This window comes from Argiope bruennichi, chromosome X2, assembly GCF_947563725.1.
Source record: "Argiope bruennichi chromosome X2, qqArgBrue1.1, whole genome shotgun sequence".
NCBI lineage: Eukaryota > Metazoa > Arthropoda > Arachnida > Araneae > Araneidae > Argiope > Argiope bruennichi.
In genome coordinates this window covers 21,647,106-22,169,401 of record NC_079163.1, presented here as the reverse complement: position 1 = coordinate 22,169,401, position 522,296 = coordinate 21,647,106, and the positions used below count along the sequence as shown (strand labels likewise).

The 522,296-nt window shown below is 28.8% G+C and overlaps 4 protein-coding genes across 10 annotated transcripts; 1 reads left to right on the top strand and 3 right to left on the bottom strand.

The window, feature by feature from the left end:
- Positions 1–3,972: 3,972 nt before the first annotated feature.
- LOC129959656 (homeobox protein koza-like) lies at positions 3,973–13,338 on the bottom strand. Its single transcript, XM_056072544.1, has 2 exons — positions 12,936–13,338; positions 3,973–4,391 (listed from the first exon to the last, which is right to left on the bottom strand). Exons 1-2 carry the CDS (start codon positions 13,336–13,338, stop codon positions 3,973–3,975), a joined length of 822 nt encoding a protein of 273 aa, XP_055928519.1.
- Positions 13,339–64,726: 51,388 nt separating this feature from the next.
- Positions 64,727–118,363, bottom strand: LOC129960287 (cytoplasmic FMR1-interacting protein-like). The gene is made up of 24 exons (XM_056073591.1): positions 118,199–118,363; positions 103,944–104,028; positions 100,472–100,687; positions 99,704–99,883; positions 97,789–97,970; positions 97,103–97,433; positions 96,811–97,014; positions 96,491–96,607; positions 94,926–95,003; positions 93,522–93,569; positions 92,208–92,374; positions 90,755–90,902; positions 89,377–89,530; positions 89,083–89,165; positions 83,146–83,219; positions 81,165–81,567; positions 80,813–81,012; positions 80,412–80,646; positions 77,725–77,815; positions 77,331–77,461; positions 76,933–77,100; positions 74,617–74,855; positions 70,526–70,673; positions 64,727–66,928 (listed from the first exon to the last, which is right to left on the bottom strand). The coding sequence occupies exons 2-24, from the start codon at positions 103,947–103,949 to the stop codon at positions 66,710–66,712; spliced, it is 3,822 nt and encodes a 1,273-aa protein (XP_055929566.1). The 5' UTR covers positions 103,950–104,028; positions 118,199–118,363; the 3' UTR covers positions 64,727–66,709.
- Positions 118,364–119,293: 930 nt separating this feature from the next.
- On the top strand, positions 119,294–212,816 carry LOC129960567 (MFS-type transporter SLC18B1-like). 3 transcript variants are annotated; one of them, XM_056074059.1, is made up of 14 exons: positions 119,294–119,446; positions 170,584–170,830; positions 185,238–185,333; positions 191,732–191,805; positions 197,211–197,358; positions 198,353–198,421; positions 199,001–199,088; positions 202,617–202,756; positions 204,350–204,448; positions 208,106–208,197; positions 208,910–209,005; positions 210,213–210,287; positions 210,930–211,023; positions 212,061–212,816. In XM_056074059.1, exons 2-14 carry the CDS (start codon positions 170,612–170,614, stop codon positions 212,187–212,189), a joined length of 1,419 nt encoding a protein of 472 aa, XP_055930034.1. In that variant the 5' UTR covers positions 119,294–119,446; positions 170,584–170,611; the 3' UTR covers positions 212,190–212,816. The 3 variants fall into 3 exon arrangements, with proteins under 3 accessions (XP_055930034.1, XP_055930033.1, XP_055930035.1); XM_056074058.1 differs by lacking the exon at positions 119,294–119,446 and adding an exon at positions 139,627–139,889 and having other exon boundaries at positions 212,061–212,815; XM_056074060.1 differs by lacking the exon at positions 119,294–119,446 and adding an exon at positions 148,957–149,049.
- Positions 212,817–217,594: 4,778 nt separating this feature from the next.
- On the bottom strand, positions 217,595–512,074 carry LOC129960246 (Kv channel-interacting protein 1-like). 5 transcript variants are annotated; one of them, XM_056073513.1, is made up of 9 exons: positions 511,892–512,074; positions 436,222–436,323; positions 426,781–426,861; positions 424,732–424,809; positions 255,804–255,928; positions 236,342–236,485; positions 230,778–230,990; positions 229,723–229,785; positions 217,595–223,515 (listed from the first exon to the last, which is right to left on the bottom strand). In XM_056073513.1, exons 1-9 carry the CDS (start codon positions 511,983–511,985, stop codon positions 223,468–223,470), a joined length of 948 nt encoding a protein of 315 aa, XP_055929488.1. In that variant the 5' UTR covers positions 511,986–512,074; the 3' UTR covers positions 217,595–223,467. The 5 variants fall into 5 exon arrangements, with proteins under 5 accessions (XP_055929488.1, XP_055929489.1, XP_055929490.1 ...); XM_056073514.1 differs by lacking the exon at positions 424,732–424,809 and having other exon boundaries at positions 511,892–512,073; XM_056073515.1 differs by lacking the exon at positions 436,222–436,323 and having other exon boundaries at positions 511,892–512,072.
- Between the last annotated feature and the right edge of the window lie 10,222 nt (positions 512,075–522,296).

Sequence of the window (522,296 nt, the reverse complement as noted above, 5' to 3'; positions counted from 1 at the left end):
TCCGAGCCCCATATTCTACAGTTATGTTTATTCACTTTTTCTGACACATGAAAAGTGGATTCATCACTGAAGAACCATTTCCGAAGGTAATTTTCATCATCCTCAATTCGAGTCAAAATTTGTTCAGCGAATTTACGAATACATAATCGCCTTCAGCTGAATGCCTACAAAGTGCAAATTGTGCAAGCTTTACACTTTAATATCATTAATAAAATTCTTTGAGTTGTAATTTAAGAATACGTAATCGGTTTTTGCATAATATTTTTTATTCGAAAGTTATGGGGTACGGAAACCCCGACAATAATTAATGAACACCCTATATTTTTGTTTATTCAAAGGTGGATTTAGACTCTCTTCGGCTCTTAATAATGCTCACAATATGAAGCCTTTGGCTTAATAAAAGTGGACAATTTCATTTCATTTCTCTTATCTTCTTTCTTCTCTTTCATTTCTTAATCAATATTTTAATGAATTGTTTTAGGTTTTTTTTTTTTGTAACTTTGTGAGAATGTATATCTTTCTATTTATTTATTTATCATGAACTATGACTATCGGCTTTCGCGTTTGTGCACAATTTTATTTAAGTACTGGAATAATGTAATAATAAGAATTACAGTACTTGTTTACCGTAATGAACGAACGTAACGAAACACATTAAAATCTGACAGAATATACTTGGCAAAGATTTATTACTATCCAAATGCTTTTTTAATTTGTAGAGTTTTGATCATTTGTAAATTTATTTATTTCATGAATAGGTTAATAACATAGTTTTATTTGATTTGTTCTCCTCAGCTCTCAAGTCAGAAGAAATTTTAATAAATGTCTTGGTCATATACATTTTCTACAGACATTTTCCTTTTCAAAAACCGTGAGCTTACAAATCAAAATTTTACCAAATAGCTTTCATTTCAATAATCCTTAATCCGAATATACAATGCAAGAACATTAAAGTTCACATCAAAATCTAAATACCGTGTTAATGATACTGTTCACCAGTTCACCTGAAAGAGTTTTTACAATGAAATATTTTGTGTAAAATAAAAAAAATGCAATGAAAGATTTTGTGCTAAAAAAATATTTAGCAATGAAAGGTTTTGTATTAAAAAAAAGGATATTTTATAATGAGAAAAGGAGTGAAAATTCTTTGTACAGAAACATGACGGACTCACCGTACAAGAATGCCTTCAATATAATAAAAAGAAAATTACAGATTTACTGTTGGTTAAAAACTAATCCCATTTTGAAAAACGAATGACTTGATAATGTGATCGTTTAAATAATATTCAATATTCAATTTATAGTTATTGTTTAAGTATCTAGTTATAAAATATTGCAGAACTACCAGAAAAATGTGAAGAAAAACCTTGCTATTTACTATTGTTTATATTTGGGGGATGACAGAATACGTTTGAATGTAAAATGTATTATCATTTTATTTCCATATAAGCACTTCATCTAGGTATTATATAATAAATTACTGTACAGTTGCAAAAAAAAGGAAACAAAGCTTTCTGCGGCATGTTAAAATGATTTTCTAACTATTTTTCAAAAATTACATGTGTGTTCTAATCTATATACTTCTGTTTATTAGTTTATGTAAAATGCTCTTGGAGTCTGTAATTTCTTGATTAATTTGATATGAGTAGCATTTTTTTCTTGGAGGTGAACCTTCATTCTTGCACTGTATGTGTATGCATAATCAGAATAAATGTTGACGTCATTTGCGTTAAACATTACAGTTTTCTTTCAGATATAGAAATTAGGTTGTTAGTTGAAATACTTTGGTTTGTATTCAAAAAAAGAGTCTGGTCGTATAAATTTAAATTTTATTTATCAATAGTTTTTTTGGACACTTAAATTATAAATAAATTAAAGCATAATATTAAAATCACAAACAAAACTGCTTTTTTTCTGAAGATTAAAAACAATCATTTTGAAATATGTAGCCAAACGTTCTACTTTTTTAGAATTTTATCTGAAATAAAAAGGAAACTTCGTCTAAATTTAGAAAAATATTTATTTCTAAAGCTGTAAACTCTAAATTTGAATTATTTTGAACTATTTTTTATGACTTGTTGAAATATTCATGAATAAAAAAATATATGCATCTGGAAATGATGGAATGTTCAAATAATAAATTATCGGCACATTTTTCACTTTAATTCCAGAATGTTTATTTAAAATAATTGGCGAGGCAAATATCTCTCGTAAAAAAAACTACAGAATACTTTAGAGCGCATGATAGGAAAAAAAAGTCTGTGATTCCATAATTCACAAGTATCGAAATTCAATTATAAAAAAGAACAGTTTTTATATTGTATAAACAATTTTGATGTTTTCAATAATTTCTCTCTCGGTTACGAACTGACTCCCAACATTTTTGAAAATGAAGCTGAATTATTTTTTCAGATAATGCTTCAAATTATTTTTGGGAAGTGTCTTAGTTTTATTCATTTTCAGCTTTCATCAAAATGTTCACCATATCTCTGTACACTTCTACAATCTTAAGTTTCGTACGGTTGATAAATTTTTACCCTGGTAACTATTTTCACTCACAATTGTAGATAAATTTTCATATCTGTTTATTTTTGATCAACTGGAATTAATCAAATAATACAGATCTATCATCAAAAACTTTGTGAAATCTAAGTAGATCAGTATTACTAATTCGTGAATGCTGAACAAGAATTTAATTTGACAAAATTGTTATTTGACTCCAGTTTTCAAAATTTCAAAAATAAATGTTCTGTGTGTAAATATAATCCTATGATTTTATTTCACTTTCTATTTACATATTTATTCTGTACTGTATGGCACTTAATTTTCTTTTCCTGCTCCAGTTCATAAGTCATTATGTCAGTCAAGAAATTCAACCACCAGTCTCTTAAAGTTTGAGCATAAGCCGTCAGAATTAAAAAACGATCAAAGACTGCATGATTTTTGCATTTGTCGTGTCAGTTCGTTTTGAGAAATCCGACTTTACAGACGTGTGAAATGTTGACTAGTATTGCTCTCTCAAGTTCATCAGTAAGTGAGTATATATAGGGCATAATTGAATAATTATACTCTGATTGTATGTTTTCGAATCGGGATAAAGCATAAATCTCAGACATAGGTTGCAACCAATGTACAACAACATTTAGTAAGTAGCTGAAAAAAAGAAGCGCTTCCACCAGGACATTTCATTATAGAGAGACGCAAACAAGGAGCATGAAGTCAGACAATGTTAACATGCTAATGCTGGAATATCGTGCGTCATACACATGTCAATTATTAATAAAAAAAAGATTACAGTAAAGAAAAATTGTACAAGCAATTAATGCTCAGATTACATAGTGCAATTATGTTTTTAATAGGTACATTGTATCTTTCGTGATGAGACGAATGTCTTGGAAGTTCCTACTGTGTAAGTAGGAAGAAGTAGAAACACCATTATATATGTTTGAAGTTTTTTTAATGCTAGAAAATATATTTGATGGACTTGAGAAAATCCTCAGTTTTCCTTGTTATTATTTAAATGCAGAAAGCTAAAATTAGTACAAATTGGCATATTTCTTTTCTGATCCAAAACATAGGCCAGTGTAATCAATATTTTAGAACTTCATATACGTTGTAATATATAGGAAAACATTAAAAGCAAAAAATATCACTTTCACATAAGATTTTCTAAAACTATTTAATTCCATAAGATAATAAATTTTTATAATGCTTTCTTAAAAAATTGTCAATCATTTGAGAGCTAATTCAAGAATGCGTTTCTCCTGAACAAAAATTACCAAACATTGCAGAAAATATATGTATCTAATTTAATATGGGACTTGTGCAGGACCATCCATCTGTCATGTATAGTCTACAATTTTTAAAACTGCAAAATGAATATCTTTTTCAATAATTTGTTAATAATGCCATAAATAAATCAATTGGATCATTTGATAAAAATCGCCAGCAAGATTTTCTTGCTCTGCCATATTATATTGATATTTGCGTATTTCTCTCATCAAAGTGGTTTTCCTCTGAATGGGGTTCTTCCTCATCATGTTCTGCTTGGTACGTAAAACTACTCTGATCTTCGGAATGATTTGAGCTGCTAGCTGTCCAGTCATTGTTCATTGTCGAAGTAACTGAGTTTCGTGGCTTGCAGGTGCGCAAGCATTGGCAATTGGTGGAATTTCCTTGCTTTTTGTGTTTAACTCGGCGGTTTTGAAACCATATCTTCACTTGCTTCTCTGATAATCTGAGGTAATTCGAGATTTCGATTCTTCTGAGCCGGGAGAGATACATATTAGAGGCGAATTCTCTTTCTAGTTGTAGAAGCTGAGTACTGGTGAAAGCTGTTCTAACTCGTTTGTTGGTTTTAGAAACATCAATACTGAGGTGGTCTTCCGAATCTGGAAAAAAAAATAATATAAGATCAGCTCTTCGTAAAAACGTAAGTTTAACAGAAAATTCTATCAAATAATTTTAAAATAAGTTTTTTTCAAATTTCACTGAAATAAAATAATTTCTCAAAAGTTTTTAAGGTCAAATTTTGTGATTTATTTGATTAACTACAAAAATATAGCTACAGACTAGAAAAATTTGATAATTCAATTTTTTTCTAAGCTAATTTTTGACTGTTTTTTGATTTTCAAAGGGTAATTTTATGTAAATAGTTGAGGCAATATATCAACTTTACTTGACTTATAGTTTTCGAAATCTTCTTATTCAAATAACATTTTGGTGAATAAAATTAACATCAAAGAGCATTTACTTCATGGTAATAAGTGAAATTACTTCAATAAACAATTAGTGAACCATAAACGGAATTCTTAAAAGCAAAATTCTGAAAAGTATTGAAGCTGAAGCATAAGATCACTCAAAAACTATAAACTGGCATTTATGTTACAATTATGCTTCTACATACATGTAGCCCCTAATACTATACATCTGTACAATGCCGGGTTAAGAAATTATAAATATTGAATATAGTAAGATTTCATTTTAGCAAATTTTCCGATGAGTGAAGATATTATAACGGGACGCAATCGTACGGGAAAATCTGAGGCCGGCGATAAGATTAAAAGCAAAGAAACAATTTACTTTAGATCATTACCTTCACTAAACTATCTCTTTCTACCTCCTTCCATTCAGTGAACTAATGTCTATGACCAGAGAGCGTTATCAATTTCAGAATGAGCAAACGTCGCCTGTTGAGCATGAAATAAACATGCAATTTTCTGAAAGAATATGATCATTTCCCCAGGTTAAGGCAGTAGTGGGCTGCGGATATGTTGAAAATGTTCAAGTATTTCCTAATTAATTTCTAAACTATAGAAGTGATGCTGAATCCATGGTCCGTAAGAATAACAATGTGATGAGTAAACGAAAGCGATGTGGTAAGTCAACCAACTGACTCTCCGACCCGCTACGAAGGCACATGGATTTAAACCATAAGGTTGAATGACCGGAAATCCGCAACAGCAACACTGGCGGGAACTGTGGTTGAGTCCTAAGGGCCATCACCGGCCACAGTACAACCCTCCCCGAAGGAAGTACGTCCCGTCATGGATGGGAGGAGTCAGATCTCCCACCTATTTGTTACTCTCCAGGGTGGCGAGATCCAACTACCATGCCGGAAGCATCTCATCCTCATTTCGAGGTGCCCCCCCCCGGGGTTTAAGCGATGTGGTAAAGATGGGGTCGACGAATACGCATTGAAGGAGCGATTTCTCAAAAGACAGAAATGTGAGTGGACCTGGTTTCGTCAGAAGACCGAACACTTTAAATCATTCCAATAGCATGTTGAATGTTTTGAAGACCAATGTCCATCGGTTTATACAGCGAATACTTGATAACAACAACAAAAATATCTTAATCTCGATAACTTTTTAAAAGAAAGCTAAAAAAAAATTAAATATTTATGAGATATTTTTTTCAATTTTGCGCATTGTATCGATTTTTTAAAATTAAAATGAATGAATAATACGAATGACATCGTATTATTCATGGTCTGTTTTCTCTGACATCATTATATTCTTTCAAAACTGAAATATTTAAAAGGCATTTCGATTGTATTAATCATTCGGATGTAGTGATCACTATAAGAGGTGTCCATTGTACCATCATTAGGTCACCGCAGCCTTTTCATCAAAGAAGTATCTCTAAAACAAGGCTGAAAGCATTTATAGAGAACAAAGAAAAATATTTATTAAATGGTATCAAAAATATGTTAGTTTAAATAATTAATTATCGAGGCTATTTCCAGACAATAATATTCAGTTCAGAACGCAAAAAATACACTAACAAAGAAAAGCGACAGATTTGCTTAGAAAAATTTATAATGAAAATGATGATACAGAATCGGCAACATTAATAATAAATCAATTCGAACCATATTTTAATTAAAACAGACTGTTATGAATATATTTCATTTTCACAGTTCTAAATCCATTGCGGATCAAAATATTGCAAACTTTAACAATTTATTTTATTGAAAGTAATATTCAAAAATTTTTATCAATAATATTAATACTGAAAATGGGCATAGAATTTTTTCCCATGCATCTCGTTAAGACAATGTTATTTACAAAAATTTTGAGCACAAATTAGCAGACTGAAATAAAAGCCATAGATCCAGGTAGATAAATGTATTTATCGATCTAAATCTAGTACAGTTGAGATCAAATTAGCAGTTAAATTATAAACCTACTACTTAACAACAACGTTAGCTGTTTTTATAAGCAATGAAATAATTTTTATAAAGTTCACTCTGCAAATTATGCAAAAAAAGTGCATGACTTTATTTATTGTTGCAATTCGAAAAAATTATGTAAATCGCTAAATTGGTTAATATAAACTATAAAAGTAATTTTTAATGATTTCAAATGAAAAAGGAAACGATATCTTTTTCTCCTACCTTGCATTTTAAAAAACATATTAGTATTGATGCTTCCAGGATGCCAAACCAGTTTAAATATTTTTGCATCACTGGTCGACATTTTGAAATATGGGAAAATATGTTAACATATATTTAACTTGTAAAATCGGTAGCAATGAAAGGATTTCCACATCAGCAAAATCAAAATTTTTTAACCATTCAATTCTTCTTTTCTACTACCTGATGATTTCTTTTACATGTAATCATAATGAAAATGAAAGAAATCTTATAATTTTACTTAATGATTCCTATTTATTGAAATTTTCGATGTTCGAACAGAACTATAACAAGTAGTAACTGTTTCGCCTTTGGGTAAAACATTTTCCACAACCGTGCAATAACGCTTTGGGCAATTCCAATTTATAAGCAAATCTATTGAAGCAAATTATAATCTATTGAAGCAATTTATAAGCAAATCTATTGAAATAAATTTATAAGCAAATCTATTGAAAGGCCCTTTTTTGATTTAATCGCAATGTTTCCACAAATAAAATTGTTCACATATGTCCTTTGATTCATATAATTTGCTAAATCAAGGAAGATACATGCATAGTGTCCATTGCGTACCACATTGCCCAGTTTTATGCATTATCCTCTAGTAAGATTTAGATGCCTGTCACATAGTTCATTATACTGGCATATTCAGAACCAATTATTAAACCTGTTATCCATACCCGGTAACAATGTCAGTTTCCTTTGAGTAGTCATATTTTTTTCAAATTTTCACTCAAAATTCTCCTTTTAGGATGTTCAAATAATTTATTAGTGTTTATGTAGACATTGTCTTAAGAGAATATAAATTTGCTTTTACTTAGAAACCTGATTTTCCAAATTAACTTTAAAAAAAATATCAATGTGTTCATTGCAGTAGCCGGATAAAGGGAAAAATAATTTTAAAAAAATCACAATGCATATTTTATATATTTATTTCGAAAAAAAAAGCAGGTGTCAATTCTTCAAGCAAAACACACCCTTGCTAAAATTAATTATATTATAGTAAAAATAAGATACTCACCTACCACAAAATTATTTTTATTTTTCGGAAAATGGAATTCGTCAAAGATTTATTCCGCTGAACTTTTTCTAAAAATGTATCACCCGTTCAGTACGGCGGGAAAACAAAATGTCATATCATTTGAAAAATTTTGACAGCTGACATTTATTTTTTTTAACTTTTGTTCAAAAGAACACAGCGCAGTGGTAACATACATTCAGCCAAATATTAAAAACAAACCAACTGTAAGTTACAATTCGATACAAAATTTGAAACTTAGGGCATTTAAAGATTAAGATAAAAAAATCCATTATTCAATCATAAATGGATACAAAACATATAATTCTGATTAAAATGAAAAAAACAATAATAGCACAACCATTTAATTTAATTTATTCTTTTGTTATAGATCATTGAAGTATCGGTATCACATAAGCTTAATTTTGTCATAAACGGGAAATGAAACTAATTATTGAATATATAAAATTATTAGAAGTTGTTTAATTAGTTAAATTTTTAAAAATAAAAGTCGTTCAGCATATATTCACCTTAATGTTGATCGCATTAAATATATTTCGAAAAGTTTAATTAATCAAAACAAGTTTGAAAGTATTGGTAACCATATAAATTTTTAAAAATATAGCACTTGATAGACATCAAATTCCAAAGACTGATATAAATACAAAAATCTGCGACAGGGGGAGATAAATTATTTTTCGTTAGTTATTTTTGATATTCTTTAAACCTATATCGTATAAAAACTAATAAAGAACATTTTTTTTTTGTGAATGAATGAGGCTTAGCAATAACCAAAAAAATTCTTAATGTTGTATTACGCATTTCATTAATAAAACAAATTAAATATCCACCATAAAATCAATGAGGTAATTTAAAAAAAATAAAAATAAAAACATGATTACAAAATGAAAAGCATTGCGGATTTATTTTTTTTAGCGACAAGTATAGATTAATTCCACCATATAAAGAGCTTTATAAATATTTGACATTTAATTTAATTACTAAGACCGATATCTAATTTTGCTGTATATCATATTTTTTGAATTAATAATAAGACCAAGTACACATTGTACAATAATCTTAATAGTTAAATATGGATGATAATTTTTTATATAAATATTGGTAAAAAGACTTAAAATAAATTTATTGCAATTCAAAACTGTAATGTAAAATCTCTAACAGTGAAACTTTTAGCGTAACATTTAATTGTTTTCATGAAAAATTCAGAAAACTATTTTACTAAGCTTAAAAGATATAACAAATATAGAAATATTTTCCAAGAACTTAAATGAAAATTTTTATTTAAAATGTGTATTAAGCATCTAACTATCTAATAATATAGCATACATATTTAAAAACTTGCGAATAAAACCCGAATGAGTTTTAAAGTAACACAAAAATTACCGGTGTAAAAGGAGAGAGAATTCTATAATTAACAAAATGGATTCTATCTAATAAAAAAATTAAAAATTCGAGGAATGTTCATTGCTGCCAAATAAGAGAGATTCAAATATGCAGATTACTTAGATGAGACATAATAATGTGTGATGTCTTTATTCTCTCTCCTCAAGGTTAAATTTTTTCCATCCTTTCTAATAAAATGGGTGAAAAGATTTATAAGAAGGAAAGTGAATGGGTCATTTTAAAGAGCAGTAAAATTTTCTTCAAATTTCACAATTTCTTTTCGGCATCGAACTCCCTCTCGTGCATTTGAAATGATGCATTGTTATTTAAAGAAATCAGAAAATTCATTTCATTCTAGACGAAAATGCCACATGACTCTATCTTACGTATTCCATCCTTTTGAATACGAAACAAAATCATTATTTATTAAACTATATAATCTTTTCAGTGATTTAAGTAAGTAATGAGTTTGCAAAAATGCAATTCTTCGATTTTCCCCAAGTAAGGTAATTTATTCTTATATATGAAATAAAATCCGAGGGGAAAATTCACAAATCTACATTTTATTTATTTTACGGGAAATATTATTTTTGTTCATGATTTCAATTGTTGATAAAAAATTACTAAATTTTGATTCGAGTTAAAAAGTTTATTCGGATTACGAAGATTGCGTTCTGTGTTCTTTTCAGTTTTAAACTTCGACCATTGAATTTTCCACATCGAGTAATTACCTAATGCATTCTGTTTTAGGATTATGAGATGTTTCAGGATTCGACTTAATTTTTGTTTTGAATAATAACAATATCAATGATTTAATTTTAGTTTAAAATTTTTAAAAAGATATATACACAAATCTTGCCTCCTCAAAATCTGACAAAGAGTTAAGATTAAAAGCAGCGGCGATGCAAAAACAACGTGCGATATTTAGATGTTTTCTGTTTAGGTATCCACGTTTTTTCTTCTTTCCATTTGATATAATTGCATGCATAATAAGCTTACATTTTCTTTCCCCAGTTATTTATACTTTTACAGCTGTTTTCTTTATGTTCGAATGCAATGCAGCTGCAATCATTTGCTTGTTCACGGAAATATTATTCTAACGGGACGAAAACACCGTTACATGACATTTGTAGGGGGTTGATTAACGATTTCCGTCAATCAAAAGTTACGTTTTATGAGCTGCGAAAAAAGTTGTTTTAAGATACAAGATTTAAATCTTCTTTCAAATCTCCATGAAGAATAAGCCATGACATAATACAAATTTAACAGAAGAATGTGCTGAGATTTCTCAAACACGTTAAGAGATGCCAGCTGATTTAAGACAGCGGTAAAAATCGTTTTAAATGTCAATTTCAGAGCAAATACATGTTAAAATAATAGAAAATTTAATCTACCTACTCAGCTTACAATATTTACCGAAGTTATAAAACATATATGATTATCACTTTCATCATTTGTTATTTTTTAAATAACTAAAAAAATTGGTTAAATTGGAATATCTGTTTATACAAATATTTGTACGCCACTATGTTTTCAAACTCTTAGGTCTCGGCGACAAAAGTTTGACAAACAATGGACAATGTCAGAACATTCTGTACTGAGTAAATAGGCTGTTTGAATATTAAGAAAGCGAAATTATGATATTTTTCCACAAACAATAGAATTTGTGCTGCCAGAATAAAGGTCGCAAACAAAGTTTCAAAAGGTGAGAGTACATTTTCTGAAATATTCTCAATTCTTCAGTTAAAAAAAAAGTATGACGAATTGTCACCTTTTTTACTTTATTATGGGATTTGAACAAAATATTAAATACGTTAGATCCATTTATGACATAAATAGGAATCCTTTAAAAACCATTTTTCTTCTCTGGAAAAAAGGATAACGCATCCTTCGATATAAGTGAATCATACGCTACTTTAAAAAATAGATTTTCTAAAATAATTTTCATATTACTTGAAGTGAAATGTAAATCTGAACGAAAATCACCAAATTTATAGAAAAGGTGAAATAAAAAATTAAATACATGTTACAGAGATGTCAAAAAATGCATTGGAAAATTAATAAATAATAAATTAGAAAAATCGAATATTAACTGAGAATTCTTCTGAGCTCTGAGATGATTTGCGAATTGTGTGATGTATTATTCTGCATTAAGTTTCGCGGAAAAAGAATTCTGGCTCATATAATGAAAATAATAGTAAAATGTAGTATAAAAATTAAGTTAAATAAAATTAATATTTAAATAATACATTATTTTTATTAATATTTGATAATTCACATAAACATTCTTGCCGAAGTAGCGAAAGGATATATATATCTTTAATTTCTAACTAAAATTAGACAATCATACATAAACGAGAGAATACATCTTTTAAAAGCAGTTGTAATACTTATAACAAAAAAAATCAGTTTAATGCTTTGTGAATCGAAAATAAATGTATAGAAACCCTCGACTATACTTCAGTTCCGGCTCATTCAATTCTACAGACTAGTTAGTATTATTAAAGTAAGAATTTGTTAAAAAGCTAGTTGAAATTTCTAATTAAAGCCACCATGATGTGAAATCTGTCACTAGAACATAAAATTAATCTCATTGTGTAGTTAAAAAGTTCTTTTTTCTTGCGCAAACACATCAAGCGATAATGGCAAGATATTTGTAAAAGCAAAATTGTAAGCCATTTAATCAATGAAATACAGTTATAAGGTCTGTGCAATAATAGATATTTTGCTATATATGAAGTTAAGCCGTGTTGGAACACTAAAAGCATAAAGACAGTAATATATCAAAATAAAAACTTCTACTTTGCATATTTACCCAGTTAACTGCGGAATTCATTTTTTAAAGTCCCTCAAGAACCCTTTTTTTTAAGTCAAATGATAATGCATATGCATGTTGAATATAATACAAATGATAATGAGTAAATTTTGCAAAAAATTTTAATAAAGAAAATAAAATTTCCTGTTTATCAGATAAAAAATTACACATTGACCAAAATGAAGATTTGACTAATTACTTAACTATTCTTAACTACTGTATACCAAATCTTTTCAGATACATATCTATTAAATATAGCGTATGGTTAAAAAGGAAAATTGTGGCAGAAACTATGAAAAAACTCCGAACAAAGCGTTGACACTTTCTAGTTTAATACAATAATCTCCCATTTCAGAAAACAATAAATGCAGTTTATTAAATAAAGTGAATTTATGAGATATATTAAACTATATTTTTGCCTCTAAATTACTTTGACTTGAATATTTTCTTTTGAGTTCAACTGAATGTTACATTAGAATACAAGATCTTATTTAATTTCAACCTTTTGGATCATTTTTATTTCCCAAGAGGCAATCTGCAATGTAACTAGATTCGACACCATTCTTCCGAAAATAATAAAGGACATAACGCTTGCTGATTAAAAATATTGCAATATAGTAGACAATTTAAAAGATAATTTAATTTACATTATGATGCCTTATTTAAATACATGAGTCATTACAAACACAGAGCGGGGCTCTTTCAGACTATAATAAGGGGTGGGGTAGTGTGGAATTGAAAGTATTCGTTATTTGCCTATTTTCTTACAAAAAAGATTTACTTACCAACATCGGTCACTTCAGAAGAAGCAGACCTTTTCAACAATTTTTCTTCTGTCACATTTTCCCTTTTGTCTTTGTCTTTCGATGGGATTTTGCTTGCCAAGGGACTTGTATTCAACAAAGTTTTCAATGATGCTGGTCTCATATTTCTTATTTCCTCGTAATTCGGTGCACGTCCAAGTTCAATGGAGGCATATGAGAAAAGACTTCTCTGAACATACTTCGAAAGTTCTAGTTGATTTCTGTATAAAACGTGCGGTGGCAAATAAAGTTTAGATGATAAACTTACATTGCTTGGGTCAGTCCAAAAGTTTTTATTACCATCTGAGTAATTCCCAGTTGTAGAGCATACAGCAGAACTAATATCCTTGGTTAAAAGTGCATCTACAAGAAATGATTTTGACATGGCTAGAAATTCACTTTTTTTGCATTAAGAACACGGAGCTTCGGATGAAACAGACTTTAAAATCTTCTCAACAAATGCTTGACTTCCTTTAAAATAATCTGCGGAAAACAGTGAACTCCTATAAAGCCAACATATGATATGAATAAGAGCAGTGGAAACCAGGGTTCTTATTTGGGCACGGAATAGAGAGGAAAGGGGGAAAATCATCTCTTTGTGGGACGAGGGTCCCAAAGTTTGCTGAGGGGGTCGACTGACGAATGGATGATAAGGGAGGCGGGACTTTTTCAATAGAAGGCGGAACCCCGCTGTTTACCACGCGCCTAACTAACTTCTGAAATACTCCCTGAATGAAAACATGTATGTAGTCTTCTAACATACATATAAAATTTTGGTTTAGGTCAAATAGGGAAAATATGGAGTTAAATATTGAAAAACTTGTGCTTATTATAATATTTCAATGCTTTATTAAATTTCTTATTATGTATTATGCTTTGAAAAATGCTTTGACTTTGGATAGTTAGCAAAAAGTGCATCAAATGAACATAGATAGCATTGAGCAGCTCAAGTAAAATATAAATATGTTCACTACATTTATGTAACAGCAAGAGTTTCTCAGGTCTAAAGATTCGTCTAAAAAAACACTCCCATTTTGTGAAATAAAGATTCAACAAAAGCATTTCCCCATACTTACACTCTTGTGAATCCGAACTTTTCTTACTAACGACATATTATTCGAATGTGGTTTCCTACAATCATTATCATGTACCCTCTCTGGGAACAGAAAATCTGAAGATCATATCTTATTTATTTGGCCAAGATGAGAAGATCTTACAGTACAACTTCATGTAAAACTGGAAATTTATTCTATGAACTTAGATCAATCAAAGAAATCAAACACAAAAATTATGCTTCCATCCAAATTATCCATTGAATTATATTCAATATTCGTCATGTTATAATCAATGCTTTTCAATAAGTATTTCTGAAACTTAAAATCTTTGAAAACTAGAAATATTTCATTTTTTTCAACTGAAGACAAAGTGGTTGATTAGCGAAAATACGTTTCAAAACCCTCAGAAACTTTCTTTCCATGGCTCTTCTCTATAACTATCTACAACAGTAAGGTTTAATTTGATTATTTTCACTTTTAATTTTAAAGCCACATGAAGGTGGTTTGGGACGAACCTAATAATATTGAACTACCATCAGATGGCGAAGAAGGCACCTGAGTCGGCACAGATTTCTTCAAACTTCCTAGACACACCAGAGTCAGGACGTTCATTCTTCGATGCCAGATTAAATGTGAATATAGGGTGAAATTTTTGGGCATGAATGAGGGTTTTGAGCCAGTTACTATCTGGTACTGGAACTGAAAACTTACTCCCGGCCACCACAGCCACAATAACAGAACGAAAAAACGGTAAGAAAGCAAATGTATAAAAATGAAGCCGTATCTTTCTTAACAGATATGAAAATGAGACTCACCATGCTTATATTTATTTAATAAAATACCAATTACCATTAAAATTAGGAATAGTGACTTTCGTTTAGCCAATTATTAATTAGATTTTATTGTTTTGATTTTATTTTTAATAGAATTTTGAGTTTAATTTATAAATAAATAATCCAGACTTTAAGCCAGTATGTATTTTATTCAAATCATAATAAGTTAATTCAAATTTCGTTTCTAAACAAGATTTAGTTTTAATAGTCTTTCGTTCTAATATTTATTTATTTATTATTTCGGAAAAAAAAAATACGTTTCTAACACGTTCATTGCTACTTTGAAATTCAAAGAGGTGTCTAAATTTCAAATTTTAGGATTAAATATTGGTAGATAACTTTTATAAATACTGAAGAGTAATTCTAAATTTTATAATTGTTTTTTAAAAAATTTTTTACCTTTTTTATTTCTCCAAGTTTAAATGCTTCGGCAGATATTTTTATTTACAAACACTTGGGTGGATATATATTTGTATATGGGTTATTTAAATATAAAAAGGGCATTTATTTATGACAGCATTTGAGAAGAAATATTTGAATTTTTACAGTTAAAAAATTTAACTGTTCTTTTTCTGTTCATATTTCCTTGCAAATGCATAAGTAATAAAATATAGTCTAATTTTTTTTAAGGTAAATATTATATGACCAAAAATCAGTGATATTCAGTCTAAAAATAAAATAAGTCATTGAAATAAAGCAAAAATAATACCAAATTTCTTATAAATTTTAAAACAGGCTTTTGTCGCTTCGTTTCTATCTCTGTATATTATCTTATTAATTGTTTGAATACAGCAAAAATCATAATATTGTGAATTTGTTTTAGAAAATTGTTTTTTTAACCATTTAACAAACTCTGTTGTCTGTATGAGAAGAGGCTTACTGTTTCAAAATTGAATTTCCAATCACTATTTAAATGCAGCACTCACAATGTCCCAGATATTTTCGTAGCAGAACGAATTAAGATTTATGTTCAAATCTATAACAGTAGTACAATTTAACACAATAATAGCGTGCATTAGAAAGAGCATAGTGAAAAATGGTAGGATAAATTTCCTATCTGGTTCAATTACAGGTTAAACTGATAGAGGGTTGAGGCATGTTTAAATAAATAAAGATACATATTTTCCTGGCTGAAAAACCATTTATAGAGTTTTTTTTAAGAAATAATTACACATAATAATAATTTATGTGCAATTATTTCTTAAAATTTGTCTTAATAATTTAAGTAACATGCTATTTCCTACAACGGATGCGGAATCAAGACGTCCACAATGAATTGTATTCAAATACTTAGCTACGAATTTGAAAACTTGACAGCATTGTAAAAACACAATTTAAAATGTTATCTCCAATATATTATTATATTGAATTATATGCTGCGATTAACCTATGGAAATGACTCGATTTTTTTTTTTTTTTAATAATTGAAAAGTTTATGACAATAATTTTCACTTTAATGCTATGCAGGGTGAGTATACACTTTTAACTGAAATAACATTTCAGTTGTTGCAGAATGTAATATTAACTGTTTTTTTTTATTTATTTATTTAAATGAGCACAGAAAAAAATTAAAAATGATTATTTTAAAGTGAAAACTTTCAAAGGTGGCACAATAGATAAAATAAATCCTTCATTGAAATCCTCTAAAATTTCACCAAAACTTTCACTTTATTTTATCACATCTTTTGCCATCGCTTTAACAGGTTAGGTCAGGTTTTCAAGGTAAGAAACAATTTGTGTAGGAATAGTGCTGCATTTTTAGCACACAAATATCAATTTTTAATAATAAAAGTGTAATCTTCTGTTATATATGACAGCTTGGAGAACTTATTAAGAAAAGCTATCCTGATCAACTAACCATGATTTAAAATTATGAAGTTCCAAAATAAACATTTCGATTCAAAACAAGATGCTAATTTGAATAAACAAACACACACGCACACACACACAAAAAAAAATCCGAACTAATCTTCCTCTTAAATTTGAATTTAATTTTTATTTAATTTTGTTTATTTTCTTAACCTCTAATAATAATGTATTAACGTATTAACCTCTAATAATAATAATGAAATAACCTCTAATAATAATGTATTAACGTATTAACCTCTAATAATAATAATAATGAAATAACCTCTAATAATAATGTATTAACGTATTAACCTCTAATAATAAAAATGAAATAACCTCTAATAATAATGTATTAATTTAATTAGATGCCATCTTCTCTTTATAAAATGTATATTGTTCGTTTCAAATACTAATTCAATAATTACCAATGAAACAGTTCTGAATAATAACAACAAAAAAGAGATCTTGTAGGAATTCACACTGAAACTAAACCTTTGCTCTAATAGTTTAATAAGGAAATTTAAATTTGTGATGTCACGACCGTTCTCAGCGACTGTTTTGCAGGAGGGGCACTCGTGTGCCATCAATTTACGCACTCAGAACACATTGCATTGGTTCATTTCAGAGTTCATGAAAGACTTGAAACGTTTAAGATTTTCAAACAATTTTAATATAAAACTATAATATCTATTAATGACATCATTTTTACTTTTAAGTTTACAATTAAAAATATAATTTCAGGCACGTACGACGCATCGAATGACGATTAAGGTATAAAACATAATGGCTGAAATTTTAATTTTTTTTTCTAGTAAGATTCTATTATTTACTTCAAATTCATTATTCTGTTAGCTCCCTATTTCTGTTTCAATGTGCAGAACCAATAATGAAATAAATACGTAGGATTTAGAAACTATAAAACCAAAGGAGAAGGGTAAAAAATGCCTTCTTTAACAATTATAATAAATATTCTTAAAATAAAATGGTTAAGAAGAATCTATTTTTTTAATAACTTTTCTATGTTTCCGCTTTAGCTTTATTGTTTCTTTATCCTAGCACTTATTTCATTGTTGCTTTTGCTCACTGATAAGATCAGGAAAATTTATATGTAATGATTTCTAAAGAAATCTTTCATTAATTCTATGATATCAAATTCTATGATTAATTCTATTTCGTTAATGCTGTTTTAAAATGAGACCCATTTTAATTATTATTGTTCACTGAAAAGATCAGAAAAATTCTTTCTTAATGATTTCTAAAGAAATTTTTCGTTAATTCTATATTTCAAATGATAAGTAATAAAAAAAAATTATTTTGGCTGTTTTAAAATGAGACCTACTTTATATATTATTTCTCACTGAAAAGATCAGGAAAATTCACTTGTAATAATTTCTAAAGAAATCTTTCTTTAATTCTGTATTTCAAATGATAAGTAATAAAAAAAAGTTATTTTGGTTGTTTTAAAATGGGACCCATTTTATATATTACTGCTTACTGAAAGGATCAGGAAAATTCAGATGTAATGATTTCTACAGAAATCTTTCATTAATTCTATATTTGAAATGTTAAGTGACAAAAAAAAAGTTGTTTTGGTTGTTTTAAAATGAGATTCTTTTGCTAATTCTGTGTTTCCAATGACAAGTTACTAAGAAAAGTTAATTTGGCAGTTTGAAAATGAGATCATTTTGATCTATTATTACTAACTGAAAAGATCAGAAAACTTCATATGTAATAATTTCTAAAGAAATCTTTCATTAATTCTATATTTCAAATAATAAGTAATAAAAAAAGTTAATTTTGCGGTTTTAAAATGGGACCCATTTTATCTATTATTGCTCACTGAAAAGATCAGGAAAATTCATATATGTATAATGATTTCTAAAGAGATCTTTCATTAATTCTGTATTTCAAATAAGTAATAAAAAAATAATTTGACTGTTTTAAAATGAGGCACATTTTATCTCTTATTTCTCATTGAAAAGGTCAGGGAAATACAAATATAATGATTCCTAAAGAAGTCTTTCGTTAATTCTATATTTCAAATGATAAATAATGAAAGAAAATTATTTTAGCAGTCTTAAAATAATACCAATTTTATATATTTAGTTTGTCACAATGTTAAACTTCAATAACAACTCAGTCTGTTTTGAGTATCACGTTTGAGCATTTCTCATGGGGCTGCATTTCATAAAAGCAATTTTTTAAAACGTTATCCTTTTACGTGAGTCATAAAATTCATTTTAAATGGCCAAGAATAGCCCATTTTTAAGAGCGTGTAAAATAAGAAACGTTTATATATTATGTCCTTTGAGCCAGGAAGTTATTCTCTCCAAGACACGTTTTAAACATGATTAATACAACATTTACAATTCATTGAAATATACATTTCACTATAAGGCTTCCGAGAAATATCACATTGCATGTTGTACCCTGTCATAAACTTGCTCAACAAATGCTTCACAATGGTAATAAAATAGAGGATATCTATTAAATCTAAAAGCAGTTTTAGATTTAAAATTCACGATACACGCGTTAGGAAGTTGGTAAAGACTGTACGACATGCATTTTTCTTATTTTATTTTAAAACTCTCTTCTTTTCTTTTCTCCTTCTTCTTTTTTCTCCCCCCCCTCTTCTTTTTTTAACTTAAGAATTAAACAGGTTAAAATCAATAAATACAAAGTGAAAATGTAATAAATATGCATTTTTAATCTTACAAATTCATTTAATTATTATTTTTTAAAATACAGCGAAAAGTTTATGACGGCTTTCATTGGTAGAACATAGCTTCATAAAGAAAGTTAAAATAAAGGGTGATTCAAATGTCCAGAACAACTTTAAAAATCAGTAATTTGCAATATGCTTGAAGACAGAAATATGCAATTTCGATAGTCACGCACTGACTCTCTGACCCGCCCGAAAGAATACCGATAAACCTGAATGACCGGACTGTGGCGACAGCATCACTGGCGGGAACTGTGGTTGAGTCGTAAGGGCCATTACCGGCCATGGCACAACCCTTCCCTAAGGAAGTACGTCCCGTCATCGATATTAGGAACCAAACCCCCACCTTTTCGTGTACCCACAGGGGTGCCGAGAACCAATCACCATGCCGAAAGCTTTTCCTCCCCAATTACGAGGTGTCCCTCAGTGGGATTGCAATTTCCGTAAAAAGGACAAAAATGAAGCTGAGTTTTTGTTTATGTAAGGTTTTATGAAAGGTTTATGTAAGGTTGTGTAAGTTAAGTTTATGTAAGTTATGTAAGTTAAGTTTATGTAAGGTTATGTAAGTTAAGTTTATGTATGGTTATGTAAGTTAAGTTTATGTAAGGTTTTATGTTTTGTTTATGTAAGATGCTAAACCATCAGATGTTTCAGCAATTGCTGGAGCTATACATTAAATAGGATATTACACTGACTGGAGCAATGACTTACAAATGTTTCAATGTTGCAATGTGTCATCTTGCCTTCAAAAGTCTAACCTATGAATCACGGGCTATTTCACTGTCAATAATGGAGTTGGATACTTCATACATTGTGTTTCTCGTCTGACAGCTGACTTCATGCTAGAAGACAGCACTTAGAACCTTTAAAAGTCGTTACTCCTATAAATATCTTACGTAAAGCTGTAGAATAATCTGCAAATTTAAATTTTTTATGAACAAATTCTGGTTTTGTGACGAAAACAGTTTTTTTTTAATTTGATAAACAGTTAACAGAAATGTTTAAATTTGAAAATAAAAAACTTGATTTAATCCAATTATGTATCACAATGAATATTCATGGTGACAAGAAACGCATTAAGTACTCCGCTCCAATTTTATGTCTAAATACATCGGATATCTGGAAGGATAAGCAAGCCAAGGTATTTATTAACATATTCAGTGGCATTTGCCATGTGACTGCAACGTTACGTGAATTGACATCATTATGAAAATAAAAAGCATTTCATTTGAAGCTTCATTTCTTTAACCACAATTTATCGTTACATATCAATCAATTTTTTCTGGATAGGTTGTGCATGTTTTGTATGATTAAACCTGATCATTATAGGTGTGCCATATCGTCGCTATTATGTCAAAATGCTGTATGTAAGAAGTTATTCACATATTAAATTTTGATGCAATAGTTTGTAACTACTAACTACAGCTAACATTTTGTGCCAACATGAAAAAAATTAAATAAATAAATAAAAATAAAAATAAATCAATTTACATACAACAGTTTAAGAGCAGATATAGTTCACCTGGAGAGATATTTTGTATCAATAAAATGTTTTGGCAAATTCGGCATGCGATATTTTGATATAACAGCGAAAATATTATCTATTAAACAGAATTTGTTATATAAATTATGGTATTGTCCATTGAAATATACGCAATACGCATTTTGGATTAAATATTCACAAGGAACTTCTGATTATCTTTTGATAATATAAGACAACATCTTATTCTTAATTATCTGAATATTTTGCCTTATCTGATTTGTCTTATTCATCTGAAATAAATATTTAATACCCGGAATTAAAAAAAATAAACTGAAAAATACTTTAAAATTTTAACATTTTATCGTTAAAAAATTTCTGCTTGCAACTATTTTGAAATAATTATATTTTGGCAGTTACTTCCAAATAAAAACACATGGGTAATTCCAGATGATTTTGGATTGCTTGACTAGAAACCTTCTATTTTTTAGCACATTACAATATTTTGCAAGTTTTTATAAAAATAACTTTTTTGGGAGAGGATGATTTTTTTAACCTAACTTTACGATTAAAAAGGTTAAATAAATAAACTTTTGTTTCCGCTTCAACTTCCGCTTTTGTTTCCGCTTATAACTTCACTGGAACAATTTTTAAGATTTTATGCGCTTGATTTCACCGCTCTTTACTATAATGATTTCTAATTTTTTTCTTTCTATTTTTCCTGATCAATTAAAAATTCAGCTTGAAAAGGTTATTTAAAGCAATTTAATCAAATCTTTTATATTCAGAAGGTTTTCTTAACTATTTTTGCTTATAAATATTTAAGAGTCTGGGAACTGAATCAGCACAAAAGTTTTCGTAGTTGAACTAACATCATACCTGGAGTCTCAAGCAACAATTTAAGAGGCTCCGTAGAACATGAATTTGTTGTCATTAGGTTAACGTTACATTCCGAAAGCGCTAGACTTCACAAGCAATGGACACAATTTTGAAGCGTTGTAAAAGACAGAGTTTCCATTTCCAGTGACAAAAAGAAACACTTGAAATAGAAACTTCTCTCCCCGTTTCCACACCACACCAGTGAAAGAAAGTTCGCGTCTGATAGTTTTACCCGAAACCAGGCCATATATTCCTCGTTACGTGCTGAATTGGAACTGGAGACTACGCGCTTCCAGTTCCAACGAACAGCCTGCAAGGGTTCTGTAGATCATAAATTACCTAAAATAAATAAATAAACAAAATTCTTTTAAGGTAAATGGCTACGTTGAAAAGTCGATTTTTTAGGAAAATATGATATTTTTTTTATTTAATATTCTTCACGTTTGAACATTCTTTATAAAACCGTTTAAATTTTGTATTCTAAGTTCTTTTTTTTTTCTTTTTTTTTTTTTTTTTTGGAGGCTACGCTGACTTTTAAATTTGCATTAATATATGTTTTAATGCTATTTTTACATTTTAAAATCCCGTTTTCACAAATTCTAATCTTTGTTAGAATTTTCTTACAAAATCCTCATAAATTAAAATCTAATGTGTATTTTTTGTTCAAATTTGGTATAATAATTTCTCAATATATTCTGGAGTTCCTGGACTAAAGAATAAGTAATCTATTCATTTAGAAATATTCTATAGTTGTTTTAATGCTTCACGATGTGAAAAAAAATGAAAATTTCATGTTATTTATTTTTCGAAACCTAGTACTGAAATAGAGGATAGAAATATAGTTTATTTCTTAATTCAGGAATTAGGTAATAAATTTCTTAAGTTATCAGCAAAATGTTAAGAAAATCATTTGATAAACTTCTAATCTAATGGATTTTTACCTTGTGCCACTTTTTAGCCAAAAAAGACACTTTTTCTAATTTAAAAAGTACATTTGCCATTTAACTGGTATATTTTAGTTTCATGGATGTTTTTTCTTTCAATTTTTTTTAAAGCAAAAATTCAAAAATATAACTATTTTAGGGCGTTTTTCAAAAACTTATCCCGAATATAATCACGCATCGTAAGCACTTAGTAGAGGATCGTGGAACTAAGAATATCCTAATATAGAAGATTTGAAGCTATAAAAGACAGCAAAATAATAGTAATAATAATTTTCTTTTGACCCTTTTTAAGCATATTTAGTTAATTCACCTTTTTCATATTTGCAAAGGAGGTAGTTGTTTGGGTTTTCATTCACCTCCTGATATGTAAGAGGTTGAAATTTTTTACTCTTGTATATACTTAAAGGTAATACAATATTTTAGATTCTTATTTTAGATTTTTAGAACTTAACTTTAGAATCCCAGGATCGCTATATGGTACTGAATTCGAGTAACAGTAGATCTTAAGTTATATATAATAAGTTTTTTAAAAATTCTCCCTTTCACTACATTAATAAAAAGGTTTTTAAAAGCTGTTTTTAATTAAATTTACTTGAACAATAAATGCCCAATCCCAATATGTTAGGATTTTCTGTAATGGCATCATATTTTGCTATCTACTTAATCTATTAGTTTGCTTTACAAGAAATTGCGATATATATTTATATTTACTATTTATAAGTGCTGAAATTATTCCTAATTTACTGAAATCCAAATTTACTATTCCAAATTTCCGACTGAAATTATCCCTAGTTTTTTTTTACAAACACTCATTTTTGAAAGTTTAGTTTCTAAAAAGACCCAGTCCAAAAGATTTATTATCTTACCACATTTGAGAAAGTAAATCTTTTAACAAGAAGAAAGAGTAAATGGATTATATATTTAAAGTTGCTTAACATGTAAAAACATTTGAAGGTTATAACATCTAATGATTTTTTTATTTAGTTAAAGTTTCTGTATTAATAAATTTTATTGATTTTTCTAATTATGGATATGGTGATACGATAATGCATGCCTTGATTACAGATATACAGATTTATCTTCATGATTGAAAAAATATCCTGCAACTTATTTGTATAATAGCCTTTCGTTATAAATGATATATGCTACAATAAATGAGATTAATCCGGTGATTATGTTAATTATCGGTGATTATTCATCATCACCGCTAATCTTATTAGTGATTATGAATAATCACCGGTAATTAACATAATCACCAGTGATTATTCATCAACACCACTAATCTTATGAGTGGTTATGAATAATCACCGGGAAATTATGGATTATTACCAATTTATATAAAGAAATAATTTGCTATTAAACAGTTTTAACGATTTTGAATTTAAGTCATGTCGTCTTAGAAATATTTCATCACAACCGAAAAGTAAAATTTTCTGTTAAACCAGTCTCATATGTAAACATTTTAAAAGAATATTTTTGTTATAAATTGCTCTAACCTAGTTTAAATTATTGGTTGTTTATAGTGAAAACGGATATTTAACTACTTTTAAAGAAGAGAAAAGGAAATGAAATGCATTATTAAACATACTAACCTACATCGTTATTTGATTAGTTTTGTAAATCGATTTCTCATTTTTGTAATCTAAAAACACCATGAATATATGAAATATATAATAAATCATTATACCGAAGAGATCGACATATTAAAATGAGAATATGACTGTAATACTACATTCAATATTTTAGTGATAAGCACCGAAAAATATTTAGACAAAACTTTAAAAAAAAAGTTAACTTTTAAGAGGATATAAATTAAGTCATCATGTTATTTTGCTATATTATTTAGTATTCTAAAAACGAACTTTTTCTGAAAGCAAAATAAAAAAACGTCAGCAAAAATAACTATAAAAGTGCCTATGGATAATTTCTTGATCTCTTTAAAACAAGTTTTCAAGCATAACTTGGTTTACAGTTATAAAATAATATGACTATTGTTACATTGTATGTAAAGTTTCAAAAGTTAATTTTTGTTACAAATATTTATTTTATTAATTAAAATAGAGCTATGGAATCTAGTAATTCTTTCATCCTTCACGACGGTAAGGAAACAATAAACACATTTTGAGTTTTTCATTTTTTTTTTATTTTTTTTTTTTTTTTTTGTCTCTTAATACTTGACTTTCATTTTTTCACCCAAGTTGTAACGTTCTAAAGATGTTCGCCAGTCACCCACATCCCTCTTACCTCTCCCTTCCATTGCTACGCCACTGATTCTAAACCCTAAATATTCCCATCCGAAGTTTTTTTCTCGTTTAGGATGCAACAATTGCTTTCACAAGAAGACAATTGCTTTACAGGGATGCTCATTGAAAAACCCTCTGTTCGAAAAAAACTTCTGATCTGTGTCTTTTTATAACCAAACGATTGTCAGATGCAATGAGGATAACTTTAATGTTCGAAATGACGATATTGAATGCGCTGAAAGGTAACCCCCAATGAAATCCATATGCTTTATGAATTCTATTGGTACAGCAATCCGCAGGATTATTATCGTTTGATGGAAAGGATGATCTGCGACTCAGTCGGTCCCACGTTAAGGGAACAACTTAATCCGCTCGGTAACAACGAAAAGACAGACCGTTGTGAGGAACAGCACAAAAGATTGAATAGGACGAAAGACGAGCGTAGAAAAGGAAATTTTTTGACAAGTACTTTTTATATATCGAGCTTCATCATCATCATAAATGTTTTGTTGGTAAGCTTCTTCAAAAGAGCAACCATTCCCCCTCCCTGTGTACGAGTAACTGATCCGCAAGCCAATATTTCATGCTTCGCTCGGTTTCTATTGTGACGATGGTTCTTTTGAGCAGTGCCAGTGTTGTCTGTGGATATGTCATTGCCATTTAATTTTGAAGTGATAGCAGGAAACGGAAGTTAAAAAACTAATTTTCGAAAGCAGAAGGAATAAAGAAATCGGTAAGGAGTAAATAAATATCTTATCTACATATAAAAGGTAGATGATCTGATAACTTTCATAATATATCTTTTCTATGTATAAAAGTTAGATCTGATAACTTTCATAATATATTTTTTCTATATATAAAAGTTAGATCTGATAACTTTCATAATATAATCTGGAATATCTTCTGCCGTACAATTCAGATCACCTGCTTAAGGAGCTTCTTTATTGTACGTGTGACAAATAAGGATTCAATCAGTTTGCCGACGTCTTTGTATTCTTTTTAAGCGAAAGGTGAACTTTCAAACTGATAAAAATCAATCAAGAAAGGAAATTTCCATGTTAAGATTTTTTTTCTACAATGCATATACTTCTGTGTGAACAAAATAGTATTGAATTATGTATTGAAAAAAGAAACGAATAGTTTATGTGTTAAAAAAAAAGTAAGTATTTTTCAAATGCTTTTTCTCAAATCGATGTTTTTTCATTTCATTTGTTTCATATTTTCATCTGCTTGAAATGCGTTTTAATTTTCGAGGAAATTGATTTAAATTTTTAATTACTATAATAATTTCTACAACTCTTCCCGTTATACACTGATACAAACCTATATGTAATTTTGGGCTTCGATTTCGTTCAGACAATCAAAAGATTATTTTTTTTGGTTACCAAAATATAAAATATTAATACAAATTCAATAGAAATTAATAAGAATATTTTCTGCAATTTAACTTTTAAATGAAATATTTAAAAAATAAGGTCCATCGTCACATTTTAATCACATCCAGGTTTATTCAAAAATAATTTTAAGCAATAATAATGAAGTGAAAAAATTAGAATGCATGAAAAATTAAAAAAAAAATATTGAAATTTATATAATATTTTTACTTTATTTAATCTAAAATATCTCTTAAAGATTTCATTTAGTTATATTTCAGCCTACATTCATAATGGATTTCATTACTTTTAGTCAATATTTTACGCATAAAAAACTTGACAGAATCTCATTTTAACATCATTCGCGATGTTAAAATGAGCCTATACGCATCTCTAAAAATTAAGTTTCCAAAACTAATGATAAGATAATATCATTATAACATATGGAAGAATAGAAAATTATGAAAAGAACATTTAGGTTCTAGCTTAAGTAATAATTCATGGACTTTTGTCAATTTTTTGAACTTTCAAATTTATTCTTATATCATTTTTTCGATTCGGTGGCCTTAATACTTCGATTAAATTTGCAAATGAGTCGAAAAGCTTAAGTTTTATTCACTTGAAATTTCATTTTGATGATCTGAAATAAAAATCGATTAAGAATTTTTTTATCAAATTGCATTATTATGTAGAGCAATACATTCGCTTCAAAATAATTAAAAACATTTTTGCTAATGCTTTTTATTTCATAATCAATTATTAAATTAAAAAAAAAAACTCATGAGTTATAACACATCCTAATATATTTATAAAGATGATACAAAATAATAGTTTCGAGTTATTTCATGCTTAAATAATGGATAATATTGCTAATAATTGTAATTTATTACATTTTTCATGTTGGTCTGTAATATAAGGTATAAATCAAAGTGTAAATTTTATTCAGTATTTGAAAAAGATTCCTTAAAATAGATTTTTAAACTTTTTCCTTTCGCGATCTCATTTTCATATGAAAACTAGAAAATAAATAAGAAAATGGAATAGCCAATAATTCATTTAAGCGAAAATAACTTATTTTATGCAAATTTTTTAGCAAATTCTGGTTAAATAATTTAAGCCCATTCAACTGCTTTTATTTTGCATACTTTGGAAAATCTGAAAGGAAAAATCAATGGGTAAGTTTTCACTTGGGACCTAGAAAAACCTTGCCTTAACCATTCTCTTGTATATAAAGAATATATAATAATAATATATGTATAAAAGCTTCTGATTGTTTGTAATTTTAATTTAAGCTGTGGAACTGTAAGAATTCTATCATAAATAAAATTGGCAAAATTTTAACTTTGAAAAATAATGTCAGATAATTAATTCAGAAATTCCGCATGATTTCATGCTTATGCATTTCCTTTCAATATGGTGCAATCAAAACACTTACTGAGCGATGCATGAAATCAAATGCATTGTTAACAAAAATTAGAGGTTATTTCAAAATGAATATGTAAAAATAATATATATATATATATATATATATATATATATATATATATATATATATATATATATTTTATAAAACAAGAAAATTATGGTTGCATTTTGTCATTTGTTTACGCATTGTTTTTTTTTAATAAAAGAAAAATCAAGTCCCTTTTTTATGCTTTATACTTATTTTGTAATACCCCCGAATTTTTGTGACCAGTATGATTAACTGGTATCTCAAATACGGAGTTTTCATATAAATAAATAAATTTTAGAAATAATTTTCATTAGTTTATTTAAGTGTTTTTATGATTGCATGAAGTATATATACTGTTTATGAAACATAAAATGAATGCATTTCAAAGTTACAAAATAAGATAAATTTTCATTATATGTATTTTTCCTCAGTAAGAGGAAGTGACAAATTACCAATATTAATTTATTTTATATTGTTAGTATTACTATTAGCTTAACATAGTGATATTTTCTGATTCTGGTACAGTTTATATTTGCGAGAAAAAAATTTCAAAAAAGTCTGATATTACTTTTTGTTTCTGAATTTAGGAAGGATCATAAAACATGGGACTTGGCATGTAAAATTACATCATTATTAATATTCATCATATTTAATTGAATGATAACACATGTTTGAATATCTTCTGGTCCAGAATTAATAATATTTGGATTCACAGAGAAAAATGACAATTTAATTCAGAATAAGAAAAGCCACTTACATTTGATAAATTATTTATCTTTCTGAATTTAGGAAGGGTTGTAAAAAATGTGACTTGGCATGTAAAATGATATCATTATTAATTTTCCCGATATTTCATTGAATGATTATGCATATATCAGTATCTTCTGTTACAGAATTAATAATATTGTGCACACGCAGAAAAAACAATAAATTAATTCAGAATTTTAAAAAAAAAAACACTTTCTTGCATTTGTATTTATTCGTATTTACACAGAAAAAGCAACAAATTAATTCAGAATTTAAAAACAAAACACTTTCTCACAATTGACAAATTATTTATCTTTCAGAATTTAGGAAGGATTATAAAACATGTGACATGGCATGCAAAATCACATCATTATTAATTTCCATCACATTTAATTGAAGGATTACACATATTTCAGTATCTTCTGGTCCAGAATAAATAATATTCATACTCACACAGAACAAAAGATAAATTAATTCAGAATAAAAAATAGCCTATTTCTTACATTTCACAAATTATTTATTTTTCTGAATTCAGGAAGGATTGTAAAACTCGAGACTTGGCATATATAATTACATCATTATTAATTTTCATCATATTTAATTGAATAATTATACATATTTCAGTATCTTCTGGTTTAGAATTAATTATATTCATAACCCCACAGAAAAGACGATAAATTAATTCAAAATTAAAGAAAAACACTTTCTTACATTTGATAAATTATTTATCCTTCTGAATTTAGGAAGGGTTGTAAAATATATGACTTGGCCTGTAAAGTTACATCATTATTAATTTTCATCATATTTAATTAAATGATTACACATATTTCAGTATCTTCTGATCCAGAATTAATAATATTTGCACTCGCACAGAAAAAACTACAATTTAATTCAGGATTTTAAAAAAAGCCATTTTCTTACATTTGAATGAAAATTGTGTAAAATGAGGTATAAGATTTTGATTCAATTGCTTCTGCTTCTTTAATGAAATATACAAAAAGCATTTGTACCAGAATTTTTGCAAGTAACCTGTCGTTTCAATTATTCCATACTATGTATGTTTACCAAATGTTTTCCATTTAACACTATTAAAAAAAAAGAAAAAAAAAACCTTTATTTTAGTTTTATGTTTTAAAAATCAGCCTAGTGGTTGTGACTCGAATCAGACGATTCTTGTTTAGATTTGGTAACAGTGTCCCAAAAATCCTTCGCATGTTTGATCTAGTCAAGCATTTCGGAGCAAACGCATGAGAATACATATAAAATACATGAAAAAAGAACTAATCTCGTTGAAAGTACTTTTCTGGAACTAATACACATCAGTGGACGTTTCATTTCCCGTCGGCGTAGCAAAAATTGAGTAACTCAGAAACAATAGGCTATAAAATTTTACACCCCTCCGAAAAAAAATGATTTGAATAAAAGTGACTCCATCTGTTATCATGGCCACATTACAGTCATTTATTTAAAGATTTAGGGCCTCTCACATACCACGAATGAAAGTCTTAAGACTTGTATCTTGATGTGAAAGGGAAGGAAACGAATAAATTTTTTATTATAACAATTTTTATTTTATTTTCTAGGTATGAAATTTTCTAGATATAATTTTTTTTATTTTCTAGGTATACGTAAAAATAAAAATCATTTGCAAAACTTTTTTTAAAAAAAAATCTTAAAATTATCTACATAATTGAGTTGTTCAAAATTGCAAACTTTGAATAACTCGGACATTTTTGAAAACGGTTGCGATTTTCGTTAAATTTATCAAATGCGATCTCGTCGCGATTTTCCTTAAATTTATCAAATGTGATCTATGCGTGAAAGTATAACTATCATTTCCATAGCTTTAAAGAATCACAAAGACATCCATACAACGTTTTTTTTATTATAATAAATTTTTTATTTTCTTGGTCTGAAATTTTCTAGATATAATTTTTGATTTTTATTTTCTAGGTATACGTAAGGATAGAAATCATTTGTGAAACTTTTTTGAAAAAAAAAAAAAAACCCTAAAATTATCTACATAATTGAGTTGTTCATAATTGCAAAGTTCTGAATAACTCGGAGATTTTTTCTAAATGTCACGATTTTCGTTAAATTTATCAAATGCGATCTATATGTGAAAGTAGCTATCACTTGTAAAGCTTTAAAGGATCACGAAGACATCTATGCAGCTGTGTTGTTTTATTATAATAATTTATTTTATATTTTTTAATAGAAATAATAAATAGAAATTATTTCTATTTTTAAATATATTTAAAAATAGAAATAATTTTGAAACTTAAAGAAAAACCCTAAATTTATTCACATAACTGAGTTGAATAGTTTGAATAATTTGGCGATTTTTCTAAACGTCGCGGTTTTCGTTAAATTTATCAAATGTGATCTATATGTGAAAGTAACTATCATTTGCAAAGATTTAAAGAATCACGAAGACATCTATGCAGTTGCGTTTTTTATTAAGATATTTTTTTATTTTCTAGGTATGACATTTTCTAGATATAATTTTTTATTTTATAGGTAGAAGTAAAAATAGAAACCATTTGTAAAACTTTTTTTAAAAAAAATCCTAAAATTATCCGCATAATTGGGTTGTTCGAAATTCCAAAGTTCTGAATAACTCGGAGATTTTTTCTAAATGTCACGATTTTCGTTAAATTTATCAAATGCGATCTATATGTGAAAGTAGCTATCACTTGTAAAGCTTTAAAGGATCACGAAGACATCTATGCAGCTGTGTTGTTTTATTATAATAATTTATTTTATATTTTTTAATAGAAATAATAAATAGAAATTATTTCTATTTTTAAATATATTTAAAAATAGAAATAATTTTGAAACTTAAAGAAAAACCCTAAATTTATTCACATAACTGAGTTGAATAGTTTGAATAACTCGGCGATTTTTCTAAACGTCGCGGTTTTCGTTAAATTTATCAAATGTGATCTATATGTGAAAGTAACTATCATTTGCAAAGATTTAAAGAATCACGAAGACATCTATGCAGTTGCGTTTTTTATTATGATATTTTTTTTATTTTCTAGGTATGACATTTTCTAGATATAATTTTTTATTTTATAGGTAGAAGTAAAAATAGAAACCATTTGTAAAACTTTTTTTTAAAAAAATCCTAAAATTATCCGCATAATTGGGTTGTTCGAAATTCCAAAGTTCTGAATAACTCGGAGATTTTTTCTAAATGTCACGATTTTCGTTAAATTTATCAAATGCGATCTATATGTGAAAGTAGCTATCACTTGTAAAGCTTTAAAGGATCACGAAGACATCTATGCAGCTGTGTTGTTTTATTATAATAATTTATTTTATATTTTTTAATAGAAATAATAAATAGAAATTATTTCTATTTTTAAATATATTTAAAAATAGAAATAATTTTGAAACTTAAAGAAAAACCCTAAATTTATTCACATAACTGAGTTGAATAGTTTGAATAACTCGGCGATTTTTCTAAACGTCGCGGTTTTCGTTAAATTTATCAAATGTGATCTATATGTGAAAGTAACTATCATTTGCAAAGATTTAAAGAATCACGAAGACATCTATGCAGTTGCGTTTTTTATTATGATATTTTTTTTATTTTCTAGGTATGACATTTTCTAGATATAATTTTTTATTTTATAGGTAGAAGTAAAAATAGAAACCATTTTTAAAACTTTTTTTAAAAAAAATCCTAAAATTATCCGCATAATTGGGTTGTTCGAAATTCCAAAGTTTTGAATAACTCGGAGATTTTTTCTAAATGTCACGATTTTCGTTAAATTTATCAAATGCGATCTATATGTGAAAGTAGCTATCACTTGTAAAGCTTTAAAGGATCACGAAGACATCTATGCAGCTGTGTTGTTTTATTATAATAATTTATTTTATATTTTTTAATAGAAATAATAAATAGAAATTATTTCTATTTTTAAATATATTTAAAAATAGAAATAATTTTGAAACTTAAAGAAAAACCCTAAATTTATTCACATAACTGAGTTGAATAGTTTGAATAACTCGGAGATTTTTCTAAACGTCGCGGTTTTCGTTAAATTATCAAATGTCATATATATATGAAAGTAACTATCATTTGCAAAGATTTAAAGAATCACGAAAACATCAATGCAGTTGCGTTTTTTATTATGATTTTTTTTTTATTTTCTAGGTATGACATTTTCTAGATATAATTTTTTATTTTCTAGGTAGAAGTAAAAATAGAAACCATTTGCAAAACTTTTATTTAAAAAAATCCTAAAATTATCCGCATAATTGGGTTGTTCGAAATTCCAAAGTTCTGCATAACTCGGAGATTTTTTCTAAATTTCGCGATTTTCGTTAAATTTATCAAATGCGATCTATATGTGAAAGTAGCTATCACTTGTAAAGCTTTAAAGAATCACGAAGACATCTATGCAGCTGTGTTTTTTTATTATAATAATTTATTTTATATTTTTTTAGGTATACGTAAAAATAGAAATAATTTTGAAACTTAAAGAAAAATCCTAAAATTATTCACATAACTGAGTAGAATAGTTTGAAAAACTCGGCGATTTTTCTAAACGTCGCGGTTTTCGTTAAATTTATCAAATGTGATCTATATGTGAAAGTAACTATCCTTTGCAAAGTTGCAAAGAATCACGGAGGCATATGTGCAATTGGGTTGGTAAAAATATTGTTGAAGTTTTGGAAATTCGCACATGTCAATAACAGCTTTTTTTTTCCTTTTATTTCATTTAATGCGGTTTATCGTCTTAAGAGTTAAGTTCTAAATTTTAATTTCCTTCTGAGTCTAGATATAAGCCTAAAAATAGCCTGCATTAACTTTTTAAATACTCATAATTTGCAATTATTTTTGCTTTTAAACTTATATTTCTGTAAAAAACATTCTGTCACTGTTATGCATTGAAACTTGTGTATATACTTTATTACACTGATTGGATAAAATATGTTTCTAAATTTCTTTCAGTTTGCATAATACAAATTAAATTCTTTAGTTTTATATTTTCTCTGTTTGAAGACATTCTATGCTCTTATATGTTCATTATTTCAAATTTTATGCCACTTACTGGCAATATTGTTGAGAAGAACATGAAAACAGATATAGTGCATAGATTATATATATATAGAAAAGGTTTAACATTTTCGTCTCATTTCATCTGCCGTAAATGTGGCACTATACTATAAGTTGATTTCAAACCAGATACATCATTTTCAATTTTCAGACACGTATTACCACTGCGAATATTAAAAATGTCTCTACTAAGAGCAAAAAATGTTTCAATGAGCTGCAAACTCGTTAAGATATTAACTTTGAAAATGAAACCGATGAATAACTTTGATGACTCCAAAATACAATGTTTATCAATATATTATAAAGTAAATAAAATTTTATTTTAGAGAGCTTTGCAAAATTTTTAGAAAATTTAAATCATGATGTTTATAACTGGCATATTTTTCGCAATAATAAATATATTTCAGCTTGGAAATACAAGATTAAAAAGAGCCAAAAAATACAACATTTGTCATATTTAGAAAAATAAATCAATAAATCGACTTCTAAGAATTTACTTCTTAAAAGCGCGACTTCAAAAATGGGCGAAATATAGGTGTCGAATGAATTTCTGTAAAGCTGAATCAGCCCTACAAAGTGAAGAATTATTGACTTTCTACAATAAGGCTCTTTATAAAAGAATCATTCTGATAAAACCGGATATCGCTCTATTAAGGTGAGAAATGGCTGTCACGTGACATTATAGAAGGTTATAGGTGGGTGGTGGTCATTCAATGAGGGGGAGGATACAATATCCACACCCTGCTCTGTCCAGCTGCACTTTATAACTGTATTCATCGGAAGAAAGCGCGTTGAAAGTTATTGATTGCACACAGATTGGAACGATACTTGTTTGTAAACAAATTGCTCATTCTGGCAAACTGAATATGAATGAATACTCTTAGCATCATCCATCATCGAGCTGTCAATGATAATCATCGGCCCACGCGTCAGTTCCGTCATTGCTCAAAGGGACGAATAAAGAATTGTATATGTATTTTTAATTCCCTATTTATACCTACTCATTAGGGAATTTTGCTAGCAGCTTTGCAATCATTGAACCCTAAGCTAATTGATTTTTCAGGAGCTCTGATTATTGGGATGATTTCGGATATTTTTAATTGATTATTGGGATAATTTCATTTGGATAAATGAAACGTTTGAAAATAAAATGAAAATGAAAATCAATATAAAATAATTTATTTATCAATATAAAATATTTGATTAAAAATCAAAGTAAGATATATAACAGTTTACTAAGTGTAAGAAAGACATCCAATGTAAATTTAATTTGTTTTAATTTCACCAATGTTAATTTAATTCATTGCAAGTTAGTTTCGATGAATAAAATTAATTTTCACTTAATAAAATTAACTTGTTTTGCCATTGAAAACTTAACTACGAAAACTAACTTGAAAACTTAAACTTTGCCTTTGAAAACAATACAATAAGACATTTTTTAAGTCAAATATTAAGCTAATTGTTAAAGGAATGCAGTAAAAAGTTTACAAATTTATTTTTGACCTTAATTTTAATTAAAAGGTGATTAATTAAAAAGTTAATACTTTAATTCAATTTTTTATTGAAAAAGCTTCCTTCGACTCAAAATTATAAAAATTAAATGATTTTATTAATAATTTATTTAATTATTCAAACTTAATAGAAAATAAAATAAAATATGGTAGCGGTATTAATATAAATCACAACTGAGTATAAAGCCAAAGCAACTTATCGATGTTAAAAACCAAATTGAATTTTCTCTTAAATTAGATTTTTTAAATTATTTTCAGTTACAACAAAACAATAATCAATTCTTGGAAAATATCATTCATTTCTTGGAATCATCAACTCAATCATCAATTCTTGGAAAAATCATAAAAACGAAGTTAATGCTTATTTAATTTCAAAACAAAAGATAAAAAAGAAAACTCAATAATTATAACCTATAAAAAAATTTATTCACATTTTATTTCGAATATCAGAATTTTAGATGACTTAAAACTGCAAATTTTTCTAAGAGGGAGCCATAATTATGTATTTATTTTTATTTATTAATTTGTTTGTTTATTGAAAACATATCATTGTTATGGAAATATATCATTCATACATGGCTTTAAGTTTTTGATAATATTTCTGAGTGGGAGTCATAGATTGTCTTGCTGAGTGAATGAATCACTGTTCTGTTTTTGCATCATCTATTTTTGATTTTTTAAATAAATGTTTAAAAGTTTCTACTAGAAAAATAAAGAATAATGTTTGAAAGATATATTAAACTGAAAAAAATATATCCTTATGCACAATTAATTGACAAATTTATTTATCGAAATATTTTTATTTTTATTTTTTAAAGCTTTCTTTATGAAATATGAATAATATTTATGTATGAAAAATATTGCCTTCACGGCGTGCCCCTCACTCCCTAAGATTAGCATCCCGGCTATATGTATCCTCTCTTGTCCTCCCCTGAGTAAACATAAATAACTCTCGTTACAGACAATTTTCAAAATAAGAAAATTAAAATTTTTCATAATGTAGAAATAAGGATATTTCACATAAAATTTCCCTTCTGTATCCTCTTAAACTATATTCACTTCTAGAAACAAATTTCTGAAGGCATAGATTTCCAATGTCTTTAAATGACGAACTTCAAAAGTTATTCTGTAGTTGATACAAATGCAGTTTTTATTACCCGAAGAACAGAGGAAAACTTTAGGATGCTAATATCAAAATCTATCAGTAAGGCTACTCCCTCTTTAACATGAATATAAAAAAAAAATCGATGAGTAGGTTGTTGATACGTGTGACTGAGGGTACCGCTAGCAAAATGAATCTCTTCCATAATCACCGTGAAGAATCCCAGTTTTATTTGCAACCATCTGCTCCTGACTGAACGGATGGAAGCGTACGACACAATGAAAAGAGACAATTTTTTCTTCTATTCACTAGCAATTCGCTCAGTAGAATGCGTAACTAAATGGATTCGACATGAATTGTCATCCAGTCTTAATCTAAATCACTAGGACTTTTCTTATTGGATTTAAGCCCTACTTGCAATGAATAATACGTATTAAAATACGAGCTCAGGGGAAGTGCATAGCTAGCAATATGTTAGACAACAAAGAGTATTAAAAGAAGATTGCTGGCGGAAATTTCGATTAGTAAAGTTACTCATTTTTAGTGTAACAATTGAATTCTGGTTTTTCTTACAGGATCTTCTTATGGATTCTGATCCATATTATAATAAAGCTAGAAAAATCGAATGCAAAATCTGAAATTAAATGTATATTCATTTTTCTCACAGATTTTTTTCTACGTGAATCATAATAAAAATATTTACAAGATTTATCAGAAGAAAGCGAAGCAAATACTGGTGTCATTTTCATTCCATTGAATAAATTCGCATGATGCCATAGTCGCGTGACAAAAATAATGAGCTAATTAGTTGGGATCTAACTACACGTTGCCGTATTTTGTAGAGTGGCATTACATCCTTTTACTCTTATGAAGGTGTAAGAAATTCTAAATTTAAAATGGTGTTGTTCATTTAACATGTACATGAATTAGCATCAAAGACTTAATAGAATGCAGTACTTTTATTCTTAACTAGTTATTTCTGTGTCGTGATATACAGAAATATTAGATAACATATAAACATTATCCATTCATAAAAATTCTCGAATGTCGTCAAATAACATATCTGCTTAAAAACCCTTCATGTGAAGCAGAATCTTTTATATTTAAATAGCTTAAAACATCGATTGATTATTGCAGTGAACCACATTAGGCATCGCTAAAAATTTATCATAAGCGGAAATGCAAAGTCAAATAAATTATAGCCATACTTCTAATTTTTTAAATTCCAATTTTACTGACAAATCTCTCTGTCCTCTTAAAGTGGAGAAGAAATCAGGATTGCCCAAATATCTAGATTCGTCATCCGATATGGTGTATAAAGTTGAATAGGAATGCCGGTTCAAATAACATCATCTGGCCACGGTTTAAAATTATAAGGTTAGACCCTAAATATTTTTGAAAACGGAATGTTTATCTAATGGTTCGGTACGTCAAGGGCATAATATGAATCTAATTAGAAATTTATAAAAACTGTCTGATCTGCTTTATTTACTAATCACGGCAATACTGAAAGAAGGATAAGCAGTAGCATTGTTCTTGCTCCTGAGTTCTGTTAATTGTTGCATTTTTCTTGTCTTATTACGAACCAAATTGCCATTCAAATGATATGAACAAGGAACTTCTTTGTTTCATTCTATTTAAATCTTGAGGTGGCATAATTTTAGTAGGATGAAAAATACAAAGAGCCATAAAAAATAATATATAACTATTTTTTTTAAAAAAAACTAATTATTGGAACTAAAATTAGAAAACATGCGTGCAGTTTATACTCTAATAAAATAAAACCAAAAAAAAAACATAAAAGTAACTCATTATCTAGCATCAAGTGTCCTGGCTGAAAATTCTTCTAAGTTTTTGCTTATTATTTCATGAAGAAAACAGCTTATTCATTTTCATGAAAATGAATGGTAAATGAAAGCAAAAAATTACTGACGTTAATTTTGAAGGTGAGATTATAATAATTTTTTGTTTTAATTTAATTTTATATAAATCGCTTTTATCCAGCATACTTGAGGAAGAAAATGGTTATAAAGAAGTGATTATAATGTTTATTAAGAAATTATTTAGAAATATTATAAATTTAAGAAGAATATTAAATAAAATAAAATTTCAGATCCATGTTTGCATATAAATTACTATTTTTTCATAAATTCTCCATATTTCTAAGCACTATATTTCAGCAAGATATTTATTAGAGTCATATTTAAAAAATAATGCATACCCCTGAATCATCTTATATAAATTAAATTTTCCTTTATATTTTATATATAATTTGTAATTTGACGTTTTCTTACTCACCTGCAAATTTTTGTCACGAAAGTTTCTGAAGAACGCCAGCATAGTGAATATTCGAGATACAGTTATAATCTAAATAAAAACGACAACATTTTGTTGGCTAGCTTTAAGAGATTTCGGATGAGAGAACGATTGAAAATTTTCTTTATATATGAATCAAATAATCTTTTAATAAAAAATAGCCAAAAATCGTATCTTTTAAAAATTCGAATTTTATCATCATCAAAGAGATTTTATGTAATGGAAACCAGTTCTAAAAAAGTGAAAAGATGTCAAAACGAATATATATATATTTATTAAGCAGATATTTCGAATTTCATACAATTTTCTGGAGTTGTAATACCATTATTTAAAATTTCTGAAAAGACTTTTAATAAATTCCTAAGTCCGTGATTTACTGGAAGGTAATTGTATCGTAAGTACAAAAGTGTCCGCACTAGGATAAAATGAAAAAAAAAAAAAAAAAAAAAAACATTTTTAAAAGATATAGAATTTAAATACGACTCAAAAATTTCGTCTTTACATGCTAACTGACGAAAAAGTATTAAAAAAAATTGTATCTCTAATTTTTAAGATGCTGTTAGGTCAAAAGCCATAGTTTAGATATTTTTAAGGTAAAATTAATTTTTTTCATTTTTTTAAATCTTATGTTTTTTGTGCGAAATAAAGATTTAAAGCATAATTTTAATCAGTATTTTCCAGCTGAAATTTTGAGCCGTGCCGTTAGAATTCGTTACTCTACAAAATCGGGGGGGGGGTCCCCTTTTCGTATTCCACCCTATGGCACACCCGTGAGTCTCTTACTGGTGAACATGATATCCAGTCAGTTCTGCATCAAATATATTGTATCTGTTACATCGCATCAGTTCTATTTTACTTTGAAAACAAAAGCATTTTCTACCTCTCTTTTTTGCGAAACGTATTTTTTGTAACGTATCCTGTACAGACGGGCGAGGCACGTGGCTGGAAGGGACAGCTCATGATCTTAGCGGAGACCCTTTGTACCCACCGGTGGGGACATACAAAAAAATCATCCATTTGTTTAAAATGCGTTTTGACAATATAATACAATATTTTTTATATATATACTGAAACCGTCTCGGTACAATTCATCTTGAAATTAAAGGAAATGCTATCTATTCTCTTCACTTCCTGGCGGATATTGCCATCATACTTCCAATTTTATATTTGATTTCGTCATTTAATGTAGAGAATTTTGCGTGTATCCTGTAACAGTAACAGTTTAAAACAACAATTTTGGTTAAAAAATTGATATAAATGGCAGTTTTGCTATGTTTGGTCGCCCATATATCTAATGTTTCTAAATAATCGTGCTCATATTTTGCACATGGGCGGGTGCAAAGACAAACTTCACTTTGATAGATATCGCCTGAAATTTTGTAAGCACATTATATTGCAGTATTCACCATTATGTATTCGCAGAAAATAGGAGATGTATGTCATTATGCATTTGACAGCATTCACAGGGAAAAATTTAATAAAAAAAACTTCAGATAATTTAAAAAAAATGGCTCAAAAAATTACCCGTTATTGGAAGATGTGCACAATCAGTGTTTACGTATGCGACTGATTATCCCAGTGTTCCATGCATCGAATTTTCATTTTTTATTTGATACACACAATATTCATTTCTTTTCATATTCCTTTTTGTAATACACAAAGCTTTTATCTTTCTTTCTTGGATTTTAGGTATCTATTTTTTCTGCTTTCTCTAAATTGTTTTTCAGGCTTCATTTTTTAAAGTCTTTATTATTATTATAACCATATCGTCTTACTCTATCTTGTTTCTATATTATATTACATATATGCGATATCTTGTTTAATTATTATATTGCTTTAATATTATTTGTGTTCTTTAATGTTTATTATATTCTTTTCTATTATTTATTCTTTATATTATTATTTACTATTATTTTTTCTTTACTGTGCATTGTTATTTCTTGTATGCATAATATTTTCTTTGCTTCATTTTTGTTTTTCTTATATTTTCTTCATTATATATATATATATATATATATATATATATATATATATATATATATATATATATATATATATATACATATATCGTTATTGCTTTATTTCTGGTATTTTCTGCCCACCAATTCGCGCTATCTTTAAACCCTTTGCCTAAGTTAGGTAGGTGTGGGAATTAGGGAGAAAAGAAAAAGAAAAAAGAAGAAGAACAGTAGAACATCAGTTATCCAAGCTCATTGAAACAGTAACCACTTCGGACAAATGAAAACCTTGTTTATAGACTCAATTTAAAATCCTGATTCCTCTTCTTTCGAGAAGATTTTACAAGATTTTTTATTTAAAATTATAAAAAGTCCACAAGTATTACGACATATTAATATTTTAATATACTCTTCTATTAGTTATCAAACTTTTTACATGTATTTCCTGAAACATTAATAACTTTTGATTAGAGAATTGAACTGATTGACTGAATTACTGATTTCTGCTGTTCCTTTTGCATTTCCTTAGTGATTATTCAAAGAAACAAAAGAATAATTTTCCCCGATCAGAAAAGCTAAACTTTTCGACATGTTCACAGTGCCATTTTTTTTTTCATAAAAATACACGGAAATTGCTTAAGAATGGAACTATATTTTCATTCCTACTCCCTCCCTTAATAATTTCTTGAATTATGAAAGCTCAATTCATACACCTTCTATAAGATTCCGCACTGAAAGATTGGTGCGAATTTTTCAAGCCTCCGCATCATGAAAATTGACTCCAATGTCAACTTTGATTACCTTTTGTGAAAAATTCGTTGTTTTACTTAAAAAAATTCAAAACAGGGCTCAGTTTTTAGGTACCGACTCCATTAACTGAAATCTTTGTCAATTGGAATTCGGATAGTCAACTATATTTACAATTTTGGTGCGAAAGTCGATTACCAAATTTCATTAATCTAAATTGTCTCGTTTTCGCAGAGAGACTCAGAGAAAGAGAAAGAGAGTAGAAAATGGTTCCAAAAATGGTCTTTTGAACTTAAGGTAGCCTAAAATGGAGATTCAACATAATCTCAAGGTCGAATTTTGGGTGATATTCTTTCAATATAATTCAAATGAGAAAGTAAAGAAGAGGTAAATAAAAATCGTCTGAAAGAGTACAGTCAAGCCTGTTTTTGTACGATCCTTTTTTATGCGAATTTGTTTTTGTGCGATTTTTTTTAATGTGGTATATGAATTTTACATTTAAAAAATCGGCTTTTTTATTTAATCGGTTGTAAAAAATTATTTGCTATTTATAAAGCTTCGGAATATTTTTTTTGTGCGATTTCTTTTATGCGGTCCCTGTCAACAGCACAAAAGCAGGTTTGACTGAGTTACCTTAAAATTCTTCATGCCGTGAATCTGTTAAAATTAAAATTCTTTTTTACCTGAAAAAAATTCATCAGACGAGAATACAATTACTTCAATTAAATTATTTCACACTCTCTTTTAAAGATTTTAGCGAAAAATGTTAAATGACAAAAACAAATTCATAGCTATATCCTAAAAGTTTCGATTTATTAATGCTGCAATAATATCTGATGCGCTTGAACAGTTACTCCATAAACAGATGCTTTATTCTGTGTAACTAAAAGATTTGCATTTAATACATGGATGTTTCATAGCGGGGATGTGTTTACTTTAGAGATCTCAGCGCCTCAAGGTCTTTTCAACGGTCTGTATCTCCGCGATATGGAAGAAAACCATAAGAATAGAAAAGAGGTTGGTAATGTCTGGGTAGGGTTTATTAAAAAATGGGACAGCTTATTGAAATCAATTTGACTTCGAAGGCCGATAGAAACAGAACCGTCAGGTGATCAAATAGTCCAGGTATTTATAAGGGTTTTATAATTTCATTACGATATTATTTACCTGTTGTACATTTATTATTTAAAATTTAAATATATCTTTCCATTAAAACGAAAATGCGAAATAATAAAACAAAAAAAATACGTATTGAAGAATATTAATGAAAAAAATTGAACAAAAGCTATTTTACATTCTTGCTAATGTACTAAAAAATACGTAGTTTTATTTCAATTATTTTCAACTTTTTGCCTTTACTTTATAATTTATTCTAATAATTATTATGAAATCTTCAAATAAATTTCAGTGCCAAATGGAACCATTCATATTAAATCAAAATTTAATCAAAACTGTTTGAGTCACTGATTATTAATTCTAAAAATATTAAAATAGTGAATATCAATAAAAAAAACATAAATGTGAAAATTTAATTGCTGGTACATTAGGAAATAAAGGTAAAATCGATTACAAAATTCCGTCTTAATAAGCATGATAAATTAAATAAAAATGCAATATCCATCGGTAAAGCACTGACTGAGAACACAATTTTTTTCCCGCTGCAGTGTTATTGAATTATTCTTATAATTTTATCAAAAAATTTGCTTGGTAATAAAGTATTAACTCTTTTGAAGAGCACTGTTTATAATATTCTATAAAAATTTTAAAGAAAAAGGCATTATAAAAGTTTTTTTATTATTATTATCTTGTTTTCTATTTTTAAACAAAATTACTGCAATCCTTTTCTTTCCTTTTCTTCTTATTCTATGTTGTTTTATTCATTTTTTTTGCTAACATTTTAATAAGATTTTTCAGTATCGGATAATGTTTATCATGACTGGCATTTGAATTTCAAAAGAAAAATTGTATTAAACTTATATAGTGTACTTCCTTCTTTTATATATACAACGAGGTGTAGGGATGTTTATTTTTCTGACTTCTGGAACCATCTGCAGCAAAATTTAAATAATCGTTATTGAGTAAACATACAATGAAAGGCATTACAATTTTGCAGCACTGAATAATGCATTTGCACTTTTTTAATCATCATCATTTGTATTTAACAGCAAAAAAAAAAAAAAAACAGTCAGTAGAAAATAATTAGGCAATGAAAAAGTATGAATATAGTGCTGCTTTGGGAATGCGCTTTCACTTGGAAAGGCTTTCATATTTATCAGAAATACTTACTTTTAGATATTAATATATAATGACTAGAAAAAGATATTACTATATTGTAAAATTTTTTACACGTATTTTTAGTAAATCTAATTAAATGCAAAACTTCTTGGTTAAGAAGAAAACTCAATAGAATAAAAGGTACTAAAGGCATACCAGAGTATTATGAGAGGTATAAACCGGATGTGGTTGTAAAGTCATTACTACAGGCATATGTATGTCTTGCAATTATGTGATACATGATTATGTATCGTTTTGCTTTTTTTCATAAGAATTTGGCTTTAATGCATTTTTTTTTCAGCTGGTGAATTGTCTAATTTCATAACAAACTATTCGAATTCATCTGCAGCGAAGTAAATTTATCTTTGTATCATCTCTATAATGTCTAAATGTAAGAAAAATTTTCCAAAGCATTTTAGTGATATAAAACATGCATATAAATTAGTTGCATGTGCTGATTGTTTTATGTGATATATGATTGTTATATGTTGTTATAAAATGTAGTATGCTGTTAGTGGCTCCAGTTGTTACATTAAAAGTTCATTTATTTTGTAATATGTGGTTTTTAATATTCGACATTTTGATGCAGCAGAGATGAAATATAAATGTGCAATTTAATTTTATTATGCAAAAGAATAAGTTATAAAATAAATAATTCCTAAATATATGAAAAATTAAATTCGGAATTAATCCACCTAACAATTAAAAAAAATGCACGAACAGATTTTTTTTCCGAAACTAAAATGTATGAACAGAATTTCTGTTCTTTTTTTTTTTTTCCAAAACTATTGTTCCTCTTATTGTTATTATTCTGTTTGCCCGTCCTTACTTATTTGACCTTCCATTCTAACTGACAAAAGAAACAAACAATGGAAAGTAAATACATATTAATAATCTGAACTTAAGTTTGTCTTCATACATACTATCATCTCTTCAAAGCATTTTAAATTTGCAGGGAGTATTTTGATACCTGGATCTCAGAAAAATTAAGACAAAAACGCCTTTACTGAATATAAAAAGTTTTGCTTCAAAAATTTTAACAACAACAATTCTAACTCAAAAAAGAAAAAAAAAATGAAATTATATATTTGATTTCTAGTTAAAAGATTTGGAAGTTAGAGAAATGATTTACAGCAATGAAATTTAGTAATTATTTTACAATATAAAATATCATTACATAGAATTTAGATTAAAATCGCCCATAATATTAGGAATCGTCCATATTAATGAAGAAAAATATCTTAGATTGGTTTTGAACAGAATTTATTTTGCCTTTTTATGAATCAAGATATTCATTTCCAGTAAACGTTTAAGGAAAATTTATTAAGCAAATCAAAGTTTACTTTGGTAAAATATTTCCCTCTCAGAACCGTGACAAAGATCTAAACACAATTTTCTTAGTGATATTGAAAAATGGTGAATAAAGAGAAAAAATTAATTACTGAAACAAATCAGAGTAATAATTCGAATTTGTAAACCAAAGCAGGTATAAGATATATCCTCTATGCATAACATATGTTTAGTTATAATTAAAAAGTGCACTTTCGTTTACTTTTATCAAAAAGGTTAAAATATAACATACGCCGCTAAATGCTAAAATTATGCAAATTCATCTTTATTTCTTTTTGATAAATAATCCCTGAACTCTCTGTTTATGATATACATCTACTGCAAGTCATCAAGAGCAATCAGTCTGACTTTATCCATATATTCTTTGTAAGTGAGCTTTTTAAATCTGTCATCAAAGAGTTTAAAGAGTCCAATTTGAAAAAGTGTTTGCCCCCTTCTATTCATTCACTCTCCCTAACTGTCAGTTTAATGTAGTTTTATGAGCACGGATGTTGCCAAACATTGATATTGAAAAGATTTGCTCAGCCGTCGATTTTCAGTCAAATACAGCCGACTCTTTTAAGCGGCTTAGCTCATTTTTACCCTTCCACTGCCCTGTCTGGCGAGTCAATAAGGGCCAAGAGAATAACCCTATCGACCTCCGATTCTTCCTTAATCCTCGGGTAACCGTTGCTCACTTCCTGCAATCGTAAGTGCTTTGTGGCTTTCCGCCAACCCTTTCACACCCTTTTCTTTATTTCGTCTGTTGCAGATGGAAAGTCGAGTCAAATCCTTCCAATTAATTGCTTGTCAGCAAGCGTGAATGCGTGGAATTGTAACGAGAACGCAACGACCTTTAGCTGTTCCTTATTCTTACAGAGAGAAAAGTTCTCAGGATTTTAAAGTAAAAAAGTGCTCCAGTTTTTTTTTTTTTTTTTTTTTGATAGAATGCTCCGTTTAAAGTTTTTTTTTTTCCTTCTATTCTTATATACTTGAGAAAGAATATATATATATATATATATATATATATATATATATATATATATATATATATATATATATATATATATATATATATATATATATAGTAACCAATCTAAAGTAAGAAATAATTTGAAAACGACACTAAAATGAAAACGAAACAAAACAGTTTCGAAATCGCAACAACATTTATTACCTATTCAAACTAGAACCAAAAAAGAACTTCATAGTATTTTTTTAATCTTTTTGGTTTAATTTTTTTTTTTTTTTTTTTTTTTGATTTTCCTATTAACTTGATTTTAATACTTTTGTATATATATATATATATATATATATATATAGAGAGAGAGAGAGAGAGAGAGAGAGAGAGAGCTTGCTGAATTGCGTTCACTTATTCTTGATTTATCGTGTTGTAATTATATAACTATTAAGAATTTTTTTTCATTATTTTCTAATTCTATCAATAATATTATAGCCTCTAATTAATTAGCTAAAAAACAAAACAAAAAAAATTGTTTTTTATAAGTCACGCAAATAAGGTGAAAATTTTCTGTTCACAAGTGCATCGAAACTCTTTGTCTACATATTTTATTCTAAATTGAATTGGATTTCCGAAATTTTAAATAGTTTCAACAAATATACAATAGAATTAAAAAAAATTGGGAATAAGGAAGTAATTATATTAGTGTTATGAAATTATAAAGTTAGTATATAAATTATCATCCACCAGAACTCAACAACTCTACTGTTTTAATCAAGGTGAGATACACCATTTTTTATAATTAAAGTTTGGTAATAAGTGAAAAATGTTTGCAGTAACAAAGAAAATAATCTTTATGTTTCGGTTTCTCTAAATGTTTTTTGAAACAATATTAACACTTTCAACGCTACTGACGAGAAATCTCGTCTTTCAGATACTACCAATTACAGGTTTCTGTGAGCTAAAATTTGTCTATTATGCCAGTTTGAGAAAAGTAAAGGTTTTCTTCAGATATGTATTTGAAAGTTCAATCTATCTAAACTGGCATAAGAGACAAATTTTAGCCCACAGAAACCTGTAATTCGAAGTATCTGAAAGACGAGATATCTCGTCGGTAGCGTTGAAAGTGTTAAAATATGTGCTTATAATATTATTCGTTAGATTACTTATTAATTTAAACACAACATTATATTTGAAGCGATAATTTCAAGAAGTTGTTATAGTTAGTTACAAATTAGTATTCCAATTTTTTTTAAATGTATGTTATCGTTGATTGCATGTAATATGATAATCCCTTTTCTTAACTGAGTTTTAATGCTTTTTTAGATTTCCATGAGCATCAAGAATTTTTTTTTTGAGTTTTTTTTTAACGAACAAAACTTTTAAAATTGTACACAACGAGGTTTTATTATTTAGTTCTAATACTTCTTCATTTTCTACCAATCCCGCCAATCCATCTTCTGCTCCAGCTTCACACTATTCATATATGAATAAAATCTTGAATCTATGAATAAAAGCTGTAAAATTAATTTAAGCTTTTATTCATATATAAGTAAAAGCTTGAATCAAAGCTTGAAAGTGGGCTAAGTATCAATTTTACAATTTGCTTCAGTGCGATATACCTTCAAAATCAAACTTGCTATTTCATACTGAAATAGCTAAATTCATACAGAAAAATACATTTGCTCCTCAGATGTGATCGAACCATTAATGAAAAGTTTCTTTCCATGACTTATATCAACTTCAACATTTGTAAAATAGTTAAGAATGACAAGTTCAGTAAGATTTTTTTTGTGTGTGTAAAAAAAAAAAAAAAAACCATTTCTTCTATAAATATTCAAAACCATTTGGTTACAGAGAAATTTCAATCTGAAAACAACTCTCAAACTTTTAATTTAGCTTTTCTCCATGACAATTTAGTTATCTCTACTACTTAATTAGTTGACATTTTGACCTAGCATAAAATCTTTAAGAAGAGACGGTTCGGCATTGCTTTGTACTCATCGTTTCGCTGCTAACAGTGAAATTTCGTTCTCGAGAACATTCTCAACGTTTTTAAGCTTGTTTTACTCTATTATCTAATAAGTTCCTATTCAGTGTAGGGGATGAAAGTGTTATCGTTTGTATTCAACGAAGAATCCGCAGTATTGTTGAAACATTTATGGCTTGCATACAATTTCTATATCGATTTAAAAAAGGTAAAATAAGGTAATTCGAGTAAAATTTAAGTGCAGCAATTCTAAATTTGTATTACTAAAAAGCAACTGTTTTGAGTTCTAAAGTGGTGTAATATAGTTCAAAGTTATTATAGAAAAACATTAATTTTAATTATTTAAAAACCAAATTAAAATTTGAAAATTCTGCAACCCAAGAAATAACTATGTACGAAATTTGATCATTTTAGATCCAAAAATTCGTGCCACAAAGCATTTGAACGACTTTTGTGTGACGCTTTATACAATTTGCAGAAACTATACTAGCCTATAAGCAATATCATGTTAAAACATCTTTATGTATTATATTTTCCTTTTTGCTTCTGAATATTCTGGAAACCTCCTTAATTCATCTTTTGATTTAGTCAAATAGTCATTATAAAAAAGTCATTATGAAAAGATGGTAGTCATTACAAAAAAAAAAAAAAAAAAAAAAAAAATGTCATTATGAAAGGAGAAATAAAAAATTAAACCTAATTTTGAAACATTGAGTGAAATGATATTTACAACTTAATTCAAAGTATCCATAAGTAGATAGAAAGAATGAAATTCATAAAAAAGCTTATTTTAATTGATAAAGAAAGAACTTAAAGATTCTACTTATTTAAAAATGTGTAAATATTTTAATAATCTCCATAATTTAGAAATATTTCAAAAACTATATTTATTCAATATATTTTGACATGTGTTTTTCAAAATTCTGTTTTATAATTGAAATGAATGAATATTTTTTTCAGTTTTTATGATTAGAAATAAATCTAACTCACATTTTTGTTTTTGAAAGCAACAAATTGTTCTTTATATATACTTTTATTTGCGCAAAAAAAGAACCTTGTAATAATAGATGTATTTAAATTAAGAAATGTTTAAACAACCAGAATTAAATAGATAAAACACAAGATGAAATTGAATGTAACGATTAAAATTTGAACTAATTTTTCATATGAAGCACTTTACAAGAAACATTTACAGATGATTTTTATTTACTTTCTGTCTGATTAATGTTAGTGTAGCTACTTTTCGATGATACAAATTTTATTTCAATGAATTTTTTCTTTAATTTTAATATATTTTTCAAAAGAGAGAGAGAGAGAGAGATTAAGCGCAATTTGTAGCAATGATTTTTATTGTTGGAATAAAATTCGAACTAATTTTATTGTTTCAACATTTTTTTTTTTTTTTACTCTCGCGCTTTTGCTAGTTTTAAAGTTATGGTTTAAAAAAAAATCTTTATTTGGGCATGAATTTCAAAACAAAATTTCCCTATCATCTTTATTAAAATAATAATATTTTCAGGTTGCCTTTCTTTCTGAAATAGCATGATAAAAAAAATCATTACGCATACAATGCTACAACTAATGCAATCAAGTCAGATAAAGGTACAACAGGCGAATGAAGCCTGCAATTTTTTCATGCTACGAAATTTCGGTCTTGATTATCCAATTTCTTTCGCTCCTTTATTACTTTTTCCTGTTTCTATCGTTTCTTATTTTTCCTCTTGTCTAATAATTCTTGATATTTTCTAATTCCCCAACTTCTTCTTTCAGTATCATTCACCCTCTATTTAGTGACAGCAGATAAAATTATAATATGACAAGTTCACCCACTAAATATACTATTATTTGGAGGAGCTGACGTGGGAACCTATAAAAACGAACGATATTCACACTCTAATAGGTACGATATGGTAATGAATTTTTTAAACTGAAAGGATAATAGAATATATAGAAGTATTTTGACCAATTGAGAACCCTTTGGGGCATAGAATTTGAAGGCCATCGATTTCACTTTTCCTTCATGCTGAATGAGCAACTTGGGAAATTCTGTTTTATTCCAATCGAACTAATAGTTGTCCGCTTTCAAATGTTCTATGAATGGCTCTCCCCTCACACCCATTTTTTGAAAAGCCAGTGAGCAGGAAGACTGATTTGAAAAGCGTCACGTTTTCCCTTGTCATAGCATCACCAATAAAGCTTGAAGGTCAAGGCCATTGCATATGAATGAACTTTCGACTAAATAAAACGCATTCAAAACAGTGGTGTTAGTGTGCATTGGAAAATTGTCAAGAATGGCACCGTTCGCAGTTTAACTAAAAGGGTAAATAGAAGTATTATTCAATTATTTTAAAGTATTTTTATATTTTAGAATTCCCGATTTATACTTTTGATCTTTTATATTGCAGAAATATCACAATGTATCAAGTAAGGATATTTAAAAAATATTACTTTTTAATTCTTTTTAGGCTCTGAATCTGGATCATATAAGTGAGACTCTGCATAAGTCTTATGTCACCTTAATTCAATAAAATGGCAAACTAATCAATCTATTGTCTTATCATTTTGATGGAAAAATTAATGTTTGATATAGCATGTATTTCAAGAGGTATTAAGTGACGTAAAAAGAATGTATGACATCTGAGGATAGTATCTTTAACTCTTCTCATTCAAATTTAACGTCTTCAACGAAGAAATACTTTTTTGAGTTTTTCCACTGTTATTTCACAAAAGAGATATTTATATCCTCTTACAATTTAAAAAAAAAATTATTTTTTTAATCATACCACTTTTGTAATGGCACAAGTTTTTTTTAATTTTAATAAATAAAAAAATGTTTTTTAAATATGATTTATAACAATTTTTTTATTGTTGAAATCACTGTTTCGGGAACATAAAAAATTTTCATTGTTAATTTTAATTTACTGACTGCAGTTCACTATTTGCAATCCATTATTAATTTTAATTTACTGTTCGCAATTCATTATTTGCAATCCAGTGTTAATTTTAATTCACTGCTTGCAATTAATTGTCATTTTAATTTACTGTTCGCAATCCAGTATTAATTTTAATTTACTGTTCGAAATTCACTGATAATTAAAATTCATAAAAATTGCTTAATCTTCATCACTATCAAGATCTTTAAGAATTGCAAACTGCAATTTTTTTCCTGAGATTTACAACCTCTTAATCTAATTTAAATGTACATGAAGAGTGATTTTTTAAAAAAGTATTTGTTTGATCAAGTTAAATCATTAATTTTTTTTCTTCTGTCAGGCAGTTTAATTAGACTTTTTTTTTGTTTTACTTGCTTTAAAAAAAATGCTGCATGCTACGATATATATTGACATCGTGAGATGGGCAAATAAATTTGAATTTGTTCAAATAAAATAGACTTAAAATTGGGTTTTAGAACTTACACTTCTGAAGATAGAATTTTAAATCAACATTAAAAAACTTTTGGAAATAAATGGTCCTATAATATGTAAACAAAATATCACTGACAAGGCAGCCAGTATACTTCAAAGAAAGTATAATTTCACCTGCTTTCTTTTTTAATTAAAAGTCCTTTTTCAATAATCTTTTTGAACATCAAGTATTTGCTTTCTTTTATAATTAAAAGTCATCATCAAATACCTGCTTTCTTTTTTTTAATTAAAATTCATCTTTCAGTAATCTTTTTGAACGTCAAATTCTATGTTACATATTTTCCCGTATGGAATCCTCTAATCGTTTAATATATAACACTAGTTTCTTTTTCAACTAAACAGAAGGTGCAATATACTTCCGCATTTGCACTCGTTTCCTAAAAGTTCGGCAAGTCGATCATTAATCATTCAAACCGATCCATGAAAATCCATAACTGAAGTGCGGATGTCTCAATGAAAGCATTATGCGTTACTGATATATCTGTAAGAGAGTATTCAACATGTGAATACTCGAGTCCTCCCTCCCTTTTGGCGTTCAACAAACTGGAATGGAGCACATTCTGATTTCGCCAAAAGGGCAAAGACAGCGCCAAGAGATCCTAAAAAACCAGGAGGGCGAAGAATGAAAGCATATTCAGAAACTGCCAGGTGTTGAAGATGTCGCAGTCGGGATGTGTCGAAAGATGATGGATTACAACCACATGGGTGGAGATAGTGTTTTGCAAAAGAGATGAGGCGGACGTCTAATTTGACAACTCCGTGAGGCATTTTATTTGATCACGGGGATTTTTTATCACCAGCTGAGTTTTTGTGTTTGCTGTTTGCCCTCATCTCCTAGTTATTTATAAGCTTTTTTAAAGTGGCCTCTTGAGAATTTGAATACAGCAGCAACTAGAAAATTGAAATCGATCACTTTCATTTTTTTTTTTTTTTATTTACTTTTATATGATTCTTTAGAAATAGGTTCAATCGAATGGAGGTTGAAACATTGTCTCCTATATTCAGTGTTAATATATAGAATTTAAACCCTGTTTTATACCTATTTTCTTCTTTTGAGATAAAAAGAAAAGTAAACAGAGTTCCAAAAATTTTTGACTTCTCACAAAAGTTTTGAGCTGATGAAGTGGAAACAAACAAACAAAAAAATGCGACAGGGGGCAAAAAAAAAAAAAAAAAAAAAATGCGAGAGTCATTCAAAATTTAGGACTTATCCAAATATGAACATTATTCAAACTTTATTATTTATTTATTTTTTCTTTTTACCATTGGTTTACCTTAAATTTAAATATGGAATACCTATCAGTAACAAATATTTCAAATTAAAACATAAATATTTCTAAATTTTTTTAATTAAAATTGTATTAATTATTCATTTTTTAGCAATATATAAATTAATTTGTTTCAGACAATTTTAATTATAATTGTCTATTTTTTGTAATTGAAATAACTTTCTGAGCGGGTTAGAAAATAAATTAAATAGAATTCGAATAGAATAGAATGAAATAGAATATTTGAGATGAATTTAATTTAATTATAAGGTTTAGCTTCAAATTATAATATTGTTAACTTTAACATTTATTTCTTTTACTGAGATATTTCTGAGATCAGAACGAGAAACCAAGACAGTACCTATTGATTAATCGAATATATTGAAATAAATTACAGCTCCAAATTAAATGCAGAGTCAAATAAATACATTATTACATTTTTTCTAAATCAAATAGACAAAGACGACAAATTGATTCAGAATTATAATTCATTTTATTCTTAACGAAATGATCTAAATGCTTGTCAAAGACTTAATAGAAAAATGTTCAATGTCTTACCGATATGGCGAGATAATGTTTACAACTAACCCTCATCCTATTTTTTTTTTTTTTTTTTTTTTTTTTTTTATAGATAGAACGAACAAATAAAATAACATAATTTTTCTTTTTCAATCTATACATTTTTATCAAATGCAACTTAGACATTTTTATGCCCTTTTAACAGATTTTAGTTTTGTACTATAAATTTTTAACCCTTTCTCTTTGAAAATATTAAATAATCTTTGCAAATAAGAGTTATAAGCGAATAAGAGTTAATATTTAAATACGGAATGAGATTAATTTTTCTTGTAATTAGGGACCCGGTAGATAATAATGATTTTAATTTCTTAGCTATAACAAAGTCTATTTTATAATAGCTTATTTAACGCGCAAATACAAATGTTTACCAATTCTACTTATAAATTATGCTTATTTATTCATCACATTTATAAGTGTGATTAATATATTTGTGTTATATTAAGTTGATGAGTCTATTTAGAATAAGATTAAGCAAACATGCTCAATTTCACATAAAATAATTCAATTCAAAAATATCACCAGAGGTAATTGGGAAAAAATACGAAATATAAGCGTGTTGTAATATAGGCTTGTTATCATGCATCAAAATATATGATAATACATTGATGAGAGAAATAAGCACATCGCTGCTTTGTTCGTATAGGATTTTACATCTACTTTAATCAAAAATAATGAATGGCTTTTTTCATATTTAAATTCTTCAAATATTAAAAAATGTTATATATATTATAAAATTATAAGAAATTATATATATATATATATATATATATATATATATATATATATATAATTTCAAAAAATAAGAAAAAATAATTCGCAAATAAATAAAAAGGAATTTTTTATTTAATATAAAAATAAATGTATTTACAAATACAAACTCATCTTCAGAAATAGTTAAAAATCAAACCTAAGTATTGAAATTCTTTTTAACACGACAACGCTTCATTTGACATGCAAAGCTTTAGACACATTTTAGTATGGTAACAGTTTAGGAACACTACGCAAATAAACATTTTCTTATTAGAATCTGTTTAGTTGCTCAGCAATTTTTTTTTTGGAAATGAAGAAACAGATATAAAAATCGCTGCAACAGGTAGAAAGTTGAAATCTACGTGATAAGTATGACAAATATATTGGCAACATTAAAATAACAGCACTCTTGAGGCTAAAAATAAAAACGCGAATATTTAGGTGAATAAAGTTTTAAAAAAATGTATTGCGTTAATGAAGAGAAAATGCAAGCTTAGATAGAAATACATGTTTCTGTTCCGTAACACTCTCTTTAGATAAAGACGCAATAATGAACATATTATGAGTAAGAAATGATCAAGAGGAAGAGAGAGAAAAATGAAGATGAAGACTAAACGCAGATAAAAAAAAAAAAAGTTACGTGGAAGAAAGTAGACGAAGGGTCATAGATTCTCATGAAATTTGCCGAGCAATGTTTATCAATGTTAGAGCAAAATGCCTGAATCAGTTGCGAATTCAGATTTGTATTGAAGACAATTTAGTTTTTTTTATTATTACTATGCATTCAAAAATGGATGAGTACTTTTTCTTACTTATTACTCCTCAATGTTATGGGAACTGATATGAAACCTAGTATCCGATAAAAATACTTGAAATTATTCATATGGTTTTGTTATAGAATAAATCTTACATACACCTTTAAATCCAAGCATTTTCATTACTAGTTAGATTGCAAAATTTACGCGTGAAAGACCGGAAAATTATTGAAATATAATGAAGGACCGGTGAAGTCTGGGATAAAGAAACAATACGTAAAATCATAACAACCTAGTAAGATCAATGCTTTTGAATTTACAATCTTAATAGGTCTCAAGCGAATGCAATGTATCATACATTTGTTTTAATAAGTTAGATTTAGAATGGAAAGGCATCCACATTTTAACACAGACAATAATTTTCCTCAGCACCTTATTTTTGGAAGAAAAAAAAGTCTATTCATATATTACCAGAATTAAATGAACTTATAAAGATACCAATCATAATATAACTTGCTAATTTACAAAAACTTCCAATATGATTCCTAAGTAGTATAACATGTTACAATACATAATAGCTGTAGAATTAAAATATATTATTACTTTTGTAACTTATTATTTATCTTGACAGAACATTTTAACTATCCATTCCTCCTCCAAAAGCTCCAAAAGTTTGTCACCCCATACACAACTTTATATTACCTTATGTAATGATATTTTAAACTCTTAATTTCAATTTAATTAATTTTCCAGATTTTATCTTAATTTAGCCCATAGTAACTTCATTCTAAAATATTCTCTTATTTCGTGATCCAATTCCACTGTCTCTACTTAATTTATTCAAGAGAAGCTTTGTTAAATTGCTGAATCAGCTAAAAATCTAACTTTCCCACACTCCGCGTGAAGAGGCAAAATAACGCTGATGAGGCAAATTCTTTTTTAAAATCTCCCTGTGTTTCCCTGCCTTCTCCGCGCGTGTAACGAAAATCCCTATCGAAATCTCGTAATATATTAGCACTGTAAAGAAATATTTTCCCTATCAAAATCATAGGTTATATAAGACCAGGGATAAAATGTCCAAGAGCCTTTTCCTCATTCCTTTTCTGTGTCGTTATATGTGCTCATCCCTTGTACATATGCCTGCTTCTTCAAAATGAAATAAAACGACGTCACGAAATCAAAAGTATCTTCACTGTCTTCACACTGCATTCTGTTTCACATAAAATAATTATCTTATATATATATATATTCACCTTAAAAACGAGCTGTATCCTTCAAATGAGAATAGAGCATTTTATAATTAACTTGATAAAATAATTATATCAATAATTTATACACAAATTAACCAATGCTTAAAAGCAGAAAATACATGTTTCTATTCAACTTTCGAAGTTAATGATTTTTTAAGATATTTAATTAAATACCAAAACTTAAATCAAAATTCGGTGTTACTCAGTTTTTTATAAATCACATCAGAAATAATTATTGCTCCAAACTATTAATGCCCCATATTAAACAGCAAATATCCTTCAAATGATATCAATTTAAGAATCGATTTAATGATATCAATTTTCGATATTTGTTTGAATTTTTCACAGTTTTTTTTAAATGATCCCAAGAGCATGCAAAGACATCGACAGCAACAGTGTTTCGTTTGTTTCCCATGAAGAAAAAACTCGGTAGAGAAGTAGAGAGGCCTTTGAGAAAAGGGGAACTTGAACTCTGTGGCACCTATCTTCCGCATCTAGCTAAAGATGAATGGTTTATTTCATAACAATAATTTGTGTCCCATCCCGTGCCTTTTACTTCATAGGATGAAGAGATAAGAAAGTAGAAAAACGCATAACCTGATACTTTCAAACAACCTCATCCTTTCCCTTTTATCTCATAGGATGAAGGGATAAAAAAGGAAAAACACAAAACTTGATAGTTTCAATTTTTGAATTTGTCTCCTATTTGAATTAAATGCCCAGGACTATCCTGTTCGTTTTTCTTTCTTAATGATACCTTGCTTATTTCGTAAGCTAATTTCACCGCAAAATGAAATTCAGTGTTAATTATTTTTGTAATATGGCAAGAAACAAAACTGAAACATTTTAGTTAGTTAGTTATATTAACGTCCCGTTCTAAGCAACACTAGGGCTATTTTAGGACGGATCTCGTAATTTTGAACCGAGGTCAGATGACGAGGACGACACCTGAGCTGGCATCCCCCTCTCCACACCACGCCACACCTGCGGGAGGACGTTTGGCCTTGACGGATTTAACGTGCAACAGACTCCTTTACACGACGGTTCTTCGGTGGCATCGGGTCTCGAATCTGAAACCTTACGGCTCAAGAGCCGAGGCCTTACCACCAGACCACCGCGGCCCTGAAACATTTTAGAAATAGCAGGAGTAACGATGTGCAACCAAACAAACTGATATATTTAAAAATGAATTTTTTTTTTTCTATTTTTAAATCATTCGATTTGAAAGCATTTTATTGGACAGCGTTATCGTAATTTTTAAAAATATTAATTGAATAGTTGCAACTTATATAGTGAGTAAATCAACTAGACGCTGAAGACAGCTATTCTTAAATAAAAATCGCCATTATAGTGAATTTAAATAGCGACGTATTTTTTATTTGTGTTTGCTGCTCTTTTCTGTGTATATCCTGCTAAGTAATAGTCTAAGGGAGAATTTTCATCTTGGAGTTCCTATTTTCAAATTTTAATTGTTTGGAAACTGTCTAATTACAGCGTTTTCGCGTCCACTTTTTACTTTCTGGTATATGAAGTATAAAGAAAGTATTATAATCATCAAAAATTTGAACTTGAGATAGATTTTGACGAATCTACACGTTTCAGACTTCCCTCAGTTCAAAAAACATATTTTTGGCACTAAATCTGTCTGCGAATAAGCACAATAACTCAAAAACGCTTTGAGCTAGACTAACAAAATTTGATATATAGACTTTCAATCAAATTTCTAGATGTCTGTCAAATTTTAAACGAAATCCATTCAAAGGAAGTCTGTCTGGCTGTTCGATTTGAACCTGATTACTTTAAAACTCAAAGAACAAGGCAGATAGAATTTGATCATTTTATCTGCCAAGATAAATTTGAAAAATCAGATCTCGCATCTAAAATATAGATTGTCATCAAAATTTGAACCAAATTTATCAAAGAGTTGATCATGTGTAATTTTGTATCATGTAAACTGAATAACACATAAACGGAATGACTTAAATCAAAGAAATTCGATATCTTATCTTGTGATTAGAACTGTAGCTCCATGCCAAATTTTTGTTTCATTTGGTCCCAAAGGCGCCCAAAATATTTAGATATTCGCACGACAATTTCAGTAAAAATGTTAGATTCATGAAAAAGATCTATATTTCATAACTATCGTTCGCTAATGCCATGAAAGGCATTTGCGGCCTAACCCTAGGTTCAACATTTTACGCATAGGAAGCAGTATAAGAACTTAATTGGAAAGTATGCGGGAAATTTTCGGAGAGACCACTCCCGCTGATTCATCAATAACTTCCAAAAGGATTGCGGCTCAAAGATGATTTTTACACCATTTCAAAGTGCAAAAATTTATCTATCCAGTTATTAGTCTAAGTCAGGGATGGCGAACCAATGGCAGGCGACACAATATTTTGGGCACGCCACCGATCAAAATGTTTTGCTTGTGGCTTTATTTGATAAACTGAACTTTTCCCAATTCAATTGGTTGGAAATGGAATAATTTGAAATGCAACTGATTGATTTCTAGTCTAGTTCAATATGGAATCAAAAATTTGTTGAAACAAGGAAAAAGTTGGTATTGATTGAGAGAGAAGGATTAACAAACAAAATAAGTAAAAATGCCAGGAACGAAATTTTGGAAACATGGAATTCGATTCTAGACATATTTAACAGTTTCAAGAAGCTTGCTCATGCTATTTTAACCATATTTTCCTCTACCTATGCCTGCGAGTCATTATTTTTAGAGATAAATAACATTAAAGACCCGCTTAGAAACCGTTTGGCAGATGACTTCAATTCAGTATACATTCTGATAAAAGTAACATCTTACAATCCTAATACAGGTTATTTGTCTTCTAATCTATAACAACAGAAGTCACACTTATGTTACTTTAATTTGAATTACGCGTATAACTAAAACATCTACTACTATACGGAGTAAAATTTATTTTTTCTTAGTAAATAAAGAGATTAGAGTTGTTGGTATTTAGTTTTATTATCTTTTCAATAATCACAAGTCACAATTTTTGGACGGCACGTTTATACCTCATTAAACATTTCTTTAGACAAAATGGCACGTTGATCCATAAAGATTCGCCACCCCTGATCTAAGTATTGTAGGATGTTTAGTCTAATTTTTAAATTATTATGATCTGCAGTCAAGGTTGTTCAGTGAAAAAAGAAAGGGGAAAAGAAACCCTAAAGAATATAGAAATAGGATATAGATCGTTGGGAATTGGGCAAGGGAAATTTACAGATTCAATAGTGGGAAATCCGCCCCAACTTGAAAAGTTTTTAATGAAATATGCTAAGCAAAATATTGTAAATGCAATGACTTAAATCAATAAAATTCGGTATGTGATCTTCTGGCTACATCTGCAGTTCTGTGTCAAATTTTGGTTTCATTGGATCGATCGAAAAAAGACATCTAAAGTACGCATTCGCTAGATACATAAGAAAAAATGCTAGATTCATGTCAAAGATCTATATTTCGAAACTATCGATCTCTAATGCTATTCGAGGCCTTACCCAAAGTCTACAATTTTATGCGGGGTGGGGAATAAGACTTATTGGAGAGCATGCAAGAAAAGTTTAGAGTAACGTCTCTCTCTAATTATCTATATTTTGAATAGAATGAATTCCTGCTTTGTTTAGATTTTCAATCGATCATTTTTGAAATGAAGCGGTCTTTCTTCAAATCCTTTCCGATTTTAATTGAAACGTTGATACCCACTAAACCAATTATTTTACATTGGAAGTACAGCTGTGGCGAATTTGCGATGAGCGAGGATAGAACCTGTGACCTTATGGTTTGTAGCCCAGTAACATGACCACGATACAAAAGCAATTGCTTGGGTAGCGTAGCTATTAACTGGCTTATAAGCTCGTCTCACCCCCGACTCACTGGAGGGAGAGTCTGTGGTGAAAGCTTATAAGCCAGTTAACAGCTACGCTAGCCGAGCAATTGCTTTTGTATCACGGTCTTGTTACTCGTCTGCGAACCACAAGGTCCTAGGTTCTATCCTCGCGCATCGCAATCCGCCACACAGCATTCTCATTTCTGATGGTTTAGATATTCCTCACTACATCCATTCTTTGTCAATTTTATTTTTGAAGGAAGCAGAGTATCGAAGTATTGACACTCAGATTACAAATGCAAAAATAGTTCCATTTAAAATTTATTACGTTAGCTAATAAATTATTCAGAAAATTAAGAAATGTTCCAAAAAAGTTTTTAAATCTTTTCCATCTTTTCTTTGTGATCATTCCAGAAATAACTCTATATGTTAGAGGGCTCAGTAATAACCTCATATTGTTTTAATTGTTATTTCTTAATGATTTTTGAATTTCAATGCAATTAAATTTATGCCACAACCTTAGTAAAATAAAAGATGGGAAGGACATTTCACATTTTTCTCTATTTCCTTTATCCAAACATCTTTTGTAAGAAATTTATGATGTGAAGTCGTTTCACAAAACATCTGCTACCCCAATGAACATGAAGTCTTTCTATTTCTTGGAAATCAAGGAAGTACTGTACACTCATATTTTAAAACATGCGTTAACAGTTACTTCCCTGATTCTCCTCAGCAAAAATTTATCAGATGAATGAATTTATCTTTCAAAAGAAATTATCAAAACACTAGTTACTAATAGATCCAAAATAACAGATTTAATTGTTAAACTGCAAACTGTTTTTTTTTTTTTTTTTTTTTTTAGAAAAATTATTAAAATTTTAGATAATTTTCATATTCTACTGAATTTTAAGGTAGTTTTGTATTCAGAATAATTTAATAGTTCAAATGTATCAAAAATAACAGCAACGGATACATTTCCGATCAAGGTCACTTGGAAAATTATTAGAATTCCACAAATTATGCTTTTATCAGAATCTTCTACGATGGTAAGCAAAACTTATTGGAAAAAGAATTGTAAATATTGGTATAACTTCAAATTAATTTCTTAAAAAGATTTTTTCTGTGCCATTTCGTGCATATGGCTTATACAGGGTGTTGCCGAATTCGACCGACAAATTCAAAGGGGTGATAGTAAGCATCCGGAGGATAAAGAATCACCATACAACATGGGATCATAAACGATGTTTAATTGGTAAAGATCGCAAAAATATAGAGAGTCGGAGAAATGTAGCAAACTGTAAAAAATTAATTAAAAAAAATAACAAATGGTGTTTCAACTACGAATTTTTTTTAAGTGAAAGCACATTCTTAAAAGTTATTTTTTCATGCTGGTAACATACGGATTTGATGATCTAGGGGGTTGTAAATTACTGAAAACGAAAAAGTAGTTTAGAACCAATATTTTCAAAAATATTAAAACTTGAAGAAAAATAAAAGCTTGAAAATGTAAGAAATTTCATATTCTATAATTTGATATGTGTAGTGTGAGAACTGGGGAGTTTTAAAGATATTCAAGAAAAACTAAAATGGGAATCAGAAAACATCGCAGCAACATCAGTACCGATGTTCGCAGAAAGCATTGTCAAATTCGAAAGACAAATTAAGAGCAAGGATAATAGGTATTAAGTAGATGAAAAATTACCAGGAAACATAGTTCCCACGCTGGATGCTTGATACCACACAGGAAGATACACACTTTTCTGCTAGAGTTTTACTCTCAGATGAAGCCTGCTTTAGAAGAGAAGGTGTCTTCAAAACGCACAATGCGCATATATATAGAAAATTTCCGCATCACTATCTCGTCGAACATACAACACAAGTTTGATATTAACATTTGGGCAGGACCATCTATTGGGACCGTTATCTCTGGCCGAGCACCTCAATGGCGCGAAGTACATTGTTTATTTCCAGCGCGTTGTTCCGGATTTACTGAAGGAAGCATTAACAATTGTAAGCCAGAAAATTTGATTAATGGCACTAGCACATTTTAATTGCATTCGTGAAATCTGACTTGTTGGTTGCGAATGAAGTTTAACGCCCATCAATTCTACAATGCTCATTAATGAATACTTGTTCGCTGCTTCTATTTTTCTCTAACGCATGAAAAATTTACTTATGAGAAGGCTTCTTCTTGATTACCTTGTTCCTAATCCTCGCATTCACAGGGCCATCCTCTTCACCAGACTCATTGTCTTTACGACGTCTGTTTTTGCAATTTTCACTGAATAAACGTTACCTGCGACCCAATGTTTTCTGGTAATTTTTCACCTACATAATGCCTATTATCTTTGCTCTGAATTTGTCTTTCGAATTTGACAAAGCTTTCTGCGAACATCGATACTGATGTTGCAGCGATGTTTTCTGGTTCCCATTTTAGTTTTTCTTGAATATCTATAAAACTCCCCAGTTCTCACACTACCCTCTTATATCAATTTATAGACTATAAAATTCCCTACATTTTCAAGCTTTTATTTTTCTTCAGGTTTTAATATTTTTGCAAATATGGGTTCTAAACTACTTTTTCGTTTTAGTAGTTTACGACCCTCTAGATCATCAAACCCGCATGTTACCAGCATGAAAAAACTTTTAAGAATGTGCTTTCACTTAAAAAAAATTCGTAGTTGAAACACCATTTGCTATTTTTTTAATTAATTTTTTAGTTTTCCGACGCTCTATATTTTTGCGATTTTCACCAATTAAACGTCGTTTGGGACCCCATGTTGTATGGTGAATCTTTTATCCTCCTGATGCCTACTATCACCTCTGAATTTGTCGGTCGAAGTCGGCAACACTAAGGAGGAGACAGAACGTTCGAAAATGGCCATTACAATAACGGTTTTGGGGTTTAATTATCCTAATGGGGGCTTTTCTTTCATAATCAATTCAAATGCGCCTTAAGGAAACAAGAAGAAATAAAGGATTCCAGAAAGAAAAAAAGAAAAAAAATAGCTGACGTATTTTCAAAGTAATAAAAATTAAGTAATAATTTCATGTAATGAAAACGATTTTAAGGCTAAATACTGTAAAAAAAAAATCCTTATCAATGCAGCGCTATAAATGATAGACACAGGCACTGATCAATTTTGATCTCAAAGTCCAGACATTCTTTCCAGTTTAAAAGTTCTTGTATAAAAGATAAAAATTATTCCATTATCATTATGGTTTATTCATATGACAATATTCTCTGGAAAAAAAGAGAATTATTATTGAGGTAACTAATTTTTATCCTTGTCGTCTGTTTGAGTATTACACAGGCTGTTTGAATTTTTGATTTAGAGTAATAAATATTGCTTTCAAATAGCATTGGAGAAAATGAGTCTTCAAAACTTGAAGCGATTTCTTTTTCACAACGATTAAGATTTATCATATAAATACCGATTTTCTTATTACAATGATATGCCGACACCTTGATTTACTATTCGACACCTTTCATTTAGTTTTTCCTTTTTTCACATATTACATCTTAAATAGGGAATTGGTTAAATATCAATGTGTTACAGAAGAATGAAAAAATTATCAGTTTTTAACAGAAGAACTACATTATTTAAATTTCAGCTATATTAGTTTTTATTAGACTCCATAAATAATGGATTATATTTGTTAATATTTATAAATATTAATAAATGTCTGTGCTGCATAGAAATCCTTTTTAAAGATATATTAATTTTGTTACTGAATGTTTTAAAAAAACACTTTATTTTCTCATAAAATGTTTTAAATATCTTTTTTGGTGTCACATTGAAATAAAAACAGCGATAATTATTAAAAATGTATTAATTTTTTGCGAAATGTTTTTCGAATAGTGATATTTAAATGAATTTCATTCTACAGACTTTTCCTGTTTCAATCAGATATAAAGATTTAAAAACATATTATCTATTAACATGCACAAAGATATATAATGCATTAACTATATTTTGGAAGCTAAAAAATGGCGTGAAAAAAAAAAAGAATAATACGAATTGAGATATATACATGAGCTTTTCCCCCCAATGGTTTAAATAGAAACCATCCTGTCGATATTGCTTAACACAAATCTAAATTAATTTATTCACATCAATGTCATTTATCACAGCTTAATTTACAGAAAATAACTACTTTAAATTTAATACAACAAAAAGGGGAAAAAAATAAAAAGTATTCACATCAAAGGAATGGCTTTTATTAATAAGATTACTGATTAGCACGCTTTCCATTAATAAAATTATCTGAACCAAATCTATTGTGATATATTTCATCAGCAATCTAAAAAGTATAAATTAGATTTAACTGATGATTAATAAAATGAATAGGAAACAAAAAGCTAACATTACTGCAATGGCTCCGATTCTGGATTCTCTAACATATTTTGTAGTTCCTCAACTGTAATATGTAAGAATGCTTAAAATTCTACAAATATGACTATTATACTCATAACTACAGAAACCCAAAAACTTCCATTAGAATTAATGCGGAAATCCTGTAAAAAATTTTTAAGTATTGTTCAGGTTTATAGATTTGGATTACACAAATAGGAGAATATCTATTCAATTTGACAATTAAACAAGGCCTAAGTTAAATATAAATCAAAGAAACGACATTAAAAAAATAAGTTTTCTTTTTAGACTTCACCATGACGCTGGGGAAGAAAAGACATTTTCAGGTTTTACATCATTTTCAGAAAAAAAAAAAAAAACAAAGTTAATACACTGCATTACTTAATTCTTTTGCTGCCTTCAATAAAGCTGAATAATTTAAGCAGTTATCTCCAAAACTATTGTATAAATGTGAAAATGACTATATGTTTCCTGTTTGAAATATATCGAATAAATGCTTCAACAAAAACACACACAAAATAAAATAATAAAACGTGTTGAACTAGCTACACATTTCGAATTATAAGTATTTGTTATGTGTAAAACTTACACGGATGTTGAAATAGTAAAAACGAAGAATCAACAATATTAGATGAAATGTCTCTTTTATTACATCTGATAAGGAAAACATGAATTTATTAAAAATTATTGCTTGCATAGGCATTCAATATTAAAATGGTATTAAATACTACATAAAAGGAGAAATCTAGAAACTTATAAAAGGTATGGCCATAGCAATCTAAGAAGCATATACATAAAAGAACTGAATCTAAAACCAATTTTTAAATAAAAAATATCATAATACATGATAAATAAATTGCATATTCTGATAATTAACCGATTACTTAAAATTTCCATTCACAGTAATTGAAGTTTATTTATAGGAATCTTTTATTTATAGATTTTTTTTAATAAACTGAGGTTAATTTGAACAACAACTAACACAATATATACATAGGTATTCACATTTTCATGCAATAGCATATACATGAACACATATCAATCAAAGTTTCTTTAGTTCCACATATTCCATATAAAAGAAATCTGGGAAGAAGAAAAAAAAGGGGAACCCATAATGATAACAATGTTATCACACCTAAACTATGAATTATGCAAACCGAAAACGATTTGCTATTTGAATATACAAAAAATTATGCAAAATTAAAATCACAAATAAATATCAAAATTAATTTACAAAAAAAAAAAAAAAAAAAAAAAAGCGACATAAACAGTTGAATACAAGGAACATTTAAGTAGCAGTACATTTTCTAAGCAATAAGAACACATTAGTGATGTCTCAACTTGTTTACTATACAAAAATGTTTTAAAAAAAGCTTTCACAATATTTAACTACATTAAAATTCAAGCAAAAAGTTTATAATCATTAGTCAATGAAGGAAAATGTATGGAGTTAAGAGATTCTGCAATCCAGTGATAACATTTTCAATTCCTGAAATCACAATGACTAAAAAAAAAAGAAAAAAAAAGAAAGAAAGAAAGAAAGAAATCCCAGATTTTAGCATTCATTGTACCATTTATTTATTCCATGTCATATTTCAATAATTAAAATAAAATTTCTGCTTTACTTCAAACTATATATTAGGTCTCAAGGCTTATAGATGTACTTATCATGTAAGATCTATATCTATTTAAATGATAAATGCACATGAAAATGATAAATGCTGAAAAATATTGGTCCAAAAAACAGCACAGATTGTTGAGTTAAGAGTTAATACTCTTTTGTCACATAATAAAACATAAAGAGGGAAAACATTAAAAAGGAGGAGAAAAAAAGATTCCTTCAAGAAGAAGGATTACATCAAAAACTGTATAAAAATATAATAAATGCTTAAATTATCGTTGTATCAAAAAGCTTCTGAGCAGAAAAAGACTAGTAAAAAATAAAGAAATACAGTTCTCAATGGAATTTTTTAATGAACAATATAAATAAATAAATGTCCATCTTAATAAATAATTATTTTTGTGCAAGGAACAATTATCATCCAAGTATAAAAACCTGAAACATTTCAAAATAACTTCAAACACAATTAATTAGCACCGCATATTTGATCGGCACAATCATGTTATTTTGAAATATTCTTTTAATTTATTATATTAACATAGCAAATAAACATAACAGATTCATCTTATTTGAAAATGTACATAAAATTTAGCATAAAAGACAGTGAAAAATATGTCAACAAAACCAGAAAATAGATAAAAACTCTACAATTACTAATTTATATAGAAGTATTTTCTTATAATATGTGATAAAACAGAACAGTTGAAACTATCCATTGAGATGTGACAGTAATATGAATCATGATACTTGGCATTCCCTACAATTAATAAGAGGAAAAAAATATTTCCAGCATTTTTCATACAAACGTCCCGCATGAAACACTCACAACTTCAGTCAGTAATATAGGGTGGAAGTAGAAAATTCGTTTGTTATTGCAAAATATACATACTTTTCACTACCATTTATTATGAAACATCTAAATCACTTCATATATAAAAACTATACAGGCTGTGGAATACAATTTAAATATAAAAATCTGAAAGAGAAAATTAAAGATAATATGTCTTTGGCAGACTGGAGACACGAAGACTTGTTGAAACCACACAGAATACTACTTTGATATTCCATCTGGTTTCATGTAAATTGTTGTTAAATTTTGTGGACCAGAGACAGCAGCTATTGATTGATGAACAGGAGGTTGAAAACATCGAACATGCTCAACAGGTAAATTATCAGTATCACTAGATTTCAAGTATTTATTTAAAATGGCGAAAATTTGACTGTTCAAGACTTGAAATCGTCTAATTCGATCAACCATTCTTTTCAGAGGCTAAAAAAAAAAAGTAATAAATATTTTAGAAAATATTCATATAAAGAAAGCAAAACTATGGAGGCACTAAATCAATGGGAGGTTACAAAAATTGTGAAATACAATGTATTCATATACTTGTATAAATATTTTCTGTTCGGCTATCATTAACTCTGAATTTCAATCGGAAATGTAATGATAAGTTTCTAATTACCTGCTTTCCTTACAGAATGCCTTTTGACAGTAGCATTCTCCTTTAATATTTACCACAAAAGCAATCCTGCATTATTATTTCAAACATATTTATATAAACTGCTTCAATGCTGTCATTGTTATATTAAATGCATTCAAGCATTAATAATAATAAAATATTTAAAAAAAATATTAATATGCATGAAACCGTATTTCTTATAAACTAGAGATTCCAATACCGGTATTCACAAGTTTAAATACCGTTTTTTCGGTATTTAATAGAAATTTTTTAAATTGTCTCCACTATATATTCAGGGATCGCCAACATAGTAAAAAAGTATACATTTTTGTTTTTATGTTTCCTAAATGGACGAAATTAATTATCTAATTAATGGCTTAATTAATTACTTAAATCTAAATTAGCGAAACATGGATTATCCCTGAAAGAAGATATTGTATCCATAACGACTGATGGAGCAACAGTTATGAAAAAAGTTGGAAAGTTGACTGGTGCAAATCAGAAATTGTGCTATGCTCATGGAATTCAATTAGGAGTAATAGATGTATTATACCAAAAAAATAAAGAACAGATAAATCCAAATACTGTGGATATAGAAACTTCGGATTCCCACTTTGAAGACAGTAAGAGTGAGAGTGATATTGACAATAAAGATAATGACAATGTAATTGTTGAAGAAGATATTGCCAATGAGAATGAAATATTAACCATAAAGAATTGCTTCCTATAATTTATAAACTTCGAAAAATTGTTAAGATATTTAAACGTTCCCCTATAAAAAATGACATATTACTAAAATATATACTAACTGAAAATAAAAGAGAATATATGTTAATATTAGATTCTAAAACACGTTGGAACAATTTACTCCTCATGATGGACAGATTTTTGAAACTGAGAAATCCAATACAAAAAGCAATAATCGACTTAAACCTGCAAATTAATTTTTCAGATAGTGAATTCGACTTAATATCCAGAATTGTATCAGCTCTACTTCCAATAAAACTGACTATTGAGGCATTATGTCGGACAGATTCTAATTTATTAACAGCTAATTCAACAATAAATTTCATGTTGCAGTCACTGAAAGAACAGCACACATCACTATCTGAAGAATTATATATTACATTGAAAAATCGCACAGAAGAATGGCATATCAAAATAGAAAATGTCTTATGGTATTTACATAATTATAATGATTTTAAAAATGAAAATGAAAAAGAAGAAAAGAAAATAACCAATTCAAATCTAATCAAGTTTATAGTAAATTTTCTTACAATTTTTTACCCACAAACCTGTCCACATTCAGAATTCGGTTCAGTTATCGAAGATTATGACGACACTAATGTCGACAGTGAAAAGGAATTGTCTCTTGAACAAAAATTAGAATTAGCGATAAATAAGAAAATTTCAACGAACCAAAATACATTACAGAAATCAGCTTTACCCAAAACCATCCGACCAGAAATCGATTTATTTGAAGATGCGGGATTTAGAGGTAAATACTTGGAAAAAGTATATCGCGCATTGCTAACAGTACCACCAACTAGCGTAGATGCCGAAAGAGCGTTTTCGACAGCTGATAGTTTTTGCACAAAATTACTTTTCAGGCTTAATGACAGTACAATTGATGCATTATGTTTTTTAAGATCGCATTTTAAAAATTTGTAATAGTACCACAGACTGAATAGTGATATTTACACTTTTTTGTGATTCTTTATATACTGTTATAATTTATGTTACAAATTATTTTTTGTGATATTTACACTCTCTAATAAAACTGGCAAATAAAACAAACAAACAACAACAACAACAAAAAAAAACCACCTGTGTTTTATTTCTTTTTCTAAAATTTCTAATACCGTTATCCCGGTATTAAAATCTAAAAAAAAAACTGAATATCGGTATTGAAATTTTGGCCCGATATTGCAATCCCTATTATGAACCAAATCGTTCATCACATTCTGAAATCATGTTTATAAATAGAGATGAAAGGTGAAATGATATGAAATTTGAAAAGTCCAGTGTATTTTAACAAAACAATTAATTTTTAGAAAATGATTCATTCACATAGACAATAGCTCAACTTTTGTCTAATCCAAAGTCTAAGCAATTGCTCAAAATTCACGTCCTTTAAGAAAAATCATATTTTTCTCAAGTCTGCATTTCAAATGCCAATATTAGAAATAGTCATTCAAGGCATTAAATTTGAAATGGATAATTAATACCAATAAAATAAGTATTATAACTGTTCCAGTGATCGTCTATTTCCCATATCTGGGGCTTCACCTCAAGCTATCTATAACTTTGTTAAAGTTGAAATTTGATGTCAAAGACAAAACCATACTGACATTTTCAAACTTTCTCTATGTTGAGCTTCTCAGGAACCAATATTTAATTACTTCAATTCAAGAAACTCAATGGAGGAAGTATTTGTAAGCTCTTTTGGTGTCTGTAATTATGGGTATTCTCAATATTAAGTGAAATTTAATTTTAGTTCAAATAAAAGAGAAAATAATAAATACAAAGGATATTACTATTCAAAAACTGCATATAACTGTGAGAATTGGTAATTCATATATAAAAGAATTAACCTTATATAAAATTAAAATTCATATATAAAAGAATTAACCTTATCTACAACACAGATTTAAATTTTGAACTCAAAATATTTTGCAACATTAAGTTTCATCATAATTGGGCAATTTTCTTCGAAGGCGCTCTACACTCTCAAATTTCATATTAAAAATAATAAATAAAATTATTTATGTGCATGAAACCTCACTTCTTGTAAATCAAACTATTCCTCAAATTCGAAAATTATGTCTATAAATACATAATACATTTATGAATAATATATATACTCAATTCATTTTATGTAATCGACTACAATTAATGTAGCAAAATTTTTCAAAGGATTTTCCAGATATTCATGTCAAGAGAAAATTAATTACCCTTTTACAAATTTACTAAAATATTTTGGATATGAAAGTGTTTTCTCTCTCCATGCCAAGCATTTTATGACATTAAGAAAATGTATTGTAAAATCAAAATAAAATTATATTAAAACAATTAGCTTCCAATTTTCAAAAACATAAAAAAATAAAGAAAGAAATGCTATTTGAAAGGTAAAAAAAAAAAAAAAAAAAGATTTTGCTAAAATACAGCATATGTATTCATTGCAAAACTACCATTAAAAATTAAAGAAACTACAAAGAATTTCGTTATACAAATTTTAAAAATCTCAAATTTTTTTCCATGAAAACCAACTTGTGTGAAATTACAAATAAAATCAATTAACTTTGTTGTATTCAAAAAATCCGAGAACAAAATATAATCAAAACAGATTTTATACAAAACATAACATATACAAAAGAACAAACTTACAAAACAGAAAAACAACTTACTATTCCTTTAACAATTTCATCTTTACCATCAATTCTCTGAACCCTCAATATATGATAGCAAAAGTCCAAAGCTTCAAATCTCCTTTGTTGCCCAAGCAAAACGATCATTGTACAACCAGCCCAATTCAATCCTTCTCCAAATAACTGTCTATTTAAAGGGTACAAAAATAAATTTCATCATTCACAAACATTTATTCATTCATGAAAAGTGCAAAATAAGAGTTCATGAATTGTAAAATGATGAATATAAAGTATATACGAAAATTTCAATACAAATTAGACAGATTAATACAAATAGTCAATCAACAACTGCTAAATCAGAAATGCATGAAATATGGTTTCAGAAAAATAACCTAATAAGTAATATTATACAGGGTGTCTCAAAAACCTTGACCGCGACTTTTATTCCTTAAATACTGATTATAGACATATACTGTAAATTACATAGTTGCATAAAAAAAAGGTGTAAAATGTTATGAAATCGATTAAAATTTTCAGGGGATTAAACTTCAAAAAATACAAAATTTAAATTTTTATACGAACACCGCACAAGAAAAATCCAAGTGAGTAAAATGTGCCCCATCCTCTAATAAGGTCATGTACAAAATTTCAGCAATTTATCATAAAAAGTCTCAAAGATATGAAACTACATAAATGCTGACTTAAACCACTTTTCGATGCCTGGATATGAGTTCGCAAAGAGGAAAAATCATGTCAGATGTCCGTGTTTTAGGGGTCATACACATATTTACAAAGAAAGTAATGATTGAATAAATAATAACTTAAAGGAAAGATTACATAAGTTTTTTTACATGTTCATTGACTCTGCTATTTTTAACTTATATTCTGTAATTCATGATATAAAAATTTTTAAGTATTTTTCAGAAAGCATAGATTTTAAAATTTGTATTTAAAACTAAAGATATGAAGCATATTTTATTTCCTTATGATGCATTCCTGCGTCGCGTCATCTGTACTGAAGCTGTAAGCATTTGCTTTTTAATTTGTGATTGAACCTTCACCAACTTCGTTTTAACATATCTTTGAGAGTTTTCATGATAAAATTCTGTTCATGACCTTATTTAAGTATGGGGCACATTTTATACATTGGGGATTTTTTTGTATGGGGTCTGTATAAAAATTTAATTTTTTGTATTTTTTAAAGTTTAATCCCATGAAAATTTTAATCGATTTCATGCCATCTTGCACTTTTATTAACACAACTTTGTAATTTACAGTATATGTCTATGATCAATATTTAAGGAATAAAAGCTGCGGTCAAGGTTTTTGAGACACCCTGTATAAATAAATAATAATAATAAAAAAATGAAGCAACTATTTATAAATTAAGCATCAAATTATAAGAGCCTTTCATAAGATTTTGATTAAAAATACATGCAACAGAGAATCGTGTCAATTAAACGTCATCATATTAGTAAATAATTAAATAATAATTGCTAAACAATAAAAAAGTATTTGCTAAGAACAGAAGATGTTACATTTCTAAAAAAGAAGTACCATTATTTTTTGTTGTAAAAATTTCATAAATAGTATAATTATATTGAAAACTTATTTTACCAACAGTAGTAAAAAAAAAAAAAAAATCACTTACAAAACATTAAATTATTAGTTATTTTGATAAGAAAAATATTTTAATATAGATAAAAAGTATACATTATTTGTAATTTAGAAAGAAAGTAATAAAAAAAATCAAAATTTAAAAACACTTTTAACGACTGATGTGCTTATTATAAAACTTTCTGAAAGCTTTCGAAAAACTGAATAAATTTTGGCAAGCTTAATCAAATGAAAACATATTTTCACTTAAGATTTCACATTTATGTTTCAAACCGACTTGTTAACCAATCACTAAAGAAACAGCAACAATCATAACTGTAATAACATCTTTAAACAAACAGTAAAAGTAGATCACTCAATGGCATAAATCCAATAACAATTTATTTAAAAAGCCAGCCATTACATTGTAATAGAATGCCTTTTTCTGATGTACAAATTAAACTCAAGTGATTTTCTTTCTTTCTTTTTTTTACTTTCAAATTTTTGATATCTCAAAAAATTTACAAGTATAGACAATACAAATTTTATTATTTTTTCAGATAAAAAAAGAGCACATAAAGTCCATTTTCTTTCCGGAAGTACTTGATTCAGTATTTAAATAAAATTTGTTACATATGTTCAGAAGAAATGTAATTACAAAGATAGCAAAATGATGATAATTGAGAAGGTGCTTTTTTTTTAAAATCAAAAGTTTAAAAGTGAACATATTTTACAAAATTTTTCACAAAACACCCACAAAAAAAATTAATTTTTTTTTACTCTTTGTTAATTTGAACAACTAACCGAATTCAACTATGTATGATACCAAAGGAAAAAAAGTTTTTTTGAGAGTATTCTACCAAGAAGCTTACAAATTACAAGCTATGTTTAGCTTTGATATGAAACATTGGATAACAAATATCCAATAAAGGTTTTGTGGTAAAACCAAACAAACAAACTTGCAAATTTTATTTTTAAAATTCCAATGAAAATGTCTTTTCAATTTAAATGTGGAATACCGCCTTTTGAAGAATCCTCTATAACAACCTGGAACCATTTCAGTTGACATGTTGTGTACTTTTTGTCAAAATGGATTTAAGTACCTCACATCCTCGTCTTTTCTTTAGTTATCAAAAGAAAATGTAGACATATATTATACCAACTAACAGCTATTCAATAATTTATTTTAGAATCGAATCTGTAAGCAAGAAAATACAATTTCGGTACGACTTCAGTACTTCTTCCTAAAAATCATCTCACTGTAATATATATAGGGAAATTAGTTATACACAACTGAAAGCTTTTTAAAAAAGCAAATATTCTTTTTCTCTTAGCAACGAACAGTTCAGAAGTCTTCATAAATACAGTTGCATTTATCAGCGCTTATGATAGTGTAACTCAGTGTTTTTCCTGCATTATCACTTCTCTCACTTCCTATAACAAACGAACAAACATTTTTTTAAAAACTGGCAGCATTTTTTATTTCACTTTCTCAAATCTTCATTGAAATCGATCCTTGGGGGCCTATCAAAGTACTAAGTTAGGCAGTATGTACGCCAAAATATGCTGCATAAGTACAGTATTTTGGTTTATTTTTATGATTTAAGATATTATGATTTTTATGATTGATCAAAGATGGCGAGGCTTTATAAATTTTTGAGATTTTGTACGCATAATTCAGATTTAATCACTGAAAACTTCAAAGTTGGTTTTGATTCACAATACTTTGAGAGTTTTTTTGTTCCAATCGTTGAGAGGAGTTTCTTCTTTCTCGAGCCACGGTATGAATCTTTAATGTACTGAATGGTACATTTTTTAAAAAATCGATATACAAAAAATATCAGATTTTAATACCGATAAAATCATTACTTATATATAGCAAGTTAGTATAGTCAATGAATGAGGATCGAGAGTCGGATCGATGGGAATTTAATTTATAACTTCCATAAAGGTTTTATAAAATTCTGAATGACGAACAACACTTTTCCCAAATGCACCAGGCAAGAGAATGCTGCAGGGCAAAAGCAGAAACGTCTTTTATCACCATCTGAAACCATATTGAAAACTGAAGATGAAAGGCGAAATAAAACGAGATACTTAGTTTTGAAATCGCTTGTAGACTATGTGGTTATGTTGATCTTTATTCTATGTATAAAATAATGATTTTTTATAAGTAAATATTTTCGGCTTTTAAAAAACTAAGAATTTTAGAGAAAAAAGTCCGACAAAATGAGACCGCACCCTGGTCGGTTAGAACAGTCGGGTAATAAAATTGCAAATTTTTTTTTAAAAAAATGGATATGTTCACTTTTAATAAATGTAATAATTTTAATAAAAATTAACTTTCCCAGAATTCAAAATATAGATTTGACTCCTTAAATACCTAATGTTTCTGACCTAGAAATTTCATTTTTATCATTGAAAAAAATACATTACATTTCTAGCATTATAAAGTGATATTACTTTCATAAAAAATAGTTAAGGAAAAATATAAATTTCTGAAATGTAACAAGAAATAACGAAATGCCACATACTCCACAGTGAATTCATTTTCCCCAACTGGGATGCAGTATACAAATTGCAGAGCACTCCACAGGCGATGAAATTCTGTGCATTCATCAACATTCATGCAACCATTCATTGGTGGAGTACCACTCCAGACAGGTTCATTAAGATATGATTTGATTCTAGTTAGAATAACCTCAAATGTCGATAATCCACAACAGAGACGCTCTTTAGTTAACAGATCGCCTTCACGTGCAATAGCTGCTTGCTAAAAATTATTTAAATTCACTCATTAATTAAATGATTTAATACATAATAGTGCATAAATAATTTAAATGAAACAGAATGAATGTAATTTGTAATATATTTAAATTATGATGTCAATATATAGGGTGTTCATTAATTATTGTCGGGGTTTCCGTACCTCATAACTTTCGAATAAAGAATATTACGCAAAAACCGATTACATATTCGTAAATTACAAAAAGAATTTTATTAATGATATTAAAATGTAAAGCTTGCACAATTTGCACTTTGTAGGCATTCAGTTGAAGGCGGTTATGGAGAACGTTCCATATCGTCGTATGTGCTCGGTCTTCCCGCTCCCTTTCGGTGTAGAACGCTACCAGTTTCCTGAAATTGTGTTAACCAGCGTCTGATAGAATTATCCGAAGGATGATCTTTCTTGTACGTGGTCCTGAAGCGACGTTGAGTAGTTATGACTGATTTAGTTTCAAAAAACCACAATGCACACATTGCTTTTTCTTGCACGGTTGCCATTTTTATTTATGACGTCGTAATTACCCAGACTGCAAATGCACTAAGATCGCATTGTTGCCACGTAAAATTCTTTGAGTTGTAATTTACAAATACGTAATCGGTTTTTGTGTAATATTTTTTATTTGAACGTTATGAGGTACGGAAACCCCGACAATAATTAATAAACACCCTATATATCACTATTCAGCAACACATTATAAACACAAAAATTAATTAGAAAACAAACGAGAAATAACACAGACTAATGTTTCTATGATTTTGAGCATACAATCTAAACAATTCTTTAAAAAATGCAAGAATTATAATTGCTAGTAAAAATGAAAATCGATAGCACAGTTTTAATGATACAGTTATAGAAAAAAGTTATATTCCAAATGATTGATAACTGTTAATGAAGTACAACAATCTTATTTATTACTTTTTCCATTAATCAAAGTAGACAGTAGATAAATTCCATCACAACATGCTCAGGAGATTGTTAAAATAGTGAAAACATTATAATTGCTTATAAAAGTAATGAGCCAGAATATTTTACAATCATTTGACAATTTCTTAATCAAAAAATTTATTTTGCACCACTGTATTACGCTATGTTTTTTTTAAAGGCAAAACTAATGATATATATATTGAATGAATTTAGTTAGAAAGAGATGAAAAAAACTGAGAATGTATATTTTAAAACTAATATAATTACGAATTATGCATAAGGAAAAAAATAAGTCCATAAAATGTTCACAAATAAAATGTTCACAATTACATAAAATGTTCACAATACTACATATTGAAACTGAGCAGTTCAAAGAAAAGAATAAAAGTATTTCCAATTTATTTCAATAAAATGTACATCGGCATATCTGACACATAAGTACCTCTTGACAACTGTACTATAATTTATGACAATTTTATCTCATTTTAAATCCAATAATTGCAGTCATTAATTATACATCCTTTTGGTAAGATAAGTTAATTATCAAAATTCTGTTTTACTGACATACTTACTTTACTGGAACCACTGTACTTCCATATATATATAAAATGATGCTATGTAATCAATAAATAAAGCTTTTACCAATTTGCTGATTGTACAACCATATTATAAATACTAATCAAACAAATTTTACACATAATATTTTTCAGTTAGCAGAATGTTTTTTTTAAAAGTCAAAAAATCTAAATTAAAGCCTGTTTAAGTTTCATTTATAGGTAGTAGGATTTAACAAAAACTTTAACCCAAGGCTAAATAATGCAAAGCATTTACTTGGTATAATTCAGCATTAGACAGCTTATTATACCAGCTTAGTATATTAATATACCATTTCAAAATAAAACCTTATGGCAAGCCTAAAATATCATTATTATATAAAGAAATATTCCAAGGTAACCATCTTGCTGGATTAATAAAAAAACTTTTGGTTACATTATTTAACAAAAACCAGCATGTTTTAAAACTAGATATTAAAACTATACCTGTCTGCAGTAAACAGAAATAGATACCATAATCTACATAGAAAACAAACATATTTCATTTTAAACAAACAGAATTAACAATAAAAGGAATAACAAACCTTTGTTGTTCCCATTCGTTCAACATTTTGGACCACTTGTAAAGGTGCATATTTTGCTTCAAGTCTTTTCAATTTAGTTTCAGGTTTCTCACCATCTTTGCAGTATGGTCGAGGTAAAATATTCTGAAATGGAGCTGCATGAAGCAGATCGCATACTTCTTCTTGCGACTGGAAAATAAAGACAATAAATTTTATTAAAATTCAATTGATAGCAAACAAAATTTAATAGAATTACAACGTATAGAAACCTATGATAATCATGACGAAGGAAGCGGGTAAAAGATACTCAAATAGTGCAATTCACAGTTAGAAAAGTACTTCTGTATAGTTAACTTATGCATAGAAAGATAATAAATGGATGCATATAATTTACAAACCAATAAAATGTTGACACTTACCAAACTTTGCTCAATTAGCAAACAAAAGAGAATAGCATTGCCAACTTCACGGAAACCTTCTAACATTTCAGTTTTCACATCTGAATACTGCACAATGTCATTGAGCTGTGCTTGATAATAATGCAATACACCTATGAATACAACATAAATAAATTTTAAAAAATTCAATGCATTCTACACAGCTTTTCTGAAAGAGAATAATTTCGGATGTAACTATTAGAAAAGAAAATAAATTACTATCTTTGGCACTGAGAAAAAAAATTATGACAAAACTATTGTATAAAATAGATAACACAATTAGAACACAAATATCCATGCAAAGAATAAATAAAAAATATTGTGCTAAAACATCCTATTTCCATCTAATTGCAAGAAAATAAATAAATTTGTTCACCTGGACTGCCATACTCGTATAATGGCAATTTGCACACCTTTGGCATTACATTCATTAGAGTATTAGTATACTGCAACAAGGTACCTTGAATCTGTAAAATGTAAATAAATAATCTTATAGGTTCAATTACCAATTTCATTAAGCAATAGTGAAAGCGCTAAAACATTTACAAATTTATAAAGTTCATTTTTTTTTTTAAATTTTCAAAGGATTTTGAATATATTTAGGCATATCTAACCACATGTATAAAAACAGATCTAAAACAGTTCATGCTATTGTGTATTATCCAAAACTGATCTTCAGTTTACATTACTGTGAAATTAAAATTTTAATTTTTTTCTGCCAATATTAATTTCTTATATGAATCATATTTTGGCTAACTCCATAAAACAAACAGCATCAATATTACGTGAAACAAATTTAAAATTTGTAATGAATTTCATCTTACTTAAAACTACATAATTTTGCTAGTTTTATATTCTTATAAAAGTAACACTTTTCCAATTTCGGACAATTTTTGAGTATGGAGTCCAAGTAGAAATATTCCATTTCACATAGTTTGCTAACCATATATATTTATTGACCCAATGGTTATAAATATTTAAAATACAAAATCCTTTTATTTAACTATGCAATGAACATTTTCTGACATTAAAAACTTCAAAAATATTAAATTTAACGAGAGAGGAAAAATTACAGTACATATATCCACATAAAAGTAGCAGTGACGGTGTTTATATGAAACGGACTTGATTATCTGTTGCTTAAAATGCACTCAAAATAACCACAAGATTATTTTTAAAATAAGTTACTTACTTATTTGCAAAATTTGAATTACTTATTTGCAAAATCTCATGAAAAATCTTCCAAATCAGTTTCATTCCAATTAATTTTTATGGCCTGAATAAAATCAGCAATTTCCTTAGAATTTTCCTAATAAACAGAAGAAACAACTTTTCTCTACTTCCCTAATAAGGGAAAAAATCTTTATTTTCTTGAAGAGAATCAGGGTTGCCACTGAAAATTGAAAAAAAAAAAAAAAAAAAAAAAAAAAAAAAAACATTCCTTGCGTTTTTCTTGTACGAACATTCAAGATACTAGGAAATTCAAAAATAGCACTCATGAGCTAGTTATAATGGAATATGATTTTAAGGAATGGAAAAAGCAAGCAAAGAAAGCAACTATTTAACATTATTCAAAATAATAGTATATCATAATAATTTTGATATTTGCATTAAAAAAACTAATTTTTATTTGTTATCAAGAATTTAGCAAGACACAACTCATATATTAAGGGGGGGGGGATGTATTACCTCTCATGCTCTTTGATTGTAAGTCACATAAAACTAAAGAATCGGGAAAAATAAAACACAAAACCTTTTTGTTAACGTGATACAAATCATTTAACGATTACTAAACAAACAAACAAAAAACGTTACTTTTTTTTTATTTATTCATTTTTGCAAATTCATGTATCTCGGCATCAATTTCTGCAGATTTTTCAACTATCAGTTTCCGAGAGCTAATCTTTAACAAATAATGTACAATTTTGTACGACCTAATGTACATTTTTTAGCTATTTCACTTTCAGTGAGCATATGTGAAATATTTCCGCTATCTCATTGAATGCATTAAAGGACGAATGTGACGCAACAAATTTTAATGCCCATAAAAATTCAGCGTTACAAAATACTAAACTACAACTTGTTCTTAAACTAAAAAGTTCGAAATCGGTATATTTTTGGACATTAAATTTGACGTTTCCGGATATGACATATCACTTTCTTCGTTCCTTTTAAATACAAAATCTAATATTAATTATGATTTTTTTGAGCAGGCACGTCATTTTGTTTCCCTTTTTTGGCGTTACTAATAAGTGCCTGTTTTCCCATATAATATTCGGCTTATTATATTCTTACAAAGCGAGCAGTCCCGCAACAAATGGATTTTGCGGGACTTTTCGAACCCATTCATCAAAATCAGAAGTCCAATTCGTATTAAATACGGATTTTGAGAAGCTCATTGTTTTAAAAAATTCACTAATTTACTCTGAATAATTTCTCAAATATTACACCAAACGTGCAGTAAACCAATGCGCTGCTTCCGCAGACTGAATACTACTATTATCGACAGAAAAATGCATTCTAACCTTTCACACAGTTACAGAAGTCCCGCACATGCTCATTAGCTGTAATTCGGAAATCTCATAGAAAAATAATAAATGTCTCATAAACCGAAACTGGACTGATATATACAGAAAAAAAGTAAGAGAGAATAAAATAGATACGAGTCTCCGTATTACATATTCGCAAATGGTATTGTTTTGTTTTTGTAAGCGCTAACTACGATATTTTATTATTGCAATCGGCATGTTTAAATGGGGGGGGGGCTATGAAACTTGAAATTCTCTGTATTTTCACGGTTTTTATGAAAATTTTCAATTTTTCCGATTTTTTTTACACGATTTTTAAATTTCCCGCGTTTTCCAGGTTCTTTCAGTGGCGTGACAACCCTACTGATGAATGACGAGATATTAGCAAATACTTTTATCCTATAAATCAAAATTTGATTTCAAAATATACACCTTTAGAAAACCGTTGTTTATCACTTCAATTACTTACATTTTTAAATGAAAGACGTTATTATCACTATATAACTATTATATACCAAGTTTAATTACTACATACCAAGCTTTTCACAATCTTCAACAATTCTTCCATAACCACAGCAATTCCTTCATACCCTAGCAAGCGGCAAATTGATCTAAAATGCTGTGGTCCCACAAAACCACTATACATTCCATATATTGTGCTGTTTGCAACATTTAGTGCCTTTGTTCCAAAAAAATATTGAGGTTGAGCTGCTGGAGGCTTATCACGTGCCACAGGTGATGTGAAGGTTATATCTTTAACCTTCACAAACCTTTGAAAATAAAGTAATTCATGACACTTTAACTCATGGAATAATAAAGCAAACGATTTAATCAAAGCACAACATGGCAACCTTATAAAAATTTCAACATGACACAATAAAGTTTTTTATTTTCCCAAATTAAAATTAATCAGCACATAATATCTAAAAGATGTACCTGTTAGTAGCAGCATTATAACAGTAATTTGGCAAAAAGTCAAAATTTAACTCCCAGAAGACATGAAGACAGATGCGTCCATATGGAGCAAAAACATTATGGTTTGCTTCATGCAACATTGCATCAAAATCATCTAAAGTGATATACTTTCCAAGCAGTTTATGAGCTAATTTTGTCACATTGATAAGTCCTTCAAGCTCCTGAAATAATAATACAATATGGTAAAATAAAGTTTCTGAATTTCAATCAAAATTTAAAAGTTGCATTAACAATAAAACATTATATTACATATTAACATTTTCATACACTAATAATAAGGTTTCAAAAATTTTCAATAAAGTGCATCACTTACTGCAATTCCAGTGATGTCTCCAGCCTCAAAGCGACTAATAGCTAAATCCAAAGATTTTTGTAGGGCAGCATTCACTCGTTGGGCTATCAGTCTATTTAAATCGATTGATCTACCAAGTAGCTGAACATGTCTTTGCTTTAAAAGGGTTTCATAACGATTTGCAGGAGGATAGTGAAAACATGTTCCATAACTAGCACATTCTGCACGGAAGCGTTTATCCAAAAGGATACTACCAGCTAAATGTTTATAATAAGCAAATATTTGTTCACTTAATTTATATACGAACTGATCAAAACAGAGATTGACTTCAGCTTCCACTTCATCATAAAGGAATTGCTTTTTAAACTTCGTCAATGCATAATAAGCACTGTCATTATACAGGTCTAGAGGATAAAGGACACATCTGGAAAAAATATGTTAAGCATAGCATAAGAAGTTAATAAGATTGATTACATAAACATAAGAAAACATAACATTGCTTGACCTAGTAATTTCTTTTAAGGCTCAGAAACATTACAACTTGATTATCAATTGTTATAAGCTTGAAAAATTTAACTTTTTTTATGACTTAAAAAAGATAGCATATGTCAAGCTCTGTACTATTAGGTACTCTAATAGTTGATACTCACTAATAGCTTTCTTAATGGTTAGATATGTATATTTTATCCTGTTCTGATTGCAAAACTCACTAAAAGAAGGTATTATGATCAGCTTAGCTGCATTTCAATAAACATGGTAAAGAATTAATTTAGGATTAATATGATAAAATGGATTATATAAAGAGAGGTAACCTTACCATGAATCTATGGAATTTAATCAAAATAGCTGCAATAGAGTACTTTAAAACAACTAAGATTTGAAATTAATATGAAACAGTAACTGCATATTTCTACATATTAATCATTAACATTATCTTAAAGGCTTATTTGCCAGCACATTTTTTGCACTATTATTACTGTGCAATATTTCAACTTTACCTGAAACAAAATTTAATTTAAAGCATACTAGCCTTTAAAATATTGAAGATCACAGAATTATTTGAAACAGTGCTTTTTAAACTCCGGAACTTTTAAACTTCCTTGAATTCTTTATTTAGCATGAAAATCTAATAGAAAATTTCTATCTTTATTATTTTTAAACTAACCACAAATTCTAAGCTGCATGCAAGTTTTTGCTTTTAATAGTAGCTAATATATGAAGATTAGCATGGGTTTTGAGTTTAAAAATAAATGACATGCTTTGTAAAAAAAAATATTATAATACATTTGTAACACAATAAAGACAGTAGTGTTCTACTTCAAAAAAAATCAAAAATTCGTTAATATTGAAAAAAAAAAAACATTATAAATACAGATACTCCACTTACTCAGTGGGTATTAATTTGAATTAAAATTGGCCCCTGCAAACAAAAATTCTACTGTTATATAGTACTGAAAGTGCTTACTTAACAACTTGAGTATAGATTTATTTGAAAAATTCTAGTGCTTGAAAAGGATTCAATTTGCTAATATGCAGAATAAAGACAATACATTTTGTGTATGAATTCATTTATTTGAGCGAAATGATAAAACACATCAATTAGAAGTGTACAGAAACATCCTCTAATAACTGATACCAGGCACTCTTGCCATAAACAAGAACATACATGTTTGATTTTGTAAAGTTTGAATTACGAATTAAGATTTGTAATTCATAACTTAAATTATGAATATGACTCGTCATGCAAAACAAGTGCATGATGAGTCTCAGTCATCAAATGTACCAAAGGGTTCACACGCACTATATCTTCTACCTAAGTGAACAGTGCAGTTTCAATCCTTTTTCATCATGATAAATACTGCAGTAACTGAATTTTCAAAATGCTGAGAAAGTTACATGCATAAATAAACAAAATAATAATAAGAATAAAATTTGTTAAGGGTATGTTTTAAACAATGAAAAATAAATTAAAGCAAAGTCAATACGTTTAAACAGTACTTACTCCATCATGGATGATGCTTTTGTTTTTAAAATATGATCAGTTAGAATCCATGGCAATGACATTTCAATTGGGAACTACAAATATTTATATACAATTCAGCATTTAATATAAAATAAATGAAATTTAATGTAATAATAATTAATCCCTTCTCCCAACATTGCACAAAATGAATGTAAAATCTGTATCCTAATATTTTCAAAAATATGAAAAGAAAAGGCATTGCATAGAAAATTTTCATGCGATTAAGATGGCAGATGTCAAAATGTCTACAAACAAAATTACATCAAACATTTCGTTAATTCACCGAATGATGGAATTTAACTCTCACTAAGCTAAATGAATTATCTAATTCTTCTTTATTATCTTATGAATATAAATTATTTTTTTCCCACAAACTTTTTAAACTGACAATTTTCTAATAATACCCCAAATAGTTATACAAACAAAATTGAAAGACAGCAAAAGCAATATCATTAAAACGTGAAAGACATGTTCCAGAAAGGAAATGAACAGAATAAAAAAAATCAAAACGAGTCTTAATATTTTATATATTACTTCTTAAAAAAATATGTTTGAAATTACGAAATGACTCTCACACGTCCTTCTCTTTGTTATATTTACTATACAAAATAGACAATATAAATAGTCATTATCTGCAAAGCACATAACTGAGAAGTTGCTTTCAATAATCATATATGGTTTTCAATTTTATTTAGCAGACCTTTATTCAAAAGAAAATTCTTTAAAGATGGCTTTCCCAAATCTGGTCCATTAAAGCCAAAAGACAAATATTTAATTACTGAATGATAAATAACGTGAATAGATAAATAAAAGAGTTCAATAACAGTATACTTTTACGGTTTGATGACAGTACCTTTTTTCGTTTTTAATTTTGACTAAAGTATATTAATAACCAATGTTGAAAGAAATTTTAAATTTAATAAATATTAGTATTTTGACAGTCAGTCAAGTTTCTTTGGGCATTCTGGGGGGTAACAATATTTGCTGCTATATATCCAATATTATTTACATTCAAGTTCAATCTCCTATTACAATTTTTTTTTTTTAAAAAAGTATTTTCATTGTAGCTGTCAAAAAAAGAAAGAAAAAAAAAAAAAAAAAGGGACGGAGAGGGGGGGGGGGAGAAACACCTCTATAACTTTATTCTCATCTTCACACAATATTGGTGTCGATGGAATTGACTCGAAAAGGCAAGTTTATTTCAATCAACAAACTGAATTAATCAACTATCTTTAAATTTTTCAATTAAAACTATAGTTTTTTTTCTTTCTTTTCTGAATCGATCTTTCATAAACCTCTTAATAAAATTTTATGATATTTTCGAGAGTTATAATGTTTTGAAAAATGACTTATAAAGTCTCATGAATAATATTTTTGTTATTATTTTTTTAAAAAAAATTCTATGAAGCTTAATACATCTACCTGATTAACAGTCGTTTACACCTGAATATAAAATCCATGAAACTTAATAAATCTCCTGATTAACAATCGTTCCCGCATGAATGTAAAATCCCGTCCTTATAATAAACATCGATAATTTCATATGCTTAAAATGTCTTTACTGTATAGGTATCTCACCTATCAGCAAGTTAAAAAAATAAAAAAATTAATGAAGCTATTCCATTCGCCATAAAGATTAAGATGTCAGGTAATTCCTTAAGTGGGATCAATTATAAAGGCTGAATGGTAAAGTGATTTTAAAGGAAATGCCTCAATATTTATAGTCAAAACAATAATAAATATTGAAATTTTGAAGATCATACTCATATTAAAGATAAATCTGAATAATATTGTTTCCTCTACCGAAATTCCCGTACACAAAAATGAGAAGGGGGAAAAAAAAAAGTTTTGCTTAATATACGTCCCTGGTGGGTTGGATCTTTTTGGGCGGAGTTTTCAGCAAACAAAATTAGAACTACCGCGAATTTCAGAACGAAATTTGAAAGACATACATGAAAAGAACTATTGGATTGAATTATTGACAAATCCCGATTTCCACAATGTAAAACATTCAAGACTTTAGTTAATTAGCTACATTGAAGAACCAAAACATTATGACTATCCGGATTATTATCAGAATTTTTAATGAACTCGTCTGGATGATAAGGAGGGCACGTAATTAAGTGGGAATGGCATTTAACTGCTGCTGGAAAAGGTAAGGAATCAATCAGCACATATTCTGCCTCCAGCAATGGATGGAGGGAGACGTTCTGAGAGTTCACTCTCAAGCCGGCGACCAACCGGCAGCTCTTTATTTTATCTAGCAAAGTTATGGAAAATATCATACAAAGATGTAGGAATCTTAAGCAATTTAATAGAAATAAGTGACTCTGAGACAGCTTTAAAAACGAGGAGTTGGAACCGAGGCACTTTCAGAGATTATGAAAAATGGATAAAGGAATATCAATGGAGAGCAGAATATAGCAATAATAAAAAGAAGGAACTAAGCTCCCTGCATTTTACCAAACTGCCAACTACCATAGATACAACAGTCAGGACATCTGTAGCTATCTGCAACAACGACAACACTTTCCATATTAGAGAGAAATTATAGCTCCATTTAATGGTGCCATACAACAAATGCAAATAAATAACCAGGAAAACACAACCCAAAATTATGACGAATTAAACAAGGTAAAAGATATGCAGATAAAGGTCGCAAAAGAAGAAATTATGGTTCTTGGCCAATGCCCAATTTAAAACTATCCCAAACATTCCATGCAAGTTGCAGATAATCAAATAGAAATAGAATAACTCTCAGAAAATCCTGACAAAAAGCGTATACTTAACAGAGAGGAGAGGGGGAAAGGAAGTCCAACACAACTAAGTGAAAACATCAGCTATGAAGAAAACGATTGAAAGAAAGACTGGACTATGAATAAGTGGAAGAAAATTGCCTGGTAAGATGAATGATGATTTCTCATTCACTGCATCGATGATCATGTCAGAGTACCATCTTCCAGACAAACAGTTGCTCTCAGCGTGTACAGCTGGTCATACACAGGCCGATGGCGCCAGTACTATGCTTTTGGGGACGTTCTCATACACGGCTGCGGGAACCGTAGTTCTGATAGAACAGACCATGAAAGCTATGGACTATCTGAACCTAATTATGAATCAGTTGCACCCTTACATGGCGTCTGTCTTCTTAACTGGAAATGAAATCTTCCAGTAGAAGAACGCTCCATATTCCAACGCTCGGACACTGTCGAAGTGATTCGAGAAGCATAACGATGAATTCCAATTAATGTCCTGGTCACTCAACTCGCGGGATCCTAATCCGATAGAGCACATTTGGGATTTCATGGAAAAGCAGCACAGAGAACAAATACCATATCGGAATATCTCGAATTTGCATGACCGCTATTTAGACATATGGTACAACCTGTTTCCAGTCATCTGCCAAGGGCTTGAGGTATCCATGCCAAGGCGAGTTACAGCTATTTTTCGGGCCAAAAGTAGTGAAACGCGTTACTGAGTAGGTGGTCATAATGTGTGGCTCTTCAGTGTATATCAATTTAATCGGTTAACTAATTTGCCTACCTACACAAACTTGTCCTTTTAAGGGGACAGTGGACTTTGAAATCAGCAAAAATCCACAGAAACGTGAAATTTTATTTTTATCGTTTCCTCACAAAAATATATGCTTATATTCAATTAAAATAGTGTTATAAGATATATTGTTCTATAAAGTGAATATTTCAAAGGCCAAAATTAAAAGAGTATATTTTAATTACTTTCCACAAAATGATATTGTAATTAGATTTAAATATCTTTGGAATGTTGCAGGTGTCTTAATTTATTGAAGCAATTAAATAGAGTTGAATAATAAAGATTTCTGTGAAACATTAAAAAAATAAAGTATGCATTTTATATTTCAAGAGGTTTTTTTAGATAGTTAAAAGTCAATTTTAGTTCTGAAAAATATAAAATTCTTATGAAAATTCAGTAAGCGTGGATAAAAATATTTCTAAAAAATAAGCATTTAATTAGTAAAATAAAATTAGAAAAATAAAAAACTAAGTCATCTGGAATATTTTAAAATTAAAAAAAAACTATACATCTTTTAATTTTTAAAAAATAATATTTTGTTACAATTTTTAAAAAAAAGAAATTTAACTTATTTATAATTTAATACATATACCTAAAAAATTTCATAACTCTAAGTGAAAAATTCACAAAAATGCCTAAAAGAGTCCACTGCCCCCTTAAGCCATTCCTATTGACATTAATTGTGTGAAGAGGCGATATTAAACAACAAAATTACAGAGGCGTTAATTTTTTTTTACAACTATACGACAGATAACAGTGAAATAAAAGGTTTAGTCCCCCCCGCCCCCCAAAAAACTCTCCAATTTCTGAGAAGTTCATAAATAAAATTTTCAGTAATATTCCTAGCTTTAGCATAAACAAGTCAATATTCTGTAAAAATATTGCAAAGGCAATTAGCTTGCATAAGCTCACAAATATTTGACAAAAATTTAAGATTCCTCACACTATTAAAGTTGCCATATATTCGAAAACGATTGACTTATGTTAATACATAAGTTTGTTTCAGCACGCCATATAGTTATGATGTAATAAAAAAGCATTCAAGAGAGTATTGTCTAATCTATCGCACAATGTTAAGGATTCTTACATGAATACTATGTGCAAAACAAGAGAAGTTCTAGTCGATAAATTTTATGGGGGGGGGCAGCAATGAATAATAAAATTAAAAAAGGGTATTTTTATATGTTATTTTAATTTTTCGCTTTTATTTCAGCAAATTAATTAAAATATAAATAATAAAATATAAAACAGCCAATTGCTATGAATATAAGATTACAGCACAGCTTTCAGTTCATTAGGTTTTATCACACTTACAATATATGCATATGGTTATAATTAAACTTCCCCTATAAACAGCATTCTACAACGCAAACAGGTGAACGGATTGCAACGAAAGTTGGTATATAGTCTAAACACGAAGCGCGCTTATGGAATTAAATTTTTTAGTTCCAAAATGTCCACCAGAGGGCGCCTTTTCTGGAAAAAACATTAACACATTAAACGACCAAAACGGAATACAGAAACAATATTAATATTTATCGACTAGTTTCTGATCACCTTGCCATCGAACCACATTAAATATAGATAAGGAAAAAATAACAGTACGCTGTTTGAGGGGGGGGGGGACGCAGTTCAGTTTGCAGAAACAAGAACAGATTAGAACGAAATTACACAAGAGAAGCAGTTGTTAATTATCTCCAGGACGATGTACGGAAAGGTGCTCCATGTGACTACCCTCATTCGCCTGCAAAATTTGTGCGACAACAACTGTCTTGAAGGCATCAACATGTACCGGTGGGACAGGTTTACGGCCTCTTCCAGGTTGAATTCCTATTGTCCCCGTCGTTTCACATCTCTTAATCATGACCCGGATAACTTTAGTAGACATTGGTCGACTAAACTAAAGATACCGTCACGATTAAAGCCGGAAGCATCGACATAAAACATGACAACGTCTGCAAACGTTTCATAACCCTAACCCGTTTTGCATAAAGCTTCCTCTTCGCAAGCCTGCAAATCTCGACTCCCCCCCCCCACCTAGAACTGACAGCTGTTCTTGGTTTTACATTTTATTACTAATAATTCTTGTTCTGGATAGTTAATATTGTTTCTATATTTCGTATTTTTCGTTTATTGTGTTAAATTTAATGCTTTTCCGGAAAAGGCACCCTCTGAGGACATTTTCGAACAAAAAAAAAAAAAAAATCGAAATTCCTTGAGCACATCTTATTGTTAGCATATATCAAATTTCGTAGCAATCCGTTCACCCGTTTGCGTTGTAGGATGCTATTTATAGGGAAGTTTAATTATAACCACCCTCTATACTAGCAAAGTTATACAAGAGAGAGAAAAAGTAAATTTTACCTGTATTCTTTTGCCCATGGTAATTTCTAAATAAAATTCTCGATACCATAATTGTGATAGATCACAGCATTCCTGCAAGGTTTCTGAAAAACATTTTTACACTTCTATTTTCGAAAATAATTCCATGATTTGTAAAAATAGCTTCTTTCACAAGTTGTGGATAATTTAAAATATATAATCCATATAAAAAGACAACTGTAAGAATATTTTACAAAATAAAGGAAATGGTAATTACATATTCAATATTAATAAAGATCAAGATCACATCTAATATCAAGGAAACAAAATACTCACGGCTAAAATTTAGTAAATAATTCCAATAGAAAGAGCTTTTATGAAAATTATCTATAGCTATAAGATATGGACCATCAATATCTTTCCTAAGAGTTCTTTTACCACCACTTTTATCAGCAATCAGAGACTCCAACATTGTTCTCACCATATATAACTGAAAATATATACAAATTTACTTTTAATATTTATAAAGATATTACAAATCAGACACACATACAAATCAAGGTATAAAATTTTTGTTCTTATTTATCGCCCAAAGAATTATTATCAGCATTTCAAGTCATAAATTGCTACAATATGCATCAGTCATGGAAAGTACATTATAACGACATTAATACAGATATGGATCAATTATATTGTTAAGAAATTTGGTTCAGATACAATTACTCACAAATCATAAAATGTTAACAGAAATGAATTTTTAAAAAAACACACCTGAATACATGTTCACAAACTTAAAAAAATATGCACACATAATTACAAGAAAAACCAATTATAATCCATTTCTTACATTGTCTTAAAAGTTCAATACATGAAAAACTGAATTTCTGACATGCTGTTAAATTAAGAATCAACAGTGTTTTTTTTTTTTTTTTTTTTTTTTAAAGATAGCAATAAATCAAAAGTTAAAAGCTTAAAACTAAAAGCAATGACGAAATGGAAGGATTTTTTTCAAAGTAATGTAACATTCATTTAACAACTATGATGTTAATTAGGTATCCACTAGTTATAAATAAAATTGAATCTAAAATTTAAAAAAAAAAAAAAACATTTATAGAATAATCTATTAAAATATATTTTTGTTTAAAGTCAAACCATTCGGAATATTTTGTTTGATAATAATTGTACAATTTTGCAACATATTCACTCAAACTAAATCACCATTTTTTCAATACGGTAGGTAGAGAATTTTCCAAGAAAAAATTTAAAATATTATTTTCTGTTAGTTATTTAAAAAGTAGTCAAGCAAGTCAAAAGTAGACGTTTTCAAGATAAAGATGAGATTAATAAAATAATGATACAAAGGTTTATGAGAAAGAAAAAAGACGTTTTTCTCAATCACTAGTTTTCTCTCAGAAATGCTTAACTGGATACCATTTCCGGAGAGAAATGCCAGTCATCAAAGATTTAAAATATAAGTACAGTTCATGTTTAAAAACACATAATTAGTGAGTCCTTCAATACTATAAAAGGCAATATTGTTAAATTTGAAACATGGAAATTTTCAGAGAAACAAACAATGAACATTTAAAAACTGATTAAAAAAACATTGTAAGTCTCAAATAATATGCAATGAATTACATGTGCATATTAAGTAATCATGAATAATTGTAATAATGCTAACAGTTCATCTTATGAATATATGTAATTAAATTACTTGAGTGCTTGAAGGTCCCACATTACGTCTTGGCACTTTAATTTCAAAACCATTCTCGGGGTCCTTTTTCCCTTTCAAAGCAGGATCCTCATCAGGCTCAGTACCTCTTAACCAGTCAGCACAGGTTTCACGGACCGACAAAATTATGCTAGAAAAGCCAAACATAATATGATTTGAAAAATTATGCTGGAGATGGGAAAGAAATAGAACCTGGAGATTGTCAGAAAACTGGAATGTCTGGATTTTTATCATAATAAGCATTTCCCCCACAAGTCCCATTTGCATTTCAGAATTTAAAAAATGTTTTCAGCCCGATTTAATTTCTTCATTACAACAACAGAAGACAAAACACATGAAACACCTACTTTTAACATTAAAATAATTTCGTAAATAAAATAATTTTCAACTTCTATGAGCAAATGATGCTGGTAAACAACACAATAACATACAAAAAAGTGAATAGTAAAGAAAGTCACAGAATAATCATTAAAAATTTTCCTTCTTCTATGATTTATTATTAAAATCAATTCAAAAATAGCATATTTCTCACTAATATTGATTCGTTATTTTTTCTCATTTGGTTATGATCTCATTTTAGATCATAATTTATAAAATTAAAATGATTATCTAAGAGGCATAAACATTAAGATGTAATTTTTTTTTTAAAGGAAAGTTAGTTTAGCAAATATGACTGGCATTATTGCATGCAAATTGACTAGCTTTTACTAACAAATGTCAGTTGTGATCTTTACACTAGGATTTTTGCATTGCCTACTTGAGAATTATATTCTCTAGTACAAGTTAACAAATACAAAGCAAAAAACTCTTTCAATTAACATCACAAAGCATGATTATTTGAATATAAAACTATTATAAGGCATTTAATAATTTTTCCACATGAAAAGGAAAGAATATACCCTTTAAAAGGATTTGGGGTGCAATTCAATCGTCAAATCTCTTACTTGAAGTGTTCATATATGCAGTTAACATGATATGTCAGCTAAAAAACACTAAAAAATGACTATCCTATTTTTAAAGAAAAAATTATTATTTTGCTTTTACATATTCCTTTTAATGATGTCTTAAATTATTCACTATGACAGGCCAATATTATTAGATTGCTGGTTAATGTATTTACTTTTTATCTTAAAACAGAGAAAGTGAAAAAATATGTTTCAATGCCTGGCATAGGGTGTTATATGTATATGTAAAAGCGCGCTTTCTCTCTCTTTTTTCCCCCATTACAGGAAAATTTAATTTCTCTGACATTAACAATTCCCATTTTTCTAATAGCAAAGACTGCAGTATAGCATTTACTGACATAGGATGCAAGATGAAATAGTAAGACTCAATCAATTAGACAAAAATGAATTATAAATATACATAATAAACAAGACACAAATATATATAAAGTAGAAGCAAATATAAATAAAAATATGGAAAATTAAAATACCTTCTAATTAAATCTTTCTTGTTTTTTACAGCTTTTCTTAGCGGTTCTCGTAGAGTTACTTGAACAAATTCTTGAAGCTCAGCATATACATGTCTTCTTATGGAATCTGTAAAAACTGTTTCCATGCGAGACATGAGAAGCTGAAGTCCTTTTATCATGGCTATTACCTAAAAAATTTATTTTTAGTAATTAACAAAATAAAGACATGGAAGAAGCAATTTTATAGAAAAGTATACTTCTTAAAGGCAACAAGAAGAAATCTTCATTTTATTTTCAAACTCTTAAATATTTAAACTTTCATTTTAAAAAAAGAAATTTCAAAAAGAATAAATATTAAATTCGGAATCGACAAAAGAAAATTTGTTGTAGTTTTCTTTCATCCCCGCTTCACACAATATTTTCTAACATTAAAAATTTCTTATATTTTCTCCCAATTTATATGCTATGGATTATTTTAAAGTTTGTAGTCAATGATACATTGAATATATCAAAATATAACCAACTAAAATACTTTCATGTGAATATTAATTCCTTTGTTATCCCAGTTAATTTTGATTAGCAGCAACTGATATTTCAAGAAAATACTTCCAAAGTATTTCTGTTATTTTAACTAAATTAAATTATGCAAATATTAGCCACTTTCTTATTGATAAATAAATAATACATTGGACAGTAAAAAAATGAGCTTATTAGATCAGTTGTTGCTAAGAAAAGAATATAAGAGTATATTTTAAGGCTATGCCCTTTTTATAATTTTCACACATTGAATCAGCTGCATTAAAAATGCTCGCACATTTTAAGTTCAAAATTGTTGCAAATTCTCACAGACAGCAAATTTTTAAATATTTCTAATTAACATCACTATCTAATTGTTGCCTAGTTATCCAATTATTACTTGAAAGAAAAGAGAATTTCTAGAGAATTGCTTGAGAAGTGGGTATTATTGATACTTATCCTAGTATAATTATACAACACAAAGCAGTCAAGCATATATTTAAAGTGAATTCGTTAAATTTATCAGTGTGCATTACTGGCAAAATAAAGAACAAAATGCAGGCTTAATGATGTACTGTTAGGATAAACCATATGATAACAAATACAAATATTTTCTTTTTTCACAAGACAGAAGAAAATGTTAAACAATATAGCTGATTTACAGTGATTTTTTTAACGTCTAAATAATGATTTTCAGGTATTACCAATATCTAGCAAATCTGATTATTCCTAGGAAAGTAATAAGTTTTGAAATTTAAATAACTCCAACAAAAATATTTCACTTATAAGAAAGACAAGAAACCAATTTGAGTTTTTTACCTCAATAAGACCAAACTTTTCTTCATCACTATAGTTGTATCTAGTGGCCTAGAAGAAAGGATGATCAATTAACAATTGGAAGTAATTACTTCCTTTTTAAATAGAAACCTAAACTAAACAGAAAATTTTGTAAATATAAGAGAAACAGTTTTCGATGAAAAACATATCTGATATGTTTGATGAAGATGTTTTTTATTGCATTGGAAAATAAATATTTCAGGCATAATCCAAATTATTGGGTGCATATATTTGAAAGGTCAGATTTAATGTTAATTAATTAAAAGCTGGCTTAATTTTTTTTTACCAAGATTATAGCTATACATATTATTTATCCTTTTTCATGAATAGTCAGATAATCAGGGACGTGATTGACCAAAAGGCAAAATAGAGGAAATCTAAAAAGCAACACCTAACAATGCATGAATAAAAAAAATATGCAAAAAGTATACAGTAACTAGTTAATATACAGAAAAAAATTTAGTCTAATTGCTATTTATAGCATTCCAAAATATTTATAAAAGTAAGAAAATAATAATATATATATTTCCTTAACACTTTAAGAAAAATATTGTCCAGCACAAATTAAACTATATATAGAACAAATATGAGGGGAAAGACAGTATTTTATTGTAAGCATACCTCATTGGCAAATTTTAGCTAGCATTTCTTTAACGACCAATGAACCTTTATGGCAAATTTTGAACACATTACAGCTTTTCTTTAAACAGGTCATTCAATGACATGACTCGATAGGCCTTTCATAGTGCTTTTTGGAATCAGTCACATTGATATAAGCAGCTTCATTTTGAGTAGAAAATTCATATCTGGAAGAAATTCTTAAGACATATGCCTCACGTTTTTTTTTTTTTTAAGATGAATAATTCTCTACAATTTGGCAGCTCCGCTAGACATTTTCTTTGCAGCTTTCTTTGATATGATCGTTTGATATAAACACTCTTCTTTTGATAAGAACCTCTGCTATGAAGTTCATTGCAACTGAATTCCTTTTACAAAAATTTGTCTGTTTTATCTTTAATGTTAGTTCTTTTTATACAAATGAAATGCACATTTCTTAAAAATTAAAAAAAAGATGAGAAATCAAAAAAAAAAGTGGAAAACCGAGATTCTGCGAAATAATCAAATCCCTGAATAATACAACTAATTTCAAAAGGTTGAATATTTTGGTTTGATTGTTCTTCATATTTCTTTTCTGTTAGCATAACAATCACTATCAATATATTGAATATATATAATAGTTATTTATGGGCCTGTTTAAAATTGTCGACAGTTTAAAACATTTGATCACAAAAATGGAAGGCAAGGTAATTTAGAAACGTGCAATTGTATTTAAAAATGATCTTATGCTCTAAAATAAGGTTCTATTAATACTCTTAATGAACATACTCTTTCATATTCTTCAGCTTCCTGAGGACACTCTTTATTTTGGTGATGGTCAGTAGGATGCATGAGCTTCCAAGAATACTATTTGCAAAGATAAAATGGATTACACAAAACAAACTAAAGTGGTTACTTAGAAAGAATCAATTGAAAATTATACAACAAAAATGATTCTCATAAAAACATGGACTTTGAATTTAATAAATACTGATCATAGATATATATTAAACTACAAAGTTGCTTAAAAAATGTACAGAGTATTTAGGAGACTGACTAAAAATTGCTGAAGAGTAAATTTTAAAAAAAATGCAAAATTCCAATTTTTATATGGTTACACCAAATAAAAATAGTCCTATGTTGGATTAAATTGATTAACTACATTTACCATTGGGTAATCATATTTCCGTACATTTACAAGGAAACTAATTATAAAGAAAGTACTTCCACCCTGCCTATATATCCGTAATGTCAATTAGGTACAGTAGAAAATTTCAAGAAAAATACCTCTGATAAATGCGAAAAAAAAAAAAATATCTAATATATACTCTTACTGATGTCTGCATCAAGAGTAAAATTCATATCAGTTCATTATTAAATTCAATTCATATAACATTTCAGAGATCACAGATCAAATGAATCGGTCATTTTGGAAAGAGGTCATCTACACTTTTACAAAAGCAAAAGACAAATTTTATCTATAATGTTTCCAAAAATCTTAAATCAGTATTTATCTGTCATTACCGGAGGAATTACAAATGATATAAAAATGCTGTTGCAGCTGTTGGTTACTCATTTATTATTGCACTATAGAAATCTTTACAACCGACTGCTATGTAAGGGTAGAGATTCCTTATGTCTTATATGTTTTTTAATATTGATAGATAATTTCTTTCGAAAGCCAAGTTATTTGGGAAGAATAAAGAATTAACTTCGTCTGGTTGCTTCACTAATAGCTATCTTTCAAGATGCCGTCAGTAAAGGGATTATCTATCACATATTTATCTTCACATTAGCCATTTCTCAGAAAACTAAACAACCATCAACATAATTCCCATAAAATTTATTAAATCATATCGGCAATAGAAGTGCTAGAAGTAAGAAAAAAGAAGTACATTAAGCTTAAAAAATAGCATTCTGAAGTTATAAAATTGAGTAATGGAACTCACTTGAATAATGCTCTATATAATATGAAAACATTTATATGCATGAGATTTGGACTAACCATTATAAAATTACAAGGTAATGAAATTCTACCAAATTTTTTTAAAATTTCCCATTCAAATAAATATTCCCCCTTATGCAAATAATCATAAACAAATGAGAATATTAACTTTTTTTATTTTACAATATCATCAAAAGCATTCTTGAATAATCAAGATTAACAAGTGAAAATTAATGCCAAATTATAACTTTTAAAGTTCCCAATTAAGTAACACAGCAAAAAAGAAAAAAGATGGTGCATGCATTGAAGTTTCAAATCAAAGCAGATATTTATGTACATTTTCATAAAGGCATCAATATATACACTGTACTAAAAAGTGCAATAAATTTTGATGGGAATAAAAGCATACTAATTCAGTAACATGAGTACTCCAGTCGCAAAGTAATTGTAAACCCCTAAGACATAATTCTGTTAGCTCCTTATTTTCTACATCAGTGCGTGGTGTCTCTTTAACTGTTGTTGTAACCTGAAAGAAAGCATATTTAAATTAAATAAAAATGTTAATTAATCATTTTATAGGATTGTTTTTAAAAGTAACTTATATTTGTATCAATCATTGTAGTTACAGTGACTTTTCTTTTTAAATAACCATCAACACATATAAAAAGATAATCTAAAATTAATACAATAAAATGAAAACAGAATACATAAATAAAACACTTTAAATACCTCATTATTGTGTCTTGCTAATTCACTGATGTATCTTACATATTCATCCCGAATGGTAGGGAGGTACTGAAGCAAATCTGATTGTGGACTTGGAGAGCTTGAACTAGCCAAAGGCCAACGAGACTGGTCATAATGTGGACTCCGTTTTATGTAATTAAAGGGGGCAATCTGCATGTCTCCAAATAGTGGGACCATTTCCAATTGCTAAGGGAGAGAGGGTAGAAGTACAGAAAATTTAATCCATTATAATATAATTCAATCACAAAAGGCATGAAAAAAGAAAAATACAAACCTTGAAAATTTTATCGATTTTTGCAATATTTACTCGCTTTTTTTGGTCCATTTTATTAATGTTGGATATCTCCCCATCAATCAAAAAAAGCCCAAATCCCATTACTTTCACCAGCATATGTTTTTCACTTGGAAGTAAATACATCTTATATTCAAACATCTGAACAGCTATATTTATCACATCAGCCAGCAACTCTTCATAACCAGGAATTTTTTCAAGATTTTCTTTTAGTGTGTCACGAATTTTATTTTGTGTAGCCAAAAACATTGAAAGATTCTGGGATTCTTGTAAAGCTTGTGAATCTGACATAACTTTTAGAAATTGAGCAGCTCTGAAAGAGTACAATCATAAAATAGTCAATAACTAACACATCAAAAACATATTATTGTACAAGACAAAAGAAATCGATAAAAATTTCTCATAAAACTAAAAGAAATTTCATTAAATAACAAAATAAAAGATATATAAATGTACAGCCAGTTTAAAGATTTAAAACCCGCACAATCTTACAAAATTAATAATCAAAAACATGAGAAAAATTCAAACTTTAACACATGAAATAATAAATCAATAGCATAATTCTTCTTGAATTACCAACAATATAAAATGCTATAAAAGGCTACATTAATGCACACAAAAACATACAGAATAAAATTAATGAATCAAAGTAAATATAAATAAATTACCTTCGGTATGTAGCATAATCATTTTTTAAACTGGATTTTATGGACTTCAACTCATCTAACACAGCAAACATATTTATGAATTTCCCAAGGGTCAGAAGATATGCTTCAGAAACAAAGTCCTTCCTTTTTTCAGCATGGCACAGCCTTTTCACTTCAGTACTGAATCTTTCTATAGCCCTTCTCTAAATTAAAAAAAGCATCATAATTATCTTCAAAATACATAGAATTTTAAAAAATATATACTTAAGGTTACAAAGTAGCTTTATCAAAAAAGATCAGAGCAATATTAAAAGCAATTATCTATTTATTAATGTTTCTGTAAATCATATTATTAAATTGATTCTGACCAAAAAAAGTCAGTTAACAAATACCATTATTTTAAAAACGAAGTTGTTGAAGTTTCTTAAAACTCTTATAATTCATGGATTACTGGGAAACAAAAATTAGCATGGAACTGAAAATCTGATTTTTTGCTAAATTTTAATAATTATTTTTGGCAGTTAAAACTGAAAACAATGACAATTCATAAATATTGGCTTTTGATAATTTTTTCAAAAACCTAAAATTCACAAACCTAAATCCATATTAATTCTTATAGTAGGTACATACGAAATTCAACAAAAATGTCAAGCCTCTATCTTAAACAGCCTTAGGGAATGGAAAAATTTGGATCAATAAAAATAAAACTAATCATGTTAGAAGAGTTCTAATTTTTAATATGTTACTTCCAATTTAAAAAATAAGCAGGAACACTCTTTTAACTCAATACCATTGAATATATATTTCATCTAATTCAAAATATTATGCTTTTGCAAAATGTCAATAACACTCGTTGTAACAATGACAGATTATTAAGCTTAAGCTATACTTAATACTTTCATAGAAGTTTTAAGCACAATACACTTATAAATAATAATAATAACAAAAAGGGCAATTAAAAATTAAAGCTTTATACAGAACAACATCTAATTTCTTCACAGTTTTAAAAGCAGTGCAATTTAGAAAGCTCGATATTTTTCATTGATTTTCTTGCTATCCAGAATAAGGTTTAATTCAAGAGAGTTATCTTCAATTTTATCCACAATACCTGCATTCAAAACACTTGCATTCTGAAGTCTCGTATTAACATCTGCATAAGACTGATTTCCAGAATTACTGTTCCCATTAATCTGCCATTTCTTCAAAATATTATGTGTCTTACTAATTTGAGACCGTTTAGTTCTTACTATTTTCTCAGTAGGAAAACAAATAAGAATCAATAAAATATAATTAAATCGCTTATAAGAATTTCATAAAATTATTACAAAGCTTCAAAGCAAAGAAAACTTTTCGTAAAAACTAATATTGATCTAAAAAAAGTTCTTTTTGTGGACATCCGACAGGTATTAGTGGAAATTCAAAAAAGATAAGGATATAAATGATTTAAATAATGAAAAATAACAACTATTGCACTTAAGGAAACGATTTATCAAAAATATCCTTAAGTAATTAAGAATGGAAAAATGCTTTAAAATGATAACTAACCATGTTTCCTCAACTGTTAAATTATGGGACCGACAATACTGAAAACTAAACAGATACCTTTAGAACTATCCAGATATAAAATTTGGAATCAAGTTTTCCAAACATATAGGCCATAAAAAAACACGTAAAATAAATGTTACTTTTGTCAAAATTAGTGTGCTGTATAGTCTTAAAAAACAAAAGAAAACATGGAGGAGCATCTAATTTAATCTCTATGATATGAAACAGGTATGAACAAATAATATACTGATGATATATTATTATATACAAATAATATATGATAACATTTAATAACTCCCAGTTCATCATAGTGTTTAAATGCTAAAATAAATATGCATTACACATGACAAATACTTTGAAACATTACATTCCACCACAAAAAAGTACTAACTTGAAAATACATGAAGTTAAGAAGCTTATTAACTTCAGGAGCTAGAACCTCCACAGTTTTTTCATAAATCTCCACCCGATTTGGTTGCTCATTAGACTTTGGCTGCGGAATTGCCCGAGAGCAGCATCGCCATGTGTACAGCATGATTGCATACTCTTCGCCTTCTTCCAACATTTCATTCTGTGCAAACAGAAAACACAAAAAATGTTATCATGACTTTTGCCCTTTTCTGACATAATTATTTATACTTTTAATTATAATTAAATGACAACCACCTAAAATGCAGTAAAAGGTATATAGCTGGCAATATAAAGAAATGAAATTTAAATTTGATTCCACTTGTATAGTAGGTATGACTTAATATAAATTCCATCAAATCACAGACAATCTGATATTTATTAACAGATAATAAAATGTTAAAATTAATTTATTTAAGAAATCTATTAAAAAACTCAAACTATTGAAATCCTTGCTTGCCAATATATATATAATCTCCAGGTAGTTGACAGAATAAGTTTTAAGCAATCAAGAAATGAATTTATCATCACATTTTAAACAGCTAATTCAAAGCAAATATCTAAATATAAAAATCAGCATTTTTGGATTTTATCTATTAATATCAATATAAATTAAAGCACAAACAAAAATCCTTCAATCATATCATACAGAAATATATTTTTAGAATAAATACAGAGAACTGAAATTATAGTTTAATAATTTTAAATGACATATTTAATCAAAAGAACCCCTGCTTTCAAATCAAATTACCAATTCAGAATGTACAGTAGCTTCTTCGATGTACTTTGCAACGCCAGTAACAAAGGCATTTCTATCCTCAAAATTTGTGTCAAAATTTGCATGGTATACAATACTACAAGGTTCAGCTTCTATGCAAGGTTGTTGATCAGGCAATGGAAGCTCATCTAATACATCAACATTAGAAAGGGCATCTGACAATGTCACTTTCTCAGCAGCCATGCTTTCCTATTAAAAAAAAGAAAATAAATATTAGCATTCGTATATAAACAAAGTTCTGCACATGACTTTCTTTTAAACATTCATATATTGTGTAAAAGTTTTTCTGAAACCAATATCTCAATTTATTAATAAAATCGGAAGGTTCTAGAAATGAACCTTCTGTTTTTACTAAAAGTTCTGAAATGAGGTATATTATATTATATACATATATATTACCGTAATTGCCACTCAAAGGGACTGAAATTTTATACACCTTTTTTAAACCCAAATTATACACCTATTACAGTGGAACATCACTTAACAAGCATAATTCATTCCAAAATTTTCCTTGTAATGCAGAATACTCATTAAGTCATCCTGTCTTTGTAAAACAGGACAATGTATTCCATTATGAAAAAAATACTCAAACATTTATAATAATGTAATTTATTATTTACTAGCCGCCTTTGGCGACAAGCCGGTTCGCCAATCTTAATGTCCATTAAAATTTTAATAATTAAATATTTTATGCAATTCCTACTTTAATAACTTCATCAAAATATTTTAAAACTTCAAATTTTGATAGTCATATAATTTACTCATAATATTATTAAGACTTCAGTCATAACGTAATATGTATCTCTCTAATTTTCTGTTAGCTCTCGTAGAATTTATGCTTTAAATTAAAGTGGAAAGGATTAATCTGCAATGTTTAATTTTAAATGCATCAAACACTAAGAAAATAAACAGAATCGTTTAAAATAATCGGTCGAAAACAGGTAAAAGAACTAGCATATACAAAAAATATGTAACTAACATAAACACAATTTAATTACAAAAGCATGCAACAAACCTAAAAATAATTTAAATCAAGTCCGAATCCGTTGATAATAGTTGTCAACAATCAGAACACAATGCGCATGCGCGAATTTTCAACACCAGTTATGGTAATGCAAATGCGTGAATTTTTCTACGCCAGTTGAGGTAACGCTATGCAGATTACAAATTTTTAATTTCCTTTATTCTGTTTTATTTTAATTCAAAAGTACTTCAGAATGAATGATTAATTAACAATGTTTAATTTAAATGCATAAAACATTAAGAAAATAAACAGAATCGTCTGAAATAATCGGCCGAAAAATGTTAATCCTAGCCTCAGTAGCGTGGGGGAAAAACTGAAGCCTTACTGATTAGATGGTGGGGAAAATGATTTTTTTGGCGGGAAACTTAGTTTTTAATTAATAATTAAAATTCTAATTAAAAATTCAAAGAAAGGGACCCAAGGTGCACATGTACCAAATTTGGTAGCTGTAGGTCAAACGGTCTGGCTTGTAGAGGGCCACACACACACACACACACACACACACACACACACACACACACACACACACACACACACACACACACACACACACACACACACACACACACACATATATATAAGTATAGATAATGCGCGCCTTTTTTAGAAGAAAATTATCTAAAGACATTCGTTTTGGCTACACTTTAAAATTTGGCGAAAATTAGACAAAGCATTACCATTAAATAAGTTTGTAGCAAACATAGCTACTGCTTTATCACAGTGATGCTTCTCAATACAAGCTGCAATAATTTCCCATGCTTTTAATACCTCCCTTATTTCACTGGAATATTGCTGATTTGTTACATCTATTACTTCTTCCTGTCCTGATCAAATGTCCTTCATAGCTTTTTACTGAGACAAAGAATGAAGCCCGTAAATTCTTCAATCAGTTTGGCTATATTCTTTCACCAGCTCATTGATGCTGTTGCTATCCACCTCTGGCCCTAAAACGTTAGCCAAGGATAAAATCTTGTCAATTAAGATTCCAAAGCAGTTGTTCAAACCCCTCAAAGTTGCATCTGACACCCCTATCTGGCTAAAAAATTTTCATACAGATTTAAAGGTTCTCTTGAAACAAGTGAACACAGATTGATACAGGTCAATCTAGCAAGTGACAGCATGGCATCTTCTTGTAACTTGTTCTACGGAACATAGCCCATCAAGCGAGTTACTTTTTTATGTTTTATTTCGCTCGCTATGTGAGGTTTGACTGCACAACCAACGATGAATCTATTTCTACAAGTGATTTTTTATTTTAATAAAATGATACACATTTTTAAAAGCTAGAAATTTCAATTTTAACTTCAAGAGCAACAAAATAGTCTTATATCATTGTCATAAAGTCTATCACTATTCCTTAAAATAATATTTTATACATTCCAACAATTTTAACCTGGGAAAAGACAATTTTTCAAAGTAAATAAACATTGTTTTATCAGGAAGGGAAAGGGAAAATATTCAGGCATTTCTTATACTACAGATTCATAGTGCAACTAATATTCTAATTTAACCATAATTGTATTTACATCTGAATGACACAGCAAACAATGCACATGTCTTTAAATATTATTTATATGCCCATTCAATGAAGCTACAGAGCCCATCTGAGTTGACAGCATATCACTAACAAATTCTTTTCTCTTTTGTTAAATGGGAATTGATAGAATAACCCTGGTTCTTACTTTGTTCATTAGAGACGCTCACCCAGATGGATTTGAGGGATACGGAGGTTTTCTCAGAAAACTCAAAAGATGCTCCAGCGTATATTTGCTTAACAGTCATCAGCTAAGTAGAAACCTCTTTTGCATAATATCCCCTTAGTACCTCCATAATACCCCCTTAAGCTGTCATTTCAATTTTTGAAAGGGGTGGGAAATTTTCTTTACCTTTGAAAGAGAAACTCAGGTATTCCAGTATTCTGAGGTACCTAATTTAAAATGAGCTGAGGAATGAAAGGGTTAAACATGTACAAATAAACTGCACATCAAAATTTCTGAAGGTGGGTCATTCTATGAATTTTACCTTATACACCTAAATAAAATTTCACTGTAACTGTAATTGTGATGCATCATTTTTTTTTTCAATGGAATTTCTAGTTTCTAGATTTGGTAATTGAATTTCAACAAAACAACCTTTAAAATGCACTGTTCATTTTGAATTTAATAAAAAGGTTTTTCTCTCATCCTTCCAGCAACATACTTTGATTTGGAAAAGCATACAATTTTGATCAGCAAAATAAAATACAATTTCACCTCTCTCAGATTATTTTTAACAAAAAAGTATTGTATTTACCAAAATAAGAATAACATTCTTAAAAAAAAAAAAATGTTCATAATAAATATAGAGCACTCAAGTGCACAGGAAAAATATAAGCTTTAATGATAATATGTTAAAAATTAAAGATAACAAATTATAAATTACCTTCATTTCGCAAAAATTTCAGTAACACAATGTGAGGTTTAACATCATTTCAGGTGCAAAACATTCCAAAAGGAATGAGGAAGGTCTAAAAATGAGTAAAAATAATATTTTAATTATAATTTAATAACAAATATACATCAAAAATTTAAAAATGCAACAGAAAACACATTAAAGAAAACCACCAAGCTGCGATTCCATAAGTAAGGGGAGCAACGAGATTATTTAACAGAATAAATAACTATGTGAAGAACATACAATTATAAATCTTTTAACCAAAAATGTTTCTAAAAGTCAATTTTGGTAAAATATCCAAATAAAACTTCACAACGTGCTTATGAACAATTTGATTTAGCATACATTAACAATGAAATTTGTATATTTAAATACAAAAAGGTAATAGAAACAATCTGTTTCTATACAAGTCCTTATTATGATGCTTAGAAGAGGAAACATTAATAAGGATTAAACACCAAATCAAAAATTAAAAAATTTTAACAATAGTGCCAGAAATAGAAAGCATGGAGTAATTTTCATAAGCAACAATCTTCTCATAATAAAGAATGCTATCTCCTCTCATTATGCCATACCAGCTCTTACATACTAAAATTTGTATAGCACTTTCAGATGTATTAAGTACTTATACTACTACGATTTTCAGCAACAGTCCTATCTAGAAACTAGGAACTTTCAAGTTAAAAAAATTCTGACTATCTACTGCTCATCAGCATATCGTATTTGAATGTATTGGATTTTACTGAATGAATACAGAACAAGTAAATGAAGAGACAGAATAAACCTCAATAAAGAACACAAAATCATTATAAGCATAACTTAAGTAAATCTCTATAATTATAAAATGAAATTGGTTACAGAATACCACTCCTCCCCTAAAAAAAAAAAAAAAGTCAACAAAATAGCTTAAGGGACATAGTGAAGTAACATGCTTATTTGGAAATAAAATTGATTAAAAAAATACAAGACAAAAAAGTACAGCTAATTTACATTGATTTACAGCTCCTATATATCATTTTATCATTATACCGCAGGATTATCATTATACTGCAGATTAAAAGCTGTGTAAATCTATAAAAATGAATACAAGGGATGTAAAAAAAAAAAAAATCATTTCAAATTTAGTGCTGAACTAAATTTATAAATGTATTAAGATTTGTTATTCAACCAATATCTATTAATTTGAATCATTATTCAATCAAATGACCTAGAGAGATTTCTCTAACTGAAAATCAGACACAGATTTAGCTAAACAAACAACTATTCAGGAAATCCTATTTGCATTTTCAGATCTTAAATCCAACTTAATTTTCTCCAATTACCCTTTTAAGGATTATAAATGTAAAATAAAAATCAGTTTGGGAAACTTAAGTGGCTTTTACAAGAGACAATATACACACAGTTTTATACAATGGAATCTCAGCTAACTTGGGCATTTTAAAACAAATTTGCTAATAATTTAAATATTTAATCAGGCCCTTAAATTTTTTTTATTAACCTAAAGCTACAATATCATCAATAATTCAAATGAATTTTGTTTAGTCTGAAGTCAAAGTTAAAAATATATATAATTTTTTAATTGTTTTTATCAGTGAAATAGATCCACATCTTATGCCCTCGATGATAATAAATGAATAATTTTTAAGTCTTGTAACTGTCTCAAAGATTTTACTTTTATACAATGCTTTCAAAAACATTTTTTTTTTTTTTTAAATTACAAGTGAATACGATAGTTGTGAAGTATAAAAAGTTACATAGATAAAATTTGGTTCATAGGTTTAACATCTAAAATATAGATTTATATTAAATTCTGTACAAAATTCTTCAAGGGGTTGTCATGTGTCAGTCCATAATTTTGCTAGCATGTAAACATGATAGCACAAAACATAATATCTTCAATTAAAGAAATTTAGTATCTGATCTTGTGACTACAATTACAATTCTCTATTTTAGATTCAATGGGTTTGGAAAACGTTTTCAAAATACATATTCAATTTTCTATTGCTTCTGTATTAATTACTTCCCAAAGATTAATCACTAAATATCATATGCTAGATTCTTACCAAAGACTTATAATTTCTTAACTATTGTTCATTAATGCCACACAATGCATTCAGAGTTTTATCCAAGGCCTGCAATTTTATCCAGGAGGAAGAGAATAATATATTTATTAGAGAAAGTATGCAAGAAAGTTGTGAAGAGATCATTTTTATTGGTAGGTTAAAAACTGTTGTTTTATCTCACTTCACTCATTTTTATATTCTACATTTCTTAATCTAATTTTTGGATATATCATACTTTTATTGTGATCCCACCAGCTTCAAATTAGCCATATAACATTGTATATACATCTTTTTATTTTTTCAATGCCTCTCAAAGTTAAACTACCAAGACGTTTTTTTTTTTTTTTTTTCTGTTTTTGCCCAGTTATTTATTCCTAATAAGGCCTTTGCAACTTACCCCCCCCCCACAAACCTCTTCAAAATTAGGACATTTTCTCATTAAAAAATATTGTATCACTAATTTAATGCTCTTGCTCTATAATTTGATATTTATAGAAATGCATGATGCTTTACACACAATATTTCCACAATGATCATTAATTGTCAATTAAAATCTTATCTAAAATATTAAATTCAATAATTTTTATACTTAAAATCCATGCTAAGTCTGTAATAGAGGATTTTTGATACATACTGCAATGTTTACATTTGCCAACATAAATACAGTAGATGTCGATTAATGTAATCACAGTTAATGTCATTATTCCCTTTATACTATCAAAATCCTCTGAACCAATGTATTTAAATGTGCCAAACAATGTTCATTTAGTGTGATCACTACAGCATTTAATGCTACCATTTTGAAGGAGAGAATTAACCGATCCTTCATTTTCAATCAACATTAACAACAGATGTTCCTAGAATTTCTTGCTCTATTTGCAAGGAAACATCTGGGAATAATTCCTTAGATAGGATAAAGTTCACAGTCTTTTATTTGGATTAGAGCTGAGTGTTAAAGACAAAACTGAAATTCTCAATAGGTATGAAAATTTACCTAAAATTGGTCAACATAATACTGTCATGCAGTAGGAAATTTCATAGCTCTTTTTAGTAAAATTTTGAAAAATCATGAACTTCTTGCCAGAAAAACCAAGAAATAAACATCAGTGACTCAAGTGGAAAAAAAAAAAATATGGTAAAGAAAACCCTCCAAAAATGCCAAAATTAGTCAAGCACTTGCAGATAAAATAAATTAACACTATTTGTTAAACATTTGCAATTTCATTTAAATTAAATTACAAGCACTTCTGCTTTTTTTAAGTCATCATTGTAAGCTTAACATCACAACAAACTCCCATATTCATTTCTGTAACGAGGAATGACTCCAGAGTTTTTGTATTCACGCTGGAACAAGCTTTTTTTATTTTCCCTGAACATTTAAAAAATACTTTCCCTATCTGCACTGCTATAAGTGAAGATTTGGGAAAAGGATATTTTCAGTGTATTTTGTAGTTTACTGTATATACAGTGGCTCCCAAAATTGAGTATACACTATAATCTTTTTTCTTTAATTTTACTCTTTTTGATCTTAACATTCCTATTTATGGCTAATATTTATAGGAACGACAAAATATACATTAACAAAAGTATTAGGCTAAAAAACAAAACTCAGGAATCAATAATATTTTTATTACAGTAATTTTTATGTCAAAGTTGCAAATTCCAAAGTCACAAAATTGAGTATACACCTTATAAAATATGCGACTTGGCTATCATTATTTATTTCCAAATGAATAAGTAAAAAAGTTTTATTACTTTAATTAGCAATCATTGATTTCCAAATGAAAACAAACGTCTTGGTCATCATAATGAGCTCCAGAAATGAAACAAATGTTGAAATTCGGAAACTTGTTATTCGATTGTCTGAAGATTGTAAATCTCTACGAGAAATTGCAAGGAAAATTCAACGGAGGCACGGATGCGTTCAAAAAATTATCCAGAAGTATAAAATGTATGGGAAAATTGCTAATAAATTTGGAAGAGGAAGAAAATAAATCCTCAGTGCCACGACCAAGAGAAGAGTTATTCGAGAGGTAGCAAACAATCCTAAGGTGATTGCTACAAAAATTGCTACATCTACTTCGAGAACTATTGGAATGTATGTTTCTGCAAAAACAATTCGAAGAATAATCCGAAAAGCAAATTAAAATGGCCGCATAGCCAGAATAAAACCATTCATTTCAAAAGTAAATCGAGAGAAAAGAATTTCATTTGCTAAAAGTCATATTTCAAAGGATCCTGACTTCTGGAATCAAGTAATATTCAGTGACGAAAGTAAGTTCAATGTTTTTGGTAGTGATGGTCGATGTTATGTTTGGAAAAAGCCCAATTCTGAACTTCTTCCTAAAAATACCAATCCTTTTGTCAAGCATGGAGGTGGTTCACTTCTTGTATGGGGCTGCATGTCTGCAAAAGGAGTGTGAAATTTAATTTTCATTCATGGAATCATGGACAAAATTAAATATTTGGATATATTGAAGAACAATTTAAAACAAAGTGCGTAGAATTTGGGTTTAGGGTCAAGTTTTCTGTTTCAACAAGATAATGACCCGAAACATACAGCTAAAATAGTCAAGTTATGGCTGTTGTATAGTTATAAAATGCAATTGCACACCCCTCTCCAATCACCAGATCTCAATGTGATTGAAAATTTGTGGGCACAATTAGGAAAATCAGTTCAAAAACACGATATTAGGGGCAAGGAACACTTAAAAAGATTATAACAAGAAGAATGGTCAAAAATACCCGGCGAAACAACTCAAACTCTTGTCAACTCAATGCCACACCGTTTACAAGCTGTTCTAAATGCACAAGGATATGCAACAAAATATTAATTTATCTTTTTCTCTTTTTGTTGACAGATTTTGCTAGATGTATACTCAATTTTGTGACTTTGGAATTTGCAACTTTGACATAAAAATTACTGTAATAAAGATATTATTGATTCCTCCATTTTGTTTTTTAGCCTAATACTTTTGTTAATGTATATTTTGTCGTTCTTATAAATATTAGCCATAAATAGGAATGTTAAGATCAAAAAGAATAAAATTAAAGAAGAAAGAGTATAGTGTATACTCAATTTTGGGAGCCACTGTATATTCATTTCTTGTAGTTTTTCATTATATATCAGAATTCACCTCTGATTTCTACTGCAACTACTAAAATTCTGTCGCTGTTGGAGGGTACGATACGCCTGCAAGGTGTTCATCAAGGTAGATGTACTGCTTAACTATTTTTGAGGGGGGGGGGGGAAGAATGGCATAGAATACCACAATTCCAATGGAATGGCGTGGAAAAATTGTTAACAACTGGCTTAATGATTTCTTATGATGGATACTTCATTGATAAACCAATCGAGAACAAGGAACTAATAGTTTACAATGAACTAGAGAAAAGCAAGATCTTATAATAAAGGAAACTGTAACAATTATTAAAAAAGGAAAGAAGATACAACATGCTAGATATTGAAAATTAATTCAAGTAACCAACTTGAAAAGTGAATTAATTTTTTATGAGAATGTCAAAATATGCTGCATTCATAACTTGAATCCCTTAATAACATTCCTCTTCAAAAAGAATGAACACTTTAAATGAATTTCAGCTACAACTGGAAATATTAAATCATTTAAATAAAGAAAAACTTTAGCAGAAAGATGTAGATAGATTTGGAAGAAAGTTAATCCAAAAGAAAGTTTAATACAATAGTATAGTAAAGCACAGTTTCATTCTAAAATGGTTCAAGATTTTAAAAAATCCTCCAATAATAAATATTGTAACAAAAGCTATGAATAATTGAAGCTACAATTTCTACAATAATATCTTTCTATTGATATAGTTTACAAGGAAATTTCACAAGCCTTTCTCATCTAAACATAAGCCATCTAAAACAAAGCTTTTCAATAAAAAAGTAAATAATCAAGTAAATACAATAATGACAAACATTCAGATAATCGAGTTATAATGAGGAAAAAAAAAAAAAAAAAAAAAAGATTTTCTTGGCTAATGATGCTTAATTAAACATTACTTAATACATAATCTGCTTAAATTTTAACAAAAATTGTTTTACTAAAAGTATTTTTTTGAATTATAAAAACATGAAAGAGCATTTTTTTTTATTATTATTATTATTATTTTTGGAGATGAATTCCTTTTTGTTCTATGTAATATGGAATTGCAAAATACAACAAATTTTTAGGCTCATAATAACTTTATTATATGGAAATCATCTGTTATTAAGACATCTAATAATATTCAATAATCATAAAACTGAAAAGCCTTAATACAAACATAGGTATATAAAGCACAGAATGCAACATACAATACAGACAGGTGAAAACAAAAGATAAAGACAATTTAGTCGCTAAGTGGAACAACATCCAGCAATACCAGATTATAAACTTTATAGGAGAGGAGAATATCTTAAGTACTTTAAGATTAGTACATTTATATTTTTAAAAAATTATCTAATGAGACCTCAATAAAATAAATTTTATAAAAAGGAAGGAATAATTTTCCTCACTAAAAAAATTTATACCTTAACTACTTACCTAGTTAGAATGAACTATTTGGGTTAAAAGGAAACTTATAGTACTTTTGCTACAGTACAAAATCTTTCAAAAAAATTCTATAGTGTTAGTGTAGCAGTTTTAAAACACATCCGTTCCCTCAGAAAATAACTCTCCACAGGAACATACAGTACATATAAAACTGATCAACATTTAGCAAGTTATTCAATTAAAATTTAAAAAATTAGAATCATTTTTTTATTTTTATTTACTGAAAACAGTTTGCTTCTAATTATGGAAACTAATTAGAAAATTCTTCAAAATTCCAAATAGAATTTGCAAAATAAATAAATAAAATAAAAATAATAATAAATAAAATAAATAAAAATAATAAATAATAAAATAAAGGAAAAATAATCTTGAGGAGAAAATTAAGAAATAGCAATCATTCTAACAAAATCCATAAAGAAAGATCAATATTTCCCAGATAACTAGTGCCAATAGAAAAAAAAAAGACTAACCAAAAACCATAGAAACTAATTTATAATCACAAAAAAAAAGAAGAGAAAACAATAATGTAGAAAGTCCAACAGTTTTGATCAGATTAAATATAGTACCATGTTTTTAGAAATATGAAACAGTTTCCTATTGCAACAATTTACATATCTAATAAACTCAATATATCTAAATTTTATCAGATATTTTAATTTCTACAACTTTAGTAGTCTAGCATTAAGTTATAGTATCATGCAGCTAAAATAAATGCTTGCCCAGCTGCATTTCAGTAAAATCCCTTTCTCAAAGATATATAAAGCTCTATATGCCTTCATAGGCTCCCCCTACCCTTCATCTTGTTTATTTCCTAAAAGTTAGTTGTTTACTTATAAGGGTGCATAGTGAGAGAATGCTTCAAAAATTAAGCACTTTTAAGTACTTTCTAAGTACCTTACCCCAAAAAATTAAGCACCCTTTACATTCATTCATATGCGAAACTGCTTATTTTCTAAGCATAGGATGTTTTCTGATATATAAAGCTTTATTTTTATTGAAATTTTTTTAATTAATTTTAAATGTGTATTTCTGAAATTTTAAGTTTTTTCTGCAATTATATAATAATTTTAATATTTATTTCTGCAACACTGCAGAAGCATCTATTGTTAAACTTATTTGGTTTTAACAAAAACAAAAATGATCATAGTTTTATCATTAACAAAAAATTAAGATTTAATCAATCAGTTAATATTTTTACTAGGTTAACAATAAAAATCTGACATGACTGGAATGTAAATTAAAATTTCCTCTTGCTCTAACTCACTATATTTAGCAGTTTAGCTAAGCTGCAATAAAGCTAAGAGCTAAAATATACCAGGATGGCTACCATCATAAGATTGGTAAAACTACCAAAAATAATGATGATAGAACAATGCAATGTTCTAACTAAATTTTTCAGATCTAGTTATTAAATAGAAAATAATAATAAAATATTAGAAATAACAGTAATAATTATAGAAATTTAATAGAAAATAATAATAATAAATTGTTTTATCACTTCTTATTTCTGATGTTTCGTAAAGAGCTTTTATACATGTTTCACATTTTGAATATTTAAGAAAAACCTGCTTTTTAACCTCTATGCAAAAATAAATAAAATTATATTTAATTTTAAAAAGTAAGAAAAATGGGATTATATATTTTAGGAAGAAATGAAAATGATTTCACAATTTCTATTTTTCATAAATAATGGAAACAAATTCACAAAGACAAAAAACAGCTCCATAGTTACAAGCAAAATGAAAATATAAAAAAAATTACAGTTAATGCATTTTTTTAAATAGTAATTTTTGAAGCTAGTGTGAGACTAAATACTGCATTGCCTTAAAATTTCACAACACTTATCAAGTGAGGAATCTTATTCAATGAATTGCTGTAACGTTTTGAATTTTGTTTGAAAATTTTGAAATAAAAAATGGCAGTTGATGCATTTTTTAAACAGTAATTTTTGAAGCTAGTGCGAGACTAAATACTGCATTGCCTTAAAATTTCATAACACTTATCAAGTAAAGAATCTTATTCAAAGAATTGCTTTGAAAATTTTAATTTTGTTTCAAAATTATGAATTGAATTTGAAAAGTAAAGAAAGCCTTAAAAAAAAATTATAACATTAACACGCAACTAAAATATTCAATGAAGAAATGACATTATTTTGAATTATATTAAAAAAATCATTGTTACAAATTGAGTTCAAGATTAATTTCCCAAAATTTATTAAAATTAAAAAAAGAAGAAGAAAGAAAGAAAAAGCATTCACTCATTTGAACTTGATATTCAAACAACCTTTTAAAATGTTTAAAACAGTGTAATTTTTTTTTTTTTTTTGATTCAATAATATGCTTTGGTTATAAGGTGGAAATAAATCCTGTTTTTATTTTTTAATGGAACTTCTAATTAAAATTTTAAAAAACACTTCTTAGTGGGTTTTTAATATCCCAGAAGCAACTTTCTACCACATTTCAAGTTCCTAACTCCAACGATTTGTCAATTACGACAAACCTCTAAGAGTAAAGAGATTTCAATTGAAAAAATATATATACTTCTGTATGGGTTATAAAAAGAGAAAAAGCAAAAATCATTAAATATAATAGAAAATGAACCCTAAAGAATAAAAGTTTTGAAAATCTTTTTTCTTGTACATTCTTTTTTGAAATTTTAAGTACAACATGTAGTTAGATTTTTGTATACATACTAAAACTAAAATTTGTCGAGATTGGTCAAACAAATAAAAGTTTTAAAATGGACGAGGACATTAAAAAAAAAAAGCACCATGAAAGAAATCACAATCATTGAAAATCTATGGCTTCAAATTAAAATCTCATCATATTCGAATTTTACGCAACGACTAACACAATGAGTAAGAATTCCATATACATTGAATAGTAAATCCCTTTAATAGGTTGTACAATACATTGCTCTAAAACAAAATATTAACGAGAACAATGATCAAATGTGTAACAAACTAAAGAGGCTTCACTGCAAGCATTTTTAGATCTCTTTGGGGCACCAAATTCATCTTGCTGTATTCATATTTCTAGTCTGATGGGCAAATCTGCATATTTTTCTTTAATAATACATAAAAAAATTAAGCATACATTCATCAGACTTAATTAAAGCAATTCTTCGCTATCTTTGAATTCTACTGAAAATCGAATATTTTTCGAAGTTGCAACACGAATGACACAGTACACATTTTCTATTGTACCTTCAGACAACCTTCCCAATATTTCAATAAACAACAATGAACATTGTTGAAGAAAAAGGGGGTGGGGAAAAATGATATTTCATTTTATTTAATATGTGTTGGCACTCCACAAAAAGTTTTCTTTGCACTTCTCGACAAAATTAAGCACTTTTAAGGTGCTTAAAAATGATTTTCAAATTTAAGCACTTTTCATGGTGCTATGAATCCTGCTTATGTATAGTTTTTAAAAACTGTATCTATATGGATAAAAATTCATAATTATGAAAAAGTTAAATTACTCAGAAAGGATTTATTAAATTTGCATTAATAAAGAAACATCAATGAAATTCAGCAGATCTCATTAGTATTAAAACGAAATTCTTTTAATATTAATTATAAATATTTAATGATGCTATTTTTTAAAAAGAAATTTCAAATAAAAGGCTTAGACAATTGATTCTTACCAATGACTATAAAAAAGGCAAATAAGATATAAGGTTTTAACTTTAATTTTTAATTAAGATATAAGGATTTTTCACATTCTTATATTTTAAAATATAATATTCTATAATACAAATTATTTTCCCAATTCATACATATAAAAAGCATTCATTATATATCTTAAGTCTTTTTGCTAAAAATGCTATTACATCTATAAAGAGGTGATAAATTAAAATTTTAAGCATACTCATTTAATTCATTTTAAAACTTATATAATTTTGAAAATTAATGTATAAAAATACAATTAAAAAAACATCAAAAATAGAAGTTAATAACCATATGATGTTAATACTAAAATGTTTATCAAATCCATTTAGTAAATAACATTAATACAATATATTTTTCCCTATAAACTACAACATTATGGTATTTCTGATTAGTAAATAAAGTCACAAGGGAAAATCAATTCATTATATATCCTAATATTTTTCAGTTACAAAGAACATATTTAAAAAAAAATTAATTATAGTTTACCTTATAAGCGAAATAAAATCACATAATGGATAGATAAATAAAATAAAATAATAAAAATAATAAGTGTTATAAGCAAAATAAAATCAAATAATGGATTAAACAAAAACTAGGTATTTTAACTATCTTGCAGTTAATATATTTACGGCATGGTATATCATAATTTTTTAAAATTAATAACAAAAACACTAATACATTAAATTGTTCTATTTTTAAACCAAACACACACAAATAAATGAGTCCTAAAAAGCCAGAAAAAACAACTTATCTTGTATTTCCAAATGTAAAAACAAAACAATGTTTTCCAAAATTTCAGCAAAGTTGGTAAATTAACAATAAAAAAATATTCATCATGCCTAATTAATTAATAAAAAAAATTGAGCTCATTTAGAGACTTGTTTTAAAACATAATCCACATATAAAAAGAATAATTAATTTTTCTCATATCTTATCATTAAAATTCTTTTTAATCAGGCAAAAACATTGCCTTAGCAAGTAGAACATAAAAACAGCCAAGACCACAGCCTCAACAAAAGATCATCATAGTTAACAAGTATCATTAATTTTTGTATTCACATCGTGTTGTACCTTTATATCTAGATTTTACAAACATTTTAAACTTCATAAATCAATAAAAATGTATTAACTAGATAAATTTAAAAAATGCTTGTTTAATATATATATATATATATTAGACAACAAACTAATTTTCACATCAACTTGTTTTTAAAATTTGTTTTAAATTCTAACAAAAAATGAAATACACAAACTGAGATCCATTAAAATATTTCTATTTTTTTATAAAGTAAACAAAGATTATTTTAATGAAGATAAAGATTTTTGATAATTTCATTCATAAATTAAAGAATAATTATTTTGTGCATTATGCAAAAGTATCACTTAACAAATTTACAATGTCGCAAATTTTTCTGAACATTATTTATAAAATATAAAACAAATTTACTCAATGCAAAACTGCATATAACAGTAGTTACATAAATATACCTCAGTTTAATATATGTAACATAAACATGATTTTACCAAACACTATCAAGAGTAAGCCAATGTAATTATTAAACTTGTCATTTAAAGACAATCGGAGAGAGTTGGAATGAATGGAACAGCTGCATTTATGTTTAAATAAAAGATTAGAATCTATTTCCAGTTTCTCTATTAGATACAGCAACTACAGCCATTTGCTTGATCCTAATTGTTACACCAGTTATAGTATTATTTATGTTTAAAACAGAAAATCTGATTTTTATGTCTTAGAAGCGAATACAAACTCTTATTTTTTTTTTCAGTCTTATTATTTGTAAAATAAAAATAATTCAAATGTATTCTAAACTCAAAAATATAGTGTTCACAAACTTTCAGCCAAATTGAGCTTAAATGTAGCATGCTTTATGTGATATGCATTTTAAAATAAAATTCTGCAGTGAGAGGAATGGGACATGCTCACTTACATTTCGATACATTTTCTGAATAGCTAAATATTCTAACAATTAAAATTTAAATTTTTTTTAAATGCTGTTTATTAAAATCAGTTGTTTGAGGTGTTACAATGAATAATAATTTGACAATTTTAAATTTATTGATATATGTAAGTTCGTATATATTATTTTGTTATATATATATATTAAAAAATATAGAGCAGTAATGTTCAACAATAAAAAAAGCTGAGCCTCCATTAAACAAAACTAAAAGCATAAAATAAAATTCTACTCTTCTTCAAAAATTTATTTAAGTCTAAACATGTCTAGACAACATGTTTAGACAAAATTTATTTTGTCTAAATATGTTTTGTTATTCTTTATTTTTGTTAATATTATTATATGTTATATAATATTATTATATGTTTGTTAATATTATTATATGTTATATAATATTATTATATGTTTGTTAATATTATTATATGTTATTTGTGTTTGTTGTTTGCATCATATAAAGTATGAAGACATACTGTAAATCATTCTGTACCATTTCACATAAAAAAGAAATTATTTTCTACCTAAAATCATGTTCACCACTTAATTCTTGTTAAGTGAAATTCTACTGTAAATATAATAATATAGTTAGCAATATAATAAATATTAAGTAATGAAAAAAAATGGAGTTAAATTATGAAAGTTAAATGGTTGTAAAAGAAAATAAAAATTTTCAAGCTGTCGCAGCACCATTGAAGATTTTAAAATCAACACTTGTTTCACATGTCCAAAACCATAAATCACTGAATGAAAAGGATATCAAAATACAATATTTATTAATTTTAATTTTTTCAAACCTTGTCCCATTCATCCCTTATACAAGTCCCATACCTCCCTCGTATAAGGGAGGTGTGGCAAAAAATGTTACAATTTTTAACTAGGCAAATAAGAACTAATTGTTTGTATTTTACTGTTCTTATATTTCTTTACAATAAATTAATGAAAATATTGTTAGATTTTTTATAAACTGCACTCTTTGTAACTCTAAACTAGTGAATAAAAAAAATTATGAAATCCGTCCCTCTTCTCCCAACTCTCCCTTATTCATTGTCATTTCACATGTATGTATATATGTGAAAAAAGCAAAATATCTATGTAACTTAATTCATATAAGAGTATTCTGAAGGAAACCATCACAGCAAAACAGACTATCATTCGTAAAAATATATCTAATTTAATAAAAAAAAAAGTTTCCAGGTAATAAAATTACATTTACATAATTTTAAGTAAAAATAACAGGAATAAATTTCAGTCTTTCAAATCTTAGTACAAAATGTATAATTTTATTCAGCTGTCTAACAAAAAGTATCAAGTTTGACAGATAATAAACTTTATAAACAAAACTATAGCAGAAAAACGAAATATTATTTCTCGATATCGAAAATAAAATGATGAAAGTAAAAGTACATTCGTATTACTCTGCATAAACACAAAATATCTATTGTATTCAGAATTCTGAAATTTAACAACTAGCTTTCTATTTGAAAGCAAAACTCTCATATAATTTAATATATATATCAGTAAAATTAGTAATATCTAAATTTTGAAGGTTTGTTGTTTTTCTGTTAAAAAGTACTGTATTTTGGCAAGAAATAAAACCCACTATTTACAGAGATTAAACATCTCCCCCTAGTACAGAATGTATAGCTTACTTTATAATATATTAAATTAAGGGTTATCTTGTGAATATGAAAGAAATAATAAGATATTCTAATATTATTATGAAAGCACATTTGTAAACAAGATTATCAACACACTTTTCCGTTTGAAACAAAACCAGTAGCAATAAGTCTTACTTCATTTTAGCTCGTATTTATACATGCAAATTATGTACTCTTCGATTAGCACCCATAATTAAGAAACTAAAAATAGAATTTTTCGATTTGCAGATGTATGTGCATAGCCAAGAAATGCCTTTAAAATTTCTTGGTATCATGAAGCATCTATAAGTAAAATTTAAGAATTGGAACTTTTTACTCACTTTTTAGCGATCTAGCGTGTTGATTTCATGGAAAACAGGAGGTGAAAAAAAAATCACAAGATACAAAATAAAAAAAGGGAATGTTGCTCTAAATTTATAACTAATCGGTAATCCGGAATTTCTCACACAATATTAAATACAATAATAATCAAAAAATTTGTGTTGCCATCCGCTGAATCATCTAAAGCAAATATTTCACACCGGAAGCTATATTGTCTTTCTTTGTGCTTCCGATTTTGTCAAATAAATATGACTCATGTTTTTTCCTGTTTCAAAGATTACAATTGAATCAATTGCTACCTTTGAAATTTTCCGAAATCTAATTGTATTACTGCTATATGCTTAGAAATTAGAAATTTACCGTTATACATATAATTTAATATCAATCCATGGCATAAACAAACAATTAATGAAAACCTTTGGCATGTTTCTTTCTTCTGGTATATAATCAATTGAAAAATAACAACAACAAAAACCCCACGACAGTTTGAATTTGAGAGTATAGTGAAATTGGGCGACTATGCATAAAGGCAGTAGTCCCCGAAATATTTCTTGCTTTATTTTTATTTATTTATTTGTCAGATAAGCTATGAAATAAAGAAGGAAATATTGGATCCCGCGAAAAAATTAGTAATGGAAAATGTCAACAAACCCTATCAGAAATTAATACCTATCGTTAATTTATAATCATATTTTAAATAGTGAATCGAGGGCTCTTACAATATATAAGGGTGACTTTTGTTCCCGAATATAATAAGAATGATAGAAATATGCGTTGTGATGTCCCGAGGGCAAGGCGGATAAATTGATTCACAGGTAATTCTAAGAATTTTGTTCTGATCCTAAATCAAATATATAATATAGTTTCCACTGAAGGAAAGCAAGTTATTTCTCCCATTGAACGATAAACAGAGAGATTCACATGGAAGCAAAATTGCCGTAAAAGTCAATTCATATGGATTAAACTGAATTTTTATTTTATTTCAAGTTCACCAGACAATGTGATAGACGAAGAGAAACAATCATAAATCAAAAACTATTTTCTAACTTCACCCGCTACTAAAGTAACTGAAGAATGATGAAGTACATGTCTTAGAAAATGCATACTAATCCAGACCTCAAACTCGCACTGTGACTAAAATAAGTGGAGACAACAGAACGAAAAAACTCCAAATGAATTAGTTTTCTACGTAGTTCGTTTACTAGCAGTTGCAAGATATTTATCAATACATTCTGTAGTCATAAAAGGTAAGTCGATATCAATTTTAAAATTTAAAGAAGTATTAAAATTTCTGAGTTTCTATCATTTTTAAATTCTAAAAATCATCACGAGTAAGATTTCTTTGATAAATTACTTACTATAAAACAAAAGAATTTAAATTCTTTTTATATAAAATTTTCCCCACTGGGGAAAATATGCTTAAAAACAAATGGATAAGAAGAATGCTTAATAATTTGAAATTGTTAATTGTTGTGTTCTTTTAACAAATATGAAGACCATGAACAATTTTGGGAAACTCTTAATCGGTACTTTGTATCGTAAGAAGTAAGTGCAGAAAGGTTTAGACAGTTAGTGTCTGCGATTTTAAGATTTTCATTTGTTGAATTTTTTAATTCTTGAGCCTTTTTCACAGAATTGAAGCAAATTAAGATGGAATAAAAAATATAAATAATTAAAGGTCCTTGTACAATCGCATTTTTTTACATTTAAAAATGTGATATTTCTGAAAGAATGCCACTCTCTTTACTTACTTTTCTTTACGATTTCCTTTTAGTGAAGTTTTTCAAAGAATGATACTAATAATAATGCTTTGATGAAGGATGGTGGTGAACGATGAATTTTTTAGGAAATTTTTATATCGTAATTGGATATCCAGTGCAAAATAAAAGCTTATGTTCTCAATATTCCAATCCAATTATTTACTATATGTATTCCATAAATTAATTCTTCATTGCCATTTATTAACTAAGTAGGTAATTCATTTGTGATTCGAACAGTTTTATTACTATTTTTGTTCACAGATAAATTTGTCATACAAATCTGAATGGAATCATTTTGCAAGGAAAAAATACTATTTTAGATCAATTTTTTCGCATATCATTGAATTAGATCAATCTTGCAGAACAAACAGATTAGTTTTTTCACAGAAAATAAAGAATATTTAGATGTTGATGATCATGAATTAGCGAGATATTATATTAAAGGTGGAAGTTTGTTCCTGCATGAAATTATTATTAGTTATTTAATTGAAAATTTGCAGAAAAAATAGGGAAATGCTATTTTAAAATTGAGTGCGATGACGAAATGTAATCAATCTTGCATAATTATACGTATTCATTTTTCCATGCCTGGAAAAATAAAACATGTTTTATTAAATATAAATACAACCTTTTAAGATGCTTAGTAAGTAAATTGGAGCAAATAAGTATTTTTCGCAAAAAGAACATATCAATATTGATTCAAATATACAGCAGTACTTGATTAAATTTCTCATTCTGCTACATTATTTATTTAATTGAATGGGAATTCACCTTTTTTACAAATTTATATTTATTTGTATACAATCTTAATTTTTATGATTTGTAATCTCTGAAAAGGGGTTGAATGACCCGCCACTATATGTTCCAAATGGACAAGAATGAAGATATCTGATAATTCTCGTTCTTATTTAAGTAATAAAATATGTAAAGGCATCTTCAGCCTACATTTTATTTTACTGAATGTTTCATTTAATTTTACTTGATATTTAAACCATCGGCTTTTTTTTAAAAAAATTCTTTAGTGTTTTAATAAGATTGTATGAAAAATTGGAAATTCGCTTAGAACAAAATTCGGGGATTCGGAATTTTTCTGTTTTAAATGCGATGCTGAAATTTTCGCAATAGTTTCGGAATATAAACCAAAATTTATATTTCTTGCTAAGCACTCAAATTTTTGGTTTTAAAAGGGAATACTCTACACTAACAAAATTTTAAAGCTACCAATTTTTAAATGATATGTCGAAAAACTTTTATTAAGAGAATTTTTACCCCAGATATTTTAAGACAACCAATAGATGATCAGCAGTATATGCCAAAAGCAACCACGGTCAAAATGTGATGCGTCGCATCTCCAGAGTGCCCCAGCAAGTAAGGAATGCTGACATCTTACATAGTGTAATGTTCACAATAGTTCTATGCTGTGTAAAGGAAGTTTACTGAATGCAGTCTGAGGAAAGGAACACAGTTTCTAAAAGTGATTGCTTTTACGTCTGGAAGGGTTTGGCATTGTACAGTAGCTGTTCCTACAATATACAAAAGCTGCTATGTAAGATATGGGTCTGCCATCAGAATTTGTTAACCAATAAAGCGAATACTCTTTCAGAAAATCCTTAACAAGTTCAGTTCTGTATATCTTGGAGGAATCCTAGTTTAGTATACTCCCGAGTTTGTCGTCAATGTTTTAACCCAAAAAAGCAAGCAGAATAATTTTCCTAGTAACCCTAATTTGTTTACAATTTTTTCCGCTTATTGAGTTGTACATCTGCTACAGAACCTTTGTAAGAAATGAGAATTAAAAATAATTGACTATTAAGCATCCATTAAAGAATTTAATTGAATTACGTCTTATTATTGAAAGTATTATTATTGTTAATAAAACATTCAGAGTTACGTTTAAAGTAAACAATTAGCAGATAATATTTATCCTTTTGTAGTTCTTACCGAACTATTTTATTCTAATTAAAATCGTCTGTTTAGGATTCTTGTCAGAACAGACTCTAAAAACATCTGCTCGAGCTCTTTGAATTGTTTCTTTTTTTCACAATTTTTCATTTTAATATTATCTTAACATTCTAACGGAATTCCTTACGATTTATTGTTCTTTTCGTGGATTTCCTGTGATTATTCGGTAAGTCTGAGTGTTCAATAATCCAATGTCTGATTGGAATAATCAGAAATATTATAATCAAAATATTATGAGAAATATTGTATTTGTGAATTTGATCTCTATATTTCGAAATATATATTGTTCCGACAGAACGATATTAGCATCACTGAAAAGTTACACTGCTTTTTTATGGAATTCACTCTCTGCTCAAATGAAGAATTAGTCGAACAGAGTAAGGTATTTATTTCTTCAAATTTCTTCTTAAGAAAAGCATCAGCCTGTAGTAGCGAATCTTTCAGGAATGGATGCCTTCATTTTTCCTTGTGTTGTTTTTATTATTTTCCGAATTTTTATTTTCAGTGTGCCAGCGAAGCTACTATGTTCCCTCATCGTTGTTAGCGAAACCGTAGGATGTGTCTTCTAAGTTGACAAATTCTATCCGGTGCCTTTTTCAGCTGCGGAAGGCATCGCATGTTCGAATTTCATTGTCTAAAGTAAAGAGTGGAGCAGCCGGTTTGCAAATGTTCTTTATTTCAGAATTCAAAGGAGAAGCAGTAATTGTGACCTATAATGGTTCAAAAAGGAGAATTCTTGGATAAAACAATAGTGATCAAAAAATCTCATAATTTTAATAAAAATGGTGGGTAACTGTCTCTATTAGAACAAGATATTGTATGATATCATGTTGTTAGATGTTTTAAATGCAGGCCAATGACGGAAAGATACCGTTACAATATTGTTAGGTAATTTGTACTAATAGGAGTTTCATAAGTCATATGATCAGTCATCTAGATTGGCGACTTTGTACTGTTGGCTTCCTTGGTGATATAAAGACACACCAAACTAGGATTTTACCAATATCCTTTCGTTATCCTTAACTAAGTCGTCCTCAACTACTTCGAGGAGGAGCTTCTCGTAAGGTAAAGTGACATTCTACTCGTTAAAGATATGGAAAATTGTATGGCCATCCATACAATTATTTTAAATTTTTTGATTTCACATATGTTAGTGTGGGTGATACACTCTACAAGTGATGATGTTTGTAAAACTAGGGAACAGAGAAATTAAATTTCAATTACGCAAATTGAATATGGTTCTTAATTATTCAAAAATTGTTTTCCACGGGGCTAATTTAATTTTAAATCATTGTCATCGTGCAAATGTGACATAATATATCTTCACGTTTGAATATGATTTTGCTTCCATAAATAACCTATTTTGTTTCAGTAATTACTGAAGTTCAGTGGATATTTAAAAAATCCTTTGCAATGTTAAATTACGAACTGAATAATCACTAACTAGTATCATAGTGATGTCAATGTCTATTATAAAAAAATGGTTCTTTTAAAGATGTTTATCCAAAAGCTGACGTTTTTGATTATATTAATGCATTGTCTTCCTAAAAAAGATATTTTGGAGAATTTAAAGATTATTTTGAAATATCCTAAATATCAAATTATAACCTTTTGTGTCTTTAAAGAAAAATCCCCTATATGGAGTCCAAGAGAAACGAATAATAGAAATAATAGAGGTAAAATCGCCTTGAAGAATTCTTACCCAATTAGATCTAGTTATTTTTAATAAATGTTAGATACACATTTTCGAAAAATGAAGGTTGTAATTGCATTGATCGAATGTTAATTTTAAATTCGTTAAGTGAGAAGTTGATGATTAGGTTACTCCTACTGATCATCAGGTTATGAACTTCAAAAGTAGTGATGATTCGAGGAAAGTAACAAAGATAGAAAATCGTTTGCATGTCATATAATTATTTTAGATTTTAAGAATCAATTGACAAAATTTTTATAAAAAGATGAAGTAGTAATAGTATTGAAAGTTTTCTTATTAAGATTCAAGAAGAGTTGATTATACTTTGAATTAGAAATCGTAAGAAAACTTGAAGCCTAAGAACCAAAAATGCTATTTAGTAGAATCTTTCCCTTTGAATCAAAGGAAAAGTGGGAACATTTAGGCGTTTTCAGAAAACAAAAAATGAAGAAAGAATAAAAAGGAAAATAAGTTATATAATAGAATCGGGAGTTTATATACATGATAACAAAAATGCAAAGAATGAGCAATTTTTTTTTTTTGTTTAACAATTTAAGAGTAAATATTTTTTATTCCTTTTATTTCTTGGTTGTTAACAAAAACTGGTTTGGTCAAGATAATTGAAACGATTTTCTGATAGCCATTCTTAAAGAAGACATGGTGCGAAAATTATTTTGGAATAACTTTTTCTAAGGTACCAAGTCGACTTGTTCAGATATTAAGAAAAATTTGGATGGGATTTTCTATCTATAACTATTGCTGAAGTTTTACGAGTGTTCCAAGACACTGATTTGAATAAAGCGATGAATCTTGTCGAAGTTCGGGTATTTTTTATCAGTCGTATTTAACTTGTATAGATTTGCCATTTCCCCATAAATATTTAAAAAAAAGCTGCCATATTTTCCCCAGATGTTTGGAACATAACTAAAGTTGCTTTGATTCCAATAGAGGGTAAATCAACAGGATATAGAATGTTTATTTTACTATCAACTTGGGTTAATTTCTTGAAAAATTAATCGCACGCAGTCTGGTATTTGAATTGGAAACTAAAGGAAGAATTCACAATGAAAAGTTTGGTTTCAATAGGAGGAGTACTCATCGTGCCTTGGATGATTTGAAAGAATTCATTTTTAAATCAAGGGAAAGCAATTTCTTTGGGTAAAAAAGCGCATTTCAATCTGTAGTGTTGGGCATACTCTCAGAGCATTACAAAAGGATGGACTATTATATCTGCAATTTTTGGTTGCAGCCATTTTTTAGGAATAGAAATATTCTTGGTAGTGGAAATAATATTGGTTTCTATTATTCTAAGGGCGTTCCTCAAGGATCGAGTAAAGACTTCAATTTGTGTTTAGTCTTAGCAGATAATTTCTTGGAAGGAAGGAGACATTGCCAAATTATTACGACGTTTGCCTTTGATCATTTATTGTCCGAGTTGCTTCTTATAAATTTACAAAATGTTTTAAGCTTTACTGTCAATTAACATGATAGAAAATTGGACCGATGAATATAAATTTAAAAAAAATTTTAATTTGTTTTATTTATAATTTAAAAAAAGTAACATATATTCCTCACTTGAAAATATGCAATGTAAATATTAAACATGTTAGAGCATATAAGTATCTAGGTCTGATATTTAATGCAAGGCTAACAAGGAGTTTTTTTTATATGAAGTTCGCATTTGGTTCTCGGGTGTGGTCAAACTTAGAAATAAATTAACTAAACGCGTATTATAACACTTGTCTCCATGAAAAACGAATACATTACTGCCTGCAGTTTTAAAGAAATACCTTTATTGGCGCTGCTGTGAGCAGTTCAGTGAGCAATTACTCCAGCACCACAGGTAGATCTCGAGAATTCTGAATTCACCATCTCTTATTGGTGATATCATTTAATGCTACGTATCATTTGTCTATCGGTCTTGGTTGGGTATTCTCTTGATAACAATTTGTTTCCAATGGCATAATTTGGATACCATCACTTAAAACGATAACCTCTTCAGCCTATCATTACGCGGCGATTGACTTTTTATCGCCAGCTGCTGTTTAATCATTTATAACTCATCTTCATTGAAAACCGTCATTCTTGTCTTTTCTCGTAAGAACTCGTCATTTTACAGATGAAATTCAAAAAAAAATTTTCTTGCCAAATGTAGAGCTTAAATTGCTTCACAAATGCTGAATATTTATGCCTTTTAAACTATATAGTTCTTAGCTTCCAAAAATTTGATTTGTTGACTATTTATATTTTTCAAGATCCTTAAAATATTGGAAAGAGAATTTAACACTGGAAAAACTTGAATTGTAAACCAAGCGAATGTAAAATTTCGCTTTTGATATCGTTATCGCTTTAACTATATATGTTTCTTGATTATCTAAGATGGTACCTTCAATTTCAGGAGCTTGCTGTCTTACTGATTCAATCAAGAATCAAATAAATACTTGATGTTTGTGTATTGTGGGATTTTGAAGTCGAATTATAGCGTCTTTCAATGATTTAATTTCATTTTATAATTTTCAGAAGTGATAGTTCAATGCTGGTACGACGAACGGGCACGGCAATTAAGGGGTTAAAATTGCAGAGATTTATTTTATAAAGCCTGCAATATTTTCAAAATCTTTCATATGAAAATTTGAAATTAATCTATTCCAAAAATTAAATAATCTGCTTGAAATTGCAACTTGAACATATTTCGAATTCTTATTTTTTTGAATTTCTGGAGGAAATCGTGGAGAATTCTAAAACAATCTGTTTCTCCTCTGATATTTTCCTTTTTAATGAATTTTCTGTAAGAAACTTTGATCCCTTAATCTTATGTTTTTTTATTTGTCGCGAACAAAACATTTTTTGTTATCGAAAGCAAAACATCTTGATTTCTCAGTATAACCTTCAGTCAACAATAAGACTTATTTTTATCATATCTTCACACTTAAAAGAAAACACTAAAAATGTTCCAAAACAATTTAAAAAAAAAAAATTAAATATTTGGTTAGCTATTTCCTGGAGGTTTTTTCATGACAGAATTGAATGTGTCTGAAACGACATAAAGCGATAAATTAATTTCCATAAGCCTATAGTAACTAGGCAGTTCACTTTCTGTTCGATTCCTTCTTTCATTATGACATCAACTCTTTCTCTTTACGGGTAATCGAACCTGGCTGAATTCTTCATGTTTTATATAATGTTGCGAGAAGCCATTATGGGCGAAAAGTTAAACTAAGATAAGACAAGAAGATATTTTGATCTCGGATAATGCGTTGAAATATTTTAAACTTTCTAAAAGAAATTTTTATATAGACGTGGATTACAAACTTTAAAATCTGATTGGTTTTATTGCTATTTTCAAACATGTAAAGAAATAGTTATTTGTAATAAATTTTTAGGTCTATACCTAGAAATCAATAACTGGTGCTTTCCCTTCTCAACCCTTTGACTGCTGTAGGCTCATATATGCGTCCAGCAAAAACAGAATGGCGTATTGGCGCATATGTGCGTCCAGCAAAGGCGTTAGCTGTTTGCTGCTGTCTCATGTGTATTTTCAGAAGTTATTTCAATCGCATATGATCAACATTCGCAGGAACCTCTTACTTCATTGCTTAACAAACGAAAAAAAAAATTGTTTGGTCATTTTGGTTGGTTATTTAGTTTGATTCAGCCTTGGCAGATGGGCATTTCCCTTCGAAAATTTTAAATGCAGTAGTTAGCTTGAGAAAAAGAATTTTTTGTCTGCAAGAAACATAAAAGGACTGATACTCAATACGGGTGTGCAAAATGCGACGCCGGATTATATGTTGATACTTGTTTTGAGATTTACCATACCAATTGAACTATTAATTTTCTTATCCTTTTTTCAGTCAGTTTATATATAGACTATTTATGTTACTTATTTGCTATTTGTTAAATTTTTCAATACCGAAATACATACATTATAATTATTAAATTATGGCGTTTTGAAACTTTACCATTGGTGAATAAACAACTATATAGTGAAAAAAAATGTTCGAATCCGTTTTGGAGTGAACAAAGTAATAGTAATTGGATTGTGTACTATATTAGCATGTATTAATACGCCGCCGACAAGATCCATACTGTGTGGAAGAAGTATTCAGTCCATCGCGATCGATACTGTCCGTCGCTCACGCGAAGTTCTTCAACTTAGAGCATTTAGCAGTCAAAGGGTTAAAACAAAAATGAAGAAGAAAAAATTCTTATCTTCCATCATGAGATTTCTCTATTTATTCCAAAATGACAACAAGATCAAGGTCTAAAAATATGAGCATACAATACTTCACTTGAAAGAAAATGATAGGGGGGGGGATTAGAAAACTAAAATGCTCTGCTTTTCTGGCATAAAACAAAAATTTCACATGATGAAAAACATATGAATATCAAATTTGATTTTAAAATGCTTATTACAATTAACTGTAAGAAGTCGATGCATATCTTTCTTATTGAATATAACGCAAAAATTATTTTTCCTAGTTTATTTTTATAAACTTGCGTGCATTTATCCAACAACAGAGCTAAACGACGTTGGTGATTCTGATTGTCAATTGCCAGTACAGATTTCAATTATACTTACATTTATAAGAAAAACTGGAAGATATATTGTTTTTTCAATAGTTATTCAAACTAAAAGGATGCGTAAGAAAATAAAACTCCTTACTTATTAAAAATTTATGCTAATACTTTGGAGAAAAAAAAATCGACCAATTTTTCTATAAAAAATGTATAAATAATTTGCATGTCATAAAAATACCCAGCTATTCATTCGAATATCTACAAAATTTGCTCATAAGCACCATGAAGCATAAGGGATGTTTTAGTAAAGATTTCGAGACAATTGAATAGTTAATTTTTATTAATTAAAAAACTAACAGATAGTTTTCCACTTTGTCACCAGGTGGTGCTACATTCTCTTAACTCGGAAAATTTTAATATGTGTAATAAGACAAGACACCTTAAAACTTCCTGAAAAGGTTGGAACTTGCCGTTCGAAATGGCAATATGGTTGTGTGCCATACAATTGTTAATAGTTCTAATTTATATTATTAATGATTATTGTATTTTTTTTTTTTTTTTACTAAGCATATGAAATCAATAATTTTTTGAAGCGAAATAGTATTCTATTTTATTTCAAGGAGTTCATGCATGATAACACTATTTACATATATAGAAAAAAAAATTGTTTCGCTATGACATATAAATTCAAATAAATATTTGATATCTTGTTATTTGCTCCCAAATTGCATTAGAAATTTGTAAATTTTTGTTTAATTCTTTAAAAATTATTTATCAGCTGCCTTTGTTGAACAGTTGCTTCACCGTGAATATTAGTTGTATTTATTCTTTACTACTTATTTAAATTAAATAACATTCTATCTGAAAATATAGCATATAATTAAACAGTTGTGAAAACTGAACATTTAAGTAACTGTTTTATCTTTTGTTTCGTTTTTTCACAGATGAAATTTTATAATTGATTTCTCACTCGCTTTCTGATGTATTAGAATTTTGAAAATTTGTGCACTTGTGGGCTTTCGATAACTGTACAGTATTTTAAAATTAGTCAATTGAATAAATTTTCAAATATTAGATTTCACATGACAAGTGTGTAGAAAATAGTAAAAAACTGGGCAAAATTGATTACAAGGTTCTTTAATATTTATAAGGAATTATGAAAACTGTTATCAAAAATCAATAGTTCGAAAAAGTTTTTAAAAATGCATCACTTTATTGATATTCCAGAAAGTAAAAATAATTTTATCAAAAAAGTGATGTTAAAACAAAATTGTAAAAGCGAGACATGATGAGAGCAGTACTATAAGAAACTGATCAACAACGACAGTAAGAAAATGAATTCCGAAACATTCATAAGGAATTAAAAGGAAGTATATTCAGTGGCGGGTCGTCCATTAGGGATGCAGCACCTCCTGAAATTAAAAGCTTGTTTTCTCGTTTTAAAACCAGTTTAGTTTTTTTTTCCTTCCTATTTTAAGAGTTCGATGAACAGTGAAAATAAAATAAATAAAAACAAAAGACAAGATGAATCAACAGATAGGAGACACGTAAATTTGAAATTTACAAACATCAGCCCAGAAGGCAACAAAATTTGTTTATCACGCAGTAGGTGAAAGTGGACGATTCTTCCCATTGAGTTAAGCAGTGGTTGGGCTACTCTGAATGCAGATCAAAGTTGGCGCTTGGCCAACTGTATGACACTTCCACCCCCCTCCCCCCCAAGGAAGGCTTGCCTTTACTATCATGATTTGTTCGCTTTTTCTCGTAAGTTATTATCTGACTCTGGTTTCGTTTTTTCCATTGTACCAGGGTAAATTCATTTGCTTTAATATCGCCATTTTTTTTTAACTAGAAGTCATTTATAAAAAAAAGACTAGATGATAATTTTCTAAAGTACTATTAAAAAATTTGGGGCTATTAAGATATAACATTGTACTTTGACTTTAATTTTAGTCTTTTCTAAAATATTTTTCCACTACTACTTGACTTGACTACTTGATTAACAGACTAGCCGTCAATGAGTATACTACATAAATTTAAAAAAGGCAGTTTACTTGGAATAATATTTTGAGTCACTCTTACCTCTTTATTTTGATCTCTAAAAATTTGAAGAGATCATTATTTGCATCGAGTACATCGATATAACTGTTTTTAGAATTATTTTTAGTTTTATTTCTTTGTACATAAATGCGTTTAACAGGATTTAGTTTCTTGAAATACCTCGACAGCACATTTTGTACTGGATAAAAAGGAATGCACTCACAGTTTATAGTCTGTTACAGTGTCAAGGATACATTTCAAAACTTAGCACTCCGATCATGATTCGACTTAACTGCTATGCACAAGTGCATTATTTGCATTTCTCGCAATTTTTCACCAGTAACAAAACATTGAGAATAGAAAATGATAAGATCTATAGCATCTATTTAAAAATACACGAACTATTTTAAATTAACATTTGGTAAAAGAATTAAATTGTGGGAAATTTTAACTTACACAAATGACAAGAAATTCTTCTTGAAGAGTTGACATATATTAAATCCACCATTTTGCCTTTTATCAAATTCAAATTTTAGATTTCAAGGACTCGAGTCCTTGAAATCTTCAGATGTATTTTAGTCTCCAAACACGTTTCTGTCAACCTAAAATGGACTTTTATGGTAGAGCATCGAGTTTTTGGCACAATAAATTTTAGACGACTTTTTCCAAAATTCAGGATAGACTTTCTGAATTTAAAATGAAAATTTAGATTTGGTTTTAACCCTTTCTGCTGATACTTCATTATAACTAGACGTTATCTGATAGTAAATCAAAATTACGAGGTTCGTCTCGGAATAACCCTGAGAATACTTCAAAGCGAAATGTTAACATAATTTAATTAACTTTAAATATAATTAATTTAACTGACACGTTCTTTTGTCTCGCCTTACTGGAAGCCGCACCATACTTTGAACACATATCAGAACCACATGTGTCGCAAGGTGATAAACTTTAAAAAAAAAAAAGCGTCAAGAATTTTATAACATTTCGAAAGCTTTTTAACAGCGGAGAAATGCAAGAGGAAAAAATTCCTATTTTAACCTTATGTGATCTAAATACTAATCAGATAATTAAAAATAAACGAACGTGAATTTGTTCAGTTTGTGAATGCGTAAAAAGATTTTAAAGATGGCAGAGTGATTTCAGGGCTATTTCCTTTCATCTTCATTCACTTGCTTTTCTCTCAAATTGGCTCATGGTTTGTAATTCATTACTGATGGCAATGATGTATTTTGAATTTGGGAGAATCAAACTCACTATTGAGTTAGAAAAATTCTTAAAGATACTACTTTCTTCTTCGAATATACTAAGCTAATAAAATCATCGACATATAGATTTAACAATCTAATTAGACCAACATCGTATTCGGATCATTTGCCATTTCAATTCCATACGAGAACGTGAGAGATCTGAGACATTTAAGCTTATTGAAGAGATTTTTTCTTTTATGAAATATCATCTAACGCCAATTGCATATTTAAACATAAAGTTCTATATTTCGATGCACGAAACAGATACGGCATTGTATGCTAAGTAGTTGTTTCTGGAAACGCATGTCAGTAGAAGTTTACTAATATGTCAAATCAGTAATTCAATTCTAAGTTAACCATTAAGAAATTATTCATTTTTAATCTTAATAGTTAGGAGAAAAGTGAATAACATACTATCCATAGTTTAAATTCGTTAAAAGCGACTTTGTTTAAATTATCTTCTAATTTTTTCAAGTCTGGACGCTTTGAGTGATAAATTAGATATAGCCTTCTAGATTTTTTGTATTTTTTTTCAGTAGACATTATTAAAGCTTATAGAATTCATTATTAATCTCAAAATAGTCTGCCCATCCCTGCATGAATTGTTGTTTATAGTCGGTTTATATAACCGTGTTACAATGCGGTAAAATTTGTGAGGGGAATCAATAATAACTGTCCTTGAGGTCTGCTTTTCCATATGATTGATGCTGACGCGTTGATCTTTATGTTTCTAGAAGTTTTCCTTCTAGTTTTTTTATGCGATTCTTTCTTGTTTTTATTTACTAAGTAAAGGAAAAGGTATTTTGAAACTGTGGTATTAATTTGTAACCTTTTAATCTTCATTTTATTATTACTGGAATTTTGTTGATTATTCATTCATATTTGGAAATAACTATTTAAATATTCTCCATTAACGTTGAGGCATTGCTTTTTTTTGTTTTTTGTAAAAATATTTGGTATATAAAGCTTCATTCTGATTTTGCCGTAGTTCGAAAGTACAAATGAAACTTGTTTTTTAACAACGTTATTGTAAGATATTACTGTCACTTTTCAAGGAAGGACAATTTGAAGGATGCAGAAAAAAAAATGGTGTAACTACGTTTTGGAAAATCTGAAAGAATTGGAATAAAATGTAAACAAATTTCAAAGAAAAGAGCGTAAAATGGTTTTAAAATATAAAAGCACGAATAACGTTTTGTAAATATTCATGAAATAACAGAATATAATTGAATAACCGCGAACAATTTTTATTTTCCGAATTCATCTCAAAATTTGTTCGTATTCTTATAATATTTAATATTTATTTTTAAATTCCATCATATTTAATGTTTTTGTCTTCACACAATACTCGTGCTAGTGTAAATGAAAAAAATGGCAGAAACTTTGAAATTCTGCTCTGTTGTGGATATTAACTCAATTAGCTATTTAACACAAATTTAGCAAAATATCGAGTTTAAAATGAAAAGTACTGAATTCATTTTTGATAGTTTAATCTTTATGGGAAAAAACATTTTAAAGGTGTGTTGTACATACGATACGTTCAAAAATATTTGTACACTTGTTTTACATATTTATTTTAGGATTTCTCAAGAAAGGTTGGACAAACTGACCTTCTAGAGTAAAAAAGTGCTTAAACTCTCATTTTATTGTGAAAACTTGGTTTCGAGCGAATTTAAGGAATCAACCAGAAACTGATAACGAATAAAAGATCTGGACTACCTCCGTTTACGATAATGATTTGCATCTTCTGTCCATTTTATTTGTTGTGGGCAATAATTACATCCATTTTCGTAAAAGTAAGTCGTATATTCGGGGTTATAAAAAGGATTTATTTTTAAAAATCCGAAATTTTTTCGCAGGTTTTTTCCTTATAACATGCTGAGTGTTTTACCAAATTATACTAAACGGACAAACCGTGACTATGTACAATCGGAAGATTATATTAAAATTCAAATTGAGTTTTCGAAAAAAATCAGTATTTGTTGCTAATAATTTTTTATTGCTCATGTATAAAACGTAACATTTTTTCATAACACACACACACACACACACACACACACACACACACACACACACACACACACACACACACACACACACACACACACACACACACACACACACACACACACACACACACACACACACAGGGCAAATATAAAATTTCCAGTTGAATACTGTTCAGAAAGATATCGGCATTACAGCAAGGTGAATTTCAGTTGCTCTTTAAGCAAAGCTAAGTGATGAAAGGATTTTACATAAATTGATATCTTTGAAATTTTAATAAAAATCAATATTGGAAGATTCAAGTTAGAACTATTCAAAATTCTCCTATACACTTATTGATTAAAAAAAATTAACTTGTAGGGAATAATGCCTCTCAAGTAGCAATAAATTTTATTACGTTATTACCATTATTTGCACAAACATTAAAATTGCAACACTGTGATATTCACTACATAATTAAAAATATCTTTATCTTTATTTCGCCTACTGTGAAGATGCCTCAATTATGAAAATAAGTTTCTAATATAAAATGATTATCATAGAACCCATATAGGACAAATCGGAATACCACATTCGATGTAGACCACAGTGTTCCACTGAAGTATTTTCATTAACATGAATTACAGGCATTTTCTCCTGCAATATTCCAATGACCAGGGGATAACCTTTCTCATAGAACAACGGCTGGCATTGCAGAAAATTTGACCACACATTATATTTGTAATTGATGGATCTGTATGACAAGCAAAGTACATATGGAGTTTTAAATTCATTTAATTCTGATGAAGTGGACAAGGGTCTATACGAATCAGCGTGCATAGTCAATTTGATTACATAGCTTGTTTCCAAAAGATAACCATTTGCTTTTAGTTATATAGTGTACATCAAACTACATAATACTGCTATTCCAATGTTCGCATAAATAATGGGGATAAAGTAATGAAATTTAATATTATAGATTATGTCTAATTTACTGCAATTTAAATCATGCATTTGATTTATAAATATGCAGAGGTAACATAATTAACTTCTATATAATTCATCATAATCATTCAATGATTCATATTTTAAAAAATGAGTTGGCGAAAACCCTCTCACCAGTTAGCTTCGTTTAAAAAACAACTGAAATTCAGCTTACTGTTATGTCGATATATTTCTGAATCTTAACGCTATTGTACTTGAATATATATACAATATATATAATATTGCTTCTCTATATATCTGGCTATGAAATTATGAAAAAGTACCAGGTTATGCACATGCACAGTTAAAAATTATTTATGGATATTTATATTTCCTCGGAAACTTAAAGTATTTAATTTGAATTTTAATATAATGCTTCGATAGTACATTGCCACATTTTTTTTCTGCTTTGTATAATTTGGTTAAACAATGTGTTTTAAGAAAACAAATCACGCTGAAAAAATGAATTTTTTTAAAGCATACCTTATATTTCCCGAATACACAACCTTCAGGAGCCCGGGAGAGAAGCCTTCCCGAAGAAATTCGGGTAGGGGAAAAAATAAGCAAATCCGAATGTCTTCGGACACATCTGATGATATAGTGTATGCTCTCATTCATTTTTTGCCACGTAACTATCTGCTAAAGTTATTAAACCCATATTTAAACTTGCTTGTAAAATGTTTTAAATTTTGCGTGTTTATTTGGATAAGAGAAAAAGAATAGGTCCCAGAAAAATCGGCAGCATTTTTTTCTCCTCTTATCTAAATACGAAAATTCAAAACATTTTAACAACAAAGTGTAGTTCTCAAGCATACTCTAAACGTAGATAAAATTCTTTTGAAACTGAAGAACAAACTTAAAAGTTCTATCCGTATTCGGTTAGTAATTATTTACTAGAAACTTAATATAATTACTAGCTAAAGATTAGATAATTATCTTAAAAGATTATTCGAGAAACCTTAGACAAAATTCTAAAATTTGACCTTTGAGATTTAAAACACTTCTTTGTTTAAAACGATTAAATATAAATGTTTAAAAATAACCAAAATATTAAAGTTGGATATTTAAATATGCCGGTTCGTTGCGCAAATGTCAACCGCCCATTTCAGCTTATTAATATGCATGTTATTTTACTTCAGTGGTAATTTTTCGTGTTCTCCCAATGTTCTGAAATGAAATTTGGGAGCCAAAGTATATGAATTTTAATAATGTGCAGTTAATATCAGGATGAATCTTAAAACCTAAAATGGGACCACAATTTTTCTTAATGAAATGTAGTTTTTCATAACTGAAATAAAATTGGAAGTAATTATTTTATAGTACGATCATTTAACTATCCAATCAGGATTCTTGTTTTTTGTTTTTTTCGAATCTCAAAATGCGATAGCTGAAAGTCCTTGACAGTTGTACGCTGTTTTCCTCTTGGAAAACAGTGTACATTTTCTTGCAGAGGAAGTGTATATGAAACAGGTATTGTATTCATCACAGAATTCGTAATTTTACGAATTTCTACGTTTTAAACCTCCGTATAGGGAAATATCTTTGGAATGATACCCGTTTATACGTTTAAGTGAATACGAAAATGATAAAAAACGCAACATTTTCCTCTCTCTCATATAAATATGAAATTTGATATCATGTACTTAAAATTATACATAAGTATCAAATTTTGAAAAGCATCCGATAAAAGGCATACTGCTGTCTCCTGTACACGATAATTTACCCCACATCGGATGATTGAAATCGGATAAAAGGTTGCAGCATATAAATTGTAAATCTGTGTCAAATTTAGTATCATATCTGTCAGTTAGGATTAAATACACAATTTTTGATCACAGCTACCACTTTTGTTTGCAAATATACCAGAAAGTCGTAGCAAGAACATTTCTCGGTTTTTATCGTGACGGACATACCAGTATTTGCTCGGTGTAGAAAATGATTTTTTGACTTGATATGCATTCGCATTAGTATACACAGTGGATAACGAATCCAAAACGCGTTTTCATATGATTCATTTGAATAAATATTTGTCAGAAGAGGTTTGAAGTGATAAAGTGCCTTTTTTATTTTCAAATTTGTCAATGATGACGTTTTTGAAAGAGTGAGAACTTTTTTATTGTTGACATTTTGTTCAGCCTTTGATCGCGTCGGAAAAACAATACCAATGAATGAAAATAAAATCAATGAATATAAAATAACACCTTAAACTGCAGAGTGAAATTTTAAATTATATGACTGAATGATAAATATCTCCTTGTTTCAGGAATGCCAGAGATAGATTTTATGTAACCACTATACAAATAGAAAAACGTTAACCAGAAACCAGACCTATAAAATTGAATAAATATGTAGGTAACAAGTAGCTTTGAACACATTTACAGGCATGAATGTTATGCCATTTTCATTGTTATATAAAATGTTACAGCATTCAAATTTATACACAATACTGTAATGCATTAAATTTCATATAACCTTAATATATAAACTATTTGACAATATAAAGCACTGAGTACATGAATGAAATTTGTGATTAAATCCAAACTAGTTTTATTCATTTAACTAAACCATCTTTATTTCCTTAACCGCTTATTACCTTTCTTTATTCTTGATAAATAACTCATTCCTTATTCCCTATAATTATATTAACCGAATTATTACACATTTTTTAAAGCGCGTAACAGTTCGATTTCTTCATAACTTCATTGATGCGTCTCTAAGCGTTTCGAATTCTATTCTATTCAATTCACGTTTTTATTATTTTTCCGTTTTAGTTTTACTGTCTCGCGACTGCTTTTTATACTTTATGGGGAAACGTGCAGGACTACCACGTTTCTTTTACTTTCGTGTTTTCTTTCGCTTTTACCACGTTTTCTAAAATATTTTTTTAGTTAAAGAATACCATTTAAAATATTAAGTACATTTGAATGCGTCACCCATTTAAAACTCAGTTAATTTCATACTTTCTGTTATGCTAATTTATTTTATGCGCGTATCTTCTTAGCTTCTGAGATTCCGACAAAACGCCAAGTCTTGATCAGATATATTTTTCTTCTATTGGGTGTTCTGGTGTTCTACTGAAAATAATTAGGACGAACACATATGTGCTTCGCTATTTTAAGCCCACTTAAATGTTTTTCTGTTAAGAATTTATAATAATTTTATGCATTATTTATTCATTATCCTTAGAAATAATTACTTAATAATAATTATATTATTGGTATTCTGGAATCGAACCCTAAAATAAGAAGGGTTTACAGTTTCGGAGTACTTTCTATGGCAGATAAAAGCATTAATTTTTAAATTACAGATAAGGGGTTCCTAATGTTTTCTCTCCCCCTTGAATAATCTTTTTATTTTCGAGATCCCCCCGAACTGACATAACCTCCCCTTTCAGCTCTGAGGCAAAGAAGTATATTGTTAAAGGCGCAAGTTAATTAAAGAATCAGCTTGTGGCGATAGCTCCATAAAAGCCAGTTAACAGCCTCTGGACAGAGGTGATCACTTTTGTCTAGTGGTTATATTAAGCGGCTACGAACGCTAGCGTCGCAGGTTCGATCCTCGCTCATAATAATATGCCACAAGCTACTCGAATCAACTTAATCCTGTTTGTAGAATTTATCTTTGATTTTATATTTTATTCCGTTTGTTAGCAGTTTTAATTAGGTGTCAAAATAAAAGCCGCAATGGAGAATTTTGCATTAATTTACGATGAAGGCTGACATCGAAATAGTCAACTTTTGAAGTGGAACACAATGTATTTTTCAGGATTTTTTTTTTTCATGAAGATATATGAAATTAGTTTCAAATGAAAGCAGATCATTGCATTTCTGAATTCGTGTGAAGCTAATTGCGATATTTATTATATATATATAATGTAACGAAATTAAACTTTCTTTGAATGAAAATGAAAATTTTTCATAACATTTGGTGAAAAAAAATTGTACTCAAAACAGGTGTTCTGTAAATTGGTTGTTGTTGGCAACTTTTTTCACGACTATTGCGTAATAAGGAACGTAGCCATAAAAAAAATCGTATGTCAGGATCATTATAGCGGGTTTGAATTTATTATTCCACTGTTTGTTGTGGTTGGAAGAAACGTGCGATTTTTTGAATATTTTTTTATAACTAATCTGAGATTTTTTTGCTAATAAAAGCGATAATGAGTGGAGAAATTTAGAAGAGAGGAACAGTGAAGATTTTGTACTGAGCTTAACATGTAAATTTGAATGATGATGGATATTTTCATCATACAATTTTTAATTTTATATTATGTTTATATTTGAATTTTTTAAACATTTTTCCTTTAATATAGAGCATGAATTATATCATCCTGATTTATTTCATTAAAAAAGAAAAAAACATGCAATGAAGGGTTAAGATCGTCTTGAGTAGAATATATTTTGGTTATACTAGAACTCAAGATAATTTTACCATTTATTTCAATAATTTTTTTCTCAAGATATTTACACTCGCGCTAAGAGGTAAAATAAGTTGGAAATGGCTTTTTTTTTGGGGGGGGGCTTGGGAAGAGTTCTGTAAATCTTTCGTCTCATTAAACAATCTATTTTGTAAATAGCCTGAGTTAAGTTAATTTTATTTTACGAAAAACTATATATTTTAGTTTGAAGCTACATTACGCATAAATTGTAAACCTCTGTGTTGGTGAAATGTATTAAATGTTTTTTTATTTCTTTAATTCGAAGTTCTTGATCCTCTTCTTTTACAGTTACCAGAAGTTTTTTAAAAATCGGATTATAGGGATAAATCAGTCGATATTTCTTATTTAGAAATTATTCATATCACAATTTTAAGGGGGGAAAAACCCCAGCAGTTTTTGTTGGATAAACAAAATTCAACTTTTTCTTAACTTTAACCTCGTACACTCGTTTTGTGCTATCGCCAAATTTTTTCGCGCGCACCCCCCCCCCCCCGGTTTTGCGCACCACAAGTTGGAATCCTTGTTATAGATAATATTAAAAGAAATATATCAAAGTGATGTTACGTTTTGGAATATTTTAACTATCTTTCGACATAAAATTTTGCATAAAATTTCATAATATCGCAACACTTCACAATTTTGCACAACATTTATGTTTTGCTATCTCTGCGGTAAACTATAAAATAAACTTGTTGTGAGCGAAACCAAATGTAATACGCAGATATGAATTTCCCCTTCACAAGCTTTTGTTTCAATTGTTATCATTCTTTACGAAAGTGACAAGAATAATCAGCAACATATAAGAACTGTGACCTTTTATCGCGGTTTAATTGTTCCCCTTTTGATAAGATGATGCCGACTTTATTTTAAAACTATTCACTGTAATTTCAGACTCGTGTCTTCAATTTATTTCTAGTATTACAGAAGTGGTATGTTTAAATAGGAAATAATTATTTCAAAAATAATTATTAATTGCTCATTTGTTCGAGGAAATAAATACCTGCGGATCTTCAAATGCATTTTAATTTTCGAATTCCTATTGGATAATATATTGGGGTAAGTTAAAAAATTGTATATATTCCAAACTTGTCACGAGTGTATTTATCATTATCAATATTTTAGAAACAGATCGTTAATATTTCAAGCTTAAATTAACAATTAAGCTCTTAGTTAATGCACTGTAGCAGGACTATCAATGCATCAGGTCACTGCAAATATGAAGAAATTCTGCATAAATATGTTAAAAATACATTTCTGATATATTATAAAAGTATTTGGTGATACATCAATTGTATGCTTGTTACAAATATAACTCGTTATGTCTTAAATAATCCAATTATTTGATAAATATACTTGGTGTATTTTTTATTAATCCTTTTCAAATTTTATAATCAATTTTGCAGCAATAGTATTTTAAGAAAACTTATCTTATGGCTTTTAAAAATGTAAATCACTTTTGAGACTTCAATAATATAATACGAACTTAATGAAGTTTAATATGAACTTTTCTGAAAGCTTACAATTGAATATAAAAACAGCAACTGTTTTTTTACATGAGATTAGTTGATTTTAATAATTAACTTTTAGTATAAATATATGAGCATTTTCATTTCATCATCATTTTCATTTCCTCATTCATTCCTTTCCTCATTTTTCTGTTTTAACTGTAAAAAGGATTTATAACAGCATTCAGATTTAAAACAGGAAACAGCAAAACAGTTTCTTGGTAATAAAACAGCATTGCTGTTTTAATACCAAGAAACACGAATAATGCACTCAACGAATCGAACTTTGATATTGAAAATCGCCAATCAGAATTTTTATTACTGCATTCTATTTACTTTTTGTCAAACAATTTTTATTAAACTAAATAGGAAGTTTAAAGATTGATTACAACACATTTAATAGTAACAGTTACTAAACACTTTGATTTAAAAATGTTACAATTTCCCGATTACTCAATAATTTAGGGAATTGACTTGTTATGATAGTTAGAAAAAATTAGCAATAGATAAATATAATACTTTTTTCACTTGTACATTTGACACAAAATCTACGTATTTTAAAGGTGCAGCTACTAATTCTTTTTCTAAGATTTTGAATAGTTCATGAAAAACGTGATGCGAGAAGACATTCGTGGCATTTTTTCAAGAATATCTGAAGTTTATAAAATGGTTTGTGGAATTTAAGCATCTATATCCATAATCTAGATTTTACTACACATAAGTTTTTAAATACTTAATCCGATTTGTTCAATTTAAAATAAAGTAATTTGCATTTGTCTTTGAAAATTAGCTTCTATTTATAAAATTGACATTAATTAAATTTACTATGCGAGGAACTTGAAATTCAGTTAAATTTCTGCATTCATGCTTCTTTTTTCAAAATCTAAGACGTCTCTGAATTTTTAAAAATTTGTATGATCCAAGGCGAAATTTTACCATAAAAACCTATTTCCATATATTTTCTCGCCATTTAAATGCAAAATGGACAACTTTCAGTTGATAAAATTTTTTCCAGTTTTAAATATTTTAACTGGGAGAAATGTTATGAATTCTAGAAAGAGAATCTTTTATCTGTTTTTTAAGAGTGGAAATATTTAAAAAGTAAAGTTGATTTATAAATCTATGTGTGAAACATATCAGTAAATCGAATTTTTATAACTCGCCGTACTATAAAAAAATATTTTTTAAAGCTTGTCATATTCAGTGATTGTTTTTCTGGTATAGTAAATCTCTTTAGTATACCGTTTTATTTTTACCCTGCTTCATTTTTAGACATTTTCATGTTAAAAAAAAGTATTTTGTCATAAGTGTTCGATAACGTATTGCCTAAAACGGCAGGAGAAAAAAAGAGATTTTAATGATATAAGTTCAATAAATCGTAATTTAATTAGAAACATAGTGACTTCCGAAGCAGAATTAAAATGTGAGCATTTTCTTGTGAAATCCGTAAAAAGAAAATTTATAAAGACCTCTTTTACTAAAATAATTTAAAGATATGTTTGGTGTAATAAAATGATCTAAAATATTGTTATATATCCAATAATCAAAAGTATTTGATATTCTCTGTGATTAAAAATTCAAAAAAGAAATAATGTATTGTTATTAGATGTTAGATATTAGACGTTAGAGATGTATTGTTATTCAAGAGAATTATCTAAGGGCAATAAAAGTTCTGTATTTATTGTTACGTGTTGCGCATATTTTAAAAGTTGATTTAAAAATCCGCATTTAATTAAATATTTTTAATTATATTAATTGTCTGAAATCATAAGCATAATTTGTCGATTAGGGAATTTTATTAATCTCTACGTATATGGTGACGCCATTTGGATACCACCGGAGAATTTGCTATCAATAATCAAAAAAGGTTCTCACTTACACTCGCATTGCATTTTCTTGGATGGCATCATGATCTGAATACAAATAAATAATGAATAATGATTTTAATCCCAATTATTAGTTTGGATGAGATTAATCATGATGAAGCATTTCTATTTTTTTTTTTTTTTTTTCGTTTCTTCACTAATGAATAATTTAGATTGGAGAGATTTTAAAATAGATCTATTCAGCATATTTTATGGTTGAGAAGGTTTTACAGTAATTATTTCTGAAAATGGTACCTGTAAAGAAGGGGATAGTAACCACAAATATAATTATACTTAACTTTTTCAGTACATTTAAGATAATCGTAAAAGCGTGAGAGCCTAAACTTACCTCATTTTGTTCTAAAACAGGCGATTTGCTTTTTCTTTCTTTATTCATCCTAAATATAAGACTAACGATAATCTTTTTGTTACTTCAGTTTCTATTTAACATAAAGAACTAAAATAACTAAGAGATTTGCATAGCAATTATTAAAATCGGCGGAAACTTTTCTTTTATACGCAAGAAAATTGTATTTTATTAGGCTGACCTCTATTTTTCTTTATGCATATCATTACGAATTTATATGACGGAAAGAAATTTATTTTCTCTGCTTTTGAGTAGACGCTCAGAAACGAGCATCACTTTTCTCTTTTGGGCAACAGCTTTTAGTTAAAGAGGGTCATTATTTAATTATTTATTCATTTTCTTATTAGATTGTCAAATTCTTGGATCGGAAAAGTTTTTGAACCCCTGCCAAATGTTATACAATGCCATTCAGAGTTGTCTTTTTGTGCTTTATGTATATTTCAGTTTTTTTTATTGATCTTCTATTTGCAATCTTTTCTGATTTTAATTTTCGTATCCCCAAATGTGATGTTCTTCAAAAATAATAAAGCTCGCGAGAGTAATTGATGCAGTTAACATTAACCTTTTGAATGACTTTGGATTTTATATCGAGGTAATCAATGGATTTTTATTTAACTTTATTAGCTATAACATACTTTTTAAAGTGCATGACTGCAGTTTCAAGCTAAGAGCAGTTAAGATTTTGCGTGCTACCCGAAAACAAGATGCACAAATGGGGGTATAATTTCCCATGGGTTTTGATACTCTTTGCAACTGGATATGTACATTGGTTATGAGGAACGACTATTGCGTGTGATTGGTGTTTGTCGTACGTTTGCATTTTATCTTTGATTTGATAATTTACTGAAGCAAAAAAAAATGTAATTCATGTTTAGAAATACATATCCATTCTTTTACATTTTTTATAGAATTAAGCTTAAGGTTAATCCTATCAAATTCTGTTATTTTTATTTTGTAATGATTTGTACCAAGATGTTTTGTATAATGAAAGGTTATTCTCATGTCTAAAATATGTACAGTTTCTGGAGTAGCACAATTGCATGACTAACACGATCTCTGTAATGAATTAAGAAATATAAAGCTGAGGAAAGAGGACATTTGAGCCATGCTAGAAAAATATGAACTCACTCGTAACTTAGTAGAGATTTTCATATATTATACGACAAATCTAAATAAAGCGTAAGGCAGTAGAAAAATAGGAACTCACTCGTATCAATAGCAAAGTAGAGATGTTCATATATTATACAAATCTGAATAAAGTTTACAGCAATAAAAGCACAAAAAGACGAATAAAATGCACAAATTAAAATGCGTGTAAAATCCTCTTGTGATTTGCATTTAAGTTTAAAAACTAAAACTGAATGTTCGTGATGTCTGGAGTCAAATACTTAGATTGGAAAATGCGAATGAGTTAACACGTTGATGGTCCGCGTGACTAACCAGTGTTTCATATCGACAATCAAACTGTACCAAAGTATTTGTATAATCACATGACCCCTTATCTACTGTAGTTAAAAGATAGAAAAGAAGGGATCACCTAAATAGATTATTCGAATATCGACCGAGAGTCATGTAAGCGAACATGTTAAAGTCCGATTTGTTTACCATGTAAACGAACATGTTAAAGTCCGATTTGTTTACCATATGTTTATAACATGCTACTGCTCGTTTCAGTATCCTGAGACGACCATTTTTTGACGATTGTCTCACGAAAGGATGACACGCGGGAGGATGTGTGCATTTCCGGAATTCACTTTATCGTTAAATGTAAACATCTCCTCCTTTCTTCTTTCCTCTCGCCCCCATTTTGCCGAATTAAACCCATCCGAACGCGGAAGGATTTAGAATCCGTTGACAAACAATTACCATTGGCTTTTTGTATTTAAAAATAGCATATCTGGTATTTTGCTTCGACATTATAATTTTCATCGAATTTCATTGTGATTTTTCTTTTAATTTTTTAGGATGTTTGAAATACTAGTATTCGTCGAAGATTATTGAAAACTAATAACACAAATGACATGTATAAATATGATAAGCTAATGCTTTTCGAATATTACATGCTATTTATAATTTTGAACCATGAATTTAAATATTATCAAAAAGGAAACGAAAAGATATGCATCTGGTAGACAGTGTTATGAAAAGTATTCAAGATAAACTAGGACTAACAGAAAAAGGGAATGATAAAGACATAAAGGCACGTACAGTTCTTGATGACATTGACGATAAGAATTAATTTGATAGTTTAAACGAAGAAACACATCAGTTTCACTAAGGAACCGCCAAATGCTGGATATCTGAAGCAAGATCGGTAACTTCGTTTTATATCAGACTGGTTGTCTCTAAAATTAATATCTTTAGGTAACCATTAAATTCACACTTTCCAAAGGCATACAAAAGTCTTTGTTGTACGCGTCAAGTGCTTCAGCAAAACATTTAATAACTTATAAAATCGTCATACATACCAAAAGATGGCTAGTTAGACTAGTACTGGTAACTTTTTAAACTTTTTGTCCGAAATGGAACATGTGTACCAGCGATATAGCAAAATCAAATAAACGTAAAACATTCACTGGCGATTGGATCAAAACTACTAAAGATGTATCTATGATAAAATTCCCGATTTTTAAAAAAGATTATAATAAGTTAAAATGACTAATTTATTAATGAAAGCAGTTTTTGAGTCTTTTATTTAAAGCTTCATGCTGTAATCGCATAAATCTAATAAAATTAAATTTAATTGAATATAGTTTATATTAAAAGTTTTTTAAAATATACTTTTGTTATTGCTCTAAAAAATAGAACTTTATTTGGTTTTCTACTTTTTTTTAGTTTTTTAATGTGTAATTTATTATAAATTATGGAATTCTGAAATTTTTAGCTGGAATTCACCTCCAGGTGTCAATAATATAGAATCAAAACTTAATTAAATTAATCGATTAACTGATAAATTCTGAAAAGTATTAAAATAGTTTATTGTCGTCAAGAACATATGTATACTAAATTTCAAAACTATCTCGCATCAGGAAATGAGTAAAAAAATAATTACAAAATACCCATCTTCACAAGCATGAAACGAACCAAATTAATTGCTTAAAAAGTTATACACTAGGCTTTCTTTCTTGCTTAATATACTTCTCAAGGCGCATATTTACACAGTTCTTTTATACAAATTTATAACTGTTTGGTGAAAATGTCATTCAAGTGTAACCGATTTCCCATCGATCAAAAACATATCCTTGAATCTAAATTTTCACGGATTATGTCATTTCAATTCATCCGCTTCTTTATGCTCAATTCTTTTCTAATAACTTGAATTTAAACTTAAATTCTGAGTTGCACATTTTTTATTTTCCAAACCCAGTGACAACATAGCAATAAAATAAATGCTATGTCATCAGAAAATTATCTAAACTTAGAGACAATTATCATCTAAAGCTGTATAATTTCTGATTGTGCATCCCTGCTCTCTTTTTTCTACTTTCTGCCTTCCTATTTAACATGCATCGTTGGCTGATCATGGTTCTAACAAATCTTACTCAGGTGAAATTTCTTGTTTTAATAATCATAAAGATTAAAGCCTTCATTTAGAGCTCATCTTTCATTGCCTTTACCAGAAAATTCCTTTCATTAGTATAAAATATGTAATGCTGGTTATTAAATATTCAGGAGTATTAATCTTGCAATTCATATTTTTATTTCTTGATTATTAAACAAGAGTTTGCATCTTTTAGACATTTTTACCAGGTTTTTTTGCTCACTTATGGCAAGGAATCTATGGTGTGCTGACCACAGTAATGTAGTAGACAAAAGAGATGGTGAAAGCATACCTACACTAACTGACGAGAAATTTACAGAAGTATAGCTCAGCTTGCAACTTTTTCAGTCGTGTGATTTTGAAGTTAATATAGAAGATCAATATTAGACAGTCAAAATAACAAATTATATTCTCAGTGGTGCTAGAAAAAAAAATTGAAGTCTGCGCAATCAGAAGTTAAACCGTTTATAAATTTAAATTAAGTGGTTAGAAAATTTAAGAACTCAGATAAATTGAATTTATTACATTTATATTATCCGCAAAACTATAATATTATAAATGGATTGTTTAAATTTTATTTATGAATAATCTCCCACCTAAAGTTTTATTCATAATCTGCGACTTGGAAGTATTGAAGGGGGGCACCGGGAAAGACATCCTCGTTCTCTGCCAAAAGTTCGAAATCGCTTCTGCTGCTGATATTGCTTCAGAAGTATCATTAATCTAAATCCTCATAATTACAAGAGAGAAAATTAGTTGTCATTTTAGTATTCATGTTAAACGCAACTATTTTACATTATATTTGTGCAGATAGAAAGTGGGTATTTTTTTCTTTTTTTGCACTAATAATAACTTTTAAAGAAATGCTCATTTTCTTTAGAAATTATCTATCAACGTCTTGAAAAAAAGCTTCATATCACCAGTATTATATCAAAATGTCATACGTCAAACGCATTAAAAGCTTTTAAGGATGCAAAACACTGCATAGATTAACTACACTTGCTCTTAAATTCTTGTAAGTAATATGACAATATACCACAATCTCTATACACATTTAATGGGCCCAGCTGTTATATAGAAATTTCAAACGTATTTTTTGTATGATATTTCATATTTTGATACAACAGCGACATTTTGTGTTCGGACCTACTTTTATACTAAATTGAACTGACACATGAAAGCGAATAAAATACTGAATTTGTAATTTGATATGTAAAAATAATCTGATCCCGTTCAATAAAATGTTGTAGATATCGCATAGCTATAATGGGACTAGAAGTATATTCCTTCCCATGCCTTTCGAAACATTTGACCGTCAGGTTTGGAACTTCTGTAATCAGTCAATGCATTTCTTTCTGTCCTCTGTATACTCCCGAGAATAGCGAAGGGCGTGGAAAGGAAATCCAGCATGTTCCACCAAATCATCGCGCGCGAAAGAAAGGTCTTTGCTCCGAACTCTTATATAATTATCGCCTGACTGAAAGGGGAGTAAATAGTTTTCCAACTCTTAAGTTGACAGTAGATAATTATGCTTTTTATTTGCTGTTACAACACTAATGTATGCGCGAGCGCGTGAATGTTTCTCCATTTAAATTATGCATTTTTAAAAATGTCGATTCAAAAATTGAAAATTTAATAAATATTAGATATAATGTTTATTAATTCATACAAAACCAATCTGATAACTGTTGTACCTGATTAGACACTTCGCGTCACAATCCGCATCCATACAGACAGATCCATCAAGAATGTTAACCAGTTAACTGCTTTTGACTGGTATACTGGTCATGAAAAAAGTACACTTTGCGTTAAGACGAGTTTATTCAATCACAGTTATTATTTATATAAATGTTTAATTATATTTCTAATTAATTATTATATTTATATCATATACATGTGTTTAACAATTTAGATATGCATTTTCCGAAGAAGTCGAAACTGTTAACTAGTTAACAACTTGTAGCTGTAAAAGATTAGCAGATGCGCGTGCCAAAAACAGTCCATTGCAACTCTAAGGGAATTTATACAAAATATTCGATAGCCTATAGAAATCGGGAAAGGATTTAATGATCATAAATCTTCATATCTTTTTAAAGAATTAATTTCTTACCTAAGACTGCGCTCCAGTAAGCTGTGTTCGGATAAACAATCTCAGTTGACGAATCGGAAACATTTTTACTACTGTGACAATTGCTTGCCGACGTGTGCAACACATCATTGGCGATTTTGTGACAAAAGCGACAAACTTAGACGTCTCTGGAACGTCTTTCCAACGCAAATGGTTAATTTGGATATGTAGCATTTATTCTTGCTATGTAAAAAAAAAAAAAAAAAATGATTTGACATGAGTCGGCCAATTTTTTTTTCTTAATTTGTAAGAAGTGACAAAAATGCATGCATTTTAACTCTTATAGTGTCATAGAAAGTATATTTACTACCAAATTCACCAATCTTTGTACACTTTTATGTAAGCTGGCATAAGTTCTCACAAATTTATCAATAAAACAGAAGCCTAGATGGTTTAGTTTAACTCGCATATAATGTCTTAATTTTTTACTTAAGTTTCAATTAACCAAATTAATTAATAAATTAAATTAATCAAATACGATAAATGAGTCACTTTTTTCAAGTCTATTTCAATCCTAAAAATATTTTAATGTACTATTATTAGAAAAAGCCTTTTAAAGGGTTAACACATTTTCCCCCCTATTCCAAATTTAGGCATGCTTGGTCAGTACCAATAATAAGAAGAATATTTAATATAACGTTATTCGATTAACCGCAACGCTGTGGTCATTAAGATGGTTATATAAAACCGAACTCTCGCAGCCGGTGAAGGTTGCAGAACAGGTTTCTAACATTGAACTTATCGTAAACTTCCAATCCAGAGAGCAAGAAGATCGCGGTGTCTGAGGAGCAAATGGGAAGGTATCCAGAAGTAAGTAAATGATGCGCAATTTTTTTCTCTTATGTAACGGGATAAAATCCGCTAATATCTTACCGATTTCAATCTTTTTCGATAACAAAGAGAATGGATCTTTTATCTGATGTATGACACTATATGCAGAAATATTTCAGTAAGCTCAAATATAAAGTATCGATTAAATAAAACAGGGGATTAAAGTTTTGTTTTAAAATTAAATTATTTTGGATTATCATGCTTGGATATGGATGCGGATGTTGTCGCGAAACTTTTAATCTGGTACAACTGAATTATCAGATTTGTTTTATATGAATTAATAAACATTATATCTAATATTTAGTAAATTTTATTCAATTTTTGAGTTGGTGTTTCAAAAAAATGTATAATTTAAAGAAAAGAGTTTTTGGAGAATTGTTTCCCATAAGAAGGAAAAACTGCTTAAATTAAATATAAAACATAATTAAAATAAACTACACTTATATTTATTTGACTTATTAGGTTAGTACCTTTTTATTATGCTTAATAAGCTTTCAACTTTCTATCTTGGAATAATTTTCCAGATAATATCTTTACTTTTATTAATTATTTTGAATACTATAACATATATATTAAAGCATTCATAGACTAAAAAACTATAGCAAATTTTAAAAATCAGTGTAGTTATATGTCGAAAAATGAAAATTACTGTATCAATCAATTTTAACCCTTTGCTGTCGGATGTTTCCTCTCGATCGCCATGAAAAAGGGTGCAGAATTTTGACGTTTTATTTATTTTTCAAATTTGATTGTTTAAAATATTTAGAGTAATAAGAAGATGAAGATTAATTTTTCTGGGAAATTCAATTTAAAATAGTTATGTATTTTTCGGAACAATAAACAAATCTTTGTATTGGGTGAATAATTATCCATCGAATTGCTTTTCCGAGAGTAAAGGGCTAAACTATTGATTTTGCTATTTTATCGAACTATTCATGAAAATTTTGTCATACAATTTTCCATTTTTATTAATTTTATGCTAAAAAGGAAAATAAATGATTGAAAGGTGCAAGCTTTTTTTACTAAGTCTAAAATTATTGAAGTCCTCTAACAAGTATACTTACTTTTGCGACTTCTTTTTATTGTTATTTTACTTGCTATACTCGAACTCATTATGACATGTCGCACATGTTAATTATGCGAAGCCAACTAGTATATGCAATATTAAGAATATAGCTATTTAATTTAGGGTTTGTAGTTATTTAATTTTTATTATAGTTATTAATTTTATAGAGAATTAAAGTAAGTTATTCAATATCTTTTATATTTGATAGTAAATTTGGCATTTTTTGTTGTTGTAAGATTCATATTTTAAAAATTATACTTGATAGTTTTGAGTTAAAAATTGGAAATTCCATAAGCATTTAACATTTTTTACAAAAAACTTATACGATTCTAGATAAAATTTAATTTATTTTAATTATTTTTTAACAAACATTTTCATTGAGAGAAATCTTTTCTCTCAATAAAAATGTTTATTATAAATAATGAAATTTTCAGCAACCTATTAATTTTAGAAAGCCTTGTATTTTTAAAAAAATTAAAATAATATATTTTTGTTTGATATATTTGGTTTTATCTGTGGTATTTTGTTTTCTATATTTGTATTTTTTTTTTAGTATGAACATATTACTAATTTTTTTTAATCAGTAATTTCCGAATTTGTTCTGAATTCGAATTCAAAACATGAAAAATGAAATTCACTGGTGTATGCTATAAAACATAACCCTGTGTGGTGGTGGTGGTGGGAACACTTATAATTCCAAATTTTCTCTACAAAAATAATAATGGTGCAGAATAAATTTTCTGCAAAACGCAATGATAAATACAAAATTATATAAAACTTAACATTATTATTTTATGGAGCTTAACATAGATTTAATTCGGAATTCTAAATATATAAAGATAGAGAAGCGGTGGAATGACTCTGTCATTCTAAATTCGTAACTTAAAATGTTATAGGATGTCTTGAATATTTTACTTTTCTGTCGAAGTTTCAGTTTTAGACCTTATGTAAAGAAAAGGAATCCACTGCAATCATTTAAATTTTTTTAAAAATTTTAAGTAAATAGTTAAATTCTTAACCAAATAAGGAATTATTTAAAGAGTATTGATTGATAAAAATGGGACCAATCTCTCGCTCCTTTCGAAAATTTTAGTTTTCATGAAACGAATCATATGGTTTCATTTGTGGGGATAATTGAGTTATTCTAATAAATTTCAATAATCCGAAGAACAACAAATTTGGAGAGAAATTTGGAAGTCAATTTCTATCACGATTTGTAAAATATATATATTCTTCAATTCTAGAAACTTCTGAGGCACTGATGTTATTTATATATTATTTGTTTAGTAATATCCATGTAGTATTACTTACATAATTATATTAATTCCTTATATAATATTTAAATAAAAAAATGTCTTAGCTTTTCTGGCGCTTCTTTATCGATTATAAGAAACCTTTTCTCTATCTAGAGTTCTGAGAATGATGTTGTACTTATGAATGCTGAAAAAAAGGGAAATAAACACCCGTTTTAGGAAAGTGTAAAAAGCTAATTAATTAATTTTATAAATATTTAAATGCCAATAAGCTTGACTCGAACGCTTGCTCACAGAAATATTGAACTCGGTTTTATGACTATGCACACATATTTGCCCACTCTGATCGTTCCATGCACATCAAAGCATTCTAAAATGTTTTATCAAAAGCGAGGAAATATCATTAGGAAAGGAATCATCGACTTTCTCATTTAACAAGAATCCTCAAAAATTTATATCGACATGTTCTAAAACTAACTTGTACATACAAAGTAGAACCTCAAATATGTCATAGAAATTGTCACTTAATTTTTGTTCATGTCTGTATATTATTCATTTTTTATTTGAGAACCATTGGTAAAAACAGCTTAGACTAAAGAATCTACAGCTTTTCTTTCTCTTTCTTTTTGCATACCGAAGCAAAGCGGATGTGATAAGATTGTCTTTATTCTACATTGTTACATTAGATTAAGAGAGAATCGATAGAACCCATTCTTTTTCCCGTGTCAAAGGCTACCATTTATGGTATGAGATTCAATATGTGAAGAACGGTTATATAAAATATATATAGATTATTTCGAGTTGTCGAGATTCTTGCATTGACTTTAGATAAGATATATTTAATAGAAAATTGAAAAAAATGACATCAAGGAATCTTTTAATAGGAAGAAACCAAACAATAAGCGTGAATAGGTGTAAATATAAACATGCAAAAACAATGTCTCATCAATAAAAGTTATCAGGTCAGAATCCCTATTTTTGTACTCACGTGAGAAAAGTTATTGAATCTGGATCGCCAAACATTATTTTTGCCATCCATAGGACTGGCTTTTCGATTACTAGGGTCACTAAGACCTAGTGAAAAGTCTTCGGTTTTGAGACTAGAGGTTCAAAATCGATTTCACTTCAAAAATTGGGGCGGATTTACACTATTACACGTCAAATATGACGTTTGGATCAAACATCCTGTTGCTGATGCGATATGGAAGTTTGAAGGGAATGCAACCTACTGGGACTATTTGATGAGAATTCAAAATTACAAGGTCTATCAAATTTTAGTGTTGCTTGAAAACGGGACGTTGATTTCATTAAACTAAAATTGCCCATTTATTAGAGAAAATCTAGCTTTCCGAGCTAGCAATACTGTTGAAGTTATGATACATTTTACTCTCAACTTGTTCGATTCCATAGTACAAAAATTTAATCGAAGGTATTAACTTATTCTTACGCATATTAAGGAATTTTGCATAAAGATGGGAACACTATATCAATTTCTAGTTTCTTTGCCTTTTAAGTTTATATTTCATTTATATAGAAATGAAATATAAGAACTTTAGCATTCATTTTGTTTGATTGTATCACCACATATAGTTAAATTCGTAAATAGCGCGTGCATAAAAGTCTCATTTATTTTCAGCTATTGTAGAGATTTTTAATGTATCACTAGATGCAGCTTCCTTTCTTTATTGATGATTTCCTGTATTGCCGACTTTAATAACTTATAAGACCAAAGAAAGATAGCTCTCCGCAAATCCTTGAACTGGCAATGAAGTTCAGTGCCTTTATTTTCGCCGATGTCGATACAATGTTTAGCGCGGCGATACATTACTAAATATATATTTTTTTCTTAGTTTAAATTACACAGGATGAAATTTAATTTATCTACTCTTTGAAGTGAAATTATTTTTTACTCGTAGTAGATAGTGTTACTAATTTATTTTATTGAAAAAATCTTTGAAAATGAATTTAATGAACACCATTTTAAACACAACTTTCAGAAGTAACCCAGTAAGAGGAGTGCTTATACAAAAAAAAACAAAAAAAAGTCCTTTTGTTATCTTGTTGTGAATATTACCAAAGTGTTTTAATTATTCGTTGTAGGTCTTTTACTATTGCTTTAGAAACTTTAAGTCGACTTTTTCAATGTTAAAGGGCATTTCCATAAAAATAGTACTGCTTTTACACCACAATGTCAATTTTTAAAAACAAGGATATGGTTTTCGGTTGAATATGATGGTTTGAAGTCATATTGAAAAAAGGTATAAATTACGCCTAACAATTTTCTTTTATGCTTCTCTGATTGCAAACACTCTGATACTCTGAAAAATTGCTTTAATCCAAAATTGTACGTTAATTGAAACCGCCCTCAAACGTTTCTTTTTTAAAAGTGGAGAAGTTATCAGTTGACCGTGGTTCAAATTTGCGAGATCAGTCCCAAAACAGCCCTGGTGTTTCCCATAGGGACGCTTATAAAACTAAATTCAAAGTGGTATGGATTTAAGTTTATTTAAAAATCAGCTAAGAATTATTCCTCTCATAAAAGAGAAGCAAATAAAACTTTGCAAGATAGAAAATAGATTACTCATCACAATATCAGTAACTATTTTACAAAATTGAATTTCTTTTATAAAAAAGGAAGGGATAAGAGATAATCTTTTTATTGAATACAGATTTGTCACAATATCCAGAAATATTTTTATTAATTATCAACAAATGGATATAACTCGATATTTTTCAATCTTTCTTTATTCAAAATACATCCATTGAAGTAGCAACATTAGACAATAAAGTATTTGAATTTTAATAAGAAAATAAGACATTTCGTCCTTCTATATTATATTATTGAAGAGCAAGGCCATTTCGCATTAGTATCGACATTGCTTTTGTAACATTAAAACGATGCAAATCTCGCATTGATTTATGCATTGCTTTTTAATTACTGTATTTTAACGTCAAATTACTAAATTAAAAACGCCAAACTTATTCCTGACACGTTTTCTGCAGCAAAGAAAATGGCAGGATCAATAAATATGCAAGGACAACAAAAAAATATAGCTCTAGTTCATCATAAATGCTGGTAGTTAAAATATGTATTAAGTTTTGATAGGAATATGATAACGGGAAAATGTTTAACATGGCTGAAATATTCAAAATTGTACTCGATTTTTTTTATTTAATAAAACAATGTATTCAACAAAAGAATCGATTATGTAACTTGATATTCAGTTTTTATATCATGTGCTGAAAATGGCAAATTATGGACAATTATATTAAAACGCAGATAAGTTAAATTCAAAGCATTATACTGGATAATTGATGTAGAGGATTTTTAGGTCCTCACACTCTCCAAGACCCATGAAAAAAGTGTTAACGTTTTATTTTTTACGAAACTGATTTGTAGTTGACTAACCATCGTATTCGGCACACAATGTTTTTGTATCAGGCTCGAGCATTATTTTAATCATGAAAATGAAACTTAACATTATAATTCTTTTCAAAGCATTTATGATGAGTAATCTTTGAATTTTATTGGTGTTGTATCTTTGACGTAACACATAGCTTTGTTATAATAAGCTTAAATAATTTGAAAATTGCTTGTTTATTAATTCTAAGAAATATTATAATGCAGTTTTTTAAATTTTCTCCTTGTCTGCAAACCTCAGATTAACCCTTTGTGTACGGAAAAGTAGTTCGATGCAAAATTATTCACCTATTGTAAGGGCTTGTTTATTGTTCCGAAATATAATATATAATTGATTTAAGTTGAATTTCCCGAAAAATTAAAATCTTTTTAACATTCTGAAGGTATTTTTAACAGTCAAAATTTAAAAATAAATTAAAAGACAAAATGCACCGTCTTAAATAGCAAGTGAGAGTCACCATCCGATTGCAAAGGATTAAAGTTTTCACAATTCATTTATTTGCTTCGATAAATACAAAGTACTTAACTTTTTTTACTCATATTTTGCTGCATAGTTTTGAAAAATTCTTGCAATTACTTTGTCAGTGTGATGCACTTCGTATTTATAAATTGTGATTAAAACCTTAAAATGTATTAATTTTTTTTTTGTTTAGAAAGGCACATTTCTCTTTTTAAAATTCTATATCCTTAATTTTCTGGAGCTTCTAAGACTTTTATTTTTGAATATTTGAATTCGACACTCTTTCGAGTAGCCGATTTGCTCTAATATCATATTCCCCTTAATTTTTGAGGCTTTTTTTTTTCATGAAATCAGAGAAAAGCGTGAAGTTTTCTGATCGTCTTGGGTTTTAAAATGGCCTTCTGGCCAAAGAACGTGCACGATGCAATTTAATACGTGTTACGAATTAATATTCGTGAAGCTTCTTTTTCTTTATTCTTCTAAGGTAGGAGAATGGTAAGAATTATGGTGAGTTCGATCTCTGTCGGGTAGACTTTCCTCTTTTCTATTGTTGGGTTACTTTCCTGTATGTCTTCACTTTCCTCGGGCCATTGAAACGATTCCATCTGCTTTTTAGGTATAGAAGGTTATGACACAGTGACTCATTTTAACTGTTGATGTATACTGTATTAAAAGATCAGTCGAAACAGGATTAAAATTTTGCGTGTTTCTTCAACACGTTTGTTACCGCTGATGCCATTTGATTCGTGTTTATGATACGTATCTAATTAGATGACTCCATCTGTTATTAAAGATGGTAGTGAAGAAGTCGTATAGTTAGATATAGAATGTTCAAATCCGTAAACATGTTTCATGGCAACGAACGTATTAAAGAATACTGAGGGAATGTCAGAAATATTTCTCATTTCACCCATCGAAGCCATTGTACATACAGAGTGCCCAAGAAATCAATGACATATTACAAAATTATGTGAAAAAAAAAACTAAGAAATATAAAAATGTCTTTAATTACTTAAACTGGAACTGCGAAAAATATCTCTCAATGTGAGATTCTTTGCTCATAGTATGTTCAAGCGATACTTAATTCCCCTCTATGCATTTGCAAGCGCTTGATGAATTTCTGTTTAAATAGCTGATGTGATGCACAGTTTTAAACCTTGCAATTGCAACAAGGCATTTGATATAAACCCATATGGAAAAATATAAGGAACTTAAATATGGAAATTGTATATGATTTCTAAGTGAAATTTTCTCATTAAATCATCACTAAACTGATACACAACGCTATCTATCGAATTTTGAGAAATAAGAAATGTTGTGAAATAAAACCTTGAGATACGCTTGTAATACGTAGCATCGAAAAAATGCGTTATTCCTGGTTATCTTTTTTAGATAATTTTGTAAGGTATCCAAAAATATTTCGACACTACATCACAAAACAGTTATCATCAAATTACCTTACTTATAATAAGCTTGTGATGTTCCCCCTCCATCGATTAATTTTATTTGCAAATCTAATACTTCTATAATAATGGAAGCATATTAGATCTATATCTAAATATTTAATTTTTTCTAAAGCTTTTTGATGTTAAATTTAGTATTAATTCAGACATTTTGACGTAAATCTAAAGCGTTCTTTTTTAGTGAAATAGTACAAAATAAAATTCTGAATTTGTAAATCAAATAAATGAGTTTTTTTGGGGGGAGATTAAAATATTTCATAAGAACTATACGCTGCGTACTGAATTATCCCTTTAAATAAAAAAAAATATAGCAATATATAAAATTATATATAAAAATATAACTTTTGGTTGGTTGCTGACAGCGACTGAAGAGTGAGAATAGGCAGCTATAAATATACATTTTTAATTGGTATACAACAGTCAGAGGTAAGGGGGTATTGATTCACTTTATAAAGAGACATCTGATGGTGGATGTCGGAATTATATCTCACCCACAACACTCAATACTTACCCAGGAATAGAAACCGGGCCCACCGTGTGTTAACCGCCTTTCCAACCGAGCGACGTGTATTCGCTTAATCCATTTGAGTGATCTACCATGGCTATCCTTAATTCCATTCAATTCTTTGATTATTTTTGCTTGGATAAATGCATTGTTATGAAAACCACTTTTCCCGATAGATCTCGGCTCTTTAAATCGATATTAGATACCTTCTCGCGTTACGTGCTAAGATGTTTTCAAGGTTAGTTAACAGAATATTGTTTCGAGAACATAACGCTATCGTGAATCAAGAAGGTAATTTAAGAGTTTTAAATTTTAAATTTTTATTTCGTAACATTTATTTCTATGCTGGTGACGAAAACGATTTCCAGCTTGAACTGTCAAGGTAAGCAAAGCAAGGTCATTTGTTGAAGTGCTCAACTGCATAGCTAATGAATGAAAATAAAATCATTAGTGCCACTCATGCCGTGTCATTTTTTTAGCACAGAAAAGAGATTTTTAGGTACATCCTTAATATTTTTTTCTTATATAATTAAAAAATATCAGAGAACGACTTTCTTTAACGGTAAATTAGGAGACAGCTACCGAAAGCTTGAATAAATTTCCATCTCTTTTTGCTAAAAAAAGTTTTAAAGTTTTCCAAGGTCATCAAAAATACTTTTCAATTAAGTTATCATTTTGTCATATCTGGAAGATAAATAGCTATAGAAAAATCTTAAAAGGCGTGTTATCCGAAAGAATATTATAAAGTTATTTCCATCGAAATAGGGAGGGTACATGTTTACGTTTTACCGGTGTAGAAATTTCGAAAATTGAATTTGTTTCAATATGAAGATTATGGAAGTTATATTAGTCTTACGAATTAAAAAAAAAAAAAGAATTAGGATTCGAATTAATCTTTAATCCTTAAATTGTATTTTTTTATATTAAAATTTTATGTTGACACTTTTTTACCTATTTATATATATAAAACGCCTTTTTAAATCTTGAATAAATAGAGCATTTATAAAAATCTTAAATTTGATGCCGTAAAAGAAATTATTTTATCTTGTTAACCCTAGGCCTAGGTTAACCTAGGGCCATTTTTTTCTAGTCATATTTTGTTAAAATATTTTTAGGCGTGAAATTAGAATAAGAAAAGGGATTCATTTAGCTTATTAGATAAATTTAAACTGATTAATTAATTTGGTTAATTAATAATTAAGTAACAAATCAAGACGCATCATTTTTTTTGAGATAAAGAACTGAAGCATCTAAGTTTCTGTTTTACTAAAAAAAATTTGTCAGAACTAATGCCAAACTACATAATTTCATACAAAGATTGATAAATTTAGTGGGAAGCATACTTCCCATGGCCCTAGAAAGGGTTAAATGATATTTGAAGTACAATTTTCTATTCAGATAATTTTCTTTTCTTTCTTTTCCTGTTTTTTAAAGAATAAATAGGTTTTTTAGTTATATATGAAAAAAATAACTAGTTATAATGAAAACAAAACAAAAAAGTTTGGATTCTGCTTGTTAAATAGTTAAGAACAGTGTAAGACCAAATACCGCCTTTTTTACTTTCTCGTAGCGAAATATACAGAAAGAAAGTCTTGAAATCATCAAAAAATATAATAATAGAATTCGAAATTTTGTCGAATCTCTCTTGGTTTCAGATTCCAAAAAAAATACAGTCCGAAAAACATTTTTGGCATTATGTCTGTGAACACGATAATTCAAAAACGCTTTGAGTTTGACTGCTGAAATTCGGCAGATGGAACTACGATCAAATTTCTAACAAGTTTTGAACGAAATCCATTCCCATGAAGTCTGTGTGCTGACTGTTTCGATTATGAGTGAACTCGATGACTATAAGAAGCACACAGCTAGGTAGATAAAGTTTGGTACAAAAGGTTAAAATCTAAAATATAGACATTTATGAGATTTTGAACCAAATCCATCAAATAATAGACCTCTGTTGGTATGTACTTTTTCATGCATGTAAACGCTATGAGCTACATCAATGAAATTCGTTATGTTATCTTGTGACCACAATTGCAGTTTTATGTCAGATTTTGGTGTCAATCGGGCTGCGAAAAGGCGATAAAAATACATATTCTCAGGATAGATTCAGAAAAAATGCTAGATTCAAGCCAAATATCTATATTTCCAAACAATTTTTAACCATTGCTATGTAAAGTATTTGCGGTCTTACTCAAAGTTTATGATCTTATACAGAGGAAAGAGTTTAAGATTTTTTATGAATATGCGAGAAAGTTTCGGGTAGACTACTTCCGATGATTTTTTAGGAATTGATTTGTTACACATAGTTCTAAATACTGAGTGTAAAAGCAGGACTATGTACCTGAAACCACATACTTTTTTCAGTGTCTCAAGGCTGTTATAAATTTGAGTGCAGAAGACGGTTACCTGTTCAAACTTAAAATTTGATTATCTGGAATTAAAAATATCAGACAAGTACCGTTTTTTCACACCAATTTTATTATACAAATGCATAACAATTGCAATAAGTGAAAACTAATAATTAAAAAAAGAAGCTGAAAAAAAATTGACACGCTATTTAAATTCATGGATTTTTTAAAATAATGCACATTGATTATAATCGTCTGATCTTAAAATATAGGAATCAGAATGGACATTGTTATAAAAATATTTCTTTATTCTCAGAATTTACAGAAACAGGGAATTTTGTATTCAATAAACGGAAAACAAAATGAGACAGTCTAGATGGCATAAGTCCAAAAGGTTGTAAAATGTTTCTTAAAAGTAGTGGAACCCTTTTTAAATTTTTGTTTTCAAGAGGATTCTCTGAGCTGTATAAAATTATGCCATGACAGGCTGCTATTTTAGTTGCTATACTCTTATTAATTTTGTATTAAGATAGAAAATTGCTTAGACTTAAAATTCGATTTTGTAGAAGCCTCCCCTAAAATTATTTTCCAATTAGTTTTTATAATTCTGCTGTCTGATTAGATCGAATTTGAATTTCTGTCTCAGCACTAGCGTTTAAAAGAAGGTACGTTTAATTGTGGTCATAGTTCACATAACAGATTATTTGTGTGGAAATGAAGCCAGGGAATTGGATGCGTGATCGAGTTACTGAGAGCACATCGAAATTAAGTCTGTTCCATGTTTTATAGACTTTAACAGAAATGCATTTAATTTAATAAATTGGAAGAAATCAATTTTTGCCAATATAAGATGTATCTGAATATAATAAAAAAATCGGTCATTCTAATGATTGAAGTTATTTGTATTGATAATAAATTTAACTCTTCTTGCAAATTCATAATCCCAATAGAAAAACGCCAAGCTAATAGTCTTTTTCAGAATTTCTAACATAAGATTAAGCCGCAATTTAATTATTTGTCCTTACGGACTGTGCTGATATTGTCCCAGTAGCATTTTTATTTTTGCTTACTGACTAGCACAGCCGCTGTACTAAAAATGATTAGAATTTCCTTCTTTTGTTAGGTTAATCTGTCTTCACTTGGCTGACTATTTCACTCTTTCACATATTACTGTACCATTCTTTGTGACAGGTCCGTTGCTTGCTATTGACATTAAACTTAGAGCTCTGGAGGACACGCATCTTCAAACGTCCTGGTATGCAAACAGCCACGTACAAAATTACAAATAATAGCTTAAGTATGGCTTCAACCCTCGATAACAGTTTGTATCATAGGTATACGCCCTATACAGATTACCTATTATATTTGAATCGCGATTCAATGGCTAATTTCTAAACCATTAGAGAAATGCATAATAGTTTTAGAGGGGAAAAAATGCTTTAAAATGTAAGAAAATGATATCTTATGTAGTTTCAGTCAGTAGATACACCACTGTAAAAATTACAAAATCTAAATTTTCATGCAGCCCTTCATTCCTATTGAATCGTATTTAGTAAAATATTCTTGACATATTAACATTTTACACTCCAAAAAATTTTACTCTTGCTTGACTAACACTGAAGAAATTGTGACCGTTTTCATTTTATTATTTTAAGTCAAATAACAACGATCTCAAGCAAAAAAATCATCTTTTGTTTGATTCATATCCCTCTAGGCAGCCACTGAAGTGGTTAAAAATCTAATTTTAATTTTTAAAGTTTCATAGCTCGGTAGTTTGGTCGTAGGAGATTGGAACTATTTTTGTTTAAAATATTAGTGTGCTAAGAATATTTTACAAAATAAAATGGACAGGTCAGGAAGATCGCAAAAAAAAAAAAAAAAAAAAAAAAAAAAAAAAATATTGCAGTGAATTTATTGGCTAAAGCAACTCTAAAATCATTTAAATGAATTTCCCAATTGTGAAACTAAATGCCTATCTCTAACAATTTAGAAATTAGCTATCGGGTAACGATTAAAATACTCCGACGATGGAATATTTAACTAAAAATATTTTGCACATAAATTTTTTTTCACTGATCACATATAAAAGAGAATAATTATCTTAGACAGAATCTAGTAAAATATTTTTTTTTAAATGATTCTCTTAAGCAAATGCCTCAAAATTATGAAAAAGTAGCATTAAAAAAATTAAAGCAATACACACTTCAAAGTTTAAAGAATTCAGTATGATGAATAAAGTATGAATAAGATGAAAGCGCCAATAAATTGAAGGCGCTTTCTCGAAGCGGCAACTAATTTGCCTAAATTCAAATTTTCTTATCGGTTAGTTTTGGCCTCAAAAGTACAGGACTTCTTTAATATTACGTATCATAAATATGATTGTGTAGCTTTATGTGTAAAGCGTATGTTAATAAAATATGTTATATGTAGCGTATGTTAATAAAATGTCATATGTAGCGTATGTTAATAAAATGTCATATGTAGCGTATGTTAATAAAATATAATTTTTCCATTATTTAAAGCAATTTTTCAATTTGAACATCATATCCATTTCTAACGGCTTAAAAATTAAATACTGGATCTCGAATGTAAGCTAAAATATATCAAATAAGCACAGTAATTAGTGGTTCAATCAAAATACTTTGAAATATTTTCTGATATGTATGTGAAAATTGATTATCGAACTCAATGGCAACTTGTAACAACAACCAAATTAACCTCAGTTTATTGGAATGTAACAGATATTCGCGCGATGGGCCTGCTAGAGTGAGGAAGTATTTAAATGGTGTATATTCCTTTTTCGCAGTCGCTTCTCTACTTTTGAAAATAATTAAAATGGTATGTAATTAAATATTTATTCACTCACCTCAAATACTATGTTTTATTGAAAGACAATCTTTGGGAGAGAAATTGAGGAAGAGATGAAATATAATCTCTCCAAATATTAAAAGCAAATGTGTGCACAAATATCATACTTTACTAAGCATATATGGAATTTTCAATTTGGCGCTAAAGTCCTTTGTAAGTAATAAACATGGACATGTGTTTTACATGTGTATGTGTTTTTACAAAATTTTATGAGAAATTGGTTGATTGTTCAGGATTCAAGTCCTTTCATGTATAATAACTTTAACGTGAAACCTAATTTTACAAAAAATATAATGTACAGTAAAACCTGTTTTTATGCGGTAGATAGGACCGCATAAAAAAACGTACAAAAATATTCGGAAATTTTATAAATACTTATAAACAATTTTGTACGACATACTACAGAAAAATTTTTATGCGGTGGACAGGGACCGCATAAAAAAAAAGTCGCACTTAGAAAATACGTCAGTTATTTATGAAATACATGAGAAAGGGCATCAAAACTAAATAAATAAATTACACATGGAAACATTTTAAACATTTAATTTCTCATTGTATACATGGAGAAGTTTTCAAAATGCATATTATTTAACTCACTGCTACTCGTTGTTATCCAAAACGGAGATGGAATACTAGTTTCTTTGATATTAGAATTTTTATTTCTAATTGAATTGTCTTTCTTTTCACTTTTTTTTTTGGCTAGAATTATTTATTTTAAGAGAGTACTTATGTCTAAAAATAAAATAAAAATCATAAACTATATAAAAATAGAAACAAAAGTAATTAACCTCTAATCTCACTATAAAATGAACCTTAATCACATGAATCGTGGATAAAACCCGGAATATGAAGCGTGTTACTACCCCGTCGAGCGAAAATAATTGAATGTGCATTGTCGGGAGACCGTTTAAAACAAATAGACAGAGCGTCTTGAAGAGTACATGCATATGTACACTGATAGGAAACATGACAATGGTGGAAACGCCGTTGAAATTCATATACCGCATTAAAAAATCGCACTTCGTATCGTATAAAAATAAAATCGCACAACAACAAATTCGCATAAAAAGGGACCGCACAAAACAGGTTTTAATGTATAAAGTCCTTTTATCGTTTGTTTTAATTAAAATTCGAATATCAGTTAAATCGGACGATTTTTAAAAACCACCGCAAGCTCATTTTCTCCATACGTAATTAATATTTGCTATATTAGGACAGCAAACTTTGCTCATAATGTTTTCTGGAGTGCTGGATAGGTTGTCTTCGTCGGAATGATTGATTTAAACTCAGTTTTAAACATAAATAAATCACTGCTTTAAGACCAATAAAAAAATTGTTAAAAAACGTATGAAAATAAGATACTTAAAAAAAACAGTGGTAGAGTGGTTCAAAGTGCAAGAAAGATAATTTTTGTTAATTCGGAAGTAACTGAATATTTGATTTTTGTATCTTCAAAAGTTGATGGTATCTTTTCTCACTGCTTATACAATAACTGTGCGAAATTTGATAAATTTGAAGTTAATTTCTTGCAAAAATGCCAAATATTTTTTTAATCAAAAATTCTTTATTTTTTAAATAAAAGCGTTTTTATTTTGGCTCGACGTTCATTCTTTTCGAAGTTATTTGTTTTTATTTTCACATAATTTACGTTTGACTTCTATTTTACATCTTTAAATGCTTTTTTCTAAAAATTTTAAATTTTGTTAAAACCGTTTTACGAAAAACCTCATAAATTAAAATTTAAGGCAGATTTTTGCCCAAATTTGATTTAATAATTTCTCAATATGTTCTGCAATTTTTAAAACAGAATAAGCAATCTGTCAATTAAAAAATATTTTAGTTGAAAACTTCTTTTTATTGAAAACTTCTTTTTGTAAGTTGAATCTCAAAGATTCAAAAGAATTACAGCTTATCTCTTAATTAAGAAGCAAGATGACTTATTTAAGTTATGTGCAGACTTTTGACCATATCATTTGGTAAATTCTTAAACTTGAAATTTTTTACTTTATACCTCTTTTATTTAAAAAAAAAATGTTTCAGTTTAAAAAAATAAATTTTTGGCATTTAATTGACGTACTTTTCTTTCATGTTTTATATAAAATTAAAAAGTATAAATATTTTATAATCTTCAAAAGTATTTTATACTATTCGTCGAAAAGTTGGAACGTAATCGCTTACCTTGAGCAAAATTTTATCATTTTCTGCTATTTCAAAAATATTACTGCAAAGGTTGATTTTAACTTTACCTTAAAATTAAAAAAATATATATATTTCCAGTGATATAGATAAAACTGTTGTGAAGTTTTTACCTCATTTTAACAAAGCTCCTATATCTTTTACCCGAATCAAATATTTTAAACCTTTTGCACTCGAGAGGACCCTCTCGGACATAATTCTAAATGGTGAACTCTTTTGATGTTTCTTGATTTCGAGAATTTAAGAACATTATTTACAGAACTGCAAGAAGTAGCGGACTGTTTTTCCGAAAAGTCCACTTTTATATTTAAATCTTGCAGCACTAAAAAGAAGTAAAAATTTCCAAATCCAAAAAAGAATCCACTAAAATAATTATCCATATAATTCTTTTCTACTTGCAAAGGATTAAATTCGATCTCCAACAATACTTATCATTTCTGAAGTGATGCCAGGCATTTTCACTATTTCATCAAGCTACCAAATCATAAGTTTTTCTGTTAGTAATAAGTTTATTTGTTAACCCTTTCTAAGGCCGTGGGAAGTATGCTTCCCACCAAATTTATCAATCTTTGTATGAAATTATGTAGGTTGGCATAAGTTCTGACAATTTTTTTTTTTACTAAGTCAGAAACTTAGATGCTTCAGTTCTTTATCTCCGACAAAATTATGTGTTTTGATTTGATACTTAATTATTAAATTAATTAATCAAATCAAATCAAATCAAATAAAATTAAATTTATCTAATAAGCTAAATGAATCCCTTTTCTTATTCTATTCAAGCCTAAAAATATTTTAACATAATATGACTAGAAAAAAATGGCTCTTTAAAGGATTAAAAAGTCATAAAATTTCTCTATTTTTATATACTGAATCTTAAAAGATCGTGTTTCTATTAATACCAATATTATTTCTTTGATATTTTGTTTCAAATTCTTAATATCTTTAAAAATTACCTCCGAAATTAAAATAATAGCATTTTTTTATAACATTTCTTAGAGCATTTTTCTTATTTCATTTTCATTGCTTTCGCAATTTTTTAATTTGCTTTCCCTTATTATTTGAAATAATAATGTGAAATTTTTTTTCCTTTTTGTGCTTTACGAAATGCAGATTAAAATAATTCTATTCTTCTGTTGTATCTCAAATATGTATTTCACAATTAGCTATATATTATGTATACATATCGTAATTTAAGTAAAAACCATTCATGGTGAAAGTAAAAGCCTTTTTATTAAATTTCGTTGCTTTAAGAATTTCGTATAAACATTTAAAAAAAATGAATGTAAGAAATTGAAATAATTGAATTCATTCGATTCAAAATATATAATTATATCCATGTTTTTTTTTTATCCGTTGAAATTAAATTCAATAACTGATACATTTGTCTTGTGCGTTTTTTTGGTAACCATTTAATCGCCGAAGGCGATTAGTAAAAATAAATTCTGAATTCAACTCGTTGTTAGTTTTTTTCCCGTCTGAGGGTTAGAAGGATCAAAAGTTCATGGTTTAATCAGCAAGATGAAGCACATAGAATAATTTTTTTTATTTTTAGTTACCTATTTTTTCACCTGCTGATTTGATTCTAAAATAGAGCATTATATAACAAAACATGAAGGTTTCCATTTATTACCCGGACCGAAAAGGAAAAAAAAAATTCATTTAGAAAGCAAAGCAATACATAATGAAATGACTTTCCGAAGGCTTTCCTTTGCGGTTCATTTCATAACACAGATACACGTACGACAGTAATCATGAAGTCAAGTGCAGTCCAAGGTTATGCATAGCTAGCTGCTCAACTTCTATAATTAGGCGATAGAAAAAAAGGGTCTATTGGCATTACATAAGTTGCAATTTTGCTTTGGTAAACTTCACAATCTTAGGACAACATTTTTGCACGACAGCTGGAGGAGTTATGCTTTTTTTTTCTTGAATAAATTTAAAAGGATGCTATCGCTCATTCAATGGAATCCCCCAAATAGATAAATAATTAATACTTGCATTCAATTTCCTTCAGTGAAAGGCTATTTTTAGCTTCCTGTATGCTAAATTTAGGCTGGTTGTATAACCAGGAGTTATGCTTTTTTTCTTGAATAAATTTGGAGTTAATAATTGCATAGATGTTCTTCGCTATGCGGTTAAGATAAATAGGTTTTTGGATTTCTTTTTACCTGAAATATATTTATGTATTTAACATTACTGGAGCTAATACATTCTTGTATAAATTGGAGCACAGAACAAACATCAAAACAGCTCCCCTCATTAAAAAAAAGAAAAAAAATACAGTCTACATATTCCCTCCCCCCCTGAATCTTATGCCTGGCAGTTCTAAGACATGGATCCCAAATAATAATAAGTTCAATAATTTTAAATTTATATATGTGTTTTAGAACTAATCTTTATTTCCTAATGTCAACGAACTTTAATATAGAACTTACTTAATTTTTGATACTCTGAAAGTGTTAACTAATATAAACAAAAAATAAATGGAAAATTACAAAAAAAAAAAAAAAAAAAAAACAGCATGGGAAATGCATTTTAACTACATTTTGATGCGTTAATAAAACGAAATTGTATTGCATATTTTTTAGATTATGTAGTTAACGATTGTTCTCTTAGAATTGTTCATAAAGTTAATCGGGATAATTTTCTAAAAATACGGAAATTAAAATTATTTAAAATTTTTATCATGCAAGAATTTAAATTTCAAATAATTACTAATTTCTTAACTAATTTTAAAGTACGTATTTAAGTTGCACACATAATTGAACAACAAATTGTTTCATATGCTTTTAGCTTGAAACCAAGCACAATTGTATCTTGCGCAGTTACATATAACTGGATAATAAAAAATCAGACCAACAATCTAAATCATTCGTTTACATATAAAAGACACACTGCATTCCATTATCTGAAATATAAATGATCCTGCTTATTATCATAGTAAATATAGATTATTATAGGAAGTCATGTTGGAAAATATTTTTAAAACCATAAACCATATAAAAAAACCCATAAAAAGTCATATTGAAAAATATTTAAGACCATAAACCATAGTTAAAACCATAAAAAGTGCCAGTACCTGAAGAAATGATTTTTGGAATTTTAAGATGCTGTAAAAATTATTTTTCCTCAATAATATTTTTCAAAAATTTACCAAAAACATTGAAATTTTGCTTACTTTTTAATGAATTAAAATTCTTTTAAAAGTTTTTAAATAAATGTTTTGATGTGCACATTCCCACATTCCAAAAAAATTTGCTCTAAATCTGGTAATTTTAAGTAACATGTTCCGCCTCATAATGCGCCATCAAAAGACAACAGATTCAACATTATCTTTTAATAATAGGAGATTAACATTATCTTTTTATATTGTATAATTAACATAATGTTAATTATGCAATATAAAAAGATAATCTTTTTATATTGTATAATTAACTTCATCTTTTAATATTAGATAATGAGAAGTGCAAAATATATTTTTAATATGGTTAGATCTTTGATCTAAAAGGCATTGTAAAGTTATAACAAAATTTTAGTAAATATATATAAAATCTATCGAAAGTATTTATTGTTGTTTGGAAAATTTGCTCAGATATATTTATTTGATCATTATAAACCATTTAAAAGGGCTTAAATAAGAAATTCAAACGAATGCTTGAGTAAACATTTTCCGCCATTAGAAAAATGTAAGACAAATATGCATTCCATTGTTCTCGCATTGAAAAAAAAAATAAGGATAAAATGCATACAAACCACTTGATCCAGTATCTCCCATCACAAATATTAATAAAGATGATCAAATTATGTATATAACATTTTCTCGCAAAAAATTCAAATATTGATAAGTTGGAATTGACCTTTATATTTTACCAAATAAGAATAAACATTTTTTTCCCTTGCAGTTTGAAAATAGAAATACATTATTTCGAAATGGCATGAATTTCAAACGAAGCGGATATCCAATCTAGCGGAATATAGGGGTTATAACATTTTATTTTTCCAAATACACCAGGAGAAACAATAATACATATTGTGGAATATACGATATTTTATCTTCTAAAAAAATAATCTAGAAATGGCCAAGTATACCCTCCTCTTGCCTTTAAGCCCAAATTTTTGAAAAAAGCTTCAACCCTTCAGAAATGGGTTTTGTCATTCGATTTCTGTTACAGATTTCTCTTGTTTTGTTTTGAGAAATTTTGCCTAAGTTGCCTCCCAGGTTGGGAAAAGGACTGTACTATATATATTCTTTTATTTGATTGAACTATTTTAATTTTTTTAGAATCTAAAGAATGAAAGGGAAAAAACGAACTCCTCTAAATGCAATCGATTCCCCAATTTTGCACCCAGTAATAATAGAACCCATGATACATGTCTTGCCTACCCCAACTTAATTACGCCATTTTTCCTGAGAGATTTCAGTGTGATATACGTAAATCCAACGAAACTGGTGATTAGAAGAATTTTTAATTGTAAAAAAATTGTTATCTACTAAATAAAATTATTGGAATGACCTGGTAAGAAAATTGTTAAAGGTTTTTTCGGATAGCTTAATTCCCATGTTATTTACATCTACAAAATTGATGAAATATTTGAAATTTCTGGTTACATGAGATTTAAAGGTGAAGACCAAATTATACGTTAGCTCATCAGCTTCTGTTTTTTTTCTCTCTGGAAAAAACGTCCCATAGTGCTGAAAAAACTTAGGTTGAAAGTTGCAAAAACCCGAGCTCAGTAAACCTTAGAATTAAAAAGGTTAATCATTATGTAAAAGATAAGATAAGGAATCGCTTCAATCTTGTTTTTTTAAAGGTACCTTTATTCTATAATATGTCTAAATATCTTTCACAAAAATGATTTTTTAAGTTCATAACTTAGAAGTAACGCTCCAAAATACTATCAGATTTAATACATGTCTATTACACTTTAAAATTTTCAAATGCGAGATTTCGCAGTGGGAAAGGAGATTAGTATTATTATTTTGCAAATAATTGCTTTTGATTCTGTGAGATTCGAAGCTTCCCTAGTGCACTCAGGATCTCTACATATTTTAAGAATTAAGGGCTTGGAAGTTTTAAACAAATAAGAAATAATCATAAAAGAAATAAATTTGAAACATACTTTTAATAATTTGGGTATAAAATAAGTAATCAAAACGAGTTGTTGGGAAAATGAACTGGCTCTGAATGAACCAGAAAGAAATGAATGACCATAATCAAATAAACAGCATACAAATAATTTTTCCGCGCCATCTTGAATGATAATAATTTTGAATAATCCCACTTGTAATTTATTTGCTGATTTAAACAAATAATTGTAATTTATTTGCTGATTTTAAACGTTTTTCTTTCTATATTTCTTAAACAGTTGAACCAACTTTTCATTTTAATAGCTTCCCTTAAACAAAATAATTACCAACATTACATCATTTTATTAATAGTTTATTTATAAATTACTTTTGTTAATTTGAATGACCTTCTTTCTCGTTGTGAAATGGCACAATTGTCTGTTTACGTGTGCCCTAAATCTTAGCATGTGATGCGAAACTTCTGGTAAATTGAGATTAAAGTTTATTAACTATTAAGGTAAATAGTACAATCCTTATAAAACACATGTACATTTCTTCACGTAATTCCTGAATTAGCTTTTTCATCGTTTATTAAATAATTAAGAGTATCTACTTGAAAAACCAACCAGCTGAAATTCATCTCTTCTTAGAGAAGGTAAAAATGATTTTAAAAAATCAGTAATTTCTTGGTAAAAATATTTTTCTGTGAAATCAAGATACTGTTTATCAATTACATCATTTTTTTAAAAGAAATAAATGTCAGGTGCAAGTTCGTCTCAAAAATTAAACATATCTATAACAAACCTATAATATTTTTACATTACAGGCATGTTATAGATAACATTATTATTTTGTCTTGCAGGGAAAACAGTTGATTCTCAACCATCCGAATGACGCAAGCACTAGAAGTTGAACAGTCCTCCGACAAAAGGCTTGAAGCCGAAGCGACTCGTCAAGAACCAGAAGAATGTATCACCCGGCAAGAAATGCCACCTCCACTGCCACCTCCAAGAGATTGGAAGAAATTCTATGTGATCGTATCTCTCACATATGCCAATTTCTGGATGGCCTCTGCTTTCTCTCTTCAAGCGCCGTTTTTCCCACGTGAAGTAAGTTTCAAAGTTCTTGTGTAATAAATGCATGCTTATGAAATAATCGTATGTGTAATAAACGCATACAAGCATCAGTAGCGAATTTCTAGGCTTTTTGCCGGTTGTTGAATTATGCTTAAATGAAAAAGATAGTAGCAGCAAAGTAATCCAGAGGTGAAGCTAGCACTCCTTTGAGGTACTAAATCGGGTAGAAGAATAAATAATTTGCTTTATGCGACCTACATTTTTATTGCACAAAACTAAATATGACAACTGAGTTGTAATGAGACGCAGAAGTTAAGACGATTTTCATTTTGATTAATGGGTTATCATGTGTGGTATGATTCCGGACTTTTTAAAAAAAAAAACAAACTATTTCTTTGCTGGAGCTAATACAATGCTGAAAAGAAGTACTACGGAATTCGCGAAAAATTGCATAACTTCCAACTTGAAATATTTATTCAAATATTAAATGTATTATTAATAATTGTAACTGCATTAAACCATTCCTGTCATTTCAAAAGTCAGGTAAATTTCGGGTGCTAAGTTTCTTAATATAGGATAAAAATGATTTAAAATGTAGTTGAAGTTATTCTGATTTCATTGTAATACATTCGCTTGTATGACGTTTGCAAGAAATGAATTTCTGATTATTTGCTGCTAAAAAACCGACGGGAGTGACCTTCTCGAAATTTTCTAGCATTCTCTCTAATAAAGACTTTTATCCCCCTTTTCTCAACTCCCCATAGAATTGATTAGAGCCAAAATATTTTCGGCCAATTAAGACCAAAAATCACAGTACCATATTTCATTTATTCTAAGTACATGCATGCGGGAGACAGGCCGACATACGGCCAACTCTTTGACATATTTGGTTCAAAATTTGATAAGAATTTACACTTTAGATTCTAAAGTTGAATCAAATTTCATTTACCTTAGTTGTTACATTTTCGAACTATAGCGTTTGCATGCATACAAAAGTAAAGACACAGTCAACCCCTCAGCAGACTTTGTTCCAAATTTGATAGAAATTTTAGAATTAGAAATTTACAAATTTTATTTGAAGTCCATATATTAAATTTCCTTCACTTAGCTTAAAGCGTTTTTGAAATTTCGTGTTTATAGACAAAAATAATTCCAAAAATAATTTTCGGACTCAATGAAATCTGAAATGTGGAGATTCGATAAAATCTCGAATTCTAATTTTTTAAAAAACTTTCTCTTAGGATGCTTTTTATATGAGAAAGCAAGAAAAAACAATTTTACGAATAGAATATGGATTTTGATTACCGAAATAAATTAAAGGCGGATGCAGATAGGACTTTAATGATTGAAAATCGAAAGATTTATCTCGTAAGATAAAATAATATTTCGCGTCTATGGTGAAATAAAAACATTTTTCACTAAGCTTATTTGTGATATAGATTCCACATATTCATCATCGCTAAAAGCAGACGTAGCCTATCTGGTTTCTTTGTATTCGAATATTTAAGTGGATAAATCCATGAAAGTTATCTATAAATAAAGGAAGGATTTTAGTTCTAAGTTACAAACCTAACTATGTCGATAAATCATTTTCTCCCATTTGGGAAGTTTTGTGCTTATGCCCAAGAAGAAAAAGACGTTTGTCATCTGACTACGCATGTACCATTTCAGTTGTAGTAGTGTCAACACATCTTTAAAAAACTTTGTTGTCTCAGTAGAAATCCAAAAATAATAATAATTTGTTACTGAAACAAATCTTTAAATGATTCAAACTGATTTTAAAATCATAAATGACATTTTAGGTAAATGACCAGCACTATTATGACATTTTAGGTAAATGACCAGCACTATTATGACATTTTAGGTAAATGACCAGCACTATTATGACATTTTAGGTAAATGACCAGCACTATTATGACATTTTAGGTAAATGACCAGCACTATTATGACATTTTAGGTAAATGACCAGCACTATTATGACATTTTAGGTAAATGAGCAGTGTAAAATAGTAAAAAGAAGTACGAATCAGCCTAATAGTATTTATACTTTTGAAAGGGAGTAATCACAGAAAAAATTTAATCAGCTTCTTTATGGAGATCTGGTGGCTAGTCGATACGAGTTCGATCCGAGGTATCGAAATTTACATTAACTAGGATTTGAGAGGGGTGGGAGAAAGTGAAAGTTCGCACGACTCGTGAATTAAAGTAGTTCTTTTATTTTTGCACTAAATGAAGTTAAAAAGAATTACCTCATCTTTTAAAAGAATTTTTTTAAACATGTATATTACATTACTATAATTCTTATTGTTTTTTCACTTAGTTTTTATATAAACTACGTTTTGGTAGTTTATTTTTTAAATAATGATTTTATTAATATCAATTTCAAATTTTTGTTCAGGAAAAAAATCATGAACCTGAAGCAAAAGAATAATCATCATAAAATGCCTTGTTGAACTTTTCATATTTTTTTATAATACGATGAAAACATTTGTATAAAAATTCGGATGTGTTTTTCCCATCATTATGAATTATTCATCGTTTGAAAGACGAGGAAAGGTGTTTGTCTATAAAATCAGTAGGTATTAACATACTGAGATAAAAGGATTTGAAAGCCTTCATCTTAATTAAAGAATAATGAAGCTTATCAGTAGTATTTGTAATTTGTACTTGCGTCATTGCTAATTTTTTTCGATATTTTTCAATTACAATTCAGTAATGACATTTCTGATATACATGAGATTACAGAAGTTACTGATAAGACAGGAATCTTCTAAAGTCAATAAAACTTTACAAAGCTTTCTGGATATTTCCGTGAGTTGAAAACATTTACGTCAATAGTTCGTATGTGAGACTTACGAAAGATCCTAACAGACATTATTACTAGAAAATACAATCCACCAACCTGTTAGAGGAATTAAATATAATTTAATTTTAATTTTTAAAATTTTTAATGTTTTAAATTATATTTAATTGGCTGGTTATTTTTCATTCTTCCTCAATTTGTTGGCAAAGTTTTTTTTTCTTTCGTATGCAAACAAAAGAAACATGCTTTTCTTTAGTCACTGCATGCATTACTTTATATAAAAAGTATATATATATCGACAAGTAATACAGGAGGCTTTCATTGCGTAAAATAGTACGTTTTATACGAAAATAAGATTATTGCAATGAAAATATTTTGCGTTTTTTTAAAATTGTTTAATTTTAATCAACTGTAGATTTAATTTCAATAATTTTTAATCAAAGAATTTTATAAAAAAGGCATCTAAGAGCGAAAAAATATTCGCTTCCGAGATTGTCGGTTTTTCTTATAAATTCTTAAAAAATGCCTCAATTTGCACTTAATTTTTTTTTTATCGCACGTAAAGTTGCTCTTAAAGTTGAGAACTCTAGCATTAAAAAAATCTCTTGTTCAACTAAGAGTAATTTTTCAAGAAAAATGCTTTTTCGATCTTTATTATTTAAAAATATCCTTTTTTTGGTATACATTTTTATTTCATTCAAGAGTGTTTTTAAGCACAAATACACGAGGGGCGTTTTACAATTTTATCGCAACAGCAAAGAAGTGAAATATTCTTTAGAATTGTAATTGTGGCAACAAAACTTGGTTATATATTTAAAGTATTCTGTGTAAATAAGAGACGGTATTCAGGCGGTGTACGGTATGCGGAAATATTAAAAATTGAGTCTGAAAACATGTTTTTAAAAAATTCTCAAGAGAGGTAAACTAGCTTAGAAAGCGCGCAGAATTATGACGCATAACACTTGATATGACTTTATAAAGTAGTTCTTTCTACTTAAGTACGTAGTTGTTCTAGAAGTAATCAGAAACATTTAAGTTATTTTCATTGTGCAATCATTTGGTGTCAGATTTTTCTACAGCCGCTGTAATTGATTTTTGCCAAATTGCGCAAACAACTATTCCTTCGCATAATAGTGGATCGTATTTTAAACAAGATTCTTATTTTATTAAAATTTAATCTGAAAATATCCGAAAGTAAATACAAAAATAAAATTTTCAAAGGAGTAATTATTTTTTGTTCTTTAGTTTGATTTTTTTTTACTTATTCTCATTTCCCTTTCGGAGTGGACGAAATTTTTTGTTTTAACCTCTTCGTCGTCCGTAACGCGTTTAGCGCGTTCAAGTGAAACTTTTGCTAGGTGGCCGTAACGTGCTTCAAGCGTTCTTCTATATTTTAAAACTTTTAAACGTTTAAAGCGCTTTGTAAATGTTTATTTGTTTGAATTTTTATTTTTATTTGCTCTTATGCGGCGAAAAACAGCTGAAAAACAGAAATTTTCGCGGACAGGAGAGGACGGCGAAAGGGTTAAAATAATAGGGATTCACATATGCAGAGCCGGCCGTCTGGGGGATGCGACGGAGGCTATAAACCGGTGCACCAGGATTGAGGAGGCCCCAGCATGATCAAGAACTAAAATAATATTCTGAACAATAATCGCGGAATGGAAAGAAGCGAGGAAGAAATTTAACTAGAAAAATCGAGTTTGGGAATATAGGAAATTTACATATATATTGCAGTCTAGTGCAAGTATGCAACATATTATAAACCTAAAGTGAATAGATTTACGGTAATTTACTTCATCTACTAAGTTAGATGGTATATAGTATTTTAAATATCAATACATAAGATGTTTAATATTGTTATATATGATCATGTGCATGGCAAGGAAATATCCTTCTGTGTGTCAAAAAAGAAAATTAGCAGAAAAGAAAGAAGAAAATCTAAATTTCAAGAAGTCTCTAGTAAATCTGTTTTCTTGTCTACGAAGCAATTCCGTCAATGAAATTGCTTCGACTTCAGAAGCTGCAATTCAAGCTTCAACTGAAGAATAAAATTCTGCATAAACTACACTATTTTGCAATGAAAATGTAGAAGCTGCCAAATTCGTTGAAGGACTGAAGGTTTATATATATATATATATATATATATATATATATATATATATATATAATATATATATATATAATAATATAATGACCGAATCAGAAAATAACGACGAAAATGAAAATAATAAATATGATCAAGTGAATATAAATTATCCAGGTTTATGGCCAAATATTATAACTGATAAGTTTAATACTTGCAATGATAATATATGTTCGTGTTTGTAGTTTTTTTTTCCATTTGCAAAAAATTTAAGGCCCTAAATGGCTTTTTGCACCCAGGCCCCTTTATAGAGAAGCCCGGCTCAGCATTTATGCTAGTTATTTGACTGATATTATTTTGCGATGTTCTTCATTCTCGAGGCTTCTTTCAGTTCTTGAAGAAAAAAATAATTACATCATAAAATATTATCAAAGATTAAAGAACTAAACCTGTTTTGCGAATAGTTTTTTTTACTTTTACCTAACGATATTAATATTTAAACCGCATAATCGGCAATTTTAAACTGATAACTCGTAGAATGATTTTTTAAAGTTTTCAGCCAGAGTAGGTCGCAAAGCCAATTTTCCAATTGTGTGCTTATGAATGCAAATTTTGAAGTCAAAATTGAGTGAATTACGTGGTATCGCAGCCGCATAATAAGCGAAATTTCATTTGTCATTTAATATCTAACTCAGCAGCGTGACGGCACTTTTTCTTTCTGCGAAATGCATAATCATGCCCAGTGCGTATTTGGAGCACAGATGACTGCATTCGTAAAGACCTTTTATTTTGAATGTATGAAGTATTATAAGCATCAAAAAGAAAAAGAAAATCAACCGAGGTTTCGATTAGTTGGATTTTAAAGTTTTAGACTTCTCTTCGTTTGAGAAACCCGACCGGTGTGCGAGAGCGATATCTAGAAAAATACAGAAAGCAAGGTGGATGAAATTTGGTGTTCTTTACACCAAAACTGTAGAAATTTTTCGTATTTCAGACGAAATTCATTTACGAGAATTTGGTCTCCAAGCATCTCTGTGAACAAAATGATTAAAAAATGGAAAAAAAAGACAGCTAAGTAGAAGAAATTTTGTACACTAATTTATCATGACTGTAAGTCATGAATACGATAGATAATAATAAAAAAATGCAATGATTTTGATAAAATTTGATGCCTAGTATTTTTGATGTCATTACTGTACACCTGTGTAAAATTTTGAGCCAAATCGACAGATAGCCAGACGTTTATAACAGACAAGATATATACTCAATTTTCATAAAATCAAAAATTATTCTTACAAAATACGAAATTTGTTAGTGTACGAAATAATAGAGGAGTGATCACCAGTCAGGTTGATTTATTGTATATCAATCAATCAATATAACTGTCAAAATATAGCAAGCTGAGAATTAAAATGTTGCAGATATCAAGTAATTTGAAGAAAGATCGGCAAAAGTGTTATAAGATGTATCCAGCCAAACCCCAAGGATCTAAAGGGCTGAGGTAGCCTAGTGGTAAGGTCTCAAATTCGGGATAGTGCTTTTTTTTTCATATTTGAAATCCAATTTCATCAAAAATTTACCTTATATGTGGGCCTATTCACTTTAAATATAACATTCAGTATACATTTCCGGATCCTGAAACCCACCGCGCTTTTGCGCACGCATGAGGAAGAGTTTATTTGATCAAACCAGCCGAAGTGGTCTCTCCAAAACGTCTCGCATTTCTTTTATGAAGGTGTTATCCTAGAGAATACCTTATACGGCACTGGTGTGAATTTATCATTTTTATTGAATCTATCGTCTGATCCTTGTCGAGTTTTTTAGCGATTAATCCTTGGCATGCTGTTAATTATATCAGAAAATCGAATTTGCTTTTGACGCATTTTTCCCTATCGATTGAAGTAAAAATTTGACGCAAAACTACACTTGTCACAAAATCACGTATCAAAGTTGATATATTTAAGTTATTGCTGCGTTGAATTATCGCGTTTGTATATTTCTCTAAATGCAGACCGACAGACAGTCAACCCCTCGATGGATTTGGTGCAAAATTTGATAGGCGTTTACATTATGGATGTTAAATCTGTGCACCGAATTTTATTAATATAGCTGTCTTGGTTTCTTAGATGTCGAATTAACTTACATTTGAATAATCGGACAGACATACTTCCTCTAAATGGATTTTGCTCAAAATTTGATAAATATATACAAATTTAGTGTAAAAAATCGTATGCCGAATTTCATTCAAGGCGTTTTTGAGTTATCTGTAACAGACAGACGGACGGAGAGACACAAGAAAAAAAGTTTGTTTTTCGAACCCAGGGAAATCTAAAACGTGCAGATTCGTCAATATCTCGATTTAGAGTTATTTCACAATTTCAATACGTTTTGTGTACGATGTACAAAAGAAAGTAAAGAGTGAAAGGAAAGATAAGAAAGATGTTTACTTTTATCAATAGAGGGAAAGATTATTCATTGAATTAAGAGACGTATAACCGCTAATCTTATTGCTTACTAGCCCTTAGCAAAATACATTAACCGAAAAGAGCTGGTCTTGGGATTTTGAAACGAACAGTAGGTCAAACGTTCCTTCCATGATGTGACGTGAAAGTTTATAAATGGGATGTTGCTGTCCTCTTTCCTACCAGATTCTTTTTATAATTCTCTGAATGAAGTACAGATGGAAGGAAAGAGTCTTTCAATTAATATTTTTGTCAAAAATAGGCATCGTATTACTTCAGAACGAGTCTTTAACCAAGAAGAACTCAAGAAAAAAAAAGCTTTTATGAAAACTGAACCGAAACTATACCCTTTCACGAAGTGAGAAAAGCGCAACCGTGAAACAAAAGATGACAGAAGATGAAAATAAGTGCACTTTCTTACCGGAAATCGTTGTATGCGCATACATTATTTTACTATATTCTTCTGCTTTTATGCAATAAAATCTTCCTTTCTAAGATATATTTCTTTAGCGATTCACTTTGTCTAATTGTATATCATGTTAAGTTTTGATGTAGATTGAAAATTTTATATCGCTCGCATTTTTTCAAAAGACCTGCGCAATGTGTGTGTAACACTAATGACAAATTGCAAAATATTTTCTTAAATTATACCATATAGAACACTGACGGACATTTTAGAATTCTCTGGAAGAAATACAGATGGAAATAAAGTTTTTCAGTTTATATTTTTGTAAAATTTGAAATATTCTGCAATGAGTATTTTCCTTGGATTTTGCGAATAAAATGATGCACTCTTCTACAAATAGTTTTTTTACTGTACTTAATATTATATATTAGAACAGTAGATTTTTTTTGAAATATTTTTTTAAAAAAAGAATTGAAGCGTATTGTGATTTCGCAAGGTTTCGAATAAGTTTTTTTTTTTTTTTTTTTTACTTTGAATTATTAAACTGCAGTCGGTTTTAAATTCCATATATAGGATTTTCATATGAAATTTTATATTTTCTTTTTATTAAAGTAAAGAATTTAAGATCTTTCAAAGAATTTTTTTAAAGTTTTTGATATTACGGGAATAATAAATAAAAAATCCAGTGTCGTAAAAGGATTTTCCAAAAATACAGTATAAAGTATCTGCGGCTGTAATAGTAGAATGATCTATATTTAAAAAAAGTTTTGTTGAAATTGAATCTTTAACATATAAATCGCATTTTCAACAAAACATTACTTGAATAGTTTGGATGTCTAGAAGAACATTGTCAGACTTAAATTTTTAACTTTTGATAAATTATAATCGAGCAAGTCTGAAATGGAACTTTTCTGGGTTAGAAATGTTGCAACTCTATTTTCGGTATATTCTGCTAAAGTTCATTTAGTATCTTTGTTCTATATAGTTTTTAATCGCTTGTTTTACTTGATTAGTTTCATGGTTTTATACATGGATTTTTTTCACTCGTTTCTGGATATGCTGGAATTTTGCAATTTAGTACACTTGTTTATTCACTATAAGAATGCATTATTCTTGCGGAACTCAACCCTAGAAAGCTTGACTTTTCATTTTTCTACAAAATAGTGATTTGAATATCTGAATTTTAATTCAGGAACATTTTTTTAAAATTATTTTATTTTCGAAAAATTAAAAAAAAAAACTTAAATGTGGCAAATAGTTACATTATGAATTAAACAATATCTAAGTGATACAAATCACATTATAACATTTCTGCAATAAAAATAAAAGCCCGCTTTTATTAACACAACAACGCAAAAAAATATTGATAGTTTTTTTCATGCTAGAACTATTCCTACAACAGTCACCTTGGTATTTTCCCAAACTTCTACTTTAAATCTTATATGACAATAGCTGTACTAGAATGTTGACCCACTTTGCCATAATTTATCGGTATTGCCATATATATAAAACGCTATTGACATACATCAGTCTTTTCTACAAATGATTATCAAAAAGAATGGGCCGCGGTGGCCTGGTGGTAAGGTCTCAGCTTGTGAGCCGTAGCGTTTTAGGTTCGAGACCCAATTCCACCGAAGAACCGTCGTGTAATGGGGTCTGTTGCACGATCCGTCATGCCAAACGTCCTCCCGCTGGTGTGGTGTGGCGTGGAGAGGGGGGTGCCAGCTCAGGTGTCGTCCTCGTCATCTGACCGCGGTTCAAAATTACGAGGTCCGTCCCAAAATAGCTCTAGTGTTGCTTTACAACGGGGCGTTAATATAACTAAACTAAACTAATCTAATCAAAAAGAATTTAAAAATGATTTCCGAAGACTCATTGTTGACTTTTAGGACAGTTATCTGAATCTTATAAATGGAAATAAAAACATGTAGCCAAATAGCTATACCATACACTGTAGGGTTAATTATCAGTTAATAGATTAAATCTTGATTCCATATAAGATGACATTTGGTTGGGAATTTAAGGGGGAGGGAATTAATGTCTAGAATTCAAGAATACTTATGATTATAAATTAAAGAATAAAAAAGTAAAAGGTAATTAAAATAAACAAATGTGCTTTTAAGTATCCTAATAAGTATTTGCTATTGTTAAATTTATTTTATTTCTACTGTTTTCGACTTATTATTTACTATGACTTAGATTCGAAACGGAATTTAGAGTAGATATGCGGTATGAAAAAAATCTATATATGCATGTGAAATAATTTAATTTAATTTAAAAATATATCCAATGAAATTTATGGCGGTTATAGACAGACAGTTAAACAGGAAACACAGAAATATTATATCTTAATTACTTAGCTCCTCCCTTAGCGACTGCAGATGTCCGTTTCTAAGCAGTTTGGACAAAATATTTCTAAACAAGCATAATTATGTTTCTACGTAATTATGTAATTCTAATGAATGCTGAAATTATAATAAATGATAATCAAATTATATAAGCTATACGCAAGAGAGTGTAGAAATAAAAAAAAAGGCATTATTTAAACGCTTATCACAACGGTGCAATTATCTCTAATCGTAAAACAAGGCGTTAGAAAGTGCTGAAGTTGCTTTTGTTCGCAGACGCGTGCATTTGTAGCCTGCTTACATAACTGGTTATCTAGTAAAACCACATTTTTATGGTGAATTATATAAAGGATGCATTAAAAATTCGTTTTTCATTGGCTCGTTGTCAATAGAATTCACATGGGACTTCAAAACTTAGATAAGTTTATTTGAAAGTTTAATCAGGTGACCTTAAAAAAATTTAACTAGTACTTAACAATATGTCTCATGCTTAGAGTATGAGTTAGTAGAGTTAGAAGTTATTTATTTTTTTAAAAAAAATTACTTCATAGGAATTTTAATATTTTTATTACAAATAATCTAATATATCCAGTGGCGTTTTCTTGATTTTCTTAAAATTTCTTTATTGGAAAATTATTTAATTTCTCATTACTATTCAAAGAAATGTGAGAATAGAACCAAATATTAAGAAAATTTGCTACATATTTTACCAATTTATTCATCGCTTCATTACACAAAGAATGGCATGAAATAAAAAGTCAGAATGAATGAATATTTTATGAATTATTGAATATAAGCAGTAGACAAATGCAATGAAGATGACTACGTGCTACTTAGGAATGGCATTTCTTGCACTGTAGACGTGTGCGTGCCGTGGCTTTTATTGCATTACAAGGTGATGTCTTTCATCATAATTTACATTTGGTTTTCAAAAATCTTGGAAGAATATTTATTAAAAAAAATAAAGAATAAGAATTTGATTTGATCTATGCAAGTTTTAACAAAGAAACCTTTACTAAACAATACCTAATTTTTAATTTTAAATTGAACTTATTTTTTTTAAATATTTTCTGTCATGCTTTCTTCCGTTTATACAACCGCAATTGGAACATTTTCATAATTCTTTTTATTATAAAAAAAAATGTAGGTTCGAAATAGACTTCTAAAGATTTCCTTTTAGCAACTGAAGAAAAAAAATTTTTTCTCATTCGCTATTCTTTAACTATTAATCATCAATCATTCTCTTGTTTTTAATTATTTTCAACTTCAAGGCCCATGAAAAAAAAATTTCCACAGTGGAAAATATTTTGAACTCCGATTCTAACATCATTGGAAAAATTATACTTTCTATACTTTTTTTTTCTTTCACAAACCGTATAACAAAAATGGTTACCGATTTAAAAGTAGGTACTTTGAGAGGTTTTGTTTGTGTACGAAAAAGGATATACTATTTAATATGAAGATTAAAAAGAGGTTTTGCCATTGGATTGTTGTATATTTAAATATTATAGCAAAATCAAAAGAAGTAGTATTCACACTTAGACATTGAAAAAATTTGATATTGCTGTCTTTCCACGGTGTTTATGCTCTTGCCTTCAAATTGCAAATACATTTTCAAATATCCCCAGCAAATATATCTTCAATCTTGTTCTCAAACATTAAAGTAGACTCGCTTTCGGTTTTTAGAAGATACTTATGGAAAAAAAAGTGTAAACTATGTAGAATTCCTTTCGTAACTTTTTGTGTCATTTGTTATTTGCCTTATTCTTCTGATTATGAAATATCAATAGTTTTTGACAATCTTGCATTTAAATATATTTTTGGAGAGAGAGTAGGAAGAATCCATTTATTCAGTCGAAAGATGATCAGATCTTTGTCTATTAAATAGTGTATTTTTTAATGTGAAGAATTCTAAAATCTTAAACTATGTTAGAGAAATTTGTTTCCTTGAGACTTTCATTTTTTTAACACATATAATACACACACTAGCTTCGAATTTTGCTTACATAAAATTTCTTGAATGGTAATTTTAAAAAGTAAAAGCACAAAAGAAATTTAAAATAAATGTTCCGTTTCTTTTCCCAAGAAAAACAAATACTTGCTTTGGAATTTATCTTTAGTTCTCCAATAGGTTCAGATTCTTAATTCATATCACACGCACACGCACTTGTCCTAATTTTCAATAAAAGAATGGAAACAAAATTGGGTTTCTGGTTCTGTTGACGAAAACCGCTTAGTGATAGCGATAGTTTTAATATGTCAATCATGGTGAAAATTCAAACATTGGGACATTTGGATCATTGTGAAAAATGGCTGAATCATTGCAATAAAAAATTGAAGAAAAAATGCATCGGGTTGTTTTGGGCAACAAGCCAATTATTCAAATTGGCAAAAGTCTCTTGGTTAATGAACAGAAGCTGAAAAACTTCATTCTTTTTTTTTTTAAATACGTTTAACAACACCGGTATTTATCGTATACCTATCTTTGCACGAGGAGTGCGTAATGTCCCTCTGTTGATTCATGGTTCTGCAAATTGTTCCATTATAAGAAAGATAGGGCATTTGAGCTTAAATATTTAGGCAATGATCATATCAATTCAGCGTTTTTCTTTCATTACAAATCTGAAACGTGACCTTCCTTTAATGGGCTTATTGCAGCTTACTTATTTCCGGCACCGCGGACTTATTGCAGGGGTGAAGACCTCGTTCTCAGCCTTCATGTTAAGAATCGTGCTATTTTCTCTGCTGGCTCATTCACCCACGTTTTAAAGAGGAAATAACTGTGCGTTGTACGGTTAGGCCTTGGTAAATAATTACATAACTGTCACGTGGTGTATTTTACGTCAGGTTTTTAATGTGAAGGGATTTTTGAATGTAGACTATTAGCTGGGTCTGACATAGTAGTTTGAATAATGTACAGAATTAATTAAAGGATTTGTCACAGAAATTTTTCATAAGTTCTAGACTAGAGGTGGGATGAAAATATTGGAAGAAAAATGTAATTATTTTTACAATGAACTACCACATTTATTCCATTTCCATTATTATATTCAATTAAATTCAAAGAAATACAATTACTTTGCATCTTATGTATTTATAACAGATTGTTTAATTGCGCACTAATACATTTTTTGAAAAAATTACCGTGTCAAAAAGTGAATTCTTAACTTGTATCCGTATAAATTGATTAGAAATATATAAATCCGGTAATGCTCATCTTTTTAAAATGCGTTTGTGTTTAGAAAGAGGCAGCTAAGTCGAGAAATATTTTAACAAAATGTTGTCAGCTGGATGACATCGATGAATTGCTTTCATTATTTGTTTCCTGCAAAAATCATTCAAAACCTCTCCGTTATGAATAAAGTTATCAAATTGGGTAGTAGGTATTCATTAAGAAAAGGTTATTCAAAATTTTAATTAGTTCTAATTAAAATTTAATCGACATTTTAATTTCTTCTACAATAACACCGGAAGATATTATAACTCAAATTTGTTTACCACTTTAATATTTAAAAAAATAGCTTTTCAGTGGTTTCAATTTTATTTATGAGGAAATTTTGTTTAATTTCAAGACATTTTTCAAAATTTGCTTTTAGCACAATTTTGTAACAACACTCTTTTACATAAAAGCTGCAAGCAAATTAGCAAGATAACATTCGATATATTTTGCAGCTCTAGTACAATTAAGAAAATATTTACTATTAATAAATTACTTAAGATGTTTTTAAACACTGAATGTAATTTAGACAATGTTTTTTGACAGACATTTTTTCTGTAAATTTTGTGATGTAAAAGTAGTTACGTAATAAATGCAACGACCGATGCAATCTAGCCTGCCAAGAACATTATACTATGATATTCCGGACTGCAGGTTCAACATTTCTTGTCTGTTGTCAATATCTTTCTCTTTAAACAGTATTATTATGAGCTTTAAGAAATATCATAGTCTTATGCTGATTGATTAGAGACATATTTATCTCCTTAAATTTCAAGATACACGATTCATCTTTAACTAAGCCATAATAAATATCATAAAGTTGAAAGTCTTGACAAACAAATATCGTATCGTTGAAAAGAAAGTCGTAAGGATTTTAGTTACTTGATAATAACGAATTATATTTTTCATTTACAATTTTTTACTGAAACTTAGTAGAATGTCAGATTATTTGGGGTTTTCTGATTTAAAAAAAAAACATTATTAATAGTGATACCTATACAAAAACTATGACCCTTAAAACTGAAATGCATATATAAATTTATTTTACCTCGGTTTAAATGTGCGTAAATTTTCATTTCGGCATTCTGGTGATATTCTGATTTATTTTCATTTTTCAGGCTGAATCCAAAGGCGCCACACCGACACAGTATGGCTTCGTCTTTAGTGTATTCGAATTAGTAATAATCATTATGTCACCCGTATACGGCAAACTGGTAAGGAAATTTTTTTGTAATGAAATTTATTAAGTTCAAATAAATTCGCAAAAAAGTATTTCTGGATAAAAATATGTTGAAAAATAAATTCTAGATGTGACTCAATTTTCTTAGGTAAATTTACGAAAATGCCTTTTTTATTGCTCATTTTTTTATTTTCTAAGGAAAAGAATTCAGGAATTAATAGGATGTCATAAGTTAGACGTCTGAATCAAATTTTGAATATATTTTTATTTGATTTAAAGTATTTATTGCGATCTTGTATATCAGATATATATAAGAAAATATAGTGATATACTTAAGAAGAACTCTATAGAGTTTTTTTAATTGATATTTGACTAACAATTTTTTGTTGCATTCTTTTCTTAAAAGAATTTTTGAGAATAAAATTGGGACTTATAATTATAACAGCAATATTACTTAGACGTTTAAACTTAATTAAATAGTTTAAATTGCATTGAATGTTTAGTTTATTTGCTACATAGTTATCAGTTTTAAGTAACTATTTAATTATATATCTGAGTGTGATCAAAATTAAGGAAACATAATTTCTATCTGCTTCCTTTGCATTTGAACTGATAAAATGTTATTTTTTATTTAGAAATTTTGGAAAACTTGGTAACTAAAACTCACTGTTTTGAGTTTTTTTTCTTTGTTCTAAATGATATATTATTTTTTAAACATCCGATTAATAAACTTTAAGGGATAAAAAAAATGTCAAATTTATGAATATAACAAGAAACGAATTTATCTTAGCTTAGCTAAGGCAATAACTTGTTAAATGATATGAACGTAGTTTTATTTTACTTCTTTCTTACACTCACAAATTCATTTAAATTTGAAACACTTTTTAAGAATATAATAATCCTTTCAATTATGCGTCTTGGAGATAAAAAATTCTCTAGCTATTGAAATGGCTCATTTTTTCCTTACACGACATAAATTCCAATATTTTTAACTGATATGAAAAGCTGTTGACTTTAGTAAAAAAAAAAGCAGTGGAAGAACTTATCTTGAAAGAAGATGATTCCAGTTGAAAATAAATTGTGTTGATATCGCACTGTTTTGTTTTCAATTCTTGAAAACTATTGTTTTAATATCTGTAACTCAGATAAAGCCCATACTTCCGGAATTTTATCTAAATTATTGCCTGTTGACAGTCATTCATCTTAGTGCATTCATTTATTATTTTTTTTTTTCTATATAAGTTCGATTCAGTACACGAATTTTTTATTAATCTTTAAAAATCATTTCGTCAAAGCAATACATTAACCCTTTGATTATTATGGGTGCATATATGCACCCAACAAATACCATCGGTGTACCTTACTGGCGCATATTACCTCCGTCGCAAGCCAATAGTTCATTGCCCAGTGATTGCTGCTGCTTGTCGCTCAAACGAAACACTTCAACTTTAGAACAGTTAGAAGTTAAAGAGTTAGTCATCATTGTTCAATAAACATTAGTATTTGAAAGGGGTAAATGATTAAACTAAAATATGAGTAGAAAAAATTTCGCAAGAAAATGTTAACCATCCCAAAACAATTTTGGCTCGAGCCCGTCAATATTTCAGCTTTACCTTCTTTTCATTGCATGTTTTATAAAGATGAAGGGTAACAATAAATTTTTGGATTCGACTTTTCTTGATGGAGGATCATATTGATTAAAGGGATTTGTCTAGAAGTTGTGATTGTCTAGATAGGATGCATGATGTTAACCTCTTGACCTACGAATTTATTTAACTCCATAATTAAATAAAATTTCCTATTTGGAATTATTGTTTTAATGGCTAGAATAATGTAAGGGCATTTGAGATATTGAAACATTTTTAAGTGACTTTTGCATTTTAAATTACTTAATACTTTCAATTAGTTGCAGACTGAAAATAAAAAAGAATATCTAACGCCCTGCGAGAATCAGACTGGTCATTGTATGCTAAGGGGTTAACCATATTTAGGATACGATTCACAGATTAATTAATGAAAATTGTAGTAGAAAATCTCATGTATACTGGCAGAGTGCTTCAGAAATAAAAAAAAAATATTATTTGCAATTCACTTTATTGGAAATTATCATTTGCAGTATATCTAAATTAAAAGTTTTTTTTCCTTGCAGTGAGATCTTCTTTACCCAAAATGTTCACAAATCAAAACTAATTATTGAAATCGGATTGAAGCAAATAATGATTCCTTAACAGAAAAAATATTCAATGATAAATACAAAATTTAAAAAAAAAAATGCGAAAGGAAAATACTAGCAATAACCTTCAATTGGATTTGGGAAGGAAGAATATAATGAATCAGCGTAAATATTATATATTCATTTATCCACATATTGATAAAACGGCCAATTTAAACATTAGCAATTGAGGAAGGTTTTTTAATCGCCAAACAGAATTTGAGATTACACATTCCATTATGATCTGGTCAAAAGGGGGTGGAATAATTTCATCCAGCATTGCAAATGACAGTGGACAATTATATATACTTATAATTAAAAAAATAGTGGTAGGAAGACACAATTTTTCTAAAAAAAATCATCAACTTACATAAATGTATTTACTTCCTGAGGCAATTAAATGATCCCTTGTATTTAATGAATAAATATGCATCTAATTACTTTTCTGAGAGGAAAAGAAACTAATTTCTTTTGAGAGCATCAGCAACTTTAAACTAAAAAAAAAAAAAGTATTTATTAAACAGTGCAGATAAGAATTCAAAATCATCTTAGAAAGTAATCTTTCTGGATTTCACTCCATTTCTTGTCTTTTAAGCAATTACATAAAAAGCAGAAGATAACTTGGATATTTTCAGTGTCTCAAAAGCGTTAAATCTCGTCAATATATATTGAGTTAAATTTACGAGTAAATCGTGGAAATTTAGTCTAACAATTTTAAATTATCTGTAAATATTAATATTTCAAAAACATCAAGACTAACATTTAATTTGTAGAGTGGAAAATATAAATTTAAGTAACAACTTTATGTATGCTTGTATTTAAATGTAGATATTTTTTGGATTTTCTGGCAAGTACAACACAAAATGTGAAATAATGAGGCAAAATTTAAATTTTCACTAACGGCATCGAATTTGATATATCTTGTATTGTTATTCGACTGGTATTGAAGATATAGTTTTAAAGTATTTGAGCTTTTTGAAGTCTTAAGACGAAATGCGTTTTTCATTTAGAATGAACTATAAATCGGTAATACACCCATTTCCATTAACAAAGGACCTGCACATCTATGCATTGCTCTATATGGAATGAATAATAATTTCTATCATTGATGTAGAAATGTGATCAAATATTAGATCCAACACGTTACGAATTAGTAATAGTCATATTTTGAATATATAGCGACGAATATGCATATGAGCATAATTTTGTCTATATTATTGAAGCGCTAGAAAGATATTGATATGAACTCGTAACAGATTGTCAATTCCTTAGCAATGTGCTAAAGCAAATTTAAATCAATAAAAAAAGTTAATAACTTAAAATTAAAGCAAGCTAAATGGCACACATTGAAATATTAACAGATGGAAATGTATATTTTTCATGAAAATCAGAATCCACTTAAATTACATAATTATTTTTTACTTTTGAATTTTAAACAGAAATATACTGTGTATGAAGGTAATTAATTATCATATGTTCCTTGTTTTTTTAGTAGGTTAAATTTTTATAAATATGCCCTCAAGTGTGCCATTAACATCAAATATTTCGAATATCACAGTGTTTGCGGATTATAATTTATTTTATAAAGAATCGTGTCAATTCTGAACCAGATATTTTAAAATAAAATCATACAACAAATCCCCAAATAATCCACTCAGACTGAGATCATTTAATTTTAATGTTTCTTATTGAGAAAACATCAAAAACTATTAAGCATGCAATTGCTTTGATCTTTTAAGCAGTTTTGTAATGTTTTAGCATATTAAAATGCAAATTTTATGCTGCGTTGGCACTCCGATTTGCACTTATTTTAGTGAACCAGATTCTGTTAAGATATTACTATATCAAGAAGTTATGCTGAAACTGTTGTAGGCTTTGTTGTTTGATTTAAAAATAATTATTTTATGTAATAGGATAAACTTCAAAAGGTAATAGCTAAACATTTAGTATGGAAATTCATATCAATATCAAGTTTATTATTTTTTTTGTGAGGTAATAATATTCTATTCGTTTCGAATTTCTCAGTTATATTAAGCATTATTTTCCAAAATGTCAAATCTTTTAAAAAAACGTTTGATTGCCTGCGTATACAAGAATAACATTTACTAATAATTAATAATAACGAATTAAATAAAAATTTGTATCAAACTATTAAATACACAATAATTAGAAAAATAGTGAACGGCATGAAATGCTTTTTAGATGAAGATGCTACGCTTTTGTATTTATGCAGCCTAATTTCTTATCATGTGGTTATCTTCTATTTCAAAATATTTCCATTTCTCTGAGTCTTGCTGATAGATTTGAAATGAGAAATATTTCCTCTTTGCCTACATTATCAATCCCACTGGTACCACATGATATAATAGGATAATAAGATGTAACAGATTGATTTTTAAAAATATTTCTGTACTTTTCGGAGATAAAGCTAATCAATAGCAAAATATAAAAAAGATACCATAGAAAAGAATTAATTTTAATCAATAGTGCAGATAAAATCATGCATTGGTTTGAAAAAGTAACGCTAAAGAAGTTCAGTTGATTTCGAGTATTTTAAACTTAAACATGTACTCCATACCGCGTAATTTAAAAACCGTTAATATGTAGCTATCTATATCTATACTAATAATAAAGATGAATAGGTGTATGTGTGTGTGTTGGCGCTCTTTAAGCCAGACCGTTTGATCTACAGTTACCAAATTTGGCACATATATACCATGAAAGATGGGAATATGAAAGTGCACCTCGGAACAATTTTTTGAATCGCAAATTTATTTAATAAAAAACAGGATTCTGGCGTCTTTCCGTGATAACTTCCAAAAATATTATTATACAAAAATTTTGCACTGTTTCAAAATTTGTCTTCTTAGTGATACCAATTTGATAGGTGTGCAATTTTTACTAAATGTTATCAATTTTTTTTGCTTAATTTCCAACAATGTAGACATTGTTGCCCTAAAAGTGAGACTATTTTTATTATTTCTTCAAATGTTTGACCGCATAATTTTTTTCCATTGTTGAAAGTTTAAGAAAAAGAATCTGTTTAATATCTATGTAGTTTTAGACAAATAAAAAAAAAAAGTGAAGCTGTAATGTCTCGAAATTCAGAAAAAACAACAACCGAATGTTTATACTTTTAATAATTCTGTGATGGTATGGGGCTGTCTCTATTATGAAGTTTCATGTACACGATAAAGAGAACTTAACTAAGACAATTAAAATAACACTGCTTTAATGGCAGACAGTGTGACTGAATCATGAAGCTAAAAAAAAAAAAAGCGACTTATCTGAAATCAAATTTAACCAATATTCCCGGAGAACCAGCTGATCGCCAAATATGATTAGTGTAATTTTATCGTCGTTTCAAATTTTCCTGACATATTAAACATTCCCTCTTATATAATTTTAAAAGGCAACTGAGAGAAATAATTAAGTCCATTTTTACAGAAAATCCATCCGTGTTTCGCACGCGTGGTTGACCAATCTAGTTCTCACGATTTTGACGCAGCATAAACAAATGCTACTCTCGCACAAGTAAATATACGCAATCAATTAATAGTATAACGCGGATAAAATAGAAAAGCAAACAAGACCTGCTGGACACATATTTTAAGTAATCGATTTATTACTGAATCTTATATAAGCACAACGAATTTTATAATTATGTCACGTTTTGATAATTTCAATTTAACGAAGGATTTCGATTGCATTTGAATGTCCAATAAAAGATTTTATGGTTTAAATGACAATAACATTAATGCTTTTCTTATACGTCAAACAACTATTCTTTGAAAGACAATTTTAATCATTAATATTTATTTTAAATCTTTTTATTTCATCTTGAATATGAGGATTGAATCTCTTTTTCCATTTTATCGGATGTTATTTTGCTTTTCCTATTATCATAATATGAGGTATGAAACTTTTATAGTGAAGGTAGGAAATTGTCGAATCATTTTTTTTTATAAAAATTATTTTCTTTTAAAGAAAAATGATAATGATTTTGATTATAGGAACTTTTAACTGCAGAATGAAAGCTTTCATAAGTCAGAATTTCATATTAAAATTTATAACAAAGAATGTAGAATTCAATAGCAGTAGATTAAACAATAGATTTGAGCCCAATATATGGAATAACAATTAAAAAACAAAAATATTCTGCAATATTAGTTATAAATTTATGATATTTTATAATGGATTGTTTCGTTTGTTTTTTCTAGATTCCAAGAGTATCGCCCAAGTTTCTCATCACGTCTGGTGTACTAGTCGGTGGAATCGCTTGTTGCGCTTTTGGGTAATTTATCAACAATTCCTCTTCCAATAAAAAAAAAATTCTGAATTTCACTTAAATCTCTTAACGTGTAATCAAAAATGATGGCAAAAGGAATAATATTGGATCTCAAAATGAAATATCGCAATGCAAATAAACATTATAATGCGAAAAGTTACTATTTCATTAAAAATTATAGAAATTTAATAAAAGCTGGTTTCTTTTGGAAAGTAACTTGATAACAGAGGATTGATTACCCACTTATTTTTATCCTCCAACTGTTTCATCTCGTTGCTATATAGCAACCACAACTGAAGCACTGTGTTTCTAAAAATAATGCAGAACGCTACTGACTGATAACATATAGAAAAGTAGTATAGCTGATTCAAGGAAAAAAAAAACGATTCTTATCGTTAACGGATGTTTAATAGTTAGGCAACTGTCTGTTAGGTATAAAACATGTCTAACAAAGAAGAGTAATCATAGTGTCAAACAAAAAATACATCCTTTCAATCTAATCTCAATGTTTAGGTTAGATTTTTAGGATAGTGATTTTGGTTAAGAGGTTGCAATTCATCTGTTCAAGAGTAATATGAACTGACACTATTTCCTTCAGCTAGAACATTTCCCGTACGTGATGTAGATAACAGAGCATGCAGGACATTAACTACATTGTCATCAGATGAAATTATTTGAATCAAAACATCAGGAGAGAGTGAAAAACGTTCTAATTTTTTCTTTATAAATACCAAGTTATATTTTCTAATATCTGATCCCTTCTTTATAAATGTCGAATTAAACCCTTGTTTTTTATCATCTAATTAGATAATATCTCCCGTTCCGGGAATCGATTGTTCTTTTATTTTAATTCGGAATCCATACAATATTTGAGATGTTTGTAGATTGTGTGCAAGAGCTGTTTTTCGCCTTTGATTCAATTTTAGCTTTTTAGCATGAGAAGTGGCGATTCAGTCCTCATATAATACACTTGAACAACAGTTAAAGAGTTAGGAGTTCACTATTTGAAGTTGTACAACATTTTTATTACGTAGAAAATAATAATTTGGTCATCAAGACAAATTGCAAATCTTCATATCCTCATCATAGAAAATCATCTATAAGCATATAAAATGAAGTACGGGTTATTTTAATCAAAAAGGGTATACTTTAAAAATCAATAAGCTACGAACAGTGAAAAAAGAAAAATGCTGTTAATATAGAAAGGACGGAAATGAAACCAGAATTTTTCATTGCAAAACTCCAAAATTTACTGACAGTGAATAACAAATGTTAATGACTTGTTCTTAATTTGATGCATGTGTTTTTGAATGAAGAACTACACTTTTCGTACTACTAAGCGCCATTCCTGACGATATGATAGAATGTTGTGAAAAAAAGTGATCATCATCTGATAACTGAGCTTTAAAATGGAAGACGATACAATGAGTGTTTTTAATCCATTGCTCAAAAGGATGTCTTACCCTTAAAGCTTTGTTCCACCTACTACAGGGCCATTTGGTTGGTTTAAACTGTAAACTTCCCCTGATAAATTGTCATTTTGTGGAGAAAAATAACGATTTCATTTTTATCTTCTTTTGTTCGACTGATATTTTTACTATTCATTTGACCATATTGTATAATACACATATTTTACTCAAAAATACTAAAAGAAATGCAAAAAGGGACATTAGTCCTGTAAAAGAAACTGACAAAATATTCATTATCAAAATGGGTAATTTGTTTGATACATTATATCAACAATAAAATTTTGTTTGTTCAACAATGGGCACCGTGAATTTTTACAATAAAAGGAGAAATGCTTCTGAATGAATAATTCAACGGTTCTGAACATGTTTAAAATTTGAGACCCTATTTTCCAAATTAGGTTTAAGTTTTCAAAGAAAGATTTATTAAATTTTGCATTATTGCAATGATTTTATTGAATTTTAAATGATTAACATTAAAATCATATTTCAGTTAATTTTCATTTCTTTATCTATTTAAAAAAGTATTTTATTTTAGTTTTAACTGAATGCATCCTTTTTATTTTTATATCAATGTTTTGAATTTTTCATACTTTTCTTCCATCTTGTTTACCCCTAACCGAATGAACATCATGCATTGAAAACCACTTAATTAATGATAACGGAGCATTCTCAATTTCACAATTATAATTTGAGTTGTTTCGAAAAAGGATGAAATTGTCATATGAACTGATATTATTTAGATTTCAAGTATAATAGTAATTGAATTTATTTGTGTATGTGTAATGATATCAATTATTTGTTTTGAGTGAATCTAAGTATAGTATTAATATATTTAATCTTTTGTATTCTTGTTATTAAATATTCAAATGTTTCGTAAAGTAGTATGCGCAATGCATGACATTCAGTTAAGCAAGAATAAAGTACGAATTTGTAGTTTTCACCATAAAAATTCTAATTTAGAGTTTTTACAATCATTATTGGTATAGATACACAGACAGTACAAATAACGGAACGTTCTGAAACTATCTAATCAGAATGCCTTGCTTTCGAAGTAATGAAAGTAATTTCTGCGATAAAAAAAGAAAAAAAAAAAGCTTAATATTGATTGGAAGGAAAAAGTGATGAGAAAATGCAATTGGGTAGTAAACAGAAATGTTTGTCAACTGTTTACTGGAATTTGTCACTAATTTTAGTATCCTGAATACTATGCACATTGATGTAATATTACGATATTATAAATTGGCACACTATTCTTACGAATTTATTAGAAAGAAATATTTGCAAACGGGCATGATACATATTTGAATAAATTATTCCTGGCTAAATCTCATATCACTGAAAATTTCAATTTTGTTGAATTATTAATATAGTCAATAATTCATCTTTTAACAGTGAACCATATAAACTTCAATGTGCAAGAGGAATTTAAATAAATAAGTAAAGTGATTCATTTCCTACTTGCCCATGTTAGCAAAATTTCAAAAATACTTTACACGATTACCATTTGTCGATGTTAATGCTGTTTCATTCAGCGATATATTCCCTTTGTTGTTGTTCTTTTTTTTATTTAGGGGCAAAACTCAGCCCCATAACATTAAATAGCATGTAATTGGATTACAAACATCAATCTGCATAGATGTCGGGATCAAGACAAGAATTTGCAACCATTTGTAAACCAAACAAGGTGTTACGTGTTATTTTAACCGGCCATTGTTTTCTCAACTGTCGGTCGTTGGAATATACGTACTTCCAATCGCAAACTTTTTAAATGAGACATGTGTTTAAATTATGGCATGTCAGAAAATTAAAAACAGATTATAAAAATTACGAAATTTAACTTTTTATACAGTTTTGCATTCCCTATAGTTATATTTAGTAAAAATTTATACATATCCTAAAGAATATGTCACAAATTTTGACCTCTGTAGAATAAAAAATGGCTGAGACTTCATCTTGAAATTTGAGCTGAATTTGTTTGTTACGGGAGGTTGCAAACGTGTGACCTCAGTTGTATTCAAAGTTAAATAAGCTTGATTTCCATGCTGTTATATCTCCTCTTATTGTTTATTTCGCTGCCATTTACTATTTTCTTTGTGAATATTTTTTATTTTAGGGTGTCAGTTTTACTTAATTTGACGTATTAAATTTAGATAGTTCCTTCTAACTTCGAAAATACTCATAAACTACGCCAGCTGAAATTTGAGGATGAAATATCTGTTAATTTAGAAGTCATACTTTTTGTGTTTATATTCGTTGGGATAACTGTAAACTTTTATTAAATTTAACTACAGGGAACTAGGGATCTATAGAAAGTTATGTCGTTATTTTAATAAAATAGTTTATTTACTTTCAAAAATACCATAGCATGAAAGTTTACTTCATTTGAAATGTTTTTACAATTGGAAAATATGTCTACGATCCACTGATGCAAACATAAAGGCCTGGTCAAGATAAAACTTTTCACCTTGTGTAATTAACTTATAAAAAGTTTGCTCGATGTTATTCGTCATTAATGCGGATATTCGTAATAATATATACACAACTTTGAACATGGCATTATGAGCATAAGCTGAAAAAAAGGAAAAAAAAAATGGTCTACCATCTATATGCCACTGTTAACTCTTAGACTGTTAGAAAAACAGTTGGAAATAGAATTATGAAGCACAATAAATGCATACAATAAAAATATATTTGAACAGTAGTGTGCTGCGGTTCTTGGTGACGTATGCATAAGGCTATTTATATAAGGTTTACAAGTGTATAGTAATGTTACTTATTTAGTTTTGTAATTTGTATATTGTTTTGCGCAATTCTCTCTGTTAAATATTAGCACAAAATGTTGAAAAGAGATTTACTTCTTTTAAATATCCATTTTCTTTATATTCCGATTTCGAGCGGCTGGAAAGTCGAAAAGGAAAGATCGAAGGCAAATGCGTTTTACAAGACTCTTTCGGTTTCGTTTTTATTATACTATCTACTGATTGTTCATTCCTTCATTAAGGGATGGGGGTAAGGTTCGTGCCATGTGACAAAGAAAACAGAATTATATTTCATCTTAGAGTTTTCAAGACAAAATGAATTGGCATATAAGAAGATTGAAACTGAGAAAACAAATTGCTTACTGAAGCACTTCTTCGTTTGAATATACGCCATTAGATATAAACACTATATCCAACATATTAACATATAATGGCCACTCTTTGTAATTCAAAAGTTAAAATCAATTATCTTCCGTAAAGCCAAAAAACTTTTTGGCAAATATAATAAATATGGTTTTTATTTTGAAGATTCCCGCATTTTTTTAAAAACAAGGAAGCTTTATAAAGCAAAGAAGCAAACGTGTTTCTTGTTTGAAGTTGTTACTACGTGCAAGAATAAAGTAGTATTTCTCAAGAATCTTCAGATTAGTGTAAAAGATGTGTATAAAACTGGATGGTAAAGGCGATTACACAGGCTTCTACCTCGATAATTTACATCACTTGAATTTCTAAAAATATTTTATGGAATCGCACATTTCCAACGAGTGCTGAAGAACCTGCAAATGATTTAAATGTTTTTTCCAAATTCTAAAAAGTTTTACTTCCTCGAATATCACACATCGTTTTTCTTTTAAAGTATCAATTTTTTTTTCTTTAAGAGTTAAACTATATAATTATATCATACAAAATTAAATAAATGTATTAAGAAATTCTAGAAAGATTTTGTGATTAAACATAAATACCTTCTTAATGTATTAAAAATACAACAAATATTAATAAAAAAATTAGTATCAATTCATTGACTGGTTGAAGTATGTACATTTGTTGGTAATGCCTTATTTATTGAAATACGTATGATGGATAATTAGTTGCTCACAAGAATTACTACCTTTGTCAGAAATTTAATATATTATCATGTAATAAATATTCTTTGTTTTGTGAAAAATTTTTTTATTTCCTGTAGGAGTTTGGATTATGTTCCTGCAGGGACGCCATACATCGCTTTAGCTTTCATAGTTCGAATATTTGAAGGCTTTGGTGCTGCGTCTTTGATGACAGCTTCTTTCACAATTGTAGCAGCTACATTTCCAGATACAGTAGCAACCAGTTTCGTAAGTTTTGTATTCTTCTAAATTCGAGCAGTATAAAAAAAAGAGATTTTTAAACAATGGCTTTTTATTGCTAATTAATAAGTGTTGTGAAAACGTTCGTGATTAAAGTAGTTTGAAAATAATTATTTTTCATGAAGCCTCATTGATTGAAAATATATCCAAATGGGTGGGAATTGTTGAATTGCTAATTTCAGAATCTTGCTACGTACGCTCTCTCGCATTACAATTTATAGTAAAAGAGCGTAATGAAAGCCCTGTTTTCATGTTGTTTTTTTTTAATTTTGATAAAAACTCCCGCCCTTCTTATAACAGATAGGCTAGGAAATGTTAACCTGGCCCTGAATCAGCATAAAATTGCGACTGGTTTAGGCGCGTAACATGGATGTCATTATTAGCTCAATGAAACGTACCTCACGACATGTTAAGTATCTAGCTTCTGCTTTTTAGAACAAAGAAGCTTCTGTTTTCCTTGTTTTTTGTCCAAGAATAAAGTAGCCCTTACTTAAGAATCTGCAGAATATTGTAAAAGATGTGTTTAAAACTGATAAAGTTGGATTGGTAAAGGCGACTAATATATATATGATTCAGAGATGACAGGTACTATAAAAATATATAAAAAAAATGTCTTATTGTGTTTTTTTTTTGTTAGAGTGTACAGGAATTAAGTTATTATAAAGATAGTTGCTTCACCCATTTGCAAGAAGAAACGCTTGGTAATGCGGCGGTAAAAACGGAGTATTTCATTATCAATTTACAATATATTCATTTTAATTGTTATAAATGGAAGTGTTAACGGTAAAATGTTCCTTTTTTATTTGTTTTAAGTCATTCTGAAACGTGTTGGCATTTAGTTCTGTTCATATGTATTTAAGAGGTCGAGTATCCTTAACTAGTCAATCTTAAAATGATAAGCTTAATTTACTCTATAATTTGAAATTGTATTTTTATTTTTGAAGTGTAATACATCTATGTCACTTTCTAATTTTTTTTTCAGTCTCTAATGGAAACTGCTTTTGGTCTTGGTTTAATTGTTGGTCCTACTATTGGTGGTGCTTTGTACCAGGTAAAAATTTTCTTAAGATAAAATTGCATCATATATGATCTGGTTATAATAATGAGCACATTTAAGGTCCAAAATAGCGCTTGAACTCTGCATTAAAACTTAAACATTTTATAAATGTCTAGAATATTAATATGCTTTTCATCTTTCATTTAGCATAATAAAATAATGTTAATTACAGTTGCTCAAAGTTGAGCATGAATTTTATGCTGAGAAATTTAAAATCTCATTATTTTGAAATTGTTTCGTGTAGATATTTCAACAATAAATTTTTTCTCTCTAATACGACAGTTTCAATTATGGTCAATTTTCTAGCTTTCTCATGAATTAATTTTCATGGATTGCGATTTTTTAAACAATATTTATTAAATATGAAATTTAATAAAAATCGAGATTGTTGGATTTGTTGGTGTTAAGATAGTTTTAAAATATTGAAGGACGCTGTAGGTCAATCTAACCTAAATTCAATTACTTAAGTTATTAAAACTATGGTTTATTCAGTTGCATCTCATAATTAACTTTAAAAAAATTCCCAATCAAATTTTTCCTGGTTTGCTTTCTTAAACGTCTTTCTTCTTATAGGTTGGTGGATTTGTTACTCCATTTGTTGTGAATGGAGGTTTCCTTCTTTTAGGTTGCATTATTTTGGGTTTCTTACTGCCAAAAACAGGTTAGTACAATTCTTTTTATTTCTTTATTATAGTGTTTTATTTTTTTATTATGGCGTTTTATTATGAATGTTAAACTTGTTGTATAGTTCTAATTTAAATCATTAAAAAATGCTGCTATATTAAATTGAAAAAATATATATATATTTTTAAATATTCCTGCACTACATCATAGATACATCATATAAAATTTTTAAAAATTCACTTTTGGGCTAAAAGCGAAAGTATTGGTTGAAACGAGATGCTCAGATTGTTGGAACAAATATCTTCGTTAGCAAAATTACTGATACGAATTCCAACACCTTTACGATAATTCAGAAAGTCAATGGAAAACATGCCGATGTATGTTCAAGCACATGTTTTATTTATTAATCAGTTGAGATTAAAATCTTTTTTGAAACGATGAATGCTTAGTGAATTGTAATGTATATTTTTTATTTATTGGATTCGTCTGATTCATGAAACGAAGTGAATTTGTTTAAATTATTTGGAAGATTTACAGTGCACCGAAGTGCCAGGTAAACAGAAAAGATTAAATTTTCTATGTCTTATAAGGTTTTATATATGAGGATTGTTCAAAATGAAAATGAGGTTTCAGTATATTTCTATTAAAGAAAGAAATTAATGCAAACTTTATTTACAGCAATATAAACCAAATGCTATTTTTTTCTACCTAAATAACATTTTGGTACCTTTAACTGCACGAGGCGCATGTTTTCTATGTCGATGTTATACTCATTGATGGCAGGAAGTCACGCAGTTATTACTTTTAAGCGCTTCCTCACTTTGGAAGCATATTTTTAAGATAAAAAGTGTCAGTTTTGGAAAAAAGACTTTTCGGCGCACTATCTGGAATGCTATCTACAGGATTAGTGTCGGTTCATGTTATAACTTGACCGTGTGCTACTGCAGTAACAAAACAAAAATTGCAGCGTGGGACGTTTTTGACCAAATCTCTTACTGTTTTTACCCTTTTCTAAAAATGAAACGACTTTTTTTTTTTTTTTTGGTGAATACGCTTCCATAGTGATGAAAGGCTTAAAGAAGCATTACTTCTTGATTTGTCATTAGCGGTAGATGAATATGAATTGCAGTATAAAATGGCATTGAAAAACGTTGTCAGTTTTTGATAAGTTTCTCAATGTCAATAATATGCAAAAGCAGTGTTAGATTTAATATGGTTTTAAATAAATTTTGTGTTTTGATATATTTTGTTGAAATATAGGTTGTTAGAAGAATAATGGCATTCAATCGTTCCTTACTTTCTGGACGACCCCCTAGCGTAGAGAGGGATGGACAAGGTGATATAGACGGTTTGGGCGCCAGTCTTTGGCAGCGTCTGGAATACTATATTTCTCTGTTTATTTTGTATTTTTAAAGTTAGGAGGTGACTTATGAGATTGGAAATGGTGGGGGAGGAATAAATATTAAGACTCGAGAGCTAGCATCAATTCGGATTCTGATACCGAGAGCAATTTTAATGATGATGACACTGATGATAGTTATGACGATGGACATTAATTCTAATTCCTACAGTTTTCATTTCCTTTGTTAAGAATGTCTTGGTTATTTTTAATTAGAAACATTTGAATACAATTTAATCAGTTCAAGCAGTATGAATAAATGCCTAGTTGATGTTTTATTTATTAGTAAGTTCTAATAAATACAAGTTCTAATATTACAAAGGTAATGCAATTTTTTTAAATACTATTTTTATTCATGAAATAATTTAAATCAGGATTCTTCATTATAACTAGATTCTGAATTATGTCTCATTCCAAAAAATAACTAACTTATTTATCAAATTTAAGAAAAATATATTTTAAACCAAATTTATATTTTTTGCAACTTTTAATAAATTTTATAAATGGAAATGTCAACTTCAGCAACAACATTTCAGTGTTGACAATACTAAGTATTGTATATTATTTTAAAATTAGGACTATCTATTTTTAATAGTGCACAGATTAAACATGAAATAATAAATTCTTTTATAAAATATAGTAGCATTGATAAAATTGATGTCTATCTCTTTTTAGAAATTTTCTTTGATAATTTGGTATGCAGTAATGAAAAAATTTTTAAAATATTTTCCAATTTTAAAAGAAGTGGTTAGTGTTATTGCTATTTACATTACAGACAGCATATGCCAAGCTAATATAAAATAAATATCCTTATGGCTAGATTTTATTTATTTATTTTGATCAGCTGAAAACAAAGATTTTATTCAGCATTGTTTTCAGCTAGAAAAAGACAACAAATTAAGGCTAAAATCTGTTAAAAGATGTACATTTTGTGTGGTGTGTTGAATGTCAGTCAATAACTCATGGAATTCGTCAATTGTCTCACTGAAATGATAATATAAAAAAAGGGTAAAAGCTAACGATCGCCAGTTGGCAACCTTTCTTGACACTTATCACTTTCTCCTTCCGAAATCATCGAAATAGTATCGTCTGATCCCACGTGACGAGGGCGGAGCCAAGGGCCAACTTCTGGTGAACGAACAATATTTACCTACGCTGCTGCTCCACTGTTTAGAAATTCTGCACTCTTACTGCTCTGATTAAAATTATGAGATTTGTTTCAGATGTCCTTAGCTTGGCTTTAAAAATTGGTGGTACAGTTACTAAATCGAACGGAAATAATTTTAGCATATTTAATATATGTCTTACCTCCCCTAGTACTTTTGGAAATTTAGACCCTTTCTCTTTTCGACTTTGTTTTCTTTTACTGGATGAAGTAAGAATTGTTTGGATACAATCCAAACTTATTCTCTCCGATTTACTGCAGGCTTTTTTAGTTTACAGAGTTTGCAATGAAACAGTATTATCAGTTTCCAAACCAGGTCTTTCTTTAAAATTTTTAATGATTATCATGGTATACCATATCTTAGTATAATATGCTAATATGCCCCTTCCGAGTTCTGTAACAATAGTTTTTTTACAAATAAAGCAAAGTATTCACTCTTCTAATAAGTAATACTTACTTTATTGAAATGTGTATCCACAATATCAGCGACATCTCGATAGTCAAAACAAATAACATATTTTTTACTGTGTGAAATCCATTCTGGTTTGAGTTTCACTTTGATCTATTGACGTAACTGCATTAAAAAAAATAATTTGCGTTTAATCTCAAATTAAATTTCTTGTAGTTCATTATTTCGATTTAAAGGATACGGGGTTATTAGTTATAATAGCTTTGAATCTTATCACGATTACTCTAAACCCCCTGGGGGGTACCTCGAAATGAGGATGAGATGCTTCCGGTATGCTGGTTGGATCTCGCCACCCTAGACGGTACACAAAAAGGTGAGGGATCTGGCTCCTCCCATCGATGACGGGACGTACTTCCTTCGGGAAGGGTTGTGCCATGGCCGGTGATGGCCTTGGGAATCAACCACAGTTCCCGCCAGTGTTGCTGTTGCGGCGCTCCGGTCATTCAGGTTTCTTTATCCATGTGCCTTCGGGTTTGTCGGAGAGTCAGTGATATGACTTACGATTAATCTAAATGTATTAATTTCTTTTTAGATGCTGAAAGGCCTAGTGGCTCACGAAATTTGTGTGGGTTTTTGTTTGATGGTGGTATCATATCCTATACATTTTCCATCATCACATGTTTGCTTTTCATTGGATTCAATTCTGCAACTCTAGAACCTCATCTCAGACAGGTATGATAGCACTTAATTTCAATTTACGTTTGATGTAAAATCGATTGCCTGTGCGAAAATTTATAGTCTCCTTCGAATTAAAATATTTTTTTTTTTGGTTTATAGAGTTAATTAACTCTTCATTGACGGCCATTAAATCTAAGCTAGCAGGAAGAATGCCTCCGAATTGTAAAAAGTAATTAAACATGTAACATCAATAAAGAAACCGTTTTTTTTTTCTTTTCTTTATTAGATACGTTATATTTTTTAGTTTAAATTATTTTTTAAAATATCTTACTGTAAGATTTTAAATTTTTTGTTGTATTTGAGATATTCGAAACGAATACTATTCGTCAACGGATTCTGAGACTACCACATTTCGACGATTCCATCTCATTAAGGGGTGAGACGCGGAAAGATAAGCGCATTTCCGGTATTCACCTTTGACCTTGGATTTCCCCCATTATATACTTTTTTTTTTTTTTTTTTTTCACGTATATGTGAGTGTTGTGTTATTTCTGACCGCATTTTATTTTAACTCAAAATTTCGTATTGATATGGCTTTTTCAAATGGTAAAAAACCTTTCATGAGTGGTACGAAGAAAATTTTACATAATATCATTAAATATTGTGGCCAAGAAGCAGAAAACGGGGAATTAAAATATTGCCTAAAAACTTAATAAACATATAAAAAAGAAGCATTTTAATATTAAAAAAAAGATTATCATTATTTTGTAAAAAAGTAATTACCAAATTTTAAGAACAGAAATTTTTTATTTATTCTTCATAATTTAATGTTTATGCCACTTACATTAAATAAAAATTGCTCTGAAATATTTTACTGTGCATTAGTACCTTTTTCTTTTTGTATTACTAATTAACTGTAATGTTTACGTCTCATAAAACTGCGAGTCTTCATTGTTAAATGTAAACATTTCCTCTCATCTTCTCACCCCTATTTTGTCGAATTAAACCCATCCTAACACATGCGCAAAAGTGCGGAGGTTTTTACAATCCGTTGTCAAACAGTACATAATTTTCTATCAACAAAAGGTAATACTTTTTAAATGCGTTTTAATCAAAATAAAGTTTCTCATTAAAAATTGTGTCAAAAATTTAGATTTCATTTTATTTTCACCAAAAATTTCTGTAAAGCAGTTGTAGTTAACTATCGATTTCTAAAAATCCGTGAAGTTTTATAAAATGTGAGAATCAAAATATATGGCGATAAAATTTTCAATTTTATTCTAAACATTCGTATTAATGAAACCGAAATTTAATCGTATTGTTTTTGCAACTTAATTGTGTTGTTTTATAATTTATCATTTCGCCTAGTTCAGGCCTTAATTTTTATACTACTTTTTGAGTTAAAAAAATAAGATTGAAATATTTTTGAGAAGTATTTTAAAAATTGTAAGAATTTTAAGTCTTCATAAATGAATCACCCTCGTCAGAACTTTTTTCAGCTATCTTAATTGTAAATTGCATTTCGAATCGTAATAAATCAAACGTATATTAAAATACGTTTAATAATATATTTATATTTAGTAAGTGTATGTAACTTTTACTAAATTTGACAAATGATTCGGTAATAATTTGCGTTATATTTTACAGTTCAATCTAACTCCCGTTATTCTTGGCGTAATTTTTGTTATCACTGGAGCAATTTATGCCTTGACAACGCCAATATGGGGAAAAATCTGTGATATAGGGGTAAGTATGGCATCAAATTGATAATTCTTCCCATGTGAATTACTTTTTATTATGACAATACCTTAGATGTTTTTGAATGGTTGAACATAGATAGTAGTAAATTTTTCTTAAAATTACCTACTTTTTCTGCATAATAAACATCCATTTAGGATTGTTTATTTGATGTTGCACTGAATAGTTTTTATTGATGTACAATAAAAAAAGCATAATTTCTTATGATTTAACATTCATGGAAGGCTGCAATAACGATTGTAAACATAAATAATAGTAGTTAAAGAAAGTTTAATTGTTCATAAATAATACAGTTATATAAAGCAAAAGGATTCACTGTTCAATTTTTATTTACTTATTCACGAAAAAAGATTTGACATATGTCGAGATTTTGATATATGACCTCGTTTTAGATCTCCGAGTCCGATGACTCATAAAGTATCCTCTAATCCGATGACTCGTAAAGTATCCTCTAATCCGATGACTCGTAAAGTATCCTCTAATCCGATGATTCATCGTATTAGAAGAGACTTTTTTAATGACTCCTAAAAAGAGTTAGATTGATTAAATTCAGTATGTCATTTTCTCACCAAAGTGACGAATGTTTCAAATTTTGAACAAAATTTGTGTGGGGGAAATGTCTCCCCGCCCGTGTGGATAATGCAAGAGGATAATTCAAAGAACTAGAAGGATCAAATTTAGTGTATGGTTTCATAATTAGAATGTTGACCGTCAGGAAGTTTTGGACCAAATATGTCAAAGGCTGGACTAGTTGTCTAAGTAAAAAATGTAACAAGCATGATAAAAGAATTTGGAGCATTGTTTTGTTATTAATCTTGTATATCTGTGTCAAATTTTGTTTCAGGCTGTGCACATGATGAAATTCCTTTTTTAATCAGATGGTTTCAGTTCCAGTTCAATTCAGTTTCACATTCCCGCCCATTAATGATTTATTATATGTTAAACTTTTTTTATTTATTTTGTGTAAATATATATCTTTATCTATTATGAGTCCTGACTTCATGGCAATGCTTCAATAAGTTTGTGCACACAAAATTATTGCAGCAAAGGCTCGATGTTTCTAGATATTCTAATAACTAAGTGAAAGTAATGAAATATATAGGAGCCTGATCAATTGTACTTGATTAAGTGTTATATAATCCTAATATTTTACCATTTTCAAACAATTTTTGATTTTTACTAATATATATTTGGTAATTAGAGAAATAAAATTTTAAAAATCGACTCTTTTATGCCCCCCATCTCAATCAAGCAACCCTAGGCAACTACTTAGTCTGCCTAGTTGTAAATCCGCCACTGTATACGGGATATCTTTCCAATTTAAAACAAAAATTAAAAAATTTGGTCTAACCGGTCTAATTCTCAAGTCGGGTAACTTGAAGTGGATTATGCAAAATCCAAACTGCATACATGATCCCTGATACGTGAACTGTATACGTGAAACTTGAATACTTGAACTGCGTCGTTCAAATTGCAAATAAAAACAATTATAAAATAAAAAGTTATAAAAAGCACTTTCTGTAAAACCTATACAAGTTTTATGACAAATCGTCCATTATTTAAGAAATTTTTGATCAAATGTGATATTAAATGAATGTTAGAAAACATTTCCGAGGACAGTATCTTTTACGCAGCTGTCGAATAATCTTTTCTTTCTAATTTTATATTCTAACGGAGGAAACTGACCTACATTTAACAAGTATTGTTGAAGAAGGCTTAGATTGAATTTCAAGAGAATCAATTTCCTTAAATCCATTTTTTTTCTTCTGAGGCCCAGGTAATAGGCATAGTAACATTCGACTTCCCGTTCAGGTATCAGAGAATCAAATAACAGTATTAAGAGCTGCCTAACGTATTTTTGTTGAAGGAAAGAAATTAAAACCACTGGAGAGCGGTCAGTTTTGATTTTCAGATTCTCAAATTGCAAGGAAAATGATTTTAAACATTATCAAATCTATTCTTAAGAATCCGACTATTTAATGAATATTCAATCAAAATTCCACGCCTAATCCGTCTTTGAATTGGACACACTTGACTTTCCACGATCAGCCAACTTAATTAAAGCATTGATATCCAAACACAACTGATGCAGATTTGACTTCAGATATTTAAATACGAGAATTAAATTAGTAATGAACATTGAGCTTCTGAAAATGAAATATTACAAAACAGATTACTTTACACTTTGTAATCGGAATATCAAGATTAACGAACTGCCATAAACATTATTTCCTTCGTTTGAAGTGATTTTATCTGTGACCACTTGATTAAAGGAATTAAGGAATATAAATTTATAGTAAATACCAAAAGGATATTCCTGGGAATAATGTCTGTCACTTTAAGAATTGCTAAACTGAAATATAAAAATAAAAAATCAAGGAAGCGTGAATTGCATCTTCCTCCCCTTAAGGCTATTCCATTGCACATGAGAGAACAGTGGCATAAGCCAGGGTGGGCAGACTTTTCCAGGGAAAAGGATATTTTTAATTTTTTCAAGGTGTTGTACTCCACCCAGTGGCGTAGATGTGGTGAGTTAAAAAAAAAAGGGGCTACAGTATTTACTATAACTTAATAGTAAATACGAAGTATGTACTTACATAACTACAAACATAATAATAGAAAGATACAAACATAATAATATCAAATGATGTATTTAATATCAAACAATTCAAAATACTATAGATTTCTATAGAGATACTATAGATATAGAAAATGGACCATTTTCATCATTTTTAGTTCTCGTCGTTAGTAGACTTAGTCTGCATACTGTCCTGCAATCGTGAATATCTCGGTATATAATTACTAACTATTAATCTTTCACTGGATTCTAAGTGGTCGTTTGTGAGACGGGAAAGATGTGTTATCTTAATTATATTAATTGTTGAAAATGCAGATTCACACAGGTAGAGCCGAAGAACGATGTTAAATGATGTGCAATTTTCTAAAATTAGGTTATTTTAGCTCGTTCATTAGATATCAAAAGTAATTCTTGGGTTCTGAGCTACGTGCTTTTAAAATGTTGCCAATTTGAAAGAGAAAAACTTCGTTTTCTTCAAGAAATACAGAGAATACATAATTTATATTTTCAATTGTTTCTTCCACATCAACATTGCCAAATGGGTAACACATGAATATAACAATTGGATCTAGTCTAGTAAATTCTTGAAAACGTCCCTTGAATTCGGAATGAAGTCTTATTATTTCGTCATAATATATCTCTGTTTAATGCAACTCATTTTTAAACAACTTTTCAGAAAAATTTTTGAAATTATTCGGTGTTCCATAAATGTTTCTTTTAGTATGCGCGTCTTAGGTCTTAGTAAAGGCGTCACTCCAAAATGTCTTGGTGGTCCACCAGTCGATCGCGATCGACTTAATGCTCATCTCTAGCATGAACTATCTTGTGTATTTTAAAAATTTGAAGCATTTGAAATATTTCAGAAATTTAAAAGGTTTTTTTTTTTGAACCGGGGCATGGCTAATTGTTTAAAATGTCTTTTCTTCAGAGAATTGCAGACCATGAAATATGTTTTTAATCTTTCAAATTTTAATGTATTTTTAATTCTGATGGCTTATCTATTGTTGGGATATGAATATGAATGCAATATAATTGTCTACAACTGATAACTATCGTTTTTCTTTCAGACCAATCCATTACTTATTAATGTTACTGGTTCAATAATGGTATGCATTGGTCTCCTTTTCATTGGTCCTGTTCCATTTTTACCATTTAATGCGTAAGTAATATTATCATTGTTTTTACTTTGATCTATTTTATTCAAATCTTCTTGTAATGTTGAATATTAGGTGCTTGCATGCATTTTGATAATTTTTTCACTTTAAAAAGGCATTTATAGAGAAAAATTGGTATCATTTATATCAATCAAAATATTTTCCATCATTTTCTACAATGTTTTCCTATTTTCGTCCAATAAATCTTGCAATTGATTGTTTTCGAATTTTTTTTTTGTCATTGACATCGAAATCGACACTCTTAAATCGTTGGAAAAAAAAACCGACAATTGCGATATGACGAAGCAGCATCACCATAAGTTTCTAAAAGTGTCTGATGGGTTTCGGCGGCAGATTTCTTCAAATCAAACAAATAAACAAACAAAAAGCAATGAATGTTGAAAATGCAATTTAGAGAGTTCCAGGATTGAGGTCTTTATACACTGATTAACTCAATAATACCAAAGGAGAAACTTTCAAAATGTTAACAATAAAGTCATAGTAAATTGGTAAAACCTGAAACCATTGTTGTTTATAAAGATACTTCGCATGTTTACCAATAATGCCGCTGATTAAAATACATGCAAGCACCTAGTAATTGATCTAAATGTGAATAATTTTAAAAATAGATGATCATAAATATAGGGATGGCTAACTCTGAAAATTTTGATGTAAATGTGATTAAGAAATCTCGGATCGTAAATGTTTTGTTTACAGCACCATATGGACAGTAATTGGCAGCCTCGTAGTCATTGGGTTTGGTCTATCAGCGAAGTTGGTGTCTTCTTTCGTTGGTGCGCTTCAAAACACCGTGTAAGTTTTTTCAATTTTATATTTAGAAACGGATAAAAACAAAACAAACTAGCATTGTTTGCATATATCATATTGAAACGTCATATGTTATCACAAAATTCCATTTGTCGCTAGTGATTCCAGCTGTTGTATCAAAATGTCGAATGTTTTCTGTGCGTAATTTTTGATAAACAGCATTTTGATAAAGCGATTTGTAATAAATCATTTCTAGTAAAGCTACAAATGATTTTAATTCAATTGCATTTGATTGAGGATCCTTGCTTATTATTTCTCTGTGAGCCTCTCTGAAACTCTGAATAAACAGATCAGACTCACTATTGCCCTCGTCTAAAACGGGAATTACCCCCCCCCCCTTCCCCACTGTATTTTTGCTTCTGTGAGCTTTGATGAATCCAATTTTTGTGGGTGAATATTTAAAATCGGACTATCTTTTTATTATTTTAAATATGTCCCTCCTTTCTTTTTATGCGATTCTTGAAATTTAAAAAATAGCCAAGATGCATTTTCAAATTTATGAACGAAAGCCTTTAAAACTATTCTAAAAACAGAGGCCATGTCGATGCAAAATTGTTTTTCAATTCATGTTTTCGGAGTTTCTAATTCTTTTATTGCATTCTTGCATTCGTAGATTGTTACTTTTAATTCTTGAATACTCTATTCGATATTACCTAAAAGTATTAAAATAATGAAAAAGTTGATTGTTCAATGATTTTAGTTTCCAAGTATAGCATGCAAAAACAGTTGATTGTTCAATGATTTTAGTTTCCAAGTATAGCATGCAAAAACAGTTGATTGTTCAATGATTTTAGTTTCCAAGTATAGAATGCAAAAACAGTTGATTGTTCAATGATTTTAGTTTCCAAGTATAGCATGCAAAAAAACAATAGTTTTGATCTTAGAAATTTAACGTTCTGTCAGGAAATGAAAAGTAGCTTTCTTTAGAATGTATTATTGACTAGGACATCTAGAATGCGGGTGCAAATGAGTAACCCTTAGAACGGTCTTCGCTTAACACAAAAGAATCTAGATTAAAGTTAACAGTGCTTATTAAAATTGTTTCCCTTTTTTTTAAAACTTGTCGTAGGATAATATGTCAAGTTGAGACACAAATTATATAAAAACTATGTAAAATGTACTTAAACATATGTAGCAGATGATAAAACATTAAAAATTGTTTTTGATTTTAATATTTTAATTATTTTTCCAGGTTAAGAGGGTTTCCAGATAATCTTGCTACGTACGGCATGGTATCGGCTCTCTTTTCAGTTTCTTGTTCTACAGGGTAAGTAAACAATTCAGCATGTTAAAATGATTTTTATTAAAAAAATAATGAATTAGTCTGTTTTTGAGGATATTTTAATTGAATGAATTCAGTAAGATTGCTGACAAATCCTCTTATAATTATTATTAAAGTAAGTAGATAATTTTTTTTTAAATACAAGTTTTTTAATAACGCAAAGAAATTCCTTCTATGTATATTTTGGTTTAATGTAAAGAACTTTTGGATATGCTGATTTATACCAAATTTTACAGACATTTATATGCGACATACACTTTTTTATATGCTGTAAGAATAGCATTCATTATATTCAATGTCAAATATCATTTTGATTATCTGGAAGGTGAAACAAGGATGTGTTGCAATTACGGTTCGCATGCTCAAATATTGAATAAAAATACGTATATTCTGTCGCTAGAAATTTTATCATGAAGTTCTATAAATATATTTCTTATGTTTCGTTATTAATTTGAATAAAATCCTTAGTTGTCTTAATTTTGATACATATACTAATAAAACTTTCCCAAATGATGTTACTCTCAGGTTAATATTTCAGTTCTCTTAGCATGACCCAAGAAATCATATTATATTAAATGTGGCTTTGAAGAATGCGCAGCAAAATATAGTTATGCATTCTTTTTTCAGAGCTTTTATCGGTCCATCACTAGGAGGTCTCCTACTGGACACAACAGGCTACAGAATGGGAACTGTCGTAATATTTGCTCTTGAAGCAGGTTTTGTAAGTACACGTTAAACAAATTTTCAGATCTATAATTGAATTAAATTATTTTTGAATATCTGTAAAACGTGGTCAATGCACCGTATTTTGTTTAGATCAAGTTGCTGAAATATATTTAAGATTGTTCAGAATTCTTAATTTTAAGGAACGCGAAAATCAATACTTTTTACTTAATACTTTATACCTCCTTTTTACTTGTTGTCTGAACTTTATCCGATAGTTAAAGATTATCGATTACTACAAATTAATCACTATGTGAAGCAAATGTGTCTCACTAGTAATATATTCTTTCGGTACGTATGAATGACACATGCTTCACTTGAAATATTTTGCGTTTTCATCTGCAACGTAGCGATGATTCATACTGGCCATGTAATTGCTAAGTAACTGGCAAAATGTAGCCTTCCAAATAAAATAAATTTGTTGGTCTTATGTTTGGTAATTTATTCTTTTTTTTTATTTATGACTTATTACTCAGAGCTGAACTATTTGATGACAAATCGCTAAATTCGGGCACGTATTCTCCACAGAATCCTGGATTTGGGCATCTTCTACATGGGATTGTATATCATAATTTCTGGAAATGTTGCTTTCCCTTTTCGTAATTATCCGTGTATTTTTATAAAAGTTATAAAAATAAATAAAATTATATGTTGAACAAAAATTGTAGTCTGAAAAATTTCATACTATTTTACTATGCTCGTAACCGTGCTGACAACAGCATGCAAGTGCGAATAAACAGAAGGAACAGACACGTTCGTGTTTTGAATGAAGTATATTTCACCCGGTCTGGCATTCTGTTTTGATTTAAGATACCGTCGGAGACGCACTTGTTTCTTGTTCAAAAATGATTTTCAACAGCTTTTTCAAAACATTTTTGTCAATAATTAGTATGTATATATTTTTATGATTTTGCATGCACTATAAAGTCAATTATTTCCTGTGGCCCAGCAGGCTCAACCAGTTCTTTGTTTTGTGGTAATTACTGTGTTAAAAATTTTTAAAATTGAAGTTACATTTGATATTTTCTTTTACAGCTTGGTTTACTGTTGTTGTATATTTTCTTTGGAGCTTTGAAAAAGAAAAACGAAAAAGAAGCTTGCGAAAGGGACGCACTTTTACCTCGCTCTGTTGCGCGGAGGTCATACAGCTACTCATCAGTATGAAAACAGTCAACATTGTAAAAACCCAACAATATACAGTGATGGAAATTTTCATTGGCGCTGTGTGCTTATGATTGCTGGTTTCCTCTCGTAAATATATAATAATGTTGTAAATTTTTAATGAGGTAAAATGTTGCGATATGTTGCGTTTTTATGAACTTCTGTTTTTAGTATTTTCATTTAAAATATTCATAAAGTTCTCTAAAGAGATAGAAGTCAATTGTATTTTCTCTTTTTAAAAATAATTGTTTTATAAAGATCTTTAAGAACAAAATAAAGTACAAATTTTTGTAAAACTTTTTTTGGGGTGTTTGTACAATTATTTTAAGAATAGAAAGCATTGTTTCTGAGTATTTAAAAAGAAATTGTAACGTTGTTTTAAAATAAAGTTGGATGAGATCTTTTAATTTACTTTTGTTTCATATTGAGTCATTAATGATATTAAAAATATTTACTGCCGTATTATTATTTCTGTTGATTAACTTATGAGAAATATTAGTACACGACAAACTCCAATCTGAGAAGATACGAAGCCTGATACTTTCGAGAAAGTATTATATATGAATATTGTATAAATTGTAATTCTATCATCTCTCCAGAAATTATCTTAAGATGGCATTTTATATTTTAGAAAAATCTGAATTTTTATGTTTTGAAAAATAATAAATTAACATATAAAGAAATAGTTTGAATCTCGAATAAAGACATAAAACTAATACTTTAGGTCTTCTTTTCTTTCTATCTACATGAAGTGTTAAAAATTTCGTAAAGTATTCTGTTTCTAGTAAAGAATGTTTAAATTTATTATAAAACTAGCCGCCTTTGGCGACCAGCCGGTTCGCCAATCTTAATGTTCGTTTAAATTTTAATAATTAAATAGCTTGAACCGGAGTTTAACCCCCTTCTTCGCCAAGTTGCTGTAACGCGCCAAAGCTAGCAATCGTTATTATGCACTATGATTAAACATCTGCTCCTTTGCTTTTGAACATTTCACAAGGCCGTTGTTGAAGATTTTTAAAAATTTCGCAAAGCAGGGGGTTAAACTCCGGTCGTACCATTAAATATTTTACGCAATTCCAACTTTAATAGATTCTTCAGCAAAACATTTTAAAACTTCAAATTTTGATAGTCATATAATTCACTCATAATATTATAAAGGCCTTCAGTCATAACGTGATATGTATCTCTCTAATTTTCTGTTACCTCTCGTAGAATTTATGCTTTAAATTAAAGTGTAAATGATTAATCTGCAGTTAATATAATAATATTTTTTACTGAAACAAAGCATTTTTTTAATAATATGATTACTGATAATAGTCACTGAACGTTTAATGGGCACTAAAAAATATCTTTCTTAATTTATGTAATATCTCAAGAATTTGTCAACAAAATTTTCTCAGATTCATTAGGAACAGATCTATTAATTAACAATGTTTAATTTTAAATGCATCAAACACTAAGAAAATAAAATGAATCGTTTAAAATAATCGGTCGAAAACAGGTTTAAAAAAACTACTTAAAAAACGATGTACTTAAAACTATAAGCGTATACAAAAAAATATATAACTAACATAAATGCAATTTAATTACAAAAGCATGCAACTAACCTAAAAATAACTTAAATCATCCGCTGATAACGGTTGTCATGGCAACAATCAAAATGCGCATGCCTTGAATTTTCTTCGCCACTTAAGGTAACGCAAATGCGTGAATTTTTCTACGCCAGTTGGGGTAAAGCTATGCAGATTAGACATTTTTAATTTCCTTTATTCTGTGTTATTTTAATTCAAAAGTACTTCCGGATGAATCTGAAACATGGATTAATTAACAATGTTTAATTTTAAATGCATAAAACATTAAGAAAATAAACAGAATCGTTTGAAATAATCCGCCGAAAAATGTTAACCCTACCCTCATTACTGTTGGGAGAAAAAGCCTTACTCATTTGGCGGTGGGGAAAATGGAAGATTTTTTTTTGGCGGAAAATTTGGCGGTGGAGAAAATAGAAGATTCTTTTGGCGGGAAAGTTAGTTTTTAATTAATAATTAAAATTCTAATTAAAATTTCAAAAAAAGGGACCCCAGGTGCACATTCCCGACCTCTAAGGTATACATGTACCAAATTTGATAGCTGTATGTCAAATGACCTGGCCTGTAGAGCGCCAACACACACACACACACACACACACACACACACACACACACACACACACACACACGCACATTGAGCTTTATTATAAGTATAGATAATACATAAATCATAAAATCTATTTTATAAATCAGATTTATTCGTTATCAGAAAGCACTTTGTATTTCAGTTTTCCCTAAACTGTGTTGGTTTAGAACTGGAAAAACTCTTAGAATATGTTAGTTTATTGAATGAGCGAAATTATATGATTGAACTTTTTTGGAACACTAAATTTACATAGCCTTTTCTTGTTAAAAGCAGATTTAAAAAATTGTAAACGAATGTGTTTCAAACATAAAATGTTTTTAGCAAAAAGTAGAGATAATAAGTGAGATATAAATGAATTTAACCATAATTTAGCCACATAATATTTGAAATTTATTATTTCTATACTGATTTCAGTGTTAAAATCTTTTTGATTTTTATCTCCATTGGCGATTCGAATCTTGCTCAAAATTTGAAGAACTTTGTCTAATTCTATAAGTAGAGCATTCTGATTATTGCAAATAAGATTTCGCGACTGATTTTTACAAATATGTTTCGGATAAATTTGAGTATCGTCTTCGGAAGCAATTTGTTTAAATTTTTCAGCAGAAATTTTTTTTATTTTCTACAGGCGTCGAGAGAAAATAATGTACATAAAATAACTGAGCAAAATTTTTGATCTTGTACTAACAGATTGTAGATTTATTTGTAATTTTTGTAGGTATCTTGTAGTAAATTTAAAAAAAAATAATTACACAACTCTGTAATAATTGCAATGAATATTATCACTAAAAAATCGAAGATATTAAAGATTAATATAAAAAAAAACTGTTTTATTAGAGTGTTTAAAAGCAAGAATTTTCTTTGATAAATAATCTGAAATTCAAACCAAAATATATAAATACGCATGGCAATACAAATAGTAGTATATGATATTCATTTATCTTTTGAGGAAGTTAAGCCATGTTATTAAACATTTATACTAGCACATATATATTATAAATGCGATTCATACATATTATTGCTAGAAGATGTACTTCTCTAATCTAATGTTAAAAATATCTCGGATATGATTGTCATAGATTAACTAACGAAATTTGAAGTAGAAGGCTCATTTATATTGCCAAAGTGTTTAAGCAATAAAAACAATTCTTTGTAGTGCACTTTATTTTGGATGTAAATATTTGATTGTATAAAAAGTTTTGCTTTATTGCAATGTGGTTTTCTCCATTCATAAGGTTCACGAGCATTCAAATCAAAACTAATCACTAAAATTGGTTTGAAACAGATTGGTTTCAAAACTCAGCTCATTAATCTTTGTAAAAAATGTAAATAAAATGTGAAGTTTACGATTCCGTAACTAATTTTTATTCGTGCTATGCTTTATCCTCACACTGATAAATTATTAAATTTACACGCGCACGCACGCACACGCACGCACACGCACGCACGCACGCACACGCACACGCACACACACGCACACGTTGCTAGACGCCAAAGCAGATGTTGGGATTTCGTATCCAATAATGACACATATCAAAAGGGTGGAGATATTTGGTTACTTCTGCCAGCGTTAGAAAGCAATGGACTTTAATATGTACTGATTATAGAGGAGTGTTTCATCTTAGCTTTACGCTGTTGCATTTTTATTTTTATTCTAATATTTTAAAGAAGTTATTTCCGACTTTTAAATATACTAATAACAGGAGCTTATTTTTTGTTAATTTTATATAAATATTCTCTTTTGTTAGTCTTGTCAGCTTGGTTTGACTTCAATCAAAAGGAAATTTAAATTAAATAGACGATAATAGGTATTTACTAAATATTTTTGTATAGTCTCGTAATTAAAATAATTACCTGTATATTAAGAGCATTCTTTATATTCACGTAACTATTTTTCTCTATACGATTATCTTTACCAAGAATTCATAGCATTTTGAAATTTAACTTAAAAACTTTTAACCTACTTAATATGAGAGGTTTGAATTCAAGAATGGATATAACATATATTTCAACTCTTTCTGTTTCGTAACTTAGATTCAAGAAAATTTTGTATCAAAAGTTAATGTTTCTTCTTTATATAAGACCAAAATCATAAAAAGGCAATATAATATTTTGCCCTTTTTTAAAAAAAAAATCTTTTCTGGTTCAGTGATGCCTTCATTTGGATTTGTATTGTACTTGCAAGCACTTGAATGGGTGATTCATCTGAATACTAATGAAAAAGGAATGAATAAACTTATTTGATCTGAACGAAATGAACAGTTTTTAATATCCAAAGTGTCTAAATCGTTTTTGTTGATATTCGATTTTTAAAACTAACAAATGATGATTTAGATAGGTGAGACTGAGTAAGATTTGGTTAAAAATTATTTTTTTTGTCCTTGAACAATATGTAGTATATTGCTTATATTTATTATTCTTGGGTTCGAAAGTCAGCTGTGCTTTTGCGCATGCACCAGGATGCGTTTATTCAGTCAAAATAGGAATGAGAGAAAAGATGAAAGAAGCAGATATTTACGTTTAACAATTAGGATAACTCAAAATAATTTCTGACATAGGAGGAGTGAAAAATGTTGAGAACTCGTATTGCTATAGGAAAAAGATACTAATTCACAATAAGATACTTTGAATCAAATTTTGCTTACTGTAAGGGGCCTAAACATTAAATTATGATGAACAAATGGAATATTTCTGTTCTTAAAATTTGGTAATTCACTATTTTTATAATTTTTTTTTAAAGTTTAAGCACTTCTTTTTTATTTGTTATGAATTTTTTGATAACATTTCGAGATTAACAAAGGTAGATAATTCGGTTTTATTATATTTGTTATGTTCGGTTTTATTTTTATTTGTTATGATTTTTTTGATAAAATTTTGAGATTAACAAAGGTAGTTAATTCGGTTTTATTAATTGTATTATGTAAAAAATATTCTTTGTGCCATCCCTGAAGGCTTTGTTGCCACCTGAACTAGCCATATAAGCAATCAATATGCAATTGTTAGTTAAAATAATACGATCAGAAATGATACGACAATCATGTTCACGAGGAAACAAAAAATGAAAGAGAAAGTATTTCATGGGGCAGAAAGCAAGGTCAAAGCATTCCGGAAATGCGCTCATCCTTCCGCGTATCACCCCTTTGCGAAATGGAATCATCGAAAAGTGGTAGACTCGGGACACTGAAACAAGCATATGATAGACAAACATATGATATCTATATTTTTATTGGTAACACTTTGAATCACATAAATAACGAAATATAAGTATATACAATGCTTTACACGAAAGATACCAATTTCTAAACATGTTTATGAGTTAGAGAAACTTTTCAAACGAACAATGGTTTAAGAACATACTCCTCATATGCTTTACCGATATCAGTGAATTTGTATTAGCATTTTGAGAAATGTTATGTTTTAGTATCATTGATTGAAATGATAACTAATTCTTTGTATACACCAAATACATCTAGATACATATAACATCATATAACACGCAACATCCATATATATATATATATATCGAATAAAATCAAATTATAGAATTGAGAAGGACACAGATTTCATTTGTATTTTGTGCACAATTCAAAATTGTACATGTATAAATATATGAAGTTTAAGTCAACATAAAAACATTGAAGAATATTTCAACTGAGATATAAGTAAATGATAGTTGTTTTTCTCGAAAAAGGTGTTGCTTCAAAATCTGTTTCTGAGCTAATTTTCGGTCCATTTTCCCCACGAGTTTTAACTTTAGTATTTAATTTATTGTTTGCAACTAGAAAATACTTAGTAATATATATATTTATTTTCAAATTCAGAGATAATTTTCTATAAAAAATACATTTTTAGTCTTACAAAATACTGTAAGAACTACATTTTAACTTTAACTACCTTTTCTTAGTATCATTTAAAGAGCTCTGATTTCTATGTAAATTGTGACCTATTCGATTTCACTGTATAGTCTTAGTATTTATATAAGCAAGAAATTAGTTTTATCATGTGATCCTATATTTATTGAAATAGTATTTATTGAGCTTCATCTGTTCTACATGGATAAATCCCTAATTCTATTTTAAAATCCATTTTACTAAAAGTAAAGGGATTTTTTTTTTGTCCTTTAATAATGAAGACAAAACGCAGAAATTTTTTTTATTCATCCTGTCAAACTGAAGCAGGAAAAAAACTGGTTTGTTCTTAGCTCAACTCTGTATATACTTAAAAAAATTGTGTAGTCCGAGAATGATCTTGAACAGGCTGCTTTTACAATACTTTCTTAACGTTCCCGGCTCTCAAAAGAAGGCGGTTGATCTTAGATATTCACAGAGAAATAAAAAAAGTTATCATTAATACGATTATGTCGACATATAACTTACTGAAATAGAACTCTTCTGTTATCTTATGTTTTCAGCTGCATTCTAGCGTGGGTTGATACCCGATTTTGCTGTTTCAAGTACAGATTGATACTAATACACAACTGATGCAGCCGGTAATTTGTTCTTTTCCCATCGGAAACCGGATACTCTGTAGGTATCGGTTCTTGCACTTGCTCCAAGACAGATAATTGATACTGATACGATCAGGATTTTGCTTTTTCAAAAGAGGTATTTATGGCTATTGTTTGTCAACGGATTCTAAAAACCTCCGCGCTTTTGCGCATGCGTTACGATGGGTTGAATTCGTCAGAACAGGAGTGAGGGGAAGGAAAAAAGGAGATGTTTATATTTAACAATAAAGTAAACTCGGATTACTCGCAAACTAAATTAAAATAAAATAATAAGATACGCGACATATATTCACATACACGCATGAAAAAAAAAAGAATGATAAAGTATCTAATAGTATGAGAATCAAGGTCAAAGATTGACGAAGAATTCTGGAAATGCGCTCATCCTTCCGAGTCTCACCCCTTAGTGAGATAGAATCTTCGAAAAGTGGTGGTCTCAGTATACTAAAACAGTATGCCCGGTTGTCTTGTTTTTAACCGTTATTGGGTGAGAAGAGATAAAGAAAGGCATTGCTGATATAGTTATTGTAGGAGAAGGCGGGAATTCTTGATTGTATATGTACTGTTACATAAGGAAAAGGGCAGTAATGGTTGAGGATGAAATGCATAGAATTAAAAGCATCGCCGAAGCAGGACCGATCAATATCAATCGAGTTCAAAAACTGATACCAAGTACCTGATATTTTTATGTCTATCAATTTTGTATACCTGATACTTTTGTGTGTTTAATACAAAACATGAAGCTGATATAATACCACCCAACCCTACAGCTTTCTGTTGAGAGCAGGGGAGTATACGGACAGTTCCACTTATTATTATTATTATTTTTTGGGCACGCCTAAAGAGCGAGTATTTGATTTGCTGATGGCTTCAAACAATGTGATTCGTCGCAAAATTTTTCGTGTGGATCAAGTAACTTATTTATAAATTTGGAAAATTGTGATATTTGTCGAGTTAATTCTTTTTATAATCCTAATTAGTTAAAACGATCACAAAAACTGATTTAAAAGTAGTTATATCAAAATGTTTAGTTTGGATAAGGTAAGCAATTGAAAATGTAGCTTGTTATACATTCTTCCTGATTAATGTAGCTCATTATATTTTCAATTATTGGCGATACAGCCTTTTCTTTTGAATAAAGTCGAAAAATATGATTTTATTTTGGAAAATTAAGCCATTTAACTAAGATATCCATCATGACATCAAATATTAAGAGCCAAAATTTCAATATTTATTCAAAAATTTTCATGTAACACAGTTTTATTAATAGTAAATGATGACGTGCCAAGCGATTAATATCAAATTGCATTAATTTAACCAATTAATATATTTCAGAATTCCGCGTACTTGTTTACCATTGTGTATTCTGTAATTGCGTGAAATTTTATTTGTCTAAAATAGGGAGAGAATAGAAAAAGCTCACTTTTCATGTTATCGTTTCTTAAAGAAGTTAATATATTATTTAAAAAATAATTTTCAAAACAATTAGAATGCAAATAAAACTTTAAACTGAAGAATTATGTGCACTGCATCATTTGTGACGTATGATAAAATAGAAAAAACTTTTCTGGTTGTTTATCTGTGTCAGAAAATTCCAGAACGCAGCAGTTTCAAAAACTGCACTGTTTCCAAGAATTCGGAATTTCTTTTACCAGAAAATTCCAGAACGCAGCAGTTTCAAAAACTGCACTGTTTCCAAGAATTCGGAATTTCTTTTACCAGAAAATTCCAGAATGCAGCAGTTTCAAAAACTGCACTATTTCCAAGAATTCGGAATTTCCTTTACCAGAAAATTCGTTTCGACACAAGACCAGTCCCTTTATTGATGGAGACTCGTCGTTAATATCAAGAACTCATGAAAAGCAATAGCACCATAAAAGTGACGATTAACTACTACTACTGTTAAACAGAAAATTTGGCGATTCTGAACGGTAGAACAGCCATGACAAGAAATTTATTTTATTCTTCAAATCTCAGCAATGACAAAAACATCAAACATTTAACAAATAATTTAAAATTCGTATTCTGGGAGATAAACTCCGTTTTCTCTTCTGAGTAGCGTTGTATTGAAATAAGACTGAATTCAATACTTTTTATCGCATTTCTCGTCAATATGTACGAGCAACTGTGAAAGTCAATATTCTCTTAAACACCGTTTTGCGTATATCTGTTAGTAGGAATCCTTATGAACTTAATGCTATTTAAATAAAAACATTAATATCATGAGCATTATATTTAAATACCAGAAAATACACAGTTTATTTATTATAAGATCTACCGAAATTACCAACAAAAATATTCGACCATAAACGGCAGAGTTAATTTAAATTACTCCTTAAAATCTCAGAGAAAAAAAAATTAAATTTTATGTTTTAAAACCAAAATTATTTTAACAGAATCTAAAAAAATGTACCTACCTCATGATGTGCCAGAAGCGCTTACCTGAAGAAATTTTTTCCGAAATTAAAATAATGAAGTGGTAGCAAAATTGTTAATATTTTATGTAATTAGTTCATTTATTACACATATCATCAAAATGGGTTATTATTCTAGCAAGTTTAAATAAATGAAATAATCTATTTATCAAAGTGTCAACTTATTTGATATGATGGATGAAAGATAGGGTGTTAAGAAAAATTGTGTCGCTGAGTTTTTCTTGTCGATATATTTTATACAAAGATACAACATACTTTCTATATAACATTCTTTACAACATTAGACAACACATGCGATATAATACTTTCAAATTCGGGTGTAAAAATCACGAGATTTCATCGACAGTCAGTTAATAATTATTCATTTAAAACAAAGTATCTAGTTTGTCATTCCTTGATTCAAAGGTTGAATTTTCCTCGTTAAATGAAACAATACTTAACATTCTGTGCTTAAAAGTAAACTAACATTTATAAGAAACGTATATGCGTAATGGTCAGACAAATGTTCTGGTTACTGTTTGTGATGACGTCAGAAGGGTTAAACTAAAATTTGTTGTGCAGTGTACGATTGTTATACTGGTGGAAGTAACTAGGCGGTTTAGATCGATTGTCACAAAGTCCTCATACGAGTGCATAAGAATTCACCAAGATACAAATTAAATTGAAACAAATTAAGAAGATATCTTACAATGAAGTACACAATAATAAGGTATATAAAACATGCATTTTGGAGAAAAAAATTAATTAAAAAAAAGCACTGTTATGTTAAGTATGTAAAGCTATTTAGCTCACAAGAAACAATATGCATTATTCTCATCACCATTTATATATGGTCTTTCACAAGGAATTTACTTTAGTGAGATATTCCTGTTAAGTACTACTTTGCTTTCGTGAAAGACATGTTCATACGGATTTGCTCCTTAACCTTAAGAAAGTTACTTGAGGCTATCAACAGGCTCAGAATAACCTCTTCACTTCCAAATATGATTATCCCTCAACTTTGAACAAGTCTTGAAGTTCATTATAATATTAAATATGTAGATCTCAGTAAAATGTTGACAAGACAACATTAAATCGATTACTTTTACTCAACTGTAAAAGTCAGCAGCTTTGCCTCGTGTTTAAAACATCTATTTTTTTTCATTCCGTTGCTATTCCCTTTTCTTTCAAAGATATTAAAGAAAGAAAAACATTCAACAGACTCACAATAAGTCAGGTACAAGTGGTCGTTTGTACAGCAACAATGATGAAGTCAGTGTACGTTACGGAAGTGAAGATATTAAACTGTATAATTGTCAACAAATACTTTATAAAGAAGACGATAAATCGTCTCGAATGGGCGACAGGCATCACTGAATTTTCAGTGAACAATCATTCTTATCAGTATTCGATGATCTTTTTAAAAGAGCTTGTACTGGTTTACAAAAATTTAAAGTTCAAAATTATATTATATCCTTATCACTTAACCCCGATGATTGATTAGTGACTATAATTTAAACACTTCGCTGAAGAATACAATGTAATATTTCTTACAATAAACAATCAAATGATTATTATAGTGTATCGTACATTTAAATTCGAACAAGCTTCAACCTTTAAAACGATCTTCTATATCATGTAGGTTACCAGTTCTACAGACATACGTCATGTAAGGAATTTCTTATAAAATATCGAAGTACTGACCTTTTTGTAATACAAATAATTCAACTGACTTTCCATCTAGCATGAGAACAAAATATTAAATTGCGTTCCAAAAGTATTTTCACTGCTTACAAATTGATTCTGTATGAAGCGTAATATAATTTATAAGAGCTGATATCTGAAATACTTAATTCTACATAATAAAAATTCGAAGGGTGCGCAGGAGATTCTCTTTTTCCTAAAGAATAAGAGCACCGCCACCACTATTTTTGAATCTTTTCATGAAGAAAGTTAAGCGAGGAATAATAATTTTTAGCAAATGTAAGGCACGCTTCAGAATCTCTAGAATAGCAAGTTTTGGATGAAGATCATCGCAAAGATGTCAAATGCCAGATGGAGCCATTTTTTTTCACCAGAACAAGTCTTCTCCTACTGCGCCTTCTTCTTCTTCTTCCTCTTCTTGTTCTTGTTCTAGTTCTTGTTCTTGTTCTTGTTCTTCAGGCCTGTCGCCCTCGGCACTTTGTCACAATACTGTATTGAAAACTGTCATGGATTTCTTGATGTATTCATCCTACAGAGAGACAAAGAAAATTTAAATAAACATGCAGAATAAACTAAAGATTTTTCATCAGCATTTAGCGAAACTGCTGCTCTCGAAATTATTTTTAGTCAAATAATAAAATTGATTCACACTTTCAAAGTATTTTTATCATATATTTTATTATCAAAATGCTGCAATTAATGAACTCGCCATTAGCTGTTCGCAATTGGTCCATTTTAACCCATTAGCTGCCACGATCCCTATGGGGGATTTTGAAATTTTATATATACCACTTTCAGCAAAGATATATTTGGTAAGTCTGACTATTTAGTTTCATTTTATGTATATCAGTTGATATTGCGAACAACATAATGTGTGTATTCTGTGCTTCGTTTCTTTACAACAAGCGAACGAATTTGAAATTCGTCTGTAAGTTGAATGGAACAGAACTGTCATATTTGAAGCATCGTATTTTTGGTTTGGGTTTTATTTTATAATGATGTACCGTACAAAAATATATAATTTAGAGGTTATAGAAACGACCTGTAACTTACTCAGTCTTTTTTTTTATGGAAATGATTTTATTAACCATTTTATAACGATACTCTTTTTCAAAAATATCAAATATTTTCAAAACAAAACTTAATTTGAATATAATTATACTGTTACACGTCTTTTTGTGCATATGCAGTACACTCCCGAGTATCCGGTTCGCGACTATCCGGCTTCCATATTATCTGGCCTAGTTTTTTTTTATCGTAATTAAATGAGGGTGGCAAGACGTTGCATTGCAACATTGCCACGGCATTGGAAGCGGGCGTTTGTTACGATCCTTCTACGTGCTTGTGCAAAATACAAATTGTGACAGGAAAAGAACAGTGTTCTACTCGTTATTCATTGTTTCGCCTGTGTGGACTGACCTCAATTGTTGCCGCTGTTCCTGATTATAACTGTACAGTACGTACAGTATTTGTAAATTGTTCTTGGGGTATGTTTAAATAATTTTTTTTAAAAGTATACCGCAGTGAATATTTCAAAATAGGTGATAAACGAAAAAAAGTTTTAGTGACTATGGAGGGGAAATTACACGGTACACAGAGACTAGACTCTGGTGAAACAACAACTCCTGATTATAACTGTACAGTACGTACAGTATTTGTAAATTATTCTTGCGGTATGCTTAAAGATTTTTTTTTAAAGTATACCGCAGTGAAGATTTCAAAATAGGTGATAAACGAAAAAAAGTTTTAGTGACTATGGAGGGGAAATTACACGGTACACAGAGACTAGACTCTGGTGAAACAACAACTCCTGATTATAACTGTACAGTACGTACAGTATTTGTAAATTGTTCTTGCCGTATGCTTAAAGATTTTTTTTTTAAAGTATACCGCAGTGAAGATTTGAAAATAGGTGATAAACGAAAAAAAGTTTTAGTGACTATGGAGGGGAAATTACACGGTACACAGAGACTAGACTCTGGTGAAACAACAAAAGATATAGCTTTGGAGTTAGGAATTGGAAAAAGTACAGTAAGGAACTGGAAAAAAATTGTGCAGATATTGAAAAGAGGTTTGTTGCACAAACTAGTGAAAGGAGAATAAAAGTAAGCAAAACCACGTTGAAGGTAAACATAAAATGAAGAAGCTTTATTTTTGGGGCATGGACAATTAAGAGGAAGTGAGAAAATACGTATTATAATTGTGAGTCTTAGTATAAACCTTGCCTTTTGATATTGGTGGTCAAATAAATGAGTTTATAGAACTCCAGCCTATCCGGCTTTTTTGTTATACGGCCTGCCCTTTCGCCATATTAGGCCTGATACTCGGGTGTGTACTATGTAACTTATCCGGCCAAAGATTTAAAAAAAATGTCAGTTAATGGGTTAATATTCATTAGCAACAGAAAGCGGTATAGGTAAATCAAGCAATTACTTTAAGTCTCGAGATTTATTTTTGAAGAATTTTCAGGATAATTTAACTTTTTGCTTTCATTTAATTTACAAACGCGATATTCTTAAACTTATTCGAGATAAAACAGAGTATCGTTTAAGTTCAGAACAATATTTAACAGTAATCATTTTTTGAAATTTTTACATTATTTTATTTTAGTTGTAAGCAAATATGCTAATTTATAATTAAAAATGTCTGATCTTATAGTTAAATAATATTTAAATTGTGGTAAAAAGTTTCTTTATTTTTAAAATTTGATTTTTTTTTTTTTTGCAAGCGAAATACCGGAAAGAAACATAAGAATTTCTGTTATTATAGATTGTCAAGATTTATTATGAAGAGTTTAAATTAAGGTTAATAAAATAAATCTGCCGGCGTCCTGGCATAGGGGTAGCGCGTCTTCCCCGTGTTCTGGGCGTCCTGGGTTCGAGTCCCGGTACGGGCATGGTTGTTCTTCCTCCGTTCTATCTGTAAGATGTGTGAATGTGCCACCCTGTAAAAAGGGGTTGTGCAAGCGAATGAGATGTGTGAGTAGCTAAGACGTACTCTTGGTCCTAGTTGGCGCTACTCAAAACAAGAGACGCTCCCTTGGCTTAAAATCACTGACTTCGTCAGCGAGCTTGTGCATGGCAAGTGCCATTATAAACAACAACAACAACAACAACAAAATAAATCTAGTTTTACAAATTAGGAGGGGGAAAGTGGAATCCAGAAACTTACATATCCTATGGATCCCAAGACGAGTTTATTCAATATCGGTATAATATTATATGAAAGTATTATATGAATTATCGGTTATATTATATGAAAGTATTATATGAATTATCGGTTATATTATATGAAAGTATTATATGAATTATCGGTTATATTATATGAAAGTATTATATGAATTATCGGTTATATTATATGAAAGTATTATATGAATTATCGGTTATATTATATGAAAGTATTATATGAATTATCGGTTATATTATATGAAAGTTTGCATATATAGAAAAATATCATAGAAAAGATATTATGGAAAGCTATTTTAGAAATTTTTTTGAGAAACTATAGTAGTTGATAGTTTGATTTTTGAAAAGAAATTATTACTTATAAGAAATATTTTTTTAGTGGCACAGATTATCTTGAATCTGGATATAGCATTGAGTATTTTCTTTTTAATAAATCAGACATCCAGTATGTAAAAATGATATTCTTCTTTCTATACGACATGCAGCGGTTTTTAAATATTTTTTTTAGAAATGTGTTTAAAAAATATTTCACGAACTATATTAAATAACAGCACCAGAAATTTGGCTGAAACTAATGACTGAAAAGAGTGGAAACATAATTGAGAACAGAATATTCTACTTTTAATTACTAGAGATAGAAATACATATAATTTCTGTATTTATGGCTATAAAATTTCACCTACATTTTTATGTACCCTTTGTATGTACTGTATACTTTGTATGTATTTTTATGTACTTTTATGTACCCTCGACAGTTTGACGAATGAACACATTTTAGACCTCCCTGTGTTCGAAAAAAGCATTTTTGGAAAATGTCAGTCTGTCTGTCTGTGACAAAGATAATTAAATAAAGTTTGGTCTAGATGGATGAAATTTGGCATACGGTCTTTATGTTGAGCAAAATTCAGTCAGAGGAAGACTATCTATCCGAGTTTTCAAATATAATTTAACACAATAACTGCAAAACAAAGAGAGCTACATAGATAACACAATAACTGCAAAACAAAGAGAGCTAGATAGATAACACAATAACTGCAAAACAAAGAGAGCTAGCTAGATAACACAATAACTGCAAAATAAAGAGAGCTAGATAGATAAAACAATAACTGCAAAACAAAGAGAGCTAGATAGATAACACAATAACTGCAAAACAAAGAGAGCTAGATAGATAACACAATAACTGCAAAACAAAGAGAGCTAGATAGATAAAACAATAACTGCAAAACGAAGAGAGCTAGATAGATAAAACAATAACTGCAAAACGAAGAGAGGCTAGATAGATAACACGATAACTGCAAAACAAAGAGAGCTAGACAGATAACACAATAACTGCAAAACAAAGAGACCTAGACAGATAAAACAATAACTGCAAAACGAAGAGAGCTAGAAAGATAAAACAATAACTGCAAAACAAAGAGAGCTAGCTAGATAACACAATAACTGCAAAATAAAGAGATCTAGATAGATAAAACAATAACTGCAAAACAAAGAGAGCTAGAAAGATAAAACAATAACTGCAAAACAAAGAGAGCTAGATAGATAACACAATAGCTGCAAAACAAAGAGAGCTAGAAAGATAAAACAATAACTGCAAAACAAAGAGAGTTAGAAAGATAACACAATAACTGCAAAACAAAGAGAGCTAGATAGATAAAACAATAACTGCCAAACAAAGAGAGATAGATAGATAAAACAATCACTGCAAAACAAAGAGAGATAGATAGATAAAACAATAACTGCAAAACAAAGAGAGCTAGATAGATAAAATTCTATACACAGAATTAAAATCTATAATCTATATATTTTTCAAATTTTGAGCCAAATTCAACCAGGTATTGACCGTCTGTCGGTTTATACTTGCAGAAACATGTAAGTGTGATAAATCAAAGACACAATGACTTAAATATATAAAATTTGGTACGGAATTTTATGACTTCAGTTGTGGTTCTATGTCAAATGTTTGTTTCAGTCGATTGGGGAAAATGCGTCTAAAACACGAATTTCTTTTTCGGATAATATTAACTGTATGCCAGGAATGAATCGCCAAATAATTCGCCAAGGATTCAGTAAAAATGCTATATTCACGCCAAGGGTTAATCTTTCGTAACTATTGTACCCCACTGTCATGCAAGGCGTTCTCTGGGATAACACCTTTATTAGAAAGTTGCGCATAAAATCTTATAATAAAATCCGCTTAAAATTTTCCTTTTTATCCAGTAAGGTCTTATCCGCATAAATTTCCTCTTTTTTATGTATATCTTTTCCGCATAAAATTGTGAACCACTGGGGAAAAGTGCAAATGCCTTATAGGGCAATGGCGAACAATAGTTACAAAATATAGATATTTGATGTGAATCTAGTGCTATTACCGAATTTATCGTGAATATGTATTTTGGATGCCTTTTTTTTCTTCGACAGAAACTAAAATTTGGTATGGAGCTATAGTTGTAATTACAATATTTCATTCTTTTATATTAGTGCGTTTTTGAGTTGTTTGTTTGTTTCTTATGGCACTTGCCACTGACAAGCCCGCTGTTACGAAGACAGCGATTTAGGCCTGAGGGGAACGTCTCTTAATTTTTTTTATAGCAGCGCCAACTAGGGCCAAGAGTACGACTTTGCCACTCACGCATCATTCATTCGCTTGCACAACCCCTTTTTACAGGAGGGCACATTCACACATCTCACAGATAGAACAACAGAAGAACAACCATGCCCAAACCGGGACTCGAACCCGGGACGCCCAGATCACGGGGAAGACGCGCTACCCCTATGCCAGGACGCCGGCGCGTTTCTGAGTTATTGTGTTTACATGCATTTGAAAGTACACACCAACAGACGGACAACCCTTTGACAGATATGGTTCATTTGATAATGATTTAGCTTTCAGTTGCTAAACCTATGTACCAAATTTTAGCTATCTAGACTTTTACATTTTGTCGTCATCGAGTTTCATTTGAGCTTGAACAACAAGTCAGATGGATTTCCTCTCAAGGGATTTCGTTTAAAATTTGACAGAAATCCATAACTAGTCCAGACATCACTCTAGCTCAAAACGCTTTTGAGCATCGTGTTTAAAACGTGTTCTTAATGTCAAAAATTTGTTTTTAGAATTCATGGAGATCTGAAATATGGAGATTCGTCAAAATCTTGAGTTTAAGTTTTGTACGATTACAATACTTTCTTATGCTTTGCATATGAAAAAGTAAAAAAAAAAAAAAAAAAAAAAAAAAGGTTTTTGCCATAAAAGCAGATATTTGCAGTAATATATTCAAAGGGTTCTTGTTTATACTGCATTGCCAATAAAATTTTGTGCAAAATGTTCTAAAGCTCCAAGCTCACAAAATTTCTTTACGCCAAATAAACATGAAGGGGGGGGGATAAGGATTATAGAACATGGTCTTGCATTAAAAAATAAAATTTGAAAAAATTTCTTTAGAAAATAAATTTCATCGAATGGAAACTAAATTTTCTATAGTGATAATCAGCTTAACACAAGAAATTTTTTTTCCGATAAAAGACAAACTCTACGAAGCATAAGTGCGCCTTACTTTGGTGCAAGAATCCATGAATTCTTCCATTGTCACTACTCCATCTCTGTTCACATCCAGTTTCTGTGAGAAAGATAAAAAAATGACATTTTTGTTATTTTTTAAAAAGTATAAATTCAAGGAATGCATCATAAATACATGCACTTTAAAAACTCGATCATATTAATCTTCCTATTATACAATCTTCCAAATTTTTTCATGTATAAATTCTTTAAGAAATCCAGGAATAATTAAATAAACATTTTTTAAAAAAAATATTTAAAATTAAATAAAAAGTCACCCCAACTCGTATTTACTGTAAAGTATAAATTCATAGGAATAGACTTATACTTTAAAGAGGTATAACTCCTGAAAGCTTTTACAAAAATCTTAATGATTAAGATACAATATCTAAATAGGGAGTCGACACATTAGATAGAGACAAATTTAAGCCCATTTTAAGAAGTTTACATTTATACACCCTTTTTGTTCAGTCGAATATTGTTATGAGCTATAATACTATTTTTTTGTTATGTTTTTCAAAAGTGTGATTACATATGCATGTAAAATACATATTTTTAAGCAGTTTCGTAGCCGAAGAGAGAAGACACTTTCAAATTTTAAAGCTTCCAATTTATTACATCCCGGGAAGCATAAATTATATAAAAGAAAGAAGCGATGATGAAACTAACTTCCGTTCACATCGCGACACAAATGCAAAAGAGCGCGAAATATTGTCCCTAGTGATTTTATGCTATGAGATTTTGATAGGGATTTCTTTGACACGTGTCGATTTAGGTAAGGGAAATATAGGTATCTTTTAAAAGAATTTGCTTAGAATGATTTATTTTTATCCCTTCACTCGGAGCGTGGGAACTTGCTGATTAAATCAGTTTCACAGAGATCGCATAGGATTAATCAAATAAATAAAAAAGGGTGGGATGGGATCAGAAAATAAAGAGACCATTTTAGAATAAAGTTAATATGTTCTAAATTAAGATAAACATTAGGAAATTAAATTAGAATAAGATATATCATGACATGCATTATAAATCATTTTTTGGCTGTATTAGTACCTGAAACACTCTTTCAACATGGTCCCTGGTTGTTGATTCTTCTAAGGGAGGATCCATGCTTTTCCCCATCATATCGTAAATCGACGTGACGATTCTACTCATCTCGTCTTTTGTGATGTATCCGTCTCCATTGATATCATATAAACTGAAAACCCATCGGAGTTTTTCTTGCAACGATCCCCGAGCTAATACCGATAATCCGATCACAAAGTCCTGAAAGTAGGGAATTTCTTAATAACTGGATGATATAAAAGATAACTAATTAAAAAACACATTCATTGAAAAATAAAATTTGTAATCATTTTAGGAAAAATGTTCCATTCTCCAAGCAATAACCTTGACCATGATATGCAATAACATGAAAGATATGTTATCAGTAAAAACAATAGTCTAGAAATACATATGGTATGCAAGAAAAGTTACAAATAAAAGCAATACTCTAGAAATACATATGACGTGAGAAAAAAAGTTACAATGGCACGAAGGAAAAGATACAAATAAAAGCAATATTCTAGAAATATATATGGCACGAGAAAAAAGTTACAATGGCATGAAGGAAAAGTTACAAATAAAAGCAATATTCTAGAAATATATATGGCACGAGAAAAAAGTTACAATGGCATGAAGGAAAAGTTACTAATAAAAGCAATATTCTAGAAATATATATGACATGAGAAAAAAAGTTGCAATGGCATGAAGGAAAAGTTACAAATAAAAGCAATATTCTAGAAATATATATGACATGAGAAAAAAAGTTGCAATGGCATGAAGGAAAAGTTACAAATAAAAGCAATATTCTAGAAATATATATGACATGAGAAAAAAAGTTGCAATGGCATGAAGGAAAAGTTACAAGTAAAAACAATATTCTAGAAATGCATATCGAATGTATTAGTTGAAACTGTTTTAGTTTTAAATGTTGATGAAATATTAGCGCATTGTTGGATGATCGAGTTTTAAGTAGTGCGTTATGGCTTGTGAAAATTGGCTGTTGCGTGAAGACAATAGTGTAGTAAAATTATGATGGGTAAATAATGGTTAGGAAGAGTGATGAAACGTTTTCTCTGATAAACGGATCTTAGATATACTTCAAAAATGTTTTCTAGAAATCAAGTGAAAGATGATTTACAATTTTTCAAAAATGTTAGCTAGAAATCAAGTGAAAGATGATTTGTAACTCAAAAACGTCTACTAGAAATCAAGTGAAAGATGATGCAATATTGGGTATCTAACAGATTCGTGACTTACTAACGTCAAACAAAATTTTTAAATAGCTTCGAACTTCTGTAATTTTTTAAAAATATTGTTTAAAAATTATATGGGAGTATAAGAGATGCTGGATAATGAAATACTGAAAGCAGTCGAAATCAAGTTTGGCTGATACAGCTGCTTTTTTACGAACAGCACATGCAGCTGCTTCCTCTTAGAATAGGTCGTTGATATCACTTTCTTTTGTTACGACATGAAACAGATACTAAATATAATATTCATGTCAAAAGAGTCTCGTTTAGTAAAAAATATCAGTCATTTGAATCCAACTCCGATTTTTTTACCCTTCAATTCTAATTGCTTTTTCTGTTCTATATAAGAAACAACTGCACAATTTTTAGATTCTTTGCTGAAGAGAATAATATAATTTTGAAGTTGTGTTTTATTATTATCTAGTATTGCCCATCTGAATAAAAAGGTTCAATCTGTATGCATTGATCTATAGTTTCTTGATGTTTATAAGCTATTTGGATGCAATAATGGCAGCTGAAGAAATATTTTTCAGACAAATTCCAAGATAAAATTGTGTATTTATTATTCGCAAATGCTTAAAAATTCAACCGAAGAAAAATTACATAGAAAATAAATTAATTATGAATCGGACTGATTGAGGAGCTTTGTGGAACTTAATTATCTACGTTTTCTTCTGAATAAACTTTGTTGCGGAACTTAATAATCTGTGTTCAGCAGATGGGTTGCAACATCGAGTATCATTTCAATTCACGTGTAGGACATAGAAGCATCATTAACCTTTATGTTCATTTTGTATAGTATACCATACATACAACTTTATAAAAATATACTACCACTATAAAATAATTTTTAACTTAATTTTATTAAACACATGACATTTTTAGACGTTTATTTATATTATTATAAAATACACATGCCTAAATGTTTGTTCTTACACATTTTTATATATACATATCTATATACATTTTTTTTTTGCTTTTCTTCAAAAAAGCAATCTTGCCACTATAAGGGTTAAAGTACACTGTGAAAATCTTATCTGTGTGATGAGCGACTATTTGAACAGAGTAGGAATTACAAGGATATCAAGATTTAAAATTTCAAGATTTAATATCTGTTCTAATGCATGCTTTTCTGAAAACAGCTTTGTATATCTTCTGTATGTAGCTTTGATATATCTTCTACAAACATAAATTTAAAGAATATAAACTCTTCAATGAAGCAAGTACTCTTTAAGAAAGAATATTTAACTCCAGAATTTATTGATCTATTCTAAAAGAAATTCATGATTTTCGAATGATTTTTTTAATCATTTATCTGCTGAAAGTTGTATGAAACTAAACATTACATCAATAAAAAGTAAACATTTTATTTTAGAAATAATACTTGTTTAATATATATATATTTTTTTACTATGATGGCATTCAAACAACAAGAAAAAAAATTCACAGATTCCTCCAAAGGCTGAATAAAGGTCTGGTGAATGTCTCGTTTTTCATAGACAAAACATCCCGTTTGCAAAGAATGGGAGAAAGTTAAGCTGATCAGGTTTAATCCTAGCTATTTTGACTCCGCCTCTTCCTCAACCTCTTTTGCGTAATCTCATCAGCGTAGTCTCTTCTAAACATCTTGCCTACTCTCAAATAAAGGTATACGACTAGTTTCGGAGATGAATTTTTGAAAAATGATACATAAACATTTCTTTATTGTACCAAATAGATGAAACAGACTTAAAAGGTCCCTATTAGAAAAAAAAAGTTAGTGCCTTTAGTTTTTGAAAAAATAAATAAAAAACCCTGCTTATTTAATGAGAATTTAGCACTACTGTCAATGCTAGGAAAAACAGACTAAGTTAAAAAATAATGAAAATATTTAATTTTTATTTCTCCTATATATACACCAAGGGACATAAAATGTAACAGACCACAAGATAAAAATTATTTTAATAAATAAAATTTTATGAGCATGTGAAGTTGCCGTTGATGATTTTTTTGTCAAAATTTGTCTATGTTTTGAACTAATGCATTTGTTGTAGTAGTAATAGAAAAGTTTGTAACACAGTAATGCCAAAAACGTGTACACTTCGTATACGAGAAATCTAAAAATGGAAAGACTGATTGACTGATCTATTGAATTATCATGTCTATTTGAGACCATACAAGGGTTGCAAAAATTCCTCTTATTCGTAGTCAGACGACGAGGACAAAGTCTGTGCAGCGTTTTTTGAGCGGCAATTACAGTATACTCCCGAGTATCCGGTCTAATGTGGTGAAAGGACATGGCGAAAAAAACAACAACAACCCTGGATAAGCCGGAGTTTACTCATTTCTTTCCCCACCAATACCAGAAGACAAAGTTTTTATACCAAAACTCACTGTTGCAATGCGTATTTTCTCACTTCTGTTGTTGTTTCTTACGGGACTTGCCACGGACAAGCCCGCTGTTCAAAGACAGCCGATTTAAGCCTACAGGGGAGCGCCTCTTGTTTTTATCGTAGAGCCAACTTGGGCCAAGAGTACGACTTGACTACTCACGCATCACTCATTCGCTTGCACAACCCCTTTTTGCAGGAGGGCACATTCACTCATCTCACAAATAGAATAGGCAGAACAACCACTCCCAAACCGGGACTCGAACCCGGGACGCCCAGATCACGGGGAAGATGCGCTACCCCTATGCCAGGACGCCGGCTCTCACTTCTTATTGAGTGCTAGGTATCTCAAGCCACATAAAAAGTGAACACGGTCCTGGCACGGTGAAACATTGAAGCAGTTGTCGGTAACGTGTCGAGTTAAAATAGGATGCTTTACACTGGTAGTTTGTATATGTTTATATACTATACTGTAAGAATTCACTTGATAAAAGGTAAGTTATAATCAGGAACAGCGGCAACAATTGAGGTCTGTTGCATACTGACGAAACAACGAACAATGAGCAGAACGCTGCTTTTTCCCTGTCACTACTTGTATTTTGCACACAACACGTAGGAAGATCGTAGCAGGCGCCGCTTCCAATGCCTTGGCAATGTTGCCAATGCAAAGCATTGTCTCCATCAATTCATTACGATAAAGAAAACTAGGCCGGATAAACGGAAGCCGGATAGTCGCAAACGGGATACTCGGAAGCGTACTGTATTGTAAATAAATTCTTAACGTCACCCCTCTCTCAACTTGGGTGCCGAAACTCATTCATGATATAATTATGCCATAAAAGAGACACACGCTTTTCTAAATCGGATTACTTCGAATCATTATGTCTCTGCAAATCTTTCCAAATAGTTGCAAAAAGGTTTGATGCGAAGCAAGTTGCTGTTACATTGCAACATTGTAATGATGTAATATTATTAAAGACAATAATTCAAAATAACATGGATAATAAAAATGCATCTGTTAGATCATACATGGACTACGTTATATGTTTAATCGATTTTAGTTTAGTTATATTTATGCCCCTTTTCAAAGCAGCTCGAGGAATATTTTGGGACGGGCCTCGTAATTTTGAAACTCAATCAGAGGACGCTGACACTTCAATTGGCACCCCTTTTTCCCGACTTCCACCTCACATCAACAGGGTCACAGTGGCCTGGTGGTAAAGTCTCAGCTTCGGAACCGGAGGGTTTTAGGTTAGAGACCCGATTACACCAATGAACCGTCGTGTAAGTGAGTCTGGTGCACGTTAAAATCCATAAAGGCCAAGAGTCCTCCCACTGGTGTGGTGTGGAAGTTTGGAGAGATAAGTGCCAACTCAGGTGTCGTCCTTGTCATCTGACAGAGGTTCAAAATTACTAGGTCCGTCCCAAAATAGCATTTGTGTTGCTTTAAAACGGGATGTTAATATAACTAAACTAAACTAAAGCCCCACATCAACAGAAGGTCGTATAACCTACTATATCAAATTTAAAATTCAACAGGTTCACATGCTCAGCTGATCTTCAATGGAATTGGGTTTCGAACCTAGGATCGTCCGGCGGCCTGAAGACTTTATTACGAGGCCATGGCGGTCCGCATATGTATGGAATGACTAAGATGCGATTCCTACCTTTTCCCACACTAGTGGTTACTCTTACAAACATACTTTCTCTATATTAAAAATGCATGCAATATAAACTGCATCATGGAATATTTAAATTCTGTAGTGAATTTTATTATAATAGATTATTTCCATTGCAACTTTTCCGTCTAATAATTTATTCCATTTGTTTGGAATTGCGACGTTCTCGTAATTTTCGTTGAATAGCATCCAAGGACATCTTTCTGTTTTTGACGTGAAACTTATTCTTCCCTCTTGAACAATTTTTCGAAACTAAGAGAAAGAAGAGTACTTACGGTGAATGTGATGGCACCCGTGTGATCTTGATCGAATGTATTGAATACGTAATGAGCATACTGGCTGGTATCAGCACCCTTTGGGAAATACTGGGCGTAGATTCCTTTGAACGTCTCCTCACGTACCATTCCCGAAGGACATTCCTGCAATACAAAACAGTTAATCCCCATGCAACAAAAAACAACAGTTTCTAATTTTCTTAATTGCGCCCATCGCATTCTATACAACAACTGGTGGCGCCAAACTACTATCGTTAATTTATCATCTTGCAAACATGTTTTATTTTTAACGGAGTAATAACTGGCTTTTATTTGGCACTTCGATTTTAGAACGATTTATCTTAAAAATTGAGTTTCATCTTTTCGGAGTTAAGCTCTAGTTTCGCTGGAATGTACTTAAATCTTTTTGTTTTTAAAGAGCTCCAGGGCTTTAATTAAATTATAGCCACGAAAGAAAGCTGGAATGCGAAATATTAGAGTATTTTTGTTTAAAAATTCGATAGCTGCTTTTTTGAGTGCTCGTTTTATGAGGTAAGTTGATACTTTCTGTCTAATAAAAAGAAGCGTATTGGTTGCTATTAGAGATTAAATAAAAAGAATTAGTATCAATTTCTTGGAAATGAAAATTTTTTATGATAGAAACGTTTTTTGTTAAATATGTCTTAACTAATAATGTTCTTAACGTTAACCATAAAAATGAATGCTTTTGAGCATTTTTATGTTTATTAACAGTTTTTTAAATTATTATTATTTCTTACTCTCTCAGAGGTAAGCAGTGAATAAAATTATTTATAACTCGAAATATAGAAATTTAATCGCTCTTACTTCCATTCTAACTTGGGAAAATAAGTGAGACTTTCTTGAATTTGGAAGTACATATAATATTTAACATTTATTACGATACTGTTCATATTATGATCGCAAAATAAAATACAGATGCGAATTTTTTTTTCAAAATCCTCAAGGGAATATTCCCTTGAGGATTTTGAAAAAAAAAATCACATCTGCATTTTATATAAATAATATATACGGCAACGGCAACGTCGTGATGTTTCGGAGTTCCGCGATGTGACAAAGTGGTCACGAGCACCTCCACATCATAATTTGGAATAGTTACTTTAATTTGTTAGTTTAGGGAAAAGTTAAATTTAATTGAACTAGTTTGGACGAGCGCAATAAAGCTCTAACGTCATGAAATTTGGCATTTAATTCATATTATTATTTATGATACAATTAATTAATTTAAAAATAATATTTATATTATTTATGGGGTAAAATAGAACTTTAGTGGAATTACGTTGCACGTGCCATAACTATTGGGACTTTTTAAGGAATAAATTTTCTGAAGGAAAAAAATTTCAAGAAATTTCACGCGTGTAGCTCATCGTAGCTATTTGAGGCCTAAACAAATAATTTTGATAAATTTAATCCACCAGATTGGTAACAGAGTTAATTAGTTCTCAGTTTTTTTGACTGAGGGAAAGTTGACATAGACATTGTCTATCGCAGCTCTCGGTCGTTTCCTCGAGCTGGATACTGCTGGGTCGTATGCAGGTAGATTAAGTAACTTGTTACGAATCTGGGGCAGTTTTTCGAAGAAATTTATTGATGTTCTTCTAATAAATTCCGAAACAGGTTCAATTTTGAGATCGTCATGTAAGATCTTTCTCCTGATATACCAGGGGGCGTCAACAATCTTCATCAGGTGCCTATTTTGAAAAACTTGCAACCTCTTGATGTTAGTGGCGGAAGTCGCCCCCCAAATTGGGGAGCCGTACATTAAAATTGGTCTTAATATAGCTTTGTAGAGCAGAAGCTTGAGCCTAATCGATAGCTTGCTCCTAGGAGAAATTAAGCTGTTGAGTTTAACACTCATTCTAGTAGCTTTGGTGAGGGCTGCTTTAATATGACTATTAAAGCTTAATTTTGCGTCTAAAATTAACCCTAAGTATTTGTATTCATTTACAAAGGGGACGGGTTGGCCGAAAATTTGGATAGGGGCTAAGTCAGGCATATTCACTTTTTTAGTAAACAGGAGGCACGCGCATTTACTTGGGTTGACTTTTATTTTCCAGCCGATGAGCCAGCACTGCAAAATGGTCATGTACTGTTGAATGTTTGCTATGACTATGTTTGGATCCCTATGCTGTGTAAGAATGGCGGTATCGTCTGCAAAAATTGCTAAGTGACAATTACTAGCTCTAGGTAGATCGTTAACATAAATGTTAAAAAGAGTTGGAGAGAGTAAACTTCCTTGCGCGCAACCGCTTAGGATTGGTCTGGGGGAAGAAATTACATCATTAACTCGTACCCGAAAATTACGAGAAAGTAGTAACGAGCGTAAAATTTTGACAAATTGCGCCGAAAATCCAAGTCGCATGCACTTGAATAAAAGCCCTTCGTGCCAAATTTTATCAAAGGCCTTGGCTACGTCCAGAAAAAGTGCACCTGTGGTTTGGGACTTCACAAAGCCACTGTGGATCAATTCTGTAACACGAATTAGCTGGTGATTCGTCGACAGATTTTTACGAAATCCGAATTGTTCGGAAATTAGAATATTTTTGTTGCTGAGAAATTGATTCAGGCGTTTGAGAAGCACAGATTCGTACACTTTACTCAAGCTACTAAGTAGCGAGATGGGACGGAAAATAATATATAAATAATTTTCGGAAACCACAAAACCGCCTATAGCGATTGGTGCAATCTGAATGACCGAATCTGACAAAAATTAAAACGGTCCCTGCGGTGAAAACATTATGACCCCTATTATATGCGGCTATGTGGCTCCCCCTATGCGACTCATGAACTCAACTCTCATATCAGGTATAATCTGTCGTCGGAGTAGAGATAACTGTTTCAGTCTTAATGAATCAACGGAAGCGAGAATCAGTCACAGTACTGGAAGCTTCTCATCTCTGTATCAGAGGTGCCCAACCCCAGTGGGATGAATTTTTGGAAAATACAAGAAAAAGAAAGGAAAATGCAAGACTTTGAGGGTGTGCTATTGTCATCACATATACATACATTTTATGAGAAATAAATAAAGCAGAAATAAATTACATAATTTAATATTTATATCCTTATTTGTTATTTTTTAATTTAACATTTATTATTTTATTTGTTTATTATTTACTTAATTTATTATTAACATAATCTTTATAGAAATTTATTGTAAATGTATAATCAATGACCAAATAGTTCGCTTACAGAGCATCATCTTGGAGCGATTATGTTCCGGAACTGACGACCCACCGTGTGTAATTATGCATTTTGACATTTCTTCAGTTATATTTATAATTTCTATGTTTAAATATACAATCTTTATTTAAAAAAAAAAAAAACTGGTCAGACAAGCTGTTTAATATATATGATTTTGCTGTGGCTTAAAATATGATTGAAAGCTGAAAGTGCGATTTTAATTTATGCGATAGTTCTTTTTTGGTTCGCTTAATTTCATCATAAACGCACTCCCAATATAAATGAATTGCGAGAGCAACTATTTTTCATAAACCTCGTAAAAACGCGGAATAAAATCTGTTTTAGAGGTTTCTTCGTTTAATTGAAAATTCTTTATAGCAATTTCGTTGCTAAAACTTATTTACATCAATTCAATGATCGAATAGTTTTTATTTTGCTAATAATGAGATTTCTTAAAATTAACAAAAAAAGATAAAATTTAAGTGATACCGAAATGTATCATTGCGCAATGTGGTTTAAGTAGAAAGTCTCACGACCACAATCTAGGGGCCACCCTTCTTGTAAAGACAATATATTCATGTAGGCCTTTTATATTGTTTTTCTTTCACACATCTTATTAAACAACATATTTAAAATAATTGACCATATCAAAGCAACAACCACTGTACTAAATTCGTCAGATTTTCAGTCATGGAAATTCATGACCCCCATATAAGTCATTAATGTTCGCATACTCCTTATCAATCTTAATTTTCTAGGGATATCCCAAAATAAAACTTAGACAGGACTCCCAGCCTGAACAGTAGGACTGATTTCCCCAATTTTATTCATTAATTTATTTTATAACTTGGCAAGTAAAACTTACCAACCAGAATTCTTTATTGAGTAAATAAATAAATAATATTTCCTTCTACTGTGTGATAAAATATAATTAATCGAAATTGGATGACATGATTTAATTAATACTAATAAAAAGATAGACAAACAATTGGTAGCCGAAGGCGGCTGGTTGTAATTAAAAAAATTCATTGGTTTTTTAGCGTAACAATAACATAATTATCATGAGATATATTGATTTATAAGGAAGCTAAAGAACTTTATCACAAGCATTCCTGCCTTTTCATTTTCTCTCGGTTTCATAGTCGTAAAGTTTTATAGATTAAACGGTTCTGGAATCCAAACAATAGAGACGGGAAATAAATGAAGCAAAAAAAAAAAAAAAAAAAAAAAAGACGTATTTGAAGCAGCGCATAAAAACAAGTGAATGTTTGCAAGCCAGAAATGTTTTATGTGCAGTTTTCCCATCAAACAGAGAGAAAAAGAAGAGAAAGGAAATACCGAGTGTGTGAAAAAAAAAAAAAAAAAAAAAAAGAAATACGATAGAAAATATGCGTTCCACAGATCTACGCTTTGTAACTCGAGATAGCCGATGATGTAACATGTGATGACTTGCACCCAAAATGCCTCTCCCCTGCTGGAGGAATTTCAAAGCAGCGGCTTTTTTTATGTATTGCTGGAAGTGCCATCTCTTGGTGAGGATGTAAAGTAAAACGTGAAGACTGTTTTTCACAGAGGTTATTACTGTTCAAATGTTTACGTGAAAGAGAGAACGAGATCTGAAACTTTTTTGCATTTGTGACCCTAATTTGGCAAGAAAAAGTTTTTTAATCCGTATTTCTGTTTGTTGCGATACAAAATTTGGAAAATAAATAACAAAATGAGATCATCCCTATTATATCGAAATGTAGTTTCTCAAATTTCCAGAAACTTTTTTGTTGGAAAGCATTTGCACTTGTTAGCAAACTCTGGTTTTGAAATGTTTTATGTGATTGGTATATATTGTACAAAATACAATATATTCTATTATACAATATATTGCATTATATAATATATAGTATATATTGTACAAAATACAATATATCGATAATGGTTTCAGTCGATCGATATAGATTTCTTACACTTTGCTGTATGCTGGTATTGGCGAAGAAATTTTTAACATATCATCTATCATATTAATCAGCAATAATAATAACAGAAAATAAAATCTAGTTATTTATCGAATTTCGGGGCAGTATTACAACAAGATTAATCTTCTTAACTATTTTTACTTTAAAAATGTTGAAGAAATCGAACGAAGAAAGTCCTAAGTGAATATTTATATTTTCAATTTTTTTTTTTTTTTTGAAATGGCAACTGAATGAACGTTTGTTTACAGCGATCGGACTTATTAGAACTGTCCCGATTTTTAAATCTTGATGCCAGATTGAAGAAATGTCTTGGATTTAAATAAATAATAGATTGCTCTGCTTTGTACTGACAAACAAAAGTCTATATTAGTTAAAAAAATAAAGGGAAAATAGAGGATAAACTAAATTTAATTTAAAATTATATACTTATGAGAAATTCTCTATTCCAATTTATTAGGCAGAGGACACAGTTCATCGTCATAATTTTTTTTAAATATTACAAATTTTTTTATAATTGCAAGCTTGAAAATATTTTTATCAATTTAGTGACCAGAAGTTAGTGATTAATCGGGAAAGTTTCAGCTTTCGACAGTTGATCCTGTCTTGACCTCAATGTCTATTACTTAGAAGGGCGTTGGTTAAAATTTAGAAAAATTACGTTTGATAATGTATGATAATGTTTTTAAATTAGAAATACATCTATGTAGTCTAGCAAATTGAATCATGATGTTATTATAATTTTATCGATGGCATTCTGTTTCTTAGAAACTTTCGTAGGAAATAGATTTGATTAAGTAAGTTGATGGCATGCTTTAGAAGAAATGTTGTACTTTTTTGATCTGTATCTTGTAGAAATAACCCTTTGTATTCGGATGGCTCCTCTCAGGCACCATTCAAGAATGGACATTATTCTGAAGTTTTATTTATTTTTGTTTTAATTTTGATTGATAAAAATACCTATAAAGTGGTAAGAAGTTGTAGTTTAATTTTTCGGGGAAATTAAACTTATAACAATTATATAATTCTATTTTTCGGAACGATAAACAAGTCCTTGAATTAGGTGAATAATTATGCATAGAATCAGTTTTCCTAGTGGAAAGGGTTAACAAAAGGAATGCTATTGTTTATAATATTCCTCTTCATGTCATATTTCCTTATGACGTAGTTTAATTTTTCAGGGAAATTCAACTTATAACAATTATATATATCTATTTCGAGCAATAAACAAGTTATTGTATTAGGTTAATATTTATGCGTATAATTACTTTTTCTAGAGCAAAAAATTTATATTCGGAATTTCATTGACGTTTCTAATATTCCTCTTCATGACATATTTCCATGTAGGTAAGTGGATTATAATAATTTATCTACTGATAAGTTTCTGGAAAAACACCTAAAGGATTTTTCAAAATGACGTAGAAGAATATAAAGCCTTCGTCGGGTCCGATGTGATTATGTTTCAAAAACCTGAATCGTGAACCAGAGATTTGAAGGTCATTTGGCGTTTTTTGGAAGAATAATTTTGATTGGAGTTTATGGTAGTGTGGTGAAAGCTTATAAGCCAGTTAACAGCTACGAAACACGGGAAATTGCTTTTGTCTTGTGGGCTTGTTACTCGGCTGCGAACCACAAGGTCCCAGGTTCTATCTTCACTCAATTCAATCCGCTACAGTGGAATTAAACTGGGTAGGGTGCGGCGAAGATGAGCTATACAAATATTTTTAAAGTTTATAAAATTACAAAGTATGAAATAGTTTGGCACTAAATTGGATATGCCAGCTGGCATGGCAAAAAGACATTTCTAGCCAAACCAGTGAGAAAGCTTCCGGTCTACAATTGACTATGTTAATAGCGATTTTCATAAATTTGGATCAATTAACTGGAGAGGTGTCTCTGAGAACAAAAATAATGGAATGGACATTATGAAATCATGGACGAAGAAGAAGAACATAATGAAATAAATTCATCGAGAAGGCCAGAATCTATTTCTGGTCGTCGATCCAATTATGATGATAACGATGACGTAGAAAAATGATTTGGTTCTCAGGGCATTAAAATAAAGGATTATATTTCGTCATTTTTAAAAAACGAGATCTGATTATTAAAGCATTTTCATTCTTAATGCAAGAATTTCAATATTCTTTAAATTTCCTATATCTTTATTTCGATCCGATCCCGAGAGTACTTCAGATATAGGGATGAGAAGCCTCCGGAATGGTGGTTGGTTCTCGCTGCCCTGGTGGTTACAGAAATGGTGCGGGTTGGCTATCCCTTACCGATGACGAGACGTGCCTCCTATGGGAGGGGTTGTACCTTAGCCGGCGATGGTCCTTAGGACTCAACCTGAGTTCCCACCAGTACTGGTGTCCGGTCATTCAGATTTTTCCGTGTGTCTTAGGATGAGTCGGAGTAATCATATAGTGATGTCTTTATTTCGAAATGTAAATTGACATATGATAACTGACATATATTCTCATTTGTATTTCTAACCCCAAATGTAAATTGATACATGAGAATTATGCGAAAATGTTGATCGATAAGGAATAAAATAAAAAAAAAAATCTATGCCCTCACAAGTTTTTTATGTGAACATTTTACACCTTTTTCAGTTGTTTCAAATAAAGCTATCTACGATGAACGGAAATTAATTGAGCAATCTTTTTCGAATTACAGAAGAATTTGAACAAATTAAAATCAGCAAAATTACAACAAATATATAATAACACACCTGCGTGGAATTTGTGTATAATTGTTTCAGAATAGCCCTATTAAAATATTTTAATTAAAAGACGAATGATTTCCAAAGTAAATGAAATAAAATTACTTTTTAAATAAATAATTTGAAATATAATCAATGACCACATTATTGCAATCCGGTTAATATCTTAAGTATAGTTTGCAATCTGGAAATGTTATTTCTGCACGAGATCAGCGTAATTGTTTTTTGCTGATGAGAATAATTTACACATAATTGTAACCAAATAGTATTAACTGCTTAACAATTTAGAGACAAAAGATTTGTAGTTGTCTTTGGGTATTAATGCTTAATGTTTAAATCTTTACTGTTTTCTTTTATATTAAAAATTCTGCAAGGACATTATACCTAAGGTAGGGGAATATCATGATATTTGCCCTGATGAATGCGTTTATAAATTCAATTAAAAAGTTTTTATAAATTTTTTTAATTAATATGCAGAATAATAAAAAAAATATTTCTCAGATTCAATACTAGATGGCGCTACTGGTATGAATACAACTTAATTTAATTAATGATGAACTAATAATTAATATCTGAAAGTATTAAAATACCACAGTATGTAATATTAATTGTATACTGGATATACTTTGAATACAATTTAATTAAATTAATGATGGACTAATAATTAATTTCTGAAAGTATTAAAATACTACACTGTTATTAAGAACATTCAATTGTACCAATATTCAATCATCCAACACATCAGGAAATGAGGTGAGGAAATCGATTGTAAAATTTCATCTTTACAAACATGAAATATTTCACTAGTGGTACCACATACATGAGAATAAGTAGCTTCCGATATGGTAGTTGATTATTGTCATTCTGGTGGATGTAATAACTTTGTGGGGTCGAGTTACCACCTGCCAATGATAGGGCTAGCCTGCTGTTGCGAGATGTTGTACCGTGGTCGGTGATGGTTCTTAGAGCTCAGCCGTAGTCCTCGTTATTGAGGTTGCGGCATTGTATCATTCGATTATCGGTTCAATTGCGGTTATATCTTTCAATTAAACGTATGTCTTCAAAAGGACAGCTATGCAATGACTGTCACCTCGTTACACTGAACGAAGAAGTATTAATAGGATTTAAGGCCTTCAGGTGGATCGTGGTAGCTCAATTATAATTACATGTAAAAATAATAATAAAAAAAAACATGCCAAGTTAAATAAAAGAGTTTTAAAAAATGAAATAACTTGCTAGAATACGCAAATTTGGGTTATTTAGTTTTCCTTCATATTTTCAACAGGAATTCCTCTATGAACATGGATTTTAAATACATAAAAAAAAATTAAAAGTTTTTCAATGCATCGTTGTTACAACTTGTTAAATAGAGCATGAAGCAACAAAAATTATGGAGATTCTGTGTCAATTTTTTGTATATTTTTATCTTTTCATTTAGATGTACACTCTTATTTCGAAACGTGCTTATTAATCGTAAGCATTTTAGGGTACATATGTGTTCGGATTGGATCGAAAAGGTTAGTTTACAGACCAATGCCATTTTGTTCACCAAACTAATTTCAGCTAGTGATAGCAAATACAGGTTGTGTTTTAGAAAAGATTTTTGATAGTATAATGGCAGTAGTAGAGAGCAGAAATATAGTAACATGATAAGGTTTTAGGCTTGATTCGTATATTTTTATTTTGTTTTCAAAATTTGCTCTTAACATAAAGCATCGATAACATGTTCATTTGAAAAAGGATTTAATATCGTTGCAATACTTATGAACATAAATCCAGTAACTAAAATAATGATATGTATTTTTGTAAAAACTTACTTAAATTGCTTTAAAAAATTTATTAAAATTAGAGAAAAATTATAAAAGAATTATATGGAAATAAAATTGATATAATTTTAAAACATAATTTACTTTAATCACTGAATTTTAAATTGATTTTAAAATGGATTTCGTGTAATAATATGCTCCAACGTCATTAAAGGAAAGCGTTAAAATTTTGATTAATTCTTTAATTAAAAATTTGATAAAATTTTTAAACGTTCTTTCTTCGTGAGCCTTTATTACTCAAGAAGTAAGCATGTGTCAAATTCTGCAGCTCTAGATTCAATGTTGAGCGTTTTAATGATTTTTCCAATAAGAATATCGAAAATTACAGATAATATGTAAATATTATCTTAAGCCTATAAACAATATCATGAGAATAGCATCTGTTTATAATAAAAAAGTTCGTTAAACAAAATTTCAAATGTGCTTAAAAAATAATATTAGTCTTGATATAATAGCATCTGTTTATAATAAAGAAAGTTCGTTAAACAAAATTTCAAATGTGCTTAAAAAATAATATTAGTCTTGATATAATAGCATCTGTTTATAATAAAGAAAGTTCGTTAAACAAAATTTCAAATGTGCTTAAAAAATAATATTAGTCTAGATATAATAGCATCTGTTTATAATAAAGAAAGTTCGTTAAACAAAATTTCAAATGTGCTTAAAAAATAATATTAGTCTTGATATTCTTTCTAAGAGCAGAATAGCTTTTAGAAAAATTCAGATAGCGTTCTGATAATGAAGTATGTTGAAAAGTTTTATATCGTTGTCTTAAAAAGATGCAGATATGTCCATATTTGAAGTGTTTTTAAAAAATAAAAGAAAAAAACCCATTTCATTAAAATGATAAAATTTAAAATTAAATCTTGAAAACATAGCGGAGTATCACCCTTATTTTTTAATGAGCTTGCTTGAAAAAAAAAACACATAAAAAAGCAGTAGTTTTATAAAAATGAATTATAGTTAATGGATAGAGAAAATTATGGTATTTTTTAAGTTAAAAAATACCCCTTAATATTTTTCCTGCAAGTTTAAAAGATGACTAAATAGCAAATACCAAGTATTCAATGAAAACTTTAAAATGAAATATACCTCCGAATATACAGTTTCTGAAAATTTAAGGTTATATATTTGTCTCAAAGAACACTGAAATGCGTAGTTTAGATAGCTTAAATGATTTCTTGAACATATTACATGGCTGAAAGTCAAGTTTTTGAAACCATAATCCTGCAATACATAAACGAAAGAAAAAGAAATATCGTAAACTAGCATTTTTTACGTCTCGATGCATTTTATTGACTAAATAAATTGTAGCATTGTTATGATAGAAGCAACTGTTTCAAAGAATGTTCCAAACAAAGAAATAAAGGCCAAAAAATGGTAAATTTAAGACTTCAGTGAGTACGCTGGGCAAATAAACTCATTTTATGAGCACTCTCATTTTTAATACTTTTTTTTATTTAAAACACAAAAATTCTTTATGTTCCAAATGGGGTATTTTTTCGAATTGAAAGAATAAAAAGCGCTATAAAGGTAAAGTCTCCTTAGTAAAACATTTGCTTCTATTTTCTAACACTTCTTGTTTTATGCATTTTGCATAATTAATTTGAAAACAAAAGAAAAGAAAACCTTTTTTTAAATATAATTAATAGGAGAAACTTGATTCGAATGGTTGCTATTGTATCGTGACTTATGGCACTTTACAAGCCCGCTGACTATCTGTCAACGATTTAAGCCGAGTGAGCGTCAGTTGTTTTTTCAGTAGTGCCAACTAGGACAAAAAGGGAACTAGCTACTTCATGCGCCGCATTCGCTTGCACAACCCCTTTTTACGGGGGGGGGGATCGCATTCACACACCTAATAGATAGAACACAGAAGAAGAACCATTATGACTGAACCAGGACTCGAACCCGGGACACCCAGAACACGGGGAAGACACGCTACTCCTATGCAAGGACGCCGGCGATTCGAGTGGTAAGAATCGTAATAGAATTCAAAAACTGTGATTCACGTAATTATTACCGACTTCGATTACCCACATGTAAGGTAATCCTCTCAGAGACGATGGAGTCGTCAACCAACTCCAGCGGCAATATTGTACCTCCAGGAGAACCGGGAGCATGCATTCTTATACGAACAGTTTCTTGTATTGGAAGCGACTCTCAAGAATTGGGAAACGTTAGACTAACCAGTCCCAAAAAGAAGCTGCCTCAAGTACGAGGATGAGAATTTGCCATATAAATAAGCCTATTGGCTCTATATAATTTATTTGGACAAAAAAGAAGAAAAGAAAAGTATTTTGCTTTTTTTTTAAAGTGATTGACAGAAGAGACTAGATTTGAATGGCAAGAATGTAATACAATTAAGGAAATGTTACTTTAATTGTACTACAGCTATTTCACCTATTAGTAACATCCTTCACCCACATGCAGGGTAATCCTCTCAAAGATGATGGAGTCGTTAACCAACTGCAACAACAATATTGTTTCTCCAGGAGAACCTAGAGCTTGCATACTTATACGAACAATTTAATGGAGGTGACTCCTAAAAATTGGGAGGCTATCATGTCCCATCTGGAGATAGTCTCAAGTACGGGGATGAGAAGTTGCCATATAAAGAAGCCTATTGTCTCTTTTATGTACTATAATAATACTATAATGGTAAGTTAAAGGCGCCATCGCGTATGATGTGGTATATCTCACTTTTTGGGGAACAACGCATGAAATGTTTGTAACGGAGTATATTTTGTGGGCTTCACAGTTCCAGTATTATTGTCTGTTATTGTTCCCATCATTCTAGTGTACCAAATATCGAGTCAGGGCGAGTTTTTTATTGTCAGAATAACAATTCGTGTTGAAATATTAAGGTTATTGGATACAAATGTTATAATTCTAATCAGTGATCAGATGATAAAGAGGATTCACGAATCGGAATTCCTATCTCCAAACATCACACATACCTTGACTTCCACACACATTTGATATTTAATAAGATGCGGTATGAAATTCGTCGAATTTTATAGTCGAGTCACCAGAACTCATGTACATTTTATTATCGTTACATCCTAATTATTAAATGTAGCATATATTAATATGAGGTCTGGGATTTGTATTAGAACTAAATACGAAAAATTTCATATGATTAATAATATTTTATCTCATATTGTTTATGCAAATATAATGTCAAATAAACCTGAATTTGATTATATTTTCTTTGAAATTTTTTATTTAGCTCTCATTTTGACTTTTTGATTCCGTTTTCTTTTTTTTAAATCCATTTTTGCTTTAAAGTTACCATTAACTTCAATAAATTAATCAATGCCTTTTTTTATTACATCAGTTTTTATTTTCTCGATAAGTAGCATACTAAAAGAAAGGATTGTAATCGTTAAAAAATTTCACTTCGAAGTTTTGGCAAATCTCCATGTTTTTCAGATCTCCATAAGTCCGAAAACAACAACAACACATTTTAGAAATTATGTCTATTTGTCTATGAACACGACAACTCAAAATCGCGTTGAGTTAGACGCCAACAACTTTGTAGTATCTATGAAATTTTGAACGAAATCTATTCATAGAAATTTTGTCAGATTGTCTATGTGAATACAAGTGTACTCGATAAATATGAAAACTAAAGAAATGTACAAATAAAATTTAGTACACAATTTAGCTTCTAAAGTATAGATATGCATCAAATTTTCAATCAAATCAGTCAAAGTTTTGACTGTCTTTTGGTGTACACATTCCTATGCATAAAAGCTTAGTAATTCAGAAACGGAATAACTTAGATACATGAAATTTAGAATGATATCTTGTAACTAAAATTGTAGGTCTGTGTCAAATTTTGATTTCTATCAGTTGAAAATAGACCCTGAAAATAAAAACTGAGTTTTCTTCAGCATTCTAACGAAGCATAAAACGCTCAAGCGCAGGATTCTGAAATGAAAAACTGAACTTTTGTGGGGCTGATGGATTTGCTCAATGTCCACAATATTTATGCGTGAGAAGGGGAGGGGGGAACGATAACACCTTTATTCGAGAGTAAGCACAATAGTTTCCACTATCGTGGTTTTAAAACAAGTTGGAAGCAGAATCATTTGATTTACACAAATACACATATATGTATGCAATGATATTTTAATATCTAATTTAATCAATTAATTCCCAAAGTTTTGTCTTAAATTAGCTCATATTAACTTCATTCTAGAATATCCTCATATTTCCTGATCCCCTTCCACTTTTTCTATTTAATTAATGCAACAAAAGCTCTGTGAAAATGCTTTAGTCAGAGGTTCCCACACTCCGAGTGAAGAGATAAAATACTGTCCAGTTAAGGACATTTTTTTTAAAGATCCCTATGATTCCCTTGTTTGTGATTGACACATGATGGAAATCCCTATTAAAATCTCACAGTATATACTCACAGGGATAAAATTTCCATCAGCTTTTCCTCATTTCGTGTTGTGTCGTTCTGTGTTGTGCTCGTCGCTTCTGCTTGTTCATAATTCATGCCTCCCGGGATGCAATAAAGCGATCTTAAAAAATTCAAAAACTCTTCACTGTCTTCGAAACTGCCTTCTGCTTCAAAATTATGCTTACATTTTATATATATGTATCATAGTTTCGGATAGCTAAATTTTATATCATGTATTCATTTGGCAATATAATATTCTTTTGATATAGTTCAGCAAACTCAATAATCCGGCCTTGTACAAATCCAATCTCTTTTAGACTTCTATTTTAGATCCAATCTCTTTAGAAAACTATTCTTCCTACAGAAAATGATGGGGTACCGTCATTTTCTGTAGGAAGAGTAGTTTTTTAGAGCATTATTTAATACACCTCGCTTTCTATTCATAATACATCCCTAAATCCCCTCAAGTACCGAATTTTTATAATTGCCTTATTTTTACATTCATACTATTCATTATTATGTTCATTCATCCTGTTTTACTGTACTCCAGATCTTTTCCATTCTAGTTTTTATCATTTTTTGTTATATTATAGGTATTCGTATTTTGTCATTTGTATGTCTCTTTCCAACTGATTACAATGTAACCCTTTTTTAAAATAAAGTCCACCTACATCTATACCAAACCGGAAAGGGGTCACTTGAGCTCTAGAAACGGAGGTGTGATGTGGTGTTATGTGTTAAGTGTAAGAAGAGTGGGAGATAAGAGCATTAAAGGAAGTCAGGTCATTTCATTGGAATGTAGCGACATTGGCTCGAAGTTAACACCAGGCTGCTGCTGAGATGTTGATTTATATTGATTATATTTAGCATGATTATGTTGTAAAATTATATAATAATTTTGTAATATTTATTATATATAGCATGAATTACTGTATAATTTTGTAATATTTTGTACAATAAACATATGTTTTGCTATTAAAATGCACTTTTCTAATGAAAAACTCTCCTAAACCAGCTTTCCTCTGATCAAATATCTGCCGGTTTTCTGATAGTCTGCATTACAATCAGATTAATGCCTGCTTTTGAAGCTACACGAAATCTTTTTTTAAGATGATTAAGATTAGTGGGGTAACATTTGACCCCGAAGGATTTAATGCATCCTATGCCCGTATACAAGTAAATAAATGGTAAATAATTTATTGAAAGACATCTAGAATATTTGCTACATTCGAAACATTCAGTTGAATTTATATCTTTGAAAATTATTTCCTTTCTATTTGGTTTACTTAAGGTTTACATGCACAAATATATTATTCAACAAGAACAAAAAAAAAAAAAAACATATTTTGGAGGAAGCGGAATACAACTTAAAAACATGCAAAATCTAACTTTTGAACGGAATTTCGGAAGATAAACCACTTTTCGATTGACAGTTCAAATGGATTTCTTGTCGAAACGTCATCCAACGAAAAATACTTTGAAGTCGAAGAATAACTTTTAAAGATGTCTAGACAGGGATTTTTTTCCTAACTTCTTAAGCGTAACGCTTTACTTAGAATCCTATTTCAGAGAGATAAATCCTTTATATTTTGTTTAAACCAAGTCTTTCTTTTAGAATCAAGTATTAGATGAATTCTAAAGCCGATTACCTATACCGTAGTCGAATGCGTAAGAAGCTGCATTTTTTTCTCTAACTGAATACTTTATAGGGCTTATGTTAAAAAGATTTAGAGAAAAAAATATAATTATATTTGTCAGGTATATGTATCTAGGCGAATTAAAATGGAGAAAAAATTAATTTATTAAAAATAATTTCTATAACATGCTTTTACTCAGGTGCCAAAAATCAGAATTTCTCTTATTTTATTTATTTTCTACTTTTTTTTTATCTTCTATTGATTATTTTTTAATATAAATTTTATAGCATCTTAAAATCAATTATTTTTCAAATATGATACTACAATTCAACTGAATAAAAATTTACCAAATTAATGAATTAATTGATATTTTTTAAATAGCATATTGTTATAGACAATACATAAATTTTCAAAATTTCAGAATTCTAGAATATGGAAGTGAATGAAAATTAACATATTCCGTATTTACAAACATGAAAAAAATCAAGTTAAATAAAAGCGTATTAAAAACGAATATAATTACCAATATATAAAAGAAAGTAAATCGATTTTATATATTACTTTCTTTTATATATAGACAATTTCAAAACATTTTATAATCTTTAAATTATTCTTTTCGGAAAATTAAAACAAAAATCTTTTGTAGAATGAGACACATTTTACATCTTTAAACAAACAATGGGGTAAAAGGTCAAAAACGAGTATTTAATAAGTTGCACTGAATAAGCATCATGATTTTTTTAAAAACTTGAAAAGTGATTGATGTAAATTAATGACATAATTTCCACAATGGTAACTTCTTGCCTTGACTTTCCAAAAAAATGTTATGTACCGTTTTATAACGATGCAGGATCTATTTTAGGAGAGTTTTTCATAATTTTGAACCGCTTATGAACGATAAGGATGACATCGGAAATTATGTCTCTTCTCTAAATTTCCGCTCTGTTCTGGTAAGGGGGCATTCGATTCTGACAGATTTAACCCTTTTAAGGGCATGGGCGATTTATTTATTTTTCTTCATGAAAACAATGCTTGAATCATATTTGCCTGCCTTTAAAACGAAGCATTTGTATGCGTGTTTTAATTTAAGATTCCAGAATTGAATCAAAAATTAAGATTAAATCTGTTAAAGGTAAGTTCAATTCTGTTCCCCGTTTGAATATAGATATATTCATTTGTAGCGGGGACTTATACAATTTAAAAGTGTCACGATCTAGATAGATGAAAACTTGTATGAGGTACTGACACCACACTATCGATAAATATCAAATCTTAGATTAGTTGGTCAAAAAGAATCAAATATTAGGATTAAACCTGTTAAAGAAACTTTCATTTGCCTTTCCGTCCTTGTATGTATACATAATTCGATACCATCACGAGCTAGATAAATGAAAACTTGTTAGAGCCACTGACACCAAACTATAGTCAAGTATCAGATGTTAGATTAATCAAAAGGAAAAAGGCCAACAATGCTTATTAGAAAGTCTTCCCCATATGACGGAATTAAACACAAAATGTATCGTATCATGGATAAATACGAGAAAATTGAATGAACGACACTCCATATGACTTTGCGTGTCATCAAAGAATTATAATAATAAGTTTCTATGAAAACTTGAATTTAAACAAAGATTGTCAGCATTTACTATTATGTACAAAAATACACGAACGCCAAAGCTTGTTTACATTTTAAAGTTACATAAAATAAACAGGTGACATTTATGTTGTGTTCATTAAAAAATATTTAAAATGAGGAAAAAATCTTTAAAAATTTTGATCATAAATTAAACTACTTGCATTTTTTAAAAAATATTACTATTTATCATAAATAAAATAATGACTCACTGCAAAAGACCGTGAAAATGATAGGAACACATGATGTTTGAACGAAAGACATCTTAAAAAATCATTGTAAAGTTTGTAAAGTAATTAATTATCACTGTTTATTGCAAATGAAGTAATGACTCAGTGTGAAAATTGGGAAATGATAGGAACTCATAATAGTTTAGAAGAAGTTATTCTAAACATCGTTGCTGGGTTTGCAATTATATTTAATGAAGTATTAGGTAGATAGAGTTATCAATTTGTTTTGAAATGACACTAAACCTGTTTTGGGACAAAATTATTATTATGAACTATGATCAGATGAAGAGGATGACACATGAGCAGACACTCTTTCTCCAAACTTGGAGAAATAAGTTTGGAAAAGACAGGAGAAGTTCGACTTCGGAGAGATTTAGCGTTCATTATGCCTGCGAATACAACGGATCTAGGATGGAAAAGGATGACGAAAACGAAATCCTCTAGTCTGAATCATCAAAAGTATCGAAGCCCCTCAAAAAGAATCAGAGAGGATATACGAGGTATGTTCGAGATTGATGTCATTTTTCAAAATATTATTTATATGAAAATTCAGTAATGATTAAACTAATCTGTCTAATGCTTGGGTCTAATGCTAAACCAAATGCTTGGGGTGAATGAAACTACGTGCATGTGTAAACAAATGATGGACAAAAATACAATAGTGATAAATTAACCCTAATCCATTCTCTCAGAATAAGGCAAAGTCATTTATGTATATGTAATGATATTTTAATTCTAATTTCAATTTAATTGATTTCCAAGATTTTATCTTAATTTAGCCCATAGTAACTTCATTCTAAAATATTCTCTTATTTTGTGATCCAATTCCAATTTCGGTTTAATTAATTCCTCTGAAAAACTAATGCGCCATCAGTACTACGTCTCAAATGAAAGTGATCCCTTCGGTGCCTTGAAAAGGTGTCAAAGGTCACCCCGTGTATTGGCGGGTGGCCGGAAATCCTATGTTATATAAAACTAGTGATCATTTGTTTCGTGCTTCTTTCTTACTTCTGCTTTAGTGCCGCACTGCGTCTGCTTCTAAATAAATTGCTTTCCCGAGATCGATATTAAAGAGAATTAAAAATACAACGTCTCGTCTATGTCTTCAAACCTGCACTCTGCTTCAACCAAAATAATGTTACATATATATAAAACAAATGCGTAAATTAACGTGTAATGGAATAGTTTTCAGATGAAAACTATTAGAAAAATTAAACGGGACGGCGACATAAAATCATTTCCGAAATTCTGGAACAAGTAAAATTTGATTACTGTAATGGTAATTTACTACCAATCTGTTCCTTCAGAATCAAGCAAAAGTTGTTTATATACCTACAACAAATGAGTAAATAGATGTATTATGGTATACTTTTCGGATGAATTAAAAAAATTGAACGAGGCATCGACACAAAACCATTTCTGGGATTTTAGAATAAGAAAACTTTTATTGTTAAGAATGCTTATTGAAACGGGTAGATAAGAACAATTCATATTACAAAATGCAAAAACTGATTTTTTTTTTATGAATAAGGGAAAAGAAAGCACTTTCCGAGTTTTTTCATGGCAATATTGCAATCAAAGGAGATTTTAGAATTACTTACCACAATAGTAATTCGGGAGTTTTCTAATTTAACTTCCCAATTAATAATAGTAATAGCAATAATTAGTAATTCTAGGTTGTTCATGAAACGCGAAACTTAGGGCGATTAGAATAATGTGTTGTCTACTTAACATTCTTTTCCCCTATCACGAGGTTTTGAAAATGATCGGGAAACACTGGGGACTCTGAGAGAGAAGAAATAAAATCGTCTTAAATAAAATAAAAGAAATTCACTCACTTGTTTAAATCCTCGATACATCAGCTGTAATTCTCGTTTGGTGAATTTGGTCAACTGGCACAGTGTATCGATGGCTTCAGGTTTGAATCGAGCTTGAGGACCATCCATGTCATCGAATTCGCTGTCTGTTCATAACCGAAAAGAAAAGGAAAATATAACATTAGGATCAATTAGGGTAATTGGGAACGTATTTTGCAGACATTGTCATTTTTTTTCAATTTAAAATTATCATATGAGATGGAAAATAGATCTATAATTTATATGAATGCATAATCACGTTTTACAAGGATAATTAAACTATTGATACCAAATTAATTTGTTAATTAAACCGCTTTCCGTTAAATGAACGTTCATTATTATCACAGTGTATTCCCAATTACTCCAGAGACTATAGAGTAATTTGGAACATGCGTTTTGATTTCCGATCTCAGTAAAGAGCTGATTTCAAAAGAACATAGTTGAAATAATGAGAAACTAGTGCATATTGCTTCAGAGTTTGTTCTATTGTTCTATTTCTTCTATTGTTCTATTTGTTCTATTCATAATTTGTTCTATTTCTTCTATTGTTCTATTTGTTCTATTCATAATTTGTTCTATTGCTCGTTCCTGATTTCTATTTCTTTTTTAATATTTAAATCAAAATATATTTTATTTAATGGATTCTAATGAAACAAAATTTTTCTATATTCATATTTTCTTCATCTGTTTTTATTATATTCATCTATTTGAATTCTTCTATCTGGAGTAATGTATAATCCCAAATTTTGTCGAGAAATTAACTTTGATAAAAACAAGAGTAGTGGAATATTTTGACTCACAAGATAGAAATGTTTGAAATCTAGAAACTTACTGTAAAATGAATAAGAATCAGTGGTTCAATTTACTTAAAGAAAGTTGATCTCTCACTTCGAGCAAAGCATTCAATATCTTTCTCAACTAATTTTACTTTGGAATTTACATTGCAAGAAAAAATACTTTAATTATAAAAAAACCTACTTTAGGGATAATATCTGGAAGTATTCTTTTTATTTGATAATGGAAATCTCAAACTGTTATTAATTGATAACACTAATTTTGAGTTAATAAAATTGCTGCTTCTCATACCTGTCACATCCAACTGACTACCGTAAACGCTATTAGTCCAGTACTGATAAAAAACGGTTATTCATTCTCGTGACTTCAATGTAATACATCATCATATATGTATAAATATCAACTATTCGAGATAAACCATTTTCTCCATTTCCAAAGACTCCATTTTTTATTAAAGAGTCAAAATCATCATCTTCGGATTTCTTCATCAACATCGCGTTCTCTTCTTTTTCGACGTTGGTTTCTCTATTTCCTTCTATACTTTATATCAAACGACTTCAAATCATTATTAATAAATAACTTTCAAATGCGAAAAATATTTATGTTAATCATATTGTAGATTCTTTAAAAATGTAAGCTGTTAATGTGACATACAATAATAAACAGTATTGGCTAAACGAAGCACTGCTATTTTCCTAGATTTAATATCACATCCTATCATATTAAAATTTATTCCAAATTTATGGAAAATACAGGTCTTTTACATTAAAAGCCTGTTCCCAACTACCCCGCTATAAAAATTAATAAGGATAACATAGAACACTAACCTGTTTCTCAGATGAAAGTCCAAATACGTAAAAGGAATTTTAGTCCTAATCTTTATATCCTACGATCCAAGAAATATAAATAACTTTTCAACTTACCTTGCAAATAACCGATGCAGAGAATGAATAATGACATTTAAAAAAGTTTCGTTTTTCACATTTTTTTTTTAACACGGTTAAAACTAAAGTAAACAAACGTCAGGAAATAACACTGAAAAAAGCGGGAAAGTGTTTTTCATCTTCCTTTAGAGTGATTTAAATAAAGTACATGTTTTCCAGTTTACGAAGGACTCGCTGATGCGTACTGTAGTCATCTTTTCCAATTACTCCTGACTTCCAATTACCTTTCTTGATACTACATATTCTAGAATGTTTATTCAACCATCAAACATACATTTTTCATGATTTTGATAATTCAGAGTAAGATTGAAAAAATGAAAGTAATAGTATCATTTTTGGAATATTTAACCATGATTTTTGGGGCATTTATGCTTTCATTTTATATCTGAAAAAAATTTGATAGAAAAATATGTGAACAAGAAAAATATGAAAAATTTTGGAATGAGATTTCTTTATAAAGCTGTCATATATATTCGCAAATGCTTTTTAAGAGAAAAGAAAAAAAAACTACTTGTTTTATATGAAAAACTGAAAGCTATCTGTAGAAAATACACAATTTTTAGAATAAGAAATTCACAAATATATCTTTGGATTTAAAGATATATTTTTAAATCTTCTGTGAGCTATTCATAAATGATTAATATTATCTGTTAAAAATAAATCGAATGTAAGACGCGCATTCGAACATAGATCAGTATAAAGTTTCTAAATTTATAGTGTGCATATTCGGAAGATAGAATTTAAATATTTGTCTGTTTTACATAGTGGTAGAGAATTTTTTTTTGCTATTATGAAAAAAATTGTATTATGAGATAATTATCAGGAATATTAAAACCATGAGGCCCAGGACGTGGTATTTCGTCACATACAGTTAACAGGTTAATACGGACAGAGTTGCATTATTACACTGTTGAAAGTATGAATAGAAATTTATCTTTCAATGAATCCTCATCTGATTTCATATTTAATGTATTTATCTATACGCTCATAGTTGTAAATTATCATCTTATATTTATTATTTTATATCTATAATCTGTTAGAAATTTAAAATTTATGCAAAAAAATTGTATTTGAAAAGTCTGTATGAAAACCTGTGAATCCCGCATTCATTTTCAGAAGTATTTACAACATCTTATTTTTCACACAACATATAAGTTGATATATGCTGTATCTATATTATATATCATATAATATAGATATATATTCTCTTAATATTTCTTATTCTCTTAATTACATATTTATTAATCAGATTAAATATTTATTCTCTTAATTTACGTGTTTATTAATCAGAAGAAATTCTTTTTAGCTGAAAAATTATTCTTTAAATTTTTATATTTCCTGACTGATATGAATAGGGTCCAATCTTCATATGAATGAATTACTAAATAAAATCGTTCATTTGTATTTTCATCCTATGATTTAGCCTTCCGTCAGATATGAAATGAAGGAATTTTCTGCGTCTTTTTGAATACCAAATAATTGAAAGCACTTTGATATGTTAATAACCTATCAACCAAATTCTAACAATAGAATTTGTTTCTCAAACCCATCGTTGATACAAATAAATTGTTAGAATGTTATAATATATGTGCTACAACAAAATGAAATAGCTTTATTTATTACTAGATGATCTACTCTGCATTGCCCAGAATAAATACCTTTCGTGGTAGAGAACTTTATAATTAGATTACATGGGCGAATTACTTAGATATTAGATATGAATCAGTGGCAACAGCCAATGTGCTAAGTGAAATAATAATCAGATTTATAATGCATTCTAATTTTAATATGAATGTTTAGGTTTTTTTTTTGTTTGGTATGAAATTCATTCTAGTTTTATATCATTTTGATACTGTTTTCTGCACTTCATGTTTTTAGGATTTTTGTTTTGATCCCTGGATTTTTCATAAAAATCATTCTTCCGTTTTTAAAGCTCTGATAAAAACATTTTTAGCTTTTTTTTATGACATTTATTTTGGCTTTAAAGAAAGTCGAAAAATACCTTAACATTACCGGAGAATGAAATGCTGGCAAGCTGATGCTGTAAAGCCATACACAAACTACACGAAATTGGCTGGATTTTTTAAGGTTTGCATTGTTATTCTAAACAGTCATACGCAATTTTATCCTCAGAAAAATTGCTTTCTTTAGATTTTATATGAATAGATATTAATTCTTTAATTATTTAAAATAATTATTCTAATTTGGACCTTGTTTATACATTTAATGCTCAATTAAATTTGTAAATATTTTAGTTATCATTCCTATTCTAAGAATAAATATTTTGGTTTTTATCTCTTTATGCTATTCTTATTTTTTAACTTTAATTAATATTTAATAATTTAATTAATTTATTTTTATTTTACTTTAATTGATTTACTTTAATTAATATTATAATCAAAATTATGAATATTACAACCAAGCCATAAAAGTGCGATATTGTGATAAAAATATTATAAATAAATTGTGATTTTAATTTCATTTATCATAGATATTAATTTTCAATGCATATTCAAGGAATACTTATGATGAAACTGTATCTTAAATACTTCAGAATTTTGATTGATCTTCGATGAAAAATATCATTTACTGTTTTTTCCTGCATAAAAAAAGTCGTTTAGAACATTTTTATTTTTATTATTGTCTATTTTTGAATTTTTAATATATTTCATAATTCACAATCACTAATATTGTAAAATTTAAAATTTATATTTCTCAAAATAATTTCTTAATTCCCAAAATCTGTGAAATATTTTTTTTGTTAGCTGATAATTAAGAGCTCTAAAACTATTAAAATATTCTTTATCATTGGGAACTAATAACTATGTAAATTTTCAGAACTTTATTTAATTGAAAATTGAATACCCTGTGATTTTTTAGTAAAAATTGACTACAAAATTCCATTTTACAGATGTGAAACATGTGAAGTTAAGTTAAAAATGTTTCAAACTGAAGTCACATTCTTTAAATTTCTGAGTTGGGAACTCTGATTATCATTACATTTAAAAATGTTTTCAAACAATTTAGAAGCAGAAGATTGCCTCTATAATTTGTAGGCAACATTTCCTAATGTTACTACATCTGATGTAGCCATACTGCATTCATGCAAAAAAATTAAGTTGAGAATATATATATATATATATATATATATATATATATATATATATATATATATCCTGAATACGAAGATTAGTAGCAATAAAGACACATTATACAAGCTGAATATTTAAATCATAGCTAAAAAACTGAAAAATAATCCAAGAATAAATTCTTGAAGAATTCCTGCTATCTTGATACTAATTAAGAAGTTACATTCTGCATGAAAAGTTAGGGAGAAATTTTCATCAATAGAACCTTCATAGGCTAACCGAAAAAAAAAGTTTCTTTGGAGTGATGCCATTTTAAGTGAAAAAATATTGGCACTGAAATGAATGTTTGGGGCTTTATAATAAAAGTTGAAACATGTTTTTAGCGATTTAAATACCGATAGTAAAAGACCAATTTCTAAGATGCAAATATTTTTCCTTGACTGTCCGCCAAATAAAATTGAAAAAATCAGAAACATTTGCATAAGATGAGTTATTTCGCTTTCTTCGTATTTTTGCCACATTGTATTTGCTATTCTTCGGAATTATAAGAAATACGCCCTCTTTTGGAATGTAGATATTTGCCTGTCATTGATTTTGAAAGAACTGCAAAAAAATTCAAAATCTTCCTTCCATTAGATGATTTTTATTGCGTGAAAATGCAAAATTTTTTCTACTTCTGGCTTCTTTAAAAGAGAAATTATATGAATTTTTGAGCTCTTGAAATGCAGAAATGGAATGCTTGGAATGCGCTTTTGGATAACTTTCAAAATTGTTCTCGAAATATTTCTCTTGCTAGAGTCTTTAAAAAACTGATATCAAAGGATGAATATTTTCACAAAAAATTAATTTGATTTTTAAATTACCACTCTCCTGGGACTTAAATGCACAGAGATTGATTAACCCCTTCGCATGCAAGGACGAGACTAATTCATTTATCGAATTACTGAATTTATAATTCTGAATCTGCAATTAAGTTAAAATATTAAGTAATTTAAAATGCAAAAACCACTTAAAAATGCTTAATACCTCAAATGCTCTTATATCACTTATAGGAATTAAAATAATAATAAATGACCCAAATAGAAGGTGAGAACTAATTAGGAAGATAAGTAAATTCGAAGATCAAGAAGTGAATAGGAATTAGAGAAGATTCAGAAAAACGTACTATGAAAATCTTCAAATAAGAATTTGAAAACTTTTTTTTTGTTAAATTTTACTTTATTACTTACTTTATTGATTAAAATTAAAACTTTATAATTTGTTAAAATGAATGTAAACAAAATATCTCATATTCATTTAGAAATCAGCATATTTCAATAAATTTTCCTTATTAAAGGGTTCATAATTTAATTTGAACTAGAATAATGGGATCATTATCCTTTATCAATTTATTAAATTGAATCAATTTTGTGATAATGATCTCAGTTTAATATACTATTAATCTCTCTAATAATGAGATGTTTGATACTCTAGGAATTTTAATTGAGTGATAGTGATGAGGTATTTCGCTAGTTTCCTCATTAGGATTTTAACTATATTTGAGATTTTAACTGCAGCAGATAGTCAACATTCGTGCTACAACCCTAATGAATGTATTAAATGGTGGAGTCAGGGATGGTTAATTGTGTTAATTCCTATAATAAGAAACGCTATTATCGAATGTTTAGGATGTAAAATTAAATAGAAGAGAATAAATAAAAATAGGAAGAAAAAGTGATCCAGTTTTAAATTTACATTCTTAATTAAATTTAAGAAAATGAGAACATACAGCTTTTTAAAATAATATAATTTTATAATTTTCTCTTCCAGTCAGCATTGTTATTTGAAGTGAAAAAAGTCATTATTTTATGGGTGAATGATAAGACCTTGAAACCTCAAAATAAAATGCTCATGTTACAATAAATTAAAAAATAAAGACTTATAGTTGTTTACTATAACAGTACATTTTAGCCTACAGTTGGAACTGCTCATAAATTTCGCTAATTCTTATTTATTTAGTTGGGACGTCATTGGTTTGATTGATTATAATAATGCTAATATTTGGAGATATGGCTAAATTGGTTTTAATCTCGTTAATTTGACTGATTCTCAGATAAAGATGAGGATACCTAAACCAACTTCTGCTCTTAAGTGTCCACACACACATAAATCAAATGAAAGTTACTGAATTATTACGCATTTTACACACACTAGATCGTAGTAGAATTTTTTTTAGGCGGAATCATTTGTACCAATGATCGGATCTTTTCTAGCTCCGAAGATCAGAATCGTATACTAGGTCAGGCTCCAAGACAAGACATTGGTAATTATAAAGAAACATGCATGCAGTTTACAATATAGTTTAAAATAAATAATTTTAATTTTCTGATAGGGCTTTCAGATATCATATTTTAAAATAAACAATTTTAGTTTTCCGATTGTACTTTCAGGCATTATAGTTAAAATGCAAAAATCATTTCGAAACACTTCAATATCTCAAATGCTCCTTATATTATTATAGGAATTTAAATAATAATGAATGTCACAGATACGACGTATCATCTAATTAGAAAATTAAGTAAATTCGTAGGTCAAGGGTTTAAAATTAAGAAATTCTGCTGGCTCTTTCTTCTTTCTCGTATGCGAAATACAGAGAAAGCATTGTCAAAAATTTTGAATTCAAGATTTTGACGAAACTCCAATTTTTAGAACTTCCTGAGTTAGAGAAACACATTTTTGGAAAATGTTTGTCCGTCCATCTGTATCTCTCTGTGACACAAATAACTCAAAAATTCTGTGAGCTAGGTGGATGAAATTTGTTATATGGTCTTTAGACCAAATGTGTTGATTTCTATTAAATTTTGTGCAAAATCGATTAAGAGGAAATCTGTCTGTCTGTCAGGCTGTTCGAATATGTTAACGTGATAACTACAAAACGAATAGAGCGAAATGGATAAAATTCGGTACACAAATTTTACATATATAGTGTAGTCGTATCACTGACTCTCCGACCCGCCCGAAGGCACATGGATAAATAATACTGAATGATCGAACCACCGCAACAGCAACATTGGCGGGAACTGTGGTTGAGTCCTTAGGGGCATCACCGGCGACGGTACAACCCTTCCCGAAGAAAGTATGTCCCGTCATCGATGGGAGGAGACAGAGCCCCCACCTATTTATGTACCCACCATTGTAGCTAGATCCAACCACCATACCGGAAGCATCTCATCCTCATTTCGAGGTGCCCCACCCCCCAGTGTCACATATATATGTAGCGTAAACAAATGTCAAATTTTTAACCAAATCGAATGAGAGATTGATAGTCCATTGGTCTATACTTTAAAAAAAATGTAAATCTGATAACTCAAAAATGAAAAGATTTAGATATATCAAATATGGTATTTGATTTTTTGACTACAAATGAAGTTCTGTGTCAAATTTTTGTTCCAATTGGTTTTGAAAAACCCTTCTAAACCACAAATTCGATTTTCGTATACTTTTAACCTCATGCCAGAGATTAATCACCGAATTTCATTGATTTTGATTCTTATTCATATGATGACATCTAAAATTTAATTATTTTATTCCTCATATTCTTTTACAATTACTGAAACGATATTTCCCCCAGTCTTTTCCATTAAAGCAAAGAGTTATAAATAATTTCATGTTTCATACTAAATGTATTAAATAACTTTTCGAAAATGATGTATTAAATGACACTCGATTGAACTTCTTTAATTAAATTGAGGTATTGAAGACTAATTATCTTCTTTGTGCCTTGCTTTTAAAATTTGCTATTTACGAGAGCTCCATTTTTACAAATTTTAAGAGTTTAATGAGTGCAATTATATTTTTCAAATGCTGAAATCTTTATTCTTGATGAGTTGCTACACATAATGAGGCAATTTTTATCGTGAACTTCAATTACGAATTTAAATATAGAAATATGTATTAATTATAATATTAATTCTGAGAAATTAAAATTTAATTCTGTCAAAAATGTACTAAGATTTATCAGTAAATTTCTAATTAAACTATGAATACTTTTATTGTAATCCAACTGTGTTAAAAATATTTAAATTACAAACCTCTAGCTAATATATGATTAAATATTTGTACAAGCAACTGGTTTTATTCTGAATGGCTGTATTTGAAGATTTATTTCATTTTTTTTTGGAGTAGAGCGCAATTGGGGGGGGGGTAGGCTGTTAGCAATGAAATTTGCTGTCTTGTAAAAAGTATGGTGGCAAGAAAGACAAAATAAACGAATAATAAATGAATAAACGAAATAAACCGAATAATTGAAAATTCCAAGTGCACTAACTTCATCTCAGATGCATTATTTCACCTTTGACCATCAATGTCACTGCGCCTCTAAGCCATAGTTATAAGGTAACAGATTGTAAGAAAAGTGCAACACTTAAATGGATTAAGAATAATGAGAAATTTTAACAAACACCAGAATAATAAGACTGAAATACGAACCTCTGCGTACTGAATTTTAAAATTTTAATAAGAGAGAAAGGTAAAATTTCGGTTTGTTGAATTAACTACCACTTTGATTAAAGCCTAGATTATTTGGTAATAATTCCTCTCATAATTCTTTGGAGTTAGAGAGGATTTCTAAAGCAAAAAAGACCCAGATGTGAGAAAAGATTTTTCAAGAGTTCAGACTGATCTAAGCCTTCTTTATTTTCAATATCTTTAGTGTAAAATTCAGCCCAATCACAGTCCAGAAAAGAACAAAATTATTTCCATTTTATTCGTTAGATATTGGCCACATATTAAAAATATATTCATTTTAACCCTCTGACTTCGTAATTTTTTAAAATCACTATTTAGTTGTGAAGTTTGCAAATAAGTTCAAATATTTTTCAAACGAACTGAATCGATACTATGTGTTACAAGATATTATATAATAAAAATCTGTAATCGTAAAAAAAGCACATTAAACTGCGAAAAGAAAATGGCCAGATTGCAAATTTTGGGAGTTAATCTCGCTTATATGTACATTTTATTAGCTCTTAACAAAATTTTAATATAAACGAAAATAAGCTGAGCACACTTTTTCTACCATTTGGAGGTTAAAATGGAAGCTAAAAAGAGACAAAATAAATTGGATAACTATAGTTCGATTTTTTACATACTTCTATTTAACTTGTTATTCCATATTTATAAAGAGAGAATTTTGTTTTCAGTTTTTAACTCACGATATGGTAGTTTTGAAATTTTGTGATTTTGATGACAATAGACTATTGTAAGATTTTCAGAACTTAATTATCAGCTTATATATTAGATTAATCAATCCTAGTTCATTTTATTCCAGACAAGTGGCGCCAGTAGTGAATTTCTGAAAAAAATTAAATTCAAGATTCATTTATACATATAATAATTAATTATAAAGACTAAAAATAAACAGTAGTTAAAATAATTACATTTTTTAGTGGACTGATAAAAGTATTTTTTAAAAATGATTTTACTTAAACTTGATTACCATTAAATTTTCTGTTATTTAAAACATTAATTATTTTGGAAGGTTAAATCTATTGCTTTATTTCTTTATTTTCTTTGTATGAGTATCTCATTTATTAAATATTCTTTCAGTTCCTCATTTTTCTAGAAAAATAACGATCTCAAGAATGAATGATTTCCCCGGTAGAAAAATTTGAAGCAAAACTCATTAAGAAATAAGAGATCAATCATCAGAAAAGATGGAAATTATTTATTAAACATCAAAAGCACTCAAAGCATCGCTGTTTGTACACAAGAGGAACTTCTGTTTGATTTCGATATGTTGAATCCTGTCCAAGAACAGGATATTTTATCCTCACAGCGATTTCAAGTTGAGATGTTCAGTTTGTATTTTTTATGAAAGATGAGATGTGTCAAAATTGCTGGGGAAAGAGTCCAGCTCGGCAGCAACGATTTATCATAAGGATATCAATCTTATTCTGATCTAAAACTCTCGTGTATGAAATCTCCGGCCTCTTTATGCTGATGTTTGAAATACGATACATAAGAAAAGCTTAAAAGGTATAACTCAAATCGCAGTAGAAAATATTTTGATAGAATAAAAATGGAAAGTAAGGTAAACAAAAATATTTTCTTAAAAAAAGTGGGGAAATATATTTCTATTTCGTAGATGATTTAGCTCATGCTTGAATTTCTTACATATTTGGAACGGATTCAAACCCTCCAAGTTTCAGAAAAAAGTCGTTTGGCTCCATTTTACAAATCGATGATGATGATGATGTTTGATGAGGGAAAAATTCCTTTTTCCTGATTTACTTATTCAAACGACAAAATAAAAATATTAGCTAAGAGTCACATTTTTTTAGGTAGATTTGAGATTGTATTGCATAGCTGTTTAAAATGCTGTGTGTTATTTAAGTTTTTATATTATTTGCAACTTAATGAAAATTTATTACGAATTTAGGAGCGATTTGTTCTTCTAATTTCAATTTAGTCTGAAAATATCACCTCCATATTCTTAATAGCAAATTTAAAAATTCAGTATATTCTTTGATTCTAGTAAAAATTTTTAAATGGAAATTCTGAAAAATTTCTTTTTCCTGGTTTACTTATTCAAACGACAGAATAAAAATATTAGCTAAGAGTCATATTTTTTTAGATAACTTTGCGAAAGTATTGCACAGTTGTTTAACTTGCATTGTGTTATTTAAGCTTTTACATTATTTGCAACTTAATGAGAATTTATAACACGTTTCAGGGGCGATTTGTTTTTCTAATTTTATTTTGGAAATATTCCCGCTACATTCTCAACGGAAAATTAAAAATTTCAGTATATATTTTTTTTTCTTCTAATAAAATTTTTAAGTGGAAATTCTAAAAATTTAAAAGCTTTTATATGAAAAGTCAAGACTTATACGAGTCCTGGAGTTTATAAATTGAAGTTTTATGGATTATAAACATTAGGGATCTATTAGAGTTTGTTGTTTTAAATATTTAATAACCTGGCTTATTTATGTCACAAAAACATTTTTACTCTATCTACAGAAAGAAATTCGAATACAATTTTAAACAAAACGAGATATACTTTGTATGGATTTTGTAAGATATAAAAAATATTCAATTTTCATTTTATGCTTGTATACATGTAATCTCATTAAAAAATTTCATATTCCAAAGTTATTTATAAAAAAAAATTTTTAGCAAATAATTAATGATTTAAAATTCACAACTATATTAATATATTAAAATTTGTTAAAATATTTCTATTTAAGGATTGATGCTCAATTATAATTTCCAGGCAAGTGTAAAACGAAGCTTTCGTTATTTAACAAATCTAAAACATATTATATTAAAAATATTGTTTAATATAATTTAATATTAAGATTTTTGAATTTGCTTATAATTTAGGTTATACATAGCACTTAAACGCTTCAATTTATTCTGTCAGAAATCGCTCCAAAGCAAATATTTTGAAAACAATGCATTAAACATTTTAAATTAAAAAATATGTTCTGATTTCAAGTATGACGATAAGGGTGAGAATTAGAAAATTCAAAAATCCAGTATATTTTTTTCCTTCTAAAATTAGAAAATAAATAAATAAAATTTTTAAGTGGAAATTGTAAAAGTTTATAAGATTTATAACTAGAATGAAAAGAATTTCTTCTCTTGATTCATCTGTACTTCCAGGTCAAAGGATTACTGTTTTTAGACTTCATTCTACCAAAAATATTCAAAATATTTGGGTCTTTTGTGAGCTATATGTAAAATCTTTGATCAGTTGCCTTTGTATTGGTGTGGTGTGTAATTATGGGTATGAGATGTCAGTCGTCATCTAATTGAGGTTTCTATTTTCGGCATTCATCCTCAGTAGATTTTAAGTAACTTTAAAATTAGAGTTGATAAGAAAAAGGAAATCAATACCTATCTAAACAAATACAAACGAATTTATAATTTATATCCATTTTATTCATGTGCTCAATTACATTAATAATCATAATATTCTTGCCTTAATTAAAAAATACTATGCAAAAAATCTTTCTAAAGTGGTTTCTGCGAAAATGTTTTGTCCAAAATCCAGTAAACGAGGAAGGCTGTTTTTAAAAATGCAGATAAACATGATTTCTAAATGAATATAAAACTAAGTATGTACTGATAAAATAACAAATTACAGTCGGTTACAATATATAGAATAAATGTTACTTCTTTGTTGTTAAAACAGGGATAAATCAAAAATTATTTATTAAACCTCTCAATAGCCGGAAATGAAAGACTTTAAAAAAATTCTTTGGATTAAATTACGATATAGAAAACCGATCTGTTACCCGTTTGGATAATGAGTGATTTCAAAATACAATGATTGTTCCAAAAGCTTAATTAATTATTAATGGTATCCTATTTTCGATGATTACATAATTCAACAGTTTTTTAATGAAATGAAATGCAATGAAAATGGCCTCTTTATAAAGTCATTCTGATACTCTGGCTTCTATGAGAAATTATACATTTTTTAAAGTCCAAATCATAATTCTGAGAACCAATGGTTTTCAATTTAATTTAGGAAATGGAGGACATGGGCTCTGAGCATTTGCAGTCAGCCTTCTACGCTGGTTTATTTTGTGATAATCATGAGTATATTTTAAAACTCATGATTATCCCTTTTATTAAGATAAAAATCTGATAAATCCCTTTTATTAAGATAAAAATCTGATAAATCCCTTTTATTAAGATAAAAATCTGATAAATCCCTTTTATTAAGATAAAAATAATTTATAAAATTGTATATATTTTCTTTTTTGAAGAGAAATGTATTTAGTTTCCACTTTTTTTAATTTAGTTCAATAAGTAACAATTCTTTTAAGGGCTGTATTCCATTCGCTTTATTCATCTCAATGGCTTACATTTCATAGAACACCCTCACTTGCAACATTTGATGCAGGCAGACTTTATTGCAATAATAACAATATATCGCAACTCAAAATTCTAAAGATCCTATGCCAATTGCAAATATATCGTCACTCAAAATGCAAAAGATCCTATGTCATATATAATTAGCATATAAAATACGACCCTTTGCACTTTAAATGATGTTGCGTTCTATTGCGTTTGTGCAAAGACAGGGAAAACAATGCTTAAATTAGACGTACGAAGAGCCGATTGATTTTCTTGCTAGACAAGATGCTTACGAAACGTTTGTTTCTAGTGCCAAATGATGATTCAATAAACTATTTAGGAAAAACAAAAGAAGAAAAAATAAAGAGAGAGAAAAACTTACGAGGCGCTTCAATAACTACTACTAATCATATTAAATCATGACTACTAGAAGGCGCCATGAAAAATGCAAAAGTAATTGTGCAATAATTGTAGCTGTAGTTATTAAAATGGTCAGTAACTACATTTATAAAAGAATTCAAGACATTTTGGAATTTTTGTATATAGCAAGATCTAGTTAATGGGTACCGATTTTATAACATCTAAAATTGATTTTGAGTTTAAAATGTTTCTACTAACTATAATTCTCCATTTTTATTCTGTTGTAGCATATCAAAATATTCAGCAGACTTTACCTTTTAAACTAGTATGCAAAATTCCTAGAAACTTAACATTTGCTTTGGAGTGAAAATTAATTTATAAATATGTAATTACAGATACCCAGTTCCCTATTTTATTAGGGTATATACTCCCCCCCCATAACTAAGCAATAATAATGAAATTTTTAATATAGAGATGTTACTTTTTTACTCAATAATATTTTAATTCCAATTTCTTAATTACAAAAATTAAAAGAAAAGTTTTCTCTGAAATAAATTCAGAGTGCCACAGATGTTTTCAATTAACTTTTAATGAGGCAGTTTTTTAGTCCTGTATAAACATTTTTAATTATACCTTGTGAGTGCACGTAGAAATGGGTATTTATGTGAGATAAGGATAGAAATATAAAAACTTTTAATTATGCTTTTGGCAAATGCTGTAGTTATTGAAAGCATAATATAAGCATATTACATTATTTTCAAATACCATCTTCAAGCTAAATGAAACAATATATTTAAATTTAATTAACAATAAAAATTTAAAACAACAAATTATGGCTCGTAAATGAGTTCAGTGCTCAAAAATAATATGTTGTAACAAAAATATAATATTTAATGTTAGATGATTAAACGATATGATATAAAGCTAACTTACAAATAAGCTCAGAATTTAAGCCGGAGCACTATTTAGAAAAGTTAATTTGCTGATCATAGGGCATAAATTAAAATTCTTTATAAAAAATAAATCAGGAGCCTCATACGTCTCATGCTGGATTAAGATGAGTTCAGTGCTTAAAAATAATGTATTATAACAAAAATATAATATTTAACGTTCAATGACTAAATCTGATACAAAGCTAATATATAAATAATTTGAGCATGCAAGCATGAGCAGTATGTGCAAAAGTTAATTTGCTGATCATAGGATATATATTAAAATTCTTTATAAAAAATAAATCAAGAACTTCATACGCCTCATGCTTGCTTAATTGTTAAGGTAAAGAGAAAATTTAAATTATTTTAGAATAATCATACAATAGATACCCTCTTCTACTAGTCACTTCCGACATGTTTTACTCATACACCCCCCCCCCCTCCCACTGGCTTTTAATTCATTATGCATAGCATCAACAACTTTACCACAGCATTTCTGATCTTTGAACAAAAGCAATAATATATAGTGCCCACTCTGGCATCATGTCTTAATGGCTAATTTCTGAGAAGATGGGGGAAAAGCTCTTTCATTCTTTTCTTAATAGTTCTTAGATCAATAATTTATATAGACATTTTGGGCCCTGTAGTAAATATTTAGAATTAAACTCCATTTTTAACACCAGAGAGAAGAATACTGTAATCTATGCGCCTTTATATTTATGACACCTCGGTTAGGAACCCTTAAAATATCCACATTACATAATTTACCAGCCCTGCACCTACTACATTTATATTTGTTAAATACTTTGTCTTTAATATTTGTTAAATACGAATGAAAAACATCAGATACCTTTTGCTAGTTGGATTTAATAATTAAGTTCCATTCTTTTACTCCTTTGAACATTTCTCAATCTTTCTAATGATTTAAAGCATAGTTACAACCTCGTGAACAATGAAAAAAGTTAGAAAATGTTTTATCATACGCATAATTTCTTTACAATAATTTAGCAATTTAAAGCAGAAAAAATAACTTAAGCAAAGGTAAATTCGAATTCTTAAATTATAATACAATGTGGATTTCGAAGGAAGTATGTCTTGGATTGATTTATGTATAGCATGCATCAAAAATATATGTTATGATACATAAACACAAATGCTATATATCTTACTATGCCATAAATATAAATGCTATATATCATACTATGCCATAAATATAAATGCTATATATCATACTATGCCATAAATATAAATGCTATATATCATACTATGCCATAAATATAAATGCTATATATCATACTATGCCATAAATATAAAACATATATGCTATAAATAAAAATTATATAATGATTCATTAGTATCATTTCGCCTGTTTTATTAGAGATAATTTATAAAATCAAATTTATTTGCATTGCTTTACACTTGATGAGATCAAGTGCTTATTTTTATTGTTTCAATAATAATTTATAACGTCAGAATTAAAATTTATAAACTTTTGACACGTTAATGACACAATTATTCCTTTGCTATTCTGAATGGTATTTTGGTTGATTGCGTCGTTCTACAGCCATATGGAAATGGTTTTTTTTTGCTTACTGCATAGATTTCTCTGTCTATACATTCATTACTGCTTTTGACGGAAAATAAGAAAATCAAGGATCAATAAAGATAATTTTTTTAAATAAGCGGTACATTAACATTTCAGCTACCAAAACTATAAATTTAAATCAACATTCAATATAAACGCTTACACAACTAAGAATAATTAATATTGTTTTCGAAGCATAGTTCAGCAAAAAAGTGCAGGTTTTAAAAAAGTTTATGCTGAAACTTTATTTTAAATAATCTTAAAAAGCCAGTAATAACACTTTAAAAGGCATATAACTTCAAAAGGCAAAATAGGTTTTTCTTTTTTCATAATTTTTCGGCAAGAAAAGATTCGTTACACCCACATTGATATGCATCATCTCATCTGGCTGACGCTTGCTTTTTGACATCAATATCAGCAATATCAGTGAAACTGCTGATTTGACAGATAACTTTTCGATACGAGATAACCTTTCGGATATGATTTGATTTCCTAGTCTAGATTTTTCCATTAGTTTTCGATCCAGTCTAGATTTTCAATGGAGTTCAAAAAGCAAATAAAAATTCTAAAACTGCGAATAAATCCCATTTTGTAAAAGAGAGGAATTTCATAAAATGAATTTCAGAAATTATTTAATTTTATGTTGAGGTTTTGAAATATATTTTAATGTACCAAATTTTGTAGCTTACAGTGATTGAATTCACATATTTTTATGAATAAATTTTTTTAACTATTAGAGTCTGTTTCTTATTTTTTCATACAAGATATTTTAGCAATCTTTAAGCAAAAAAGTAACTTTTAAATCTAGAAAACTGTATTGTCAGTATAAATAGAAACAAAAGAATGCATGAAATTTATTCTCTGCTTAGCTACAGAGCATCAATAACAAGTAATAAGTTTTTATTATTATTGTTATTAAGTATTATTATTGACTGTATTAAAATTTCCTTAGTTTAGGACAGGAACTCAGGTTCAAGATATTATCACCATGCCCGTCATTTTCTAAATACACCCTAACAGAATCGGGAAACGCGATTTTTCTGATTCGAGATTTTGCATTTGTGTCAACGATATATTTGATTTATTATAAAATACTACATCGTGTCACAGAAATAAATGCGATTAAATGAGAGAAAAAAAAGATAATCTAATTTTTGTTACAAATGCCTGGCTAAGAATTAAGCATCGCATAGCTTTTCGCAAAAATTAACATTTCAACAGCTGGTGACATCTTTATAAAAATCTGTTTATTCTTCTATTAATTCTATTTAAGATTCTAATGAAATTTCGCATTTTCGTTAGAATCAGAAACAGAAAGAAATTCGCTGTCTAAGAAAGTCAACTTCACTGAAACTATCGCATATTCATAAAATATTCTGTTAACCATAAATTTGTTATTCAAAAAGGATAGCTAGTGAGTTTCTTCGCTAGCGTCTCTACATTTCCTTCAAAGGAACGCACAATGGAAAAACTAGGCAAATTAATTTTTATTCTATTTAGTTTTGCACTTTTTTATTTAACATGATTGATTTCCTATTTTTAAAGATGTAATTTTACAATAAATTTTTCATTCATTTCCAGGTATGCCAGAGCTTTGAAATTATTTTTCATTTATGCGCTTTCAATGAAAATACTGCATTTAAAATTTTCAGAAATGAATTGTCAATGAATAGAATAAATTAACTGAATTTATATTCCATTCGTGTAGTAACCCCTGATAAGGGATTTCAGAATAAATAGATAACTTGATTCAATAGTATTATTTTCTACTTCAGTATCTAATTCATTATAATTAGGAATTAAAATACTTCAATTATTTATAATATTATTTTGTAATAATTATGGTATTATTTTGTGATAGTTATTGTGTTATTTTATAATAATTATTTAATATAATAAAAATATGCTTTTAGAAACATTTTTTTAAACTAGAATTAACATTTTTTTCTAAGTTAAATAATTTTTTTTTTCAAAAAATGAAGCCCAGAAAATATCGGGTAATAAAAAGGCTTAACCAGTTAACTATTTCGACCTCCATCTAATCCTACTAATTATTCTAAATTACTCTAAATTACTGATTACTCCTGACGAATAAACTCGCAATTACTCAAAATGTACTTTTTCCATGACGAGTATACTCGTCAAAAACAGTTAACTGGTTAATGATAATGAGTCGCTGCCTACTGTATATATATATTTTTTTCTGCTTCTTATTACTGTACTTATTTAACCATGGGAATTATGAAAAATACTCACGAGCGTTAGCTCTTTAATCGGTAAATGGCTTATTGCTACGTTTTTTAACACTGCATCTGTCTTGCCAGAGAGTTCAGTCCCTTCTTTCGGAAAAAATAGGCCAATAGTTGTTTCCATTTTATTTGTCGATTTTTTTTCTTTGGTATTTGCAAGCTTCATGGGAAATAGCTATTTGGCAATAACTTCCCATTTCCATTGAAATTAGATAACATTTTTATTTATTTATTTTGTTCCCCGCAGGCTGAGTGCCAAACGAAGAGAAGAGCATTTTCTGATTAATCGGAAAAAGAACATCCTTCTGTGTCTCCTCTTGCACTTTCATCAAACTCAATTTAGAAAAACGGAGTTAATTTTGGGAAATGAGCATCAGAATCGAAAGTTTTTTTAAAAACTTCCGATAAGATCTCGTAAATAAATAAGCTTGTAAATATATCGCCTTTTTAAAAGTAGAATGTCTCTCTGTTCAAACTCTTGAATAAAATAATTATGTAATGGAAATTTCATGATTTTTTTTTTTACCTTATTGATTAGTGCACTTATTGGATTAAGTGCTTTCTGTAAGTCAGACATAAAAATGTACCAGGTTATACAAAATGATTGCCCTAAGTGCAAAAGGCTTGTAAATATTGATTGGAACATAAAATTTCTACACAGTACAGAAAGAAACTTGATGAATTTTTTGTCTGAGCAATAATTTCTCTGTGTAAACTATTCTTGCTCATGAAGACAATATCCGTGCGGTATCCATTTCAGTTTCAGGTGAAACATTCTTATAAACAATTCTCTTTTCTTTTCATTGTTTACAAAGAAGTTATAGCCATTTGTAATCAGGACAATCATTTTGAATTATCCTGATTATTCTAAGCAATAATTGCTCTGTGTAAACTGTTCTTGCTCATGCAGACAATATCCGTGTGGTATCCATTTCAGTTTTAGGTGAAACATTCTTATAAACAATTCTCTTTTCTATTCATTGTTTACAAAGAATTTATAGCCATTTGTAATCAGGACAATCATTTTGAATTATCCGGATTATTCTAAGCAATAATTGCTCTGTGTAAACTGTTCTTGCTCATGCAGACAATATCCGTGCAGTATCCATTTCATTTTCAGGTGAAACATTCTTATAAACAATTCTCTTTTCTTTTCATTGTTTACAAAGAAGTTATAGCTATTTGTGTTCAGGACAATCATTTTGAATTATCCCGATTACAAAATTAAATTTAAGAATATTAATCAATGGGAGTAATCAGAGTAATTGGATATTACTGAACAACTAGTTTCTGAATATTGAGGAGCACACAAAAATTATCAAATTCTTGTTATTTAAGAATAATTGATGGACTAACAAACTGTATTGAAATTACAAGATGGCTATTAAGGAATTGATTTCACAATTTTGAGTAAAGGTAGGATGATGAGGACGATAATTGTGTTATCATTTGACGCTTATTACTTCCTCATCACATCAAGAAGCTAACTTAAAACTGACAATGGTCGTATAAAACTGATTACGTGACTGTAAATGGAAGAAAAATTTTTTCTTTCATGTTTATTTTATTGTAGAAAATGATACATGGGCTGTTGATACTGTGAATGATTCATCCCATCTTCCTGAAAAAATAATAATAAAAAAAACTTATGAAAACTCTCAAAAGTTTTTAAGAATTATGATAAATATGGTGATGCTTAGAATAGTGAATATTACTACCTAAATAAACGAAAGATACCAGCTGAGAATGATATACCAGAAAAACGTCGGATAAAATATGGACGCAGAAATGTAGATAACTGTGGAAATTCAAATATGTAGTGATTGGGAATATGTCTTATTAGGGACGGTACTTACTATAACCTGATTGACGAACTCAATAATTCACTTGTTTCAAACCGAAGTCCCCTGATCGAGTTACATTTATTGTCTAAGTCAATTTTTTTGCACCCGAAAGAGTATACCCGGCCACAGCATACATGATGATCTGAATGTACTGGTCGCCGTGATTAATAAATTCGGTCTCTGTAACTGTCGCATGATAATTATTATTAGGAGAAGGACATGCAACGACCCATCATAAAAGAGGTGCAAACAGTCATCTGCGATAGGCCGGTTATTCAGGCAACACCACCCTATTGAGTAATCGGTCTCCCTATTGTTTTTAAAGGTGATTTATGAAGGAAGATATTCTGTGGAAACATTCATTATTGCGGGTTCAAACGTACTCAAACCATTCGCAACATGAAGATTCGATTTTTTTCAGTTTCAGAATTGCACAGCTTTGCAATTTTAATTTGTTCTCTGATTTCCTAGATGAATAGATTACTCATATAGGCAATTCTATAATATATACTGAAACACTCTGTAAGAAAGATTACTAATTCAACCTGAAAAAGAAAATGTGTGAAAATACCGTATTCTTCGCTATTGCTTGCAGGTTAAACATTTTGCATGAATTTACTTTAGTAAAATAATTACGATGATTTTCTCTGTTAGAAAAGTTTGTGTTAATCAACGAACATATTTTTGTGGATTCCTTTTACGCATACAAATATTTGACACTGTTTATGAAAATAACACTGGTGTTGTTATGAGTCAAGGAATTTTATCGCTATTTATTAATTCATTCTAAATTGTCTACACGACGCATGTACATATTAATATATTATTATGTAACATATTAACATAAGCAGTTATGTTAATCATCGAACATACTTTTGTGGATTCCTTTTACGCATACAAATATTTGACACTGTTTATGAAAATAACACTGGTGTTGTTATGAGTCAAGGAATTTTATCGCCAATTATTAATTCATTCTAAATTGTCTACTTGATGCATGTACATATTAATATATTATTATGTAACATATTAACACAAGCAGTTATGTTAATCAATGAACATATTTTTGTGGATTCCTTTTATGCATGAAAATATTTGACACTGTTTATGAAAATAAAACTGGTGTTGTTATGACTCAAGGAATTTTATCGCCATTTATTAACTCATTCTAAATTGTCTACACGACGCTTCATTATTGATTCGTATCACTCAACTTTTCACCACTTCAAATATATGTATGAAACTGTTTATTTAAATGCAACCTTCTTTTTTAAAATTTTATTATTCATTATAAAGATATAAACTTATTCAACAGAGAATAAATATAAAAAATGAAGATATAAAAATAAATAAATTATAAAATTATTAATTAGATCTACTAAGTTATTTTAAAAGGAGAATTTGGAAAGAATGCAACGTTAATAATGAAGTGCAAAACCTAAAAGGATTGAATTTGTACGAACTTCGGGGAGGAAGAAAAGTATTTGGCAACAAACTGAAACTCGAACAACTCATGCAGAATGGGGGCAGCTAAATTTAAGTTGGTCAAAGGGTTAAAATGATAATGCGTTTCATTTCGTTGGAAAGAGATTAAATTTTAGATAAAATTTTAGGAACAAATTTAAGGATGCAGAAAGAAAAAAAAAACATAAATTGCTTGCTCTTCTAGAATATGAATTGATGATTTAATGAATGAATTTGAAAAGGCACTTGTCCAGTTTTAGAAAAATGTTAGGATAGAAACAATATGTTGTTTATTTGTTTTAACGCGATTAATACTTCTGTATGTTAATAAAAATAGTTGTTATTAACAGACTAATAGTAATATATTATATTTTTAGGAAGGGCAAAATTACTATTTAGATATTTGTTTTAATAATTGAAATAATATATATTGATTTTATCATTTTTAGGCGAAAGATTATTACTGCAGTCCAAGAAAAACTTTTAAAATAAGAGAATGCAGTTTCAATTGATTTATGAATGCGTGCAATGATTGCAGTTTCTTACAAAAACCGAATTTACCTGCTAAAATTAGAAAACTATGGAAATTTTTTCCCGTCTGCAAAATGCCGGATTTTGAAAATATTCATCGTAAGCAATGATTTCTGTTTTATGGATATCTTCATTCACTTTTTTAAAATTAACTGTAGCTTTTTAAAATATAAAATCTTTTAATTATGGCGAAATTTCTTAATTCTTTGTTTATTATCTAGACAATTCATGTAAAAGAAACACTTAACATGACAATATTTGAAATTTTCCTCTTTTACAAATTTTTTGATATTTCTCTCATTAATGGTTTGGGTTTTAATGTATTTTTGAAACAAATTTCGATATAGGATATCAGAAGAAAACGCATGAATGCATTTTAGTTTTCTATTTAGTTGAAATATGTGAAATTTCATAAGTCAGTTTTAGAAAAAGAAAATGAAAATTTCTAAAATAATAATTTTTTTTATATATTTTTTTAAAAATTAGTGATCTGCATTTGCTTTAACTATTCATTGCATAAAGAATTTTTAATTCAGTTTTTGGGTTATTTTAATAGTTTTTTCGACTAAAAGCGATTTTTCAAAAATTTTTAATTACCCATATCAGATTTTTTTTGATAATTTTAAAGTGAATAAAATAAGATGTTGACTCATATTGTCTGAAATTTAGTAGTTGAGATAATAATTTTTTTCACTTGATATTGTAATATAAGATTTTATTGTGATTCGGCGAAACATAGAATTCTAAGCATCCACAAACCTCCCATTTTATAAATTATAAAGGAACACGTATTATCCCAAATAAAGTGAAATAAAATAACAATTTGTCTGATTTGTTGCAATATCTTTCAATTATGAAATTATTCTGTCGCTTCGGAGAGGAATCTCTTTGAACCACAGTCTGACGACAAGGACGGCACCGGTATTGTCCAACTTACAAACTATATAAAGACACCCTCGTGTCTAAGCTTACAAACTATACCTAGGGTGAATATTAAAGTCAAGAATTTCAAGTAAATCAGCTGCCTAGAGACCAAAAACTGAGCTCTAGAAATATAATTGTATTTACAATAAGAATAATAAGTTTTGAGTTTTCAGTTGCGAAGCTGCGATCATTTTGAATTTCCAAACTTGAAAAATGTGAAGTAAAGTTCTTCAGGCAAGTTCACATACAGGATGTTTCAAAATTTAGGATACAGACTTTAAGAAGTATTATATAACAAAAAGCATTTTTTGAATTGGAATGTATAGGCGAAATTGTCTCATTGAGGAAACCACGCATAAACTAAGTATGAACAGAAATAAATTGTTTACTAACAGTATTTGCAAATACTTTTACCAGCAATATTTAAAATAATTACTCAGAATTATGATAATAAAAGTAGCAAATTTTTGCAGGTGTCGATGGAGTGCTTGTATACATTTCAAGATCGACTTCTCCCATTTGAATATTCGTTGTACATTTACGAGAAATATATGGTATTTTTGAAAACCAGCTAATTGCAGTGTCGGCCCTGTGAACGTCATCAAAGTTGGGAGAGCATTTTTGAGAAATTATTAATACATTGTATGTAATATTTTCACTTTATATTACCGTGATTTCTTGCTTATTATCCGCGGCGGCATATAATCCGCAAGTGCTACTTTTAGCCCTGACAATTGCAGTGTCGACACTGTGAACGTCATCAAAGTTGGGGGCGCATTTTTGAGAAATTATTAATACATTGTATGTAATATTTTCACTTTATATTACCGTGATTTCTTGCTTATTATCCGCGGCGGCATATAATCCGCAAGTGCTACTTTTAGCCCTGACAATTGCAGTGTCGACACTGTGAACGTCATCAAAGTTGGGGGCGCATTTTTGAGAAATTATTAATACATTGTATGTAATATTTTCACTTTATATTACCGTGATTTCTTGCTTATTATCCGCGGCGGCATATAATCCGCAAGTGCTACTTTTAGCCCTGACAATTGCAGTGTCGACACTGTGAACGTCATCAAAGTTGGGAGAGCATTTTTGAGAAATTATTAATACATTGTATATAATATTTTCACTTTATATTACCGTGATTTCTTGCTTATTATCCGCGGCGGCATATAATCCGCAAGTGCTACTTTTAGCCCTGACAATTGCAGTGTCGACACTGTGAACGTCATCAAAGTTGGGGGCGCATTTTTGAGAAATTATTAATACATTGTATATAATATTTTCACTTTATATTACCGTGATTTCTTGCTTATTATCCGCGGCGGCATATAATCCGCAAGTGCTACTTTTAGCCCTGACAATTGCAGTGTCGACACTGTGAACGTCATCAAAGTTGGGGGCGCATTTTTGAGAAATTATTAATACATTGTATATAATATTTTCACTTTATATTACCGTGATTTCTTGCTTATTATCCGCGGCGGCATATAATCCGCAAGTGCTACTTTTAGCCCTGACAATTGCAGTGTCGACACTGTGAACGTCATCAAAGTTGGGAGAGCATTTTTGAGAAATTATTAATACTTTGCATGTAATATTTTCACTTTATATTACCGTGATTTCTTGCTTATTATCCGCGGCGGCATATAATCCGCAAGTGCTACTTTTAGCCCTGACAATTGCAGTGTCGACACTGTGAACGTCATCAAAGTTGGGGGCGCATTTTTGAGAAATTATTAATACATTGTATATAATATTTTCACTTTATATTACCGTGATTTCTTGCTTATTATCCGCGGCGGCATATAATCCGCAAGTGCTACTTTTAGCCCTGACAATTGCAGTGTCGACACTGTGAACGTCATCAAAGTTGGGGGCGCATTTTTGAGAAATTATTAATACATTGTATATAATATTTTCACTTTATATTACCGTGATTTCTTGCTTATTATCCGCGGCGGCATATAATCCGCAAGTGCTACTTTTAGCCCTGACAATTGCAGTGTCGACACTGTGAACGTCATCAAAGTTGGGGGCGCATTTTTGAGAAATTATTAATACATTGTATATAATATTTTCACTTTATATTACCGTGATTTCTTGCTTATTATCCGCGGCGGCATATAATCCGCAAGTGCTACTTTTAGCCCTGACAATTGCAGTGTCGACACTGTGAACGTCATCAAAGTTGGGAGAGCATTTTTGAGAAATTATTAATACTTTGCATGTAATATTTTCACTTTATATTACCGTGATTTCTTGCTTATTATCCGCGGCGGCATATAATCCGCAAGTGCTACTTTTAGCCCTGACAATTGCAGTGTCGACACTGTGAACGTCATCAAAGTTGGGGGCGCATTTTTGAGAAATTATTAATACATTGTATATAATATTTTCACTTTATATTACCGTGATTTCTTGCTTATTATCCGCGGCGGCATATAATCCGCAAGTGCTACTTTTAGCCCTGACAATTGCAGTGTCGACACTGTGAACGTCATCAAAGTTGGGGGCGCATTTTTGAGAAATTATTAATACATTGTATATAATATTTTCACTTTATATTACCGTGATTTCTTGCTTATTATCCGCGGCGGCATATAATCCGCAAGTGCTACTTTTAGCCCTGACAATTGCAGTGTCGACACTGTGAACGTCATCAAAGTTGGGAGAGCATTTTTGAGAAATTATTAATACATTGTATGTAATATTTTCACTTTATATTACCGTGATTTCTTGCTTATTATCTGCAAGTGCTACTTTTAGCCCTGACAGAAAAAAAATTCAGCCGATAATCCGAGCCGTCCACTTTTTATATGGTTGATTATCGGAGGGGACAGATTATTAGTGATGATTTTCCAGCTTTTTAACAGATAATTTGCGGATTATACGTAGCGGAAATTATGATATTTGTATACATTTTTTACTATTTGTATATTGTTCCCATTGTGTAATTGTTAGAGCACACACTAGCGCACAATGCGTAACCGATATTGAAGGTAACCAATCCATATTTGTTGTGATTTTTTCTTGTATTTTTGCCTTAACGCGTTTCTTGCAACTATACAACCCTGTACAAGTATTCAGTTTGCTACTTTGCATTCTGCTACCTCTTAAAATTTGTTGCATGAATTTTGAAACACCTTGTACATCGGAGGACTGGGGAAAGGAGGTCTGATTGAAGAGGTAACGGATGTAATAACGGGGGGAAGGGGGTTTGAACATGCATTGAAGCAGGCCCTACTTGCCGATTCCTCATTCTTCTCCAGAGCTTGTTGTTGTTGAATTTTCAGCTTCATTCTTTGCAAAGAAGGACGAAGACACGAAGATATGTGAGTGGCTAAGAACTCCAACACCACTTCTCGGACTGATTCTGGATTCAAAAATTGAAACATCAGTAAAGAAAATCGAAGAATAGTCCATTTGGATATCTTTTAAAATAAGAGAGAACTAGTACTAATTTCACTTTTCTTCGAAGCTGTTTTATACATATGAGATCAATTCAAACCTCACAATTTGTTGCTGTCGTTTCATTTGTTACTTTAAAATAACTCGATAAAACTTTTGTCAATAGTAAAAGTGTTTTTTTCTTTTACTTTTTCGATAAATATAACCATTGGGCAAGAACAACCAAAGAAATTTTCTGCTGATCGCGTAAATAAATTACAATTTTATAAGCAATAATTTATTTATTACAACAATTTATCTTAAGATGGAGGAAAAAAAAATCTTAATACTTTTAACTTTTAAATAATACAAATTTTTAAAGACAGCATATTAGGACATCTAAATTTTACAATTTATTGCTCTCAAACCATTTATTGGTATTTAAAAATCCAGTAGTGTTTTTTATTACATTTAAAAAATAGTTTTTTATGAATTTAACGATTAATCAAACGTTATTTTTCTATTGATCTTATAAATAAGTAATACATTTTTAAAATGAGAAAGTTATTTGATAAAGATACGTTTCTTCAAGTAGAGACCGTAGTCTTCTGATTGTTTTGTTCAACAAACCATTTATTTATTCGAATAATAGGAAAAAACAAATTAATTGGTATTCTGATCATGTAGGTTTTTATTTAATTTCCACTCGAAATAATGTTGTTTTTGTTTAATGTTGATAGTTAAATTCAGCACCAAAATATTTTTTTTGTATTCATGCCATTGCTCACTGGGGATTTGCCAAGTGAAAATGCTTGTCTAACATTTTTGGCGTTTTCAACGAAGCTATTATCCCTTGACCTTAAGAAAAGGATAAAAATTCTCCTAAAAATGGTGCTTTCGAGTTTTATAACACTTTTGATTGCATATTGGAATGTATCATCATCAGATTATTGCATAGAGAAAATGACTTATCTAAACATGCTTTAGAGAATTATCAAAATCAAAAGCGTCACGCTAAACAATATTAGAAGTAAGAAGAAGCATTTACATTTTTTTACGATTAATATCAACACTGAGCTGCTTTTATATGAAAAGTCAAGACTTTATAGGAATCCGGGAGTTATAAATCGAAGTTTTATGGAGTATAAATATTAGGGATTTATTAAAGTTTGTTGTTTTAAATATATAATAATCTGGTTTATTCATGCCATAAAAGTCTTTTACGCTACCTTCAAAAAAGTGATTTTTTTATATATTGTTTTCAAAAAGAAATTCGAGTACAGTTTTAAGCAAAATGAAAAATACTTTATATAGATTGTATGAGATATGAAAAGATATTCAATTTTCATTTTATTTGTGTACATGTAACCCCATTAAGAAATTTCAGATTCCAAACTTAATTATAAAAAAAAATTGTTAAGCAAATAATCTATTGAATTAAAATTCACAATTGATATTAACATACTAAAATTTGTTAATATATTTCTATTTAATGACTGATAATAAATAATAATTTCTAAACAAATGTAAAAAAAAAGAAGCTTCCGGTATTTAACAAATATAAAACATTATATATTAAAAATATTGTTTAATAATATTTAATATTTCTTTGGCTAAATTTAAGATTTTTGAATTTGCTTACAATTTAGGTTGTCCATAGCACGCAAATGCTTTAATTTATTCTGACAGAAATCAACCCAAAGCAAATATTTTGGAAGCAAATCATTAACTATTTTAAGAGGAAAATTGCGTTCCCGATTTCAAATTCTGTTGATAACGGTGAAAGGTTGAAAATAACTGTTAAGGTGGAAATTTAAACGCGAATTAAATTGTGATATATTTGAATTCTGCTGAAATTTTAATCAGAAATTATATAAATGAATTTTTAAAAATTGTTAGTTCTTTTTGCAGTGCTTCCATTTTCAATTTTTTGAAATTTCAAAGTTCTTAATAGAAATTTCAAAAAGAATAGGAAAGAAAAAGAAAGTAGTTTTAAGTTAAGTAATATTAATAATAGTAGTATATAGATTTCTTTTTAATTTTTATTATATATTAGAATCTTTAAATGGATGCATTATATAAAATAAAGATAATTAGATAAAGATAATTATTTGCAACAATTTTATTCCTTGAAACTAATTAAAGTTTCCGTTATGAATTCATAATTTAAACTAAAAATTAAATTGTTTGCAAAAAATGCTGAAAATTTTCTTTTGATTAAGAATGTCAATATTTCAATTTAAGTAATGAGAAGCAAAAATTAAATATAAAACGTTACAAAGCAAATATGAGATAAAAATGAGAGAAAATATATTGCTTTCTTAAAATTTAATAAAAACTTATATAATATATATATAATCCATAATATGGTTTATAGAACGTAAATCATTAAGAATTCTTGATTTACATAAAATACAGGCAGGCTTAAACGTATTAACATAATGAACAGGAACCTAATGAAATATAAAAATCGGGCTTAAACGTGTTATAAATATTTGAAATCTTTCAATATTTTATGACTATACATTGCATTTGCATGAAAAATAAGAATTTCAAGACAGATTTTTTAAAAGAAAGTATTAATTCAATTAATATTAAAATTAAAGAATGTATTACAATTTACTTTATTACAGTGTATTACTAGCTTTACAATGTATTACAATTTTAAGCAGGTTTTTTTATGAAAGTGAAATTAAAGCTTTCTTGAAAAACTAATTCAATTGTATAAATAAATTTTTCTCAAGACTCTTTTGAGTTGAATTGCAATGTTTTATGTTTATATTTGTGAAACATAAATATTTTAGTATCATTTCTTTACAAATACTTAACTACTTCTTACTTTCATAGTACCACATAAATACATTATATTTTAATACATGAGAAATCTGAATTTCAAAGAGATAGGGGTTCAAAATTATTACTAGCATATTATATAATGTAATAAGAGTTTTGATTTTATTCACTTACTGGCATAAAAATACTGATTTTATGGAAGTTTTTTTTATAAATTTTTAGTGTGATTTTTTAAAATTTCATTTATTTTTCAATGTCATTACATTTTTATACTCTAAATGCAGGTCTCTCTATAATACTGTTTGTTAATATTTGCGAAAATTGCTCATAAATCTTAGAAGGGAAAATCTTTTTAAGGGAAGAATTTATTTAAAATATTAATTTTCTTAAGCCTATCTTTATTTTTGGAATTGAATGAAATTTTTAAATAAATTGAAATGTAGTTTTTAAAAATAAATAGTGAAAATTTTTCGAAAACTGCTATTTAACAAGACTGCTGTCACATTTTGATTTCTTGCAGTTCTGACAGATAAAATCATTTCAATAAAATTTAATTTAATATGATGGCTACTGTTTTGAGTAAAATATTCTTATTAGTGGCAATGTAATTCATTATATTACTAAATCTAAATATTTTTTATATATTCTTAATTCTTGCCACAATACTCTAAAAAAATAACTTTTAACTAAACAAACAAATAACTAAAAACCACTCGAGTTTATTTAAAAACAGTATTGCTTTTAAAAGGAAATATGATTTTTTGAAGAACTGTTATGTTACAAGAAATTTAATTTGCCACAGTTTTCAGAGAAAAAAACTCAACCATTTTTAACAAAATGTGAATATAACTTAAAATCTAACTATTCTATTTAAAATCAAACATTGTTACCTAAAGTAATAGCAACATTCTGGAGAGCTACACTAATAAAAAGTTCTAAACTTTCTATAACTCTTAGTGATAAAACCAATCAAAACTGAACAAAATCATAATTCGAAAAGAAAACCTACGATTCTGTTTAAAATCAAATATTATTACTTAAAGTAATAGCAGTTTTCTGGAGAGCCACACTAATAAAAAAAAGTTTTTAATTTTCTGCAATTCTATCAAGAAAACCAATTTAAACAAACAAAAGCATAATTCGGAAGCAAAACCTAACGATTCTATTTAAAATTAAATATTGTTAACTAAAGTAATTGCAGCTTTCTGGAGAGCTGTAGTAATAAAACGTTCTTAACTTTCTGTAATTTTTAGTGACAAAACCAATTCAAACACAATAAAAACATAATTAAAAAACAAATCTATTTAAAATAAAATATTATACCTAAGTTAATAGCACCTTTCTTTAGATCTACACTAATAAAAATTTTCTTAACATTCTACAATTCTTCGTGAGAGAATAAACAATCAAAAGTATAATTCGAAAACAAAACCTAACGATTCTATTTAAAATTAAATATTGCGGCTAAATGTAAATAAGAACTCTGAAGAAAATTTACAATGAAATTTCTTGGTTTGCTGCAATTATTAGTTAAAAAAATCAATTTACGATCAACAAAAATATTATTAAAATTTCAATGATTTTATTTAAACTCAAATGCTGTAATCAAAATGAAGCGCAGTTTTGCGAGCTTAGCTGGTAAACTCACTTGAACTTCCACCGCTTCCCCCTTTCTTCTTGCTCCGCTTCTTGACAGGCCTGTCGCATGGCGTTGCTCGAGTCTGAATCCCTTGCATCTCGAGTCTCTTTTGAGTTAACAGAAGAATCGAAGGAGCAGTTACATGCTCTTTTGGCCCAGGTCCCAAACTTCCCTATTTCTGTCCCCTTCCTTACGTTTCGAATGGGAGATAGCTGGGCTGAATGTCATTCATTAAAACTCCAACTTATTGGACAGCCAGTGACCCATCAGTAGAAAATCCCAGTCTATTTCTTGGCATCACATGGGAAAAAATTGTTTTCTAGGTTGCGTTCCAAGATCATTGTTATGGTTGTTCCGCATCCACGTGACGGAGGGGGGAGGAGGGTTTGCTATTTTTTCCTGTTAGCAATTATTCTTCGGCGAAGTCTTCTTGGGGAGAGTGTCACATAAAATGATAATTGTCAGAAACTGCGAAATTTAAGTTTCGCGCTCGGGTAAATCTTTTTCAGGAAATTACCGTGCCGGTAATTATAAAAGTAATTTCGTTTGCGAGGGAAAATACATATGGAATGAAATTAATATAAATAGTGTTCTGAATAATTGTTGAAATTGCATTCAGCTGTTTTGTGATTTAGAAATAAATTGAATGAAAAAAAAATGTGACGCGTTTGACAGAAAATATCGAATTACATTTAATTGTATCTTTATCGAAATTATAATAATTTATTATAAGTTTTTCAATTATTCTAACAAATGAATTTACTAAACAAACTCTGAAACTTTATGCAACAAATAAAATTTTGATTGTCTATTTTGTTTTTCTATTAATAAATAAAAATAATAAAAAATTCTTTTAAAATGAAAATAAAAAGAGTAAGAATAAATTAGATTAAAGTAGTGGGTCAATCAATAAAACTAATCAATTATTAAATAAAAATGAAAATGAATAACAAATGAATAATACAATAAATAAATAACGCATCCAATAAAAATTGCGTTCAAGAATTCAGAAGAATACATATTGTTTTCTGAAATAACGATTTTTTTTTTAGATTTTACTTTTTATTTTAGTAAAAATGGAAAGCAATATATTGTTTATTATTCAAGTAGATAATGGAATAAAATATGCTTCTAATGTATTTTCAATTTTTTTGTCTAGTTTTAAATAAAAGTAATAAATTCTTAATATCATTTTTCTAAATAATGTGTTATTTGAAATGAGATTAAGGCTTTTCAAAATTCATCTGCATTTCAGAATAGAGTAAAGTAATGAAAAATAGCAGAACTCAGTACTTAAATAATTGAAGTGAATAAACATGCTTTATTTTTTACATACTCGAAATGAATAATACTCCGTTGATTAGATGTTTTATGAATTTCCAGCATTATTCAGTTTTTTTTTTTTTTTACTTTATGAAGTGGAATTTAAGAAACCAGAGTTATGTGTATATCCAAAAATACCAACATTTTAGTTTATATTTAATATGCATAAAAATGCGCTTTAGATTAAATAAATTATTCAACTACTGAATGTAGTGTGTATTTCTGTCGCATGCATCTTAATTATTAGAACGACATCTTTTGACTTTTCTTTGAAAATGAAAACAGCTGAGTTAAAAAAATAAAATTTTTGATTCATAAAATTTACATGTAAATAAAATAACAATAATTTTTGAACTACGAATATTTTTAAAAAATGAAATAAATGTTATTTATATGTTTTATAAATTCTTTACATCAATGTAGTTGTTCTGAAATATGTAGTATATTTTAAATAATTTTTATTAAGAAATATTAGAAAGAGAAAAGCTTGTTTAAATATATTTCCTGACCGTTAATCATCGAAAAAAAAACGGAACTTTAATACGTAGCATATTTAATTGAAAATGTCAGTAAAATAGGAAATGAATAATGTCACCACAAAAATTTATTTTCAGAAAACAAATTTATAATATTTTTGTCTTTATTAGGATTTATATTACTCTCTAAGAATAATTCTATTTTTTACAAACTAAAAAGATTTTAATTCTTCTTTCTTTCTTTGTATGATTCTCTACTTGAATGCATTTGTTCTGAAATATGTAGCATATTTTAAATAATTTTCATTAAGAAATATGAGTAATAAAAAATATTTTAAATATTTACGGAGCATTAAACATCAAAAATCAAAGCAAAACTTTAATATGGAGCATATTTAATTGAAAATGTCAGTAAAAGAGGAAATGAATAATGTCACAAAAATTCATTTTCCTAAAAAAATTTATTTATCATTTTTTGTCTTTATTAGGGTTTATATTACTTTCTACGAACAATTTTATTTTTTACAAATTAAAAGGATTTTAACTATATAAAACAAAATAAAATACTCGGATTGAAATGAAAAGTTACATTATTGCTAGCGCCCCCCCAAAAAATTCTTTTCAATTAAATTCCAAGTTAAGCAATTCAATGTAAGAAATTTATATCTTCCCTATCTCTAAACATCTGTTTAAGGCAGACGAGATAAATATCATTTAAATAATTGATTAGAGCTTGTTTTCAAAGCTTGTATCAATGAAACTTTTTTTCTAATCAGAATTTTCCAGAGCAAACATGATTTTAATCATCATCAACATTCTTTATTCCCATTTAATTGCTTTCGTTTTATTTGAGCCATAAGTAAATAGATTATTTTTGGAAAACCTTTTCCAAATCGAATAGAATCGGTACAAGTTGGAAGCCTCTTTTAATTAAAATTTCTTGGAAAGCAGAGATATTCCTTCTTTTATTGCTGCCATGACATATTTATGAGCCAATGAATTTTCAACTTTATATTCAAATGAGAAAAGTGAAGTAGTATGCAAAAACGAAATATAAATTTTTAAACACAATAAAATGCAAAGACATGACAGCAAACAACTTCCATTTTATTCCTTTCCTCGTAACGGATATCGATTTCATGCTGAAGATTCCCAGTTAATCAAAAAGAAGAGTCAGGGCGCACTATCAGGAACTGAAGGAGCAAAAAAAAATTTTAATAAAAGCGAGACGTTTTACGATGACAATGATGTTTATTAACTCCGATTTTACGATAAAAGACCTGTTCAGAATTCTAGATGCTTGCTTCATATTGTTAAAACGTTCTTTAAGATTTAATTATATTAGACTTTTGGTAGAAACTACAAAAACAATAAAAATTCAAACTATTTAAAGTATTTGTCTCTTGAGAGTACGATATTTTAAGTTGGAGCAAACGGAACCCAATTATTTATCTGATTTTGACAGCTATAAAATTATCTTTGGAATTTGAATTTCTCTAAGATTGTAATTTTTAATGAAAATCCTATTATTTTATAAAAGTAGCAATTGAATATATAATAAAATTCGAAAAATCTCAGTATTTCCTGATAGCCATTAAACATGAAATAGTGAATAGTGAAATATCCATTATTTCACTATTAGCGTTTTTTCTGAATTTATAATTTTGAAAATGTCATTAATTTCCTAAAATTGACTTCCTGAATGTTAACTTCCTAAAATTCACTACCTCAATGTTAACTTCATAAAATTCACTACCTCAATGTTAACTTCATAAAATTCACTACCTCAATGTTAACTTCCTAAAATTCACTACCTCAATGTTAACTTCCTAAAATTCACTACCTCAATGTTAACTTCATAAAATTCACTACCTCAATGTTAACTTCCTAAAATTCACTACCTCAATGTTAACTTCATAAAATTTACTACCTCAATGTTAACTTCCTAAAATTGTATAATCGTTATTAATAAGAGCATTTTCAAACTATTTGAATATTCTCTGAGGTGAAATAAGTTGATAATTGAATGTGAATATAGTGATCTACTCAATAATTGAGCACTAAAAACAGTAAACATTCTACGGATCAAAAAAAAAAAATGTAGAAAAATAACAACATTCACAGTACCTATAAGAACGTTTTCGTTGGCGACTTCTACTCAAGCTCTTTCGAGCTACGAATGCTAGAGACGTTTTTCCCCATTTAACATATTATAAAGTATTTTTCATTTGAATCTTCAATGTGAAAAGGAGTGTTTGAATTGTGTTGGCACTTAGATTGTTATTAATTTATTTTTCAATTTATAATCTAAGAATACTTTTTTATTGCTTAATAAAGGGTTATTTATCACTTATTTAATAAATAATTGATACTGTAAAGCATATATTTTTGAAGCAGTTTCGTGCTGAAAGAAAGAGAAGACTCTTTTGAATTTTTAAACTTTCTTTTATTCCATCCCGAGAGGCTTAATTTATGTACAAGCTAGAAGCGACGAAGTACGGCAGTCTACAGAACGACACAAGAGCGAAAGAGAAAAGAGCGTTAAGAGAATGAAAAAGCTTTCCCCGGTCATTATATACAGGGATTTCTTCATACGTGTCGATTTAGGTAAGGGAATTATAGGGATCTTTTAAAAGAATTTGTTGAGATTAACAAATTTTTATCCCTTCACTCAGAGAGTGCGATCTTGACGATTTCAGCAATTTTACAGAGCTTCTGTTGCATTCATTAAACAAAAAAGGTGGAATTGGATAAGGAAATAAGAGAACATTTTAGAATGAAATTAATATGGGCTAAATTAAGATAAAAATTGGAAAATCAATTAGGATTTCATTTTAGATTTAGAGATATCATCACACACACACACACACACACACACACACACACACACACACACACACACACACACACACACACACACACACACACACACACACACACACACACACACACATATTTTGCTTATTTTCCAGTGAAATTGTAGTTTTCAACAAGAATCTTCTTATATTTCACAAGCTTACCTATACAAAAAAAGTAATGCATAAATTGGAACGACAGTATGCAAAGACTCGTACACTTGAGACCGAAAATATGAAAGTAGCAGTTCAATATTGAGTAGTTGTTGTTGTAGAACTGCTTCGAAATCCTAGGTTTCCATAGGGGATCTACAACTACAAAACTACATTTAAATTCACGATCGTTGATATTAAAATTCTAGATGGTTGAAAGGATTGTTTATGCAATAGATTTGAAATTCCTGTTCTAGATCTAAAGAATGAAACATTTCCAAATATATTCTTTGCCACAAACACAATATAACAGAGCTTCTCTCTTTTTACCTCTGGCTGTTCATATTGATTTCAATCGCGACGGCATTCAAATGAGTGGTGGATTTTTAAATACAATTATTTGTAATACATCATACATAAAAATTTTCATGTAATTTATATTTTTTTATTTTTTCTTATTTTAAAGTGAATGCTTTATTTTATGCATTAACATAATTCCGATAGGGAAAGTTTCAAATGAAGACAGTCATGATTTTTTTTACAGTAATGATTTTTTGGAGGGGGGGGGGATTTTCGTCTTCAATACATGCATACTGTAGCAACCCTCACATAGTCATTGCCGATGGTTGAAAGGCATTGCAATAAAGTATGAGTATGAATCCATTAATCATCATATACATCTCATATATCCAAATATCCAATAAATAAGGAAGAATTTATGTTGGAAGATATAATTTAGGCATATGGTTAAAGCGTCTGCAGTTTATTCGGTCTAAGTTCTGAAACCAATTAAGAATGAAGGTACGAAATCTGAGTATGCTTCCTTCATACAAGCATATCCAGATTATTAAACTTTAACTAAATTAAACTTAATTCATCACTAACTTTAACTAAACTTTAACTAAATTCATCAAAACTGTATTTTGAAGATATTAAAAAAGGAAATGGTTATAAATTATTAACTATATTTTTCTCAAAGCATATGGGATTTATATTTATAATATAAGGGTTTAATTTTATATATGCAAATTCCGTTGCATATTATGCATTTACTGGTTAGCGCTGATTATTTTAAATATAAGAAACAAATTATAAGTAGCTAATCCAAAAACATGACTTTGTATAAATCATATTTTTGTCGAATTATGACATAATTTTGTCGACGAATTATATTGAAAAATTTACACTTTGAAATTTTCTCCATATTTAAAAAGGAATTGATTTTTTTAAAAAACAATGTTTCCATGTGTAATTTAATTATTTATTTTACTTGGAAAGCACTTTCTCATTATTTCGTAAATCTTCGACAGATTTTCTGAGACTATTTTTATGTTTACCTCCATCACCGCATAAATTATTTTTCTTTAATAAAAAAATAATTTGTTATAGTTATTTATGAAGTTTTGGAATGTCTTTTTGTGCGATTTATTTTATACGGTCACTATCTACCGCACAAAAACAGGTTTTACTGTACTTTCATATTCGTTTAGTTTTAAATTTCTTTTATTAAATATGAACCTTAAATGGCAATTATTAAATATGAAGAAAAAATCCAATTTAGTAAAAGATGTAGAAAGTGTAATGAAAAATAAAGACGCCTTAAAAAATATAATTTCAATATGTACTGTATCAACAATTTTGTAAAAATGTTGTTATAAGCTCTTTAAATATTTTTTATATTTAAATTTTTTTAATTTCAAAAATGAACCTTGCATAATTGTAAGAAAATGATGAAAACTTTGGAGTGTGTATATCTATAAATTGACATTTTTATAAATTCAATTTTTTCACCCCAAAATCTTCAAGTTTGATATATATATATAGATTCAACAGCAATTATTTAATGTTAATAATAATAAATTGCTATTTGAAAGATATTTTTTACAAAGGAAATAAATGAAAAATAAAGAAATACGAAATATTTTGAACTTTTGTCTTTATTCATGCAAATAATAAAATGAATGCAATATTCTTGCAGGTTCACATTTCCATACATTTATACACCGGCAGTTCTATTTCAGAAAAAAAAATGTATCATACATAAAATTCCACACTACAGAGTCGAGTATTCTACCATAAGCATCTAGGGGAATATATTCCCAGAAAACATTCTAAAAAAACTATCTAAATTTAGAAGCTTGTGGTGTCACAAAAGTGTAAAAGTATTTTCTTGTCTACTCTTCATGCTACTTGGTATATTTTTAAAAGAAAAAAGAAAAGAAAACTTTGAAGTGAAGAGTTCAAATACTAGTATTTTCTAAAATATTAATACATGCGGGGCAAACTATCGAAGAACTTTGCATTCTCTTTGTTTTGAATATATATATATATATATATATATATATATTATTGGTTATTTTGAAAGTTTAAAATCGTATTCTTTTAAATAATATAAAATATTTCCCCATATTTCATGAAATATCTGAATCCAAACACCTTGATTTAAATCTCTTTTTGAAACATTGAAAAATAAATTCATAGGGAAATTTATTTCTTTAAAGATAAAGTAGTTTTAACGGACTCTTATAAAAGTATACAAAAGTTTTATAATAAACCGAATTACTTTTGAGTTTATTTAAGGAAATTTTATTACAAATCATAAAATTTCGTGCTATATATAGATTCTTTCTGAATATTTTCACCTTAAAATAAAACAGAAAACTTACAAATCCCGCAAACCTGATTTTCATGTAATTTTTATTTTTTTCTGGTGAATAAAATTTAGTCATTAGCAATCAATTGCAAAAATATTAAAAAAGTAATAAAATAACTTATTTATCGGAAATAAAGTCATATTGATTGGACTCATTGTCCCATTTTGAAATAACAGGAGTGCTATTTCGGGACAGACCTCGTAATTTTGAATCGTGTTAAAGTGACGAGAATCACACCTGCACTTGTATCTCTTATCTCTCTTCAAACTTCAATGCCACATCTGCAGGAACCTCAATGGACATTTAACGTGCACCAGACCCACAAATCTATCGAATATTCATTGGAATTGGGTTTCAAACCTGGAAACCTCCAACCTTGAAATCGAAAACTTTCTAACATATTATAAGAATTGGGATGTAAGACCGGAAATTGATGAATAACCAAGTAATTCTACATATGTTTACATGCATAGAACTATGCTATTCCCTATTAGATTAGTCAATAAAAAAAGCAACGAGTTATTGATTTGCTGTATTATATCCAAGTCCTGTATCAAAACTACTGTTAAAATAACTACAAAAAGCTTTTATGAGGTTCAACGTTTACAGAAAGACCGCCTTTGTGATGGTGACTGCCATTCATTTAAGATTTGTATGTTATAGCCTTTTGTCTTCTCACTTCTATGTTTTGATTGTGACAGAGGCTATATAAATACAGAATATCTTAGTCTTTTTTTATGTTATATAATATGTCAAATTTCCCATCGAAATTGTTTTGGAAATATATTTGGAATTTTGGGATCAGTTACATTACAGAAACATATTTTTTTAGGTGTAAACATTATTAGATGTTTTTATGTGTATGGACGACATTTGTTTTAGACTAGAGGGGTTCACATCCTTTTAATAAAGCCTTTGTAAATTCTGCCATCATCACTAGCGTTTTGGTATGCACTTAATGTAATTGTATAAACTGTTTGGAAGAGAATGGTATAATTTTTTATCATTAGCTATTTTTATTAACCCTTTAAAAGGCCATTTTTTTAGCCATCGTATATTAATGTATTTTTAGGATTGAGATCGGCTTAAGAAGAGTGATCCATTAAGCTTTTCATATAAATTTAATTTGTTTAATTAATAACTAAATAACAAATAAAGACTCACCATTTTGTGAAAGATAAGTAACTGAAACATCTAAGTTTCTGTCTTGTTGAAGAATTTGTCAGAACATATGCCAATCTACATAAGTTCAGATAAAAATTGATGAATTTTGTGGGAAGTATAGTTCCTATTGTGCTAGGAAGGGTTAAATCTTCAAATGTTAAGTATGAAAGAGATGCGGATTAAACTTTTAAACAAAGATTTAAAAAGAATTTTTTGCTTCTCGCTAAGTTTACGCCATCAACGGTAAACGTCAAAACACAGAAAGAGAGCGCCAATTTTGTTGTAGTCTTTTCCTAATTTAGAAGCAGGGAATACCTAAAATTAAGAAAGCAGGTAAATAATTTTTTTAGAGGCCCACGAAAACTATCGACAATAGCCGATCAATTTGATATGGTGAAGATTACGGGAATTAAATTTTGAAAGGGTCGATAAAAAGGACCGATGTCATGATATTACGTTATAGGGATCTGACGTAACAGATGGTTTTCAGTGGTTTCCGAAGAACTTTGCTTATTAATGTATCTTAATATCCATTGTGGCAATGTTTATATAGAATATGTATGTGTGCGTGAGTTAAATTGTTGCAACATACATAAAAATAAATTCAATAAGAACAGTTTTTAAATTCGAACTTTTGAAAATTGAACTTGCTAAAAAGCAAAAGAAAATAAATGTTCTAAAAAGAATTTTAAGAACCTTCTGTTTTTTAATATGCAGTTTATAACTCATTATCATAAATATTATTAAATGTATTTTTAATTAAAAAAATTAAATAACTAGTAAATAAATTGTAAAAAAATTTAAATGTGTAATTCCTTCCATAATGAATAACATTCAAAAATCTTAGAACAGCAATCAATTATGCTTAAATTCAATTACAAGATTCCATTTTTATAAAAATAATAAAAGTAAAGTTTAAAAAATGCAAAGTAGTTATAAAGTTTATATTATCTTGGCTATATAAAACATACTATATGCTAATCTTTTGGAGGTTTATTCCTTAAAGATAAACCATCTATCCTTTATTGATAATTTTATTTTATTCCTTATATATATCTTTATATATAAGGAATAAAATCTTTTATTTATTTCCTCGTTATAGTATCTCAAATGACATTTAAAAAAAGTGATAGCTCAGAACAACATGTATTCGTTTCTCGTTGGTAAATTTTACAAGTTTCTGTTACTTCTTGGTCGAAGCAGTAATTGAACTATTCATCCGGCAAAAATTTGGGGTCATTGTTGTAGCGGTTATAATTCTGAAACAAAAATGGATTTAGATGCCATGCAGTATTGCGTGGTTCACTGCCTGCAGTAAAACATAGAAACATAGACTTATTAGCTTTGCGGACATCGGATGAAGCATAAGATATTATTTGATATTTTTATGATGTTGTTCACTTTTCTGAATGCTGCATAAAATCTTAAGGATATCGTAGCAATATTTTAGAACATTTTGTACTAATAGAGATAATAGTGATTATTAAATACTATTTTTATAAAATGGTTTTGATGCAAAACGTATTTCAACTTCTTATCTTTTAAAACATTAAAATGAACACCTGTCACTTAAAAATATTTGTCATTTTATATTATAATAATATTATTTCACTCTATTATGTTTACCATTTTTTTTATATTTATAATCTTTCTGACTTTTGAAGTTGATACAATATTTATTTACCGAAACGATAAATTCGTTTCTAGTATATCGGATATCATCTAAAATATATTGTACATATTAAGAGTATCAATCATATAAGTCTATTTAAAAAATTAAAACAACAACAACATAGAACTGTTTTACAGTCCTCTTTACTACTAAATAGATTATGTATACGTTTCATAAAGGAAGAATTTCAGAGCAAAAAGATTATACCCGGAGGCAGAGTTGGTGGGGAAGGCACTTGGCGAATTTCAATTTAATTAATTAATAAAATACAAACACCAATATATCTAACAAATACACCAAGGGTAAATGGTACTCAGGAAATGGCATTTTTTAAAAACATTCTCATGATATTTTACTGTAACAAATGATTAAAAGCACTGATGTTTTGTCCTTATGGTGCGCGTCCTAACACTGATACACGGGCAGTTATAACCTCTGTCACTAAGTCACCATAAAAACTTTCTTCCAGAATTACTACATATTACTTACATTCTCTTCTATTAGGTTACTTCTCTAAGACGTATTTAAAGTAAATATATAGATGTTATCATCATTGTAAATGTATTATTTGCGTCCCTGCAGTACAGTCCTGTCACAAAAAAATTTCAAAAATTGAAATTTTATTTTCAGTATCAAACGAATTGTTATACTGCCTGTTAAGAAAAAAGTTTCCCAAGAAACAAATTACGTGAATATAATTATTTTAGTTATTAGCCATTGATAAAATTCTAAACTATTGTTAAAGAAAGTCTAAAAGATTTGGTAGAAAGTGCTAGGAAACGTTTGTAAGTTATAATATTTAATCGTTATCATTCTTGTCTTGTATAATTTGAAGTCATCAAATCTGACACTAGATGGCAGCACTGAAGTAAAAATAGCTGCTTTAGAGCTGTTATCGGAATTCTCTGTGGATCTTCAGAAGAATCAGCGGCTCGAAATAAAGGATTCAACAATTCCTTTTAAACAGAGGATTTTAATCATTAAATCATTCAACATGGAAATATATTTATTTAAGCAAATACAATAGTAAAAAATCTTCCCGTTCTTTAAAGTCCAATTTGGGTTATTACATTGCATTGGTAACAATAGATTCTTTCATATAATAACGATAAAAGGAAGGAAAAGAAAAAAATAACTGTCAAAGAGCTTCCTCATGTATTAATTGTAACAATAAAGGCATGAGACATATTACAGCATTTTCTTTTTATATCAGAAGGTTGGCATAGTTTTTTTAATGATAATATTATCTCTACGAAATTTTTTTATACTCGAAACAAATGAATCAATATTGTTTTATTTCATATATTGTTTTATTTATTGCATATAATTTCTTTTGAATTACCTTACAGAAATGCATAGAAGTACCTGATTCTAATCGAGAATAGACGGCTGTCTGAAATACACAACTAAAGTTAAAATAATCACGGTTGCAGAGTGCCCAGCCAACCCCCAGGGAAAAGTAACAGCATGTGAGCCTCCTTACACACTCAATATTCCTCCCCCTATTTATTTTGGGACGGCAGGCCTCGGGGATTCCCCTCCCCTCCCCTCTCCTCTCCTGCCTCCCAGTAAACCTGGAGGAGATGACATTTTTTATACAATTATGGGGAAAAATGACCTTTGAATAAAATATACAAATGGAAAAATTAGCATCATTGTTTTTGAAAACGCAATTGTGAATAGAAAAAGGAAGAAATGTAGCATAAAAAGGATTTCTGTCTAAAGCACCTTTATTCTTATTGAAAATAAAAACATTTTTTTTAATATTAAAATACTTTACTATCATCAAGAAAACACAAGTGGAAAACTCTACCACTCGAGGAATTGAGTTAAAAAAAATCAACTATAGAAAAAAAGAATAAAACATGTCAGTTTAACATTTAACAGACGATTTTTTAAAAATTGATTTAAAAATCTTTTTTGAGTTTCATTTACTGAAAAAAATCATGAGAAAATGTTTTAAAAATCACATCCCTTAGACTAAAAATATGGCTCATGCTAAAAGCTGGCTTTTTGTCAATCGACTTCACTAGATTTTAATTGGGGAAAAAAATCCTTGATAAGATTCTAGACTACACAGCTGAATTTTAAGAACTCTGATAAGAATTATGATTTCCCAAATTACTTTTGAAAATAATTCATTTTTAATACCAAAACAAAATTTTATTGCAAACTATCAGAAAATTAATCAGGAATACAAAAAAGTGTTTATTTTATAATAATGACAAATAATATTAGTTAAAAATTATGGGACATTTTCCGAAACAGTTAAAATTTTTATTAAAACAAAATCCAACATCGCATTTTTCACATTTCATTTCGGTGCATCCTTTGCAATTTGAGAATTTTCACCTCAATTTTTTACTCCGAATATAGAGCAAATATATTTTATTCTGAATATGGATGCATACGTCATACGTCTTCCTTATTTCACCAGTTATTATTGAATTCTTTTATTTAATTTTCAGTCAAACACCATTTTTGAGGAATTTCGAAAAATACCAGGTGAGAAATATCGTAAAAATTACAGCAGATGAATGACTTAAAGAAAAAAAAAATGGCACGTACAGATTTACACTTTGAATACCTAAATTCAAATCTCTGTCTAAAAACTAATCCTGAATATAAAATAAAAAGTTATGAAACTCAAATTTCAAAACTTTATTATTTCTGAAATATAAAATATATTACATTCAAATTTTAAAACTTTATCATTAATTTTTAAATTCATTCGAACCTTATTATTTAAAACTAAAAGTGCAGAATTCTCTATGATTTACGAAGCTTTATGCTGCTAATTGCAACACACAGTCTACTATAAATATTTGACAGTGAAATGTTCAAAAACAGATAAATACAGCCATAAATACCTTAATATTCAGGAAGAAATTTTTATTTTCAACGTTTCAGAAAAAAATAGGGTATTTTTAAATATACAAACATAACAAAAATGATATGCAACCAGAAATGAAAATCTATTTACGTTTTTCATCAGCTCTCGCGGTGCCATCTATATGTTGTAAATTGATTTAATAGATATTTCAATATTTATCTTATTGACAACAATACCCGTTAGGGCTGTAATTTTATTTTCATAATATTTTAAAAGACAAAATGGGGTAACATCAGGCATTTAAGGCTTAATAAAAGAGTACAAAACGTTATTTTTTATTATTAATGCTAACTGATTTTGAAACTTTAAATGAACTTGTTTTTTTTTTTAAAATCCAAACTGAGATCACTGAAATGTTTTATAATTTTATTTTCAAGAGTACTTTCAAACTAATGTTTCTTCAGAAAGTATTCGAACTTCATTATTTTTGTGCATTAATCAAGCTAGGTACGCGTGGCAAGCACAAAGGTGACACTAATGAATATTCCTGATTTTTTTTTCATTCCCGCAGCAGCCCTCACTCGCCGACAGACAGTTGATAATTTAAGTAAGTAAGCGTTGTCGGACATTTATTTTTGAAAAAAAAAAAAAAAAGGAACAAAAACTTGAATAACGCAGTTTCGTTAAATACTGTGCAAAGCTTGGCAATTCTCAAGTGGGAACGCTCCCAAAAGGTAACAGATATTACCAATTGCTACCACTTAAATAAAGAAGAGATGGGAGCCCATCTGTGGGGAGTTGATAGTAAGGTTGGGATGATACCCAGTTTTTCTGTATCAGGTACAGTTGATCCTGATTCTCGATTGTATCAAATACTATTACTTGATATTTTTCTGCTTGATACAGTCAGAAAACGATTTTTCCCCTGATACTGGTAGCTGAAACTAATAAGAATATGATTTCAAATAGAGATTTGGTTTCTTTGGAAGATATATTGATGACAATATGCCAATGACCTTGATTTTGTCTGTGATTGATAGGTGGGGCAAGAGGCGAATGGAGAGGCTTTGTTGATATAGTTAGTAAATGAAAAGTTGGGGATTCTTCAGTGGTATGTGCACCATTGCAAAGGGTAAAAGATAAAAATGACTTGGAATTATACATATAGTTAAAAAAACATGACATATGCTCATTGAGTCATTGAGGCAGTACGGTGAATTAGGCTACATTGACCTAATAATATCAGATTCATAGAGTATTCACCTGATTGAAAATGAATGAGGTCGAGAAGATTATCAATCGATTCCAAAAATTGATACCAATTATTTGATACTCTTATTCTGCTTAGTCTCTGTCTGATAGGCTACATTGACCTAATAATATCAGATTGATATAGTATTCACCTGATTGAAAACGAATGAGGTCGAGAAGATTATCAATCGATTCCAAAATTTGATACTAATTATTTGATACTCTTATTCTGCTTAGTCTCTGTCTGATAGGCTACATTGACCTAATAGTATCAGATTGATATAGTATTCACCTGATTGAAAACGAATGAGGTCGAGAAGATTATCAATCGATTCCAAAAATTGATACTAATTATTTGATACTCTTATTATGTTTAGTCTCTGTCTGATAGAAAATATCAAGTTGGTACAGTGTTACCCAATTCTAATGAAGAACGATCTGGTAAGTCGTCATGATCAGTTTTGAGATAGCCATTGACTATGTGAGGATTCCGTTGTGTAGGGTGTTGAATCAGAAAATTTGGAGGCGTTTTGAATATTTACACTGGAAAAGTTCTTTCCCTTTTTTCAAAAGAATTTATCTTTTAAAGAATCTCAACAAAGCTCCCACCAAAGCTATTAACGATTGAGTAGCAGTAACTCCGTTTGGAGATTTCACAAAGCTTGTTGGAGACTTTCAGAAGTGATCCCAGTTTCGTCAAAAAAGTGGTGAATGATAATGAGTTCTAGGTTTCAGGGTTCAGTTATGGGTACGATGCAAATTTTTTTGGTCTAACACAATTTACCCTTGCTTCATCAATCTTCTGCCATATTTCCGTGGGATTTTTGGTTTTCTCTTAAACAGAAAATATCCGTGAAAGGACAAGGTTTCAATCAAGAGAATTCATTACTCAATATCACAGACTTACTGCACACCATCCTAAAAGACTCATTCTAGGACTGCCATCAACAATGGTTGAACTGTTAAGAGTATTTATTATAAGGCAGCCTAAGAGGCCTATTTTGAAGAAAATGAATGCGATATTGTCATATCTTAACATGAATTAAAAAATAAATTTGGATATTTTTTGGACAAATATTGTATTTCGCATTATCAAATTTCTTTGTGGCATGAATGGTTTGAAATCGATCAAGACATGCAAACCTGACCCAGAAATGAATGAAAGTTTTTGCATTTCATCCATTTAATATCTTTATTTAGTATCTCGAATTTCTTAGCTATTCTGCGTCAGTGTGAGTTGTCTATACTATGGAGTTGTCTATGATTGTTTCCTAGAAAAGATTAATATTTATTAGTGAAATATCTTTCAAAACTCCGAGTTACATATGTTTGTAAACGAAATAATTATGCATGGTATATAAGATTTTCCAGTACCCTTCTTCTCTCAGATGCACTGCTGTTATTAGCCAATTTTTCTACAAAGTAGTGCATTAAAGAAGCTCATACAGATTTTCTCTTATAGCAAATAAAATAGATCATAAAATTTACTTGATGGAAATATCTAATCCTCGATGTGTACGGATTTGAGAAACATGATTCTTATAAATATTACGAAATATCGATATCTTAGAGTCTGGTTTAGTTTTAAGCCCAATGATTACTGTAAAAAAGAGCTTACGATTAAGTTTAGGAAAAGCTTCATACTAAAAAGTATGAACCTCTAGTACTTTTGTATGTATAATCTCTGAAAGAAGTTTATGAAGTGCTACAGGAGCAATATGAATTATTGAATATTCTTTACCATATGTGTCTCATGATCTTTACACAAAAAATCATGTATTAAATGCAAAAAAGAAGAAAACAGAGATTCATGGTATAATATAATTTTTTATCAGTGTTCCCAAGATATTTATATCCATAATTATGTTGCAATATATATTTTATGGTCAATATGATTATAAGTTATTATTAATAATGACTACGGTTAATACTAATACTATCCGATTAATGTGATAAATCGATTAATCACATTTACGTTTATTATTCATATTCATCGATTAATAGCTTTAAGCGTAATATATACATGCTAATTGTATACAAGAGCACATTTTCCTTTATCATCTTGTACAAAATATCATTCTCTAAATTAGGAAGAATGTTATCAACTAAGATATCTTGGTGAAAAAAGAAACTTTCTTTGACGCGAGATAAATCTACGCATTAAAAATTTTTATTAAAAAAATATGTATTTCTAATTATTAGTTAATTAATTAAATTTAATTTTAATGTCTTACGCTCAACCCTTCCTAAATGACCACGATTAAATATTTAAGAATATTCATAATAATGAAGTCTAGATTAAATATTACTAAGTAGAAAATTAAAAAGTTCCTAAGTGTGTTTTTAGAAGCAATTTTTTATTCAATTTAATTGTTAAATGCATAATAAAAGGTTAATTCAACTGCTTAGAGAAAAGATTTATTTTTCTTTTCTTTCACGATCCAATTCAGGATTTAACTCAGTGGAGTCATTTCATGGTTAAAAAGAAAAGGTCAAAAAAGGAAATCAAAAGGAATCACCTTCCAATGAAATCACAAGAACAATAAGCAATAGAAAAAGAAAAAGATTATTTCTTTCTTTTAGATTTTCGATTAATCCAGTAAGCCAATTATTCCCGATAAAAGATAATCGCTTCTGATAGGTTCGGTGATGTCAGCCTATCACTGGATGCTTGCTTTAGGACTCGAGCAAGACGAGAATACTCGTGATTCACCACGGAATTGTTTCCTCTCACACTGGAGAAACTAAAGGAGTTTTTGGAGCAAAAGAAAAACCTCGTGTATTTTGCTTGTTCAGCAGATCTGGTACCACGTGACTTCCTCTAGTTCTCTAAACATAAAAATGAAAAGCCTGATCCATGTTTTTCGAACGCCAAGAAGACCTTTGGTGTTTATTTTAAAAGACAGAGATACTTCTACAAGAAGAGTGGGTTCAAATTTCTAAAAATAAACTTGAAAGGCTAAATAAGCATGAGTAAACTGATCAATCTGAAAAGCTGTAAATGAACTCAAGCATTTATTTAAATTATTATATTTCCTGTAATTATTTAGACTTTTTAATATTGAATACGAATAATATTTTTTTTTGGCCTTGAACATTCAGTTATTAATTTATTTACGAACTGTAACTATGTATATACAGTCTATTTCCTGTAATTATTTAGACTTTATAATATGAAATGCGAATAATTTTTTTGTGTCTTTGAACATTTAGTTATTAAGTCATTTACGGATTGTATATACAGTCTATTTCCTGTAATTATTTAGACTTCATAATATGAATAATTTTTTTGTCCTTGAACATTCAGTTATTAATTCAATTACGAATTACATACGCAGTCTATTAAAAGGTAAACTTACTAATATTTGTTTCAAAAATTTGTATTTAGCTTATTAAGTAGAAAAAAAACAAATAAGTAAAAATATGAAAGAATTCAAAAAAGAAAGGAAAGGTAATATATCAACATGAAACTTTTATTTTAAAATAGTATAAGAAAGCACATTGAATGTAATGTATAGAAAATCAATGTAAATTTAAATATTATGAAACAAGTATTGCAAACAAATATAATAATTGCTATCTAATTTAATTCTAAACAACATTTTGAAGCATATTAAGGCATTAGAATTGACATTATGTCGATGTTAATATTTAACTTAGAAGACTGGCTTTCTAATTAGTTATAATGATCGATTCTATCCTTGAAAGGATTTCGTGTATCCGGTTTGCATTAAACTATTATAGTTCAAACATAGTGAGCTATACAAATATTTATTCAGTAGCTATTTACCTACCGCTAAACACCCTGTTAGTAAAGTTTCATGTCTGGGTTTGGTGAAGTGTCTTAAATAACGTACAGTGTTGCATAGTATTTCCAATATGATTATCTGCCTTATCGAACTTACCGATTCTGCATTGCATATTTGATTGCTTAAACCTAAGCATATTATCAACTTTCCTATTTAGTTTTTAAGGCCCATTATTGCGAAGATTATATATATATATATATATATATATATAACATTATTTTGGTTGGAGCAGAGTGCAGGTTTGAAGACATAGACGAGACGTTGTATTTTTAATTTCGTTTTATTCTCTCTTTAATATCCATCTCGGGAAAGCAATTTATTTACAAGCAGACGCAGCTCGTCACAAAAGCAAAAGTAAAGAAGAGCGCGAAACAAAATGATCACTAGTCTTATATAACATAGGATTTCCGGCTACGTGCAGATGGAATACATGTTTTGACCTCTGACAAGGACAACGAAAGTGTCATTCTCATTTGATACGTAGTACTGATGGCGCATTAGTTTTACAGAGGAATTAATTAAACCGAAAGTAGAATTGGATCACGAAATAAGAGAATATTTTTTGAATGAAGTTACTATGGGCTAAATTAAGATAAAATCTTGGAAATTAATTAAATTGAAATTAGAATTAAAATATCATTATATATATATATATATATATATTAGCAGTTGCGTAGCCAAATAGAAGAAATTTGTGTCAACTTTTAAACTTTGCTTTATTTCACTACGGGAAACATAATTTATGTACAAAGAATAAGTGCTAAGAAATAAGTCAGTCTACATCGTGATGCAGGAGCAGAAGAGACCAAAATTCAGTGCTTCCCTTCAGTGCTTTTACTATGAGATCTTGATCGGGATTTCTTTGACACGTGTCGATTTAGGAAAGAGAATTTTAGGTTTCTTTAAAAGAACGTTGTAAGAATTAAGGATTTTTATCTCCTCACTATATAGAATTTATTTAATAAAAAGTGAGAAATGGATCAGGAAACAAGAGAACATTTTAGAATGAAGTTAATACAGACAAAATTAATTTTTTATCTTAAGAATTAAATAAGATTTTAAAATATCAGTGCACACACACACATATATAGGGTTATCGGTAAAGACCTTTAATTTTAAAATCGCGTCTCGTAGAGCCAGGGAAGTAACATGAACTATAGTAAACGGATTATACCGAATTTATTAAAACACGTTATACCCTTAGCTACGAAATAAGGTAGTTACAAAAAATAACTCAAATAACAAAACATCAGCCAAAAATTCCAGTAAGAAATATGTACGCTATACCATAATAAAAATAAAGTTTCATGGCGAGAATCAACAATTTATTTATACACTAACAAAGAAATCCCTGTATTTTGTTGCTTATCATAAAATAAACCAACCGTAATTAAATCGATGATTTATTTGATATTTGACTGATGCTTGGTAATAAATCAGTAATAAAATATCTCTCATCCTGATAACTTTTTTTGCTGTGTTCAAAAAATAGCCGAGAAATTCAGTAGACATGAAAAAATAAAAGCACCGATACTGCAATATCAGACTTTCAACATTGTGCAACCAATCTTGCAAAAGAATGTAATAAATACATAACTACCGTATATTCTAGGAAATAAATATTAAAAAAACTCTTATAGAGGGTTTTAAAAATAGAGGAATTCTAGTAGAAAGCTATTTTTTTCTTTTCGTTAGCTTTTCATGGTTTGATAGATCACCAAAAGTTTTGAAAATTTTAACTTATTTATTTTTAAAGTATTTTGCTGACTTTTTTCTTTTCGCATTTCGACCAGATAAAAACTCTTGCTCTTCGAAAGACAGGTATAACTTTTTGCAAGAAAAATACTTCTTCCGGCACAAACCAATGGTTTTTAAATTTTCCAATTGTTTTGAACTATTTGTTGGCTTGAGGAGAACCTCTGGTGGTAAGAATAAATTTAATCCTAGAACATACAAGAAGGTTAAAAAAAAGAAAAAGAAAAAAAGAATAGTCAGAAAAGTAACTTGCTAGAACTTGGAAATGAATTTTGAAAATATGAAATGACTTTTGTGAGAAAATTACATAATTGTAAAACCATTTGGGGTAATACATGATAAATGAAGAGAAAAATTTTAAAACACATTATTAAGATTCTTTTTTAAATTTTATTATTTTCCCTTTCTGATTTTGAAATTTATTCTTCTTCAAATTCACTAACAGATGGAGCCACCAGTATGGAACCTAACTCTAATTAATAATTAATTTGTCATTTCAATTCTGAAAATAATATCCTAATATATTGTTATCGAAAGTGCACAAATATATGAAATTTCAAAACCCTAACAAATTAGGGAGTGAATGAAAAAATCATTTTCTAAACTTCCTCTTTATAAACATGAAATAAGTCAACTTAAATAAAAGTGGTCAGTAGATAACAGTCTCTGTGTTTGAATGTGTAAATCTTCCCCTCACTAAAGAAAAGGCTCCGAAAAGAACTTTCTAATATTTATAACCAAATTACTATTACTATCTAATAAAGCAAGAAGTATCTTATATAATTTAATTATTATCGAATTTTAACTTGTATTTATAATGAAGCTTAATTTAAAAATATTAACACCCCATTTTAAAGAGCATTAGAGCTAGTTTTGGACGAATTTTGTAATTCTGAGTCGTGGTTTGAGGATAAGGATGAGAACTGAATCGGATGCTCCTTCTCTCAATTTCCTCGAACCTTAGTGTAAGACGTTTGATTCTCAAGATCAGATTTCATATGCACCAGCTATATGACGCGGATTACTAGTCAACTTGTTTTACGAACATTGAATTTTTCTGTACCAAAGCTCATATCTTATTACCAAGCCGCAACTTATCTTTTTTGTTTATGGTCCACTTGACTTGTTTTCTATTAGTAACGATTGAATATTCTAATTTACTTTTCACTCAAATTCTGGTATGTTGGAATTTTGTGCACATGTGTGTTTTCAATAATATTACACTTTTAAAATATTTTTAGAATATAATTATCAGTTAATCATTAAATAAATCAAATTTTGATTTTTTTCTAATGGTGACTTTTTGTAGAGAGTTTGAAAAATAATAAATCAGAAGATTAAAATGCGGACAATTTTTAAAACAGAAAAATTATTTGTTTAGTTTCTTAATAAAAATTCTTTTTGTGTATTTTTTTAATCTGAAGATTAAAACGTGGACAATTTTTAAAACAGAAAAATTATTTGTTTAATTTACTAATAAAAATTCTTTTTGTGTATTTTTTTAATCTGAAGATTAAAACGTGGACAATTTTTAAAACAGAAAAATTATTTGTTTAGTTTACTAATAAAAGTTCTTTTTGTGTATTTTTTTAATCTGAAGATTAAAACGTGGACAATTTTTAAACAGAAAAATTATTTGTTTAGTTTACTAATAAAAGTTCTTCTTGTGTATTTTTTTATCTGAAGATTAAAACGTGGACAATTTTTAAAACAGAAAAATTATTTGTTTAGTTTACTAATAAAAGTTCTTTTTGTGTATTTTTTTAATCTGAAGATTAAAACGTGGACAATTTTTAAAACAGAAAAATTATTTGTTTTGTTTACTAATAAAAGTTCTTTTTGTGTATTTTTTTAATCTGAAGATTAAAACGTGGGCAATTTTTAAAACAGAAAAATCATTTGTTTAGTTTACTAATGAAAGTTCTTTTTGTGTATTTTTTAAAATATTTAACTACAATTTCAAAAGAAAAAGAAAAAAAAAAAAAAAAAAAAAACCACAGAAAATAAGTATTCATAAATATTTATCATTGGACTCATATTTACGTAAACTTGAAATATGTTGCCCTAGTGACGGCCTGTTATTGAACCGTCAATAAGAAGCATGAAAGCGTTTTGAAATGAAGAGTAATGAAATGGTTAAAATCTTTTTTTTCTAAAGCTGTGATTTTATTTTTCATCATAATTATTCGAAAAAATAATATGTATTAGCAACAGAAAACATTTTTTGAAAGCTTTCGTGACTCAATAGTTCAGATTTGAACATAACAGAGAACGATGTATTGCGAAATGATCCAAGCAACTTAGAATTACCAAACAAAAACATGACAACAAAGCTTCTGAATAATTTAGTTATGTGATAATGAAAACAGAGTAAAGGGTTGACAGAAAATATGGCATGGCATTCAGTGGAATTAATGAAAAAAAAATTGACTGTAATCTTTTTGAACAAAAGATTTGATTTGATGGGAATTATTGGCGCAAAACCCATTTTTAATTATACGACGCCAAACATATGGTGTGTGCGAACATATGGTCCATAAAAAAAGAGTATGATTGTATCTTAAAAGGTTAATTAAAATTCCTGTTATATATTGAAAGCAATCAATTTGTCAATCTGCATAAAAGACTATATAGACTTTAAAATACAAAAAAAAAGAACAACATTCAATTAAGTTAGAAAAAAAATTCAATCATTTTAAAAAAGGTAAAAAGTTGAGGATTAGGCATTCTATGAAGGGTGTCATTTGAAATAATGCGAGAAAAATTAAAACAGCGGATGCGTTGAGAATTAAAATATGGGCATTCTATAAAAAGTGCCGAACTGACATTAGACATTCATTGGAATACTGTTTATTGATGGACGGATTGCTCCAATAACAAATGCCTATGTGTGAGTCAAGAATGGACAATTCCTTTGTATAAATGGATATTTTGTTGAAACAGCATAGTGAGCAACAAGAATGTAGGCTTTCTAATACTTTATTCAGCTCCGTAATAATATGCGAGATATTTTTTTATGTCTTTTTGTACTTCGTGCGAAAACACATAGAAATTTGGCTTGAGATTTTGATGAATCAGATTTCCATGAATCACAAAAACGTTTTGTGAGTCATGTTTGTCTATCTGAGAAATGAATCATATTTGCCTATCTGAGAACTGAATCATGTTTGTCTGTCTGAGAAGTGAATAATTTTTGTCTGTAAGAGAAGGCAACAACTGAAAAGCACAATGAGCTAGAAAAATGAAATTTGGTTTAAGATCTTTGTTCAAAAATTGTATACTTCTACCAGATTCGGACAAAATCAGCCAAAGGATTGAATATCTGAAGTGGTCTATAGTGGATAAATATTCACATATTTGTCTATTTGTGGATATGCGAAAATATTACATCAAATTACAATAAGTTACATAAATGAAATTATTGTAGATATTGACACCCATATTTAAAATTTGCGTAAAACTTTGGGTGCAAGTTTTCAATGGGAAGATATAAAATGGACCATCGATTTTCTTTATTATGCTACGAAACTTAACAAAAAGATAGCATATTGTTGTGCAATTAACTATAAGAGCCAGTCGAGGGAAGACTTTTATGCATTTAGTTTAATTAACAAATTAACTTTTTGGTTATGGATCTGCAATAATAAAGGCCAAGTGATATCTACAACAATTTTTGTATATTTTAAATTTCTATTTCAATCTCTATTTTCTTCCACTCTTCTGAGTATTGTGAGCATTTTTATTTATTCCATAATGCAGAAACTGCATTGTCGAGTTTTTATAGATGTTATTCTTAGTTTTTCATCCGAATTACCCTCAAAATAAATATGAAAAAAAAAGAAAAGAAAAGAAAACCCGCAGTGCTCTATAGAGATCCTTTCCAGCTGTTTTGGATTTGAAAGTATCAGAAAATATTAGAGTATTACGTTTCTGTCCCCATTTTTGAAGAAGGAAAGGACTTAAAGATTACACTAATCCAAAGAATGGCAAAGAAGTCGTGCAAACTTTCTCAATCCGGAGTTGAACAATCGAGTGGCTTTTTGAACGATTATTTTCTGATCCTCACAGACAAGCTTTGTTCAAGGATGTTTGGCAAGCAAATACCATCCAAAAGGCTTATAGTTGCGTAGTGACTGTCAAACACAGCATGAAATGGTCATTTAATACCAATAGGGATATATTAAATCCGAGATTTACAGAATTGTACAGATAACAAAGATTGTCTCGTTGGGTGCAAGAGAAATTAATTATTATAAATTATTATTATAAAAGTTATTATTAAAAATAATTATTATAAAAGAATAAAAAAATTATAAAAAAAATACAAGTTTCAATGAAAAAAAAAAAAGGTCTGAAACGGAAAGGTTATAGAAAGATCCCAGTCGAGACTATAAGGACTAGAATAGAGATTATAAGGCACTCATTTCAGTTAGGGAATATATATCCTATCTTTTCAATTTTTGCTGAAAACGAGATAAAATAATAAAAAAATTGTTTGGAATAAAAATTATAAAGTAATTTTGAAGAAACGTCTGTTCAAACCTTTCACAACTTTACTGTTATTTTCAAATTACTACCTTTACATTTTATCCCTTCTCCAAATTTTGCTTTATTAATTACAGTAAGAACGAAAGAGGAAAGAAAGGAGTCGAGTTATATATTTAACTTGACGATTAAAGTCTGCATTCATAAATTGAATATACCTTTCTTAAAAGAAAGAAATATTCGACATACACAAAAAGGAAAAGAAAAGAAATGTGTTGAATGTATCTTATTTTATTGAGACTCAACTTCTGTTTGTTTTGAAACTGACTTTCCCGAAGGGTATGAGTAACTTAATAAAACATCTAAAATCAAACATCAAGTACGAGAAACAAATTTACATGGAAAATCAATAAGTTTTAACTAAATTAGTAAAAGTATTTTTTTAAGAATTCACAAAATGTATTTTGATATGTTCGAAATATAATAATAGAATGCTTGCTGAACAAGAAATGTTACGATTTAGTGAGCGCTAAAAGCAATCTTAAATATTTTTCTGAGTGCTTCGGATTTCTAACAGCTATGCAATTATTTACCCCATTTTTTTTCTAAAAAAAGTTTTTAACAGCCATACAGTTATTTTCTTTTTTTATTGAAATAACATAAATATTTTTTTCAATACATAAAAGTCTTGTTAAATAGCTAAAATCAATAGCATCTCTTTATTCCTAAGTTTTAATATGATACAAGAATATCTAAGATAAGGTTTTCATTTATATATTTGAAAATTATAATGAGATTGAAATTTCTAAATGCAATAATTGAGTGGATACTTTTAACTAATTTCTGTTTTCAACTTGCAAAATACAAGTTGATCAGCATCCTGTAGTTTTGTTCAAACGGGATTTATCTAAATTATCTAAGAATTTTAAGCAAAATCAACTGATTGTTGAATAATGTACAATACTGATACCGTTGCATTTTAAATAAACTCAACTGATTGTTGAATAATGTACAATACTGATACCGTTGCATTTTAAATAAACTCAACTGATTGTTGAATAATGTACAATACTGATACCGTTGCATTTTAAATAAACTCAACTGATTGTTGAATAAAGTTCAATACTGATACAAAGAAAGCAACAGCAACAAAAAATTACTACCGTTTGATTCAAGAGCTTTTCAGAAAATGATGAATGAGATTTCTGGCTGGAAGTTGGCAGAAATATTAGTTAATTAATCATTTTTCTACTGAAGAAAGAAAAAAAGTTAAAAGTTTGAAGAACTCCATGTGGTTAGTCTTCCGTTGGTAAAAGAGGGCAAGGTCAATATATTTGTTTATGCAGCACAACAGACTAAAAAAGGGACTCTGGAAAGTAACAACATAAACAACACTGTAAAGAGGTTTGGAGAATGTATTGTATTTTGAAAGAAAAGAAAATTATGAAGTACTTCACAATTGATCTGGTTATAATTATTTCTTTCTAGAACTAAAAACTAAACGTTCAATAATTTTATCGCTCTCGGATACTGTATTGCTTTCATTTCAATCAATAATCCTTTGTCTTGCAGCTCTTTTCTTTAATCTCTCAGTCAAAAGCACTGGACTTCGTCATTTATTTTCTTTTGTAATAAAATAACAAAGTATGGGAGCATTTTAATCAACCAGCAGGAAAGGCCTTTGTTACAGCAAATTCTAAGCGTAACATTTTAGATATTTGCTAATGATAAATACATAAAGTGAATCAGTGAAACTTGGGAAAAAACGGAATGCATGTGCTGTCGAACAGAAACACGCACGAACACAGCCCGCGCTCACATACTGATATGTTATTACAAATATTACGAATAGACTTGATAAAAAAAGAACCTTCTTCAATCAATTTAAAGATTGTTTGTATTAATCAATCATAACTTTATCCAATTTGCTTTTATACATGCACAATAACAATTAAGACCTCATATAATTATTTTATCTTTATTCCTTTCATTATGAATTATTTTTCATAAAAATATAGAATAGAAATAACGCAACTTAGACTTGAGTAGAATGTTAAATGAAAACGAGGAATCAGGATATTATTTATTACAGAAGAATTAAAACTAGAATTCTCCTAAGGATCACTTCCATTTGATATTATTAGAATGAATAATTATCAAATGCTCCAGACGGCTAATTTCCATTAAATTTAGTTCATACATGCAGTAATATAATTAATCTAAAATGAAGTATATATAATACCTTGTACTGAATGTTTGCATTCCAGATGTATTTATTTGAAATCCCTATTCCCTGGCTGTCAGGATAAGGCGGCTGACTTTCGACTTCAGACAAACGCTTTGCATATGCCGAGAAGGGAAAATGTAAGAAAGCCACAGAGAAATAACAGCTTGTAATAAACACGACTATGTTGACATCTCCCAAATTATCAAAATAGACTTTTCTGATGTCTCATGATGTTCAGTTTTCAGCTACCTTATCCTGAGAGACAGATAATATTCGTTTTTGAACTGATGAGCAGTCACTGATGGCATGCAATACTCCTTTTGTCCAATTTATATGTCTGATCTGCTATTTCTCTTCAAATTAGGAAAATGACAAAGTCAAGTTGGTAAAATCGGGTTTAAATAGTAGTTATGTAATGTATGCAAACGCGAATACCAGACTATCTGAGTGGAAATGTCAAATTAAGATGTCATATTCTGTTTTGTCTTCTTGTTTCTCAAAATAGTTTATTCACAAGTAGGAAAATTATGTTACTTGAGTAACCTTCAAATAAAACAAAATTTTAACTAGTTAAAGAGATTTCAGATACACTAAAAGTAACGTAAGCGTGAATTGACTCAGAAAATCCTAAAAGAAATGTGCCAATGATTATTAAAGTAGAGCTTTAAACATGTGCATAGGCTTGGTGTAATAAAAGACGTTGCAGGTTAATTCATTATTGTTTAATATACATTATTCATTCGATGATATACATTATTGAATAATATACATCCTTATTTATTCGATAATATTCCTTATCGAATTATATACATCATTATTTATTCGATAATATAAATTATCGAATTATATACATCATTATTTATTCGATAATATACATTATCGAATTATATACATCATTATTTATTCGATAATATAAATTATCGAATTATATACATCATTATTTATTCGATAATATACATTATCGAATAATATACATCATTATCTATTTGATAATATGCATTATTGAATTTTTATATTTTCAAACAATCAAATAAATGAAAACATTTAAAATACATAAATTATTATAAAATATATTTTAATCATATTATAAATTTTTTTTAATTAAATATATATTTATTTTATTATAAAATCATTTTGATAAAATATATTTTCATTACACCATAAAAAATATTTTCATTATACCATAAAAAATATTTTCATTATACCATAAAAAATATTTTCATTATACCATAAAAAATATTTTAATAAAATATTTTTTCAATCATTTGCATAAAAAAATTCTTATTTAAAAATAGGTCGCATAGTTTTTGAAAAAGACAAATTTAGATAACAAAATAGACGGAAGGTGTATAAAAATGCTGTTATTATCCCCTACTTATGATGAAACCGTAGAATATTCTTTTCTTTCGTAACCGAGATGTATTTTTAACATTTCGTATTTAAAATTCCTAAAAAAAGTTATAAAATTCTTCTTCAAAAAATGTTTATTTGAAAATTGCCGCATAATTTTGGAAAAAGAAAAATTGAGATAATAAAATAGATGGAAGTTGTATAACTTAAATGACAAACGATATTTATTGCTGTATAAAAGGCATAAAAATGCTCATAGTAAAAAAATGATAATATCCATAAAAATGCTTCCTGTCGTACTTGTGATGAATCTATAGAATAATTTTTCCTGTCTTAACCAAGATGTATTATTAACATTAAGAATGTAATTAAGTCAGGAATATTAAGAATATTCAAGAAATGATCTTTAACATAATAGGGATTATTGCCGTTATGTTCTATAATGCTTTTCTATTTTTCAATCACATAAAAAAACTGACCGTTATAGTTTTTATTCCTATCAAATTCAACAAAACCTTTAAATCAAATATATCTTTGAAGTGAAAGAATTTTCCCTATTTCGAAAATGAAAAAGGGGGAAAAAATGGATATTTTTACCAGCTTTGTCGACCCTCTCTTAAGCTGAACAACTCAGGTAAAACATCATATTTCATGAAAATGCAGAAAAATAAATAAAATTTCTCGCAAAAAGTGGTTTCAGAAAAACGTAATATTATAACCCATCAACCTCCATTGGAATGATTTATAGAACCTTTCCTTTTCCGAAAATGGACGTATTAGTGAAATGGTCGATTTGACCCTGATAGGCAAAATGTCATTTTTTTAAAAAAGTCAGTAAAAACATTTTACCCTCTTTAAGATATATATATATATATATATATATATATATATATATATATATATATATATATATATATATATATATATATATATATATATATATATACAGTAAAATCTTGATTATCTGAACTAAATAGAACTATAATAATATTGAATAAATGTAAGTAGAAACTAAATTTGAAATCATGATATTTTTTTTCGGTTCTCTTTTCTAAAATTGTTTATTTCAAATTATAAAAATTCCGCAAGTACTACATCGTAGTAACATTCAATCAGCTCTTTTCTTAACCCTCTGCACTCGGATGGTAACTCACTCACCATTCAAGATGGTACATTATTTAGACTCTTTATTTACTTATTTAATTTTGATTGTTAAATATACCTGCAGAGTAGTAAGAAGATGCAAATTAATTAAACGGGAAAATTCAACATAAAACAATTATATATATTTATTTTTCAGAGCAATAAACAAGTTTTTGTTTTAGATGAAGAATTATGCATCGAATTACTTTTCCGAGCGCAAAGGGTTAATTATCAAACATTTTATACTTGATTTTGAGACATTAATTTGTTTTGAGGCTTTGCGAATATTGTTGATGTTTCTACTTTTTCTGAATGATTACTTTAGGATTTTTAAAAAGCAAATATTTTCCACCGCTCAGCAATCCGAAACTTTTCAACTCATTTAACCCTTTCTAGGGCCGTGGGAAGTATGCTTCCCACCAAATTTATCACTCTTTTTAGGAAATTATGTTGGTTGGCATAAGTTCTGACAAATTTTTTTAGTAAGTCAGAAACTTAGATGCTTCAGTTCTTTATCTCACACAAAATGATATGTCTTGTTTTGTTACTTAATTATTAATTAATCAAATTAAATTTTTTATCAAACAAGCTAAATGAATCCTTTTTCTTATTCTAATTTCAAGCCTAAAAATATTTTAACATAAAATGACTAGAAAAAAATGGCCCTTTAAAGGGTAAAAGTTATTTTTTTATCAAAGTGCATGTAATTTCTCACTTTATTACTGAATTGCTAAAAGATGAAATGCTGCTTTTTTTCTCTAAGTAATTCCTTGAGTTGTAAAGAAACCCCCATCTCGCGTTAGTAACATAGTTAGTTCGGGTAGGTTAGATCTGTTTGAGTTCAAGTGTCCGCCTCTTGAAATTTGTTTTCGTTGTCAACTTTGACACTTTTTTCCGAAAAATTCGGTGGCTTTTATTAAAAGATGGAAAATACAATTTCAGTTTATAACTAGATTAACAAAGTCCTTGGTTAATAACCGTTTTTCTCTAAATAATTCTTTGAGCTGTTAAAAATTCCATCACCGTAATAATATTTTAAAGGGCTTTCCATTGACTGGCATTGCACCCGTTCGGGTAGGCTGGGTCGGTGTGAGTTCTTCAAGTCTCCGCATATTGAAATTTATTTTCGTTCCCAACTTTGACATTTTTTTTCTGAAAAATTCGGTGGTTTTTATTGAAAAACACAATTTCTTTTAAAAACTAAGTTAACAAAGACCTCGGTTAATATAGGTCCGTATTTTCGAGGTTTTAACTGCTTCATAAAAATACATTCATGTCAAGGCAATGAGCTAGACGACAATTATTAAATTATTTCAAATTGTACTGATTCTTTTTTTTCAGCAACGAAATATCTTTAATTTTCCAGTCAATACGCAATAAAGAAGTTTATAAAATCAAAAATAAAATTACAAAACTTTCAAATATTAAACTGAAATCCAATTTAAATATTCAATATTATTGTTAACAAATTTACTTTTAATACTAGAGGTTTAATTTCGAACAGAAAAATCTGACCTCAATTTCCCAAAGGATACACGTGACTTTATTTGTAATTACACTGCATACAAATTTGCGCCTTTAGTGGCAATGATCCTTTAAATTTAAGAGGATTGGGAAAATATTTAATTGAGCTTCAGAATAACTTCGCAAGATTTATTTTAACGATCGATTTTTATTACTGTTAGATAAATCCACAAAGAAACTTTAGTTAATTAACTTTATACGTTTATTTCTTACTTATTTTTATTTAGCTATTGTTTAAATTGGATGTTCACAGGTATAAGCAAATACAATTAGCTTCAGATAATTATTTACAAGAATAACTCACTTAAATGGAAGAACAATCAAGGTTCCACTGGAAAAGAGATTTGATTTGTAAGTATATTATAGATGTTCAAAATTATTCAAATTATTCTTCAAGCATATTTAAAACGTTTCGAAAATTCTTTAAATACTGAATAGAATTTTTGTAACACATTATCGAAATTGAAATGCAAATGAATAGGTTTTGTAAGTATATTATTCATAGCTAAATTAATGACTTCAATTAAGGCAAATGGGCATGCTTGTTTGCAATTAATTTATTTTTAGTGATTTGATTTGGCGTTGACAATAGTGGCCATTAAAAATGCCTTATTTACAATTTTTTATGAATATAGCATTATAAATTTAAATTAAGCAAATAATAGAGTTAAAAGGAAGGTAATTTCGATCGACTTCCAATAAGAACGTATGACTGGTTAATCATTTTTGCTATTGCATTGTTCTTTAACTTTTGGGGGCTTGGTTGGTTGAAAACTGTTCCACCTTTTGCCTTGTTTTTTTATACATGGTGAGATATATTTTAACCCATATCCAGAAACTGAAGTTGCTCATAGTCATATAGTTTAAAATTTTAAAGTTTTTCATTCAGTTGGTAATGCTGTCCATTAACTATAGATGCTTAAATAAGAGAAAACTGATTTATGCAAATCATTAGTAAGTTGTGTGTATTGCTGTAATTAAGGTTGGCGCATTATGTGATGAAATGACTTTTTATTATTCATAAAGGTATGTGTTTTTTATTATGAGTGAATAAATTGTTTTATAATAAAGAAACATAGTTATTTGATGTTTTATACTAATTTTGAAGCAGTTTTGTGATTATACTATGTTAATAAAGAAACATAGTTATTTTATGTTTGATACTAATTTTGAAGCAGTTGTGTGATTATGTACGTCTCACCTTGTAAAAAAAAGGACTTATTGACGCGGTAAGTAAGTGAATCATGCATATAAACGAAAATATGAATACGCATTGGAGGTTTTAGAAGATAAAAAATGCAATCTATATAGTCAATCCTTCTTTGCGTAAATAAAGCCGATATTCCAAAGATATATCTATGTGATACCAAAGTTCATATTTACCAATTTTAGAGATTGGATGGATCTATCAAGTATGAGTTAAGAAAATAAATGTCCACCATTTCCTCGGTAAATGCCGATTCTTTCGTGATGATTTTAGCTATTTCGGCATTGATATTCTGGGTTGGAATTCAACGGAAAATCGCCAGATGCCACTGACTGGCCATATATTTGCTTCATTTCTTTACTCTTTGTTCAGTATTACACTTTAATTTTTTTTATCAAATCTTTTTTGTAGTAAAGATATACAGTGCCTGACAAATCATTTTATTACTAACAGAAATTAACTTGAAACTAATTGAGCAAAAATTAATAATCTTATCCTAAATGACTTTCCCACTGGACAGTACGTACATATTCAAATAAAATTCACAGCCCTATGTATATTGTATTGTGCAAGGCACACAAAATATACAAAGCGTTATGAAATTATTGAATACTGAAATTGAAACGATAGCTATATATCTTTGAAAGCCTACAATTTCTCGTGGGATAAACTCTTTATATTACATATTTTCTTTTTCTATAATTTAAAGAATAGGATTATTTTAACGTTACATTATTCAATTTTCCAATGAAATTCCTTTAAATTTTCTCAAGGTATCAGTGATACATAATTCATGAGGTAATATCCCAGAGTCTGATCTTCTCCTGCAAGGAACAAGTGAACATCAGATTGGTTTTTCCCTTTCCATGTGCTGCATGTTGATCAGACAGACCAAACTTTTGTATGGTAAAATAGTGTGAATATTGTTCCCTCCTCCAGAAATAAGAAGAAAGGAAAAAATGCGACCTACTTCTACCCCAAGCAGAATACATTTCATTTTCTTTCCCTTTTCATGTATATTTTCAAAAATATGGATCGAAATCTTAGGCACAAGAATTATTTCTAAACTTTCAACTAGCTAAATTCTTGTCCTTTTTGTAATAAATTTAGAATCTAAATTTGTTTTATTGTGATTAATGTTTCTTTGTCTCTTAATGTCGAAACTCAATGATGTGATAGATTTTATTATTAACTATCCGCGATTTACCGAACGAAATTTATTACCTCTGACAATGTACAGAAATAAATAACAAACAAAACATGACAACACAAAAATCATAACAAATGTTAGCATGACACAAAAAATTATCAAGCAATTCGTTTTGCACATTCATGATAAATTTTATAACTAGATATCTAGAAGGCGTGTTTGCGTTGAAGAAATAAATTTTTTTTGTAAACATTAGCCGCCTTTTCTGACCCATTTCTTTGTCTAAAAATGAGATGTTATTAATCCCAGTCAAATCTCTTACATATAATTTGGTTCCCTCTGAAAAGTGTATTCAAATTTTAACTTGTTATACACATGTAACCAAACATCTTATTTATTTATTGTATTCATATATAGAGGAAATAATGAGTGAGTGATTTCTTTGAAAATTTGACTTAGAATGTAAAAGAGGAAATTATGAAATTTTAACTACTTTAATGACATGCAAAGTGAATTAAAATATACTCATAAAATACAAGGGAAGAAACTGGATTAAATCATTATCAGAATTGTGTGTGCGCTATAGATTATGTTTCGTAATTTATCTAATATTTTAGAGGGGTTTCATTAGAGATTTAATTAAATATTCAATTAATTCCAATCAGCAAAACTTGAGCTAGGAAAGCGATAAATATAAATGATACATTAAATTATAATATAAGAAAGAACAACATAATAGGAAAACATACCGACTGCGAAAAATTTCGTTACTGTCGGGTTCTGAAGCTAAATGTTAAATGAAATTTCTTGAAAATATTTAATTTTTTTTTTATTTCTGTAACATTTTACAATGAAACATTCAAAATGTAAATAATGAACAACACCTTCAGCTCTTAGTTTTTATGAATGATAGAAAAACGTTTTTAAATATTTGTATGAACAATGAAAAAGGTAACTTCTCCACTCTGATTTGGAAATCAAAGCGATTAAAATATGATAACAACAACTGTTATAGCAAATTACAACAAAAGCTTTTTTTTTTAAAGAAAGTGCTGAAATTAAGAATTTCTTTGCACTACAGAAAAGTTTATATAACGCCAGCAGCATACATATAGTGCACAATATTATATGATATTAAGCAATATTGTTAAATATTTAACATTAACATAATATTAACATAATATTGTTAAATATTTAACATTAACATAATATTAACATAATAGTGTTAAATATTTAACATTGAAAACATTAAATTTTTTTATTTTTTTATTTCTGTAACATTTTACAATGAAACATTCAAAATGTAAATAATGAACAACACCTTCAGCTCTTAGTTTTTATGAATGATAGAAAAACGTTTTTAAATATTTGTATGAACAACGAAAAAGGTAAGTAACTTCTCCACTCTGATTTGGAAATCAAAGCGATTTAAATTTGATAACAACAATTGTTATAGCAAATTACAACAAAAGCTTTTTTTTTAAAGAAAGTGCTGAAATTAAGAATTTATTTGCACTACAGAAAAGTTTATATAACGCCAGCAGCACACATATAATGCACAATATTATATGATATTAAGCAATATTGTTAAATATTTAACATTAACATAATATTGTTAAATATTTAACATTAACACAATATTAACATAATATTGTTAAATATTTAACGTTAACACAATATTAACATAATATTGTTAAATATTTAACATTAACATAATATTGTTAAATATTTAACATTAACATAATATTGTTAAATATTTAATAATAGAATATTTTACAATATTGTGCAATATTACGCAACATTTTGTGCTACCTGGGACATGAAAAGATAATTTAAAATTTTTTAGATTATATGATATTTTATTTGCGCAATGCTTTTGGAATTTATCGCTGAAAAATGTCAAAATTTGACATAAGTTTCAAATTATTAAAAAATTCTAACTAATATTTCAAAAATTTCTCTGCAAGATACAAAAAAATCTCTCCCACAAAATTTCTTTCCCAATTCTATTCTGTCAATTCGGCATCTACAAGTTCAATGATGTGCCCTATTGAGCGGAAACACATACCCACGTATTCGATATTATTCTAATTAGAAATAACCGAAACATTTGGAAAATGTGAAATTTGATCACAACTGCCGTTAGAGTAAACATATATTTTCTGATTTTACGATATATTTGCGAATGAGCAGCTCTCCGGTTTTCGAACTATAACATTCGAATTATTTCCTATGGAAGGAAGTTCCACAGAGAATTCCACTAAGTAATCAGCGCTAAGTAGTGGAAGTACAGCAGATATCCTTAGAGAGGAAAATGAATGACTTTTTTTATTCTTTGCACGTAGAAGTCGAGTTTCAGCGGGAACAACTGTTTTCTAATCTAGAACGAATAGTTATTACGATAAAAACTGTCTAAAGAAGTCGCATCAAACAAGGGGTTAAACTACGAAGAACTTTCTAATCAAGAAAGTGCTCTCAGAAAATTGTGAAACTATGATCCGACTCGTGATGAGTGACTTGTGATTATTCCAATACGAAAATATACAACAAGCATACGAAAGGTAATCCTCCCACAAATTTTTGTGGGAAAACTGTGAATAAAATTTTTTGTTACTTTTATTCCACGAATATAAATAATGAATTTTAGTTATTTATCAACAGTCAGCGAATGCAGTGCTCAGCAATTACCACAAGGGAAATAAAGAGAAAATTATTACTTTCAACTGAATTATATATATATATATATATATATATATATATATATATATATATATATATATATATATATATATATATATATATATATATATATATATATATATATATATATATATATATATATATATATATATATATATATATATATATATATATATTCTCTTACAGAATGAACAATGCACAGGTAGTGTTCTGCTATACTCAATCAAATTGAAAAAAATATTAATAAAGGAAGACTGGTATAATATTGTTTTTACAGTCAGTGTTTAGATCTACCTTTATCGTGCCTTATTTAATTCATAAATCAGCAGAAATGGCTTCCTCAAAATATTCTTGCATAATTTCTAACAAAAGTTTATCTCCCTCCTCACCAAGCATAAAAATATGAACTTCATCAGCGCTCAGATTTTTATTTTAAGAGTCTCGCACATGAGAGTTATCTACTTTGTAGTATAGTAAAGAAAATCGGTTCCTTTGTGTTATTAACCTCATCGAAAGAACCTATTCATGTGCGATTTATAGTGATTTGGGGGGGATGAATGTCTGGAATGCGGATAATGCACAAGTGCAAGAAAACCGAATGTGTATTTTGACTGCTATTTTCCGAATAATTGAAACCAAAATTTGACACTGAATTACAACTGTAATCTCAAAATCACATACTGTCTGAAAATCACACATTTATTTTATTTAAGTCAATGAAACAAAGAATTATCCCGTTCAAATGCAGGTACAAGTATAGAGAGGTAGACTGCCAATACCTTGACAGATATGGTATCAAATTTAATACAGATGTAAATTTTAGATGCTAAGTCTATGCACTAAATTTTATCTGTATAGTTCTTTTCATTTTGTAGTAGCTGTTTTAATTTGTATTCAGACAGCAGTACAGACATATTTCCCTGTAATAGATAATTAGTTTGATGAAAATCTACAAATCATTTATAAAGAGTACTCACTCAATTTCATTTATCTAGCTCAAAGCGTTTTTGAGTCATCGTGCTCACAGACATACAGACACAATTCCAAAAGTATATTTTTCGAACTCAGTAATGTCTGAAAGCGGAGATTCGTTAAAATTTCGAGCTCAAATTTTTTAACGATTACGGTATTTTCTCTTTGCCTTAATTTGTATACTAAAAAGTAAAAAAAATTAGAAACTTGTATTGTTCACCATTTTATTTATAAGTACAGAATTTTTATTGTTTTATTCCGGCTTTAAAATCATTTATTATATATGAAGACAGTTCAACTATCTTACTTGCTCCATAACTTTGAATTAAATGAACATTTTCCGACCGATTGAAGGATCATCCTTTCCTTACAAACCACTGAACAACCTTATCTTGTGGGAACGTATGTCACATTACTATATAATTTACCTTAATTAAACAAATGTATTTCAGATATACCAAGCTGGGTACTGACTTGTTCAACAGATGCTAAAATAAAGCATTGAATAGTTTTCAAAAAATCACTACTATAATGAATATGTTGAGTGAAAGAAAATATATTACTGTTTTATTATAGGCTGGTATTCTCAATCAATACTGTATCATTTACTGTAAAGATTCTGTTTTTAGGCTGGTATTCTCAATCAATACTGTATCATTTACTGTAAAGATTCTGTTTTTAGGCTGGTATTCTCAATCAATACTGTATCATTTACTGTAAAGATTCTGTTTTTAGGCTGGTATTCTCAATCAATACTGTATCATTTACTGTAAAGATTCTGTTTTTAGGCTGGTATTCTCAATCAATACTGTATCATTTATTGTAAAGATTCTGTTTTTAGGCTGGTATTCTCAATCAATACTGTATCATTTACTGTAAAGATTCTTTTTTTAGGCTAGTATTCTCAATCAATACTGTATCATTTACTGTAAAGATTCTGTTTTTAGGCTGGTATTCTCAATCAATACTGTATCATTTACTGTAAAGATTCTGTTTTTAGGCTAGTATTCTCAATCAATACTGTATAATTTACTGTAATGATTCTGTTCTGTTTTTTTTTACCGTAAAGATTCTGTTTATTCAGAGGGCGTTTAATTCTAAATATTATCAAATTTTTAATGTCATTTTTTCTCCCCACCTCATATACTATATATGCTCAGAATATAATACAAAAAAATTATTATACTGGGTCACGTTATCGTTCATTCCGATAAAATTCCAAGATGGATGAAATGTCTCCCAACGCTAACTGAGTACCACTACATGTACATAAGAACAAAAAGAACGAAAAATCAGAATTTTTTATAATGATTTCAAATTCTTTGCATATGCCCTGGTTTCATAAATCTCCAAAGCAAATTTTACATTCAAGGAACAGACACATTTTCCAACACGTGTCAGAATGGTGTCAATTTTAAGTATTGATTCACCGAACGATTTAGCATTTCATGAGATCCTTCCAAAAAACTGACATCATTTGGATGTTTCAACATTTTCTGCAGACATTTTTTTTTATTTTTAGGATAACAATGACTACATTCGGGAAACAATGGGATCTATAAAGATCCTCATACAAAAGAACAATTTTATTCCTTTCGGTTATCGGTTCTTTTCCGAAGATTTTTTTATTCGAGCCTTTTCCAAAACTAGAAAAGGTCATATTTTGTGTGCATATGGTCTAATCAAGAAATATTTTAATTGCGTCAGCACACAGAAATGTATAAAGTTCTTGATTTAAATATGACTGGCTGTTTAAATCACTTTAATCATAACTCACAATTTATACAAAAAATACTGAGTGAAATTTAAAGAGTCAATAATATGATTTTGAATAAAAATTTTAAGAATACGTATTCTGAATACCAATTACTCTCCAAAAATACTGAAATATTTTGTTTACTTTTTTCGTCGAACTTTCTCTTGCTTATAAAATAGAACCCGAAATCCTAATAAAATAGATTGTAAAGATTGAATATCTGAACAACCTTTCAAGCTTGAAATAATATAGACAGAGAGCAATGATATTAAATCGATGGGAATTTTCAAAAAGGAAAATTGACTCTTCAAACCAGGATCAAACTGGTTACTTCAGTAATGCTTAGTTTAAGTTACAGCACGAGTATGGTTCATATTTCTTTTTATTTTCGATTTAATTGACAAAAATTAATATTTAAATAAAAATCATATTTAAGAAGAGTGAACATTTAAATTTTTTTTATTTAATTATTTGGATTTTTTAAATTTAAAATATTGGTTTATACATTCCTTCACTATTTTTAAATTTCGTAATTGTTAGTTGTTTATGTGAAGGTATATAAATTATGCTAAGATAAACTCGGATATATGTTGTCAATTGCTGCGTTAAAATAATTAAGAAAATAAAAGATAGTGCAAAAAAAATACAACAAACAAATTCATTAATCAAATTGCAAATAAATTCTAAGATTTTTCTTTTTAAATTTCAAATAAAAACAATAAAACGAAATATACTTGGATAATTAAGAAAGCGATTGTAAAAAAGATCAAATAAAGATTAACAACCGTTAATTTAAAAAGCATTATTTTAGAATGCTTGTAGTTTCTGAGATAATTTAAATAACTCCCATTGATAGCGAACTGGAGTTAACATTTTTAAACCTAAAGTTTCCAATTAACTTTAAATGTATTCCCTCGGAGCTATCTGATCCCGATTTAATGACTTTCCACCGAATTTACCCCCTGCATTAAGATATCGAGCGCTACTTTTACGTAAAATGTAAACACGACTTCTACTGCTTCGAGTAGCAGAGTGTAATAAATAATCAAATCATCACACCTGATAAACAAAATCATCAAAAGCAATCTAAAGGAATGTCGAGAATCACATCGAGGTAGGTAAAAAAAGACTCGTGCGAAGTGTTTCCGTCGTTGAAGGGTCTTGGACAAACCCATTAGAAAAGGAGGTCTTATAAAATGGCACTTACTTTTGACAGGCGATGGCACTTTCGGCAGTACTCCTTGGACTACTTTTCTCACTTTAGAGGCAGTTACTGCAAAGGCACTATTAGCTATCATTTCCGATTGAATTTATCTGCAGTGTTTAGAAAAAGAAGTCTACATAGCTGTTTTTAACTTGGAAAAGAAGTGCGAATTGAAGCCTCTATTGATCAGAGCGGTTTACCAATGCAACTGAGCTTTACATGTCGTGCGTTCCCCTCGCTACTATTTCGGAAGTTAAAGCTTGCACGAAACGCCTGAGAGAAAAAATGTCTGCTGCGATCTGCTGCATTAAAAAAAACAAATCGAACACGTACACCGAAAATAGCTTACCTCTCAGAAAATAAATTTATGTCTTTATACTTTGGCTTTGAGTATATAGGACACGATGTGTTGTTCATCTTTTGAAGTTCATTGTTTACAGGTTTAGAATGCACATCAGTCCAAGCAATTAGATGGCTATTCATTTAATACTTTTGATTCTTTTCATAACCATTACCTGAGTCAATCTATTATTAAATTCATAAATTATTGACTAATTCAGGGATTTGTTATATAGGGAGCGTTTCCCCAGAAAAATCACGAAACCACGAAAATTTTCAAAAAGAATTTTGAAGCCCCTCAAAATAATAATACATTAAACCGTATAGTAATATTAAATAAATTAACCCTTTCTAGGGCCGTGGGAAGTATGTCTCCCATCAAATTTATCAATCTTTGTATGAAATTATGTAGGTTGGCATAAGTTCTGATAAATTTTTTTAGAAAAACAGAAACTTAGATGCTTCAGTTCTTTATCTCACACAAAATAATGTGTCTTGATTTGTTACTTAATTATTAATTAACCAAATTAATTAATTAATCAAATTAAATTTATCTAATAAGCTAAATGAATCCTTTTTCTTATTCTAATTTCAAGCCTAAAAATATTTAAACATAATATGACTAGAAAAAAATGGCCCTTTTAAGGGTTAAACCGCAGGAGATAATTTATTTTTAACTTTCTCGTATATATAGCATACATTCAGAAATTTCAACTAAAATAAAAAAAATTAGAAGATTACGATCGCCTTAAAAAACCATTTATGGAATTATATATGTCTACGAACATAATAATTTATAAACGCAATAAATTAGACGAAGAAAAAATCGGCATGCATTGTGTACTCTAAAATTATAGATTTCTGTCAAATTCTAAACGGAATCCATTAATTTGAAGATCATGTGTATACAGATAAAGACGATAACACCAATATGAAAATGAACTATAAATTTTATTGCGCGATTTTACAACAAAAAGGGTTGATTTCTATCGAACTGCCAATCAAGTGCATCAGCATGTTAACTGCCTGTCAGTGTGTTTGTTAGTAAGTTTGTTAACAAGATAACGCATAATTGCAGTAAGCCAGATGGGTGAATTTTATCTTCAAGAAAACTGTGACAATTTTGCCACATTTTTTTTATTTTATTAAACCATTGCGTCGATTAGTAATGTACAAAAGTGCTTCAAAACTATCATAAACTACTAGTCTTGATCACATGTTTTACATTCCATCGTGTTTGTTAGTAAGTTTGTTAATAAGATAACGCATAATTGCAGTAAGCCAGATGGGTGAATTTTATCTTCAAGAAAACTGTGACAATTTTGCCACATTTTTATTTTATTTTATTATACCATTGCGTCGATTAGTAATGTACAAAAGTACTTCAAAACCATCATAAACTACTAGTCTTGATCACATGTTTTACATTCCATCGTGTTTGTTAGTAAGTTTGTTAATAAGATAACGCATAATTGCAGTAAGCCAGATGGGTGAATTTTATCTTCAAGAAAACTGTGACAATTTTGCCACATTTTTATTTTATTTTATTATACCATTGCGTCGATTAGTAATGTACAAAAGTACTTCAAAACCATCATAAACTACTAGTCTTGATCACATGTTTTACATTCCATCGAAACAAGACAATTTAATTAAATATTTATATAATGAAAAGTAAAAAAAACAATGTTGACAAAGTTACTCTGGCAATTTTCAATGCAATTTTTCTGGCAATCAAATGGCAATTTTTCTAACTGTGTTCAAACTAGTCAGAATCCCTCCGTCGTTCGCCTCAAAACATATTTTTTGAATTATGAAAACACTTTACACAATAACATTAACTCCTTATTATAAAGAAAAATATACAAAAGAATTCAAAATATAAAAAATGAAATCTTTAAAATTCAGAGTTTAAAAAAAATGTTTACAATTTCATTAGAAGAGGTAATTTCCCCCTGGTTTTCAATGTAAAGAAAGTGAATTATATACACGATAGTTTGTAATTTTGTAAAACTCGACTCAAAACAAAATGCTTAACACTCTTTTTCTTCTAAAACTTTTATCTCTATAACTTTAACCTTTAGTTTTGAAAAATCAAACTGTCAGTCTTCTGGGTCAGGTTTTCCTTCAACTTTTCATCATGTTCGTCAGATATGTCACGTAAAGAAAATGCACAGCCAGTTTCATTTCTCCTGTTATAGTCATTCCTCCGTTCTTACATTTACTAGACCGCCACCTATGATATGATTTGCTGTAGAAGTACTCGGAAGAGATTGGTCTTTTCCCTTCAGCTGTAAAATTGTAGAATATTCCTTCCCAAAAAATCTAAGATATCTATCTCGAAGAGCATCAAGAAGATATTCCCCAATTTGCACAAGTAAGGGCTTGTTCGAAGATCTCATCTTCTTCACGATTCAGTGACGCACTTGATTTCTTCGAATGGAGACACTTGACATTTATACTCAACAATTCTTAGAGAGATATTATAGCTTTGAAATGCTTTTAAATTGCTCATTTCCTTATTAGTCAGAGTTGAGACAGCAATTGCAACATAGTGTCATCATTATTTTGATTCCAGTTTACCCAACCTGGTAATAATGCGTCTTTTGGTATATAAAATAATCATAATACAAACACGTTAAACACGCGATTTAGAAAAAAGTATACAGGAATATGAGAAATAAACAAAATTGTAAATTGGCAATGTTGTCTTATTTTTATTTAGATTTCTGGTTCAATTTTGCTAAATTATAATATTAAACTGAAATGTAACATCATCTCAAGTGTTCCTGGAATAGAATTATATGCTGTTTTAACAAAACAAGTAGGTTTTATTTATGTATAAATGAATGGGCTATTCTAATAATTCGACTACTAAAAACCTTTGCTCAACAACTTGAAAAAAAAATTGCTGATTAAAAATTGTAAACAACCTATATGAGTTAAAGCGTGCAAAAAGACTATCATTAAATATCTTCTCTGTACCATGAAATAATTTGTACCTTTATTACTTTGTTCAGGAAGTTAGTTGGAAAACAAATGTCATTTTTTCAAAGACTGATAAATACCCCCACGTCACAAAGTTGCTCCTGTTTACGGTACATCAGTATTGTAGATTTGTGTCTAATTTTGGGCTAAATATTTTTCCATATAGACTGATTGACTATTTGTGTTTTCATATATATATAAATACGAAATGTTTGTAATATGCTTCTCTATAAAACACAAAATCAAAATGAATGAAATTTAGTATGCCTTTATATTAAAATTATAGATCTAATGCTTTCTGATAAGTTTAGATTCAATTCTAGTGATGTTGACTGCTATTAAATTACGATGTATGTGCAATCTCAATGCTCCATGTAAATGTATCATAATATTCAAAAATGCATGGCATAGCTGATACAAGATTTTTGTTTTCCAATTATATAAAATATTAGTATCTGAAAAATGTTCTTTGATATTGCTTAGAAAGGGGGGAAAATTCAATTACGGAATCATGAAAAGGTAGCGATAAAAAGTTTCATTCTTCTTTTTCAAAGTGGGTTTACAGAGATAACGAATGTTGTTGCGAAAAAATAAGGAGGTTGTTTAGACTTTCTTAGATGAGAATACAAAACAATTCTCTTGCCGATAGATGGCGTTCATTTTCACAAAGTCAAGATAACATCTTAAGTTGATGCTCATTTGGCAAAAATAAAAGATGGCGTTCAAACGATTTACCACGAATAATTTTTCCCTGCTCGTTTTCAATTCTCGCTTGTTTTAATTCATTCAAAGTATTCCCTCATAAAGTATGAGCTTTTTAATAAATTTAATAATTAAAATCAGTGTTATTAATTCATTAAAATGTTTTATAATGATTAGTTGTATTTTATTTATTAACGTATTAAGATTAGCAAACAATTTTAGAAACACTCTCAGCTGATATATTAAAAAGCAAAATCTTTTATATTTTTGGATTTTTTATATTATTATTGTCTGCCTCTTGGTCTTTAATTTATAGTTCGGTATTATAAATCCAAGGAATCTTGTAAACTTTTCACAAAATCACTACTATGATAGCATCAGTCAAATAGGATCAAAACTTTATTATCAGTAACTGAAGTTTTCAAATATTTAAAGAATATACTATTATCCAGAACAAGAAAGTACATTAACTGTCAAAACTCTAGGTTATCAAGATGTTAGTAAAAAAATTAGTAACACAATTTCATCTTTCAGAGCAAGAATAAATCAATTTAAATAAAAGTGTTTAAAAAGTAATATTCGAAAAACGGCAGCTTATAACGGGCATATAAAATAAATAATGAAATTTGCGTAAGTTTTGTTTTCACTTTTTTCTGAATATAGTTACAACTAAAGCGAACAATCGTTTAATAATATTACAAAAAGTGGAAAGTGTTTCCCTTTTTCCTCTAAAATAACTTAACCTCTCGATATAGAATTTACTTAACTCTCTAATTAGATGACACATCCTATATGGGATATTTATTATTATTTTAATTCCTATAATAATCTAAGGACATTTGTGACAATGTTGATTTTTTAAGTGATTTTTGCATTTTGAATCACCTAATATTTTTACTTAATTGCATATTTAAATTTAAAAATTGAGTAATTCGATTCGTGCGTCAGACTCGTCCTTGTAAGCGAAGGGGTTAATCAAAACTTAATGTTTCCCAGTTCATTAAGACTTACCAGTGCACACTGTTACTACCTTTCTCAACTACCTCATTTAATCTTAATTAACATACTTATAACAGCTTATGCCAAATCGAGAAAGAAAGTTCAAATTTTGGAAATTAATTTAATTAATTAAATAAATTAAATTAATTTAATTAATTTGGAAATTAATTAATTTACAAAATACGACTAAGAGATTACATGCATTCATTGTAACTAAAATCAAAACTTAAAATAGTAGAATGCTAAATATTTTGAGACATAATTGTCTTCTTGATGCATTTTTAAAATTTTAAAAAAAGTTTGGATACTTTAATTCGGATTTGATAATTTCATATCCTTCTACCATTAACCAGAAAACAAGAACTGAGAAAAATTCTTTAATTAAACAATTTTTAAACAACTCAAGTAAGAGAAAAACATTTTGATACAACAAAACAATGTGAATTTATTTCTCTGCTTCTATCAAAAAGGTTTAAAATGTCAACATTTTTTTTAAAGAATTTGCTGAAAATGTGTTGCTTTTTTTTTAGCTTTAAGACTTCATTTCAATTTTTCTTTTTATTTCATATTTCTTGCTTTAGAATTCAGTTATTTTTGCTATGGGACAAATTTTGTGTTTTAACCGTGCCCACTCAAATGAAAATAAACTTAAAAATTCTTTCCAATTTTCTTCCATTTTTCATTTATTTTTCACTTCAGCGAGAAATAATATTTTTCAGCTTCAAATGAAGTTTATTGCAGGGAAGCGTTAAGAATACAAAAAATTGTTTTGTGAGGCTTATCAAAGAATTCTGTTTTCCTCAACATAAAATTTTTTAATCAGGACTGATTCGTCAATAAAAGTTTACTGTAAACAGCATTTACTTTATTTTCTTATATTAAATGCGAAATGCCGCCACATTAAAAGAAATATTTAAAATAAAAACAGTTTGTTTTAATAGTGTACTAAAAGGCACTACTTTTTTAGGTTGAATTATTTTCCTTTCTTTGAATTTTATTTACAACAGACTATTATAAAAATATGAAATTTTGTATAAATGAGGAGAATATTGTTATCAAATGATCAAGATTCTCCTCATTTATTTTTTATAACTCATTATTAATTAATTTGATTTGTTTCACGCTTGTTAAGTCGGAATTTTGTTGTAGAATTTTTTCTCACTTCCTGATGAGCTGGAGTTTCGGAATTTTGCATACCGATAATGTTCTGGATGATAATACACTAAATATTTTAAGACATTAAGTTTTCAGTAAATCAATTAATCAAATCTTGATTCCAAACCAGTATTGTCAAATGGTAGTAAATTTCAGAAAAATAGATTTCTATAATATTTATCCATATATACTATAATATATATTCTATAATATTTATCCATAATAGATTTCCATAATATTTATAATAATGAATTATGAATAAAATATGAAAAGCAGCAAATAATTAAAATGAAAAAAATAGCTACTTTTTTGGACGCTAATATAAGTTTGTTACTAAAATTAGTCTTATTACATTTGTTTTACAAATAATATTATATTGCCTTATTGCAAAAGATTACCTTAATTTTTTTAAAAAACATTTTAATATATTTTCCATTCTTCTTCTTCTTTCTTTCTTCTTCAATATCTTTTCTTTTTATATTTTAAATAAATACGAAAACATCAATTTTGAATAATGGCCGCAATGTTTAACTTATTTATAACAACCATGATTTTAAATATTGCTAGGGAATAGTCTTTTCGTGAATTTTTCTGGCAATTTACGTAAATGATTCTCGAAACCATTGAAAATTTTTAAATTTCAATCTTTACTTCCATTTGACAATTATCTCCAAAATGTATCTTTAATTCATTTTACAACAGTATGAGAAATGCTAAATAATCACGTTTCATTTGCAGTTTTTTTTTTTTACCTGGATAAAGATTATACGAGTAATCTATTCTATTTTATTGAATCTGAACACTCATACAGTATAGAAAAAGATGCAAGTGTTATTTCTTTTATGGCTTTCAAATATATTGTGTTTGCAAAAATGATGTAAAGGGCATTTTGTAATGGTAAAAAACGAAATAATTAAAAAAAAAATTTGAAATGCAAAATGAAACGAATTTTTTGGCATCGAAAAATTTAAAACCAAACTTTTGCCCGAATAATATCTTTCCTCGTCATTTGCTTTTACTTTCATGTATTTAATAATAAAAGCCGTTGTTCTGTGAAACTCAGCAATAGCATTACCCATCAAAAAAATCATGATATTGAAAAAAAATATAGCAGCGGTTAAAAAATAGCAGCTAATAAAAGAATATTTGTTTCTTATTTTTTTCCAATAAAAACTTTGATTTCATTGATAAGAAATGAAGAACTGCGAAACATCAGTTAACTTGATATGTTACCTCATACCACAGCCTGCCACTTCCTAGCGCACAACTGACAACTATTTGTTATCCTGTCCTTAAATTGTGTTACTTCATATCCTAATCATGTCACTTCCGAAAGCACAACTGACAACTGTCTGTTATCCTGTCCTTAAATTGTTTTGCTTCATACCCTTGCCCTGTCACAAGTGCACAACTGGCAACTACTTATTATCCTATCACTCAAAGCCATGACACTTCCTAATGCACACCTGGCAACTATTTATTATCCTGTTCCTAAATTGTGTTACTTAATAACATAGCCGTTTCACTTCCCAAAGCACAACTGGCAACTGTTTGTTATCCTGTCTTAAATTGTTTTACTTCATACCATAGCACTGTCACTTCTAAGTGTACAACTGGTACTTAGTGTACTTGTTAGTTGTACTTAGTGTACAACTACTTGTTTTGCTGCCACTTCCCAGTGCACAACTGGCAACTGTTTGTTATCTTGTCACGAAATAGTGTTATTTCATACCATTATCAAGTCACTTTATAATGTACAATTGGCAAATGTTTGTTATCCTGTCACTAAATTGCTAAATTCAATAACCAAGTCGTTTCCCCATTTATCCTTCAATGCAGGAAAATTTCCCAAAAAGATAAAATATGAAGATAGTTTTAGTTTGTAGAGTTGTACGGCATGAGAGTCATGTCTCGCCATGTTGTTCCAAACGCTTCTGTACACTAGAAAAAGTTTCTAAACTTGTTCTGTATGCAATTTACATACTGAAATCTAATAAACCATTTAATGCGAAAGTATTTCAACCTTTTAATATCTAGGAAATCTTATTTTGCAGCATTTATTTTGTATTAATAATACACATGGGGGAATACTGTCTTTCATCGCTTCGACCAAACTCTTGTTTCATAAAGTTTAATTGAGCTCGTGAAAACCTTTCTAAGAGATTCCCTTTTCTTTGCGATTTTATCATTACTTAAAGATACTGGACGGAACAAGATGAATTAGAACAATTAAAAAGGATCATCAGTCACATCTTCATATGAATGGAGCATTATATCTTAATGATCTTCCTTACGGCAAAACTTCCGAAATGGATAGGAATGCTTAACAATGGAGAAGAGCCATTGTGAGGTATCGAGAAAAGAAATTATAGTGCTCGAAATGAGATTGTTCAGTTTTACGCCACACATACTGCCCTGGGTACGTTTTTGATCGTTGATATAAAGGAGTTGATGGCCTAGAATTCTAATTTCGTAATTATTCTGAAGAGTATCCCCTCCCCCCAATTTACGAGGGTCGGAAGCCAGTCTATTTTCTGCTAATGCATTCTTTTTAACAACGCACTGCTTTAATATTTTAAGAGTTTAATTATGAGTTAATCGATACTGATTTCATGCATGTGCAGCCATTTGGTAGTTAATTTGGGAAAAAAGGAAAACTGATTTCAAAATTCTTTTTTTTTTAAATTAATTAATTAATTCAAGACTCCAAAGTAGAAAATTATTGAGATAAAAAAAGGCCATTTCTTACTACATTGATAAAAATGTCTCATTTTTTTAATTAAAATCATTCACCTTCTTAACGGAGGACATTTTCAGTTCCAGAAATTTAAATTTAAAGCCAGTACTAAAATTACAAGACTACTTTTATGTACGAAATGTCTACCTTTCCGTTTTTCATTACTTTAACCTGTTTTTTATCTTTATAAAATACAATCTCTACTATATTAAAATGTTGTATTTAAAAAAACACACACACAAAAAGATATCCTACCTTTTGATACAACAGCTGGAACCAAAAAGCAGAAATGTCACAACTTAAAGCAATAACACATTACATCCAACATTTTGATGGTTAATGTGGCTTATCTATACAAGTGTTTTGCACCAGTAAAAAAGTTTAGAAAATTTGACATACGTCATTTTGATTGAACTGTTGATATATGGCATCCTCTTTACCAGAAATTTAATTTTAAGACTTAAAAAATACCTAAATTGCTTTAAGATATTCATGCCATTTTTTAATCAATTATGTGCAGCTTTCTGTACCAAGCATAAGGTAATTGGATAAATCAGACGTATCGTAGTCTGATTCATCCAATTAACGTAAATAAATGGATTAGATTGAGATGCTTATTCAACGTTTTAAGCCAATTTGCGTTTGTTGTCGCAAAATAGGTAGAGTTAAATCAATCTGTTTTCGAAGTTAATTTCTCATTAAAATAAGAATTACGATAGAAAAAAAAAAGTCATTAAACCTATTGTAAAGATCAAGTTAATCCAAACTGAGGAGAAATTTAGATATAATCTTTTTATTTTATCAAAAAGAAGGTATAAACCCAAATAATTATAAATTTTTTTTATCTTTACTATGATGTTAAATTGGATAAAATACCAGTTTTTCAATGATCGGAATAAATATAGTAATCTAAAACCAGTCGCAATTTAACAGCTTTATGGCGACAGAAAAATAAATACATGGTATATTAATCTAAGAAAATTGCAAACTGATTTTTACCTGAAATCGCACTATCATTTGTCTCTCTCATTTCAAAATTCTTTGAAGCAAACATCGCGGAATGAAAGTAGTTTGGCATTTTACCAATAAATGACTCAATTTCTCACGTAATCCAAACCCGAAAGGTTTTGATAAATTGATGTTGTAAGTAATCTTATCCGATATGTAGATGAGGTGAGGTTTTTAGGCCATTTAGTTATAGGCATGAAGATTTATGTTTGCGTATGGGGGTTAAAGAAACATTGAAAAAGCTGTTTATCTTGTAATACATATGTGATAGATCTTTGCTCACCGCGTTTTTGAATATTTAAATTACACCTGATTCAGAATTTTTTTATTATAACGATTTCAAATCAATCATATCCCCTACCGGGCTGCTGAATGTTTACATTATACCCAATTCAAATCATTTTTATAACACTTTTATTTAACTTGACTTGTTTCGTTTTCGTAAAGATTGAATTTTGTAATCTGATGTTTCAGAGACTTGAAATTCTTGATGAAAATACATTATATTAATATTTATTTACTGAAGTGGATTGAAGAAAAATTATTTTTAAGTTTCTTTAATATTTATAATGATTAATTTTAATAACTGAAAGGCAGATAAACATTAACATAAAAAATAAAATAAATGAAATATAGTTTCTTCTTTTTATATAGCAAATAAAAGTGTTTAAAAAACTGCCTTTGCTAATCTTTTCAAAAAAATTGTGACTATGTCAGATCAGTCACTTGCTTCATACATTACCACGGGGCCCTTTCAAAAACTGAATTAAAAATTCTCATTGCTACTGCATTTTATCAAAGGGAAATTCCCCCTTTCTATTTGATATACACTATGTTAGTCTCATCACGGCTCAATAGTGAATTTGAAAACTGTCAGAGATATACATATAGTTCGAAATCAAAAAAATGCTTTATATGACGGAAATAATTATATTTTATATTGTTTGTGTCAATACGTATATTTCACAAAAGGTTGTGAAATCTATCTCTTTATACAGCCGCCAGGTCCTATCATTCATATTTAGTAAAATATTCTTGTCACTGTAACATTTAACACAAAACAAAATTCATTGTATTATTGCAACTAATCGACTTATGAAACATAGAAAATCTCTATTTTATACGAATTTTTAAAGAAAACTTTGAGGCAAGATATTAAGGGATCATTTGTACTTAAATTATACACCATTACGCCCTTTTTTATAATTGTTCCTTAATATAAATATATATCCGTTAAACAGTTATAACTCGGACAACTGCAGTTAAAAAAAGTATGAGATTTTTTTTTATCGTATGTTTTCTTGCTATTATTAAATACGACCGATAGGACCGAGGTTCCACATTAATAGTTAGAATTCATGATTTTTTTCAGAATTATATTTATTTACTCAAACAATAAAATAAGTTCTTCCTGTTATTTAAAGCATTTTACAATTGACACTATGTAGATACCTGTAGCGGGTTAAAATTTAACTACTGGTTTTGTATAAAAGCGGACACATCCAGTGGTTATCAGTCTCCCCCCACCCCTCTCTCTCTAGTTTAGCTCTACTAAAGTGTCCATATTTTTCAAATTTTTAATTAAAAAAATCTTTATGTAGTTGATTTCAATACTCATATCTCATAACATGAATATTTTAAAGATCACTGTATAAAATGAGATGATCGCAAAGTTTCGTCCCAGATTTGCTGATAATTTTCAAATAAGCGAATGTTATACAATACAATATATACAATGTATACAATGAAGACAATATAGCTTTATTAATCTAAAATAAATTTTCATTAATCTGTATAATAGTTTACCATCTATCTACAAGCTAGCCAATTCCATTTTTGGAGAATGATCTTCGGCTTTCCTTGAGAAAAAGTCGCGAGATGCTTATATGTATCTTCATCGGATTTAAAGTTTTGCCATTTAAAATGTACTTTAAACAGGTGATAATCAGTTTAGTTAGTTGTATTAACGTCCTGTTTTAAAGCAACACTAGGGTTATTTTGAGAGGGACCTCGTAATTTTGAACCGCGGTCAGATGACGAGGACGACACTTGAGCTGCCCTCCCCCCAAACTTCCACACAGCACCAGTAGGAAGACCAGATCAGATTGATCAAGATTGGGTTAAAAAGAATTTCCCACTTAAACTCTAGTAGTTTTCTCAACTGTTTGGTACTGTAGTGGAGGAAGGCTACATCTTTCCTATTTGCCAGGACAACACGTTTTTCTCAAATAATTGCATCGAGTCTTCTTAGTTATTCACACTACTCGTCTGACATGATCTTTCTTCACAATGGAACCTCTTGAAATGAATTATTCCGATGGTATCCGAACACAACAACAATTTTGAAGGATGGAGCCAGCTTTAGCGACAGGTTCTGCACTTTCACTCCATTTTTTCCCCTTGTTTTTTTGAGCTGAGCATTGTTATACAAATCTACTTCTCATCACCTGTTACCACATCATCTAAAAAAGTATCCTTACTGTTATGTGCCGGAAGAAAGAGAGATGTGAAACCTAAGTATCGAGTTTGTAAACGTTTCTAGGTTTTTTATCAAATGATGAAACGTGGTCGAATTATCAATGTTTGGTTTCTCCCCAATTTCTGCAGTTGTTATTCTAGGGATTCCTTCCGCTAAAGTTCTCAAAATATGTTATTAGCGTTGGAAGGCTGTCCCGATCTTGATTGAACTTCCAGTGTAAAACCAAAATTCTGATATCTGCAAAACCAACTTTTTGTGATCTGCTGAGCGGGTAAATGATCTAAATAAACAGCCGAAATATTTTTGTCATAAAACATTAACTATCAGAAATGAACTTTTTAACTGTCCACTTTTAAAAAATTGTCGAAAATCTCGTCGAATGTCGAAAAATGTCTCAAAAATCGGGATATTTTTAGCTTTCAATTGCACGAAACGCATCCAAAGAAAGCATCGGCCTTTTCCTCCGACGCCATTAGTGAAAATCGGGCATGACCTTTTTATTAATCTAAAAATTATACTCTACCATGAAATGTGAATTCAAAATTTTTTTATGCCGATTTGAAATCTTTCTTCAGCAAAAATATAAACACCAGGGGTTAAGCACATTTGTCTTTAGTAAATACTTTCTTTAAATACAAAGTAATTAATCAATATTTCACTTCTGCTGTTACCATCAGTCAATACTTTTTTCTTGTGGATCTATTTTGTCATAATAATTGTGAGACGTTGAATATGAAACGACAGAATAAATATCTGTCTGTCTGTCAATTCATCCTGTAGCAATTGGGAACGATAAGAGAAAAATGAAGACAGCTAAAATGATAAAATAGAGTAATGGATGTTTCTTACTAAAATTCTGCATGGAATTTTAGATGAAATCCATACACAGGTTGATCATCTGGTTGATCTATCTATTTGTTTGCATATGAACGTAATATCTCAAAAGCTGAAAACTTAAGATTGATCCAATTTGGTGTGTGTGGTCTTATAATCACAACTGTAAGTTTATATTTAATTTTGGATGATAATAGTTTAAATGGAAAATGCCCAAAATGCATACTCATTTTGTTTCCTATTATACAACGAAGCACAGAATGCACTGTATTGTATAAGTATACAAGAAAGTAGTGGGGAGAATACTCCGATAAGTTTATGTGACGTTAAACATTTTAAGGATGTTATCAGTTCATTTATAAATATATATCAGAAAAAGATTGAATTTATATTTGAATCGAAACTGTATAAGTAAACGTAAAGCAGTTCCTAAACGTCTATTATTTTCAAATAGAACCAACCATATATTTGGCACATTTAAACAGGCCGTAGCGAAATTTAAGGAAAGTTATAAAATTCCTAGTCTCCGCGAGAACATAGTGTTTTCCTAGCTGGCTTGCGAAAAGTTTTGCGTTCATGCAGAATTTTCTTTGTTTTATGAAAGAAGAATTGAAAACCGTTTTATCTTTAAAAGTGACAGCTGTTATAAATGTGACTTTAATCATTTTTTTATTCATTGTTCATCCACCTGAAACTTTGAGGTGTTCCATAGAGAGATTTTCCTGAATTGTATCTTTATTTTAAGTACAGAAGCTGTTTGCAAAAATGTATGATATTTTTCAAGCATTCCACTGAAAATTGAAATTTCCAAGGAAAACACAATATTACACTTCTGATTAAAAATATAAATTCAATAATGCTTTTACTATAGATTTAAAATTATTATTTTCTATCTAGAATTCCGGTTGTTTTCAAACTTATTATTATTTTCTTCATGAAAACTTTAGTGCGAACATTAAGTGTTGAAAATTTTTGACGAATAGCATAGATTTATTTTCATTATTTTCTTCATGAAAGAAAACTTTAGTGTGAACATTAAGTGTTGAACATTTCTGGCGAATAATAAGCATCTATTTTTATTATTTTCTTCATAAAAGAAAAACTTTAGTGTGAAAATTAAATGTTGAATATTTCCGACGAATGACGCAGATAATGCACCAGTAAAAATGGTTTTCTATACATATGGGACAGTAATGATACTGTATCCTTGCATCCAAAAACATTTCATTTCATTTTAGAAATTAATCTATATGTCATCTAATCACAATGAAAACTTTTTCTGATTTCCATTTACTTTATTATATCAGTTTCAAATGTGAATGCTAGCTTTATTATCAAAGAGGGAATACGGGAATAGATTTTTGTTTGATTGTTTTGAAGTTTTATACACTTATTATCTCAATGTTCAACTTTGAAAATGACAGCTTTTTTCAAAAATAGGCTTTTCTTACTATGCTAAAAGCAGAGAATATTTCTTTCATCTAAATTTAAAGGTCAAAGTAAAAATCGAAAAAATGATAGGCGCTGATGTAAATTTTCAAACTAAACTAGAATTTTCGTCACAGTCATAATATATTTTAATTTCTAATAAATAATTAAAAAATTGTTTCTCATAATATCCATTTTTGTTTAACTTCTTTACCGTATTATTTTCTACACATCGTCTGTTTACGAATTTTGCATTGACTTCTAAATGTTTAATTAAGAATATTTTCTAATTTAAAAAAATATATATTTTTTTCAAAAATATTATTTATTTTTTAAAGGTATTTTATAATTAATTTCTATAATTATCATTGAATTTTGCAATTAATTTTTCTCAAGTTTGTTACCAGATGGCGCCATGCATATGAACTCAAAATTAAACTATAGTTAATCGATTTTTTTAAATCCTGAAAAATATTAAGATACTGAAGAAGACAAATAAGCAACAATGTTTCAAGCCTCATAAAAAATGAGTAAATATATGAACGATAACTCTATTTACAAAAGACAGCAACTTTGTTGACTATATTCTTAAAGCCATTTCATGATTTTAAAAATATGCTTTATATAAATTTTCATTACTCGTGGTTAAAGAAGAGAGGGTTTATAAATTGTATGAAATCACTGTTAAGTTAGAAATATTTTAAAAGGTATATTCTCGTGAAACTGAAAATGTTAAATTAATATTTTCTAGTGCAATGTCTAATATAACGTCTAATTTCATATTTTTTATACATATTTTGATATTTGAAATTAAGTAATAAAATTTTGTTACTTACAGTTTTCGTTTACGTGGCTTGAAATTTGGTGAATCTTTGAGGTTTTTCCGTTATCAGCGTCAGAAGAGGTTTGTTTCAGTATCGCAGTTCCATCGATCGTTCGCGAAATCGGAGTAATCTAATTTTCTCGTCAACTAGTCCATTTATTATCGTTATAATACAGAAAACCTTTACACCAATTTTGGGCATAGATCCAAAAATAATTTTTCATTGAAAAAAAAAATTTCCAGCCTAATGATCCTGATAGTGCAGAAAGAAAAATGGAAGGCGGACATTATGAGCTACTTAAATAAATATATTGAGAAAAAATAAAATTTGTCTACATTTCATTTGCATATTCGCTTATTAATGTAATTGTAGCAAATAAGCTAAAATATTTTAAAAGTAAGACAACAGAAAATTATAGAAGCAATAAATGAATATTTAATTTTATCTCTATCGAAAATGAAACGCACAGAAAAGATTTTTGTTTTTGGAAAGAAAAATGCATCGCTTTGCACATTTGACGTGAAAATATTTCTCGGCTGTTTTCATGGAATTTCAGCAATTTTAAATAAAAAAAGAGATATGAGTTTTGCAATTCAGGCAATAATTATTTATTAAACTGATTGTTAATCACCTTTTCTTCAACTATTCTATTTTGAAAAATTAATGAACGCTTCCTGCACTATCTAATTATTCAGTCTAGAGTAATTGTAGTTGGCCTTATTTAGAAAATAAATAATGGAATTAAGTATCGATGGGAGAAATAGCAATTTTTGAAACTTCAACAGCATAATTATTAATAATGTTTTTTGATGAAGAGAATTTATCAGTTTTCAAAAAACAACCTTCATTCTCTATAGTAATAAATTTAATTACAAATTAATAAAGAAAGATTAGAGAAGAAAGAGACGATTAGTTATTAAAAAATTAATCAACTTTATGGATATATTTAATTAAAAATACGCTTTTATTAATGCAATTTTTTGTTATAGCTTCTTTTTTTTTACTTATTGCTATCTATTCTTTATTAAAATCACGGCCAGATGGCACCATGTGTATGAATAGAAATTTAATTTAATTAATGATTAATTGATAATGAAATTTTGAAAATATTAAAATATAATATTGCCAACAAGTGTACGCAAGTGTACAAAATTTCAAAAAATTGATTATAAATTCTATAAATAAATATTATATAAAATTACAAGAATATGATAATATTTATATAATAAATATTATAATAAATTAAAATTTATATTTTTAATTCACAAACATGAAACAAATCGCGTGAATTAAATGTATTTAAAAATGGAAAATTTTGAAAAATTCTTCCTCTATAGAATTAAAAATATTTTCATTCAAATATTAAAAAGGAACAGAATTTTTTCAATGAAAGCTTTATTTTATGAAATAATAAACGTATGCTCCTTCTGTAAATTATTTTTAAGCTTACAAAAAATTCACTTTTAGTTAAGTAGTAGTTTAGTTAGTAGTTAATTTTTAATATGCTAGATATCGAATAATTATTAATCTTTTTCCAAAAAAAATTATGTAATTAATGTTTTTAAAATAATTTAAATCAATTATTTTAAGATAATCTAAATGTATTTAAATGAATTTATGATTAGAAGGTTATTTTCTTAAGAATGTAAACCCAATTACTAAGACTTTGTAATTGGGTTTACTGTTGTGAAATCATGTGCATATATTTTTTTTTCAAGTTAAAGAAGCAGAAAAACTAAGCAATGCTTTTGGAACCAAAAATATTTTATGAAGCAATATGCATTTTAAAATATTTATAAGATATATATTATATTTGACAGAGATTACTTCTGAGTTCAGTTTGATTCATTAATGACATTCTTTATGTCATACTATAAAGAATATTTAAAAATTCAGTAATTTGCAATACAAGAAACAGCGATAAAAAACTGGAACAGCTGACAGAAGAAATGACTAAGTTTGTTCAAAGATTTCTTGCAAATAACAGTCCAATATAAATAAAATGGTTCACACATATAGAGATGCAGACACAATTTGTAAAAATGTCACAAAAGTCTAAAATGAAATTCAGTTCATGGTTACAGTTCGCAGTGTGAATCTAAATTGAGTCAAGACATTTTGCTATTTTCCCCTCTGATTGTATTGAAAACTACAGCAGTTTTGTAAAATACATTGTACTAAGACGATGGCACTGTGTAATCGTTATAACCCGCAATGAAATGTGCATTATCTTTCATTATAGTACTGAATCAGTACCATCATCATTTTAATTAAAATTGAAATAATCTATACATACACGGACAGAACGGCAGAAATACTTTGTTATTGAACATATTTGTTAGAAAATAATTTTAGGAAAAAAAATCGCATCTAAACTTAGGGAATATAACATTTGAGACGAAACATATATTTGCTGTTAGTGATAGATTTCATTATAAAATTCTCAATACAACATTTTCATAATAATACTTATAAATATCATAAATATTTTAGGACATTTATTTATATGGCATCATAAATTTACTACATAATTCTACATGACTAAATGTATAACATATGAAGGGAACAGTAGGAAACACAAAAGCAAGAATCACATGAGAAAATATATATTTTTATGTCGAATGCTTGTATTACATAAAATATTACATTCATAAAATTTTTGTAATACTATGTATTACAAGAACATTTTTAGTATTACATTCATAAAAATGACTATAAAGTTACGATATATCGAAAAGCCAAACATTGCGAGATTACCTTTCTCCTTTTTTAGATGGTTTATATATAAATTTAATAAAAGTTTTGTTTTAAACATTCATTTTTTAGTGTATAAAAAAGGATGTTTTTAAAATTTTCTACTCTTTAGGATTTAATTTATAACTGACTGATATAAATATTATAGAATCTTGATATTGATTTTTTTTTCTCAAATTCACTACCAGATGGCGCCATGCATATACAGAAACAATATAATTGAATTAATTGATTAATCAATAATTAAGTCTTCAAAATAACAAAATATTTTATTATTATAAAGAAGAACACACAATCTGTATTGTTTGAAAATTCTTCACATCAAGTACTCAATATAAAATTATTTCCAAAATTCCATTATTATAGACATAAAGTGAAGTAAAATAAAAGTATTTAAAATTGATTTCATTAAAGCATAATCTACTTTCCATAAGTTATAAAAACCATTCTAAGTAGATTAAAAACATTGAAAAATAATATTTTAAGTTAAATAAAATTATTTAAGCACATTACTTTTTCCCATATAATGCGAAGAAGATAATTCTGTGACTCAATCAAAATCCCTAAGATTCTTAAGTTTCGTGATGAAACAAAATTACCATGTTTTCATGATTATATGCAAGCTTTGTGTTACGTTTCATTACAAGAAATTTTGATGCAAACATGACTTTTAATTCTGCTACAAATTGTTATTAATCCCTCTGTATTTTCAGATTTATCATAACGGATACATATAATTTTTCGTTAGCACATATATGAAAACATTCTATGCTCACGGATATTTGCATTTCAATTGCTTAGAATATACCACCATTTCTATGCTTATTTCGCTCAGAATCATTTGCAGACAGGAAAATGCCATTCTCTGGTTTCCCCGCTGGCGCAGCAAATTGCTTATAAATTATGTACGTTTCCAAACAACATTCATTAGTGCGTATAAATTGTCCGTTTTGACCTCTTTAAATTAGAGATTTGATGTCTCGGTTTAGTTTAGTTGCATGAAATGAACATTTTGAACAAATATAAGGGTTATTTTGGCATATAATTAGATGTTTGCAATTCTAGATGATGATTAGATGACGAAAATAACACCCGAGAAGGCACTCCCCTTTCAATACTACCACGCCACTCCAGAGGTATGATTAGATTTTGAGGTAATTATAATTAGGATTTATTAAAACTTCCTAACATAGCACGAGGACGAAATCTATAAGTGCAGTGTCTTTAATCTTAATCGTAAAATTAATTAATAAATTTATTGCCCCCTTTAAATTAGAGATTTGATGTCTCGGTTTAGTTTAGTTGCATGAAATTTGAAATTCCCATTTTGAAGAAATAAAAGAGCTAGTTTGGAATATAATGAGATGTTAGAAATTCTAAATGGTGATTAGATCACGAGAATGACACCCGAGATAGCACTCCTTTCTCAATACTACCACGCCACTCCATAGATATTAATAGATTTTGAGGAAATTATAATCAAGATTTTTATAAAATTATCTAACAATGCACGAGGAGGAACTCTATCAGCACAGTGTCTTTAATCTTAATCATATTGTTACGAATCTGTGATGCGGCTTCCCAGCATAGTGGGTTCCATAGGAGGTCCCAGAGCTTGGCAACAAACTTGGCGACGAATTTGGCGACGTTGGCGCCAAAATAGATTGTACCCGAAACATCGAGAATTTTCCTGATCCGTCCAGTAGGAACGGAGATACGCCTCGAACGTTCCTGATTGGTTGAGAGGCTTCTAGCCCCGCCTACTTAGACCTATAAAAGGAAGCACCCGCATCTGCCGGGCAGTGGTGAGTCGAGTGGTGAACCAATGGTGAATTGAGTAGTCGGAAGCGACAGAGAAGAGTGGTCGTGGACCAGTAGAGTCGTCGTAGTGGTGAACCAGTGGTGAATTGAGTCGTGGACCAGTGGAGACGAAGAGTAGTCGGAATCGACAGTAAGAACTGGCCTTCCAGAGAATAGCGGAGCAGCGACGGAGTCAAGTGAGTGCTGAATTAAGTTGTTCGCTACGGTCTGCATTAGAGTCTGTTGTGTGCTGTTGTCTGCACGCCTCGGCTGAAGATAATTGTGTGCTGTATATAGTTGTCGTCTTTGTGTTGTCCTGTGTATCTTCGTGTAAATAAACGTCGTTGTTTTATTTTCTACTGCCGCCTGCTGATTGAGTGTTCTCCACACCATATAATTCCCACTATCCAAACGAACCCCGGAAATTTCGTAACAATATATTTGAATAATGCATTTATTAGTGTCCAATCCATTGTTGTATTGTTATATTTGTAACGTTTAAAAATGCTTAATCTAGCAAATTTGACAAATATTTTTTTCTAAGCAAATCTTTTTAAGGCGACAGTGGAGTAAAAATGGACGAAATCACAAAAATTTATTTTTATCGTTTCATTAACAAAATATATATTTACATATGACAAAAATAGTATTATAAAATGCATCGTTCAATAAAATGAATATTTGATCTGCGTAGAGAAATTAAAGTGCTTTTTAACTACTTTTCTTAAAATGATATCGTACTTAGATTTAAATAAAGTTTTGCAGGTGTCTTAATTTTTGAAGAAATTGAACAGAATTGATATAAATATTTCGGTTAAACTTTAAAAGAAAAATGGGTATGCATTTTACATAAAGAGTTTGTTTTAGATAGTTAAAAATAAATTTTAGTCCAGAGAAACAAAATTTTTATGAAAATTCAGTAAGTGGACATAAAAATGTTTTAAAAAAATTATTATCTAATTTGAATTACAAAATAATACACAGTTTTATTTCATATAAATATATAATGAACAATAAGGAGAAAATAATAGAAAAAATTAAAAATTTAATCGTCTGGAACCTTTTGAAATTTTTAAAAATTATATCACTTTAAATTTTTTCAAAAATAAAATATTTTTTTAATTTTTTTTAATTGACACATTTATATTTAAATGAACATTCATAAAAAAAATTCATAACCCTAAATGAATAATTCACAAAATTGCCTCATAGAGTCCACCGACCCCTTTAATAGAAGAAATAAAAATGAAATGCAGTATAGAAAGAAAAAAAAAATGTAAAATAATTTTTTAATGATAAAATATTTTTTAAAAAGTGTCAGATTTTACAATTTAAATTTAAACACCACATATGAGATAGTAACTTCAGAAAATAATTTTCTTCAGAGGCTTTTCTTTGCTAGACACATTTCTATTCATTTATTTTTCTCATTTTCAAAACCTTGCATAGATTTTGAGTGTTATTGTAATAAAGATATAAGATTGTATGATTTGCCTAAATCATAATCAAAGCTTCAAGTTTAAGCTTAAAAAGATTGTGATTTCTTTTGTTTAAAAATATTAGATGCTCAACAATATTTTATTTAATTTGACTTATAAACTTTGCTAGCTAGACTTGCTAGACACATTTCTATTAATTTATTTTTCTCATTTTCAAAACCTTGCATAGATTTTGAGTGTTATTGTAATAAAGATATATGATTGTATGATTTGTCTAAATCATAATCAAAGCTTCAAGTTTAAGCTTAAAAAGATTGTGATTGCTTTTGTTTAAAAATATTAAATGCTCGACAATATTTTATTTAATTTGACTTATAGGATCGGGTAAGTTTTATTTTACCATATTTTTCTTTTAATTGATTTATACTAAGATGAAATAATAAATTTAAATCTTGATTATTCTACATTTTAAATCACACTGCTTCATTTACAATTATTTCAGCTCAAATAACGTTCTTAGTCAACCAATTCCTGCTTCATATATTGATCCAGAACAAGCAGACATTAACTACTGCGTCTCATAAAAAAAAGAATTAGCACTGGGAATTATAATTTTTTGAAGTCTTGCCAACTTTTGCTTGATTTTTACCCAATGTGCGTCAGATGGCAGCTAAAGTCAGTTAAAATGGTAATTCAGGCTACAATGATTATTTAAAAGAAGAATTTTCTCTTTTGTTAAATTTCCTACGATAAGTCAGACATTTAAGGAAATTTCTAAGCTTTATTCTGTATAGGAAATGTGTTAGAGAAAAAAAAGGGCAATTTCGTACATCTGGTAAATGTTTTAACATTTTGTTTCGTTTATAAAATGACGATGTTTCTTTTAATAGATATTGACGAAATTGATAGCAAACAAAAACTGAAGAATAAATTTCAGTAACGTTTATCAGCTCAAAAAATTTTAAAACTTGTAAAATATTTGTTTATATTTTTAAAACGTGTCCATAACAAAGTAATTTTATAAGAGCATAACTCAAAATACATTCATATGCGATTTATAGAAGTAATTTGATTATCAATATAAAAGAAAAAAATAATTGATTCAATTTCCACTATAATCAAAATTAAATTATTCAAATTAAATTAATATTTTAAAATGTTACTATTTAATTTTTAAGTTTAAAATTTTTGTAGATCCATGTATTATTTTCAAAAATTGAAGTTTAGCTTTTCCACAAAAAGATAAAGCACATTTATAACTTAGACTATGAAAATGTTATTAGATTGCATGCATTTTAAAGTATTTTATAGTTTTTCAAAGAAATGAAATCGTTTGGTATATTAAAATGTAGAACAGTACTTTTAGGAAGATCAAAGGCTAAAAATTTGAACTAGAACTTGTGTAAGAATTCAACGAATTTATTCAGAATTGCAAGTTATCTCGAAGTAATTTTAAATATTTGATTAATGAAGAGTCTCGCAATCTGAATTTTCGTAAATCTAAGTTAGGTTAGTTTAATACATGGCAATAATATGATTGCAAAGAGGAATTTCAATTCGTTTGCAGCAAACAGAATATTATAGTATTCATCTACGGTAATCTCTTCATGGAATTTATTCTCAACTAAATATCGTCTGAGAAACATAGTGGCATAAGTCTAAAATTCATGAACGAAAAAAATAATGCTTGAAAGTGCATTTTTTATTAAACACTATTACTGACTTCTCGTACTTCATGTTTATCATTTTTTTTATTTTTATACTCGAGTATTAGAATTCTAAAATTTTCCACAGTCATTGGATTCGGATTAGAGTAGAACACTTTAATGTTTTTAGAACTCTTAATTATAAATTGACATATTAATTTAGCTAAAAATGAAGGAAACAAAGGTGGCGCCATCTTGAATTCAATTTGAGAAATATAAATTTTTAAAACGTCATGGATTATGAAATACAGTAAAGACTGAAATGCAGGAAATATTATATGAAAATAGTTAAACACATTTTTATTAGTGTAATAAAAGGTAGGAAATAAAAAATGTTGAAAGTCTGGTAATATTATAAAGAAATTAAGACTAGATTGTTATGCTAAAGAATTTGTCTTGCGTGCTATTTTATGTAAATTGAACATGCTAATAGATGTCTGCAGAATACTTTTTCTTTCTTTTATATTACAAAAATTGGTTAGATAATGCCTATTTATCTTCTTTTAGACATCGGATGTCATTCGTATACATTAAACGATGTTTTAATATTTTGCTTCTCATTTTAGCACATCGGATGCTGCGTGATTGGCCTGTGATTCACATCTACTAACTAATTAGTCTACTTCTACTATCTAATTAGAATAGCTGTTTTCATCTACTGACAGAAACTAGCAGAGATGGGCTTATTTAATTAGTTAGGAGAAGATATAAATCTTCTCTCCGAACACATTGCGAGCGTTTGTATTGTTCTATACATTCGTATACATTAAACGATGTTTTAATATTTTGCGTCTCATGTTAGCACATAGGAAGCTGCGTGATTGGCCTGTGATTCACATCTACTATCTAATTAGTCTACTTCTACTATCTAATTAGATTAGCTGTTTTCATCTACTGACAGAAACTAGCAAAGATGGGCTTTATTGTTCTGTGATTGGTAATAACTGACGACTTCGAGTGCTGATTATTTCATTTATAGATGCAAATAGGCTATTTATGATTAAAAAGTAGCCTGCGTGACTATATTATAGAAGAAAATAACGTTTCCCGACTTTGGAAGGTTAAAATACAGATGCTTTTCGATAGACAGATCTAAAATCCACTCTGTGATTATTCGGTTGCCAAAGGCATCAACTCTTCTTTTCTGTCCTTTTATCCGCGCTTCCACTTGAATATCTTTTGAGAATTCTTTTCGATTCACAAAAAGTCACTTGCTTCACTTGCAATATCTGATGTTTAGAAACTCCTTGCTTTGTTAATGCATCAGCAGTTCAATAGTCAACATGGCCAGTAAAAGCTTTGATTCATTCTGTCTCGGTATTTTTAACTCAGCGCAGAAGATTTTGTATTTCCATCGATAGGGGATTGGGTGAAAGGAGGGATTTTTTTGGCAAGGATTTCTGGAAGTTTATCGAAGTAAATCTTGATAGACTGTCTTTTTTTGGTTTGTTGAATTGCTCCGGGGAAGACTGTCTATCCAACTTGATAAAAAAATTGTTAGGAGGTTCAATTCTGCAGTTTCTCTCTCCCTCCTCCGTTTCGAACTGGCAAAGTGTTGCTATGATGCTTAACTCGATTTGGGACCATCCTTAAATATTACTTTCCTTTCGGAAAAACGTTTATTGGATTTTGGTTACCTTTTCTTATTCCTAGATACATCAATTAATACTGAATATTATGCAGAAAGAATACAAAATCGAAGCTTACACTTCTTACATTGCTTCTTTAAATTCTTTGGTTTAAATGATAAGAATCTATTTCTTTTTCGTTTAAAAATCTTTATAAACGAAAAGACTCATTTGGAATCTTTCTTCAACTAGTTTAAAAGTGAGTTAATCCATGAACTACATTTCTAATTAAGATTGCATGTTGTTGAAGTTCTTAATGCATTTTAAAAATCTCTGTATTTTTATCTTAGAATAAAAATTGTATATATTACTATTTATCTATACTTATAATAAAGCTCAATGTGTGTGTGTGTGTGTGTTGGCGCTCTACAGGCCAGGTCATTTGACATACAGCTACCAAATTTGGTACATGTATACCTTGGAGGTTGGGAATGTGCACCTGGGGTTCCTTTTTTCGAATTTTTAATTAGAGTTTTAATTATTAATTAAAAACTAACTTTACCGCCAAAAAAATCTTCCATTTTTCCCCACCGCCAAATGAGAAAGGCTTCAGTTTTTTTTTCTCCCAACAGTAATGAGGCTAGGGTTAAAATTTTTCGGCGGATTATTTCAATCGATTCTGCTTATTTTCTTAATGTTTGATGAATTTAAAATTAAACATTGTTAATTAATCGATCTTTCAGATTCATTCTGAAGCACTTTTGAATTAAAATAAAACAGAATAAAGGAAATTAAATATTTCTAATCCGCATAGCGTTACCCCAACTGGCGTAGAAAAAAATCACGTATTTGCGTTACGTAACTGGCGAAGAAAATTCACACATGCGCATTCTGTTCTGATTGTTGCCATGACAACCGTTATCAATGGATGATTTAAATTATTTTTGGGTTAGTTGCATGCTTTTGTAAGTAAATTGTATTTATGTTAGTTATATATTTTTTGTATATGCTTATAGTTTTAAGTACATTGTTTTTTAAGTAGTTTTTTTAAAACCTGTTTTCAACCGTTTATTTTAAACGATTCGTTTTATTTTCTTAGTGTTTGATGCATTTAAATTTAAACATTGTTAATGAATCGATCTGCTCATAATGAATCTAAGAAAATTTTGTTGACAAACTCTTGAGATATTACATAAATTAAAAAAGATATTCTTTAGTGCCCATAAAGTTTAAACGCTGAGTGACTCTATTTTCACTAATCAGATTATTAAAAAAATGCTTTGTTTCAGTAAAAAATATTATTATATTAATTGAAGATTAATTCTTTCCACTTTAATTTATAGCATAAATTCTACTGGTGCTAACAGAAAATGAGAGAGATACATATTACGTTATGACTGAAGGCCTTTATAATATTATGAATGAATTATATGATAATCAAAATTTGAAGTTTTAAAATATTTTGATGAAGAAGCTATTAAAGTAGAAATTGCATAAAATATTTAATTATTAAAATTTTAACGATCATTAAGATTGGCGAACTGGCTGGTCGCCAAAGGCGGCTAGTTATCTATAAAAGACAAGCAATAATTAGAAAACTAGAATCACTAGTCAGATCTTTAACACTCTCGGTACAGAAAATATATCCGATAGAGAGACGCATGATTTTAACCATTCAATTCATAAACGAGCGACACACATCAAGCACCCATACCATTTGCATTTTGGAATCCATGCATATCTCTTTAGAGAAATAAAGTACATGCGTTATACCACGGTTTAAAATAAAGAACAGCTAGATGTTAGATAATCTACGCAATATCATTTATCGTGTTAACTGACTTCATTGAGTGAATGACTAATAACGAATAGTTATAACAGATGAAAAGATTCTTAAAGACTCTAAAACGAATTTTGCATTTAATATACTCATATCTTTTAAACATGATTATTGTTTTTGGAAACCGACAATTTTTCAGATGTTTCAGCAATTATTTTGAAGCCATTTTGTTTTGTTTGAGGGTAAACCCACTTTTGAAACTGCATATTCTCCTTTTTGTCAAATATAAGTAATGGTCAGATGTTTAATGGCATGCTCAGTATCATTTCTCATGTGAATTGACTCCATTGAGTAAATGACTAATAACTAATAGTTATGAGAGATGAAGAGATTCTTGAAGACGCTAGAATGATTTAAGCATTAAATATACTCATATCTTTTAAACATGATTATTGTTTTTGGAAACTAGCAACTTTTCAGATGTTTCAGCAATTATTTGGAAGCCACATTGCTTTGTTTGAGGGCAAACCCACTTTTGAAACTGTGTATTCTCTGTTTTGTCAAATATTAGTAACAGTTAGATGTTATATGACATCCGCAGTATCATTTGTCATGTGAATTTACTACATTGAGTAAATGTCTATTAAGAATAGTTATAAAAGATGAAGAGATGCTTAAGACGCTAGAATGAATTACACATTTAATATTCTCATACCTCTTAAACATGATTATTATTTTTGGAAACCAGAAAATTTTCAGATGTTTCAGCAATTATTTGGAAACAACTTTGCTTTGTTTGAGGGCAAAGACTTTTGAAACTATATATTCCTCGTTGTGTCAAATCATGCGAATTTTAATTTCGCTGCGGTTATGGCTCCGAATATTTACATTTTTGTTTAGTCTGTATTTACGTCTGTAGGGCTAAAAGAGCTAAGCCTTGTTTCCAAGTTTCATTCGTATACAGAAACCAATGAAGCAAAAATCAATTTAAAAGGAATACTTCTCGTTAAAAGTAAAGAAGTACTTTAAAAGCGAAATTTTATAGTTAGAGAGTGAATCTAAGGCATTAGTTTAGCGGTCCTTTCACGCGTAAAGAAATAAGACGTGACTTTTGTGGGCGTCTTATTTCTTGAGCGAGAGAGAGATAAGACATGACTAAGCTTATTTAAAAGTAAGCTTATCAGGAAGGAGGTTTTTCACGGCACTGATAGGGTATTGATTTTTGTATCAAAGGAAGATTTTATTTCTTGTTTAAATTGACTATAAAACCGAATAGTGTTTTTAATGTGATAATTTATTGTACCTAGTTTATCGAAATAGTGTTCTCCCATGTTTAGATCCAATTTGAGCTATTATTTAAACTAATATTTTTATATTTTTCAGTAATCAGTGCTGTGGAGGAAAAATGCAATAGTGTTTTATTTTATGCTAGTAGTTTTTCAATATGGTTAGTTGATATAGGAATCTAGTTAATGCAATTGGTACCGTATAGAAAACCAATTTTCGAAACTATTGAATTTTAAACCATATAAATTGAAATGTTAATAATAAAATATTCCTTGAGGGGTTCATAACAGGATGAGGTGTCTTAATTCTGTTAAAAATTTGTCATGTAACGTGGTTTAATATACGTTTAGTTATTTTAACTAGGCTGAAAAGATAAAAATTCATAAAAAGAAGAGGTGGTTTCAGTCTGTTTAATATTTGTCACATATCTTGGTTTAATCTAAATGAAATTTTCTTATTTTGACTAGACTGGAAAGTTTGAAGGCAATATTGGATTCATAACAGGAATAGCTGATTTCAGTCTGTTAAAAATTGTACATATTGTGGTTTAGTGTAAATTGTATTTTATTATTTTGACTAGACTGGAAAGTTTGAAGACAATATTGGATTCATAACAGGAATAGGTGATTTCAGTCTGTTAAAAAAATGTACATATTGTGGTTTAGTGTAAATTGTATTTTATTATTTTGACTAGGTTGGAAAGTTTGAAGGCAATATTAGATTCATAACAGAAAGAGATGGTTTCAGTCTGTTAAAAATTTGTCACATATCGTGGTCTAATGTAAATTAAATTTTGTTATTTTGATAAGGCTGGAAAGTTTGCAGAGAATATTGGGTTCACGATGGGAAAATGTATTTATTAATACTGTGAAATTTGCATAAATTTTCTATTTTATGCCAGCAATTTTTCAATAGGATGGATTGATTTAGGAATCTATTTCACGCATCTGCCTGCTTATAGTAAAACAATTTTAGAAACCAGTGAATTCCAAACAACTTACATCAGAATCTTAATAATAGAACATTTTCTTGAAGGAGATGGGCATGGGAATCATAGCAGACATATATGGCTTCAATCTGTTATAGATCTGCCATATATGTACATAGTAAATTTTGTCTTATGTGTGAGATAAACATTCTTATTTCACTGTGGTTTGAAAGTCAGAAGTGAAATCTTAAGTACCATCAGGAAAATGTGGTTTTAGTCCATTAAAGATCCACTGGATATCTTAGTCTGGTACACATTAAATTTTATCTCATTTTTACTTAGCAACGGTTTGGAAGTTTAGAGAATAGAATAGTCGTAAGTGCTATTTTTATTGCTTCGTAGAGCAAATAAAAATAAAGAGATATGACCCCAGCACCCTTTGCAAAAGTTTTGAAATGGGATATTTACCTAGTCACATAAAATGGAATATTTAAGAAGACAGAATTTTCGGCTAGGGAATTCAAGCATTTTTTGACCTTCTCACAGTTTACAAGAACTGCAAAAATTATTTCTGAGAGTTACGGCATTAATGCAAGTTCTGGGCTTGTTTCTTAGACGTTTTTGGGAGCTAATTCAGGTAAACTTTATTGCACATGTGACTCGATGCTAACAATTCTGCGAAAACGGGGATATTTAGCTTAAAATCAGAAATAATTCGAGTTTTTAAGATTAAAAATATGCTAAATAAAAAAATAAATATTTCCTTTTTTTCTAAATTTCTTTCATTTTAAGAAAAAAACAGGAAAAAGTTATGATTTTCTTTTTTCTGTTTCAAGTTTCCTGAAATCCCAGGAATTAAAGCGGATTTTCTTCGAAGAAGTTTAACGCTTCTTCGGAAATCTTAAAACATTTCTTTTCAGAGAGAATATTTTGAATATTTGAGAATTTTTCCTAGGATTAGGAGATTCTTAGAAGGGATCCGTTGTTATCCTACACGAAACGAATGTCGAAGAACTTGCAGTAGAAAGCAAACACATCTTATCAGGAAAATAAAAAAAATATTCCTATTAAAAGAACAAAATCATTGATAGGAAATAAATAATTATATGTACAAAATTAAGGTTTACTATTTTGTTTCAGACAACCAGACTTTTTAGACATTTTTCATTAACCTTGATTCTGTTTATATTTATAAAGAAGAAATTTGGGTATCAATTTTTCACTCACTTTTTTGTTAGAATTTAGAAATTCTGCACACTTCTAAATCCTCAAACACTTTTTAAATATTTTCAGAACTTAGTTATAAGTAAATTGATTATTCAGATAAAGTTTTGAATGCATACGCCATCTATTGTCGTCGCCATCTATTGGTGAATGAATTGGTCGCCATCTATTGGGATGGAATTGTTTTGAAGCTTACAAAATACATAAAATTCAGTTATCAATTAAGAAAAAAATTAAATTAAAAAATCTTCAGCTTTTTAATACTCTAATAAGGAAGTATCTTTAAAGAGGGCTTTCTGAAATTTGTTATATATTTTTTTTTTACTCTCATTTTTTGAAATTTACTATCATTTTTTATTATATTATTTTTATACATTTTGAATTCAAAATTAGCATAGCAGAAACCAATTTGATATATTATCAAAAATTGTAAGGAGTTAGTGAAATTGTGCTTTTTCTCACTACAAGATATCTACACTCGTTTACGATTTTTATTTGACATTTGATTTCTTTATACTCGAGAAATAATTTTAGAAATGGTTTATTATGATTAACCATGAAGTTATTTTACTGGTCAGCATGAAGGGTTTCCGAAGAAACAGACATAAATCATATAAAAATTTTAAATTTTAGAGATGAGAGTTAAATATATTTGAGTATCTCTTCAAATTATTCCATCCATATAATTAAGAACAATTGTAAATAATAATAGTAATTTCTTTTTGTAATTTCGCTCATGGAATTGATTGCCCTCAAATTGATGAATTCTATATATGTAGTGTTTCTTTATGGATATATGGATCCGTAGTATTAAAAATGCATGTTTAAATTTCAAGCATGATTTTTGGATTATTCATTTTTACTCATGAATGTTTTAGTAATTTTTAAAACTTTTAACACGTTGGTTATCATTTGAACCATTTACGCAGTATAAATCGTCTAATTAGATGACCTTCTCGTTACTATAGTTAACACCTTCGCATACAATAACGAGTCTGACTCGTTTATCGAATTACTGAATTTTTAACTTAAGTCTGCAATTCATGACTTCGTTACTATAGTTAACACCTCGCATACAATAACGAGTCTGACTCATTTATCGAATTACTGAATTTTTAACTTAAATCTGCAATTCATGACCTCGTTACTATAGTTAACACCTTCGCATACAATAATGAGTATGACTCGTTTATCGAATTACTGAATTTTTAACTTAAATCTGCAATTCGGTGAAAGTATGAAATGATTTAAAATGTAAAAATCACTTAAAATACTTCAGTATCTCAAATGCCCATTTATTATTATAGAAATTAAAATAATAATAAATATTCTAAATAAGATGTGACATCTAATTAGGAAATTAAGTAAATTCGTAGGTCAAGGAGTTAAGAGATAGCAGAAAAATAGATGATCCATATCACAGACTTGAGTCATAGCAGCGAAAGTGTTAAAGCCCAAAATTCGTAGTTTGATTTAATTAATAATTAATCCATATAAAATTGCTTTAACGACATCAACTTAATTTAATCGTGCTATTAAAACACATATTGACTATTTTTGTTTTCTGTGAATATTGAAAATAAAATTAAGATGACGCTATGAAGAAAGCACAACTTGCAAGTCATAGAAAAATATGTATACTAGTTTTCAATAAAGATCTTTATTAAAAGTCACATTTATTCTTTTATTAAGCTTATAAGGAAAAGAAAGCTATTTTGAACCGTACGTCAATTTATTTTATGAAATGTTGCCCAAAAGAAATCGATCATTGTTTCCATAAAGAGAAATCTTAATGCATGTGAGCTAAACTAGTTCTTTTTTCCGAGCAAACGTAGCGACTTTCTTAATATGGGGATGCTTCCGATAACTTTTTTCCCCGTCCCATTTCGTAATTAAGAGTACTTCTTATGGATAAGATTTATTTTTTCTTATCCCGCATTTTCTGCAGAGCGCCTTGCAACCAATTTGCGTCATTTCTCGAGTCATCATATGCGATTCCTCACTTGAATCGAGAAATTGATATCCGAGAACAGGAAAAAAGTTTTTGCTAAAAGAAATTAATCCGAACTTCTTTTAAGCTTTGCTATTCATTGGAAGACCTTATTTTTGTTTCGAATCGCAGTGTGAGATAGGAAAAGTCCAATTAATTCTTAGTATCAATTTTTTCGAATAAGAAATTTTAGACACAGGGAATTTATTAAAAAGCATATACATTTGATCATGGAAAGATGATTCATTTTCTGATATTCCGTATCGGTCGATATTAATGAAGGATATTGAATGCAAAGAATCACGTTTTCAATTCCATCCTTTAGAGGTTCATTTTATTCCCCTAATGACTTCTAGCACATCATTTCTTCAAAAATCATACGTATATTGACAATGTCTTGAACCTGAATTCCTTTTAGAAATTAAACAAATAACAATTGCAGTGTATCGAAAACATATAATCCATTACAGATGTTCTAAGGTTATGTTTTGAAGAAATTTCATGGGTTTAATAAATTGCATTTGTATCGAAGATATAACACCACATTAAAATATGGCTTTAACTTTAATTTTTTTATTAAATTTTTATAATGAAAAAATATTACAATATTTCACTGAATGTATTGATTGTTTCCGACTCGGAAACAGTTCTGGTCATCTTACGCAGTTTCAAATTTTTTTCCGAATATAATCTTTGTAAATATTTGAAATAGAATGCCAATCGATCTAGAACAAGCTAATTAAATGTGTCGCAAAATTATTTAGAATTTTTACATTTTTTGCAAACTTTTGTAGCTTTAAAGTTAATAATCAGTATGGCATTTTAATAATTTTTATAAACATATTTTTATAATATTTTTTAAAAAAAACATTACGTTTAGTGATTTTAATTGTTTTCCATTTCAAAGCCTTAATTATTACAATTCACAATTAATTATTACAATTACGGAATATTGAAATCAATCTCTTTCAAATTCACATCTAGATGGCCCTGCTCATTTGGGAATAAAATTAATGTAAATTAATCAGTCATATCATTATTAATTTCTGAAAATAAATAAAATAGCGTTTTTGACATTGAATATTCACATAAAGAAAATTTCAATACTTCAGCGTATAAGGTAATGAGCTAAAAATCGGTTTCAGAATTTAGTTTAAAAGGTTAAATAAAATCGCATAAAATTATAGATTTTTAGAGTTTAAAAATGATATTAGATATAATTTTTTTTTTACTTCTTGCAATGAAATATTGTTTTTACTAAATTAGGTAAAATTTATTTTTTCATTAGTTGATGTGTTTCTCAATATATTTAGTGACCCAGAAAGTTTTTGATTTTAATATTCAAAGAGAAATGAGGGATTTATCTATAAAATACGGAATCGATAAATAAATCCATTTCATATTTTGATTAAACTAAGATTTTCTCTAAATCCTACCCTTTCCTCAAATACATTTTCGAAGAAGCCAAAATAAACAGAATTTTTTTTCCCAAAAAATGCAAGTCACTCCCCTTTTCCTCCTTTCCTCCCCCTTTTTTGCAAGTTTGCTACTCATTTTTCCTTTCGATTGCGCCGAATTACTCGAGGAAAATCAATGGCTAAAAGAATTCCGCTAGCGTTTAGATGTCTCCTATCCTAGAAGAATTTTTTTTGCAGTTGAATTGAGGAGAAGTCGTGAATTGGAAAGATTATGGTTTCAAGAAGGGAATGCATGAAATAAAGTAAAAGCTAGAGCTGCTATCAAATTCTTTTCTATTTATTGATTTCTTCTTCTTTTACATTAAATTAGAAAATTTACACAAGCAAATCTTTCGTTTAATTTCCTCACATACTATCACATGCTTCACTCGAAATACGGAATTTTTCGTATTTAAAGTAGTAATTCCTTTTTATCTGTAACCAAATTACAGATTAACTGACTTATAAAAAGAATTTAATAAAAATAAGGGAACACACATAATCATAGGTATCATTTACGTTCTTATAGGGACTGAAATGATAATAACTCTCCCAAAGAAGATACACCTACTAAGTAGGAGATTAAATAAAATCTTAGTTTGAGAGATTAGTATTTCAATCCATCACATTCAATTAATTTTTTGTGGTTTTAGTAGTTTTATATGTTAAATGTCGGATAAATCGATAATGAAGAAAATAATTAATAAATCATACTATTTTTTGTTACGCTTAAGAAGTATTCTTATATTTAAAATTTTAAACAGATTCTCATTGTTGTTTATCAAATTTAATCGCTTAACTTTAAAAATTCATCAGTTTCTAGAAGTTACAAGTACCATTCTAAATAGGATCTTTTATTAAAAATGAAAACATATATTAAAAGAAATAATAAATGTGTGCATACAATAATATATAATTGCATGTATATAGTTTATTATTTGTATTATAATAAATATTAAATAATATTAATAAATAATGTTATTTATTATTTATATAATAACATGTATAATATATAATAAATATGTTTATGTAATAATAAAAATGCATTAAAAACAAATGTGATGAAAAAAAATTTGGAAACATCATGGATTTTGTTTTATTTTGATTATCTTTTTTAATTATTGCACTTTTATTCATAATTATTTTTTATAAATTTTAAGAAATCTTAAAATACTTTTCTTCCGAATTCACTACCATCATCATGGAATCAATTACTTTAAAATTCTGTTTCATTTACTTTGCCATTAGTTGGAAAATAAAATTTAATTATTTGATAAATTTTTAATTAAATTCTGAAAATATTTAAATAGAATACGTAAATGTACAAAATTTCAAGCCTCTGGTGCATCAAAAAGTGAGCAAAAAATTGATTATTTAATTCCATCTTTTTCTTTCCAAAGTGAAACATGTTAAATTAAATAAAAGCACATAATATCTAAAATCCTGTACCTAAATGTAATCAAATTTTTAAAGGTAATGCTTTAAATTTTTAACCCTAATTTTTTTGAATGAAAAAAAGGAAAATGCTAGTAGATTTCCAAATGTGGAAGGGAACTTGGAATGACGTTTACTCCAATGATCCTATAGTGAAATTTAAATCAGGCATGCAAGTGAAAAAAACTTGACTTAATGTGAGGATATTACGACACTGTCAATATTTCAAGATATTTTTCATAAATTTTCATTCACTTTTTATATTTTAAATGCTGCATTTAATTGAAAGTTTTAATTATACAAAATATGATCTTTTTAAGATAATTTACTATTAAGTGAGTCGTCACTAATAGTAATGTATGTTCAGGTAGCTACGAAATAAATTATAAAAAATGCAGAAAAAGAAGTTTTGACTCTATGAATACATTTTTTCCCTTACTCTCCTACTAAAAGTCAGAAAATGTAATTTTTCAATTGCTGACACGTGCACACTAAATGACGCTTTGAATTATTAATATACATTGTCTTAATGGAGTGTTAAATTATTAATAAATAATATGTACTTGGGGTCTTGAATTATTAACTCTAAACAAGAAACCTTGATATTTCGGGTTCATTATTTTTGCACATCTTTGCAAAAAAAACAAACAAAAAACAATAGCTTTTTTCAGCACTAAACTAAAAATTCTGTAACACCTCAGGATGATTTTGCCCTTCATATAAACAAAGTTTTGTTGAAATAAATTATTTATAGCTTATATCAGATATTTTTCTTGTCGTTTCAAATTATAAAACGCGAACGATTTTGTTTTCAAAACTTTGACTTTTTTTGAAAACTTAAACTGGACAAGATATTTCAACTGCAGAATTTTAAAATCACGATTCAAATGCAACATTTGCATACAGGCCCAAACACTTTTTAAAAAAAAGGAAATATTATTTATATGCAAGAATATTTTACTATAATGCAATTCAACACACTATATTAACAAGGGATAAACATACTATCCCGCAGAAATCACGTAATTCAGTAGAAAATAAAGTATTTTCCAGGATTGTAGGATTGAAATATGATTTTATTAATTTTAGCTATAATTTATCAGTAAATTGCTATAGTTCTGCTAAAAACAATTAACTTTATACGAAACATTGAATTTCGTTTATGATAGTCTTTTATGCCGTTTTATGCAACCAAAAGAAATGTATTTAAGATATGTGACTACGTTGAAAAGTCAATTTTCTGAGAAATTGTAAAATTTTTAAAATTGAATATTTTTAATTTTTGTACAGGTTTCTTTAAAAAAATCATTAGAATTCTGTTTCTAAACTTTTTTTAGGAAATTACACTGATTTTTACATTTGTATTTATATACTTTTTAATGCTATTTTACATCTTTAGATGCTATTTTATCAAATTCTAATCTTTGATAAAATTTTCTTTGGGGAAAACCTCATAAAGAAAAATCTAATGAATATTTTTTGGTCAAATTTGGTGTAATAATTTCTCAATATGTTATGCACTACCTGAACTAGAGAATAAGCAACCTATTCATTTAGAAATATTTTATAGTTGTTTTAGTGCTTTAGAATGTGAAAACAATTGGCAATTTTGTGTTATTTATGAGTCGAATTGAAATATTTAAAGAATGGACATAAATGCATCTTATTTTTGAGTTCAAGAACTAGATAATATATTTGTTAAGCTATCTGCAAAACTGTAAATAAATCATTTGACAAATCTCTGAAATAGAAGAATTTTGCATCATATCTCTTTTTTTAGGAAAAAAAACCCATCTTTTTCCAATTTTTATAACACTTTTGACACTTAACTGGTATATTTTGGTTTCATAATTGTTTTTTCAATCTTTTCATGGTAATATTCAAAAATATAACTATTTTCGAACTTTTTTCAAAAAATTCTTCCCGAACGTAATCGCATACCTTAAATAAAACAACTTGTCCTATTAAAATGTAAATTAACAAAAAATTTTGCTTTAAAAATTGAAATGAAGTAAAGTATTTCACACTTATCCGTGTTAACAATTATTGAATATAAAGACGGGAGTCTTAATATACTCTGCTCAAATAAAATTAATTAAGATATTCTCCGACACTGCAAAAGCACATTCCCAAACAATTAAGATCTCTTAATTGAATTAATTTAGAAACTAAGTATAATAATAAATCTCTCAAAATGTATCGTTTTATTGGATGAGTTTTAATATAATTACTTTTAAACACATCTGGTTCAATTCGGAACTTTTAGATAAATATTACAATTGAAATATATTTTGAGATCCTATCAATTTCGCCAAATAACTCCTTATTTAAAAATCAAATGAATATTTAGCTTCTCGATTTCAGAAAGTAATTAATTTAATTAATAGTAACTAATTAAGCAATTAGCGCAAAAACAAAGAGGAAATGGAGAACGAATTTTACGAGATCTTATCAATAACATCATAGAATATTTTACTATCTAAGGGTTGCATAATTGTTAGTAATAGAGTAGATTTGATTATTTTAATTTAATGAAGTTATTTTTAAGTACGGAAGTAAAGTAGAAAAATATTTTAATTACTCATTGCAATTAGAAGAAAATTCGTTTTCCAAAATATTGTAGTATTGTTCGTATCTTAAATTATAAGGTCTTTATTATACATCCAAAATTTATTCGGTAATATATAAAAAGGATACAGAACATTTGTTATTAGACAAATTTTAAAACTGAAGTATTTATACAAAATTCAGATCTATGCAACAAAGCTAATGACAGATTTTTTAAATCATAAAACATTCATCGAAAAATATTAAGAAATATTCTAATATTTGAAACATTATAGAGATTAATAAATAAAGAAATGAATTCTTAAATGCTAAGAAAATTAAATATTTTGAATTTTATTAATCTTTTTTACTGGAAAAAGGAGGAAGAATAGAAAATTTAATGATTAAAAGCAAAATGAATGAGTTAAAAGTTTCGTTTAATTCCTTTATTTCTTAACCTCAATTCTATCGTTTTAGCAATTTTTGACGTTGCTGCCATATTTCAAAGAAAATATTCAGTTTTTTTTTTTTATTCTCTTAATCATTTTTTCAGTTGTGGTATGTTTTTTTTTCTTGCAACAAAACTTGCAAATATAATAAATGTACTGATAATATTCTCTTATCAAAAATAATTTTCCGGACGTAATCATGAAAAGGAATAGGCTAGGATTTTCTTTTTCTCTTAACCCTTAAAATTACCTCGGAATTTAATTGTTAGGAATTAAAATATAAAATGATCCAGTTTGAATAAAATCTATTTTTTTAAAACACATTTTTATTAGAATTTTTTTTAAAAAAAATAAAAATTTTAATTTAATTTATTTTTTAATGTATAATTCATTGTTATAATTATTACGAAATCTTGAGTGGAAATATTTTGGATTATAAACACTATGGAATCATGAGTTCACTTTTTTCTCAAAGTTACTACCAATTGGCATCACGAGAATGCAATTAAAATTGTAATTAAATTAATTATACCCTGATAATTATACTCTGAAAATAGTTAAATTGCATGCTATGATCAAGAACACACAAGGACTCAAATTTTCAAAACACTAGCACATCAGGGAATTTGTGAAAAAATCGATTACAAAATTTCAGCGATGCTGATATGAAATAAATGAAATTAAGTAAAAGTATCCGAAAATGAGGATTCTTATAAAGGGTAAAAATAAATTTTAAAAAACTCCAAGACATGAAAGTAAACTTATTTATTCATCAACAACATAAACAACTGATTCATTTATTCATCGAAAAGGTCTAATTACGATTATTCCAGCATGACTTCGTCCAAAATTCATAAGCTTTAGTTGGAAAAATCACCTGCTGTGACACAGATGATAACATTGCCTTTTTGCACGAAGTAAAGCCAATTAATACTAGATTAACATATTAGAATGAAAGTGGTTTATTTCAATGGAAATGTGTGCTATATTAAGAGAATTCGATATTCATTTCAATTCAATAAAAAAAATAATGCTAAGATTTACTGATCACTTTCTGGTCATTTGCTCTTATCTTCCACATGACAATGACAAGCATGTAAAAATTCCAGGATAATATAAAGCATAGTTTGAAGCAGCACATTCTTAAAATTACTGATACTTTTTCATTAATTAATATGCCATAACTGCTTTCCATGCAAACGGCTTCAGTGTCTATCAGTGTAGATATTAGTAATGGTATTAGATATTAGTAATAAATGCCTATCAGTGCGCTTTAGAAATGATCCTCTCTTTAAAGCAAATATAAATGCTAGAAAATGTTTAGATAAATGAGAGGTCGAATCCTTATAAAATTATATCTTTTTGTATTCGATTAAATGAATTTTCACTTTTATAACAATAGATATAATCAAATTATTGTTTTGGATTCGATTAAATACGTTTATCTTTTTTTAACAATAGATAAAATTAATAGATAATTTTGGAAAAATTAGTTTTTTCTGTGCAATATTATAGTTTTACACATTTCTTTTCATTTGTTTGTTTGAAATATTAACATTCGTAAATCAACTAAAAAGATTTTCTTAACAATAAAACAAACTCTTATGACTTCGACAGGTTTTTGTAGTTTCCTGGGAAATGAGATACAAATGTGGACTAGTTTCCCCTGTTAATCCTCCATAAAGCTAACCTACACTCTTACCCATTCCAAAGCTAAGTGAGAAACCAGGGATGATTTGACCAACAGAAGTGGTGACACTTCCATCATCATAATTACGTAACTTACGAACATCATCATAATTACGTAACTTACGATATCCTGGATCAAGTTAGAATTTAAAAAAATATTTAGATAAGATTTAAAAAAAACTACATAATAAGTTATAATATTTGACCAGATCCAACATCGGAAGTTTTATTTCTTCTTTTACCTATCCGTATGACGAATTATCTTGAGGTCATTGAAGTTATTTAACTTTATTTCATCAGATTTTAATTCAATGTTTGATTTAATCATTTAAAATGTTTGAGGATAATATCTGTGACAAGTAAATTTTCAGTTTAGTTTATTCAAGAGAACAAATTTAAAATGCGTATTTGATCTTAAAATATATCATTATTCTTTTCCAGTAGGCACTAAAATATTAAAGGCATCAATTAATCTTATGAAAGTGCTTATTAAGGATTTTTTAAAAAAATTACACATTAAGTTCCCATCTGGTTATAATATTTGACCAGATCCAACACCGGAAATTTTACTTATTCCTTTACTTATCCGTATGACGATCGAGCTTGAAGTGCATCGTTGAAGTTGCTTAACTTACACCACTTTTCCCGAACACGCTTCCGGAAAGGAAATAAGAATTATCGAGACTTGGTAGCCAGAAAAGGGGAGGGGGGAATCACAGCCTCTCTGTGCCAAATTCAATCATCTCTTAGTACTTCCTAAAGGCGGAGGAAAAGAAGGAAGTCTTTCTGAATGATCCGTTTGGATGACACTGATATCGAAGAATCAGTCGAATTCTTAGCCTTACAATACAAATCACAAGATAGGAGAAGGACTTTCCTCTTTCTTGTTTTGCCCTTTCACTGATTTTTTTTTCTTCATAATTCTTATCGAATTCCCCCCTTCTTCTTGAATTCTTTGTACAGAAGGATATTCAATAGGATAATATCTTTATAAATAATAAGGATATATAAACAATAAGGATATTCAATAGGATAATATCTTTATAAATAATAAGGATATATAAACAATAAGGATATTCAATAGGATAATATCTTTAAAATATATGCATAACTTTATAAAAGTGTATGTTTTATTTTTAATTGATCTATAAACCTTATTTGATAAATATACAATTTTTTAAACTCTTTTTAGCACAGTCTAACAAATCTGTTACGAATCATTTCAGTACTCACAAAATCTAAAACAAACACCCAATTAAAATCAACATTACAGCACACGCATCCATTGATCAATGCAATTATGGTACATTTTTTAAAAAGCAAATGACATTTTCTACTTGTACGTTGATTTGATGTTTAAAGTATGTTTATGGAACTGAAAAAAATTATTTCGATACGCTATTTAGTAATATTTTTGTAAAATGTTACAATAAGCAAAACAATTGCACAGTATTTCATAATTTCTTGAATTTACGGCACACTTTGAGACATTGTAAAACAATGTGATATAAATACCTTATTATCTTTCTACTGTTATTATTTTTTTATTGAAATTTTGGAAATCAAAGTAATTCTTGTCTTATCATTTTCGGAAATATATCAAAACGCCTGTTATTTTTCATTTTAAAGTAATTGAGTTACAAAGGGTTTATTTGATTTTTTTTTTCATGATTTTAAATTTTAATTGAATTTTGTTATCTATTTTTCCTTTAATTCTCGACGTGTTAAGAGTTTTAAAATTTTCTATTCTTATACTTTCATGCTGACAATAAAGTATTTTAATATTTTCAGAGCTTAATTATCAGTTAATCACGATTTGAATTAAAATTTGATTTAAAACCAGTGGTGCTACTTGGTAAAGAATTTGAGGAAAAACTGACTTCGAAATTCTATAATATTTATAAAAAATTATGAATTAAAAACTAAAAAGTATGAAGTTCTTAAATTATCAAAAAATAACTTTTAGTAAAAACTGTTTTTATTAAAGTTATTTAAAAAAAAAAGCGTCCCATTTTCCCCAAGCTACATTACAGCCATGTGAGAGAGAACTTCAGTATTACTCTCTCATATACGAAATACGGAAAGAAAATGAATTGTAATCAATTTTGAGACTTTGATAAATCTCCGTGTATTAGATCTCTTAAATTAAGAAGAAAAAAAAAAAGACAGTGAATCAAAAATACTGCAAATTGAGCAACCGAAACTTGGCGTGTCACCTTTAATCCAGAATTCTAGATCTAAATCAAATTTGTTATGAATTCGACGAAAGGAAGACTGTCTGTCTGCCTCTCTGTTGTCATAAACGCCCTAAACTAAAAACAAACTGACTAGATGGATACTGATAGAAAGTCATGTCCTTTTCGGATAACTTGACCTCTGCTACTCCTATACAGGGAACGGAACGGTCCTAAAGGTTTTGAGTGATTGGTCGTAAGCACGTCATTATAAGAAACAGATCAGACGTCACGTGAGCTGATTATAATCAAATAATTAGGTGTGAATATTCTTGTAATTATCATAATCATCTCTACAAAATTCTTATGTCAGAATATACGATTAAGTTAAGGAATTAGAAGATTTCTGTGTTTAGAAATGTGGCAAGATGAGATCTGGATTGACCCTCTCCAAATTTCCAAGCATTCCACTTACAGACTGTTGTATCTTGAAGTCAGTAAGTAATGTAATCAGCACATTTATGAGAAAATATAAATGGATTTAGATGAGATAAATAAGAAAGCTTTTGTAAGATAAAATTAATTGAAACGGGGATTTGAATAATCAACTGCTAAAAATTTCACACATCGAAATTTGGCAATCATTTCGATGATTAAGTTAGCGCTTTCCGCTGCAAGAAAAAAAAAATACTGCTATTTCAATTTGATATTTTATATTTGCTTCTGGAATTGATTAAATCAAGTACAAAAACTGAATATTAGAAACACTTAATATTGATCATTTTCGTTTCTGTAACTGCGATTTAAAAAAATCAAGCTAATTTTAAATCATATTGTTTAAATATTGAATTGGGACAAATAAGCTGCAAATCACTATATATGATTTTTTGCACATTCATTCGAGATTCCTGTTTTTCGAAATTGTTTCTTATTTAATATTCTTATTTCACATGATTCTTTATAAAACATAAAAAGTAATAGTAAATTCATTCAATTTAGTAATGATTAATTTATAGTGCGATTTAAAGTAACATCGTTGTATCTTAAACTAACAAATGAATACAATTGGAAATGATGCTTTCATTGCATTACAGTTAAACGTAAGAATATTTATTTTTATTTAAAATGCCTGTTATACTGTGTTTCTATATAGTCTCTACAACAGTTCTACTATATATATATATATATATATATATATATATATATATATATATATATATATATATATATATATATATATATATATATATATATATATATAGTCTACAGTGTTTCTATATAGTCTGCAACAAAATTACTAAAAAACAGTTGATGAGATATATTAATCTAATATTTCACGTACACTTTGTACTCAACATAGGTAGTGATAGTTTTGAATTTGTGTATGTTACATTCTTTTACTCTAAAAAATATTTCAAACTCACTTAACAAATGGCAATTTCTCAATAAAAAGCAAAGCATGCATTATAGTACGCATATATTTATGTTGCATCAAATTAAAGATGGCATATGTCGAACAAAAAATAAAATGTCATTAAAAATGCAGGTCAAAAGACTACTTAATCGGTTTTTTTTTCATTTATCGTTGATAATGCTACTAGGTTACTTTGGACCAAAAAAAAAAATAGCATTTGTATTCCTATTAAAAAAAACAACTGTATATTAGCTAGTCAGCTTGAAATCATCTGAAAGGAAGAAAAATAATGCTCCACAATTTTAAAGATATTTTCCTATTTGTGAAAGAAATCAGAAAATTCAAGAATTTAAATTAAACAAAATATATTTTATATATATAATTAATACTTCGAAAATTTATTAGCTAGAATGTAACAATTTTCTACACAAGTAAAATTTTACTACAAAGTTTGTCTTCTATTCTCAGAGTTACGACACGTGATCATTTTGATGAAAATAGTTACACTGTACTTGAGCAAAATATTAAAGAATTGTTTGAAAGCGCCGTTAGAAGTTTGCAAGAGTTCAGAAGAAATTATAAATATTTTTGTACATGGATGCAACACATTACGTTCGTGTAAAACTAGTCATTCATCATCAGAAGCTAATACCTGTCTTGCTTTCCAGCGATTGATTAAAAACAGTGCACTTCTTTTGTGCGTTTTTATCAGCACACAAAAGAAGCTTTAAAGTTTCTTGAAGGAGGTGGATGAATATTCCAGTTTTTCATATTTGGCTTTCAGAATTTTCCATTAAAATAAGAGAACCCTTTCTTGAAATCAATACTTCCCCCTCCTTTTTTTTTAAGATGGTGTAAAGAATGAAAAGTTTCCGAATTTTTTAGAAGGGAATCTTTATAAGAAAAAAAAAACTTATTGTAAAGATATTTTTTCGTTGAGATTTAAAGTAAATTTTTAAAAAGTTAGAAATCATGAGCAGAAGACATCATTCTCTCGAAATGCGTTCTGTCTCCTCTAGAAATGGAGAATCATTGGATCTATAGCATGCTAAAATGCTCTGCTACAATAAGTGAAAGAGGGATTACATAAAAATTTAGAAAAAGAATATATAACTCTCTAAGAAATATCTCAAAAAATTGAAGAGAAATGGATAAAATGTTTTAGAAAGAGAAAGATCGAAGGAGAATTTGATTTGAAATATTAAAGAAAAGCAGGAAAGGTTCTGAAGCCAATACTAAAAGGAGTAAAACTAAAACTAAACAAATATTTAAAAAAATATATTTCATTTGCATACAGCTAAAATTTACCGAGACAAAGAAATGATGCGTTATCTTTGTTTCAAATTGTAAACTGTATAAAAAAATGTGCATATTAATATCTTTGCAGTACACATTGTATATTGACAACAAAAACTAAATATTGTATATTGCCGAAATAAATTGCATATTGACAATATCTTATATTGTATATTGACAATATAGGAAAATTTATGCGTTCTCTTTGTTTTAAAATGTAAACTGTATAAAAAATGTCCATATTAATATCTTTGGAGCACATATTGTATATTGACATAAAAAATCGAATATTGTATATTGACAATATAAGACAAAAAATGATACGCTCTCTTTGTTTTAAAATGTGTATATTAATATCTTTGTAGCACATATTGTATATTGACAATGAAAACAAAATATTGTATATTGACAATATTTTATATTGTATATTGACAATATAGGAAAATTTATGCGTTCTCTTTGTTTTAAAATGTAAACTGTATAAAAAATGTCCATATTAATATCTTTGGAGCACATATTGTATATTGACATAAAAAATCGAATATTGTATATTGACAATATAAGACAAAAAATGATACGCTCTCTTTGTTTTAAAATGTGTATATTAATATCTTTGTAGCACATATTGTATATTGACAATGAAAACAAAATATTGTATATTGACAATATTTTATATTGTATATTGACAATATAGGAAAATTTATGCGTTCTCTTTGTTTTAAAATGTAAACTGTATAAAAAATGTCCATATTAATATCTTTAGAGCACATATTGTATATTGACATAAAAAATCGAATATTGTATATTGACAATATAAGACAAAAAATGATGCGCTCTCTTTGTTTTAAAATGTGTATATTAATATCTTTGTAGCACATATTGTATATTGACAATGAAAACAAAATATTGTATATTGACAATATCTTATATTGTATATTGACAATATCTTATATTGTATATTGTCAATATCTTATATTGTATATTGACAATATCTTATATTGTATATTGACAATATCTTATATTGTATATTGACAATATAGGAAGAAAATGACTCGTTCTCTTTGTTTTAAAATTTAAACTGTATAAAAAATGTGATATTAATATCTTTGCAGCCCATATTGTATATTGACGATATATTAATCAGCCCGAGTTTCACTTTTTTCAAGGATGACATTTTAAAACAAGAAGAACATATTAACTCATTTTTAATTTTTTGACTTGATCATTTTTAGGTATATACTGACGATTTAACTTCCAGGGCAATAAATTCTAAAAAATTCTGGTAAATGGCCTAAAAAAGCTTTAGAAAATAAAAAAATAAATGATGAGAAGATAAGAATACCATTTGAAGACTAAAGTGAAATATTTAGGAGGAGGGGGAAAAGTTTCTTAACGCATTAAGACTCATAAGTTTCAATTTAATCTGTCTTTTCTCCCAAAGACTAACGCTTAACTTCATAAGTCAACCAAAATAATAAATTATCATGGCTTTATTAAGCCTCCTCGTTCTATTTATCTTCCTTGACATTATCTGTTTAAAAAAGAAATCCTCTTTCACTAAATGAATTAAATGCTTTAATAAATTTCGCTGCTACATAATGGGACTTATACATCCTTTTCTGAAAATTCATGATGATTCAAACGTATCACTCTGTTAACTAGAAATGGATCAACAAATTTTTCGAACTTCTCAGTGCGTACAACGCATATCAAGAATTGAACTAGCAAACCAGTCGTGGGACTTTTATTATATTTTCAGAATATTTATATATTTCCGATTCCTGCTGTTAGAATATCAAGAAAAAATTCACAAACAATTATTTCACAAATTTTAGTATGACCGTCAGCAGTGTGATTAAAAATTATACTAAAAGAGTTAAATTTTGAGGTTTTTAAACTTTTTACTTACATTTAACTATTTTTCCAGCTTTTTTGATGTTATTATCAGTTTGAATTATTTCAAGTAAATGCGAAATTTCATTTTCATTATCTCATATCACACCATAATTTTCATTTCATTATTTAAAAATTCATAAAGGGAAAACTTTTAGTTCATTTGAATGTCAATTTCTGAAATTTATGAAAATCAGAATAAAAAAGTTTTATAAAGGTATGATGTAATAAGGTATAAATGTAATTTTGTAATAAATAAATTTATGTAAGCAAAAACGATAAAAATGCACTTAAAATAGAAAGTAAAATAATAACTAAAAATTTATATTTCAGTTAAATTATTTTCATGCATAACAAATATTTCTGTACTATAATTATTAATATTATTATTCAAAGTAGGAAATTTCATTTAATGAGTTCAAAGGCAATACAATAGATAGATAAAACCGATATATACAAGTATTAAAATGATCATAGAAACAAGGTATATAACAGCAAATTTGGATAACTTTAGTAAGGAAAGAAATTATGGAAAGAACAACACAGTAATATGTTTTCAGTGACGTTACAACACAAAAATTTTAATTGCCATTTTGACAGTTAATATTTTGTCAACTTGAAATGTGACAATCAATATTAGATAGCAAAAACTTTATTTGGTGAGTTAAAAGGCAATACAGGTGAAATTGTTAAACTTATAAAAACATGACCCGCTAATTCGGACCACTTTAATAACAAAAAATAAACAAATAAAGCAGTGTGTATTTATTATTGATTTGCGGTCTAAACTCTAATTAGATTTATAAAGTTAATTCATAACTTTTTGGCATTTTGTGATTTACATAATGCTTGAAATCAATTTACCTTTTATCGAAAAATATATGATACAGATAGGTGAAAATTTAAATATAACAAATCAAATGAGATCCGATTGTAAGAGGATTTCATATTGTAACAATTGACCAGACATGGTTAATTATGTGTTTAAATAATTACGACCTTTTCAAAAATAATTTTGCTTTAATTAAAAATGGTATAGTTTATGTAAAAAAAATCAAATTTTAAAAAATTGAATTTTTTTTTAAGTCAGTGTAAAATGAATAATCAAAGAGAAGAAAAATGTCAAATAGAAAAATTGATATTTGAGTTTACATTTTTCGGAATTCAACATTGTGAAACCATAGAAAAACACTCTAAAAATAATAAAGATACTTTCGGAAACCACATTTTTCGCCAAAGCCTATAATTTAAAATGTTGTGATTTATCTGGTAAAAATGTCACAGTATTCAATGAAGGTTTCTGTAATTGATATGACATTAAAAATATAATTTCAATACAAGACATTAAAAATAGAATTAATTAAACTCAAGACATTAAAAATAGAATTCATTAAACTCAAGACATTAAAAATAGAATTCATTAAACTCAAGACATTAAATACAGAATTCATTAAAATGGAGGTGATGAAAAAGGTTTATTGTTTGCAAATATAAGAAATTTAGAATTAGTTTATAAAATATGACATTTTATGATTTTTCACACGGTTTAATGTTATTTATTTATAATTTAAACTATGTTATTAGCGAATTTTATTTAAAAAAATTACAGGAAGTCAGTTTATCCAAAAAATTTTAAATTATCTTCAGATGCCTGATTCATTAATCTACAATCAAATGAGATAAATTTCCCCTAGCAGTCATATTACGATGAAAATAAGAAGTGAAAATAATCTTACCATTTGAGTCCGTGATCCCGTACCAGGCATCCTTGAAGAATGAAATGACCCGCTGGAAGAAATTCTTTGGCGTTTTCCGGGACGATCCGTGTGTCGGCTGATCTGTGGATGCTTGAGGGCTGAAAGATTTCGGTTTGATGCGGGAACGTGCCCCGGAATGCGATGAGACCATGCCATACATGGTGTTTACGAGTATGAAACAGTCGGGAAAAAGTTCACACTGATATGAATGGAATGGTTTGGGATATGTTCGTGGAGAAGGCGGAAAAAGGATGAAGACAGATAATATAGTAAATATTTCACGAAATGGTAAAAGGCGAAGAAAAGTCTTGAAGAATGGGTCGAAGTCCAAGATTTTGAGAGTCAAAGGCAGAAAATGTGTTTACTTTGATCCAAAATTTTTATATCTACGCAGTTCACTTCTGAATTTCATAAAAGTGCGGTTGTTTTTTTTTTTAACAAGTGAGCGCTTGACAAAGGATATGTTATATTTTGACTCTGAAATATCTGGTTCTTTTTTTTTCTCTATTCTATGAGACTTACTAATTTATCTTTATATATACTCAATTCTTTTGATGCTTCATACTTGTCACGACAGTATGAGGAAACTGAGCCCCAGAGAGAGGAAAGTTCTGTGAATTCAGTGATAGGCACAGAAAAAAGCTCATATAAAATAATGACGTACAAAAAATCGGAAATTATCACAGGAAAACTTGAAAAATTTCCATTTGATAAAACAATGAACTTGATTCTAATTTTTAAAGAATTGGATTTTTTTTTTTTTTACTCAAACTGAACCCAAGACTGAAATTTAGTGTGTTGCCTTTTTTTTTTTGGTTTAGACGAAGTAGCCGAATTGACACCTACAAATATCACAGATACATTTGGACAATTAAGTACTTGACAACAACAGTGACAAAGTTGTAAGCGGTCAGCCGATATAAGTCCCACACTTTCATGGAGTAATTCAACATGGATATAAAATATAATTCTCGCTTTTTTCAAAAGCTAGGATAAAAGACTGAGTTCCTATCCACTAAAGATATTTGTAAAGGTGGACATGAGCTGAAATGTCCTTCGGATCTCATTCGAAACCGAAGCCGTCATTCCTCGCAGAGGGCTGCCGGAGAGCAGCATCGGGGTAAGCTCGAGAGAAGTGGTACGCTTCTGGCGTTGCTTTTGGCGGGACCTGGTACATGTCGTAACTGGGACGCTGGCATTCCTTAAGTGATTTGATCATTCGGAGAGCTAGCTAAGTCGGCCTGCGGCGCACGGACTGGTGGCATTGGTTTTTGGTCTGTTGTTTATTTTGTTTGAGTGAAGGGAGTGAGATAGGGGCTGGGCAGGGAAGATGCAGGGAAGCTGTAGCCTGTTGCGCCCTCCGGTTAACTGTCACGGGGAGAAACTGGGATCCCTTTCGTCGGATTTTCACAGAGGGCGCTCCATCGCATCCCCTGCAGACGATGCTTTCTTTCATCTCTACCCCCATCCGAAGATCTCCGCCTCGCGAAGAGAAGTTTGGGAGAGAGCGACTTTCGGTTAAAAAAAAAGAAAAAGAGAGAGAACCAGGCTGATTAACGGGTTTGCTGCTTGTCATCGCCTCCCGCAGCGGGGTCTAGACGTCTAATAGGATTCAAAAAGTAAACAATAATAATCTTAAACCCAAATATTTACGATAAATTTTTAAAGGGCAACCTTAAAGAATACAGCGTAGGATCAGAGTTGAGCTAAATTTCTTTTGCTACCCTTCTTTCGTCAATTTTCGGTAATTTCTTTATAGATTTTTAGTCAGCATAAAATAAGCAAGAAATTACCTTCATAAATAAATTGTAATATTGCTTTGTGTGGAATATACTCAGAAAGGAAATGATAACCAGGCAGACTTTTGACTAGAAACGACCGTTTACTTCGTTATTTAAATCCAAAATATGATTTCATTGATTATTTAGAGGTAAATTGCCATGTGAAAGTAATAATTAAAATAAAAAATGTAGGAATGAAATTCAGGTAAAAAGCGCAGAAAAACTAAGAAATTGTAGCTAAGAATGAAAGGTAATCAGTCTGTATTTATTTCCTTGTTTACGAAGTATTAAAAAAGTATGTATTATAATAATCAAAAAATTTCAACAGAGACATTTTCATGAATCTCAATATTTTTAGATCTTTCGAATTCAAAAGCCCTGTTTCAAATTATGATTATTTATAAATGGTTAACTCAAAGGCATGGAGACATATAGGCAAGTAACATTTGACATATAGTCTAATTAAAATTCGCTGGTTTGTCGGTTCGTTATCATAAATACGCGATATTTCATAAACTAAATAACTAGCTGGATGAAATTTAGAGTAGGGCTTATTCATCAGAATTGCCAATATGCAAAAAAATTTGAACTAAATTCGGAAAATGATTGACAATCCATCTGTCTATATATTCATGGATATACGAGCTCGATAATTTAAAACCTCAGCGTATTTGATAAATAAAATATGTTATGTCATTTTTACACCATAGTTGTAGTTCTGTGTCAACATTTAGACACCATCGATTAAAAGTAAGGTGTCCAAAAAGTTGGTTATTGTCATCGCAGCAGAGAGACAAAAGATCCTCTATTTCAATAGTAGACAAATAAATAGAGGGGCGGTATTCAGCTAATTTCTGTTAAATTTACGAACTTTGTACATCCAATGTACTTTGTAATCTATGCTCTCATACCTTTTAAAAAATAAGCACACTGTGCTTCATTATTATATTTATTATTATATGTATACGAATTATAGACCTCCCTGAGTTCGAAAAACACAATTTTGGCATTATTATATTTATTATTATATGTATACGAATTATAGACCTCCCTGAGTTCGAAAAACACAATTTTGGCATTATTATATTTATTATTATATGTATACGAATTATAGACCTCCCTGAGTTCGAAAAACACAATTTTGGCATTATTATATTTATTATTATATGTATACGAATTATAGACCTCCCTGAGTTCGAAAAACACAATTTTGGCATTATTATATTTATTATTATATGTATACGAATTATAGACCTCCCTGAGTTCGAAAAACACAATTTTGGCATTATTATATTTATTATTATATGTATACGAATTATAGACCTCCCTGAGTTCGAAAAACACAATTTTGGCATTATTATATTTATTATTATATGTATACGAATTATAGACCTCCCTGAGTTCGAAAAACACAATTTTGGCATTATTATATTTATTATTATATGTATACGAATTATAGACCTCCCTGAGTTCGAAAAACACAATTTTGGCATTATTATATTTATTATTATATGTATACGAATTATAGACCTCCCTGAGTTCGAAAAACACAATTTTGGCATTATTATATTTATTATTTATTATATTTATACGAATTATAGACCTCCCTGAGTTCGAAAAACACAATTTTGGCATTATTATATTTATTATTTATTATATTTATACGAATTATAGACCTCCCTGAGTTCGAAAAACACAATTTTGGCATTATTATATTTATTATTTATTATATTTATACGAATTATAGACCTCCCTGAGTTCGAAAAACACAATTTTGGCATTATTATATTTATTATTTATTATATTTATACGAATTATAGACCTCCCTGAGTTCGAAAAACACAATTTTGGCATTATTATATTTATTATTTATTATATTTATACGAATTATAGACCTCCCTGAGTTCGAAAAACACAATTTTGGCATTATTATATTTATTATTTATTATATTTATACGAATTATAGACCTCCCTGAGTTCGAAAAACACAATTTTGGCATTATTATATTTATTATTTATTATATTTATACGAATTATAGACCTCCCTGAGTTCGAAAAACACAATTTTGGCATTATTATATTTATTATTTATTATATTTATACGAATTATAGACCTCCCTGAGTTCGAAAAACACAATTTTGGCATTATTATATTTATTATTTATTATATTTATACGAATTATAGACCTCCCTGAGTTCGAAAAACACAATTTTGGCATTATTATATTTATTATTTATTATATTTATACGAATTATAGACCTCCCTGAGTTCGAAAAACACAATTTTGGCATTATTATATTTATTATTTATTATATTTATACGAATTATAGACCTCCCTGAGTTCGAAAAACACAATTTTGGCATTATTATATTTATTATTTATTATATTTATACGAATTATAGACCTCCCTGAGTTCGAAAAACACAATTTTGGCATTATTATATTTATTATTTATTATATTTATACGAATTATAGACCTCCCTGAGTTCGAAAAACACAATTTTGGCATTATTATATTTATTATTTATTATATTTATACGAATTATAGACCTCCCTGAGTTCGAAAAACACAATTTTGGCATTATTATATTTATTATTTATTATATTTATACGAATTATAGACCTCCCTGAGTTCGAAAAACACAATTTTGGCATTATTATATTTATTATTTATTATATTTATACGAATTATAGACCTCCCTGAGTTCGAAAAACACAATTTTGGCATTATTATATTTATTATTTATTATATTTATACGAATTATAGACCTCCCTGAGTTCGAAAAACACAATTTTGGCATTATTATATTTATTATTTATTATATTTATACGAATTATAGACCTCCCTGAGTTCGAAAAACACAATTTTGGCATTATTATATTTATTATTTATTATATTTATACGAATTATAGACCTCCCTGAGTTCGAAAAACACAATTTTGGCATTATTATATTTATTATTTATTATATTTATACGAATTATAGACCTCCCTGAGTTCGAAAAACACAATTTTGGCACTATTATATTTATTATTTATTATATTTATACGAATTATAGACCTCCCTGAGTTCGAAAAACACAATTTTGGCATTATTATATTTATTATTTATTATATTTATACGAATTATAGACCTCCCTGAGTTCGAAAAACACAATTTTGGCATTATTATATTTATTATTTATTATATTTATACGAATTATAGACCTCCCTGAGTTCGAAAAACACAATTTTGGCACTATTATATTTATTATTTATTATATGTATACGAATTATAGACCTCCCTGAGTTCGAAAAACACAATTTTGGCATTATTATATTTATTATTTATTATATTTATACGAATTATAGACCTCCCTGAGTTCGAAAAACACAATTTTGGCACTATTATATTTATTATTTATTATATGTATACGAATTATAGACCTCCCTGAGTTCGAAAAACACAATTTTGGCATTATTATATTTATTATTTATTATATTTATACGAATTATAGACCTCCCTGAGTTCGAAAAACACAATTTTGGCATTATTATATTTATTATTTATTATATGTATACGAATTATAGACCTCCCTGAGTTCGAGAAACACAATTTTGGCATTATTATATTTATTATTTATTATATTTATACGAATTATAGACCTCCCTGAGTTCGAAAAACACAATTTTGGCATTATTATATTTATTATTTATTATATTTATACGAATTATAGACCTCCCTGAGTTCGAAAAACACAATTTTGGCATTATTATATTTATTATTTATTATATGTATACGAATTATAGACCTCCCTGAGTTCGAAAAACACAATTTTGGCATTATTATATTTATTATTTATTATATTTATACGAATTATAGACCTCCCTGAGTTCGAAAAACACAATTTTGGCATTATTATATTTATTATTTATTATATTTATACGAATTATAGACCTCCCTGAGTTCGAAAAACACAATTTTGGCACTATTATATTTATTATTTATTATATTTATACGAATTATAGACCTCCCTGAGTTCGAAAAACACAATTTTGGCACTATTATATTTATTATTTATTATATTTATACGAATTATAGACCTCCCTGAGTTCGAAAAACACAATTTTGGCATTATTATATTTATTATTTATTATATTTATACGAATTATAGACCTCCCTGAGTTCGAAAAACACAATTTTGGCATTATTATATTTATTATTTATTATATTTATACGAATTATAGACCTCCCTGAGTTCGAAAAACACAATTTTGGCATTATTATATTTATTATTTATTATATTTATACGAATTATAGACCTCCCTGAGTTCGAAAAACACAATTTTGGCATTATTATATTTATTATTTATTATATGTATACGAATTATAGACCTCCCTGAGTTCGAAAAACACAATTTTGGCATTATTATATTTATTATTTATTATATTTATACGAATTATAGACCTCCCTGAGTTCGAAAAACACAATTTTGGCACTATTATATTTATTATTTATTATATTTATACGAATTATATACCTCCCTGAGTTCGAAAAACACAATTTTGGCACTATTATATTTATTATTTATTATATTTATACGAATTATAGACCTCCCTGAGTTCGAAAAACACAATTTTGGCATTATTATATTTATTATTTATTATATTTATACGAATTATAGACCTCCCTGAGTTCGAAAAACACAATTTTGGCATTATTATATTTATTATTTATTATATTTATACGAATTATAGACCTCCCTGAGTTCGAAAAACACAATTTTGGCATTATTATATTTATTATTTATTATATTTATACGAATTATAGACCTCCCTGAGTTCGAAAAACACAATTTTGGCATTATTATATTTATTATTTATTATATGTATACGAATTATAGACCTCCCTGAGTTCGAAAAACACAATTTTGGCATTATTATATTTATTATTTATTATATTTATACGAATTATAGACCTCCCTGAGTTCGAAAAACACAATTTTGGCATTATTATATTTATTATTTATTATATTTATACGAATTATAGACCTCCCTGAGTTCGAAAAACACAATTTTGGCATTATTATATTTATTATTTATTATATTTATACGAATTATAGACCTACCTGAGTTCGAAAAACACAATTTTGGCATTATTATATTTATTATTTATTATATGTATACGAATTATAGACCTCCCTGAGTTCGAAAAACACAATTTTGGCATTATTATATTTATTATTTATTATATTTATACGAATTATAGACCTCCCTGAGTTCGAAAAACACAATTTTGGCACTATTATATTTATTATTTATTATATTTATACGAATTATAGACCTCCCTGAGTTCGAAAAACACAATTTTGGCATTATTATATTTATTATTTATTATATTTATACGAATTATAGACCTCCCTGAGTTCGAAAAACACAATTTTGGCATTATTATATTTATTATTTATTATATTTATACGAATTATAGACCTCCCTGAGTTCGAAAAACACAATTTTGGCATTATTATATTTATTATTTATTATATTTATACGAATTATAGACCTCCCTGAGTTCGAAAAACACAATTTTGGCACTATTATATTTATTATTTATTATATGTATACGAATTATAGACCTCCCTGAGTTCGAAAAACACAATTTTGGCATTATTATATTTATTATTTATTATATTTATACGAATTATAGACCTCCCTGAGTTCGAAAAACACAATTTTGGCATTATTATATTTATTATTTATTATATTTATACGAATTATAGACCTCCCTGAGTTCGAAAAACACAATTTTGGCATTATTATATTTATTATTTATTATATTTATACGAATTATAGACCTCCCTGAGTTCGAAAAACACAATTTTGGCATTATTATATTTATTATTTATTATATGTATACGAATTATAGACCTCCCTGAGTTCGAAAAACACAATTTTGGCATTATTATATTTATTATTTATTATATTTATACGAATTATAGACCTCCCTGAGTTCGAAAAACACAATTTTGGCATTATTATATTTATTATTTATTATATTTATACGAATTATAGACCTCCCTGAGTTCGAAAAACACAATTTTGGCATTATTATATTTATTATTTATTATATTTATACGAATTATAGACCTCCCTGAGTTCGAAAAACACAATTTTGGCATTATTATATTTATTATTTATTATATGTATACGAATTATAGACCTCCCTGAGTTCGAAAAACACAATTTTGGCATTATTATATTTATTATTTATTATATTTATACGAATTATAGACCTCCCTGAGTTCGAAAAACACAATTTTGGCACTATTATATTTATTATTTATTATATTTATACGAATTATAGACCTCCCTGAGTTCGAAAAACACAATTTTGGCACTATTATATTTATTATTTATTATATTTATACGAATTATAGACCTCCCTGAGTTCGAAAAACACAATTTTGGCATTATTATATTTATTATTTATTATATTTATACGAATTATAGACCTCCCTGAGTTCGAAAAACACAATTTTGGCATTATTATATTTATTATTTATTATATTTATACGAATTATAGACCTCCCTGAGTTCGAAAAACACAATTTTGGCATTATTATATTTATTATTTATTATATTTATACGAATTATAGACCTCCCTGAGTTCGAAAAACACAATTTTGGCATTATTATATTTATTATTTATTATATGTATACGAATTATAGACCTCCCTGAGTTCGAAAAACACAATTTTGGCATTATTATATTTATTATTTATTATATTTATACGAATTATAGACCTCCCTGAGTTCGAAAAACACAATTTTGGCACTATTATATTTATTATTTATTATATTTATACGAATTATAGACCTCCCTGAGTTCGAAAAACACAATTTTGGCACTATTATATTTATTATTTATTATATTTATACGAATTATAGACCTCCCTGAGTTCGAAAAACACAATTTTGGCATTATTATATTTATTATTTATTATATTTATACGAATTATAGACCTCCCTGAGTTCGAAAAACACAATTTTGGCATTATTATATTTATTATTTATTATATTTATACGAATTATAGACCTCCCTGAGTTCGAAAAACACAATTTTGGCATTATTATATTTATTATTTATTATATTTATACGAATTATAGACCTCCCTGAGTTCGAAAAACACAATTTTGGCATTATTATATTTATTATTTATTATATGTATACGAATTATAGACCTCCCTGAGTTCGAAAAACACAATTTTGGCATTATTATATTTATTATTTATTATATTTATACGAATTATAGACCTCCCTGAGTTCGAAAAACACAATTTTGGCATTATTATATTTATTATTTATTATATTTATACGAATTATAGACCTCCCTGAGTTCGAAAAACACAATTTTGGCATTATTATATTTATTATTTATTATATTTATACGAATTATAGACCTCCCTGAGTTCGAAAAACACAATTTTGGCATTATTATATTTATTATTTATTATATGTATACGAATTATAGACCTCCTGAGTTCGAAAAACACAATTTTGGCATTATTATATTTATTATTTATTATATTTATACGAATTATAGACCTCCCTGAGTTCGAAAAACACAATTTTGGCACTATTATATTTATTATTTATTATATTTATACGAATTATAGACCTCCCTGAGTTCGAAAAACACAATTTTGGCACTATTATATTTATTATTTATTATATTTATACGAATTATAGACCTCCCTGAGTTCGAAAAACACAATTTTGGCATTATTATATTTATTATTTATTATATGTATACGAATTATAGACCTCCCTGAGTTCGAAAAACACAATTTTGGCATTATTATATTTATTATTTATTATATTTATACGAATTATAGACCTCCCTGAGTTCGAAAAACACAATTTTGGCATTATTATATTTATTATTTATTATATTTATACGAATTATAGACCTCCCTGAGTTCGAAAAACACAATTTTGGCATTATTATATTTATTATTTATTATATTTATACGAATTATAGACCTCCCTGAGTTCGAAAAACACAATTTTGGCATTATTATATTTATTATTTATTATATGTATACGAATTATAGACCTCCCTGAGTTCGAAAAACACAATTTTGGCACTATTATATTTATTATTTATTATATTTATACGAATTATAGACCTCCCTGAGTTCGAAAAACACAATTTTGGCACTATTATATTTATTATTTATTATATTTATACGAATTATAGACCTCCCTGAGTTCGAAAAACACAATTTTGGCATTATTATATTTATTATTTATTATATTTATACGAATTATAGACCTCCCTGAGTTCGAAAAACACAATTTTGGCACTATTATATTTATTATTTATTATATTTATACGAATTATAGACCTCCCTGAGTTCGAAAAACACAATTTTGGCATTATTATATTTATTATTTATTATATTTATACGAATTATAGACCTCCCTGAGTTCGAAAAACACAATTTTGGCATTATTATATTTATTATTTATTATATTTATACGAATTATAGACCTCCCTGAGTTCGAAAAACACAATTTTGGCACTATTATATTTATTATTTATTATATTTATACGAATTATAGACCTCCCTGAGTTCGAAAAACACAATTTTGGCATTATTATATTTATTATTTATTATATGTATACGAATTATAGACCTCCCTGAGTTCGAAAAACACAATTTTGGCATTATTATATTTATTATTTATTATATTTATACGAATTATAGACCTCCCTGAGTTCGAAAAACACAATTTTGGCATTATTATATTTATTATTTATTATATTTATACGAATTATAGACCTCCCTGAGTTCGAAAAACACAATTTTGGCATTATTATATTTATTATTTATTATATTTATACGAATTATAGACCTCCCTGAGTTCGAAAAACACAATTTTGGCATTATTATATTTATTATTTATTATATTTATACGAATTATAGACCTCCCTGAGTTCGAAAAACACAATTTTGGCATTATTATATTTATTATTTATTATATTTATACGAATTATAGACCTCCCTGAGTTCGAAAAACACAATTTTGGCACTATTATATTTATTATTTATTATATTTATACGAATTATAGACCTCCCTGAGTTCGAAAAACACAATTTTGGCATTATTATATTTATTATTTATTATATGTATACGAATTATAGACCTCCCTGAGTTCGAAAAACACAATTTTGGCATTATTATATTTATTATTTATTATATTTATACGAATTATAGACCTCCCTGAGTTCGAAAAACACAATTTTGGCACTATTATATTTATTATTTATTATATTTATACGAATTATAGACCTCCCTGAGTTCGAAAAACACAATTTTGGCACTATTATATTTATTATTTATTATATTTATACGAATTATAGACCTCCCTGAGTTCGAAAAACACAATTTTGGCACTATTATATTTATTATTTATTATATTTATACGAATTATAGACCTCCCTGAGTTCGAAAAACACAATTTTGGCATTATTATATTTATTATTTATTATATGTATACGAATTATAGACCTCCCTGAGTTCGAAAAACACAATTTTGGCATTATTATATTTATTATTTATTATATTTATACGAATTATAGACCTCCCTGAGTTCGAAAAACACAATTTTGGCACTATTATATTTATTATTTATTATATGTATACGAATTATAGACCTCCCTGAGTTCGAAAAACACAATTTTGGCACTATTATATTTATTATTTATTATATTTATACGAATTATAGACCTCCCTGAGTTCGAAAAACACAATTTTGGCACTATTATATTTATTATTTATTATATTTATACGAATTATAGACCTCCCTGAGTTCGAAAAACACAATTTTGGCATTATTATATTTATTATTTATTATATGTATACGAATTATAGACCTCCCTGAGTTCGAAAAACACAATTTTGGCATTATTATATTTATTATTTATTATATGTATACGAATTATAGACCTCCCTGAGTTCGAAAAACACAATTTTGGCATTATTATATTTATTATTTATTATATGTATACGAATTATAGACCTCCCTGAGTTCGAAAAACACAATTTTGGCATTATTATATTTATTATTATATGTATACGAATTATAGACCTCCCTGAGTTCGAAAAACACAATTTTGGCATTATTATATTTATTATTATATGTATACGAATTATAGACCTCCCTGAGTTCGAAAAACACAATTTTGGCATTATTATATTTATTATTATATGTATACGAATTATAGACCTCCCTGAGTTCGAAAAACACAATTTTGGCATTATTATATTTATTATTATATGTATACGAATTATAGACCTCCCTGAGTTCGAAAAACACAATTTTGGCATTATTATATTTATTATTATATGTATACGAATTATAGACCTCCCTGAGTTCGAAAAACACAATTTTGGCATTATTATATTTATTATTATATGTATACGAATTATAGACCTCCCTGAGTTCGAAAAACACAATTTTGGCATTATTATATTTATTATTATATGTATACGAATTATAGACCTCCCTGAGTTCGAAAAACACAATTTTGGCATTATTATATTTATTATTATATGTATACGAATTATAGACCTCCCTGAGTTCGAAAAACACAATTTTGGCATTATTATATTTATTATTATATGTATACGAATTATAGACCTCCCTGAGTTCGAAAAACACAATTTTGGCATTATTATATTTATTATTTATTATATTTATACGAATTATAGACCTCCCTGAGTTCGAAAAACACAATTTTGGCACTATTATATTTATTATTTATTATATGTATACGAATTATAGACCTCCCTGAGTTCGAAAAACACAATTTTGGCACTATTATATTTATTATTTATTATATTTATACGAATTATAGACCTCCCTGAGTTCGAAAAACACAATTTTGGCACTATTATATTTATTATTTATTATATTTATACGAATTATAGACCTCCCTGAGTTCGAAAAACACAATTTTGGCATTATTATATTTATTATTTATTATATGTATACGAATTATAGACCTCCCTGAGTTCGAAAAACACAATTTTGGCATTATTATATTTATTATTTATTATATGTATACGAATTATAGACCTCCCTGAGTTCGAAAAACACAATTTTGGCATTATTATATTTATTATTTATTATATGTATACGAATTATAGACCTCCCTGAGTTCGAAAAACACAATTTTGGCATTATTATATTTATTATTATATGTATACGAATTATAGACCTCCCTGAGTTCGAAAAACACAATTTTGGCATTATTATATTTATTATTATATGTATACGAATTATAGACCTCCCTGAGTTCGAAAAACACAATTTTGGCATTATTATATTTATTATTATATGTATACGAATTATAGACCTCCCTGAGTTCGAAAAACACAATTTTGGCATTATTATATTTCTTATTATATGTATACGAATTATAGACCTCCCTGAGTTCGAAAAACACAATTTTGGCATTATTATATTTATTATTATATGTATACGAATTATAGACCTCCCTGAGTTCGAAAAACACAATTTTGGCATTATTATATTTATTATTATATGTATACGAATTATAGACCTCCCTGAGTTCGAAAAACACAATTTTGGCATTATTATATTTATTATTATATGTATACGAATTATAGACCTCCCTGAGTTCGAAAAACACAATTTTGGCATTATTATATTTATTATTATATGTATACGAATTATAGACCTCCCTGAGTTCGAAAAACACAATTTTGGCATTATTATATTTATTATTATATGTATACGAATTATAGACCTCCCTGAGTTCGAAAAACACAATTTTGGCATTATTATATTTATTATTATATTATACGAATTATAGACCTCCCTGAGTTCGAAAAACACAATTTTGGCATTATTATATTTATTATTATATGTATACGAATTATAGACCTCCCTGAGTTCGAAAAACACAATTTTAGCACTATTATATTTATTATTTATTATATTTATACGAATTATAGACCTCCCTGAGTTCGAAAAACACAATTTTGGCATTATTATATTTATTATTTATTATATGTATACAAATTATAGACCTCCCTGAGTTCGAAAAACACAATTTTGGCATTCTACCTAAAATAAAGCCTAAAGAAATTACCTAAATTTACCTAATTAAAAAGGTAAAGCTTTGCACTTGAAGAATGAAATTCGTATACGTTTTTTACACTAAATTTGGAGATTTCTTTCAAATTTTGAACAAAATCCGTTTAGAGGATGTATGTCTGTCCGGCTGTTCGAATATAAGTTAATATGATATTTATAAATCCAAGAGAGCTAGATTAATAAAATTTGGTACACGGATTGAATATCTGCAGTGTAGTCATCTATCAAAAATTTTAAAGTCAAATCCAACAAGAGGTTAGCCCTCTTTCGGCCTGCATATTCATGAGCATGTGAACGCGATAATCCAAAAACACAATTATTTAAATTTATCAAATTTGGTATGTGATTTTGTGACAACATTTGTTGTTTTGTGTCAAATTTTGGGGTCAATCGACCAGCAAAAAGGCGTACAAAATACATATTTTCGTGATAGATCCAGTAAAAATGCCAGATTCATGCCAAAGATCTATATTTCGTGACTATTCGATTTTCGGATACTATTAACCACATGCCAAGAATTAATCGCCAAAACACACGCCAAGGATCACACGATAGATTCGAGAAAATGCTAAATTCATGCCAAAGGGTAATAATTCTTTACTATAGTACGATAATGCCATGCAAGATGTTCTCTGGCATAATATCTTTAACAGAGAGTATTGTGAGAAAATCACTGCTTTCTTGTATAAATGCTAGAGGTAACATACCTTAAAATAACAAGATAACTTTAACTTGTTAATATACTAAGTGAATCAAAATATCACCTCCATGTTCTAATATTTTTACTAGATCCTATCAAGAAAGATATTTAAAAGTCGGTTTAAAGATTCAAAACTATCACTGATAAGCTCACAGAATACATAGACAAAATTTGAGAGATTGAAACCTCTAATTTTAATGAAGGAAGATCTTAAATAAAAAATATAGTTTACTGTTTTACCAAAATGCCTTATGTCAAATTTGGCGAATTATTTCATTGATACGAAAATCTTGCGTTGTTTAGCTTATCTGCTCTGAAATCTTTGCACGTTGTCACAAAATGCCACGTCGTAAGTGTCTCAATAAAAATTCTATCATATGTTTTGCTGAGACTTATTTTTGACATGCGACATTTTGATATAACACCAACTGTATAAGGAAAATATTCAAGGTTTTGTATATAGAAATTTTAGCTTTGCTATTTGAAATGAAGACCCGAAAAATGCATTTGTTTTGTGACGATAATAAATATTCTTTGTTATAAGTGCACGGTCACTTTTGTTTTCAAATTATTTTTTCCAAAGTTTAATGCAAACAGAGAAAAGCTTGTTTACATTTTTGTAAAGACTTCTTAGATTTTGCTTCAAATATTCTAACAGGAATTCTGATAACACTTTGTAATCTGAAATCTTATTTAGAAAAGATAATATAATAAATGGAATAAGATGAAAATATGAGCTTCAAAAAGTGTATACATATACATAGAATACCATTCTTGTTGAATAATATAAACCATATTATTGTATTAGCAGAAGTTCTTGAATACGAATCTGTTTTGAAGGAAATAAAGAATATTGGACGCTTTTCGGAAATATTTGAGGAAATCAATATGTTTTGCTACTAAAAGTGGACAAAGAGGATGTACTTTCAAAAAGTCTTGGGAGAAGCTTGAAAACTTACACCCACATCGGTAACATTTGATGTTATTTCCTTGCTTCTAAGGAGATTCTATGCCAATAGAATATGGTGTTTACGTGAAACCAAATATAGGAAAATAACTCGCATTCCATTGTTAACAAACCACAGATTTTGTAAGTAAACTTTGAATCAATTTTAAAAATATTTCGTTTAGATAAATAAGTATTTCTTTTCAAAGATATAAATTGTACTGCATTTCTTGACAGAAAAGTACAAGTGAATAAAATCATGAGAAATAAGCAATCATTAAGGTGTAGCAATTTAAGCCATGGACTTCATCAAAATATGCTATTTTAAGAAATCCTATTTAGAATGTTAATCTAACAAATCAAATGAAATGTATTTCATTTGTTAGATTAGCCTTTCTTTATGAAGTTATAGGAAAGTCCCTTACGGAAGGTATTCATAAATTTGAACCATCCATTTGCTGATGAGGAAAGAAAAATTAAAATGTTTTTTCTCTTTCTATTATATATTTTCACATTCCACATCATACGTACATTTAATCCATGATATTAACTTTAAATTATCAAATTTAAATTATTAAAGTTACTCAGAGGGAATCGAGTATTCATCCAAAGATCCTCAAAATTAAAAATGAGACAATACTTAAGTGACAACTTCCACCCTGCCATAGCATCCAGGGTAATCTGAATGATGTGATAGCACTGAAATGAACCAAAAATGGCCCCCATTACATGTAGTCCACACATCCACCACACACGAAAGGATATGACACGACATCGCCATGGAGGCAATTCAACACCACATCATTATTATACCGACCGGGGAAGCGAGAACCTACCTACTTATACAGAAAGTTCTTATCTTCATATCTGAGGTGCCTCCAATGGAAGCTATACTAAAAAGAAGTCATCAACGCAATGTAATCTATGCAGACATTTTAAGTTTTAAAATATAGTATAAAACGTAAAAATACATGCCTGCAAAAATGAAGTTAATTTCTCTTTTACTGATGTAAACAATTAGTGTATTTTCAAAATTAATGTTTCTGCATCCTGTTCCTTTTTCAAATATAATTTTAAAGAATTCATACAAAAAACTGGCAAAACTATTGGATGGATAATAAAAAATGACATATTAGTTTTATTGACCTCCCTTTCAGAAACAATATGAAGGTTATTTAGAGATGAATTGCGTGGTTTCAAACTCCGATGGATGACATGGACGACGACTGAGATGGCATCTGTTCTCTAAACTTCCTCGCCGTACAAACAGGAAAACGTCGGAGACACGACTTCATATTTAACTTTCGTCGGTCTCATACATACGATAGATCTTTAGTGGAATCAGGTTTCAAAGCTCTCTGGCCCCGAAGCTTAGACCTTACCACTCTGAAACAGGAATTCGAATAAAATGTTTCGCTGGTGTGTTGTGGAAGCTGGTGCCAGCTCAGGTGTCGTTCCCGTCATCTGTCCACGGCTCAAAATTACGTGGTCAGTCCTAAAATAGCCCTAGTATTGCCTTAAAGCGGGACTTTAATATAACTAAACTAAATTACAAGACTTTTATAGGTTGAGATTCGAGATCATTCATTAAGGAATTGATGACTCTAATTCAACAGATCATTTTTAATACCTATGAGTCAAAATGACTCCTCATAATAGTCAAACTGAATCACAAGATCTCAGAAATCTTGGAGTTCACCAGCCCATAAGTCGATGAACAGAAATTTTGATTCATAAAGTACTTGAATTAATAAAAGAGTCGAGTTGGATTTTTTTGTTTGACAAATGATTCATATGTTATCCCATCTTATTGTAGCTTGAAATTACCGATTGCTAACATTTATATTAGTATGTAAAAATGTAATTTATGTAAAATTTGCTAATATTTTATTAAATAATATTTCAAATATTAACAGCTAAATAAATAACCAATATTTCAAATCAATAGCCGTAGGATAAAAAATACGAAATGTACAGTAGATTAATTTGTCTTATATAAGTATAAAAAAGCTGCAAGTAGCACAATTTTGTTAAAGATAGCAGAACTGTATCCTGACAGAATTGTACAAAAAAAATAATAATAACTGTACCAGAATTGACATGCACCATACTGTACCATGTATGTTATGCTCGTCAGTTTTTCGGTTTTAGTACACAAAATTAAACACCATGCTGAATCATGGCCATTGCTTTGTTTATTTAAGATTTTGCAAATTTAAATATCCTTCAAAGAATCTACATTTTTTTTCGAACACTCCAATCACATGAACGTTCTCCCTATAAAAAGAGACTTTTGGTATTCAAATATCGATTATAGCATTTGAAGCGTCATTAAAAATGCCTCTTAAACAAAAAAAAAAAAAACCTAGCATCAATCACAAGTGACCACATCGAACTTAATGCGCTAATGAGCTAGGTTCTTTATTAATATCTTTCTGTCTTTCCGTCATAAATATGGAGTTTTCTTGGCTATAAAAGTTTCATAACAAGTTCTAAGAACTATAGTATTTTTTGTTAGAAAGGCATACTAACCTTATCTTAACAAGAAGTTTTAAAGACCAGGACAACAAATAAGACTTCTATGAAACCTGTCAGGCGTGTGTTTAGGAACCGGCGATATGAATTGAACGAAAAGTAGAGCGTTCGCCATTTATTACTCCACTAGCATGGAGGAAATTTGTGAGTCATAAAGAAAGCACTTATCATTGAAAACAAAGGCTTGCATATCTAGGAACAAAGTAAAAGGTTTATTGAACATTTCTTTCGATTTCGTGCTTTAATACATCATTTAGATTTTCTAAAAAGTTTTAGAACAAAAGCGACATACTATTTCGATTCATATAACATAATTAAATAAAAGGCAAACATATTATATATATATATATATATATGAAAAGCACGAGCTGCATTTTCCCCCCCAAACTCAATTTAAAGAACACACATTTTCTTGAAAACAAAAGATTCTAAAATACGAACAAAATTGGAAAAAAAATGTACAGCATTTTTTTAATTCTTTGTTTTTAAAGTACAATTTGTTTTTTATTCATTTAATTGGATTGAGAAATCACAGCAGGCTTTTTACAAAGATACATCTTTGTTAGGAATGACGCAAATATTTATACAAAAGTTAAAACAGAACAGAACAAGGACAAAAGGAAAAAGAAGGACAAATTCAAAAGGACGTCAAACAAATACGCCTGAGGACAGTGACAATGAAAAAACTGTCGTGGAAGCTATATTTAGAAGAGTTTAACAAATTGAATCGCAAACGTGAGTTAAAAAATTCATTTCCAACATTTGTACTGTTTTTTCCCCAACTAACGAATGCTTTGTATGATGAGAAATTTCAATACGAAATAAAGAATTGCATACAATTCAGCACAACTTTATTGATTACTATTTCTTTAGCCCTAACTATTAAATGAATACGCTAATTTTAAAACTCGAAACCGTTAATGCACAACCGTTAGCTATTTGATCTGCGGATTAACTGAATTTTTTCATCATAGTGCGATAAAATCTAAGATTTTCTTCACTTTATCTTGGTGATACGCGCATTTATATATTAGCTATTGGTCAAATGAAGATTTTACTCATAAAAAATAAATAACATTTTCTTTCAACAATTGTCCTTATTTCTTACTTTCTAGTATACGCAGTATAATCGTCAAAAAATGCGAACTCGAGATATACATCATTTAGGTTTTCCACGTTTTGGAACTCCCCGAGTTAAAAAAACTCAATTTTGGAAAATGTCTGTATATCCGTGAGAAAGATAACTCAAAAACGCTTTGGGATAGACGGTTGAAATTTGGTATGCGGTTTGTACACCAAATTTGCAAATTTTTGACAAATTTTGAGTAAAATCTGTTCAGAGGAAATCTTTCTATCTGGGTGATCAAATATAAGTTAACAGGATAACTACAAAATGAAGAGAGCTATATAGATAAGATTCGGTGCACAGATTTAACATCTATAGTGTAGATACTTGTCAAATTTTGAGCCAAAATCAACAGCAGGTTGACTGTTTGTCGGTCTGTATTTTCAGAAACATGTAAAAACAATAATTCAAAAATGCATTGATTTGAATATATCAAATTTATTATGAAATTTTGTGACTACAAATGCAGTTTTGTCTAAAATACTTGAATCGATTGAGAAAAAAGTCTAAAGCAAAAATTCAATTTTTGGATACTATTAATACAAGCCAGGAATGAATCTCCAAAAAATGTGCCAAGGATCACGCCATAGTTTCAGTAAAAATGCTAAATTCACGCCAAAAGTCAATATTTCATAACTATTGTACGCCAGTGCCATGCAAGGCGTTCTGTGACATCACAAGTTTATAAGAGAGTATGCGAGAAAGTTTTGGGGTGACTACTCCCACTGGTTTCTTATAATATATCAATTATTACATCAAATTAATAAATAAATAAATATCAGTATATTTTAAGAATATTATGTATATGTTATCTATAATTCGTTGACTATTATATGAAATTTATTACTCCACTGAATAAAAGTAAAAAAAAAAAATGTTTTCCATTATTTTCACATCATTGTTGTTTGTTTTAACATCAATTACAATCTAGTAGATGAAGTGAGAAAAGCATAAATTTCCATTGTTAAATGAATTGATCTGGATGATGTTATGAATATCTATATGACTTGTACATTACGCAATTTCCTCTCTATAGTAGTAACAAATATATAATTAATGGCAGGAATTTCTAAAAGTTATATAATTAAATAGCTTAATGTAGATTTTACCAATCATTTTTAATATAAACGGCATTATTTTATCTGTAAATTTTGCATATTTTTTTTAATTTCATTTTCGAGAATTAATTTTTTTTAAAAATGCTGTCGTTGGAACGAATACGCATATCGATATAAGCGTACAGTAAATATAGTCCAAATCAATATAATATATTTTGTGTTAACTATTTTACTAATTTGTCCTAAGGCGATGTCACACTATTAGCCAGATAAGATTTCCGGAGGATTTTCATGAAATGCATCAATAATTTCTTCTTACATAATAATCCTCTCTAACACTGAATAACTTATCAAAAGTATGGAAACAACAGATGAAAATGTTCGAGTAAATGTAGCAATTTTTAATGATATTTGAGAAATTTTTAGGAGTATTTTTTTAATTTCAAAACTAGTTTTTCAACTTTGTGCTAAATGAATAACAATAATTTAAAAAAATACTATCAGGAAAGATGAAAATATTTATTAACTCAAGTTTAGGAAATAAAAGTGTGTTCTCAGTTTATTACTGCTTTAAAATCGAAATGAATGTAAACGTTGAGCATTTAAATGCATATAATAATTAGCATATTGAGAAAGTTATTTTCATGTCTTGGTATAGTTAGGTGAGATAAAGTAATATTCCAACTTTGGCATGCTCGAGGATTATAAAAATTTTGCATTAATTATTTTTATAATTATAATTTAACTATGTTTTTGTATTAAACTAGTCTCTTTCGGCGACCAGCTGTTCACCCACCATTAAAATAGTATTAATTTAGTCATAACAATAATCTTTTTGAACTATGTCTTATCATAACAAAAGAAAACATAAGAAAAGAAAGCCACATGGAACCGAAATTCAATTTATTTCAATCTATTAACTAATAATTAAGTTTTGAAAATATTAAATTATTGTTACTTTCATCAGGAACTCAGACACTGTAGGAAATTTCATATATTTATTTCATCAAGAAGTTTGTAAAAAATCAATTGTAAAAATTCGACCTTTATAATCACGAAAAAAGTTAAATAAAAGATTTTTAGAAGAAACTATTGATTAAGGGGATGGTTGATTAAAAGTAGTTTCTATTAGGTGTTCTTGTGAATTATTCCCTTAGAGTTATGAAATTCTTAATGTATATGTATTAAAATATAAATACTTCAAATTAAAAAATACCTTTTAAAACGAAAGATTATTGTTTAAATATTAAAAGATATATATTTTTAAAAATTTCAAAATATTCCAGGCGACTCAATTTTTCATTTTTTCTATTATTTTTTCCTAATTGCCCAATATAAATTTATTTGGAATAAAACTGTGAATGTTTTTGCAATTTCAATTAATTGCTAATTTTTTAGAAATATTCTTATGTAGTTTACTGAATTTTCATAAGGAAAGTCAATTTTAGCTTTTCGGAACTAAAATCGACTTTTAACTATCTAAAAGAAACTAGAAATATAAAATGCATACTCTATTTTCTTTTTAAAAGAAATCTTTATTTTATTTCCTCAGAAATTAAGACACCTGGAACATTTCAAAGATATCTTAATCTAATTACAATATCATTTTGAAGAAAGTCATTAAAATGGGTTTTTATTCTCTAGGCCTTTGAAATATTCATTTTATTGAACAATATATCTGACACTTTTTCAGTTGAATATTTCAGTTGAATATAAACATATATTTTGGTGAGGAAACGATAAAAATAAAATTTCATGTCCCTGTCCCTTTTTGCTTATTTCAAAGTCTAATTTCCCCTTAAAAATAAACAGATCTATTAGAAAAATCTTACATGGTAAAATTTATATTTATGGATATGATTTGTAAATCTTTAGTTCTCAATATTTAAGAATAAATATTGAGAATACAAAAAAAACCCTCATCTATTATATATCAAAAGCCCGTCGTTAAAATAAATAATTCCTGATTGATTCAAAGAAATTTCTGAAGAATATCTTTAAATTAATCCAGCAACTCTTAAGATTGCTAGAGGCTCTCAAACTAAATAATATTTTCCATTAGTCGAAATGACTCTTTGATTATTTTTATTTTCTGTATAAGAACAAATAGCCTAAGGACATCCAATGGCATTTCAGTTATAAGCATTACGTCTGCATCAATTTACACAGCACAAATATGAGATTTGATACAAATTATTTTGAAATGTTTTTTCAGTGATTGCTTTTTATTTCGGACTTGAATAGATAGGCTTTACTGATATTTATACACACGCTTTTAGTTTTAACATTACGAAGAAAGTTAAAAGCATTAGAATTTCTAAGTGATTAATTTTATTTTATCATGCATGCATTTTTGTTTTTAGAGAATCTTTTTACACTTCGACGGAATTAGAACATTTTTTTCGGTCTTAAGCTCTGTTATTTGGCGGATATTTTGTAAGGATTGTTTCTGTTTTTGTTCGGTAGCAAATCCTTTGTATGATATTGTTATAAACATATTATATGATCAAAAGCTTTTGGACACTTACGGATTTACACATTTTTTAAAAAATTTCTCTAAAAAAGCAGGACGATCTATGTGTATTGGAACTTTCGACATTTAAAGAATTGGCTTTAAATCAAATTTTTGATGGAATTGTTTTCGATTTCGTTTAGAGGACAAGCAAAAAAAAATGATAAAGATGAAAATTAATTCTGCTCATACTGTTCATAGAACGGAGACAATGCCTTACAAAATTCATGAATGGTTTTTTTTTATGAAAGCAATATTTTCATGCATTTTTGAGAAGATATCACATTTGTTCAAAAAGCTAAATGATTGTTAAAAAATAATCCAACATTTTCCATATTATATATGTTCAGAACATGCAGAGTTTTCAACCATATTATTTGAAAATTTCAAAATATGTGATAATATACCACAGAATGTCAAATAAATGCTTCGCATATTCGAGGAAATCTGAATATTTATAATAAATAATATTTAACTACGCATTTGCGAAGCATGGTATATTTTTTTCTGTAATTATTTAATTTTTTAAATTTGAATCTTCTAATACATAAATTGAATTGTATTAATGTTTAAAATATTCTAACTGCCCCTGAAAAATTATTAATTAAGTATATAAGTTAAATTGGAACAAATTAGACATCATAAATAACATTAAAATTCATCCGAACATTAGAATTTAACCCAAAAATGTCCGGGCGTTTTTTATTATATAATACGTGCATGTAATAATTATATATATATATATATAACTTCTAGGAGGGCTAGAGTACACCTAGACGACCCGGAATCACAATCACACAATCGGAAACGCTTGCTAGACGCGATAGATGGTGTCGTCCGCTCGCAGGATTTCCGAGCATTCTCTAAAAGAGTCATTATTTCAGAATTTCATAGGGGGAGTTAATGATCATAATCAATTATTTCACAATTGCTTATGTGAATAGAGAGTGATCATTACCAGAGACGCATCTATGACATCATAACTGACTTCAACAGACCTAAAATTTAGATCCCATTTGCATAGCTCATGTTTAAAAAATATATGTTTTTCTTCTTTCATATATGTATATGGGTATTTCAATCGATGGCATTATCAAAACATTAAATTTTTTTAATTATAAGGAAATAATCTAATATACATCCCCCCCCCGTTCTAATTTTCTTTTTTAGTGGAGAAAAAATGCGTCCAGTGAATTTTTGCATAAAGGACTTATATTGCCGATCCAGTCAAAATGTGTGTTGCTTTTCGAGATGACTGTGAAGACGTTTTAAATCTAAATTTCAAATGTACTTACTTCATCTTTAACGTCATTAGATAATTATTTAGCCCTGTTTAACGCTCACACACACACACGCACACACACACACACGCACACGCACACACGCACACGCACACACACACGCACACGCTCACACACACACACACACACACACACACACACACACACACACACACACACACACACACACACACACACACACACACACACACAATGTAATGGCATCTCTAAATCCCAATTATTTTCCTAAATTTTATCTTAATTTAGCCAGTATTACATCCTCCATTCTAAAATGTTCTCTTACTTCCAGATCCAATTGCCACTTTTATTTAATTAATTCTACAAACGCTCTTTAAAACTGGTGAATTCAGCATATTTTTTTGCTCTGAGCGAAGGGATAAAAATCTTTAATGATTACAATGTTCTTTTAGAGATCCCTAAGATTCCATTCCTTATATCGACACATGTTAAAGAAATCCGCATCAAAATCTCATAGTAAAATCACTGAAAGGAAAAATTTTAGGCTCTTCTGCCCATGTGTTGCAATGTAGACTGACGTATTTCTTAACACTTTGTTCGTAAATTATGCCTCCCTTGCTGAAATAAATCTAAGTTTTAAATTTTCAAAATCTTCTTGTATTCGACCACGCGACTGCTAAAATATATATAATAAAAGTGTAGAAAAAAAATCTTAAAAAACTCAAGGCTCAGGTATATTCTCAGTGATTTCAAATTTCAAGCAAATACTTCGCTTGTATGATTAAAATATTATTATTTGTAGTAAATGATTTTTAATAGGGCATGTGCTGTTAAAATTATTTAATGCAAATTATTTTCGTAATATATTTTATTTTTTACTAATGTTTAGAAAATTTCCTTCTCTTGATATTCATTATAGATCAGTTTTCTTAAAGTATTGTTTTCAGCGCCTATTTTATTTTTATTATTTTTTACTTTCTTGTTCTTAATGTTATTTCCTTATTGATTATTATAACATAATATAACATTCTAAGAATATTATTAAATAAACGATTTTTATAACTTGATTATAATGTTAATAAAATGTTTCGAAAATTAACTACTACTGTATGATGCTTTACCCTCTGAATCAAAATTAAATTCAAACGCAGTTGATAATTAAGTAAACGGAAATATTTAACTATCATGGGGAATGCACAATTGTATAGATTTTTAGAATTTCAGCTCATTAAGAAATAAGTGTAAAATTGATTTCAAAATTCCATTTTTACAAACACGAAAGAAGACTAGTTAAATTGATAAATAATAAATGCAAAAATTGAAATAAAGGTATCATTGATTTGTTAGATGGATTGTCCTTAATGGCGATTTTGCGAAACAACTGTTTTTCCCTTTATTCTCTTTTCTCTGAATAAAATATTTTTGTCCCTCTGTTGAATTTAGTTCTTAAAAGAGTATGGAGAGGCTAGCACCTAGATTGAGTACCTCATCTTATACCTCTTCCTTGAAGATTAAGTAACTACTTCAGCTTTGCTCCGTGACTGGCATTAAGTTCTTAATGACTCGGCTCAATGGCAAATTGAAGATACTTGGGTTCCATTCACTTAATACTTTCCTTGATTATGGGAAACTTCATGTCCAAGTTACATTAATCAATATTGTTGCATTAGAATGATGATTATAAGGTTACCATTTTTAGAGATTTAATTTATGAAAAAAGAAGACAATTTTCGAAGTGCCGGAATGAAATTAAAAGTGATTTAAATTACTGTAGGAGTAAAAAATCAGTCCCTTTTCTTAAGATTAAATACTTCTTTTATACCCGATAATGAAAAAAATAATTCATGTAAAATAAGGTGTCTATGGTCTATTGTTTCAAGATAAATACAATTTTAAAAGCAAATTTTTAGATTTTTGCATCTTGGGACAGAATAGTATCATTATGATATAATTATGAATCAGTTTATAGTTTTCAGTTGATTTTAAAGTCCTGACAATTTAACCCTTTGCACTCGGAAAAGTAATTCAATGCATAGTTATTCTCCCTGGTACCTTGTTTAGTGCTCCGAAAAACAAAAATTTACATTTGTTTTAAGTTGAATTTCTCCGTAAAAGTAATCGACTTCTTCTTACAACTCTGTAGGCAATTTTAACAATAAAAATCAAAATAAATAAATAAATCGGCAAAATGAGGCATGGTCTTGAAGGGTGAGTGAGAGTCACCATCCGGGTGCTTCACTTTCTAATTCGATAATGAATCTGTGTTAAATTCGAGGCGGCAGTATGATTCTTTTAACATTCCATAGGCAATTTAGTGAGTTTTGAGTTTTAGTGCCTATGAATGGATAAATTTTAATCAATAAGTTAAAATACAATTATATTATCCATTGTTCTATATTATCGACAGGATAATGGTGCATTAAATCGCAGTTCTGATAATAGAGTATATTTTATCGACTATAATATAATGATAATGTATGGATTCGAGGCGGCAGTATGATTCTTTTAACATTCCATAGGCAATTTAGTGAGTTTTGAGTTTTAGTGCCTATGAATGGATAAATTTTAATCAATAAGTTAAAATACAATTATATTATCCATTGTTCTATATTATCGACAGGATAATGGTGCATTAAATCGCAGTTCTGATAATAGAGTATATTTTATCGACTATAATATAATGATAATGTATGGATTCGAGGCGGCAGTATGATTCTTTTAACATTCCATAGGCAATTTAGTGAGTTTTGAGTTTTAGTGCCTATGAATGGATAAATTTTAATCAATAAGTTAAAATACAATTATATTATCCATTGTTCTATATTATCGACAGGATAATGGTGCATTAAATCGCAGTTCTGATAATAGAGTATATTTTATCGACTATATCATAATGATAATGTATGGATTCGAGGCGGCAGTATGATTCTTTTAACATTCCATAGGCAATTTAGTGAGTTTTGAGTTTTAGTGCCTATGAATGGATAAATTTTAATCAATAAGTTAAAATACAATTATATTATCCATTGTTCTATATTATCGACAGGATAATGGTGCATTAAATCGCAGTTCTGATAATAGAGTATATTTTATCGACTATATCATAATGATAATGTATGGATTCGAGGCGGCAGTATGATTCTTTTAACATTCCATAGGCAATTTAGTAAGTTTTGAGTTTTAGTGCCTATGAATGGATAAATTTTTATCAATAAGTTAAAATACAATTATATTATCCATTGTTCTATATTATCGACAGGATAATGGTGCATTAAATCGCAGTTCTGATAATAGAGTATATTTTATCGACTATATCATAATGATAATGTATGGATTCGAGGCGGCAGTATGATTCTTTTAACATTCCATAGGCAATTTAGTGAGTTTTGAGTTTTAGTGCCTATGAATGGATAAATTTTAATCAATAAGTTAAAATACAATTATATTATCCATTGTTCTATATTATCGACAGGATAATGGTGCATTAAATCGCAGTTCTGATAATAGAGTATATTTTATCGACTATATCATAATGATAATGTATGGATTCGAGGCGGCAGTATGATTCTTTTAACATTCCATAGGCAATTTAGTGAGTTTTGAGTTTTAGTGCCTATGAATGGATAAATTTTAATCAATAAGTTAAAATACAATTATATTATCCATTGTTCTATATTATCGACAGGATAATGGTGCATTAAATCGCAGTTCTGATAATAGAGTATATTTTATCGACTATATCATAATGATAATGTATGGATTCGAGGCGGCAGTATGATTCTTTTAACATTCCATAGGCAATTTAGTGAGTTTTGAGTTTTAGTGCCTATGAATGGATAAATTTTAATCAATAAGTTAAAATACAATTATATTATCCATTGTTCTATATTATCGACAGGATAATGGTGCATTAAATCGCAGTTCTGATAATAGAGTATATTTTATCGACTATAATATAATGATAATGTATGGATTCGAGGCGGCAGTATGATTCTTTTAACATTCCATAGGCAATTTAGTGAGTTTTGAGTTTTAGTGCCTATGAATGGATAAATTTTAATCAATAAGTTAAAATACAATTATATTATCCATTGTTCTATATTATCGACAGGATAATGGTGCATTAAATCGCAGTTCTGATAATAGAGTATATTTTATCGACTATATCATAATGATAATGTATGGATTCGAGGCGGCAGTATGATTCTTTTAACATTCCATAGGCAATTTAGTGAGTTTTGAGTTTTAGTGCCTATGAATGGATAAATTTTAATCAATAAGTTAAAATACAATTATATTATCCATTGTTCTATATTATCGACAGGATAATGGTGCATTAAATCGCAGTTCTGATAATAGAGTATATTTTATCGACTATATCATAATGATAATGTATGGATTCGAGGCGGCAGTATGATTCTTTTAACATTCCATAGGCAATTTAGTGAGTTTTGAGTTTTAGTGCCTATGAATGGATAAATTTTAATCAATAAGTTAAAATACAATTATATTATCCATTGTTCTATATTATCGACAGGATAATGGTGCATTAAATCGCAGTTCTGATAATAGAGTATATTTTATCGACTATATCATAATGATAATGTATGGATTCGAGGCGGCAGTATGATTCTTTTAACATTCCATAGGCAATTTAGTGAGTTTTGAGTTTTAGTGCCTATGAATGGATAAATTTTAATCAATAAGTTAAAATACAATTATATTATCCATTGTTCTATATTATCGACAGGATAATGGTGCATTAAATCGCAGTTCTGATAATAGAGTATATTTTATCGACTATAATATAATGATAATGTATGGATAAATGGGTCTATCAGCAATGATGGGATGTATATCCTTAGAAATTCGTCTATACATAATATGCAATTTTGTGCTGATCATATTATCCATATTACAAATGGGAACCAAGCATTTAGTTTCCGGATTCTGAGGTTGGTGGAGAGTATTTTAAGGTTATATTAGATCCTAGAAAAAAAAAACCGATGTTTTTTTTAAAACACTTTCATTGAAATTACGAGAAGTTATATCTAGCTAGAGATTGGTTATAATCGTAAGCTGAAAAAAAATAAATAAGAACATTTCGAAATGGTTCAGGATATCACTTGCGTCTACAAAGATATAAAATTATAGTTCGTTATCAATTTAATACCTTTAAATTTATCTTATAGATAGTTTGTGTTAATTGTTTAACAATAAAGGCTTACATATGAATGAGAAGCTTCAGATCACCCGAATTGTAATCGTAGGGTTAAAAACTCTACTCAAAAAAGTCATTAAACCAGTGGGAGATAATCACACACTGACTACTCTGATCTTCCCTGAGGCACACGAATAAAATAAGAATGATTGGACCTCCGCGACAGTATTGGCGGGAACAAAGGTAGAGCCTTAAGGGTCACATAAGTCATATCATTGACTCTCCGACCCGCCCGAAGGCACACAGTTAAAGAAAACTGAATAACCGGACCGCCGCAACATTGGCGGGAACTATAGTTGAATCCTAAGGGCCATTTTTGGCCATGGTACAACCTTTCCCGAATGAAGTACGTCCCTTCAACGATGGGAGGAGCCAGATCCCCCACCTATTTATGTACCATCCAGGATGGCGAGATCCAACCACCATACCGGAAGCATCTCATCCTCTTTAAGAGGTGCCCCCCCCCGGGGGGGTACTAAGGGCAGATAAGTAAAACGATATTTATTTCAAGAATATACTATTTAGATTTTTGTGTCAGACATGAGGGTACTATGATTTTTCTTCATATAAATTAACAATTAAACAATTTATGTTTAATTATCAGGAAATATTAATCTTAGGCGTCTTAAAGCATCAACTATAAATTAATTGCTGAACACCATCTGTCATGCAATTTAGATGAATTGTTTCAAATATTTTAATTCTCTGAGTAGTTAATTAAGGATTTACTATGAAAATTAATTAAATGATGTCTGAAGTATCGCAGGCCAAATAGTTAAAATTAATTTAACTCTCCAACTTCCATTTCAGCAGGTCGAAATTAATCTATTTCATGCTGCATCTCTCAATTTCTGTGAGATAGCGTTTTTCAGTGATAGTGTTTTTGTCAATTATTATTAAAGGAATGAATTATATTGTGATAACACAAAATATAAATTTCATTACAATTATTGTGGATTCAAAAATACAATAAAATATAATAAATTAAATATAAACAATTCATGTGGATTCAAAAATATTTGAACCGCTTTGCAAATATTGCATCAAAATCATGATTTCAAAAAAAAAAAAAAAAACGTTTTTAAAAGTTTTCTGAGCATTTCTGTAACTTCTTCAATAACGCTTTTTCCTTTCATTTTTTTTATTTTTTATTTTTGTCTAACTGAAAAACATATAAAATTTGATCTGTCAGATGTAAGTACATTTATTCCTTCTTCAAAATTTAATCTAAAGAAGAAAAAAATACTCAGAACAAGGCAAAACTTCAGAGCAAGTTATAGAAACTGTCTAACAAAGAAAAAAAAAGCACCAGAATTGAAAATGAAGCTCAAACTGCTGAGAACCGAGCAGTTGGTAAAAATTGCTGGGTTAGAAATGGACAAAATATCTCTAAAACTTTCTTTTCCCTCAGATCCCGAAATAATCGATCCAGAAATTTAGAGGCTTGGCATCTACAGATTCAGCACGCGACTAAAAACACCCCCAAAAGAAACAAGGATAGGAGAGAACAGTAGATAAATGTAAACTAGAAGGTTTATTCTCTGATTGGCAGGCATGTCACTTTAATGTTTCGGAGGGAAGAAAAGTATTAGTTTCCCTTCCATACGTAACATTTTCGTTGGAAAAGGAAAAAATCCTGTTTCCTTAAGGATACATTCGTTTCTTTTGTTTCTGAGTATCCTGGCTGTTTAAGGATTTTTTTCCTTTCTTTTTTATGCATGTGTGTAGAGCCTCTTTAGTGCTCTGTAGGAAAATGTTGAACTAGAGAAGTTCCGTTCTCCGATGTTTAAAGACAGAAGAGTTTTATGTATTTTGATGGGAAAATCATGATGTGAGTTCAGACATTTTATTAATCCCTTGTAGTACAATGCTGGGTCTGGTGCTTTCATCGATCGAATTGCAGAAGAATTTATATTTAAATCTAAAATTAAATCAAAGATTCTAATTGAAAAGACAAAAATCACTAGAATATGCTTAGTATCCCAAGCGTCCTTTATATTCTTACATATATGTAAACACATTTTTTAGCAATTGCGAGGCCGAAGAGAAGATATTTTTTGAACTTCGATTTATTCCATCACTGGAGGCTTAATTTTTACACAAGAATAAGTGGTAAGAAATACGACAGTCTACATCGCGACAAAAGAGAACGAAATTTTTCCCACAGTGATTTTATATTATGTAATTCTGATAGGGATTTCTTTGACACGTGCCGATTTAGGTAAGGGAATTTACGGTATCTTTAAAAGAATGTGGTAAGGATTTTTATCCCTTTACTCGAAGCGCGAGAACTTGCAAAAGTAAGCATTTTTATAGAGCTCATATTGGATTAATTAAATAAAAAAGGTGGAATTGGATCAGGAAATCAGAGAATATTTTAGAATGAAGTTAATAAGGCTTAAATTAAGATAAAAATTTGGAAATTAATAAGGATTTAAATTAGATTTTAAAATAACACTACATATATTAAGCACAAAATATAGGGTATATTTCAAAATGAACTTGAAGCGATGAAAGAGAAGTTATTTTACTTTTTGTTGTTGTTAAAGAAGAAATTAGAAAATCAAACTTCAATTCAAAGAAAGGTGTGTGATTATTCCAATGAAACGTAAACTCAATTATTGTGAATAAAACATATTGGTGGGGATGGACAGAGTGGTAGGTTAGGTAAATGTATGAACTATGGTACCCCACAAATACTGTCCAATGGGATGTATGGCCACTGTCGAAACAGGATTGGAGTGCCCATTATTTTCTTAAAGGTTTTCTACCATTTTTGTTCTAGTGCAACTTTCAACTTAAGAAGTATTGTGAAAGGCATTGAAAAGCTTGATAGACATTTTTTAAATGCATAATCGGACAAGAGTCTTCATTTATTGTTTGATTTTTAATTGTTCTTATTTGATAAAAAAAATTTAAAAAAATCCTTTTCTTTCCCTCTAATTTTGTGAATAGTTTAGAATGAAATAACAATGTTTCATAGAGATTGTGTCGCCTGATTAGTTTGTTAAATAAATTAGTAAGAGAGGGTTTAAATTTGGAGCAAAATATATAAGCATTCGGACCTGAAGTGTGACCGTTTTAAAAGTTAAAAACGATATTATTTGTTTCAGATTCATATTGGAAATTTTATGATATTGATTGATTCATTTACCAAATTCATAATAGAAGCAATTATTATATGTCTGATAAATCACTACAAAATAACATTGGAAGGAATAAAGTGTACTTGAACAGAATAAAAGAGAACAAAAAGAGACAGGAATAAAAGATTGGAATAAAAGAGACGGGAATGAAAGAGAACAAAGCAGTTTTGATATACAGTTAACACTTCTGGAATGTGTTAGTTTAAATAGACTGTTCTTAAAATAAATCATCCTGTTTCGTCTTTGACATTTCTGTTCTCTTTTTTATAAAAATATAAATAAAATTATCTTATCTATATAATACATTTATTAGAATATCGATACTCATTACAAAATATCAACCAAGTGTTAAACTGAGTTTCTTTTCGTGAAACATTCTAACTCGTCACACTCTGAAAGCCATGGTGAAATAATTGATAGTCAAGCCCCCGCTTAGTAGTTGAAGTTCTCAGGCTCAAAATTCAATTCTGGAGAAGAATCACAATGTGAGCGGTCTGGTGTGCATTAATTCAACTGAGACTAAACACCTCCATCTGGTATTATGCGGAATTTGAAACGAAGGCAATTGCTCAGGTACCGTCCTCGTCATTTGACCGCAGTTCAAAATTACGAGGTCCGACCCAAAATAGTCCTATTGCTGTTTCAAAATGGGACATTGATACAATCAAACTAAATGAAATTAAACCTTCGTATCCCGGAAAATAGTAAGATTAATAATTATTCAATGAATAAAGGACTTGATTGCTTCGAGAAATAAAAATGAAATTGTATAATATGTTTATATCATCATAAACAACTCTACAGCAATAATCCGTACAATTAATCGACCACTTCTTGTAATTCTATAGATAGTAGTTTTAACTGCTGAAAACAAGAACCGTCAAAATAATGCGCAATCCAAAACGATATCTGATGGGAAAACATCCAAGTGTAAAAGGTTAAAATTCCACATTCGTGTGATTATCGTAGCACAATCACACAACGAATCATTCTTCAGATTTCCGATTTATAATTCAAAATTCATACAAAATTTGGAAGTAAATTTATAAATCTCTCTTGAATAATAATTCTGATTGAAATACTGTTTGAATATAAAATATTTATTAAAAATATTCTTCTTGAACAAAGTTACTAAAAAGGAATTGAATTAAAAAGTCTGAAAAAAGTGTTTAGAAGAGTTTATTTTATAATTTTTAAATGTTCAACTCTGAAAATACTTGTTTCAGATTCAACGATAGTGTTGGATTTTTTACCGAACTCCTCACAAAATGAACTAATATTTGCTTTTAAAAAATCGCTAAAAGAACTTAATAAAGAAGTAAAGCGAATTGACCAGACAGGCTTTAAGGCTTTATGGCAGATTAAAGGCTTTATGACATATAGTTGAAACTTCTGAAATAGGTTAAATGGATTGATCTTATAACAAAGTTAAACAATTTATGACCTCTTAGTTCGCTGAAATTTTTCTTCTTCTTGCTTATTTTGCTTTTAAATCTGAACAAAAACTATTATATATTTCTAGATGGATATTTAGTTGTTTTTGATACATTTTTATTTAACAATTTATTTCATTTTTGTAAAGGTGAAATCTTTCAATCGATTTTTCACTTATTTTTCGATGTACTAAAGTTTTGATATTTTTACACTTGTCTGTATTTACGTTTGAGACAATACACTACTATAAAATTTTCAGAACTTATAAATCAGCATATCGATTACAATTAATTAAATTTTCATTCCATGCCCGTTATTCCTTCTAAAAGGAAATTTGGAAAAAAAAATATTTCACAATTCCACAGAATTTATAATAATAAATTATAAATTAATAGCTAAAGAATAAATAAATAAAATAATAAATTATGCGCTAATCAAAGTGTATTTTTAAAAAACATCTTCATTTAATTTATTTCTGTTTTCAGTTGAAAGTAGTTTTAATATGAACACTGTTTTTATAAGATGTCTGAAATTAGAATAGAATTTAGAAGGAAAATACAAGAGAGTTAATTCTGGCCAGCCTTTGCATACGGGGTAATCCGAATGACTAGATATATAAAGCAATTACTGCAGGCACAGTAGTGAACACAAAACAACCCCCATTACGACGTAGCCCATTCATCCATCCATCACTTAAGAGGTGCGACTTACTATCGAAGTAGAGGTGATTCGAACCTACGCCATTATTTTACCCACAAAGAAGTGAGATCCTGCTTATTTATATCGCAACTTTTCATCGTCCTTTCTGAGCCCCCTCTATGGTGGTATGGCGATAGAAAAAAAGGGTGGTGAATAAGTTGTTGGATAACAGCTCTTAGAAGCGAATAGGAACAATTGGATACAAGGTTTGAAAAAAAAAATCTTTGATTTTCGTGTTTTTGCGTTGCAATACGAAAATATCCATTTAAGTTTGAAAACCAATAACACGATATAATAATATAAAATATCCTACAAAACAGGTTTCAGAACTATTTTAGGAGGTTTTTCACTCAAATTTCAACTTTTGTAGTTTAGAGGCTTAAATAAATTAGAAAATCTAAGAGGATTAAATAATTCTATAGTCACAGTAATAAAGAAATTACAATCATACTTTGAAATGAATATCATAAAATGTAAATAAACTTAAATCCTCAACAAAATTTAATTTTTAGGTACCTCAGGTGTGGACATTTTAAAAATAACTACAGAATAAGCCCAACATAGCCCTGGCTATAGCCCTAGTCAGTGTTATCCAAAAACTATCAAACCGATAGGCCTTTTAACAACAAATTATTCATTGCGAATGGGCTGGTTTTTGGACAATTATTGGCTCTCTTCCAATTAACGCAATTGTGGGCCTGTTTCATCTGAACGTTTTACAGGAATGATGATGGATTTATTTGGTTAACATCTCATTTTTAAAACAACGCAAGAGCTATTAGGAAGAACTCGTTATTTCGAGCAGCAGTACAGACGTCACCTGAATAAATACTCCCTTCTCCAAAATTACACACCTCACAAGATGAACACCATTGATTATTTATCAATATTCTTATCGATTTATGAAAAGAAATGAACCACGTTTAAATAACACTTTCCTGTTCAATCAGCAGTTGTACAAGATTTCAGTAACTACAAAAAAAATTACATCTTATAGAAACTACATGATATAAAAAAGTATTAATTAAATTAATCTTTCAAACTTACGAAGAAAATATGTGAACAAAACTTTGAAGGTAGCAAGTTGTTTGTCTGTAAGATCACTTCCATAAAATAACTTTTAATATTGTTGTTTCTCTAGTAAAGGTCAAAAGGTCAAAGTGTAGTAAAAAAAGGAAATTGCCCAGACACTTGAAAATGTCAAAAAGAAGCCTAAAAAAGCGAAGACTAAATTTGTTAAGTTAATCGGTTTTTAAAAAATGAGTTTTTATCTTTGATTAAAACTTTTTTTTACATTTATTTGTTCGATACTTTCTTCTAAAAAATTACAGAAGTCTGGAGATTATTATTTTTTTTTTCAAACCCGGAGAATTGATTAAAAACTAATATATTAAAATTTCTCTTACCCCTGCAATTCTTTTAAGCTGACAACCTCATTATAAACCGATAGCGGTGATTTTTGTTAATTTATATATTATTATTTACCATTTTAGGGATATTTGACACTCGTTTGCGCAAAATTCCAGGGAAAAGTTTTCGAATTCATAACCATAATTGTTGTCCAGGAATTAATGTGAAAACTTCAATGTTGAAATTCAATGTCAATTCAATTCAATTGAATTCAATGCTCAATTGAATTGTTGAATTCAATGTTCAATGTCGTCAATTAATGTTGAAAATTTTATGCTTAATTATTTCAGGTGCACGTTGACTTTGGGATCTAACAGGGATTGAAATTACAACAGCAAATCTCTAATAGAAGGCGTCATGAATAAAATTGATAGGCTGTTAAATTCCCATTTTTAAGCTAAATGAGGACATATTTCAGTATTTTGAACCGTGGTCAGAGGATAAAGACGGCACATGAGGCGGCAACCGATTCTCTGTATCAAATCCAGGTCACCTGCCCCAAGCCCAATCTTAGGAGGTCACGTTTGGTGACTCTCCAATCCCGAAGTCAAGATTTTACAGAGTACTGCGGTCCTAACTGATATAGGTGCTGCGGTGGCCTACTGGTAAGATCTCGGGCTTTCCGCCGTAGGGATACAGGTTTTTATCGCGATTCCACCAATTATCTTTCGTGTATGTTTGTTTGGTAGACGCTAAATCCAATGTCGTAGGCCAGACACAACTTGGCCAGTGCGATGCGGAATCTTGGTGATTGAATGCCAGCCCAAGTGCTGTCCTCATCATTTGACAGGGGTTCACAATTATTAAGTGCGTCCCAAAATAACTATTATTTCTGTCAAACAGATCGTTAATGTAACTAAACTAAATTAAACTAAATGAATTTGAGGCAATCGCATTTAATATATCCATTCTATCCTAAAATTGTTCTAATTTAATTCCTTCAAGAATGATAGCTTAGTGATCCAAAACATTCTCAAAAGCATCTAACACCCCACAAGCGTCGATAAAGGGACATTCGGCTGCATGCATAACTTATGCTTAAAAAATATATAATATAATTTTTTTCATAGACAGTCTAGACAGATTTTTACATAAGTTCGTAATTGTAATTTTAGTTGCTTATAAAAGTAATTATACAGTGTATTTAGAAACTTAACTGGAGAATGCGACCAGCAAATCATCATAAATACTTAATTAGTTTCTTGTATGGTAAAGGAGCGTCAAAGATTAAGAAAAATGGATGCCTTAATACATATATTTAAGCACTTCGGAAAGAACATGATCAAATAAGCATGTTTTTGCTTAAAGAGCAATATTTTATTTAACAATTTAATTTCTAATAAGCTGGTAAATTAGATGACTATTTGTACGATTTTTGAGAATTTTATAATTAAAAAAATGTTTTATATTGTTTTTGAATAGCCATATATTTCATTTCAAAATTTTTATCTTTCAGTTCCTTTTAAGTAAATTTTATTTTATACATTTCAGACCATCAAAGATGTTTTTTATACTAATATTGCTAAATTTAAGTTGGAAAATTAATTTTAAATTCCGTTCATGTAAAATTCATTGAATCAAAAATTATCCTTTCAACTATAAAAAAAAACATTTTTCTAATATAAGGAATCTGATTTGCGCGTTTCGAAACAAAACAAAAAGAGAGATAATAAGGAGTTAAACTAATCTACGCAATAATTAGAATTACACATTCGGCTGAAATATATTTATATCAAGATTCTGTAGATGATGTTTACAGGAAACGTAATAAATGATATATGTAACAACCGATTCCAGGATTGGTAAAATAAGAATATGAAAAAAGAATAAGGAATAAAAGAATAATACCCAGGAAAGAATTGAAAAAAAGAATAAAAGAACAGAAGAAAGAATAAAGAATAAAAAAGATTAAAAAGAATAAAAAAAGAATAAAAAAAGAATAAAATAACAGAAGAAAGAATAAAGAATAAAAAAGAATAAAAAGAATAAAAAAAAGAATAAAATAACAGAAGAAAGAATAAAGAATAAAAAAGATTAAAAAGAATAAAAAAAGAATAAAATAACAGAAGAAAGAATAAAGAATAAAAAAGATTAAAAAGAATAAAAAAAGAATAAAATAACAGAAGAAAGAATAAAGAATAAAAAAGAATAAAAAGAATAAAAAAAAGAATAAAATAACAGAAGAAAGAAGAAAGAATAAAAAAGATTAAAAAGAATAAAAAATAAAAGAATAATACATAAAAAAGAATAAAAAATAAAAGAATAATACATAAAAAAGAATAAAGAATAAAAAAGAATAAAAAGAATAAAAAATAAAAGAATAATACATAAAAAAGAATAAAGAATAAAAAGAATAAAGAAAATAATAAAAAAAGAATAAAGAGAATAATAATAAAAAAGAATAAAGAATAAAAAAAAAGAATAACATAATAAAAAAAATAATAAAAGAATAATACCTAAGAATATGACAAAAAATTATTATATTTAAGAACAAAACTAAGTTAAATAAATAACCTTATCATTCAATACAGCCCAAAGAAGATCATATAATCAATAGATTGGTTGTAAAGTTTTTATTTCGGTTTTTGATGACTATTTTGAACCTAGAAACCTAATTTCACGTTTTATTTTCAACTCCATTCAAAAAATTATAGCAATCTAAAATCAAATGAGAATTTGAAATTAAACAGTAAAAAAAAAAGCTTGAAAGTTAGTAAAGCTACTAATTTTTACGTCTCACTTTGTGAAACATTTGCAGGATATATATAACTTAATACGTAAAATTCATTTGCAGCCTCAGATATCTTTATAAATCTTAACAATGCTGAAAAGAAATACCCGTCTTTGGCGACCAATCTGTTCACCCAGTTTCTTAACTTTATAGAAAATCTCTTAATATAGAATGCCTTTTTAAATAAATTCTAGCTTGCATTCTGCAGTTTTCTAAAAATTCATAATCTAATTTAAATCCTAATTAATTTTCTTTTTTTATCGTAAATTAACTCATATCACTTTATTCTAAAATTTTCTCTTATTTTTTTTTTTTAATCCAAATACGACTTTTTTTAAATTTAATTATTTCTAACACGTGCACTAAAATAAATACTGAGCCTGAATTATCATACAACAAACGAAAGGGATAAAAAAAATCCTTGACACCCATAGTATAACTTCTATAGATATCCAAAATCCCCTTACCTGAATCGTCACTTATCAAAAGGAATCCCTATAAGAATCTCTTAGTAACATCCACTAAGGAAAAAATGTCTCATATTTTTCTCTTGTGCCCCGATGTAAACAGACGCGTGTTGTCTGTCCTCCTTGTGTATAAGCGAAAATAATGAAATGAAAGTGGAAATATAAATTGAAGTTAACTCCAACTTTGTTTTCCTTTCGGTCACACACACACCTACATTTATACATAAAGCACGCCTAGATTTAAAATAAATTTCTTTAAAGAGTAGTTCTTCCTAAAGGAAGCAATTTTAATGGAAAAGGGAATAAAGTTTGAGATTTAGAGATTTGAAGATATGTTCCGCTCAGATTACACGAACAGAACTGCCGCAGTTTCGATTCGAGTTGAAATGATGGGTTTTTTTTCCCTTCAGATTTTTGCTGTTTATTGATACGAACATCATGGGAACTTCGTCACTCTATTTGCAGAGATAGCTGGAATGAAGCTGCCCCAGTTAGGGAGGGAGATACTTTTATTTTTTATAAATGTTTCTATTTTTACTTTTACTGTTATTGCTACGAGCACATAAAAATCCCCACAAATATCATTAATAGCTGTTTGTTCCACAAAAACATCATATCGTACAGAAATACACTTCTTTCCATTAGAGTTGCATTGCGTTTTTCAAGAAACATAAAATTAGTACCGCTTTGAAAACTTATTACTTGATCAGTAATATATGACCGCCATTTTTTTTGACTAAGGTAACATCAAAGAGAGTGAGCAGATATATTCTTCTTCTTCTTTTTCCTTTTTTTTTTTTTTTTTTTTTTTTTTTGCTTTCTAGTATGGGAATTATTCAGAGAGTAAGCATTATACAGAGAGTACAGTTATTTGTACAGAGACTGAATTTGCAAAAGCTTTAACCTTGCGATTTTAATAAATATCTACATTTAACACCTACTTAAGTCTTATTTTAAGAAATGGATTATGTCAATCGGTTTTTGAACACAATATTTAACCCTTTTACCACTGAACCGTCCATGCAAATTTTATTCTGGAAAAATAAACTGTTAGGACGGTTTATGTTTCAAACGAGAGGTGTATGATGTAAAAAGAGTTATCATCAAGGATTTCCTCTCTTTACATCCTACACTCGTCATCTGAAAGAGAAATCGGCTCACCAGTATAGAATTTGCGCAATCGGATCAGTACCGAAAGGGTTAAAAAGCGAGTAAGTGAGGGAAACGAAGTTTAGTATATTGCTTTAAAACAAAAATTACAGATAAGTTTTTAACTTTGAGTTAATTTTTATAAGATAAAATTGTTCACCTGTCCGCGTACATGATAATCCGTGTACATAAATGAAAAGTTACAACGAGCTAGGGAGATTTGATTTGTCACATGACTACATCATTAGAAGTATCAATTTTTGGACCGATTCTACTAAATGATTAATTTGATTGTATGTCGGTTTGTTTCTTCCTGCATTTGTGAACAATATGACTAAGAAATGTAATAGGCTAGATAAATGAAATTTGTTACGTGGTTCAATCCCACAGATTATAGATCTGAATTGGATTTTGAATCAATATATCAAAGAGAAAGTATCCAAAATATGTACTCGATTCTTTTCAGTATGCGACGAAATCAAACACAAATAGCGACGTACTGTGTAAGTATGAAACAAAATCCAGAGGACAACACCCCCATTTGTCTAACTCGTTCCCTGTCTTGACACAGGCCCGTAATTCGAATTATCTATATAATTAGATATACCCCAGCTTTTTTTTTTTGCTTTTAACTTTAGTAGGGAAGGGGTAATCTAATTAGAAAGTAGGTGTGAATCATAGGTGATTCATGCAATAGATACTGTGATAAGCTAATAATACTAAGTAGCATGATTAGTATTAAATAATTAATCCCCTTATGATTAAGAAAACTTTAAACATTATGGACAGAAATATCCTTTTTTATCATAAAAATTATGATATTATGATACATAGTATTATTTTTATTTGGTTAAAATACTTACTTTTCTTTTTTACAGAACATGTTACAAGAATTGAACGCAGTTTTATAAGTATTTGTGGGGTTTTTTAACGGTGGATGTAATGATAACGAAAAATAGAAAGCAGCTTGTACACTTAAAGAAAAGAAAGAAAAAAAAAAGCTAAAATCTTCAACATGATATGGAAAATACTGAAACTTCAATCTACTACAAGATAAAAACCTTTTTATATTGCTACATTTTCCAACACTTTTTCTTTCTTAGTGTGATTTTCAAGTTACATCTTTGAAGAACTTAAAATAGAATTAATTTTAAGTAGTTAAAAAAAACACAAGTTTCCTGATACTCAGTAATTAAATTAATTATTTTACGAAATTTATGACTAAAAGTTTACCTTTTTAAATTGGCTTAAATGACATCGTTCTTGTTATAAACTCTAATGAGTTTTTTCAGTCGGATTACTTTTATTACATCCCACTTTCTTTAAAAGAAGAATCGGTTTTACGCATAATTAATCACTCCGATGAAATAAATAAGGCTTCTTACGCTGATGATTAATACTTTCCCCCGACTTCCTTTTATTCGAGACAAAAGGAAAAGTGTTTATTTTTTTGTGACCGATGAGTTCATCTAATGAAACTTCAGTTTAAAGTAGAAATCGATGAGTTCATCTAATGAAACTTCATTTTAAAGTAGAAATTTTCGTTTTCTTAAGCTTTGTCGTTATGTAATCACCTGGATGTAAATCTTAATTATGAGTTACAATGCTTTTCAGTGACTGGACTTCTTTTTTCTTTCTTAATTAGTAAACTCATTTTTCGATTCAATAGCGAAATTTCTTAAAGAAAATTTATTATTTTTTGAAAAGGAATTACTGAAAAAGATTAATTAAAGTAGTTATCGGAGCTAAATCACAAAATAAACAGATATCTTCCACAAAAATTAAAATTTAATTCAATGCAGTTTTCTTTTCCTTTTGTGTAGCGATTTGAATATTTAGAAAGTATCGAATTGTTTAATTATAAGTATTTAAAGAGCGATTTTTTTAAATTTTCAGCTATAAAAATGAACACGAAAATTATAAAACCGCTTCTCCATTTCAGTATTGAAATCATTATCCTGAATTACCCATTTACATTTTTATCTTAATCATTTTATTTTTTTTTCTCATTTACGAAACGCATCACAGCCTTCTATTACCATGTTTCGAAATTATACACCATAGAACGCTGTATTCAGTTGGCTATAAAATTACCTGAGCTTGATTATAAAAAAATATTTCAGCCAATCGATATGGAATTTAGTCTACATATTAATCCAACTATGGAATTTTGATTTAGGTAGAAATAAAAAGTTCATATTTTCTTCACCAACTACCATAGTCAACCAAATTAATTCGTGGAAAAAATTACATTAATCATTATTTCCATAAAATTTTGTTTTGGCATCGTTGGAATAGTGGTTGAAAAATCTGATCTCTCGAGTGCTGACATTATTCTAATGATTTTATTTTTTATCATTATCTCATTCACGAAACGCTTCGCAGTCTATCTATTACTATGTTTCGAAACTGCCATCATAGAGTGTTGTATACAGTTGGCTGTAAAATTACCTGAGTGTGGTTATTAAAAACATTTCAGCCAATAGAAATCAAATTTAGTCTCCATACTAATTAGACTACGGAATTTTGATTTATGTAGGAAGAAATTTCCTATTTTCCCCACCAGCTACTATAGCTGATCAAATTAATTCATGGAAATAATTACAATTATCAGAATTTCCACTAAACACTTTATTTTCGCATTGTTGAAATAGTGATTGAATAAGCTGATCACTCAGTGCTGACATTATCCTAATGATTTTATTTCTCTATCATGATCTCATTCATGAAACGCGTCACAGCTTGTCTATTACCATGTTTCGAAATCAAATTTAGTTGACATAATAATTATAATATGAAATTTGATTTAAGTAAGAAAAAAGTTCCTATTTTCCCCACCAACTGCTATTGTTGACCAAATCAATTCGTGGAAAGAATTACATTAATCATTATTTCCACTAAATTTTATTTTGGTATTGTTGAAATAGTGGTTGAATACGATAATCTCTCGAGTGCTACAAAAAAGACATTCTTGAAACAATATGTTCTCATAAAAAACACAGAAATTCGAAGCTGCTTTTCGGATTTTCAGGGCTATGCAATCCTTTATGATACCAGATTTTCAGCGTTCACCTTGGAAATCATGCTTTTTAAATAAATTCGAAACTGAAAATCACAAAGAATGAGATCCGGAAAATGCGATGACCATACTACAAGAAGTGCACAGCTAGTTATCCGTTGTCACAGAATTTACTGAATACAAAATCTGACAAGAGAAATATTCCATCTTATCTAAATATGGTAGATTGCAATCATTTACATTGTTTCATTTGCGGAAAAATACAGACATATCTTTTAATATCTCTGTGATATGACAAAAGAAGTGAGTCATTTGTACAGCTTTCTCTAAAGAAATACGAATCCAGATGGAATGCGGCTGTGAATCCGCATCATTAATATTTGATGATTATAAGGTTATCTACTAGAACCATAAGGTTTCTGTGAATTCCTTATGTGATAATTGTGTATGATCACAATCCCGTGAAGAGAAAAATGCGATTCATCACTCCATAAGACGCTATATGGGCTTGTATCTTCGACTTTGAAATGAGCTCCGAACTGCAAAGTAAAGATGAATTTGATCATTGCCGTCATATAGTTCTTGGTTAATCTTGCAAGAAAAAAAATTAATACTTTTCAAAGCATATTCCAAATAGTAGCATATAGCATAATCCAATGTCTCAATATTGTTCGAGCATTGTAATTTTCATTCTGGGATCGTCCTTTGCATTTGCAACTGTATCATCTTCGTGCTAGCAGGCTACCGACCTCTTTCTGGCAATAAGCGTAGTAGCCTTTACATTTCTAAACACAGAATAGCATACCACAAATTTTTAATATTCCTGTGGTCTATATATAAACATCTTATCATTTGATATTTTTGAAGTGTTCGGTAGAATTATTGTTAATTTGATAGTAAAGTTTTGATATTAGTATACTACCTATAATGGTACATCTATATACGCATGTACAAGTTGACCAAGCGATGGTGGTTGCTGTACTTATTACGTATGTGACATGAATTAGCGAAAATTTGAATAATGACATCAATTTCAGTGTTTTGAATTGACGCAGCTTCAACTGCAATTCCCCATAAAAATTTCACTATTTTGAGTCTAACTCATTGTAATACATATATCAACGATTCCAAAATAACATATATCGAGTAACTTCAATAATTCTTCCATCTAAAGGACTTGGAGAAATACTTGTACAGTGTTATATTGCAATTGATAGCAAAATTAGAGACTTGTTTTGCATAAACTGAAACCTCATGGTCGAAAGCCTGTTCAGATCAATTATTCTTTCGTGTTGTTTGCATAGATTTTTATAATCAATCTTCAAACATCTAAGCCGATCTAGGGCAATCTAGAAGCGCAGTTTAGCCAAGGTTGGATTTTGTCAATAAAACCCAAACCAAGCCAACCAAATTATCTCAACTTTTTACTTGTTCCAATGTACAAGACATTCCTAAAAAAGTGCTCTTCGATCCATTTTTGTACACTGTCTTATGATATAATAGTTTCAAAATTTCGATTATTGAGCAAAAACCATGAATTAGAATCCGTGATTTCAGATCAGAGGATAAATTAATGCAGTACTTAGTTAAGTCTCAGCTATATTTAGCATGTGATACTTATTCTATTGAGTTTCGTACCAAACAATAATTAATGATGTTGAAACAAAAGTCAGAATTTAGTTTATATATATGCAAACAAATAAACTTCTGAGGAACTTTCAGGGGAAATTGAGCCACATTTGTATTTCATTCGTATTGGATTGGAACTTTGGATTTTTATGGCGCAAGGGCCTGTATTCCATTCGGAGAAAAAACCTGTAGCATCATACTCGACAGAAGTGAACCTCTTAAGTGAATTTCTGCTAAGTGTTGTCAAATAACTCCGACGATGACATGGATAGAGAGAGAATAAACAAAAGAGTTAATCCTATGCAGTCACTAAGACTTTGAATTTCTAAAACCAAATTCGCTTAGTTCTAAAAATTAGTGATTAGATGGAATTGTAATTCATGAGATCGTAATTATGTTTCTAAAAAGGGAACAATAAATAGTTTCAACTTCCAAATAGCTCTTTAAGAAAACGTTCAAACTATAGATCAAATATTATAAGGATAAGAAATATAGGCTAGAATTACAAGATTAATATATGGATGCATTATTCTATGTTGGAAAGGTAAAATAATGGTTCTAATTCTAGCTTCAAGACTTAGTTGAACATATGGCAATACTGATAGACAGAGACTATATATCCTCTAAATTAGGGGAAAGCGCGCTTATCCTCTAAACATGATGAAAACTGTTAATGGAGCAAATTTAGCTCGTCCATTTCAGGGAATTTCACTCATCCGATTTTACGCAGCAGATATTATTAATTCAGCATTAATGTTGAATTACTAAACGATGTTGACAAGACATTCATCAACTTCGTAATGCATTTAGTTAGAACTTTACAGAATAGAGGAAATTCTAGGAAGTTTTTTTTAAATGGCTACTCTGAAATGGAATAATTAAATGTACATTTAAAAATATTGAAATGCTACCAGTTTTTAAAAATTAACCAACATGTATACTAGTTGGGAAATTGTACTTAATCAATTTTATTTAATCTGAATTGTTTCCATTTTATTGTATGGAATTTGTAAAACTGATATTTATCTTACTGTTTGACTAATGTAGAACTCTTTAATTGTGTACATAAAACTGCGTGCTTCAAATAACATTATAATATTTTTATACCATCAGATTATATCAGATAACCTAGAAATTTTAATTAAATTTTCCTTCTATTTGAGAGGCGCCATCTTGTATTGAATTTAAGAAAGAATTTCTTAGAAGATATTTATAATAATTACAAAATAAAAATGTAAAAAAATTTAAAATAATAAATATAAGGTTTTAAAAACAGGTTTATATAATGGTACAATTAAGTATAAAATTAATTTTTTTTTGTAAGATGTGGAAATCAAGATAAATTTGTAAAGCTTGAGGCTGTCAAAAGAATAAAGTAAGTAAAGGAATAAACAACTACTGTTATAAACAAGATGACTATTTATAATATTTTATCAGCGTTTTACTGATTTGCAATTTTATTCTCTTCTCCATATTTTTAATTAAAAAAATTTACTTTTACTAATAAAAACGTGTTTTTGAAAACGAATTTGAGAAAGAAATGCTTACAATATTCCATAATAGTTATAATAATCAATTATAAAATAAAACCTATAAATTTATATTAACTTTAACTAAATATAAGGTTTAAAAAAAAGGTTTATATGATGGTACGATTAAGTTTAAAATCAATTTTTATGTAAGATATGGAAACGAAGATACGTTTTAAAGGTTTGAGGCTCTCAAAAGAATAAAGTAAATGAAACAATTACTATTGTGATAAACAAAATAATTATTTATTATATTTCTATCATCGCTTTATGCACTTGCAGTTATATTCTATCCTCCATATTTTTAATTAAAAAAAATTAACTTTACCTAATTAAAGTGTATTTTTGAAAATAATTTTATTTTCATTAGTTAAAGTAAGCTCCTAAACACATTTCGAATACATGTTACGGAACTCACATATTATAAACAAGCATTTAAAAGACACATTAGATTAGAAAAATTCTCACGTTTAACAAAGTAAAAAATAAATAATAAGGAGGGAGGGGGCAAATAAGATATCCCTTACTTTCATAGAGTTTCGAGATTGAAATAACGAGACTGTTTTAAAATGGAAATTATCCCAAAGAGAATTAAAACAGCTTTAGAAATGGTAATACAATTAAAACAATGTAAAGTAATTACTAGCTCAAAGTTTAAATAGCGCGTATATGACCATATTTTAAAACTGAAAGAGCGAATTAAAGAAAATTAAAGATCATTTCTAAGGTATTTCAAAACCTTTTTTCTACTTTCAAATGAGCTTATGGATTTTTTTTTCATTCTCTTAAACTACAAAATGCTTTTAGGATAATTACATAAGAAAAGAATAAGAATGAATAAATTGAGGTTTTTTTAAAGCAGGAGTATATAAAAAATACGTATAAAGGGTTTAAACAAGAGATACTGCTTTTTTCCCCAACAATTTGATTTGAATAACTCATTCTTTTATTTTAATATGTGTTTAAAAGGAACGGAAAAATTCTTTAAGCAGCTTTTTTCCCATTTTATCCTGCTTTATCTTTTTACCCTTCTACTTGAATATTGCTTTTCCTACTCAGATAGTCTGTCAATATGGAATATATCTTTAAGATGAGACTTTGTCAACATAGTTTCTGCAACATTTGAAACAAGTCAATAACCAATAAAAAAGATAGTATACACAATTTTTCTGCTTTAATATGGACAGAAAATTCACTTTTTTCTATCTCAATATTTTAAGCTTTTATATCTAAATTTGGACTCAGAATTATTTCCCTTCCAAATAATTGACTTTTAATGTTTGGGATTTTTTCTTATTCTTTTTGCTTTTTCTAGCATGAATGGAAAAATATGGCAATTCGATGTCTAGCTTTCAAACATCTAGGTATTAAAGCATATAGTTTAAAGCTGCCAGGGTCTAGAAACATATTTCTTGGATTATGTCTATCTGTCATGTCATACGGCTTGCGAAGTCGTTAACTTAAAAACGTTATAGTCTAGATGAATGTAATCAAACATCTAGGTATTAACGCATATAGTTTAAAGCTGCCAGGGTTTAGAAACATATTTCTTGAATTATGTCTATCTGTCATGTCATACGGCTTGCGAAGTCGTTAACTTAAAAACGTTATAGTCTAGATGAATGTAATCAAACATCTAGGTATTAACGCATATAGTTTAAAGCTGCCAGGGTCTAGAAACATATTTCTTGAATTATGTCTATCTGTCATGTCATACGGCTTGCGAAGTCGTTAACTTAAAAACGTTATAGTCTAGATGAATGTAATCAAACATCTAGGTATTAAAGCATATAGTTTAAAGCTGCCAGGGTCTAGAAACATATTTCTTGAATTATGTCTATCTGTCATGTCATACGGCTTGCGAAGTCGTTAACTTAAAAACGTTATAGTCTAGATGAATGTAATCAAACATCTAGGTATTAACGCATATAGTTTAAAGCTGCCAGGGTCTAGAAACATATTTCTTGAATTATGTCTATCTGTCATGTCATACGGCTTGCGAAGTCGTTAACTTAAAAACGTTATAGTCTAGATGAATGTAATCAAACATCTAGGTATTAAAGCATATAGTTTAAAGCTGCCAGGGTCTAGAAACATATTTCTTGGATTATGTCTATCTGTCATGTCATACGGCTTGCGAAGTCGTTAACTTAAAAACGTGATAGTCTAGATGAATGTAATTTGTCATATAGTTTTAACAACACAATTCTAGAATTATATTAAATTTTTTTCCCCAATAGGTCAAGAGAAAGAGGCCAGAAATGTCACTGTGCGACGAAGTCAAATACGAAACGGTTCATAATATGGAAGTAACGAAAGAATCCGGAAGAGAAAATTGTCTTTGGTTTTCTTTTAAACCATCTGTATGAACGTATAATTTTTCCTGCAGAAGGTAAAAACCTAGCAATTATTATAGATATTTTAGACAATTTCATTGGTTGCCTTGAGGAAGATCCGCTATCAATAGACACTGCTTCCTAGAGGCGGCCTTTGATTGGCTTACATTAATGAAATTCAAGCTACATGTGGCATCCAATTTTGGTCGCAGAAAAATGTTTTTTTTGTTTTTGTTTTTGTTTAAAATGCTATTATTTTACGAATGTTTTATCAAATATGAATGATAATAACACGGTTTGAATAAAAATTTAAGTTTCGTAATTTTTCAGCATTACCTTTATTGACTTAAGCAAAAAAAAAAAAAAAAAAGTTTTTTTCCTTTATTTAAATAAACATTTCAGCGAAACGTGTATGCCAATTTCTAACTGTTTATAAATCATCGATTAAATCCTGATTAGACAAGATGTGTTGTATATATATAACTTTATTATAATAAAAAACCCATATGGTTTATATAAAAAAAATATAGAAAGTCAAATTTGAAGTTCTTTAATATGCAAACAAAGCCAAAGATATAATGAATTATGTCACATTATCAAGAACATTTTTGACATTATCAAGAATATACATTTACTTTTTCGGATTAGCGAAATTTGGTAATTTTCTTACCAATTACGCTTCATAATACTTACTTTAAATCCGATAGTGATAAGTCATAAAACTCAAAATGCGATAATGATAATTATATTGATTGATCTTAAATAGAATGATTTTTACTGATGCAAGTAAATATCTTCAGTAAAGCAATGGGAAACATTCGACGCTTCTTAGATATAAGCTTATAAATTTGGCCACACAGAAAGCATGAAATGGCAGACGGACACACGCAAGCGAATTGTATCAAATGAAACATACCTAAAGATGAGAAAAGAGAACCAAAACTGTTTTTTCGTGGCTTTGTTGAAACAGTTAAACTTCTGAAGGCGTATGTAACTGAAAAGAAAAATTGTTTCTCAATATTTGTGTTATCTGTTCCTCTTACTAAATATTGAAAATTAAAAAGGAAAAATCCTGATGGAAAACAAATTGCTGATATAAAAGGCTTAATATAATTCTTGATAATAATTAAATAACATGAGTATATATTTATTCATTTCTTGTATCTGTCTAATCGTTTTGGAAAATCATCTTTCATAATATTTAGTGACAAAAATTTAATACGCATGAATTCCATTAAATGAATAACCAATTATAGTCTTTTTAAAATTATTCATTAATTTTTGTATAATTTTAACTAAAGTAATTCTGAGTGTGCATGCTTTATTTGGTTTGTACTTATTTTTTCAGCGTCAGAAAAGGATAAAATACCTACAACGAACTTAAATATCTCTTCGATAGAAACTAGGGAAGTAAACATATAAATTAAAAAGAAAATATATGATTATAATAAAAGAAATTTTATTTAAAAGTCAATTTTATTTCATGCACTTTATTGCGTCCTTTTTTCTAAGGATATTTCTAAGGGAATATGATAATTTTATTGGACAATATTTCTAAGAGATAAGAGAATAAATAAAGCAGATCTCAGAGATACATTTTCACCCACAGAGACTTTTTTCTATTCAAGGATACTTTTAAGAGAATATTTTAAAATAAAATCTCGGGTTTAGACAAAGATTGGGTTTGTGATTTTGATGCATTTATAATTCACGATTTTTTAATACATTACTCTTTTTGCATTTCTACCAAATTTTATTTCACATGGGAAAAAACCAAGTGCCTGCTAATTGCCACATTTTTCAAAGAAATAAAATTAATTAGTTGTAACTGAAAAGAACATATACGACTCAGGATGAGAAAATTAAAAGTAACCAACCAGTTCATTCAATTTTCAATTCTATTTTGACTTCTGTATCATATGTCATTTTGCGAAAGAATGTCTTAAAATACTTTTAACTCTAAAGACATAATTTATAATAAAAATTCAAGCTCCTTATGACATCAAATTAAAGAATTCAGTTGTTACGGCAATTAATACTATTTTTTTATTAATATTAAAAGAAAAATTTTAAAAAAGATAAATGGATTTTGAAGAATAATTCAAACAATTTTTTGTGAAATTATATCACTTATTATGCACCACAGTAAAAGCTGATCAACAGTAAATGTCTAGGTTTATATTTTCTTTAAATTAAATATGAGATTATAATTCTTTAAACCTAAGAAAACAAATGGTCCATTAAATACAAAGGTATTTTCTGAGAACGACCTGTGGGAAAAAATTAAGGGTTAATAATAATGAATGTTACAAGTTTTAAAATCGAAGGTGCTGCAATATAACAAAAAGCCGTTACAACTAGCGATACATTTACAAGTGCTTTTTAATTACCTACAGGACTACGGAGTGCTTTCAAATTTACCACATTATAAAACATTTTTTTCATATATCACTTAAAAGTGGGAAAGGATGCTTGAATTGCTAATTACTTTCAGTCCTCGATTTTGCTTCATTTTACAGAAAGGCAACGTCTTTTATTGCTTTTTTAAACTAAAATAAATAGAAAATGTTCCAATACTAAAAAGAGTTTTTTTTTTCATTCTTTTAAACAGGAAGGCTATGATTTTTCTATTTGCAAATACATTTAATTTGAAATGTTCAATAAATTTGAAAGCAGAAAAGCAATATTTTAACACAGAAAATCAATTCAAGCATATTTATATTCCAACCTTACTTGTCGTACTTTCAACTAAAAAGAGTTCTGCAAAAGTCTGAAATAAATCCCTGGTTTACGGTAGAATATTTATATGATCGAAATGTGATATTCGAGTCAATCCAATAAAATTATTTTTTGAAAATTTTTTTCGATGAATCAAAAATCCCAGTTGAGCTCGAAGCCAATACTATTTAGGAAGTGGAAATAACTGCTTATTTCTAAACTTAAATAATAGTAAAATAGAACTTACTTCTTTGAGCCCAATAGCGAACGCTTTTTGTTTCTTGAGAATCTTCTTCTATTTTCCCCAATTCCTTCAGACTATCATCGGCTTAAAATGAAAAGAAAATAAATAAACAAATAATAATAAATGATATAAATATATTAAAAAATCCGGGTATAATTCAAACTATTGGGAGTAATAAAGATAATTCATGTCATTTAACAACAAATAAAAAGTACTAATATTTTATCACAAGGTTTATAATGTTTTTCTTTTTAGTTCCATTTTAATTGTATGAGACTTCTTTATACATTTAAGTTTAGTTTCAATAAATTCTAAATATCTAAGAACATTTATTGATTATTTCCAGTTCCTTTTTAAAGTTCTTTCCTTTTTCGTTATAGTTTGGATTATAAGCTTAATAGAAATACATGAAAATCTCAACTGATATATTAGTTTTTATGAAAGATACAAATTATAACAAGTTTTAGCCATAATAGTTTTTTTTTATATTTATTAGGGTGTCCCATAAGTTTCTTTCCTATTTCTAATATGAAATTAATACACAATATTGTTACAAATCTGTAATTTTTGCTACCCGGTATGAATAGTGTCATCCTGGGAAAAACCGTTAAAACCCTTTGTAAGATCTGTCCTGTGCGTCAATGACCTGAGAGCTTGGCGGCCATTTGGCGACTTGGCGACAAATTTGGCGACTTTGGTGACAAAATGGATCATATTGGAAAGTTCGAGAAGTTTCACGATCCATCCAGTAGGAACGGAAATACAACCAGAGACGCCTTGATTGGTCAGAAGATTCTAGCCCCGCCTTCCGGAACTAAAAAAGACGGGCACTCTGAAGCTGCAGAGAAGTGTGTGGATCGTCAGAAGTTGTGTGTGAGAGGAGTCGGAGTCGCCGACAAGCAAAGAAACGAGAGGATTAGACAGCAAGCAAGATAGCTGCTGAACTAGCAATTAAATGTGCTGCTTCATTACGATTTATAGGCGGTATTTATTGTAGGAGAAAAGTTTTTGTAACAATATTTACTGTTTAAGATATTATTTATTTTGTTATATAAGAACTCTTTTGCTCTATTACCTTTTTCCATCTCTCAGGAAGTCTCATTATGATTTCTTTCCAAAATTGTTGTATTTTGGACAAGAAATAATCCTCAAGGTGAGCTTTTATTTCGTTGATGGATTTAAAGAGCTTTTCGAGAAGAGAATTTTTTAAGGACAGAAAAAAATAATAATCAGAATGAAGCGAGATCTGGAGAATATGAAGGATGCGATAAAGCATTCCAAATCAAACTGTAAGAGCTTCTCTCTTACTATTAATACAATATGTGGTCTCGCGTTGTCGTGATGAAAAGCAACGCCTTGTCGGTTTATTAATTCTTGTCGTTTTTTTTTGCTATGGCAGCTTTCAATTGATTCAGTTGATGACAATATTTCGTAGAATTTAATGTTTCTACTTGAGGAAGGGGCTAGAAGAAAATTGCGCCTTTCCAATCACATCAAATGGACAAAATAACTTTTTGGGGGTGTTTTCCCGACTTTGCTACAGTTGAAGGCCTATTGTCCTTACACCTAGTTCGTTTTCTACCCACATTTTCATATAAAATCCAAGTTTCGTCTCCAGTGACGAGCTTGTTTAAAAACGGCGATGAGAAAGAAAACTTTTTGGACACACTAATATATTATTTACTTATATAAATTCTCATACATATTCATGCATATATATTTACCCCATTTGCTAACTAATCGACTTGAACATTAAAAATGCAATTAAATCCGTACACTGTTTTTCCATAGTATTTTAAATTTCATCAACATTTTGACTTTTTAAGACAGAACGAAGTGCACGTTATTTCATTGGCACATGTGATACGACTTTTACACATCTTCTACGGTCTACACCCGTGTTATCTTTTGAACACGATAACAAAAGTATTATTGACTGAGCCTAAACGGGCGAATGATAAAACTAAAAACTAAATCTTTTATTTAAATCCATACACTGTTTCTCCATAGTATTTTTAATTTCATTAAAATTTAACTTTTTTAGACAAAACGGAATAATATTTCTTGGGCTCGTATAATACGACTTTTACACGTCTTCTACGGTCTACACCCGTGTTATCTTTTGAACACGATAACAAAAGTATTATTGACTGAGCCTAAACGGGCGAATGATATATGTAAGAGAGAGTGGAAACCTCCTTCGAGTTTGTAAATGGGACATCCAACATAAAAGCGATGGAAATGATTAGGGCTGTTCGAGACTTTCATTTCCTCATTACTCCTTTACGATTGTAGACAGAAGTATAACTGAAATTAATCGAATTATTATCTCATCACGATGAATAACATTTGCTAGGAGATTTTTGGATAGTTGCAATTCTTTGCAAGTGATGACCAAAACAGTGGTTTTCAGCTCCTAACTTTGATTGTATTTTCAACCTATGAATATGACGCTGCGTTATAAATCTCTCTTCGGCTGTTTTTATTTCTTGTCACTTTCATTATCATACTTCCAATTCTGAAGGAATTTAAAAAGAAAAGCGAAAGGGCTGATAAAATATTCTATGTCTCATATATTCAGATAAAATAGAATCTATATTTGCCTTCTGGGTTGCTGTCATAAATTTTTGTTTATTTAGTGCTTTTCAAAAGGTTACAAAAACTCCTTTTCATCGCCCATTCAAAAGTTTGCTTCATTTTAACCCTTTCTAGGGCCGTGGGAAGTATGCTTCCCACCAAATTTATCAATCTTTGTATGAAATTATGTAGGTTGGCATAAGTTCTGACACATTTTTTTAGTAAATCAGAAATTTAGATGCTTCAGTTCTTTATCTCAGACAAAATGATGTATCTTGATTTGTTATTTAATTATTAATTAACCAAATTAATTAATTAATCAAATTAAATTTATCTAATCAGCTAAATTAATCCCTTTTCTTATTCTAATTTCAAGCCTCAAAATATTTTAACATAATATGATTAGAAAAAAATGGCCTTTTAAAGGGTTAAGGAACTGTGCCAATAATTTGGATTCCCTAATTTTAATTTCGGTGAATGATATGGGTTATCGAAAACTTTGCGAAGTTCAGGTTGATCTATGCTACCTTGAAATGTTCTTATGAAATTCTTAGAGCACCAAATTCTTTCTAGTTATCTTTACTTTTATTTACGTAAACGGGTATCATTTTCTGCTTACTTTTAAGCACTTTTTAAGTGCTTTTTAATAGCAATTTCGTGCCACTATATTAATTCAAAGTGTATTTCATTCAAAGTATACGGCTGAAAGGATTCCTTATAAAAATACGTCACAGGCATTCATCGATTTAACCAAATTAAAGGTAACTCATAAAGTTTAATCATTTCTTCTAAAAAAGAAAAAGTGAAGAGTGAATGAAATACTTTTATTAAATAAAAATCATGTAACAAATTTAATGCATTATTATTTTTGATTTTTAATCCAAAAGAATCCAATAATATTATCATCATCAAAAAATTAGACTAGAAATTTTTGTGAATCTATAATCTTTGTTTCGCCGATTCGACAAAGAATATTCGGAATGATGCCTGTTTGTCTATCTATAAATGCAATAACCTCAATTTAGGAGGATCTAGACGAATATCATTTAGCATGCGAAATAATATTCAAAATAATAAATACTAATAAAATTAATATCTAAAATAATTTTATATAATTCGAAATAATATTTGCACCAAATCGTGGCTCTTTTAAAAGAGGGACGAATCCATCAAAAGAAGGCCCATTGTCAATTTAATCGTATGCGAATGACAACAAAAAAATGCGCAGCGAAATATTAGATTAATGGAATTTGGCGAGTGATTCTAGATTTCTGCGGTTTTATAATTCAGTGGTACTCGAATTATAAATCTGTATCTCTTTTAAACAAATTCCTCAAAATGATTAAAAGATAAATGGTTAGTCTATCTTAATGTTTATGAACATGATAAATCAGAAACGCATCAAGCCGCATCAATGGAAATTTTGTTTGTAGTTTTTCCACTTTGGTTTGTAGTTTTTCCACTAAGCTAATTTGTGTGAGGAAATCTTCGCCGTCAGCATATACTATCACCCATCTGTAACGCTGGGTGGAGTTTGAAAATATCTCCGCCCTTTTTATCTGCGTCATTATGGGATGCGTAAATCACATTTCTATTTCAGCATCAATCAACTCAGCGAAGTTTTTTTTTTTTTATGTTTAAAGTGATTGATTTATGAATGCATGAAGAAATTAAGCCTGAATAGATGATATCTATCTTGATTTATCAAATTTTCACTTGTCTTATCAAATTGATAGTTAATGCTAAAATTTTCTTCCACATTTTCTTTTTTTTTTAAATTTTGTATTACGTGTTGCATTTTCTTCTCTTAGTAGATCACTATTTACTTCATTGCGATTTTAATGATTAATTTGGAACTAAATAATCGTGATTATTATGGATAGAGAAGATGCCATTGCAAGTAAACAAACCTTCTAATGTTATTATATAATAACTACAAATATTTTTCTTTTTAATTCCTTCAACACTCTGCCAATGTGCATGATATTTTCTGCTACAACTTTCGTTAGTTAATTTGTGCCAATCAGATTTTATATATTGTTAACTTGATTAACAGACCGTCTAAATGGAGACATATTTTCTAGTATTTTGGAAGAAATGCGCGGAAGTCGAGCAAATAACACTCCGACTAGATAAAAATCACTAAATGATCAAGATATAGTTTTAAAGTTTTGTTGGAAAGTTTCTAAAACCTGAAATTACTGCTGACACTATTATACTGATGATTTTCTGTTGTTAATGATACTGTTTCCATAGCAAGTGCAAAAGAATAGATGGAAAAAGTTTTCAACTGTGTAATTTTTTGATACTCCAAGTTAACTTCACTTGTTCCATGTTTATAAAAAACTATTGTGATAGGCTTTGCACTCATTTCCTCATGCACTGAAGTTTTGAAATTTTATGCATTTATGTGTTCTCAATGACAATGTGTAATTTTAATATTTTCGAAATGAATTATAAACTAATGGATTAAATTTCATTAAATTTTGGTTCGACAGTAGTGGCGCCACCTGGTTGTGAATTTGAGAAGAATTTATTTCTTGATTCTATAATATTTATAATGATGAATCAAATATAAAATACTAAAAAAAGAAGGAAATTGTTAAAGTAAAAATAATACTCTTTAGACCTCTTATAAAATTGCATTTTAAAAAATTATTTTTTTTTTTGAAATTTATTTGTGTTTAAAGAGATAGATTAGCAATAATTTTAATAAACTGCGAGAAGGTCGAACGAGATAAATTCTATCATTTCAGCTGGTAATTTCTAAGTGAATAAGGAACATACATAATATTTTTTTTCCTAAAACTGTACGCTTGTAAATCAATAACCTGAGAAATTGTAACCTGAGATACTCTCTTTTTATTTTCAAGCTTTTATTGTTTTGTTCTGCTAGCTAATGCTTTATATCTAATTGACTGAAATTGAAAGCATTCCTTTCAATTACAACAAAACAGTAAGCTGATTTTTGCAAATAAGCCTTTAATACGAAACTCACAGCAAATAAATTATATATTTCTTATGCTTTGCTAAGTCAGTAAATTTAAATACTTAGTTCATGTTTAGGGTTTATTTTATACATATTCGTTTTTTATGTATAAAAATAAGATGTGTAGAGAAATAGAAAGCTTATTCTTAATGAATCTATTTTTAATTTTCATCTATATACGTTTCGTATTTAATTATAGATTCCTGAAAACAGGTAGAAAAGTAGATTAGAAATATTTAGAGCCTTAATTATATGCTCCAGTTCAGTATTTGATATTCGTACAACTATAAATCGAAATAAAAAAAAGATAACTTTAAGTTGCTATAAATTTAATATTCTGGAAAGATACTCTTCTACTGAACAAAAAATGAAACATATTTCTTCATTTTTTGTATTATGTTTATTAACCAAATGTTTCTAAGAATTTGGTTGATATTTCAAATGAATTCTGATTAAAATGAATGCTTAGTTCAAATCAAAGATAGAATAAACATGAATAATTTATCATCTAAATATTTTACTAATACATTACTAAATAAATATTATATAATTAAAAATCATATAAATGCTCATGAATTTATATTAAATATATGAAGCTTTTATATTAATGTAATTCCGAAGAGAAGAATTTCTGTGAATGCAGTTATTATGCCATGTTGACCTTGTGGTATGGTCTTGGCTTCAGAGTTGAAGAGTTCGAAACCTGATTCCTTTAAAGATTCGCCGTGTATTCGAACGCCCTAAGCATTAAATTCAATGTCATGGGTCAAATTCTTCCCTCTCGGAAGCATAGCGTAAAAGTTTGGAAAGGGGAAACCAGCTCATCTGCCGTTCTCGTCCTCTGACTGGACTGAAAATTACGAAATCCGTTCCAGAATAGCTGTTGCGTTGCTTCCAAATTGAACGCTAATGTAAAAACACTAAACATACAAAACATATGCAAAATATAGAGTAATTATTTAGAACGTTTCGCAGTAATTTCCAAACACACAAGGGTGAAATAAATTAAGAATCACATGTTTAATATATGAAGTTATTTTTTTATTTAAAATTTCAAATATACAACATCTATTCGTATAAAAGTTTTGAAAAATACCCTATTTTTTGAAGACCGCGAAGAATATATAAAACCCTGATTTATTTCACACAAAAAATAAAAAAAGAACAAATTATGCAAAGAAGGGTTAAGTAAATAAAGAAAAATCTGTAATATTTTTCAGAAAAAAAAAATCATTATTTTCTTTTTAAGCATTTCGTTAATGAATGAAATTGATTTTCAATTTTTTACATCATATATTTTTCCCATTTGCTATATATCATTTAAAGATCCTTTTTCCTTACTCAAATATTTAACAGGAGCCGAATTATTTTTATTCCCCTGAATATTTCACCCTGAACAATGGATGCATGACGAAATTATTCCCGTGGTTTGATAAATCAAGTAATCACGGCTATTATCCATCGCGGCAGACCCCGTTTTCTAAGTAATGCTTGAATGCAAGTGAATGCCCTAGGATGGAAAAAAGTCAATTATCAAGAGCTCTGAAATTCCATTTAAAGCTAATGGCATTTAACGCTGAATATTTCATTTCGAAAAAATAGTTGTTCCAAGTACGAGGTACGCGTAAGGTTGCCAAGTAACCCTGGCCACCGTTTTGTTGACTTAACGTTACACTTGAATCCACTAGACAAGTGCCTGTTGTTGGAACGATTCGCTTTGAAGAACACAGACGACTTTCATGGCACATGATAAAATTATTAATAAAAAAGTCTGTACTTCAAAGACAATCTCTATTTGTAATAATGTCGGTATTTAAGGAATTTTTACATTAAGCTAATTTTGCTAAGTTTTTATTTAGGTGTAGGATGAAAATGGATTTGTTCCATTAATTATGGAAATGAAAATGGAGATAATTAACGAATCGATACGAATTTTAATTTTAAATTTATAAATATTTCTCTCATTTTTTTATGCGTGTGTCTAATATTCTCAAATGGGGGTTTATAATCTACTTAAATGTATTCTGTTATTGAATAGCTGCGGCAATTAAATAATATTTGTTCACACTTTTTGGAATAAATAAACTTTTATTCCATTAATTAGAGAAAATGAAAGTTGAATGGTTTCATTTCTTTAATTTTTTGTTTGTTTAAGTCTTTTAATGTAAGTTAATGATCTAAAAATTTATATCATTAGTAAACAGCTGCATTTTAAAATTAATATTAAGTATTTCTCTGGCATAATAGAATAAAAACAAGCATACTATAACAAAAAAATCTATTTCAAATCGGGCAGTTCTTATTTCTATTTAATTTGTTTTAACATAATTAAAATATTAACGAATAATCAGATTTGATTTTTTGAAACTTTTCTGAGGCAATATTTTGTAAATAATATTCTAGATTTTGAGCTTATACAACAGGTACATTGATATATGTCACCCAGAACTCATCATGGTTAGTGCCAGAAAACAAAAATTGAGAAAATCAATGTACTTAATATTATATTAACTATTAATTAATACATAATAATTATAATTAATATATACTGACCTCTAAAAACGAAACAAAGAATTAATCCTTTAACAACCTGATATGATATTATTACTTAAGTTAAAATTTACAAAAAACAAAAGATATAAAAAAATGTACTTAACGGCTTTGATTTTATGAGCGGTTCATATACTGATTTTGAAAACAAAGGTATTTCATGTCATTGTTGACTATGGATTATTTTTTGCAAATTTAAATGACATTTTATCAGCAATTGCTCAAGACAATTCCGAAATTCACATTTTAAACTCCCATTTTAAAAAATATAAATCGAGAAGAAATAAGTATAATTTATTTTTACAATTGAACTAAATTGAATCTCAAGTTCGCTGAATCTCTTCTATTTCCAATTAATTTTTTTAAAATTTATGACAACTTAATCAGAGACTTATGTTAGAGATGCTTCTTAGAAATCGAAAGCAGATTCATTTGTTTTCGTAATCTACTTTTACCTATGCTTTATCTTCCTAGTTATAGAATTAAAATTTCATTGATGCAAAAATTATAGCTGTAAGCACTCTTTTATGCATTTTAAATGATAGTTGTGTTTGAAAATATATAATAGCTTGCTTATTGTAAAAGAATAAATTTGTAAAGATAACTCGACATGCTTGGTATGCATTCCAGAGAAAAAAAATTATAAATTACCTTGTTACTATAAAAAGGAATAAATTTGAATTGAATACTGATATATTTGACATAGGTAATAAATAAAATCAATTCTTTTTATCCAGTTTTATTTAACTCGAATTATTTCATGCATGGTTAATTAATATTCTGAAATTTTGAATATTTGTGAACTATCAATAACTATACAATGCTTCAAAATCTTCAGAACTTAATTATGTATTAATTTATTAATTGTATTGAATTGTGATTCTATTCGCGTGATGCCATCTGATAGGGAATTAGAGCAATTATCAAGCATTATGAATTAAAGCCAAAAAATATTGCAAATAATTAAAATCATAAGTTTTCAACTTTCTAGCATGTTTAGTAGGAATTTTTTTTAATGAAATGTGCTTTAATTTTTTTTCTTACTAAATTTATTTATATTTGTAATGAAAATCCAGATGCGAATTTTTGAGCTGCTGAAATTTCTAAAGTTAATCTGAATGATTTATCAGATTAACGCCCTAATTTTAAGACAGCATGAAAACTAGTAAGGAAATTGAAGCTGATATTTAATTCAGGAGGCCACTATCCACTTTTTTAACGCAGATGTAGTAATTAATTAAGCCTTAATTAGTTAGAGAATCGTTAAAAAAGCGATAATTAAGAAAGCGAAGCAAATAAAAAAATCATTAATTACAGCTTATACTTACCAGCACTAAGTTGTATCGTTTCTTGAATATGTTTGCTATCTCTTAACGGAGGGGCTAATCTATTTGCAAATAAAATATCAGATCCGAGAACATGGCCATCTCCTGAAATATGAAATGAAAGTCATCTCTTTTGCTATTTCTTGCATTTTACTTTACTTATTATATAGTACACAATTTTAAAATAGCTGTTTTAGATAATTAACTGTTTTTAATTATATGTTTTGTCAAGAAACGCAAAATAAAAACAATTTTTCGTTAAAACCAATTTTCATTCTTTTTTTTTTTTTTTTGCATATTAACCCACTGAACACTTGGAACAAGGGCATTTGCTTTTTGTATTTGTAATGTTCAATTCAGAAATTATATAATGAAATGCATTTAGTGCCACAGAAATACCGTGTCTTCTCATACTTGACATCGAGTTTTGCTTGTTGGAATTTTATGCACATATCTTATCCTTTTTTTCTTCTATTTAAAACTTTATTGACTTATTATTATTATTCATTCTGCTTAATATTATGTCTATTTCTAGATTTCGATTGACAATTTTTGCTGAATTCATAGGACAGCTGCAAAATGGTTCGATAACTTAAATGTGCATCTGACCTTTCATTTCATATTCTGGAATATTTCCATTTGTAAGCAGCTAAATGGTACGGAAAACATTCTGTATAATGTTAAATATTATTAAAAATCACAACGTTTGAAGATGAAATTAGCATAATAAAGATCAAAAGGCAGCTTATTCGAAACAAACTCATTTCAAGTGCTGAACAGCTGTAAACAGCGTAATCATTCAATCCAGGATTAACTTCACTGGTGATCGAGGAATTAACACTAGAATAATTGTCATCTATTTCTACCGTCAGTTTGACAGGCATTCAAGAAAAACTTAATACTACTAATTTATTTAACATTTAAGCTAATAAAATAAATGGATACATACAATTAAAAAAATTTTTGTATAATTTTTTATCCTTGGTGATAAACTATAAGAAGACCATAAAATAACTTCCCTCGTTCGAAGCATCTGTAGCTAAAATTAATGATGGAAATGAAACCAAACTTCATGTACAAACTGTAAACGGCCTGGAAAGACGAATTTTCCAAAAAAAAAAAAAAAAAAAAAGTCACCAATAAGCGAGGTTATGACTTCGAAAGAAAGAAAGCGGGTCATAATGAACATAGAAAATGAATTATAAAAAATATCATTAACGTGCGAGTATATTTGGCAACAACAAATATTCCGATTCATTGTAGAATTAGATGCTAGCAGAACACGTCTATATTTAGTTTATATCCCCTTATTTTATCTCATTAATCTCCGTGTGAATCGTCTGTGATTCACAACCATCTAATTAGATATTCTCTTCTCTACTGTAATTTAGAGACAATAAAGAAGTAAGTATCTTATTAAATGTAGCCAGAATCACAGTAATTAAATAAACTTTTAATTGTTATTTAATATATTTATCACATATGTTTTTAACATTTTAAACTCATTTTCAAACATGATTTTTAGAAATTCCCGTGATAGTATCCATCAGTTATTGGACTTGTAAAAAAATTCTTTTTCTTTTTTTAATTACATCAGGAAAATTTAAAATTAAAAATTTAAACAGATGATAAAAAACAAAAGCGACATTGTCATCCAGAGAAATCAAACGATGACTTTTGAATGCAATCTACTTAAAACAAATGATAGTGAAATATTTCTTGGCAACCACTGGAAGTTTAAAACAAATAAAGAAAAAGAAAGCAAACAAATAAACAAAACGTTGGAAGAAAAAGAATAAATGTTACCAGGTATACAGAAAATGTTTTGACATCAGATTTTTTCAACAAAAGTTCGAGTCATAATGATAGAAAGAAAGTGAATAATGGATAAAATTCATTTTTAGCAGGAATTTCTGACAGAACCTGACACATAAAAAATTTGCACAGAGTTCAATAAAAATGCTGGTATATTGTACATATTTCATAAGAAAAAAAATTTAAAAAAAAGCAAGAAAGGATTTCAATTTTCTATAACTGCTATGCATTAAGGTTGATAAATGGTATAAGATTAGAAAAGAATTTCCGCTCATAGTGTCTCATTTTTCAATATATTATTTACAGAAATATAATTTATTACAATGATATGTTTTGCGATTAAAGCCTTTAGATCTAGTTATTATCATTTAAAATTGAAAAGATATTTTTGTTTTTCTAAAAAAATCTTATAAAATTTCCTTTTTTAATTAATTAACTCTTTCAATTTTCTTAGAAATTCAGATACACAGTATCTGAATTCTACAGTTGATTGCCTCAATTAATGGGATGAGAATTCATATAAGTAAGCAGGTTCTCACTTCCTTGTTGGATTAATGGTGTATGATAGAATTGCCATTACTCAGTTGAAGGACCATATCTCTGTGTTAGAGGTGTACATATAGAACCCTTTAAAATGGAAGATATTTTGAATTCATCGCAATGCCCATTTTAAATTTCGTGGTGACTCAGTTGAACGCATTGACATGGCAGGTATACCTTCTTTGTCGTTATGGTGTACAATATTCTATTCTACCACGTGTACGTGTATACGTGTACGTGTATACGTGTACGTGTACGTGTATAAGAAGTTTCGAATAATTAAGCAGATTCTAGCTTCCCTTAAAGATGCAGCAATAGTGCATAGTTGTGTTGGATACATTTCGATGGGGGGACTTGCCTTCTACAGGAAGGATTGATACATGGACCTGTTATAAGTCTAATTCTGGACTTGGATGCCTGGGCAGGGCAGGGGTAGTTACTTATCGTTAAACAATATTTGAATTTTAATTTTAAACTATGAAAAACAAAAATGTGAAGGAAAGTGAGAGATTTAATACTAAAATGACAAATGATTTTGATTTTACAATCCTGACAGAATATTGTTCTCAATGACCTTAAGAAGTATTACTGTGATTATATGGATGAGAAAACGCAAGAAAATCGGGCTTTTTGGGTAACTGCTAACGAAACAATAATAGAAAATTTATGCACGCTTCAGAAATTAAATTAATCAAATTTATGCACGCCTGTTTCTTTCTTGTGTTTACTTATTTAAAAAAACAATTAAATATTGTTAAAGTGAACAATAGCGAAAAATAAATAAATAAAATAAATGAGCATATGCACAAATGTATACATGTTACAATAAATGTGATTAATGATTAGTTAATTGGTTCAAAGAATTTTTCTCAGTATGAATTACATTAAAGTATTGCAAAGTAAATTTGTCACTTAAATCATACAAACATTAAACTTCGCTTGAATTTGAAGAAAAGAAATTTAATTATTGTAAAAGAACAATTATTTTGGGTATAAAAATGATATATTTATTTTCAATTTTCATCATAGCATAATTTATCATTACAAAATCGTTAGATTAAAGTAAAAGGGAGACACTTTAGAGCTTATTAGTTTATACAAAAACATATAAATAGGTCATTATTATATAGATTAGGGATTTTCCACTTGTCTGTATTACATTAAGAATGTGTACATTGATTTGGAATACTTTTGTACAATTTTGGTAATTATAAAATTAAAATTTTCTGTCTATGTTTTTTAACAATATGCTTATGAAATTTCTTGAATTTGTAAAAATAAATGTATTCTGTTTATTTATGATTGAAATAAAGATAATGCAAAATTGATGATAATTATTTTATTTTCCTTAATTTTTGAATTTGATAAATATATTTCACTCACATTTGTTGTTTTATAACAATTAAACAAGCAAAATGTGAAACTTTAAGTTTTGCTATAAATAGCAAATTGGTTTCAGCAGATTTTAAAAACTTATTTTATGTTTGTTAAAATGCAAATTTGAAATCAAATTTTCTTTTATTTCTTGGCTTATTAGAATTTTAAAATTTTGAATACTTTTTTATCGATTATGATACATAATCTTAATATAGAGATTTTAATTATCTATGAATATATTAATGCAATTAAATATTAATAATATTAATAATTAATAGTATTAATAATTAATAATATTAATAATTAATAATATTAATAATATATTAATTTAATCTCGATTCCATACGTGGGGCGTCATTTGTTAGTTAATATGAGAAAAAAAATTGATTTCAAGATAATTCAATTTCAATAATATTAATAAATTCAAGGTTAAAAAGTATAAAATAAGTAAAATTTTAAATACTCTACGTTTCAGTACATTAATAAATGTGTGTTTTTAAAATTTTTTTTATTAATATTATATTTCCCGTTATGAAAATAATCTGAAAGTGATATCTTTTATTCTTCAGAAAACTCATATTAGTTTATTAAAAATCTATATTTATAATAACTATATTTATCATGCCATTTCGACCATAGGAATAAATTCACAAAGTTTTTCTAGCGTTGTTGGAAGAAAAATTATGGCATGAATATGGAGACATTAATTATTCTGTGGCTAATCAATGAGTAGTAATAATTGACGTTATCGAAAAAGAAACCATTAAGTTTAAAAATAATTCGCAATACATTTATATGCAGGCACAAAATTTAATTTTTTTCCCCTGAAAATTGAACGTTTTGGTTTTTTCATTCAGTTATCATAAGCTTTCAGAAATAATTCTTCCATTTCGTAGGACTAATTAAATGCTTTTTATGCATAAAACCAGCAATTTAAGTCGCATTTAACATGACCGAAAATCATTAAAACATATTATAAGAATTTTAATTGGCAGTAGTTAAGAAGTATGGTGTTTTTTTTTTTTTTTTGCAGTAGGTACCGATTTTAATTGGGTAGACATAAAAATTTCTGGTAAATTATATTTAATTCACTCATTCGTTTTCAGAGAAACATATCAAGCTCATTTTTTTAATTAATTCAGATCCTATATCAAATTCTCAAAAAATAATGAAGCAATTTATCATTTTTTTTCTATAATTAATTTTTTCCAGATTTTAATTAAAGAAAACAAGCATCAAGTTTCAAAATAAAAAGGAAGCTATAAAAAAATGATACCAGTATAACATATTAAAAAAAAACTACGTTTGGACATCACAGAGATGAAATATATCCGAAATTGCATTTTCCAGAATTAAATGAAACGATATTTCTTGCCGAAGTAATAAAATAAGTATTTCTGCTTCTTAGAATTTAGATTAAATTTTGTGCAAGAAATGAAAGACCTGCAATATGAAATAAAAGAAGCGAAGGAGTAAATAAGCAATTCCCACGAAATTGTGGGAAATGTGTAGGTTAGAAACAAAGATATTCATTTCACACACCATTTCTTTCTTTTTTATTGATCAGAGTTCCTCTTGGAATGAAAGGAAACAGAAATCTCTTCGTGTAGCAAGGCGAATAAAGAGACTCGGATAAAGGGGGAGGACATTTGTCTTTCCCATCATAAATCGGGTGGGTGATGAATGACTGATCGAAACGGGATTCTTCTTGCACGCTATCACAGGTTGAGCGTGTGGGCCTTAACAACTACTTTCTCCCTCAATACTAGTCGTGGCGCAAAGATAGAGATTCTTTTATGATCATGGCATAAAAACTCGAGTTTGTGATCTAGAACATTTTTTTATCTATTTGTAGATCACAGCAGTTTAGTAAGTAGTTTATGTTCCAGAGAATGTAAGACAATTATTGGAACAGCGGGGTATCTGAATTTATAAATACAACGACAAACAATGTTCTTTCCTTTTGATCGGTAAGGTTATTTGTTTTACCAATCATAAATCATGTGGGTGATGAATGTGAAATCGAAATGGGATACTTCTAGTATGATATCATAGGTTGCGCTTATGATCCTAAACAACTATTTTCTTTCTGTACCTACGATCTTTTTCAATACTAGTTGCAGTACAACAATAGAACTTTTATATAAAAAAACACCTCGAGATTTAGTTCCAAAAATAAGTAGTTATCTTTTTGCTTAGATCTGAAACTCAAAGTAGTTTGTGATCCAGAGAATGCAAGATAATTATTGGAGCAGCGGGATATCTGAATTTATAAACATAACGACAAACATTTAATTAAAATTACATTAAACATGTAATTCTAATTCATGTTCTTCGTTATACATCATAAATCGAGTGGATGGTGAATGGCAGATCGAAATAGGATACTTCTTGTATGATATCATAGATTATGATACTAAACAACTATTTTCTTTCTGTACCTGCGATCTTTTTCAATACAAGTCGCAGTACGACGTTAGAACTTTTATAAAAAAAAATCTTGAGATTTTATTCCAAAACGAAGTAGTTATCTATTTTCTTAGATCTGAAACTCGAAGTAGTTTGTGATCCAGAGAGTGCAAGATAATTATTGGAGCATAGGGGTATCTGAATTTATAAACATAACGACAAACATTAAATTAGAATTATATTAAACAATGTTCCTCGTTACCCATCATAAATAGAGTGGATGATGAATGGCAGATCGAAATAGGATACTTCAAATATGATATTATAGGTCGTGCATATGATCCTAAATAACTATTTTCTTTTTGTATCTACGATCTTTTTCAGAACTAGTCATAGTGCAACGATAGAAATTTTGCCTTGATCATGGCATAAAAACTCGAGTTTGTGTTCCAAAAGATTTTTATCTATTTTCTTAAGTCACAAGCTCGAAGTGGTTTGTGATCCAGAGAGTGCAAGATAATTATTGGAGCATAGGGGTATCTGAATTTATAAACATAACGACAAACATTAAATTAGAATTATATTAAACAATGTTCCTCGTTACCCATCATAAATAGAGTGGATGATGAATGGCAGATCGAAATAGGATACTTCAAATATGATATTATAGGTCGTGCATATGATCCTAAATAACTATTTTCTTTTTGTATCTACGATCTTTTTCAGAACTAGTCATAGTGCAACGATAGAAATTTTGCCTTGATCATGGCATAAAAACTCGAGTTTGTGTTCCAAAAGATTTTTATCTATTTTCTTAAGTCACAAGCTCGAAGTGGTTTGTGATCCAGAGAGTGCAAGATAATTATTGGAGCATAGGGGTATCTGAATTTATAAACATAACGACAAACATTAAATTAGAATTATATTAAACAATGTTCCTCGTTACCCATCATAAATAGAGTGGATGATGAATGGCAGATCGAAATAGGATACTTCAAATATGATATTATAGGTCGTGCATATGATCCTAAATAACTATTTTCTTTTTGTATCTACGATCTTTTTCAGAACTATTCATAGTGCAACGATAGAAATTTTGCCTTGATCATGGCATAAAAACTCGAGTTTGTGTTCCAAAAGATTTTTATCTATTTTCTTAAGCACAAGCTCGAAGTGGTTTGTGATCCAGAGAGTGCAAGATAATTATTGGAGCATAGGGGTATCTGAATTTATAAACATAACGACAAACATTAAATTAGAATTATATTAAACAATGTTCCTCGTTACCCATCATAACTAGAGTGGATGATGAATGGCAGATCGAAATAGGATACTTCAAATATGATATTATAGGTCGTGCATATGATCCTAAATAACTATTTTCTTTTTGTATCTACGATCTTTTTCAGAACTAGTCATAGTGCAACGATAGAAATTTTGCCTTGATCATGGCATAAAAACTCGAGTTTGTGTTCCAAAAGATTTTTATCTATTTTCTTAAGTCACAAGCTCGAAGTGGTTTGTGATCCAGAGAGCGTAAGACAATTCTTGGAACAGCGGGATATCTGAATTTATATACAACGACAAACATTATATTAGAATTATGCCAAACAATGTTCTTCTTTTGATCGTTAATGTTATTTCTCTTACCCATCATAAATCGAATGGATGATAAATGGCAGATCGAAATGCAGTACTTCTTGTATGAAATCATAGATTCTGCCTATGATCCTAAGCATTTATTTTCCTTCTAAAGAAATCGGTGATATTTTTCAATACTAATGGTAACACAATGATAGAAATTTTACATTGATCATGGTATAAAAACTGAAGATATTGTTCCAAGACATTTTTTTATCTATTTATTCACGCCTATTCAAGGAATGTGAAAAAATTACTGAGGCAATGGGGTATCTCAATTTATAAATATAATAATAAACATTATATCATAAATCCATTTATCTATATTTTTCGTTTGATCTTTGAGGTCTTATTCCACATAAATCAAACATGTGATGAATGCAAATTGAAATAATCTACTTTTTGTATATTATCACAGGTTACGTGTGTGGTGCTCATGATTTTTTTTTTTTTTTTTTTTTTTTTTTTTTTTGCATTTGCGATCGTTTTCAATACAACTCATAGTGCAAGGATGCCATTTTTTCTGCATTAATAGCAGTAAAATTTAATGTTCTGTCTCGAAACTATCTTATTTATATACGCCAAACCAGAAATCATAGAACAATTATTGGAAGGGTGAAAATTTTCAATTTATAAACACAGTTACAAATGTTGGAATAATTCAGCATTTTACATTTGGAGGAATGGTGAAATCAATTTTTTCCCTCTACCAGGAACCATCTATGGTATTGAAATGTGCTGATTTTCATAATGAAAAAATCATTTTCTCTCTTTTTCTATTTAATTATTTATTTACTTTTTGTTTCAATTATTATTTAAATTTCAATAATTATTATGCACTTATATACTTTCAAGACGCTATCACCTTACTTTATAATGTCATTGTCAAGACATTTTTTTCCCTCCCATTCTATAGTAATGGCCAGAGGTTAATTAGCTATGAGTTCGCATACTCTCTCTACCCTCCTGTGTATCCGCAGACACATTGAAATCAAATTCCATTAATCCCTTGCAATTCGATTTGAATTGAATGAATCACTACATAATTAATTATTCATTAATCACTACTCATTTATTTTGAATTAGTCACTGCATAATATATGGTGTTAGGACGGAAGGAATTTTTATTAATTTTATTTTTCCAAATTTTATAAATTTTATGCATGTTTAAACATACCAGCATACTTTAAACTGCATGACGATTATAGCTCGCAGCTGCATATATAGTCATTAAAAGCTCATGACGAAACAAACTCGTCATTGCAGTGGAAGGGGTTAAATTATTTAGTGTATTGATAATTAAATTCCAAAAATATTAAAATCGTGTATTGTCGCCGAAAACCGATAAATGAACAAAATTTCAAAATTATGGACCATCAGCAAAGGAGTGAATAATCGATTAAAAAATTCAATTTTTCCAAACTCATATTGTCTTAAACAGAAGAGTGTAAAAATAAATAAGATTACAAATTATTGAAAAAAGTGAGGAGTACTTTAAGAAACAAGGTCAACGAAAGCATTTTAGAAACATTAAAATCTCAGAAAGTTACATAGTTATTTAAAAAATTGAATTAGCTTCTATTAAACGATGCAAATAAAAATGCTAATATGACGTAAAAAAATATTTAACATGTCATTTCAATCCACCCTACTAGTGAAAAGTAATGAAACGGAAATTAAATTCTGTCAGAAAACTAATTAAAGGAGATTGAAATAATTGGAAGTAATAAATTATTCAAATGTATCGATACATTTATTTGAACAATAATGAAATATGGTGTGATGCTTTCTAGAAATCAAAATAGAAACGATTTAAAGCAAGTCCTGAAGGAAAAAAAAAGATTAATCGGACATAAAATATGAGCAGCGAGGTAAAGATATGATTAAAATTAAAGAATGATCAAGTCTGAACCATTATTATGTTAGGTCATTGTTCAATCCTATTTTTCACAACTGCAGTTTTTTCTGGCAAAAATAGAATTATAAGATTTATAAATTACAGATACTGATTATTCGAGTTCATTGACATTAGTCGAGTTCGTTGCATAAAAAGTTAATCTGATTGGCTCAATCCGTCAAAGGATCAGATTATTTTATGATTTTCTTTGCTGTCTATCATAAATTTCTTCGAAAAGGACAATGAAAAATCAAATAGGTCATGCAATGAGATTTTGGAAGAACCCTTACCCTTTTTAGGAGGAATTGACCTATTCATGATTCAACAGAAAAAGCGACAATGGATATCTTGGATATTTATTGTAGTAGACTGTATCTTGGATATTTATTCATGACTGAAAAGAAAAAACGACAATGGATATTTTGAACATTTCTTGAAGTAGAGTTTATCCTAAAGAAATTTATATTAATATATTCTATCTGCATGTGAAATTTTACATCAGGAAATAAGTCTTAACGAAGAAATAAGTTCTAACCTGAAAAATAACTCGATCAGAATGCTCTGAGATTTTGCTTGTTATAAGTTATATTAATACGTTAAGGATCAACTAGTTATACAATAAAAAGTTTTCTTGTTTCTCAGTTTATTGCAATCAAATCAATGTGAATTGATTTGCAATCAATTGAATTTGATTTGGTATTAATTGTAATGCTATCTACCCAATTTGATTTGCTATTAGTACAAATGAATCAATTTGATTTGATTTGCTAGATTATTGTTCCATTTTGAAATACAAGTACTTTGAGGAAGAATCTTGTAACTCTGAACCCTTTCAAAGTTGATTTGATTGTTTCAAATAATTTTCATAGCAAACTGAAACGAAGAAGTTTAGTCCGAAGAAGTTAGAGTTAATGCCTTGTGCATTCACATTTAATGCAGAGTTTTGAATGAATGTAGTTTCAAACAGTGATCTTCAAAACTCAATGTTATGCTAAGAACAATTTTAGGGTTCAAATTTATATTTCCTGAAATTAAAAGAACTTCAAAAGTATTCGTGAATCTGAATATTCAAAAAAGTACTTAAAATAGCACGTTCTTTCTAAATATGTTATTCTTAAGTTCTTTTACTGTACTATTGTTTTTACTGTTATAATTATTTACCGTTCTGATTTTCAACAGCTGGTGAACAATATATATTACTTATCTATCTATTATATATATATTATTCTCACAAAACAATTTGTCAAATATTTTCAATACGTATAAATATATTTATGATCCTTACCTACTGGCATTTCTGTAAGTTTCAAAAAGCAACTTGGTACTGTTCGTTTCAAAATCCCCAAACTATCCCTTTTTGGCGCTTGCACTTCGCTAAAGGGTGGCACGCAGAAAGATGAGCGGTTATTACGCCTCATAATTCCACAAATAATCCAAGTTAATCCTATTGCTAAATGTAAATATCTGACCCTTTCCTCTTTCTCCTCAACCCTTTTTTTGAAGAAATAAATGTCTCCTGACGCATGCGCGAAAGCGTAAATTGTTTTAGAATCCGAGAAGGAACAGTATCTTAATTAATTTTAAACTTTGGAACAGTTCCACATCCATTATCTATGCAAAACTTTATTTAGAATATAAGTCGATTCATTATGTCTTCAAGAAAATTTTGATTCAGTATGTCGGCATATTGTTTTTTTTCCCATTGTTATTTATAACAAACACATTCCAAAATTTCTTTATTGATAATTATTAGAAATCATTACAGTTTTCGGGTACTGAAACAAATCTCTATAGAAATTGGTTTGTGCTTCAGAATCATTAAAAACTTAAAAATGTTATCTTAAAAAAATTATCCAGTATCATTGCATGATTGATGAGCAAGAGGATGGAACGAAAATGGACTTAAAAAAAATTTTTTTTTAGATTTTAGTTTGGAAATAGTGCGGAAAAGTTGTCTTTTAAGTTTAAAAACAATATTTAAAAATTTGGTTGCAATATTACATTTTCTTGAGGAGCCGCAAAAAGCTTGAAATTTATAAAAAAAAACTGTTAAAATGGAAATTTTTAAAAATTGCCTTTAAAATTTTTTCTCAGATTTTAGTTTGGTAATAGAGAAGAAAAGTTAGCTTTTAGGTTCAAAAATAATTTTTAAAAAATCTGGTACTATTCAATAATATTTCGAGGCGCCGAAAAGAACTTAAAGCTTGTAAAAAAATTGAAAAATTATAAACTTTGATAAAATATTTTTATGAATTTGTCCTTCATATAATGTTACAAAAGATGTTTTTAAATACATATATAAGCATTACAATTGGAAAAAATTATCAATTACAAAATATAATAATAAATATTTTTTATGTCCAATTTTGCTTTTCTTACTTCTGTATCCTTAATGATTAAAAATGTTACAGCTGCAAAATATTTGTTTCTACTGCATTGCCACATTAAACAGTTTTTTAAATTAAATTTTGGCATATTTGCGCTTGAGTTAATTTTTGTTCTTATGCATTCTTCTCTTACGATTGAACCGCAGACATTTTGAGCCGAATGGGTCTCACATCTCTTTCCACTGCTTGCATGTGACAAGGAAGCCAGGAAAAGTCAATAACCGAATCCCCTATACTATTTGCTTCAGCTTCAGATACTTTCTGTATAAAGTTTTAACTTAATATTAAAACTTACAGGCACTTGGTAGTTTTATCGTTTCTTGTCTATTTGATGGATCTGGTTGGCTTACATGTTTTTGTAAGGATCACTGTTGTTCAGCGTTGTCATTACTGTCAGTAATTGTTTCTCATGCACTAGTATTTTTTGTCCGTTCTTGATTAAAATTAACTATTCTCTGAAGTTCTTTACCTTTTCTTGCTTCTTTCTTCCTCAAAGCGCTTGTGGTAGCAATATCAATATTACTATAGCCATTTTCCTGTTAGAGCATTGATCATTTAGAACCCTTTATTCCATAACTGACCCTTTATTTTACAAGTCAGCAATATGAAATAAACGTCTAGCTATTTCTCTAAATTCTGTGAGATTGAAATTAAACTTATCTGAACCTTTTCTGCTTTTAGACTTTAATAAATTCCTGTATTTGGCATGATAAGCTTTTATCATTTGTAAAATTCTTTTGCTAGAAGCAATGAGAATAGAACCTCTTGACCATATTTGTTATATGAAGAAAGCTAAAGTCTCATATATTTCGCTTACAGAAGAATCCTTCTCTGAAGGAATTTTGAGGTTATATCTAATATAACAGTAACACTAGATTCGTCAGTAGTGTGTTTAACTTCAAGAAAATCGCTAAATTTCCCAAAAATAGAACATTCTGATATTTGTCTTGCCTTCATTAATTTAGACTGAGCCATTTTTACTCACAGCAAAGCACACAAATACAATCTACCAAACCAGTTACGTTAATCAGTTATACAATAAACACTTCGGAGACGCCAACTTAACTGAATACGACAAAGCTGCTGATTTGAAACCAGCTCTGTCCTGGTCACCAGATGCAGACAAATCTCCGACTTATCTCAATAACAATAGCTTCGGTGACGATTCAATGCCATGCCAGTGCAGTAGTAAAACTGTTTTTATACTTTTATTCATATGACAATGCCTAATGAAAACTTTATTTCATAATCGAGGCAGGCAAAAATCCTTACAAAGTTGCAAAAAATGTGTTTAAAAAAATGTGAAACTTTAATGACCTTGCGGCACCACAAGATGTACTCTAATATTTTTTTAAATTTTTATTTATCTTATCTACACTGAAAGGCAACTTTTTCGCGCTATTACAAATTAAAAATCAAAAGTTGATTATTTCGTAAAAAAAACTTTAAAATATAGCAAACATTTCAATTTTATGAAACTTTAAACGTCCTTGCGGCGCCTAAAGACCTACTACAATATTTTTCATATTTATTATTCATTTTATCTACACAAACAGGCAACTTTTTCGCGCTATTACAAATTACAAATTGCTTTTTTCGTTCCCCCCAATGATGAATCTACCAAACATTAACAACTGAGAATCAGACTAATAAATAATAATACAGTGACTCCCGATTATCCGCGCCTGCCACACTAAGTGTTTTTTTTTTTTTTTTTTTTTTTTTTGCTTCCAAGCAAAGAGAAAATGCTTCCAAAGCAAGAAGCAAACACAAATAACTGATTTCTTCAAAAAGGTGCAGTTTTACAGTTATGCTTTGGTAATTATGTAATACATAATAGTATTAAAACAGTACATATGTATTAATTTTTCTGTGTATCCTTGACGCCTCTCGTAAGTACAAAGCACTTTTCTGTTTTCATTAACAAAATGCATTTTAGGTTAGTTTTGAGTAATATACTAAAATATTAAGCGTTAGTTAAACACTTCCTGCTGTTTATTTTACGTTTTATTGTACATAAAACGATTTTTCAAAGTTGGAATGACTGTTTTCTCTTTTGCTATACCCGTTTTTAGCTTTTTTCGGATTATCCGCGGCGGCCGCGCCACCCAATTCCGCGGATAATCGGGAGTGTACTGTAACTTAATTTTTGGAAAATTAAATCTAATATTACCAACACAAAATTTCTACAAAAATTATTCGAAAAAAGGTAATTTAAGACTTTTACTTCAAAAGAAATAATTAATTGATGTATTCATTAAATGGTCACACGGTTATTTAGGAAAGACTTAATGTTTTTCAATTATAATACGGTAAAGAGTATGAAATCGGAATGGTCTCATTAATATGTTTTGATTATTTCACCCAGCCTTAAAGTTTGTCGGAACTCTTTTGAACCCTTCCCCTCCTGTAATTATATTTAGTTGAATGATATCATACTATTATTTATTATTTCAAAACATTTCAGATTATCTTTAAAAAGAAATGTAATTTTTCGTGTTTATTTTAAACTACAGAGTAGGCAAAAAATAAGTTACCCACTTCAGAGGGTTCTAAAATGTGTTCTTTTGCTCCAAGTAAGATACGGTTTGAACTACAGATTATTCAGATAATGCGCTTCACATTTATTAATTAAAAAGTTTTAGTACAAAAATTCACCCATAGATGGCGCTGTAACGAAAATGGCATTTATTTGCATATATTGAAAATGTGAAACAATTTCTGTTACAGCGCATGTTATTACCCCTTTTCTTTGAATAACAAGAAGGTGGATTCTGCACGAACATTAGTTTTTTCTCTCTTCTTCAAGCCTACGTTGCAAGATAAAACGCTACTGTTGAAATTTTTCTACCAGAAGCAACACGATTGCAGCTCTAAAGGAATTTTGTCGTATGAAGCAAATACGAAGAGATCCAATGTCTCCAGATGGCCTACGCAAGATGATGCAGAAATTTAAAAAAAAACTGGGCAACTTGGTATTCTTCCAGGTAGAGGACGAAAAAAAAATCCCGTCTTCCAGCGTCGAAAATGTTGCCACCACGCTCGTGGAAGCCAGCAGTCAGTCGCCGCATAATAGTTTGAAATTGCCAGTGGTTTCCCGTGTTCTGGATTTGCGATTTCAACTGTACGAAAAATCATACGGCAGATTTTGTATTTTATTCCATACAAAATCAAGTCTATGCACCTGTTGCAGGACGGGGACTTAGAGGTTTGCACTTCAGTTCCTTGCTCCAATGGTGGTTGACAAAACATGTCCATGGAACATTCTGTGAAGTGATGAATCCCACTTTTGCCTCAATGGGCAAGTTAACCCCCACAACTGTCAAATTTGGGCAGAAGAAAACCCTCACGTTATCCAGGAACAACCCTTGCATCCTGAAAAAGTGACAGCATGGTGTGGTTTTACAGCTACCTTTATCATTGGATTGTATTTCTTTGAAGAGATAACTTCAAAGGGAAACCAAACTTGTTCCGTCACAGGACAATTGTACCAAGATATGCTGAGGGATTTTGTAATCCCAACTCTTCTACAGCGTGGATACCTTCAAGACATCATTTTCATGCGGTATGAAGCAGCACCTGATATTGATCGTCGTGTAAAGCGATTGTTAATACAGCATTTCACAGAAGCACGAGTTGTCAGCCGTCATTTCCCAATAGCATGGCCCCCTCGCTCACCGGACAGTACCCCTTATGACTTTTGGTTGTGGGGTTATTTGAAGGACAATATTTACCGTTCAAGTCCATCACCATATTCTTAATATTCCGGCAGACTCACTCCGGTCATCTATAGAAAATATGGTTCTCCGATTAGAGCATATTGTTGAAAATGAAGGAGGGCATATTGAGCATTTTTAATTTTACTTTATTTAACAATTATAAACCATATTTAATGGTTTTATGTGTATTACAAAGCCAACTAACGGTGATATCTTGTACTAATTTTTTATTTATGTAATAAATGTAAAGCGCATCATCTAAATAATCTTTAGTTTAAATTTTGATCAATATGTCCGTTTGGGTCAATAGAGCGCATTTTACAGCCCTCTGAAGTGGGTAACTTATTTCTGGCTAATCCTGTATTCATTTAGATTGATGTGTTTCTACAGAATATCGCACACACGAAGATAATGAAACAAACCGAATGGGTCCATAAAATTATAGTCTATCTTCTTCACGATAGACATGCATTTGTCAAGTCTGAAAAACAAATTGAAAAAACTGGAGAAATAGATTAATTCAAGGAAAGAATTCAAATCTGCTACAAAGAATTTTTTTTTAGATGTAAAAGATTTATTTTCTCCGGTGAACTGATACCAAATATATCTGGCATGAATTTGAAATAGGAGGCAACATATCAAGGAAATGGAGTCGAGATAAATTGCATAAGATTTGAGATCCGTTTCAATCCTCTCAAGAGAAAGATTCGTTTCCTTTTTATAAATTTTTTATATACTAAATTTGAAATATGTTTAGTTAGTCGGGCAAGAAAGGAAATAATTCCGCAGAATTTGTTAATATTAGGTAATATTTGTAACTATGTATTTTTATCTGCCCCGAAAGTTATTTTCTGTACACTTTTGATGTTGTATCTATGTTTTAAACTACTATACGCATTTTACCAATTGCAAGATATTTTATTTCTACAAGAAATTAAAAGCACTATTATTGCTCATTTTAATACCCCGAGACTAGCATCTTTCGAAGATTGTACTTTATTATGGGTTGGTAAGCTGAAAGCTAGCTGCTATTACGTCACTTAATTCCGCGACTAATCCGAGTTCACCTTATTACAAAATATAAACATCGCCTTTCCTCTCACCCCATTTTTGACGAAATAAACGCCTCCTGACGCATGCTTGGAAACGCGGAGAGTATCCGAACCCTAGAATGAACAGTAGTTGAAATATTTTTAGACTAAATTTTTCTGGTTTAATTTAAATAAATTGTAAATAGTTACCAACCGTAGGTAAATATTCTCAAACCATTGAATTACATGTTTCAGTAAAATTAGACAGTTTTTTCGACAAAGCACAAGTAATCCAAAATTTAACCGAATTTCAATTTCAGACTCTAAATTGATACCTATTTGTTAGAATTTCTGTACAGTTTCTCAGAGCAACGGTGGCCTGGTGGTAATGTATCAGCTTCGGAACCGGAGGGTTTCAGGTTCAAGACCAAATTCCACCGAAGAGCCGTCATGTAAGCGGGTCTGGTGCACGTTCAACATCTTGGTCAAACGTCTTCCCGCTGGTGTGGCGTGGTGTGGAGGGAGGGATACCAGCTCAGGTGGCGTCTTCATCATCAGACCGCGGTTCAAAATTAAGAGGTTCGTCCCAAAATAGCGCTAGTGTTGCTTTAAAACGGGACGTTAATATAATTAAAACTTTGTATTTTCTCTTCGGATTAAGGATGTTAATTTGAATGAAGTGGTTACATATTTTGATGTGCAGATTATTTATTTACTTAATAGAGAGGTCACCCCTTGTTTACTATTTCAGATCAAAGATCAGATTTCCTATCAAAAGGAAAATTCACTGTCTCAAAAATTAAAAAAAGTGTAAGAGAAAAGTGTAGACTCGGTTTTCAGATGACAAAAATTAACAAAAAAAAAACAAGAGACAAAAATTAACAAAGACATTGACATGAATCAGAGACAAAAATTAACAAAAGTGTAAAACTGTCTCAAAAATTAACAAAAGTGTAAGAGAAAAGTGTAGACCCGGTTTTCAGATGAACAACGTGTTTGCAGTTACGTAGTAGATAATACATTAATGCCTCTTAGAATTCTCGGATAAACATTTAAAATATTAAACATTAAATAAATAAACATTTAAAAATTAATATAGTCACATGTAATAATATAAACTATATATTGAACTATCTCATAAAGGTTAAACGAATGTTTACATAAATTTCTGTCTTTACTCTGAAACATTTTTTTTCAGTATCAACTTTCTGATCGTTCATATATTTGCAAGGAAGCTGAGCGTTTCAAAACAATCTACTCCTTCTTTCTGAACGCTTTCCAAATCTTTTTCAATTTATTTATTTTCCGGTTGAATTCATCGTCTTTCATGTTTTGATAATACTTAACAGAGCAGCTGAAACTCAGGTTTACTGTTATAACTTAACCAGGCGTTGCAAAATTTAAATCAAAGCTCGCATATGTTTACGTTTCGAAAGAGAAATCACGTGATCAAGCCTGTAGGTGTGGTCAAATATTCTAGCTAAACAACGAATTCTTCGGGATTATTTATATAAATGTTGGGTTGAAGCTAGCTCATGATTTACGTCAATGTAAATAATTTCTACCAAACTTTTAGAATTCAAACTTTTAGAGTCACAGTAGTTTCTTGTTGTCTTTGCTAAATTTTAGACGAATCGATAGTGGGATTTTAATAATAAAAAGGATTCGCGTTTAGGTTTCTAATTTGGTGAATATTAACAATGTATGTAGTAATGTTGCAGTGCCTGTCACTATTTTATGAAAAATCATTTATAAATGAGTTTTTATCAAAAATTATGTTTGTCTTTTATTTTTGTAGAAATTTTCAATATTTTCCCAACAAATAAAGAAATTTCATCAATTCTAGATTATATTTATTGTTATAAATATCTTAGCATCAAGCTAAAAGCTACAATGTTGTTACTTTTAAAATACAGAAATAAAATTCCAGCTGTTTTCATAACCTTTTCCTCCCATTTCACAACGATTGCTTCAACGCTAACTTTTTCAAAGAGCCCATTCCTATTCTTAGAATATATATACATAAAAGCTAGGACTGTCATCACCAGCACTCCTCGACGTTTTGTTATAGGCGACACATGGGTTCTTCGTTCTATATTCAAAATAAATGAATATCATATTTTACTGCCAATTCGAAGAAATTCTATTAGAAACATTTCCCCCGAAAATATTCTATTTTATACATGTATTTCGATTACTGATCAATCATTTTGACACTGTAGTTTCACCATTTGCATAATAATCTATACAAATAAAAAGATTTTCTTTCTAGTGTAAACGAAAATGTCTGAGGAAATAAAATTAATAAAAAATAAAATATGGTGTATCAAAATATAACTTTGAATTCAATGGATTCAAATAAAATATTTTCCGAATAACATTTTCGAACAAGATATCTAAGCTGTTGAGCTCATAACCGACAGAAGAAAATGGAGACCATAAGTACTATATCCTCTTACATTCATTCTTTTTATATTTTAATATTACAGGTAAAAAATAAATTTGGATCCAGACTTATTCTTAGCATTATTTTAGGGATACAACCATCCCAACTTATTTAAGTTGAGTTTAGTTAGTTATGTTAACATCCCGTTTTAGAGTTAGTTTAACACTAGAGCTATTTTGGGACGGACCCCATAAATTTGAACCGTGGTCAGTTGAAGAGGCCGATACCTGAGCTGGAACCTTCCTCTCCAAGCTTCCACACCAGATCAGCGGGAGGACGTTTGGCTCCAACGAGTTTAATGAGCACCAAGCCAGCTTACACCACCGTTCTTTGGTGGAATCGGGTCTCAAACATGAAACTTTCCGGTTCCGAAGCCGAGACATTACCACCAGGCCACAGTGCCCCCACCAACCTTATTTAAGATTCCCATCTCACTACCCGTATTAGCGAATCAGATTTTTAAAATTGATAATGTATGCAAATTCCTCAGTATTTATCTCTTACTTATCCATTTCCTTTAAGGAACAAGCGCATGCATACAGAAGCTAGTGGAAATTAAAATATTTTATATTGATTATGAAATGTAACTTTGAGATATTTTGCACAAACTAACAAAGGGCGTGGTGGTCTAATTGTAAGGTTTCGGTTTCCAATTCTTCGAAACCCGATTTCACTAAACATCCATCGTGTATACAAGGATGGTACATGTTAAATGGGGCATTGGGGATCAAATATATCTTTTGGGCTAAGGGAGCCTGGAGAATGAGATGGCAGCTCAGATAGGGCTCTCGTCTTCTGATTTCGGCTCAAAATTACGAAATCCGTCCCACTATAAAACTAGTGTTTCTTCTAAATGGAATATTAATATAACATAGCTAAACACAATCTGACAATTCCGTGAATTAATTTTCCCCAAAATTAATTTTTTACAGAAATATATGAAAGGAAACAGGTTACCACAAATATGCTATTTTATTCAATAATAGTGCATTTATGCGAACCAGTTCATTACAGTTATTAATATAAAAGGATTCAGATATTCATATTTAAAATTTTACACTTATCAACTGGGTATCTAAGTAATTTTATCAGTCTTTATTTCGTGTTGTATCTAAATGGGAAAACAAAATGAAAATGTATGCAACTATTCAACTCAATTTATCTCCCTAAGCCATCTATTTCCATGGTGATCATCAACATAGAAATAGTGTCAGGAAAATATTTCAAATAAATGATAACTAAGACTTTCTTCGGTTTACTATGACAACAGAGTTCTATTATTGTAAGTAAACTGAAATTAACTCTCTAGAATTATTTAGAATTACATTTTACTATATTTATCAACGGATATAAAAAAATTCGAGGATTTTTATTTTATCAAGAAATTATTTAATTTATCGCCGTCGATACAATCTCAGTTTTCGAGTAGTTTTTTTTGTATTGCAACAACTTTGAATTGATTTTAACTATTTGTCTGGCAGAGGTTAGACAAAACATGGTTCTTGAGCGTATAAAATCCGACAAACCAAGCAATTCGTTGCACTGCAACAGGCCTCGGCTTCGGGACTGAAGGGCTCCAAGTTTTAAACTCAAATCCACTGAAGATACATCGTGCATGCCTACTCTGTGCGCGTTAAATCTCATGTAATAAGTCTCCTATTGGTATAGTGCGGAAGCTTGGAGAGGGGGTGCCAGCTCAGGTGTCACCCTCGTCATCTGACTGGAGTTCGAAATTCGAAGTCCGTGTTGCTTCCAAAAGGGAGGTTAATATAGCTAAACTTACTCTGAAATAATAGCATTCTCAGCTTTCTTGCCATTTCTGGTATGATTCGTGGATTTTTCTCAACTTTTGGGACTCGAGTTTTTGCAATGCGAAGATCCGTCGTCCTCTTCCAATGATTTTCTTCCGCGTGCCACTCAAAACAACTTGTTCGAAAGATGCATCCTCACTATAAATTTGATGATTAATGTACAGCATCTCTGTGGCATGCATGTCAAGTTTCACACAAAATTCCTCGTTCACTCTTTGTTCAAGTTCGCTTTTCATGTTGGGATGGCAAAACTATTACACATATTGTCACAAAAACCAAACTGCTCTGTTACAGATGCCTACAGTTAGATACCTCCAAGTGCGCTGAATTAATAATGTCCTGCTTTCTGTGACTGTGTGTGTGTGGCATTGTACTGTTACCTGTGGAAGTGTATAGAGCCAGTCTTGAAATTTTTTTGATGCTACCTCATGTTTCAATTTACTTGTATTTTACTTACAAATTATTAACATATTTGGCTAATAGATTCTGCATTCTTTAATTAGTTTTTAAGTCATTGAATAATTGATGATGTTTTTAAATCCTATTTTTGCTTTTTAAAAATCAATTTTATATTGTTATAGATCACATGATGAAAGATTTCTTCAATCGGAAGAAAATCAAACTACGACATATTATCATAATAAGTACAGTTCCGTTTAATTACATTAATTTCTCATTTTGAAGCTACATGAGGACTAACTAAAGATTGAACTCTTAAGTTGAATCTTACTCAGATGAAGAGGACGACACTTGAACCGGCACCTCTTTTCTTAAACCCCCGTACCGCATAAACAAGAAATTTATTTCTTATTGAATTGAACATGCTCCACGCCTATATACGATAGTTCTGTACTGGAATCAATTATTTTAAATGCGGACTTTTGAGTCAGAAATCCAAGACCTCACGATAATGTTATTATAACAGTGGCTATTGTAGCTATTAGTAAGGCCGTAAGTGATTAGAACCGCTTATTATGTGTAAGAAAATATGGAACTAATTGGAAGAATGACTAAAAAATGTTTATAACAAAATTGCGCAAATTTAATTCGATTTACACTTGTCAAATTAGGAAGAATCGTATGTAATGATATCTCTTAATTTAATTTAAATCTCAATTTCCAAATTTTTATCTTAATTTAATCCATATTAACTTCCTGATCCAATTCTCATTTTTATTTATTTAATTAATTAAACACCCTCTCTATTTAGCTGCTTATTTTTGTATTTTCTCACGTTCCGAGTGAAGGGATAAAACTCCTTAATGTTTACCACATTCTTTTAAAGATACCTAAATTTCCGCATCCCAAGATTACACGTGTCAAATAAATCCCTATCAAAATCTCATTGTGAAAACCCAGGAAGGGAAGGGACAATTGCGCTTCTGCTCTTGTGTCGTGATGTGGACTGATGTATCTCGTCGCATTTTGTACATAAATTATGCCTCCAGAATTGGAATAAATCGAAGTTAAAAATTCAAAAGTCTCTTCGGCCACGCATTATATTATATATAATTTCAGTTTTAAATTCACTTCTTTTTAACTGGGCATGCATATATTTTTATAAAAAACACAAAAGAATATAAATTACATGGCGTTGTTTATCTGCTGTGGTTGAAACTCAAAATCAAACTTACAATGTATGATTTAAAATTTTTCAACGATTTATAAAACTGCTTATTAATAAATGAAAGGAATGGTAAAAAATAATTCAAAACCAATTTGGAACAATTTTTATTAAAAAATTAAATAATTATACGTAAATTTTTAAAGACAATATTTGCTCACTGTATTTTTGACTTAAAATATTTATTAAAGAATTTTTAAAACATTCAATTTTTTAGGAAAGCGGCAAAAATTGTATTGACATTTTTGAGTCATTGTAGAAAGGCGAGATTTAGAATATTGTTCTAAAATCTTTAAAATACATTCCAACCATTATAGCTTTTATGTTATTTTTACGAGTAGAATCCTTAAATTTTTCTTTTCTGTTTTATATCTTGTATTTTAACACTTTCGATCCGACCCTTGCTTGAATAAAATGTAAAATCCCATGTAAATGTAGTTCTTTCCACAATAACCTATGTAAAAGTAGGATTTATTTAACTAATAGGGAGAGAAGTTTGATTTTCGAGACGTGTATGGCCATTTGGGTTAAAATGGTTAAGTAATGACTCACTAGACTCAAACATACATCGTAATGCTGCATGTAACATGAAATATGCATGTAATTTATTCACCCCAGTTTAACCACATGGTGAAACGTAGAATCCGAGTAATTTATTCATTTGAATTTAACCACTTGGCGAAGCCTATACATTTATTTGATAGAATGAATGCATAAGTCATATATATGCTAATACAACTGTCATAAATCATCACAATAACTGGGTATGGATTAATAAAACGTATGATAGCATTTTATGAATAAGCAAAAATAGTCTGTTTGAATGTGCGAAAAGTCAGATAGCATATGAGGTGAAATTTTAAATTCTGTGTATCAATCATGAATTATTAATTTGATTTATAGTGGTGCTAATAAGAATTCAGCTAATTAATTTTATATGCGAGATTTTGAAATTCTTCCCACCTGTGCATCTCATAATAATTCAATTTATTCATTATTATTAAAATATTAGGAATTCAACATTAAACAGTTCGTATTTATTAATCCTCTAATCGGAACATACAGCAAGAAATAATTTACCCACTTCAGAGGGCTCTAAAATGCGTTCTATTGATCCAAACGAGATAAAACTTAAACTAAAGATTATTGAGATGATGCGCTTTATATTTATTAAATAAATAAAATATTAGTACAAGATTTCACCGTTAGGTGGCATTGTAATACACATAAACCATTTAATATGGTTTATAATTGTTAAATAAAGTAAAATTAAAATTGCTCAATATGTCCTCCTTCATTTTCAACAATATGCTCTAATTGGAGAACCATATTTTCTATAGATGACCGGAGTTAGTCAGGAATATTAAGAATATGGCGCTGAATGCTGTCCTTCAGATCTGGTAGAGATGATGGAATTTAACGGTAGATATTGTCCTTCAAATAACCCTGCAACCAAAAGTCGTAAGGGGTACTGTCCGGCGAACGAGAAGGCCATGCTACTGGGAAATGACGGCTGATAACTCCTGCTTCTGTGAAATGCTGTATTAACGATGGCTTTACACGACGATCACTATCAGGTGCTGCACCATCCCGCATGAAAATGATGTCTTGAAGAAATCCACGCTGTTGAAGAGTTGGGATTACAGAATCCCTCAGCATATCATGGTAAGATTGCCCTGTGACAGAACAGGCTTGGATTCCATTTGAAGTTACCTCTTCAAAGAAATACGGTCCAATGACAAGGGTAGCTATAAAACCACACCATACTGTCACTTTTTCAGGATGCAAGGGTTGTTCCTGGATAATGTTAGGGTTTTCCTCTGCCGATATTCGACAGTTGTGGGTGTTAACTTGCCCATTGAGGCAAAAGTGGGAGTCATCATTTCACAGAATGTTCCATGGCCAAGTTGTGTCAACCACTATTCGAGCAAAGAACTGAAGTGCAAAAGTTTTACGGACCTCTAAGTTCCCATCCTGCAAATAGGTGCACAGATTTGATTTTGTATGGATAAAAATGCAAAATTTACCTTACGATATTTCGTACAGTTGCATGCGGCATATCCAAAACATGGGAAACAATTGGCAAACTAACACTATTATGCGGCGACTGCTGCTGGCTTCAACGAGCGCGGTCGTAACATTTTCGACGCTGGAAGATGGGATTTTTTTTTTACTTGGAAGAATGCCAATTTGCCTAGTTTTTCAAATTTCTGCATCATCTTGCGTAGGACACCTGGTGACAATGGACCTGTTCGTATCTGCTTCATATGGTGAAAATTCCTTTAGAGGACGCAACGGAGTTTCCTGCAACGGAGTTTTGATGGTTGTGTTAGAACAGTTTCACCAATAGCGCTTTTTCTTGCAAAGTAGGCTTGGCGAACAGAGAAAAAACTAATGTTCGTGCAGAGTCCGTCTTCTTGTTATCCAAAGAAAAAGAGTAATAGCATGCGCTGTAAAAGAAATTATGTTTCACATTTTCAATATATGCAAATAAATGCCATTTTGTTACAGCGCCATCTATTGGTGAATTTGTGTACTATGTTTTAATAATTAAATGTAAAGTGCATTATATGAATAATCTGAAGTTCAAAGTTTATCTTATTTGAACCAATAGAACGCATTATACAGCCCTATGAAGTGGGTAACTTATTTTTTGCTATCCCTGTACTTTAAGTATTCGTATATTTGAAGGCTACATAATGATTCATATTGCGTGGCCGAATAGACGAAACTTGTGAAAATTTGTAACTTAGCTTTAATCCATTCCAGAAGCCATAATGTACAAGAAACGATCATAAAAGATGCGTCAATCTATATCGCGATACCAGAGCAAAACATTGAATTTTTTTCCTTCAGTGCTTTTTCCAATGAGATTTTGATAGGGATTTTTTTGACACATGGCAATTTAGGCAAGGGAATTTTAGGTTTCCTTAAAAGAATGTGGTAAGCATTAAGGATTTTTATCCCTTCACTCGGAGCGTGAAAACCTGCTGAATTAGCGGTTTCACAGAACCCATGTTGAATTAATTAAATAAAAAAGTGGGAATTGGATCAGGAAATAAAAGAACATATATGTTCTATATATAAGTCCGTTACTTTAAATAATAACACTAAATTATATTTGTAGTTGCTTTATCTCAACAAAAGCATAAAATAAAGCTACACAAATCTAAAGGAAGAACACAATGCAAAAAATAACAAATTTATAGGGATATACAGGAAATTCAGGTTACAAATGTAAAATACACCATTTAAAGTTTTTAAAGAAATACGTAAAAGGATAATACGAATTTGATAACAATTTTTTAATACAATTGAGACTTTCATATGGTATGTATAGATCTGCCATTGCAATTCAAACATCAATTTCAGATAATCCTGACCAGATTATCTTAAAAAATTTAAGGTTAATTCAACCACTTTCATTTAAGCGCTACAGGCGTTTTTTGTTCAGGATAGTTTCGAAAGCATACTGCTAGTTAAGAATCATTTTTAGCTTAGAAAAGAATGTGGAATCTTAATTAAAATTCATTATGCATAACACCGCATACAAATATATCCTGTCTATTATTTTTTAGATAAAATAACAAAATGACTCACGGATTATATAGAATTTGAGTGTTTGAATATTTTTAATGACAATGTAAAATTAGAGTGTATAAAGCATTAAGAATGTAATTTAACCCAAAATATTTTATATATTCATATCGTAGTGTAAAAAGGATTCCATTATTCAATTGTAAATGGCTATTTACTAATCAGTTTTAGTACAGAAAAGCAAACTTCTTATCCAAATTCACTAAGCATTCATACAAATATCTTCCATTTATTATTTTTTAGATAAAATAAAATGATTGACGGATTTATTCAGAATTTGATCATTTAAATATTTTAATTGGTAATGTAAAATTAGAATTCATGAAGCATTAAAAATGCAATTTAACCCAAAATATTTTATATATGTATATTCTAGTGTAACGTGTAAAAAGAATTCCATTATTCTAAGTTAATAATTTAAAATAAATTAATTGGGTCCACCGTCGCCTTAAATTCACATGCCGTATGTTTGAAACAATTTGATACTTTATTAAAATTTATTGCATTGATATAAACAAATTGTGAATTAAATTTTTTTATTCATATCGAAAGTAATTCTTATTTAAAATCCGCTTTATCTTATCTTATTTCCTGAACAAGAACGATTGTATAGTAAAATAATGTTAGGAGATTTGAGTCAATCACGCTAAAGCTCTCCCTTTTGTCAACACCCTCATGATTTTGTAATAAACTGGTGATAAATAAATGAAAACCTTTGTAATAAATTTAATTTTGTGCAATGCGAAACGTTCCTAATAATACCCTGATTAAATCAGTTAAACTGATCTCTGATGGTAAATTGGTTCATTTTACGGAGCAGAATTCAAAGCATGAAAATTTAATTTAAACTATCCGTTAGAGATTAGCTGTAACTTTAACCTTTAATAAACATTTAATTTAGAATGGTAAACTGATTCATATTCTAGCACGTTCTATTTAATCGAGAAATTGTTACTCTCCTATTTAAAAGCTGGCAATGTAATATATGTTGGTAAATATTATGCCAAAAAAAATAGTGCTTCGTCTTGCTATTTTATTATATTCATTTAGATTTAATTAAATCTTGAAAATAATACAGCTGAAATAAGCTGAATATTTGAAAAGAAGATTGTTATTAAAAGAATACAGTGACACTGAACTATAATGTGAAAAAATTCGGCAATTGCATTCTAGTTGGGATTATTATTAATTGCGAAAATTATTTTATTTGAATTTAATTTAAAAAGTATAACAAAGAATTTAGCTTCGAAAATTCATATTTAAGTTAATGCTTCCTATTAATAGGTAACCACAAATAAGCTACATAATTTTAAACACAATAATTAAAAAGGCAATGAGTGATAATATGAAACGGAAATGAAAATATTAACAATTTATTACTGCTCGCTTAATTGCCGTTCATGTTGACGCAGTTTGAAGATTCCGATATCTTAGAACGCCGTCGGCCCGTTTAAGGTCGTAGATTCAAACCTCTGACAGATGAGAATCCTCTTCATAAGTCCAGACAGATAAAAATCTGTGAGTGCCAAGTCCGGGCTGTCTGGCGGGCGCTCCATACTGAATCCTTGCAGTTTTATACAAATAGAGGGGAAACTGCAAAGATTCGACTTAATTCTAATGAAGATCTCAAAGAAACCGACGATGTTATATGAGTCCAGGATTTGTCCTGAAACGAATGTTTCAACATGAACGGTAATTAGTCGAAAAACAACAAATTGGTAATACTTTCATTTTTGTTACATATTGTCATTCATTGTCCTTTTTATTGTTGGCTCCAAAATTATGTGTGTTAAATATTAATATCCTTCATAATTTAATTAATTTGCTACAGTATATAATATAATAATAGTCGCTAAAATATTTAGAGAAATTTTGATTGTCTTTAATATTAAGAATTGAAGACTGAAATTGGAACATGATGTAAAAGCGAAATTAATTTACGTACTTTTTTTATATTTAAGTGTCATATCCCTTTTGGTACTTACAGCGTTTACCATATTAAACCTTAATAAACAAATGCATTGAAACTTCCGAAAAAAATTTCTTTCTCTACAAAACTATTTCTTTTATTATATCTTTACCAGGAAAATGTTAGAGAATATTTCGAAATATGTTTAGTTTTATAGAATTTAATATTTGCACCCTTCTCTGCACATGAGTCCCTTCCCTGCAAATGCTCAAATCCCTGATGAAATTAACTCAATCGCTGAACAGATTTTCTCCTAAGCTGTCACATACATCAAATTAGAGAATATTTGAACTCACGGATTAAAATCTAGTCATTCATGGGCGTTGTAAAATAACATGGAATCAATAACAGTTCTATGGACTCTATTGCATCTAATCAGATAATAAAGAAAATGGAACAAAAAAAAAATGAAATCTGCTATATCAAATTTCAAGTTATCAAGTCAGAACATTATTTTTTTTTAAGTTACGTGGTATTAATCAGACAGAAAAACCTCATGTTCTCACAACTCATATTTCGCAATCACCAACATTTAGAAAAGCGATGGTTTTTGAATATCTCAAAATCAATCGAGTTCTAAAATTTTTTTCTGGAGGTCAGAATTTGTTTCGTGAAAAACCAGTTTAAACTGGTTTTAAACAATCACGTGACTATCAGATTACGCATGAGGTGATATTTAAAAAACGATGAGGTTTTTTTTTTGTTTTTTTTTCCCCATCTCACAATCGTTCAAGCTCTAAAACTTTTTTGGCAGGTAGAAAAATTGGAAAAAAAAAAAAAAAAAAACTTTTATGTAACTTTCGATAACTCCTCTCGATATTTCGCTTTCATTTCCATTATTTTCTGTACTTCTTCGAGCGATAACTTCTTACGACCCTGCTTTCTATTGGCCACACAGGAGAATTGGGTACATGGTGAACATTCGTACCAAGTTGTAACTTTTTTTTGCCGATATGTCGCCAAATGTTACTTATCGTCAATGTTTATTACCATTTTCTAATAACTCCAAAAGCGAAAAATTGATGCCTCAAAAGCAATAAATAGTCACTTTTCTGCCCATGCATTTTGAAGCTTCAAAAACACTCCAATCCAAAACAATATCATGTTCTCACATGATAATAAAGTGGTGAAAATCGTGTCATATTTTGAAGCTTCATGAGGGCTATACGAATGACCTAATAATTTTAATTCTAGATTAGAAGAAGAGAACAACATTCTAAACACATCGTTCACATGACATTGTGACATTTCCAAGGAACATGAAACAATTAACTGATTTTTTTTAATTTTCTCTAATGGAAGAAAGCACGCAATTAGATTTTTGTGTGTATGTGAAAATAATGAAAGAGTATTAATTTAATCTCAAAAATGAAAATAATTGTTGCATATTTTGTATATGTATTATTTGTAATATTTTAGTATTCAAATATTATATTTTAAAACTTGTACACCTTTATTAATATTATTGGAGAAGATAAATTTTTGATTCTTAATTTGGGTCAAAAAATAATGTTTATGTGATGTTTCTGAAAAGTATCAACCGAAAACTTCTCACAATTTTGCTCAATTTTCAATCAAAATTCCATTTAAAATTTCGAACAAGAGATGCACATTTCTACCCCTTAAAGGATGTTTGGGCTAAATTAAGTAGTTTTATGGGCATTACAGACCATCAAAAAACATAAAATTTTACTACACAGGTCTTCAAAAAGAAAAAAGAACACTGTTTGAAAATTGCCTTAATTTTGATAACCGATTGCTATGTATGTTTTAGTGCTGACTCCAAAAATGAAATTCGTTTTGCTCTATTACGTTATACTTTTTTTACAAAATTATTTCATTTATGGAGAAAAATAGTCATAACATTTTCACGCTTTTATTTTTGCACCTTATAAATGCATATTACAGATTTATATTCTAGCTCTGTTATGATATAAACGTTGAATAAGTTTATGAAAATGTTTACAGTTTCTTATAGTAGCGTTTTCTTTTTTTTATTTGATTTTATTATGTTTCGACTTTATTCCAGTTAATTCATCCGGATCTAAAACTCTGTTTAGTCGGAATTGAGGTTGATGTTTCATCTTTTCTGACATCCTTTTCAATTTACTTCTTTTGTATCTTAGGGAACTCTTCCAACTCATTGATTGCACTAAAATTTTCATAATAATAGCTTAATATGAATGGGAAAATAGCTACAATACATTACTAGAATATAATGTAATATCTTGAAATTTACCAACATCCCGTCTGCAACAAGTTTGAAGTTTCAGTCTTCGTAGTTTGACAGAACTCTAATACTAGCTTGGAACATTTCCAAGCATTTCTCTCGTTTATTTCCATTTGGGGCTCGAACGTTTCATCCTTTATCATTTTTCTGATGTCCTACTAACACATCATCCTCCAGCCTTGCTGTGGATAAACCAGGAAATATTCACATAAGCATTTGAAGCATTCTCCTCACATTTCTAATATTTTTACAAATTGCTTTATAAGATTTAATATTGTATGAAGTGGTGGAAGTATCATTTTCTTTTTCCTGTTAATCAAATTTTATCACATCAAAATCAATTACACAAAACATATTGGGGATCAAAAATTTCCTTATTACCTTAAAATCACGCCAAAAAAAGTGGATTATAAAAATTTGTAAGCTTATCTGTTGCTTATTTTACTGTACAATTATCACAATATGGCTGAAATAATCCTGTGTATCAACTCATTCTATGGAAGCCATTTCGCTAAAATACAACTCAAACTGAAAGCTAAAAGCACTTTTATTCAAAGCTTATTATTTTATACATGAACTTTGAATAAAAGTGCTTTGAAGACTAATAGATGATGTTGATAATACATTAATGAGGGAGTAAGAAAAATGTAAGGAATTTTAAGAGACAAAAGGAAGATGGGGGTGGCGATACAAACATACTCTACTGGGTTATTGATTCAGTTTTTATCTGGTTTCTCTGCCTTTACTAAGGAGTTTAAAAGAGTTTACCAGTTTAGAGAGGAAAAAAACTCAATAAATATCAGTTAATTCTGCCCCAAATAGCCTTTGTATAAAATAAATTACCATTTTGAATCTAGAAATATATTTAATATGTTTACATAAATAATATTTTTTTGTACTTAAACAAACTTGAACAAATAACATGAAATTTGTACATATAAATATTCCATTATTTTTGATAAAATTGTATTATAAAATTGCTGTTGCAGTTATCACTTTCCAAGAAGCAATTAAAAGACTATTTATTTCTGAGACAATTTTTTCAAAGCAGTCTTGTATCGATCGATAAGCAGTCATCAAAACTTATGAGCTTTAGCTTATAATGGAGATTGGAGTGAAGGCAACAACATGCTCTATAGGACTAGTGATTCGATTTTTACTGAGTTCCTCTGGCTTTACTAAGGGAGTTAATAGAATGTTTGCCAATTCAGTGAAAACAACTTAAATATTATTTAGTTTTGCCTCGGATACGACTTATATAAACATAATTATTATTCGAAACCTATAAAAATATATATAATAAATTTATGTAAATAATATTTCGTTACACTTAAATATATAAAATTTGTACACATTATACCCATGATATTTGATAAAATTTTACGCGATATAATTTTCAATTATTTTTCCAGACACTGACACCAAAATCTATTAAAAACATTAGGTACACTTAAGATAATATTTTCCAGCGCAGAATTGTATTATTAATAGATTGTCGATAAGTATTCATCAAAACTTACGAGCTTTAGCTTATCATAAAATAATTTTTATGCGAGTTCAGCAACTTGCCAAATGCATTAAAAGTTATAATTAATTTTATCCAGTAAAAATTTAGAATAAATTTAGTACGGCGGCAATATTATAATGTCAACTTGTAATACATCAGCATAATTTGCTTTATTTCTTTAACAATAGATGTCATTTTTCTTGATAATCAGAATTCCTTTTAGAAGCGCAGACAAGAGAATACTATGAAAGATACGGAACTTCCTTCGATAAATTAAATTTTCCTCTAAAACACATTCAGTGTGAAAGTATCAGTCATATTAATATGGCACTCACATAACTGATAGTCACGAAAAAGGAAGCAACCTATCACCAAGGTTGAAAAGAATTTATACCAGAATATATTAAATGCGAGACTTGTAAGCGAAGCAACATTAGTAGGCAGGACTTTAACACATACCATGATTAACTTTACATTTTTTTATTTATTCATAAGCCACAAGTTACAAAGGCTAATAACCTGAATCCCCATACGAGAATAATTTGAGAAGAAAATTCAGACTGAACTTTTTCTCGCTTGAGGACATTTGAGGTGGCTTTCCAAATTATTCTTAAAATTTGCAATGACTTCTTAAATTAATGTATTTTCTCATATTCGAAGCATATAAAATAACCAGTGAAAATGGTCTCTCCGAAACTTTCTAGCATACTCTCTAATAAAGGTGTAGTACCAGAAATAGCTTTGCATGGCATTGGTGCCCAATAGTTACAACATATTAATAATCTCTAGCTTAAATTTAGCCTTCTTACTGAATTTATCTGGTGTTCCTTGGCTTTTCTTTTGGCGATTAATCCTAGCATGCGGTTAATGGTACCCGAAAATCGAATTTGAAATTCAGAGGCGTTTTATCCAACCAATTGAAACCAACATTTGACCCAGAGCTGCATTTGTAGTCACAAAAATACCTTGTAACTGCACTTGTAGTCACATAATACCTTGTAACTGCACTTGCAGTCACATAATACCTTGTAACTGCACTTGTAGTCACAAAGATACCTTGTAACTGCACTTGTAGTCACAAAGATACCTTGTAACTGCACTTGTAGTCACAAAGATACATACCAAATTTGATACATTTGACCCAGAGCAACACTTGTTGTCACAAAGATACATACCAAATTTCATATATTTGTGTCTTTGTATTTTTTAGTTACGTTTTAGAAAGTACAGACTGACAGACAGTCAACCCTATGTGGGATTCAATCCAAATTGGATAAGTGTCTATACTATAGATGTTAAATTTATGTGCTGAATTTTATATATTTAGCTCTCTTCGTTTTGTAACTATCGTGTTAACATATATTCGAACAGTCGGGCAGACAGATTTCCTCTGAATGGATTTTGCATAAAATTTGATAGAAATCTACAAATTTAGTACAAGAACCGTATACCAAATTGCATCCATCTAGTTCAAAGCGTTTTTGAGTTATCTTTGTCACAGAGAGACCTACAATTCTAAAAATGTATTCTTCGAACTCTGAGAGGTCTGAAATTTGAAGATTCGTTAAAATTTCGAGTTCTAATTTTTTTTTTTAGGATTGCAATACTTTCTCTCTACTTCGTATACGAAAAAGCAAAAAACATATTGCGAGAACAAAAAATTCACTCTTCGGGATATTGAAAATCCCCAACATTTTTTACGCCTACGAATTCGAAAAGCTCATCTTTGGAATTAAGTATACATATCTATCTCTATGTGAGATTACTTAAACATGAAGAGAGCCACACAGATGAAATTTGGTTTGCTTTCAATATCAAAAATTTTATATCTATATCAAATTTTGGACCTTATTGGACTGTTGAAGGAGGTATGGTTTCAAAATTCTTATTCGTTTCAGTTCACAATACGTTACGATGCTAATCGCAGAACATACTACGTTGTGGTAATACATAAGAAAATTGAAAGGAGAACATTCCCGATTTTTTAAAATAAATCCTGCTTAAAAATAATTGATACATTTACAACGAATCATTTTTAATTTTAATTTGTTTCATATTCAGGTAAAGTGAAGTTTCCTCGAAATATTGGCATTGAGCTTTCTATAAGATAGATTTTGTTATCTGCGGTAATTATCCATGTAAAAACTATATAAAAAGTTTTCCTTGTGTACGTTTCTACTTATTCGTAGTTATTACTCCCACTGGGGGGGGGGGGCTCAAACATGGGGATGAGAATCTTCCGGTATGATGGTTAGTGCTCGCCTACCAGGCGGGTGCAAAAATGGTGTGGGATTAGTTATCTCCCTACCAATGACGGGAAGTGCCTCCTATTGGAAGGGTTGTACCGTGGAAGGTGATGGTCCTTATGACTCAACCTTAGTTCCTGCCTATACTGTCCCTGCTTATGGTGATTCGCAGTTATTATATAAATTAACATTCGTTTCTTTTGATTTTCTCTGCATTTAATCCTTTCGAAAATTGGGAAATATGCTTGCTACCAAATGTGGGACTTTTTATATGTCTGTGACAAACTATTGTATCACTTTTAATTAGAGATGGCAACAACTTAAGAAATCTCAAACATATTGACAAAAGTATTGACTTCATAATGGTGTTTAAACAGTCAAATTGAATATAAATTAATTCTTATTGAGTTAATAATGTGACAAAATCAAACGAAGAAAAGTAGAACAGTGTAGATTAAGATGCTGGCAGCATCAAAAATAATTTATTTGGTTGTTTACAACTATACGTTTAGTCGTGCACGAAAATTTTTAAGAAATTTTGAGCTTAATCGATTAAATTAGTCACATCAAGCGGGAAATTTGCATTTCGGGAAACAAAACATCTAAAAAATAAATGATAAATCTGCCATTAATTCAGTATTTGAAATATAAGATTAAATACTGCAAACAATTTTGTTACAAGGACTTAAGATCCCGCCAAATATTACATAAAGAAAATACTTATATGTTTTAACTTCTTATTTAAAATTATAATGGAGTTTCTATACTTGTTAACTATTATCAATTATTACCTGCCTCCTACGGGAATGGTTGTACCATGGACGGTGATAAGTTTTAATCAATAAACATTATTCAGAACTCATTTTTATCTAATACGTTGCACGAATTTCTTTTCTACATTCAATCGCAATCCCAAAAATATTTTTAAATACCATTACTAACAAAATTAGAGCTTTAGAGATTATAAAGTTAATTTCCTTTTGGTTTGTTTATTATAAGCAATATTAAGAAAAATGGTTTTTAGGAATTTGAAAACGAAAAAAAAAGGGTGCATATACATAAATTTCGTTCGTGGATTCAAAAAAATATTCATTTCATTTAAATAAAATCTATAATGAAAACAACATTATTTTTTCTTTCTTCAAAACTAAAAGAAAAATATATTTAATTCTTGTATTCAAAAGCATTTATTTTATTTAAATGAAATTTATTTTACTGAAATAAATTGAAACACTTAATGTAAGCATTCAATTGCTTTATAAAATTTCCAGAAAGATAAACTTTTTTTTTCATCATTAGATTGGTAAAATTAAAAACCAGTGTGTTTTTAGACATTATTTAAAATAACGACATTTGATATCATTAAGAAAAAGGGAATTTTGTTTGATTGGAATTGAATTTGAAATGTATTGGAGTTGAATTTTTTCTGGAGAAGAAGTAAAAGCTTTCTTAATTTCTAAAACTTTAAAAATGTAGAAAAATACATTACGATGAAAAATGAAGCGTTAAAAAATTGATTTTATTTGAAGATGTAGGGTGAATTTGTTATTGAACAAAGAAACAGTTCGGTTTTGTTTTCATTTGAAAAATTTGTTTTGCCACGTAAAATTAGACTCACTTTAAAAGCTATTTATGGATTAATTAAATATTATTTGATCTAAAATATCCTATTTTGTTAAAACAAATTATCGCATACATACATTATACATTTTTATATAATTCAGCGACGATATCTTTGTTTACATTTTCAGAAATATGTAGATATTCTCTTGTCAAATTGTAAACAGAATTCGGCTTTTCCTAACGATCATTAATATTCAAGTTTACTTTAGTAACTGCTAATAAAAAATTTATTTAATAGCTACATTAAAAAATATTTTGCTACATTTAGCTAAAAAATATTTAGTAGCTGCCTTTTTATTCATAAAAATAAAAAGGCAGCTGATGTAAATCAATTTTACAAGAAATCAATTTTATTTTATAATAGACTTAAGGTATCCCACTAGGTTCGGAGATATTAAAAAAATACAAATAAAATACTTTGTTGTTTAATTAATGTTTTTTTATTAATATAAGAATAAAATGATAAATAAAAGTGAAATTATTTAAATATATACGTAGCGTTTGAAGAAAAAGCATATTTGGATGCACATTTTAACATTTATTCACAAAAAATAGGATTTTCTAGAGAAAAAATTGCTACAATTTTTCATTTTTCTTTGCAGCATTACATGTGTAACATAGAGTTTATCTATTATCTAAAAATTATATTCAAAAATAAAATTTTTATGTGCAATATATGAAATTCTAGAATATTCGCCATCAAATCTATAGCTCATTACATTTTGCATGACATAACGAGCACTTATAATAAATTTCATTAAGATATCTTAATTATTTTTTAAGATATGACAATACTCGTACAGTATAATTATGAAAAAAAAAATCATTCTTCTGCAAATGCATTTAAAGATTTTAAATATTTATAAATAAGCATCATTTACACGTCAATAATTTGCTATAACTTAGCTTTTAATTGAAATGGAGACAAAATAAAGATATCACTGGAAACATAAATGTACCTACATTTTAAAATTGCAAAAATAAATTAATAAATGAAATAAAATAAATAAATAAATAAAAATGCGATTTTCATCCAAATTTATGTTTTTAATCCAGTCGGATACTTTAATAGTGTTAAAATGAACCCGTCCAGGAATTACATTTACAACTGACATTTCACTACTAATCTATTTGCAGATTGAACTGAAATACCAAAATCGAAAACAGATTTCGATAAAATTTATAATATCTCTGCATATCTTTGCATATAAATGAAGATATAATTTTATTGTTGATCTATATGTGATCAAACAAAAAATTAGTTCAATTCTTTATCTACTTAGGATGTGCCCCATAACAATTATTAGTGACTTTCGTATTTCTGAACAATGTCTGATGTGTTTCGTTTCTTGTATAAATAGATTATGTTGATTTTTACTCTTTAAAATGTTCCATTAGTGAATGCAAATTTTAAGAACATCTTACAGCTCAGAGCTCACCTCAAGCGATTTCCGACTCTTCCAGATGTTATTGAAAGAAACTTACGCTAAGCAATTTGATACAGATGCTGAGGTAGGGATACTGGGACCGTCTTTCTTTAAAAGTTCATTTGATAAGAATTTAAGATGGGTATGCACATCGAATAACCGGATGGCTTAGTTTTGTTAGTCGAAAGGTGAAACTGATAATGGGAAAAGCACTAAAATGGCAATGGTACTGATGACACAGAATATAATTGTTATGAATTTACTTGTAAAATGATTTTGTATAGTTCACTTTCTGAGGTTTTTCAAAACCTTTCTTCTTTACCATAATGAGGATTATCTCCTAGGCCCTTCTATCGTCGATTAATAAATTGAATTACACTTCAATACTGTTTTCTAGTCGAAAAATAATGCTACTCAGAAATATGAACGTTGCCGACAGTTATTTTGGAGAACTGTATGCATTTTCTGTCATATATACTTTGAAAATTACTTTAAATCATATACATTTTTTTAAATTAAAAGACGAAATATAAATTGAAATTATACCAAATTAATAAATTTTTTATCAATATTCTAACTAATAGTTTATTTTTTATACAAATATATAAAATATTTTGCTTTTATTTTTCAGTAGTATGGTATTCATTTTTATTGAAACACAAGGTTCCTTAATGTAAAGACAGCTATTATACATTTGGTACAATATAATGCGTTATTATAGAAATTTACAAATGAATCAGATAACCTTTATAAAGATGACAGAATTCACAAAGATTAAAAAAATATTTTACATAATGTAATAAATAAATCATTCGCTATTATAGAAAAATCAATTCATATTATGTTTTTTTTTCTTTATTTGTTTCATGTTTTAGAGATGGAATTTTCTAAACAGAGTCGATGACAATTCATTATTTTAATATTTTTCAGAATTTACTCATTAATCTAATGATTCCATTAAATATTAATTCTGTGCCAGTGTTCCCACTTGCTTCACATTATTTAAAATAATGAATTAAGAATTAATGACTAAAACGTTGAGCATAATTAAAATAAAAATTTCTACTTTCTTGACCAGTAACGAAGGTTTGATTTTAATAAATATATTTATTAAATTTTTTGGATATGCATTTATTTTTCTTTTAAGTTAAAAATACAGTAGAAGTAGTATGCAATATTTGTGTGAAGTAATAAATGTTATTTTTTATATATGAATGCATTTCCTTATTTTAAAGCAAAGGAAGGAGTAAACCAATATATACAACGATAAAATACCATGGAAGAAGTATGCAATATTTGTATGAAGTAATAAATGCTATTTATATGTGAATGCATTTCCTTATTTTAAAGCAAAGGAAGTAGTAGCAGTAATGAAGGCAAGATTTTAATAAATATATTTATTAAATTTTTTGGATATGCATTTATTTTTCTTTTAAGTTAAAAATACAGTAGAAGTAGTATGCAATATTTGTGTGAAGTAATAAATGCTATTTTTATATATGAATGCATTTCCTTATTTTAAAGCAAAGGAAGGAGTAAACCAATATTCACAACGATAAAATACCATGGAAGAAGTATGTAATATTTGTGTGAAGTAATAAATGCTATTTATATGTGAATGCATTTCCTTATTTTAAAGCAAAGGTAGGAGTAGCAGTAATGAAGGCAAGATTTTAATAAATATATTTATTAAATTTTTTGGATATGCATTTATTTTTCTTTTAAGTTTAAAATACAGTAGAAGTAGTATGCAATATTTGTGTGAAGTAATAAATGTTATTTTTATATATGAATGCATTTCCTTATTTTAAAGCAAAGGATGGAGTAAACCAATAGACACAACAATGAAATACCATGGAAGAAGTATGCAATATTTGTGTGAAGTAATAAATTCTATTTATATGTGAATGCATTTCCTTATTTTAAGGCAAAGGAAGGAGCAGCAGTAATGAAGGTAAGATTTTAATAAATATATTTATTAATTTTTTTGGATATATATTTATTTTTCTTTTAAGTTAAAAATACAGTAGAAGTAGTATGCAATATTTGTATGAAGTAATAATTGCTATTTTTATATATGAATGCATTTCCTTATTTTAAAGCAAAGGATGGAGTAAACCAATAGACACAACGATGAAATACCATGGAAGAAGTATGCAATATTTGTGTGAAGTAATAAATGCTATTTATATGTGAATGCATTTCCTTATTTTAAAGCAAAGGAAGTAGTAGCAGTAATGAAGGCAAGATTTTAATAAATATATTTATTAAATTTTTTGGATATGCATTTATTTTTCTTTTAAGTTAAAAATACAGTAGAAATAGTATGCAATATTTGTATGAAGTAATAAATGCTATTTTTATATATGAATGCATTTCCTTATATTAAAGCAAAGGAAGGAGTAAACCAACATACACAACGATAAAATACCATGGAAGAAGTATGTAATATTTGTGTGAAGTAATAAATGCTATTTATATGTGAATGCATTTCCTTATTTTAAAGCAAAGGAAGTAGTAGCAGTAATTAAGGCAAGATTTTAATAAATATATTTATTAAATTTTTTGGATATGCATTTATTTTTCTTTTAAGTTAAAAATACAGTAGAAGTAGTACGCAATATTTGTGTAAAGTAATAAATGCTATTTTTATATGTGAATGCATTTCTTTATTTTAAAGCAAAAGAAAGAACAGCACTATTGAAGGCAAGATTTAACTTTCATGAGCACTTATGAAGGTATGATTTTAATAAATGTATTTGTTAAATTTCTGAAATATGCATTTATTTTTTCTTTTAAGTTAAAAATACAATGCAAGTAGTATGCAATATTTGTGTAAAGTAATAAATGCCATTTTACATATGAATGCAATTTCTTATTTCGAGATTAAACCAATATACACAAACTAATTTACAGCTTTATCCTTCCTAGGATTGATGTTCTCGGGCAGAGGAAATACAAAAACAACATCAGTCAGCAATCGGGAATCATTTGACAGGCTGGAGATAAAGAATGTATACAAAAGGAAATGAAAAATTTTCTCCAGAACCATTGGGGAGTTGGAGGAAGGCTGGAATGTAGTGACGTGGAAAACGAAAAGTGTTTTTCTCCTATCGGAGAATACGTAACATCCATTTTGTGAAGGCAGACGTCTCAAGCAAAAAGAAATAAATATGTAAATCTTAAGATTAAGGATTTTCTGCTGGTCGTTTGATGTCAGCAGAAAAATATAATTCAGTTATTTATTATAATTGAATACGGATGCCACACAACAAAAATATAATTATATTTTAATTTTGCCGTTTGGAAATTTTGCTAACGTATTACAACTTAACAACAATTAAAAAAAAGTTAATAACCAGCGATCATCTCGAACTTTCTCGATACACCCAAATGAAGGGGTTATCCCCCCTCCCCCTTCGTCCAGCATAAAAATTGAAGCCCCTTAAAAGGGCATGAACACACGATTACTTAGATATTTATTACTTTTTGTATACAAAATGTAGAGAAAGTATTATTAACTTCAAAAGATTTGAACCCGAGATTTTGACGAATTACCGCGTTTTAGATTTCCCTGAGTCCTAGAAACACGTCTTAAAAAATTCTGCTTATAACTCAAAAATGATTTGAAGTAGACGGATGAAATTGAGTATAATATTTTAACACTAAATTTATAAATTTCTATCTTGACCATGTCCATTTATAGAAAAAAATTGTCTGTCTGCATGTTCGAGAGCAAGTGAATGTTTTCACTACAAAATGAAGGTGGCTAGATGGATGAAATTCGGTACACAAAGTTAACATTTATATTTTAGACACCTGTCGAGTTTAGTTTAGTTAAGTTGTATTAACGTCTTGTTTTAAAACCACTGTCAGATGAAGAGGGCGACACCTGAGCTGGCACCCCCTCTCCACACCACACCAATGGGAGGACGTTTGGCCCTGACGGATTTATCGTGCAACAGACCCCCTTACACGGTGGTTCTTCGGTGGAATGGGGTCTCGAACTTGAAACTTCACAAGCCGTGACCTTACTACCAGGCCACCACGGCTCTAGACACCTGTCGAAGTTTGAGCCAAATCCAACAAAGGGTTGATTGTCTGCCTATACTTTCAGAAACAGGTAAACGCGATAACTCAAAAATGGAAAGACGTACATGCATCAAATTTGGAAAAGGTATTTGTGACTATAAGTGCTGTTCTGTGGCGAATTTTGATTTATATTGGATTGGAGAAACGTCTAAGACACACATTCATCTTTATTAGAGAGTATGCGAGAAAGTTTTGAGGAGACTACTCCTTGTGGTTTTCAGAGTTTCATATATGAATTTTGCTTTAGAGTGCAATGAAGAAAACTGTCTGCATTATGAACGCTTTTTTTAATCGATTGGATCTAAAATTTGATACAGAAATACAAAGATGAAAGACGAAATTTTATTTACACAAGTCGTTCCGGTTTTGAGTCATCGTGTTTATATGCGAGCTAATCTACAGACCGTCAACAACAGATTGCCACAAGTAGATTTGCTTGAAAATTTGACAGATATCTATACTGCCAGACATACAACCAAAATTTTGTAAAGCATTCTCTTTCAAAGTTTGAGAAAAGTCTTCAAATTGAGTGTTAAAACCATATACCAAATTTAATTTATCTAGCTCTGATCGTATTTCAGTTATGTCCACAGACAGATAGGACTCAGAAAATCGTAATTCTAAAAAAAAGTGTTTTTCAGATTTGGGGAGATTTGAAACAAATCTCGAGCTCGAACGTTTTGACGATTAGACGATTATAATACTTTCTCTTTTTTCACTTCATAAATGAGAAAGTAAGTAAAAAAATCATTAGAAATTTTTCAACAGAGAATTCATTTTTAAAAACTCAGTCACTTAGAATCTATTGTATGTACAAATGATATCCAATCAAGTTTTCTTTTTTCTTAGAAATTCCTTTAAATGAGAATAGTTTATAAAAATATTGATGATTTTCCAATTAAAGATGTCATGTTTATATAAGCAATCAAACTGTCTATTTATTAATAAAATTAATTAAATTTCGTAATTAATTTTCTAATTATTTAGGAAAAAACAATGTGAATAAAAGTTATTATTTCTATATGCATATGTATGTATGTTCCATATCTCCACCTACACAACAGAGGTGCAATCAAAAAAAAATTGCACACTTACTATTTAAGACAAGAATAAAGGTTAATAAAGTACCTAGTTAATTAGAGATTAACGACCGAACAATAACTTCAGAGCAAGTTATCTCTCAAAATTTTTTTACACTAATTAAAAATGAAAATTTTATCTTTTCAGTTATATTAACTTCGTCTCCATGAAAGATTTCTTTCATTTTTAATTCCAAAATTTAATAATTGACGATTCAGACGATTTTAAAATAAAGAAATCTATAGACACTCCATTATTGAAACATTAAATAACTATCTATATTTTTTTTATAATAGCATTTCTCAATTTTCTTCAGCCAGTTTTTTTGAAATTTGTTTAAATTTAATTTAAAAGAATTCTAAAATTTATTTAATTAGATTAAAAATACATTTTCTGTTAAAATCTCACATCATCTTTACTTGCATCTTCTATAATATAATATAATAAATAATAATATAATAAGGAAAATGATAGATCTAAAATTTTTAATAATCTAATGTTGTCTAAAAGGAAAATAAGCCCACGTTATCAAACATAAAATGTGAGCGTAAAAACCCAGACGATTAAAAATTTATATCAAGAACGATTACTGATCTGGCTTATTTTATGTTTATGATGAAATCATTAAATCATTTAAATATTTCAAGGAAACAACCTTTATTCATTAAGCAGAGTGCTGAGGCAACATTTTAGGGCCTAATCGGAATGTTAATAAGGTAAAGCTGACTTCAAAAAAATCCTAAAATTAATTAAATATTAATCCCAGTGCATTAATTTAGTTAGAAGCATATCAACAAGCGATAGGGCTTGAAATAATTGAGAATAGTACGCCTACGCTCATTTCAAATTAAAATTGTAATGGTTGAACTACCTAATGTTGAAAAAAACCGAAGTCATAAGGGTAATTTATATTCTAAATTTTTAAAAGAATTTCGCCTTCACTTTAGATTTTCAATTTCATAAAATTTCGCATAACAATATTTTTAAGGTAACAATAGCAGTGAAAGTTATTCGGTTACTCTCCTATTTTTCTCAATAAATCCATTTCTACTGAATTTTATTCGAGTTTTTTTTTTAAAAATGACAAAAGGCCTTTCTTTATTTTAATGAAATTAACTTATTCATTTCAATTCGAGTATTTGTTACGCAAATAAAAAGAATCCGAAACAAATCAAAATTTTTTTTAAATATTGTCATAAATTCAAACGATAACAAAGTTTGAAACCATAAACATAAAATGTAATGAAATTGAAAATTTAAACAAAGAATTCTTGAACTTTGATTGATTAACGGCAATAAATATTACAGCCATTAGTGATTTTTTTTAAACAGTTAGGTTTATGAAATCTCTTGAGATTCTTGAATGAAAATTTGGAGAAAATTCATCAAATATTTTTGAAGAATATTCAGAATCTCATCAGATTCTATAGTGTATTGCATTTATCGATTTATTAACTTACTGAAAAAGGGTAAACACACGGAATTAATATATGAAAAACTCTGGAAAGCAAGTAACGACGATTTCATTGTATTCAGGAAAATTCCACCGAGCAGTACTTCAAATATGAGGATGAGAGGTTTCCTTATAAATAAACAGATTCTCGCATCCTTAGTGGGCATAGAAATGGTGTGGGGTCCAGTTACCTCTAATCAAACGGCAAGATGTTCCTCTTAAATATTGACTAGACGCATGGGCCGTCATGTTAAGGGTTATATATTTCGTTCACTACCATGCCTATAGTCACTGTCGCGGTATTCCTGTCTTTCAGGTTACTCCGTAAGCTTTGGCTTACGCACGAGTGACTCTGTTGCGGTTCATCAAAAAAAGTCATTACACTATTTCAGCTCGGAATACAGTAATCTTATCTCTTCTTTATAAGATGATAACTTCCTGTTTCTGGTAAAAATTAAAGTAATGATGTTACAGCCAAGAACCATATTAGCAACACTGACATGTATTCAGATACTTTAGAAATGATTTTTTTTTCTTTGTATTACAATATCTTGAAGAAAAATATGCTGAAAAATTTATCGTAGACTACAAGCTAATATCTAAACTGCTAGACATATATTTCGAGGTGAAAAAAGGCTTTAAAGGAGTAAAGAATTAATTTTTTGTTATTTGAATCAATAAATTTATTGCTGAAAAAATATAAATATCCAAATTGTGACACAATTCCTTACTTCTATTAGTCATATTTAGTAAAATATTTTTTGAGAACATTAATTTTTAAACAAAAAATACCATTCTTCTGCAACTAAAGCTGATGGAGCTATAAAGATTTGAAATCCACTATTTTACTCCATTTCAGAGTCTATCTCAAACAAGATTAGTGAATCAAGGCAAGGCATTTCTTGAAATAATGAAATTCTAAATTTCATAACTCTACCAGGTTTAACCGAAGGAAAAAAGAAAATAAAAAAACACACTTGTTTAACCCATTAGCTGTCACGACCCCCATTAGAGGATTTTGGAATTTTACGTACACCACTCGATTTCCAAAAATCTGACAGTTTAGTCAGATTTTTGGTATATCTGACAATTTAGTTTCCTTTTATAATTATCAATCTATATGGTACGTAACAGAAGGTGGATATTCTATGCTTCGTTTCTTTACAAGCAAACAAACAAATTAGAAATTCGTCTGTCAGTTGAACGGAACAGAACTGTCATACTTGAAGTATTATATTTTTAGTTTAGTTTTTATATTATAAAATACCGTACATAAATATGTAATTTAGAGGTTATAGCACCGGTCTGTTACTTACTCAGTCTTTTGTGTTTTATTGAGATTTTATTGATCATTTTATAATGATCCCCCTTTTTCAAAACCACCAAATTTTTCAAAACAAACCATAATTTGAATATAGTTATACCGTTACATAACTTTTTGTACACTTATCCTGCCAAAATATTTTTTTAAAAAATGATAATGGTTTAAAATGTTAGTGTCTCAAGAATATTTTACTGGGTATGATTAATAGGATCCAAGGTATATATTAAAATTTATACTTCGCAATATTTTCGGAATTGCATTTATTGACTGTAACAACATAAAATATAATTCTTTACATCATTTAAAGTATTTTTCGAACTGCAGGTATATGCCTGTCCCTAATGGTTTATAAATGAGTTATTGGACCATGTTTGGAGCAGACAATCCGTGTATATAGCTTATGAGAAATAATATCTTAATATTTTCGACTAATATTTTATTTTTTAGATTCTCTTTAGATCTCGTAAGTGACAGATTTGATTATGTCAGTATTTGATACAAGGGATTTTAGGATTTGTGAAACTTATGGATGTAATCCTCCAGGAGGACATGTTCAAGTTACGCATTATCATGTCAAGATTTCTTTTAGTACCAAGAGAATACTTTAGTGCATGGATACTTTACGGTTTTCTTCATTTCTTAGAAACTTTGTTTTTTACAATTACAGACGCTTCAATGTATACGCGGTAAAGTATTTGATTGCACGATATTTTATTGTGTATTTTAGTGTCACTGTTATGAATCACAAACAATTTCACTATTTTTAATTTTCTGTAACATTCTCTAGGACTTGCTGGCCGTAACAATCACCAAGGGGGTCGAATATAGTCTTAAATCTATCCTGTACTTCTTTAACTCAAATGAAAAGAATTTTTCGAATCTTAAGCATTCTTCATGAAAACCTCACTTGTACCAATCAATTATTATCAAAGAAGTAAAATAAAAGTTAATAAATCACCAATGCTTGTATCAAAACACGATATTAATAATTGTTAAAATTACTAAAACTCGTATTTTCATCATAAAATTGAGTTCTGTTTTTTTACTCATTATTTATATGATATTTATTTCTTTTAACATTTAAAATGTTTGTACAATATTTTATCTTTTGATAAAGATTTTACTGTGAAGTTTCTGCGGTATTTTCATCTTTTTTAAATAGAAATATTTCATTTAAAATGTTTATCTGTTCATATCCTTATGACAACATATTAAAAATTTGTTTTAAATGGTAAATATTTGCTAAAATGACAGATTTTGAATGTTCGAAATATCTTGTTTTTTGATAGGCCCTGTCAAGAAATGTCTGCTATTACGAGCATACCATTTATTTTATTTATCGTCTGCAAGCTTCCAATTTTATATATAAAATGCTCACTGAATAGTACATAGTATATTAAAAATGACATTTAATGTCTCTTAATCCAACTGAAAGTATTAAATACAAACAATCAAGTTTTGAAATTTTTTCTTCTTTGATCTAATAATTGTACCTCTATTTGACGTGATGGTCATTCGGCCAGAAATAAAATATTTTACCTTAAATATTATCTAAATATATATTATTTGTAAATATTATCAAAATGAAAATTCTATTGATTGTATCAATTTACTGCACTTTTTTGAAAAGCATATTTCCTAAAAAGTATAAGTAGAATTGTAAAGAAATGTTCTTATTAAGCAACTAAAATTTCAAACTAAATATTCCAATTTATGCAAGATAATTTGATATTTAAGCAACTTTCCTTATTTTCATTAAATCAGTGTCTACAGTTTTCTACTAATAAAATGCCGAAATAATTAGGACACTAATTCTTGGAAAAAATAAGTTGCAAAGACGACAAAATTTCTAAAATTTATAAAGGTGAACAATTTGAAAGCAAAAGTATAATTTTTGAAAATGCTCACAATCCTTTAGATACTGAATGTCAGCTTATAGATAGAGTAAATGAAAAAGAAAATTGATGTTATATGATAAAAAAAACAACTCCTTGAAAAGTTTTGAATTTCTCTTTTTGTAGTTTTTTTCCCCCATAAACGAGATTAAAAGAGAAAAAAAATAATTAAAAAAAACTTCGTAAAAAGATACTTTTTCAAGAGCATTAAAATGTAGATAATATTAATTTTCTGTACTCTAATGTATTATTCATTATTATAAATATTACAGAATCTGGAAATAATTTTTTCATCAACTGCCGCAATGCAATGGAGGTAAAATTTAAATTAATTGATTCATTGAATAATTAATTTCTGAAAATATTAATATCATATACTGTCACTGAAAATAAGTCGAAAACAAAATTTCAGAGCTCAATCAGATACAATGTACATATGGGTCATGAAATCGTTCCCTTTTTACACAAATTCGTTAGAAAGGAGCTATTGAATCTAATGCTGTGAAATTTTTACAGTTGGGTTGTTGTATTCTTAACCTTTTTAAGTTCAGCAGATAACCTAAGTAAAAACAGTGATTTTACATTCGACTTTTATCAAAATGGCTTCAAAGAAGGAAAAAGTGCAATGCATTCTTAGGCTTCATGAATTCAAATTGGCCATTAAATGTTCTTTGTATACCCAAAACTGACATTGAACAAAGTATTTTCAACGCCAATCGAAGATGTTGATACACTCAATGTTAGGATCCCCAATGCTGAGCATAGCTTGACAGCCAAAACGCTGGACAATACTTGACGAGAAATAGAATAGTACCATGACATTTTTGAGCTACCATTGGCTCTCACATTGAAATTTACTGACGTAAGCGATGTTGTATCTAGTTTGGCAGCCGAAATGTTGGGCAATACTGGGCAAGAATTAGAATAGTGTCTTGACACTTCCGAGCTACCATTGTGCTCATATTGAAATTTACCGATGTAGGTGATTTTATTAAAAATTTTACAAAATTTTTTACAATATATAGAAACAGCCATATACCAAATTATAATACGTTTTTTTACAATAATTTTTTGTTACCAATAACAGACTTCGTGACCAACTTTATTTGCATTGAATAAAATACAAAGTAGCAGCTTTATTAACTAATTTCATCCTATTCAGCTTGTGTTTTCTATAATGACAATTAGGATAAGAGTTGTATGAAAAAGAAAAACCAGACAGACATGGAAATGAAGTTTTCCTTCAGGCAGATGTTCTGTTGTTTAAAAGACACAAAGGGTTGCAGCCAATGATATTTTAGATTAATGGCCATTCATCAACCACGGCTGTCCAGGATTGAGCCGTTGTAATCGGACGCTATTGACATCTGCGTGTGACTTCGTGCCGTTTCGTAGCAACAGACAAAACAATTGCCTTCCAAACATATCTTCTTGTAAAGCTCTTGCTGTGAAAACGTTTATTTTATATTATCAAAACATTATTCTAATGAGAAAAAGAGCGGTAGATCGCATTAATGGAGAGAAAAAAAAAGAATAGCGTAATATTTTAATGGGATATGGATTTTGCGTGCTTACCAATGCATCAATTGAATAGGCAGGCTAAACTTTTTTTTTTTTTTTTTAGTTGAGGGGAAATATTCATGTCAAGGTTATTTGGTTATTAATGTAAAAGTGTCAAAATCAATTCAGATTGAAAACATTCTAATGCTTTTAACCTAGTTTACCAAGTTCTGAATATGCTATCAGCCAATTTTAGAACTTGGTTCCAGATTACTGCTATGAATCGCTGCTTTTTGCGCTTTTAAAACTAACATGTTATGCAGTTTTTGATATTTGAATCTAATTTTTTTTTGTATATTAAGTACACAAAGAGAATGCATTGTCAAAATACTCAATTTAGGGTTTTTGACGAATATACAAGATTCAAACCTATTGTCTGTTTGTGAATACGACAGCTCGAAAACGCATTGACATAGGCGAATGGAACTTCATACAACATCTTTACATAAAATCGGTATATTTCTTTCAAATTTTGAGCGATGTCCATGCACAAAAAGTTGTTTGTCTGTCTGACTTCAAAAAAAGGGCGAACCCGATAACTACAAAACATAAAGAGCTAGATAGATAAAATTCAATGCACAATTTTAGCATCCAAAGTGCCAAATATTGAATCTAATTCGTCAATGGTCGATGATTCGCCAAAGCTGGACTATTTGTTGGAATGAACATTTGCATGTATATAATCAACTAAAAAACGCAACGAATTAGATAAATGAAATATAAAATGCGATTCATCTATTAAATTTATGGTTACACGTCAAATTTAAGTTTCAATCGGAGCATTAAAATTAAAATCCAAAATGATTACTTGAAACGTTCATGTGGGGGACTTTGAAAGTAAAAATCCTAAATGCTCTTCACGTACACGGTCTCCCCCAAGGTCCACAATTTTTACGATAGGATGTGGTATCTTTATTAGGGAGTAAGGGAGAAAGTTTCGAGTAAATCACTTCCACTGCTTTACATTTGCATGTATAAAAATGAAGCTACTATGGATCAACTAAATTAGTTTTTAAAGCATACGTTGCGAGTTTTTTCTCTTACGTTTATGTTTCATTTTTACGTTTTGAATATAAACGTCTATTTTATAATATCAAAACATTATTCTAAGAAGAAATAGAAAGGTTGATCATTTAACTCGTTGATTCTCAAGTATGTGGATCCATAAGTGGTGGCCTCGTCCAAAAAGGCAATTACCAGTTGTCTCGCAGAAATTATTCTGCCTATTATGTCATCAGAAAAAAAAATTGTTAATCAGAGGGGTCGATTTACACAGATTCTTAATTTATGCAAGTTGTCTTAAACTTAATCGAAAAATATAAAACCTTTTAAAAGTACACTTTTACTAAATTTAATTTTTAAAATCTAAAAGTCCAAAAAAGGCGTGATCGTATTGATGTGAATACTCTATTCTAAATTGGAATTTTTACCACATTCATAATTTATTTTAATTTTTGATGCTTTTTTATATTTATCATGATTGTTTTTCTTATCATATTGTTTCAGAGCTTCGCGCTTTTGTGATTTGACTTGCCGATATTTGATAAATCAAATCTCTACATTTAGTGCACTATTAAAATTATTATTTTAAAATTATTCATTTCCTTTTATTTTGATTATTTTTTACTGTTTTATCTTCTGACAGCATCTGTTGCGATTTTCTCTTCAATTCAACACACAATCTAAACACCTCTCCAATGTAAATCTGGATTTTATGTGTGATGAGCACAAAAATACATTTCTTGTCTGTTCCAGGAAATATACTCTTTCGTCCAACGTAAGAGGGCACTTCTATACCATCGCTTAAAGATAAAAGAAATAATTTCTTCCATAAAACCTTTTATTCTGAAAATATTTTCGTGTTCGTAAAATTCAATTTTGTTGCAATGAAACGAGCAGAGGCTAAGTAATGCACATCTCTCCTCAGACCTACCATCTGAAGGACTTGTAACGCGTGGCCTATTTATGGTTGGTCTTCTTGAAAATGAATTTTCTATCGAGAGTCCCAGAATCTTTGGACATTCTGCGAAGTGCATAAGAAATTTCAGAATCCATTTCCATTTACCCCTTCACTTACTATTTTCTCAAAACAGATACAAAGCCTCATATACTATATATTCGGAGATAAAATTGAAGGCTAGCTAGCCTTGCTACAAATCGTTCATAAATTCTGAAAACAAGGCAACCAATTTTCTCTGGTTTCTATGAAAATACCACTTTCTTTTAAAAATAAGTGGTAAATATACTTTCATTTAATTTATTTGTTACCGAAAATTCTGTCTAAACAGATGTTTATTTTCCTTATTTTCATTCATTTAATGGCAAGTTTTAGAAAACATGTCGTTCATCAACTTTTGGACTTTAATTTTTTATGAAGCTTACTTCACTTTTGTCTTAACCTTCCGTGATTGATTGATTTCAATTAAATTAACATCCTATTTATGGAGACTACTAGGAAGAAGCTTCGGAACTTTTCTATCATATAATGAAGACGAAGAATGTACCGAAGTCGGTAGTCTACTCTCCACACCATACCAACATGAAAAATGTGTATTCCAAAGTAGATTTAATGAGCAAAATGGCCTAATCACGACTTGCGACCCATTAATCTCCAAGCCCAGGTAATCTGAAGGCTTCAATTGCCCTTGGGCAAAATCAGGATTATCAATTTTTAATATTATATATTTTAATTTCACTTGATTTGTTTTATGCTTGCAAAAATCCAATTTTATAATCGATTCATCCGTGACAATTTGCAACATTCTATTTCAAACTTTATACATTGATGTGCCGCAATAACAACACAATATTTGTTTTAAAAAAATTGGAACTTAATTTTCAGTTAACTGATTTATTTTAATTGAATTTTTATTTTTAGGCATAGCGCCATCTGGTACGAATTTTTTTTAAAAAAAATAAAAAAATCCGTAAAATATATATTAATGAGTTATTAAATAAAGATTAAAAAGTGGAAATAATGATAATAAAGTTTCTCAAAAGAATTTAATTTTGTGCTAAAAAAATAGAATTTTCTAAGTAAAAAATCTACATATAAAATAAATCAATACCTTGCGAAGTTGATATGAATATTCTAAAGAAAGTTCACAATAATGAATATCATACAAAAGAAAAATCTCAAATATTCATATCTTAAAAGCAAAATTCTCATATGCATATTTTTTTATTGGCATTTTTATTTTGATGCCCATTTCCCCCCCCCCTTAACCCGAGTGTCATTTCTACATCTAATTACCATATTTTTCAAGTAAAGAGCTAAAATTAAGTCATTCACAGATGCTAGAATTCGATACTTAAATAACTTAAAATACATAAGAATCTCAAGTGTTTCCTGGACTATTAATGGAATCAATACGACAACATCTTTCGAAACCAAACGATTTTATCTAATTAGATTTCCAAAAAAATGATGCCATTAAGGGGCGAAAAACTTTTTTGTACACTAATGAAGCGTTTTTTAAGAACTCTTTTATTGGCGAGTAAATGCTTTTCGCTTATTAATGGCATCGTTTTTTTTTTCACTCCATAAGCGAGAGTTCCATTCCCAGTGGAAATCATTTGAATTTAATATTGCTAAGCCTTAATTTTACTTTTTTCATTGTCTATTGTTTATTCTAATTAACCAACATTTATCGCAACATTATTTTTATAACTTCATTTCTGTAGCAGACCCAAAAAATTAAATTCGAAAGTGAAAATCTTAAATCATTGACGATTTTTTTTTCTGTAGTTAAATCTTTTTATATATATACATGTTTAATCTTTGTATATTTTCAGATAAAAAATCATTACAAGGTCACATTTTAGATCCTAGAAACAATATTTAGATTTTGCATTCCTCACTCATAAGTAAAACGATATTTTAACCATTTTCAGTCGGATGGTTCCTCTCAGGCCCCATTCAAGACGATGCATCATTCTGATGCTTTATTTATTTTAGGTAGATTCCTATCGAGAGACTAATTATTGCAATGGTTCTCATGACAAGACCTATTGAAAATTTCTTCTTATCTTCACTGATCATGGTTCCTAGAATCTAAAACCATCCTTCTTACAAAAAGTTTATATAATATATGTACGTGTATAACATTTTTCCCATGTTATCTTGTAAACATGACAACTAGAGTAATTTTATTTGGATTTTAACTGGCTTGGAATATGTTGTTAGAAATGCAAATTCTCGGACAACTTTGTAATTGGCACATCTAGCTCAAAGGGGAGTTGAAATTTTCATTTCGCTGTAACTTTCTTAATATTGAAGATAGAAAAATAAATCAAATTAGCGACTTATTAAAACGACCAATTTATGTATTTAAAGTTTTTCGATGACTGCAATATTTTAGAAGTTAGGGGCTGAAAAGCGAATTTCACAACTTCATTTTAACCATTTCTAACATCAAAAATTCATGTTGCCAGATAGTAACGTAGATGTAAAGTTATCTACCTTAGCCTTCCAACTTACCAAGAGGAATTTAAAAAAAATGTATTGTTAAAAAGACTTACAGAGTGATATGAAGATATAGATTAACTTTTCGGGGAAATTCAACTTAAAGCAAATATATATTTTTTTCTGAACAATAAATAAATCCTTGTATTAGAAGAATAATTATACATTGGATTAGTTTTCTGAGTGTAAAAGATAAAAGATTTACTGTTGTGTGAAATATCTTTGGGTTATTAAAAAACCAAGACTTCAATTTCCAGAATAAAACGCAAAACTATTTTTTTTTTAATATAAACCTCTACCACGGAAAGATAAAAAAGAAGTAAATTTTAACAAAGTTATAGCGATTCTGGTTTCATTTATAATTTTTTCCCAACCTAAATTGGATAATTCTTCAAGCAAATGCTTTTATCGGAATAAACTTTTTTGAGTCTACATGTCCCAGCTCTGTATCGATATAACGTTATAAAAAAGAATCTATTGTTAGAGAATACAAAACCTCGCGATGAATAGTAGTATCCAGACTATTGATCCATTCCTTAAGGAGAACTTCGAGAAATTGACACGGAAAACCGCAACATCGGAAAATCGGCTTTCAGACAATGGGAAGATTAAATAGTTAAGAATTTTATTCTGAGGCTTTTATAATTTATATACTGGCAGTTAAGACATTTCAGACATTTTTAAGTGGTTTCATAACCATATTTTAACAGTATGAATGACAGTATCGCGTTAAAGTTAAGGATTCTATAAAGCATTTTTGAACTAGACAAAAATATAATAATTTTTTAAGAGAAATTCATTAAATAATATTTGAAGGTAGTAAATAATACTGTTATTCATTTAATGTATTTTAATCTCTATTATATATCAATGATAGTTCTAGATATTCCTAAAACAATCGAACATGATGGAATTTTATAATTATCGAAAATCTAATTTCAAATTAGCGCTAGAACTACCGATGTTAAATATATACCTAGTTTTACCAAACCCGTCAAATTGACGGATTTTTTAACATCCTCGCTTTCAATGTAACTTTTGGCTTAGTTTATGTAAATAAAATAATATAATTTAACAAAAACAACATTTGATATAATAATTAATTAATTAATAATAAAAAACCCAAGAAAAACAGTTTGTATTTGCCTTTATAGGATATCAAGTTAGATCTTTTAATTCTAAACTAAATCTTAATCGGAATGAAATATATCACATTATAATGGCTGCCGAAAACTTTGGATCAATCAATATAATTTTATATGAAAAATGTAATTCAAATTTTTCCAGGTAATGTCTGAAAGCAATGTATAAATGAATGTAAATATGTATTGTAATCCATCATTGCATAGACGATCCATAAAATATTATAAACTTCGAAATTAATAAAGCCGTCATTTTGACGGATCTTGGTATAAGCAAGTATAGGTCATATTGATTATGAAAGTTAAAATCGCTGTGGGAAATTGAATACGTAATTGTTCTTATATTTCATTAAATTCACCATAAATTTCTAAAAAAATACACAAATTATATCAAAATTTTTAAGCGTGAAATTTGAAAACCGTCAAAATGACGGTTTTGGTAGTTCTAGTATGAAGATAGAAGATAACTTTTCCTTCAGTTATTTGTTTGTTTGAAACGTAATTTCGACAACGTAACATTTTTTCTGGATTCTTTAAAAAGATAAATAATTCCTCTCGTTATTTGTATTAACTTTTCCTTCAGTTATTTGTTTGTTTGAAACGTAATTTCGACAACGTAACATTTTTTCTGGATTCTTTAAAAAGAGAAATAATTTCTCTCGTTATTTGTATTATGACAATGTGCGGAGTTCCTACTACAGTGATATGCCACGATTGAATTTTGAAAATCTGCCCGATTTTTTTATGCGTTTACTTATGAGCACAAACGAGTCTAGTTGCTTTTGATCGTGCTAAAGTACAAAAATGTAATTAGCTCACACATTTACTAGTACTAAGTTTATCAAAAAATTTTTTTAAAAAGAATATCTTAACCTGTCATAAGTTTTATGTGTTATAAATAGAATAATTTAGATATTAGAAATTTTCAACGGTCAATAAATGTTTTTACAGTGGAAAGAGTAGAGTTGAAAATACACTAGCAGTTTGACAAAAGACGAAAAAGAAAAAAATGGTGTTTTATTGGTTATTTATGACACAATATTTTAATGTTTTTTTTGTCCAGATTATTTCTAAGAAGTAACTATAGAAATAATATATATAAAGGGTTGTTGGATAAATTTTAACTCTACCGTATACTTAGTAGAAAGTACAGTAATCTTCAAAAAATACAAACCCGATATTTTGACGAATCTCAAAGTTTTAAACCTCCCTAAGTTCGAAGAACACATTTTTAGAAAAAGTCCGTCTGTCTGCCTGCCTAATAGAAAGATAATCCAAAATTGTTTTCAACAAGACGGCTGAAATTTGTTTTACGGTATTTTCACCAAATTTGCAGATTCCTATGAAATTTTGCCTAAAATCTGTTCGATTAGTTTAGTTTAGTTATATTAACGTCCCGCTCTAAAGCAACACTAGGGATATTTTGAGACGGACCACGAAATTTTGAACTGCGGTCAGATGACGAGGACGACACCTGAGCTGGAATCCCCTTCTCCACGCCACACCAAACCAGCGGGAGGCCGTTTGGCATGGAGGATTTAACGTGCAACAGACCCCCTTACACGACGGTTCTTCGGTGGAATTGGGTCTCGAACCTGAAACCCTACGACTCACAAGCTGAGAACTTACCACCAGGCCACCGTGGCCCTAAAATCTGTTCGAAGGAAGTGCGTCTGTCCGATTGTTCGAATATAAGTTAACACGATAACTACAAGGAAGAGAGCTAAATAAATAAAATTCGGTACACAGATTTAACATCTATAGTGAAGATATTTGTCAAATTTTGAGCCAACTGTCTATCTGTCTATCGGGTTGACTGTCTATCGGTCGGTACTTTCAGAAACATGTAAACGCGGTAACTCAAAAACGCAGTGGCCTAAAAATATCAAATTTGGTATGAGATTTTGTGATTAGTGCAGTTTTGTGAAAAAAGTCTGTTGAGAAAAACGTGTCTAAAGCCCAAATTAAATTTTAGGATACTATTAACGCATGGCAGGGATTAATCGTCTAATAACTCGCTAAGGATGACACTATAGATTCAGTAAAAATTCTAAATTCAAGCCAAAAGTTAACATTTTGTAACTATTGTGCGCCAATGTTATTCAAGGCTTTCACCGACATGAAATTTTTCATTAGAGAGTATGCGAGAAAGGTTTTAGTAGACAACCTCTGCTGGTAATCTCAATGAGTTTGAAATTTACAATTGCCAGAAAAAGGCTCCTCACAGGAACATACCAAATATTCCATAATGAAAAAAAAAAAACACAACAACATAAGTTATTAATTTCTTCTTCATTTATTTTATTTCTTATACAGTTCATTATGATTTAATGACAATTCCAGAAAATAACACTCATTATTTTTAAATTAATTAAACTTAAAAATGGCAAGAATTATTAAACTTAATAATTACGACAAAGTTTACCAACAAGTTGATTAAAGGACAATCGCAAGTTAAACATCCGTATTCGTGCAAACACCTAGTGCAAGTAAATAAACTTAAAATAACGCGTTTTCGGGGATTTTGGAAGACAAATTGAGTCGGAATAGGTTTGAAAAGTAAAGATATTACTCCTGAGAAAAGGAAAATTATTTTTAAACTAAGGAACGAAGGTAAAACTTTTCGAGAAATTAGCAACAATGTTGGAAGAACCCATTTCTCTGTTCAGTTTATTAATAAGTGCAATTCATCGATTCCTGTTACCTCAAATCCACGAAACACACATATCCATCTAAGCGGACTGCCTTTGAAACGAAATATATCTTTAAGTCCGTGCGTTTAAGTCCTAAGTTTGCTACATTTTAAATTGTAAATGGGATTAGGGCGAAGTTTGACAAAATTCTTCAGAAAGACAACCTACGGAAAATTTTGAAAAAAGTTTGATTTAGTAGAAAATTAGTAGAAATTTACAATATCCCTTGTCAATAAGCAAAAGCGTTTAGATTTTGAAAATGAATATATTGTTAAACCTTCACAATCTGGGAAAAAGCTTTTTTCCCTGACGAAACTTCTGTGCCTTAGGCATTAAAGGGCGCAAGTTGGAATGAAGAAAACAAAGCACGGCGTTTGAGGAGCAGAATCTTGTGCCTACAGTTAAGGAGGAATAATAGTTTGGGAGTGTTTATCAGCTAGTGGCGTTAGTCGTTTAACCTTTGTGTATTCAACGTTAAATAAAATGGGTTGTATAAACATTTAAAAAGAAAATTTGAAGAGTCCACAATATTTTAACTTAGGAGTTGATTTTTGGCTTATACAGGACAGTAATCCTAAACGCACTCCTTAAAATGTGAAGCTCTAGCTGCTATACAATATCAAAAATCATCTACGTTCTCCTCCACAATCACCAGACTTAAACCCTATTGAAAATTTATGATACCAGATGGAATGCAAGATTCGTCAACATGATGTAACTGAAAAGAGAGAGAGCGCGCACACACACACACACACACACACACACACACACACACACACACACACACACACACACACACACACACACACACACACACACAGGGGATGCATGCTCCGGTATTATCACACAGTTTTTCTGTGCTAAGCAACAGCGAAGTGAAATTTAAGCAAAGAAGAAAGCAAGCAATAATAATAAAATCTGAAAAGCGCACTTGGGGAGAGGGGAGAAATCGGAGAATACATTTTTAACTTGTGACTTGAACCCTTTTTCGAGTCACGGAAAGTTTATAATTTTAATCGCGAATATCTCTACCAATTTTACAAATAACACCCTGGGATATTTTCCTGTGTTTTTATTAAGGTATAGGGCACATTCTTTAACTGGAATTTTTGGTTGATATCCTTTATTTTTTTAGTTATTTTTGTAATTTCCTTATTTTGCTGCTAGGGGCGCTGCAACTTGCTTCAATAAATTCAGCATAGTCATGTTATTAAAGGTACAAGTTATTTGTCAGGCTATACGAAAGGTAATTTTGAATTTAAAGAGCTTAAAAGGATTTTACCTATCGCCCTATACTAATATACATAATTTTATATCTGAGAATAGGTTTGAAATTAATACAGTTGGGCTATTTAATTCAATTATCACTTCTAATAAAAAATAAATAAATGCAACACTCATCTCATTTATTAATATTAAACCAAAAATCCTATTTCTATTCAAAGGTTTTGCTATTGAAATCTTATTTTCATGTCAAAGATCATTCATTTAAATATCAGTTTTAAAAGTTAAAAAAGCCTCCTAGGAAACGAAGTTATTTGTTTTTTTCTGTTCTTGAAATGCAATATGTAACAACAAATATATCAGATAACTGAGAATTCAGCTTTCAAATAATCCGTAACACTAATATCAGTTGCAAAATGTTTGATCTTGATTTTTCACTGATGACGAAAGACAAAAATTCTTATTGAGTTTTTGTTTGATTTGAGAATATTCATTTTCTCAAAAGCTACAGGAGAATATTAAATTATTCTCAAAAGTGTTTATGATTCAGACATAATAATGAATTTCGTAATGTAATTGTTATTTTATTTCAGAAGAAAAGTGTTGTTTGGAAGCTCCTTTTTATAATTGTAATATCTACCTGATTCTAGTTTAATATGTAGATAATTCAAAATACTTAAAAATATAGGAAATTATTTATAGAAAACTAATTACAGTCGCATATTACACAGATATATACACACAAAACCTAGAAATATACTACTATAATATAGTATATAATATATATTGAGAAAAAAGAAAGAATACAGGTGCTAAGCGAGAGTGAAAATCACCTCTTATATTAAGTTCGCTTAAGGAGGTGCTTTGGTAGCAGTGGCATTTCGCACAATCAGCAAAAGAACTTATGGAACTTATGGATTGGAATCGAATGTACAAGACGATAATCTACTTCTCCGACCCTACTAGTCATTTCCAAGGAATTGAATAGGGAAGAGGGCAAGAGAAAAGAGGGCCTAGAAATATACTACTATAATATAGTATATAATATATATTGAGAAAAAAGAAAGAATACAAGTGCTAAGCGAGAGTGAAAATCACCTCTTATATTAAGTTCGCTTAAGGAGGTGCTTTGGCAGCAGTGGCATTTCGCACACATCAGCAAAAGAACTTATGGAACTTATGGATTGGAATCGAATGTACTAGACGATAATCTACTTCTCCGACCCTACTAGTCATTTCCAAGGAATTGAATAGGGAAGAGGGCAAGAGAAAAGAGGGCCTAGAAATATACTACTATAATATAGTATATAATATATATTGAGAAAAAAGAAAGAATACAGGTGCTAAGCGAGAGTGAAAATCACCTCTTATATTAAGTTCGCTTAAGGAGGTGCTTTGGTAGCAGTGGCATTTCGCACAATCAGCAAAAGAACTTATGGCACTTATGGATTGGAATCGAATCTACTAGACGATAATCTACTTCTCCGACCCTACTAGTCATTTCCAAGGAATTGAATAGGGAAGAGGGCAAGAGAAAAGAGGGCCTAGAAATATACTACTATAATATAGTATATAATATATATTGAGAAAAAAGAAAGAATACAGGTGCTAAGCGAGAGTGAAAATCACCTCTTATATTAAGTTCGCTTAAGGAGGTGCTTTGGTAGCAGTGGCATTTCGCACAATCAGCAAAAGAACTTATGGAACTTATGGATTGGAATCGAATGTACTAGACGATAATCTACTTCTCCGACCCTACTAGTCATTTCCAAGGAATTGAATAGGGAAGAGGGCAAGAGAAAAGAGGGCCTAGAAATATACTACTATAATATAGTATATAATATATATTGAGAAAAAAGAAAGAATACAGGTGCTAAGCGAGAGTGAAAATCACCTCTTATATTAAGTTCGCTTAAGGAGGTGCTTTGGTAGCAGTGGCATTTCGCACAATCAGCAAAAGAACTTATGGAACTTATGGATTGGAATCGAATCTACTAGACGATAATCTACTTCTCCGACCCTACTAGTCATTTCCAAGGAATTGAATAGGGAAGAGGGCAAGAGAAAAGAGGGCCTAGAAATATACTACTATAATATAGTATATAATATATATTGAGAAAAAAGAAAGAATACAGGTGCTAAGCGAGAGTGAAAATCACCTCTTATATTAAGTTCGCTTAAGGAGGTGCTTTGGCAGAAGTGGCATTTCGCACAATCAGCAAAAGAACTTATGGATTGGAATCGAATGTACTAGACGATAATCTACTTCTCCGACCCTACTAGTCATTTCCAAGGAATTGAACAGGGAAGAGGGCAAGAGAAATGGTCAGGGGGTAATAAGGATATTGACCATCCGATATTTGAACGGATTCGAAATGTGGAGTTCATTTTTAGAAATATAGATTTCGATTTAAAAATTTATAGCTTACAGTAGCTCTTTTGTCCTGGTGGAAGAATTTCAAATGGAGTTTTATGAAAACTATACCTTTAGATTGAAGTATTGGCAAACAACCTGAAACAACCGACTCGAATTATATCGGCGGATAATAGCCGGATAATGACAGGACATTCACTCAGGTAAATGGATGTAGAAAGGAGGAAAATTATGAAATGTCTTTCTTGCGACATGGTTGCTGCGGTGGATAGCGTGTTTGCCAAAAAAAAATAGATAATAAACAAGGCTAAAGACAGTTATTATCTTTCAATGGAACTTGACCGTACTGTTGTATAAATAATAGATGCCTGTTGAAGTGAGATCTCATACAATTACTTGTTTTCCTTCTTTATTTCAGTTCTGGTCTTCTAATAATTCTATCCTTTAGTCTTTTGCCATTTTGCAACCAACAGTTTTTTTAAAAAAACTATCGAATCCAAATTATGAGTAAGATCCATTAAAGCCCCAAAACTTTTGCGTTCTATAGTTTATTTTTCCCATTATCGATTATAAGTCCGTCATTTTTATAGATTTAAACACATTATTGTTCAGATACTATCAGTTGATGCACTGTTCATTACCGGATTCGGAACTACCTCCGTGCTTTTGCGCATGCTCCAGGAAACGTTTATTTCGTTAAAAAAAAGTAATAAAAAAGTAAAATGGAAATAATTTCAAAACTATTTCCATAAAATAATTTTGAATTTTAACTCTTACGCTACGTATCTGACACGTGCTTCGAGTTATTGAATTTTTTTGTATTTGACTCTAAATTAAGTAAAAGTATTATATTACTGCATTTAAAACACAAAAATCACTTGTAAAACCTCAATATCTCAAGCATCCTTTATGTTACAATAGGGATTGGGATAATAATAAATGTCCGAAATAGGATGTCATCTAATTAGGAGGTTAAGTGAAGAGACTGAACAGAATCAATATTTATATTTAAATGCAATAATTTTGAAGCATTTTTTGAATCTTCTTCACTACTAAGTTAAGGTTCTAGTCCACAGCGCATTTAATAAGCTTCTATTAAGTTTAATAAGAGCGTTTGAAAAGAATTTTCTCTGTAACACTATGACCTTTTCTCTTTATTATTATACTTGGAGTGATCTGTGATAAAAAAAAAAAAAAGATGAAGTTGCAAAGGATCTTGAAGAAATTTTATTCATTATTCGAAAATTTTGTTATTTTAAAAATTGACCCAAATGGAAAAAAAATTAAGAAAAATCAAAATCAAATTAGACGTATTTTGATTGCCTGTTTACATAATTTCTTTATTTTCTCAATACGGTCTGATGTTATAAAAGATTTCATATTTACGATTGAAAGATAGAAAAATATCTTTCTTGATAAAATAACTTAGTTGTAACACACAATGAAACTTGCACTGAAATCTCCAGCACAAAAAGATCACATCATTTTTGTCGCAGCATAATATAACTTCAACATTTTTTTATTACAGTAAAATCGATCTGATTTAATCAAGATAATTGCATTAAAAGCTTAGCATCCCATTGTCCAAATATGGCTTCCTTGGATTTAATAACATTCTACTTTTGCGATTACCTCATTGTGTATAATCTTTGGGCTTACATGGCTTTGTAAGGAAAATGAAGGTAATCGCTAGCAAGTGTAGGAATATTGTATTTTACTCCCATTTGTTGTTAGAGTTGTGAGTAAAAAGAAAGTTATATAATCGATTTCTAAGGAAAAATAAAGAATTATAAGATTTTATTTCATATATTAAACCATTTATTTGAATTCGAATGCTAAAAATGACGTTGCGAGTTAATGAAACATAAAATTAAAAGAGAATCTATGAGAAATTTAAAAAAAAACCCTGGAAATTATATTAAAAAAATTCTTATTGGTCCAGTTCTGAACATTATTTCGAATCAGAAATCAAAACTCAATGGACCACCTAATTTTTTAAAATAACCAAATAGCTGAATCAACTTTTTTCATCGCATTTTCCTCACTTTTTCCCATGCGATTTTTTTTTTTAGCAAATTTGTTCCGATGATGAAAATAAATACTAAGTACACAAATTGACGTATACAACAATGCTATTTGGATTTACTTAAAATAGTATCTGAAAAGTTAAACTGCCTGAAATGAAATGATTAATTGATCGTTAAAGGATTAAAGCTATCAAATAATATAGATCACCAAAATCCATCTTATTTTATTAACTCATTATACGCACTCATATTAATAAATTCACACTGAGAGCTTAGAAGTGTCGTTTTTATTCACTTTTATTTAACATGTATGTTTATGAAAGGTGAATTTTGCAAATGACTTTTTATTCACTTCAGATATTATTAATTTTTTTAAAAAAAATTTATACTTGTGTCTTCTCAATGACAATTCATTATTTTAATATTTTCAGTGTTAAACTATTATTCAATCAATTAACTAATTTAATTTTTATTTTATTCATCTAATGCCATCTGAGAATAAAAGGGATTTCTAGATACCATAATATTTGTAGTAATGAATTATAAATGCTAAACTTAAAATTAGAAAATAATTAACATAAAAAAATCTACTTTTCAGTACATTAATAAAAGTTTTCAAAAGTAATTTTTAATAAATTAAGTAAAATGTGAACGTATATCTTCGAATTCTTGTTTTGTTATAAGCATAAAACAATTATTCCTGAAATATTTTTTAAAGAAGTTTATGGTAAAAAAAAATGTTCTATACAAAAGTATTTGACTAGGTTGAAAAGGTACTCCTCAATAACAAATTTCGGTTTTTTATAATACAAAAATAATACAAAATACAAAAATAATACAAATATAATACAAAAATAGCCCTAACTTTTAATATCTTAGAATATCTTAGAAGTTTTTATTCTACCTAAAATAGAATTACAGATACAGCACTTTTAATAATATTCAACATATAAAGGCATATAGCAACATATAATGTAGGAAGTAACCTAAATTAAACCAGATATGAAAAAAATATCCCATTTTTTTATCAAATTCACCCTAAATCATTCTTAAAATTGTTATATTTAACTTTGTCCTTCCAGCTACTATTTTCTTATAATTATTTTCAGCATTTCTGTTAAAAACGATTGAAAATAGCAATCTCAACCAAAATTTTGTGCTCCTTATTTACCATTTGATCATTTTTTTAGGTTTCTTACTACTTATTATTCTGTTTTCATTTCTTTTAATGTTTTAACATAAGTCTGAATTTGCTTTAAAAAAAAAGCCAGTCACATTTCGCTCTCATAAAAGGGAATTTTATGTGAATCAAAATACTTCCTTTTTAGTCACTTTGACCTGTGAACAACGATTCCAAGTTCTATAAAGTTGTAACAATGTATCAAATTTACATACGAACAAAACAATCAATCATACATTTTATTTGGAAGCAGACTAACTGATTTTCGCGTTTTAGTAGGTTCGTTTTTCCTTTTTTCTTACCCACAGTGTAAAGAAAGAGATTTCTTTCTTCTGGGAGATTCGAATTTTGGATTTGTTTTAACTTTTTTTCTCTTCACTGTAGTTATTTTATTTTTGTGATAACATTTTGTTCCTCCAGAGAATTAATAAGTTGAATGAAACAAACATTCGGTCTTGTTTAGAATTTGAGATAGATTGGGAAAGGTTTCCAAGCTTTGTGCTCTGCCGAGACTAACTCTCTCGCTTTTAAACTCGCATTCTGATTGCAAGAATGAAGCTTCTGAGCTCTGCTGCTTCTCTTGAAAAAAAGTAAATAAAGTCTGCTGCAAGAGAAATAAGAGAGTTAATCAGTTCTGAAAATGAATCAAACTGTAGAGTTTCTGTGGATATCAGGCAGCGTCATGGATTTTCTTCGTTAAATGTAATTATTGTTGAAACTGGAAAAATTATGATCTCTGTCAGAATCTAAATCTACATTGCTAAATGAGAAATTTCTCAGAAATCCCCATAAAAATTCATTCACCAGAATGTAGCACATCGCCTTTTTGATGAAAAGAAACCGAAATGTTACGATTCACAGACTTTAATGAAGATAGAGACAGATAGCTTTCTGTTCTACGAAACGCATTTATGGAATTTTACATCCAAATATGAGTACTTTGAACATGTCCAAAAAACATATACACATTTGGAGCCACATAATTTAATGGTGATAGAGTTTGATAGATTTATGTTCTGTGGAAGGCATTTATGGAATTCTATATCTAAAGACGAGTGCTCAGAACATGTTCAGAAAAGAATTAAGGCAAATTTTCGCAGTTGAGAAATCCTCAAAGCAAAACGAGCTTGGTGGCAAAGGCATATTGACTGGTAATTTGATTAATTGCCCTCAGAATTACTGTGGAATCACTATTAATAGCAAAATAGGTTATTTGCGTAAAATACAGTCTGCTTTAATAGTTGCCTTTTTTTCACTGTTACTATTTAGAACATAGTGTTTCATTCGCTTTAAGAAACATTTAATTTGAAAATTCTTCTGCAATGCCAGGTAACAAATATTACAAAGCCATGTTATGTTATTTCATGCGATGAAAATAATACATACAGGGATCAAGATAATACATGCATGGCAAAACATTTCGAATGTTTCAATGAATTTCTTCGACAACTTCTACCTAAAGAGACACGTGTTAAGTACCAAACTCATTGCTCATGTGCCTGTATTACTGATATGAAGTTTAATAATAGTTTTAATGAATTATTATCAATATTAAATGAAATAATATTGATTATGGAAATGATGTTGTATAAGAATAGGCATTATGTGACAACGAATATATTGCAAAATCGAAATACTACAAACTCTCAACAGCAAAATGGAAAAATAGCAGAAGAAAGATCAGAAAAAAGAGAAGCATTGAAATAGAGGTGGATGAAAGATCAACATATAGCATCGGAAAATTTCAAGTTGCTTTGAATGTATTTATATGAAGCAATGTACAAGTATATTTTTAAATGCGTTTTTTTCTTCAGGAATGAATATTTCACCATGATTAGTCTAAGAGAAACGTGATTACTAGAAATCAATAAAATTAAATTTAATGAAATTTGCTATACATGTGTCACAAAATTTTGAGGATGTAATCGATCTCAGGTTTTTTTTAGATTCATTTAGTTATGTTTTACAATCAATTTCGCAAAATAAAATTCAATTTTAATATTATGTATTTATAAACTATTTATTTATAATGATAATTTTATTTTGTGGCCAGATAACGTTCTAGATAGTTTGAGAAGTATATATATAAAACGAAAATTAAATACGTCCTTTGTTTTTGCAATTAGGATATTTTCTTAATGTTCAAATATTTGATAAAATTTTATTAAGAAAGCAGTTTCTTCCAAAACCTGATGGTAATATGGTATACTTATATTCTTCTAACTATGGTCTTTGAAAGCTATTTCAGTTGTTATAGACTAAAAGATTTTTTATATTTCAATTTTTTTAAGGTGTCTTCTGATCTAATTGAATATTTTAGGTGCATATTGTATAAGTAAGGATTGTTTAGGCTTACTTTTTCTATCACAAAAAGCTAAAGTGAAATATTAGACTAAAATTAATAAATTGAAGGTTTTTCTTTATATTTCTATTAAACTGGATATAATCTAAAAATTTTCTGCATTACTGCAACCACAATTTTATAATTATCTATAAAATCTATAGAGATTCATCCCTTTTCTATAAGCTAACTAAATAGCTTCCCAATTGCAAATTGCCGCTGGTTTAGTGTGAAAATGTGTGGAAAAAAGCCAACTCATATTTGGTTTTCGTCATCTGATTCAAAATTGGTCATCCATGAAACTAAACTAAATATAGGAGAAAATCTGCTTACCATGAGCACCAGTGATGAATTTTACAATCAACCAATCAATCAATATAAAGAGCAATTATTATGAATATCTTAGTTTCATAGAATTTACTGATTATTTCAGCACACATTTACCTTAAATTCAAATTATCTCATCACTTCGAGATTAGGAGCCAGATTAACTCCAAATACATTTCTTCGATTCTAAAAGTACAAATATGATTTAAGAGATGGATTTTATCGATTTTCATTTTCTTCCACTTTACTTTGGGCCGACAGCAGATATGAATCAATATCGGAAATGGAAATAGATTTATAAATATTTGAAGTTGGGGAACCTCTTTTGAGGAGCCGCTGAAATACCCAAACCCTAACTGCAAATAAGTCCTTTTAAATACCCTTTGCAGCCTCGGGTGAAGCGAGGCTGAGATCTTCAACCCAACCATCCACGAAAAAAGGTATCGGTAGAGAAGACGATAAATCTCTCCCGCTGTGTGCTGAAGCATGAAAAGGATTAAAGAAAGGTCGGGGTTGAATCGGAAGCACATGTTTATTTGGTATGGCTATGGTTTGTGTTTGAGGATTCGGTGATGTAATAAATAGGAAATATCCATTGCAGCATTCATGAGGTTAAATATTTAACTGGATCCAGAGAAAGAGAGTTGAGAGTGAAAGCATAGAAAGTGTCAGAGGTCAATTGATAATTGCAAGGATTGGTAGCAATCCTTATCGATTTAAATTTCTTTCAAGAAAATTAAATATCGAAGTGGAGTGTTTATTTTCTGATTTATAGTAATGCATTGAATAATCTTTTTATAGATTTTATATCATTTTATACAAAGTTCCCCTTTCCTTTAACTTTTCATTCTAATTCATTGATGCTCCATAAATTTATTCCCGTTTTCCCTACAATATAAGACCATTAACGCAAAATTTTACGACTAGATAAGGCTATGACTGTCTCATGGCATAGTGTATAGTCGCATTTCTAAGATTAGACACCACTTTTATGACTATAGTTGTCGTCAAACTAAAATTGAGAGGCGGCTACTCAGAATTTTAGTGGCCACCCTATATTTCAAACACAACAATCGGAGCAATTTTATTCATTTTTTCGAAAATAGCACTTCTATACTGTTATTAATAAAAATTCAGATGTGTATAGTTACTTCTCGCAGATTTCAAGTTTAAGCTTGTTGTTCTCTTCGGGTCTATATTACCTGGAACGTTTTTTAAGTACTTTTGAAAAACGACGGTATAAAGTTATTTTAAGGGCATTTTGTGACTTTGTTGGAAAAGGCACTGCTATTTCTTTGAAAAGGATTTTCTTTATGCATTTTCTACATTTTTTTTTCAAATTGTATGAATGTCTTGTTCGGGTCAATAACTCCATGCTATTTTTTCTTAACCGTACTTTAGATTTTGAATTCTATGTTACTAATTCAACTAAAAAGAATAAATTTCCTTGAAAGTATTCGCTTTGAGGATGAATTATTTTGTCAACAAAGAAATCACATAGTGAAACATTTACCAGTTTGGGAAAATTTCGGAAAAATGACTGGAAATTCAGAGCAAACGCTTTTTTATCTACATAAAAATGTTACAATTGACTAAAAATTAGTACTTTTCATATATTATTCGTCGGCTATGTCAAATAAACTGTCTATAAATGGAATTCAAATATTATCTTTACGTGATAATAAAACTTCATTTGTTCTATATATATTTATGTTGGTAAAAAACTCAGGATAAACAAGTAAAAAAATCCACGCATGCGAGTTGTAAGTAATCTAACAAACAAATTTAGAGAGGGCAATTATACATACATAAAGTCCCCTTCTTACAAACTAGGCCAATTTCTTCAAAAACAAAATATTACTATTGTTGGCACGATGTGAAAAACTAAACCGAAACTCCTAGTCAAATGATAAATTAATAACAGATATACATAGCTCACATTTTTACTTTACAGATACTACTGTTGTGAATTAGATTAAAAACTGTAAGAATATAATTTTTTATGAACAATATATCATGATACACGAGTTAGTAACAGATCAACAACCCTCAGAAATAATTAGATCACAACAATAGTAAAGGAGCCGTGAATACTCTTGAACTTTTGAATGAATACAGTTATAAAAGGAAAACAAAGCATTGGCATAAAATTATATTTTGTAATAGTTCTTTTGTTAATTTTGTTTGCCTTACATTTATTCTCTAGATATCAATAAATACCAAGTGAATAGAAAATAAATGGACCAAAAGAAGACTTTATTTAAATGAATAAGACTAATAAAAAAACTCGCATAAGACAGCATCGCCCCAAAAATGAATAATTGTCTAATATTATAGAACGATTACAGTATGAAAGAAAGATTTATCATCATCGATTTCCACTATTAATTCATAATGGAGTGAAATGTACGTGTTTCAGATTACGCCGATCAAACAATAAGTGTGATATATTGTGCAAAAATTGTAAAAAACATATTTACAATCTTCAATTAACAAATTTTTGCGCTATCGGAAAATATAAAGGATGTAATATTTCAAAAACGCTTTACTTCATTTTTTAAATTTTAGACAAGATCTATATTTTGATATTTATTATATTGGTTTTAATTTCATAAAGCGTATTACATCAAAATCAATTTTAAATCATCTCAAAACTTATTTTTCTGAAATCAGGTAATTAAATTAATATTCAATTTGAAAGCAACACTAGGACTATTTTGTAATGGACATTGTAATTCTGAACCCCGGTCGGATAAGGAGGGTATTTCAGCTGGCTCCCTCTCTCCAAGCTTCCGCATCATATCAAAGGGAAGGTGTTTGGTCTATGACTTCAGATTTAATGCGCACCAGGCCCGTATATACGACGTGCCTTTAGTGGAATCCGTTTCAAATCTGGAACCCTCCTGCCTCGAGGTACAGAACCTACCAGTAGGCTGCCGTGGACCATGAAAACATAGCTTGGACATAGTATATAATGTTCAAATCAAATTGATATGACCATTATATTCACATAGTAAATGCGAGCAGAACAGCACTTTTAAGTGCAGTTAATTGCATAGGAGATTAAATTTGTTTCCATATGGATATATATATATATAGGGTGTTCATTAATTATTGTCGGGGTTTCCGTACCTCATAACTTTCAAATAAAAAATATTACACAAAAACCGATTACGTATTCGTAAATTTCAACTCAAAGAATTTTACGTGGAAACAATGCGATCTTAGCGCATTTGCAGTCTGGGTAATTATGACGTCATAAATAAAAATGACGACCGTGCAAGAAAAAGCAATGTGTGTATTGTGGTTTTTCGAAACTAAATCAGTCATAACTACTCAACGTCGCTTCAGGACCACGTGCAAGAAAGATCGGATAATTCTATCAGACGCTGGTTAACACAATTTCAGGAAACTGGTAGCGTTCTACACCGAAAGGGAGCGGGAAGACCGAGTACATACGACGATATGGAACGTTCTCCATAACCGCCTTCAACTGAATGCCTACAAAGTGCAAATTGTGCAAGCTTTACATTTTAATATCATTAATAAAATTCTTTGAGTTGTAATTTACGAATATGTAACCAGTTTTTGCGTAATATTTTTTATTCGAAAGTTATGAGGTACGGAAACCCCGACAATAATTAATGAACACCCTATATATATATATAACTAAAGTGAACTCAGCCTTTATCCAAACAATGTTTTTTAGCTTTATGAGAAACTTTAACATTTCCAAAAAAGAATAGAAATCCTAGTGTTGCCGGGAGGAAAATTTTCTAAGCCTTCGTCAAGCAGGGGACAAACTTTACTATGTTTTGAAGCATTCATTTCTTGATAATTTTCTGGATATTATTTTTGGAAAGGAAAAAGGACAACAAAAGTGGCTAAAATTAGCTTATGTGAAGTGCTAACTTAAATCAGTCGAGAATTTAAAACAAATAAAAGTTTACTCAAAATGGCATTTAGGAGCAACAGAAGATTATTTAAAGATTAATACCGGATTCAGAACAGTATTTGATAATTATTTCCTAAATTTGACCATAACTTTCAGCTGTATGAGGAACAAAAGCTATACTTTTGAAAGAAGATTCAGTAAACCATATCATAGTGTTGTTCCTAATACTGTAAAATATAGGAATTATCTCTAGAAAAATATATCAAAGCTGTGGTCGCATGTGTTTAACGTTGCATATGGCGGTAAACTTGCGATATTGTGTGTAATTTTGCAATTTTGTGATCTGCTGCGGTGCGATTGAACAAAAGAAACGATATTTTCTGTTCTCAAAAATGCCGATGTTTGTGGTGGCAGGGTATTTCTGTTTAACGGAGTTCAGGACTCAGCTACTCATGTGATCACAGTAAATCCAAATGTTTCTGGTGAAATAAAGAAAAGTTGCCATTTTCTTCTCGAAGAAAAGGAAAGGGCAACTTTCCTCCACAGGATATTTTCAGCACAGAAGACGAGAGGGCACATCATCCCTGAGAGGCATGTGTCCCTGTACCTCCCCCCCACTGACATCATACCTGAGAGGCACGTGTCCCTGTACCTCCCCCCCTACTGTAATCATCTCTGAGAGGCACGTGTTCCTGTACCGCCCCCTCCCCTCACTGACACCATTCCCGTTTCTAATTAATATTAGATGTAGGAAAAAAAAAAAAAAAAAAGCTTGAACTCCGACTTTCTCCTATTTAGTAAGATACTCCGTCATTATTATGGACGCTGTGTGGCTTTTTATATTTGTTTTTATACCATCAGTGTATTTCATAACTGAATTTTTAAACAGAATAATAAAGTGCTTTTGAAATTCATTTGTTATTCTGCCTGATGAAGTACTATGAATTTTGTAATGAATACAAAAATAATTACTAATTAGATAGTTACTAATTAGATTTCTATTTGGAATTACTAGTTGGATATCATAAAATTGATGGTTTGTAAGGTTAATGTTCCAGCTGCATCAAATGAGAAATGAACTCGAAGAAGGTTCTAAAAAAGGATTTACTTTCCGATGTAAATAAGATAAAATGTAGTGTATAGTCATTTTTTTGAAATAAAATTTTTCAGCCTCTTTGGAGGAACTTGAAAACAATCGGCAAATTCAATATCATGTGTTGTGAGATCTAGTCTGAAAACAAGATATCAGGAAAAAGATAAAATACGTAAAGCAAGAATTCACTTACTTATGAGAAATCAATCAGATATCAGGATTCAAATAAATTTCGTTAAATATTACGAATTTTATCTCAAATAAAAGTCATCCTTTTTGCAACAAATATTATTCTGAATGTCTTTAACTACATTGTTGTTTAAAGCTTAATACATACTATCGACAATGTCTCTGGAATTGCAAGGACTTGTTTAACCCTTTAGGTATATTTGACGTATCAGAACGCAATGCATTTTTTGAATTTATGTCTCAATTTTTTTGTAATACTAAATATTCTAAGTTATCACAATATCATGAATAATATGAAATAAATAAATTTTTGCATGAAATCTACTGCTTTTAAATGTCCAAAAAATTTTGCTCCAAATGCTAAAAAAGAAAAATGTGTACTCAAAAGGGTTGAAAAACCAATTATCCTAAGATTTTATAAAGGCATTTTGAAAAGATTTCTATTAAAGTCGGTCAGCTTTGATGGGAAATAAAATATGATATTCGCACACTTAGTTTTGTCATACAAAAAAATCGATGCAAAGGTTTTAGGAATCGATGCAAAGGTTTGAGTTCGAGATAGTTATAAAATATTCAAAAAACTAAGACCATCTTGTCTTATTTCCATGTTGAGAATTAACTGCTAGGTGCAAAAATTGTGTCAGATGACTTCAGAACATTATAGGTTATCACAATATCTTTCAAATCATGTGAGCATGAAAGTAATGTCGAAAAACAGCCTATGTAATAGTCTGTTTTTCGACTCCTATTGCCTGGTGACAGTTTCCTCTTCGGGATGGTACAAAACAAGATTTTGTTACAAATTGGGTGGGGTTTGGGTGCAGGATAAATATACTATCGAGGGATAAAAATTTTACTACTAGTGTGGCATGGAAGTTAGGAAAGGAGATACCATCACATCATCCGAACATGGTTCAAAATTATGAGATCTGTTTCAAAATAGTACTCTTAAATAAATCAAACTACAGCCTGTAGGAAAAGAAAATTAGGTGTCATTTAATATATTTTGATTTCACTGTCTTCTTCATTAAATATTAAATAATGTTTAAAATTCTAATAATTATTATCATAAAAGCAGCCACTTAGAAAAGCTACCTTCTTCTATTCTTAAAAATAAAGTGTGCTTTAAGTTTTAGACACCCAGATTTAATAGGTAATTAATACATATTATAAATAAGATACCAAAGATATACTAAGTTGCTCTATATATCCTATACACTACTTAAGAGATTAATTTATTGACTTAACTGACTGACACTTCTTATACACAACGGACTAGCTAATGGCGCACAATATACATTCTCGATAATGGAGAGTACAGACGATAATTTAGGCTGATAGTTAACCCCATTCATTAGTAAGAAATTTCTTTTCTACATACACTTGGCGAACTTTCCTATTTCAAATAGTATTAATCATACTGAGAGATACACTTTTTATATACCCAATTGGACGCAAAAGTATAAATTTTTAAACTAAGCTTTCTCTTAGTAATTGCCTTTCTTACTAGAAAGTATCTTGTTTCCCTTACGAATGGCAAAAAAAGAAGAAATTTTTCCTTTGAGGTTTAGAAATGACCGTCTGAAGTTTTACTCCCAAAGGAATGTCAGAAGTTTTACGAAAGAAAACCACGGAAGTTGAACTTAATTGCATTTTGCCTTATTTCTAATGACTATCAATTAAATGATCTTTTCTGCATGCACAAAGACCACAAACAAAGTTAGTATACAGTTTTAGAAATCCAATTTTTATTTTATTTTCGGTTCAAGTAAAAATAAAATTAATTTAATTCTTTAAATCTATATATGATTTGGTTCAAGAAATAAATCAGATTCATTTAGAAATATTTTAACTTTTTGACTCATTTATTTCAAGTTAAGATTCAATTTTAAAGTTGGGGAACATTTATATATTCGTGCAACTCTAAAATGTTAAATTAAAAAGACATTTAGTTATTAAAAATAAAATTTCTAACTAAAACAACAAAAATAATAAATTTTAACTATAAATAATGATAAATTTCGATATCAGGAGCGAAATTTCATTAGAAGATAATCGAGAATTTATTATAAATTTCGTTTTGTTTGAATAATGCGAGAAATATTTTCTTAAATCCCATGCCTTCTGGTTATGAGTAATTAATGTTTACTTTCTATTAAGTTTAAGAAATTGCTTTTCAAGAAAATACTTCAGATAAATTCAAAAACCTATAAGTAGAAATAAAAGTTTCTAACTACGATATAAATTTAAGTTGCGCGATTAAAAAATAAATATTTTTAATTTATTTGCATTACTTGATATTTTGGAAATTTTCTACTTTAATAAAAGAAAAATATAATACTTAATTCTGTTATTTCTTGGCAAGAATTGTTAAGCAACAGAAAATAAGCGTTTCTAAAGAACTTCAATGAAATAACATATGTTCATGTATTATAAAAGAAACACTAAAATCATAATAATTTATTAGCGATTTGGAATAAAATCGAGAACAATTTACAAGTAAATCAAAATTGTTCCATAATCGAAATATGGTTAATCATCTAAAATAATTTTACTTGGAAAATGCAAAACTTTTAATCTTGCAATTGTATTTACAGAATAGTAAGTAAAGTAATTTTTCGTTAAATGAATAATTTGTACGACTCTTAACAAATCTAATTTGACTTTTACTTATATTTCGGATTATATATTTTCTTCTGATTATACGTTATTTAAATTTTTTAGGCCTATAATATACATGTTACGCAAATAATTTTAATTCCACTCAATGTGCGAAAAAGTTTTAATATGTTTATGGGTTATAGAAAAATATTTAAAAGCGTACGTAATAATATTTAAAATTCTAATTACGATCTAATTTTCTGATCGTAATATAATCTTAGATGTATATGAATTCATTAATTATTTAAAAGCCTGTAGATTTTATTATGCAATCATAGAAATATTCAAATCAATTTCATTATGAAATTATATTATTTCTCTTATATAAGCTCTGAGGAAGTGATTGCGTTTAAATTAAGTAGATATAAAAAAGAAATTAACTATATTTTGCGACAGTGAATTTCAACATTTCATCTTAAAGCATTTTGAATTACAAACATTTACAAATAATAATTCAATTTACTCAATTTTTTAATTAAATTAAATTTATTACTGATTAAATTAATTTATTTATAATTGAAATATTAATGAAACACATAGAATTTCATTATAATTAGTTTGTACAATTCAAAAACATGTCAAATCTTAAGAGAAAGTGCTTTGATATTGTAAATGCAAAAAGAAAAACCAAATTAGCGGAAAATAGGAATTCGCTTTTATTTGACAATATTAAAATTCCATGATTATAAGTATATTATTTTATCAACAAAGAAATTTTCAATTAAAATATCATGCTACTTTTTAAGGAAATACCAACAAAATTTGAACCGTCACAAATATAATTTTGTAATGACAACTATAATAACCAAACATTTTAAAAATAAATTTTACGAAATAAACAACAGAATTTGAAAAGAAATATCAAAGAAAAGGAAATAATGAATAAATGACTAAAATAAGAGCGCAGGTTGTAGGAAAAATCGTTTCATTTATCAAAATTATTTGAAATGTTTTAAGTCCTAAAATAAATAAGCAAGAAATATTAATTCAAAAAGTTTTAGCTACTTTTAATTCTAGTATTAGTGACTAAATACTTTCAGGTATTTTTTTTTCAAACACAAATTCTGCAAATGCTGTTTTGTTGCGCTAAATCTTCATAACCTGTGGAATGATAATAATAATTTTGATGTTTTATTAAATAACAGAATAAAGATGCATAGTGTTTATATAAAATTAATCACATACGTTATCTTTCCTTATTATTTCAGTTAAAATTTCAAACTTACTAATTCAGAATTTTTAATTCCTAATTTAGTTAACTCAATCAACGAATGCGCAACAGCTGTCATGATTAAAAGTTGCCCTTTTATTGTAATCTGGCCTAAAAATTTCGAAGTCCGCAACCTAGCCTACCTAACTTACCTTCGCTGTCCGTCCTTCTTTCTGGGTGGATAGCAACTGTAAATCGCTTCACCCTTGTCATTCCACAACTCGACTCCCCCATGTCCTTATCCATTGTCAGTTCATACTTTTCAACAGGAGGAACAGATACCAATCACGCATTTGCGGGAAAATCACGAAGTTAGGGGAAAAACGTTTTCGTCCCTGGCGATATTTTCATGTATAGTTACGTTTTTGTGCATGCTAGGTTAGGGGCTTTGCGCTAGCGTGCAGAGGTAGCGTGTAGTTTTTCGAATTTGTCAGTGTCGCCAAAAAAAGGCGCCAACGAAACTTCGATTGGCACGGAGATATGACAGAGTTGCTAGGTTTATGGACCTGGTCGAAACTTCGGTAAAAGTTTTATGGGGGAAGGGTCAACTTTTCTGAAAAGAGGCGCATTGATCGAAAAGCGCAGTTGCGCGCATTATTTTCTTTTTTTCTTTTCAAAACGTGCTAAGTTGCATTTAAATGGACTTTCCTTAAGAAAGTTTTGGGATGCTTTCCATCGCTTTGAGTCATTTTCAAAAGAAGTGAGAAACTTTCTATAGGAGTTCTTGAAGTTATACCGTTACGAAAACAGCAATTTAATCTTTCAAAGTTGAATGGGGTACAGAAAGTTCTTCAACAAAAATAGTACTTTAAATGTAAGTTATTTTGTGACGTTGCTTAAAATAATTTCTATATCAATCCGATTGCATCTGATTTTCTTAAAAGAAAATCTCTTATAAATAAATTTAAGTAAGTAAAAAAAGAAATACCGGGAAGGGTTAATCAATTATGATAATGAAAAAAAAAAGAAATTTCTAGCAGTTTTATTTTTATAAGTTTGTAAAATTTAAAAAGTATGTATTTAAAAGGAATAAGGAAATAATTTTTTAAACTCTAGTGGTTAAATTCTTGCACCTTAGAAAAAAACTATTTTTTACTGCAGTATATTGCAGGAACGTAAATTAAACAAAAGGTTATATGTTTTCATTGCATTGTAAAAATAACTGCACATTTGATAATAAATTAAATTTTACCTTTTGCACTCGGGAAAGAAATTCGATGCAAAATTATTCAACTAACACAAGAAATTGCTTATTGTTATGAAAAAAAAAATATTTATTATAGTTTTAAGCTGAATTTCATCAAAAAATGGATCTAGATTTTCTTACCATTTTTCAGGTATTTTTAAAAAATCAGAATTTAAAAAAATAAATAAATAAAACGTCAAAATGATGCACCGTATTGAATGGTGAGTGAGAGGCACCAACCGAATGCAAAGGGTTAACTTGAAATGAATGCACAGATTGTCCCTAAAGAAGTATTTCTGAAGTATTCTACAAGTATTTCTGAACAATGCCGCCTGGAGCTATCATTAACTAGTTAACAGGAATCCAAACCATTTACTAGTTAACGACGGAGCGACGATTGAAAGAGTTGAAATAAAGATAGAAGTAAGTAAGAGTTGTGAAAAGTACTAATATTTATCACCATTTAATGCGAGATTTATTTTATGATTAGTTTACGATGTTATTCGCTATCTCTCTGAGTACCACTACATTCTATCCTTTCTCGAACATAAGATTTAAGAATCAAAAATTTAATTAAGTAGAAGATTTGCTTGCCAAATGACAAGAAAAAATGCACCTGTGCGTTAAAAGTACAAACTGGCACTTCGAAAAATGGCAGAACTATATAATATTATTAATAGCGGTAGTAAATAATTGCTATAAACATACTTGAACATGAATACTAATATACGTATCATTGTCATAATGTCATTTCAGTACAGGAGCACTATAGCTGGTTATTTTGAAGAAATCAACTATCTTGAATGTTGAGGTTTCAAATGATAACATCTTGTTGTTAGAGGTCATTTTGCTGTACATTACTTTATCCTCCTTTCTGTATGCTTCATTCGATAACAAGTAGTTTTTATTATTAAAATAACCAATAATTATCTATGAAAGTTTAAAGAATAAATACAGGCTCCAATTCTGAATCAAATTATCTACATTTTCTTAAACGTAAAAAATCTCATTTGGCTCTCATGAAGGTGGTTGTGAACGAAGCTTCATGTAATATCAGACATTTGTATGTTAAAAATTTAAGAGATGTCAGCACAGCAGTATTTATATCAAGAATATTTCTCCGCGGCTTGCCAACCAATTCGAACTTTTCCCCTTCTCAGGAAATGATATCCGAGATTCGAAGGTCAACTGTATTTTCCTGAATATCGAAAGGACTTAGTTGATTATCCGTTGATACTGATATTAATATTTATTATCTTTTTTTCTGATGTTTTTAAAATAATTATATGAAAATGTAGTATCATCAAGCTTATTGGCTATCAGTGAAAACCCGTACTCAGTAAGTACGGGTTTTTAAGTACAAGCATTAATTGTAGTGAAAACGAGTTTTCAACATACGATTTAAATATAACTCAGTTTTCTGGCCTTGCCTTTTAAAATAAGTTCTGTCCAAAGCTTTTCTGCATAAGTTGGACTTTTATTTTTTATTCTCGAGTAAATATTTACTCGGTTCAAGGTAAGATGTAAGTAATGTTTGAAAACTGGTATTTAACAATTTATTTTTAAAATGAGGTATTTATTGGTGTTTTCGAAGAAAGATATTTAACTGGAAGATGCCTGCTTATTTTATCCCGCATTTTAAAGTTTTCTAATAAATAACAATAAATGAGAATTTTTAATTTAAAATAAACAAAAATACGCCAGGAAATAAAAAGTTTTGAAAATTATTTGATTTCAAAGGGTACTAATTCTTATTTTTTTATGTTGAAAATCATGTTTTTTCAGTTAAAACCTGTACGAACACCTACATATTTAATTTTGGGAATACATACTGATTTATGCTCGTATTATAGTTTTTAAATGCTAGAAATTTCTTTTAAATAAGAGGTTTTACCTTAAATATAAAATTTTATAATAATGTCTACTTTATGTTAGTTATCATTCAGTAATGGCTATCTAATACATGTAATGTAACTTAAGTGCAATTTAATATTCATATATTTTTAATTAACCTTTACCATATTTATAAGCATTTTTCCTGAAGTTCTAGAGTTCTAAAATTTTTTATTCTTTTTACTCGGTAGTGCACTATTTTAATGATTCCGTGACTAAATTATTAGTCAATCGATTTATAAAATTTAATTCCATTGTTGTCTCGGACTTAATAATGAATTTGAGAATTAATTTATTTCACGACCCCACATTGTTTATAAGTGTTATAAATTCAGGAATAAAAAGTAGAAAATTAAAAAATAGCCACTCTAGTAAAAGTGTTTTCTAAAAAAACTGCTCTCATGAAATTAATTTATTTTTATTTAACAAAATCACAACTTATAGCATAGATTTAAATTTTTATGAGAATTCTTTTTATACAATATATATTTACTTAAAATACAGTTATATCATACTTTACTTATTAACCCTATGAAAGTAATGATTGATATTGAATTGTCCGTTGGATTTTTGCCTGTTGAGATCTGACTCGTCAGGATTACGTCCCGTACTCCTATAGGTATTTATTTGTGAATTACTGATTTTTAAAGTTTTTCCATGACTTTTGGATCCCCTGCGTATAGGGTTTGATATTTATTTAGCAACATTATAGTTGGTCCAAATTAAGGTGATAACCATCGTTTCACGTTAGGAGCTTTGAAGATGTTGAAATCATTAATATAAATTCAATTTCTAGTCTTACTATGAAAGCAAAATTTTTCACTCTTTTACGAGTTTATGTGCGACATTTAGTTGATATATGGATTTATTAAATCGGGTCCCTATTTCGTGTAAAGACAATTTTATTCAATATTAAGCAAATTATTATTTAATTTTCACTTGAAATTTTGGCTTTGGCTGCCTAACAATATAGGCCAAAAAGCATTAATAACGGCGTGCAGAAATAGGGGGTAATTCAAAAGAAATATAACGATTACAAACGGTTATAACTATTTAATGAAAAATAATTTATCGATAAGATCAACACATAATGGAGGTGAAAGTTGAAAATGTTGTATACTTACGTCATAAATGTTCTATGTGACTTTCCTTGGTCACACGGACAATATCTAGGCAGTAGGGCCAGGATAACCTGGTTCGTAGGGCATTGGATTCGCATCCCTTGGTTGCGAGTTCGAACCCCGCCGGCTGAAGATTCTCCGTGTGTGTTGTGGCTGGTGCAGATATAAATCTGTCGTGGTCACAAAGTTCTCCATGTCGAGAGTAATACCACTGGGGGTACTGGATCAGGGGTGATCGTTCTCTGATTCAGGTCTAAGTTACGATTTGTGGATGAGTGAATGAAATGCATAAATGAAGTCCGCCCCGTAAAAAGGGTTATGACGTGTATGTAGCTAAGTCGTAGTCTTGGCCTTAGATGGCGCTACTAAAAAAACAAGAGACGCACCCTTGGCTTAAAATCACTGACTTCTAAAGTCAGTAGGCTTGTCTTTGACAAGTGCCATTAGAAACAACAACAACAACATATCTAGGCAGTAGTCCATTTCACGCCATACATTCTAAAGCATATCTGCAGTCATGCGCTTTCGTCGGTGATTTTGAAGTTCCGTCTACATTATGTGTTAATCTAATCGATAAATTCTTTTTCATTAAATAGATATAGCCGTTTGCAATCGCTATATTCATTTTGAATTACCCTGTATTTACTGCAATCCAATAGTAAATATTTCTACAAATACTTATTACAATCCTAATGTTAATATTTCTGCAATATGGCGTTATTAAAGATTTAATGACGTTCGTACATATCGATCTTCAGCTTAATCCGAAATTTTTATATTTCTGATGTTTACAATTTTGTATTTTTTTTTCTACAATTTAAACTTGCAAGCTATAAGTCCAATTATTAAAGTATTTACACAATTATTATTTTGTATTTACAAATTGTTGCTGCAAACCTTTATCACAATTTTCATATCAAACATTTTATCACAATTTTAACAATTTAAAGTACTTTATGAAAACGTAACCAAAGATTGATTATTTAATTATCTCTATTGAAAGAAAATTTTGGCTAACTTTATATGCTCTGACAGCAAACACAATTTAAAAACACCAAGAATATTTTGCATTTATGACAGGAGATTAAAGAATATAAATTACCCATGAAAATAAATTGTTTTCCCCTTATTTGAACTCTTGATTATTACTTAATAAATGTTTATAGAATTATGAGTAAAACATTATCTCACTCAGTCCCTTATCTGCAGAATGTTGATGCTTGACATGATACCAATAAGATTACTAATGGCAAAATCAACTAAGTTTTTTGGGATCATCTAAGTGTTTTCATGGGTTTTTAGTTTCTACGATATTGATTGCGTGTCTTGGATCAACTCAAACAACTTGAGGGATTGTTGAATCGGTAAACGATAAAGCCCAGTAACTTTTGTGTGGTTGAAAGAGAAAAAAATCGATAACCATCAAGATATTATTCCGCGAGTTTCTGCACCCCATAAATGATTCACTTCTTTCAAACAATAAAAGTCAATATAGATATAACAAATCATTGTGGATAATGCAAATAAAAAAACCTTTATTGTGAACTTCCGATGTTAAAGTTAGATATTTCATTCGAGTCGAGTTAGTTTTACAATGAAAACACTAATTATATTAGTATTGTATATTGAGTTATCTCAGTTTATTAACCACTTTGCATACAATGACGAGCCTGTCTTGCGCATCGAATTATTGATTTTTAAATTTTTAATGTGCATTTAAGTAAAAATATTAAGTAATTTAAAATTCAAAAATTACTTAAAAACCTTTCAATCCTCCCATTGATATGATGTAGGAGTTTGGAGAGGAAGTTGCCATCTCAGATGCTCCTCTCGTCATCTGGGATCGGTTTAAAATAAGGACATTTATTTCGAAACAGTCCTTGTGTTGTCTCAAAAAGAGATATTTATATGATTAAATTAAGAATTTTATCGCAAACTTTATCAAATCAACCTTTTTCCTTTTTATTTATTTCACCAGCAAACAGCCCCCCGATCTCATGTTTACTAAACCACGGGAGCTCCCCCCCCCCAAACATTCTTGCGACTCTCTAACAAAGGTGATATATCCGAACCCCATATTTAAAATTGTAGACCTTGGGAAATGCTATGAATGCCACGAGAACTCAAATTTTTATTTTGATTCCTATCCATGAGAGTCATGTGTTTTATATCATAGAAAAAAAAAGTGCATGTTTATTAACCGCATGGCATTGGCGAGCATTAGTTACGAAATACTGATATTTAGCTTGAAACTAGAGTTTCTATTGAATTTAGCATATAATCTTTGTCGATTAATTGTTCGCATGCGGTAAATATGCAAGTATCAGTATATATATGTTTTAGGCTTTTGTTTCTGAGTGATTGAAACCGAAATTTTACATAAAATTACATATATTGTTAGAAGACCGCGTGCAAATTTCATCTTTTTTAATTTACTGCGTTTTTGAATTGATTCGGGTTTGTTTTTTTTGCATGAGAATGCATAGAACGACAGACAGTCAAACATGTCACAGATTTGGCACAAAATTTGATAAGCATCTATATTTTAAATCCTGAAACTGCGTACCAAACTTCATTTACTTAAGATGTTAAGTTTTTGAACTATCGCTTTTATATCTGTGCAATAGTATGGATAGATGGTCAGCCTTTAGAAAGTTTGGTTTTAAATTTGATATCAGTCTATTTCATACATGCTAAACCTGTGAACCAAATTTCATCTTTCTAGATCTTTAAATTTTGTAGTTATCATGTTCACTTGTACTCAGATAGCCGTACAGACTTCCTTTGAATGGGCTTCGTTCAAAATTTGATAAAAATATACAATTCATACATGCTAAACCTGTGAACCAAATTTTATCTATCTGGATCTTTAAATTTTGTAGTTATCATGTTCACTTGTACTCAGATAACCGTACAGATTTCCTTTGAATGGGCTTCGTTCAAAATTTGATAAAAATAGATCTTTAAATTTTGTAGTTATCATGTTCACTTGTACTCAGATAACCGTACAGATTTCCTTTGAATGGGTTTCGTTCAAAATTTGATAAAAAATATACAATTTTAGTGTGAAAATCATATGCCAAATTTCATCTGGCTAGCTCAAACCATAAAGTATCATGTTCACAGACAGATAGACAGGGCAACAGACAGGCAATTTTCCAAAAAAGTGCTTTTCGAACTCAGGGAGATTTGAAATGTGGACATTCGACACAACCCGTGTCTCAAATTCTTTGAAGATTATAATACTTTTTCTTTGTATACATCGTATATGAGGAAGTGAAAAATGTATACCTGAATACCTGAAATAACATTAAATATTCTGAACGACCTCTTATATATTCTTAGGTCTGTATATTTTAAGTAAATAAATAAGTAGTTCTTTGTTTATCGATTACATCAAACATAATTGATGAAATACATTTCCAAAAATCATCTGCATTAAATTAATAAGGGCAAAAAAAAAAACCATTTACTTATTTCTCACAGTAAATGAATCTAAAATCCCAATTACATTCCAACTTAAAATAAATTTTATCTCTTCTTATTATATCTAGATTACCTTCAAAAATATCAGCTTTGCAGTAGTAATTACCGAAATCAAGCATGCTGAAATTTTAAATAAAAAAAAAGGAAATTGCGATGATTAAAATACCACTACGATTCTTCGTCAAAACTACAACAAACAAAAAATTTAATTCTGCTGGTATTTATTTCCGTATCAAGCATAAAAATAATTGGACGTTCTTAAATGATTAAGTAAATCATTCGCTTTTTTTATCGATTGCATGAATTTTTTTATTTGAAATAAAACTTAAATTTGGAGTCGAATATATTTATTAAAAGAACAAGGGAAAATGATATTTTCACGAATTCTGAATTGGAAATAAATTTCTATTTGAATGTTGGTAGAAGAAAGTATGAATTCTCAGGATTATTTTTCAATTTTAGGTTATTTTCCACTTTCCAATATATGAATGCGAGAATTTGTTTTACATTATCAAAAAAAAAAAAAAAATCATATTTGCGACTAGATTTATGTTCTCCTAAAATTTTTAAATTCTATTTAAATGGAAATCTTACCACTTATACGTTTGTTTGAGTAAAGAAACTATATAAATATTTTTTATCATGCAAGAAAATCTATATACTTATTTAAATCAAGAAGAATTATTTAAATTTCTTATAAATAATTCAATCATTCAACAGTATTTTTTATGAACTTGTTTTAGATTTCACTGAGACGTTATTAATTAAAATATTATTTCTTTGTAAACATAGATTTGCATTGATGGCTGAAAGTTAACTCATTAGCTGCCGCGGGTCCTATTTGGGGATTTTGGAATTTTACGTACTCCACTCAGGACCGAAAATATATTTGATGCACTATATATTTTATTTTCGGCCTATATATATCAGTAAATATTATGTGTAGCAGAAATTGTGTATTCTGCGATTCGTTTCTTTATAACGAGCGATTCTTTATAACGATATAAATATGAAATTTGTCTTTAAGCTGAACGGAGCAGAATTGCTATATTTGAAGAATTATATTTTTGGTTTGGCTTTTATATTAGAATGAATTACTGTACACAAATATGTAATTTTAAAGTTATATTTACTGTTACTTACTCAGTTTTGTGTTTTTAGTGAAATGATTTTATTGATCATCTTAAAACGATAGCCTTTTTCAAAAATATCAAATATTTTCTAAACAAAACTTAATTTGAATATAATTATACTTTTACGCAACTTTTTTTCATATATATGACTTATCCGACCAAGCATTAAAAAATTGGCTGTTAATATGTTAAATAACAAGATGTGGAAGGACTTATAAAAATGTTTATCTGAATTTAAATAAACTTAAATGTGATAAAAATGCCAATAAAAGGAAATTCCCAAGATAAAAGTAAACATTAAAGATTAATAAAAATATTCAAATTCTGCAGTAGACTATTCATTAGTTGAAAGGGTTTTAGAATTAAATATTGTAATTTCAGTTGAAATACGTGATTCGGGACAAATATTTATCTAGTAAAGGATTTCAATACATATATTACAAAATTAATATAACATGAAAAATGTAATGCAAAAATGTAAATGTAAAATAATTTGAATACAAATAACTCAATCGATTAGTCTAAGGATGGATTTCTCTATAGAAATGCTCGTAAACCGAAAAAAGAAAGCAACACATTCAGAGCAAAGCCGTAAGTTTACTTTAAATATGCCCCGCGTGTCCAAAAACCATTCTCCAATTTTGCCACTTATGATTTTTTTTTCTCAGGTTGCGTGTTTTGGTCAAATAAGTCACTGCTTTCATTGTTTCGATAAGTTTGCTGCAAAACTTCAAAGAATATAAACATATTGCCAATATCTGAATTTCAAATAACTTAGTGTTAGAAATCGAATTCAAATGTCATGTAACATAAAATTGCCTATCCTATTCCAAAGTGTAAAATTTCGTGTTGGAAGAAATAACTGTAATTGGAAAAGATCAAATGGCTTTTATATCTATATGATTTATTTATTGTTATTCGTAAAAAGTTTTGTTTTATTTGTACTGAAATTCTTCGATCAGACTGAAGATAATATTGACGATTAAATTTCAAATCAAGGACCCGTCCTTTTTGTAATGTTTTCTACAAAACTTGAACGGAAGCAGACGGTGGAATATGCACATAAACAATATATTACTGATCAACCCGATAACGCCCAATGCCCCATTTATAGGATAGTTACATTTCGCTCGCATGGAAAACCAGATGCATTTTGTGCTTAATAAATGTTTTTTACAAATTGATAGACGAGGGTATTTTTTTCAAAACTCGGATGGATAGTAAAAAGACAACATTAGAGAACAAAACAAAATTTATTACCAAAAGTTTTGTGCACGCATATGCACTTTCCATCATAATCGCCGTGAATCGTGAAATATTTTTTTACAGAAAAAAAAAAAATGGAACAGAATTGTCTAAATATTCAACCCCCAAAGTAGCAATTTTGGCAGGTTGAGTAGTTCTTTACCTGTCATTCAAGCATCTTTTGTTTCGTTCGAACTACTTTATCAAGTGGTAGAATACGATTTTCTTCGTAGATTCGACAGGCATAAGTTTTTCTACTGCTTGATTGAGAACACGGTTTAAAGCCGAGTGATTTTCATCCTGAATTGAAGGATTGGCTTGGAAATCAAAGCTTCCAGTCAAATGAGTAATCTCAAAGGAAAGTTAGGGCACATCTCACATCTCTAGCGGAAAAGTTCTTTGAAAGGGGATCGGAAATATAGCCCCAGATATGACAATTGCCTGAATTTTCACAGAATTTATTTAGAAAATTAACCATGTTTGCACATCATTT

What these genes read in the sequence shown, in the direction of transcription:
- LOC129960287 (XM_056073591.1), bottom strand. An exon ending in ATACGAGTATGGCAGTCCAG is followed by an intron (nt 77,462 to 77,724) that starts GTGAACAAATTT and finishes TTGTATTCATAG; the next exon opens with GTGTATTGCATTATTATCAA. An exon ending in AACGAATGGGAACAACAAAG is followed by an intron (nt 74,856 to 76,932) that starts GTTTGTTATTCC and finishes AATAATTTTTAG; the next exon opens with CAAGCAGCTATTGCACGTGA.
- LOC129960567 (XM_056074059.1), top strand. Translation starts at nt 170,612, where the DNA reads ATGACGCAAGCACTAGAAGTTGAACAGTCCTCCGACAAAAGGCTTGAA. An exon ending in CACCCGTATACGGCAAACTG is followed by an intron (nt 185,334 to 191,731) that starts GTAAGGAAATTT and finishes TGTTTTTTCTAG; the next exon opens with ATTCCAAGAGTATCGCCCAA. An exon ending in GAAAAATCTGTGATATAGGG is followed by an intron (nt 204,449 to 208,105) that starts GTAAGTATGGCA and finishes TTTTTCTTTCAG; the next exon opens with ACCAATCCATTACTTATTAA.
- LOC129959656 (XM_056072544.1), bottom strand. Translation starts at nt 13,338, where the DNA reads ATGTCAAAATCATTTCTTGTAGATGCACTTTTAACCAAGGATATTAGT. An exon ending in TTCTGAAGTGACCGATGTTG is followed by an intron (nt 4,392 to 12,935) that starts GTAAGTAAATCT and finishes TTTTTTTTCCAG; the next exon opens with ATTCGGAAGACCACCTCAGT.
- LOC129960246 (XM_056073513.1), bottom strand. Translation starts at nt 511,985, where the DNA reads ATGGATAAGGACATGGGGGAGTCGAGTTGTGGAATGACAAGGGTGAAG. An exon ending in AAGAAGGACGGACAGCGAAG is followed by an intron (nt 436,324 to 511,891) that starts GTAAGTTAGGTA and finishes TTCATATTTCAG; the next exon opens with GAGATGGCCATGTTCTCGGA. An exon ending in AACGATACAACTTAGTGCTG is followed by an intron (nt 426,862 to 436,221) that starts GTAAGTATAAGC and finishes TTTCATTTTAAG; the next exon opens with CCGATGATAGTCTGAAGGAA.